Source organism: Periplaneta americana, chromosome 10 (genome assembly GCF_040183065.1).
Source record: "Periplaneta americana isolate PAMFEO1 chromosome 10, P.americana_PAMFEO1_priV1, whole genome shotgun sequence".
Classification (NCBI taxonomy): Eukaryota; Metazoa; Arthropoda; class Insecta; order Blattodea; family Blattidae; genus Periplaneta; species Periplaneta americana.
This window is the reverse complement of record NC_091126.1, coordinates 54,619,609-55,079,532: the sequence shown is the minus strand read 5'-3', so window position 1 is coordinate 55,079,532 and position 459,924 is coordinate 54,619,609. Positions and strand designations below refer to the sequence as shown.

The 459,924-nt window shown below is 35.2% G+C and overlaps 5 protein-coding genes, 3 long non-coding RNA genes and 1 other non-coding gene across 44 annotated transcripts; 5 read left to right on the top strand and 4 right to left on the bottom strand.

The window, feature by feature from the left end:
* The first annotated feature begins 33,488 nt into the window (after positions 1-33,488).
* LOC138707709 (uncharacterized) lies at positions 33,489-148,319 on the top strand. Its single transcript, XR_011334331.1, has 3 exons — positions 33,489-33,604; positions 36,722-36,798; positions 146,168-148,319. It is a non-coding gene; the product is annotated as an uncharacterized lncRNA (long non-coding RNA).
* LOC138707702 (uncharacterized) lies at positions 91,949-131,756 on the bottom strand. 6 transcript variants are annotated; one of them, XR_011334325.1, is made up of 4 exons: positions 131,355-131,756; positions 129,442-129,518; positions 110,056-110,112; positions 91,949-92,517 (listed from the first exon to the last, which is right to left on the bottom strand). XR_011334325.1 is itself a non-coding variant. In XM_069837525.1 (3 exons), the coding sequence occupies exons 1-3, from the start codon at positions 115,098-115,100 to the stop codon at positions 92,086-92,088; spliced, it is 1,074 nt and encodes a 357-aa protein (XP_069693626.1). In that variant the 5' UTR covers positions 115,101-115,115; the 3' UTR covers positions 91,949-92,085. The 6 variants fall into 6 exon arrangements, 2 of the variants coding, with proteins under 2 accessions (XP_069693626.1, XP_069693627.1); XR_011334324.1 differs by lacking the exon at positions 110,056-110,112 and having other exon boundaries at positions 131,355-131,751; XR_011334326.1 differs by lacking the exons at positions 110,056-110,112; positions 131,355-131,756 and adding an exon at positions 130,687-130,762.
* Positions 132,150-132,225, top strand: TRNAC-GCA (transfer RNA cysteine (anticodon GCA)). Its single transcript has one exon. It is a non-coding gene; the product is annotated as a tRNA-Cys (tRNA).
* On the bottom strand, positions 142,135-170,982 carry LOC138707706 (coiled-coil domain-containing protein 130 homolog). Of its 9 annotated transcripts, XR_011334328.1 has the most exons (7): positions 170,654-170,806; positions 157,815-158,040; positions 157,288-157,399; positions 154,972-155,232; positions 148,312-148,390; positions 142,595-143,403; positions 142,135-142,558 (listed from the first exon to the last, which is right to left on the bottom strand). XR_011334328.1 is itself a non-coding variant. In XM_069837550.1 (6 exons), the coding sequence occupies exons 2-6, from the start codon at positions 158,012-158,014 to the stop codon at positions 142,991-142,993; spliced, it is 1,065 nt and encodes a 354-aa protein (XP_069693651.1). In that variant the 5' UTR covers positions 158,015-158,040; positions 170,969-170,982; the 3' UTR covers positions 142,135-142,990. The 9 variants fall into 9 exon arrangements, 8 of the variants coding, with proteins under 8 accessions (XP_069693651.1, XP_069693645.1, XP_069693649.1 ...); XM_069837550.1 differs by lacking the exon at positions 170,654-170,806 and adding an exon at positions 170,969-170,982 and having other exon boundaries at positions 142,135-143,403; XM_069837544.1 differs by having other exon boundaries at positions 142,135-143,403.
* Positions 170,983-174,512: 3,530 nt separating this feature from the next.
* Positions 174,513-327,591, bottom strand: LOC138707703 (mucin-2-like). 15 transcript variants are annotated; one of them, XM_069837539.1, is made up of 28 exons: positions 327,457-327,591; positions 309,134-309,245; positions 292,705-292,858; positions 291,409-291,463; positions 290,786-290,860; positions 281,322-281,483; positions 280,976-281,074; positions 275,967-276,902; positions 271,991-272,365; positions 270,229-270,397; positions 256,239-256,412; positions 252,830-252,942; positions 252,080-252,322; positions 250,637-251,068; positions 248,020-248,272; positions 234,841-235,025; positions 232,804-232,875; positions 232,274-232,456; positions 227,532-229,724; positions 224,299-224,466; positions 221,633-221,743; positions 219,379-219,753; positions 217,469-217,648; positions 216,766-217,052; positions 214,110-214,353; positions 211,919-212,021; positions 179,897-180,028; positions 174,513-177,451 (listed from the first exon to the last, which is right to left on the bottom strand). In XM_069837539.1, the coding sequence occupies exons 3-27, from the start codon at positions 292,740-292,742 to the stop codon at positions 179,934-179,936; spliced, it is 7,320 nt and encodes a 2,439-aa protein (XP_069693640.1). In that variant the 5' UTR covers positions 292,743-292,858; positions 309,134-309,245; positions 327,457-327,591; the 3' UTR covers positions 174,513-177,451; positions 179,897-179,933. The 15 variants fall into 15 exon arrangements, with proteins under 15 accessions (XP_069693640.1, XP_069693641.1, XP_069693642.1 ...); XM_069837540.1 differs by having other exon boundaries at positions 174,513-175,395; XM_069837541.1 differs by having other exon boundaries at positions 174,513-175,391.
* On the top strand, positions 271,048-281,420 carry LOC138707708 (uncharacterized). Its single transcript, XR_011334330.1, has 3 exons — positions 271,048-271,351; positions 271,592-271,736; positions 281,296-281,420. It is a non-coding gene; the product is annotated as an uncharacterized lncRNA (long non-coding RNA).
* Positions 324,741-340,540, top strand: LOC138707707 (uncharacterized). Its single transcript, XR_011334329.1, has 2 exons — positions 324,741-325,721; positions 340,292-340,540. It is a non-coding gene; the product is annotated as an uncharacterized lncRNA (long non-coding RNA).
* Positions 340,541-358,492: 17,952 nt separating this feature from the next.
* Cdc50 (cell cycle control protein 50A) lies at positions 358,493-432,952 on the bottom strand. Of its 7 annotated transcripts, none has more exons than XR_011334323.1 (9): positions 432,792-432,950; positions 428,712-428,845; positions 425,809-425,940; positions 422,569-422,761; positions 419,532-419,660; positions 414,194-414,415; positions 412,255-412,420; positions 397,843-397,938; positions 360,065-360,084 (listed from the first exon to the last, which is right to left on the bottom strand). XR_011334323.1 is itself a non-coding variant. In XM_069837523.1 (8 exons), exons 1-8 carry the CDS (start codon positions 432,844-432,846, stop codon positions 360,018-360,020), a joined length of 1,098 nt encoding a protein of 365 aa, XP_069693624.1. In that variant the 5' UTR covers positions 432,847-432,952; the 3' UTR covers positions 358,493-360,017. The 7 variants fall into 7 exon arrangements, 2 of the variants coding, with proteins under 2 accessions (XP_069693624.1, XP_069693625.1); XR_011334319.1 differs by lacking the exon at positions 360,065-360,084 and adding an exon at positions 375,268-379,017; XR_011334321.1 differs by lacking the exon at positions 360,065-360,084 and adding an exon at positions 379,027-379,707.
* Positions 432,953-433,318: 366 nt separating this feature from the next.
* Positions 433,319-457,498, top strand: Rad23 (UV excision repair protein Rad23). Of its 3 annotated transcripts, none has more exons than XM_069837520.1 (8): positions 433,319-433,527; positions 433,710-433,788; positions 433,872-434,055; positions 438,278-438,434; positions 439,317-439,485; positions 445,703-445,885; positions 447,170-447,318; positions 450,833-457,498. In XM_069837520.1, the coding sequence occupies exons 1-8, from the start codon at positions 433,462-433,464 to the stop codon at positions 450,941-450,943; spliced, it is 1,098 nt and encodes a 365-aa protein (XP_069693621.1). In that variant the 5' UTR covers positions 433,319-433,461; the 3' UTR covers positions 450,944-457,498. The 3 variants fall into 3 exon arrangements, with proteins under 3 accessions (XP_069693621.1, XP_069693620.1, XP_069693622.1); XM_069837519.1 differs by having other exon boundaries at positions 445,700-445,885; XM_069837521.1 differs by lacking the exon at positions 445,703-445,885.
* Positions 457,499-459,924: the final 2,426 nt, after the last annotated feature.

The window sequence follows — 459,924 nt, the reverse complement described above, 5'->3', positions numbered from 1 at the left end:
TAAAGTAATGTAATAGAATAAGTTTAATATGATACATACAAAAATTCAAATTACTAACACTCACAATTATTAATTCAAGTATATCCAAATTCTACGCAGAAATCCACGTAAGTATTGATAATACTTTCGTTTGGTGATTTTCGGGCTTTCACAGCAACTAACTTTCATTTGACCTCAAAAAACTACATTGTAATACATTTCTAGCCTCCAACGGGGTATAACATATGCCTACACAACAAATGAGTGCATGCCTAGATTGCACGTGCGTCATGCTTGTAGTCATTTACAAGCTGTTGCAATAATTGACGCCTGTTATAGGGACCTAAAAATAAATGTCACATATAAGATAATCGAAGGAATCAAATGTGACTAAGAATTAACACCCAACCTGCGCTAGTCTCATGAAAAAATCTGTTCAACATCCACCTTCTCAACAATGCACTCCTAGGTAACCATTAATTGCCTTTGAAACCACTGAGTCTACTTTATTATTTCAAATAATAATTTGTCAGAATAATCCTAATTTAAAATTACTCTTACACTTACGTAGACAAGGACGAATCAAGAATAGTATGGACCCTCAGAAGAAGTCATAATTGGACCTCTTGAGGATTGAATAAAAATTAATAATGGTAGCAATAATACTATAATGGCAACAACAATAACAATAACAAGCGTAATAATATGAATATCAACTCATGTCTTTGATGTTGAATACAGGGACGAACTTCACTTATAGTCACATACATTCATTAATACTCTTCCCTTAAATAATAGTATTTAGAGAAGAACTTCTTGACAATTTGAGAAAGCAGAATAGTGAATTATGTCTTCAAAATCAATCTCTGCCAAATGACATAAAATACTGTATATATTATTTAAGCTTGCTTGTGCCATGCGATTTCTTAATTCATTTCTTATTCATTTTAGATTGGAAAATGAACGATGTCCAGATGCATTGGTCACAAACAAACGATCTCAGAAAATTCTCACAGCAATTTCCATAATGAGTAATGCTGGCAAAATATTCTCATTTTCATGTAGCCTGACTGTATAGGGTATTTATTATGAACATTGAGATCTGTATAATTGTCATTACCTTCAGCATATTTTTGCAAAGATTTCATATTCATTTTCGGAGATGTGGCAAAGTGGTAAAAATCGAATATCAGCTTTTCAGAAATACTATCTTTGTTACAAAATCGTGCATGGTTTTCATAATAGTTCGATATTCTGAACTGTCAACACATACAGACTTTCCAAAAAAACAAATCTCTGAAAATGTCTACATAGGCTTTATTACTTCGGAGTTTTTTAATATTCTTAATAGAGTCTTCTCTTTCTTTAGCTTTCTTTCGCTTTGCGCAACTGCTTTCAAATTGCCTCATTACTAATAATAAGTTACAAGGAAAGATTGTTAAAATAGAAAACAATAATTTAACAACTTAGTAGACTCACTGACACGATCACTTACGTTGGAAAGTCGAATGAATACTGTTTTGCAGTATAAACAGTTTGATAGTGAATTTCCAATGTAAACATTTAAAATAAAATGTTATTAAATACAATTAGCAATACTCCGATATGCATAATAAATTCATAAAGGAATCTGGCACCTTTAATACAATAACGTAAAAATTAGTATTGAAATATGAACATTATTTGAATGGCTTAATTTAAGTGGTTTTAAAATGAGATAGACTGATAGAGCATGCGACAGGAAAGGGTCTGTGACGAGGCGATAGTAGCGATCGTGGTGGTTAGCAACTATCTATGAATGCATATTTATTAAGTATTGAGCTTCGTGACTGTATATACTAGACTATGATGGTAGGTAAGATGAGAGAGAAAGAGCATGCGAGAAAACTGAGAGCTCGCATTCTTGCCAAACCTAGACTATCTGATTAGAGGCACTCTAACAGACGCAGTGATGCCAACCGTACCATAATTAAGGTACGCATACCATAATTCGCCGTTAACTGAAATACAGCTGATATCATTTCTTTAATATTCTTAGCTATGTGCTACAATAGTTCCACCTAGATAGAACACTTTCTTTATTAAACGATAAAATTATAGGAATCCGGATCAACTTTTATTATGCTGTACAGTCTTAGAAAACAGTTTTGTCAGAAAGAAAGGAGGCAGTGCGCATGGTCAGAGGACGATGCGACCTGGTTCACAAGAGAAGGACTAGTTGAGGTAATAAATTAGTTTTGTTTCGTTGTCTGCACTGCCTCCTTTTTGGATTTATGAAGTATCTGTGCGACAAAACTTTTTTCCTAAGACTGTACACTTTAGTGTGTCATCCAGTCTGCTCTCAAAAAACCTGCAAGTTGGAATTTATAAAACAGTTATATTACCGGTTGTTCTGTATAGTTATGAAATTTGGACTCTCACTTTGAGAGAGCAACAGAGGCTAAGGGTGTTCGAGAATAAGGTGCATAGGAAAATATTTGGGGCTAAGAGGGATGAAGTTACAGGAGAATAGAGAATGTAGAACTGCACGCATTGTATTCTTCAACTGACATAATTAGTAATTTAAATCCAGACGTTTGAGATTGGCAGGGCATGTAGCACGTATGGGCGAATCCAGAAATGCATATAGAGTGTTAGTTGGTAGGCCGGAGGGGAAAAGACTGAGGAGGCTGAGACATAGATGGGGAGATAATACACAAATAGATTTGAGGGAGATGGGATATGATGGTAGAAACTGGATTAATCTTGTTCAGGATAGGGACTGATGACGGGCTTATGTGAGAGCGGTAATGAACCTTCGGGTTCCTTAAAAGCCATTTGTAAGTAAGTAAATACATTTTAGTGAAAAAGCGTTCTGCTTGCGAAGTAAATTATGGCCACGTAAAACGTAATATATTTATAGATTTTCACTGCAGAACGAATGTACCTTTGGTCTTTAATTAATAACTTTTTGAAACTGCAGGATTTCTTGAGAATTACTGCAATTTTGCCGCTTATGGTATGATGACATCAGGATAATCAAGCAACAGTGGTTAGGAAATGGCGAGAGGCACCCAAGTACAGTAGTACATGGAGATCGAACAAATTGTCTTTTTTTGTGAGAAGTCATCAAATGCCTGACCTTACAAGCCAACGATAAAGTACAATCCTGCACGTGACTGAGGCATCATATCTGACCAGTTAGTTAAAGTTTCTTATAAATGGAAACATCCAACTGAAGACATTTAAGGCTGTTTTAATTAAATTCTTCTTCCTTCTTTCTTGCTCTTCTTATCCTAGCCTTTTATCCGACTAACACATAGAGTTGCCAGATTTTAAAAATATCAAGACTTTTACTGCAGTTGATATACAAGCGACTTAATAACAATGTGTTAATACAGTGAAGCCTATTTATGTACAGGATAATTAGATAATTACTTTTGCAACGTTTTAAAATGAATATTTATCATTACATTTGTTATAACTTATAATTTACAATATTGTGTCATTTAATGTGACGACTTAATAGGCCCTATAAAAACATACATTGTTGTTAAGGAACATTTAGATTAACCTAAAGGGTGTAGGGGGTATAAGTGCTATTATTTTCACAGTCGTCGGGGACGGTCTACAGGATCAAGAATAGTAATATACGTTACAAGAGCGGTATGTTGACGTTTTCATGGTCGAGGAAAAGATTGAAAAAGCGAAAAGTAGTTAAGCTTTTTTAATTTCCGAGAACATGAAAACAAACATACCGCTCGTGTATCGTACATTATTTTGTGCGAAGATCGTTTATTACATACCTGAAAGACGAATTTCTAATTAGTTGCAATGAAATCTCCATCTTGGTTTCTGTTTAATGACGGCAACTTCGGAAAACCAAAATATCTTTCTTCAACATTGTTGCTATAAAATGTTTTCTGTGTTTACTATACTCCAGCAAGCCGTGTTATACGTCTGTCTTTTTTTTTCCCCCAGTCTATAAATGCGAACTAAAACAAACGGTAAGGTTATGTAATGATTTATTTTTCATTTTAATATTTTAACAATATTATTTATATAACATATTGCAGTAATAACATCGGCATCTGGAATCTTCTTGATTTTTTCACGGCTTCCTTAATGTTACTTGTATCAGGAATGCAATAAGTTTCGTGGAGTAGTAGACTTTACTTAATTTTTGCAAATATTTAAAAACAATAATTAACATTGCAATTTAGGTGAAATTGCAGTGGTAAGTTTCCAATTTATAATTATTACTATGTTAAACGTCTCTAAAAATAATATGTTAAAAGCCTAAAGCAGTAAAATGAATGTCGCGCTTAAGTGGTAAGAAGAGGGAAATTGTTATGTGTGTTACGTTGGGAATACTGAATGTGGTATTTCACACTTACCGCGTATTGGTTCTGTGCGGAAAACAAGCAAATACGCACGATCTCGCACAAATATCCATAGAACATAGGGTCAAAACTTGATAGTTTTCCCAGAAAAACATATTTCTTCTCTTATTTTATTCGCGTTATACTGCTTATATCGTTAGTAAAATTACGAAAACAATTACATCGCAGGTATATCTAGCAAACAGTTAATATTAGTTTAAATAAATATTTGTGTGTTCTTTTATGTTTTCGTGAAATTAAATAAAATTGCATGCTTAAATTTTTTTAATATTCCGGCGTGAGAGACGTGGCAACGTGTTCAGCAGGCAGTAGGCCTACTCTGCACAGACGTACGTACATGTCAGCTGAGTTCAAGCGCCCTGTCCATAGGTCTACTGCCGACGGATGACAGTTCGGTACCAAGACCAGGTCATTCAAAGTTTAGGAATATCATATATTATTAATTTATGGAGAAAGTCGTCGTAATTCAATTGAGGCAAGAAGATGTACCGTCAATGTTTTCCGCAATGAAGGTTACCTAATCGGCGAACTTTTGTACTGGTTTCTCAAAGATTATTGTAAACTAGGAGTCTCTTACCTCCTTTCAAAAATCACACAAACAAAAATTTCTTTAAGAAATGATACTGCTTTATGAAAATGGGAGAAACTAAATTGTTGCTTTAAAAAAAAAGTTCGTGTGATTTTGTGCTGTAAACCATTAAGCTTATTGTTTATTTTTTGGACGTACAATAAAAAATGGACCAATATTACCAATATTGTTAAATAAAATGGAAATTTACCATAAAGTTCTATTAATGAGACTGAAAGTTTGTATTTGCTGTTCGTTTTATGTAAACAACGGTCCGCCCCTCCATTAGAACAAGCATCTGTTTTGTACCAGTATGTCTGTATCCGCTTGAGCTGTACTGTGTATTTGTAAACTCCCTCCTCCCCGTCCAGCAACGCTGTCAAACGCCTAATATTGTAAACTTTAATAATTAGTTAAATATTGTAATTAGAAAAAATACGTGAGGAATTTTTTTTTTTTTGCTTATGAAATGAGAAATCATCAGTTAAAATAATGACACTTATACCACTTATCAAAATACGAACTTAAAATGGTAGGAGAGTATTCTTTTAAATCTGCATATCACTCAAGTCTCAACACGATGCGTCGTTCGTGAACTTCAATTCCTTTTAGGGATGGGTAATCTCCTTAAAAGCGGGACATCCTCCGTCCCGTGACGGGTATGTGCGGGACAAGGGAAAATTTCCTGAAAACCGGGAATGTCCTGCCATATCGGGACATCTGGCAATCCTACTTACACACCAATGAGATGAGGAGGAATATTCATCTGATCGTACACTATGCATCTCATAAATGCGAGTCTCCCTGGTCCTGGGATCGATAAGGCGAAGGCCCACCGCTGAGACAACACAGTACAATCACAAGATAACGGACGGACTCCCAGTCCCGTGGACGGAAGATAAATGTCTTCCATTACCGACGCAGTGAAGGTTTTAATTAATGTAATTAAATGAACACTAGTATGTCTCCGTTTATCTATCAAGATGTGATCTATTTGGTTGTGTGTCAATCCATCTGGAGAAGTCCAAGTATATTTATGTATATCCTTATGGGGGAATGTTGTACCGTACTTTTGACAATTAAATTTTTCGATGTGGCAAAGTTGACTAATCTAACTCAATTGCCACTACTAATTGCGTGTAGGCTATCTTTTCCAATAGTTGGTCTAAAAATATCCTCCCGTCCTACTTTAGCGTTGAAATCCCCCAATAAAATTTTCATGTGATATATATATATATATATATATATATATATATATATATATATATATATATATGACACTCGGGAGGAAATTAAACGCAGAATAAATATGGGAAATGCGTGTTATTATTCGGTTGAGAAGCTCTTATCATCCAGTCTGCTGTCCAAAAATCTGAAAGTTAGAATTTATAAAACAGTTATATTACCGGTTGTTCTATATGGTTGTGAAACTTGGACTCTCACTCTGAGAGAGGAATGGGTTAAGGGTGTTTGAGAATAAGGTGCTTAGGAAAATATTTGGGGCTAAGCGGGATGAAGTTACAGGAGAATGGAGAAAGTTACACAACACAGAACTGCGCGCATTGTATTATTCACCTGACATAATTAGGAACATAAAATCCAGACGTTTGAGATGGGCAGGGCATGTAGCACGTATGGGCGAATCCAGAAATGCATATAGAGTGTTAGTTGGGAGACCGGAGGGAAAAAGACCTTTAGGGAGGCCGAGACGTAGATGGGAGGATAATATTAAAATGGATTTGAGGGAGGTGGGGTATGATGATAGAGACTGGATTAATCTTGCACAGGATAAGGACCGCTGGCATGCTTATGTGAGGGCGGCAATGAACCTTCGGGTTCCTTTGTAAGTAAGTAAGTAAGTAAATGAACACTAGCATCGCAAACTATTTGACCCGCGTATTCTTGAAATGTCAGCATATTTAAGACAGAGGCAACTAACTACAAGTTTAGGCGCGCCTTTAACGATCTGCTAAACCTGGGTTCGAATGCCGATTATGGACAAAGAATTTGTCGTAGTTTCTGCAGTTATTCTAGGTTTTCTTTCCAACATTACACTATTGTTTCATTATTCACGATCATCTCTAATATCCGCAGAAAATTTAACGGGACATAACAACATCGGATCATTTAAAACGAAACTGACTTCGTGAACTTACTCCGGCGAAACGTCCTGCAGAACAAGTATGCAAATGAGATTCCTAAAGCTGACAGTCACACCTGAATAATAAAGCTTGCCATTACTCAGAAAGGTCAAGGTACAAGCTGGTCGGAACAATCATTTCATTACATAATCTTGCTGTGTATTCTGAAATTTTAAATTAATATATATGACAAAATTAACAAATAGCAACAAACTTGAGATAGAGTGGAATTAAATATGTCCCTTGAACTTCGAGTTCAAAACTATTTGCTTAAGTAACTGGTATTTAATATAGGCCTAATTAACTACTTACAATTCGTATTTGACCTTACTTGTAAGAAACAGACTGTACATGTGGCGACTGTGCAAAATGGTGTGTTCTAAAGAAAATACTAGGGATAAGATTATTCAGCCAATCTTTCGAGTAACGGTTATCACGTCTGACCGTGAAACAAGCGAACCCGGTCAAAATCCTGATTGGAGGAAGTTACCTGGTTGAGATTTTTCCAAGGTTTTCCCTCATCCAATCGAAGCAGAATTGCTGGATAATTGAGGCGCTGACATGGGAAAGGTAGTAACTGCCAAAAACAAAATTTTTCAGGGGAAGCAAAAAACAAATTTATGAACACTTTCTCACTTACATTATTATAGAAACTGCTTTAAATGAAAGGCATACACTCATATTTGTGTTACATATGAAATTTGAAAAGTCTGGCACAGATTTATCTGTGAAATCCTATTTTATGAAAATACAACATTGAAATCACTCTTTGCCAAACTGAGAATTAACGTTATTTATACATTATGCACAAATTTTTCGGTAAAATGCATGACACTTTTCATCGAGGAAGTCTAACATAGATAACAAGTCCCTTTTTTTGGCATCAGAGACGATTGGTCTTCTTTCAAGGCGTTGCAAGTACTGCAAGTTAGTGATTGACGTTAATGACTGTCCTTTCTTAAAAATCCTGTGCTCTGTCCACATTTCAAGGTCATTAATTGACTGTCTTGTTTTTATTAGAGGAAAATCAGCTCTTGAGAGTCTAATCCAGTTGAGGGTGCTGATTGATAGGAGTTGTATTCAAAAACTTGTCACATTCTGCAGAAAAGTCGAAGAAATCCTCATCCTTCATCATTATTACATTATTAGGCCTTATCTCTTCTAGAACCATGGTCTTGCATCTTTTTTTTTTCTTTTCTCTATGATGCCAAATTCCCTATCACATGGCATGTAGGAATGTTCTGGAACCAGGAATTTCAAGTCCACTGAATCAAAATGTTTCTTGACAATAATGTAAATCAGTACCATTAGAATCATTCGATTCTTATTCTGCCCTGCACAGTTATCTGCCCATATTTGTCTAGACACACTTTGATGTTGTAAAAAGAGTTACTACCTTCTCCGCGCCAACAGCTGTGCACATACAACTTTCAACATCTAGTGACTACGTTTTCAACTTCGTTTCATTACATACGGACAAACTACCTTTTCTGTGCCATTGGCATGTCCATTTACTACCTTCTCAATGAAAAACCTAAAAATTCGAATTTTTGGCAGTTACGACCTTTCCCATGTCAATGCCTCAATTTTCGCTGTTGGATCTCGGGTTCATTTCGCCATCATAATTACACTTCCCCTTTTTCATCATAATCTACCTGTCTGTCCTAGGTTCCGATGTAGGGCCGCCGAACTTGGATATGTAATCATTCGTTGTTGGCGGTAGCGCTACGCAGCATGGGCTCGCAACTGGGCTCATGCATAAAGCATGGATGAATATATAATAGGATGCGAAACTGCGGTCAGCACCATCTGACGGAAGGGGATTCAAATAAGATGATCAGCGCCTGAAGTCGTGGGTGGTGAACATTAGAACTACTTGTTGGGTAGATTACCCAGAGTTCTCTATTTATCCGTTCGTTCGAGACGAACAGACGATGCTCGAGAAGACAAGATGGCAGCCAGGAACTTGCTAATGAGTGGACATGAAGTGATACTAAGTGTGTATATAAGCGGTGTATGTTAAACAGTGATGTTAATGGACGTTGTAAAAATAGTGTTGTTGAATGTATTGTAAAGTAATAGTAATATAATAAATTGAACTATCTAAGTAGTTTTTGCAGACTTTTTCATTGCGCTGTACACTAAATACCCAAAGAATACAATCCCAATTATCTAACCGTTTGCTTTATTTTCTGTCTCTGTTTGGCTATATTTTAATTGGGTAGTGTAACATAGATCGTCTCTTTTATCTTCCTGTTGGCTCCGGTAAGAATTTTCAGTGGACGACGGTGTGAGAAATAAAAGTGTAAATGTTTATTTTAAACTGGGTTAGTTGAGAATATCGATGAGTGTGGGAGAAAAGGAATATTTTCTGCATAGTTTAAAAATTTCGTCACCAGGTGTACTGCTAAATGCATAGAGTAATTAGTTTTTGTTTTCGCTACTTGGTGCGCTGCTAGATGTAATAAGTTCGCCACCGTCCAACAAAGGGCAGCAAGATCAGTTTCTACATTAGCGCCTCTAGCACATCTTCCGTTTTTTTCTGACAAAAACCTAGCAACCCTACACGAGTATGTAGTACAGACGTGAGCTTTGGGACACGGCCTAAGGACAGGTCATGGTGTTCCTATTCGAAGAATTCTGCCCTAAGATTTTATGCATCCTGAAACTTTGAAATGAGTGTAACTAAAACCTCATGAGACATGAGACTTTATCCCAGTGTGTTTGTTAGGTTATAATTGTTATAAAAGATAAATTGGCTTGTCACAAGTTAGGCATTTTTAATAACACGAAACATTCCACGATCGTAAACAATGCTAATTCGCTGACACTGATCACGTGATCAGCAATGATGACATAATATAGGCCTATGAAACATTCACCTTTAAAGCGAAAATTCTCAAAACCTAGACAGGAGAAGGTACGCCACTGTGCATACGAAAATTGAGATCGGTTTTGAATTATTATTCATGAATGATCTTAGGGAAGTCTTGAGAATAACTTATAAGCAAACATTTTGATGGGGGCAGATAAAAAAGTTATTTTTTTTCTTCCACCATGTTAATAATGTCAAAACAAATGCTTGTGCAAATTCTGGCCACTCGAATGCAGTTACGAGGGCAGTAAAAATAAATTTACCTGAAAGGAAGAAAACACAATTTCATTGAAAAAAATTATTGGAACAGATACTACTTTTGAGCTATTTTTCAACATATTTCTTGGAATTGAGACACATTTTGTCATACCGTGGGATCAACAGAGAGGTGCAGACGGCTATCACACACTGCTCCCGATCCCAGGCGGCAGACTTCTACGTCACAGGGCTACCATAGTCGATCCCACAGTAAGACAAATATCTCAATTCCGGTGGGTAATATGTTGAAAAATATCTCAACATTTACTGTATCTGTTCCAATAAATCTTTCCATGAAATTTTGTTTTTATTTCATGTAAACGGCCTTAGGGAAACTTATTTTTTACAGCCCTCATAATTGCATTCGAGTGGCCAAAATTTGTATAAGCACTTGTTTTCACATTGTTAACATAGTGGAAAAAAAATAACTTTTTTATCTGCCCCCAATAGAATGCTTGCTTGTTAGCAGTCCACCACTGTGAGGTAACGGTTAGCATGCGGGCTCCGGTTCAAATCCTGGGATAAGTTATCTTGTTGAAGTATTTTCGCTCTCGTCTGTTATTTATTTTAGCTCACGAAATGTTCTTACTGTAGTTTATTAGTCAATTAATTAACGACGTTTCATAACAGCTAAGTTATCTAGAGTCTGTGGAATTGGTGATCGTGAGATTGTATTTAGTAAGATGAGTCCGAGGAGTCGTTGTAGGATCATCTGACATTTGCCTTACAATGGGGAAACTTTCGATAAACTAACTAGGTAATCAATCCAAGTGGGGTTCCAATCCATGCCGGCCGCTTCCTCGAATCATCAGGCAGAGCTAGGTCGATGGCCCTCAGCTGTAGTTACTCGAAATCTGTTTACGTCTAAAATTAGCTGCTTTATTTATACAGTAGCTATTTGCTGTTCCTCCTTAATCTGTCCCCGCTCATATAGCGTGAGTTGTCGAGGAAACAGAACGTCGTTATTTATCATTTATATTCCACTTATCACAATTTTATTTTGAAAAAGACTCTAAAGAAACTATTCCACATTGAACAACATACTGTATTAACATACCCCCCCCCTCAAATCTACAACTTCCAATTTACATGACCCATCCTCTTGTTGAGATCTTCTCTAAAAATGAAACGAGTTGTGGGTTAGTAGGACCAGACCACGGAGCATAAGGAACCGGTTTGTGAATTAGCTTTGGAACACACATTACATAAGGAATTAAATATTTGATTAAGTCCAGGAACAGAAATACAAACTACTACAATATACAATATATAGAAAATTAGAAACGTGTTAATGTCTTCAATTTGATTAAATAAATTTATAGCCTATGTGTATGAATTAATAAGCCTATATTATATTTGTATTCTATAATTTTGGAATATATATTATAAATTGTCCTATTTTATTCACGTACGATATTATTCTTCTCTATGTTAATATTATACATTACATAAATTACATAAATTCATTGCCGCTGTTATTTTAATTTTTATTTCCTATTTTATTTTATTTCATTTTCTATATGCCTCTTATATTAATATAGGCCTATTATATTATATAATTTCACTGTAGCTGTAATTTTAATTTTAGTTCCTATTTTATTTTACTTTGTGTATTCTATTATAAGCCTATTAATAATATATCTGAACAGCGACCGAACACGAGCGCTGCTCATTCGGTCCTCAAATGTTAATATTACTGTATCGCCTTTTTTATATTGATTGTATTATTTTATTTCTTTTTCTATAGTTGTAATTATATTCTGTATTCTGTATAAATAAATAAATAAATAAATAAATAAATAAATAAATAAATAAATAAATAAATAAATAAATAAATAAATAAATAATTAAATTAATAAATAAATTAATTAATTAAAATGAAATAAAATAAAATAAAATAAAATAAAAATAAATAAATAAAGTAAATAAAATAAAATAAAATAAATAAATAAATAAATAAATAAATATTCCATTGTAAATCTTCATTTATATATTGACTTGAAGTAATACATCCTAAGTATTTGAATTTTGAGAACTGTTAAATCGTCTCATCATCTAGTAATTCATTAATAATTAACTTTTGCTCTAATTAAATTATATTCTAATACTGCCATTGATTTTGAATTTTACATGAAATTTTCATTTCACAGCCTTTTAAAATTTTGTTCAAATGAAGTGCATTCCTCTCTAAATTATATTCTGATTCTGCTAGTAACACTTGATGATCTGCAAATAATATTGTTTAAGTAATAAAATTCTGCTTACCTTTTTTTTTAATACCATAGTTCACACATCAATACACCTCTCACATTCTTCAGGTATAAATATGTCAACACTGGATTTGTTTCAGTAATAAACTCAGAAAGGGAAGTGAAAAACTTACTCAGTTTCAAGAAAAAGGTTGTCGAAGCATGTCAGCAATAGCGGCGTCAGAACTTTGAAATTGGGGAGGAGGGCGCTGGGATGGGCATACCGTAATTGAAAAAAAGCACATTACAGCTTATAAATAAATACTTATTCGCACGAAGACTGAACAGTTTCAATCATATTGTACTACTGTATTTGCATTGAAAGATTTTGAATTTTCTACCCCTCTACGCCTCTACGGCGACCGGTTAGCTCAGTTGGTAGAGCAGCTGGCTACGGACTGGAAGGTCCGGGGTTCGATCCCGGGTGGTGACGGGAGTTTCTCGTTGCTAAACTTCCATCACGGCCCCCAGGTTCACTCAGCCTCCTATAAAATTAAGTACTGTATCTTTCCCGGGGGTAAAAGGCGGTCAGAACGTGGTGCCGATCACACTACCTCATTCTAGTGCCGAGGTCAAGAAAGCATGGGACTCTACCTCCATGCCCCGCCTAGAGCCTTCATGGCGTGTAAAGGGGATACCTTTACCTGTTTTTACGCCTCTATGCCCGTTTAGGGTTTGAAATTAGGGTGAAAACAAACAACAGACAAATAAATCTCATAATTGCATTACACACCACAAAAAAAAATAAGGATATCAAATTGTACTTCGATTTGAGGACTTTGGATTTTCCTTCCACCCTAAGGCGCTCTTCATACAGAGAAGACGTAGACAGGATGTGGCTCAGACGTCGGGCGGGGATATTTTTCTTGGGAGACATGACGTGAACAAAGCACACTGAAGAGTCAAAAACCCTTGCGTCAATTCTGCGTCGCACAGCTTTCATAATCTCTTCAGACGATGAGGATGTCCTGGCTTTCGAACAACTCGCTAATGTTATTAAAAAACAGAGAAGACTTTGGGTGCACTCTTTGTAGTTGATATTTGACGAGATGAAAGAACTGAACATATATCCGGACCATTCCAGAATTTTTATAGAATTTCCCACCAATGTTTCTATATCATATTACAAAATCTCTTCACAAAATTGTATACTAAATTCAAAATCGTCACGTATTTTCTTTTACAGTCAGACGCCACATGGAGGGTCACTCGTGACTTGAAAGAGACGCAGCTCTGGCTTCGGAGAGGCGTGCCTAGGCTAGCCTGATTTGTTACGGTCCAACAGGGAACATTGGCAATTTCAAGAAAAACCACAAGCGCTTACCTAGCACTCTCCGTTGAAATACAATATTACAGAAAATACATGTAACAGTAGATATAATGATATAAATTTGCACACTAAATTTATAGAGTATCTTAACGTTTTGAATTAAATGCTTAAACACATGTAGATAGATAATTATAGCCACTAAGAATTCAATTTCAGTATTGACGCATGCATGGAAGTCTTTAACATAATAGGCCTATTGTACACACTGAACTCTAAAACACACATTTTACAAGTACTTGTCTGAAGAATGTATCTTCTTAAGGATCTGTTCATTCCTACACAGTTTCACACTACAGTAAGTTCTTCAAATGAGGAATGAAAGTTTTCCCACTTGTAGGCCTAACAAAGCTTTAACTGTTTGACCTTTCTTTTTAGATTTTTCATCAGTCCAGATTGAGTTCACTGTGGAGAAATGTCTTTCAACTGATGACTGAAAGACACATGATTAATGACATTATTTTGAGAAGATTTTCAAACGGAATGATTTTTTTTTGAAATGTTGAAAAAGTTCATACCACTTTCAATCTGCCGATTTGTCACAAAATTTCTCATTTTTTGAACTACTTACAAATGGACGCTGCGGAAGATCTAACGCTTCCGCGCAACGCGTATTCTAAGATGACCAAAGACAAAGATGCTATGGTCTTCTCAAAGAGTGCAGAATATCTCATACTGTGCTCGCTGGCTTTTCTGTCTGATACTGAGAAGCGTTGAAAAATGTGCATGAATCGCAACAGTTCCATCACGATCCTTAAATATTTATGTGTAAAATGTTATTGAAACAAAATCAAAGCTTCTGGGACAAAAACGGTGACATTTGCTCCTCGGGGACAACAACTGAAAACTGGGGACTGTTCCCGGAAATCGTGGACGTCTGGTCCAAGGTCCGTCGCTAAGTCAGGTCTTCGCACGCTGCCATATTTGCGCAAACTCTTAGGTTTGTTTACACTGCGCTATGGTTGGGTTGTGGAAGGAATTTGTGTTTAAATTTATATATTTCATAAAATAAGTTTCCAAAACAGATATTTCGATAACTTTCGGAGAACGTTATGCTTAACAGCAACCGATGACGCAAAGATGGCGGACATTAGTGGAATGGGATGAGAGGACCTGACTAAGGCCCGTAACACTCTTGAAGAGTTTTCGCTAGCGAGAAATGTGTTGCGAGAAAGAGGCGAAGAGCCTTCCTCCACACACTTGGCAAGTTCTCGCTATCACAGATCACACATCGCTATGATCATCTATGCACTGCCTTCATGCAGAAAGCATTTTTCTGATTACAGTAATGACTCGTTGGGGGAAATATTATAGGTTAGGCCTATGTATTTACGTATATTGTCGTACTTATGCATATAACCTGTAACGAGTTACATGAACATATTTTGTTCATGAATAGAAGAAGTAGGCCTAAAATTAAAGCCAGAAATATATGAAAACCACATTGTATCTTACGAAAATAAGGGCGAGTTTTGGACACTGGTTTCGATTTGAATGATGATAAGTTTGGGCATTATTTCAGATTCAATGGACCACAGTTTTTTTTTGCCATTCATGATATGATAGAGAATTCTTTACTATACTCTGATTAAAATTACGTAAACTGTTAAGACATATAGATACATTATTTCAAATGATTAATCAACACTATTAAATCTCATCAAATAAAACATAGCCCTAGTTATTTTCAGATAATCTGATATTTGTCTCCAGATTTCTTCTTTAAGTTTCGTGTCTTTATATTTTCATCTCGTGTATCATATATATAGGCCTACAGGCGACATCGCACAAGTTCGATAAATTTCTGACTGCAATTATCAGCCATCTTTCCTCATTTTCAAATAAAAACAATACAAGTCATCGCCACCTGTGATATCTTTTTCTACATTCAATCGTCATAAAGAGTCTAAATGTCAAACATCTTTGATAAATGTGTCAAGAAAATTCGCTGAGCTACTGATCCCAGCGAGAAACTCGCGCGAGGTTTTTGCCTCGAACGAGAATCTCTTCCAGTGTGTGGACGCCCATTTGAATCCATGTTATCAATTTTTTAATTTTCTAGCAACACATTTCTCGCTGTCGAAAACTATGCAAGTGTGTTAAGGGCCTAAGAGCTGTTCGACAGAGACATCTAGAGAGCTTGGTCTGGTCAGCCTAGGCGTGCCCCCACACTGTCATTTTTGTATGCATTAATACATTTATTTAGATGGGAGAGACTCAAAAAGCCATAATGCCTCAGCCTGATGTCCGAGCTACGTCGGTCGTATCCGAGAACCAAATATTAAGTATTGCTTTTTATAGTGACTGAGGGATGAAACCAACGGAGCGGTTGGTTTGTCCATATTTTTTATGTAGTTTGTGTTTTTTTCCCCGGCTGTGAAGGTTATAAGTGTGCAAAATTGGATAAACATTGGTCAAAGTGTGTAGGTTTGTATAGAGGAGACGCACGTGCGTACACTCACACACACACACACACACACACACACACACTCTCTCTCTCTCTCTCTCTCTCTCTCTCTCTCTCTCTCTTCAACTTTTATGTTTTAGAATTATATAGTATCATTAAATACAATTACAATTGCACTGCTGACACGCAATTCTAAGCTTGACAATAAGCTATAAAAATTTATGGCCGTCTCCGAAGTCCGGCTGCTCGGCTACTAAAAAACAAACAAAACTGATAACAAACTCGACTCACATGTAAGTCTTTATTTATACTGGCAGAGTTAAGGCCATAGGGCCTTCTCTTACACTCCACCAGGTCACAAAGTATACAAGCAGTTAACATTTAACCAATAGCTCAAGAACAGAATACTAACATATTACAAAAAATAAATAAATAATAATAGCATAATAAAATCGACACTAAACAACATGAAAATAATACCATAATAGAAAAAAAGAAAGTAAAATACATTGGAATATAGTGAAAGCAACTCATTTGATACAAATGGTTAATATGGAAAAACGTAAGGAAGAATATATCAAAATGGAATGTAATAAAATGATAATAAAAAAGAAAATAAATACGAAAATTAAATAAAATTCACCATAAAAAGGCTATGATAATAAATTCATCGGCTAATAAAGAGAATAGAAAGGGGAAATGAAGGAAAAAGAAATATATAGCCTATATTTTTACAAAACTATGGCAGAGGAAAGGGCTTGTAACTGAAAGGAATCTAATTCAAAAAGTGCAATTTTAATTTATTTTTGAAACTAGACAATGTCCGACAATCTCTGACATGTTGTGGTAGAGAGTTCCAGAGATGAGCTGCAGAGACGGTTGACTCATAGTTGACTGGTTTGGTGCAAAAACCTGATAAGTCCACTTATGGTCAAAAATGAGTTAATAATATGGCAGTGCGCATCTTTTGATAAAAGAACCAGAGTTGTGTGGACTTAGGCCTACGTGAATGGGATACGCTTAGTTTCCAACAGAGACCTGGGTTGTATTTGGAACAAGAATCAGACTAGTCCTGATCTTGCCTAATTATTGCACCAGTTTAAGGGCTTGGGGCAACATAGTGCTAAGTCACACTCAAATTTTACAGGAAAACTACTGTTAAATACTTAAGATGTAAGAGTTGTTATCCTGCAAAATTTGAGTGTGGCTTAGCACTATGTTGCCCCAAGCCCTTTGATGACAGACAGCACAAGTGTAGCAACTATTTTCTGTTAGTAAAATGGCTGCATAAATGAGCTACAGTGTTGTTTTGCCGGTTTATTGTGTGCTTCAGAGATGTGTGTTTCAAGCAGTAGTAGTAGTAGTAATGGTGAGCATTCAAGAAAAAGAAATAGAGACAAGCTGAAAAGGAGTGAATCATACAGTATGTCTCAATGCTGTTGAAAAGTTGCTCCAGCTAGTGAATCAGACCCTGAATATAGTGTAACTGTAAGGAAAAATGTGTCGATGTAACATATTAGACAGAAAAAAAGAGAGATAACGATATTCGACTCCCTTTCCACTATAAAAGGATGCGCAAGATGTCTTTTGTGTACATCCTTTACACCAAGAGCTATTCAACGACGGAGGCTTAGAAAAGGTCAATATTCAGGGATTCGTAGCTCAATATTGGTTCACCACCGGACAAGGGAAAATATAACAAGCCCAACAGGGTGACTACTAATGACACCCAAAATGTGATACATCACATACAACAATTTATTTCGCAAAAATCACACTACAGTCGGAAAGACAGCATCAAAAACGCTTTTCTATCACCTGAACTGGACGTAAAAAAATTACGAGTTAAACGTATACAGTAGAACTCCAATTATCCGGACTAATAGGGGGTAGTATGATCCGGATATGCAGGAATCCGGATAATTGGGTCGGAAATTAAATGAGTCTAGAAACAACAGTAGTAAGCTACAGCATGTATTAAAAGTGCAAAATGACTATAGGCCTACAGTTTATAATGAACAAAGTTACACATATTCAAACAAAATAGAATTTTAAATGGTTTAAAATTATAAGAACTCTTCATGTTCCATACAGAACAGAACTTTACTTATGTATGGTAGTACAGTACACGAAATAAAACAACCTAAACACATGCAACTTTCTTTAAATAAACAATTTCAAACTGTCTTGAAACGTGATACGGATAATTGGCGATCCGGATATTTGGAGTTCGGATAATTGGAATTCTACTGTACTTAGAATAACATGAACCTGGGATGTCTAAGAATTTTAAAGCAGGAAAAAGGTAAAAAAAAAAAACTGCAGGGTTACATATGACTAATTATTATTAGGGACGGAAGTTCAGACACAGAATCTACGGAGTTTACTGCGTCGCGTATTATACAGGGACATCATTTTATTTTTACTTCAATTTTTATTGTACCTGAGTTTTTGAATGTACTTCACTCCCACCCCTTCTACTAAAGAAGTTCAACCGTCCTCCACACAGATCCAAGACCGCATATACAGTCATAGTAGCCTTACGGTCATAGTAAACAGTACGTTCCAAAAATATGTTCGCGTTTTCCAGTGACGAAAGAGCTTTCAATATTCCATCATTTTCGCACAGGTACTGTTGTCCATTTGCCTACGTCGTATCCCGGTTTCTCCCACCAGCTTTTATTCGCCAGCTAGTGGCTGGGCTGTCTTAGCTCTTTTCTGAGAACATTAATTTCTGTTAGGAATTGAACGTCTATGTAATATTATACAACTATTTAAAATAAATAAAAGGGCCTCGTTAAGTAATTAACTGTCACGTCATTTCCTCCCTTTCTACGACCCTACGACATAACCACTTGGACGGACAGTAGATAGATAGTATGTCTGAGTAATTGAAGTGAAGATTGAATTTACAGTACGTAAGGTACTCTTTTAGAGAGTAGGTACAGAATTATTTCAACATGAGTTACTAGTACGAAGAACGAAACTGGTAATTGGGATTAGGTACAATAGTCTATAGTGGGATAATATGCACATTAGAACTGAAGCCTGTATCGAAATGAACGGCCACCATTTTCAAAAATGTGTTTAAATATCCATATTATGATTATTTTTAAATTTAACTTCATTCTGTATATTGTACGCTAATGTGCTGTAGACAGTATAATATAAACTGCATAATGAATACGTCCACATGGACAGCTCAGTTCGTGAGTAAAAACACTCATTGTTAATACTGTATTGTAATTTGATTAAACAAAAACCTAATGAAAATGATCAAACTCAAAAGCGCAATATTTCCTAATTTACGTAAATGGATGAACTACTTTTCTTCCCTCCTATACCGAATAAAGTGATTTGTTTGTATATTACGCCAGTATCATCGAACTCCAGTCTTGGAAGGGGGTAGCAAACGGCGTTGTTCCAGAGGTATAGGCAAGTTAATATTACAATTGTTGGTAAAAATAAAATGATGTCCCTGTACAAGTCGGGTTGTTTACATCAACTCAGGGTACTACAGAGACTTCTAAAGAGTACTGCTGTGCTTGAATCAAAACATTGCTCGGTATTATCAGGTGACTAAAACAAGTAGGGTATAACACACATTTACGAAAGCGACTTATTTCTAAATAAATGATGGTGTATTTTAAATGTCACTAATTTTGTTACAATAGCCAACTGTGTACATTCGTAAATTGTCAAGCTGTTTCGATTGTCACTCAAACAAGAAAATGTTCTTTGGACATCACACGATGTTATTGGTTCGAATTTGAATATATTTTTTATTTATTATAATTAGGCTTCGTATTCCAGCTACCTAAAGACTGAAGTTAAAGATACATTGGGTATATAGTACTCCGAACACAGATGATGCAACGGATAAGGATATAAACAAACACATCGTCGCTGCGTGTTTGTGGGGTACAGTCAACTCCCGATATTCTGAAGCTATACTACTAAACACATGCTTGAGCCGTGATGTTCATTTTCGTCGTGATCTTTGCTGTGAATAGGCCTAATAACGTGCATTCGTAAGTTACGGAACTTGAACATATTTATTATTATCATGTCCAAAATGCGTTACGAAACATCGTTCACGTACGTGTTTTTTTTTAAGAGTTTGGAATATAAAAAGATCTGTAGCATCTTACAGACCAGCGTTTCTCAAACTATGGTCCGCGGACCACCTGTGGTCCTCGAGGTCTGCCCTTGTGGTCCTTCAAAAAAGACAGAAGAAAAATAAAATTCGAACGAATTGCGTATCACAATATAGCAGAAAATCTCAGAGTTTGGAAATGACAATGACAATCTCCTTTCACTTTTTCTCCCAGTACTGACATTTTATTAAATTTATTACCCTACTCGTCTACCGAATTCCCACTCTACTCTCAGCAACAAAAGAGGGGTTTAAAGCACTATCAACGTGATGTTTCTCGCCATCTTTTCCCTGCACATCCCGCGCCTGTAACCCAGCCAGGGACCACCCGAATTCATAACAGAGGACCAAAGTACCGAATCTTTTCATGTTTTTATGACTTTCTTAATAGTTCTGCCGACACCCAGTCTGCACACTGGAATAGTCACGTACTGTACGTCGTACACCAATAATAGAACGTCCCAAATTGCATATTTACTTGTTGAAAATCAGGCATGTTTCTGCATTAATTCTTTTTATTTCTGTTTTTCCAGATAACAATATAAGAATTTTAGACTCCGCCTATTTTAAAATCCGGGCGAATCAGATCCATAAATTCAAATTACAATACTTTTCTAATTATATTTTTTGTAGCCAATCACAAGTAACTTAAAACAAATTCTGTACATTGTTGATTCGTCGCTTGCCTTTTAGTAGTTATTTGTTTGAAATTCTTCTTATGTGGTACACGCTAGTAGTTGTCTATGTCTCTGTTAAATAGTGCCCATTATATATAATGGAAAACTGGCTTCGATCCGGATCTTTGAAAGGAAAGGAACGTGATTATACGCTTCATTTAGGCAGTGCTAATAGTTCAGAAGGTATTAGTATCAGTCATTCTAGTGCCATTAAAGAAATATCTAGTCCTGTTCAAAGAAAAAAATATTTTCGTAAATATTACAAGAGTTATTTGGAACTTGGATTTACTTGGTGTGGCAAAGAGAGTGAACCAAAACCTCGGTGCGTTGTTTCTTACGAAGTGCTTTCAAACGAGTGTATGAAACCCGCGAAATTGAAACGGCACTTAGAGACGAAACACGAAGGGTAAAAAGTGAACCTGTAGAATTATTAATGTCAGTACCAACATTTATTTATTTTGTTAATTAATAAGTTAAAGATTATCCAAACTCTAACAGCCTTGAATTATTAAGAAAAACGAAAATAAATTTTCCTCTATTAACATTAACTTAATTAGTTATTACTAATATAAAATTAATTGTAATAAATTAATTTTAATTAGGCCTAATTAATTCAATTTTAAAATATAGGTATACTGGTATTAAAATATGCTACAAAAATGATAAATTTGCTTTCGAAGGGAAGAAGAGTAAGGTGGTCCGCGGAACTGTTCTGACTTAAAAAGGTGGTCCCCACTTCAGAAACGTTTGAGAAACGCTGTTGTAGACTAAAAGACAAAGAGTATTTGAAACATTATTTCAGGAATAAGTCAATTTAAACTGTAAAGAAACATATTCCTTCAACAAAATCTTTCCTAAAATTTCACCTCGGTATGCCATTTTCCTGGAATCGCTCTTTATTTTTGATGCTCTACTTATTTTCAAGTCGAAAAGTAAAACAAGTGAATTTCATAGTGACATTTGTGGAGGACAAGGTGGCAGTTGGGTTTTTTTGGGGGTTTCTTCCGTTTCCCTAAATTAGGCATCTACATCATTCCGTCAGCATTTCTCCAGTCCCTAATTATTCTATTGCATACTTCGAAAGACGGATGGCGACACACGGAGGGGGTTTGGCCTAGGGACTAGAGAGGTTGCCTGCTCGAAATCTGGGTAACCAAAGCCAGCCGGTGTGGGTATGGGAATGGGCCTAGCTTGAGGATTAGCGCAAAAACGAAACTGGAAACATGAGCTATAAATAGGCACTTAACTTTGCATGCAGATAAATTAAACTGAATTCATGAAATAACAGCAAACTAATTTAGATGATTAGTGGCCGGTTTTTCCAAGTATTGTTAGAAAATTTAACGACTGTTAAACTCTAAACAGTTTGTTAATTAATAAAATTGTATGTTTTCAACACCAGTTTGGTTTAACAGATTGTTAACAGTTTGTTAATTTTTCAATGTAGGATTTCGGGCAGTTAACTCGTTTAACAGTTAGTTAAATATGGCCGATGTCTCCACAGCTGTTCGAACAGAAGTTGTGAAATTAATATTTTGTGTCTCTCTGTAGGGAATTTTTAGCATATGACTGGTAATATAACATTTAAAAAATACTTTGGACTGTTTAAATACGTACATCAGTGCTATTTTATTTCTTTCGTATTTCATATCCATAATAGCAATGAGGAAATATAACCTTACTTTGTAATTATTATTCAGCACGTCACCTACAACTTTCATTTGTCAACTGTTTGTTTATGGAGCGTGGCCTACTATAACAGGTTGTCATTTTATGCAAGTTTCATGACTCACTCTATAATATAGAATTTAAAGATTAATTTTAGCCAATCAAAAATTGTCTTACATGTGTAGAATCGTTACCAACTGCTCTTGAGTAGTTAAAATAGTGCTAACAGACGTTATAGTCAAGTGTTGGTAATCTTAAACAAAATTATGTTGAACAAATGGAAAATACATTAACAAAACGTTAAAAATAAACAGACTGTTAATTTAACATTCGTTAAGCAAAATTAAACATTACTTGGACAAATTGGCCATAAGAGATTTCTACGTAGGCACCTAACACGGCGTTGAGCTAAATTTTCCTTGTATTCGTACAATCCCTTCCATTCCACCAGCAATTCTATCAGAATTGTAATACTTCCGTAAATTTCTGCAGCAGCCTATCTATAAGAATTTGCCTGCAGCGATTCAGATGAGTCAAATATGGAAATCAATAAAAATGAGTGACTTTTCACTCTGTTCTCGAACCAATTCAAACAACGTGGGTGAAATATGCGGCGCATCTGGAAAGATCCGTTTCCATTCTGCAAATCAGACGTCTGCTACAGTTATTCCTATAATTTCTATAAATAACACAAGCTCTACGTCGGTCCATATGGATCAGTGGAAGCAATTCCCTTTTCTTCACTGCAAGTTATGAATATAATTCGCTATGACTGGCAGACACCATGCAGATTATGTGCGTACTGTCAGTATGTATGCTATGTATCCTGTGGAATTGTGACTCATTTTCCAAGACGGACTTCCTTAGTTTCTCAGAATATTATGTGATACTTTCAAATACGCCACATCTACGAACTTCAGTAATACTGCACTGCAACGTTTCCGTCACGTATAATTTTTCACTAACGTAGAATGTATATTATTTTATTAAACATTTCAAATAATGTTCTTCGCAGTGGATCATGCGGTAACATATCCAAGTAGTACTTGGCAAGTACAAATCTATCGCTCGATTCTCGACAGAAATTGCCTCATCTTTGCTGTCGTTAGATCTGAATGTTTGCTTTTGTCGGGCGTTTTCCCAAAGTCGGTCTTGTAGCATTCATGCTGATGTGTGATGACTAGAGTCCTGCGTTTGATCACTTTGAGTACAAGTTAGATGCACATGGATCATACTAGCTTCGCTTGTAAAGGAGTGCTCTGGCTAGTCTCCGCGCTCCGTTTCCTATGTTCACATCTGCTTACAGATCTCGGATTATATCTCTGCCGGTCAGTGACCGTTAAATTTAAAATGGCTTATCTTACGACGTGGACGGCAGCGTATTGAAAAGCATTATAAATTTCCTCCCATCCCCTCACTTCCCCGCCGCAAATGTGACGTTGCACAGAGGCAGAGATAAAATCCAAGATCTGTATCCGTGTGTCTGCCTGCACAGGTAATGAACAATGAGAATACTACTCACGTACAAATTATACGGTCACTTGTATTTAATAACAAACAAAATATTTATTTAAAGCCGTCTTATGGTCAACAGAAGGTTACTCTGAATATAAGTAAAACGCATCTGGATTCTAGATAGCTCTATTTTCTCTTTCAGAAGAAGTTACATTTTTCATCCAAAAAGTAAAAATCAATGTTCATTATTTCCCTCCTATTTACAGAGTTTGAATATTTAAATTGAACATTTTAAAAATAAATAGATACATTTAACATAGTGAAGACAAGTTTAGAAGTAAGTAATATTATAATTTATTAAAAGGATTGAAATTTGAACATTCACAATATAAAATGAGTTAATACTGAAATATATAAAATATATTTTGGCCCTGATGTTTCAACTTTTGTTAATTTAGAATTGTTTGTAGGTTTTTTTTTTCTCCATGTATTACCGTTCCTAATGCCAGATTATAGAAATTAATTATGAATAGGCCTACTGGTTTACATGTGAACGCTTTAACTGAAAACAGCCTATGTATGTAAAGATCTATAAATAAATAAGTACATAAATAAATGGTGGAAATTACAATAATACAATAAATCACAGTAAAAACAAAATTATTTACACTGACAACTTGCTTTACGAATCTCTACACATTACAACGAGCGACTGTAAATATTTCAAGTGTTTCAAAACAAAAGTTTCTTCTCCTTTCTGATAAAATACGTTTTTTTCTCTTATAATGAAGTGCTCTCTACAAAATTCTTCTATTGGAGCACTCATTTTCATCCGCCTAACTTTGTCTTGTTTTTACATGTTCAATGAACAGCAGACATGAAGTGTGTACGTCACGCTATACTCCGTACACTACACTGTTGCGGGTACCTCGGAGGCTTTAAGTAATCAAACGCGAACTATAGTGATGACAGAATGGAATTACGCTATTTTAAGTGACTAACATTGGTGCAAGTACTTCGCAATATTATGGTCGGAATGGGTGGGTCCCACTTCCGTAAAAGAGAGAGAGACATAATTCTGATAAGTGAACTGATAACATACTAACAGATTAGAGTTGAACAACGATCGAGAAAGCAAGAATAACAGCGCCCGCAAAGCCGAAAACCCGCACGACAATATTGCCTACAGCCTTGAATCGTCACATTTGTTTATACCAGACTGAACTTTTATCTGCTTTGGCTACTGTTATATATGTATAAACAATCAGCCTATTTGAAACATCATCTCTACCTTTCAGTGTATAATAATCCGTTCCCCAATCTTTATTTAATTACTAGGCCCTTAATAAAAGGCTAGGATATTTTTTTTCGTACTTTTAAGATCAAGTGTACAATCTCAAGTTAAAAAAAATAATGCTTTATTTAACGTTCTATTTTATGTTTCTTAGAAATGAAAATTTATTTGAGAATTTTTTTTATTTATATAACCATAGGTAATATTTCATAAAAGTACCAGATACATTTTCATAACTGTGATACTGTTTTGATTTGTCTTTTGTATCAATTAAACATCTCTAATGTTATTTATTTCAATGATATATGTTATTCAAAGTTACGAAATCTTTTCACGCCGACCAAATGCTCTTTCGAGAATGAAGAGCAAGACTCGAATCGCACGAAAGTTACGAGACGATACTCGAAAGATAAGTGCAACGAACACAGCAGGCGAGAGTGGCAGTTAATTTTGCTCAAACCTGGGCCATAAGCTTGAAACGGTGGAACCAAAAAGGTGTTCTAGTATGACCGTAAAATTACCCAAAATTCATCTCTTTTTCCGGTGTGTTCATCAGCTGTTTTGTTCATATTATTACGATTACAAATTGTTTCGTGTTGCTCTGAATATTTCAAAAGTGTAGTCAAGTTCAGCAGGTGTTACTTTTTGTAAATAAACTAATATTCTGTTAGGATCAACTGTAGAATATATCCGTTGATATATCCCTCTATGCTTTAACATATGAAAGAGAGTCAACATCCTTCTTTTTTTTTTTTTTTTTTTAAATTTAAGAAAACTTTATTATACAATTATGTACAATACAATTGTGCTTAAAATTATAAATACCGTGCTATAAAAGCACACAAGAAACATGTATGGAGGTTGCAGTTCTATGACTGTCCTCTGGCAATATGAGAAATAAAACAAAAATGTTAATCTTCAAACAGATCTGAATGTCTTTTTCTTTACTTGATAAAAGAAAGAATGTAGAAATGAAGTATTCATTCCATGTCAACCATAACACTTTTAATAAATATACAGTGAAATGTACATTGATATAATAATCTGCTAATACTTCTGTTACCTCCACATCCATTCTAAACCGTTTACATATGACAGAAACCGACAGTAGCAATTGAATATTTGACGGTTGGCGGTATTTCGCGGAGGATCATGGGGCATAAAAGGTGTAGTTTGGCGTCATATCCGTCGCACCGATTTCAAGCATATTTGTTTGATTAGCTCCTTCCTCTCTTTTTATCCTCTCAGATTTTGTTCATCTCTATAACAGACAAGCCTTACAGTAAATTTAAAACATTCACTACCTTGTCTGCCTGAGAAAGAAAGAAGAATAAAAATTCTAACATAATGCTTCGAGTAAATAGAGATTTTTTTTCCATCGAGGGCAGGAATGGTTGGTTTGTCGTATTTAACAATGCACGACTAGTTTTGAAACCTTTTCGCTCCGTGTAGTCTAAATCTAGGGACGTTATCATTCAGAAAGTTGCAACGCTTTAATGAGAGCGATAACTTGTCAAAATGAAAGGAGCTCCCGTAAAGTAATAACAACTACTGTATATTCACGAATTTAATCAGCGGAAAGTGACTAAAAATGTTGTAGGTTCCACCATTGCAACCATGTACTTGATATTCAAAAGAGTGCATAAGCCGCTTGAAAACTACTAGAAATCTCATCCCTACTAAATCGCTAGGTCTATGTACTGTACATAGGGGAGTCTCCATATACCCAGGCAGAGGAATGATGTTTATTGATCGGCTGAAACAGCAGAGCGCTTTTCAAGCCGAGCCCTCTCTGCTGCAGTCAATCCGATATGGTGTCCGTCAGGGTTTCCATAATGTGCAGCCTCATTCACTCACAAGCTGTTAATCAGCGAACAAGACATTGGCATAGACTTTTCTTGTGATGTTCGTATTACAGAATTAAAAAAAAAAAGTTGTCATGGAAAACTATGTTTGTCAACTCCGTTTACAGAAACAAATGCATTAATTAATATAGCACCAAAAAAGACAAATAACAAACATGGATACACTATTTCAGAAGTATCGTGAAAGTATTGACAAGAAGAGTATTTCGATTTTGGTTTTCAGAAAATACACGCTTTCAGCATCTTTGCAGTTTGTGAACAGAATTTTCTCCTAAATTTTTAAAAGGAAGTTGTTCGTATTAAATACCGGCAACTAATAATCATTTCTTGTTTAAAATGCTAATAAAATAAAATTTTTTAAATTATGGTTTATTTGTTGACTTTCGCAACTGCAGAGGTTATATCAGCGTCGCCGGTGTACTGGAATTTTGTCCCGCAGGAGTTTTTTTACATGCCAGTAAATCTACTGAGATGAGGCTGTCGCATTTTAACACACTTGAATGCCACCGACCTGGGCAGGGATCGAACCCGCAACCTCGAGCACAGAAGGCTAGCGCTATACCGACTACGCTACCCAGACCGATAAAAATGCTAATAAGAAATATACGAATTTTTTATTACAAAATATAGATGTTGGTCTATATTTGAAGCAATTAGGAAATAAATACTGCTAGAGTTACCAGATTGTACGTCTTTTCCGTATTCTTTCATTTTTTAACCTTAAAATAAGTCTTCCATAATTTGAGGGTTACCTACGTTTTTTTCCCCTGCAATATAATTGTTTTCAACATAGTGCGTCTACAAGACCTACGTTTTTATAATGTTATGAATTTTAAGTGATCCGAGAACCAGGAATTTTAAATGCTAAACGTTAATATTGTTCCTCGCTACAGTTTATAAATATAGAAGCCATGCCTCCACTACTTTGTGATGCCATTCTTGTCATTCAGAATTTTCCTTTTGTTACCGTTAAAGTTTTTTAATCATCCTAACTACCACTTCAAATTAGTGCACTATTTACAAGATCCATTGCCATGCCCTCACTTCTTTGAGATGTCGTTCTTGTCATTCTGTATTTTCCCTTTGATACTGTTAAAAGTATTTAATCCTCTTAACCACCACTTAAATATTAGCAAAATCCATTGCCCAATTCTTGTGACTGTTGTCTATTATTACATATCAACTTTTGTGAACTAGGCTTTAAACCCTCCTCATGGACACTATATCTATTCATCTACACTAGTGTCATTCTTAACTTTTAGCACCTAAAATTCCGGGTTCGATCACTGATTAGATGATTAGAAATATATGTTCTGTTAACTTGATAAATGCTGAAATAAAACTTATTTTTCAAATTCAATCGGTCATGCAGGAACTTGTCTTGGAGAATGAAAATAATACAAAATTACTACATCCTGTCAAATCATCATTTAAATACGAATGATATCAGCAATGCTTTATGTTTCCTAGGTATGAATGGATTAATTGAAGGGTTAAAAGCCATAGTGGGCCAAGCGCCATTTATTAAAAACGGAGAAAGCAAGGGTTAAATTTAAGTGAATACTATATTTTAATGAAGATTGACATATCATTTAGTTTTAATGTGTATACGTTATATTACTTGCTATATGTTTCCATTGAATTATGGTAATAACTTCATTTTAACCCTTGTTTTCTACGGTTTTAGTAAATGGCGCTTGGCCCACTATGGTTCTTAACCCTTCAATTACACTTATACTGAAAGTATTATGTAGACTTAATATACAGGTTTGTACTGTAAATGTATTTGTGTTGAATGTCTAAAACATAGTTAAGAACGGTAATGACCTTACGCCTTAATTAATTAAATAATCAATTATAATTATGTTACTAAATTCCTGGGAAATATCTTATAGCTTCCTTGTTCTTTGTGAAAATCTTTCTTTCTTTTCTTAAAACAAATCTGGCAAGACAAATACTACAAAATGGTGATTTGTATAAAATGACATTTTTTATCCGTGGTAATTGAAAGTTCTCCAAGCCAATTTGGCAGTAACAAGTTTAAAACGATAGTCTGTACGTATTGAAAAATAAATTTTTATTATTTAATTTTTTTTTTTTTTTTTGCTATACAGAGTGAACCGTAAGCAATATAATTAATTTTAGGAAGTTATTCTTTGAAATATTTCAAACAAAACATGTTAATACAAATTTGGCTCGTCTTTGCTTCCTTTTCGAGATAAAAACTGTTTTATATTAAACATTTCATAGCGTGTTTTGGGAAAGACATTGATTTAATTCTCAATGTGCTAAGCCAATTTAAGAGACCAGTGTATTATGATAATAAATTACTGAAATAATTTTAGTTTTGTCGTTTAAATATGCAGAAATTTGATCCGAAAAGAAAATGTAACATTGTAAAATTCCTTTGCAGAACGTAAAGTTACATACTTTTGTTCGGATCAAATTTCTGCACATTTGAAGGACAAAACTGAAATTCTTGAAATCATTTATTATCATAAGACACTGCTCTCTTAAATTGACTGGGAATATTGGGAATTAATTCAATGGCTTTCCCAAAGGACGCTATGGAATATTTCATACAAAACAATTTTTATCTCGAAAAGGAAGCAAAAACGAGCAAAATTATATCAATATTTTTGTTTAAAATATCTCAAAGTATAACCCCCTGAAATTAATGACATTAGATACGGTTCACTTTGTGTAATGCGTGCTGGAATTTTGTCATTGAAAGCTTATTATTTATGGTATCCTGAAAAAAATGCATGTATAAAAATATCCATAAATACAGTAATTATGCAAGTTGGTGAAATATTAACTTCACATTCTAATCGTAATAAAAATTAACGACATTTTTATGTTACAATCGTAAGCTGAAATTTATGGATTAATTCTGATGTGATGAAGCAATCTCTATTTATAAATGGCAACAAAGTTTAATAGATGCTAGTAAAAGATTAAACGTTTCTTAAAATACGATAAAATGCAGACATGCCGAAAATAATGTTTCGTGAATATACTTTAAATTTAAACTGAACTGAACCTTACGCTATCCCTCACAACATTCTCAAAATGTTAGAGAACATGAATTCATATTCACCTATGCCTAACTAAATAAGTCGAAATTTGACTTCTGTCCACCTAGATTGGGAAAATTGCACACTGTTCGTTGGCTGGGCGACACGGACCTCACGAATGGCCTGCAAGAAGTCCTGATCTGACACCCTGTAACTTTTTTTACGGGACTGGGCAAAAGAAGAAGTGTACCGGAAGAAACCTAGCACACTAGAGGTATTGGAAGCACGGATTCCAACTTCTTCCAGAAGAATGTGGATTCCATTCCCGGGCGCTTGAGGAAATTCATCGACGCCACAGGTACCTATGTTGAATTCTGAGATAGTCCTATGCATCCGTATTCCCATTTAATAATGTACACAAAATTAATTTCAATAAAGTATCGTTGTCAATGTAGATTTTATACACCTGTTTTAAAACCTAGTTACTTCCCACCCACTCTGTAGTTACGAAAGTCATCCATCCACACTTGCGGATATACTGTGAATTATGCAAATCTAGCTTCCAGGTAAAGCTCCCTGTGAAGCAGACTTGAATAATTTCAAGGGAAAAATTGTTCCGTGGCCGTGTATCGATCCCAGGACCTCTGGCTGAACGAACCAGCTCTCTACCGACCGAGCTACCCAGGAACTCCACCCGACACCGTCTCAATTTTTCCTCACATATCCACACACTTCGAGTGGGCTGACGAGACGTCAGAAACCCACATCGAGTGCACACAAACTCTGTGTAACTTGAAATTGTGGTTTTCTGTTAACGTGCCTACAGTAACGTATATATTATGCAAATCTAGCTTTCAGGTAAAGCTCCCTGTGAAATTATTCATACTGTGAGATGTTTATGTGAACAGATTAAAGAAGACATTTAGTGCAATAAAGCCGACATGATCTATACGAATCGCTGCATTCAACCTGAAAACCTTGTTTTGGTACGAACTTCCTAAGATTAGTGATAACCAAGCTTCGGTCCTGGGCACAGAAACGCATGAAGTTCAGAACGCACGGTCATAGTGTTGTGTTGGTCGAGTGGAGTGGGCGATGGAGCGCGCCGTTACTTCGTGTCTCAACATGTAAACAGTCCGTCACAGTACGGCACAAAATATATTTTACCCTGTACAGATGCAGTATATACAGTACATTCCTAGTGTAGACAATAAATGTCTACCATTAAAGTATTAAAGTGAGTTGTAACCTTCAATCAGGTGTCCCTACGCCGAAGCCTGTTACACGTACCACAGCCAAGCAGCAATAGGCCTACACACAACGGTAATGCACATTACGGACCCACCTGTGCTGTTGCCGTCGGGTGACTGCACACGGGTCATGACGTCATTTATACTCCGTGTACTCTAAACCTCATACTGGTTACTCTGTGTCCCTAGGCCGAAGCCTGGTGATAACAGTGCTTAGGCCTATGGCGAAATTTTATCGCTTACTTAAGACACTTTATTAATTGCATGTTATCTATTGCCACTGGTAATAACGAGATGGTATTTATCGAATTTAATCCTGATTCATGATTAGATTATCTGATATTGTCCTTACAGTTGGAGAAAACCTCAGAAAGAAAACCCACCAAGGTAATCAGCCCAAACGGGATTCGAACGGACAACCCAGTGCTGCCGTGCCATAACTCACACGGTGCCAGTTATTAAAATGGCTAGCCATCTTGGCAGCAGCTGTATTCTCAACAGGCCAACAGCTAATGGATAAACAAATGGACTGACCATTGTGATCATCTGCCCGGCAAAAGGAGAACATGTCCTCTTTTTTCTTTCATTTTATCCCGATCGGCAGGTATTTTGAAATATCATAAAATTTCAGGCATTTTTTATTTATAAACGCCGCCTTAAAAATAAATGTATATTACTTGTATTATGGATTAAGGGGTTACGTACAGCTTACAGCAGTAAAATTTTGGAAATATTCAACATTTTTTTCCTCCATTAATGTATCTTATACAATAATGAAAGTTAGTATGTGTAAAACACTGTCCTGCTATATGAAAAAAAAATATGTTTTTTTTTCTTTTTTTCAAACTTCAGTTCACTGTGCAGTGATGAAGCGTTTCCCACATAACTCAAAAACTATCCAACATTCTGTGACGAAATTTGTTGTATGTATTTATGTACAGTATGTCATATCCACAATATGATGCAAGATCACTTCTTCACCTTTGTTAGATTGTCTGACAAAAAATAAATTCATTTAAAAAATGGTCAAATATCAGTATTTTCTTCTAACACAAAATAAAAATATATATTATTTATTAAGAAATGTATTTCAAAGAGCATGATATTGTAAACATGAGTTTCAGCAATAATATAAAAGAAAGATAACATGACAATTTTATGAAGTATGAGGGAAACGCTTCATCATTGCACAGTGAACTACCACCATTATGAATTTTGAAAAATAATATAAGTATTTTTTTAATCGTAAAAGTATTTTTTTTTCATATAGCTGAAGGACAGTGTTTTACACATACCAATTTTCTTTATTGTACAAGATACAGCAGTGGAGGAAAGAAATGTTGAATATTTCCAAAACTTTTACTGCTGTAAGCTGTACCTAACCCCTTAAAACAGTTGCATCTGTTGTATGCTTGTCGGTCATGGTGATTATAAATTTGTCAACACTGGCTTCTGCGTTTGAAACAACTATCACTAACTTTTAAAATAGCCTACGTATCATTGTTCTGAGAAGTCATATCTGAGACGTGCTCACACGCTGCCTTTATGGTCTTTGTAAGTGACTCAACATTGATTAAGCTTATCTCCTGCTTTGCAAAAGCTAATTAGAATATTCTCGGCTATGAAATCATATTTTCTGTCCCAGCCATCTAAAACTGTGCCAATGATGATAGGGTCTTTTAAATGAGTTCTCATAAATCTATCTTTGGTTTCTTTATTCAATAATGTACGTCTTTCACACTAAAATCTCGACTGTTGAATGGAAATATAATTCTATTGTGGAAGACTGCGACTTGCGCATGTCAATTCTTGTTTTTTTAATTGATTATTTTACGACGCTTTATCAACTACACTAAGGTTATCTAGCGTCTGAGTGAGATAACGGTAATAATGCCAGCGAAATGAGTTCAGGGTCCAGCGCGGAAAGTTACCCAGCATTTGTTCCTAATGGGTTGAGAGAAAACTCCGGAAAAACCTCAGCCACGTAACTTGTCTCAACTAGGATTTGAACCCAGGCCCACTCTTTTCACGGTCAGGTAGGCTAACATTTACTTCACAGCGGTGGATTCTCGTTTGTTTGCATGATAGGCTGAAATAGTACATTATGCAACGAGCCTATAACGATAGTAATTAATTAAGCGAGTATGGATGTTTATGAAACGCTGGTATTCATAGTCGACACTTTATATCACCACTTTGCAAAGTGATACTTTTGACGAAAGTGGCTCTTTCATATTAGTGGTATTCATAGACGATTGAAGAAGTGCACTTCACAAAGTGTCACTTTACGCCAGCAAAGTGTAGAGTTACAATTTGGTTGGTAATAGAAGTCCCACAATACCTTTCAAAACAAGTTAACAAACAATAACAAATTAATGACGTATAACCTACAAATTACAATGCTTGTGATTTGAATTGGGAGCCTAATTGATTGCGCGAGGAAGAAAATATATATTTAAAGTTATTTTATTTCAGTTTCTAGTTTTTGTTGCCGATAGTTTAGATTATTTCAGTCAGTTCAGATATATAACATTTTATTAAATAGTTAGTGATACTGCTGGTGAAATTAGGTTATGTTTTGTACAGTACATAACTGATCCATTAATTTATATAGTTAGATTAGGTTCTGTACATATCTTTTTCATTGATTTATGTCGCTAAGTTAGATTTTGTATGTACCCGTTCCACTGATTTATACAGTTCGGTTAGATTTTTGTAGCCTATATAGGCCTATCTTCTATTAGTTTATATAGTTAGGTTAAGTTGGACTGAGTAGGTTAAGTTTTGTGTATAATCATTAAATTTATATCGTTAGGTTAGGTTTTATACGTATCTGCTTCATTGATATATCGTGTTATTTCCGTTATTTTCATTTTTGTCTTTTTCGTGAATAGTAAATAGAAGTAAAAAAAGAATGAGATAAACACATTACTACTGCTATTATTATTATTATTATTATTATTATTATTATTATTATTATTACTACTACTACTACTACTACTACTACTACTATTTTCTCTCTCTCGTTTCCATTATTGCCTGCTCTTCAGGAATATTTTGAATGTCAAATGTTTCTACAATGCAAAACAAAATAGGCCTAATAGTTTGAGATCTCTTTTCATGGTGAGGTTATGACTGCACATGAACTAGAAACAGTAGATGTATTGCTTACCGGCGTGAAAATATATATTACCGGTATCAAAACAGTAATGATTATATCAACATCATGATAAATCTTATCTCAAAATACAGGTAGTCAACAAAAATCAAAATCATTTTAAACCCAATATAATTATGGAATCTGCTTAGAAGGCAGGCACGTGAGGTCTCTCAATACTAATTTAAGATAATTATGCCTTCATTAGATTGAAGTTAGTTTAATATTATTTAAGTTAAAAAATTCGTTTCAGTAATAAAAAATAGGTTATATAGGCATATCTACCTACATATCACTCCATCGAATTGAGGTTATAAATATACGAATGTTACTACAGAAATACCTGAACTTTAATATTGTATATATTAATGTATGGTATATATCTGTAGCATAGAATTTTAATGCAGGCAATAACTGTGTTATTGGAGGCACTGGCAAACGTCTATTATTCGTTTTTGTCAACCAGTCATTGAAAATATAAGCAATCTCAATAAGTTTCTTCATCAAATCGGAACCTTTTTTTTAATTCTATATCATTATAAAATTCCACGGGATTGTCTTTAGGCCTATCTCTAATTTGTACATTGTCCACTAATTGTGACATCTCTTCCACACGTTCTAATAATCGACAACTTCCAAGACGTCCGCCATTTTTATACAAAGTGCCACTTTCGGCTCAAAGTGTGGTCGGAACTACACTTTCATCCAAAATGTTCCTTTGCACCAAAGTGTCGACTGTGCAACGGAAAAGTGATACTTTGCGTCTTCCAAAGGACACTTTAATCGAAAGTGTCGACTATGAATACCAGCCTTAATTACCATTATAGGCGAGTTTCATACGACTTTTTATGCTCGACCATATTTCTAACTTGAAATTACGGTATTCAGATGTATACATTTTATTTGTATCTGACAAGATCGGAAGTGACCTTGTTCTAGGTCGTGAATTGTGAGATGTGCGCAGACGCGAAAGTATTGATTTTTTCCGAGGAACAATAATGTCATTGGCCTTGATGTATAATCCCGTTAAACTTGATAATATTATAATATTATAACCTTGATTATTGAATTCGACATTGAAAAACGAGATGACAAATTGAATTTATTTGAATATTATTTACAATTAACGCTAATTATTATAGTAACAGAACATAACCTTCTGCGACAGTATTGGATTTCAGCCTCCGTGACTTTTCGCTAATTCTCTTTCGATTGCATATCCGAGAATAATCGATACTTGCGGTTTTATAACGGTACAAAGCTGACTTCTCATTGGCTGAACACATGTAAGCTGAGTTATCATTGGCTGAAGACCTGTACTTTAATGAGTAGGTGTACTTTAATGACATGCATTAAAGGACTGCTACCAGGTGTATAATTAGTACATTTCGGCATGGTCGAGCATAAAATCAGTTATTACCACTAAAAGTAAGAGAGTCATTAAGTTAAATCTCTGAAAATGGATTCCACAGAGAATGTAACCTTTTTCATGAAAATTTAATTAATTTATATAAAATTTGCATTGAATATCTCAAGAAATCCGCAAAGCCTATGTCTGAATTCAGCTGCTTTCAATGGTTGAAGCTCAAGGACATAAAAAACAGAGTTTGATGAACTATTCACATGCATTAAGTTACCACATTCTAAAAATATTTCTATTGATGATTATAAGCTATTCAATAAATTCAATGTTGAATCAGAAATAGATTTAACTTTATATAAACAATGGTGCAAATTCTTCAATTCCAATAGTTCTACCAATAGTGAAACTTCTTCAGAAATCCTAAAAATATGTCAATTCTATTTCTCTATACCAAGTCACAATGGAAGTGTTGAGAGGATATTTTTCCTAACTTCTACCCAATGGACTAAAGAAAGAATTCTCAAGCTAGCAGAGACAGTCAGAGGTATCATCTTGGTCAAATATAATTTCAATGACAAATCTTGTGAACAGTTTCATACTTACTTGTTACAAAACAGAAATTAATCGTTTCAGACTCTTACACCTAGAGTGTGTTCCTGCGATAAGTAGAGGTATAATACTGATCCAGCAACTATGAAAAACTGGCTAAGGTAAGCCATTATTCTATCTCCCATTTCTTTGTAGGCCAGTTTCTAAAATGTTCTCTTTTTCAGCAATGTTCTATTTCAGATTCCATACCTAGCGTGATTTGCAGTCTGTTGATACGGAAATTAGTTTCAGTTATTATGAAGACAGGCATTGAATTCAATAATGAATTTTTGTAATACCTTGTTGGTGATTAGTCCAATTTTTTCCACACAAGAACGATGTGGAGGTAAATATGCATTTGATAAATTGTATGACAAATATATTATGCGGTCGTCTTAATGCTGTTGCCTATGCAGGGTCCACCATGCTACAGGACACACTCCGATCTCTCTAATACAGTAATAAGTGTTTCTTTCTGTTCAGTATAATATTAATAACGTTTACATGCACGTACAGGAGAGATAACTTTGTAGGGTTACGAAAGAGCGAGACAAGTCTCGGCATCACATGCGAAATGGTTTGGTTATGTTATGTTGTGACGCAGGTTCTAGTTGCATCAAATGCAACAGTACGGGCTAACGGGATCCTGCCTACTTTAAACAATGGATTTTGGTAACCCGTATGTGCATTCTAAACGCACCACGAATCTCGGTTCATGATTTTAACATACTCCACTTCTGTCTAGTCTAAATCATCAATCACGAATGAACATCTCATAAGAAACTGCGTCATCAGTCATCACTAGAGACGAGAATTCTATGCAAATGCATGTTTTATAGGAACATAGGACATAGCTCAAACTTAGTACATAAGAAAAACATACATATGCGGAAAAAAATATAATTTCCTCGTCGTCACCCTCTTCTGCGAAGTCTGGTTGTATTGTTGACGACTGTGATGTATTTAGTGATATTTATTATTTCAGGATAAGAGACAGGGTTTGGAATTGAACGGGTTACATCAGTTTCTTGTCTATGCGGATGACGTGAATATATTAGGAGAAAATCCACAAATTATTAGGGAAAACACGGAAATTTTACTTGAAGCAAGTAAAGCGATAGGTTTGGATTGGAAGTACATTTTTTATTGGGTTATTTTACGACGCTGTATCAACATCTAGGTTATTTAGCGTCTGAATGAAAGGTGATAATGCCGGTGAAATGAGTCCGGGGTCAGCACCGAAAGTTACCCAGCATTTGCTCGTATTGGATTGAGGGAAAACCCCGGAAAAAACCGCAACCAGGTAACTTGCCCCGACCGGGATTCGAACCCGGGCCACTTAGTTTCGTGGCCAGACGCGCTGACCGTTACTCCACAGGTGTGGACTTAGAAGTAAATCCCGAAAGACAAAGTATATATGATTATGTTTCGTGACCAGAATAATGTACGAAATGGAAACATAAAAATCGGAGATTTATCCTTCGAAGAGGTGGAAAAATTCAAATATCTTGGAGCAACAGTAACAAATATAAATGACACTCGGGAGGAAATTAAACGCAGAATAAATATAGGAAATGCCTGTTATTATTCGTTTGAGAAGCTTTTGTCATCTAGTCTGCTGTCAAAGAATCTGAAAGTTAGAATTTATAAAACAGTTATATTACCGGTTCTTCTGTATGGTTGTGAAACTTGGACTCTCACTTTGAGAGAGGAAGAGAGATTAAGGGTGTTAGAGAATAAGGTGCTTAGGAAAATATTTGGGGCTAAGAGAGATGAAGTTACAGGAGAATTGAGAAAGTTACACAACGCAGAACTGCACGTATTGTATTCTTCACCTGACATAAGTAGAAACATTAAATCCAGACGTTTGAGATGGGCAGGGCATGTATCACGTACGGGTGAATCCAGAAATGCATATAGAGTGTTAGTTGGGAGACCGGAGGGAAAAAGACCTTTGGGGAGGCCGAGACGTAGAAAAATAATATGGTTTATTTAACGATGCTCGCAACTGCAGAGGTTATATCAGCGTCGCCGGTGTACCGGAATTTTGTCCCGCAGGATTCATCACTATAGAATTTTGTTATTGTAGGTTTAATTTGTAATTTAGTAAATACAAAAATATTCTTTGTTCTTAACTTCTATGATAAAATGTCTAGCTTTCATTAATCAGGTATTCTTGTCGTACTTTAATTTTTATTGTAATTGTAATTGTAAATTTAATATTAATTGTAATCTTATTGTTCATGTTATAGTTGTAATCCCCTGGTAGAGGGGCAGAGAAGGCCTGACGGCCTTATCTCTACCAGGTTAAATAAATAAATCTAATCTAATCTAATCTACTTTTACATGCCACTAAATCAAGTGACATGAGCCTGTCGCATTTAAGCACACTTAAATTTAAATGTCATCGACCTGGGCCGGGATCGAACCCGCAACCTCGGGTAAAGAAAGCCAGAGTTATACCAACTCTGCCACCCAGGGCGACCCGAGACGTAGATGGGAGAATAATATTAAAATGGATTTGAGGGAGGTGGGATATGATGATAGAGAGTGGATTAATCTTGCACAGGATAGGGACCCATGGCGGGCTTGTGTGAGGGCGGCAGTGAACCTGCCATTTGTAAGTAAGTGAGTAAGTAAGTAAGATATTTATTATTAATTTTAGCGACATTTCTGGGGATTTTTTTAACAAACTTTGGAGAGATTTAGCTACTTTTTGTTGACAAGATGGTGAGATTGTAGGACTATATGTTGGCAACACTGGTGTCAGCTATTGGATAAAACACCAACGAGTTAGAAGTCTTGAACTGTTGTCCACTGTAGTTGCGGCAAAATATCTGACGAAAGGAGAGTTCTAATTCGTAAAGCAATACGATCATTTTCGTTTTTGTTGTGCTCGAGTCTACAAGGTGAAAAGTGTTATAAAGAGTTCGTAATGTTTCTTACTAATACAAGGTGGAATGTTTCGCAATAAGTTATCACGTTCCTTACAGCCGTTGGTCTTCGGTATATAAATTCGTTTTATGACCGATTGTTCAGTTTTACGACTGATTGTGCGCAGGCATACTTCAAGTCATTGTTTGTTTCATAGTCTTGGTATCTGCAAACAATTCTTTCAATTTACTGCCTATTTAGTAGGTATGTAACGTTTTTATAGGACGTCTGGCAGTGTCATGTCATTCCGCTAGTTACAGTCGCATACTAAATGGGGGGGGGGGTTCTGCTACTGACCCCGAAAGGATATTTTTAATAATATCTCTTTTATTACAGGGAAATTTGTTTTCTGCTTTTAAGACTTTTATTGTTGTTATATTATATACATCGTAACAAAAAATCAAGTTTCGGCAGCAGTTAATTGTCGGGTAAAATTAATTATTATCAGTACATGTGTACATTGAATTTCTTATTTTCAGATTTTTTTATATTAGACTCAGTAACAGTAATTCCAGTTAGAAGATTGTATTTCTTTTTTTTCACTGTAAATGTGTCTGAGAGGAAGTATTTGAAGGATACAGATATTGAATTGGGGTTTCTGAAACATAGTTTATTTGATAGTTGTAGCAGTTAAAATGAAGATGTTATTCAGCAGCCTACTGAGTAAGATGTAATAGAAAGAAAGTAGCGAGTCAGAAGAAGAACAAGGTAATTTCTACTTTACCCCTTTGAATAATTGCATCAATTTTTATTATTTTTATAAATTATACCATTTTGAGCTGTAACAGCGTATAAGAAAATAACAGGTTTCTGGTTACCTATTGCATATAAATACTTACTGTTTTGGAAGTTCAGCCCTTACGAAGACATCCAAGTCCAGAGGCAAAAATCGAATGATTGTTCTTGTTTACATGAGTATTTGTGTACTGTATGGTACATAACTATACATTACGATATCACATGAATGTAGTAAATAAAGTTGTATATTTTTTTAGAAGACATTTCTTTTGTATATTCTGTTGAAAAAAAAATGTTTTGTAAAGTTAAAATAAATGTAATGAAATTGATATAAAAGATCCTTGGGTAATAACGATTACAAAAATATATAATTTTCCCAGTTTTACTGCAGAAACAGTATAAACTCCGTGGTGTCAGTTAGTGACCCCCGCCATTGGTATTAGTTGGTGTAATAATGGCATTAGTATGCGATTGTTATTACTAAAATAGAATTATCCCTTTCTTCTTTCTGGATATGGTCTAAGAACTTCCATACAGATGCGTGCGTGATGTGTAACTATACCTGGTAAGGTTTATCTTGTCTCAGTAGCAATAAAACCAAGTCCCTTCAAATGAGGGTGGAGATTATAGGAGGGTTGTAAATTTTCAGGATTCCTTTCAAAATCTTGTTATTGTACAGGCTGCCGGAACTCAGTTTCTTGAAAGACAAGCTCAGTGACGGAACTACACAGTACGAAGAGAGATATTTTGTTATTTTATTTTGCGCTACAGAATGTATCAACTAGTCCTTTCCGCCACTGGATGGATGGACGGCATCGCTCCATTCCCCATCGCCATAACAACACAGACGAAGTAAGACATATCTCCTTTCTCTCTCTTTTCACAGTGAGACAAAATACATCACACAGTCTTTAACATTGTCTGAAAACGAGAATGTCAACTTCAGCATTTATTTGCGAGCGGCGTGCTGTTTATTACCAGAGCTTGTACATTCCAGATTTCAGGTCCCAAACGTGGTAAAAGAGCTCGTCTCCTACCTCTAGCTGGACGTTTTCTGACAAAAGTAGTTTCTATGTAAGTTGAACATCATTTACTTCCTGACGGATTGTGTCCAAGAGGCCATCGAATGTGTCTTCCAAATCGTCCAAAGGCACGAAGGGTAAAGCAACAAGTTTCTGGATGCCCCATCGAATTTCTTCATCATCGTTATATAGTTGCTTCAGGCCATGATTAAAACAACGTTTCGCCAAGTTGTTTGTGTAAAATGGGACGAACAGTCCTTTATCGAAGAGATCAGGAATAATAAACGGATTGCATTCATTGCACTGATCTCGAAATCCATAATGAAATACTGCGGGTTAAGTTCCAATTCAAACTGTTGTGCAGAATTCTTCAAAATCTGATTAATGGACGTATAGGTGGCTTGATCCTTCATTGCACAAAGACAGTAAACCAGTGTAAAAACATGATCATAAGTAATACCGTGGATGTTACAGAGTTGGTTGAACATGTGAGGACCTATTTTAAAAATTTCATCACAGTACAATATACTGTTCTCCAACCAGGAGATCAACCGTGAAAGGAATGTGCTTACTATTGCCTCATCTATTGGAACGAAGTAGATAAATAATATTACCGTTATAACGCCAGTTTAAAAACCATGCGCTCTCCTGCATATGTGTATTTCCTGTATGAAGACATTAAAAGACCAGGAGATTAACTGTGATCTAATTTTGTAACTAGGGTGGTATCAATATGTCTGTATCAATGTTATGGTTTGTGCTGTGAGAGCTAGCCAATAGAGATAAGAATACCCACGTGTGTGACCTTATGACATCTTATGACATCAACATTCATTCACAGCATTACCCTCCTTCGTCTCATCCGGGGGAGACTTTCTCGTGGTTGGAGCACAGTACGAGATCTGGCTAGTTGTTCCAATGCCTGACGTGTATAAAATGTTACATGGCGACTAGGATCATTCATTCCACTATTAAATTGCAAAGAGTGTACCCCAGTAAGTGTGTATTATATGGCGGTATTATTTCGCACTGCTGAATTGATGCAAGCAATGGAGGTCTGTTTGCATTTTGAGCCCGGTTAACAGATCGCAGAAGAGTATTTCTTTCTGATAAGTTGTAAGACATTGTTCCCTCATCTTAAACATTCCGAGTTCCCTGCCTAAGAATAGAGGACGGATGTTCTCTTGCTCTCTGTTTGATTCGATCGGTAACTGTCCTCACTCCAATCTCTGTCCTTGCAGCCTCAAGTGTATGACTTTCTTCTTTAATTATATTTACACCATTTTCAACATCAGCACTGACCTCGCATTGAAGATATCACTTTTCTCAACTCTCCAGTACTTCCTGTTACCAGTTTTGCTGTCAGTATGAAAGTCATACATAAGAACTGTGGATTATAAGATTACGATTTTTTGTACTCCATAATTTTGATAGGAAAGAGCATTTGAACAGTTAATTCCCCTAGTAATCTAAATAATTAAACAGTTCATTTTCACGATTGAAATTTTAATGCGCCGTCCACTTAAAACTTCCAGCAATACTTTACCTTGTAGCCTCGTGGGACAAAGTACGGTCCATAGTTATGTTATTTGCATGGTCAAAACAGTATAAATTGAAAATAGAGATAATAAGCAAAGAAATCAATATTATATATTGAGTCAAAAGAAGATGTCATGTATCTCTTTCTTTAAAAATAATATTTAATTGTAAACACGCCTAGTAGGCTATGTGTAAAAATACATTGTTAAAATAACTCAGTGGTTTGTGATTACTAGTGTAACATTCTCATGGAAATAAACAGTTTTATTCTTTCTACTGGAAACTCTCTTTTTTTTTACTTATTTGCTTTTTCCTTATCACCCTAGAATTTACTGTCTAAGAAAATAAAATATCGTGAATCCTTCAGATATATTATGTACACCTGTATGGAGTAGCGGTTAGCACGTCTGACCGTGAAACGAGCGGGACCGGGTTCAAATCCTGGTTGGGACAGGTTACCTGGCTCAGAGTTTTACCAGGTTTTCCCTCAACCAATTGAAGCAGAATTGCTGGGTAACTTTCAGCGTTGGACCTTGGACACATTTCGCCATCATAATTTAATTACACTTCCCCACTTTTATCATCATCCTAGATTTCGGGGTCACTCCGATGTAGAGTCGGCTGCGAGACGCCACCGAACTTGGATGCCGTGGATATATGGTCATTCGTTGCTGGTGGTAGTGCTATGAACCGTGGTCTTGTTGGTAGCTTGTGGGACCGGGGATGAGGGACTGCAGTGAGTCCTACACGGAAAGGCGAGTTCTGTGGCGCGAGGCGCCTTAGGACATGCACACAATTCCTTTTCGGGTAATGCAATGGGTCTACTGGAGCGGAATGGATGCGAGGACAATCCCAGTTCATATCCTACCCTGAAGAGGGACTACTGAAACATGATGCGCGGTGTCTTAATTTGTGAATATCAGTGTTTAGTTCAATAATTGAAGGAAAACGAATACTGCTTTCTTCGTGGTATGTTGTTGTTTAGTCAACTCTCTTTTTTTGTGGCAGGGGGTTTTCACAACTGTTCCTACAAGACTTCATCTGAGACGAATTGAAACGGTTAGCACGACTGACCGTGAAATGAGCGGCCCCGTGTTCAAATCCTGGTTGGGGAAAGTTACCTAGTAGGGGTTTTTCCTAGGTTTTCCCTCCACCAATTGAAGCAGAATTGCTGGGTAACTTGCGGCGTTGGATCTCGGATTCATTTCGTCATCATAATTACACTTCCTCCCTTTCATCATCATCATCATCATCATCTCCGTTTATTTCCTAGATTTCTGGCTTGTTCTGTTGTAGAGTTGCCTGCTGGCCGCCTCCGAAATTGGATCCCGTGGGTATGTGATCTATTGTTGGTGATAGCGCTATGCAACGTGTGATCTCCTCTGGGCTAATGGTAACTCGTGGGTTCGGAGTTGAGGGACCGCGGTGAGGACTACTTGGAAAGGTAAAGGAATCATGTAGGCCATAGATGGGCATAGTGCCTCACTTGAGAATTTGTGCCTCACTGACATTCACAGAGCTTATTGCTCTGAGTGACATCATCTTCACAGTCCCCGTTCCTCCCTCACGTAGCTCCTAGGCGTGGGCACGTTCTATATCAGTTTCATAAGCAATATCAATGGTGGCATAATGGCATTATCAAAGCAGTGTGTACGCGTTAGAAAACGATTATTTTATGAGAAATGGGAGGAAGAGTTTTTTTTTTGCTGTTTAGAAGGGGAGAACATACGATGTATGTTATGCTCGAAAATCCTATTAGGCATTAATAAATTTAATATACAACGACATTACTCCTTATGTCATAAAGAACATGCTGAATTAGAAGGTAAGACAAATTAAATGTTATTTTTCGTACTATTCCGAAGAAAATTTATTTATGATCTTAACATTTGCATAGTATACTAAATACGACATTATACCTTAAACACGCTGCATTAAAAGGTAGCCTACGAGGAATTAAATGTTGTTTGTACGTATTATTTCCAAAAGAAATTTATTTTAAAATATATCAAATGTGCGCAGAAAACGAAATATGATTTTCTGAAATTATTTTGGGTCAAGAACGTGCAAATCTATTAAGTAATCTTGAGAAACGCCAGAATATTCAAGAAAATAAACGTAGACAACGCGATGGAATATTATTGGCTAGTTACCCAATTTCTCGCCTGTGATTTAAATCAATTCAGTGATGGAGAAATAGTAAAGAGGTTTATGATTAAAGCTGCCGAATTAATTTGCCAAATTGAATAAAAGTTTTCTAGTCTCTCACGTTAACCAAGCGCTTTCCTAATAATTCGCCACTGACCGCCTTAGCGATTACGATAAGGTGACGCAGGTCACAGCAGTTTATATTTCCCATCCTACTCTGCAGTCTCCTCTCCTAGTAAACAAACTATTTCAAATCGAGTGCCTCGCGTAACCGAAAATTGTGCCCATGTATGATGTAGCCAGAAGGGGAGTTCGGTGGCGCGCGCAAGGGGATCTGTAGCGCGGGGGAACCGAGGTAATGCACATATTATATCACAGTCTACTATATACAGTCGCGAAGCTTGAGGTGATTTTTGCAAATCTCGTGATAAAGCGCTCCAAGCGGTTAGCAACTAGAAACAATAGACTGTCCACGGTCCACTTTGGACTGTGTCGTATTTCCATCGAGTGCTAGCTCGTTGCGTATTTCACATTGATGCTTGTGCAATGTTCGTTATTAGTTGTAATGAAAATGTTAATGGCTAAAATACAATAATTGGAATAATAATATTTTACTAGAGACGTAGAAAAATTAAGTTTGTTTTAATGAAATTTATTGATCACGTTTTATTTTCAATTCTGGTGGGATTATTATTGCTTAGGCCTACTTTTTTTTCAAAGGATATGTTTTTAATTATAGCTGTTAATTTTGTTGTTATTTTTATTTGTTACTTTACTAGAGACGTAGAAAAAGTCTGTTACAATAAAATTTATTGATCACGTTTTATTTCCAATTCTGGTGTGATTATTATTGCTTAACCTCATCCCACTTTGTTAACCACGTAAGCCTACACTACAAGTACCGGTACACGTAAGTTACTCCATTAATTCATATTTCCATTATTATTGTTGTAAAGGGAAATGAAAATTAATATTTATTGGTTTCATAGTTAATTATCGCTATAATCTTGAATGAGTGAAGAGATTATAGTAAATTTCAGTTCGTTTTGCACAAACAAAAATAATATTAACCTATTTCTTGCAGGTATCTTCGAGTTTATGGTGGAATTTAGTATACCTCATTAAAATAATAAATTAACTTTATGCATTTAATATTTCAATAATGGAAGGAAGGTGTTAATTTTTCGAAAAGAACACAACGAAAATGTAACATATTTTGTCGTCTACTAGGAGAGAGATCTGCGATGATGAGGCGATAGTAGCGATCGTAGTGGTGGGCAACTACCCATGTTTGCATTTGTACTACATATTGAGCTTCGCGACTGTATATAGTAGACTGTGATTATATCTAGGGTAATAGAATGGGCCCACCCAAGAGGTCTACGTGCGAGGACAGTTCCAGCCCGGGCTCTCAACTAAATATGGCATAATACACATGTACAGCTTGATTCAGGGATTTTTGTCCTTGCAAAAGTAAGTAGATATACTAAGCGCGAGTTACCCATCACTGTTGGCGCAGCACGGGCGGGCTGGGTCGCACAGGCCAGGGGCCCGTTTCACAATCCTTACAAATTACAAATTAACAATTTACAAATAACAAGTAAAAGATTACAAATGCTTGTAAATTGTGTTTCACAATGCTATTTTATTAGTTTGTAAAGTCTGACGAACTTTACAAAATCAGCTAAAGAAATTTACAAATACGCATTATTGGTTACACACGATCGCCAACGACAGTTTACAAAAATCGCTAAGGAGCAGAGATAAAGTCGCTGTATTTTTACTACTATCGATACATATGTTTATATTTTGTACTAAAATAGATTATTCTAAGCTTGCTGATGCATATTTCACTAATAGAAAATATAAAGTATTGTTAAAAAAAATTAAAAGTATTTAGATTTTTATATATTGGCGACAATGGAGTTTCATGTGATGTGATTGGTCGAGTATACCAATATGTACGTCTATTACTTGAATGACCAAAGTTAGCACAAAATGCAGTCAAATAAGTAAATAACAGATTTGGTCCACGTACAAATATGCAATTGATAAAATAATTACGATGTCTAAACACAAAATCAGGTTAATTTTTTGTGTTGATCCATCAGTATTTATTAATTTTGCATCCATAACCTCACAAACATTAGCGATCCCATCAGCAGCATAAAAATTCTGTGCTACAGTAAATAACATTTTGGTGATCAAAAACTGCCCCGAATTTAACTCTTTTAACAATATGAACTACCCTGTGGGCACATTTGCACACTGATATCTTAGAAATTCTGTGCTTATCTGCTAACCCACGAAACTGACAGCTAGTATGCATCCAATGCAAAACAATACATTTCTCGCTTTGAGGTTAGGGGCTAGGGCATCACTTTTCTCTTTTGGATGTTGGATATGATGTCCCATATCTTGTAGGAGAGATTCCAGCGAAACGAGACTCGAAACGACTTCAGAATACCGCGTAAGTAGTCTCGCTATTGAATTATTTATTTTTGGTGCAGGGAACTTCTTTATTAAGTGCGAGTATTTAGTAACTACAGTCTTCGTATATAAATACATACGCGGTATTCTTAAGTCGCGGGACTCATTCGAAACCTTTCATTAAATTTATACAATGATAAGAACGAATTAATTCTTGCCCGGAGAATTTTACTTATACGTCTTCGTTTGATTAGGCCTAAATTCAATATCTTCGTCTGAGTCATTAGTACTCCTTAATAACATCAAAACTGCTTTAGTTTAATTCTAAATATTATCCAGTTACTCAAAAATTAATTTAATAAGTATTTGTTTATTGTATTTATTCATAATTTGTTGCAATATCAAACTTTACACATCTCAGAGGTATTGTAGAAAATGTGCTAATTTTACAAGTAAAATTTACACGTTTGTAAAATTACTCTTCATTGTGAAACAGAATACTTGTAAAGTGAGCAAAATTTAATTTGTAAAGATTTGATTTCCTTTGTAAAGTTCAACATTACAAACAAAGATTGTGAAACAGAAATTTACAATTTACAAGCAAAGTTTACAATTTACAAAGATTGTAAACATTGCGAAACAGGCCCCAGATCGCACAGTCGTAACACCTAATATTTCCTTCTTATCATGTCGCGGTATATTCCGTCTTAAAAAATCACTACACAAAAGAAATGTTTTACTATTATGCAAATTATTTTACTTATAAGTACAACGGTGTCATTGTACTACAATAAATTATCTTCAAATTACCCACAATTATTCAAGTTGCTCAAAATAAGATATTGCCTCTTCCTCACTTAATTCTTCTGATCAGAGCTCTTCCTCAGTCGAACTGCCACTACTATCTGCTATACCTTCAATCAGGAACTATTCAATTGTTTCCCACTACAATGTTTTGTTGTTATTACAGTGTTGTTCCTCAATTTTGTCCATACGCCGGCATACATTCTGCCATTTTTTCACTCCTATTTCTTCGAACCATTTATAACAAAGCAGCATAGGCTTTGATACGGGAGAGGCATAGGCGGAGTTATGGGGGGGGGGGTATGGGGGGCACTGCCCCGCCAAACGTCACCGAACTCTTTTTTTCTTCTATTAACATTATAAAATATTGAATTCAAAAGATTTTTCTTGCTTTTGTTTGTGATTAAGTTTCTATGCTTGAATTGACAATTAATGTTTTCAGACCATGTGTGTGACTATAATATTTATTTTAAATTTCTGAATGTTTAAGAATTTCTATACCTCATTTAAGCAATGGAAGCACTGTAATGTTTCTTTTTGTAACAGCCTACACAACAATGCAGAAAAAAGAAAAGTAATCCCGGTATAATGTGTAAACTTAAATACGAGAGATTAAGTAAAATAATTAGAATTTACATTTGATATGACATCTTGCTTTTTTAAATAAACAGACAGAGTAAATGTAAAATTGGTCCACCGCTGTGGAATGGTGGTTAGTACGTCTGGCCATGAAATGAGCGGGCTCAGGTTCAAATCCTGGTTGGGGCAACTTACTTGGTTGGGGGTTCTCCGAGGTTTTTCCTCAACCAATTGAAGCAGAATTGCGATGGTAATTTTTCAATTTGAATCTCGGACTCATTTCGCCATCATTAATTCACATACTATAGTTCTGGTTAAGTTCACTGTGCGGCGTGCTGTACTTGTACAAGAGTGCGGCCGTTCAGCTACCCAATCATTCATAGAATAGGAGTGGTAAGCACAATAAGCCTCAGGCTGCAGTCCAAGCCTTCGGGTCCCTTCTCCGTAGAAGAGGGGAAAAAATTGTCCGTATATTTCGTTACAGCTTTACTTTTGTCTTACAATAACATTATTAAATGATCATATTCAGATATACTGTACAAAGGTCAAGCTATAACGGAGGAGGAGATAAATGATGTCCCCCATAATCTCGTCATATCGGGATTCTATGGTTTTGCTTTGCCCTTCCAAGGAAACGCTTCTCTCTCCGCCTATGGGGAGAGGGTAGAGGTCAATGGCCCCCAGATCGAAGTAGTACACGCTACTGTCTCTCTCTAGCATTAGACATGAAGAAAGCATTATTATTCTGAGGAGTTATAGGCTAATAGGTTTACTTGCAAATTAATATAGAAATCAACCACAGGCGTAGCTCAGTCGGCTGAGGCGCTTGCCTCCCGATCCAGAGTTGCGCTCCGGCGTGGGTTCGATTCTCACTTGAGATGATTACCTGAATGGGTTTTTCCGAGTTTTCCCCCAACTGTAAGGCAAATGTCATGTAATCTATGGCGAATCCTCTTCCTCATCTCGCCAAATACCATCGACGCTAAATAACCTAGTAGTTGATAAGCGTCGTTAAATAAAGAACTAATAAAATATATACAGAAACCTTCTTTTATATAGGTAAACCTTATGTTCCTAAATACAGCCATTCATTATGCTATTTATTTTTTTATAGTATGGATAAGTAAGAATTAAGACAAACCTGGAACATTTTCTAGAGAGTTTATTCAGTTCACGCCATGTGACAATGAGTTCGTGATATATCAGTCATATTTATATAGAAAAAAAAATGGAAGTAAATGTGTATTAGTAATAATGATAATAGTGTAGGTGTTGGTGGATCTGCTATTATTGCGGATGACGACATTCAACCTTCAACGGTGACTATGTAGTATTTCAGAGCATAATTTAGATTTCACCGGTGGCATGGCTAATTAACGCCTCACAAGTTAATTTTAGGTTCACATAAACATATAACACAATATTGTTCCACACGTCTCGTTATTAACCACTCACAACTGTTGGTTGGCTAAATAGTGTCATGATGTAAGAGGATAGAAAGACATATTTGCTTGACATGGAGTGTCCTTCAGCTGCGAGCATAGATATTGGTTTCATTCTTCCTCTTCCCTTCCAGTGTACCTGTGTGACATCTTTCTTATGACGCAATACATAGCTCGCGGACTAAACAAAGAAGCAAGGACAAGGGCCAAGACCGTTGAATCGAGCTATAGGTCTCGCAAGTACGGATTACCGACGGAAGGAATGCGAATCAAACACTGCGATAAGGAAGAGCAGGCGAGAGGAAAGGTCACGAGATAACTTGAATGATATTCAAGAGTACAGTCGGAAGAGAAATGACTTCGATAGAATCAGTCTTGCGTTGTGATAGTTACATTATGGCTTTCGTTTGTTCCATTGCATGTAAATGCGTGTCTTGTATCGCACGGTATTATTATTTCATTCGTAAACATATGCTGCGCGTTTAATTAGCTTCGAATTTTTCTCTTGCTACGTTCTTTATTTCCACAGCGATGTCCTCATTTGTTCATCTTCTTGGAAGAGACAATACTTCCATCGGCTCACATCTCTCCCCCCTCGGCGTGCCTACATACACACGTCAAAACAGACAGCAACGCCACCATTGCTTTTCGGTAATCGTTTCTTGCGCGAGCTGTAGATACGATACAAGATATCACATACTGTTCTCCAGCCAGGAGATAAACCATGAAAAGAATGTGCTTATTATTGCGTCATCTATTGGAGCGAAGTAGATAGATAATATTAGAGTTTAAAAATCATGCGCTCTCCTGGATATGTTATTTCCTTTATGGAGGGATTAAAAGACCAGGAAATTAACCGTGATCTAATTTTGTAACTAGGGTAGTATAAAAATGTGTATATCAGTGTTATCGTTTGTGCTTTGAGAGATAGCCAATAGAGATACGAGTACCCACGTGTGTGACCTTATGACATCTTATGACATCAACATTCATTCAAAACATCACCCCGCTGCGTCTCATTCCCTGGAGACTTTCTTGTGGTTGGAGTACAGTAAGATGCGAACAGACTTCAGTGTCCAAGACAGATTTCGAACCAACGTTTATGGATACTCCGCGTCGTGAAGACTGCTTCTCTTAAAAACTATTGTGACAATCATAATATTTTATGTAACAAATTCAGTTAATCATTTTCAGGGCGTGGATTTTGACGACATGTAATTTTTTTTATTTACATTTTTTTGCAACGAACATAAATATGTATATAAATCCTGTATACGAACTGCTGGTTACAGAAATGTAGAGTTTTTACATCATTTTTGGTCATTTTTCGCTGTTTTAATCTCATAAGTTATTTTTTTCATTTTGAGGGCATTTTTTGGTCATTTTCTTAATTTTAAAGTGATTTTTTTAGTAATTTAGGCTAGATACTTCAACTAAAATTTCCCAACATAGGAAAATTCACAACATTAGTACTGACACTATCCCAATCAAATGCGGAATCTGAAAGGATTTTCTCGATAGTAAGTGATGTCAAAAGGAAAAAGAGAAATATAATAGGAGATGAAGCTCTCGGCTGAGTTGTTGTACGCTCTACCTTCCAAATAAAGGGATTATTTTAGACAAAAGTCCAGGATGCAAACTTTGTGCACAATCGTTAAAGTCTTCCCAGAAGAAAGCTTTAAAACACCGCAGATACAAGAATAATTAACACCCAGTGGTCTGTCACTCTTCAAGTATGCTCCTGCTGTCTGCGCGGATGTGGAAAGAAGCTTCTCAATGTAGGCTGTAACAATGTCTTCGTCGACAACCGTCGGTTGTTCACATTTCGGCAGAATCTTCGGGTGTACACTGTCAAGAATTGCAATGGAGAGGAGAGAGAGCTTTTCATTTGAAGTAAGATATTTATTACTTAGGCCTATGTATAGGATTGCTTATTTTTAGGTAATTTTTTTCAGCATTTTAGGTAATTTTACAACATTTTTAGTCATTTTTATGGATTTTTTAGGTAATCAAAATCCGCGCCATGGTCATTATCATAAAAATATTTGTGTTCCAAATCGAAGTGCACCATGACTACCATCTACCTTCAAAAATTTGGCCTCAACCCTAGCTCGTTCTTAATTCGATGAGAATTATGTATAGTTCAGGAGGCGAGAACTGGGATGTGAGTTACGAGAGAAAGAAAAAGTTGGGCGATCAGGAAAAGAGTTTGGCATATGAGGGGTGACGGTCGTTGATATTACACGAATCTACAGACACGGAAGTTCAGCTCAGACTAGAACTTATCTTCCCCTCCATACTCACTGGTGATATAAGGTTTGTTTCCGCAGCAGTTTCCAACGTTTTCAACAGTCATGACCATGCACACATCGACTTTACTGTTCGTGCAACGTTGTATGTACGAGTACTTGTTGATCGAGGTCAGGCGTTCTTGTAGCAAATCAAACCGTCTCCAAACTATTACCACAGTCTAGTATATACAGTCACGAAGCTTGAGTTTGTGAGGGTACTAGGAACAATAGACTGTGCAGGTACTATTTCGCATTGTCTGTAATGAGGCGATAGTAGCGATCCTAGTGGTTAGCAACTATCTATGGATGCATATTTACTACGTATTGAGCTTCGTGACTGTATATACTAGACTGTGCTATTACCTGGCTGTCAAAAAAATTTGCGAATTAAGATCAAATCAATCTCAAACCAGAGTGACGCATGCGCATAAAAACTAGCTGTGCTTTACTTTTATTCACTGGACTGGCTGCAGTCGTACTTTTAGACTTTATATTCTATGTTTCCATGCTTATCTATATTGGTTATTAAAATATATTGTGAAATTGAACATCTTCAGTATATGAGATTAGTAAATTATTTTGCAGTTCGTGAACGTTCGTGCAGAGAAGTTTGAAATTAATTTCGAACCGATCATCACTGATCATGCGCAATAGGTGAGGTTCGAATAGTTATCAAACCATCACAAACTCTCTGTAGAAACAAACCTATAGACACTGTGCATGACAGAGTCACAGGACAGGTTTTGCCTCGTCTATACTATACCAATGCTATACATCAGTGGTATTCAATCTTTTTTGCTAGCGTACCCCCAAAATATATTTGTACCTCCAAACTGCATTGCAATTATGTAACAATTAACAAACGATTATTATTATTATTATCATTATTATTATTATTATTATTATTATTATTATTATTATTATTATTATTATTATTATTATTATTATTATTATCGTGGTCTAAGGCCTAGGACTCGCTTTACGGAATGCGCGCTGGTTCGATTCCTCGTGGGGGAAGAAATTTTCTCATGAAATTTCGGCCAGTGTATGGGACCGGTGCCACCCAGCATCGTGATCACTTGGGGAGCTACGATAGGTAGCGAAATCCGGTTGCGAATGCCAGCTATAACGGCTGGGGGGATCATCGTGCTAACCACACGATACCTCCATTCTGGTTAGATGAATTATTATTATTATTATTATTATTATTATTATTATTATTATTATTATTATTATTATTATTATTATAGAGTAGTTATTGATGCAAAAATAATAGTCATGATTGACGTAAAATGGTATTCAAGCAAGGAAAAACAAGAGTTGATATTGCAAAAGAAACTACTGCATAATATAATGCAATAATTATAAAAAATATAATAAATTAAATATGTCAGCATTTCTTCATACGTAATCAGTGGGATGCGTACCCCTTGAGACAAACCCGTGTACCCCTGGAGGTACGCGTACCACAGATTGGAAACTAATGCTATATTTTACAAACAGCAGGTTTACTGTCATGTAATAAACATGGCGCAAGGCCAATGCTTAATACCACACAAATACAAGATAAGAGGACAGCAGATAGGCTATCTAGTCAGAGAAAGATAAATATCCATTTACGTATGTGACTGGTGGGGATGGAACCCGATTCGCTGTTTGTAGCTGGAAACGTGCCGCTTCAAATATTTTAAAACGGGCAACTCTTACAAATATACTGTATGCATGAGGGTTTTCGGAAATTTTCCTTCATATTATTGTTCATAGGAACTCTAGTGCCGCCACCAGCATAGCTCAGGCGGTAGCGCGTTTGTCTGCTGATCCGGGACTGAGTTCGGGCGTGGAGTGATTGCCTGATTCGGAGAGTGGAATAATTCGCGGCCGCGAATTTAACGAAATTTGAATAAAATTATATATACGTATAAACCTGAAATCTGGGGACAACAAACAATATTTGACTTTGCCCAAATGTTTTTGAACTCGCGAGAAACCGTAAATTTGGGATTCATAGCATAAACTTCGCGATTTTAACAAAATTTATTAAAATCGTCTGCAAATGTATTTCGAAGTTCTACAGCGTGACGAGGACGTATTTATCGATACTAAATAATAATAATAATAATAATAATAATAATAATAATAATAATAATAATAATAATAATAATAATAATAATAATAATAATAATGCTTTACTTTACCCGGCAGAGTTAACGCTATAAAGCCTTCTCTTCCACTGAACCAGTATACAGAAAAATGTAATTACAAACTAAGTATACAAAATTAATTAGCAATGTTACAATTTATGGATTTATGACGTCAGAATATCAGCCTTGAATCCCAGATCACATAATTATGATCTAGGCTTGAATCTACCTCTGAGAGATGAAAAAATCGATTATCGAGAAACTTCCGAGAATTTGTTTTTTCGGGATTCTTTCTTTCTTGTAATTTATTTCGAAGTTTCTCAGCGTGAGGAGTATTTATCGATGTTCATTGACACTCTACCAACCACCGAATTAAAACAATCGAGTGAACTGTATTTTCTAATGGTAATTGTAAGTTGTGTTGATAACTTTTTCTGACATACAGTATGTATATCTAGGGTTGCTAGATTTAAAAAAAAAAAAATATATATATATATATATATATATATATATATATCAAAGCGGGACATTTTACTGGAGCTGATATATAAGCGACTTAATAATAATAATAATAATAATAATAATAATAATAATAATAATAATAATAATAATAATAATAATATAGTAATAAAGTGTAGTCTATATATGTATAGGATAATTAAATAATATTTTTTTCAAAATTTTAATGAATATTTATCATTACAATTGTTACAGTTACCATATTGTGTCATTAAATGTTACAATTTAATAGCCCCTATAAAAAATATATATTTTCTTTAAGTAACATTTAGATTAACATAGAAATATCAAAATAGAAACTTAAAATGGTGGGAGAGTGTTCTCTTAAATCTGCACACCCCTCAAGTCTGAACACGGTGCGTGGTACATTTTTTTCCGCGTCGTCTGCGAATTTCAGTACAGCTTAGGAATGGGTAATATCTTTAAATGCCGGACACGGGAAAATTTTATGAAAATAGGGAATGTCCCGCCATATCGGGACATCTGGCGACCCTACATATATCCCGTCTTAGAAGTTATCGAATTTTGCATTTGAAAATACCAATTTTCACATTTCCATGTACCGCTTTCCATACTTGAAACTTACCGAAATGTTCGTCACTACTGATTGGGTTTTTCCAAGGTTTTCCCAAACTTTAAGAAAATTTATGGTAAGCCCATGGCGAATTCTCTGCCAAAAGGAATTTCGCTATCATCGGCCCTAAATACAGTAACCTAGTAATTGATATAGCGTCGTTAAATAACGAACTGAAAGAGCTCTAGTCTCGATTCCCAAGGTTTGATAATGTGATAAATTTTATCTGTAGATGGAGTGATAACTAACACATACTGTAGTTTTCTAAATAACATTTAGGACAAAAAGTTTCGAAATGCTTACAGTTGTATTAGGGTCGTAACCACGAGTAAAATTTCAGGCATGGTTACCATAACCTGACTGAAGGAAACTGGGACAAACAACGAATCTGTGACGTATATTGGGAATGTATGATCGCGCCTAACAGTTTTATTCAAGCAAAAATAATAATTAAATTCAATAGGAAAGAAAATATTATTTTATATTTCTACAGAGTCCAGGTATTTGTGGTCCACACCTGTGGAGTAACGGTCAGCGCGTCTGGCTGTGAAACCAGGTGGCCCGGGTTCGAATCCCGGTCGGGGCAAGTTATCTGGTTGAGGTTTTTTCCGGGGTTTTCCCTCAATGCTGGATAACTTTCGGTGTTGGACCCCGGACTCATTTCACCGGAATTATCACCTTCATATCATTCAGACGCTAAATAACCTGAGATGTTGATACAGCGTCGTAAAAAAATAAAATAACCCAGGTATTTGTTCCCCATTTTCCGGGACACATCCGCTAACGTATATAACTCATGTTACACGGAAATGGTGTAATTGTTCTGGCAGAATGTGTTGATAGCGTATTAGTTTCCTTCTACTGAGTAGTCATAAACATGTTTGCTTTATTCCAATCTCAGACAAATAAAAAGGTTGTGCATAATCTTTATTTCTCCTGTATATACGTCGTAAAATTCTGATATTCTTTAGTGGAAACAGACGTAAATGCAATGCATGGTGTTTTTTAAACAACACTTCTGTACTAAATTTGACGTACTGTATTTATGATATTTGACATCATCCGGGATTTTCGAACCAGGACGACTTTTATGCACGTATTTAAAAACGGGACACTCCCGGTTTTCTGGGACGTACAGTAGTTAAAATATTTAATGCTTCATTATTTCATTCTTGTTGTACTAATAATGATTAGTAGATAAATATTAAATTAATAAGTTTATACCTGGTGTGTATTTAATTGTGTCAAATGTCAAAAAAAAAAAAAAAAAATCAACTCAAGACCCAGTTCAGTTGCAATCCCTAGGGAGATTACAGCAACGATTATTGCTGTCTACTGATTACGGCCCTGAGATGTATATACAGTATAATAACATAATGGAAGTGTATGTACACGTTTAAATATACAGACGCATCTAAAAAGAATTTAGTTGAATCGAACTAGCATGCAGTAGTACAGTAATATGTTTGATCTTATGCTATAATAGACATAGTAGTCGATTTTCGTAGCAACAAATGTACAGTACATAAATGATTTTGCAATGTCTTCTAATTTGCAGAAATCATATACTGTATGTACTCTTTCCATTACAATTTTCTTGCATCAGGTCAATTCTTTTTCAAATACAATATACTGCACAATACCAATTATTCTTACGAGAGAATGTTAAAAGTCGCTTTAATTGACTATATACAAAACATCTATTTATTAAACTTTTCTCTATAGATATAAGGAATTAAGTTGACATTCCTTTATCAACAGATTACTAATGTTGTTGGCTTTGCATGTGACGCCATGAATTTCCTGTGGTGTAGCTTCTAAATCCGGAGCGGTAGGAGCAAGAGTCACACAAGGACGCCAGAACCCCTGTTTGAGGCTAGTGCCGGTTCTGTAATCAATACAGCCACTGTCTCTCTCATCTGGGTCGTTATAGGATGCCCAAAAATAATATATACCACGTTCATTTGGAATATTTATTTTAAATGTTACTGCATTCCGGCATTTGAAAATCTAGTTCATCGTTCGTATTTAGTTTATAATTTAGTCATGATAATTAAAAAGGTTTTGCTCTCAGAATAATTTTAGTTTATATAAGCTACAGTATTAGTTCTTTATGTTAATGTATACCTTCGAAGGAATTATTCAGTAGGTGAACGTTTCTCTGATGTATATGGGGAACTGGAATTTTCCGTTATACCGGTAACTTTTAATGTTTCATATACTGTAATGTCAATGGATTTGTTATTCATACTGGAATAATATGAAAACAATGGTTACTTACTCTAAGTCCTATATCAAAATTTGATTATTAAGGTGTTAATTCGTAATAATACATATTTTACAACGTAAAGTAATCCACATATTTCTGATTTCTCACTAAAGGAATAATACTAGCAAAAGTGCTTTCGCTTTAATGTACTGTACGCATGTATTTCGTATTATAAAAGTTTATGATTCGATCACGGAGCATATTTATGCGAAATGCAACCTTTTATTTCCTCATTAAAAGAATGTTATTCAAATTCATAAAATCTACTAAGTTCAAATGTAAGGCTTCGGTGCTTGCCTACGGGGCCTCCTCCGAAAGAAAAAAAGTTCAACTGTAATAAAATATTAATGGGCTTCCATTTCAAGATTTAAACTAAATGGCGATTTACTTAAGATTGCCTCTAACGATTGTCTTTAGTTTCTCTAAAACAATATGAAATCACAGATGAAATAGTGTAATAAAATATGTTTCTAAAAATTATTGGTTCATAGAAATTAACAAATGCGTGCAGATTTAAGTTTTCAATTGAAAACTTCTTCTCAGAAAAATGTCAGGAACTCATTGGAGCTACACGAATTATTAAAAAAATTAACGCAGATCTAGCCGCTAAGGAAATGGAACAAAAACGTACAAATGTCACAGCAAAATATTTCAATTTGTATACACTGAAGACTGAGAAGTAGTGTATCGATGACGTTGAACAGCAATCTCGTATGTAAAAAATTAATAAAATGAGAATACACTTTATTTCTATCAAAGAAGTCTTCCCGAAACTTCTGCAAACACATATTGAGTCAAGGCATGGATATAAACTTCACAACTTTTTGCTCTCGTGTAAAGTTAAATTTTATGACTACGAGATTGTTATTCAACACCGTCGATATCATGGTCTCCCGTAATATTATTTATTTGACGCAGCTTAAAAAGCGTAAAATTTAAAATTAAATCAGATATAAAAGAAGAGTACCATAGTGTTGAATGCGGCAAGCAAAATTATATCTTATGTTAATACTCATTAATTTAATTAATTTACTCTATATATTTATTTGAAGGAGATGAAATAGAAACCTGTGATAATTCTTACACGATAAAGAACGAAGTTCTATAAAATGGAATATTAATTGTTACTAAATGCATAAGTATTATTTCGAATTATCCAAAAATGTATTACACAAAATAATATAATTATACGCTATAATTAGTATTGGCTTCAATGTCACTCATTTTTTCAATGATAATTCCACCCAGCACTAGAAAGACAGACTCCCGGGTTGTGGGTATAGCACGACATCCGATCCCAACTTCAAACAACAGAGGACATCAAATTGATAAACGACATATTCATGTTTTACATGGGGTTCGTACTGTCAATCGCAATATCAAAATCTCTGCCTTACGGAAAGGATGCCATGGATTCAAGAAACGATATCAAGAAAAAGAAAAGCAACTTCAAACGTCGCAAATAGCCACTTTCTCAGAATGAGCACTGAATGTCAATTTTAAGATTATATAATACGTACTTTCAAAGAACTCTGAGGAGTGTAGCACAGTATAGACTGTTACTGTAGCATAAATTGTGATTAATAGTTGACTAACGAAGTAGGTACTTTATGTTGACGCAGCATTAGAATTCGATCTCAAAAGCAAAGTTTCAATTTTGGGCTTAGAATGTTTCCTCTCTCATCCAAGACTGGTATTATTGCAGTTCCGACCTTGTGCCAGAAACCTACAGAGAGAGCGACAGAGACCAGGAAATAAATTCTTAATACCGTCCTTGAAGATTTCAGTCGCTACGCCTACGGATTACATTTAATATCAACTATGTCACAAAGTAGCAAAAAACAATATAAAAGTAACCTATGCATAGAAATAATTAGGTCATAACTGCAGTTAAGTGTAAAATCTGGACAGCAATGTTTGAGTAATAAAAGTATTATTAAATCTATTTTAAATCAGAAACAATTATTTGTAATTAGCGGCGGATTACGCATTATAAATCATTCATTAAGTTTGACACATGATTTGTGCGTTAATGAAATAGTACACAGGATAAAGGTACATTTATAGCAGTTATTTTTAGTTTCCTATTGCCATAGTACCTCTTGCATTTAGTAAGCATGTTACAGATAATATACTGCGAGTTCTCCTTAGCTGTCAAACAAAGCATTTGTGTCATAGTGAGTCATCTACTTACAGGACAGAGTACTGATTCTATGTTTGTTTAAAGATTATGTTGATACGGTAATATTTCAACGTCGTATTACTTGTTGCCACATACTGACAATATTTTGTAAGCTAACTCTTTAGTACAAAATTATTTGACATGTTCCTAATATAATATTATTACATTTATTACATATGTATGTACTGTGTACCATGATGCATATTGATATAGTCTTCGACAAGCAAGAAAATCTGGTATGGGTTACAATAAAAATTTAAAGTAATCCATACACCAAGTAAACGTTTAATTATGAAATATAATTGTAATGCATTGCAAATGTAATACAGTATACGTAATTAAATTCGAACGTTTGAATCTTTTAAGACGAATAGAGTAGCTTTAATAACATGGATAAAAATCGTGACTATATTTCTTCAATACATGTGTGCTTAACAATTATATAACCGTTGGGCTTTAGAATGGATATTGACGGTGTCGCTGTATTACTGTACTTAATGCGGACTACGTGGCGCCATTTTGTGTTGCCTGTGCGAGAGAGACAGTCGGTGTTCCAACCTAGCAACAAGGGAGGGAAGTAGAGGCGGAGACGGTTTTGCACGTTGGCGCAGGGTTATGTGCTGTTACTCGTGCAGAACCAAAATGATTTCTATTGACCTCCTGAAACATGTTATCGAAATTTAGATTGCAACGAATTAGTTTTGTGATCTGAGCCTACTCTCGGACTTGGGTTTCAGTCCATCTTGGGCTGATTACCTGGCTGAATTTTTCTGAAATGTTCCCATATTGCAATGTTAGTACAGTATTATCATGGCTACTCTTCCCGCTAAAATGCCATTTCGCCGCCATCACGATATTAGAAATTAAAGGAGAGTGAAAAGTGGGAAATAGTAATTTTCTGAGAGTCGCAATGCATGTCACAGTATTAAAGCTTAAGAAAATGTGCGGATTTTTAGTTATTAAATTATTTTCAGAAGCAGAAATTATAGCGGTACAAATCAATAATAAATACAATGTTGAAAAGTGGGATATAATAGCATGCTATAGGCCTCCGAACGAAACAAACGTATTTACTTTGAATAAACTGCAAGAAAAGGTGTCCTCAATATCGTTAGAAGGGAAAGTCGTGTTAACAGGGGATCTACGTATATCTGCCCACGATGACCTGGAATGGTCAGGTAGAGACAAACACCCTTTCACAAACCTTTGTTAATTACCTAGTATGGGAACAAGGATTTACACAAGTCAAAAATAAACCTACAAGGAACAATAACCTTTTAGATGTCTTCTTGATACGACCCTGAGATAGTTTTCACTCTTCACAAGTATTACCTGGAATCAGTGCCATAACAGTGTTCAACTCGAGCTAAACTGGCTTCAAACAAATGTCCTTACAGATATCACTCGAAAAATATGGCAGTATAACACAGCAGACATTAACAGTTTGGTCCCTATCCTGAGCAAGATTAATCCAGTCCCTATCATCATATCCCACCTCCCTCAAATCCATTTTAATATTATCCTCCAATCTACGTCTCGGCCTCCCCAAAGGTCTTATTCCCTCCGGCCTCCCAACTAACACACTATATGCATTTCTGGATTCGCCCAAACGTGCTACATGCCCTGTCCATCTCAAAAGTCTGGATTTAATGTTCTTAATTATGTCAGATGAAGAATAAAATGCATGCAGTTCTGCGTTATGAAACTTTCTCCATTCTCCTGTAACTTCATCCCTCCTAGCCCCAAATATTTTTCTAAACATCTTATTCTCAAACACCCTTAATATCTGGTCCTCTCTCAAAGTGAGAGTCCAAGTTTCAGAAGCATACAGAAGAACCGGTAATATAACTGTTTTATAAATTCTAACTTAATCATTTTTGAGAGCAGACTGGATGATAAAAGCTTCTCAACCGAATAACAACACTCATTTCCCATATTTATTCTGCGTTTAATTTCCTCCCTAATGTCATTTATATTTGTTACTGTTGCTCCAAGATATTTGAATTTTTCCCCCTCTTTAAAGGATAAATTTCCAATTTTTATATTTCCATTTCGTACAATATTCTGGTTACGAGACATAAACATGTCTTTTCGGAATTTACTTCCAAACCTATATGTACTGTATACTTGCTTCAAGTAAAATTCCTGTGTTTCCCTAATAGTTTGTGGATTTTCTTCTAACATTGTCGCGTGATCCGCATAAACCAGGAGCTGATGTAATCCGTTCAGTTCCAAACCTTCACTGTTATCCTGGACTTTAATAATAATAATAATAATAATAATAATAATAATAATAATAATAATAATAATAATAATAATATGTACAGACTGTCAGTGTTCATTAGTCCCACTTGACACGTCATATATAGGATGAATTCCTCTTCAAGAATATTAGGGTTTCAGTCCGCCTTGGGGATAAGGATGACCTGCTGTCGGAAATAATTTGTCCTGCAGCAGAAAATATTTAAATACAACAGTACTTACGTCGTTGTCTGTTAGAACTAAGTGAAACACGTGAACTCTGTTTGAATTGACCGGTAACGGCTACGGTTAACCGAGTAACTTCGGTGCTCCGCTGCAAGCACATTAAACCGCTAGAACCGAGTTACTCAACAGTTCTACTCGCTCCATCCCCAGCTCTAATCTAAACGTGCTGTCTTACTAATTTATTTTATTTTAAACTGTATGATATACTTTTTATGAAGAATAATATTATTTCTACATTTCCAAGCCATTTAAGTATTCATTAAATTTAAAACATAAATATTTATGTTTATTATTACTTAAAATCTGACTCACATTTCTATCAATGCATAATAAAATCCTTCAATATAATAACTTAAGGACGAATTTCCATTGCAAGGGTAATAATTTATTAGATGTTTCATGGAAGGGCAAACATTGTTGGTCGAGAAAGTGGAAAATAACAATTAGAACCTGTGCTCCTGTGCCAAACTTCTGAATTTAATAATTTTTGCTGCATTTAATAATTCGTCTGTACAGATTTAATTACGGACCATAATTCAGTCCACTTTTTATGTAACTCAAAGTGTTTTTTTTCTTCGTGTTCATTAGATACACATCCACACATACAAATAACCCAAATCGTCATAGCCATTAGTATTGAGCGACTTTTATTGCAGGAAAGTAACTTAAACTAGAAACAAAATACAGAATTTTTTCTTTTGATGATCTATTAATATGTTTTTCATTGCTTAGCTCCTTAGTGCAAAAATTTAAGGAAAATGTTCGGCCATTGCACGGAGACACAGAATCATTTGTTGATCTCTCTTGCGGGATTTTTTTCTTTTTACAATTTTCAGTCTTTCGGTCTCGCTTCGAGAAGAGTCATCTTGCCGTATCAGGTACCGCTCAAGTTCATCACTCAGGCTAAATCTGTGGAATTGGAAACACTCAAATCAATCTCATTTTCGACATTGTTAGTAATGTCTACGTCTATGTTACTGCGGTCTGAGATGGAAGTTGGCCTACATGCCGTGAGCTGAGAATCATTGTTTCGGCGATTTTTGCTAATTTTCACCTCTCCTACATCAGCTGTTTCAGTTTTATATATTAACGTAAAGCCCCGCTATATTTTTAATATCGCGTTCTTTTTCCAGTTTCCATTTACGATATTCTTCACCTGGCCTGACAGTTTTTTTTATACAAAACATTATATATCCTAATATATTTGAATTTTAAAACTGTTTTAAATAAACCCTACAATAAAATGTATTATTTAGTAATGAATGGAGATTGAAGCAATGTACAAATTTTCGTGAAACGTTTAAAAACTTAATCCCTGCAACACATAGCACACTAGCACTGAGCAAATCGACTTCTTTGAATACACATTCGAAAATAGAAAATGAAACATTTCTGCAGATAACAGGCATTGAGAGCCGTTACTGATAGAAAAGGATCGATATAATATTACCACAGTCTAGTATATACAGTCACGAAGCTCAATACGTAGTAAATATGCATCCGTATGTAGTTGCTAACTACTAGGATCGCTAATATCGCCTCATTACAGACAATGCGAAATAGTACCGGCACAGTCCAGTGTTCCTAGCACCCTCACAACTCAAGCTTCGTGACTGTATATACTAGACTGTGATATGACTGTTCATTGTTGCTCAAGAAATTTCAAACAAACTATGTAATCAAATGTAATTGTTTAGCTAGAAATGACCAGATCTGTCTAAGAAATTCAGTTCTTTGTGAACAAGATGGAAATGTATCATAATAATTATCATCAACTTTTAAATCCAGTTTTATTGCAGACTCCATTGTTGCGTATGGGAGAGAAACAGAGAAAGAAAGAACGACTCGCATAACTGCGTATTAGAGTTGTACTACTGCTGGGGGTGAAAAAAAAATGTAATATACGAAATGTGCATCATTGATCGAGGTATTGGCACGAATGTAAATGCCATCATGGACGTAATAAATAAGGTTATAAAATTGCGATCATAGCACTATAATAATAATAATAATAATAATAATAATAATAATAATAATAATAATAATAATAGCAATAATAATAATAATAATAATAATAATAATAATGTCTACTTCCGTTTATTCATTTTCTTCATTAAATTTACTTCTCTTTTTGCCGCTCTCCAAAGCTTGCTGCCCCGTGCAAATGCACGTGTTGCACCGTCGATAGAGCCGGCTCTGAAGGCATTATAAAGATGCATTACTTCGTAGAATTCAATGCCTCTCTTCATAGTATTCGTCCTGATCACATATATAACAGATTGACCGTTTCCATGTTAAAAACGGTAACATGTGGAAGAGAACAACTACCAGGATCGCCACCGTCGCCGCCGATTGGGAACGACCGCTACATGGAAGTACAGTTGCTCCATGCAATTCCAATGAGAGTTACAACGTGACTTCTTACGCAGTAGCTAGATGGCAGCATAGTGAAATCGATAAAAGTTGTTGCCGTCAAGTCTATAAGGCTGAGCAATCTGTTAGCCTATGTGTGGTCTGAGGCATCCGTTAACTGAAACTAATTGCTGTATTTTAACAGACTGCCAAACGCATGTGGAGAGTTCGCACGCTGCAATGAGATGACAGTTCATGTTACGTATCACGTCGCGGAATAGGCGTAATACATTTCACATCAAGTGTTTCCTTACCTTAGTATTTCTCTTATCTGGAATTCGGAGTATCATATGGATGGCTAAGAAGTGATACCTCGTATCTGTAGATTTGCAGGGGAGTGAAACAAAAGTTTTAAAAATTAATTTTTCTCATAATAGAGGAACTTTCTATAACGGGTCCGGCAGAAAGTACTGACACATTTTAAGTCTTAATAAATAATAATAAAAAAAAAATTAGCACATTACGCAAAGAAACATAAATGACCACAAAGTCTAGGCGAATTGTATAGAAACAGATTAACTTATTTTTTGAAAACATCCTTCAAATGACCTCTACTGCTTATACAAACTATGTAAGTATTTCTGTAGCGAAAGAGGAATGAAAAATACTAGAATAAGAGAAGATTTATATATGCTAGCTGCACATTGCAGATTGAAACGTGAAGTACAACTTAGGAAGGTGAACAAGTACTAATTGTAACAAAATACTAAAATGAGTTGAGTCTCGCACAAAACTAAACGCAAGTGCAAGATAAAACCAAAACTTTTATATTAATATTTAAATTGTAGAAATTGTATTTAAATAATAGTATATCTATGTGTAAAATTATAAAGTGTGTAATGTAAGGTTTTAAATGATTATATGTATATACATTTGTCTGTGAACTATAATATAATAAATATCATATCATATCATAAATGGCCTCTACTGCAATTGAAACATTCTCTTACCCTGGAAAGTACACAATTCATGAAATTCCACAGTTCTTCCTAGAACACAGTGGTGATCTCTTCTCAGATTCTTCTCTTTAGAATTTCTGTCGAATACACTCGGATCTTCAGAGTGCCCCATAGATAAAAATCAGGAACAGTATGATCAGGAGACTTTGGAGGCCATGATAATCTCCAAATCGAGAGATGATTCGTTCTGGAAACATGGCGTAGAGCATTCATGGAAATCCAGGAAGTATGAGACGTTGCTCCGTCTTGTTGAAACCACATATTCCGCATTCTCAAACGGCGCATTTCAGGAACGACAAAATTGGTGAGAATATCCCGATAACGTTCAGCGTTCACAGTTACTGCTTCGCCACGTTGATCCTCTAAAAAGAAAGATCCGATAATGCAGAAAGCTGTTAAACGTCACTTGGTGACCAACTGCAGTATGTTTTTTAAGTTGGTTATTTTACGACGCTTTATCAACATCTTAGGTTATTTAGCGCCTGAATGAGATGAAGGTGATAATGCCGGTGAAATGAATCCGGGGTCCAGCACCAATAGTGACCCAGCATTTGCTCATATTGGATTGAGGGAAAAACCTCGGAAAAATCTCAGCCAGGTAACTTCCCCCAACCGGGAATCGAACTCGAGCCACCTGGTTTCGCGGCCAGACGCGCTAGTCATTACTCCACAGGTGTGGGCTAATATGATATTACTAGAAGGAGCATTACGGCATTGGAATTGGTGATGAAATCTTCGTTGTGTTTCTGTAATGGAGTTATTTTGTAAAAACAGATCCATACAAACATCACACTTCTGAATCGCCCAACGTTCCATTGTTGACTGTGCAATTGACTCTGAACCAAACTTCCGATATTCTTTTCGAGCTTGAAGTCTGGCGGACGCAGCATAATTTAAAATCAATTACATTACTCCAATTTGAAATCTGTCAGTAGCCTACTTTCTGCCGGATCTTATACAGGGTGTTAAAAGTATCCAATATTTTAGGAGGTGATGGTATGCATCAAAACAAGAAAAAAAAAATGTCTAATAAACATGGGTCCTACAATACATACTTTCTGAGATCTGAACACTTCTTCATAGGAGGTGCTCAATGTGACGTCCATATATGGCAATGCATTTCTCTGCCCTACAATAAAGCAGGCTACCAGATAATCATACTGTAGTTGATACTCCTGGCATGGAATACTGATACGTCGCAAGGAATATTGAAAAGAAAAGTTTGGTTGCGGATATGAGCGGGATTCAGCAGAGATGGTGTTGTGAATTTTCGTAATCAGCATCTGTGGGCTGATGAAAATTCCCATGCACTTGAAGAAACAAGGCATCAGCACCGATTCTCAATCAACGTATGAACAGGCGTTCTTGGCGATAGATTAAGGGCCATATGTGCTACCAGAGATTAACTGGGGCTCGTTATCAGAAATTTCTTATTAACGTATTGCTTTCCTTGCTGGAGTAAGTGCCATATCAGCAAAGACTACAGATGTAGTTCATGCATGATGGCACACCAACACATTTTTTCCGCAATGAGTGTGAACACCTGACGCTGGATTGATTGGGGAAGCCCCACACTTTGGCCTGCTCGTTTCTCAAATCTAAATCCCCTAGATCAGTGGCCGTCAGAACTCGCTGAAATGTGCAACGGGTACGCGGTGCCGTCCCATGTACACCGTCGTGCAGCAGGGAGAGATAGAGAGCATACCCGCTAGCAGCTACGCAGTGCACTATGGTGCGCTGCGTTTTCAGTGGGTAAGGGATGCTAGCCCCAGCATGCTCTGTGCTGACGACCCCTGCCCTTGACTTTTGGTTATCAAGAACAACCAGATCAATTTCAAAGAGTGCATGATTCCTTACGGCGAAGGGCAGAGGAATGCGTTGCCATGAATGGACGTCACATTGAGCACCTCCTATGAACAAGTGTACAATCTCAGAAACTATGCGTTGTAGAACCCATGTTTATTAGACTGCTTTCTTGTTTTGATGTATACTAGCACCTCATAAAATATTGGATACTTTTTTAACACTCTGTATAACTATGATTCTGATATGCAAGATCTTCTACTCGAGGACAAAATATTAGTTGATAATTGTCCAATTTTGTGATCATCATCATCATAATGTAGTTAATCCAAATAATAGTGTAGATAAACTAAATTACCATTTTTATAGATATGAAGTAAGAGTTCTTAACCATCGATATCATATCCTCGCTGCCACCTGTCCAACGGAGTAGCGCACTCGGCACAGTTGTGCCCGATGAGTATACGAAGGTAGACCGCTGTAAGGTGGAAAAACGCTGGCAAAAGAAACCTTCTTAGTGTACGATATAATTAAGACTTATTGACTGGAAGAAAAGGTTTTCATGTGAATGGATGAGGGGGAAGGAGTAGAACTAAAGTGGATATTATAATTCACTGTAACAAAAATGTAGTTGTTAACTTGATAAAAAATATTGTAATGGAATCGGTGCTTGATTTTGTATGGCGTAAAATATTATCTACATAACGAAATCTAATGCCGGTTTGTTCTACACTCTGGTAATGTAGGAACGATGTGAATTTTGTATTTTAAAAAATATCACTAACTTCGTAATTTCAGTAACAAATACTAGTAAAAGTGCGCAGGATTATGACTGAGACGCACAGAAGGTAAGAAAGTAAAGCGCCCATGCTTTATTCATTTTTTCATTAAAAGGCGACGTTCGCAGCACCACGCTCCTTTCGCCTCCGGGGGAAACAGTTTATTAAATTTTGTAGGAGAGTGACTGAATGATTGAATTCATGAGAAGTTTATGGAAGTTCCAATGAGAAGAAAATTTCCACCTTAACCTGGGATTGAACCCGAGCTCTCCTAGTCCATTAGTCCTTCGTTCTAACGACAGAGAAAAACGCTGCTTTCAGTTGTGTACAGAGCGAACCGTAAGTAATGTCATTAATTCCAGGGGTTAATCTTTGAGATATTTCAATCAAAACAATTTAATACAATTTTGCTAGTTTTTGTTTCCTTTTCGAGATAAAAATTGTTTTATATGAAACTTTTCATAGCATGTTTATGGGAAAGCCACTGATTGAATTCCCAATACGCTCAGTCAATTTCAGAGAGCAGTGTATTATGATAATAAATGATTTAGGGAATTTTAGTTTTGTCCTTTAAATGTGCAGAAATTTGATAAAAAAAAATGTAACCTTGTAAAATTCCTTTGCAGACGAAAAGTTACATTTGTTCGGATCAAATTTCTGCACATTTAAAGGACAATACTAAAATTTAATCTATCATTCATTTTCATTGCCTATTGCACTGCTCTCTCAAATTGACTGAGCATATTGGGATTTTTTAGTAGGTTATTTTACGACGCTGTATCAATATCTCAGGTTATTTAGCGTCTGAATGAAATGAAGGTGATAATGCCGGTGAAATGAGTCCGGGGTCCAGCACCCATAGTTACCTAGCACTTGCTCATATTGGGTTGAGGGAAAACCGCGGAAAAAACTTCATCCAGGTAACTTGCCCCGACCAAAAAATCTAACCCGGGCCACCTGGTTTCGCGGCCAGACGCGCTAGCCGTTACTCCACGGATGTGGACATTGGAATTCAATCAATGATTTTTCCAAAACACGCTATGAAATATTTCATATAAAACAATTTTTATATCGAAAAGGAAACAAGAACGCGCAAAATTGTATTAAACTTTTTCGTTTGAAATATCTCAAAGAATAACCCCTTCAAATTAATGACATTACTTACGGCCGGTTCACTCTGTAGGGTAAAGTTACCTACTGCCGTGATACCCCTAATTCCGTGATATGTTTTTTAAACTGAATATCAGTCAAAGCTTTGCCGTTCGATCATAGCGCCAGGCATCTTTCTCGAAAGAGTGCACCTTTCAGCTACTTTTGAGATATCGGAGAACTTCCAAGCAAGATACCCAATCCCGTGATATTCAGTGAAAAAAGTATCATGGAATTAGGAGTATCACGACATTAGGCAACTTTACCCTATATTGCATTTATGTATGTATTTATACAAGGAATGCCATTATTAAAGTTGTTTATATTAGTAATGTTAGTGTTATATTCACTACAGATTTCTTATATCATCACAACTGTAAATGGCCGTTCAAAGTTGGAACATTTGAAAAGTTTCGTTAAATATGTTCGTCAGAAAGACTTTGTAAAATTGCAAACTGTTGTGGTATAATATAACAACAGGAATGAATTGCAATAAAATATGAGAAGAAATCGTCGTAGGTAGTCAGTCTTACGTCCCGACTTCGTGCAGAAAGGTGCCAAGGAAACGTAATCAATATTCCCTACAGCACAGCTGACAACGGTGCCGCTGTCGGGGCAAAGGAGGGGAGGACCCCACCTGAATGGCTATGCAGTATTCTTTCATCCTTTTTTTGCTACTGAGACACTGGATGTATTAAAATTAAATGCACGACACGAAGAAACTTTCTTTGAAAATAATTTTCGACGTGTATTATATGCATTTGGAGTGAGCAAACGTTTTTTTGCAGCGATAGACCACCACGATAACGTTTTCACCGTATTTAGAAAATTCGGAGTCGATGAAAGAGGCCACACAGAGTAAGGATTTTTGTACAATTGATTTTTGCACTCGAAGTTCCCGTCTCGCCTTGCAAACGCTGGAATAATGGCTTGAAACAGTCGCAATTTCAAAGTCTCTTATATCAGTCTCATCCAACCTCATTTCATGTCATGTCATCTCATATTATCTCATCCCAACTCCTCATGTCATCACACGTCACACCAATATCTCATCTCATCTCATCTCATCTCATCTCATCTCATCTCATCTCATCTCATCTCATCTCATCTCATCCAATCCCACCCCATTCCATCCCATCGCATACCAACTTACATTTCATCTCATTTCATTTCAGCACATCTCATATCTTCATATTTGATCTCTTTACATTTCATTCTTCTCATCTTCTCATCTCATCTGGTCCCATGTTATTTTATTTCATAGACTCTCAGATGATGTCATCTTTTATCATTACATCTTATGAAATTTCATCCGTTTTTCGTAATAGAAATAATAATAATAATAATAATAATAATGATAATAATAATAATGATAACAATAATATTAATAATAATAATAATAAAATAATAATAATAATAATTGCAAACGTCATTATCATCGCCATAATTACCACAATAGGAAAATGCTAAAATTCTCTCATCTAGTGAACCTTGAATAATACGCTGTTAATGACGCTGCTAAATATTAATGTAAATGTAATTTTAATTAGCAATGTAATTATGGATGTATTGCACTTGTTGGGCTAAAAATGTTACAGTTTTTCTATTTTCCACCCTCTATATTTTGCATAATAAATTACAGAAATTATAATTATTAAGAAAACCATCGAGAATATCACAAACATATATATTCACAATATAATGGTGTACAAGTGGCGATTTTAACGATAGATTTCCAGCCTTTCTTCAAACCCTAAGGAAATACTGTACACAAAACTTCTATTGCCCCATAATATTGATAAGGGTTATCTCATTTATGAGGGTATACTATTGCCGCAAATCTGTTATTATGATGGTATTACCTTCAGAATGGAAGGGCGTAATTACAGTATTTGAATCGGTTTTTTGAGAAACCGCTTGTGACGAAATACAGAGTTTTGAGAAAACACAAAAATGCATGAGTTAAAAATTGGAATATTTGATATGGGAAATGTTGGTAAAACTTAACGAATATTTCTGTATGCAAAAGAATATTTTTTTAAATTTTCATGTTTGAAAATGTTTGACTTACACTGTTTCACAAAATCTGGCAAAGATTTAACAAAATAATATTTTTATTTCATGAAATAATTGAAAATTTGGTTAAAAATAATACGAATTTGATTCTCAAAACCAATATTTAAAAGCTGACTTCATAATTTTTGCTTCATGTAAACAAATGTTACTCTAATCTGTATGAAATGTCACTAAGGACAAAGTTCTGAATTAAATAATCTAATACAATAGGACACACAAGGCAACATTATTCTAACAAATCTAAAATTCAGACACAAAATAATTAATTTACTAAACACAACAGCTTAGGCTATAGTTTTGTCCATTCTGTGTCAGCCTTGTCACTGACTTATGGTCCTTCTCCACGAAACCTAATTTTCAAGAGCACATGTCACAACAGAAATACCGTTTGACTTGTAGTACTTTTTCTACAAAATTGTAGCCTATATTCATGGGTGGGCAACTCGTGCTCTCAAAGTGTCAACACAAGCTCAGTGCAGGTAGAACGGACTCTGTACTAGCTGTAGTGCCTGTATGCAGTTCTTGCAACACTCAAGTTCGCTCGCGTTAGCAGTAAGTGGCAGCTCGTTTTAAGTAAAAAACAATATAATCCCCAGATCATTTCCCTTTAGTGATGAGTCGAAAGAGAAAGATTTGTTTTTTTATTAAGAAGGGAAGTAAAGCTTGTATTATGTTCTATTACATTTTCTTACGCATGACATTTTATGTTACAAATAAACACAGTGAAGATTTTAGTAAAGAAACACTATCTAGATCCACTTTAGAACAGCTAAAGGTAAAAATGGGATATCAATAAGGTGAGACAGATATCAAATATCGTTAGCACGTTGTGCGTGCGAGTTACAGAATTGCACAGCATATGATCGACTAGCTAAGAGCATTTATGCATACATTTGAATTGTGGCAGTATCATGTAGAACATAGGCAACTTCACTTTCTTTGACTATAAACTATCTTGAAGAGTGATATGAAAATATTATCAAATATAACACCCTACTTCAAGACCTACAGCAGAATTCACTGTTAAGTTTGGAGAAACAGTGACAATTGAGAAGGAATCGAGATTTTTTTCTGAAATCCTTTTAACTTACAGCCGGAAGAAGATCCTGGAAGTCTATAGCTTGAATTGATAAATCTACAGAACAACACGCCACTCAGATTCCAGCGAAATTAGGAATCGAACTGTTCGTAATGCTGCCTAAGTCAGAATTTCCAAATATACTCTTTGCGTCCACATTGTGTGCTTGAGGCAGAGTTTAATACAAGGAAGAATTGTAAAAGCTCTCAACGTACAGAAAGAGCTCAGAAGTAAGTTTATTTCATTTGCCGTAACATGTAAAAAATTACTTACTTGAATTTGTGGTTGTTTGCGAATACTGACTATTACCTTTCGGAGAACAGAGGAATACTCTTTAATGTATAAAGACATTAAATTCTCGCGTTCTATGTTTCAAATGAGACATATAATAAGAAATATTAACACATAATGTAATAATAAGTAAGTGTTGCAGCTATATTTGTTGTGTCTTGAAAAGGTTGTATTCAGTTTGTATTACCAGTACTAGACTAATTTACAAAGCTAGGAAATAATATAATTTTGTTATGTGTGTTTAGGTACAGTCTGTCTAAAATTACTATAATTGAAGCGTTGAGGTCAATAACCATTCAAGTCCATTTACACAAGTATGGAGCAAAAAAAAAAATTATTTCTTACCTAATTATTATTTTTTGCACGTAATATTTCTGGTTGTTTTAGAAATCAAGACAAAGTAGTATAGCAACTTTTAAAGTCGTAACACTCGTGAAAATATCCAAAATTGAATTTCAAATTTGCAAAAAATGAATGACCAGAATTGGGCTTGAATGGTTATTGATCTCACCGCTTCAATTATTGTACCATGCGTCTTTTTGAAATTCAAATCAAGGAGTAGATATCACGACCACCTGCATGAGCAGCCAGAGCGCACAGTAGCAGTGAACTGCTTTTGCAGCGAAACTACAAACAACTTTAAACTGCTGCGCATGGCTCCGTCTTTCTCTCTTTCTAGGTTTTTTTTAGCACTTTGTGAGCACGAGTTGCCCAATCATGCCCTACATATGCCCATAGAACAGGAATTAGCAATAAACTCAATTTTGTTAAAACCGATTCATTATATTATTTCACTCCGACGATGACAATTTTCGACATTTCAATTTTTTCTTAAGATTTCGTAGAAGTAGAAATTAAATGGGAGTTTCCTACGCTATGTGAAGCAAATAAGTGTCACAGGCAGTAAAATTACAAATTGTAGGAATGCAAAATTCGGGAATGGACCAAACATATATCTCTGAATTACTTAATGTGAGTAGACAATTTGTTCGATACAATTGAAACGCTCAAGGAAACAACAGAATATCAGAGACGTCGAAAAGTGTGTGCGCGTAAAACTTCGCAGGCGGATAAAGATATTGTGAAAGAACCGAAGACTAACTTGATCTAAACGTACAGACAGAACTGTGTCCATTGTCCATATACATGGATGGATTCGAACCAGCGCTCATTCCAACGCGAGTCCAAGCATGTCTTAGGCCACTACGGTACGGCTCGGGACTTAGAATACCATTATAAATATATACTGTAAATGTAAGCTTATTGGAATACGATTTTTTTTTACTAATGGTGGGCACTTCACTGTTCATTATTCAACCAAAGGAAAACGAAACGTTGACAGACCTAAAAACTCAACAGAGAAAAATTTTCTATCAAACAAAACTCTGTGAAACCGGAACAGGTCCGGAGGCCAAATCCGTGCAACTTATGATGACGATGATGCTGATTGTGATTACAGTAGAATTTTGTCCAGTCCTGGTTTAAAAAGAAATTCCAGACCCGAAAATACCGTGAAGCACATTGATGATTTAGATAAGTAGAAAAGACTGGAGAGTACAATAAAATTCAACGAGTTAGAAAGAGAAGACTATAGAGTGGCCATGTTGTCCTGTACAGCGCTCTTTGCGGTGCCACCGCAAAACACGGCAGATCTGAGCTAAGCGCCTACCTTTGTAAAAATTCGTCTGCTTACAATGTTGTATAACGGAGGTAAGAAGTACAAAAAAACGAAGAAAAAACATGCCTGTTGTGTGTGCTGCATATAACTGCAATGTCAAAAGGAAAAAGACAACTGATATATCATATTTCATGTAAATTTTATGAAGTTAAGTCCATAGTTTTGTTAATTAGCAGCATTTTTTTTTCATGCATAAATGTGTAACAACGCCCCGCATAAACAAAATAAATGGTTCACTGGTAATGTACTTAAACTAAATACGGATAAAACCAATACAATTCCGTTTCAGACCCAGTGAAAAACAAATAGCAATACAATATTAAAACTGTATTTCGACACCGGCACCCTTTATTTCTGCTTCTTCTGTCCTTACTGCTTATACAAGAAGACGATGAGCTGTAGCTTATAAGAAGTAGGCCTATTTCGAAGACAAACGATTAATCAAATAAATGGTTCACTAGTAATAAAGTTAAACTAAATACGGATAAAACCGCTACAATTCCGTTTCAAACCTAGTAATAGCAATCAAATATTAAAATTGTATTTCGACACTCGCATCCAAAATAACGCAAAACTCTGGGGTAGGTCGTATTGTTGTTAGTATTTTGACTGGAAGGACATGAAAGAACATAATTGAGCACCCACGTGCAATAATGGGGTAAGTATGAATATATTTCGTAACTACTTACCCCATTATTGTACGTGGGTGCTCAATTATACACTAATAATTATCTGTGGTGCCACAGCCCTTGAGAGGCTCAGACAGACCAGCCGGCTGTTGGCCTCACGTTCACATTTCGATAATAATTATACTTTACTGTAACAAAAAAAAACTGAAAGCGTGTTTTGTCATGTTTCACCCACGTTACAAGCTTGGAGGTAAAGGTTGTTTACTACAGATAGGGCCTACTTTCATTCTATATCTTATGGGATAGTAAATAGTTTTGCAACGTGTAGAGACTGGGAAAACAATTTAATAAAATCATCCGAATCATACTCGTTCATTTTATAGGCAATCTTGCAGGTCGCATTTAATAGAACCTAGGAATATTAACATTTTCTTCAGTATATTTGCTAGGACTTCTTGTCATACTACATGACAATTTTGCTTAGGTTATTCTTTTAAGCATTCCTACTAGGAATAGCTCAAGTGTTTTAAATTTAGCGTACATAAGTTTAGATTAAGTTCCTAGCACGTATTTGACGGAATACTAGGTTTTTCCACTTCAGTTTAACTGATTTATGCAAACGAAATTAAGACAGCTGACGATTCTAATGTCAGTTATCATCACGCCCACTTTGTTTTGGGCGCATAAGTTCATTACCGACTGTCGTTCAATTTTCTTCAAACATGGCGGCGCAATGACCACTCTATATCTTTCTCTTTCTAACTCGTTGATAAAATTATTAAAACGAACATTTTGTGAAAGCGGAATAGGCCAGGTCTAATCTATGGTAACGTAACTGAAGATTTATCCCTCAGAAATTACAACTAAGACTATCTCCTGGATTAACACATTAGTGCTCAGTGACAACTTCAATGGCAACGTTAGTTGCAGTTTGTTAAAAAAAAAAAAGCCGTAATAAACATAATATTAGGTTGACACTATTTTTTGTGGCGGAAGCTCTTCTAGACATATTTTCCCGTCATCTCAGACACAATTCTTATTTCAAAGTCAATTGTTTTGGAGTGCAGACGCGAAATTCTGTAGTGATTTTGAGTGAGTCAACATACATGAAACTAAAATGTAATTACTCTTAAATCTCACTTAATTACTTCAAATTTCACTAAAATACGTTTCAGAATGTTTACTTAATATTTTAAACTAGTTTATGGCAACGGTTTTATTGTGGGTATATCCTATAGTATTGTGAAATCATGTGGCAACTTTAGCTGCCAGTGAGCACTACACCATGCAAAAGTATGCCCATTCGTTCCATATGCCACATGATAACTTATTCACTGTGAGGCAGATTTTAAACGCCGTGTTTCCTTTCAAAAATGATCTCTTTAGTAGCACAGTCCAGTACATATAGTCACGAAGCTCAATACGTAGGGAATATGCATCCAATGACAGTCGAACTTTAGTTGCTAGCCATTAGGACCGCTACTATCGCCTCATGACAGACAATGCGAAATAGTACCGGCACAGTCTATTGTTCCTAGTACTCTCGGTTGCTAATCGCTTGGAGCATTGTATCGTGAGAAATGCAAAAAATCACCTCAAGCTTCGTGACTGTCATTATAAAAAATCTCGTAAATATTTCAGTAATTCATCGCAGTAATACGACAGCTCACTTGGCTGAATTAACACCAAAACATAAACATTATTGTATAAGCTTTGTGATAGAAACATTGGCCTGTGTTGCTCGAGGACAAATAAGACACTGTGCTTTGTGTTCATATCTTCCTGCTTTAAGCACGTATCTTTCTTCACTAAGGCATCAGTGATTTTACATTTTTTCGGCATCTAGGTGCACGTGCTACAATTAACTGAACCACTACTGCTATAAGAAGCATCCTGCTTCATCACTCTGCGATGGCCAAAAGCAATGAACCTGTGCGGTGTTTGTAGTGCTGTCCACTCCAGCAGACTAGGGAAGGTCATTGAACTGTTGCGACATCTTTTTTCCATTGCCATGATAACAAAAACTATTGAATGACTACTATCTTATGATATCCAGGTTTCTATGCTGAGTTGCGGTTAATTCCTTTCTTTTCCGAGTCACTAATCCATTTTAAAATGTAGAATGTTTGTTTCTCAAAACGTAGGATATTCAAGATATTTCAGAAATTCTCCCCGGACATCGGACAGAGCGTTAAAATTTAGGGCATATCCGAGATTTTCCGGATAACCCTACCTAAATATCTTCTATGGGTCTGGGCAAATGCAGTGGCTGTAAAACATTTCAAAGTTCCTGACAGACTTTTTTCACAATGTTGAAACTGTTGATGGTCCAACCCGATAAGAAAAAGTGATGGTTTGGTGATCCGCCTGTAGCCAAATCTCTGAAACAAGAATTGAAAATAATGTATACAATAATTTATATGAAACCCTAGCATACCGCTTGGTGAATTAGGGTTCTTTTCCACGGATATTTAATAATAATAATAATAATAATAATAATAATAATAATAATAATAATAATAATAATAATAATACTAATAATAATAATAATAATAATAATAATAATAATAATAATTTATATGGACAGTGTTAAATTGAAATTCTCTGGTCTGTGGTTGTGTAACTGTACCATGATTTTGTAATTTAAAACAATAAGAAACTATTTTCTTTTTCTGTTGTACTTTTTTTCTCACGTGAAACCATAAAACAAAAATAGAAGAATTTAAGAGATTTCGTACATCAAGTACAAGAGATTCGTCAAAGATATGGTGGGACAAGCCACTAAAAATACCAAAAATGGCCGTGGAGTAGTCATTTGGAATTTTTGGATTACACACTCAAGCCTCGGTCAACGACCTTCAATGTTTCAGATATTTAGACTTTACAGGAAGCAGGAACCCTACCATCGCGTCAAATTGCAGACAACAGCTGCCTATTAACAGTTATCAACTTGTAGTCTATTGCGATATTGAGTTTTAACGAAGTTCAGCTGGCTGTCTGATCGTTCAACCTCTTGAGTTGGATTAATTCCAATTCAGGTGCAAGAACTGATACTTTTTTAGAATTCTACATTTTCTGATAAACATTGTTGCAGTTGAATAACTAGGTTTAGTAGAAAATGATATAACAGTTTAAACTTTCAGGTTTCCCATATGAAACTACTACTAACACAATTTATCACTTAATTAACTCAGAAAATATCAGCACACTTTATATCACACTTATTGCAACCAGAATAACAGACACAGAGACTTTATTGCAAAAAAAAACTGACCAACGAAATTTTCCAGAATTATGGCTGACTGAGGGATGTTTTCAGAAAAAGGGTGTAGGAAAAGGTATTGTAACTGTATATCGGCTTAAGCGCGCAGGTAAAGTGCCGAATACGTTGGTGGATATGTATGTAGGCTTAACTGCGCAGGTAAATGTTGCATAATGTATTTATTATTATTATTATTATTATTATTATTATTATTATTATTATTATTATTATTATTATTATTATTATTATTGCTTTTTGGTGAAGCCGCTGTTCTATACATACTACTAATCCATACTTATGTTATAAATAGGGCTAGGATTTTGATGAAATTGCATCTTTTTTTCTAGTAAGCCAGAAACATAGCTGCTTTAGTATTTATAGGTTATGTGATAAACTGAATGTTTTAAGACATATTTGTTAGGACATTTTTTTGCATTTTTTGCCTGTTTTAACTCATAAGAGCATCTTTTGTTTCATTCGGTCATTTTTTAGGCATTTTCATTTAATTTTGGCCATAAATCCCCATTATTAATGTAAAATAATGTTTATATCCTTCGATATTTTCTCTACATATTTTGTCCATTAATACCCATTATTTTGTATAATATTTTAATCGTTTTTCTGCACAAATATTGCCATTTTAACGTAGTACACCCCATGTAATGGATCAGTCCAACACCCCTTCAATATAGACTCCTCTATACCTGCTAATTCCAGATAAGGGTGGCCTTGTGGTGGACTACATGGAACTACATCAGGTAAAATAATTAAAGTGTACTAGGCCTACTTAGAAAAAAATTATGTAAAATTAAATAAACGATTTTAATTTAATTACTAGTCTAAATATTAAGTACCAGTAGTATAAGGCCTCTTTTCCTACTAAGCTAATTACGTAAGATCAATTTTTAAGGGCATTTTTGGAAGATTTTTAGGTCATAAATGCATTGTTTTTAGGACATTTTTTCATGATTTATAGGTCATCAAAATCCTAGCCTTAGTTATAAAATACAAAGTTGAGCAAGGAGCATGTAAGAAAATTATTATTTAAAAAGTAAAAATAAAGAAGCAGGGCTCTCCCAGGTTGCGGCGCCGTGGCACGACAACACACCTGGTTGGAATTATTTTTTGATATATTGATAACTGTCCTCGGAAATTGTCAAAAAATCTGACAACATTTTCTTAGGCCCCGTTCCCAATCCCACGTACACATTATTTCCCTTAAATTTTACTGAATTAACGGAGTAATTAATATAATTATAAGGAACTACTGCGCGAAGAGTTTAGAATGATTTCAGAATAAATTCCTTTAGTTCTTAGTTAAAATATTTCTTTGGAAAAGGAATTCCATTTTGCTGTCTTGGGTGTTGTACTTAAACTTTCTAATGTTGTAAGGAATTTCACAAGAGGACAATGCTCCTCTAATGTGTAACGGGGAAACGGCAGATTACCGTGAAGAGATATCATTTCTACGTTCACACACCGCGTCCCGTGCCACGACAGGTCGCTGAACCCGAAACAGCTGAGTGCCGAGTGAATGCTGCGGCTTGAGATCAAGTGCGCAAAATGTTGAAGTAAATTTTATTTAAATTAAATCAAATTAAACATATATTAAATTCAATTAAAATAAATTAATATAACGTATCCAATTGATATTTAACAGAGGAACATAGAGGTCACACCATATGCTGAGATACGGTGGAGGTCAGAGGGGGCAGTTTATTTTTTTAGTATTTTTCGAAAGACACTGAAAAGAAAACGAAAATCATATGGATACTAAATCCATTTTTAGAAAGTTACATTCAACTGGTTGAAATAAAAAAATACGAAAATTTAATTTAAATATGAAGGGTTCAGAGCCATAGTGGACCAAGCGCCATTTATTAAAAACGCAGAAAGCAAGGCTTAAAGTTAAGTGTATACCGTAGTTTAATGAAGACTGACATATCATTTAGCTGAATGTGTATACTTTATATTAAGGTAGGTGTCCCTGATATGGCCATGCTAAGGTTTGAGGATTCTTCTAGCCGCCATTTTGAAAAAGAATGTAAACCACTTTTTTCTTACTCGTTCTCAGTCTAATCGACTTTCTTAAAACAATTTCCTTTCCCCATAAAAATAGCTTTAATTGTCCAAGAAGTCCCAAATTACAAATGACTACCTAGTGGCCATATCAGGAACATGTGCACGTGATATGGCCACCCTTGTTCCATGTTCTACAAATCGTGATTGTTTTCAGTTTGATAGCGCAGTTGTGCTAAAATTAAATAATTTTGGTGTAAAATGAATAAACATGACACTTAATAATCTTTTTTATAATTCAAAAGTGTAGTCAAAACAGGTTTTTCCATAAAAAAATTAAGTTGTTTTTCTTAAAATACAAGATTTTTGTGTAATCCCAGCTATAAGGCATGTAAATTTGTCAGGTGAAAAATAAAAGTGAAATGAACTTGATATGGCCATATCGTTTGATTATGAACAACTCGTAAAAGATACGCCATCAACGACAACACCCATCAACAGAACATTAAAAACTGAATGGAGTACTATGGTTTTCATGAAACAAGTCTTCGAAAAATATCCATAAAACAAAGGAGACTTACCAGAGAAAAATAGAAGAGGTCACATGAAAACCGCAAAACAGGCAACTGACGCCATATTGCTCAACCTGACAAAATGGAAAACGATCAAGTGACATACCAGGATGCCCTTTCACTGGATGCTGCTGCAATTTAGCGGATTTTTTGGTTAACTAACTCACAATAGGGGGTGGCCATAACAGGAGCACCCACCTTACTTGCTATATGCTTCCATTGAATTATGGCAATAACTTCATTTTAACCCTTGTTTTCTTCAGTTTTAGTAAATGGCGCTTGGCCCACTATGGCTCTGAACCCTTCATATATACGTACCTACCAATGGAATGATGAAACCAGTCTTTTACTTAGAGTGTAGACCAGTTGTGGATGAAATGAATGCATGAATATCTCGAGCTTGCGAAAGAAGCTCTTAAATTTTTTATAGCATTTACAAACTCGTATTTATGCAAAATACGTTTCTCGTTTATAATTGCCATTTAAATAAAGACGACAAATATCACTGAACTTGAAAGTGATATCACTATGTGTATATTGAATAGTGCACAGATGTGAGAGCTACTTTCTGAAAATAGCCACATTTATCACATTAATAAAATTACTTTTTACTTAAGCGTATAACCGTTGAAACTTTTATGTTAAATGTTGTTGATGTCGCGACCCCCAGTTTGGGAACCAATGATTTATAATATTGAGGAAATACATTTATGTGTAAATGCTTGTTTGATTGAAAAATAGGGTAGTTCACCAAAATATGCCACTGACTCACATATGCCGCTTTTATATTCTCATAGGGATAAAGTGAAAATGTGTTATTATTATTATTATTATTATTATTATTATTATCATTAATTATTGAGAAATTAATATTTCTTTTTGTATGCACATGGTATTAGCACAGTCTAGTATACACAGTCACGAATCTTGAGGTGATGAGAGAACTGGGAACAATAGACTGTGCCGGTACTATTTCGCATTATTTGTGATGAGGCGATAGTAGCGATCCTAGTGGTTAGCAACCACCTATGGATGCATATTCCCTACGTATTGAGCTTCGCGACTGTATATACTAGACTGTGGTATTAGTTTCACATGTGATATTTTTGAGCATTTAAACCAGTTAAATGTTACGTTGCAAGGCCGCCAGCAAAATATTGTCGAAATGTGTAGTACAATTCAGGCATTTGTAAACAAACTTATTCTCTTGAAGGAACATTTAAAATGCACAATTACACTATCTTCCATGCTTAAGTTCTCTTGCTAACATCCCCTCTAATAAACTGAATATTTGTGTTGATGTCCCTGTAATTATAAATTATAAATTTTGTGAGGACAGATTTCTTGACTTGAGACTTTTGGAGCACATTTGTTTGTGTGTTGATCAATTCTCGGTAGATGTAAAAAAAGAGGCTAAAACAGATCTTCAAACAGTAATTACTGATTTACAACATGAAAAAATATGGTTTATTTAACGACGCTAGCAACTGCAGAGATTATATCAGCGTCGCCGGTGCGCCGGAATTTTTGTCCCGCAAGAGTTCTTTTACATGCCAGTAAATCTACTGACATGAGCCTGTCGCCTTTAAACACACTTAAATGCCATCGACCTCGGCCGGGATCGAACCCGCAACCTCGAACATAGAAGGCCAGCGCTATACCAACTACGCTACCGAGGGCGACTTTACAACATGATGTTGTCACTAAAACTAGATGTAAGAAATTAACAGGTGCTCAAGTTTTCAATAATTTGTGTAAAACAAATATCAAAAGCTTCGTTCCTTTGTCTATTCCATTGGAGCTATGTAATGCTGTAGTTGGGCCGGTATTGGCCGGTACGCCGTGTACCGTCTAAAATAAAATGTCGCTCTTACCGTACCGGAAAAAATATAGACTCGAAACTATATTAATTATGTTTAAATAATTTTTAAATGGAGGAAGTAAGCTATTTGAAAAAGTTTCGATTTTGATATACGGCATAAAAGTAGCGGCTGGAATCTCATATCGTTTGCTTAAACGCTTGTCCATTCGTTGTTTTATCGAAAACCACGGGCTGTTAATTTTAAGCTTGCATATCGCCGTCTTATTTCTAGAAGTAATTAACACTAACTTCATGGCATGTCCTCTCAAGAAATCTGCTACTTTGATTGGCTAATTTCAAAATTTGTGTAAATGCGTTCGTATAACTTTAATTTTATGATGTGGCGCCTTAAGAATTCTGCTGCACTGATTCATTAATTTTCAACAACTTGCTCAAACGTAATGCTAGCAGTTTGTTAGAGGTGGGAAATATTGTTACTTTTCATGCGTTCATGAATCTTGAATCCAGTTACATATTATAGACTCTATTCCAATTTCAACTACGGAATGTGAATGAGCATTACTGTAATGAACGACATCCAGTGCTGTAGTTGGAAAAAAAATTGGGGAATACTGTTCAAATTTCCTTGATCAGACTAAACTCCATACCAGTGGTACTCAATAGAAATTACATGTAGTTACAAGAGAGCCGAATATAAGAAACAGTATCTGTCGGAGAGCCCCACCAAATTCCACAGTACTCAAACTTGGTAACATACAGCCTTATTACATTTATGGATAAACACATTCATTACTGATTACTGCCATTGATTTTTATATTAATAGTTAACTGTTTTATTATTATTATTATTATTATTATTATTATTACATAATTTTAAGATAACTTACAGTTATGTAGACTACTGCTGTGAAGTTGAAGGTCGAACTCTGCTAGTCTCCTGCACAATTTTGTCAATAAGAGCTGGTTGATTTGTTACATATCCTCAGCAGGTTTTCCAAGTTCGCATTGGTGAGACGAGATCTATGTTTACCCTGCATGAACTTTATCTTATTGAAAGTAATTTCATAAATATACGTTGATCCAAAAAGACACAAAATGTTATATGCACACAACACCAAGTATTCGAACTGGAACTGTATTCCAAAACTCTAAAACTAATTTGTTTTTAGTTTCTATTGAAAAATACCTTCTAGTTCTGAATCCTGCTGGAGACCAGCAAGTTGATTTTTGAAATTTCTAATCTCAGGGCCAAAAATTGACAGCCCAGTTACATCTGCTGTAATTTTTAAGGTTTTTGTTTTACTGCTCTCAATTTAGAATCTTTAGGATACTTTCTGTAAAAATTTGAACGTACCGTATTATAATGCCTATTAAGGCTGGTTCATAATAAACCGAAAACTAGAACCAGAACAAGAACGAAGAGGAAAAAATTGTTAAAATTTGTTATATTTAAATGCCCGCATTCACAATTAACGATAAAGTTGCAGAAGCCCAAGAACGGGAACGTGAGGTTGCCCAAGTTTCAACTTTGCTGTTCTCGTTTCCGATCACAGCCTACTAGATTCATTCTGTAGCCATCATAAAGCTGTTTGGTCATCGTATATTTCGTAGCAAAAAGGCCATCTCATAATGTCTTCTTCATGTATCATTTTAACTAACTCGTAAATTCAGTAGAATCCTGTTCAATATATGCTACGTGTATATGTGACCAAATTAACACCTGAATTGAATTCTTAAATATTCTGTGTCATAAATTAAGTTGGTTAACCCGTGTTTATGTTGGCTGGTTTGTTCTCGTGAGAGAACGTCATTGGTCAATTATACACATATAACATCAGAATGCGTAATATCGACTTTACATATCGTTATTGACATACATATCGATCTGCAAAGCTGTTTCCGTTCTCGGTTTATTGTGAATCAAAAGTCTTTACTTTTACGTCCTCAGTTTCCAATTCTCGTTCTGGTTCTCGTTCCCGATTTATTGTGAACCACCCTTTAAGGTTAAATCGTTTATAAACTTGAACTATGTCACGACATGATAAACACATGACACTGCCTTCCTTTTTAGCAGGTATGAAGAAATTATCATGCTCCCAACTATCTTGAAAAACTCTTCATTCCTCTTCCAGTTTTCCTTTTTCTTCCTTTCAAATAAACACTGCACTGCAATAAACTTACCACTATCGATTAACTATTCAACTGGATAGGAGTATAATAGTAACCGAGTATTCAGTCACTTGTTCATAGAAACTAAGAAAAATGTTCTAGTAGAGTCAGAAATTATCGGAACGCCACGCTCTATAGGCAACTTCTATGCCTTGTACATGTGACCTTCTCTCCAGGCGTATAGACTCAGTGAGAACATATATATAGTTACCTTTGTTGCAGATAACCATTTACACAACACCGCCTTCAAAGTACGCCCCCCGGGCAGTGACAATTCTACCAGCCCATCTTTAGTCACTTCCCGCAGAGCGCTTTTCGCATGAATTTTCACCTCTTCGGCTGACGCAAAACGCCGTCCTTTGAATAGGAATTTGACCTTTGGAAATAAGGAGAAATCTGCTGGAGCAAGATATTGAGAATATGGAAGCTGTGGAAGAACAGGTATTTTGTGTTGTGCGAGGAATTCGCTCACCAAGAGCGACCGATGTGCTGTGGCATTGTCATGATGGAGAACCAAATTCTTTCCTTGCCACAAGTTGGGTCTTCTTCGTCGAAATGCATCATGAAGACGCCGAAGAATTGCAACATACACCTCCTTACTGACAGTTCGACCCTCAGGAATAAACTCGAAATGTACGAGACCCTGGATATCGAAGAACACCTCAAGCATTATCTTTCCCTTTCGATCGGTCGGCACGGAATCTCTTTGCCGTAGTGAGGAGGGAGATTTCCACGTTGAAGACTGCCGCTTTGGCTGCAGGTCGTAAAGGAAACACCATGTCTCTTCACTCTGTGCAAGAGAGTTGGAGCCTGGTCCACCCTGTCAATCAGGTCTCCACTAATCATTTGCCGCTCTTTCCGCTGCTCACCTGTTAAGCTTCTTGGAACACCGTGCTCACACACACGTTGCGTTTTCAAATCATTGTGGAGAATGGACTGCACAGAACCATGCGAAATGCCTAACAAAGTAGCCACATCATCTATTGACTGTCTGTAGTCTCGTCTGATTTCTTGTGCAACTGGAGCTATCATTTCTTCCTTTCTTGCCGATCTGGGTCTTCCTGAAAGTGGATCATCATCCGTTGAAAGACGGCCACTTGTGAAGCGCTTGTGCCACTCATACACTCGGGTCAGAGACATTGCTTCTTCTCCATACGCTTGGCGCACGAGTGTCAGTCTCAGTAAATGTTTTACTGAATTTTACACAAAATATAATGTTATGTCTCTGCTCTTTCAAGCTCATTTTACCACATATACAGGGACATAATTTTATTTTTACTTAAATTTTTATTGTACCTGAGATTTTAATGTATTTCACTCCCACCCATTCTACTAATGAAGTTCCAACTGTCCTCCACACAGAACCAAGACCGCATATAGTAAACAGTACTGAGTGAGTATAGTACGTTCCAGAAATATGTTCGCATTTTTCAGTGACGAAAGAGCTTTCAATTCTGGATCATATTTTCGCACAGGTACTGCCATCCGTTTGCGTAAGTCGCATCCCGATTATTCCCACCTGCTTCTGGTCGCCTCTCTGTAAGGGCTAGTGGGTAGGCTGTCTTAGCTCTTTTCTGAAAACATTAATTTCTGTTAGGAATTGGACGTCTACGTATTAATATAAAACTGTTTGAAATAACTTAAATAAAAGGGCCCTGTTAAGTAATTAACTGTGACGTGATTTCCCCCCCCTTTGTACGATCCTGCAACATAACCACTTGGACGGACAGTAGATAGCATGTCTGAGTAATTTTACCTGTGCTGGTCGGGCAGAAGTGAAGATTGAATTTACAGTACGTAAGGTACTCTTTTATAGAGTACGTACAGAATTATTTCAACATGAGTTACTAGTACCAAGGACGAAACTTGTAATTGGAATTAGATGCAATAGTCTATAGCGCGATAATATGCACAGAACAACTGAAACCTGTATCGAAATGAACGGCCACTATTTTGAAAAATGTGTTTAAATATCTATATTATGATTATTTTTCAATTTAACTTCATTCTCTATATTGTACGCTAATGATCTGTAGACAGTATAATGTACACCGCATAATGAATACGTTCGCATGGATAACTCAGTTCGTGAGTAAAAACACTTATTGTTAATACTGTACTGTATTTTGATTAAACAAAAACGTAATGAAAATTATCAAACTGAAAATTGCGATATTTCCTAGTTTACGTAAAGGGATTAACTACTTTTCTTCCCTCCTATACCTAGTAAAGTGATTTGTTTGTATTTTACGCCAGTATCATCGAACTCCAGTCGTGGAAGGGGGTAGCAAACGGTGTTTCCGGTTCTCAACCGTTAATCCAAAGGTACAGCCAGGTTAATATTAAAAATTTAGTAAAAATAAAATGATGTCCCTGTACCTACACGTCTTCACTAAACGAAGCTGAGAGCTGCACTGTATTGCGATTTTCCCCCTTCTCATGCGCAGCAGCACCGACTATACGCCTGGAGATTAGGTCACATACCACACGGACAAGGCAGAGAAGTTGCCTATAGAGCACGGCGTTACCATCCGAAGTTCCGGTACTATCTGACTCTACTAGTGTGTTTGTATTTACAAGTCAAATCTTTCAACTATCTCTTTTTTTTTTACTTCTTTTCCAGTTTGTACGACTAATCTTAGATTGTCAATGTAAGTAGAATATTTGTGTGGGATTGATAGGCCTCTGCTTGAAGTTTTCTGCCAGGCTTCTGTAAAATTGACTAGGGTTTATTTCAACTACCTTTGTCCTGCTGTGTAGCTCACTATCTTTGAAAACCTCTTTTGATGCGGACAATGCCTCCTCAACATAAGATCCTGGCGAATGTACTATGGATTCGGAGACTTTAACAGTACAGTATGCTAAAATCTTATGGAATTGTTAGATCTCTCATACGAGTAATAAGGCCATCACAGACTACTGCCATATTTTAGCAAAATTAACAGACATCGTAATTTTAGCTAAACTTGCATATTTAGATATTCTTTATTTAAAGTCTCTCTACTCATTATTAGAGGCTTCAGTCTTAAGACACCGTGTCATCGGGTTAGTAGGTCTATTAATTAGAAATACCACGACGGTCTGCAAGCTTGAAATTAACAGATCACAACTATTCTCGAGGTGCCATACCGTGGTTTTCGACAAAACAACAAATTTACAAGCGTTTAAGCGAACTATATGAGATGCCAACCGTTACTTTTATGCCAGATATCAAAGTCAAATGATTTCAGGCATCTTACATCCTCCATTTCAAAGTCTATTAAAGACCAGTTGAACGTAACGAATGTTTTCGAGTTTATATTTTTTGCCAGTACGGTAACAGCGAGTTTTTATTTACGGCATACAGGCCCGTACCGGCCCAACTACAGCACTGACGATCTCTGCACTAAGAAAGGAATACTCTTCCAGTAAAAGAGTTCTGAGGTTTTTGTTCCTAAAAAGTGTTTGGCCACCAATGTCAGCGTTTAATTTCTTGGCTTATATGCAGTAAAATAGTGGCTGCGATCTGAAAAGAGATCTGCAGAGGAGACTGCATGACGAAGAAGTAACTTTGGAAAAGAAGTACAATACGAGTCCATACATAGTCTAGTCTGACCAAGGAGATTTCAAAGATACCCCCTAAATTTGTTTCCAAATACAGCACTGGAGCTACAACGTAATGCTTGTGAGCAACTAGGCCTATTTAGTATAATATAAACTTCAGATGTAGATCCTGACTGACAGACAATCTGATCAACTGCGGCTAGCAGTAACTGACATAACTTCCGATTATAGGTCCCTGATTCAGAGAGGCTAAAATATATTAAAACGCACATTAATGTTTTGTCGTGTTTGATGCACTGTATGTACGATGAAAGCATATTAATATTATCATAATCTGAGTGAGAACTACTAATAAAATATGTAAAACAATTTATTAATGTCATTAGTTGACAATAGTAGTGAACAGTTCAATGTACTGGATAATTTGTAACATACTGCATTATACATACAAGTTTATTATATTTACAGACATTTTTTAAATCCGTCATTGACAGAGAACTTTGCTACTAGTAGCTTTGTATCTTCCTTCCGCTTTGACAACACTACTCTACAGCTTCATGGGTTACGTTCGAGTGAATTGGAAATCTGTTTCATTTTAGTCACTGCTGATTTAAATAATCCTTGTAAATGCGATTCATGAACATTATTACACCAGGTGAACTATTTAGGGAATTTGGGAAAGACATAAGTTGTAAAACCGAATAAGTTTAAACTGCAGATTATGACAAAAGCATGTCGGAAAGTTCAGACAGTAAGGTGAGTGTAAAACCGACATATGATACTGCGTATTATGTTTTATTATCAAAAATAAATATTAATGCCTACCAACAAACTACAACGTTATGCTCTTCGTCAAAATGTTAAAAAGAAACTGAAAATTATTACATTGAACGCGAGTTATTTTCTGAAGTGACCTGGTTGGCAAGTTGGTATAGCGCTGGCCTTCTATGCCCAAGGTTGCGGGTTCGATCCCGGGCCAGGTCGATGGCATTGAAGTGTGCTTAAATGCGACAGGCTCATGTCAGTAGATTTACTGACATGTAAAAGAACTGCGGGACAAAATTCCGGCACATCCGGCGACGCTGATATAACCTCTGCAGTTGCGAGCGTCGTTAAATAAAACATAACATTTTTTTTCTGAAGTCATACACTCCATTATCATAAACCTCGATAATGGACGACGATGATGGTGATTCCAGTTATGGCAATGAAATGCACGGGACAGCAGAGCTTAAGGACTCCGAATAGCGGCCTATGGTTTTCAATTAGATGTTTAGCGCGAACTTTTTAACGTTTTCACTCAGTTCTCTCCCCCTTCCAAGTGACGTCAACCAGACTTTCATCTCTTCTGGGCGAGCTGTAGTTACTGATTTTATGAGCTGTAATATTAAAATGCGTGATCAGATAGAAAGGATAAACGGAATGTCCAGCTTCCACACTCATGAGATCTCACCACAGTCTAGTATATACAGTCGCGAAGCTCAATACGTAGTAAATATGCAAACATTAGACAGTTGCTCACCACTAGGATCGCTAATATCGCCTCATTACAGGCAATGCAAAATAGTACCGTCACAGTCTATTGTTTCTAGCACCCTCAAAACTCAAGCTTCGTGACTGTATATAGTAGACTGTGATCTCACCGTTTTCGCTAAAAGTTACTGAAAGAGGGTGAAGCTGTCCTAGGGATGAAACTGACGGTATTATTCTACGTATGATTTTTTGAAAAGCTTACAGTTTGTCTCACTTAAAATGCAGCACTAGAATTCTATTACCCGTATTTTGTAATATTCGCATACAAAATATTCTTATAAAACAATGCTTCAAAAAATTAGGAGGTTCTTACAATCGATGGGGTCTTATTTTCAAGTAAATACGGATATATTTTTGGCGTTCAAGAAAAATAAAAGATGCTGATGGACACGTACTGGTCTTAAATATGCCGAAAATATTGTAAAAGACATAAAAAATTATGGAGATTGGTTAAGAAATTTCGTCAGAATAGGCCAAGTGATTCTGAAATATTAATTCAAATGATACATCCTCATATCTGTAAAAAAAACACATTAGATATAGAATAACTATACTCGTAACACTTTAAAGTCGAGGTTAAGACGTAACGCTACAAAGCCGGAAGGTTGCGGGTTCGATTCCCGATGGGGTCATGGATTTTTCCATTAATCTAATCCTTCCAGCCGCACTATTGCCCTGGGATCTACTCAGCCTCTAACAGAAAGGCGTACCAGAGGCATTTCCTTTTCCTTGGGAGTAAAGGCGAAGGGTCCGTAGAATTAACACCCCTACTGCCATTAACTTGCCGACTGTCTGTAAAGATGGGAGTCTTAACTTCTCGCCCCACCCTCTGGGTCATCTTGGCTTTTCATGTGGTTGCCTTTATCTTTATACCCATAACACAACGATTAGCAGTAACTTTCAGATTTTAGCTATGTGTGGTTGTGATTGTTACACTAGTTTTATGTAATAATAATAATAATAATAATAATAATAATAATAATAATAATAATAATAATAATGTAAAGGTATCCCCGTTACACGCCATGAAGGCACTTGGGGGGGCATGGAGGTAGAGCCCCATGCTTTCCATGACCTCGCCACTAGAATGAGGTGGTGTGGTCGGCACCACGCTCTGACCGCCTTTTACCCCCCAGGAAAGACTTGGTACTCAATTTCATAGGAGGCTGAGTGAACCTCGGGGCCGTTCTGGAAGTTTGGCAACGAGAAAAATCAGTCACCACTTAGGATCGAACTCCGGACCGTCCAGTCAGTAGCCAGCTGCTCTACGAACTGAGCTACCCGGCCGTCAATAATAATAATAATAATAATAATAATAATAATAATAATAATAATAATAATAATAATGGTAATAAATAATACATATTCAATTGAATCATGGGCATAGAACAGAACTTCATTAACAGGTAAAAATTGTATTTATTTTGAAGTAAAACTTAGAATAACTATTCTGAATGCCAGAAACAAAATCAACTCAGAAAGAGAGCATACATTGTGTGACAGGACCAGGAGATGGTACTTAATGCACGTACATGTCTATAGTATATACTGGGGTGAAGGACTTGCAGACATTGTGAATTGTGTAGGAAGGGCTGGGGATGATGAAGATCTCACTGCCTCTGTGGAAAAACTTAAGGGATCCTGTTGGGCAAATGCACCCATTGTTAGTTTGAAACAAATGTTATCAATTTCATGTTGTGCAATAGCTATTTCGAATTTAGATCTACCACTGTTCCTAAGTCTGTTAGCTATGTGCTCTCCGTAAACAGAGTAGTCATCACGCTTAGAAAATTTCTCAGTCAATGTCTTCATATAATTGAATGCTTCCTTTCTGCAAGGCTCGTCTGCTAAATTCGTCTTCTTTCTGGGCGGTGAGCGAAGGATTTCTTCGTTTACTGTACTGGTGTCGTTGGAAATAGTTTCATCTTCAGTGTTTCCTCCCACGTGTTCCTCATTGGCTGCATTTTCCTACGAATAAGAAATAATATTCATTTTTGACACATTCTTTTAACACTTATAATCACTGAATAACTTTAAGATATATTTACTGTGTTAAACTTTTGCAATTTACCTGGCTGACTAGTTTCGAAGTGATATCCTTCATTGTTCGAAGCCTAATGAAGATCTCGCGCTGTCTTCTGGTTTCCTGTTATGGTGAGGTGTGTTCATGATTGTGTCGAAAAGGGTGTGTGTTTTGAAATTCAGTTGAGTGTTCAGGATATGATGTGGGTGTGTTCTGTATGTTTATACATTTCATATTGCTCTAGAGTGTAAATATGAAATTTATAAACATACAAAAAACACATCCACATTACATCCTCAACACTCAACTGAATTTCAAAACACACTCTTTTCGACACAATCATGAACACACCTCACCACAACAAGAAACCAGAAGACAGCGCGTGATCTTCACTAGGCTTCGAACAATGAAGGATACCACTTCGAAACTAGTCAGCCAGCTAAATTTCAAACGATAACATAGTAAAGATATTCAATAAGAAATAATTTTATTTGTTTCTTCAGTTATTTACAGTACAGTAGAACCCCTCTAGTCCGAGATTTCTGACAATCCACAAAAAGGAGAGAGAGAGAGAGAGAGAGAGAGAGAGAGAGAGAGGGGGGGGAAAGGAGTATTGGACTAAAACTCGATAAATTTAATCCAATAGTATTTAGAAACTCGAAATGTAAAGACACTAGTACGTCCAGTAATGGAATATGGTGCTGCATGCTGGGATCCATACAGATTAGAATATATTAAGACACTGGAAAAGATTAAAAAACGGGCTCTCAAGTGTTGTCGGAAAAATTCACCATTAAAATGGGACACACTCACGGACAGGAGAACGCGAATTCGATTATGCGCACTGTTCAAAACATACAGAGGTGAGCCTGCCTGGAGAGAAATAAAAAATAGGTTGCATCCGCCAAATTACTCTTCAAGGAACGACCACTTATATAAATTGAGGGAAAGTAGACAGAGGACGGACACTGGAAAGTTTTCTTTTCTCAATTGTACTATCAGGGACTGGAATGCTTTACCTGCAGACTTACTAAAGGCTTTACCAACAACCAAAAATGTGTTTAAAAATAGGCTTAAGGACTTTACTAATAGACGGTAATTATACACAATATTTAAAGGGTGTAAATGATATTTTGTTATTGAAGTGTTGTATCAGTGAAGAATTATGTTGTCAGTGAAGTGTGTTGTGTAAGTGAAACGTGTTCCTGTCAGTGAAGCTTTATAGTTTATAGTGGCAGTGCAAAGTACTTGAACAGTGAAATGTTTTTGAAATGTTAGTGAAATCAGGATAGAATCAGTGAAATGTGTCGTAGTTCCAGTGCAATGAGTGAGTTGACAGCGAAATGAGTGTAATGTTGAAAGGTACTTGTGCGGATATGAACATATCATACTCGTGGGTTTTAGTTCGAACTTTGGTTTAAGATACAAATTAGATTTATTTTAAATGTTATTTTAAGTGACCGTGCTTCATTTAATTTAGAATATTCCCTATTATTATTATTATTATTATTATTATTATTATTATTATTATTATTATTGTTAGTATTAATTATTAGTATTATTAATTGTAGTTTTAATTAAGTTTTATTATTGTCATTATTGAGTGTAATTAGTTACCACTGCCACCGGGTATATACCCATTATCTTCCCCTTCAATGTTGGTATACTAAAAGCCAGGTTATGAAGTAGTTCGTAGGGCGAGAGGAAAGTGCGGGTTAGAGGGGTAGCATGTGCAGAAACGAGTTAGAAAGAGAGAGATATTCTTCTCTTTCTAACTCGTTGCTGTGCAGCCGTGAGACATTGAGTGTGGGGGTTGGAGGGGGGAAGGAACCTCACGTGAAAATGTCGTCTGCTAACGAGAATCTGGCAACGGAATCACAGAGACAGTGTAGCCAAACTTCCCAGTTCATTTGCAATATAGAGAGTGTGAGTAGAGGGGAAAGGCATATCAACCAAACTGAAATAGGGTTTCTATAAAACCTTCGTAATATAAAAAGAAACTTTACACTCTTCCACAGTCATGTTCCATGAAAATGGATCTGGTAAAAAATTCATTTGAATAACTTCACAGCATCACCAACGGGGAACAGCGATATTAATATTGTTCCTACATACAACATAGGCCTACAATATAAAATTTACCACTTGTGAATGGAGTAGCACTTGTTTTCTATATTATTATGATAAGCTGTCAAATTCTTCTGATCTCGACAGTGAAAAAAACCGGGAGATATTGAACGGGGGAAAAGGGTAAGGGGCGCGGTTTCCCTACTTGCATTCCTGTTCTCCACTTAATTCGAAATTTCAATAATCCGAAGAGGCCCCGGTCCCAATTATGTCGGGCTAGCAGGGTAGTACTGTATTTATACCCATATATATATATACATATATATTTATTTATTTATTCATAAATGTACTTATTCATCTAGTTATTTATCTATATATTTACTTATTCATCTATTAATTAATTTATTTATTTAGATGCCTACAAATATTATTGAAAAATGAGCTCAACGAAAGATGGAATTTCCAGTATTGCATTGGGGTTTCTGACGGAAATCATGTCCAAATTACTTTCCCCGAACATCGGTGAGGCTTATAGGCTATTAAGCACACTGAACAAAAAAAAAAAAAAGACCTTGAAACATTTTTTGCACAACATATGTCATTTATGATGTACAGTATTTTGATGCGTTGAGTTCGAATATGCTATTCGTTTTTATGTAGCAACCTCAGTTCAGTAAATCACATTTTTTGTCTTTTTTGAGAGCAAGAAATGAAATTGAGTTAAATACCATTATAACATTCATCACAACAGTAACACAAGGAATCCTCCATTTTGAAGTATTTAACCAGCTGCTCCTCTCGTTTTCGAAATACAGATATGCTTGTATCTCTGTGTAAGAAATTCCATTCTTTTAGCCTAGAAACTAAAAGTTCTGCTTCTGCTTTTGAAAGGTTTAAATCTCGGACCAGATCATTTAACTCTCACTGAGTTAATATTAATTAATATTTAATATTTAAGGAAAAAAAAATCGCTTCGGCGCCGGGGATCGAACCCGGGTCCTTGGTTCTACGTACCAAGAGCTCTGACCACTGAGCTACGCTAAAATCTTTAATATTCTCACTGAGTTACCTGATAATGCACATTCGGATCTGTGCCTTCAAATTCTGAACCAGAGCTTGATGGAACTTGTTCTAGGTTATTACTTCTTTCAGTCTCGTCTTCTACTGTCCAAGAGTCAAGAGGAATAGGAATCGGTATTCATCACTGTGACTAACAGATCTAATGGCTGATGGAATATTTGGGTATTCAATTTCCTTTCTATCTTTTCCTTTAAAGCGCCCCATATTAGTCATACAAAAATAACTCATCAATATGGATGGTTGGTTGGTTGGTTCCCTCCATACAATCGGAATTCCGAAAGGCATAGAAACTTTTCGTTTGTTCTTTAACAACCTCCTTAGACGGCTAGCACAAATTACCACAACACACATGAGAAGCCCACCTTCTCTTTTTATTACCTAGTTTACAACCAAAATATAATTCGTAAGCCTTTTCTATTAGTGGTGTTATTCTCTGTCTATTAGATTTAACTCTGTATTCACCACACACAAAGCAGAAATAGTCAGATCACTAATACACTTGCGCGATATATTTAACTCTGCGTTCTAGTACTTTAATTTAATAGATCAATATAAACACAAACGTAATATATGCACGGTCCTCTGATTGAGGTTCTGGCTGATATGTATCTCTATTATCAGGCAGTACATCTCACTTGAGGATGTGTCAGAGGAAGAAAAATTGTTTTGTATGCATCTAAAGTCTGACTAGAGTATATTATGTAGCTAATCGGCGATGTATACAATGGAGGGGGAAAGAAACTGGCCACCCTATCCCATTATCTCCTGGTCTAGTTGCCTCAAAAGTGGTGACTTCTTGGTATCACTTGTAAGATTCAGACCTGTCTTCGGACAGTTGACTAAACAACAAAAACAATATATGCGCTACACCAGGGCCAGCAAGAATTATTCTCCGCTTTGGCAATACATAACTGGAGCGTACCCGTACGGGAACACAGCTGAGTAGCTGAAGTCTGGAGAACTGTGTGGTGACATGACTATAGTACCCTCAACAACTCGAGCTTCGTGACTATATACTAGACTGTGGTGAAAGCCTATTTACCGCTTTCATAATGCAAGACTTAATAAAGTCACCATTGAAAAAGGATGGCACGTGGTTGCAAATGTTGCAATATCATAAGACAGCTCGTAACTTGTGAATAAAGCAGAATCATGGGCAACAGGTGAAGAAGATTCCCACAGAACGAAACAAAATGGGTTCGTTTATAATTTATAAATATCAGAACGAAAATAATACTGAATTACTGACAAGTAGTGAGACAGCATTTTGATATTGACATAACAAAATATAAATTTCGATATTATGGTTCAGGATCAAACTTTAGATTTGTTAAACACATTAAACGTAAATTAAAATAATTCCACTTACCCTTACGTCCTCACTCAGTTCAGTAAATAAATTAATTCTTTCATCACCAACGATGCCTTCATATTTTTCGGCGTGGAACACATTATAATGCCGCTTTAGATTATATTTTCTGCACATGACATGTTTTTTACAGATAACACATTGTGCATCTCCCCATCTAGATTTTTTAAAAAAGAATAACAATTTCCAATCACTCTTAAATCCAGTTGCAAGTTTCCGCTTTGAGGGATCCATTGGAGACACGTATTTTACCCCTGAGCAGTACGAAACGAACTGTCTACTTTCCCCTCATTCGCTACCTTGCAGAGGGGTAGCAGTCCTGCCAACGAGGGAACAAACCCGTGCGGGTAAAACGCTCATACGGGAAGCCAACTGCCAGCCCTGTACTACACTATACACAAAGTTAAATGCTAACTGTATAACAACCACACACTCCTTTACAGCAGTAAAACTTATAAGTGACTGAGTCTGCTAGCAATGGGCTGAAGAAATTTCTCTGGGGTGGTCTTGGGCTTCAGACTGGTAAAATGAACAAGATAAGGAATGGAGATGCATGAAGTTAAAGGATACTTAAGAAGGAGTTTTGTATCACAAGAGAAATGTGAGGGGTTGGAAAAGGAAACAAACTAGACGCTTTGGAAGTACAGTAGAACTTGGTTATAACGACATCCAAGCAACTTTTAAAATTATGTTGTTATAAACGGGTGTCGTAGTAACCGAGATTCATATTATCAATCTAGTGAGGTGGAAAATGAAAAATTACAAATTTAAATAGGCTTATTTCAGATTTATGTATTCACTTTTAAGCATACAATGAACTAATTAAAATACACGTACAATTATAAATACAGTATTCTGTATTAAAATAGTTTGTTCAGTACTCACCAAACTTTTTTACTTAGGAGTGAAGTAATCAGTCATTTTATTCTGTTGTCTCATACTTGCCCAATACACACTTTCTAAATTACGTTCTATGAGTATGTTCATTATTTCAGTTACAATTTCACTGCTCCCTACCCTACCTTCGATCCATTCTGTTCAAATGCAACAACAATTTTATCCTTGCTCTTCCAAATAATTTGGGCTGTGGAATTAATTAGGCCAAACCCATGATAGACGTAAGCTTTTTTTATTTTCCGTTCTCAATTTGATGACTTACTTTAACTTTTTCTTCCATCGTTAAAACTTTTCTTTTAGTGCCATACTGCGTTAAAATGCGTCCATTTAGTGAAAACTTCCTGTCGAAACTAACTGCACAGAGGTACCGTTAATACCGCATGAATTTGGACAGGTTGCAATGGAATGGGGAACCTGCCTGTCTTCCAGAAATCTATGACAGAAGGAGAGAGTAAAGAATATGCCAGGTTACCAGATTTAAACAAAATATTTCTTAAAATACTTTGGTTCTTAGAAAATCGTATTCTAAACTGAAGTTGAAAATGATGTTATATGCGAGGTAGACGCATATACGTTTGTCATATTAAGCAAGGTAGAAAAGCATGTCTTATGGGGAATTAGTTGGGACCACAGAATATTTGACGTTATAGGCGAGGTGTCGCACAAAACGAGGTCGCTATAACCAAGTTCTACTGTATTTTAACTAAATTTTAAGAGGCTGTGAAAGGAAATAAAGTTATGCGAGGCAAAAAATATTATCGCATCAGGGTCCTTGTCCACTAAAGCAGTGAATTAATAAAATGCATTAATTAAATTACCACTATTAGCTTTTCATTATTGTATCATTTCGTACCAAAGAAACATTAGCATTTATAGCCCACCCCTCAAAAAACTGACTTAAAAAAATCTGAAGGTGCCAGAGAAAATGGATTGCAGCATTAAACTGAGCGCTAAAATCTGAATTGGAAGGACCTTGTTTCATGGGGGGGGGGAAATCACTGTTGTTCAGTGTTGTAATTACCTAAAAATTATAGAAAACAATTAGCATAGAAATGTTTGTTATTGTGGGTGCAAATTATGGTATGGTATTACAACAGTCTAGTACAGAGTGGCAAAAAAAAAAAAAAAAAAAACGAACCAACCCTTGTAGCTTGATTTTAGAGCCTTGTTCATTCCAGAGCACGATAGACTGGTAACTAAGACTTTCGTGGTTCGAATACTGATTGGGAAGGAAACTTTTTTTGTTTCTTATTCAAATTTATTCCCAATACTTTTCGATTGCAGCGATATTTTACTCCTTAATTAACTTATTATTCCCAGAACATGAATTTTACCAGCAATCGAAAAGTATTGGGAATAAATTTGAATAAGGAACAAAAAGAAGTTTCCTTCCCAGGCAGGATTCGAACCACTAAAATCTTAGGGCCGTATTCATAGACATTCTTAGCGCGGGCTTTCGCTGGATGATCAGCGAACTAACGTTCTTAGTATTCATAAACCAGTGTCAGCGATATGATATGAATCCTGTTTAGCACGCTCGTAGCCCGGGCTAGCGAAATGTTTATGAATAGCACCCTAAGTTACCAGTCTATCGTGCTCTGGAGTGAACAAGGCTCTGAAATCAGCTACAAGGGTCGGCCCGGTTTTTTTTGCCACTATTGTATACATACAGTCACGAAGCTTGAGGTGATTTTTTGCATTTCTCGCGATACAATGCTCCAAGTAGTTAGCAACTGAAAGTACTAGAAATAATAGACTGTGCTGATACTATTTCGCATTGTCTGTGATCCTAGTGGCTCGCAAATGAAGTTCAACTGTCAATGGATGCATATTCCCTACGTATTGAGTTCCGTGACTATATACTAGACTGTGGTACTACGTATGTAGTTATTGGATGCCAAAGACGAGTATGTTGTGATGGATGCTTTTGAACTACTTAAAAAACTAACAGAAGAAACATGGATTTGCTACCCATGTGAAATAGGTTTTATTTATTCATATTTCAAAATGTTTATTTTATTGGTAGGTGATTCTCAAGCGGCAATATGCTTTTCTTCTCCCACTAGCATCCACTGTCGCATGATTTGGCCTATCGCGGGATATCCATTTGCTCTATGTTAACTTCCTCAGCAATATGAACGTAAGCTAAAATACTATTACATATTCATTTTTTGCATCACATTTTTGACTAAATGTGTAGCACGATTCTCATTGGTCAGTTAGGTATCAATAAAGTTATTCATTGGCTGAGAGACGTTCGGGTGAAAGTGTAAGCTAAATTTAGAGTATCCATTAAACCTATGGCTCTGCAGCCGAAAATAAATATTTAAATATAGGCCTATATTTCTTTTATTTTTACTTACATGTTGCAGTTTTTCAATACAGATGTTTTGAAATCATGTCACTGTCAATTTTCAATCCATAATAATTAAGATTGTATTATTTTTGCCAGCAATTCAGACGCATTTTTTCTCTTGGGAAAAAAAAAAGATTTTTTTTCTTCTTGTAAGGGTATTTTTATTTCGTGGAATAAAGTTAATACCGGTAACGTACATTTAAAATTTTCTTCAAATTGAATTTCGTCTTCAACATCGCAATGACTTCACGTTCTCCCAACTGTACCAGCTTCAGTGCTAGTACGTAGGAAATCGCCAACCAGAACTAGACAAAGGATAGCTCCGATAGATGGGAAAAGTAAACAAGGAAGAATTGGCCCGGGGTCTCGTATAGTTCCTGAATAGCTCAGTACTAGAGCGTTGGTGCGCTTAGCCAAAGGACCCGATTTCTCTTTGAAATTATTTAAATCAGCTTTACAGGAAACTAAACCTGGAAGCCAGATTCGCAAACAAGGCCTAGCCTGTTCCCCCCACCTACGCCCAATACTCCACTATAAGTTAACCTGTATCTCTATGACTGAGTCCTCAACTTCGAAGTCTAGTTAGTTTTTTTCCTGGGTTATTTTACGACGCTGTATCAACATCTAGGTTATTTAGCGTCTGAATGATCTGAAGATGATAATGCCGGTGAAATGAGTCCGGGGTCCAGCACCGAAAGTTATCCAGCATTTGCTGCTCGTATTGGGTTGAGGGAAAACCCTGGAAAAAAACCTCAACCAGATAACTTGCCCCGACCGGGATTCGAACCCGGGCCAGACGCGCTGACCGTTACTCCACAGATGTGGACTCTAGTTAGTAGTTGCTGTAAAAGGTAAAGGTATCCCCGTAACATGCCATGAAGGCACTTGGGGGGGGGCATGGAGGGAGAGCCCCATGCTTTCCATGACCTCGGCACTAGAATGAGGTGGTGTGGTCGGCACCACGCTCTGACCGCCTTTTACCCCCGGGAAAGACCCGGTACTCAATTTTATAGGAGGCTGAGTGAACCTCGGGGCCGTTCAGAAAGTTTGGCAACCTGGGATTGAACCCCGGACCTTCCCGTCCGTAGCCAGCTGCTCTACCAACTGAGCTACCCGGCCGCCCCAAAGTAGTTACTGTAGTAAATATAAAACAACGTACACTTTTTGAACAATTAAAGTAGTTTTATTTACTAATAAACTGATTAACAAATATAAATGATACTCGGGAGGAAATTAAACACAGAATAAATATGGGAAGTGCCTGTTATTATTCTAATGAGGAACTTTTATCATCCAGTCTGCTGTCGAAAAATCTGAAAGTCAGAATTTATAAAACAGTTATATATACAGTTCTGTATGGTTGTGAAACTTGGACTCTCAATTTGAGAGAGGAACATAGGTTAAGGGTGTTTGAGAATAAGGTGCTTACGAAAATATTTGGGGCTAAGAGGGATGAAGTTACAGGAGAATGGAGAAAGTTATACAACACAGAACTGCACGCATTGTATTCTTCACTTGACATAATTAGGAACATTAAATCCAGACGTTTGAGATGGGCAGGGCATGTAGCACATATGGGCGAATCCAGAAATGCATATAGAGTGTTAGTTGGGAGGCCGGAGGGAAAAAGACCTTTAGGGAGGCCGAGACGTAGATGGGAAGATAATATTAAAATGGATTTAAGAGAGGTGGGATATGATGATAGAGAATGGATTAATTTTGCTCAGGATAGGGACCAATGGCGGGCTTATGTGAGGGCGGCAATGAACCTCCGGGTTCCTTAAAAGCCAGTAAGTAAGTAAGTAAGTAAGTAAGTAAGTAAGTAAGTAAGTAATTAATTAATAAACTGATTTATCTGGAGCATAAAACACAATATAAGCTATAACATTTCTACATTATAATTTTCTATTTTATCACATTTTTTTTTTAAATTTCCGTTGTTGGGTATCCGATATATTTAGAAGTCTATTGTATTCACTCGCATATTAGACTTCCCTTTTCCGCTTTTGTTAATGTAAAAAGGTATGGGTCTTGTAAGCGCATATGTAAAAAAAAAAAAACAGTAAGGAAATAAAGTTAGGTAACAATAGGCTTAAATGTAGAAATTAGTGTATAAATGAGAAAGACAGCTACATTATGTTTATTGGCAAATTACGGAATTTACCTGTCGTAAAACGAACCGATGGAAATTGATGACTTTGTCTGTGTAGTCTGCTGGAGGCCTTTTACGCAATGTCGCTCTCCTTAAACTCAGTCCATTCCTCCGCATGAAGCGCACAGCCCAACCTCTGCTTGCTTTAAATTCGCTCCTATCAATCCCCTTCTGTATTGAAATTTCACAGGCCTTCATTTGCAGCATGTCGTGAGTTACGGAGTTTCCATTGTTTCTAGTTTCCATCATCCACTCAAGCACTTCTCTTTCAACTTCCTTATACCTTCCCGATTTCGCACCACGAAAAGATTTCACATTCTTTTTTGAAGTTGTAGCGGCAAGTTTTTCTTTTTGATTTCTCCAGTACCGAATCATATTGGGTTGCACTAAAAACCCACGACCAGCAGCTTTCACTCCATTTTTCTCCGCGAAGTCAATCGCATTCAGTTTAAATGACACAGAATAGCTCGCTCGCTTGTTGCTCATTCTTATATTCACAACTGAGACTGATCTCCTTCCCTGAAAGACTGACTTCAAAGTACGATATGCGAAAAACCGATACTTTCAGTAGAAGAAGAAAAGGGAATTCGCCTCTCTGTGCTGTGACAATGGAAGAACTAACGGGGCAGAGTATGGTAGGTAGTTTGAGGATAAACAGACAAAGGAAGATGTTGTTCCTATTTGTCTGCGCGGAGACAAAAGTAACGGGACAATGAGACAGAAGATGGCTTCAGAAACTGTCTTACTTTGCAATCTTTCTTCAAGCATTTGCGATTGATAATGCACGCCTCTGTACAAAAGTCTTAGGCAGGAATTCAGAACATAGAGCCTTGTTTTGCACGTATGTCGGAGGGGTCTAATATGCAAATATGTATTTTTTTACATTTTGTTCTTAAATTACAGGGGGTCTAATAAGCGAATACGGTAATAAGAAGTCCTGCCAATAAGAAACGTAATTTTTTCTTTGGTATTTTTTATAGACAGCGCGCGCGGTTCTAAAATTACCAAGGTATTTAGTGCAAGGGAATAATGTTAGGCTACATAAAATCAACTTCAAGTAGACCCTACCAAACTCTGAAGCAAGGGTCAGATGAAAACAGACAGTAATACGGGCAACAAAAACCACATTCAAACGTGAGCATGAGGCTTTGTTTCTGACATACATACATACATACATACATACATACATACATACCACACCTGTGGAGTAACGGCCAGCACGTCTGGCCGCGAAACCAGGTGGCCCGGGTTCGAATCCCGGTCGGGGGAAGTTACATGGTTGAGGTTTTTCCGGGGTTTTCCCTCAACCCCATACGAGCAAATACTGGGTAACTTTCGGTGCTGGACCCCGGACTCATTTCACCGGCATTATCACCTTCATTTCATTCAGACGCTAAGTAACCTGAGATGTGGATACAGCGTCGTAAAATAACCCAATAAAAAATACATACATAGAGGGGCACAACAGGATGATTAAATAAGTTAATTCATAAATATGTATTCTTATCATGAGCAAATGAATGTGCCCACACCTTAAAATTATACATAAATTGACATACACAATGAAAAAACAAATATTCATTAAGCCCCCTAATATATATATATATATATATATATATATATATATATATATATATACATACATACATATATACATATCTTGCTTACTTAAGCACGGCAAAATGTCAATTATGTTGTTATGATCCCCATGCGAACTAGAGAGCTGTGCTATCACTGAATTTGTAGATGTATGATATTGTCCACTTAGTCATTTGTTATCACATATATAGTCACTAATTGTAATGGAATGGAATGAAATGAAATGAAATGCGCTAACCCTCAAGCTAGGTGCATTCCCAAATCCATACCGGCTGACTACACTAAAGGCTGGTTCACAATAAGCCGTGAACGGAAATAACGAGAACGAGAACGGAAATATTGTTAAAATAAATGTAGTTAAATGTGAGCATTCACAATTAACTATTGTGAATGCTCACATTTCAATACATTTATTTTAACATTATTTCCGTTCTCGTTCTCGTTTCCGTTCCCGGTTCATTGTGAACCAGCCTTAAGATTCGCTGCGTACCCATAGAGTAAGTATACCCATATTATAGAGAGCACGTATAGCTGCGCACAAGGCTGCTGAGGGGTATCAACATCGAAGCACGGACGAGTCACGTGACTGGGACGAACGCAGCCGATTTCTGTTAACTGACATAGGCACGTAAAGATTTTTCATAGGAAATACTGTGATTTTTTCGATCTAGCACAATCAGAAATATTATGTTGTTCCTAGGTATAATGAAGTTAACTGACTGCCTAAACTCCCGCTATTCGTCCTACATTATTATTAAAATAATAAATAAATAAATAAATAAATAATCCGTGGCGCTACAGCCCGTGCAGGGCCTGGACCGACCAGCCGGCTGCTGATATGTATCCTGTACAAGTAATCAGTCGATAGCCGGGGCTAGTTTAGCATGCTCGTAGCGCGGGCTAGAGAAATGTCTATGTATAGCACCCTTGGACTTTGTATTTAGAAACTAAATCTTCAATATGACATTTGCAAGTGAGGTTACGTGTGTGCGATACTTAAGAATGGAACGATACGTTTCCTCCTTTTCCTATTTTTCTTTGTATCCATAGCAACAGCAGTAGGCCTAGTTCGCCATCACCGTAGCTACAATCGGTACATAGTAACTTATTATCTTACTTTGAATACATTTCATTAATGAATCACAAGCAAGACTCCACGTATAAAAACACTACAGAATCGTCAGCAGCATACCAAAGTCACGTGACTCACGTTTTCAATATTGATATCCTGCGCAGTAGACCAGGCGCGCTCTATCTATACTCATGTGCGTACCCAGGTTTCGAGCAGGCAACCCCCCCTCGTCCCTAGGCCAGCCCCCTCCGTGCGTCGCCAGCCGGAAATCGGGGAATACTGTACTATGGAATGACGAAATGGAGAGAAATGTTGACGGAATGATGTAGATCCCTAATATGGGGGAAAACGGGAGAACCCCAAGAAAAACCCCAACTGTGACCTTGTCCGCCACAAGTATGGATTTTTCAATGAAAATCTCATACGTAACCGGGACTGGAACTCGGGCCATCTGCGTAACACGCTGGAGGTCTGACCACTGTCACCACAGGGGTGTCACTAATTGTAGGTTGAATGTGATCACTCGCAACTAGGGTTGTCAGACTTTTAAAATATCAAAAAGGTACATTTTACTTACAGTTGTTGTATAGGCGGCTTAATAATAGACTAATGTATTAATGGGAGAGGATGGTATTTTTTGGTGAAAAATGAGTAAATTAAAAAAAAAATATTTAAAATACTCTGTGATATGTGTGGAATGCATAGCATAACATTTTGTGGGTATTTGTGCCCTTATCGCATGTTGAGTCGCTATTTTTAAACTTCCTGCGTTATGGATTTTTAAATCACTCGCCAACTTTTATCGGTTTCCAGTAACATAATTTTTTTGCTACTTTGCCAGATAAAAATGTATATAATTTCTGAACTATTAAAGATACATGCATGAAATTTAGAACACACATTCTTTAGACTCTTGGGAAACTTTTCTCTGTAACAGAATTTTGTTAATTGATTTCATTTAAAAAATACGTCCGTTTGTTTGCAAGAAAGGAAATCAGAAAATTGTTATTAAATTTTAATTGTTTATTTTACAAACGTAGGGACTAATATCAAAATTCTGTTACAGGCAGTTTGTAGAACATGCTTTTGCAAATACATTGAAAAAAGCGTTTGAATCTATCTTTAAAAACGGTTTAGATATATCGGTTTTAGTACAATCCTGCCTTGGGTATATTATTTTCAAATTTGGGCCCCCAAATATATATATATATATATATTTTTTTTTTCAAAATATTTATATTTGGTTGAATTGCTACAGCTATGAGCTCTCTACATACAAAAAATTAAAATTTTACAACAAATAGGAAAAAAGTTAAAAAAAAATACCATCCTCGCCCCTTAATACAGTGAAGTCTACACAAAGTGTTAAAAAAAAAGTATCCAATATTTTAGGAGGTGCTAGTATGCAGCAAAATAAGAAAATAATATCTAATAAGCATGGGTCCTACAACATATACTTTCTAAGATCTGAACTCTTGTTCATAGGAGGTGCTCAATGTGACGTCCATTCATGGCAATGCATTCCTCTGCCCCTCGGCGTAAGGAATCACGCACTCTTTGAAATTTGTTTCAATACGTTAATAAGAAAGTCCTGATAACGATCCCCAGTTAATTTCTGTGGTAGCACGTATGGACCTATTAATCTATCATCAAGAACGTCTGTCCATAAGTTGATTGAGAATCGGTGCTGATGCCTTGTTTCTTCAACTGCATGGGGATTTTCATCAGCCCACACATGCTGATTATGAAAATTCACAACACCATCTCTGCTGAACCCCACTCATACCCGCAACCAGACTTCTGTTTTCAATATTCCTTGCGACGTATCGGTATTCCATGCCAGGGATATCAACTACGGTAAGATTATCTAGTAGTCTGCTGTATTGTAGGGCAGAGAAATGCATTGCCGTGAATGAACATCACATTGAGCACCTCCTATGAACAAGTGTTCAGACCTCAGAAAGTATGTGTCTTAGGGCACATATTTATTAGACATTTTCTTGTTTTGATGCATACCATCACCTCCTAAAATAATGGATACTTTTTAACACCCTGTGTATGTACAGGATAATTAAATAATTACCTTTTCAACATTTTAAGGAATATTTGAATGGATGGCTGGAAGAACGTGGTATGCCGCTTTTCGTAAATTTACAGGAGTGTTTGTTGTCGGTCATACGGTCACCAGCGGATCTTCACTAAATTGACTACATACCACGTTATTCCACTCAAGGCTATTATTATGTTCTTAAATATGTGAAGATGTATTAATTATCCAATTAATTCATTCAGTGTTCTTCCCAAGGGCAGTCTTTCACTGCAAACCCGGCTTTCTCCAATCTTTCCTATTTTCTGCCTTTCTCTGTCTCATATGATCCATATATCTTAATGTAGTCTATCATATGATATCTTTTTCTGCCCCGAATTCTTTTCCCGTTCACCATTCCTTCCAGTGCATCCTCTTCAGTAGGCAGTTTCATCTCAGCCAGTGATCCAACCAATTCCTGTTCCTCTTCCTGATCAGTTTTCGCATCATTCTTTCTTCACCCACTCTTTCCAACACAGCTTCATTTCTTATTCTGTCTGTCCACTTCACACATTTATTCTTCTCCATATCCACATCTCAAATGATGCTATTCGCTTCTCTTCACTTCGTTGTAATGTCCATATTTCTGCCCCATGCAATGCCACACTCCATGCAAAGCACTTCACTAGTCTCTTCCTCAGTTCTTTTTCCAGAGGTCCGCACAAGATGCTTTTTCTATTAAAAGCTTACTTGGTCATTGCTATTCTCCTTTCAACTTCCTGGCAATAGCTCATGTTACTGCTTATAGTACATCTCAAGTATTTGAAGCTGTCCACTTGCTCTACTGCCTCATTTAGAATTTGCAAGTTTACCTTCTTCATTTTTCTTCCTATGATCATGGTCATCTTATTTTAAATTTATCAGTAAGAATCAAATTATCACATAAAATGATTCACAACTCCTTTCCGTTTATTTAAACTCTCCTGGTCACTGGCAGCAACGTTCAAACGATTCACGCTGCACCACACAAAGTAAGTAATCGAATGCTGAACACTGGCTGATGTAATGACCAGAGCTCAACAACATACCACGTTCTTCCACTGTGTCAACGCCACAATTATATAGTATTGTCATCTACTGGTACCTGTTAGAAGTACCACGGAATGTCACGAAGTACCGGAAGCAACACACCTCCCTGTTTGTCGCAAAAATTCAGTTTTGAGAAAATGTAACATACCACATTCTTCCAGTCATCATTCATTTATCATTACATTTGTTATAATCCGTGGCGCTACAGCCCGTGAAGGGCCTAGAGTCTAGGCCCTAGACCGACCAGTCGGCTGATGGCATCACACCCACATGCCGAAGCAGAGGTGGACGATCATCCAACCAGAATGGAGGTATCGTGTGGTTAGCACGATGATCCTCCCAGCCGTTAGAGCTGGCTTTCGCAACCGGATTTCGCTAACTATCGTAGCTCCCAAAGTGCATCACGATGCTGGGTGGGCACCGGTCCCATACACTGGCCGAAATTTCATGAGAAATTTCTTCCCCTGTGAGGACTCGAACCAGCGTGCATTCCATAACGTGAGTCCTAGACAGGATGGCTTAGATCACGACACCACGGCGCGGGACATTACATTTGTTATAATGTACAATATTGTGTCATTTAATGTGACAATTTAATAGTTCCCATAAAGAAAAAACAAAAATACATTTTCATTAATTAACATTTAGATTAACACATAAAAATCAAAATACAAACTTAAAATGGTAGGATAATGTTCTCTTAAATTTGCATACCCCTCAAGTCTGAACACGGTGCGTGGTGCATTTGTTACACGTCGTCCGCGAATTTCAATTCCGCTTAAGAATGGGTAATATCTTAAAAAACGGGACATTCTGCGTCCTGCGACGGGAATGAGCGAGACACGGGAAAATTTCCTGAAAATATAGAGTGACCCGCCATACTGGGACATCTGGCAACCCTACCGGCAACAATAGCAAATGCACCAAAACTTGTACTACTATCCATAGCAGGTTCTTTATTATTATTATTATTATTATTATTATTATTATTATTATTATTATTAATATATTTACTTCCACTTTTAAAAAAGGAACAGATATCTCGCGAACGCATTGCCACATGAATTGACCTACAGTAAATGAAATAACTCTAGAAAATGTTCCAGGCTTGTCCCAATTTCTTCCTTACGCATAGGTACCATAGAAGAGTAAATCACGTAATGAATGCCTGTATTTAGAAACATAACATTTACATAAATCTTAATTTGTATATTAATTTACAGGTAAACCTTTTATAACTTCTCAGAATTATTCTTTCTAATGCTAGAGAGGGACAGTAGCCTATATAACTTTGACATAGAGGGCGTTGCCCCCCTGTCCCTCCATATCTCCCTTCGCCTATGCTGACATAGCAATGAAACAGGTGATTCAGTCAATATGAACCTAAAGAATCGTGAACTGGAATTCAATATTGTGTTCGCCAAGTTTTCTATTTAAAACCTCTTGAGCTGCCGATACCGTACCCATAAACTGAGGAGAATAAAATGATGAGAAAAGAAAGACAACACCAATTTGCTCTTTTCTTTCTTGTTCACTGAAAAGCGAGTCATGTATGCGTCCCAAGAAATATTTTCTAGATGCCGCCGGGACGCAGTTATCCATTGCAGTACGGTCCCGGAAAATCAGTTTGGAAATCCTACGTTTAATTCCACTCATAAGAAATCCTTGAGAAATAACTGTATTCTTCCTAAATTTTTCCATTTAAGCTACAGAATCATAAGGTATTACTAACAATGTATCACCTACATTGTTGAAAATTAAAACATAAATTCATACCTCAGCGTTTTCTTGATTATCTTCATCGGTAGACCTACTCCCTCTAGATTTACAGCCCTGGAATAAAAACAGTAAATTTTCGTAACTGAACCAATGGAGATCAGATTCGCTTTTTACAATGAATTTACAACTCTTAAATACCCATTCCCGTATGATCGATTTTTTTACAGTACTTCTTCACTTTCTTGTTCTATCTCAGTGGTATTCAATCCTTTTTGCTAGCGTACCCCCAAACTGCAATGCAATTATAGCCTATAAGAATTAACAAAAGACTATGACTGTTGTACTATAATACATTATTATTATTATTATTATTATTATTATTATTATTATTATTATTATTATTATTATTATACAATAGTTACTGATGCATTAATAATACTAATGCTTTACGTAAAATTTTATATTCAAGCAAGGAAATACAAGAGTTGATATTGCAAAAGGAACTATAATATAATTCAATAATTATCTACAAGTATAATAAAATTAATATGTCAGCATTTTAACATACGTTTTCAATGGGATACGTACCACTTGAGACAACCCCGCGTACCTCCGTGGTACGCGTACCATAAATTGAATACCACTGCAATACCAAAAGATGATGCTTGCCGATCGCAGGGGATTTGCTCCGAGTGTTAATCTAAGTAGGTGAATACTGATTGACTTTCTACTAAATCGACGGGGCAGTGTACAATATTTTGTAGAATATCATAGAACATTATGTTAAAGTAAAGTAGAATAAAATATATACTCTATTGCTCGCAAAATTTGTGTCTGATTCCTCCTCCTCCTCACGATTCTTCTTGAGGAAACTGTCAGCGTAATCGAACCAAATAAGTTTAGGTTTATAGACTTTTTCTCTTCCCTGGTCGGTCCCTTCAGATTTTTTTTTTACTTTGGAAACTTCTTGATTATACGCACACCTTATATTTCGTATCTTATCCTTCAGTTCCTTTTTAGGCATATCAAATGCCAAAAGCAGTGATTCTTCAGCAGCATCCCTCCTCTGTCTTATCTTGTAGTCCGGGTCTCTCTTATCCCACAAACACGAGTACTGGTGGTAGTATTCCAAAAATTTAAATGTATCAAATCGCGACATTGGTATAGGCATCCAACAAGGAAAACTCGGTGCGCAGAAACCAGTGGGCGTGACTGTCTCGCGCAGATGACGTATGCTACCGTTTCCAGCATGCTCTCAAGCCTACTGCAGGGGAGTAAGAGGGGTATAGCATGCGCGCCGCGAAGAGTCCGAGCTGAGTTTTGTTTGTAGGATACCTACAGCCACAACACGGCAAACAACTATCAGCTATCATGAAAGTGCCTGCGTGACTGTGTGGGGCGCGATAGTTCAAGAGTTCATGTAACTCTCACGATGGCACCCTCGCAATGTCAAAATCTGTAGATATAGTGAGAGTAGCAATCAAAACAATTTGCGGTTTACAAGACAGCAACTATCATGGTTTACTCTCGTCGTATAAACGGGGATTAAGCATATCCGTAACACGAACTGCAACTAACATCTACCCGCATACACGTCCATACCTGCGTGTCTGTGAGTGTAATTTGTAGGGCTGTGTGTTTTTCATCAGAGTTGAAATACCGGTATAGTAGAACACGGACATTTGTTTAAATTTGAAACATATGTTCACAAACAACTTTTAAACGGTTTTATACAATTGTGTATGTTTGCGGGCATTTGCATGTACAGCTTGATTAAGGGATTTTGGCCTCTGCAAAAAGTAGATAGACTAAGAGCGAGTTACTTATCACTACTGGCGGGCCGGGTCACATAGGTCAGGCCGCGCAGTCATAACACCTAACACTTCCTTCTTATCATGTCGCTGTACACTCCGCCTTAAAACACAATATTATTCCACACGTCCTGTTACTAACCATTACGTCTGTTGACTAAACAATTTCATAATGGCTTATATTTTCTTGACATGAGTGTCCCTCAACTTCGAGCACAGATATTATTTTCATACTTCCTCTTTCCTCTTCCCCTCCTATGCACATTTGTGATTAAATTTATTTCTTATGAAGCAACACACAGCTCGCTCCCTAGACAAACAACCAAGGACAGGGACCATTAACGCTGAATCGAGCTGTACTGTATATGTGGAGCACGCTGGTCTTCCATTCAAGAGTCCGACTTCGATCCCCGTCCAGATCGTTGTAGAATTTGTGGTGGGGAAAAGCAGACGTTGCAGATGGATTTTTTCTCGGAGTACTCCCGTTTCCCTCTATCATTTCACCAACACTCTCCACCTTCCTCTCATTTCATCTATCATCAGCAATAGTAAAATTAGGCTTGGGTAAAGACTTGGAGTAGTACGGGATTCCGATGTTGATATACGAAGTGCTTGGTCTTCTGCGGGCCCCTAAGGCATATCAGGCTATTCGTCTGCGGATGGGAGTGGTGGTGACGTCCATTACCGTGGTAAATATTCAGTAGCGCAACAGAAATTTCACGAAGTCCGCCATAGTATATTCCATGTCGCTTAACACACTTCAGCAGAAATCAATATGTTGCGCAATATATCGCCAGGTTGCGTATAGAATATTTTCTCCCGGGGGGGGAGACATTAACATTTTAATTATAGATAAATATACTGTTCATAATAATTAGTAATTTTGCCAACTCTTATTGATGTCATGCTCAACGTATATTAAAACAAGCCAGGAGAATCATAGTTATGTGTTGCATTAAAATACATATAACATACGGTAACTATACATTAGGCACCTGAAGGGAATAAATGTCCATGGTAGGGAAAAACTAATACCTTTTCAACAGAGAACACCAGATCCTCCAGAGTGGCCGATTCCTGGCATCCCTTCGTCAATTCTCACTCTGTATACCTCCGCACAAAGATTACTAAAATAAAATTCGTTAGACAATAGCAAACAAGAGAAAGGTCTTAAATTATTTCCACATGAGAGCGACACTCCACAACCCTCCAGCCCAGCTGCCACCAATACTGTTGTTTAGTAGTCAACTGTCCGAAGCCAAGTCTGAACCTCACAATTCATACAAACATGACATCACTTAAGAAGCAAATAGGCCAGGAGATAATGGTGTACGGTACTGTTAATACAGTTAAAAGAATGAATTTGTTTGCTGTAGCTCTCCCCAAAAAGTAATTCATCACTTTGTTCCAACGCTACGAACAACTGAATTCATATAGATGCTATAACTTCATTTGTCCTCTATAATTCATCAAATGCAAGAGCGTCAGTAAAATAATGTAAACATCTGTCTCACCATTACCCAAAACTGCCGTTCTGTTCCAACAGGTAATATCAAGCTCCGCAACAAAAAAGAAAACCAGTCAACCTTGCATCAAAGTGCGCAACTATCTCCCCTCATCAGTTGCCCCCACTCTTTCACATCGATACTAAGCAAATTCTCTTCACACTTCAGAGTAAACAAATTAGTAATGTCAACATTGTGTATTCTGTTCTGGATTTCTAGGCTTAGGCCTAGCAGCATATACCTTTATATCGATCAATGCTGGCGGTTTAAAAATTGTTTACTGCTGATGTTAAAAACAATCAGGACAAAATCCATCGCAGCTCAATGAAAATTTCCTTCCTTACTTTGAAGTATGCTGTAAGTATTGTAGCCTTGTTATGTGCTTGCTATAGCAGAGCTGTTGTAATTCTTGTAAATATTGTTTCTCTCTCCATATTTAAGGTTAAAATGTTGTTTGCACGTGTTTCATTTTAACACCAACATCTATCTGTACAGCTCGAAGAGCTTGAATAAAAGCACAATATATTCGGATGTGGACTAATATAATGCTTCTTAAAATGTGCATGGAAATATTCACAAGCATTTGTGGTGCTGTCTCTATCTAAAGATTGTGATGCCCACAATGAGAGAGGAAATCCTGACTTTGTGTCAGTGCAATTGTCAACTAAGTAATCTGAGAAAGATTCAGCTTCACGGGGTTGCACGGACATAAGATCATCAACAAATGCATCTTGCACTTCTGAAGAGTCTAATAATGCTAACACAAATAACCATGTCAATCATCTACCACTCAGAAGCCTTATTACTGTATTCACTTGATAAACCAATGTTTTGAATTGTCCCACACCACGCTTGCGTCAAATGAAAGCGGCAGCCCCTTATTGATGCTGCAAGCCAAACAGATGTAACTGCTTGATGTATGGATAATTCGAAGTCCATCACAATCGTACGAGGGAAGAAGTTAAGTCCAATGGCATTACATTTTTCAACAACAATCGTAAAATATTTGATGTACGTTTCTAATGTTTTATTGGGAAGTAGTCCAAAGACAAGTTGAACGTAGTTCCCATTTTCTACAGAATGAATGGTAAATAATTGCAGAAAAAGTTTTGCACTGTAATTAAATGTGCCGTCCACTAAAATTGTTGATTTTTGTACAAAATACCTAATATTAGTTATTGCCGAAAATATTGTTACTTACTGAATTGTTGGCCAATAGGAGGTCTTCGCCGTTACTGCTTTCTGTGTTGAATACTTGTAGAGCTTCATGAACCTCTTGCGTAGTTTTAGGTAGTCTTGGATGAAGTTTTCTTCTTTGCGTGTATAAGTTCCTTTTTGTTAGGTTTATATCCCTGGTCGTTATTTTCTCGCTTATTTCTTGTGGAGCTGAGCAGATTTCTCTCCTTATTAATTTTGAAGGTCTGTCGAACAAGTCTTCTTCACTGGCTTTGCGTTTCGCAGCATTTGTAATCATCTGACGGTGTACAGTTCCATCTTTTTCATGGTTGTGGTTTCCTTCTGTATTTAAAAGAATGTCACCTTCAACAGCTGTCACTATTTTGGCATTACACATTTTCACTATGCACCTCCATTTCTGTTCTTCTTTGTTCTTGTAATACTTCCTGTATTTATATCCATCAACTACAGTTAGTTCTTTCCCTCTTTGACTGTACATTTTAATCATGTTGCTTGTAGTCGCTGCAGGAGGGGGTACGAACAAAATGAAGAGTGGAGGAGTGAGAGTGCCGTAGCTTCGCGCGGGGTAATCAGTGCTGCGCGCGCACATGGAAAAGAGTACCCCGAGCTTTCACAGTAGGGGAGGGGAAAACGGTGGGGGGAGTTGTTGTATTGCGGAGTTTGAATATATATATATTTGCGGAGCTTGATAACACCGGTTCCAACACTCATGTGTAAATATAGCCCTGGACCCCTGCGGTGGCTGAGTTTCATTGAAAATCGCTAGTGACATTTGTGGCGGACAATGTTGCAGTTGCGATCTTTCTCGGGGTTCTCTCGTTTTGCCGTATTAGACATCTACATCATTCCGTCAATATTTCTCCATGTCGTCATTATTCCGTAGAGTGGCGGCTCCTGCATATTTCTTAAGAGGAGGAAAGAAATTAACAACACTAAATGACACCTTCTTGAATGAAACATGCTACAAATTAGCCTACATGCATACATGTAAGACCAGGTAGTGTTGGGGTTGGCCTTCCCTTCTGTATAGCAATAATCTGTTCTTGTAAACTGAGTTTCCTAAATTGTCCAAAATATATTATGATTTCACTTCCATTCGTTGTTGATTGTTGTAATTAACAATTACAAGGAAATTCACAACCTTGTAGCATTTTTCGAGCACACTACAGCATCACACGTGTTGGAAGAGACTAGTTTCTAACTCGTAACCGGAACCGTTTTACGGAAATGGAAATGGGAATGGGAAGTAATCTGAGGAAAGCGAGAAAACTGCACCCACCCACGTGGTCTGTGTTGCCACATGTACATTTTACAAGTTCAGTATCACATACTTTCGAAGAATGTCAGTTCTTGTAAAGTCACACTATCATTATTGTTCAAAGCTGCCGGTGGCCGATTAATTTTTTATGTTAAAATGATGTAGTTTGGAGTACCTACTTTCAGTTTCAAATATATTTGTACAAACTGACAACTTGGCTGTTGCCCTGTCTAGTAATCAATGAACAGAAGTGAATTTCAGGGGCCAACTATGTAAAACTACTTCCTCTTTGTTTTACATAAACCCGACTTTAACTTTCAAATATCCACGAAAGTTTCAAACCATGAATAGTAGCCTATATAAAATGCAATGAATAATATTTTTGATTTATAATTTTAAAAAAAGTTTACATGGTGTCTTTCATAGCGTTGCGTTAAAACTGTTTTTGTTGTGTCTCCTCCTAGATGTATTATAGTCCGGTTGAATGCAACATCGTTAGGTGGCAGCGGTAGCGAGCTTGCTGCACGACCAGTCGGTTTCTATTTCCCACCCATGACTGATTCAGAGGAGGATCTCCTCCCTCTCCGTTCATTTACTTGCTTTAAAACTCTGCTTCTTTCTCTGGCCGCTAGTGCGCTGTTGTCTATGTGTGTTAACTGCAGTAGAGGAGGAATGGAGTGCCTTTCCTCTACACAGACAATCTCGCATCTTTCTCACAGTTTTCTACAGCACATGAGCGCGCGTCGTTTAAAACTCGATCAACAAAATTTTTCTTATAGCTGTGAACTTAAAAATTATCGAATCTTCCTCGAATTTCAAGGCACATATTTTATTTGGTATTTACTTTCAAAAGAAGAAAATGTGAGGAGGACGTTCCTCCCTTCCCTTCCCCGAGGAACCGCCACTGATTCCATAACATTTCCCCAAACGTCGGCAGGCGACGCACGGAGGGGCTGGCCTAGAGTGAAGTTGCCTGCTCGAAACCTGGGTACGCAGCGAACTTTAGTGTAGTCAGCCGGTGTGGGTTTAGGTATGTGTCTGGCTTGAGGATTAGCGCCAGATGTTGAAAGGTTGCAGTTGTGGGTCGTAGTGCCCCCTCTAAAAATTCCATTCCAATTACAGCTCTGAATATTATGTATTTATTTTCACTAGAGAGACAAAGGAGGACACACATGCTTTATACGCCTTCACCCATCCGAATTTACGTGAAACTTCAATATCCTCCCGCACCACACATGGGAGAAAAAACGTACAGTACCGGTACCAAAGTAATTGAAAATAACCTCAAAATTGTATCACCCTCTATCCTCAGGCTGCAGTGTAAGCCTTCGGGTCCCTCCTCCGTACGAGAGAAAAAATACTCTAGAACAGCGGTTACCAACCAGGACTACGCCACTCAGAGGTACGCCAAAGATAATTGGTAATGGTGGACGTCACAGTTTGTTGCTTCGCGCCATATAATACCTGATGATACGAGTAAAGGTAAATCTGAAATTATTTTAACGTGTTTCGTAATTGTACTCTTTTTATTTTGTTACGTTTTTTTATAGTATAACATTACAAAACACATATTAATGAAATAATTATCAGAGTTATTAGTTTCCATTACGTTATTAGTTTCTGAAAATTTTAAAATAGCCCTAAAAATTGCTTTTTGCTAAGTTCATTGCCATTATTTTAAACTAAAAGCAACTGATCTAGATATACAAAATCGCTTTATTACTTCTTATGTAAGTGGTATAATAAAAATGGTGTGGAGGAGTTGGTGGTAGGTCTACAGTTTCAGTAAAAGCCTAGTTAAGGGACACAAAAGATTAAAAAAAAGATTGGGAATTGCTGCTCTAGAAGTCTACAGACTGCGAGAGTTATTAGCTCACACAGCACGCCCCAAATAATCTTCCTCTCTTATATAACCGACCGAAAATTTTCTACGAGTTTGTTAACCGACTATTTCCCAAGTTATTTGTGTATCCATTTAAGTGGTTAAATAAGTACACGTTTATCTCAATGTGAAATAAAAGTCCACAAGGGAAAAGCTTTTGGTTCTAAAACTACCGTTATTTCTTTTCTTAAAAGTAATTTTCATCCATACACCAGGTATAAATTCTTTACAATTTTGCAACAATTTGAAATATATATATATATATATATATATATATATATATATATATTTACTGTCACACTAGCACAGCGGTCGTCAGCGCAGAGCACCCTGGGGCTAGCATTTCTTACCCGCGGAAAACACAGTGCACCATGGTCCACTCGTAGCTGCTAGCGGGTATGCTCTCTATCTCTTCCTGCTGCACGACGGGGCACACGGGACGGCACAGCTTACCCTTTACACATTTCAGCGAGTGCTGATGACCAATGCGACTAGCATAAACTTTGTATTGATACCACGAAACATATGATTTCTATAGTTTTAAATAATAACCTACAAGTGAACCTCCTAATATTTTAGCCATCACTGCAACCAAACCGTTGATGATACGATTTAATATTACTGTACAGTGTTTCACTATTTATCATTATGGCACCCATATACTAAAAAATAAAATATATCTGGCACTTCACTTTTGAAAACTTGATATGTTACATGGAATCACTCCTGACCGTGGAACGAGCGAGACCCGAGTTCAAATCCTGATCGGTACAAGTTACCTGGTTGAAGTCTTTCCGAGGTTTTCGCTCAACCCATTAAAAGCAAATGTTGAGTAACTTTCGGCGCTGGACCCTGGGCTCATTTCGCTAGCATTATCACTTTAACTTTACTCAGACGCTAGATAAGCGTAACAGTTGATAAAGCGTCGTAAAATAAACCAATTATAAAAGAATTTCTGCTGTTTTGTCACACACTGAAATATTTATATTGACTGTATAAGCTGTAACTATTTTATGAAACAAAATTATTATATCTGTTAAACAAAACTAACACTGGAAACAACGCCAATAAAAACACAGCACACCCGGCTTCTTAACCGTAACAATCAATACTGAAAATTCAGACGGTTTAAATTTCAACCAATCAAAATTGGCAGGCAGACCATCAATCTTCAAGGAAACAACTATCTGAGAATCTACATAACTAAATTTATTTTAGTTACTGAGAAGATGAAATAGAAATATAATATTGTTTAAATTATATTTTTTAGTTTTAAAAAGTCTGAACTCTCCAGAAAATTCTCCCGGACTATTCCCTGAATTCATCACTAATGACAGATAGTCCCAATAATAATTTAAATTTGTCATATTGTCACTGCGACAAATATAGCCTAACAATTACTGTAGGCCTATAAGGAAACAGTAGGCCTATGCATTCAACAGTTTTCTGATCTTACGAGAACACTGTAACCGTTACTGTTCTCCAACCAGGAGATAAACCGTGAAAGGAATGTGCTTACTATTGCCTCATCTATTGGAGCGAAGTAGATAGATAATATTAGAGTTATAACATCAGTTTAAAAATCATGCGCTCTCCTGCATATGCTATTTCCTGTGTGGAGGGATTAAAAGACCAGGAGATTAACAGTGATCTAATTTTGTAACTACGGTAGTATAAAAATGTGTATATTAGTGTTATTGTTTGCGCTTTGAGAGATAGCCAATAGAGATACGAGTACCCACGTGTGTGACCTTATGACATCTTATGACAACATTCATTCACAGCACCACCCCGCTCCGTCTCATTCCCTGGAGACTTTCTCGTGATTGGAGTACAGTACGATTATAATAAATTTAATCATGTAATTATGCAACATTTACGCATTTACACGAAAATTAGGGTGCAATCAGTTATTAACGATATTCATATAGCATAAACATACCTTCTATAGTTACAACTTTTTTAAATAATGGCACATACTCGACTATTCCTCATTCACATAATATATGAATTAAATTATAACTTCCTACTAAAAATACAAAAGATAATACAATTAAGGCTAATCTAACTCCGTTATGTAGACCAATTATTTATCTACAGAGTCGTCGTGCAAGGTGTTCCACAAGAGACTGGTCTACGCTACACCAATGAGATGATGATGATGATGATGATGATGATGATGATGCCACAGCGGAATCGGAGATCCCGGAAAAAAATTCCTTTGTTACCTGGACCACGGGCTTGCCCAACACAAGTTATAAATCGGGGATCAAATCCGGACCCACGAGATTCTAAGTCCACAGCTCTAGCCACTAGATCACCGTGGCGGCATATGTTAAAAAGGAGTACTGAACTCAAAAACCACGTAGTAGGAAAATGCAATTCAGTAATTCTGTAAGTAATTAAAAATACAATGGTGAAAATCCGACATCAATAACACAAATAATTCTCGAGTTACGTACAGTACCTTTGAAGGTTGGGGGTCGTATGGCGATGACGTCACTGTGCGATGCCGTCAGCTGGAGCTCCAGTCCGAAAAGCAAGAAATATCTTTCTTCAGTTTCCTCTTTTAACTTGGATAGTGACCCAAGATTTTGTGGATGATCTTCTCAGCTACGATGTAGGTGGTGCATTTGTATTAGATATATTGTCGATTAATTATTTTACAAATTGTCGCCAGTCGATAGTCTTCTGTTTGTATTTTCTTTTACACGCTCACTCTGCCGATGCTTTTGAAAATTTCACTGTCCTTTACATGGACTTTTTTTAAAATTATGGTTTATTTATCGACGCTCGCAACTGCAGAGGTTATATCAGCGTCGCCGGTGTGCCGGAATTTTGTCCCGCAGGAGTTCTTTTAAATGCCAGTAAATCTACTGACATGAGCCTGTCGCATTTTAACACACTTAAATGCCATCGGCCTCAGCCGGGATCGAACCCGCAACCTCAAGCATAGAAAGCTAGCGCTATACCAACTACGCCAACTACACTACCGAGGGCGACTACACGGACATTGTGGTCAGGAGCTGTGATCTTACGTACATTCCCACAAAACTAAGGTGCACCCTTTTAGGAACGTACTTCAGTCTCTCATTATGAATACATTCCAGACTGCCAGAATGTAGAATAGTTATTTATGCAACAAGTGGATAATCATGATGATTTATGGCATGAGTGAATGCTTGTCGCACGAACGACAGTGAGTGCGACAATTTTCAAAAGTGTCATAATGATTATCCACGAGTTGGATACAACACTTTATGGCATATTACAATTATAAATTGTAGGAAATAAACTGTGAAAGAAATTCGGGCTCCATAGCTGAGAAGTTGTCGTCATATGTTCGTATTGATTAGTTGCGCCTGGCATTGGGTACAGGGAAATGGATGACCTTGCAGGTTATTTCTATTTTATTGGGTTATTTTACGACGCTATATCAACATCTAGGTTATTTAGCGTCTGAATGAAATAAAGGTGAAATGAGTCCGGGGTCCAGCACCGAAAGTTACTCAGCATTTGTTCGTATTGGGTTGAGGGAAAACCCCGGAAAAAACCTCAACCAGATAACTTGCCCCGACCGGGATTCGAAACCGGGCCACCTGATTTCGCGGCCAGACGCGCTGACCGTTACTCCACAGGTGTGGACTTGCAAGTTATGTTACAAATGTTCATTTATTTTGTTAATATAGCTTCTGTGAACCACAGAACTGTTTTATGTGATATTACAAACGTGATACAAATTGTTAAAGAATGGAAATAAATGATACGTTATCTTGTGTCCTGCATTTCATTTCTTGTTACACGACGCGTTGAAGAGTCAGACGAGTTGCATGCATCCCGACCAAGCGTTCCCGTATTACGTCTTTGCTACTATCGGCACGCGTGCCATAAGCCGATTACGGACGATATTCGATGTAGTAACAACCTGTTTATAATGCTAGGATGGCATAAAATTATTTATATTACTCAGATCTTTCAGAAATCTTTTATTACTAATTCTCTCTTATGGATGAGGATATTCTTTCGAATTTTTCTTAATCCATTTACGGTCTCCAATCTGGTTGTCATGAGCACAGGATGTGATTTCTTTCCATTTTCCCATGAATGAATATTCCATGCGTGGTTTAGAATTGAAGTAAGTTTTTCAATAAGCAGTTCAGGATCGTTTTTACATGTAGCTGAGGACCACCAGAGATGGTTGTAAATGAACTTTTCCATTCATGTATAATCGAATCTTTGCTATACCTGTTAAATGTTTTCATTAGCGATTTTCCGAGATGCCACAAGTAAAACTCGTGATGAATAGTTGGAAACGTCTTTTTCATCATAGCCCTTACTCCTGTGTGTCTCATCAGACAGAAAAAGTTTCACTGGTAGCGTTTGACATATTTTCTGAAGTAGTGTTTCACAAGCATGTTTTTCCATGTCTCCTTGCGTCATGCTCCTCTCAACGATAATGAAGTCCAATATTTTAGACGTACTCAGGTTTATGATGGTGTAAGTGATAAATTTTGCCGAAAACCCTGGGGAATCGTATTGCCCATCTCCTGCTAAACACAGATTTTGTTCTCCTACTGCAGCTGCAAAGTTAACATTCTTTTCCTCAAACTACGTGCGGTGAATGGTAGGAAACAAATGTCGTTTAACCAATTTATAAAAGTAAGCCTCGCTAAAAAAAAAAAAAACACATCTTGATTGTTTCTACAAATGTTCTGAAAGCACTGAAGGTAAGTCCACACAAATAAATCCCTGACGCAACATAAACGCCCTTTTTCGACTGAAGATTGCCAATGCCCGTTGGTGCAAACAGTTTTTACATGAAAACACGCACCTGATTGACCTTTATGAGTTTCGGTCACAGGCATTCCACACACGACATAATTTAAATAACGGCAACAATGCACTGGTAAACACTATAATTAACGAAGTTGACTGCTCTTTCGCATTTCATTGTCTTTTTTCACTCTTTCATTTTCAGAGTCTGTATAATCGGAAGGATTGTAATCTTCATCAGAATCGATGTCGGAGTAACCACTATTTTCTTCTGACTCACTTACAATACATCTGTACGTCTCAAGTCTCAGTTCACATTGATGCTCATTTCCACATCATCTATTTTATCAAATTCAGATGTCTCACATTCTGATGTGGTGCTAGTGCCAGGCTTATGGCTTTCGAATAGTTCTGGAACAGTTTTCTCTCTTATGAAAGAAGATTTTTTTTGGCGATTTTTGTTTTTTACTCAGGATCTAGAAACTTGAATAGAATAGCATCATCATTCACTCGCGGATGTTTCAATTTACAATCGGGCAGAAGCCTTTTTTCATAATATCTGACTGATTAAAATCTTCATTTCGGAAATGTATGCCACAGATTACCAAACGTGATGTGGGAATGAAATTTTTTCGCTTTGCACACAAAATCCATTTGTGCGAGATCGTGCGTATTTGCTTCGTTTCCGCACAAAACCAACCCGCGGTAAATCTAAAATTCCACATTCAGTATTCCCAACCGAACACACATAACAATTTCCCTCTTCTTACCGCTTAAGTGACATATTGATTTTACTGCTTTAGGCTTTTAACATATTATTTTTAGAGACGTTCAATATAGTAATAATTATAAATTGGAAACTTACCACTGCAATTTCACCTAAATTGCACTGTTAATTATTGTTTTTAAATATTTGCAAAAATTAAGTAAACTCTACAACTCCACTAAAGTTACTGAATTTCGTGATGCATGTAACATTAAGGAAGCCGTTTGTTTTAAGTTCGCATTTATAGACTGGGGGGAAAAAAAAGACAAACGTATAACACGGCCTGCTGGAGTATAGTAAACACAGAAAACATTTTAACATGTTGAAGACTGATATTTTTGTTTTCCAAAATTGCCGTCATTGAACAGAAACCAAGATGGAGATTTCATTGCAACTAATTAGAAATTCCTCTTTCAGGTATGTAATAAACGATCTTCGCACAAAATAATGTACGATACACGAGCGGTATGTTTTCTTTCAATTCTCGGAAATTAAAAAAGCTCAACTACGTTTCGCTTTTTCAAACTTTTCCTCGAACATGAAAACTTCAACATATCGCTCTTGTAACGCATATTACTATTCTTGTATACACTTGCGAATTTGTCCTTGTTCCGAAAAGAATTAGAACTAGAGACGAGAATTTCATGCACTATAAAATCCCAAAATATTATGCGTGCATTCATGCGCTATCAAACTATGAAACATGCACGATCAAGCGAAAAATACATTAAAATATGCATTTTCATTTTTGTTCCATATATCTCATTTCACTTCACTTTTTTTTTTTTTTAAGTTAACAACATTTCTAAATTTATTTCTGTGAAGTTCCTGTGCTTGTCAGTCAATATGTTTTTGTAGACAGAGTATGACCTCTGTACATCGCAAGAAGTTATGGGTGCAAACTTGAGCGAACACACTTGTGATAGTGACAGGTCAAATTCTTCTTTCAAGTTTTCGCCACAAATAACCTTCTTCACTGAAGAAAAGGATCCGAAGTCCGGGTTCGCATTTATGACCCTGTAAAGTTTGTTTTTCGCCACACCCACTTTCCCCCTGGCATAACTGAGGGATCTCTGAAATTCTTAGCAGATTCTTCCCTTTTCTGCATTCTTGCAATATGTGAAGCAGATGCGACATGCTAGTAGACTTGAAATTGTTTAGTACAGTATATTTTATTTGAAATTACAGTTACCTAGATGCGATTTAAAAACGGACATCGTGATTTAATTAATTATTCCAAAGAAGTTTTAAATTTTATTTTTACAAAGAACAACTGCCATAAAAATAACCGGAAACAGAATAGCAGTGCTTACCTATTTACTGCAACAACCGCAGAATACGACATTCCCATCTGATCTAATAAAATCCTTCCCTTTAATCCACTGTGCAAAAAGTACACTTTTGGAACCCTTAATTGGAAGCATATTAGAACCACATAAACACAGCAAACAGAATAAACAAACACATTAACCACTTATGAGGTCCATACACTGCAAAGACAATTATGGAATGATTCCGATTTTAGAAGAATCTAAGTTGCTACTAGTACTGGAAAAGGAAGAGAATTTACAACCTCCTGAAAGAGGGTGCGCTTTTGACCTAAATTATTTGTCGGCAGTTTCCTTGAACTTCTATATTTCCTCTTTACTATTCTCAATCACCTCGTTTTTCAGTATTTTATTGTTTGACTGCAAAGTTTTAATACTGTATTCTAAAATATTTACCTTTCTTTTCAGTAAATCAATTTGTTTTCCGCGTTCATCACACTTCAGACAATGTACTTCAGACGCTACAGACGTTTCTTCAAATCCCTGTGTAATATTTACATATTCAGAGCTGCCGGTAGTAGGTTCTAATCTTGGCTTCTTTGGACTCAATGTCTGAAGGTGATTAAGAGCAGCTTTCCGAATATTTCTCTTCTGATATCTATCGTCTCGGTTTGAGTCACTTGTAGCTTTGGAACTTGGAATATTTAGAGATGGGACCGCAGTTTTCTTCAATATTTTCCTTTCTTTTAACCCCAAAAGCCTGTTCTTCATATCATCTTCATAATCAGTCACACTTTCGAAATGATCACTACAGATACGTGCACACTTAATATTCACTTCGTCCTGCCTGTGACACTTGCTTTCCCACTCTTTAGCTAAAAGCACGTCTTTCGGAAAACAGTGATAAATTACTTCGTGAGTGTGACGAGAGTCATTCGAGCAGTTCGCTACAGCACAATTCACCATTTTTAAACTTAAAATACTATCATTAATAATGTAATGCTGTACTTTTATAATTAAGCACATAAAGAACTGTTATATACGCTCATTACACAACCAAGTAGGCCTACATTACGAAACGGTGCATGTAAACTTGAATTACATTTCTCAACACTCGTAACTGCAACACTCACCGAGACCAACTGTACCGCAGTGACGTCAGAAAGTGGTGGGGTGGCTAGAGGGGAGACTCAAGGCGGCAAGCTGAACAACAAAGCATTGAGCCAGCCCTTCCTTCTATAGCCCTGATTCTCAATACCCAACGAAATAAATCCATTTATGACACGCAGTCTATAGAGGGTCCTCGGTAAAGTGTTGTAAAAATGAACTTCGGTCAAGGGAAAGGCCTGTAACATTTTATTAGCCACCGGCGTGGCTCAGTCAGTTAAGGCGCTTGCCTGCCGGTCTGACGTTGCGCTCGGGCGTGGGTTCGATCCGCGCTTGGGCTGATTACCTGGTTGGGTTTTTCCGAGGTTTTCCCCAACCGTAAGGTGAATGCCAGGTAATCTATGGCGAATCCTCGGCCTCATCTCGCCAAATACCATCTCGCTATCACCAATCTCATCGACGCTAAATAACCTAGTAGTTGATACAGCGTCGTTAAATAAACAACTGAAAAAAAACATCTTATTGTGAAAATCTTAACATTTTATTTCATTTTTGTGTTTTTTTTTCCTTCTTCAATCCTGATTCCTGAAGCTAACATAAGGCACATAAAAATCGAGAAACTGAGGTGTCCACTCAAAACCATTAAACCATGCAAATATGCACGGAAAAAGTACACATATTTGGAACCGGAAAGTAATGAAATGGACAAGTACTAAGTTTGAGCTATGTCCTATGTTCCTATAAAAACATGCAATTGCATGGAATTCTTGTCTCTAATTACAACCAATATTTTTATTTTTCCCGGTAGTATTAGTACAGCCGTAAACACTGCAAGAAGGCATTGTTGCCGCAAATAAAAACCAGTCAGTGAGAAATAATTAGACACCAGAAAATGTTTTGTAGCCTATGAACACCACAGACTCACTCACAGCCAAAGCAATAAACAACACTGAACACTCCTGCATGCGTTTGTCATAGTCAAAACAAACAATAACACTGAAATGCTAGCTGCCGGCTGTCTTGCTGACGAGCCACGCCCATCGCACAGTGACGTCATCGCAGCGAACAACTGCTACTACTATAGTGTCTTGTAGATTGAGAACAGCATCTTATTTCGAGTTACGGTCTTCAATACTGCTATGAGCTACACATTCTCTACATTATATAAAAAAATATTTGTTTGGTTCAGTACAAACTCTCCGCAAGATTGCACTGCAATGTGCACTCTCCTAATAATATGAAATAGTAAAACACAGTAGGTCCCGCGCCGTGGCATCGTGGTCCAAGGCATCCTGCCTAGAACTCGCGTTATGGAATGCGTGCTGGTTCGAGTCCTAATGGGGGGAAGAAATTTTCTCATGAAATTTCGTCCAGTGTATGGGACCGGTGCCCACTCAGCATCGTGATGCGCTTGGGGAGCTACAATTGATATAGCGAAATCCGGTTACGCAAACCAGCTATAACGGCTGGGAGGCTCATCGTGCTAATCACATATACCTTCATTCTGATTGGTTGGTCGTCCACCTCTGCTTCGGCATGTGGCCGTGAGGCCAGCAGCCGGCTGGTAGGTCTTGGACCTTCATGGGTTGTAGCGCCACGGATTATTAAACCACAGAGGAGAAACTACATCTAAGATTAGATCAAATTACTTAGGATATCTTAGATTAAATTATAAGTTACGGAACATATTAAGTTACTGTTAGAGTTACTTCTTAATTGATCTTATGAAACTCCACTGAATGTTCAATTTCCGTCCTACGGTCAGGAAAATTGTGATCTGGCGGCATGCAGGCCTACTAAATTCTCTCGTTTGACTCCAATTTAGTAAAAGACATAAACGAGTTCTTTTGCGAAGTATTAGCTGGGAATACATGCTTGGTGCAAGAACTGATTTTTTTTCCTTGTATGGAGGAGAGACACGAAGGTTTACACTGCTGCCTGAAGATTATTGTGCTTACCACTACTATTCTCTGAATGATTGTGTAGCCGAACGTTCGTGCTCCTGTACAAGTATAGCACGCCGCACTGTTAACTGAACCCGGGCTATGGATGATGATGATGATGATGATGGTGGTGGTGGTGATGATGATGATAATGATGGTAGATGTGTCCGAGGTCCAACGCCGAAACTTACCCAGCAATTCTGATTCAATTGGTTGAGGGAAAAAACTCCAACCAGTTAACTTGGTCCAACCAGTATTTGAACACCGCCACGCTCGTTTCACGGCCAGACGTGCTAACCGGTATTCCATAGCGGTGGACGTGCAAGCACTGTACTTGTAAGGAAATTTCATCGACGTAATTGAAGGGTGCTCTGCAATAACAAGTTATGTGTAAGACAGGCCTGCACAAGGTTTGCGCTCTCCGAGCCGGCTCACACCTCATGCGCGGACAGCAGATATTAGCTGCGCACTGTATAAGGATGGACTGGAAGAAGGGGTGATCTCGTACAAAATGAACACAAAAGAAAGTACTATTACGAGTGTTCATGAAATGAATTCCCGTTCAGTCTTTGCAAAACTATCTTGGACTATTATTAATTAATAAAGAAATATTTGTTTTACAGAAATAATAGAAATTCCATAGCTACTTAAATGTACAATATCATTTTGTTATATTTTTATTTATCAGTACAGGAAAACGAGGTTTTATGCTGTTGGCAGCTGAGAGGAACAGTAGCCTACTGATCATAATGAAACATCTGTTACAAATGTTCGATGCCTGCCTGTATTAAAGTTGATTGTAAAAAAACAGTTGCTCACAAATATAAATGTTGAGCCAAACATAGCAATCATTTTCACAGCGAGCCTGTGTAGTCGTGGATATTATTGCTAATGTTTAGTCTTGTAAAACTCAACCAGGCTAGTAGTGTTATTCAAACGATCTTTAGCCCTTAGGTCACAATGAAGACCAATAAGTTCGAGCTGTAAATCGTTAAATGTTATGTTTTAGGCCTATTTAACGACGCTCGCAACTGCCGAGGTTATATCAGCGTCGCCCGTGCGCCGGAATTTTGTCCCGCAGGAGTTCTTTTACATGCCAGTAAATCTACTGACATGAGCCTGTCGCATTTAAGCACACTTAAATGCAATCGACCTGGCCCGGAATCGAACCCGCAACCTTGGGCATAGAAGTAATTAAGAAAGTACCTCTGATAAGACAATGTATTTCAAATTCATAAAAAATAAATACCGACTGTACCTACCTCGGGTAATAATGCAGCTTTCAAGTCCTGAACCTTTTCACTGCGATCTTCAGCAACAAAACAATCGTAAGTATCTTTATGTCTGGACTCGTAATGACGCATTATGTTATGTTTCTTTCTACCTTTCAAAATGTTGTGGCAGATAAGGCACTGAGTATTTACTCCAGCAGCTATGAAAAAATAAGCATTTTCCCATGCAACATTGAAAGAATTTGCCTGATGATCACTTTTCCGTTTTTTAGATTTCTCCATACTGTACTGTAGCAGTAGGTAAGCAACGTGAAACAGTTACTGAGAATACACACTGCACTCCACTAGATAGCTGAGTGGTCGTTTCCCTCTCCCCTACCTATAGCAAGTCTATGCCATTCTGACGTATCTTCCTCTCCGTCTCGACGAGCGGTAAATACAGCTCTCCCGCTCCGAAGGAGCGCACGCGCTCGTTGAGCGCTGTTTGTGCAGGTATGACGTAAGAAGTGGGGTTTGGCAGTAAGTAAAAGTAACATTGTTTTCATTAACAAAGAAAGACCTTCGCAAATCTGCGTTTTTTAATTAGTATTATTGATAGTTTATTTGTATAAGTTTCATGTATTATTCGTCAAAATCTCGTTATTGAATTTGTTATTTTTATACATTAATTGTGGCGACTATACCGAAGTATGTGTACATACCTTGTTATTGCAGGGCACCCAGCAATTATACTCAGGAGTGTATTTCAGACCTGGCGGCACCAAGGCAAATTTTGCATCTATAAAAAAAATCATATTTTGTACACATTTAAACAATTTCATATTGAGATCTTAATCGCAGACCTAATAATCTCTATATCCAGATTCGAATCCATGTATCATCTTCTGACATTCCATAAGTATTAAATTATGATGATGATGATGATGATGACGAAGACTACTACCGGAATCCCAGAGCCAGGGCACTTTTTTATTTAGAAATACACCACTGATTATACTGCATTAGAGAAATCGTCTTTGCATAGTCATTTATTTTATCACGCGGAGTTCATGGGAAGGCTGACTAACAAATGCGCAGTTTGTACAGTACGATTATTTAGTCCTGATAGTCGCCGGAGATGTGCGCCTGGGTTAGGCAAGTCCATTTAGTTACGCCAAGGGGTGTTTGGGTTAGTCACTCGCTTGCCTTCGGAGCGATCGGATGTCATGCGTGCGGTAGAGCGGTACGTTTCTAGTACAATTAAGTTGTACTGCATTCCTTTACCGACCGCTCGCCCTTATCTCTACTACGGAGCTATCCCCACTACTCCTATTACTTCCCCTCTTTCGCGTCGCTGAGCTGTCAGGACTAAATAATCGGTCTGTATTTGTCCAAAGAATTGGTAAATAATAACGAACTTAATAATCTCATTCAAAAGTTATTGGACCGACAAATAGTTCACAAAGAACTTGATCTGTTGATTTCTGTTCCTATTTCACAACCCAATTATCTTATCAGTTATCACCTTCCCAACTCCCGTGGCCTAATAAATAAGGCATCTCCTATACCGGAGATTGCGGATTCGAATTCCACTGGGGTTAGCTGTTAGTTTTACATGTTTCATTTTTGCTCCCTAGTTATTAACACGTATTGTCTACAAAACTACGAATACACGATTACTGTAAAGTTCATTAAATTAACGCTGAGGAAAGTGCTGATTTTGAAAGAAACTAAAGCAAAATCTATGGAGGACAAAACAGGTTTTATCGCATTTAATTGAATTAATAATTTAAATCATTACTTTGAACATGAAAATATTTCATTTGATAAACAAACATCATCATAAAATGTACTGTTACTATTTGGAATATAGAAATATTTAGGATGTATAATATAATATTTCCACTTCTTGGTAAATTTGACGACTTCATTGATCTAAGCCAGGACTGTACACGTTTTGTACTCACTGAGCAGACTCGCGATTCGCGAGCGTAACAGATTGCTGAGAACGCTTGGCCGCTGTACGGGAAAGGAGTGAGAGGGGATAAGAGGTAAAAGAGAGGTTGGGAGTTTACAGTTGACTGAAAATGTATACACATACACAGAAGAAAGAGCTTTATCATATGGAGTTATAATTAATTGATTTTCTTTGTATTTAACTTATTTTGATTGTTGAAAGAAATGAAAAGAAGTAAAGTTTTCTACCTATGCAATTTTGAATTTAAAATCATTAACTTTATTGTCATTCCAGATGAAAACATATTAATTTCAATGTATTTTACGTTTAATACTGCGACCCTGTTTCTTCTTCTTCATTATTATTATTATTATTATTATTATTATTAGTAGTAGTAGTAGTAGTAGTAGTAGTAGTAGTTGTAGTTTAATTACTATTAGTAGTATTGTTTAGTGTTCTAACTATTGCATTTCCGATTGAAATAATTTGTATGAACTGCAAAAACATATTGCACAGAAATTAATAAATATTACAATATTTTAAAATTGTAATATAGAATTAGTAAATGAAATGAATTATATGCTTTTAAGTTTGTAGCATTTTATAAATAAAACTGAAATATAGCCTTATTTTAAATGCTTAAAACCACAAACATGTGACGATACATTTATAACCTACCTCAAGGTATAGCGATAGTTTTAACTCGTCAACTTTTCTCTTGCGATCTTCGCCAACAAAATCATCATACACAGCTTTATGTATGGTGTCGTAATGGCGCATTATGTTATGTTTTCGTCTTCCTCTTATAATTTTCTGACATATAAGGCACTGAGAATGTTCTCCAGCTGCTACAAAAAAATAACAGCTTTCCCATAACATATGAAAAGAAGATGCTTGGTGATCACGTTTCTTTCGTTTCCCTACGTCCATTACGCACTACTGATAATCACGAGACAAGAGAATATTGAAGAATTCTGAAGATAACTAGAGCACCCCACTCTTTCTCCTCCACCGCAACGATACCACCCCTACACTGCGCTCGCGAGTTAGTTCTTCAACTCTCCTCCTTCAGCTGAGCGCTCGCCTTCAGTAAGCACCGTTTCAGCGTTGCCAACCTTAGAACTAACTTTCCAGCCACAACTGTATCAAAATCCAGCGCCTTTTCTCTAAAACAGCTACATATGAAATTTTATACTTAGGCCTACCGTGATTATTTATGTTATAATAATATGTATGTATTATTATTATTATTATTATTTTATAAGCACTTTTTATTTTAATGATCAAAACAACTGAAAACAAAAGTAAACAAACAATGAAAGTGAATTATCACCATTCATTCGAGAAAAATTCGTTCCGGCACCGGGAATCGAACCCGGGACCTCTCAGCTCTGCGCGCTCTTTCCAACTGAACTATGCCGGGACACGATCCACGGCGCCGATCGAACTCCTCTCATTGTAATGTGACACGATTTCGGCATAGCTCAGTTGGAAAGAGCGCTCAGCGCGCAGAGCTGAGAGGTCCCGGGTTCGATTCCCGGTGCCGGAACGAATTTTTCTCGAATTAATGGTGATAATACACATTGACTACTTCATAGTAGTCGTGATAATATTCAATGAGGGTGGCGAGACCTCATAAAATGAATATGTGATGTAATGAAAGTGAAGTTTAACGAGTATTTGAATTTTCTAAAGAACACGTCTCCCTTGGTTTACAGCGATCAAAGATTCAGAACTTAAAATAATACTGTTGAAGTCTGAATGACAGCTGTTACAGTACACGTAACCTACTATCACAGTATACTGTGATAAGAACTTCAAAGTTAGAAAATAGGTCTTTTGTCTGACACCTTCACTGGAGAGCTTATTCAAGGTTTCAGTCACAGTCTAGTATATACAGTCACGAAGCTTGAGTTGTGAGGGTGCTAGAAACAATAGACTGTGCCGGTACTATTTCGTAGTATGTCTGTAATGAGGCGATAGTAGCGATCCTAGTGGTTAGCAACTATCTGTGGATGCATATTTACTACGTATTGAACTTCGTAACTGTATATACTAGACTGTGATTTCAGTTTAGAAAGTACAGTACAACCTAACATTTTTTATCACAACAAAAAATGTACAAAAATAATTTTCGCATTTTTTCTCCTTCTTTATGACTTTATTCATACCTTCTTTATGACTTTATTCATACCTTCTCAGCGGATAGAAATAATGAGAAACTCCTTTGTCCTCTTTTATGACCAGGCTTCTCTAAACCTTAAAAAATATCGCAGTTCCTGCTAAATACAGTAGGCTATAACAAGACTTTCACTTCCTGACAGGGCAGTCCTTTCATGGTTTCGTTTCGAAGCTTGAGACCCTTCCCTTTTTATGACTTTCTTAAAAAATTCTTTTCCCTTCCTTCTCCCCTTTTTATGGTCTGCTTTGAACTTGCCTTCTTAAAAAATACCATCTGAGGCATACTTTAAAAATTGAACGATATTCTACTATGGTCAAGGAGTCGAGTCTCGAAACGGCTACAGTTTGTCATCAAGCTACAGTCGTCCAGCTACCAGCTGCGGGACCTTAACCCCTTCAGGCCTGATGTACATTATAGTGTACATTGTTTTTTTTTTCTTTTTTGGAATGTCTTCGATACTTTTAAATATTTTGAGAAATTCAACGTGACAGAAATGGAGAATATTATTTTTGAAACATTTCTATACCTGAATTAAAAATAAAATTTAAAATTTGGGGCCTTAGGGGTCAAAACTGTCCCCAAATTTTGATTTTCTGTGAAGACTTGAATTTGAGAATCCCCAGAATGATTATGTGACCAGTTTTTTTTCTTTCAATTTTGTTTAATATAAGTTCAGGTCTGAAGGGGTTAAATCCTCCGGTTTAGCCGGTTCTAGCTACGGTTGGCAACGCTGATTGTCGCTGACTGTCCGTTTGGACCAAGAGGGCTTGATATATTTGAAGGCCTCTTGGTTTGGACAGGGTTGATCTAAGCTTACGCTCTCCCTCTTTCTCACGCACGCGCGCGCGAACACATAAACACAATACCAATTGTCAGCAATGTCATTTTCAACATTTCAGCGAAATAGCCTGCAAGTTTTCAGCAGATTCCAACGACTATATACTGTATTAATACACCGTTAAGTCTACCGCTGCGTTTGAGAGTGAAACGAGCGGGCCCGGGTTCGAATCCTGGTTGGGTTTTACCGCGGTTTTAACTCAATTGAAGCAGAATTGCTGGGTAAATTTCGGCGTTGGACCTCGGTCTCATTTTGCCATAATTAATTCCCATATCATCATCCATACCATAGTCCGGGTTCAGTTCATGGTGCAGCATGCTGTACTTGTACAAGAGCACAGCCGTTCAGCTACCCAATCATTCACAGAATAGGAGTGGTAAGCACAATAAGCCTCAGGCTGCAGTGTAAGCCTTTCGGTCCCTCCTCTGTACAACAGGAAAAAAATTACACGGGTAATACTACAATAGGCCTACTACAATATTATGTTACCAATATAAAAAATGTTTTCACTGAAATACATGAAGGAAATATAGTTTCTTTAATTCAGATATCTGCAGTAGCGACGCCAGAACTTGCAAATTGGAGGGGGGATAATGCAAGTGAGAAAATGCACATTGCATATAAATACTTCAGACGAAGACAGCAGTTTCAATTATATTGCACTATTGTAGGCCTACTGCACGACCAAGCAACTAATAGCATCGTGTATATTAGTGTTTTCGCAGCATTGGTGGCTTTGGATCAGATCTACTGTATTTTATTTCATGGAGTACAGTTTCATAGAAAGGACTTTGCTGACAGACCTTCTACTGCCTCCTACTAGTTGGTTGTCATAAACAAATGTCTTCCTTACTGTGACGGAAATCTTGTCTTCTCCTGTCAGTAACCAATCACAACCCTCGTTCAGAAGAATTGACAGGCTCCCGTCAAATTCACGTGGAGGCAGAGTTGCAGCATCTTTTCCGAATTCCAAGAATCCCGTCAGTCTCACTGTCTCATTTGGAGGGTCACCGGGATTGTGGCAACTGTGCAATGTTGGGATGAGGGGACAGGATGGAATTGCCAGAGGAGTTTGTGTAGGAAGTCATAGATCTGTAACTGGGTATTCAAAGGAGCCACCGAACTGCACTTCTTGAAATAAAATGGAGTATAAATATATAGGCCTACTGGAACATGTATAATGTTTCTCTGTATATCGTAGTACAAATTTTAGAAATACTTCACTAATATTTGCGAGTCAAGTACTAGAATAGTATTGTCCGATCTGGCTGACCACCTGAAAGTGACTATGGTACAGTTAGCAATTATACTGAATATTTCATTTTGTATAGTGTTTTAAATATACTTGGCGTTTTAGTCTTCATATTCTAGTCTTGCTTTCAGTAGAGGACTCAAGTTTCCCACAAATTCCAAAAGTTTAATAAAACTTCCCTTAATACTGCTGCTTTTAGATCCATCCAGGCCAACTTGTAATGCTGTGTAACATAAAGCCTCAACTATCAGTGCCAAATATCGTCTGTTTTCTTTAACTTGAGTTGCGTGTCACAAATGATCATGCCTGGCCCAAGCAAACTTCTTAAACACTGAAACCTAAAAAATCCATTATAATAATTAGGCTTATGTTTAGTGACTTACTACACTTGAAGACTCCATACAATGACATCCCTGATGAAAGTTGATGTTAACGTGATTGTAGTTCATTCCATTACACTGTATCAAATGTTTTAATACACTTACATGGTGTTACATTCAAAACTTCATATTATCTTTTAATTCACACTAAAATGTCAAAGGTTTTAAGAACTTTTGCCACACTGCAAATTTTCCGCGAAATTACTAATAATTTATTTTGTTAAAGTTTTTGACAAATTCATTTTCAATAGAGATGCTAGCTAAAGCTGACAAATGGTCTTGGCACATTGTAGAGTGCAAATATGGTTTTATCAATTTTATCTTTTTGAAGCTATTCTCTCCACTTCCCATTGAGATAGGCATAGACAACAAAATCCTAAGACATGTCCAAATGTTGGGAAAACAGTCCACCTTGTTGTGTTTGAAAATGAAATTCAACTGGGTTTTCTATGTTGACATTATTTGCTACTCTCTGTAAATGTATTAGTTCACTGTAGAGCTCCTGGCCGTTAATATCACTTTCTCCGGAAGTTTGATCCAGAAGAATTTCTTGGATGTTAATGCATTTTGACAGTGAAGATGAGATGGCATCACCAATAACTAAATTAAGTGAATGGCGTTCAAGAATGCCCTGGGGGTACTTCTGTAAAATTCTATTTTGCATTCCTTTCTTGTTTCCAATCATGCTGGCACTATTATCATAATCTTGTCCTCTACAGTTGTTCATATTAAGTCCACAGTTACACAAAGAATTCTACTTATAGGCGACTGCTGTAAGGTTCATAAGTACCTGAAATATTTTTAAATTCGAACTAAGCAGCTACATAATTTGAAAGAGAATTTACCAAAAAAAAAAAGTTACAATGGGACAATAATTAATAAACCGTAGCAATAAAATTATGTTATAATACCTTTAAAGCGTTAATCTGTCAACATGAATATTTTTAAGAATAATGAAATTCGAATGTATTTTAACATTCTACGAGTAACAGTTTAAATAATGACGTAACACTTTGTAAGTCCCCAATATGATTTTACAGTTTTTATGAGACTGAAATTCAGTTTGCTATATTCAGTGTACTGATGTAGGTGCTTCGAATAATACTGAAGTAAACTGTGAACTGTGGTTTCTAGTTTTAATTTTGTTTCTTGCCGACTTATTTGCTTTTATTATATCATATTAATTTTGTTTTTGTGATCTTGCTGTTTTTTTGCCAGGCTTTCCTATCTTCTATATGGAAATGAAATGTAGTTGTTTTACCTAACTGAATGTGTGATAGGGAGCACTGTGGACCAGGGCACAGCTGAGTGGTAGATTTGATATTAACCTTGTTGTGAGCCTTTTACTTAATATAAATATATATACATGTAAAGTCGCTTCATCATAAAAAAAATCTCAATTTTCTTTCTTGATCTGTGGATAAACAGGTTGTTTGGGATGATACAAATTCTTTTTCCTGTATGAGATGGTCTGCAATCCTACTCAGTGGAGTATGGTTGCTATATGTCTCGTCCTTACATACAGTAGACTGTCGCTAATCCAGGTCTCCTTCTAGTATACTTTTTATCACTTCTACTGTAGCAGTCTTTTGGGAAATCTGCACTTGTATCATGTTTTATATTGTATTACTTATACACGTATACACTTATATACACATGCTAGCCATATTTGAAACATTCTAGTTTCGATTTAGAATTGCAAGTAGAGTGGTTGGCGCAGCTTAAAACATTAAATTTAATGACATTTTAAATAGTCTCATTAATTTGGCACTCTCGCTAATCTGGCACCCCTCTATGCAAGGAATGGCCGGATTAGCAAGATTCCATTGTATAATAAATTGATCATCCCTACGCTTTAAACTGTCGAAGATTGATGGATAGGTTTCATGTTTAGAACATGTATTACGTATTTCGATTACACCCCTCTATTAGGATCAGCTCTCACCCACTTGAAACCAATAACATTTAAAACTCTTCTGAGGCTACCGATGCCATCTTGAAACTCGTTCATCATTAGTAGCAGTCCTTCGATTGTGGGGATTATTGCCACAATCATGTAAGCTTTAAATATTACATCAAATAGCACAGTAATTAAATTAATTTATTTCCATTATTATTTCTGGAATATTACGTTTCTTGCACTTGTCTAATGTATCAAATGATGAAAGTTAATTACCATGTTCTTTCTGGTCATTTAACACTCTTTAAATAGAATGAAATATCTTCTTTCTGAAACTCGTTCTTGAACTTTCTGAACTTTTGCTATATACACACACAAAAATGACCAATCTTCTGTAGCATGAATTTGTCTATGTCCACCTTCAGGCAGCTCCTGGTTCACATGACTATGGAAAGGATTTTCATTTTGCATTACTCTTTTATCTGCCGCCATGAGAATGTTTGCTTGTGGGATTACAAGAAAAGAGGGTGTGAAAGCATATATGCCAAATTCAGCTGAGTCAACATTATGTCTGTAAGTTTTCAATTGTTATTGTTTTCATTATTTTTCGTAAAATTCCGATTCTTCACATTCATTTAAATAGGGAACTTATAACTTTATATATCTTCTTTCAGTTTTTAAATTTTTATGTAATAATTTTAGACATAAGTATTAAATAAATGAATAATTTAGTCATAGTATATTATTTTTTAATCACAAATATGTCTTGAATCAATGTACATGACTAAATTGTACTTTGGAATATCATTCTTTACAGATTTTAAAACATTTCAAGAGTACATGGCCAAATAAATATTGTTGGGCAAACAGTGTGACAATTTAATTACTGAAATTCTTTGTAGAAACAATATTTGCTTATCTGTGCATTAGTGGCTACTATTAACTTTGACGTACTTCTCTTCTGCAAATGTAAACTTAGTTACATGATGTTGCAATTTTTTAAACATTTAAGGAACTGGTACTTTGGAATACACTTAAATTCCTTGTTGCATGAAACAGGATACGAGAAATATTTGCAAACTTTATACTTTCAAGACAGATTTTACTTTAGGAAAGGGCCAAAAATCAGTGGATGAATGATCCACTTTGATTACCGATTCCTTTGACGCAAAAGTCACGAAGAGTGAACACATTTTGTGCTGAGATATTATCGTCACGGTGGATCCACTTGTCATGCCTCAATTTAGGTCTCTTTCTCCGCACAGAGTACTTTAGCCTTTTCAGCACACCTAAGTTGCAATCATGGTTGACTGTAATTGTCCCTATTCAATGAGCTCATGATGAACTATTCTCGTATGATCCAAGAAATAACCAAACATGATGTGAGTTGTGATATGCATGCTCTTATCAGCAGAGATGAATTCAGTATTTATAATGTATGCTTTGGCGTTTCCTTTCTGGTCATACTGGAAACACTATGTATAGACACTTCTTAAAACATCTGTTCATTTGTCAAAAGACGAGTCTTCAAGCTGCCACTGTTTCTGGTCCTCCGCTAAGTTTGGAAACACCACTTATGCAGAAATTTGTTGTTTCCAATTCCTCTGTTAAAATCTGTCTCACTGTGTAACTGTTCACATTTAACTTCTCAGCAATTTATTTTTCCAACACTAGAGCACAGATATATGTTCCTATACCTACCACAGAATAATGAACAGCTATACTACTCTGCAGAAACATATTAAAACATGTCTAGCTACATGCTTGTGCCCAAATTGCAATAAGTGCGAAAATATGCTGTTATTCCAAAATTAAATTGTCACACCCTGTACACGTCTGGTTCAATACAAATCGACTAATGCAAAATGCATTTTGATTCAACACATAAATATAAAAATCTCCTTATACCTTCTGTGCATCTGAGAGCTTGACTCAATATGAGGTGAAAATATTGTGACAGCGACGTGAGAATCGAACTCACGACCAGCGTCCCGCATGAAAGCAGATCGCACAGGCTCCACGGAACATTGAGTGACGTCGCGCGGTGGAGAGAAGAGAGAGGGTGTATTACGTAACGCGACGAGTTTGCGCGCGCATCTGGTGCTGGTAGAGAGGAGAGGGCCCTGGATTTCTCTGGAATGCCATCTCTAGAGACGGGTCGAACCTTCGATGCTACGTCGCTGTGGTTATAAATTACGGTCGCGAAGGAACGACGGCAGTTTCAGAGTTTTCAGTTATTCAGTCAGTGAGAAAGCCAGCGCAAGCAAGCCAGCCGGAGTTCGACTCGAGTGTGCGTCCGCATCTGCGTCAGCATCCGAAGGCCTGAGTTCGAGTGCAGTGGACCGCAGTTGGAGGGACCTGAGTTCGAGTGCAGTGGACCGCAGTTGGAGGGACCCGAGTTCGAGTACAGTGAACTGTCTCTGAAGGTCTGTGGTTCGAGATACTGTGAACTCGAGTGACTGAGATAGAAGAACTGTGAACTGAGAACTGGTAGTTCTGATTTGTAAATAGTGCTTTGTAAATATTAGTTAAGATTAACAGTTCATTGTTGTGCGTAATAGTCCAAGTAAATTGTCATTGTCGTCGGTGGAGTGCTATAACGAATACTGTGTTGAGTGAAGAACCAATTGTTGACAAGAGCGTTTAAGGTGAATTGTAGAAAGGAATTATTGTTGTGACGAATAAATTACATTGTTGTTACTAATAAAAATCACACTGGTGTCAGAAGTGGGATATTATCGACAATGGAGAACCTACAGCAGATCCTGCAAGCCATCACGGAAATGAAAGAAGAAATGTCATCTATTCCAGAAGGTCAACTACTTGGGACACGTAGTAGGGACCAACGGAGTGGCCACGGACCCGGAGAAGCTACAAGCCGTCAGAGGATGGCCGAGACCGAGGGACAAGCAGGAGCTGCGCCGCTTTTTCGGCCTCTGCACTTATTACAGAAGGTTCGTAGCTGGGTACGCCAACATCGCTAAGCCTCTAACCCAGCTGACCGAGGAGAAACGACAATTCCAGTGGACAGACGAGGCGGAGTCATCCTTCCAGTCGCTGAAAGAGGCGCTCTGCACTGCTCCTGTACTGGGATATCCCATCCCTGGAAGGAAGTTCACGCTCGACACGGACGCTAGCAACGTAGGCATCGGCGGAGTACTCTCTCAGGAACAGGACGGGCAAGAGAGGGTGATTGCCTACTTCAGCCGAACATTGTCCAAGGCTGAGAGAAACTACTGCGTGACCCGTAGAGAACTTCTTGCCATTGTCGAAGCCCTGAAGCATTTCCACAAATATTTGTATGGCCAGGAGTTCCATCTGAGGACAGACCATTCTGCACTCACCTGGCTATTGGGCTTCAAGAATCTGGAGGGGCAGACCGCCCGTTGGGTTCAACGACTGCAGGAGTACAACTTCACATCCGAACACCGCCAAGGGAAGAAACATTCCAACGCTGATGCCTTATCACGACGTCCGTGCCCGGATGGCTGCAAACACTGCCTGAAAGTAGAAGAGCGGGATGGCGCCCACGCAGTCAGAGCAATTGCCGCCCAGCCGAGCCCAGGATGGGATAACGCCGCCATAAGGAGGGAGCAGCTGGAGGACCCAAACATTGGACAGCTACTGCGTGATGTGGAGTCCGGCCAGAGACCAGTATGGGCCGATATCGCCAACCGTAGCACCACTTACAAGAGCTACTGGGCCCAGTGGGAATCCTTCACTGTCAAGGACGGTATCCTGAAGAGGATTTGGGAGTCGGCCGATGGAAGGACCCGCATAGAACAACTTGTCCTGCCCAGGAGCAAGTTGAAGGAAGTGCTGGAGGAGACTCATGCTGGAGTGACTGGAGGCCACCTGGGAGCCAACAGGACGCTGGACAAGTTAAGGCAGAGGTTCTATTGGTTGCATATGAGAACCGACACGGAACAATGGTGCCGAAGATGCGACACCTGTGCAGCCAGTCGCGGACCAAGGACCCGCAGCAGGGGAGCCATGCAGCAGTACAACGTGGGAGCTCCTTTTGAGAGGATCGCCATTGATGTTGCTGGACCGTTCCCGGTCACGGATCGCGGGAACCGCTACCTGCTAGTCGCCATGGATTACTTCACAAAATGGCCAGAGGTGTACGCGATTCCCAACCAAGAGGCTTCGATGGTGGCCGACGCGCTGCTTGACAACTTCATCTGCCGATTTGGGGTGCCCCGGGAATTGCATAGCGATCAGGGGCGCAACTTCGAATCCAACCTGATGGGAGAATTGTTCGAGCGTCTGGGGGTGCATAAAACCAGGACCACTCCCCTCCACCCACAGTCCGACGGCATGGTGGAACGATACATCAAAACCGTGGAGGAGCACCTGCGAAAGGTGGTGTCCAACCATCAGCGAGACTGGGATGCCAGAGTTCCACTGTTCCTCTTGGCCTACAGAGCTTTGGTCCACGATACAACAGGGATGACACCGGCAAACATGGTCTTCGGGAGAGAGCTGCGCCTGCCCTGTGATCTGCTGTTTGGCACGCCACCCAGCGCCGACCAGCCAGCGACTGACTATGTGGCAGAACTCACCGAGAAGTTGGAGTTCACCAACTGGCCAGAGAGCACCTCAAGATGGCCAGCGACAGGATGAAGGTGCGCTACGACAGATTAGCCAACTCTGCAGGATTCCAGGAGGGCGACCTGGTGTGGCTGTATCGACCTACCAGGACCAAAGGGAAATCACCAAAGCTGCAGCGTGCCTGGGATGGACCATACCGCGTGGTGACCCGGATCAACGACGTGGTGTACCGCATCCAGCGACAACCTCGAGGGAAGATGATGGTGGTGCATCTGGACCGATTAGCATCCTACCAAGGGACTGCCCGGGACGAGCAGCCCTAAGGAGGGGGCAATGTGACAGCGACGTGAGAATCGAACTCACGACCAGCGTCCTGCATGAAAGCAGATCGCACAGGCTCCACGGAACATTGAGTGACGTCGCGCGGTGGAGAGAAGAGAGAGGGTGTATTACGTAACGCGACGAGTTTGCGCGCGCATCTGGTGCTGGTAGAGAGGAGAGGGCCCTGGATTTCTCTGGAATGCCATCTCTAGAGACGGGTCGAACCTTCGATGTTACGTCGCTGTGGTTATAAATTACGGTCGCGAAGGAACGATGGCAGTTTCAGAGTTTTCAGTTATTCAGTCAGTGAGAAAGCCAGAGCAAGCAAGCCAGCCGGAGTTCGACTCGAGTGTGCGTCCGCATCTGCGTCAGCATCCGAAGGCCTGAGTTCGAGTGCAGTGGACCGCAGTTGGAGGGACCTGAGTTCGAGTGCAGTGGACCGCAGTTGGAGGGACCTGAGTTCGAGTGCAGTGGACCGCAGTTGGAGGGACCCGAGTTCGAGTACAGTGAACTGTCTCTGAAGGTCTGTGGTTCGAGATACTGTGAACTCGAGTGACTGAGATAGAAGAACTGTGAACTGAGAACTGGTAGTTCTGATTTGTAAATAGTGCTTTGTAAATATTAGTTAAGATTAACAGTTCATTGTTGTGCGTAATAGTCCAAGTAAATTGTCATTGTCGTCGGTGGAGTGCTATAACGAATACTGTGTTGAGTGAAGAACCAATTGTTGACAAGAGCGTTTAAGGTGAATTGTAGAAAGGAATTATTGTTGTGACGAATAAATTACATTGTTGTTACTAATAAAAATCACAATATATTACGACTAATATGGTTAGGTTCTTGAAAGGATGAATTGGTAAAAAGTTTTACATTATGCAAGCCCCCACCTAATTCTCATCTGAGCTAGGGGAATCATAATATGGTGAAACTAAAGAAATGGAAGTATCAGGACAATTTGCTGAGGGTGTAACAGAGGGAGAAGAGTCATTATCTGAAGCCAAATGAGCATTGTCATCATTGCTTGAACTTGCTTCATGAGAAAGATGTGTACTTTTGCTCTGGGTAAGTGTGTCAGTAGTAGCTTTCTGATTATTATTCTCAGATTCAGATACATCACTTTCATAACTAACAGCAGTTTCATTTTCATTTGTAGCACGAGCCTTCTTTCGAACTAAACCAGATAAGGAATATTTCGAAGGACCTTTCACATCATATGATGAACTTTTCTCATCAAAGCAACTCATTGACGACCACTCGGTTGTCTGTCGTTCCCTTTTGGCAGGCATTTTCTTTTGAACATCTGTAATAAAAAAAAAATAAAGTTTACAGAATTATCTGAAATTTATTTTCTGCTTTACATAAATTTATATAATCATGATTTTATCTTCCTTTTCCACCTTACACGCTCTCTGAGGCCAATGAAAGAGACGAGCCATACTATGCTGGTGTCACACGACTATGCTAGTCCTCACTATTTACAAAGCATGATAGAAATTTGTTCTGTGAAATGAAATTATTTGATCATGAACTGTAATAAATACTGGATTATCTCTCACCTGTAATTCATAGGTAAATGCGTTGTCAGAGTCTTTATAAAAACTAATATTTATATTAAAGCAACATATTCTTCATTGTGAGCATATCATTCGAGAACAAATGGCCTTGACTTGATTTGTTGCGAATATATACCGGGTGAACTGCTTAAAACTACCATAATGAATATTTCAAAGGGACTTAGTGTATGGCAGCCGGTCAGTTTTTTTTTTTTTTTTTGTCTAAGATGATAAATCTTGGAAACAGAATTACTCCATTTTTGGCTATTGTTTCATGAAATTATAAATATTAGCGACAATTTCTCTAATCAGACATGTGCAATATTTTTCTTTTTAATTGAAGAATTTGCCAGTAGAGCATACAGGTCTATGTTATCTCTCTCAGAACACTTTATATCGTATTGGAAGCTGTACTAATTATTGTATTAAATTTTCGCTTCCATTGCTTTACTCTAGATTGCATAGTACATGCTTCACTGAAACACCTGTAGTCGAACATTCCACTTTCTATTTGCAACAGAAGTTGAGAGGGATTTTGTGAGAGATGAATTAACAAATTTTCCAGAATCATACAGTGCCAACTGTATTCCCCGATACTATCTCATGCCATTCTATGGTAATACCAGTGGCGGATATTCAAGTGAAGTAGGTGAAGGCCTCCTTTACCCCTTTTTTTCGTGCTTCAATAAAATAATTATATTTTATCAATAAATTAAAGGAGATTTTCCCTTTCGCCTTCAGTAAACAAACCCGGTTGCCACAACAACAACTTGCTTACTGTGAATTGCCGACCCTTTCCGTGAGGTGTTATGAAGGTCTGGTGAAGAGCGATTCATTTGGTTTCTCTGTTCTCAGAAAACAGAATCGCTCTTTTGTACAAACATTGGAACAGGGTGGGGCAAACTGTAATATTTTGCAACTAAATAAGAAAACATAAAACATTGTGTAAAAAAAAATTAAATATTATTTAAATTTAAGATATAACATATATATATATATATGTCGGTATTTTTTTAATGTTGGCATGTCTTGAATATTATGTTTTGTGTAGATTTTGAAATATTCTGAATACTCTGTAATGAAGTTGGCACAAAATTTAGTCTATACGTATTCTTTGTCATGAAAAGTGCAGTGAAGGGTTATGGTGTTAGCAAGTGTAGCCTATTAGTATGATGTAAACATGAATAAATTAAATGATTTAGTGTGTAATCCTTTGGAGACACAGTTCTCTCATTGTTCTGCAGAAGATAAACATATTTTAAAATACAGCAAAACGACACTTCACATTAATGTAACTGTGGAGTGAAATGTAAGGTAAAAGATTTGAAAACGATCTGAGAAATACAATTTTATTCCTACGGATTTATTTGTGTTTGATTTTGGGGGGGGGGGGGTTCTATTCAACAGAATATTGCTTTGATTTATGTGTAACTGCATGATTTTACTATGTATTGGAAATCGCATGTTCTGAATTTGATTTAATACATCAATACAGTTTATGAACATGATTGTGATTTTGAATTTTGTTATGGGCAAGAAATATTTCTTCATTTCTTGTATACTCTTTTAATTTGATGTGTTGTATAAAATATTGTTTTAGATTTTTGTCTTTTTTATATCACGTGGACTTGTGGTATATGCTGTATGGAAGTTTTGTTGGGACAGTAAATTCTTCGGTGTTAAGGGGTGTAACCTCCAAAAATATTGCAAATTTGTATTTATATGCTGTGATTTCATGAAATTTAAGAAAACGGTGAATATATTACATTATATCCAATATGGCCACTGTATAGCAAGTATGTAGGCTTTGTAAATGTATTTTATAATGTTAAATATCTAAAATGAAGTTAAGAATGGTAATTACCTTACACCTTAAACAATAAATTATATGCTAACAAGTTCCTGGAAAGTTCGGATATACAGTGTGGAATGGAACCTATTACATTAATTCATAGAGGTAATAGATGAAGTCGATGTGAACAAGTTTTGTCAAATAAGTATTTTGATACGTCCAATAATTTTGAGAGTATGAAATGTAACTTGTTGCAATGCTGTAATGCTCCTCGAGACGTTTTTGCTTGCATTCTCCTCTTGCAAGTCTTGCGGAATGGATGATTACTCAGTCCCACTGCAGAGCAATGACCTTAAGGAGCATTACAGCATTGCAACGTGTTACATTTCGTACTCTCAAAACTATTGGAAGTATCAAAAAACTTATTTGATAAAACTTGTTCGCATTGACTTCATCTATAGGGTGCGGCAATGGGATATGATGCTTTTTATAGCCCAGTTGTGGGATACTCAGGACGAATTAAAAGAAAACACATATACTAGAAGTAATCTAGTGCAATGCAATTTATTAATGTCTGATTACTTTTTAAAAACTACATTTCGTAAGTAGCCTATACAGCAAGGAATACATTCCTGCAATCTGCTATGAAAGTTCTGCATAACTCGCCCCAACAAAACAGGTTCGATGGCACTAATTTCGTTCCTTATGTTTTGTTTCAGCTGGATGATGGTACAAAGTTTCGTCCAATTTTTCTAGTGTTGTGTAAACTGTACATAATAAAATTCACAATGTCTGGTATCATCAATGAAGTATGCAAATGAGTAAAGAAGAAAAATGCTACTGACAAACTTGAGAGCATCTTCTATAATGCATGATAAAGAAGAGTTAAAATAATTCAAAACTTAACATTTTGTCTTACTGGTATCAGTGTGGATAAATATAACTATCAGTACAGAATTTAATAACATTGGGATACTAGTATTAATTTGACACTAAAATTTATTATTTCTTACTATGATAAGATGCCATTTGTAAAATAAGTATTTGATTGCTTTAGAAGTAGCTACTCATAGAGGCACACAAAAAATAAATACCTAATGATCAGCCTACTTTATTTGATTTTAAATCTGATACAAGTCTTAACCATAATGTAGTGCAAAAAAATAAAACACAACAAAAAAAAATTGCACTGAAGACAGCCACATGGCCTCAGATTGTGAGTTGTAGATTATGAATTCATAACCCATCATTGATCTCGAGACTCTCATATTTCCATTTATTTATACATTACACACAAGAGCTTTAAGAATGGGAGGACCATAATAAAGAATCGCAGGTAACAGGTGAATAATGTAGAATTTTTTCTTATATTTTCTCGAAATTCCTAACTCTTTTTCTATGTTTTATCTTGTAACCATTTTAACAAATTTTAATTAATTTAACGATTTTTATTTTCATTTTTTTTAAGTCGACAGTTAAACCCCAAGCTAAATTTTATAGTGATTATATTTTCAAGAAATCCTACTAAATTCAGTTATTTTCTTTCACATTACTTACTGTTTAAAGCAGTAGTGACCAACTCGTGCTTTTGTGCAAGGGCTCTTTGCTGCACATGAACAGTATGTGAGAGCAGTGTCCAAATGTTTGCAATGCCACTGTTGCTCTTTTTTTGCTCGTGAGTGCCTGTCAGTGCACACAGTGCTTCATAAGAGCAGCTGAGTTGATCATCACTGGTTTAAAGCTTTGCATTGTCTCTAAATATAAATATATGGACTGCACTTCTTGTTTATTGAATAAATTACTAATACATAAGTATATTTGCAGGAATGAAATATATTATCACTTTAACATCATGCTATTTACCTAATAAGAAAGTTCAGATCACATGATTCCTTCTTGATTTATTACAAAAAATATATATATAATTATTATTACAGTAGAACCTCTATTATCCGTGGTAATGAAGGAACTGGACTGAATGGTTAATCGAAAAAAATCGGATAATCCGTACCACGAAAGATTTTGTAATTTCCTCCATAGTCTTGTATTTAACTCGCTATGTAGTGGATCAAAAGTTCACTAATTGAAATCTGGTTATAACCAACGGGTTTTTAAAGGACAAGGAAGCCCTTTGTAATGACTGTCTCAGGAAAGATATGAATAAAGGAGGTCTCATGTTGTAGATTTACATACTGTTTTACTCTTTATCCTTGTTTTTTTATTAAATCGCTTAGTTGTAACTCCAATCTCATATTCTGATGCGAGATGAGCCACAGTTTTTTTTTCTCAAACCATTCAATTATTTCCATTTTTTTTCGATACTTAGCACAACACGTTTTCTGTTAACACCTGTGGAAGACATTTTATATACAATTTATATTATAGAATGGCAATTCAAACAGTAAACAATGCTGTGTAACGATAAAGGTTTGTAATAACACTATAGCAGAAACATATGTCGAACCTACTAACGCAGTTTAGTATATACATTGACGAAGTTTGAGTTGTGAGGGTACTAGGAACAATAGACTGTGTCGGTACTATTTCGTATTGTCTGTAATGAGGCGATAGTAGCGATTTTAGTGGTTAGCAACTATCTATGGATGCATATTCTCTACGTATTGAGCTTCGTGACTGTATATAGTAGACTGTGCTACTAATATGATATACAAAACAGTACTTTATATAAGTTATTTATTTCTGAAGAGAAAAAAGAGCGAGAAATAGACAGTCGGATAATCAGCCAATCGGTTAATAGGGTGATGGATAATCGAGGTTCTACTGTACATGTAAAATCTACACGTCAAAATAAAAAATGTGACCTGGACAGTTATTGTGTATATTGTATCTTTAACACACTCACATTTCCTTTTCATGTCCTTCTTTTCTTCCTCTGATTCTGGTTCTTTTGCGTCCTTTTTCTGCAACTCCTTCCTTTCTTCCTAAAAGTATACATAATATTTATTATGTCTACACAAAAATTAATATGGAGAATGAAATATATGTGAATTGTAAATATTTCAAAATTGGGAACAATGTATCTAATAACCTACGATTATTTAATTGCTTTCCATGCTGGATAAATTTCTGAAATTAAATTACACTTCTTGAGTACACTGTGTTCTAACACACAGACTCATTAAGGACCTTGTAAAACAGTATGTTTATAACTGCTTTCTGAATTTGTTACACTGAATAATAAAGCTGTTGTTGTTTGTAATATTCTACTATTTTTTATGCACTGGTCTAGAAAATACTGGTATGTTGTTGTTGACTAATGCAGAGTTCTTTTTTTTTTTATTTTATTGGGTTATTTTACGACGCTGTATCAACATCTAGGTTATTTAGTGTCTGAATGATATGAAGGTGATGCCGGTGAAATGAGTCCGGGGTCCAGCACAGAAAGTTACCCAGCATTTTCTCGTATTGGGTTGAGGGAAAACCCCGGAAAAAACCTCAACCAGGTAACTTGCCCCGACCGGGATTCGAACCCGGGCCACCTGGTTTCGCGGCCAGACGCGCTGACCATTACTCCACAGGTGTGGACTGCAGAGTTCTTGGCAATAAAGCCATTAACTCTTTTGCTTTTTGATGTAGCAAAATGTATAACTGTTTTAATGTAGGTATCATATATTTATGTTCTCTTAGTTATATTATGTAACTCCCAAACTCTTTGGAGGGCCACACCTTCTGTTGGTTAGTAGGTCCATATGACCTAGCCAGGAGGATTGTCAGACAATTCCACTGACCACATCCCCTCTTCACCTTTTCATTCATTCATTCATTCATTCATTCATTCATTCATAGTGTTTTGCCCAAGGGCAGGTCTTTTATTGCAAATGCAGCATTCTCCAATAGTTCCTATTTTCTGCCTAAGAAAGAGATAATTATGCATCCCATGGCAGGTCAGCATACTGAAATGTCATTTCCTCCATTTTTGAGGGAACAGTTACATGCTGTGACTTGGTCCCCAGAGCCTCGTTTGTTAAAAACAGGTTGCACCACAGGAAGGTAAGGATGGGATTTGAGTAGGAGAGGTTAGGGAATGCACTTCACTACCCCTTGCAACCTGCAACATATACATCTTTGCAAATAATTAGGGTACTGCCTTTTTGCACTGAAAATAAAGCTGGGATTGTTTGAATTAAATATTCTCCTACTTTTTCTGCAGAGATCTATAACATGTTTATCTTTGAGAATAATTAGGGTACTGCCCTTGAGACATTGTACCGCATTTAAAGTATTGCACTACAAGCTGGAAGGTCAGAAGTTCGAACTCTATGAGGTCATGGACTTTTCTATTAATCTAATCCTTCCAGTCGAACTATGACCCTAGTGTTGACTCAACCTGTAACAGAAATAAGTATCGGATTGACATCCCTACTGCTACTCAGTTCTGACTGTGTCATAAGATGGGAGTATTAACAGCCCACAACCTAAGGGCCTTTTGGGACCTTCAAAGGAATAGCTTCGATATATTAAAATTTTAAAGTTGCACGCTTTTACCTATTTTACACAGATTACATTTTCTCCTGCCATTCTACTCTGAAGTAAATACTTTGACTTTTTGATTGTTATTGATTTTTAATGACTTTTATCCTAGTTACTTATACTTTCATTAACTAGGAAAGAATTGTCTGAAATATTGCAGACCAGCTGATCATCTATTTTCAATTAACAATGTGACTATTTAAGACAGCAAATAGAATTATAACTCTTTCTCCCATAAACATGCCTGAAGAACTGAAAAGTATTCTGTCTCACTTAATATCCAATTTTAAGACAAAATGGTCACAGACAAACGGAACTTTCAATTGATTTATAAAACAGAATCAACAATGTCTTCAGAAGACCATTAATAACAATAATCCAAGGCACAACAGCCCATGAAGGACTATGACCGACCAGCTGGCTGCTGGCCTCACGTCTGCTGAAGCAGAGGTGGACGATCATCCAACCAACTGGAGGTATCGTATGGTTAGCACGATGATTCCCCCAGCTGTTATAGCTGGCTTGGCTTTCGTAACCAGATTTTGCTTCCTATCGTATCCCAAAGGGCATCACGATGTTGGGTGGGCACTGGTCCCATACACTGGCCGAAATTTCATGAGAAAATTTCTTCCCCCATGAGGACTCGATAATGCAAGTCCTAGGCAGCATGCCTTAACCACAATGCCATAGTGTGGGACTCAGAAGACCATTAGCTTCCCCATATATGACACGAACTCAAGGGTGAATTTGATAAAATAGTCGATGGTATAAAAGACGAAAAACAGAGACACTATAAGTAACAATTACTCCCAACGAACTCGCTTATGTCACACAGATGAGCCTTCGTGAAGCAGGAGAAACTGATGCTGTTAATGAAGATAAAGAAATAATATTTTCCACATCTAAATACAGGGTGTTCTGAAAAACGGTTCCAATATTCAGAGAGGAGGTAGTATGCATCAAAACAAAAAATAAAAGTAAAGAATTTTTTAGTCCTACAGAATTATTTGTTATGGTTACAATTGATTATTAATGGAGAAAAATTCGCTCTGATGGCCTAGAGCTTACAGCAGAAGATATGCTGCTCTTACAGTGATGGTAAACATTTTGATAATTTCTCAGAAAATATTAATTTTAGGACCCTTGTTAGTGTTACAACAAAACATGGTCCGATTCAACAGATACGAAACCAACTTACCTGACTGGTACAGTAATAATTACTGCAGTGTAGAATCAGTTTATGTACAACAGTACAATTACGAACTATAACATACTGCCATCTGTTTAAGCATCCTCTTGATACAAACACAAACAAAGGTATGCTGTGTAATACAGTGACAAACGGCTACATTGTTTCCTCAATTGTTTCTTGTCACAGAGCTCACAGTATAGGAGATATGTGCTCTTACAGTAATGGTAAACATTTGCTCATTTCTCAGAAGATATTCATTAATTTAGGACCCATGTTTATAAGACTTTTATTTCTTGTTTTGATGCATACCACCTTGGAACCTTTTTTCAGAACACCTGTATAGAAAAGCTTAGAGATCCAGTTAAAACCCCGTTGTTTCAAAATAATTCAATAAAAAATTTCAATAAAATATTTAAATATAATAACCAAAATAAAATTGTAACAAACTTATCTGCTGACACAGCATTATCAGTCATTGTTGATGCTACAGTCACAAAATCCTAATAAAATGCAATAAAACAAGCTATAAACAAAGGCAACTGCCACATTTATCCAGAGTACAGGAAAGTTGCTGATGCTAAAGTAGATGCTCTTCCCACACCTATAAATATATATATATATATATATATATATATATATATATATATATATATATATATGGCTCAGTTGGTAGAGCAGCTGGCTATGGACTGGAAGGTTCGGAGTTCGATCCCAGGTGGTGACAGGATTTTTTCTCGTTGCCAAACTTTCAGAATGGCCCCGAGGTTCACTCAGCCTCCTATAAATTGAGCACCAGGTCTTTCCCGGGGGTAAAAGGCGGTCAGAGCGTGGTGCCGACCACACCACCTCATTCTAGTGCTGAGGTCATGGAAAGCATGGGGCTTTACCTCCATGCCCCCCCCAAGTGCCTTCATAGCATGTTACGGGGATACCTTTACCTTATATATATATATATAAACCATATTACCCAGCCATATAACCATAACCATATAAGAATAATGTAATTAATTTAACGGACATACATATTCAATTATTGTAAAAGAGCTTATCGCACCCACACATTATGTTCATCAAAGCATACAATCAAAGTAATGCAGTAAAAGGAAAATGTGGACAATCAGTGTTCTCAATGGAGAAAAAGAAATCTCTGGCCAATAGAATAGTCAGACTTTGTGAACTTGGATTCAGTATGATGAGAGATGACATGAAAGTCACTTCTGATTATGTAGAACAACATAATATAGCAAACAATTCCAGGGACAAAATGAGAGCAGAAGAGACAACCACTACAGACGCAACAAGAAAGGTATCAATGATAGGCCTATAAATAAAATGTAAATAATTTGATATTCAAAATTCAACAGGAAATATATGAAATATAACAGAATTAACAGTAAATACATAATTGGACTTCTTATATTTTTTGTTCTTTGCTGGTTCCATTGAAGTCTGATTCGCCCGCAATATACCGGGTGAAAAGGACTATGCAGTGTTTTACTTAGGCTATCTTAGTATTTCAGGTTAAAGTTCAATCAAGAGAAATAAAATATGAAATAAGTAGAAAGATCAGATTTTCATTGATATAATTAATTACCTTATTTGATATGACTTTGAAAGAGTTATCAACAGTTTCCTTTTCAGTAATTCAATTCACCCGAATTTACCCTACTGGGAAGAAGATATCTTTGCTATGTAAGAGTTGGAAGAGGTGCAGAATTGTGATGGCAAAATAACGTTAAAATAAATATAACAATATATTTAACAATTCAATTTTAGTTATGGTAAAAGAACAAGTAGTGCATTTATATCAGTGATTAAACATACACATAACGATTTGGACAAATTTATTCTCTTCTTGCAAATTCGATCCCTATACAAAGCCAGAATCATAACCTACACTTATTATATGTAAAATATTCAAACGGAGGAATGAAAGAGAGAATATTGTGCAGAAATGTCACCAAAATATTTTTCTCATAGATGAAAATAAGATGTTTTCAAGCCCTTCTAAAATGTGTACACAATTACTTACATTGAAGAATAGCTGTATTTGTTCCATCAAGGCATGTTCCATGTACAGCGGACAAGATCTGACAAGAACCCTGATATGAAAAATGAGAGCCGCTTACGGGAAGCAAAGGCACAGGGCCAGGCGGGAGTGTTTCTAATGCTACTATCCAGCATGAAAACATACACCAATCTGATTTTAAGATTGTTTCAAGACTTACCTATTATTTGAGTTATACTGGTTCGATGCCACTTAGCTCCCCCTCACTTGTCGTCCTCCTCCTCGATCTCTTCACTACTGCTGATGTCACTGCCGTGTATCTTCTGCCAGACTGTTGATAATTTGCTCTGATGTGTTTTCAGTGACAGGTTCCAGTGCACTGTACTTAGCTTCACACTGTCGAACGTGTTCGCACCTAGAAGCCAAGTCTTTCTCGTGACTCAATTCCACTTCTCTTCCACCAACTTCATGGCATCATCCAGTTTGAAAGTTACACATTTTTCTTCGCACAAATTCTTTTACACTCACTCGTATCAACTCTATCAGACATAAATCTAGGTGATATGGTGGCAACGAAAAACTGAATGATCATTTTCTGCTAAAATATTATCAAAATTAAAATTTTTTAATCATGGTTTTCTTAATTTTATTAGCAAATATACCTGCATTTTGTTCATGTTTTCTCGAAACAGAATACTATGATTTGTAAGTCTGTCAATCATATTTGCCTTTCTGGAAGAAGTTTTGGTTGGGTGAAGCAACACATTTAGTAGGTTGTGTTATCATTTACAATGCTGGATTTATGGAGAAAATTTGGGATTAGTTCCATTCTCACCCATTTGTCACAGTTAGTGTAATTCATATCATTATGATAATACCGATTTTGTGCCAGAATTGAACATCAATAAGGCATTTGGTATGAAATCATCCTCGCCTCTGGCATGCACAATTATTGCATGCTGGTCCTTTCATACAAGATCACAGAGACCTTTGTTATCAACATCACACCACACATGGAATTTCATACTCAAGAACTGAATACAACTCTCTTCCATTGTAACAACAGGGCGCCCTTGCTACCTGTAATTAGCATTACTTGAGAGAGTTCATTCTCTGAAAACATGTCACTATTTTCAATTAATATGTTTGTATTGTTCATAGATTTCTTCCATTTAAAGCCCAAGTCCTTTATAATAAGACCTAAGGCACACGAGATTCCTGTAAACTGTATTTCATCTTTTAACACTGATGACAAAGAATGCGGTGTTGGTCATTCTGAAATTGTTAAACAGAATTCGTTTACTTTTCTCCATATGACACACTTATCGAATTCGTCAATGTTCGTTTCTGTTTTCTTCTTTGGCCTACTTTTCCTGAGACATATTTTTTCCCTCTATCACTATTCACTTCAAACTTCTGCGCAACACTCATGTAGCTTGGCATACACGTGCTTGAATTTTATTTAAATTTATTAGTATACCACACTTGACTTCTTCCTTCATGAACTTGAAAATATTGTGAACAGTTTTTCTCGACTCTTACTATGTAAAATCTTTCTTCCTCCTATCTTGTTAATGTTCAGATTGCAAATGATATTTTTGGAACATACAAAAACTAGCAAAGTACACTCCACAGAAACTTTCATTCGACTGCCGGGAATGCTACATCCATTTAAATGCAGCTACAGTTTGTTACAGCACATCTGAAGGCCATGGTCCTTGTCATCTACTGTACCTGGTAGACAGTCACTATTTATATGGGTAACCTTCAGTTTAAGTACAAATTGGGATAGAAAATATCTTACATAGAATGTATATATCAAAGATACTTACTCTGAACTGTTGCCTAAGTGCACAATTAGCAGCATAATCATCATGCCAGAGTCTCTCACGTTTTCTTGTTAGCTTGGTAAGTCCAGATTGGAGACTATCCGCTTGTCTCTTATCTCCATATCCATGCTCTAGCTTAAACATCGCATCATCATATAATCTCTTTGATGTCTCTTTATCTTCAGGTGTGATCTGTTCATTCTCCTTAGGGTCCCAACGATTCTCTTGTCGTCGAGCACCAGATACAACAACATATTCATTTGCCTGCAAAAAAAACTCCGTAATTAAGATCGTGAAAAGTAATAAAACATTAACGTAATGATAGTTGTTGTGTTATTGTTATTACAGTATTATTACTGTTCTGGTGTATTTTGTTGCCAGTACTGGTAATGCTTGGCTTACAAGTTTCACAAGCTACTCTACACACTTGTAAGTTATAACCAGGGGCGTATTTTGCGGGCTACCGGTGGTAGCCCAAGGAAATTACAAAAGAAAAAGTTTATAATATAACATAATGTAATAATTTTGTATTATTAGTTTTACCATAGTAATTAAAATTAAAGTAATTGTTAGATATATTTTGTGTAATAATAGGGTCAGCGGTAGCCCAAACCCTTTAACCAGTATACGCCACTGGTTATAACTAATAATAATGCTATGTTAATTCTATAACTCAGGCATGCCCAGCCAGAGCAGATCTAGCCTTCAAACGAGGTGCAACAGTGACGTAGAATCTCAGAAAACCATGCAGGCACACACATTAAAGATATTCTATGTCACTGTCGGCCACTTAGTCACTCATAACGAGTGCACCTCTGCACATGTGCGGACATTGTGCCAACTGTCATACATCCAGGGGCGGCTTTCGAAGAGGGGCTGCGGAGCTGCAGCACCCCCAGACATTTGTGGCCCTTGTCTCGTTTTATGTTGTGAAAAACATTTATTATAGTCTCTATTTAGCGGCTCGAATTTTTTTTTAAATTTCACTCTCAATGACATGCACGCAATCGTTAGTGAAGTCACTTCCTCCCCTGGTGCTGCCAGAGCGAAACCAGAGACAAGGACTATAGGGTGAAGCCACTTCCTCCCCTGGAGCTGCCAGTCTCGTCTCTGATTCTTTGCACGTTAGTTTTACCCCTCCTCCCTGCTGCCCCTTGCCATGAATCCAGAGTTTCCAGGCGCTGCAAAATTTGCAGCAATTTGTCAGTAGCGCGCAGTTTTAAATACATTTTCTTTAATGTTGTGAGTATAACAAGTGCAACAATATTTAATTCTGTACAATATTTACAGTCTATTCAGTTCAGTACCTTAACAATTCAGGAGAAATGTGAAATTAAGTGCCCATCATTTGAATCTCATAATGGAAAGAGCCACTAAACAAAATACAAAGGCTCGCATATTTTTTTACAATAATTCCAGTATCCCTGCTTTCTTCTCTCGATCTCCACTCAGTCTGTATTAGATTAATGTGTTTCAAAGACAATTCCATCAGCTAGGGCAACAAGATGGATTTAAAATAAGAACAGTAAATGTTGTTCATGAGAAGAAGGAGCCATTGCTAGAATGTTTTCAAACCATAATGGAATCTAAAACATCTAACAACACAATAAATGAGACAAGCGCCCTGGTGCGTACTCTTGAATATCCTGAATTCAATTTCTGGCTCAGTTTTTTCATTTATTGATGTATCATGTAGATATATTATACAACTAACTACAACATCGCCAGTTAGATATTTCTAAGGTTCAAATCTGCATACAAAAAATTAAATTATGGTTTATTTAACGACACTCGCAACAGCAGGGGTTATATCAGCGTCGCCGGTGTGCCGGAATTTTGTTCGCAGGATTCTTTTAAATGCCATTTAAACACAACTTACAAGATGAGGCGCATGGAACTAATCTTTAAATAAAGTAAGTTGCTTGGTTTATTTTTGTATGCAGCCCCCCTTAATTCAATACCCACGAGCCACCACTGCATACATCTATGACGCAGTGCATGAGGGTAGGCCACTAGAGGGAACCCAAGGAGTGGAACTTAAACTGAGAGGATTCGATCCAACATTGGATTGGGAATCCGGTGTGGATAGAGTGTCAGCACGTAGAGCTGAAAACCTGGGTTCAAATCCCAGTGCCGGAGAGAATTTTTCTCTGTTCCACTCTTCCATCATCATACTTACCTAGGTTGGCAACTCTAAATTCAGTAAAATCAACTTTCAATCGTGGTGACCATTTGCTGTAACGACGAGAAAACACACTATCGTGCAAAAATAAATAATTAATTAAAAAACTAACAGGGTTAAAACATCTTCCAATTTACCTTCGGCTCAGTTCTTATTCCGATGTAGTTATCACAAAGATGACACTTCATTCTGAAGTTCCATATAGGTGTTGTGAGATAATCTCCAACCTTCTTTTTTTCAGCATTATACCTGGAATGATCACATTTGTTTTAAAATTTTACAATGACTGCATAACTTAATTTCATACACACATCAATTTAATGAAAGTAAGTAAAAATCCAAAATGTTTAATTTAATGTAGTAACACTGGTCAGGTGACAGTAAACTATATAACATTTAATTAACATTGTGTTAATAGTAATAATATGTATTCAAATTAAAGTAAGCAAACTTTTCAATGTTATGCGAAAGAAAATCCAATTTCAAAAATGGGTATCAGTCTGAATTACACATTATGCCACAAGATATGCTAAAAAGCACTAATTATTTATATGATAAAATAGGGAAGTAATAATGTTGGATTCAGAAAATTCAGTCTCTAATATCTTCAACACTTGCAACAAGTTGTAATCTTTTATTGAGATATTTCGAGTCTATAACTTACCGTACACCCATTCCTATGTGATTACCACATCCATTGCACCATATATTGAATGGCATTTCAAACCGGATGATAAGAATACCCATTCCGATTTTTTTTGCACGTTCTCTGAGAGGATGTGTTCCCAGAAACTTATTCAGACCTCCTTTGCTGGGGTCATAGTCAGGTGGGTAGTAGAGGTTAGTACCTTTTCGTTCTCCCATTTTGGATCACTTGTCACTTACAATACCTAAAAGCAAATAAATTTTCTTTAATTTTTTTTTAGTAGGTTATTTTACGACGCTTTATCAACATCTTAGGTTATTTAGCATCTGAATGAGATGAATGTGATAATGCCGGTGAAATGAGTCCGGGGTCCAACACCGAAAGTTACCCAGCATTTGCTCATATCGGGTTTAGGGAAAACCCCGGAAAAAAACCTCAACCAGGTAACTTGCCCCGACCGGGAATCGAACCCGGGCCACCTGGTTTCGCGGCTAGATGCGCTAACCGTTACTCCACAGGTGTGGACAAATTTTCTTTAAGCCGAAGAAATTTAAGGTATATGTCATAATAATTATCACGTATAAGTATAATTGGTGATAAAAATTCCAGACTAGGTCACCAGGCTACTACAAATTGTATTTATTGTCTGGGGACAGGCAACAGGCATGGCTAAAATCCAAAACTTCGGTGGGCATAATTCATCCCAGGTTTATCCCAAGGCCACGCATAGCACGGTGTTTGCTACATACATGATGTTCGCAAAATACATATAGCTCTCTTTATTTACAGTTGGACTGGCCACAGAGAGCTGCGTATGTGATGTTTGCTATGTTCACTATCTTAGCTGTGTCGCAGAAAGTATGATTCTCTGCTTTATATTCAAAATGTCGCTGTGTATGGGCATGCACAGTAGACCATTGGACAGGTTCCTTTCACACCATGTGCAGAACTCTCAGGTTGCAACAGTCACCTTCACAACTTATGTCTTCTGCATGTTTTCACTTGAATAAATGGATACGGGGTGTACATATTGTGAATATGAGCAGTTAATCGAAATTAGGAAGTATACATGCTTGTGAAACAAATCCCTAGATCATATTTCTATACTTTTATTGCATATAAATTCCAATAACAATACGTAAACATATTTTTACTTTTTATCTGGGCACAAGACTAAATAATATGAATGATTATAACTGCAGATGTTTTGATCGAAGAAAGTGGTGCACGCGACTTTTCGAAAAATTCGTAATTTAATATATGTGGAAATATTTATTTTTATAGAGAACAAATATAAATATACACAGGTCAAATTTATTTTAGTGTTAAACTTGTTCGGGGGGGGGGGGGGGGGAAAGGGAATTACCAATGTCAAATCTGTATCTTTTGGTGTGGAATGGCTCTTCTGCTAAAACAAGGAAATTAAACAAGACAGTTTTATTCCATATAATAATAATAATAATAATAATAATAATAATAATAGCAGTAATAATGAACTTAAACACCACTGTGATATTCTTTTCACTCTTCTGAATTTAAAAATCATAGTAGCGTTCAATCACTACTACGACTTTGAAATCAATCAGCATGGATGTTATTTATGCAATATAAATATTTTAATAAAATGTCTAAACTCATGATTAACTCAAGAAACTTAAGCGATGGAAATATTATTTAACACATTTGAAATTATATCTAAGATTTCACATGAAAATACGCAATTAACAGACGAAAGTTTGTCATTCTGCATGCAGAATATCGTCCTCCAAGCAAAAACACTCGTTTATCTAACTCACTGTAAATCGGAAACCGGTAAAGATTTTGAGTTGCGACAACTTTTAAAAGTAATTTCCAATTATTCTCAACATTGCCCTCACTTTGACCTCCCATCTAAAGTGAAAAATAAAAAGTTTGCTGCTGGCCAACTTTTGAATGTGTAAATGTCTATTTTGAACAGGTCACTTCGAAGTTAATATTTTTCTCCCCGACTTAAAAAAAAAAAAAAATTTTGAATTTTTGTATCTGTTTTCCTTAGACACTAACCTATCAATCAAAAAAATTACAGCGTGACTATCATAGGAGCTATGACATGAAATGTTTTAATGGAGTGGAAAATATTGTTTCTTGTCTCTTAATGCAACCGGTAGAGAGAAGAGTTTCTGCCTCAACCTTACGAAAATTCGCTTATCTGTTTTTAACGTATTTAACCCAGTATTTGTAAAGTTATACCACCTTTCAGTTTCATTTAATAATGAAATAACGCAACATAAATCAGACGTAAGCTCATGTGTGATGCGTAGCAAGATCGAAGATTGAATATTATAGTTCTTAATACACAATTTCATGAAATTAGCAGAATGTGCTTTTCTTTAAACAACACATATGTTATGTGCACTAATTTGTGTAATATTTAATGTATGCACATTCCTATAACAAATACAGTACCATACTATATGGTTACAATTTTGCACTAGTTGCATCCATCACACAATCTTTCTAATTTTGGTAATTCTACAGAACTAGACCAAAGGGAGCACTATTTTTTTTTAATAATTGAGTAGCCTACTACGAAGAGTATAGAGTACTAAGCACATGATTTTACTTTCTGGCACCCAATAGTTTCCACAAAATAACTTGAACTATTTATCTGTTAAACATAGTAATGAACATTAATGTATCGCCACTGTAAAGGCATGTGCTGATGAGACATGTGATGTAAGTAGGTACATACTTAAGTTTGTTCGAGACGTCCAGGTGCAAATTTCTGGATGGCGGGTGTTTGAGGGCCTGGACCGCATCAGCAGGAAAGCATTTTCAGTGCCAGTGGAGATAGAGACTATTGTCGACAGAGGTCGTATTTCGATATAATTAACTATCGTGTTTTACATTTAAATAACTGAATGAGGTAGAAACAAACAGTAAGAATAAAAACATTAGAGATTTATGTATAAGGGCAAAAAGGAATTTAAGAAAGGATATCAGGCAAGGAAAAACACGATCAAGGATGAGAATGGTGACTTGCTTGCCTGAACAGATGGAAAACTATTTTGGATAACACTAAATATACATAGGCCAAAGAGAAATGATTGGGACACTATTCAAATACGAACCCACACTTTCTAAAGTCGAAATTGCGATAGAAAATATGGAAAAGTACAAGTCTCCAAGTATTAACCAAATTCCAGCAGAATTAGTGAAAACGCATTATCTAGCAAAATTTATAGGCTTGTACTTGCTATTTGGGAAAAGGAAATTGTACCAGAACAATGGAAGGAGTTCGTAATTGTACCTATCTTTAAAGTAGGAAAAGAATAACTGTAGTAACTTTCGAGGAATAACACTGTTATTGATGTACAAAATTTGGTCAAATATTCTTTTGAGAAGATTAACTCTATATCTAGAAGAAATTTTTGGGTATCATCAATATGGTTTTAGGAGTAATAGATCGACTATTGATCAGATTTTTTATATTCAATAGATACTGGAGAAAAAATGGGAGGAAGCCATAAGAGCACAGTACATCAGTTATTCATAGACTTCAGTTCCGAAGATGACCGAAAATAGGTCGAAACATGTTAACAAGATACGTTAATATTTAACACAAGAAAGTTCATATCATACACATTCCGAAGTGATACAGTGTTAAAAGTTGTGTAATCAAGATGTATATTCAAAAAAGCATTTTACTCGGTTAAGAGAGAAGTTTTATAAAATATCCTTAGGGAATTTGGTATTCCCAAGGAACTAGTTCGATTAATTAAAATGTGTCTCAGTGAAACATACAGCAGAGTTCATATAAGCCAGTTTCTGTCTGATGCTTTCCCAATTCACTGCGAGCTAAAGCTTTAACTTTGCTCTAGAATATGTCATTAGGGAAGTCGAGGAAAACAGAGAAGGTTTGGAATTGAATGGCTATTTGTTTATGCAGATGACAAGAATATATTAGAAGAAAATCCACGAACTATTAGAGAAAACACGGAAATTTTACTCAAAATAAATAATGAAAGATAGGTATGGAAGCAAATCCCGAAAAAGAACAAAGTAGTCTATATGATTATGTCTTGTGACCAGAACATAGTATGAAATGGAAATATAAAAATTGGAAATTTATCCTTTAATAAGGCAGAAAAATTCAAATATCTTGTAGCAACAATAACAAATATAAATGAAACACAGAATAAATATGGGAAATGCCTGCTATTGTTCAGTTGAGAAGTTTTTGTCATCCAGTCTGCTTTAAAAAAACCTTAAAGTTACAATTTATAAAACAGTTATTATAACCGGTTGTTCTATATGATTGTGAGAGAGGAACAGAAATTAAGGGTGTTCGAGAATAAGGTGCTTAGGAAAATATTTGGGGTTAAGAGGGATGAAGTTACAGGAGAATGGAGAAAGTTACACAACACAGAACTCCACACATTGTGTTCTTCATCTAACATAATTAGGAACATTAAATCCAGACGTTTGAGATGGGCAAGACATGTAGCACATATTGGTGAATCTGTGTTCTACCATGTGGGAATCTGACAGGTTAAGTTAGCTTAGTTTAGGTTTTTAAAATTTTAGATAATGTTTTATTTAATGATGCTCGCAACTGCTGAGGTTGTATCAGCATCACCGGTGTGACGGAATTTTGTCCTGCAGGATTTCTTTTACATGCCAGTAAATCTACTGACTAGAGCCTGTCGCACTTAAGGACACTTAAATGCCATCGACCTAGGCCGGGATCGAACCTGCAACCGCACTACCCATGACAACAGTTTAAGCTTCTCATATGTCTTGCATACCGGTATCAGAGACCAGCAAAACCTCTTTCAAGCCTGCCCATAACTATTTAACTTCGTGAATGCACGGTATCGCTAGCCTGCCTTCAACCTTCCCTCACAAGCAGACAGGCAGTGTGGTTACACGTGATGTCAAACAGTCCTAATAGTGACCCGAAAGGACTGTTGAGTTTCGCCAACCTGCGCCAGACTGTGCTGCTTTCAGATGCATGATAAATATTAACCAAGTCATTCAAACCTGATAAGAAGCATACAGATAGAAACTACTGAAAACTTAATTTGTTGTCTTCTGAAAAGTACCATAAATAAATACAAAGAAAACTATTTCTCGTCAACATAATATCCATTAAATGCCAACTGTTATTATAAATTACTTGCACTTTCCTTTTCATCATATTAATATAAATTTAATGCAAACTCTTCAAACTTTCAGCTTCATAAATAAAAAGAAATCTGTCCCTCAGAAGTTAAATACTTACTTACTTATTGGCTTTTAAGGGACCCGGAGGTTCATTGCCGCCCTCACATAAGCCCGTCATTGATCCCTATCCTGAGCAAGATTAATCCAGTCTCTATCATCATATCCCACCTTCCTCAAATCCATTTTAATATTATCTTCCCATCTATGTCTCGGCCTCCCTAAAGGTCTTTTTCCCTCCGGCCTCCCAACTAACACTCTATATGCATTTCTGGATTCGCCCATATGTGCTACATGCCCTGCCCATCTCAAATGTCTGGATTTAATGTTCCTAATTATGTCAGGTGAAGAATACAATGCGTGCAGCTCTGCGTTGTGTAACTTTCTCCATTCTCCTGTAACTTCATCCCTCTTAGCCCCAAATATTTTCCTAAGAACCTTATTCTCAAACACCCTTAATCTCTGTTCCTCTCTCAAAGTGAGAGACCAAGTTTCACAACCATACAGAACAACCGGTAATAGGCCTATAGCTATTTTATAAATTCTAACTTTTAGATTTTTTGACAGAAGACTAGATGACAAAAGCTTCTCAACCGAATAATAACAGGCATTTCCCATATTTATTCTGCGTTTAATTTCCTCCTGAGTGTCATTTATATTTGTTACTGTTGCGCCAAGATATTTGAATTTTTCCACCTCTTCGAAGGATAAATCTCCAATTTTTATATTTCCATTTCGTACAACATTCTGGTCACGAGACATAATCATATACTTAGTCTTTTCGGGATTTACTTCCAACCCTATCGCTTTACTTGCTTCAAGTAGAATTTCCGTGTTTTCCCTAATCGTTTGTGGATTTTCTCCTAACATATTCACGTCATCTGCGTAGAGAAGAAGCTGATGTAACCCGTTCAATTCCAAGCCCTCTGTGTTATCCTGAACTTTCCTAATGGCATATTCTAGAGCGAAGTTAAAAAGTAGAGGTGACAATGCATCTCCCTGCGTTAGCCCGCAGTGAATTGGAAAAGCATCAGATAGAAACTGGCCTAAACGGACTCTGCTGTAAGTTTCACTAAGACACATTTTAATTAATCAAACTAGTTTCTTGGGAATACCAAATTCAATAAGAATATCATATAAAACTTCTCTCTTCTCAGAAGTTAAATAGCAAATCAATATTCTGAAGAACAAAAAACTTTTTTACATTTTACAGGTGTTCATGAAGCTTTTAATTGTTGATAAGGAGAAAGTTAAATGGAATATTTTCCTATAATAGTTACTGATATTCATAACAATTGTTTCCCTCTCCTCCCCTTCCTTCCTTTCTTAACTAGCCTCAAGTTACGAAATGTTACTATTTTGTAGAGTCAGGTACACTTTGCAGAAATATGAAATGTATAATATTGTCTTATTATTTTATGAAGTTCTATAGCGCAATCAATTGTAAAACTGTGTTTCTTTAATCAAGAATTATTTACCGTTATTTCTTGAGTCAGATACACTTTGCAGAAAAATGAAATGTATAATATTTATCTTAATATTTTATTAAATTCTGTAGCGCAATAAATTGTAAAACTGCTTCTTTAATCAAGAATTAGAACCTATCTGCCATTATTTGAGTCAGATATACTTTGCAAAAAAATGAAATGTATAATATTTATCTTATTATTTTATTAAATTCCGTAGTGCAATAAATTGTAAAACTATGTTTATTTAATCAAGAATTTTCTGCTGTGTTGGACCAGAGAATAAAGATTTTTTGAAATGACTAAATAGCCAACGAACTCAGATTTCAAACTAGGGCCTAGCACTGTTTCACCTTAACAGTGTAGACTGGCTTCCGTAAATGCAAGTCACTTTATAATAAGAGCACACAGGCAGCTTTCTCGGGTCCTGCCTGGACTGGGCTTATAAAACCCAGGCGGAATGGGCAGTCTTAACTTATTTTGTAGCTTCACCGGAACCCAAGCCTGACGGCAGGCAGTTACGGACGTGAGTCTTATCTGATTTGGCTGTGTCTAACCGGTATATACGAATATGCAACAGTTAGGTTAGATTAATTTAGACTTTTGATATGTCTGGCATGTATTAAACCAAGTGAAATGTGCATTTCGCATTCATTTTCAAGTGTTCTACCTCTTTATTCCAAGTGTTAAATAATCACTTTTAGGCAGTTATGTAGTTGGGCCGAAATGCAGTTCTAGTAAAAATAATATTAATTACGGTACTATAATTCCAGTATAAATAACACAGGAAACAACTGATGAAGTAATTATGGGCACTTGCCGAGTTCCAGCAAAAAATTTGTTTCAACTATAGCACTGCTTTTAGGTTATCTAAACCAATCAATTTTTTTCCAATTTTTAGATATTTTATTATGTGTTTTCAAGTCGATAAACGTCCTACAATATATGAAGAGCACAAGGACAAACGTGATAAGTAAAAAATTATCAATTTTAGATGTCATGTAATAGCTCAGTTTGTATAGACTTCTGTAGTTTAACTGTATAGAATAACAACCTCGTTAACCCAAAGAAATCTGAAGAATAACAACCCAAAGACAATAGAATATAATGGGTCTTGAAACTTTTGACTTGCTCTCTTTTAAAAACAGTAAAACGTGACTTATCAAGTTTTTCCCCCTGTACTCTTCATATGAATTCTTCACATTCCAAATTACCTTCACCCTAAAAATTAGACCATTTTCCCACTATTTTCGTCCAAAAACCTTCAGTGTCGCGTGCTATAGAAAACCGCGGGGTAAGTAGGAATCAAATTAATTTTACTTCATTTTACATTAAGTTCACTGCAATAAAATAGCAAAATTCACAAAAACAATTGTAGGCCTATAGTAATATGTCACCATTGGTTTTAAAACAGGCTCAGTAATTGTCGCATTCGTGTCACAGCTTCAATCTTATAAATAATTAAGTAAATTGAGACTTTTCGGCTAAACTAGCACTGAGGTAGTTCCCTTCGCACTCCTCTCATACATATACATCTTGCATATGCGAATTTGTGACAGGTCGCTTGGCTAGTTTGGGCTTTTGTTATGCCTTGCATTATACGATCAACTGTATCTCTACAAAAAGAAATGGTTGAACGAGGATTGAGCGTATTCTCTTCCTGCACTTCCAGCCATCTTACATGTCATACCAACATAACTTACGAGGCATTACGAACGTTCCGCGCTAGTTTGCAATATTGCAGCGGGATGGTTACGCGGGTATTTAAAATGTATAAATTCATAGCTATCGATATAACATAACGAATGTTTCGCGCTAGTTTCTAATGTTCGAGCGGGAATTCGTAGTTGTGGAAATGGCTGCAGTAGGTGATCGTATTAATATTAGAAAGCTGAGCATTATTAATAGTGAAAATGAAGCGCAACAGTGGTGCCGGGAGAAAGGTCTGCTTCCCGCAAATATGGAGTGTCCACTTTGTGGGGAGTTTTCGTACTCCCAAACAATAAGGGAGTGCGATGAGACGAATGTACCAGATGTAGCGGAGTCAACGATCACGGATTGGTTTTCATACTTGAGGGAAGTGTGTAGAGGTAAGAAAATGAACTATTATGGCAGATTGGGTTAATTTAGGATTTTACTGACAGGTTAGGTTAGTTTAGGATTTTACTGACAGGTTAGCTTAGGATAGATAACGATGAAAGAGTAATGGAACGTATCGTATGATGACGCAGAATATCTGCATGGAAATATCATATGTACTTCGGTACATTGAAATAATATTAGGATAGATAAGGTTAGTGTAGGATTTTATTGACAGGTTAGGTTAGCTTAGGTTTTTATGGTGCGTTACGTAATTATTTGTGACAGGTTAGGTTAGTTTAGGATTTTAGTGATAGGTTAGGTTAGTTTAGGATTTTAGTGACAGGTTAGGTTAGTTAAGGATTTTAGTGATAGGTTAGGTTAGTTTAGGATTTTAGTGACAGGTTAGGTTAGTTTAGGATTTAAGTGACATATTAGGTTAGTTTAGACTTTTATAATGCGTTGCATAATTATCTGTGACAGGTTAGGTTAGTTTAGGGTTTTGGTTAGGTTAGGTTAGGTTAGTTTAGGGTTTTGGTTAGGTTAGGTTAGGTTAGATAAGGTTAGTGTAGGATTTTAGTGACAGGTTACGTTATCTTAGGTTTTTATGATGCGTTACGTATTAGGTTAGTTTAGGATTTAGTGACAGGTAGGTTAGTTTAGGATTTTAGTGACAGGTTAGGTTAGTTTAGGATTTTAGTGACAGGTTAGGTTAGTTTAGACTTTTATGATACGAAGCATAATTATCTGTGACAGGTTAGGTTAGTTTAGGGTTTAGGTTAGGTTAGGTTAGGTTAGTTTTGGATTTTGGTTAGGTTAGGTTAGGTTGGGTTAGAATTTTGGTTAGGTTAGGTTAGTTTAGAGTTTTGGTTAGGTTAGGTTAGTTTAGGGTTTTAGGTTAGGTTAGGTTAGGATTTTGGTTAGGTTAGGTTAGTTTAGGGTTTTGATTAGGTTAGGTTAGGTTAGTTTAGGATTTTGGTTAGGTTAGGTTAGTTTAGGGTTTTGGTTAGGATAGGTTAGGTGAGGTTATGTTAGGGTTTTCTTTAGGTTAGGTTAATTTAGATTAGGTTAAGATTTTGGTTAGGTTAGGTTAGTTTAGGGTTTTGGTTAGGTTAGGTTAGTTTAGGATTTTGGTTAGGTTAGTTTAGGGTTTTAGTTAGGTTTGTTTATGTTAGGTTAGGTTAGAAATTTGGTTAGGTTAGGTTAGTTTAGGATTTTGGTTGGGTTAGGTTAGTTTAGGGTTTAGGATAGGTTAGGTGAGGTTAGGTTAGGGTTTTCTTTAGATTAGGTTAGGTTGCGATTTTGGTTAGGTTAGGTTAGTTTAGGGTTTTGGTTAGGTTAGGTTAGTTTAGGGTTTTGGTTAGGTTAGTTTAGGGTTTTAGTTAGGTTTATTTATGTTAGGTTAGAAATTTGGTTAGGTTAAGTTAGTTTAGGGTTTTGGTTAGGTTTGTTTAGGGTTTAGGTTAAGTTAGGTTATTTTAGGTTTTTGTTATGTGTTAGATAGTTTTAGCTTTTTTATGCTTTGTGTAGGCAAATCTGTGGCAGGTTAGGTTGGGTTAGTTTAGGATTTTGTTGAGAAGTTGGGTTAGGTTAGTTTAGGCTTTTTTATGCTTTGCATATACGAAACTGTGCAATGTTGGGTTAGGATAGTTTAGGTTTTATTGACAGGTTAGGTTAGTTTTGGAGTTTAGTGAAATAGGTTAGGTTAGTTTAGACTTTTATGATGCGTTAGGTTAGGTTAGTTTAGGTTTTTGTAGGCTTTTATTTGCTATAAGTGTTATTTTCTTTCAGACAATGTGGATCGCCGTTAGAAGAACGAACCTAGAATTGGAGGGCCGAATCATATAGTAGAAATTGATGAATGCAAGATTGGACGTAGGAAATTTTAGGCTGGTGGTCGTATTGTGGAGGGTTCTCAGGTTTTGGGCATGATAGATCGTGAGACGAAGGAAGTGCGATTGGAGATTTGTCCGAATAATAAGAGGGACAAAGATACTTTTCTTGGTGTTATTCGGAAACATGTCGCCGCTCAAACCACAATAATGACGGACTGCTGGAAGGGATATGAAGGCCTGGATGTTAACAATTTCCGTCATTTGACTGTGAATCAGAGCCTCAACTTTATTGATCCGGAAAGCGGTGCATGCACGAATTTGATCGAAAACGCAAGCGATTGAGTGTGGCTGTCGTGAAGTAGTGATTTTTTGTTTTTTACGTTGGCAGTTGAAGGACGTCATTGTGTATCATAATGGCGGGCTTCGAAAGAAAGTTCAGTTGTGAAATTTATGTGTTTATTGTAGTATTATATGCTCCTGCGGAGTGTTTTTCAGTGCGTATTGAATTAATAACAGTTCATCGTTCTTCACATTACATCGTATCGTGTGTTTCATGTGACTAAAATCGTTTCACTGATTAGAAAACAGAACGTTTGCACTCACATTACGTTGGACGTTTCATTTCACAGGTAATTTGCCACATATCTCTACAGTTATTTTACTTGTAACAATTACCAATAGAATGCTTAAGTTTTAAAATGCATCTCCACAAAAAATTCCATCAAATTCGCTTTATAATTCGAACATTTTGTATTGCAAAATCGTCGGAATCCGCTCAATCCTCGTTTCACCAAAGAAATAATAAGAAAGTCACTTATAAATTCAACGATTTTCAATTTCGAAATCACCGGAACTACTTCAGCGCTAGTTTCACCTATTTTCGGTAATTTCCTAGAAGACGGGCAAAATCCAACATGGCTGACGAAAACTGCCAAAACCGTTCTGCAAACTATGAAGTCCAAATGTCACCAAACATCGCAAAATCAAAGATGAAAAATCAAATATATATTCGTATTTTTAAAGAAGAACAAGCCCTCCAAAAAATGAAAATATATTTAATTTTTCGCCTTTGGTTTTTTTTGGCGTTTCGTGGCATTCGAACTTCATAGTTGGTAGTACTTTTCTGGTAGTTTTCGTCCGCACTTTATCCCCAAAAAACACAAAACAAAACATAATAATTTATCACCTTATCAAATAAAATTCAATTCTCATTGACGTCTTCATCGACAACCACTTCACTTCCAATATAAATGACACAGGCTTTAAGGTAATCTAAACTTAAACCATGCAAGCAACAAAGAACTAAACTAACACTTTGTCGTACAGTCAACTGTGCATAAATAAACCACGTCTTTACACTAAATGAAATTCTCTTCGAACACTTATTACACCATAACATCTACAGAATATTCAGTAAGTAATTTCTTTAAACCACAGAAAAAACAGTTTTATCCTCAACATTCAACACAATCCTTAATCACCAGCGAAAGAACTAAACCAAAATCGACACAAAATTTAATCAATAATTTCAGAACACGGATTCCTTCCTTTCCCTCTTACTTCAAAATTCCAACCTTGTGCACACAAAATAAATTATTGACACTGAAAAGTGCCTTTTCGTAAGCATGATGATGCTCATTCGACAAATGCAGACAAATCTACAATGTAACATCACTCACGTCAAACAACCAGGAACAACTGACGTCATTATCCATTCAAAATTAATGAAAATTCTAGAATAAATTACAACTATAACCAATCAAATCGAAAGAAAATCATAAAATGACAAACTTTCAATAGCTTTAGCCATCAGACACAACATAACACCACTCACGTCAAACAACCAAGAACAACTGATAACGTCATTATCCATTCAAAATTAACGAAAATTCTACAACAAATGACAACTATAACCAATCAAATTAAAAGAAAATCACGGCGACACCTAGTATAAAAAACCTAGTACTAACATGTAAAAGTCACTAAAAGATCACTAACATTTAACTCTGAAATAAAAAAGTTGGTAATACGTACTATATTCAACCAAGTGCCCGTCTTCTATGAAATTACCCTATTTTCTAAATATAGTTAGTGCTACAGTTACAATAGATCATAATTACTTCACTTCTGTGAAAAGTTCAAGCAACCAGTGTAATTTTAATTTTTATACACTCAGACGTCAAGTCGATCATTCATGGAATGCATGAATACATAACCTGTACAATATAAAACAATGACTAAGAAAGAAAAGCTTCTGGAAAGTATGATAACGTACTTCTACAGTTGTAACACGTTCACATACAAATGTTTTCCCTGTAAAAGTTTCATAAACCACAAATCACAATCGCACAAACATTATTATCCTTTCGAACAGACAGACTATACACAATTTGATACCACTACCAGTGTAGCCAATGGGATATTTTAAAATCCACTATAAAACAGTGCAGGCCACTAAATGTTTATATTATCAATGTGAAATGAGATTATGTTACTGCTGAGACTATTAAATAGTCCACTAAATCCCTAAATCAGCAATACACTTTTTTAAACTTTTACCAGCTAAACTGACACGGAAAAATGCCAATACCTAGTGGAGAAAACTGCTGTCTTGGTAACACTGACCACTGTCGGACAATTCTAATTTCCCAACGAATTTGATAAAATTGCCGTTTATGACTCAAAATTTCCCAATCTTCAATTGTATCTTTTATTTAACGATACTATATGAACTATAAAATATAGGGTTATTTAACGTCGATATCTAAATTACAGAGTATCCAGTCTTCAATCAATGATTTTGACGTCAATATCCTACTAATAAAAGAATGTCAGAAATTTCCATCCTCTACACAAGTTACCAGAACCAACACGCTTCCTAAGTCCCTCGCCGTGGCGTAGTGGTCTAAGGCATCGTTTCCCAACCTGTGGTTCGCGAGTGTATGGAACCAGTGCCCACCCAGAATCATGATGCGCTTGAACTACGCTATGTAGTGACATTCGGTTGCGAAAGCCAGCTACATCTGGGGGGATCGTGCTAACCACACGATACCTCCATTCTGGTTGGATGATCGTCCACCTCTGTTTCGGCATGTGGGCGAGGCCAGCAGCAGACTAGTCGGTCTAGGCCCTTCATGGGCTGTAACACCACGGATGATGATGATTATTATTATTATTATTATTATTAACACGCCTCCTAAACCACCATAGTGGAATGAGGCTTGCAATAGAGCAATTGTCAAATGACGACTTACCTACAAGAAATACAGGCTGCACCCCATTTTTTCCAACTACTTAGCAGCTAAGAATCAAGAAGCCCACACTAAGAAGGTTCTTTGTTATTTCAAATGCCTTTGCTGGAAAGATTACCGGTATATATCTATTACATCACAAACTCCAACTACGACCATATGGAAGAAATTGAACTGGTATAAGACAGGCAAGCAAACTAATTTCACTCCGATCTTAATGGATCAAGAATTACAAACCACATTCTTACAAGATCTTTCTCCAGATATGGTGGCATCTCCTTCTCCAATTTTCGAAATTTCTAGCATTACTGAAGATCATCAGCTTTTAAAACCTATTACTCTTCAAGACGTACCGGTATCTGAAGTCTTGGCCACTCGACAAAACTCTCCACCCGGTCCTGATTATATTCTGCATCTCTTACTCAAGAAGTTACCATCATTTTATCTATTGTTCTTGGTAGATAAATTCAATAAGGTACTCACAACCAGAGAAATTCCTGATAACTGGAAGCAGTTTTATATTCACCCTATAATTAAACTTCGCAAACTCTTTGAAAAAATCTTCACCGACAGAATTACTTTCCATTTGGAAAGATTTCACCTCTGGCCCAGCAACCAGTATGGCTTCTGTAAGGGATACGGCACTTCATATATTTACCTACTACTAGTCGATGCATATCTTGCACTATTATCTAACAAGGTTATGTTCACTTTATTCCTTGATATTACTAAGGTCTATGACTCCATTCAATTGGATACCCCTAAACCAATTACCTGCATATGACATTCCAGAATCACTTATTAAATGTATACCGGTATACAATCTGATGTGTAACAGACTGCTCTTCTTGGCACCCAAATATAATAACAACGATATTCTTCACTGGGCATTCCACAAGGGTCCTCAATCAGTCCCTATTATATACATTATATGTTGGAAATCTGAACCTTCCAAACAACACTCCATTAAGGATACTTCATGCACATGATATAGTACAGGTCATGCAATCATACCCACATATCAGATGGTATCCGCATATTTGAGGAACAATGCAATTGAATCATTAAACATCTACTTGTTAAAGACCTCAAGATTAATACTGCAAAATCGCAATTTATAATATTCAAGAAAGGTGTTACACATTATAAACGAGACATTCCCATAACTAATGATATTATCACATCTCAGAAGACAGCTATATTTTTAGGCATGATGGTAGACTACTGGCTCTTGGGAAAACAACATATGGAACACATTATTCAGAAAGTGAACAATATCAAGAAATTATATGTATTTCCAATAAATCGTGGGGAACAGAGCACAACGTCCTATTCAATTTCTTATACCCATTAATGCTAGCCAGATTGGAATATGGATCCCTACTAGAAAGTGACTCTTACACATATTCCAATACCTGGAAAAAACAACTATTCTACAATCTCCTTAAAAAAAATTTTCAGCATCAATGGCAACCCGGCACATATCAAGATGGGAAATACATTTCCCTTCTTTAGCAAAAGATATCGCGAATTTCGACTGGCAACCAAATTCATAACTAGACTTTTCTCACATACTTCTACCCCATTATTTCTTAAACTCAAACTTTTGTCAGAACTGCCACATTCACAACATGCGAACATTATCACTCAAAATATTCTTCTTTTAAACAATTTTTTTCTGCTTTCTTAACACATCCCAATCTCTACAAAACTCCCAACTTCCCTGCTACCTTATAGATTATCAAGAAATTGAAGAAGCAATAGTTGATACATCTTTTACCCCACAAGTGAAAAACTGCATCTCCCAAGAATGGGAGGAATATCTTCACACCTATTCTCAAGGTTCTGCGCCAAAGCATATTTATTTCATAGATGGTTGTAAGAAGCAAGATCTTGTTGGAGCAGCCTTCTATAATCAATTCGAGTAATAACTTCCTCAAGGGAATTCGACTTCAATATTCAATGCAGAGATTCTAGCCATATATAATGCTTTGAAGGACATTAAAAAATTTAAATATTCACATACGATCATATGCATGGACCGTAAAAGCACTCTACTTGCATTACAAAAATCATACTGTGATAGAGTAGACGCAAGAAGAGCTTGCCACGGAAAGCTGTGCAAACTTTCAGAAACGTTCGGGTACACTCGACCTTGCTTCGATTCGATTGGCCAACTGTCGACAGTTCTCAGTCGTCTGCTGGCTTGATGTTTTGAGTGAGATTTATCACAGCGCATGTAACGAAACCTAAACCTAGTTGCAGAATAACTAATAACATAACATTGTTGAAAATACAGAAGCACTTTTTTTTATATATAAAATCACTGAATGAAATGACAAAGATGTTATAGTATGTACTCCCTATGTTACAAGTGGAGCCTGTTTCGTTTTTCATAAATTTATAAACGTTATAAACAATTCCCTAGTTTGACTGTGTAACATTTTATTAGCACTTCCTAATTTAGAGCCAAACGGGAGCATTGTTAGGTACATAGAATGTTATACAGAACTCTGTTATTTAACAAATACACTTTGAACTACATAAAACTCCTGATATCAGGGATAAAATGCAGAGTATGTAACGCATAAGCTGGCTTCTACCTGGTCTGCACAATACACTCCACGATGCGAACAGCTCAAGACCGCGCTTTCGAATGTGCCCTGTAATCAGCATTAGGTGATTCATAGCATCCCTGTAACGAGCATGGCGGCACGAGGACCGAATATCGTTCTGTGCGCATCAGTCGAATGGGCAAGCTTTCTTTGCGCTTCCTCTACCACATAATATATATATATATATATATATATATCATCCTCTTAAAATATCTTATAAATATGGAGGGCGGGGCGGGGAGTAGGAATATAAATAAGGAACACTGTGTAATATTCTGAACATCATATATTATAAAATCATTTTCTCAATTCAATTAATTTACAGTGCTGCAAAATTGTTTTTTGAGAATGGTTTCCATTCATTTTATGTTATTTTGAAAAGCAGCAAGACAGACAGATAGACCCTGAGGAGAAATAATAAAACAACAATTATTACTAGACTTATGCACAAGTTACTCTATTGGTTCAATATTAATTTAACTTTTGACTGGTCCAATGTTTGGCATCAAACATTGCTTTGCCTTATAAGTAAAAACAAAATTAAATAAATAAAAATTCTGTATTATACTACACACGAAATGGAGTTAAGAAAAATGACACCATTCTTAATGTTTAATTTACAAACACATCAGAAAAAAATTTCCGTGTGCAGAAACGAAAGGATTTACATTCATGTTTTAAACTGGCTCTTGTGTTGTTACAGAAGCAATAACAATGCCCGTTGATGTAAAGAATCAAGCAACATCAATGTACATGAAATGTTTTGTCTTAATTAAAGTACCAGTGCACTGTCTCAATCATAGTGCTATGGAACAAAGAGTTTTTAGCGAGGCATATCTTGTTAACGAAATAAGGAATAAAAACTCTATTTTGCATTAAATATAGGAATTATTGAGGCCTCTGGCAACATCTGTCTTTTCAAACAATCATAATGAGTAGACATAGTAAGTCATTTAGCATAAATTTATTTTTCTTAAAACCATTAATAAAAAAATTAACCACACTACTTCAGTCTTATTTTTCCTCTCAGAACCAAAGTCATCTATAAATGTGGCAGAAGTAAAGATCCGCAGGCTGATCATTAGCTTCTTTCTTTGCAGATCCAAATACATTTCAACAGACTGGCAGAGTTGTCTTCCACTACTTCCTGCCTAACAATTATCACATTAATAAATATAAATCATAATTTTTTACAATCAAGTTTAGGAACAATATAAATGCCTCTTGCATATGGAAGTGTGCCAAGATACCAGACAGATCTGTTCATCTCTCGCTGTGAATTATGCATATATTGCAAATTCTCATAGTTTCAATATAGATAAATAAAACCGCTGCAATTTTTAATCAGCGTGCGTTGAAAATACAGAGACAATGATGAGAATGAAACTGCACCATATTACAAAATATAAGTGATACGTTAATGCAGCAACCTATTGCAACTTTATCACAAAACATATCTTTTACATTAAAAAAGATAATGTAATGTGAAATGTTAGAAATGGAAAACTGTAATTCATTACAGAATAAAATAGTGTACTAAGAAAGCAATCTTATGTGAAATTCCCTGAAACAAACGTTTAAAATCTATACATAAAAATGTATTTAGAAATATAAAATGCAATATACTATTGGTGAAACAAACTGATGAAAAATTCGCGATTATGATGATGGTGATAGTAATAATAATAATAATAATAATAATAATAATAATAATAATAATCATAAAAAGATAAATAATTTAATAGAGCACAAAATCACAAATAAACGCACATATAACGAAGTTTCTACACAGCCCAGATCACATATAGATTGCTCATTCCTATGTTAAAATCGGTTGCACTTTGAAGAGAACAACCACCAGGATCGCCACCTGTCCACCGTAAACGAACACGAGATGGCAGTACAGTCGGTAATGCAATTCAAATGGGAGTTATGACGTGACTTCTTATGTAACAACTAGATGGCAGCATAGTAAACCTGACAAAAGTTGTTACCGTCAAAGCCTATAACGCAGAGCAATCTGGGTATATATGATCTAGGTACACAGCTATTTCATGCACATATTGCTTTTATCCCACTATTACTGTATGACAGATACCCAAAACACAGGTAAATCGTAAGTAACCAATAACAACCCAAAAAGCTGTATTAAATTGTTGGGTAATTATGTAATTTCATCGCAACATGATCTTCACAATATATCTAATATGGGTTATGAAAATGAGCATTATAATGTAAAGTTGGCCTCCAATAATACATGCTTCATAAAATAAATCTATTCCAAATTTAAGCTAACAGTAAACTTTCACCTGCAGATTCCTTTTAATTTGGTATATGCATTTAGTAAATATTTCATTACGTTAATAATTAGAAATTAAATAATTGTCTTAAAGGCATTCTAGCATCTTGGTCATTCTACTGAAAAGTTTATTAGTTACAGAAATAATCTCTTTCCTAATATTCATGGTAGTTATAACTTGTCCCATTACTTGATTGTAACTTAAAACTTTTGTTCGATTCGGAAGGTCTTCTTTCAGAGTACTGGTACCATTGCAAAAAGGATTTGTAATCCAAATCTACTGCATGGTCAAGTTTACTGTGCTTAGCATTTAACAATATTTCATTGAGCAAGTCTTCTAAGCCATAGTTATTCTTCGTAAAAGAGATACACAGGGAATGAAGAGAACAGTGTTTTAATTAACAAGTGTTGTTTAATATTTTATTGGAAATAATCAAAAACATGTGTCAGTACCACTCAATAATTACGATGAGAAACTACAATTTTAGTCTATTCTTTGTATTTAATCATATGAACAGTTACTTCAGAGCATTACTATTTCTGATTGTAACACTCATTTACGTCACGTATTTAGTTGTTGCGCAATGGGTCGAAGTAAAGTGACATTTATTTTCTCAGGGACATAAAATAACAATTTAGTTGATAAGTAATCATGATATCATCATAATGATGTAAAAACATTTGTGCTGAATTATAAAGTAAAATTCAATCCCATGTTCCTTTAAAATATAGTATAAAATGTTTTAATTTTAGACAAAATTTCACGAAAATTCTTTCCTTGCTTGAAGTGCATGTGAAAAATATTAAATCTATGTACTTATAAACCATTATTTAAAACAGTGTTAAATAGTTCATTGTCTCCTTCCACCCCTTCCTTACTGTAGTCAATTCCATTTAGTAACTTATGTCTGAAATGCAATGGAAGAATTTAGTTTGTAAATAATAAAACCACAAAATAAATTGGCACAATTATATCAGTAGTATAAATTAAAATAGCTAATATTAACAGCTTATTCCTTGCTTTTTTTACGAAATAAATTTGAATTTATATTTGAAGTATAAAATACGTATTATACAGCATTAATATGAAAATCCGAAGAAAAAAAATTAAACATAACTTCCATGATGAATTCACCAACACCAACTTACTGGCCAGTCATACAATAGGGGCCATCCCAAATGATTTGACTGTTTTCGTTTCTCTTCATTTGAATTATAATTCAGTAGGGCTCAATCGCAAACTCATGGCACAAACCTGCACGAGCTTCTTTCTGAGGCTTCCACTGCGCAAAGTGGGATGTTCTATGTGTGCAGCTGTTTCCAAGGGACTGCTTACTCATCGAGAGTATTGTTCAAATACCTCTCCAGCAAGACTTTTGGGAGAGTCCATGTAAGTGGATGCCAATTCGTCTTTCACACAGGTGCCATGAGTTTACGATCGAGCTCTGCCTATTAAATAGCCTATTACTGCTTCCTTCTGCTGAGTTCCACTTAATTCATTGATTACAGATTTACAGACACACTTATGGTAACACATGTACACCAGTGGTGGTGGTGGTGGTGGTGGTGGTGATGGTGGTGGTGGTGATGGTGGTGGTGTTGTTGGTGGTGGTGGTCATGGTCGTGACAGTAGCAGTAGTAGTAGTAGTAGTAGTAAAAATAATAATGGTGTGATCTTTTGCATTTAAATTATTTACTTCAATGAGTGGGTTCTTTAATTATTATGAACTAGCTCTGGAAAAAAATGTCACAATGTAGAGTGACTGGGCTAAAGGTATACATAAATAACAGCATAAAATGCGGGAATTACACATTATAATTTTGTAATGTAAAGGCGCAATCGATAGAAAATTTCTCCGCGTTGTTCTGTCACATTTCCAAGGTCACTGTTGCGTTAACTGCCATGCAAGCACAGAAACAGAATGAGAAAAAGTTATGCATCAATAGTTTCCTTGTCAGTCAAAATGCGGACGTCACTCCATAAAGTGCAGTGCGTGCTCTGATTTGCAGAATTTACAATCAGTTACACAAGTTAAGCAGTGTGCATGAAGGGAATGGAATGTGGATCCTCCCACATGCAAGTCTATTTATGAGTGGGATAGAACTCTACGAGAAGCTGGAGGCTCGATATCAAAAACAGGGAACATCCTAAAATACACATGGCTGAAGAGACTGTGGATCAGGTGCGTCAGTCATTCACTAAAAGTCAATTTATATAGGTTAGTAGGGAATTTAAAGTTACTCATTCGACAATTCATTACATTCTTCACAAGCACCTCTTTCGCATGCTTACAAACTGCAACTCTCATTTTAAACCAGATTAAAATAATCCGTGGCGCTACAGCCCGTGAAGGGCCTAGACTGACCAGCCAGCTGCTGGCCTCATGCCCACATACCGAAGCAGAGATGGACGATCATCCAACCAGAATGGAGGTATCGTGTGGTTAGCACAATGATCCCCCCAGCCGTTATAGCTGGTATTCACAACCGGATTTCGCTCCCCAAGTGCATCACGATGCTGGGTGGGCACCAGTCCCATACACTGGCCGAAATTTCATGAGAAAATTTCTTTCCCCATGAGGAATCGAACCAGCGCGCATTCCGTAACGCGAGTCCTAGGCAGGATGCCTTATACCGCGACGCCACGGTGCGGGACTTTAAATCAGATTATTGACACAAAAAGAGTTCACTTGGGTGCTGAGAGGATTCATCATATCAATGTATTTTTTTTTTATTTTAGTAGGTTATTTTATGATGCTTTATCAACATCTTAGGTTATTTAGTGTCTGAATGAGATGAAGATGATAATGCTGGTGAAATGAGTCCGGGGTCGTCATCCTCCAAGATTTCAGTGATAGTGGCGTCTTTCAGTTCCTTGATAAAACTGAAAATAGTGTTTGATTTCAAAGCTTGATCAACCTGGGTTTGGAATTTCAAGGCACTTCACAAGATTGTTAGTCTTTGAACAGCGACCAATTTTCGTATCAAGGGGCATACAATTCTCGCATTTTACCCTGTTAGTTATGTATACCTTTAACCCAGTTAGCCTGTAGTGTTGGCTTGTATACAGTATGAACAACATTTTTTTTTTCTGATTTCCTGTTGAATCCCTCGATGTTTACTCCATAAGTGAGAGAAATATTTAAACTATTTGCAATAAATAGAGATTATTTTCTCCTGAATATTAACTATTAACAGAGATAAATTGTAGATTTAACAGAGTGATTTTACGCAGAGAGTGATGCAAACAATTCAATCCCGCAGTAATTTATGTTAAAGTCAATCCCAATAAACCTGAGCACATAAAAGGCAAGAAAAAAAAAACTGCTTTTAAAATATGTAAAATCTCATACCTTTATATTCCATAGGCTTTTTGCGCTGGGCATAAAATTATATCATCTTCAAGTTGAAGTACACAGTCACTGTGCAAGTAAGAGTATATTCTTCATTAACAGGGTCAATTTTGGTGTCATCCATTTGGAAGCCTGCATTTTGAAGAAAGAAGTGCATTTATGTTTTAATAGTTATCTAGTTCAGTACGTTACATGAATTAACATCAAAGTCGAATTTACATCTGTAATTTTATATAGTGATACATTTCTTACCAGATATCCCTCTTTCTTGGCAATACAACTGTTAAACTATCTTCACTTTTATACTGCAAAGTGTAAAGCATACAATATCATCACATGTGAAATAAACGATTTTTGTCCAGTTTTGTTCATGTGTATAAATTCTTCTCTGTCTTGGAGTCTTGTATAGGAATGAAACTTCTCTGTATAAAATATAAATGCTTAGCATACAGAATTAATTTCCATCCATTTCCAATTTGAAAGTAACTTTAGAAATATTTTCTGTGATCTCTGCCTTCATGGATCTTGAAAAGGAAATAATATATCCAGGCAGCAAATTTAACATTTTTAGTGTTTTTTCATGGTAGCAGCCTCGTAAATAATCTCTTTGATATGAAGATCTATCTGTATGCACACGGTCAGTGTTTAATAGACTGACATAAACAACCATGAGTGTTGGGCATCCATAAATAAAAACATGTGAGCGCACTTTACGATAGTGTAACATGGTTATAACAAAAGCTATTTTCTAAACTCCAAGGAAGACATGATATAAAAAAATGCAGTGTTATATACACAGTAATTCAAGAAGTATGATCTGCACTTCAGAAAGCAGTTCTATAGGTCTTTTGAGTAAAAAAATGTTATATGAACATGTGTCCAATTATCATTAGTTTCTCATTTGTAAAAATCCGTATGTCATACTGTAAACCAGGAATATAACTTTTTTGAGTGTTAATACAAACAATGGAGCCTGCACTAAAGGGAGTAGGGTTCCACTGTAACATGAAGTATAGGGAGAGGAGTAGGATAGATCAGGTCTGGCGACATCCGCTGTTGATGAGTAGGTATAATAACAGCATTTTGCAGTCTTACATTGGAAGATGTCCCTTTAGACCAGGTGACGTATGTAATATAAACATGATGATTCCATCACTCACTTTTCTCGTGCAATAGTAGTCACCTTGTGTACAAACTTAGGTACAAACAAGAGAACAATTACTTGCCCGTATTGTGAATGCTGCTGTGTTAATCAGCTATGACGAGCTATGAAAGGCTACATGTGCAATTCACATCTGTGCGGCCAAGTATGTTGAATTGGATAAAGTAATATTTGAAAATCTTTGAAACTGGGATATGCTTATTTTCCATTTAACACAGTATTATTTAATATCTTTCCGCGTATTTTTAATTATTTCCCTTTAATTCTGCTCACAATTACTACTGCTTTGTTAGAATTTGAACAGCTGTAGTTCCTTAAATATTGATCACTGGACCTATGTTCATATGACTATTTTGCTCAAAATTACATATAGAACTGATCCCTAAAGCTCACGTCATATCTCATGAATCACCCTGTATAAATCAATATCAAGTAGCTAGATTATCATTAATTGTTAAAGATAAATATACACATTTAATAAAGTCAAATAAGAAAGTAGGAGATTTTCTAGCTGTCTTAGAATATTCGAAGATCACTATGCTTTATAATGGAAGTTTTTGTAGTCTTAAAGACATGACTTCATTTTTGCAATTTGAACATTGTGGTTGGTTGTCACGGAATTATGAAAATCAATGATCTGAAAAAATAATTCTGAACCTCCAATATTTGAATAAATTATTATGTAAAACAAAATACAAATATGGATTACATTATCCGGAAAAAAGTATTCCTTTCAGTCTTGTGAAGAAGTGTAGGAAAGTTGAGAAATCATGTTTCACAAGTTTATATGTCACATATATAAATGCAGCCTCTCTTTACAGTAGATCTTTCAACATCTTTTCACTTCATATAGGTTGTCTGCAGAAATAAGTTTCTATTTTCTTCATGATATTTTGTTGTGAGTGGGAAATATCGGTTCAGCTTTTCAGCTTCTGTTTCTCGTCTGTAAATACTAGTTGGAAAGTGAAAATAACTAAAAAATATCATACACAATACAATTTTAAGTCATATACAAACTGGTCACATTACTTTGTCACCAATAATGCACACCCAAACTAGAAAATTTAAAAAATATCACACACTACCTTAGCTTGAGCAACTCTAGATTCAGTATTACATTCAATATTAACGTCCACATGGTATTGATGATTAAACATAAAAACTATTCACATTTTGAAAATGAGCTGAGAAAATAAATAAATTTCTCCAACAAAAATGGAGACTAATATTAGAAGTGTATAGCGTAACATACTCATTTATAATAGTGATCACAGAAAATCTCATGTATATGCATGTATCATCATAAAGCCACTTTTGGAATATCTAACGAAAAAATTCACTCTCTATCTGACTTGTCACCGAAAGCTGAAATCTTGCCATATATTTCTCTTGCTATATTTGTAAGCTTCCAGAGGCCTAAAGAGATTGATTGCAAAAGAGGCTTATCCGGTGCGATTCCATTATTGATTATATTTTCTTGAAAACATGTTGATTCCAATCTACTCATTCTTGCAACTCGTACTGGAAGATCTGTAAAGATATCTACTATGGAAGTGTAAATCCAATGAGAAGTGTGAGGTATGAAAGAGATATAATAAATTTATGAATTTCATTAGGTAACAATCATCGGTATGTTCACTGCAAGTGATGACTGAAAAGAAAATTACATGTATAAATAACTTCTGTAAAAAATGTTATACTGATTATAAATCATAGTTGCCTTTCCATATTGAAGAACATTAATTATTTCGAGAGTGAAGAAAATATAAGGCATAGATAATTGCTTCGAAAACCTTCTTCAAAGCAATATTAAATAAAAATACACATGGCAGTATCTTATATTTCACAACAACTCAAATTATAAAATTTAAGTGCATAGCAATTATTTGGATATTTCAATATCGTCATCACACGAAAAGAGTAAAACAAAATTTATTCTTAAGGTTCTTGATATCCTTTCACTCTCTTCCATAATTACAAAATATTTTTTTCTCTGCTCTACACTGCCTTCCTTGTGAATATTCTCATGTTGTCAAAGAGTTCATATGTATATTAGCCAAAATATAACGAAAATATAAAAGCACCCATAATAGTAGAAATATTTTGTCATCTTCTCCTTTTGAAATTGTAGCCTACGTCTTCATCCAGGCAGCAATTTTGTAACAACAGACAGGTATGATTAAACCAATCTAACACTGATCCACCAACCGCAACATATAATTTTTAGACCTTTATATACATACGACAAATACTTCGGAAGGATGATCATGTAATGAAATCAACTCTAATACTGATGTTATAGATAATACTCACTTTGTACTGAATATTATTTCTTTAACTTACGCAACATGGAATCAGATCCAAGCCACTGGATCTGCAGCTTCTCTGGATTATAAAATGTATTACGAGTGAAGAAGGTCTGTGTATAATCATAACTTAGTCTTTGTTATGAATGATATGCAGATTATGTATACAGTGAACTTTTAAACAGAATTATAAAATAAAGCTGGAGTAGAATTCTATAGCTCTGATCTTCTTTAGTTTACTACATCACTTCCCTTTACTCCGAGTGTTAGCTTATATTGCAATGCTCATTTTCGTGGCTGCTGTGTTGTGGGTATGGTGACATACACATTTTTCTTCCAATATTTATATTCAAGTGAAAAATCAGTTTTGTCGTGTTGACAAAAGGCAGAGTAAAGTAAGAAAATAATGGTTGAAGGATTCTTTAGATCAGACATATTCATAGTACAATATCATGAGGCTTTAAAGTGTGTTCTTTAAACCAAGATTTCCGATAGCATTAACACAAGCAGGACCAGTCTTGTTAGAAGTACATTTTGAGAGTGACCATGATGACATTCTCTCCAAAATTTCCAACATCTTCACAATAATGCGTCATTCCATCGACATTTCTTTTTACATCCTGGGCAAGATGAGTAAAATATTTAAGAACTGGCAAAAGAAAAAATTGCGAAAGTAAGTAAATTCCTTCACTTTTCCATTTCCTCTCAGCAATGTACACCCCATTTTCGAATTTTTTAATGTTACAGGAACAAACACAAAACACTGACAATTGCTGGCGAGTGGCACCATTCCAGACACACCAAGCTCGCCAAAGCCATGGCCACTCGATGCACAAATTTTGGATCCCATCTGCATGCCATAGAACTATGCAACTGATAGGTTACCTGTACTGGTTTACTTCTGGGATTCCTTTCAAAAAGACATCAAGCAATAAATACACTGCATAGAGATATCACAAGATTGATTGTTGGCGTTAGAGGTTAAGTTGATTTAGACTGGGAAAGGATCCAAAGAAATTGTGTATCTCAAGTGACCTTCACCTTGGTGCACCTTGAAACAGTTTATAACATACTTCTACAAATAAATTATTATTGTTTAATTAGCTTTCCTCTCTGGCATCCATTACATCACGACACATTTCATTTAAGTAATTCATAATTATAATTATTACTATATTATTTTCTTTGTACTTGTCGAAATACACTGTAATTCAAGATTGGAATCTAGTATGATTGACCGAGAATGCCACCCGGATTTGTATAGTAAATGCTTTCGAATCATCAAATTCAGTCAATAGTTTGAACTGCTTGCAGTGCCCTTGGCAAGTAAATTTCAAATAAATATCTCCAAAGAAGCAATTGCATTACCAACAGAAAGGTCTTTGCTCATTAATGCAGGCAGAACAAACTCTAAACGAAGAGATGATACGAATTACAGAATTCATGGTTGGGGTTGAAAAATATAAGTTTAACCAATTGATACAAAACCTTTAGGGCTGGACAAATGCACTGTTATTTCATGTAAGAACTGCAGAATAAAGAAATGTAATTTCTAATTTCACGTCCATAGCTGGGGTTTGACAGCTGATGCAATTGAATTTGTGATGTACATCAAGCTTTATCAGCTGTGTCTTCAGCAGTTATATTTCTGCTGCATGTAATGCCTCATTGTTATTACACCAAGTTCATTTTATAAAATTTCATTTCTTTTGCATTGTTTCTCAATAGATAAATTCCTCGTCCTTCTCCTGTATAAATGCAATTCATTTCATTTCCAAAAAGTTCTGGTATGAATTAAAATAATGCTTAAAACATAATACAAAATATTACTTCCCGTAGTTTATTATAGCGTGAAAAAATCTTAAACAAATATTGAACATTTTTCTTAATTCCTTAAAAAATTCATGCCATTAATTTACTGCTATTCTTTAATGAAACACAAAGTATTTACACTAACTACAGTAGTAATACCAGTAGAAGCATCCACTACAGCAGTAATTAATAAAACTTAATTGTTGGAAAACGTCTTCCGTAAGTTTGAACAAAAAATAATTTATTTCATTTATTCTGCTCAAATGTACCTAAAAGTATCATATAAAATATGATTCAGGCCTTAAAAAGTCAGTATTTGTTATGAAATTCGTTTCAGATATACAACAAATGTTACTACTTCTCGCACATGCACTTAAAAAATAATAAAAAAAAACTTACATAACAAAATAATAATAAAAAAACTTACATAACTTAAAAACTAAACAAAATAATTGTTCAGTAATCCCTAAATGGCCCCATCCAGAACAAGCAATTAAAAAAAAAAAAAACTTACTCCTCAAAAACAACATGTTACCGCACACTCTCCTACATACATTCTATATTTAGTAAATGAGACATAATTGGTAGATGCCACATATATTTTCTGGAATATTATATGACAGCACTACACAAGTTACCTTTAAAATGTATAAACATGTGTAATTTAATATCGTAATAATCATTAGAGATGTCATAATTGCTTTTGTCTTCACAGAAAATAGATATTCTTAGATTTCAATCTCAATATGAAATAAATTTAAGATATTTTTTTCGATTTCATAAGGCACCTTTCAGTACACAGATATCAATATTATATATGAATAAAATATATTTATGTTTCAAGTATCAGAGAAAAGAAGAAGCAAATAACATTCTGGTTATTACTTTTTGGAAGAAGGTAAGTTGTGCCCTTAGGGAAATTTGATTCATTATGACAGTTTAGTACTACATTAACCTTCTGCATACCAATCTCCAAAGAACACCTAGGATACCAAGCACGACACATGTGTACCACAGAAGAAATAATTAATACCATGTAAGTTTAATGTTAGGAAATAAGTGAATACATGTTTACAACTGTACATAATGAAAACTTAGGACTGTTTTTGTAATGAAGGTCATTTTAGTAGTATTAAGAGAGAGAAAAAAAAATTCATTTTATTTCTACCTGTAGATCATTCTTTTTTTTTTTTTTTACAAAACTGTGTCCACCTCTGTGGAGTACGGTAATGGTTAACATGCTTGACCATGAAACAAGCGGGCCTGGGTTCAAATTCTGGTTGGGACAGGTTACCTGGTTGAGGTTTTTCCGAGGTTTACTTTCAACCCATTAAGAGCAAATGCTAGGTAATTTTCGGCAGTGGATCCTGGACTCATATCACTGGCATTAACACCTTCATCTCATTAAAATGCTAGATAATCACAACAGTTGATAAAGTATCGTAAAATAGCCAATTAAAAAAACTGTGCAGACTTTTGCTGACTTACAAGGAAAACACCTGGGTTTGAACACGTAAAACCGTGCCAAGATTGTCACGGGTCCTTCATTTGTCTCTGGATCCTATGGTAACATTCATTCTTTTGTAAAATGCTGCAGTGGAGCAGAATACAACAGCCACTTCGAAGTTTAAAGAGACGTTCTGCACAAAGGAGTGCTGTTGTTGTTTATAACTGCATTACAAATAGTCAGGGCATGCATGTGTTAAAAATTAATGCATGTGAGAACATTCTATAAAATGATGACGGCAATAACCATTACCGCAAAATGCACAGGTGATAAATGCAACATCAGTACACTCATTGAATGCACACTCACGAAGAACATTAGTTTTGAAAGCTAGGTCGATGATACTTTTGAACATCTGCACATGGTTGTCACTATGGTATCCAGCTGACTGCCATGTGTAACACAGGATCAGTCTATAGATCTCTAGATACGACTGTATATTACCGAATGCATTTTGAGAATGAAGTCTGTCATGTAATTTGAGCTGTGGCATCTTGAAACATAGTTTTATGTAGTCCGTGATTCTTTTGGCATATATTTTATATTGTCTGAAAATATTCACATCTAGGGGTTGAATATATTTCGTAGTTTTCAGAGAGATGAGTTTTAAATGAACTTGTTTTCCCCTGGAGGCCTCTTGAAGTATGTGTTCATCCTTGTGTCCAGCTCAGAAATCACACAAGAGTGACTTGTCTTTATCAGACAGATGTCTATTGCAAACGGACGCAAAAATGTTCTGCAAGCGTTGTTTCGTCATCCTTCTGCTCACATTGGCGTCCACCACCATCATTAGTAGGACAATTTTTCATGCCACACAGGGTCCAAATTTTCTACATGTTGGATTATTTCTTCTTCGTTCTGATTTGCATTCTTTGTTTGGAGCATAGTTATATGGTGCAACATTATTCCAAAATCAGTTTTCAAATTATCAATGAAATATACTGAAGCTTTGAAGTCCAAAAGTCCGATATTTTTGGCTGCTTCATTTGCCCAATGCTGTAAGTTCCAATAATGTTCACTAGACCATTCTACTCTAGCCTCACCAAACTTAGCCATTGTTTGTTGTTTGATGACATTTACTTATTGTGTGCGGTTTTCCCTTGACCACACTTACACCTTTTCGTTTCTATGCTACATATTTCAACACCATTTTAATATTACTTTTCGTTTTCAGTTTGGGATCTTCTTCAGTATCTTCTCATATGTGTTGTATCCTGGGCTATGATAATCGTAAAAAATATTGCCTAATGTTTTCTCATCAAATATTGTGATGACAGAAGACATTTTGCTCTTTCCGGGAGGTGAAAGTTCATATTCACTCTGGCAGCTACTTTCTCTTGTTGAATTGGAACTATCCCCACTTCATTTAATGCACAGCTTATCACTATCATAACTGCAATCTAACATTACGATACTTTCACTTCATAAGAGGTTTTCATATTTGTTCATAATGAAGAATGCAAAAAGACATGCGAATGACTCATTCTCCACATCAACACCATTTTCATTGTGCACCTTACATCATATTTTCAGTTCAACCAATCACAAAACATTAACTGGATCGATTGTTACTCGTCAAACCATCGTGTTTCGTCTCACTACATACACTGACAACAAGATGTATGATAATACCACCAGCACAACCTCGACCAGTGCAACGAACTGCGTGCAAAGCATGATGCAATGGAGTCCTCTAGTGTGTAACTGCGGAGTTTACAAACGACTGTCACCACTGAAAGCAGGGGCACGTTATATGTCCCTTAATCAGTCATTGTGATGTCATAACAGCTGTCACTGTCTTCCGGAAACCAAATGCCACTTCTCTATGTTCATCCATTGGCCTGGATAATATAATAGTAAAAAGGTGTGCTCGAAAGAGCATAAGGGTTATCTGGGGATATTTTAGATTTTGCTCTACTTGTTGAATGATTTAGTAATGTTTTTGCACACTGTTATGGTAGCATTCGCTTTGCTGGTTGCACTGGTTGCAGATACAATCTTGGTTAGGCCGGTGGAGCTGGTTTATGGTGAAATCCATGAAAGGCAAATCGGTTGAGATGCGTTTGGTCCAATTTCAGATGATCATTGTACTGGTGCTGTAGAATTCGGGTTCAATTTTTTCTTGTTTCCTGCGACTTGTCCCCATTACTGTGTTGTAAGGTCTGGTAGATGGTAGCAGTAACTTCATTCTTATATCCTCAATTAAGAATGTTTCCTGGGCTAGCAGGTGGACCAGTCTAGATGGGACTGTTTTTCCTGTTTGTAGGGCTTTCTTTAGGAATCATGCTTTCAAATTATTTTATCTTTCTACGTAGCTGCTTGTGAGATTGGACCAGATAATTTCTATTCCGTATGTTGTTAATGGTGCTATGGCGGCTATGAAGAGTGTCACTGCTATATGTACTGTATGTTTTTTTATTCTTCATGGCTTTAATAACAGAGTTCGTCTTTCTTGAAAGTGGGATGTGTAAGATATTAAGGTTGGTTGCAATGTAACATCTAGATATTTGAATTTATTTACTATTTCCAAGGGTGCATCTTTTAACATTAGGGAATCGTTTGCAGATGTCTTGCCACCTTTCCTGAAATCAATTTGGACTGTTCTCCTCTGCCCACTTTCTAGGTCATTTAAAGTTCTCTGAAGCTCATCCCTATAACGTGATCCAAGGGCCATGTCATTGGCATACATTTTTAAACCGATCAATAGCTTAGTTTTCTATTGCACGAATATTCATTTACTATCTTGTCCATTATGTCAACAGAGTCTCTGGTCCTATTGTAATGGAACATTACATCTGGTTTGTAGTTTTCATTTTCAGTTCCACAGCAATCATGATGATGTTCAGAGTTTAAAAAAGCATTCCGACACTATTTTTTTTTGAACTTAAGATTCTAATGTGAGATTTACTTCGAAGGCAAACATACGAAAATTCCCTTTCGCATAACAAGGATTTCTTGCTTGTTTTTCCTAAGTGTTCCAGTCAAAATAAATCCATGATTCAAGAGTTTCTCTGCCAGTGGTATGATAGTAATTGTTAGTAGTGATACCATATCCTCTTTCTAATGAGATGAAATCCAATACAACTGTAGCGTCTTTATTTTTTCAGTATTTCTCCACCTTTTCCTGTGTACAACTGCAAATTCATGGCATATGAAGTTACAACATCACAGAGACCTAGACTTTCATACCATACTTAGTTGGTTTTGATTTCATATACATCCTAAAAGAGCAGTTTCTTTGGAACACTACCAGTTGCTCATCTGTCAAATGAGTACTTGGAAGGTAATGCTTTTGGCACTGTTGAACAAGAAATGAAAATATTTCTCTAAAGCATAAAACTTATCCATTTTCCTGTGTTCTTCTCAGGTGGTCATATAATCAAATCTGATGAAAGAAAGTAACTGAGAAAATCTTCTTCTGGAAAATGAGGCGGAATTTTTTTTTTTGGTACATAGTGTGTGTTGTCCATAATACAGGAACAGATTCTCGTTTTGCTTTCAATGCATCCATTGTTCTAAGAAGTCCTATGAAAGCATACATTTCTGTTACATTAGTTATCAATTATGTATATCAGAAGGATGAGCTAAATTATATTAATCACACATTTTCCTAGTCTTCTGATTTATACAGTCAACTTTTTTTTACAGTTTCAGAATCTACAAATAACAGAAAAGCCTCACTAAATAGAGTCACATTGTATGACAACTGGATATAAAAAAACAATCTTGCCTTTGATGTCGATCAGGTTTCTTGTACATTGCTTGCCATATTGCACCAATTTTTTGCTGTTGTAGACTGGCCTATTTACCATATCATCTTCGCAAAGTTTATCTACACTACTCCCTTCAGCAACATCAGGACTTCAGAAATTTATCCAAGATTATCTTTCAGTTCAGAAGCCTCTGCACCATGGCTGTTCTCTTGACTCCTTTCCTTATACAATGTTAAAAAACTTCTTGTGAGTCCCCTTCTCTTTCTAAATTGTAAATTCTGTACTCTTCATTCTTTTAGACTTAATTACTTGAAAATAAACTACACAACAGCACACAGGACTGATGCAATAATATTAAAATGTGCCACTAACAAGAAACAGTTACAATGATGCAGCATTATTGAAAATTTAGTGATATATTACAGTTATACCAACTCAAACGAATGTATAGGTGATTCATAATAATTAAAATTGATGACCTGGAGTAACAAGTGGTGTACAGCCGCACCTCATTATATTGTGCAGTCAGCCTACATAATTTAACTTAAAATTATTATATTTTCTTGCATGTTAGGATCAAATAGAGAATTTCAAACAATGTAAAAAAACTCTTAAACTTACACAATATAAAAAACACATTTCATATAAGAAATAGTGTGATTAGGGTACACACGTACACTGCCTGGTATGCAAAGGGTAAAATAAATAAAATATAATTTTACTAAATATCTTCATTCTCATCACCTCAAGCAGCGTATGAATAATTATAATATGGAAAATTGCTTTATTCAGAGATTATCAAACAATTCATTTGTCTCAATTTTTGTAATGAAATAGTAACAAATTATTGCCTTAATTAAAATAAAATTTGTGGATATTACACCATGTGTTGGACTTAGTTGTATCTCCCAATATTTCGAAATTATTTACAGGCTCCAACATCAGGGTAATATAGTACCACACATAACGGGTTGCTTACTGTTGGTTGGGTTTATTATGCCTGACTAATCCAAACAAATGGACATGACGACCCACAAACCACCTCTTTATACAGAGTGGAAGTGATATAACTGTGCAGATTGAAGGGGATAATAGAATACATTAAAATAAATAAAAAACCTATTAAGCGTTTTGTAAGTCTGCATACCTTGGCAATGACGCATCGCTGGCTCACCCACAAATACACGTGCACTCAGTCTGAGTAACTGTTCCGTCCCTTTCACTGTAATATAAATGCCAGACGACCTAGTAGCAGCTATATTAATCTTTTTATTTAATTTGCAAGAAAACTCTTCGCTTTATTTAAAAATTACGAAAGGATAAACCTTTTCCTATTAGTTTCTCTATTGATAAGAGTAAAAGTCAGAACTACATGGATAGTACGTTACGTATCAAGTACAACAGTGTTAAAATATAGGGGTAAAGTTTTTTTTCTGAGAAAAGTATTCATTTGGAAATAATATGGTGCCGGTGCTGGAAATTGTGTTGTACTCTATCCAAGGAATAAGCTGTAAAAATCTGCAGAGTTATATTAATTCCACTCTGTATGGTATGGACATCTTGGCTTCTTAGTACTATATGCTATATAAAGAACCATCACCAATTTATTTATTACTAGCCAGGCTTAATTAATCCAACAGATTAAGCAATCCATCAAATCAAGTACTGTATTATATTATTACCATGACGCTGGAATTGGTAACAAGACCTGAAATGTTGAAGATTTTAAGTCCAAATCCAACATGTTAAACCGAAAAAATTATCTTCTAAACAATAAACTGTAAAATCTTAAATCTCACATCACATATTCGCAAAAAAAAAAAAAATATATAAACAAACTAAGATTTCAGCTACTATCATGATACAAAATGCACAAAAAAAAATCTTTAAATTTTGAAAAGCAATGAAATCGAAAAGTGACATCTTCCAAGTCTTATGAAGCTAATTTTATTTTTACTTTGTATATCAAAGAAGATAAAGAAGAAAATCAGATATAAATAAGAATTTCCTGCAGTGCGTGTCATGTAGAGTAATATCACAACTGTCATTTTCTAATCACGAAACCAAAAGTACAAAATTTTTAGGTGTGGTCTTTACCAAAATATAAGCATCTCAATAGATACATGAAACTCTAGATCATATATGTAACAGATTGCTCATCTCTATGTTAAAATTGGTAGCACTTTGAAGAGAACAACTGCCAGGATCACCACCCATCTGCCATAAATGAACACGAGATGGCAGTACAGTTGCTAACGCAATTAAAATTGGGAGTTATGATGTGACTCCTTATGTAACAACTCAATGGCAGCATAGTAAACATGACAAAAGTTGTTACCATCAAAGCCTATAAGGCCGAGCAATCTGGATATATATGATCTAGGATGAAACATACAGATCCTGAATGCAGTATTTGAATTCTCTGAATGGACACTGAAAAACCACCAAAACACTCGTGTGTCCTGATATAGCATAAAGCTCTAATGCATGTTTTATATAACCACTGCTACTTCTATTGTTAAATTAATAGATCGATTGACTGACCAATGAATCAACTAACCAACCACCCAACCAACCAATCAATGATTACACTAAGTTTTCAGCTTGTTCAGGGCCTTTTATGTTTGAATTTAAAATTAAACTGAAATACAAGGTACATAAACGTAAATGAAACATAACAGATAAAAACTGTTTTATTATTATTCTTCAGCAATAAAGTAATAAAACGTAGACGATTTATATTTAATGACTATAACAGACTGGCAATACACAGTTAAAATTAGTAAGTAGTTCATTTTACCATGAATAATGCAATTTACATACGGTTTCATCTGCAGAGTAATGTACAGGGTCCAGCATGATGTATAATTATCTGCATAATGTTAAATCCTATTTATTGTTTCAGAAGTGTTTTTCATTTCATTGCTTGAGCATTTTTCCTCAGAAGTGTATCTCCTATTATTGATATTGGATCTAGGGAATTTGTCTTTTCAGATATCTCTGACTTCTATTTGTTTATTTATCTCTAATTTTGCATTATCTGAAATACATTCTTATGCATTGTTGTATTTATTATTTCCAGATTTCAAGGTTTATTTGTTTCTATAGCATAATTTTTTACTTTTTCAATTTCTTCTAATTATATCCGTGAAATTACAATCTGCAGTAATTAGTTTCCAACACCCTCCTTTTGTTTAGTGGTAACAGAGTGTATTTATTTATTTATTATCTATAATAAATTTAAGCTTCACAATTATTTCAATAAATATCTTTTTATATTTTTAAGGGTGGCGACAGCTGAAATTTTGGTAATTTTCAGTCAAAAATCGCACTTTCGTTTTCATGTAAAAATGAATCAGTAATCTCTTATTTATATGTTGAGCAAGATTCAATGCTCTGCTGTGCTCGAAAGCATAAAAAGTACACAATATATAAATGGCTGCACCCTTGAACTTCAATTTAATGCGAATTTTACAAGCTGTTTTCCGACACTTTTTTTTTAGCACATTTCGTCAGGTTCGAAGTGTAAAGGTTCTTACAATTTCGATGCTAGGAACATGAAATTTTTACTGCATGTTCTATACACTGTGGTTAATAAAATAACACATGGATTTTTATGATTAAATGAATACTTTTTGAAATAAAAACTGAAATATTTATAGTGGCAATGGAAAATTTCTATTTTTAGGTATGCAGTGGTCATAACCCTCCCCCCCTTTTGTAGTAAAGATATAGGAAAACTAATGCGTGATGTTTTTCTAAATATGCCACTGGTCTTGGGAGGGGGGGGAAGTCAAACATTTTATTCAAAAATTGAATGACACATTTCATTTCGAAATATGCAAATTTTTCAGAATATTTTTGTTAACAACTCAGAAACTAATTGACTCACAGAAATGAAAATTCACCATATCATTATTTATCACACCGTAATTACGTGTACAAGAAATCAAGGCCGTAGCTTAAAAAATGTAGAGAATAAAAATTTTACCAACACCCCCCTAACTATCTGCATGTATTCACTTCTTATTCTTATGTTCTTCTGTAACTAGTTACGCATGTTACCAAACAGACAATTGAATATCAAACAATGCATCGAAAACATCTCACCTAAACAACTTCACAAACACACAGATCATGAAGCGGATTCTTATAACTGTTCTGATTCTTATCAATATTGTGATGAAAGAGATGAAGAAATTTCTTCTGGCAGTGTCTCTCGCTCATCTCGGAATTATCAGAGAGAGACTAAACGAGATATGATAAGTTGAACTCACATCAATGTCACGAAAGCACAGATAGAGAAATGGATTCTAATGAAAATCCTGGTCCCTCCCATACTAGTGGCATAAAGACTAAAAGATTAACATGTTCGTGTAATGTATTGGATACATCCTTACGTCATAGCACATATTCTGGAATGTGTGAGGAATCCGATGCTACTCAACGATGTCATGAAGGCACTGGCAGAGAAAGAGACTTTGATGGGAGTCATCATTTAACTTCTAAAATTTGTAATAGGTTCCAAAATGGTCATGAAGGCACTGAAAGAACGAAGGAACAAAGGATTCTTTTACCTCTGATCTGAGTCAACAAAGATTCACTACATCAGATTCTGACAGTTGGTCTGACACACCTGTTGTACATAAATTGTTGAGATATCTACTAGACAGAAAAACAAGAAAACAGAAGAACGCAAAATCATCCACGTCTCAGACTTCCATTATTTCGCAATGTAAAAAAGTTACCGCATGAGATAAAGTATAAGATTCTAAAAACTTCTTTAGAAAAAGTAGAGGAAGAAAACAAACGTTCTTTACAAGAAGATGCTCAAAAAATGCGATTAGTAAACTGTCGAGGCTCTGGTACCTATGATGGATGTCAACAGATTCTTTTGCAATCCTATATATCTGAAAATGTTAGTCACTGGCAGCCTATGCTTCCTAAATCTCCTTTTGATCTAGTGAGGAGGAGGTGTCATCGTAAGAATTGTCGATGCCTCAGACACAGGTGCCAAATGAAGCATAAACCTCCTTGGAGATGTGCAAGAAACACTATGCACAGTAGGCGTCAGAATCATTCAAATTCTACCTTGGAGGATGAGTTTGCTTCTACAGTTGGACAATGGAATTAATTATTATACTATTTGAATAGGGAGAAATGTATGCACAACTAGAGCGAAATTTTAGACATCCTTCTTCCTAATTCCACTCTAATCTGAATCCAAACCACAAGACACATTCAAATGAATCTATTCTGCCTTCCCTAAATAACCTATAAAGCCTGCCAAAGAAAATTATATTAGCAATTAAGTTCGACAATTGGGGAAGAGACTGTTCATATTTCATAAGCCCATATTATTTTATTTTACATTCTATAATGACATTTTATAATAGAAATATATTATAATACATTACGTGCATTTTATGTTAATAGACAATCTTTATTGTAAACAAACATGACGCAGTTCTTTTGTTATTTTGTAGCCTAAGTTCATGAAAAAAAAATAGAAATCGTGAATATAATTGAGAATCTTTTGGACAATGTAGATGACATTACTAACCATCTAGGCTACTCATAACAGATGAGGAGAATTATCACCTTAGCAGTCATGTCAACAGTCAAAATTGTTACTGGGCAGCTGAAAACTCAAGACATCAAGAAACAACACACAGTGAAGAGGTTATGGTATGGTGTGATGTTGCATCTTTTGGGGTAATTGCTTCCTACTTCTTTAAAGATGAAAAAACAAAGCAGTAACAGTAACATCATTTCACTATACCGAGATGGTAGCAACTTTTTTGAACCAGTTGTGACAATGTGATTTTGAATTCGAGGCTGTGTGTTTTGAGTTCACACTGAGAGAAATTCCATAATGTCAAAACAAGATATTTCCAGCTCGAATAATGTCATGAAACAGAAACATGTAATGACATGCAAAATAGATCTCAATGCCTGAAACTACTTTCTTTGGGGATGCCTGAAGAGAAGGCTGTATGAGAACAGATAGATGAACACAGCTCAATTGAGTAGAACATCAGGAACAAAGTGGTAAGAATGTTGTAACAAATAATGAGGAGTTTCTGGTCTGACTGCAAGAATGTGATAAAAATGGATGCCATCGCACTGAAATAAGTAAAATGCTTTGAGACTCGTGACTTTTGGAAATGAAGTAAAATCTTAAATTCATTTAGATTGTATTCAATTTCAATTTCTAAAGTGTCTTCCGGCTGAACCCTGTACATGACATTGCACAGGAACATAAAACTGATTCAGCTTCATAATACATGAAGAAGTACATGTTATGCTCTATTCCGAGACGTACATATATCCAAATAGAACAATTACTGTCATGGATACACAACTTACTAATTTTACAAAAATGATTTAGCACCATTCCTACTGATACTGATAAGAGTAACACATATTTCCAACGAAAGCTAAACATTCGACTGAAAATTCAATCAGTGTTATCCATTTGCAAATAAATAACTTAAGAATAATCAAGAAAAAATACAAGCAAATATGAGTAAAATAGTGTTGTAAAAGGATTTCATTTTTAATTTTACGATTAAGTACCATTTGTCTTATTCATTCTTTTGTTGGTTTATATCAAGTTCTTAAATAAATAGTTCATTCTAATCATTAATAAATCAACAAGTAGGAAACAAGTTTAATACTAAAAATATAATACGCATAATTATATTATATTTAATTAAGTTTAAACAAAAATAGTAGTGACTACTGTACATTCTAGCCAAGAAAATATTACAAAAATATATTTAGTTGTTTGTTAACAAAATAAACGGTCTCTTTATATTATCTCAGAAAATAGTCGTTGTTAATGAATTACTTGTTAATGAAAGATTATAAATTGATCTCATTACCAGAAACTAAGCAAAACTAATTTGTCCTTGTCAAATAAGAATTAATAAATTTGGAAAAAATTCAAGCGTTTTTGCAAATACATGCTAAGAGATACATGAATTCAAGTTTACATCAACACATCAATATAACAACCAAGAATTATATACTAGCCATTTATAAAATGCAGTTATGTTAAAAATACAGATTACTTTCCCATGTAGTCACATACTATATGAGACATCTGTAAGATCATAGGCCAAAAATAGTTTACTGGTGTATAAATTAATGTATTTAGAGAAAAACTTACAAAAGAGTACTTTCATTTCTGAGAAGAGAGAAAGTATATATCTCCACTCTAAATGCATTTTCTCAACAATAGTCTTATGTGTTATGTGCAGAGAAAACATTAAATTCGCACAAGGGCAACAGTTTGCTCAAGGAAAAGAGCTAAGACAAAATGCTGACTAGAATTTATTAATTTTATTATTCACTGACTAATAAAAACAACTCCTGCTATGCATGGACCCATCATTCATGATTAACTTTAAATAACTTGGCGTAGCTCAGTTGTCAGGCATGTGAGGGTTTCCCCAAACATAGACATATGCCAGGTAATCTATGGTGAATTCTCGGCCTCATCTCGTCAAATACTATCTCGCTATCATCAATTACAGTACCGTTAAAAACCTTGCACTTGTAATTACGAGAACAGTACTAGTATAATGCAAAACATTAAAGACTAAGGGTCAGTTGTAAAAATGAGTAATCTAAATTCAGGTAATGAAATTAACCTTCATTTAAGTTGAACACAGACTTTTAGTTGTATAAACACTAATTCAAAATAATTTCGTCTTGATCTTAGATAAAATGTACCACTGGCGATTTTTCTTGGTTCAAAATTAGTAGACTTAGGTTAGCAAAAGCTAAATAATTCTTAATAAAAATAAAGAAGAATAAATATTGTTCCTGCAAGTAAAATTCTGAGTGAAGTTTATTTGAATTGTATGCAAAGAAAGGTCTCTATCAATATTTCATGTAAAATTATGCGCATATCATGATGCATTGTTGTGTATGTTGGGTTGTAGGTTATGTGAATTCTACAGCAGTTCATGTTTGTTTTTTCACAACACAACTTCAGATTTTTCGAACCTCTTTGATTTACATGTCGTGTGGAATTATAGTTTAGTTTCCAATGGCAGTATCTTGACTTAACATTATTTTCTGCCACACTTCCTAGTATTACATATATATATATATATATATATATATATATATATATATATATAGATATACTTTTTTAATCTCTTGATGATTCTGTTTATTCACGTGAAAGTTAATGAATGGTCTGTATTCATTGTGGAGGTGTGATGTAGACATATTACACAGTAGTTGAAATTTACTAATACACTGATGCGTTGTAGGTTTATGCCAATCATTTGCTGTATGTACCCTAAATTTTGCAGTAGTTTCTTCTTCTTTGGTAAAGATCAATAAGCCAGTCCATCTCCAAATTACTCCATTTTTAACGTGTTTTAATCTTATTTATGTAGTGTGCGAATTCCTTACTGTAAATACATGTGCCACTGTTCTCTTTAGGGCTGATTCTACATCCATCTGTGTATCACATTAGAAAAAAAAAATGACTGGCTGCCAAATGCTATCCCCTTTGGAGACTTTGGTTGATTTCGTGAGAGCTTAGGTTTACAAATGAACGAATTTCTTATGCAAGACTCCGTTCTGTTTTTCCTTTAATTTGTTTGTTGCTTTTTCTGTCTCTTTAAAGATTGTTATAAATAATCTATAACAAAGATGTAATAAAGCAATAAATTAGGCACAAAATAAACATCTATTTCCTAGCCGTGTGAATCAGGCGCTAACCAAAGTTGGACTTAGACAAACTCATGCTACAGGGGATCAGTCATTTCTTGTGTCTAAGACTACATTCTCCACCATTCTCATTCTGGATGCTCATTTGCGGAATTATAAGCTGTAGCAATTCTTTTTTTGTTGCGTGGTAGTAACGGAATCTATTTCTTTATTATTTATAACTGATTTATGATTGGAAACAATTTCATTAACGTCTTTCTCCAGTTTTAAAACAGACTGCATACATTCTCTTCTTCTTCTTCTTCTTCTTCTACAATAATTATTATATTTTGGTTACAAATTGTCATCAAGGAAAACTGAATATCAAACAATGTATTACAAACTACTCACTATGAACATGATTTTTCCTTATATTTCGTGCTACTATCCTCTGCATTTCCGTGATTTCAGATCAGCAACAAACCAAATTCACATAACCTTAAATCAATGCTATACAACAGAAATAGAAACAATCTCAGTTCAATTTCTCATCTTCAATGAAAAATGAACTACAACTAGTAAAGTTTATTCAAAAGAACCCAATTCGCAGTAGTGACCCAATATAGTGTACAAAAACATGGTTACAGTGAAGAATCTCTGAATGTGAATCTAACATTCAGAAGTTAACATCGAAGTTATTCTCATCATGCTTCTCAATATTTAGAAGTAATGTCCTCATGAAACTTCAGGGATTCACAGGATATTAAAAATGTTTCATATCCCTTTCTTCGTCTTCCGTACATAGTGGACAATTAGGAGAGGTTACCAGTCCAAGTCTATGAAGATGTTTATTCAAGGTGTGGCCAGAAACTAGTCCAAACATAGCCACAGCAGACTTCGGAGTAGATCTAGGATTAAGTTGCAACTGTTTGATAAGTGTTTCCATTTTGAATATTCATCTTCATTTGATAATTTGTGCTGATAGATGAAGTTGATTTTCCTTTCAATGATTCTTTTAATGGACTCGTAAGAAAAACTTTGTTTTATTTCAATTTTAACTTTAGATCTTTGTTAATAGGTCAAACATTCTCATTACAATATTCTCCACAGTGGAGTAGAATCAATTGGAGTAGTATATTTTTATCTAAATTGTGGATTTAAATAATTAATAATATTTTCTTTCATTTTCCCCATCCTAGAATGTGTAGTTTTAGACAACTGAAATGGCTAGGTCACGTCCGCAGAATGCCAGATACAAGAGTGCCGAAAAAAGTATAACAAGGAAAACCAAGAGGAAGAAGTAGAAGAAGGCCATGTGCAAGATGGATGGTTGGGGTTGAATGTGACTTCAGAGGCCTATTGCATAAAAGATGCTAGTGACAAGTGACAATTTACCAATATATAGATGACAAAAGGACAATTTGTGTTGTATAACACAATTTTACTAAGCTATCATAACTAGCATTTTTTACAAGTGAAAGACAGCCATATTGACAAATTCTGTTTTAAAATATTGCGAAAAATTAGCGTTATAATTCTAAAATCAGTTTTAAGTGTTATTTAATTTTGAATTTATTTAATCACGAAAGAAGAAAAGACAAAAATTGTAGCCTATGATGGACACAAAATATTCAGGATTTGCGTTTGACAATTGTAAAGAAAGCGATTCATTATTTAGACACTTTTCTTGCAATTTGATAAATGAAGTAAAATCATAATTAATGGAAACAGTACTATGCATATGCTCAGTCAATATTGGTCTGGTACTACTGGTACCAATTTGAAATATACACAAGCGACAATTTTGCCGAACTTTAGGAAGAGAGTTGTATGTATTTACATATTATTCTTCAAATGAATATTATTATACTGATTTTTAAATTATTTTTTAAAATTCAGTGTCTGATTACTATTAAAACAGCCTTATCTTGGTTGTAGCACAGTCTAGTATATACAGTCACGAAGATCAATACGTAGTAAATATGCATCCTTAGATAGTTGCTAACCACTAGGACTGCTGCTATCACCTCATCACAGGCAATGCGAAATAGTACCTGCACAGTCTATTGTTCCTAGTACCCTCATAAACTCAAGCTTCGTGACTGTATATACTAGACTATGGTTACAGGTAAAATCCTCTATGTTGCTGGACGTAAAATAAGACTGCAGTAGCAAGCAACATTTCAAATTTAATTCTTGACATGTGAGATCTTTCTTTAAACTGGAACTCTTGAAAATCAATATTCTTGGTCTAAATGTTTTACTGCAACTATGTATGAATTCTTCTTCATTTTCACTGCTTGAAGGTAAGTCATATTACATTAAAAATGTTATTTCTACACTTTTAAGAAAGTTTACCAAGAACAAAGAATTGGTAGAAAATGTGCTTTCAATTCTAATTCTTTCACAAATGACAAATGTTTATGCAACAATTCGTTGGTAAAAGAAATGAAATTGTTAGTAATTACTAGTGCTTGTCACTTGTGACAAAGTTACCAATACAGATTTATGCAATGAAAGTAACTGGTTTTTTACTTATTTACAAATTTGTTGCTAGTAAAATAGTAATTTTAGCTTTATGCAATAGGCCCCAGAAAGCTCAGAGTTAAGACAGAATCAGGATATTATTGAGTGGGTTATAAGGGTCTGACAGATTTTCTTTCTCATTCAGTACATCTAAATTGTGTTATAGTTTTACGATTTCTTGAAAAATAAATAAATATGCGAAAATGAAGAATAGCATGTGAATATGAACTGACATAGAACTCTTCACATACTGGTAACAAAGTTTCAATGTTAAATACTTAAATTTATATTTAAATGCTCTGAAGTAAAACCAATGCCTACATTAGTCGAATAAAAAATTAGTCCTAACATCTGAAAAATTATTTTAATTTTCACCATCCTATTTTTTGTAAGAAAAACGAACTTTCTTTTTGTGAGGTCAGAATAATTGTAACATTGGTTGATTTGTTTTTAATTAGAACCGAAATTTTGAACATGTTTCTTAGTTCTTATTTGTGAGAATGTACACAAATTTCAAAATTAAATTTGAACAAAAATTCTGAGTCCGATATCTCTTTCTGTCCATGCAGGTTGAAATAGTTCTTAAAAAAAGAAAAACGTTCACCAGGAAAATCATAATATTGTGCACAAGACTGTGATATTAAAATCAATAGTATAAATATTAAATAAAATATGACATTTTCTAAATAAAAATCTAGGACTCAGCCATGGGCACTGTGTCTCATCTGAGGATTGGTGCCTTAATGACTTTGGCAGTGATTATTGCGCTGTGTAACATAAGCGTCTTACTCCCCTTCCCTCCATAACCACAGCTCTATCTCTTAGGTGTGGGCAGATTATATGTTCAGTATCAGTGGTGGAATCATACCTTATCAAAATAGTGTGTACAAGCTGAAAACAACTCTCATGTGGAATTGGAGGAGAAGTTATTTTGTTGTTTAGAAGGGAAGAACATACATTGTATGTTATGCTCGAAAGTCCTAGTACCAGGTTTGGCTGCGTAAATTACATGATATACATTTTACGTATATTACACATAATTTGTGTTGTGTCAAAAACCGAATTTTTTGCATGATTTCATACACAGCATAATAAATTATTTCATGAAAATAAATTGATAAAATACCATCAAAATAAAATTCGCAAGTATTTATTTTTAAATAGTTTCATTTATAATCACAGAAAAAAAAATAATTTGAGTGTGAAATGTAGCATAGGTACATACATGGTGTTAAGAAAAAACGTGTAATATTTTGGGACATGGTAGTATTCATAAAAACAAAAATGTGTAATAAACATGGGTCCTAAAATTAATATTTTAAAGAAACAAGGACTGTGAAATTGGTATTGTAACGACATATGGCCATTGTTGTAGCTCAGTCGGCTGAGGTGCTTGCCTGCTATGGGTTCGATTCCCACTTGGGCTCTTTCCGAGGCTTTCCCTAACTATACGACAAATGTCAGGTAATCTATGGCGAATCCTCGACTTCATATCTCCAAATATAATTTTGCTATAACCAATTTCGACACTAAATAACCTAGTGGTTTGTACAGCATCATTAAATAACCGCTAAGGCAAATGTGACATATCCAAAGAGAAACGAGCAAAGAATTGATCTTAAAAAATATGCTGTTGTTGCAATAGGCCTACCTACCAATTTCACAGTCCTCGTTTCTTCAAAGATATTAATTTTAAGACACATATTTATTACATATTTTTTCTTGTTTGTATGAATACTACTTCCTCTCAAAAAATTAGATTATTTTTCCTTAACACGCCGCATATGTGATATGAACAATAAAACTAGACTATCGGATCAAAATATGATCACGAATAATCTAGAAGTGTGTAGTAAAAGTCAAAGGTATGGCCTCCAGGAAAGTATCCACAGAGAGTTCTCAAAAGGACAACAGATTTTGTTTTCTTTTTTAATACTGACCTCATATTCATAAACATGACTTCTTCTTTAAGTGGATAAAGGAAAATAAAGCAAGTCAGTAAGACACTATCCATTACAACAATGTTATAAGAAGTTCAGCAAAAAATAAAGACGAAAGTTGTGGGTGGTAACTGTGAAAACACAATGACAAAATGCATATGTTGAAAATCGTTGGCAGCTTTGATGACTAGTAAACTCTGGGATCTGTATCAGCGTGGTGAGTAGCTAAGCAACATGTGGAAACACTGTGTGGTGTCGGAGTATCGTTGAAGATATTATAACACTTAAAATGACAAACCTGTATGAATTACCGCTAGTAATGCACAATGGTAGCCTGGGAACTTGTACTAACAATTATTTAACACTGTGTTTATTTAATTATTACAGCTAGTTTTGAGTTTATTACTTTTTTACATTTATGACAAATTACGCATTATTATGCATAATGTAGAAATTAACTTTTTATGCACAACTTAAAAACTCTGGCTAATACGGACTAATAAATGTACTATACATTACTTCTTCTAGCATAAAAAAAACATCTGGATTAAAAGATACGAGAAATTAAATGTTGTGTATATGTACTACTTTACCAAACATAACATTTGTGTAGAATACTATATATGATTTTTTAAAATTATTTTTAGTAAATTTAAGAAACGCCAGAATATTTAAGAGATTAAATGTAGAAAACATGGTGCAATATTATTGGCTAGTTATGCAACTTCTTGAAAACTCGCCTGTGATTTAAAACAGTTCAGTGATGGAGAAAAAAATATAGAAATTTATGATTAAAAATGCTAGATCGATTTGTCAAATTAAATAAAAGTTTTCGAGAGTTCTACAATATCCAGGCACTTTCCTAACAATTCGCCACTGACTGCAGTGATGATGATAAAGTGACACAAGTCACAGTTTATATTTCCCATCCTACTCTGCCCTTTTAGTAAAAAAAAAAAAGGTAGTGCATATTCTGATGCCTCATGTAACAGAAAATTGTGCCCATGGCTGATCTATTCATTCCATGTGTACACAAACAAATCTGTGTCCATGACTTGCTGATTTTCTGTACTCAATTTTTATTTGAAGTTCCGACACTGTCTTTATTAAAAACGTAATAAAATTTCATTTAACTGGGAACAATGTGGTTGAAGTTAAGTTCATGGAATTACATAAAGTGAAACTAATGTTATGTAGTATTACACTAAAATGCAATTTTGTAGTACTCGGAAAGACGTAAGTAAAAGGCTTGCTTGTAAGTAAATGAAATAAATATATGTATAACCTTGAGCAAACTGCTAAATATGAACTTGTTTAGAATGTACGACAGTGAAAATTAATTTTCCTAATACACTAGTCAACAGCCATTTTGTAACCTGAACGAAAACATGTGATCTAACATGATTCTTATATGCTAAATTCGAATGTATCACCAAAAAGACTCTATCGGGCTCTCTTTTTGAGTTATGAGCTACATATAAACGGAAACAAACATAAAAATAAGACATTTTCGTGCACATTACTTAGTCTCAAAAACTGCCCCTGATCGCTGAAGAAGCAATTTTGTATTTAAGTAAGGACTTGCATATTGTTCTATGAATAAGCGTCAAAGTCAAACCCCCCCCCGATGAATATAAGCTAAGTTTACCAGGGAGAGAGAGTAATGGGACTGAGCAATCCTTCAACCTGTAGCTCAATATCCTATCTTTTCAATTAAGCAGTTGTAAAGAAAATATGATTGAGTAAACAAGTGCGAGTTTTGTCTATGAAAGTATTTTATTGTGGTGCTATGTCTTTGAATTAATTTTTAACAATTTTAAACAAACATAAAACAAATGATAGTGGCAGAGGTTCACAGTAAGTAAACACGCGACTTAATGTCAAGTTTTTGAACTTCACACGTATGCAAACTGTCCGAATAATTTTTATTGTATATTTTGTGGAAATTTCAGTCGGAAATCAAAAAAGAAAAACATTACACCCAATACTACAAAAGCTTACAAACTCTACTTTGACTGTCAGCTAGGTGATCAGGGAAGACTTTGGGCCCCTTATGTTGTTGTTCTTACTTTGTCATTTTATCCAAGTGACAGAAAGGAAAGAAGAGATGTATGCCTTTTGCAGTTATGATGATTTGACGAAAACCTAAAGATTATGTGAACGAACGCTATTTTTACTTTAGCCACCAGTTACCACAGTCCCCATCTGTGGATGAATGGCACCAACTCAAGTTCATGCTCGCATCGTAGTCGTATACCCAATAGAAAGAGGCCACATTCATTTCAATCCTGTTATTAGTCACAAAATGTTGGAATGGATCACCATGCAAATGCTACATCGCCTTTTCTGTCCTGGTACCTCATGTGTCAGTCTGATTTTAAAGACATATTAACATCAAAACACTACCAAGGATGTTGGGACCCAACTATGATGGAGCACCAGTGGAACCACTGCTGGTTTCTTTATCAGGGACACACCTGATTCGACCTACAAACGAAAGTCGACAAAAACATAGCCACTGACATAACTCAGGCAGTAGCACATTGCCTGCTGATCTGGAATTGCACTTGCGTGCGAGTTCAAATCGTGTTTGGGCTGATTACCTCATTGGGCTTTTCCGAGGTTTTCTCAATTGTAAGATGAATGTCAGGTAATCTATGGCGAATCCTCAGCCTCATCTCGCTATCACAAACTCCATCAATGCTAAATAATCCAGTATTGATATAGCATTGTTAAATAACCAAATTAAAAAAAAAAAAAAAGTAAAAAAAAAATAATACTTCTGATTCAAAGTATGAGATCTTATAGTTTATTTGAAAATCTTTACATGCCTTGTAAGTTAAAATAATATTTGTTTGTTGTTTTTTATTAATATGTGCGATAAGAGCCAATTTTTAGGGGTAATAAGTGCATATCAGCATGGTTGTTCTTAAATACCGGTAGACCATGCATATCAGAGGGACTTACCGATAACTCAGAAATGTGACCTGATAGAGCAATTTGGATGCTTTTTCCTAATTCAGGAACTCAAATTACTTCTTAATCAAGTATTTTGATTGAGCTTATTGAAAGAAAGTTAAAATTTGTTGACTAGTGTTATTTAAGGGTTTTGAATATTTGTCACATATAATAATAATAGTAGTAGTAGTAGTAGTAGTAGTAGTAATAATAATAATAATAATAATAATAATAATAATAACAACAATAATAATTTGTCATGTCAAAGGGTTAAAATTTGTGCTGCTTGTTCAACAGGCAACACAAAGCTAAATGTTTGAAGTAAAAGAGGGCCTGCCCCACAAAATTAGTATAAAATTGACAATACCTCACACGAGAAGACAGTAAAATTACAATTTTTCCAGTGCATTATTTTATCCATCCAGCCCTAAATATCCATATAAAGCATACTGGCATTTTTTTTAAAATCAAAGAATGCTATGTCCACTACCAAATGCAGAACAACACAATGCCAAATATATATATATATATTTTTTCAACCCCTAACATAATGTTGACCAATTGCTCAACACTCCGGGCGGAGCAAAGCTCGGTAGAGCTTGCTGCACATCCAGAGGTCAGGATGTTAGAATACTTCTCACGGCCTCATCTAAGGCTGAGTCAGTGTTGCCAACACCGCTGTCCTCATGGTGGTTCACAACCTGCTGATCCACTGTTTTACAAGACGCACTGTTACGTTTATGTCTTGTTCTTGCCACTTCGCTAGCACTGCACGGTTTAGAGGAATTGCCTGCAGATTCTGTTCGTTCTGTAGGTAAGTATTGCCTTGTATCCTCGCAGTCTAAAACTTCATCCACACTCATATCAGATGATGGTGTAGTAGCATTTGGACGAATATCAAAGCCGTCTTCTGACCGTTGGAGATTGAGAATGCTATTTATGGCACACTGTACCTGTGCATTTATATCATCATCCTCATCGTCCGCACATTCATTCCGCTGGGGTGAATAACCATGTTTGTGACGTTTCTTCCTGTGTCCAACAGACGTCATTCCATCTACATTTGTATCACAGAATTCCTTCCTCTTCTCGCCTACACCATCTTCAACACATGGAGTCCTGTTCACTTCATCATCCAGCCCTCCCCCCTCATCTCTGGGACCACAAGCCCCTGGCCTCGCCTTTATCCCTGGAGACCCTGACGGTGGAAGTTTCTGTATGTCATTAGCACTGTCACTTTGCAGATGTACCTTTTCTCCAGAATCTGAATCTTTCAAGTCTAAGACGACATTATCACTCTCAACTTTCACACCAACCGCAGCAGCAGAAAGTCGCAAATGATCGTCTGTTGGCTGAAGAGGTGTCTCCTCCTCTTCCACCTTTATTGAAGGCGTAAAAGTGGGGTTTCCAGTACTTCCAGCAGCAGGGATATTATTATTAGGACCACAGTACACTGCTAGTTCTTTTTGTATTTCCTCCCATTCATCATAAGCTTGATGAACATCTTTATTGGCTGGACTGTCTAGGCGTTCCCGCTTCACAACAGTAAACTTCCTGTCCTCCTCCAACTCACGCTTAATAGACTCATTCTTCATAACATCCCGCACCATCACACGCACTTCTCTCAGTCCATCACCAGGTGAGCTTCCAGTTGTTCCACCTGAAGTTGGCAGGCCTGGTTCTGTCTTGATGGTGGCCAGGACACCTGATGGAGGTGGAGATGATGGTTGCTGTTCGGCTGGCACCACTGGCTCCTCTGTGAAATCAAACACAGAATCCACAGGTAAAAACAACCGGACGGTTCAATTTAAGTCATTATTTTTTTTTCTGTTGCAGCAAAACTCAACTGTGCATTTTAGCTCCATCCTTTTTCTTCTTCTCCGAAACTGAGCCAGTCAATCTTTGCAGATGTCAGTACTTTTGAGGCTTACTTTCAAACTCCTAACTCTTTTAGCCTGTACATGATGGCAACCTAACACAGATTTTTCACTTCCAGAGAGAACAAAACACCCACGTCCACAGCATCGTACGTTCATTCTCTTGAAGAATTAGACCAAAGGCAGTGATGGCATACAACACAAACATATTTTTCCCAAATTACAATTTTTAAATTTTGAAATTTTACATTTACGTAGTCGAAGTTATTAATGTAGATTTAGTTGCATTATGTCTCGTCTTTTCGCATTGCATTTTTACTGTTAAAAAGGAAACATTCATAATATTTCATTCAACACTACTTTTCATCTATGACACTTTCCTTGCACAGTACGATATTGCAACTTCCAATCAATTTCATCCTTGTGTGAAATTCGTAATGCTGGGAGCGTCAATTAAAATCACTTTAAAATGAGTCCACTCAATAAAACTATCTATAAATCACAACATATTGAAACTTTGCCAAAAATATTAAAAGGATCACTCTTGATACTAACATACTTGCCACTGATTTTATTTTCCTCCAATAAGGGACACATCTAACGCAATGGGCAGTTGGTAAATATGCATAGGTTTCTTCTTCTGTAGTTTTATCTGCATTATTTGGATTAAAATAAATAAATAATTGACTAATAATTTTGTCTATTTTATTTTCAGATTACTATGTCTTCATTTCACCATTTTTTTTATTTGAAATGTTCTTAATAATCAAGGAACATATATTTCTTATATTTATATTTTATGGCTTTCATCCTGTGTCTTCTTTTTAACCATTTACACGTTCGTTTTCCAATATGCCATAGCCAGTTTATTTTTATATCCTATTTTGTGCTCTGCGTAACATCTGATCACAATTATTCATTCTGCTGAAATATAATTTATTTCTCCTTGTCTTATAGCAATGGCAATCATTAGAAATAATCCCATTTCACTGTTCCCTTTACAAATATTACTCTCGTTTTCCGATGTTTTGTGCTGTGTGTAACATTTGATCACAATCTGTTCACTCTGCTGAAATACAATTTATTTCTTCTTATCTTATAGCAACGACAATCATTAGAAATAATCTCAATTCACTGGTCCCTTTACAAATAATTGTCTTCTTCTATTCTTAGATCTTCAACAAAATATCCCTACTTCACAAAATCCACCAAGACAATTCTTAATCTTCTGAAATTACTTTACAATTGGGTTACTTACTAGTTCTAACAAATTCGTGATATTTTAATTTCTTTACAATGACATCCAAAGCTTCAGAGAAGGGAAGACCAAGAGTGTATTCCACATGGAGTTACTTAATTATTTCGTCATCAAGATGAAAGTTTATTATTAATTTATTATAGTAGAATCTTTTATATTCATATTGAAGTCTTCTTACATGTACAGCAAAAAATCAAATTATATCAAGTAAAAGCTGTTATAAAAATGTTACTCCTGTTTCATCCAGTTCCATTCAAGGCAGGTCTTTATGGAGTTCAATTTGAAACACTCATACACAATAACAATCTTCAACAAAATATTAACTCTGTAGAGTTCACTCTTCCATTGCATGATGATCTTCACATTTCATTTAATATTCTTCCTTGTTTAACCTAATGAGTATTGTAAATGTAGATCTTGAATCAAGATGTTTAAGTTTTCTTTTTGCATTCATATTATTGTATTATTTTCTATTCATTCGACATTCAAGTTGAAACAGTTTTCTATAGCAGTATCCGAGTTCTGTAGAAATGGAAGACTAGACAGTATAACAATAAATTATGCAGCCAAAACTTATAATTCTTTAAATAAATAATCACTAATTCAAATATCATAACACATTTTCAGAAATTATATTAATATATGAATGTGACAGAATCTCTTTTCTTCTGATGTTTTACAATATTTAATATGATGGTTTTGTAATTAGTAGAAATACTTTATTTCAGTGCCTTTTTTCCCCAATTTATTTCTATTCTTATATAAATAATTTTTCAACAAATTAATTTGTGGATCTTTACCAATAAATTAAACTTTGATTACCTATCAATTTAGCTTGTGACTGAGATGTATTACATTGTCAAGTAACATTTCACTAATTTTTTTCACAGTGCACAGGTTGTATACAACACTCTATGCAGTATATATATTCCATTTCTTCAAATTGATGCAGTATACATACCAAAGCTGTACAGTGTGCGTTTACAGTTCAATATGATTATTTCACTGTCGAAAAATGTGAACTTAATCTATTTTTAACTCGAGTTCAAACTGTCTTCATACCACTTCATTGGTCACATAAATCTTCAGGGTTAAATTTTAATGAAAATTCCATGATACTTTTTATTCCAATATCTTCCACTTGTAATATTTATGCATTTCTTTCATAACTTCCCAGTTTGTCTTCTACTGTTCACACTTCACGATTGTAGTTTAATGAGACAAACTCCTCTTGCAGTAAAGAATTTTGTCCTTCTCACTAATGCCAGTTCTTTATCGTAATATGCATATACCACAAAAGTAACTCACGCTATATTACCGAAAACGATGGCTGTGTACTTTCAATATATGCACAGAGATAAAACTGAGGAGGAGTATTTGATTGATGCAAAGTCAGTCATTTTGATGGAACAGAATCATGTTATTGTTGAGTTGCTACTGGTGATATAGTGTGTCCAAGTTCTTCATTTAAGCTGAACCTCATTTTCCACGAATGGTATATAAGTAAATAATAATCATGTTGAAGTATCAATGCCAATATCCAAAGAGGTCTACTTTTGCTTTCCCACTGAATTCCATTGGTTAATCTGTTTTGCTCCACTCTTCTCTAGTGCAGAATAGTGCAGCAGCTCACTTTATCCTGCAGTGGACCTGCTCCCTGTAACACTTCAACATGTATTATCTGTCACATTTGTACATCAGCACTGTTCCAGCATGACAGTGTCCGCTATAAAAGACTCCGACTTCTTGTGGCTTAACATTGCAACTCTGCCCTTTCGTTGGCAACTTCTGATAATTTCTTGCTTTTAATTCTTTCCTCCTGCTATAAATCAGCAAGGTACTCCTTTCTCAGTTGTGAAGAACTTGGAACGGAGCCACCATTTTTCACGCAATAAAAAAAATGGGGTTATCTTAATTTTGAAAGTGCCATAAATGGTAGTATTGGCAGCAACTCTGTCCACTTTGGCGAACGTGCTTGTAAGGGTTGTATACCACACCGTCTTCATCCAAATTTAGCTTTTATATTTACTGAGCAGTATAATGTTACTATGATATTACACATCTTGGGTCTGGCATAAAAAATTAAACACGGAGCGCTAATGTTGGTTCTGAATGACTGAGTCGGCATGTGTTTAGTCCTTTCAGAGAACCACCATCATGCTTCGACGAATGAATGCTTTTACTGAAACGTGGGTGTACATTCAAAATATAATTCATAACAATGCTCCCTTTCATAGTACAGCTATATATCTTCCTTTATTTTAAACAAAGGTAATATTTATGAACTCACCCTTTGCTCTTCGCTCCTCTTCTTTAAGGCGTTCAAGTAGGCATTGCTCCTCTGCCACAAACATGCGATCAATCATCATCAGCTCAGATGTATTCACCTCACGCTGTCACACAAAATTACAGTGTTACTGAAATATGGTATTTTATTTTATGAACATTGAAAAAAACAACTCATGAATATTTTTTATAATTTCTGACACACACACACACACACGCACACATGCACAAAAAGTAATGTAATCTGTTTAAAGCAAACATAATTAAACGTTCTAACATAAAAAAGAATTGTTCAAAGCAACGTTACATAAAGGAAATTTACTACATTCTGTAATCCTTTTATACTTCTATATTGATTGATTAAGAATGAACTAAAACAGATTGAAGATATGAGAGGTATTTTTATCACATACGTGTATTTCGAATGAGAGAGCAACTCAGAGGATTAACTGAATTTTGTCAGTAGAGTCAATAAGTTAGAATGATGCCTCCTACTATCATCAGAAGTTTTGCAGAGTACATGTGAAATTCTTAACTCTAAAGTACTCTCTTTCATAATGAATCATGGTTTCATTTAAATGTAAATATGAATTCACCATTTTATGGACCAACTTACAAACGAGATTCTTTGTAGAGTTCACCCCTAGTATCTGTAGCGCCTCATATAATCTACTGTACATGACAAAAAAACTGGGCACAAGCTGTCAAGATGTGCTGTGTGTTGTGCAAGAATTGTGGGTCGAATTATTTTTTGAGGACACCATTACTTCAAATAAGTAACTGTGAGTGGTATCTCGGTACGAATTTTTTTTTAAATTTCCAAAGAAGAGCTTGTGACTATTTTCAGGAAGACTGTTCAATTACTGACACTACGGGAAATTCTGTGCATGCTCTGCATGAAATATTTGAAGACAAAGTAACAAGTGACCACATTACTTACAAAACCCTCAAAATTCGCCCCTGGCTGAGAGCCACTGGTTTGGATTATGTGTGTGCCGAGGGATTTTAAATTACACCTTTAGTGTGCCATATGTTGAAAAAGGTTTAAAAAAAAAAAAAAAAAAACGCTGCTCTAGCACCTGCAAATTTATGGTCTTTCTCAACTTCTTCCAACCAACGTAGTGGGGATTGTCGAACTCTTTCAACAAGGTTTTAAAGATTTTAAAGTTACCGTTTGGTGTGGCTTCACAAGTTGTTTCATAGTCACATTTTTTAAAGAGGTTGAAGATGGATTGAATATATGACTATGTAATACCACCTCCACAAGATAAAATCACTGAAAATATATTCATACAGAATGGTGCGCCTCTCCATATCTTGAATAAAATATTTTTGGGTGACATGTTAAGGAACCAAGTATCAGTAGGATATTTTCCTTGAAGTTGTCCTGCAAAATCACCATATATTAACCCTGCAGATTTTCGATTGTGGAACTGTCTTAAGGAAAGAATGTTTCCGACCTGATCTATGAGAATTCATGAGTTAATATATTATGCAACAGACATTCCAGAACATGAGCTACAGCATTGAAGAGATGCTGCTACTTCTACAAGAAGAAGTTGGTGGACACATTCGATACTTACGTTTCAGATTTTAATTGGAAGACAATAAATAAATATATATGTGTGTATATTATGTGCACACGCCCGCATGCATGCACACAAATAGACACAATATTATAATGATATATTTTCTTCTTTAGCCCATTGCTTGTTTACTCAAATTGAAGTAAATGTTCCATTTTCACAGCCACACTATGCCATTATCTCCTGATTTAGTTGCCTCATATGTGATATTTTATTGATGTCACTTAAGAGGTTCCAACCTGTCTTCGGACAGTTGATTAAACAACAACAACAACAACACTTTTACACTGTAAAATAAATTTGTTTTACCGAGTTATATTCCTTAATAAGTAATTTATTTTCATAGTTACTTGAGAAAAATCGACAAAAATTTTGTAATTTTTTTTAAGTACATCAGGGTACTGAGCACCCATTTATAATATATATAGATGAAACTATGCCAACGCAATTTTCTAAGTGTAAGAAATATAAAGGTGCCTTGGTTTGTAGCTATTATTAGAAATTTTTCCTATATTTAATGAATCACTCTAATGTACATAATATTATGTTTATGTTGAACTGTCAATATATATAGCTTATCTTTGTAACAGTGACAAAAATGAATCTTACCATGCTTTCCATAAGTAGAAGGTACCGGTATTTGTTCATCATCTGTCGGAACTTGTCAAGCAAATGTTTAGCTGTTGCCTCAAAGAACTCATCTGCCTTCTCAAGATCTTGTTGCGAGAGGAGTTGTTCATTGAATACATGATAACGAATTAGGCGTTTGCAGGCATCACTGGTACTTTGAAATGGAGTGGATGTGTCTGGCATGCAAGCGCCACCCTGATCTGTCTTGAGCTGTTGTTCAATTCTGCAGTAAATCAAAAAAAATATTCACATATTTTAATATCACACATACATTGAAGTACAGAATGTCCACATGAAACCTCCCCGATTTAAAATTCTAATTTTAAGGACACTAATAGTCCTAGAGATGTGCGGTTTGCAGTGTCATGTAAAGCAACTCAAAAGTTTTGTAGTTTTTATTCTATTCTTTTGTTGCAGGTGTTGAATAATTAGCAAAGATGACAACAGCACAAGAGAGAGCTCAGTGCGTGATGTGATACTCTGAAACGAAGTAACTGATTATGGTACAAAGGAATTTCAAATGAACGTACCCTGAAGGGAGCCACCAGATATAAAGACAATTAAGAAGTTCGAACTGCATAGAAAAAAAAAAATGAAGAGTACTTTCATGATGAAAATACACACTACATCATGTTTCTAAAGGCATGTCTTCAAAAAATTACAGCAATTCGTTGCACAGAAATTGTAGATAACACTCTCATGTAAGGCACCATAATGTTTTAAAAATTAAAAAAATTGAAAATTTTGAAAAGAAATCAAATTTCACTCCCCCCCCCCCCCCATCTTTCAAGTTTGTTTTATATATCAAATTAAAGCTCTAAAATGAACCCTAGATGAGCTCTCTAGCATTAATAGTTTCATAAATACTGAACATTCTATAAACCTTGTTTACTGAAAAATTGACTTTCCTCCTTGAAAAAAAAAAAAAATCTGTTCTTTTAACCTCTTCCCTCACTATATATTTTACCAGTTTTGTGAAAAAAAGTGTCATATTTTTTATTTTCGTAAAGAGGTCATTTAATATTGCAGAATCACTTCTTACATACTTAAAAAATCACTATGAAATAGACAATGGGACTCAAACGAGTTAACTCAGGTTAATAAATTTTGACACATGTTAGCAACCTGAGTTAACTCGGGATAATAAGGGAAGTGGTTAATATGTCCCAAAGACACAACTCACATGTCAAATATCATAAAAATCTGAGACATGAAGTTTCGGTCATTTGCTTAATTTGACATGGAATGACTCCAAACAGGAAGTAACAATAAAACTGCTAATACCAGTTAGCTAATTACAAAATTACTTGTGTTGATCAGGATCTCCAGGTTCGAGATGCTGAACACGTCGCACATGGTATGGATACATTCATTATTTGTGTAATGTTCTCCACACTGGTAACTGAGATATGCTAAGATACCTACTGTCCATCAGAGTGATTATGTCGCATCCCAGTTTCCCCCACCCCTTTCTGCTGGCCCTTCTATAAAGGCTTGTGGCTGGTCAGTTTTAGCTATTTCCTGAAAATATTTGCTATTCGGAATTAGATGTCTACATAATATTATAGAACTGTTTAAATAATTTAAAGGAAGGGGCCCCATTAAGTAACCTGCACTTGATTTCCTCCATTTCGATGACCCTGCAACAACCACTTGGATGGACAGTAGACATCCTTCGCATACTGGTACAAGAACTATGTCGAACCATGAGAACAATGGTTTCTTTTTCATCCCCATTTTGTTTAACTCCACGTTCATTATGCTAATTAACACCCAGATATGAACCTGTATCACAGAAAATATGGAAAACTTGGATAAATTCTCTGCGACATGGAATTCTTATATTCAGTAAATGACGATTATTCAGTGAGAGCAATAAGAGAATTTCCACTGCAAAATCTATAAACAAATATTTTATCGGTATATTCATCATTACAGTATTTAAATGGAAACTTGAGAGCAGAACAGTCTATTACTCTTCATATTAGATAATGTTAATCAATTGATATGTTTTGCACATTGGTAATATCATCGAAATTGACATAAAATGTTTATAGGAGGTCATGATAGAAAATCATATGGTAGCACGAGGTTCGTAGTGATACCAAATAAATGGCTATATCTTCTCTTTGTTCAAAATTGAATCCATGATCATACGACATTTTTTACTCAAAACAATTTCAAGAACCATATCCTAAAATTATTATTTTTCTTCTTGAATCACCATGTGTTGCTATTGAAAAATAAAAGTTTAATTTAAGATACCTTTACAGAAAACAACGAACTATGTATTCTTTCACTAATTAAACAGTGGTATGACTTATGAGAAGGAAGTACAGCTTAGGATTCCATACTGCAGATTTACATAAAGTACAGGTATCTTCTCAATGAATGAAAGAACAGGAAGCAAAATTTATCGTCTATTTCCTGTCCATACTAAAATATTTTCTGTCGTAACTTTCACATTCACCATAATAATGTAGATGATAGATTCTATTTTACAGTTTTCCATATCACGAATCAACTTCATTTGTCAGGTTATCAATGTACAGGAAGTCATTAACAATAAATGGTATCTGTAGGTATAGACTGAATATTGGTTAAATAGAACAAAGTAAGAAAAAGTTACACTCACAAGTCACTTCTGCTGAAACTTGGCCTGATGGGGCTTGTGACTGTTGGCCTCTTCATTCCACCTACCACCAATGAGGCAGTCGAGGTGTTAGGAACAGCTGCCATTGCAGGGGATGATCTACTGGACCCACTACCAGATGGAGAAACAGGGGCGACTACAGCTTGTGGTTTACCACCACTAGTAAGCACCTTACAGCCCACAACAGTCTGTTTACTTGAGCCAGTTGGAGAAAACGATGACTGAACCTTTGTATTTGCTGTGGCAGCCACAAAAATTGGTTGCACCTGCTAACAGAATAAGAATTTTTTTATTTGGAACAGCTAATTTTACATATAAATATGATTATTGAATCAGAGTGCAGAAAGTGGCACAGAGACTCTCTTTCTGTAATAATTTTTCTCTCATCTTTTTACCTTGAAAATTAATTCAGGTGTTTTCTTCATCTGTACAAACTGTAAAGTAATGTCTACATAATATGAGTAGTAGTTTTATTTAACAACTCTCTTTACAGCTTCTGTGACTATAACTGCAAAAATGGTGAGTATTTAAATAAGAATGTCAATGGAAACTGAAGTATTAGATGCAAATCTGTCCTGGAGCCACTGGTTCATTCTGCGGCAAACCACAAGCTGACTTAAACGACATTAGACCATTTCAGTCATATGAATTAAGGCTTAGCACTTGATTGCCTTTACCAAATTACCTTTCCTGGAGAGAAGTGCTGCTGGCCTGATACTGGTGAAAGTTTGCTTGTACTAGACGTGCATGTGCCAGAAGAAAACCCCCCTGGAGAGAGTCTACCACTACAACCTGCAGTTGTTGAAAGGTGTGGAGAACTAGATGTTGGAGCTTCTACACAAGGTAAGACTGTTTGTGTTCCAACCTGGTAACAATTGCAAAAAGTGTTACATTTGGAAAAATCATAAGCCATGCATGCCTATGAATGTTATGTATCTTAAACTATATAAACATTTTATAAACTATATGGTTACCTGATGTCAATAGAATTGGTGATAGTGGAATAGAACTCCGATAAATGTCTGAGGACTGTACATGGAATTACGAAATACTTGCCTTACAGTTGGAGAAAACCTCGGGAAAAACACAACCAGACAAACATCCCAAGCCAGACTGCAACTCACGCTCAAGCACAGCTTTTAAGCACATGTCCCATTCGTTAATCCTAAACTGTAGCAATACCCTGCATGTTGTATTATGTAACCTAACAATTTTTCCCTAGTCTCTTGCGAATTGAAACTTCTGCATTAATGTCAGAAACAATAATAATAATAATAATAATAATAATAATAATAATATAGTATAATATAATTTTCTTCTGGTGTAACATAGCTACACATTCAATAAATACTTATGCATTACTGTTGAATTGGAAACAGAAATAAATAGAAACAAATTTGAAAGTTTACAACAACTTTGGAGAAAAGAGGATAGAAGAGGCCAAGGTACTTACGTGTCAGGCTGTGACATCGTATTGTGAAGATGGAAAAAGTACTTAAGGGAGAGGCAGACAAATACCACAATAATAGACGACTATTTAATAATCACACATGTCAACAGCCACGAAAACAGTAGTTTGGGAGTGGAACAACAAGGCAATGAATGCACTGTAGTTTCAAGAATAGCATAGGGAAATCAGGTGTTTATATTCTAGAGTATGGAGGGTATATCTATGAAGGTGAACTATGCTTGTTCATGAGTGAGAAGGCAGTACACTTGCTACTCACTACAGAACAAAACCACCTAGAGTTGAAGTCTGTGATTTATTTTTGGTAATTACAGTGTTTCTGATGTTAGAAAACAAGATATACACTGTCATTAAGAGGAGTTCAACCTTTCAGAAATAGACTTTCGGGCATTCCACCATGACCTCGAATGTAACATTTCCAATGTTTCGGAACTACATACAGGACTGACAGGTAGGTATGATCAGAGGTGTCACCTACTCTGCTGGGCTCATTATGTCTAGCTAACCCAGCCCAACAGAGTTGGCGACACCTCTGACCATACCTATGTGCCCTGATGATGGAACCTGTATGTAGATCCGAAATATTGGAAGTGTTAATTTCCAGGACATGGTGGAACACTCAAAAGTCAATTTCTGATCACATTCCCCATGGAAGTCTAAAAACGCATGTAAGTTCTACCTTTCTTACAATTTATTGAACATGCAAATCCCAACTCCACAAGCAGAATTGTGCATTCCTGATATACTGTAGTTAGTAGCAAACAATCACAAGTAGCACTTAACACTAAAAATACTGATGCATTTCATAGAAAATTTTTCGTGCTTCTTTGTAGAAAACCACATGTTTATGACATACTTCACTGCAATATTTATGCATAACTGAAAATAACTTTTAAATAAATAACAGAATGCACTATATCAAAAAAAGGCGTTCAATATCAAAACAGAAAAACTGAAACATACTGATGCTCTTTGGCTAAGACAGTCTTCTTCACTTCCCTTTCACAATGGTGCATCAATACCAGAGTGACACGTGTCTGCACAGATATATCTTCCAATTATTAAAAAACATTTAACATTAATCCTTTTTTCCTGTTTGGAAGTGATGAACATTCACAATCCCATACCTGAACTTGCAATGGAGAAGTTCCTTTTTCACAGCTACTGGGCAGTCCTGTGATCTTGCTTGTTTGTGAAGATGAAATAGAAGTCACTGGTGCACCAGAAGTTTGCAATATGGGTTGAACAACGGACAGTTTGGGTAGTGTTTGGGCCGTCAACCCAACAGGCTGCTGAACAATGCCATCTGGTGGGGAAAGATGGGTACCACACTGCACAGAAATGGATGCTCGTGTGGTCACGGTGCTTGCTGTTGTAGTAGTTGCAGCAACACTGCTAGATGGTGTAGGTTTCTGTTGCAAGTTTGCAGGAGTGAGAGGAATGATCTGATTGCCAACTTGATGTTGGTAGCGCACAGGCAGCTGAGTATTCTGATGAGGCACCTGTTTCATATTACAGGACTGAATTACTAATGATGAAATGTTTACATATTCAACACTAAATAATTCTACCTGTGTTAGAACCATAAATATTTACAAATATTTAAACTTTTAACTTGTTATTCTGCAAAGAACACGCAAATTATTCCCAATTTTCAATAAAAGATGAAATTCACACATGGAACAATACTTACGCCAAAAGATTCAACAAAATTAGTATTATGATATCTGGTGGCAGGGAATTTTATTAAGTATGTAAAATGAAAATTCAGAATATTCACTGAGACTCCTTTTAAGTGTTCTACGATAAAATCAGTGTCATTCTCTACAATGTACTTCAGAAGCACAATAATGAACGCCTTCATAAAAATATTATCACTGTACTAATGTTCTGAATGGCACACCAACACTAGTGTTATTATCTTCTAGTATTTTATTTGCATGCTGATTAAGACAGTACCAAGCATCTGCCTTTCATAAATAACATCACATAGCTTTGAGCTGTCTATTACTATGTCTATGAATATATGAGAAAAAATATTACCTTTAATATCATATACCCTGTCGAACATTCTTGTGATGTCTGTTTATGACAATTGTCAAGATGCATAGGGACACACATTCCTTCACAAAACTCGATACATAGTGGGTGAAGATAGTTGGGGAAGGGAACATGGGCAAAATATCACGATTTGATTGGTCTGAGAAGAAATGTTATGTTTTGCTCTACAGAAGGCACTGGACAGTATTGTGCTGCTCTGTTTGTCTGTGTATACAGTCACTAATATATTTGGAACTACTACAGTAGAACTCCATTTATACATTTTTATAGGGTCTGAAGCAAAAGCGCGTAAGTGAAAAACGGTAAATTGAAATTACATTTAATAACATCTGAAAATAAATAACATTTGAAGACTATACAGGAAGAATGAGTTAAGTCAATTTAGCAAATTTTTTACAAGATAAATTTAGGACTTCACAGTTAAGATATCTCTGAGTCTATAATAAGAACTGAAATTTATAACACTCAAATTTAGAAATTATTGAAGAATGCTAGATTTTTAGGAAATCTTAGCTGCTTAGAGCAAAAGCTGGCATATATATTACATTTCAAACTTCAATCTAGAACATTTTACGAAATTGAATTTCCTTGTTCTTCCAGTGGCCTTCATTTAATAACATGTGATTATTTTCAAAAAGTTACCTATTTTGGACTACTTGCTCCTAAGGAATAAACCGCGTCTACAAATTGTGATAACTGTTCTATAATTTACTCAGTTACATCATGATGTGTTACAAAAGTTTCACTGTTTCTAAAGCAGTAGCAGCACCATTAAAAGAAACAAGAATGTTGGAGGCAAGCACGAGCAGCTTCGAATTTCCACTTTTTTTTTTTTTCTCCGAAGTGGACTGCATCTTAACAATGAACACATAATGTGTTGATCTTGGGTGACCTCGGTCACGACATTTGTCAACAGTTCCATTATCCCAAAAGTGTGTCCAAAATCTACTGACAACACTTTGTGAGACTTCTAACCTATGCACTACTTCCTGCTGTGATTATTCTGCTTGCAACATGTTAATGCTTCTCGAAGCTGAATTTGGTTGCAAATAACGATGTTGATTCATGTTAAGTCTGTGATACTAACATTATTAGTAAAAACGTCAGAAGTGAGCCATATTTACGTGTGGTTGGACCACATTTTCTAGGACTCACTGTATAATATTTATGCTTAACAGATTTCTTGAGCAATTTCTTCATTAAACTGAGTTGTCCTGTGTCTATCATGTAGGAATGGAGTCCACATATGGAAAAAATATTATCAAGCACACATATGTACAATCTAGTACACAATTAATTTTTTTAATATCAGCAACTTACCACCAATTGTTGGCGAAGAAGATTTGCGAGGTGTGTGTTAGCAGTGCTCATTTCAACTTCTGCCTGAGACTTTTGCTTTCCATCAACAGTTGATGGAATGGCATCAGGATTCTAGACAAATCAATAAGACAAAAACAAAATAAAGTGCGAAAAATAAGAAAGTCAGAAGAAAAAAAAAATCCTTTCCCAATATGCTATAAAGCCATTGAATAAAAAATGATAATGTTAACACAATGATTAGAAATTGGGAATTATTAAAGAAAATTTAACAAAATAAAATTTCTACAAATTTACAAATTCTAAGCAATGAATACATCACTATTGTATCACTGTATAACCACAACAGAAGAAATGTACATAAATCAATATACTTTACTAGTGATAAAGAGTAATTCATATATATATATATATATATATATATATATATATATATATATGATGTTTCTTAAAAACAATAATACAAAAAAACGTGTCTAAGGTTATTCTGTTTGTAATAATCGTGTCCTAACCCAATTACTAACTCTATTCATAATTTACATAAATTCCAACACTGCATCATATCTGGATCATTCTCAAGGTTTTAATTTAGAATTTATATAGGCAAATGGCAAAGTTCAACAGAGTTACCATTAGCATCATATTCTGCAAAATCACAAAACTCTCAAAACAACATCATTTTTTTTTCTTATTATTGAGCCCACTCTTAAGGAAAAAAAAAAAAAAAAAAAATTCAAACAAAAGTACTGATTCATCATTCCAATTCTCTATATTCAAAAAACAAGTATGCAGGAATATTAAGGGCACACAGGAAAAAGTGACTGATTAATATTTTCTAAATTTTACAGGGCAGCTTTTAATCAGTGTAATGAGCCCATTCTTCGCCTGTACAGAAAGACTTCAAATGCATAATATGTCTTATAAGGAGCTCCTTTTCCTAGTTTGCCTTGATCAAATGAAAGTCTTCATAATAATGCCCAGATGGTGCCAGTATCACAATATCTGGGAAAAATGCTATGATCCCCTTTTTCGAGTGTGTCCTTCATATATATCTTACTTCACTTGATTTAATGATAGTGATCCAATCAGACTACATAAATAATGATTGAAACTAACACAGACTGCTAAATCATATAGTGCAGCGTTTCTCAAACTATGGTCCGCGGACCACCTATGGTCCTCGTGGTCTGCCCTTGTGGTCCTTCAAAAAAGACAGAAGAAAAAATAAAATTCAAACGAATTACGTATCACACTATAGCTTAAAATCTCAGAGTTTGGAAATGACATATGGCGATCGAATTTCACTTTTTCTCCCAGTACTGACATTTTATGACATTTATTACCCTACCCGTCTATCGACTTCCCACTCTACTCTCAGCAACAAAAGAGGGATTTAAAGCACTATACACGTGGTGTTTCTCGCCATCTTTTCCCTGCACATCTGGCGCCGCAACTGTAACCCATCCAGGGACCGTCCGAATTCATAACAGAGGAACAAAGTACCGAACCTTAATTCAGTTTTAAAAATATAAGTATACTGGTATCAAAATATGCTTTCGTAGGAAACAAGAGTAAGGTGGTCCGCGGAACGGTTGTGACTTTAAAAACTGGTCCCCACTTCAAAAAAGTTTGAGAAACTGTGATATAGTGTATTCCTGATATTCCCATTTTCTATTCTGCTTTAATATCAATAGCATTTCTCTTGTATTGTAGGTACAAAAAAAAAAAGTAATTTTTGATCTTTAGTTAAAATATAAGAAGAGGAAGACAATGGTCATAGGAAGAAAAATAAAGAAGTTAAACTTGAGAATTCTAAATGTGGCAGTATAGCAAGCAGACAGCTTCAAATACTTGGGGTGTACTATAAGCAGTAACATGAGCTGCTGCCAGGAAGTCAAAAGGAGGACAGCAATGGCCAAGGAAGCCTTTAATAGAAAAAGGAGCATCTTCTATGAACCTCTGGAAAATGATTAAGAAAGAAACCAGTGAAGTGCTTTGTGTGGAGTGTGGCATTGCATGGGCATAAACATGGATATTACGGCGAAGTGAAGTGAAGCGAATAGAAGCATTTGAAATGTGGATATGGTGAAGAATGGAATGTGTGAAGTGGAGACAGACAGAATAAGAAATGAAGCTGTGTTGGAAAGAGTGGGTGAAGAAAGAATGATGCTGAAACTGATCAGGAAGAGGAAAAGAAATTGGTTGGCTGAGAACAAGTTGCCTACTGAAGGATGCATTGGAAAGAATGGTGAACAGGAGAAGAGTTTGGGTCAAAAGAAGATATAATAGGTGACATTAAGATATATTGATCATATGAGGAGACAAAGAGGAAGGCAGAAAATAGAAAAAATTGGAGAAAACTGGATATGCAGTGAAACCTCTGCCTTTGGGCAGAACACTGAATGAATAAGTTAAAATATAATAGCAGAAATTCTTCTCAAGGAAAGCAAGTCTGAACTGAAATTTATTCAAAGGTATATTTAAAGTGAGAGAAAATTTTCAAATTTTAATTTTCCCCATAATTTGAGAATTAGTACGATTATTTTTAAAACGCTAATATTTGTAACTAATATTTATATGCTAAATTCAACATAGCTTCTTTTTCTCATATTATAGATAATTCTCTACTTATCAGTATTACTAAATTAAAAAATTGCAATTTTACTAACCAGAGGAAGCCCAACTGCATGCTGACCCGGGATAGTGGGTACCACTTTGCCAGTGAGCAAGATGCGTTGTTGCTCATCGTACAACCTATGCAGCGCTGCTTGATCTGCTGGAGTCAGAACTCTCTTGCCTGTCACAGACTGGATCTGCAGCTGCACTGCCTTCAAATGCTGTCAAAACAAAACTCTTCATAAGTCAAAATACCATCTCTTACCCAAATACAACACAAGATTAAATTTAACATCACTCCTCTCCTCTCTCAAATTCCAGTATAGTGAGAAAATTATATTTTTGAACACAATTTCAACTAGTTCCAAAATAATTTCTGAAGTATTATTATTATTATTGTTGAATTTTATCCTACAACTTATATGACGACAAATTTATGTCTTCTTTTAAAGAGAAAAATTTATTTTCTCCAAAGTCAGTTTGTGCGAATTTCACTGAGGATTTTCTTCTATCAAGGAACTCTCAATCTTACCATGTGTATAGTGCGGATCACCTTACTTAATACCTAATACCCTAAGGGTGAAACCTAACCATTTTTCCCCTATTACTACATACGCTAGTGGATTATAGTGATTTTCTAGCTTTCCAACTTCGTTTCCAATTTCGGGTACTGACAAATACTACACCTGGCAGTTATTTTCTAACTGTTATTTTGGCAGCAACAATTTCGGTTTGCAGTAAAGGAAGCTGATGAAAATGAAAACAAGTAAATATATTTTTAGGTTAGGTCTCATGAATCATAAACTGTTTAGTCAAAGCAATGAATTTCATATTGCCAGACGAAATAGATTTTAATATTAGATTATACTAATCATAATTACCAACATAATATGCAAGAAGTCCAGGAGAAAAATATACTGTATCATACTATATTGTACCATTTAGGAAACACCTCGCAACATAAAAATGAGATGTGGTAAATAAGCAAGACATTATTGTTAATCCTGTATTATTATTATTATTATTATTATTATTATTATTATTTCAGTACGTTGTGTTGTGTTTTACCCCTCTTTGGAGATATCTGGTATTAGTTGGCAACACTGAAGAGACAGCCAAATTAGATTTTAGGAACTACACTTACGTGATCCTCACTATACAGATAGTAAAGAAAATGATTCAGTATCCTTGAGGTCTAAAATATTTCAAGTTTATTCTGATGTGAGCTTGGTTTGCAAAAATATGAAATTAAGTCATTCTGCTGTGAAATGCCACTATTATAAACGTTGCAATTACGAATTTTTCAGATTAACGAAATAATTTTTTAGACCCAACTGTTTTACTATTAAGTTATATGTTAAAAATGTTCAATTTAAAGAACACATAAGTAACACACTATTCAATTTACATAATAATAATTCATCTCTCTACAAAAAAAAAAAAAAGTGGCTATTTTAACTAAATCAGGCCTAATAAGCAGTTGAAAATTACTTAAACTAAATTCGAAATAAAATAAAATAAACGAGTTATTACTAGGTACCGGTCACCCTTGGTTTAAGTGAGTTTTCTGAATGCACTTCTGTAGCAATGATTGCTGTGGTTTAAATTTATATTTAAACGAAATGGTTTAATAAAATCGAACTTTCGAAGGCAGTTTGTTCCTAAACGTTGTTGAGGGAAGAAGTAAAGAAGCAGGTATGGCAGAAAGAAAGACAAGAAGCAGTTTTTGGTAGACAAGAAGAGTAAAATCATTGAAGAAGTAGACAGAGGAGAGAAGAAAAGCGAAGTCGCAAGAAAATATGGCATAAGTGCATCGACACTTTCAACATTTCTCAAAGACAGAGTAAAAATTGAGAAAAGTATTAAATCTGACGCCATTGGACTTCAAAGAAAGAAGATATGAAGTGCTGCCAATGAAGAAGTGGACAGTGCTTTGTATGTGGTTTAACAATGCAAGATCCAAGAATGTACCAGTTAGTAGTCCTCTCTTATGCAAGAGAGCTTGATCATTTGCAAGCTCATTCGGATTAGAATTCAAAGGAAGCACTGGTTGGCGTCGAAGATTTCGTGAGAGATATGGTATTAGTTAAAAAACTATGTATTCGTGGTGAAGATCATGTTGCATCTTCGTGGAAAGAGGAGCAGTTGCAGAAGATAATTGAACATTATTCTCTTGATGACGTGTATAACACAGATGAGACTGCCTATTTTTTAAATTAAATGAAACATATAGAGATGAAGAAGTAGAAAACTTTGTGATGTATATACCCCTGTCATGCAGTAAAATTTGTTCCTGAGGCTGGAAATGTTCCGGTCGGTCTGGCTTTTGTATTTCGTATGTTTCCACAGGTTTTGAGGCTGCACTCAGATAGCCGAAACTGAGGCACATTTCTTGTGGCCTCGTGGCCTAGCAGGTATTCACCCACTCATCAACCTTTACTTCTTTACTTACCCGGTCTTTTGTCAATGCTGGTCTCAAAGGTGGGATGGGGTGAGAATAACAGTGGTGAATTATCATGTGGTCCAGTGTGGTTATGTATTTTGGGAATATATAAATCAAAAGAGATGCGAAAAATAATGATGATAATAATTGTAATAAATTCGTTGTTAGAGTATACTTTTCTAAGAGGAAATAATAATATTGAAAGAAGGGAAATTTTAAATTAAGACCTACACCATCAATGACAATTTTTCAAAAAGATAATCTTGAAACACGAGTTTTCAACATATCCTAGTGTGAGCAACATAAATGGATCTTTGGTAATGTGGTGCAAAATAAACCTGTTGGTCATGCTTGTTGCTGTGGGAGAAAAAAAGATATATATATATATATATATATATATATAGAGAGAGAGAGAGAGAGAGAGAGAGAGGGAACAGTGTGGCCTAGGCGGCTTCAGCGATCTGAAAAATATTTTCAGGGGAATTTCAACACATGCTTATTCAGCTGAGCATAATATGGATTGCTTTATAAAAATGAAATAGTTACTGAAACAAACTCACAGCATAGCAACTTATTTGGTGAGTGACATGTTATTTTTTTTATTAATGATGATGATGATGATGATAATAATAATAATAATGATGATGACAATCATAAGTAATATATCACTAATTAACATTTTGCACGGGAGATAGCCTACTTAAACTAGTTACACAAGGCCTCACTGAATATTTCGGTCACCGGCCACTACCGATGATTACAATTATTATTCAATCTGTACATCAAATAGAATAGACTGGATGCAACAGGATTAACAATTTAACAGTAAAATAGTAAGCTCACCTTTTGATTCTGTGGAGTAAGCTGAATAGTTTGCACCTTCTGAATAATACTCTGCATTCCAACTGTTGTTGCTTGAGCTGTTGCACTTGTCACAGTACTGCCACCAGGCGGTATAGGCACCAGATGTGGCACCATGCCACTTTGAGACTGCTGCATGGACATAGTCTGTGAAGCTACACAGTGATGTTGCATGCTGGGCTTGCTTGTGGATGGTGTGAGATGATGGTGTCCACTACTTGTTGCCACATCAGCTGTCATCTGCTGAACGCCAATATTTGCTGTTACTTTAGACACTACAGACTGCAATGTCGCCATGGTTGTTGCTGTTGATGTTGCTGTACTGCCGATCTGACACAAAATATTTGTTGGTGTGTTCTGCACAACAGAACATATGGAAGTCAGAGGTGGCACTGTGTTTGTAACAGCAGCATTACTGGTGTTACAGCTCACTGTAGACACTCGTGGGGATTGTTGTGTTAAAGTAAAAGGAGGTGCAGTGACATAGAACGAGGCATCATTTCCTGTAGTTCGTGCAACATGCTGTGTGCTCTGACAGACTGTATTGATCTTAGCAAAGTTCCTCTCTTGCAGTGGACTCTTCACCGGGTCTGTGACAGTACCAGTACTGTTGCACTGTCTATTTGAAATGCTAATGTTGGCGGATGACACAACTGGGAGAATCTTTGATGCACGTTGTTGTTTTGGTTTCTTTTTCTTTGGAGTCTGAACTGCTGCTGTATTAGGCTGAACAAGTTTCACGAGATTAGGATGTGAGTGTGCAATGCTGTCTAGGAATGTTGTCTGGAGACTGGTGGTGGTAGGAATACCGAGCGAGATGGTTTGAGTCTCTATGGACTGTTGATTCTTCCTCGTTGTAGTCACATTGGAGGAGGCTGGTGTACTCTGGCTTACAACTGGTTGGTTAATAAGACCTATCACTGCAGTTGTGCTACTGGCAGGTCCACTTCCGCCAGGTGGCGGAGAACCAATTGAAATGCTTGAATTGTTCGAGTCTGAACTACATCTTCGAAGAGTACTTGGAGTTCCTGTTCCTGCATTTAACTGTTGCAGAAGTACTGATGGCTGCTGAGGAAGCAATTTTGTTGTTGCATTATTAGCTGCAGCCACAATCGATGGCTTATTGCTTACTGTGGCACTGAAAGTCTCTGGGCTTCCACCAATCAAGATCGTTCCTGTTTGTGTGTTGAATGCTAGGCCCTGACCAATGGCTTTGCTAATAGCATTTTGGGTAAGATGCAGTTGAGGCATATTGATTATCCCAGGCGCTGCAGCATTTTGAGCTTGCTGAAGACATTGAATGAGTTGAGGAGCTGCCAAGACTGACATTCCACCAGGATGCGCAATTAGTAACTGTTCTCCACCAAAATTACCACCCCCTGAGGTCATGACAGGTGCTGTCACAAGGGGTATGCTTCCTCCCGTGGTGGACACCAATCCTTGGATGTTGGAGAATGGATGGAGTCCTAGGAACGTGGGAGCAGCATCTCCACTGGGCTTTGAGGCCGAGATGAATGGAACAGGATCATGTTGCTTAGGACCAAGATGAATGCTTGGATGAATAATTTCAGTCTGAGTTGTTGCAGAAGTCTGTTTCTGAATGGTGTCCTGAGGAGGTTTGAGCGTCACCTCTTGGTGACAAGTGTGTTGGTGAGGGGATTTTGCGAGGAGCATATTTGTAGCATTTTCATGAGATGCAAGAATCAGTCCTGGGGAAGGTGTAGGTGAGGTTTTGGGACATGTACTTGTGGATGAGTCCACTTTATTATTAGCTGGCTGTGCAAAGGCATCCCTGAAACTGGTACAGCCCATTGTACCTGCTGGAGACTTTGCTTGTATTCCAAATGTGGCAGAAGTAGAACTTGTCAAGTTGCCATCCAATTTACCAGCAATAGATGCATTAATCTGACCAATACCAGAATTTGACAGTTCAGCAGGACTAAATGTATCCTTCAGGAATCCTGGCTTGCCAGCTTGATGTGGTTGCTGCTGCTGCTGTTGTGGTGGTGGTGGTGGCTGTTGGATCATAGTAAACCTTTCTTGTGCTTGTGACTGAACTGTATTGGTTCCAGCATTGATCTGAGAATTTGGTGAAGCTGAGTTGGTTCCCCTAGTAGTTGAAGTGTTTGTGCTAGCAGATATTAAATGTGGTGGCAATCCTGATGGTGACGTCTGCTGGAAAGAAAAAAATTAGTTTATGTAAGAGTTAATACATATAAATGACTCACTATGGAATAAATAAAATTTGTCCTTCCAAGGACCTACCTAAGTTGTGCTATAAAATGAAGGAACATAATGAAGTCTATCAATCAATCTCTCAACTCCTACAAGATATTGCAGTAAAAGGGTTTCAAGATTTCACAAAAATTGTTTAACTTTGTTCCATTAATGTCATTAATGACCATAAGACATTTTACTGTTAAACTCTGAATATGAGACATGTGTAAATATTGGCGTGCATATGTAAAAATTTATACATCATAATCAATTGAAAGAAAATTGCATTCAATAATTGCAGTGTCTGCGTTTGTGTGCATGTGAGTGTGTAAATGTCCGGAAGATTAATTTTTTGATTTCCTTTCCTTTGTTTTTAAGTGAAATTCATTTTCAACTGCTGTATTTAAATTATGACATCCATTTCAACAATGAATCGATCATGATTTCACTTGCAAATCTGAGTCCTTTTCACAAAACTTAACTTCTACAAAATTTTGAATTTTGAGATATTGGTGTATTCTTATGTTTTAGCAGCTGCTGAATTCATTGGTGTGGCCGAAATTTAGCTGAACTTAATATCTACTGCCAACACAATATTAGATGTTTATTATTTAAGATTTATCACATACAGAGCCTTTAAAAACACGTTTATCCATGAGTGTGTGGCCACACATGGTGGCTGGAAGCATGCTGTTTGTCGACAAAGTCGGATATTCATAGCAAAATTGCTGCAATTTTCCTTCTTATATTTTCTTCCAGTTCTTCCAACATACGTGGGTTATTCTGATATTATTTATTCATTTTTTTTTTTAACTTCCCCATAAATGGAAATCACATATGGTATTTCAAGAATATTGATTCTAAGCTCTCGAAATTAACGTGTCTAATAGCAAAATAGTCATGTACCACTTTATTTGTTCATAAATTACAGTCACGTGATGTGAGTAGAGTAAATTTCTGCAATTGTGTGTTGCATAATGGTAATAATGGCTCTACTGCTTCACATTCAAGTTTTTTCACGAATGAAGCACGGTTTTATTTACATGGTCGTGTAGCAACACAACAGATACTTCAGTACAAAAAAATTGGTGTATGATGTGCAGTGAATGCTTATAGAATTATAGGGCCTATATTCTTTTTTAATACCGTGAATGTGCATAGGTTTAGGGATAACATCATGACACCATTTCTAAAAGAATTATCTGACATTGTATGTACACGCGATGCTGATATAACCTCTGCAGTTGCGAGAGTCGTTAAATAAACCATATTAAAAAAATATGTATGTACAAAGGCATTTTTTCAACAAGACACTCCTACAACACATACACCTGATATATCGTTAGTATTAATTAAGGAAATTTTTAACAAGACAGGGTCATCTCAGTACGAGAATATGTCCAGAGTGATTCCCAGATCTACCATATGCGATTTCTATTTATTGGGATCTTAAAAAAAAATAATAATAATAATAATAAAGTGTATTGGGATAACCCACATACATTGGAAGAACTGAAGACAATGTAAAAAGGGAAAATGCAGCAATTTCAGAAGAAAAATAATGTGTGTTAATGTAAATTTTCTTAAAGGGTGTGAGAGATGTGTGGCGCCACAGAACATCATATCCAACATCTTCATGACAAAGGTAGGTGGTTATTGTAATTGTAATTTGCATGAGCAATCTATAAGCTGCTTGACCCAAGGGTCTATGAATATCGAAATCTGCCAGCAAGCAGTATGCTCCCAGCTGTCATGCATGGCTGCACACTCATGAATTAATGTCTATTTGAAGGCTCTATATAAATAACAAAATTACAAAAACGGAACAAAATCAGATTACTCATAACAAGAAACAAAATATTACAGCCTGCTCATAACTCTCTTATTGAGTTTTTTTTTTCTGTTAATTAAATTTCCATAAGAAGTTTCTTATTCTCCTTTGAGAAATTAAAAAAAAAATTAAGAAAACTATATTTGAAATTAAATTGAAAATTAACAATAGCTTTAATATGTCAATTTTCAATTTATTGTGTTTTCTCCTAGATTCTGATTTCTTCATTTTGGCAAAAACTCTTTCTATAGTAGCATTTGTTCTAGGTAGGGATAAGCCAAATTCTATAATTTGAGGAATGTTTCTGAAATACAATTCATGAATGGAGAAATGCTGAAACATTTCCAATTTCATATAGAGTTCTTTCTCCTGTCTTCTTCCAATGAGTGGCTTTATCTGCACTATCAAATTGTTTCACATAAATCCATTGAACTTGGCTTTATCGTCAACGTTGGAATCACCAAAAATATTTTGTAACTATATCTACACATATTTTAACATCATTCAATTTTAGGACATTGTTCAACAAAATTTTTATGAATTTTCCAACAAAACAGGACTAAAATGCATCCCAAAAAGAACTGTTGGGACAAGGAGATGGACGGTATAAAATGGAACTCTCTCTTTCAAAGTGGAATGTCTGGTCATATTAATAATAAAAATAAAAATCATGTACCTGAAGAAGTTGGGAAAGAACCACATGGTTGTTCCCACCACTTGTTGCTGCGGCATTGCTGCCACAACTTCCACTTGCAAGTAATGCTGACAACTGGTTCTGAGCAGTTGCAACAGTGTGCTGCTGTTGCTGTTGTCCAACTGTTGAGGGCAGGTTCTGGAGAAGAATGTTAGCTGCAGACTGCTGCATGAAATTAAGTAATTCAATAATATTTTAACATTTTGAGACTCTAGTCTCATGCAACATTTACAAACAACAAAGCAAATTCAACCATGTCGTACTGTGTATCTCCAAACCACAGCCAATTGAATATTAATGCCATATTAGTGATTAGCGTTCAAAATTTAGTCACAATTGATTATTTACATGTTCGAAGCATTTTTTTATGTTGACAAGTATTACAGCAAACAACTCATGAACTTAAATGTAATGATCCAAATAAAAAAACATAATTTTCAGCTAATATTAATGATACCTTACACAATTTATAATTATAGACAAACACGTTCACAGTAAATACTGACTCGTACCTGAGTATCAGAATGCAAAACAACATGGCCATCTTCTACTGCAAGCCTTAGTGAAGTTCCACTAGATGCACTCTGAAAAAGTACAAACACTGTACCTACTATTGTTTACATGAAATATTATATTGGATAAAGACAATTTACAGGTTTTAAAAGACTTTTTGGAGTACTGTAGCACCAATATACCAGAGCTACAGTATTTGTTTCTAATATGTAGTTATTAGGTTAAAAACAAGAGAAATTACATTACACTCTGGACTAAATAAAACAAGTAAATGATAAGGAAAATGTTATGCTTTCTTTGCATAGTGCATATCAGAGATGATAAACTTAAAAACACTTATGAAAATTGAGTATCATGATGATGAGATACTATTTTTCATAATATACGTTTTATGCACTTCATAAATATGCACTTGATAACAGTTTGATTTCTTTGCCATGATGCATATTACATTACTTTTTAAAACTGATTGGCTTGGAATGATTTTTCTAAAGGCAATCATTAGAGATAAATTTTAGTTTTTTGGATTGTACACAAAAGATATTCTTTATAATCCCAAAGGTAGGATACTGTGTATGACTTGATTTTTAAATAATGCATGGTATAAGTACAGTAAAATCATTCGTATCTGGCACCCAAATAACCAGCAATACCAAAACAATGGTACTTTTCGCTAAGCCAAAAAAACAAAAAAGTCATTCATGCAAAAGAGAAAAGTCTGATGGAGATGTGATGGTTTTCGTAGATCGCACATGCCGCATATAGTGTTTACTCTTTACACTGTTCACACGTGAAAACATAGACAAAAAACCCGTTATGTCCCTGGAGTGGAGGGTAGCATCAGTACCTGTCACTTGGACCTTGCAAACAATGTGCAGAGACGATATCTTTCAATTTAACACTTGAACTCACCCGTTTTCGAAGGGGTGTTGGATCAGTATAAATACGAAAGTGTCAAATTCTCTGTTCCTACAGCACATAAAAATGTCATTTGAGTGATGGATAGTATCATGGCTATTACCACTAAGCACTGCTGTTGCACAATGGATTCCGCGAAATGTTCTTATCCTCAAATCATCGAGTGCTACTTCATAGTATAGTTGCGATGTTGGCTACACTGCTCTTCATGTTACATGACTGCCATTTAAAATTGTCATAAGGTTACGAAAACTTTTAGCATTTTTTACGCTATTATGTATTACTATACTACAATAATTATGAACTGATGAATGTACATTACCGTATTCAGTACTAAAAATGAACACTGTACATATTTCAAAACTTTATTTTTAATTATCTATATGAAAATTACTAAATTTCAACATGGAAAAAAATGTTTATGCAGTACAGTGTGTCTTTACATAACCTAAAATAAGGGTCTGAGAACATACTGCCAACCTCATTTCATTTCTTTCTTTTTTCTTATGCAAGTAACAAAATAAAAATTAAAAGTTGTTACGAGCCATTTTAACTGAATTGCAATTTTTTGTTTATTTCAAATATCTCACTAGAATAATATTTCACGTGCATTGTTTCCAGGAAAATTAAAAATTAAAAGTTGTTTGGAGCAGATTTTAATTAAATCGCAATTTTGTGTTAATTTCAAATATCTCACTAAAATTATATTAAATTTCATGTGCTTGTTTCCAGGTAAATTGACTTTTGAATATTGTAACAAAATGAGTCCAATAGTTAGGAGGAATTGTTGTACATTCACAGATGGACAGACAGATGGGACACTCACAACACTTTCGGTAACAGGGAAAATATTTCCATGATAATCTCAAAATCCATATTTTGCAGCACCACAATAACTTCTCTAACGAGCAAGTAATGAACCATATAGAAAAAAATAGACTGTGTTGCTATATTTGAAATTTAAAAATTCACGGAAATATTTTCACTGTTGAAATTATGTACAAGTTATTGTTCTTTGAACGTAATTCAAGGTTAAAAATTCTGAAATGAGTATTAAGTAGTGGTAAAACTTGTACTACAGTATAAAGTGAATTTTTATGTAATCTCAATTAACAGACCTGTACTGGAAGTTGTGGAGGTGACCGAAGTTGTGCAATGAGCTGTGACTGTTGCTGTGCAGATTGCTGCTGACTTGCTGGAGACTGCTGAGTGTTCATGTCAATTGGGGCAGGGCTCTGACTGGCTGGTGTTATCTGGGGCTCATCTGTTTCATACAGAGCGAGATCCTCATCATCTCCAATGCCTGTAAGCATGGTAAGTGAAGCAATAATATAGTTTAAAAAATTAAATAACTGAGTTCCAACCACTGGACGGACCAGGTGTATTATTTTCCGTTACATGAAATAAGCTGTTTGAAAATAACACGGTCAGTTTCTGACATCTTCAATGCATGGTGATTTCATAATTATCTAAGAGAACTTGTTTCCATTCATTTTCTACAAAATGATGAAGATATCAATTTCATGATCATAATGACTTCCTATATATCCTAATGTTTGTACTCGGCATCCGCAATAGTTTATACTGAACTTAAAGGACTTTTTTAAAATCAGTTATTTAATTACAATGTATCAACTGCATAGTTACCTAATGTCGATGAAATTTGTGATAACAACAAAGTATTTTGGTAAAATGTGTCCAAGCATTCGCAATGGGATTATCTGATATTTGTCTTATAGTAAAGGAACCCTAGAAAGAAACTCAACCATACAATCTAATGAAGCATTTGAACCCATATCCAAGTGTAACCTCAGACCACAAATTCCACTTGCTACCACAAGACTACACTGGTGATTTACAGAATATATTTAGAACACTAAGTGATAAAATGAGGATGGTCAAAAGACTTGTTTTATGGTTATTACAATTACATTCAGAAAGAAATTGAGTAAGGGAGAACAATGAAACCATGTTGATGAAATAAAAAAGAACATTAAATTCCAGTGCTAAAATGTGTATGCTACCAAAATGAAATTAAATGGAAATGTTACATATTGATTCTTTATGAATTAGTATGTTTTGAAATACTCCTATTTTAAATGTAAATTCACATTGTGATGTCATTATTTTTACAAAACTCCACTATGAATTGAATTGGTTTTTGTTAAAACTGAGTAAGTCATTTTTTTTAGCGATTTTCGTTTTTTTTTACCAATTCATGTATTTAAAGTCAAGGCCTATCGAATGGCATTAACACCGAAAATGTCACGGTATTCATTACGCTGTATCTGATCTCTTCTTATATCCTGATTTGTGTTAAAAGAAAATAAGTCATTCATTGACTTTTTCATTTTTAATACAAAAGGGCTGGATGAATGTGTTCACTGTAAACTTTTATTGTCATTCCACCAAGCGTAATTATTAATATTAGATTTCTCTTCATTGTTGAGGTGAAATTGGTTGTGCTTCCCTTCATTGGTTGTATTATAGAACATTCAATTCACCTGAGAAAAACATCAGGAAGGGATAACATAGATATATTTAGTACATTAGAACCAGCATAGCCAACATACAAAGTACCTATTACAAATAAAAAGATAGAAGATGTGAAAAAAGTAGTGAAATATGACGTGTCCTCAGAATCCAACGACTTCTATGATGAAATAATCTTATGGCCTATCACTGAAGAGAGAGAATAGTAAATTTTTGTTGTATGTGTTACACAGTTTTTTTTTGTGATTTCTACAATCTTGTCTATATTATTATTGTATGCAGTTCTTTTCAGAGAAGTGTGTTACTTTTAAGCTACTTCTTCATACATGAAATGTATAAAAGTAAAGGCAACCCCATGAGAGGCCGGGACAGCCCAGAGGATGGGATGAGAGGTTAAGGCTCCCACTGTATATTGAATTTAATAATATTACTATTCTGTTATTTTTAATCTAATATAAATTCATTTTCCCTTGTAAAAATTCAATATATTAGTTTTTTTATAAGTGACAATATAAATGTTCTAGTTCTGCAGATTACCAGAATGAGTATAATTTTGAAAGAAATGGTTAAAAACTTCAGTAAAATAAATACTTTAAACGAATGCATGTACTTTTCGGATTTTTTGTTGTTAAAACAGAATAAATCAATTTTCGAAAATACTTTTAAAATAAAAATCTAGAGTTAATAGCCAATTTATATGCAGTGGTAACTGAAGTAGGAAAGATTTAAAGTATGTGTAAGCATAATCATTTCCATGTGGTTACTATCAATTGAAATTAACAGTTTTTCTTTCTACTGCAAACTTTGAAATTTTGACTTATTTGGTTTTCACAAAAACCGGTTCAATTTTTTACATAATTAACTCATCAGCATGTTCTTCATGAATACTGTTGAGCATTAAAAAAAAACTGGTAAATTCAACTACTTTCCAAATTTAAAAAATAATGAATTTTAAGAAAAAAAAAATTCTAATATTAATCATTGAATTTTGATACACAAATCATTACACAAATTTATTACATATGACTTCAACTTTAATTTAGTAAGTGCACATTAACCCACGAAAATCACATTTTAATGGCATACACAAAGAGCATATATTAATTCATCATCATCCAAACAAGTTTAAGGCCCAAGTCCTGTTACGGTCTCAGTGAGTCATTCTCAGTCCACATTCTTTTTGGACAGGCTAAAGATGTCTTCCCTTGGGAATTGTATTGAAGCATGGCTTTTGGAAGTCTATTCTAATTCATTCGTTGGACATGGTTTTTCCACTGCAGCTGATACTTGTTTATAAACTGTAAGACTGGTTGTAATTGATAAATTAATATATTAATCAATTAATTTCGCGTTTCTCGTATTTGCGTATCACTGGATATTTAATGGCACTGCATAAAATCAAATGATGAAAGGAGCTGAAGGAAAGTCATAATGAATGTGTTTAGGTATACATTTTATCTTGCAATGCTCACATGTGGGCAGTTGCTCTGCGCAGTCACTTCCACTCTATTTTTGCCAGTGTGGAAGGATAAAATGTATGCACTCTATAAGACTAATTATCTTAAATGGGGAGGAAAAAAAATGAGAATGAAATATTTTATCGCAAGTAATCGAGAAACTTTCTATGACATATTATTCTGCTGTCTTTCATATCTCTCCTATAGGCCATATCATTATTTACAACTGTGTATCAATGTATGCTGATTAATGCGATAACTAACAAATTAAAGTGATAATTCCCACTTTGATTACGATAATAATCCCTATAGAACCAATAACATAACACAGAAAACAAATATTCTATGAATTGATGCAGCCTTAAGCCAGTATGGTAATAAATGAAATGTAAATTAAGTTTCTTTGTTTCAAGTAAATAAAATATGTTCGAACAGAGACATAAAAATAGCAGATCTTCTGTGTTGTCTCTAGTCATTTGCATTATCTACACACAAATGGTAAAGATTCAAATTCTGTATAGGATAACTGAAACAATCAAACATTTCTCCACCCATTACTTTATTTCTTCATCAACACATATCCACAACATCGCAACCCATCACATATATTAATAAAAGCAAATACCACAACCACAATCACTAAAAGCTTTCATGGTCTGCACATAGATTGTACAAACAGTTGATTCTCAGGAATTGTGAGCTCCCTGATCATCCTGCAGGCACAAGACCATCACTTGAGATAACACAACGCGCACGCACGCACGCACACACACACACACCCAAAAATCCAACCCATCTTAGTATGGAAAATAATGATCTTCCCTCACTAGAAACTAAAAAAACACCCAAACTTTTCATTTCCAGCCATATGTGCTACCCTGACACGCAACACTACTGTGCAAGATATTTCACTGTTTTAATTACGTACAATACTATTAATAGAAAAATGAAGACACAAGTACACTGATCAGCCATCACCAACAGGATTAATACTTATATAAATCTCTGTATCTATAGAGTTCAAATATTAGGAAGCCTTCAAATGAGAAAGAGAAGTGCTCCTATTACTTGAAGTTCCTAAATCAAATCTCCGCAAGGGCTATGTTATTTATTACGCCTACTTTTTTCAAAGTCTTCTTAGTATTTTTCGCATTACACGACAGTCATCTCAATTACTATGCCTTAATAAAAGAATGACATTTTATCACGTAACAAAACATTGAGTACATTTTGTAGTGTTTTCCTCTATAGCCTCATTAGACAATGACGTATCTTAAAGAGAATTGTACAAAATAAAACTCAGTAAAACACAAACAAATAGGAAGTAGAGTGCTATGTTTTTTTCATAATCAAAATTCAGAAGCTGTAGTGTCCATTTGAATAATAACTTAACACAGAGTGAAAGAGAAAATTATTAATGTAAATTTTAATGTAATTTACAAACATTTGTTACTAAATGAATGTCATACTGGAGTGGGGATATGAATGTGATTTATGTACCAGTATCAACATACTGTTATTCCAAGAAGAACTTATTTCAAAATGCAGTCACAAAGAATTTAATAAAATATTGACCTCAATATTTCTATATATTTACGTCGTAATCTTTAACAGATGAAGCACAATTCCATTTGAGAAATTTAACTAAGGCATTTAATTTGTCCAAGATTTTGAAACAGCTATGAAGTATTTCAAGTAAGTTTACTCTATATTATTCCTATTCATATGTACAAATACAACATACAGTTTAACTTTCATGTGGCATATAAATAAAAGAGTGTGTAATTACCAACTACTGACAATTATTGTTTTTTGTTCATACAATGACCTGTAAATGTTATGGCTTTCAGATGTACACTGGATCGCAAAACTTTTGTCGTATGAAATAATGTGAGATATTATGTTGGCAGTAAGTCTACATAACTCACTCCACATATCCTGGGGAGGGAGGGATTTGAACTCTTGAGTTGCAGGTACAGTTGTATATACCTAGCTAATCGAACCAGAAACAACCTTTTAGAGCAACCTATATGTAACCTACAGAAATAAAACATTGAGTCCATTTTGCACAGAAATATTTAAAACATATTGTTTATTTCTCTCGAGTATTATAGAACATTCCAGGAAAATTTTTCATCTTCCCTGCACGTATAAATACCATGTTAAATCATAAATATAGAATAGATCGCATCACGTTTTGACAAGAAGATTATGAATATCCATGGGAAAATGTGATATTTTCAGATTAAAAGATTTTCTCAAATACCAGTCATGGACCTATTCAAGTATTTCGTCCTATTGGGTCCACAAGGTTTCAGCCAGAATATGTAACATCAAGACAATGCAGTGGACATGTTTCTGTCGCTGTTTGGGGAGGGATTTCCAGGTTATGAGAAGGAACTCTGTGTAAAATTGAAGAGAATTCGACTTCTCAGCAATATATCCACATACAGGAAAATATAATGCTACCTAGCGTGCGCATGTTGCAACCTGATAGAATTATATTTTTTCAACAGGACAATTCTTCCATTCACATATTTTTGTTGTATCAGATATGATTTCAATATCTTGTTTGGTGTTGAAAGCACAGACATTTGCTATTTCTGTATGCTTTATTTTTTATACACATTTTCATTTCATTACTATTTCAGAGTAATATGCAAACCTTTCTTTATGTGTGCAAAATATAAATTGAACTGGTGTATCCTACAGGATACAATTGACAATCCAGTTTTAAATTATAGACACACCCATAAAAATTTGTCTTAATAAAATTATTTACCCCATTTTTTAGAATATTAATCTGTTGATTGTTAGTGCCACCTTTAATCAATGTAATTAACGTAGTGTTATTACTGTGACAACAGCCAAAGGAAAATAAACTATAGGCGCATCGTAACATAAAGAACCGTGGTGTGAGGAGCTACAAAATGCTGTGTTTATTAAATTTACATATATCACGAGACCACTAAGTAAACATAAAGGATTCTCTTTAAGTTTAGAATCAACTAGCTTAGTTCAACCTTTCTGTTGTGAGGAGGGGTAGTTTGTTACCTGCGGGGAGGCTATCTGCTGTCAATGCTACTGTTCTGTCCTGGGGTGAACGAGGAAAACTGTACAGTATATTGGACAAAAGTCTTGCGAGCCAGTGTACAATTACACAGGGGAGGAAACATTTCAGAAAATTTAAAAAAAAAAAAAAAAATTGCAAAAATTAGAATCTTGTAATTATCTGAAGAAATTATACATTCAGGTGTACCACCAGAAAGTATGCTATATTTACAACAATGTGAGAACATACATCACTTTCTCTCTTTACAATGGTCAAAACAAACATCAAATTCGAATATATTTTGATTCATTAATTCCCCTATTGTTGCATGTTATAAGAAACAAATTATATAGTACTAGCACATGTACGAATGGTAGTACTGGTATATGTATGAATGGAACACACTTATGTCTCAGTCTAACGCAAATAATTTTAAATACCGAGACAGAAAGCATAGTGGTAAATTGAGCGAGAAAGTGAAAATAACTTTCCATTTATCTTACAACTAGTCACCCAATATATGTTAATAACAAACCATAGAAAAGTGTTTACCTGTTTTCCCAAGAGAGATAGGCTTATTTGTTGATACTGTAAGTAAAGAATACAGCGCCGGTTACCAAAAATAAGTAAACTCTTGAAGTTTGAAATAAATAGTGGTAAAAAAATAGACAGTACTTATATCTTTATCGTAATTATTATTAACTATGGGAGTTTAGAAAAAAGGCAAACAATTATAATTTGTCTGATGTGACACTACTAGTATAATCATAAGTGAAAGAATTGCTGTACATTATTTATATGAAACTAGTATATTATATTATATATTCAGTTTGTCTTATGAAGTCGCAACTATAACATGAAACTTTTAACAAGCTGACAAAACAATTGGATGTACTCACATAATAATGTAATTCTGTAGGAAAGATACTTCCATTTATTACCTTAAAATTGCAGAGCTCGAACTTAAACTGAAAAAAAAAATCTCTTAAATACCTTCATTCGTCCATGCACGTTTATTTTATAGGTAGCACTGTAAATACACAATAATATGTAATTAAATTAAGTGGAATGTCGTATCGAATTTGAGTCTCTATCTCTTCTATAATATCGAATATATAAATTAGTTATATTAAGCATAGAACATCAAGATCTGCCATTCAAAATCGATTCTAAATTATATTATGATTGCTAGACTGACTGTAAATCGTAACATATTTGAAATTACAAATATTTCGCAAGTGCAGTTATGTAAGAAATTTCGAAAGGGATCTTACTATGAGACGCGTCCAGAAAGTGAGTTACCCTGAGGCCGTTTACAGAAAGAAAAACAATTATATGGAAAGATTTATTGTGACAGATAAAGCAACTGTTGAGCTATTTTTCAGCATATTCCCCACCGGCATTGGACATTTGTCATACTGTGGGATCAACAGAGAGGTGCAAACAGCTATCACACACTGATTCCAATCCCAGATGGCAGACTTCTACAACACAGGGATACAAAATTGATAGCATAGTATGTCAAATGTCTCAATTCCGATGGGGAATATGTTGACAAATAGACTGCTGTATCTTTCCATGAAATCGTGTTTTCTTTCTGTAAATGGCTCCAGGGAAACTTACTTTCTGGATGGCCCTAGTATGTTCTCCTACTAAATGTGATATAGCTAAATTCACGACACAGGAATACAAATGTTGATTGCACAGTATGACAAATGTCTCAATTCCAGTGGGGAATATGTTAACAAATATCTCAACAATTGAATACCCCCTGGAATAAAAGTATATGGTGCATGGTTTCCCTATGTACTTATACCCTTATTCCAGGGGGTATTCAATTGCTGTATCTGTTCCAATAAAACTTTCCATGAAATTGTGTTTTCTTTTTGTAAATGACACCAGGGAAACTTACTTTCTGAATGGTCCTCGTATGTTCTCCTATTAAATGTAACATAAATTCACGAGTTTCGCTAAGTTCTGTTATGATTATGAATCGTGAATGAATATTTGCTTGTACTCAGTAAGAATGTTCATGCTTTCTTTCCCTGAGGGCACAAACAATCACGCAATCTATGACAGTAACCATTCTTGAGTATGTCAAATTTTATAACATGAAAATATACGGTTCATAGTGTTATAGTAAGTCAATTTTTACAAATAAAATAGCCCATTCATAACTTAATTACATTACTCAGAAGTAGGAAACTATATTTATTACAGATGTAAATTCTGGTCGTGAAAGTAGTACAAGTGCCATTGTGTGCAATGTTCCTGCTTTCATATATGAAGTAGTGAAATTTAATGCCACATAAAATATAAATTTAATCAGACAATACTGATTTCATTTAAATTTGAAATATGTGTTTTTTCATTTGCTGATTAACACAATTATACCAATCAATAACCAATACATTTCTGAATATTTAATTGTATGAAATTAAAAAAAAAATACATAGCTAATTATGAACTTTTATTTCTGGATAATTATCACATAAGTTAATTTATTTTACAAAAGTTTAATTTTGAATTTTCCTTAAATAATCACTAATCAACAAATGACACTAATAATAAGAGTGAAATTAAATACATATTTCTGAGCCATTAAACTATAATATAATAATCCAAGGCACGACAACCCATGAGGACCATGACCGACCAGCTGGCTGCTGGCCTCATGTCCACATACTGAAACAGAGATGGACGATCAACCAGAATGGAGGTATCATTTGGTTAGAACGATGATCCCCCAGCTGTTATAGCTGGCTTCCGTAACTGGATTTCACTACCTATCATAGCTCGGCAAGTGCATCACAATGCTGGGTGGGCACTGGTTCCATACGCTGGCCGAAATTTCATGAGAAAATTTTTCTCCATGAGGACTTGAACCAGTGTGCATTCCGTAACGTGAGTCCTAGGCAAGATGCTTTAGACCATGACACCATGGCACGTGACTTAAATTATAATATACACATGTTGAAATCAATTTGGCACTGTCATTCCAGTCTGACTGATTCTTCAATAATATGTTTTTTATATGTATTATATTTTATTGTATGCACCTCTTTGTCCCTTCTACAACCAATTTTTGTGTAATACAAGATTACAGTAATTACTGACTAGAATGTTCCGAAATAAACTCAATGAAGTGCATAGAATGTTTCTTTTAAATTAATCATCACATGGCACTGAAGTAAGTAAACACAAATCATAACACCAACAGGAACTTAGAAATTATATTACTAATTGGTGACATAGCACTCTAAACACAATTTACAATATAAACAAACTTAGAAGTTGTAATACTAAATAGTGATATATACTGTAGTTACAAATCATAAGGATATAACACAATACGATGAATAACACTGAAATCAATATGCAAAAATATCATAGCCATTACCTTTCATACACCATCCAATAAACCATGATTATTTGAGAAACAATCCTCACAGGAAAAACAGTTTGTTTCCTGCAGATGAAGCGAAGCATTTTGCTTATGGGCTATTCCATATGAAATCGACCAGTAAAAAACCTCGCATTTTTTTATACTCTAATTTTTTCCCTACTTATACAATGTACTGAGGGGAGTGCATTTTCAAAAATATACTATCGAAAGTCAAACGGTTTTCATATTATTGAGTGACAAATTTAGAGTATTTTATAAAAACAAGCCTCTTCCAGAGCTCAGAAATCTGGAACCATTTACTGCAGAACATTGAATGAGAGCTTATTTTGAAGCTGACATTTGGTAGGTTATGTTAAGAAGTAATCCTAACTTTTTATTGTACACAGGGAGACAGATAATCTGATTTTACTTGCTTTTAGGCTTTTTGGCCATTTGTAAAAATGTAAAAAAATATTGAGAAAAAACTTTGCATTATTAAGAGGGATTCGGCATTGTTTGCTTAGTGGCTCGGCAATAAGTTTAGAGGGTAATAAATAAATTATTTTCACACGCCTAGACTTGAACGGCACAGTACCGCACCAAGACTGCACGCACTGGCTGAGAGCTGAAGATAAGTGAGCATTGGGAATCATTTTACTCCTGTGTTTATGAAAACTTGTGATAAAGCTAGCCCAGCCATGACTGCTAGACGACACATTACGTGTTTGTCTCCTGGCCTTGCTTGTCTCGACTACCTCTCGTCTCACAGTCAGCTGGTTAGTTCACGCGCGTACTATTTATTTTCTTTATTTGATATTTTCAATACTTTCTTATCAACGTACCACCAGTAAAAAATATGAGTTTATTTGTATTTTCAATGTGGAATCTAGCCATATATTTTAAAAATATTTTTTCGTGGGCAATGAAGAAAAATCTAAATTTCTCCATTTCCATAAACAGTAAGAAAAACTGTTTACATGTCAATATAAACGTTAACTTCCCAGCATCAAAATAAACCATGATTTTGATCATTGGGTGAAAGGGTTTCGGAGCCACAACAGTTTAAAGTTGCTAATTTTATGAAAATACGATAAATTTAAATATTATTAATTTAAACACTATTAAGTTCTGATGCCTCAAACTTTGCACAAAGCTTTATATCACAGTTATCTACGGACAGAAAAAGTTTCATTGTATTTAAAAATTGCAAGGTCAATTTTCTCTATATTTCGGTCGATTTGAGATGGAATAGCCCTTATGCAGTTTTCGTTATTGTTTCATGTTCTGTTGCAAAACGTCCACCATCCTGAAAAATCATTTTGTCCTGGTTGTTGTCTTGCATCTGGTTTGATTCCAAGAAATATTTCCAGACTTGGCTTCAAGTTTCAAGGAATGCATGAAATTATCACGTTTCAAGTAATGCATGAAATTATCATGTTTTAAGGAACGCATGGAATTATCACACAATACTGCATGTATTTCAGGTGTAATTCTCTGCTCGAAATTTTTATAAAACGTATTTTGAATACAGCTGAACATGTTTTCCTACAAAGAATGATGTAACTGTGAACCCAGCAATATTGAAAAGTGTATAAATATAGTGAGTAACCATCCGTTGCTAATCCTTGTAATAGAGTATAAAATTTTCATTTCGCGAACTATATCCACACCACCTTTGAGAAGAAGATTGCAGAATGTCAATAACTCTTGTTTCATTTATTTGTCACCATTGTGTAGCACTAAAACAGTTGTATTACCTTGTTCTAATTTGGGGCAAATGACTACAATGTAACATCTTTCACCAATCCAAATGATCTCCTTATCACAGGTCTTCCTTTTGTATCAACGAGGACAGGTGAAATTTCACTTTTTTCGGTACTGACTGGTATATACTGGATGGTGCACGAAGAAGTAGCCCGCCTCTCATTTGAATGAATTTAATATCTAACTGCTGGAAATGCCAATATTGTAACGCCTTCTTTCTTCTGTACATTATAGGCCTACATATTAACTACAACCTCTTGAAGTGTAAGTACTTTGAATGGCAAGCACTTTCCTTCTTGGAGAAGTCGCTACCATGCTATTTCCTTTCTTGGACATTTTAATAAATATCTAAACACAAAAGAAATTCATTAAAACGTGAAATATATTTCTGTCCATTAGCCACGAGCATGTTTCATACCAAGTATGTCTATAAGCTACATCTTATTTAATTAAACTTACCTGAATATAGAGTTGAATTGGAATCACAATGCATCAGAACTGAATTGAGTATTGATATTAATATTAATACCAGTATTGTTAATTAATTATTAATTCGCAAGCTTTGTTACTTCCATTTTCGTCAGTTTCTTTCTACTGCAAACCGAAATTATTGCTACCAACATAATAGTTAGAAAATAATTGCCAGTTGTAGTATTTGTCAGTATCCGAAATTCGAAACGAAGTTTGTGAAAGAAAATTCAACCTGACAACTAGAATATCACTAATCCACTAGCATATATAGTAATAGCAGAAAAATGATTAGGTGTCACCCTTGGGGTATTAAGTAAGCTGATCTGGACTATAAGTACTGTAAATGCTGGGCAACTATCGGTGTTGGACCCCTGACTCATTTCACCGGCATTATCACCTTCATCTCATTCAGACGCTAAATAACCTAGATGTTAATAAAGCGTCGTAAAATAACCTACTAAAAAAAAAGTACTGTAAATAGGTATTTAGGATTTCAAATCCAATTAAACTTGTGACTTAAGTAAATTACAGCTAATACATTTTAAAATTGATTCATGTATGGTTTTAGTAATTAACTAGAACATAGTAAAACAGTCATGTATAATGCAAGGTAATGTTCAGTCAGAGCGAATAAAATTCCAAACTGATCACCAAAAGAACAAGATATTCAGCAACATCACTGAATTGAACAGTGAAGATCACGAAAATTGTAATGGTGAAAGGAGAAATCTAAACATTCCATTGGAATAAAAACATGCAGGATGTTTAAAGTTTCTGAAAAACTATTACTATCATTGCTGCTGTTACTACTACTGCTTCTACTATTATTATTATTATTATTATTATTATTATTATTATTATTTACTATTAATTATATTCACTGCCCTTGTACACAGAACTTTAATGATAAGTAATTGGATTTGACACAAGATATTCTCTTGCATTGGTGTAGTTGTGAGTTGGCAAGGTTTTGTTGCTTCCACATTCGTTGAGACTCAAAATGCTTTAGATATGACAAGCTGTATAAATAACTGGAATTTATATTTTAGAGTTTGTGTAATGCATTTAAGATGGGGATCTTTTGAATTGACATAATGGAAACAATCCACATTTCAAAACAATATTCAATTTATACTTCATTTCAATTAAAACATGGAGATGAACATCGTTAAAAGAGTGTTATCAGATATTTCTTTTCCTTCTAACGAAATAACATCACATCTTCATTAATATGATATTCTCAAGTGTGAAGGAACTTCAAGATAATATTGTAAACTGACATCTTTTCAAATAAAATTTCCATTAAAATTTCCTACAATATTTTCCTTTCACAGTCACATTAAAATTAGAGGAAAAGGAACAAAATTAGACGTAACATCTGTTAAAAATTACTGGTATACTGTTTTTCTATTTGTAGTGTATATTACCAACAATCCAAAAATGTATGCTGTGATTTTGTGATTCCCAGGATTTCATTGAAGTAGTTGCCTCAAATAATCAGTCAATCCTGGCGCAACATATTTTCATAATATGATTATGTAAAAAATAAGAATTCATATAATCTGCAATAGCTATAATTCTGTAGGAGGACCAATTGCATGCATTATGGTACAAAATGTGTTATGCCAGATAGTAACAGAGAAGAGCTCAATATAATACAAATATTTTCACCCACCAGACAGTTTCATGATGTTGGCAAGATCCAGTTTTGGTTCTTCATCTTTCTTTTTCTTCTTGGCTTTCTTCTTCTTCTTCTTTTGGGCAGTTAAAATGGATGCCTGTTCAGTAATGGTACCAGTACACTGATGCTGCTGTGCTTGCAACACTGGAGGATTCTGGCGCATGATGGGGAAGCTAGTATTTTGCTGTGGAGGTGCCACATCCGGTTGCGGTTGTGGTACAACCCCACTCACTGGAGGTGGCTGAACCTATTGCATATAACCAGCAATACATAAACAAACCAAGATAGTAAAAATTGGTTACACAGCACACTAAGTAACATTTACAACTAAAAAAAAAACATAAACCATTTAATACTGTCATTCATAATATCTACATTAATGCAAGCATCAATTAATTCCTGAGCATGTAATTCTTCACGTAATTAAACAAAACGATAAACCAAAAATATGATGCTATTTTCTTTCAAACATAAAAATGATTAACCTTTTACAATGTGACGGAAAATTTATCAAAATCTTGCCTTCAAAAACGAAAAATACTGTACTCGGGTAGTAAATATGATCTACAAGAAACATTTGTATGATAATAGGTATACCAAAACTTGTTGAAATAAGTCATACAGTGCTTTCAATTGCTGCTATTTGCTAAAACAAATCACAGACCTGTATAATGGGATGGAGTAAAAAAATGAAATTCTGATATGTAATACCTGCCAAATGTTGTGACATACAATGTATTATTATTCTATAGAATTACAGCCATTTTCAATCCCTTTTATTAAACTGTCTTGGATGTAGAAGAACCAATGGAGAATGATTCACACTTATTATATTCAAAATGTCAAATGTGGGTGCCCAATCTATCGTGGTACAAATCTGTGACCGATTCAGTGTCTCTGATCATTTACCTGCAGCCACTGAATTAACTGTTTGAAGGATGTAGTGATCATCACAAGAACAAAAAAATTGTTACTGAGCCAGTGGCGAAGCTCTTAGAGGCATTTGAGACTAAGTCTACCTAAAAAAAATTGAGTTATTATACCTAGTAACATTAGGTCTATAAGTTCGTAATAATGATATATCGTAACACTTGGTTTGACTCCAATCCTTCCACATATTTAGTTCATTGTTGACAGTCATTTCAGGATCCGAGAGTTCAGTGCGAGGCAAGGCTTGTAATCACAAGCTTCTAAAGGCAAGGCTACGACTTTGACTCGTAAGCTTGAGGGGAGATCAGGGAGGGGGTATCGATTCGCTACATCTCCGTGCTAAATGAGGCTAGCCTTGTAGCCTACTGTCACAATAATACGTCGCAATGTATTGGTGTTCTATGAATGGGCTGTGTTGTTGAGCATTAGTTTAATCAAAAGTGCATGCATGTATGTGTTACATATTAATTAATTTTATGTAAATGGCTCATACTGAGAGAACATAGAAGTCATTATTTATTTGTAGAATTGAAAGAGAAACCGTTTTAGTTAGACTATGAAAAAAAAAATGTACTTACAAAGATAGGAGATTGACACTACATTTACTTATTAAAATAGCAGATGTAGGAAGACAAAATAGAAATTTTCAAAATTCAATTCTTGTGGAGTCTATGTCACAAAAAATATTTTGATAGAAAAGCCGAGAAACATCTGCTGTATAAAAAGATACAAGGTAAGCATATTTTTTCAGTCTACCCAACATTTACACCTTAGCTTCGTCATCGTTATTGACAGGAATGAAGTCCAGAAACTGCATGAAAATAAACATTCCAATTTAGAAAATAATTTTATAGTTACTATTTTAGATGCGAAAAGATTATATTTTGATGGTAGAAAAGAAGAAACCTTGAAAAAATTGAAATTGTGTCTCATTGAATAGTAGTAAAAGAGGAGCTCTTATCACTCTTTATTGCTATCCAAATATTAGGGACATAACTACATCTGCATTGCAAATTTATAATTTCGTTTCTGAATGAGTCAAGTATCAATTTAGATAGTCTCTTTGCAATTGTCATAAATATTGAAACATTCTTTAAAACCATTTTTAAAACTTAAATTAGTTATTGTTTTCACACATTCAGTTGTATGTACTCAGCTTTAATGGTAAAATAATGTGTGATCGAATTCACCCCCCTTTTGAGGTGATACCCATCAACAAAAAAATGAAAAAAAAAATAAATAAATAAAATAAATAAATAAAAAAAATAAAATAAATAAAAACATAAAAAATTAAATAAAAAATGAAGTTTAATGAAAAAATACAGGATATTTATATTAGGTAGATAGGATTCTAAAAAAAAAAACAGAAGATTATAAAATTAAATCGCCACTTCGCTAGGATGTAAACTCAAATGGTTAACACTTAAAAAACTGAAGATTTTAATTGGATTCACCCTGTGTTATGCTACTTGATCAGAAAATCAAAGCTATTATATTGAATGTCTCTGTAAGACAAAACTATTTCGCATTACTACAGTTTTCGAATCCAATAAAAGTTAAATTATATATGTTTTCACTCCACTCTACTGTATAAGTTTGTTGTTTATTATCTACACGGTCCATATGGAGTAAATATTGCACAATTTTTCATACACTCGGCATAGCAATACTGTGTTTTTACCTGGTGGTGGTTTTGATGAATAATGGAGGGAGTATTACTATTGGTAGCATTCAGTGATATAGCATGTCCACCAATAACAGCAGATACACTTTGCTGAGGGGTGCAGGCTGCTCCAGTTGTAGGAATACCTATGTTGACTGATGACCGCATATTACTCTGGTGAAGTTGAACAGCTGGTAATATGGAGGTGGTAGGCTGCTGAGGAGCTGAAGTAGGTTGCTGTTGTGGCGTTGAAGGTCGAGGACCCTGAGGGGGCTGTGGTGGAAGCTGTGGTTGTTGAGGTGGAACTGCTGCAGGAGGTGGAGGAGCTTGGGGGCCAAGCTGCTGGAAGCTTAGTGTTTGACCAGATGGGACAGCTATGAATGTTGGACCTGAAGGAGTTTGTATTTGCTGTAACTGCATAGGTCCCTGTGAAGTGAACAGACGTAGTACCTGCAAGTAGATCGGAAGGTAATATAATTATACTTTATGTCTGTAAGATGGATTGAGTTTTGTTCACTTAATTAGAATTACATTTTTAAATCCTAATGCTGTACTTTTAAATTTTTCTTTATGTTCCTAAAGATGTCAGGTATTTCGGAATTTAATAATACAGGGAATCCCAGTCAGGTATCAGCTGGGCCCATACAAGCAAGCGGCAACAGCTGCCGATCTATGAAATACTGGCATTCTCAGTCCATTACCTCTCCACGCAAGGCCATAGTATGACTTTTTTATCAGTCGTAATGAGTATTAATGAGGCAAGAGATGAGCTGGTGACGAATAAAATAAATAAACATGAAAAATATATCTAAAACTGACAACTGTGTACATTTAAATTAGAAAAAAGCTTAAATAAAGTTTCATTTCGGAGATTTGCACATACACAAAAAATTGAAGAAATATTATGTTGCACACGCACATGCACAGACACGCACAAAAAAACTATATTCTCAATGTATTACAAGATGCACACAAATTTATTTGGAAGCTCAGGCATTCAAAAGAATTCCTATTTCACTACTTGATGTTGAGAATTAAATTTACAGATCAATTCATTTCAGTCCATCTTCACATACTGTGATCTGTTCCAAATGATCATTTCCAATATATAGAGTGAACCATAAGTAATGTCACTAATTTCAGGGGGTTATTCCTTGAGATATTAAAAAAAAAGTTTAATACAATTTCACTTGTTTTTGATTCCATTTCGAGATAAAAACTGTTTTATATCAAAGTTTCATAGCGTGTTTTGGAAGGGCCATTAATTGAATTCCCAATAAGCTCAGTCAATTTAAGAGAGCAGTGTATTATGATAATAAATTATTCAAAGAATTTTAGTTTTGTCCTTTAAATGTCCAGAAATTTGGTCTGAACAAATGTAACATTGAAACATTCCTTTGTAGAACAAAAAATTACATTTGTTCAGATCAAATACACTGAAGCACTGAACAATCAAGTTACCTGTTGCATTTGCTGTCGGCCAGCGCTCTGTACAAGCTGTGCAGTTGCAGCACCAGAGATGAACATCGGGTGTTGGTGAGGAGTAGGACTCTTGCCTTGTTGCTGCTGCTGGTTCTGTTGGCTACCCTGAGCAGTGGCAGTGGCCTGAGTGCCTGGTGTTGGGGATCGCAGGATTAACTGCACACCTCCGCTGGGGTTAGGCTGTACTAACACAGGGCCACCTGTTCCTAGCCCAGGTATAACCTGTACCACAAGTATTTCCTACATATAAAAACAGTAATTTCTCCAATACTGAATTTTTCAAGTAATGTATAAGAGATACTGATTATTATGCACTTCTACTGGCATTCATACTAAGAATTTTGTAACACTCTCATTAAAGTACAATTATGCACACTGTTTAAATGTAACTCTATTTAATAAATGTAATACTTTTAACTATACTACAACAGTCATGTGAATTCTGACATGCGTCATTGTCTAAAGAAGTCAGACGTTCACCGAAAAGTTTACAGATAAGGCTTCCAGAACACAAGTGGTTAAAGATAAAGTTGAGAATAAAGGAAAATCTTTACAAATTATTGTGCAGAATTGTATAATTTGCTAACAAATACATAACTATATTATTATTATTATTATTTTCAAGACACAATTACACCACACTATTCAAATTCAGGCTTAGGTAACACAAGAAACATGAAAATATTTGAAGTAATAATAAATAAATTATAATATATTATTTAAAATTACCGGGTTAAGTAGTAGTGTGCCTGCTTGTGCAGCTGGTATAACAGCAGAAGGATTCGCCTGACCAATCACAACCTGTGCAGCAGATGCAGTATTGTGGTGCTGCGTATGGAGACCTGTTCCAATAAACAATCATGTCTCACGTAATGAATATGTCAGAGAAAGCAAAAGTAGTCAATTTTCTTGACCACAAAAATATATTTACAGAAGGGATCATAGCAAAATGTGGATAACTTAGCCATTTATACAAACTTGCAAGAAATAATTTATATTTTTCCGTTGTGCACTTCTGAATGTCCTTACTTCTTATAACTTTATATTCTGAGTCTTGCAAAATGACATATTGCCAAAACTTTTAAATAAATTTCCTCCGTAAATTTGATCTAGTCTATGAAATTCAATGAACTACGACACCATCAAATAATTTTGTGGCAAGATATATAAGTGCACACAATTCACTCTTAAGCTACTGCTTGAGTAATTACCACTTTCCTGTTATATGATGAGTTATTATGGAATCCTCAGAAAAACAGCTTTTGTGATAATTTCCTGAAATAGAAATGCATTGTTCACCTTTATCTGCAATTTCAAATGGAATGGTATTTAGCATGAAACATGGTGTACAGTAATTCTCCCCATATCCACAGGGGATGTTCTGAAACCTACCATGGATAATAGCGAACCCTACAAATATTTTTTCGTTTACATGCCTATAATGAAAATTAATTGACAAATTATAAACAATAAGACATTAGAAGAAAATAATAATAGGCTATTAAAATACAGCCTATGATTTTGTTTCTCGTTTCATTAGGTCCATAATTCACAATTTTTCACTGATAGAAAGCACTTCACGTTGTCTCTTAGTATTTAAATTGCCAGAATCACTACTTTTACATTTCGATGCTATTATTAAAATCGTGATAACACTGTGGATACGCGGAAAAAGAGTAGGCCTACTGTGTATGTGTACAGCAAGAGACAGTAACTCTATGTCAGCTAACAAGAGAACATTCTCACTTCGGGGTCGGAGTTGCAAGAAGCCAATGATACCAGCGCTTTGATGCCTACCTAGGTGATTTGAGGAATATGAGCTGCTAATGGAGCATACAGCTTGAGAAATAAACACATACAGTCACATCTCAGAATTGCTATCTTTGCTGTATTCGGCAATACAATCGGTTTTATGGAATGCAATTCTTATATTTAGTGAAAATGACCATCCGGAGAATGTATAAAATTAAAAGAAAAAATACTTTGACACAATGAGCATCGAATGAAAAATGATTGTTCACAGATATCACACATGTTGATTTCACAGATATCAAAAGCAAAATGCTTAGAGGTTTCAAACCTATCTGGAGGATTTGTAGAAGGAATATTCAATCAAGCTCTTGTGCCTTGGTGACTTGAACTGATCGAAAGTGATAAATATTATTGAATATGAAGAAGGCAATCAGACAATTTTCCTTTAAAGCGGCGGTCTGTAATGGCAAAACAACAAATAAAGCGAAAATATGCCTCATACTGTCGAAAAAATTACATATCTACTGGCTGAAGTCTAGAGTTATTCCAAGAGGGCTGAATATCAGAGTAAGAGTTTTTCCAGCAAGAATAGTTTGTTATAAAACAGTCGAATTATTTAATGCTGAACATGAATTTATCAAAAGTAAGTTATTTTCACAACTGATGGGCCAAAAACAATGTTTATACCACACAGTTAATTCACGTCAATCCATTTTGCAAATCTTTGTTGAAATTACTTACACATTTCCTAGCCTTGCAACTACTTCATTGATACGTGCACAGCTGTTGGAGGAATTGCACTAGATGTTTCTCTCAAAACAAACAATTTTCTTTTTACTGATCTATCGCAGCTAATTTGTGGCATAATGCTATATGAATGGGTAAGGGTATGAATACTACTTGCTTGTGCCTTGACAGATTTTACACCCACATTTTCTAAAGTTAACCGACAGGGCATTTCATACTGAATTCCAGAATGGTCTGCATTCATTATAAATTGCTTTTCATATGACGGAATAACTTTTTTTACTCTGCAATGAATTCCTCTAATTTTGAAGCAATCTGCGATTCATTTTCGATTTGCAGTCGTATTGTAAATTTGGTATTCTTATGGCCTCTAATACAATACTTTCTTTTGAAGTTCAAAAGCCAGCTCAATCCCTATATAAGCAATAGAGAATTTAAAAGAAACTGTCACCTAAAAACGGTAAAGGTCGCCAGATTTAGTGACACTCCCTAATAGATAACATGATGCACGCACAACACATAGTTTGCACAATATAACGAGGTGATATCTTCGTTCTGTGAGAACTCAACTTCTACTAAGAATAGTGTTGGTGACATATTACCACAGTCTATGAATATAGGTTGCAACTAAATTCTAAATTTTCTACAAGATTCTTCATATTAAGATGCTAGGCGCTAAAATAAAGTTGCAGAGGTTAATAGTGGATACGGATTCTGTGGAAAAGGGGGATTACTGTACAAAGTAATGTAGATGCTGATGCTTATGCTGGTTGATGTTCACTCCACTTTATACATTTCGTTTTCCATTAAAAATGTGTTAAGTAAACGTTAGTTACTATCATTTTAAATGGTTATTAACAAAAGATTTTACAAATGAACTGCAGAAGACAAAAACTACAATTCTATAGAGCAACAGAAGTGCACGTATTACACATAGCAGAGTTGGTAGTTCAGAATGAAAATATTAGTCTTATGAAGCCAGAATCCCAAGCAGAAGCTACCCAAATCAAATTGTAGAACATATAAACCAAAGCTTTCCATTCCTTTTCTATATATCCTTTTGGATATAGAAACATTTGAAAAGACACAACTTCATTAAGAAACAACTTTTATCAGAAGGCAGTTCTATCAATTGTGTTAAAAATCCCAAATTGTAGCATAAATTAAGAAATGTAGTATTAACCAAAAATACAGAATCTGGCTAAATAATAAAGAAAGCTTTCCTATCAACTTCATGACGTCCAATTGTTTGAACACCAATACTGATTGACGGTGTCACTTTAAGTAAATGTCACATTTCAACATGAAGTTGTGAGTTAGGAAAAGGAAAAGGAAAAGGAGGAAAGGGAGGAATGAAAGCAGGAAAATAAAAAAAGCTAAGTTGTTCAAATCAAAACATCTTATTAATTTGTAGCTGAAATGCTTTAAATGGAACAGACTGTCATTCAATCTGTTCACTTCAGAACTGTAAATAATAAATAATAAGAGTTAATTCCCCCACCATCTCTTTAACTTCACCAAGCTTTGCTGCAAAGGAAATTCTAGCATTTTAATTTGGCTCCAAGGAGAGCAACCAAATTTTACACTGAAGAAGCATCATTCTTCTTGTACCTGAAATTTCCTACAGAATTTAATGTACCTTGATGTTGAGTGCTAGCAGTTGCTCGAGCATTTGCTGCTATTTTGGTGTGAGAACCACTGGATGGCTGGCCCGATGGTGGCTTCGGTAAGATCTGAGGTGGCTGCTTTGGTTTAGGAGGACCCCCCACAGTTGTGCCAGTTTGCTGAAGGGGCACAGTACCTCCTGGACCTGCTGCACAAATAGCAAGCAGCTCAAGAATATGTGCACAATGTGGTCTTGAAGAAATGATTCTGCCTTTGGTAATTTTCATAATGGTGACTGATTTTCAACTTGAAAAGTCATCTAGGCTGTAGCATCTTACTGAACGCTCAGTGGAGAAAATCTTCTTCTTCCTCTTGTCTTTAGACCACAAACAATTATCTGTTCTAGAAGTATTTACTTCTTTGTTCATCAATAAATAAAGATATAATATGAAATTTCCTTAGACACAATGGACTTCTGTTGAGATAAATGGCAAAAGAATCCATCAGAATGGTGTGTTTACTGGCCAGCATATCAATAAAGTCAGCAACTAAATTTTTGGTACAGGTAAGGAGTTGTCAGATGAAATATATGGATAAATTTTCTCTTAAACAAGAAAAAATTGTTTTACATTTTCACAGCACTTGATATTCAAAGAAAAACAACTGATGATTAACTGTGTGTCTTGGTATGTGGTGCTTGGAGTATTTCTCTCTCGAAAACACCAGAGGCCAACTGACACAAATGAAAACAATTAAGAGCTGTGCTGAAAGAAAGACTTTTCTTTAAATTGTGGTATCATAAACTTCTGGACTGAGATGATTCTGAAAAGATTTTATAGCAGGGATTGAAGTAAATATATTGTAGCTTTGTGTGTTAGTTACTTGACAATGGTGTAGAACACTCACGTAGCTGAATGTAAATAAGAAACAAATCATTTCAAACTTATCTCCGTAATTCACTGTCCCAATCCCAATAGTAACAGTAAAATAGCACGCAAACAAATCTACGGTCACATGTCACTACTTTTGCTGTGCAGTTTTTCTAATGTAAGTGTAAAGTTTCGTGCTATGTTCGCACATAACCAAAAGAAGCAAGCAGCATGCTACTTTTCACGCTGTGCAATCTAAGAACTGCAAAAGCTGCAACAAAATGTTACGAGATTTTACACACACAAGACATCACTTTTACAGATCTGTACAGATTCAACTCATTTTGTGGTTGGATTCCTGATATGTATTTAAAAAATTCTCCTTCATGAATTATGGTAAACTGGGAATATAATTTTATAATATTTTGCAAGTGTCAGCAATTACAACAGACAGTTTCATTTATTTTCTTTACTACTCTTTATTGTATTAAGCCCAAGGAGAAAGGAATTTTTTTTCTAACATTTTCTAATAATTGCACTGTACCACACATAGTTCTGCGTGATAATTAGCACCTTGTAAATTCTGCAAGTATTCTCTTCGTTCAGTTGTTTTCTCCCTCAATAATATACAATTTGGAAACGTCCACATATTATTTATTTTCATCAAAGCAAAATACTAAAGTAAACAGAAAAAATATAAAGGATTAAGGTCGCATTTCGTGGCAACACTACTTGCAACAGCTGATGAAGTTTCAATAAAACTAATATAAAAATGCTGCAACTGCAACAATGGGAATTCTGTTCACATGCACTCCTTTAAAGCTGTATATGCAGCAGGCATAAGTCGGAACAGCTGGTTTGGTAGCCATTACTTTCTGAGTAGCAGTCATTCACACATCCCAGTGTATGAATTGCATAGTATTTTGTACTGCATTGCTGCAAAAGTAGAGATGTGACCACAGTTTAAGGAAAAACTGCAGTAACAGAATGCATAATAAAGGCTGTAGTTACATGCAAGTTATGTTTCCGCATCACTGATTACAATAATATCACGTTATCAGAGTTTAGAGAAAACTCGGAAGTAAGGGGATTGTCAATTAGAATATTAGAACATTAGCACTTTGTGTCTTTCAGTTTGGTTCAGAGTGAAGTAAGAAGAAGTTTCATTAAAATGAACATTATACTACATGTTTCAGAAATTCATTATGCTGTGAAACTTGGTTTGTAAATTTTATTAAAATTTACAGCATTACAAACGCAAATACAACAAATTATTGATTAAAACACAGCCCAAAGCATGCTTTATTACATAATAGTAAGTATTTCAATTCTGAATCGGTATTTGCGTGAACGTTTGTTTAAATGTATGCACACATGCAAAAACATATACATGCTAGAGTAATAAATCTGAGAAAAACACTGTTAGAACTAAGCCACCATGCTGTGCTCTCCCATTCAATAAAAAATTCACTTCTTCTAACAAAAAACAATCGTGCTGCAATAGTAACATGATACTGATTCTGCATGCTAATATTAATCTGCTCAAATGAGTAACGTAGGAGAAAATAGATAGCCATGATATATTATTACTTCTGTAATTTATCACAAAATACAAGTAAATTCTTTGTATATTATCAGCATAAAAAGTTATAAAATAACAAAAAAATTTGTTTGCAGTCAAGAATATTTTGAAGAGTTCATGCATGATGTAAGACAGTTTGTATGCATCATCTCAAAAACTAGGGCAATTGTAAAGGAAACAACATTATTAATTATGTTGCTAGAATGACTTGAATGCATTACTTCTAATTACAAAAATGAAAAGACAATACAAATTATCTATGTATTCACGTGATAATTTAAGTACTGTACATTTCTTTTTAAACATTATGTGAATATATTCTCAAAACTACTTCCTGGAAATGAACTATTTCAAGTTTTGTAAGAATAAAAAATATTTTAAAGAAGTTCAGATTTTGGGAATATTTTCTACAAAGTATTCAATCTGAAATAGTGATAACAGCAATTAGCTTCTCTTTTAGAGCATCAATTTGTATGACCAATTTGCATTATTAAAAAAAATGATATATGGTTAAAAAAATCATTGGCATCACTTCCAAGATATAGAAAATATGGAAAAACTCATGCTAAGCAGTCACTTAATTTACTACGTAACACATATGGTAAATCACACAGAACCCTGACGTGATACAAATTTCGTGTCTCAAATAGAAGACTAGACCATGCATATTACTAAGTCTCATGCAATAATTGGAGTTAAACCCAGCTATAATATGTCCTTTATATATGAAAACAGAATGAAACCATGAACTTTTACCTTACATGTATATTAAAAAACATAAAATAGTTTTAATATAAAATAGAGACATTTCAATGAGTAGTAGTAGTAGTAGTAGTGGTAGTAGCACAGTCTACTATATACAGTCGCGAAGCTCAATATGTAGTAAAAATGCAAACATGGGTAGTTGCCCACCACTAGGATCACTACTATCGCCTCATCATCGCAGATCTCTCTCCTAGCAGACGTCAAAATATGTTACACTTTCGTTGTCGTGTTCTTTTGGAAAAATGAACACCTTCCTTCCATTATTGAAATATTAAATGCATAAAGTTATTTTATTATTTTAATGAAGTATATTAAATTCCACCATAAACTCGAAGATACCTGCAAGAAATAAGTAATATAATTTTTGTTTGTGCAAAACGAACTGAAATTTACTATAATAGCTTCACTCATTCAAGTTTATAGCGATAATTAACTATGAAACCAATAAATATTAATTTGCATTTCCCTTTACAACAATAATAATGGAAATATGAATTAATGGAGTAACTTACGTGTACCGGTACTTGTAGTGTAGGCTTACGTAGTTAACAAAGTGGGATGATGTTAAGCAATAATAATCACACCAGAATTGGAAATAAAACGTGATCAATAAATATTATTGTAACAGACTTTTTCTACGTCTCTAGTAAAGCAACAAATAAAAATAACAACAAAATTAACAGCTATAATTAAAAACACATCCTCTGAAAAAAATAGGCCTAAGCAATAATAATCCCACCAGAATTGAAAATAAAACGTGATCAATAAATTTTATTAAAACAAACTTAATTTTTCTACGTCTTTAGTAACATAACACATAAAAATAATAACAAAATTAATAGCTACAATTAAAAATATATCCTCTGAAAAAAAAAAAAAAAAGTAGACCTAACCTTTATTTCTCTGGAAATTTAGCACCCTAAGTGACAGAACTTTAACCGGTATCTAATGTCCTTTCGGTTAGACTGAAACATTTCATTGTGAAATTTAAGGATATAATGTATTCTAACAGTCACAAAGAACTTCAAAATTAAGAGTTTTGTTTCTGCACAGCATTCTTGTGGAAACCCAGGAACCTTTCTGAATCTTTCGGAAATCGGACAAAGGATAACTCTGGCCTCTTTCTCTTACTGTTGCTACAATTTATAGCACTATAAACGTCTCCTCCTTGTCCCATATTATTATTCCAAATATTATATTTTAGCCATTAACATTTTCATTACAACCAATAACGAACATTTCACAAGCATCAATGTGAAATACGCAACGAGCTAGCACTCGATAGAAATACGACACAGTCCAAAGTCGACCATGGACTAGATTGTTCATGGTCTAGTTTCTAGTTGCTAACCGCTTGGAGCGCTTTAACACGAGATTTGCAAAAAAAAAAAAACATCTCAAGCTTCGCGACTGTATATAGTAGACTGTGGTAGTAGTAATCATCGTCATCATGGTAGAAGTAGCAGTGGTAGTAATAATAGTAGTAGTAGCAGCAGAAGTGGTGGTGGTAGTAGTAGTAGTAGTAGTAGTAGTAGTAGTAGCAGCAGTAGCAGCAGCAGAAGTGGTGGCAGTAGTAGTAGTAGTAGTAGTAGTAGTAGTAGTAGTAATGGTAGAAGTAGCAGTGGTAGTAATAATAGTAGTAGTAGCAGCAGCAGAAGTGGTGGTGGTGGTGGTGGTGGCAGCAGAAGCAGTAGTAGTAGTAGTAGTAGTAGTAGTAGTAGTAGTAGTAGTAGTAATGGTAGAAGTAGCAGTGGTAGTAATAATAGTAGTAGCAGCAGCAGAAGTGGTGGTGGTGGCAGTAGCAGTAGTAGTAGTAGTAGTAGTAGTAGTAGTAGTAGTCATGGTAGAAGAAGCAGTGGTAGTAATAGTAGTAGTAGCAGCAGCAGAAGTGGTGATGGCGGCAGTAGTAGTAGTAGTAGTAGTAGTAGTAGTAGTAGTAGTAGTAGTAGTAGTAGTAGTAGTAGTAGTAGTAGTAGTAATGCCTCTTCAATTGCAGAGGTTATTTAGTGTTGAAATTAAACACAGTTGACAAATGCCTGGCAGATTTTGCCTTGAGCCTTTTCAGGGACAGTATTCCTTTATCTGCAATATATCTGTTTATCTGTGACATGGAACCATCAGCTATATTTCCCTCTTGTAGGAAACCATGCTAGGAATTTTATTGACCTTCAAAATCCATTACCTTCAGTGGGTTTGAACCTGTGAGCATTGGATATAACAGCCAGCATGGCATCTACGATACCACTGAGGAGGATCTTTAACCCTTTCCAGCCCAATGATTCCATATGGCATCATACACTTTATCTGCTCTGAGAATGCATGTAAAATGCCAAATGACTCCATATGTTATCATAGCCATATTCTTAGTTATTTTTGAAGATAGCTGGCACCCCTGAAATCCCGAAACAAAACACTATCGGGCAGCGTTTCTCCTTTGTTATTGTGATGTTGTTGACAAATGAATACAGCCATTGAGTGTTATTTTAGAAATTTGTGTGGAGGTAAGTTCTTTATGCATATTACGCAATCTGTACATAATTTGAAGTGTAAAGGCCCTCTTTTGACGCCTGTAACAATAGAAACGATTTATAATAATAATATGTTGTGCCCCAAGGCGTAGAATATTGTGATTCCAAATGGAATCATTGGTCATTGTCGTTTGAATAATGAATAGACGGAGTCCACCTAACCTCAGAACTGTGTTTATATGTTGTTATACTGCATGCATTTGTATTATATGTTTGCAAATGAGTATTGAATGACTCCGCCATAAGTGAATTGCTATAAATTATACGTAGTTGATTCAATAATTTATAACTATACTGTCTTTTTTTTTCTAAGATGTCGTGTAATAAGAAGGAATTGACATCTACTGAAGTGCTGCCTCGCAAGCCGAAAACATTAACAAATGCTCAAGTGGTAGTTCTCTTAGGCTGGTATTCATAGTCGACACTTTATATCACCACTTTGCAAAGTGACACTTTTGACGAAAGTGGCTCTTTCATATTAGTGATATTCATAGACGATTGAAGTAGTGCACTTCACAAAGTGTCACTTTACGCCAGCAAAGTGTAGACTTACAATTTGGTTGGTAACAGAAGTCCCACAATGCTTTTCAAAACAAGTGAACAAACAATAACAAATTAATGACGTATAACCTACAAATTACAATGCTTGTGATTTCAATTGGGAGCCTAATTGATCGCGCGAGAAAGAAAATATATATTTAAAGTTGTTTTATTTCAGTTTCTAGTTTTTGTTGCCGATAGTTTAGATTATTTCAGTCAGTCAGATATATAACATTTTATTAAAGAGTTAGTGATACTGCTAGTGAAATTAGGTTAGGTTTTGTACAGTACGTAGCTGATCCATTAATTTATATAGTTAGATTAGGTTTTGTACATATCTTTTTCATTGATTTATGTCGCTAAGTTAGATTTTGTATGTATCTGTTCCACTGATTTATATAGTTCGGTTAGATTTTGTACATATCTTCTATTAGTTTATATAGTTAGGTTAAGTTGGACTGAGTAGGTTAAGTTGTGTGTGTGTGTGTGTGTGTGTGTGTGTGTGTATATATATATATATATATAGAGCATTAAATTTATATCGTTAGGTTAGGTTTTATACGTATCTGCTTAATTGATATATCGTGTTATTTCTTTTATTTTCATTTTTGTCTTTTTCGTGAATAGTGAATAAAAGTAAAAAAAGAATGAAATAAACACATTACTACTGCTATTATTATTATTATTATTACTATTTTCTCTCTCTTGTTTCCATTATTGCCTGCTCTTCAGGAATATTGTGAACACCAAATGTTTCTACAATGCAAAACAAAATAGGCCTAATAATATGAGCTTTTCATGGTGAGGTTATGGAGCTTATGACTGCACATGAACTAGAGGCAGTAGATGTATTGCTTACCGGCGTGAAAATATATATTACCGGTATGAAAACAGTAATGATTATATCAACATCAAGATAAATCTTATCTCAAAATACAGGTAGTCAACAAAAATCAAAATCATTTTAAACCCAATATAATTATGGAATCTGCTTAGGCATGTGAGGTGCCTAAGTAGTAGTAGTAGTAGTAGTAGTAGTGATAATGCTAATTTAAGATAGTTATGCCTACATTAGATTGAAGTTAGTTTAATATTATTTAAGTTAAAAAATTCGTTTCAATAATACAAAATAGGTTATAGAGGCATATCTACCTACATACCACTTCATCGAATTGAGGTTATAAATATACGAATGTTACTACAGAAATACCTGAACTAAAATATTATATATATTATTAATGTATGATACATATCTGTAGCATAGAATCTTAATGCAGTCAATAACTGTATTATTGGAGGCACTGGCAAACCTCTATTATTCGTTTTTGTCAACCATTCATCGAAAATATAAGCAATCTCAATAAGTTTCTTTATCAAATCAAAACAGTTTTTTAAAATTCTATATCATTATAAAATTCCACGGAATTATCTTTAGACCTATCCCTAATGTAGCGCTTTCGTACATTGTCCACTAATTGTGCTACCTCTTCCGCACGTTCTAATAAATAATTCGACAACTTCCAAGATGTCCGCCATTTTTCTACAAAGTGTCACTTTCGGCTCAAAGTGTGGTCAGAAATACACTTTCATCCAAAGTGTCGACTGTGCAACGGAACAGTGATACTTTGCGTCTTCCAAAGGACCTTTAATCGAAAGTGTCGACTATGAATACCAGCCTTAGAAGATGTGTCTGAAGCTGAGGTAGAAAAATCAGATGAGGAACCAGACATACCTGATGTTTCAGAAACACTTATGTCACCAGCATCTCCAGTAATTACAATCATCCCTGGATTAGACACTGACATGTTTGAAGTTGAAGAAGAGGAAGTGGAAGATGATGTTCCTTTGGCCCAGCTGGTGCAAAGCAATGTAAGTGAAAATGCAGCAATGCAGGATGTACCAAGAGAACCCACAAGTCATCTTCGTTGGCGAATGAAAGACATCGAAGAAGTGGACACATCTTGTAATGTTGTTAGTTTCTCTGATCCTCCCGAGGATGAAATGACAGCATATCAATATTTTAAAACGATGTGTAAGGATGATGTAATTATGAACTATGTTGAACAATCAAATTTATACTGTGTACAAAAAACTGGCAGTTCTTTGAATACAAATATTAATGAGATGGAACAATTTCTTGGTATTCACCTCATGGCTGGGATTGTAAAAATGCCTAGTTACAGGATGTATTGGGCTGATGCAACCAGATTTTCTCCTATTGCTGATGTCATGGCCAGAAATAGATTTGATAAGTTGAGAACGTACTTCCATGTCAATGACAACAGCAACATGAAGGCCAGAGATGACCCAAATTATGACAAACTCTTCAAAGTCAGGCCATTTATAGACAGTGTAAAAGCCAGTATCCTAGAAACAGAGCCTGAAGAATACAATTCAATGGATGAATTGATTATTCCATTCAAAGGAAGAAGCTCCCTCAAGCAGTATGTGAAAAACAAGCCACACAAGTGGGGAATCAAAGTGTTTGCTCGTGCAGGTACCAGTGGCATTGTGTATGATTTTGAAATCTACAAGGTGAAAGGAACGGTAAAAAATAATTCTGCTCTTGGTATAAGTGGTGACATAGTTGTAAGGCTTTCTGAGGGACTCCCAAAAGGACAAAATTACAAAGTATTTATGGACAATTGGTTCACTTCCTATAACCTCATATGTGCTCTGAAGGAGGTTGGAATTTTATCTGTAGGGACTGTAAGGATAGCAAGACTATCAGGTTGCACTCTCAAAACAGACAATGAGTTGAAGAAGCCCGGACGAGGATCATTCGACTTCAGAACTGAGGCAGAGAAGAACGTCATAGCCCTCAAATGGTATGATAACAAAGCTGTTCATCTTGTTTCCTCATATAAAGGAAGGAATCCAGTAGAAAATGTGAAGCGGTGGTCAGTTGCTGAAGGAAAGCACATAGACGTTCCCAGACCAGAAATTGTCAAAGAGTACAATTGTTTCATGGGTGGGGTCGACTTGCACGACATGCTGGTTGCTCTATACAGATGGGTGGGGTCGACTTGCACGACATGCTGGTTGCTCTATACAGAAGTAATATTGGTGTGAAACGATTCTACTTACGAATCATCTTCCATCTGCTGGACATGTGTGTTGTAAATGCATGGCTTCTGTACCATCGTCATTGCTGTCAAAGAAGAATTACCAAACACAAGCCACTTCTTGCTTTTCGCTCAGAAATTGCTCATGGTCTACTCAAGGCAGGGAAGACAACAACAAGAAAGAGAGGTCGCCCTTCCGATGACAGCGTATCAACATCGAAAGAAGCTACGCCAAAGAGGACCCCATTAGTTCCTAGACCAGTGGACGATGTAAGATATGACACTATTGGTCACTGGCCAGTTCACATAGAGAACAAACAAAGATGCAAACTTTGCATCAAAGCTTATTCAAGACTCAAATGCATCAAGTGTGACAAATCTCTTTGTCTGACCAAAGATAAGAACTGCTTCTTGAAATATCATATGAAATGAGAAGACTTGCCAAATTGTTGGTACCGTACAATAAGTGTGTAGATGTGTTGTCATCATTCAGAATAATTACTTTACCTTCTTTACTGAGAACTGAAATTCAATTAAGTTAGAATTAAAAAAAATGTGGTTTATATTTCTGCATTATTCTATTACTATAATAATATTATGAGTTATGTTCCAATTATTGATATAAGGAAATTGTTGTTGCCTAGTAACATAGGTTACTATCATTGTGTATCATTTTTGCTGTATTTTGTACACTTTCGTATTGTTTATTTCTGAGAATAATGTTACTAATGATGCCATATGGAGTCATCCTAAATTTTGTACAAATAATTCACTAAAAAGCAAAACAACTGTGAATTCATGTATAGGGAACTCTTTTGAAATTAAATTCATGTCAAAATATATATTTTTTTAATTTTCAATTTAATTTGGGCTGGAAAGGGTTAAATGAGGTTTCTAGTAACATGAAATAATATACTCTTGTTTTAAATTGAAATGCCCTCAAGACATTAATTTCCAACAAAAACATCAAAATTTGCTAATAAAAGAATACATAATCACCCACATACCTCTTCAACCTGGCTTAAAGCCCATTGCCTAGCATGATTTCACTGAAATAGTTTTATTCTTACTTACTAAATCAACAATGATCTTAGAAGGATGAAAGCCTAGCGGGCATTTCATACCCATAACAGTACTAACTGCTGTTGCCTTGGCTTGGATTTTGAAGGCCCGGACCCAGGTCTGATCCCTGCATTTAGGCTTGCTTTGGCCAATTGTGCGCCCTATATATGTGAAGACTGTCCAAGTCGAACATGTGGCATTAGTGAATCTGATGCTGAAAGGTGGGTCATCCTACCTCAGCACTGGCAGAGCCAGGTCCCATCCAGAGAAGAGTACCTGAGAAGCCCCAGTGCTCAGAGCACCAAGTTCTTCCTATACTAGCATTGGAAACACATACAACCCATAAGACATTCATACCTACCTATTTTAACTATGCAGATGATAGCCGAAATAAGAGGTAGTAGGTGGACTGTGTTACTTGAATGAAAGTGGGAAATGGAAGTACCCCAAGAAAAACCCTCTGCAACGTTTTCCTCCACTACAAATTTCAACACAAACTGGCCAGAGCTTGTTCATATGGATGTCCAGTGTACCAACACTTGAGCCACAGACATGGTCACAAACTGTTACTACTTTCAGTTCTATGAACACCAGATTACAAAATATTATTTTATCAAGCAAGGGCGAAAATATTTTGTTATAACAAAAACTGAAGAAGGGACAGCAGCAATCGCAAAAATGTAAAAATTTCCATAAGATGTTCGAATTTTTCAAAACATGACAGGAAAGAAGAGTTCGAACCTCGATAATATTAAAAGAATATCATAAAATTTTCAATATTTCCACAAACGGGATCTATTCTCAAGTAACAAATATTCCAAAATAAGTTGGATGAGTCTTCTTGGAGAACCTCCGTGTGCCCAGCCATCATTTCACGAATTCTTCATTTCTTATTCCTTTAGGAGTAGAATAGGAAATATAGAACTACACTGCCATCAAAGCCCATGAATGTCATTCTAATAATCATCATAAACAATATTTCATCAATGAAGTAAGGAAAAGAGATTTTCATATAAAAGAAATAATAAAAATCGAACAAAATGTTGTGATATGCGAATCAAGCTATCTTTATTTAACATCTATTCTTTTATGAATTCGACTATTCTCCTATAATTGGTATAGAAGTTGATACCATATTTCTATGTTAACACAAAACAAAGAGAAAGAAAATAACTAGTTCATTCATTACCTCACTCATGCAGAGTAATGCAAAAACAAAGTTTTATGATATGTCAACTTCGCAAAAGCCTTCCAAATGTATGCTACTAATACATAAAAGAATGTGTAAGTGAAATGGATGCATAAACAGTGTGCATGCATTTGAAACGGGACCACTTGGCAGCTTCTAGTTTCCAATATAATCTTAAAAAATTAAGAGGATTCGAACTGGTGAATTTTTATTTTTTATGTCTTCGGTATGATCACATTCTAAACAATGAACTGTATAAATGTTAGTCCTGCGTCATCTGGATCACTCTCAAATCACTGTTTATACAGAGGCAGAAAAGAGACCACTTGGCAGGGAGTAATGATCCACGTGTCTTATCTCTTTCTCACTGAGTAATGTATGGGTCTGCTACCTGGTAGTGTTTAAGGATGTAAACAACATAAACACAAGATATTATTATGAGGTTGTCTTCTATATTCGTAATTCTATGCTTGCCTGGGAATCTAAGTCAGTTTTTGTTGTATCCATTAGTCTGTGCAGTAGAGTTCGGAAGTTTAAGTAGAAGTAGGAGCCTATATTATTGTGTTATAATTATTGTGGTTTATTTATACGACACACACGGTCATTTTCCATCATGACAGACAACAGGGCCACATCTGAATTTATTTTGAAATCACTAAAACAATATTCACATTCAGATTTACCATCTGAAATAGCCGATGTATTAATATTTCAGTGCTTCTTTGCTTGGTGAGTGTTTTTCATGTGTAGCACAACAGATACATCTACCATATGATTCCCAGCACGTAGGTCCAATCTCCTGTCTTACAGAGTACAAAATGAGTCTGTTCGGTGTTGCCTGTGAGCCATTAAACTATTATATGTGATATCCAAAAAGGTGTAAATACAGTTGTAGCAATGTTACATCACTTAGGCCTACTTGAACATTTTCACTGGGTGACGAAAATGTTGATTTCCATGCAGACAACTGTGTGGGTCAAAATAAAACAGCACTTTAATGAGAAACCTCACGTGCCGAATGATGACAAACAAGAATAAAAGCTGCACAATTTCCTCAGTTCCTGTAAGACAGGCAAAGTTCCAGCCTGATCTTTATTTTGGATGCTGTAAAAGAAAATTTAGCAAGAATGTATGTTGACTCATTGACTATGTTATGAATGTGACAAGAAAAAGCTGTTCATCTATCAATTCTATTGTGCTATAGCAGTTAGAACAAAAACAGTTGTTGTACCAACTTACAACTGGTAGAATGAACTACAGGCAGGAGTGTGAAATATGTCTAATTTGACAAAAATGCTACATTTATTCAGAAAGGATTATCCTGATATGGTATAGCCCTATGTTAAAAAAAATCCATTAATTCAGAAGAAGTAATATACATTACAGCATTATTAATGATGATGTGCCCTCAGACTTCATAGATCCTCCTGAAATTATTAAGTCTATAGGACTTAGCTTAGACCGAAAAATATATTTCTTAAAAAAAAAAAAAAAATAGACCAACCACATCAGGTGTGAAAACGACTCCCACAAAGACAACAAATGGGAAGAAATGAAAACCACCAACACTAAGAAATTCTTTTCCACCTGTGGCTACTGTAAGGAGTTGGAACATCGAGCTCAGATATAATGTGTGCCCAAAATGCAGAGTTGAACAGATACAGCATGAGTTATATAGTTAGTGCAATATACCAGTACTTGGGAAAAATTGAAAAATTTAAACTGTGCATTTATTATTTCAAATATTCACTATATATTTACTTATTTGTGAAGAAAAAAATATTGCGACCAGCGTAACTTTCCAGTAGAACAGTAGATATTTGCGTTCAAACATAACAGATGTTTTAAGGGCTGTACTGTAAAATTGACTTTTCTACATAATGAAAGTTCTCTTTGCTTTTAGACCCTTAAATGCTTTGGAACCAGATTATTCCATTCTTACTACTTCAAATACATATCAAGAAATACTAAAACACAATTAACTCAAAACCTGCCAAGTGGTCTCTTTTCATGTGCACATACACAATTTTTGACAATATTTAGTCAGCAACGGTGGCATGTCTTAAATCCAAAGCAAGCACATTACTAATCTGGCTAATCCTCTTCTGTTCCCTGTCACAGGGCAATTCATGTCTATTAACCTTTTAAAATAATTTATTTTTGGTTTAATAGCCCCTATATGCCACTGTCAACAAATGCAACCACTTTATTTGTTTGAAAAGATAGTATAAGCAATAATCAAATTAAAATAAGGTCTTCCTTATTTACATATAAAATAAATGTAAATTATAAAGCAATCTACTGTCAGCAAATGCAACTACAGTATTTCTGTTTGAAGAGATAGTGTAAGCATAATGAAGTTAAAAAAAGGGTCTTCCTTATTTACATATAAAATAAATGTAAATTATAAAGTACTCTACTTACCTGTTGTAATGATTTGTGTGTGTGCAGGGAAAGTGGTGGTTTGTGGTGCAGCTGTTTGATGATGAATTATCTGAACTAGCTGATGATTTCCCTGTAACATGGTTGTTGAGCCTGGTGGCATCACTGGAAATTGGCCCGTACTAGATAGTGCAAGGCCAGTTGGTAAAGTCTGTTGAAGCATTCAAAATTATAAATCATAAATGAGGCATTCCAAATTCTTTTCTCTTACTAAAAGAAAGAGAAAGAAAAAAAAACACTGTTTGAAATAAGGTTACAGTACTTCATTAGCAAGAATATGGCTACATGAGTTTTTAAAATGAGAAAGTAAGAATATACACAAGTGTCTATGAAAGAGGCAATCCTAGATAGAGTATTCTTATTGCCATCATTTAACTAAACAATATTATACAAAAGTGTCTATGAAAGAGGCAATCCTAGATGAGTATTGTTTCCTTATTGCCATCATCTAACTAGAGAATGTTCCTACTGTAAGGTGGCCATACATCCCACTTTAGGTGGGACAGTCCTGCATTTCAGAGTAGTGTCTCGCTGTCAAATAAATGATGGAAGGGACTCACGAATGTCCTGCTTTGAGCTTGTGGACCCTTAAAGCACCCGAAAATCACTGCACGTTTATTCTGATTTCAAACCGATATGACTATCATCTTGCGTCACCTACTTTGAGTGATTTCTAGTTGGTAGCCCTGGCTTTAGTTTCAACAATGTATGTAACACAGCTTTCACCGTCGCAAATTTCGTAATGATTTAATGTACAACCAAGAAGCAAGTGATGTTCTGTAACATTATCCAAGGCTTGTAGCTATGTTTTTGGTTTGAATCTCACACAGGTGGAAAAATAATGCCAGATACTACTAACAGCTAAGATTTAACACATTTTAATGTGCCGAAAGTCCTGAGGCTTTCATCCTATGCAATATCTAATTGTGATAATTGTGCTGATTTTCAGACTGGATCAACAGATATTACAACCAATACGTGCTAGTCATAATTCTGATTCCTGTTTGTTTCACTGACAATGTCTAAACGAGCGTGCAAGTTAAACAAACAACTAGAGAATGAATTCCATTTTATTAAGAAGGCAAAACCAGACAAGGACTCCCAGGTACGGTGTTACACATGCAGATCTGAATTTTCTATTTCTCATGGTGGTAGATCAGATATTACAAAGCAACTGAAATTGGTTCAGCATAAGATAGCATAAGAGAAGGATACAAAACTTCAAGTACAAAAATGATTAGTTTTGGATAACATAGAGATTTATGAACTTTTCAAAAGTGAATATTTGACATATGTAAATTTTTCCAAATTTTGTGAACTAAGGCATAAAACTGTGTTTTAACAGGAGAAAGGGGCACACACATCGTCTGAAGTTAATGAAGAACAGTGCTAGCATGTAGAATTTTGTCCTGAATGATGGTGAACCAGTCAAAGATTACAAAACATGTGTATACCAGTGAAAGACGATACTTTTAACATCTTCTGTTAAGGTAGGTTTCATAATACATTTGTGCTTCCGTCAGTGTAAGTAGCATTTTACCAGCTGATTGTAGACTTCGGGATCCTGTGCTACAGGACTCTGTACATTATTTCGTAATTTATTACAATTTGCTGAAATTTGAGAGAGGCATTTTACAATAAAATACAGTATGCGGCTTCACTGTAAATTTCACGCACATCTCTAGACAGAACAGAGGCAAGTCAGATGGGCCAGTGAAAGTAATACAATTCTCATACTGCTCACCTGATGTATAACAGTTGGCTGAGGAGTGGTTGACCGTATAACTGGACTGGCAGCAGTTCTAGTTTGGGGTGAAGGTGAAGGTGCAGGTGTGAGGGCTCCACCAGGAGTTATTGCACCAGCTGGTTGTGCTCCTCCAGGGGCTGGTGATCTCGTTGGTGCACCACTATTGCTACCAAGATGTTGGACAAGATGTTGGTTCAACATGGTGGTGCTTTGTTGTGCTACAGGAGATTGGAGATTTGAATATGGAGACTGTGCTGGTGAAGGTGAAGTGTTGGTAGCACTGCCTGACATGCCAGACCGCTGTTGTGGCAGCACAACCACTGATGGCTGTGGAGGTGGCTGTGATGATGGCTGCTGCATACTGTACACATCCTGAAAACAACCCAATTAACAGTGCCTAAAAAATTATTCGCATGACAATGGCCCATTCATATCACGATATTAAATTATTTATTTCACACTACAAATATAGGCACAAACTTGAAGAAACTATAATACTGAGCATATAATTTTAACAATTCAGAATGTGAAACAAGAGGAGGAAACTAACATAACAAGAAATTAAATTTATGGTTTATCATCCCAACAATAAAATTAATCTGACATTTTCTTAACTCAACTCATATAAACTAAAATCGCCTCATTTGAACATGGGCAATTCTAAAAATAAACGAGTATTGAGAATAACAGATTGATTTAAATGTTTCTGTGTTTAGTACCAACCATTTTCAGTGGTCAACTCTCTAGTGTTCACGGACATGAATACACACTTATACACAATGATTTTTAGTTTGTGGGTCACCAATAACAAACTCTGCCCAGCTGCCAATGATGTATCATTGCTTGACAGACAGTTGAATGAACTCTCTATAAGTTTAATTAATTTTTCAGTATGACTTCAATGCCTGTCACAGTAAAGCTATATTCACGATTAGAATTTAAACATGAATATAACAATCTGACTTAAACACAAATACAGTGGAACATCTATGCATCATTCCAGTTATCGTTTTGCCGTTTTCTTTGGTCCCAGAGAACGCAATTTTTTCCCCGTTTCATCGTACCTTGAACTGTCGTTTTATCGCATCAATCATTGAGGAATAACGGTCTCGACATAATATTTTCCCACATGGATAATTTTCTTTTACTCTGAAAGAGTGAACTTTTTACTCTCCATTATTATTTTTGAAGCAAGAAAATGCAGAAGATTACTATTCTGGGACTGTGTGAAACTTCGTGGAGAAACGCAAAATGTATTACGCAGCCATGATACATATCGTGATCTTAGTGCAGTGTGAACTCTTCACGTGCATTTGGTACAGTGTGTTAATACAGAAATTAGCTATTACGTGTGTGATCTGTGATTTAAAGAAGGGCATTAGATTCTGGAAAAAAATGCAATTTTATGGATAGTTATTGATTAGTCTGATTTTTCCACACAAGAACGATGTGGAGGTATATAAACTCTTCATATTATTATGAACTGTATTATGCAGTCGTCTTATCTAACGAGATTTGTCATGTTAATGTTGCCACTTGTTTAGAGTCCGCTGTGCTACAACACAGATGCCGATCTCCTCAGTGACAATTGTTTCTGTTCATTGTTTATGTCAGTACATGTTTATATGCTTAGACACATACAGGAGAATTATCTTTGTAGGGTTACTAAGAGCTAGACAAGTCTCGGCATTATTTTCATGCGATATGTTATAGGCCTAATTTGTGATGCAGGTTCTAGTTGCATGGGACGCAACAGTATGGGCTAACAGAAGCCTGCCTACTTTAAACAGTAGTATTAATTTTATGAGAATGAATTTATGGTAACACAGCATTCTTAATATATCACGAATCTAGGTTCATGATTTTAACATAATTTCTGTCTAAATTTTCAGTAACGATCAACATCTCATAAGGAACTGCGACCTAATTTCTAGTGCATACGTCATCCTCATCACATGCATGACTTGGTACGATGGTATGGGAGGTGGTAAAACTCCATTTTTCTGTTTACCTCAGTATCATTTTTACCTGAAATTCACTTTAGAATTCAGGTGTAAATTGTGTACAAAACGAAAGCTTAAATCACATTCACAAACTTTGCTACAAGAAATAGTGTTCTAATAAAAGTACATTCAGTGTAATCAATATCATTCAGCTGTTCTATTTATACCCTATTTAAGCAAACAATAGATCTTTTATCGCAAGTTTACAAATAACAATAGAATATTACGAGACATGTTCATTGTGATTTTACAATATTTCAGAGAACTGTTAAAAATTAAATGCATCAATTATGTGGTTATTTCTCCCTTAAATTGTCTAGGGAACAGTGGGATGCATCTATAACTCTCGTGTCTATTATACACCTAAATACGGTAATTTTGATGGTTTCCTAGTATTACAGTTTTCCCGTATTTATCGTTTTTGTCCCCTGTTCCCCAAAAAACTATGGATCGAGGTTCCAGTGTATAAGAAGAAAAAACATTACCCAAAGCATTCAGGATAAGTAATGTATACATAAGAAATAAATTCTATCCGTTTTTCACTGGTACTGTCGATTGACGGATTCCATTTTGTCATTGCCGAGACAAATGTTGTTTACATTTTGTGTCACGTTGTTTGGGCTCAAATTCTAATAGTCAATCAGGTTTTGCAGTGCTGTTTGGTTCCTTGTACTTATTAGGACGAGAAAATGTCGAAAAGTATGATAAATTTTTCCATGTTAGGTTCTCTCTATTACCAGCTTCACATCAATAGAGCTACTGTAGCTAAATAAGAGACTGACAACTGCACCTGTTAAGTTTAGTCAATGAATATACATCATGGATTTCACCTAACAGTAGTCACCTTTATGAGCATGTCAGTCAAAAGCAAGTAGTATAGCAAAGCTTTGTTCATCCAGTAGTTCCTGTGATTGAGCTGAAGAAACCTAATCCTTGAACATGCAAAGTTACAAGAGACTCATGCTGTGAATGACCTTCCAACAAGCTTCGGCCTTTTTTTAAATTATAATGCATCCTGCACAAAATACGCCATGAAATGTTTCACATAATGTTAATTCTTCAGAAAGGGGTTCCAGAATATCTCATTTGTGTGTCACACAGTTGATTATTTTTTCATGAAAGAACGGTATACTGATGACACTACTATTTTTGCATAGTAGAGCAGAATCTTATTCACAATTGTTGGCTTCTATGCTGAACAATATCTATTATTATATAATGTTACATTGCCATTCGGCTGAAATCAAGCTTCACTGAAAACAAATCTCTATGGCACCAATTTCTTTGTTATTTACTTTTTCTAACATCCAATTACAAAAATTATGTCGATTGCAATTTTGGGGCTGTAATTCAACTTTTGGAATTCCTTAGGACTTCAACTACAATATTTATCCCCAATCTTGCACATGCTTAAGATATTCCTATCTTCTGTGTTACATGTTTCACAGAGTTCTGAGGATTACATTCCAAGACAGATGCTATTTCGTCAAGTTTTTAGTCAAGAAAAAATACATAATGATTTTTTGGTTATTCAAAGAACATCTTTTGTTAAATTTATGAAGAGTCAAGTATTTCTACAAAGAATCTGCCTGTGTGGAAATTTACGCTTCAATACAAACCAATTCTTGCCTAGTTTAGTCACACGACTTACTTTTTGTACATAAACTGTACATGTATATACATTCCCTCAATAAATATTTGTTTACATTGCCACACAACAAGTGAGAAAACCTCACTCAAATGCAGTTTTACTAGAAATGAGGTATGTATTCCTGTTGGGTTTTATAAAAATATAGCTCAACAGGTGTCTCCACCCATAAAGAAACTGTGGCAGTGCACAGCTAGAGTGACCAAGATAACAACTGGGCAAGTGACCGATATGATGTCCATCACAGACTGGCGAAATATACGGTATAATCCCTTACACTACACTTTATACAGTACTGTATAGCATAATAGTAGACACATACCTTATTGAAAGTATTGCTGCCTGTGGACAGTACAAAACTGGTGGGGGTTTGAGAAGTAGAAATTCCATGTGACTGCAAGCTACCATAATGTTCCTTGAGTAGGTTGGTAGGTGTTGTCTGGCTGGCACTAGCTGATAAGATGTAGGGTGGGTTGGCACCACTCCCTTGTTGCTGTTGTTGCTGCTGTTGCTGTGGAGACTGCAACTGTGTGTGGTAAGGGCTTGGAGCAGGTGATGGAGGATGGTGAGATGGAACTGATGCTGGTGACCTCAGTGGTAATGGACTTGGTGAAGGTGTAGGCGGGGCATGTGGGGCTGGAGATCGTGTAGGAACAGAAAAGGGAGAGCCAGGACTGGAGACAGCATTCGTGGTTAGAGCAGGCGTAAAAACAGTTGTACCTGATGGCCCTACCAACACCCCACCTCCAGTGGAAGAATTACCAGCTGGTATAATAGATGCTCCAAATATGCTGCTGCCAGTTGTCGAATTTGAAGCAAGTCCTTGCATTGAGGGATTTCCAGTTGTTGAACCAATCACCGGCATCCCTGTTGAGGGCACAGTTCCTCCTACATGGAGACCTGCAGTTGACGTTGCAAGTATTGCCCCTCCATGCCCGATTGCAATATTTGGATTTCCAAGCTGAAGGCCTGTGGTGGAAATACCACCAGAGGTGGAGAGAGATGGTGAAGCAGTGGACGATGGGGTATATATGAAACTGGTAGAGGGTTGGGACACCGAAGTGCTGACTAGTGTGTTACCCCCCTGTTGACCAGGGGGATTTATCAAGGTAATAGGATGTGAAGGAGGATGAGGCTGACTTGTGCCGCCCCCGCCGGTGTGGTGAAATGGAGTCAAGACAAAATGATGTGTTGATACAGGTATGCATGATGATGATGTGACCACAGTTGCTGCAGCTGATGATGATGTTGACACAACCTGAAATAAATATTAACACCATGTCACTCTAAGTACATATTTAGTAATAAATTCAAAACTGTTAAAAAAAAAAAAACAAATTATTACTGAACATGAATTTATCAGGAGATTAAGCTATATTGCATTTTGACTAAATTTTATGGTATGAAACTTCCTAACTCAAGAGTGTTCTAAAAATTTATATAACAAACACGAATACTGAGCAAAAAATTCTACTTACATTCAACTCAGATAAAAAGATATTTAGTCTGTGTTATATTTGGATTATGGTATCATCATCATCATCGGGATTTAGGTCAATAGGCCTGTTCCAGTCTAAAAACAGGTCGAACTGATCTTTCCATCTCTTAGGCGGTCATCCCTGTGTTCTGTAGCATGTAGGTTTTTTTGTATTCTTTTAGGGATTTGGCGACCTTCCATTATTTGTACATGTTCAAAGTATGATTGTTGGTATTCTCAAATTTCTTCATTTAAATTGTGGATATTTAGTTTTTTCTCTCTTCATTTTTTTTTTTTGTCTATTCTTTGGTATCCTGCCACCACCCATAACAGTTTCAATTCTGCTTATTCTATCTATTTTTTTTTTTGTTAGCATCCAGAATTCATAGCTGTAAAGCAGAGATGGAATTGCCAATACTATATAAAATTTAAGGATTATGTAATTTCGAGCTTTATTTAGTACAGTGCGTTTAACTGTTCCACATATGTAATTAGAGAATTGTATTTTTATTTGTGTATATAATTTTCTAGTGTTGTCTATTTCACATCCTAAATAAGTAAAATCTCGTACCTGGTCTAAGATGGTACTATTAATTACTATCTTTGTTTTCAATGTATGCTTTCCTTTGAAAGCTAAAATTTTTGTAAGATCATGTTTTAAAGAGGTATCATACAGAGAATAAAGAAATTGATGTAGAGAATTTTCTAATGCTGCCATAATCACTTGATGGTCTATTTACAGTCTTGAATACTTTTGTGTAATCTAGAAATGCTATATACAGAGTGATTCAAGAGGATTTACCATCGCTTACGGGACTTATTTCCGAAGACATTCTGAGCAAAAAATGTCATATAAACATTTGTCCTAATCGCAATATTTTCAAAGTTACATTAATTTGAAGTTGTTAGTTATGGTAAAAAAATATTACAAATAGAGAATGAACAATCTAGAAACGAATTTGTTTGGCATGAAAAGACAGTAAAATTTCATTTATACGTTTTTATGAGGGTGTTGTTTAGTCAACTGGACCTCGTGACACCATTAAGGCATCACTCCTGAGGCATTAGTTGCCAGGGGAATGGTGTAGGGTGGCCAAATTCTTTCCCCCTCCATTGTATATATCACTGAATAGTGACACATTACACTAATCAGACTTCAGATGTATACAAACAATTGTTATTCCTCTGATACATATCTTCAAGTGAGATGTACTGCCCTGATAATAGATGCATGTATTAGGCAGAACCTCGATCAGAGGTGTTTATAAGTGTTTGTTGTTGTTTAGTCAACTCTCCAAAGACAGATCTGAATCTCGTGACACCAATAAGGCATCATCACTCATGAGACAACTAAGCCAGGAGATGAGTAGGTTGGCCAGTTCCTTTCCCCCTCCATTGCATACATCGCTGATAGTTACATAGGAAAAAACGCATAATTCAGAAAAATGTGTAACAGAAATTACATTATTTTAATAACATCCTGAAATAACATTTGAAGACTATAATGGGGAGAAACGATCTAACTCAATTTAGTAGAATTTTCACAAGAGAAATTTATAACTTAACAGTTAAAGGCATCTTTGTCTGTAATACATTACCGTACTCAAATTTATGCCACATATTTTTGAAGAATGTAAATATTATTTATAGAATATCTTGGCTGCTTAGAGTTAAATGGCTGCTAAATCACATTTCAAAAAAAACTTACACTGATTTACCTTGTTCTTCGCATGCGATTATTTTACAAAAGAAAAGTCAGTTATTTTGGACTGCCTATTTCAAAGGAATATAAACCATGCTCTAAAATTGCGATCACTTTCATGACTTGTTCAGGTACATCGTGGTGTGTTACAAAATATTTCACTGTTTCTAAAGCAGTAACAGCATCATTAAAGAACACAAGATTGTTGGAGGCAAGCATGGGTGGGTAGCTTCGAATTTCCATGAATTTCAAAGTGGGCAGCATCTTAACAATGAATACATGTTATATTTTCGCATTCTTACATTTGCACGACAAACCTAATTTCAAGAAAAACAAGATTGATTTAGACTGCATAAATGACATTTCGTATGCCATGTGGTTTAAAATACGATCATGTAGGTGTAAAAAAATAAACGAAAAACTATAACTGAACTAAAGTAACATGAAAAGTGTAGCAATTTTTGCCAGAACTTCAAGAAAAAAAAAAAAAAGAGAAGCAAGTGTGAAAAATGCACAAGTGCAAAACATGTAAGTTTCACTGTATCTGCCTAATTCATATATTTATATGCACAAAATTACACTTTACTACGTCATACTACTTTTGACCAAAGGTATGAAAGGACGTGTTTCAACCAATAATGGCTGCTTATAGCTACATTTTTATCACTGGGAGCAACAGTAACAAATATAAATGATACTCAGGAGGAAATTAAACACAGAATAAATATGGGAAGTGCCTGTTATTATTCGGTTGAGAAGCTTTTATCATCCAGTCTGCTGTCAAAAAATCTGAAAGTTAGAATTTATAAAACAGTTATATTACCGGGTGTTCTTTATGGTTGTGAAACTTGGACTCTCACTTTGAGAGAGGAACATAGGTTAAGGGTGTTTGAGAATAAGGTGCTTAGGAAAATATTTGGGGCTAAGAGGGATGAAGTTACAGGAGAATGGAGAAAGTTACACAACACAGAACTGCATGCATTGTATTCTTCACCTTACATAATTAGGAACATTAAATCCAGACGTTTGAGATGGGCAGAGCATGTAGCACATACGGGCGAATCCAGAAATGCATATAGTGTTAGTTGGGAGGCCGGAGGGAAAAAGACCTTTGGGGAGGCCGAGACGTAGATGGGAAGATAATATTAAAATGGATTTGAGGGATGTGGGACATGATGGTAGAGACTGGATTAATTTTGCTCAGGATAGGGACCAATGGCAAGTTTATGTGAGGGCGGCAATGAACCTCCAGGTTCCTTAAAAGCCAGCAAGTAAGTTTGCCAACATTTAAAACTGCAAATTCTTTATGGTACTATAAAACATACTTTGCGATCGTCATTTGTTTCCCACATAGATAGTCGAATGAAAATGGCGGCTCTGTTCAAACATTTTGATAAAGCTAACATTAGTGAAATAGAATTTAGTAAGTCATTTAATATCTATTTTATTGTATTAGAATTCTTTATTTCTTCTAATCTTTATATACTTTCTTCTGTTTTATCACCTCCCTACCATTTGTTTCTTTGTTTGCCAACATTTCAAACTGCAAATTCTTTATGGTACTATAAAACATGCTTTGCAATCGTCATTTGTTTACCGTATAGACAGTCAACTGAAAATGGCGCCTCTGTTCAAACGTTTTTGTGAAGTTAACATTAGTGAAATAGAATTTAATACGTCAATATTTTATTGTATTAGAGCAGTCTACTTTATTTCTTCTAATCTTTATATACTTTCTTCTAATCGTGTAATAGTCAACTAAATCCCACTCGAGTTTTGATTTTCTCTAGATAAATCAGTGTTAACATTGAATGAAAGCCGCAATCATGATTCTGAATCCCACTGACTGCAACATGTTTGTCCTTTTGTCAATTGGAAATGCTATGTTGTCTTCGTTGGGCACCATGATCATGCTCATCCCCACCATCATTATGTCCCACCACATATATGCAGTATGTCGAAAAGCGCCCGAAAATGTGTCTAGAATAAACTCCACTGACACTGTAAAACTGTTCGCGGAGGAGATATCACTGATACAAGATTTTTCTGAAATGTGTCAATTTTAATCTTTGGAAATGTTGTGTGTGTCAGCTTTGTGCAAAATTTTACATAACATTAATTGTGGTGTCTATTACAAAACAAGAATACTTACAGGGGCAGCATTACTATGCGGTGGCAAAGTAAATGCAACAGCCTGGCCTTGTGGACGTCCACTGGCATTTCCTGCCTGAAACTGCTGTAACTGCTGAAGCTGAAATATGTGCATACACATACATAAACAGGATATGTCCTTGAAATACACTGATACTATATTGAACATTCCTCATCATTACACTGCGCCCACCAAGACTTTAAGTATCCTCCTCATCTCAAAATATTTTTGGAAAATCTCACAAATAACAACTGATCCAGCTATATTGTATCTAAAACACCAACAAATTCTCCAAGCAATGAAGTATTTCTTTTGTGCAGGAAAAGCAAGTACATGTAATATCTACCTGGTGTTGCGTAAGGACGAGAGAACCTGCAGGAGCGACCTGAGATGCACCAGTAGCTGCATGTCGTGCAGAAGTGCCCCCTCCACCTGCAGTAGTGCTGGGGTCCAATAGCCCCTGCTGCAGTGAATCCACTAGGCTCTCCAGTGTGGTCCGTGATGAACTCTGTATCATGAAAAGTGTTATATCGTAGTACTGTTAAAAATGTAGCATATTATTAAAGTCACGTTCCACAGAAAAGAAGAATAATTTTTAAATTCTATGTCTGCAGAGAAGTCCTAACCAAACCAAAGCAGGACAAAGTTCCCTCCAACAATTTATACACTATGAATAATAGAAATACCTCTGAAAAAATTATGGTAGAAATGTAAAACTGTAACCATACTCAATACTTGGAGGTAAATATGAATAAGAGAACACCATTAATTTCGACTTTAACCACAATGAACATCGTGGGTTGCAAGGAGTAGTGAAATGCATTCCATAACCTCTTTTACTCAAAACCCATCCTCACTTTCCAGTGCTGCAAACTATTTTTAACAAACAAGACCTTGGGGATCGAGTCACAGCAGTATAACTGTTCTATCAAAAATGGAGGAAATGCAATTTCAGCATGCTGATCTGCCATGGCATGCATAAGCATCCCCTAAGTGGTGGAGAGAGGATAGGGTTGGTGAAGTTATCCGACAATCCCCCTGGCCAGGTCATATGGATTCACTAACCAATGGAAGTGTGGTACTGAAAACAGTTTGGGAGTTACATGTAGGTGTTATAACCCCCATAAAATAAAAGTATGGTGCCCACATTAAAATGGTTATACATTTTGCTTCATCATTCTTCTATATTGGAGAACAAGAAAGTTAATGGCTTTATTGCTAAGAACTCAGCATTAGTTAACGACACAATGAACATCGTTCTAGTCTTAAACCTTACTCGAGATACAGCTATATTCGTGAAATATATAAATTACACCCTTAAAAATTCGTTATAGTAACAGTATAATGTGAACATTTTCATAACATAAGATTTAGTTTGCTTCCTTTATTTTATTCTACTGAAACATAATATGCAAAGAATTTCTGTGAAATACAAGTTTCAAAATTAACATTCTGTTTCAGTCAAGCATAGTTTCTTCACAAGATCTCTTCTTGTGATAAACAAGTTTTTTTGAACCTTGAAGGCAATAGAGTGCTGGCAGAAGTACAGTGTTGAAATGCGTCAATTTTACAAAATAAATTACTGGTATGTACAGCCTTAGACACAAAAAAATGACCAATCTCCTGTAGCATGAATTTGTCTAAGTCCACTTCGGACAGCACTGGTTCACATAACTATGGAAAGATGTTTATTTTGCACCTAATTTACACCTTGAATATATCTCTGTTATAGATTAGTTATTAACACTTGTGGCCTCACGTGCATCAAAGTCAGTTATTGTAGCCACCAGTTAAAATTGCACCTAACCCCTGGTTAAGCATTTTTATGGTGCATCAACCTCAGTTAGGACTTAAACAGGAGATTAACCATGGTAATCTCTAACTGGCCATATTTGAGCAGTTATTTTTTTTTATTTTAGTAGGTTATTTTACAATGCTTTCTCAACATCTTTGGTTATTTAGCGTCTGAATGAGAGGAAGGTGATAATGCCGGTCAAATGAGTCCGGGGTCCAGCACCGATAGTTACCCAGCATTTGCTCATATTGGGTTTAGGGAAAACCCCAGAAAAAACCTCAACTAGGTAACTTGCCCAAACCGGGAATCGAACCCAGGCCACCTGGTTTCGCAGGCAGATGCACTAACCATTGCTCCAAAGGTGTGGACTTGAGCAGTTAAAGGAGCTAACCTAAGAGTATAGGCTTAGTAAAACAAAATGGTGGCAAGATCCATAGCTGATTATTTGGAAGACTATTATTATTGTGCTTGGATTAATTAGATAGGAATGATGGTAAGCATGATGTTTCATTAGTGGAAAGAGAGAATTCTTACGAGGAATTAGGTGACAGAAAATTTCAGGAGGGATAGTGCCAGTGCCTCACTTCCTGAGTTGTTTCTTTGGGGGGCAAGACACAGAGGGGGAGAGTGGGAGGTCCTGGCTACCGCATGTGCCTACTACCCTGCGTTCAACACATCGGCCTTTTCAGGATTTCTTTTGTCAGCTATGGAGCAAGATCAGCCATGGACAAGCGAATGTATAGGCTGTCCCCTCACAAAACAAATTATGTCCTCCTCATCATTTCCTGTAACTAAACACTAATACCAGTGGTAGACTACAGTCTCTACTTGAGATTATCGACCTAATCGCGATTATGGTTATCATGTGTACACATCCGTAAACTCTTTCCTCTATGGCAGTGTTTCTCAAACTTTTTCCACCGCAAAACCCCTTTTAATCTAAAGTGTAACTGCGGAATCCTTGTAATATTTTATTTAATAATTAACAGACAAGTGAAAGCTAATATCTCAATAATTGTTCAGTGGGATGAATGTATTTGTGTTTTTAAGCCTGCAATCTGGTTTTATGGCGGAAAGTTGTAGTCTCATTTCAACTGTACTTCTGCATTTTGTCTTTTCGGTATTTTGTTTTAGTGAACACATACGCAGAGAATCCAGTGATGAAAGTGATAAGTATTATGCGTATTTTCCGTTTTAGATATTCATCAAACATATTGTTATTACGCATATTATTGGAATATTATTATTATTATTATTATTATTAATATTATTATTATCATGATCGGTGGTTTCATAATATTATTGATTCATATTGTCGTAATATTTATATAAAAGTATAAAATAGCCACCGGAGCAGCCAGTTGGCTAAGGCGCTTGCCTATCGATCCAGTGTTGCGCTCGGGCACGGGTTCGGTTTCTGCTTGGGCTGATTACCTAGTTGGATTTCTTCCCGAAGTTTTCCCCAACCGTAAGGCGAATGTCATGTAATGTTTAGCGAATCCCTAACCTCATCTCGCCAAATACCATTTCGCTATCAATAATCCCATCGATGCAAAATAACGTAGTAGTTGATACAATGTTGTTAAATAACCAAGTAAAAACACGTATGGAATAAAATTTAAAATCATATAGGGATCATGGAACCCCAGAACATACTTTGAGAAATGCTGCTCTATGGCAATTCAGCAATTGTACAGACTGAACAAAGAGTGGCTTAGTGTGTACATAAATTTTAGGAAATCACCACCAGAGATAATAGCGATAGTGGTAACCACAATTAGAGTATTTAGTATTATAAAGAGTAAAAACCCCTGCACTGGCATAGGGTAATGTTTTCAGAACATGTAATATGCTGCCATGCAGCACGCTGCAGCTGCCTTGCTGGTCCGAGCAGACCTAAGAGGCGTGGTTATAAGCACTAGGAAACTCTCGGTTCAGGACGTGAGCCACAGGCAGTACCTATCATTTATCAAAATCTATTGTCATTTCTGCTCCAACAAATGGATCACTTGGAATAACCCAGAAACAGTCCTAGTTCTCCTATGAATCGGCTGCTTATATTATGATTCTATACAACTGATATTTTCAGTATTTTAAGATGGAATACTCGAGTATCTCTTTTCCTACAGCTCATGCATTATGTCCAGACACTCCCCCACTCTTCCTACAGAGCTGCGCAAGAGATCGGACGAGTCTACTTACGAATTATAGGGGAATAGGTTAGTCTTTGTCTTGAACTCAGTAGACACACGCCTGACCTTCCCTTCTACTCCTACCCCCTTTACAGAAACGTTGTTCCCATACTGCACATCGTGAGTGTCTTGACAAAATGCATGAGCTGTACAATGCTGTTGAAAGGAGAGAGGTTACAGATGGATTTTGGGATATGGTACAGTTCCCTGGATTGTACACACATTCCTACTAATCTTCATCCTTTTCCTTTATGTATATTACTTTCTTTTTCTTTGACATAATACATTTAAATGTAGTAATTAATTCTAACAATATTTCAAACACATTGGGATATAATCATTTCTGCATTCTATTTTTCATTTCTTAAGATTTTAACCTACTAAAAAACAAAGAAATGCAACCTGCAAACATAACAGCACTGAAAGGCAAATAAATGTAATGCAAAAATATAGGATATGTTCATTTCACTGTACAACACAGTAAGCAGTCGTTTTTAGATGTTGACTGCTATCTTTGTAGAGGTATGGATGCTCTCCGTTAGTCATTTTGTAGAAACATTGTACCATTACAGACTTTACCATGGTTAAATAAGGTGTCAGCTGACCATGTTTAAGTAACCAGTGATTATGAATCATGCACAGAAATTACATTTTAATCACAGTTAAACAGTAAGCTCTGTTACTATGTTTTTAACTGAGGTTGATGCACTTTGCGATTGATCTATAAACAGATAGAAAATGCAACAAACAAACAAAACAAAGGAAGCAAAGAGCTGAGTCTTGCATAAGAAGTTCATTCACGTATAAACTTAAGCTCTCACAGAATCAATTGGAAGTCTTCTGAACGAGACTTGGCATATGGCAGCTAGTCATTCTTTTTATCTAAGCCTGCACAGTAGATACTTCAATCCTAAAATTCCTGTCTGAAAAATGTTTCGATTGGAGGTATAAATTAATAAATAATTTTTCTGAAACAATAATAAAAAAGAAGTCTTTATATTGTTCCTGACTGATGAAACAAAGAAGAATTAAATTATTAAATGATTAAGAATGTAATTTAATTTTTATCTATTTTTTTTAGTAGGTTATTTTACGACGCTTTATCAACATCTTCGGTTATTTAGCATCTGAATGAGATGAAGGTGATAATGCTGGTGAAATGAGTCCGGGGTCCAGCACTGAAAGTTACCCAGCATTTGCTCATATTGGGTTGAGGGAAAATCCCGGAAAAAACGTCAACCAGGTAACTTGCCCCGACTAGGAATCGAACCCGGGCCACCTGGTTTCGCGGCAAGACGCGCTGACTGTTACTCCACAGGTGTGGACTAATTTTTATCTATAAAAATGTTAAATATTATGTGAATCATTTCTGAATGAATTCACAATGATATTGATTATGGACAAAATCTATCCACTAGTTTAAGACATATTGCTACACAAAGACTGAGAGTCAGCATGCCAAACTACTTTTCCGTTATCAGTACTGAAAACAAGTCATTTCCCCAACTTTTTTTTTTCTTCAAGATTTAGGAGTGAAAATTCGAGGGGGGGGGGGGGAATTATGCGATGACTATAAAAATATCAGAGGTAAACTGGTCATAAATAACATCAAACAAATAGTGTACTGTTGAAAATATAATGTAATAAGGTTAAATAATTTTAGTACTAAATAACTATAATCACTGACAATTTTGGTAATTAATTAAGCAAATTATTAAAGTTTTGCGAATTTTTTTCGTCCTGTATGCTGTATCTTGATTACATTGCCGGGATCTTGTGACCGACTTCGGATTCATCCTTGCCAACTTTGTCCCCATAGTTGAGTTTAACGACCTGATGCTGTTACAGAATAACACTGTAGCCTATACACAATGATACCTAAACGTATTCTGATTGACTGACCAAAAATCAACAGATGAACATGCGATGGAGTGTAGAGGTACCATTAGGTCTTTGTAGAAGAGAATGGTTTCGACCTTGGGGTTTCCACAAATTTCGTTGTGCTGTACTTGAAATCTTCATAAAGATGTCCAAAGTTGTAACAGAAAAATTGTAGGCCTAGGTAATCCACATTGTATCAGAGGGGGAAATTGCACGAGAAAAATACTATTTTTTTTTTAAGTTATACATGAAAAATCTAGGGGGGGGGGGGGTATTTTTGTGAAAATTTCGCAAGTCTTTTAAGCAGGATCACAGTACTTTCTCTTTATACTTCGTACTATGAGAAAGTATAAAAAAAAGTAGCTCGAACATAAAACTATACAATACAACTAATATGATATTGTGACTGAAGAATACACAAGGTAACACTGAAAACAATGAGACAAAGCTCAATGCCCATTTAAATATACAAAATTCAATATCTAAAGACTGTGAGAAAACAAAGAAATTCTGTGAAAATAAAAGTTCAATGCATGAGATATTGGCAACATCTAATTTGTATTATATTCACCTAGGAAATATAGGCAACGTGAAAAACAAACTGATGGAAAGATGCTCGTAGTTTGGTTTAAGGATTATAATGAGTGGAAGATGCACTAAACTCTGTAGAAATGCTTAACTAAAAGCAATTTCATATAATATCCCCATATCACTGGATAGCAAAGGAACTGAGACCTGTAACTAATCATGTCACTGTTACTGCACACAACTTTACAATTAAACATAATTTGTACAAGCAAACTGTATATTCTTTCTCATATACAGTGACACTGTTTTGTTTAGCCATGTGGTTTTCATTTTCCTGTCGCTCGCCACTAGGAGCTTATTTGCGGCCAAGTGACCACCTGGTCTACAGGCGCTGAAACATTTAGTATAGGAATTTGTACTTACGCAGCTCAAAGTAGGTCTTGAAAATGTCCCCCACAAACTGCTACACGCTGCTGATACCTTCTTATGAAATTGTTAATTACTTTAAGAATTTCTGCTTCACTGATTGACTCGATTTCAGCTCTTATAGTCTTTAAGCTCATTTATTGCATGCAGGTTTTTCGCATAAACCTTATTTTTAAGTGACCCCCCCCCCCTCCCCATAGATAGAAATCGAATGGTGTTAAATCTGGACTTCGTGGAGCCCACAAATTTTTACTGATAATTCTCCTTCCGAAAATTCGACGCATTCCTCTCATGGATTCTTCAGCAGTATGAGCAGTGGCGAAGTCTTGTTGAAAATATATTGAGGAACATTCTCCATAAGTCAATTCATCTAAAAATGAGTCAAAGATCTCAGTCACATAACGCTCACTGGTAATTGTGTCCTAAGTGAAAATAAAATAGGCACAATAATTCTGTGTCCATTCATTGCATACCAGACGCCTATTTTTACACCATACAAAAGTGTTTCGAGTACAAGATTGGGTTTATCCTGACTGTAATACCGATGATTTTGAGAGGAAACGTGTCCATTTAAATGAAAGTAGGTCTCATCAGAAAAATAAATTAATGTCGGATCAATTTTCTCAGAATTTACTTTCTCTAAAATACAATTACAAAAATGCAACCTCTTATTGGGATTTTGTTCATTTAACTTTTGATATACAAAATACTTCTGAAATACCGGAATTCTGTATGGCTTTAATTTAAGTAATTTTGTTGCTTGAAGAGTGGACTAGTAACTTACTTCTGCTTTCTGCGCCAAACGCTTAAAGAGATTTTTGCGGAGTGTGCTCTAGTCTCTGTCCAATCTCGTCTAATTTTTCTTCTGTAAGAACATGTTTCCTCCTTTGTATTTTACGATCATTTACTGAACCCCTCTGTTTGAATTTTTTGGCTATCCTTCTTATTGTAGTGGCATTAGGCACAAGTCTATTTGGAAATGTGTTATGGAAGTTCTGTCATGTTCTCGCACAAGATTTTCTGTATTTTATGTACGTAGTAAGCATATACACATGTTCACATAATGAAAATCACATTGCAACAACGCCGAAAAACGCACGCAAGCACACTCCCTGCGTGCGCGTGCAACACAATGCGACTAATTCAACCTTCATGCACGAGTGCAAATAATAAACTAACTCGCAACTGTCACTGTATGGCACAACATTTGTTAGTGGAAACAGGCGAGAAACACACTAGCTGAGCAGGCAACATGGCAAATGAAAACCCCGCGGCATAACAGAACAGTGTCACTGTACAATACAGCAGGAATGTTAGGCCTTACATCAATCAAAGACATGCCTTCAAAAATTCTGTGTGCTTTAGAATGAAAATTAAATGAAAACCGAGCATTTTATAATGATTTCTTTTTATTGTGTCATATGGACAAATATACATTTCTAAAACTGCTACTCACGTAAACATAACTGTTTCTTATAAAATGCAGAACTTAATTTCTTTCAATTGGTTTAAGATAATTTTCAAATGTATGCATACTTATGGCAATACCAATCCAACATTGCAAATGATAAATAGAAGACACTTAATACTGAAATGTATAAAACAAAATAATTACTGAATGCAAATGCTGTGAAGAAAATTCTTTGTGATACTTTCAAGCAAATTGCCATTTTGTTCTTGCAGGACGCCTACTTCCTGAGCTAAAACAGATACAGTAAAACCCCGATAAGACGCTGTTCAAGGGACCGCGTGTAAACCGCGTATTAGGCGGGTATACTAATTTTGACTTATATACAGTATCTATTAGCATTTTTCTTTATTGAAATACAAGATTCATGAAAGGTAATACAGTATTACTCCATTATGTAATTACTGTACTGTACGTCAAAGATATTTACAATATGTACTGTACTGGTACTAAATTCTTTTGGAAAAAAGTCATTTATAGTTGTTTGCCGTGTGCGTGTTCTCCAAGCCCTCATGTTTACCACACTTCAATTTCTGCAATTATATCCTCCCGACGACGTCGCAACTGTAGTGATTGAGTCGCGATTTTTTATTATTGTTCTTAATATCGATGATGGGATTCATAATGAGTCAGAGAGTTGTTTCTGAGTAAGAGTACTGTTCTCATCGTACTTTCGTAAGATTTCCAATTTTTCCGACACAGAAAGCGCTTTTTGTTTAACACTCATTATCACTGTAATCACATTCACAGACACTTCAATACACTAAAGGACAACAAACTGCCCAGCAAAAATTTCCAGAATTTTATTACGGCCGAGTGAGGAATGCTGTTTGAGAGAGAGGGTTAGCAAGAGGGTGAGGTATTGTAACTGTATGTAGGCTTTAAGCGCGCAGGTAAAGAGTCGAATAAGAGGGCGTAACAAGAGGGTGGGGTATACGAAGGTATGAAGTATGAAGGTTTAAATGTGCAGGTAAAGGTCGAATATCAATACTTTTCAGGTTAATGGCACCAGTGAGTTCAGTCACCAAGATGTTTCAGTGCTGCTACAGTACATTGCTGAAAATTACATCGAAAATATTCCACAAAAACAGCGTATTATGTGGGACTCGAGCGCAACAAACAGGGTATTTTATAAAGGCGTTATATATGAAATGTGCAGGGACCGCACAAAAAAAGTGTATTACACGGGATAGCGTAATAAGCGGGTGCGTCTTATCGAGGTTTTACTGTATAACCAGAACAATAGTTTGTATTATTGAAGTTGTTGCCAACATCAGATATGAATGATGGTGGGCATGGTGTAGATTTCAAACTTCATCAGTGAAGAGTATCTCAAAATATTTTTGCTGATCTATGATGCCAATAACATGGTTCACAATACCTTCTCTATACTGTCGTATATGAGAAAGTTGAATAAAATGACACATGCTAATTTCTATGCCCCTCATTAATCTAGTTCGGTATAAAAGAGGACATTTCACAACTGCTTCTATGTGTATGTGTGTGTGTTTAATCCCTACCTTTAATGATTCCAACATGGCAGCCATACAAACTTCTGAGGTGGGTCCAACACTAGCGCCACTCAATGAAGGATCCTGAAATTTTGTATGACCATGTGTCTTTGAATATGTAATGCTTGCCAAGTGCATTTTTTTTAACTATAAAACAAAATGACATTTGCACACAACAGTTATGATTTTGTGTCAATTTATTAAGTACTGTAGTCAAGCACATGGAATTTGAAACTATTTAAAGACTTACGTATGTATTCAAAGTTACAAGCGCTGCAATGAATTGAACTTTCGCAGCTTATTATTACTCAAAATCCCTAATAAGTCAGGCCACAGAGAATTAAATACTTTCATTTGATTTTTCAAGAGAGTTTGGTACATATATGCATGCACAATAGGTGATGGAGAGAGAAAAGGATGAAAATGGGGAGTTCTAAAGAGATAAAGAATCAACCCATACCTAGAAGAACACATCTCATTCAAGAAATAAAACAACCATTTATACACCAGGTTGAAACATCAGTGTTACTAATTAAAATATAGGCAAAATCATTCTCCCCCAAAGCATAATTATTAGTCAAAATGTATTACTTGTTTTATATATATATAATTCATTAATACAATTTACTTACTTCACCTGCAGCAGCTGCACTTAATCCAAGGAATGATTCTAGGGCTGACGGGTCACTGTAATTAAAAAAATATCATATTTACATGTAGTATTTATTTAATAACTTTTGTTCACTAGGAGAGATACAATTCACCATTAATGATTCCAGGTTATTTTTTAAAAAGCTCCTGAAAGTTGTCAAATTTGAATTACTTTTGTTCTTTCAGTAGTGTGCACATAGATATACCGTACAATACATGAAATACTATCAAGTACTAATATCAACTCTGAAAACATATATGAAACGTAAAGAAAGTCCCTATTTTTATAACTTTTATATTGAATGTTTTACAAAACAAAGATCTGAGATATTACTCTACAATAAAATAATGGAATTAGAAGTACATGGAAATCTTTACAGAGGAAAGTGATGGAAAGGTATGAATACTTGAATTTAACCAAATTTATACAATCCATATTAAGTTTTCATCAACTGCAGTTGATGTCATATCGAAGCAATTTTGTGTTATTTATGAGAAGATAATTGTATTATTCTATACAATTGCAGCCAGCATCTATTTATAATGATTTACTATTTACTATTCTGTATCCAGAAATATTTATGCCACGAGATCTCACATTATGAGGAAACAAAATAAGTATTTACTTAAACATATATGAATTGTATGAATACGACCATTCCCATCAATTCTTAGTGAGTTTGTGCATTTTCTTCCTGTAACTCTTCAACTAAGAAAATTAAACCCTACAGCATTTGTTAAAATCACAGAATAATGTAACTGAAATACTATCAATAGAGTATGTAACCATGCAAATATTAACTTCCTCCAGAAGAAATAAGGACTTCGCTTCCTTTCTTTCAAACAAAAGATTAACTTCTTCCTAATGATTATGACAAGGACTGACAAAACTGCAAAAAAAAGTTGTAGCAATTCTTGATCAAAACGACATAACCTTCAAAATTCTATTTTACTACCATTACCTACTTTGCTAAATAGTGAATTAATGGAAGCAATAACCTATAGCTACTGATGAATTTCAAAGGGAAGTCTATAGTAGTAGTAGTAGCAGCAGCAGCAGGAGTAGATGTCTCAAAGAAACTGAAGCACTAGTATCTACCATTTACTGGCATATACAAAGAATTCTTTGAAACCTGAAGCATCATGCATTTCGCATGCACACACTTCTGTGAATTTTGTTTGCCCAATTATTCAAAGAAGTTTCCTAGCATTTGACTTCTTATATATAAAACTCCAAATATTGCGCAACAATGAGGACCGAGTTAGAAGTGACTTACTCAATCACATCCAGTAGTTTTTGAGAGCCATCATCCATCTCCAGACTCACAGTCAGCTTTGATTTTCCTGTTGAGTGAGCTACAATTACTGTGACCGCCGGGGGCGTTGAGTTTCCATTGCACAACAACCAAACCAAACCGCTGAGGCTTCTGTCTGTACATATAAGAACCTCAACTTAGAAACTAATAACATATTAATTAAAGGAAGATCTCCAGAAATATTTGGAAGTTTATATATAATTCTTTCCCTTTATAGTGCGACCACATTTATAAGGCTTTGAAAGTAAAAGCCACATAACAAAAAAGTTATAATATACTGATATGAGCTAATATGGAACTGGTTCACTCTCCAACACGAAATTTTAGTCTTTAACAAAATTAATGTTATTATCAAACCAACACACATGCTAAGAAATGAACAACCAAGTCCGCAACTGGTCATAAACATCAAGTCAGTAAAATTGTTCAATGGCTCCAATTATGATGTTAAGCACTTTGATCCTTTCATACCCAAAAGGTTTTGTTGATAGAAAAAAATCATTTTTCTATATTTGTGCTTTGAATGAATGTTTTTAAAAATTGGCAGGAACATATACCAGAGACCCGTAGCTTAGAAGCTACATTGCGTCTGATTCAAATTTGTACGATTTCATAAGAGCTTCTGGTTTTCAAAGAACATGTAGTTTACAGGATACGCTGGGAGCGAAAGGGCTAAGAATTAAATAGAAAATGCATTTCATATGCAGGAATTACAAAAAAGCAATAAATATCGATTCTTTAACTGTTAGGTTGTTGTTAATTGATTGCTGTAAATCGTAATTCTGATTCATGCAACAGACAGTTTCTTTATATTACCCACTACAAAAAAAAAATCTGCCATTCTTGGAGAAGCTGCAGTGGCTTTACAGTCATATTTGTTAAACACAAAACTATTTCATTTTTGGGTCATTCTACGTAATTTTTTTAGCCGGTTATTTTAAGACGCTTTATCAACATCTTTGGTTATTTAGCGCCTGAATGAGATGAAGGTGACAATGCAGGTGAAATGAGTCCGGGGTCCAACACCGAAAGTTACCCAGCATTTGCTCATATTGGGTTGATGGAAAACCCCGGAAAAACCTCAACCAGGTAACTTGCCCCGACCGAGAATCGAACCCGGGCCACCTGGTTTCACGGCCAGACGTGCTGACCATCTACAAAATTAAGGAGAAAAGCACTGAATCATAAAATTATAATTTTGTCTGAAATTTCCATATTTCCTCGAAGTACAGACCCAGAAACAAAATTTGGGCCACCCGCATTTTCCAAGTTTCAGTTATAACATACTCTGCATGCTCAATAAGCACCTGTTTACAAGCAACTCTTTCAGTATGCAAAATTGTCTGCTTCAGGGATTTATATTATATACATAATATTATTATAAACAGACATAGTGGCTTAAGGTAAGTTGTGATATATTTAGAATTGAATATTATGTGCCCATATTGCTTAATCATCTGCCATTATGTGGCATAACCACCTGCCATTATATGGCTTAGGCCTAACAAGAGTTACGAAAACAACCTATTTTTTCATTCTTTCCCGTGGTCCTTAGACCAAGGCCATAAGGTTGTGTTGACGCAGCTGGTGTATACTTTTTTTTGGTTCTGAGTATATATGGTCTGGAGTGAGGCCTGTATCTCTTTTTTCATAGATGTGTTATTATATGTACCAGTAAATATTTTTAGGTATATATCAAATCCAGTAAGTGAAAATGAACATTAGTATAATAACAACGTAAATATTGACAAAACAAAAAACTAACTAAAAACTAGAAGAAAGATGTAGAAGTAAGGAGACTGGAACTTCGAATTTCGTGCACACTACTCTGTGAAGTTAGTCACTTGGCTAGGACCACTGACGGAATACATGAAGCAAAGCATAGAAAACCTACCTGTAGCATTTATTTTATATATATGGCTGTCAATAAACTAGAATATACAAGAATCTATTCGACTATAAAGTTGCTAATGATTTCATTAAAATATCATGTTTCATGTCATGATCTGCCCTTGGTAAAAAATTCATCTTACTTCTCAATTAAGTGGGGAAATATGCGTAACTTCTTGTAATGTATGCAGATTTTGAAAGAGTGTGAAAGGAAAAAATTACATTCCACTGGATCGAAATGTATTTCTTCTGATCTCAATATCTGGAGTCATCACAGAAGTTATATATATGGAAGAACATTTCATAATTATTTTCACTATATTTAAATTTAAATCATAATCCGCAATTTCTCTTATGAAAAGGTTTTTTAATATAGTTTGCTGTCATGGTTTCTGCCAGTGTAAAGATTTCATAACAATGAATGAAGCGTTATAATCATACTTATTTTCTTTTTGCAATGCTGTTTTTAGTGTAATATAAGAATAAAATTGCAGAAAATGAAGTTACATTAGTAATAAATAAAATATTCTCTACAAACAGCTAAGTTCACCAACCACGATCAAGCATATGAAAGTAAAATCTTTAATCAATCACTGTCAAATAATTTATTTTAATATTTACTTTCATAATATCTATCAATCGTTAAATCGCTGAAGGAGTACTATGCATTACTGCCTCCATCACATTGAATAAACTGAATAAAGATGAACAGTATAGCATTACAAGTTCTATAAAAAATTCTTGGTAATATTCTACTCAACTATTACATCCTAACAGCACTAATTTTAAGCAAAAGATTCACTTCACTTTAAAACAGGGGCGGTAAACTCGTATTGTAAATAGAGCAATCTGCATAAGGTAATGGGAGAGATTGAGTGCTCTGAGAGAGGCTGTTTCCCGGCCCTGCTTTAACATTTTCTGGAAATACATCTTGCCATGCAAGCTTTTTGTATTACAGTTTCTTTTCCCCCCAATATTTTATACTTTTAAAATAAACATAAATGCCTTCTTATTAAGCTTGAAATTATATCAGTTTTCCTTCTTATATATTCTCTTTCCGTAATATCTACATGTCCATTTTCAGTTACGAAAACTGTTATTTCCAAGAAATATTTATGTTACATGAGGGACCCTCATTATAACTGGCCAACAAGGAGACTTTTGTACCAAAACCTTTATTTCTAAGAAAGGTGTATGGTCCTCATACAAATAATTTAAACATGAACTAAGGATATATATTATTTAATGTACTGAAGTACATATGATATTTCCATGCAGATATTCTGCGTCATCATACGATGAAAGAGTAATGGAACGGAGAAAAATTCTCTCCGGCGCCAGGATTTGAACCCGGGTTTTCAGCTCTACGTACTAATGCTTTATCTACTAAGCCACACTGGATACCACCCCGACGTCGGACAGAATCGTCTCAGTTTTAAGTTCCAACTCTTGGGTTCCCTCTAGTGGCCGCCCTCTGCACTATGTCATAGATGTCTATGAACGAAGGACTGAAGTCCACACATGTGCTGAGATGCACTCGTTATGAGTGACTAGTTGGCCGGGATCCGACGGAATAAGTGCCGTCTTAAATCACAAGTGATTTAAGCATATCATATATATTATTTAATGTACTGAAGCACATATGATATTTCCCATGCAGGTATTCTGCGTCATCATACGATGAAAGAGTGCACCTCAGCACATGTGTGGACTTCAGTCCTTCGTTCATAGACATCTATGACGTAGTGCAGAGGGCGGCCACTAGAGGGAACCCAAGAGTTGGAATTTAAAACTGAGACGATTCTGTCCGACGCCGGGGTGGTATCCGGTGTGGCTTAGTAGATAAAGCATCAGCACATAGAGCTGAAAACCCGGGTTCAAATCCCGGTGCCGGAGAGAATTTTTCTCCGTTCCATTACTCTTTCATCGTATGATGACGTAGAATATCTGCATGGAAATATCATATGTACTTCAGTACATTAAATAATATATATGATATGTTTAAATCACTTGTGATTTAAGACGGCGCTTATTGCGTCGGATCCCGGCCAACTAGTCACTCATAACGAGTGCACCTCAGCACATGTGTGTACTTCAGTCCTTCGTTCATAGACATCCATGACGTAGTGCAGAGGGCGGCCACTAGAGGGAACCCAAGAGTTGGAACTTAAAACTGAGACGATTCTGTCTGACGCCGGGGTGGTATCCGGTGTGGCTTAGTAGATAAAGCATCAGCACGTAGAGCTGAAAACCCGGGTTCAAATCCCGGTGCCAGAGAGAATTTTTCTCCGTTCCATTACTCTTTCATCGTATGAACTAAGGAATCATCGCATCATAAGATCGATTTGATATTGATGAAATGCATCTTATTTCAATGATATATTGGAAAATTGATGCCTGTTAAGTTGTCATTCATCAAGCAAAATCTGATAAATGCTGAATGTGAAATTGGAATGGCTAAAAATACAAATACAAATTTTTACAGGTGTGCTATTAGATCATATTGTTGATTGGACAATTTTTCAAAAGTATACTAAAACCTAGGTCACGCTTGGTGAGTTTATAGCAACGGGAACTCACTGTTAAAATCACTCAGTGTGATAAAAAAATTGTTACTCGCCATATGCCTAGTGAGAAAAAAAAATCGCACCGACCAGATTTGGACATGTTTCAATTCTGCTCTCTGATATCTAGTCACATGACATACACACGCGCAGCAACTATTTGTCTTGTGTGACTGTTCAACCACTGGAAGAGAAGTGAATAGTAGCAAATCATTTATGTGCTCTGCTTTTCCATCTCTTCACAAACAATCTTTTAAAGTGGTGTTCACTGACAACATTTCTGTAATTTATTGAAGAAAAATAAATACAGGACTTTTCAGGTGTCCTTACGAAATCAAAAAAGAATGCAAGACAAAATCATTAAAGAAAGAATATGTCCTATACAGTATAAACAGCACGTCTCAACAATCCAAACATCCGATAATCCGAATACACTACGAAATGTTAGTTGAGTCTACAATACCAGAAAGCATACAAAACAAGAGAATAATGGAAAACAAGATCCAATGAAGCTCCCTCATCTAACGCAGTGGTTTGTAGATCAAATAATGGGGATTTTAAACAGAATAAGAAGGAATGACAATGATTTCTACCAACTTTTAAATATTTATAGTAGTGTATGATTTTTTTAAGCTCAAATATATTAATTCCATATATTCGATAATCTGAACGACCCCCAGTCCCAATTAGGTAGGATTATCGAAGTTCTACTGTATTTTATATATATTTGCAGTATAAATATAATAAAACCATTCCTACTTAGGAAAACATGCTGACATCACTCATATTTAACAGATGATTTGGCAGCCTGAAGTAATTATTTATCATTTTATTATTAAAGATAAATTCTTTGCATGACTAATAAGTTGAGAAATACTTGTATTTCAACCTTTAACAAGTCCACAGAACATTTTTTAACAACTTCTTTAAGTAGTGCAAACACACAAAGCATTATAAAAAGAAATCTCTGCATAGACCCTGTAGGAATAATACACTCCTTGTTGCAGAGAAAAAATATAAATAACCATCAAATTATGGAAGATTATTTTAAGGTAAAAAAGTAAGAATACGGGAAAAACTTATAATCTGGCAACCCTATCTATTATCACACCATGTACATTGTTCAAATTGTGTTTCAACGTTCAAAATGAATAAGTGGTCAGGTGATCAGATATTTAATAATAATTAGGCTCTGTATTCCAGCTGCCTAAAGGCTGAAGTTAAAGACACATTGGGTATATAGTACACCGAACACAGGTAATATAACGGATAAGGATATAAACAAACAGGTCAACTCCCATTCTGAAGCTATACCAGTAAACATATGCTTGAGCCATGATGTTCATTTTCGCCATGATCTTTGCAGTGAATAATAACAGAACTTGAACATATGCAGATGTCACTTGACATGATTTTATATTGCAATAAATTCTTTCAATGGCACAAGATGTTATTGGTGCATGATGTAGTACAAGATATTCTTATTATCTGATATTTTTTCGTGTTTAACTAGGATAGTGCATGTCGCTCATCACTGAAAAGCCACTAATTTTCTATGTACTTTTGTAGGAATTCTATAAAATGTAGATTATTAAATTTATTAATTAGGATGTTGGCACTGAACATCACAGTAAGCTACACAAATCCATGCTGAACATCGAGTTAATATCTTCATAATTTTCAGATTTTTATGGTACTGGTTCTTTTTGATTACGTTCAACAAACTTTCTGTGCTTTTTGGTACTGCAGTGTCTTTCAGTGCACTGTTTTTGTCACTTTTACGTTTATTTTACACAATTTAAATGTAATATTATCTACATTGACAGTAAAAATATTAGTTCAAATTATGCTCATTTCGGGTATCTATTCATATGTATTCAATTCAAATGTAAATTGTAAATAAATTTGAAAATTTGAATTTAAAAAAAAAAATTTGAAATTTGAAATATCTTCAACTATGCCCTACAATATTACACGTTTGAGCATCTTCCCTAAGGCATTTTACCTCTGCAATGATCCTTCAATCAGCAACAAAGATGTAATTATTTAAATAATACGATTAGTAAGAGCAGTGATCGATAAGACTACTCACTATGACTGCGTCCTGGTTTCTAGAGGAAGAGGGCAGAGGATGCGTAACTATTTTGTATATGAACGTACCTGTACCTGCGCTGTGACGTCACATATACTTCGAATCAGGCAACTTCATTCCAGTTTATAGGTAGCTGGAATACAGAGCCTAATAATAATACTTCTCGAGATTTTGTGGAAGTGCCTGGCAAGGCCAAGTGGGATGCTTATTACCACTTATTACATGAAACTAGATCATAGAGACAGTGCATACTATGAAATGATTAGTGAATTACGTAAGTTAGGATTTAAATTTCAGTAGATGAGGTCAAGAAAAAGAAAGGAAAAAAAACATAAAAGACGCGAAAATCCTATGAAACACAGCAGATGGAACGAGTTCTATTACAAGGATTATCTTAACAATCTTACTATCCATGGAAACTTGCAATGTAACCTGACTTAATAGGGATTTTAAGTAAGAATAAGTAGCGAAAGTTTCACTGCAGTGCTTGTACCTTTGGATGCATAAAGGTGTAAAGGTCGACCCAGGACAAGCTGGAAAGACCAGTGTTGTATTTCTGGAGACGGAACAGGCTGGATGGCCTAAACTATATAGCATGTATGATATTTTCAGTGAATGAATATTAAAATAAGGATGAAAAGGAATGTATTAAATTCCTTCTCAGATATGGTTTCTGGAAGTATGACGACTGAAATAGTGTGTGTATGTCTACCCACTTCACTTTGCGTGATTCGGGTTCCACATACTGCGGATAGATGGCAGGACTGTGACCCATTTTCAAATTGCACACCACTTCGGCACTTATGCATGATGTGTATCTTGAAGAGTTAAGTCGTGTACTAGGGTGAATGTATGTTAAGTGTAAGTGTAGTGTAGGGAATGGGTGAGGATGATGATGAAGGTGAGGCAGGGAGAAGGGGAAACCCAGTGCTGGCAGTAGCCTACTCCTGTCGAATAGCACCAAGGGGGCCGCCAGGCTTAACGTCACATCCGACAGACGAATCAGTATCAACAGTGACATATGCCTTCCCTTCATATAACATTGTTATAGTGTTCTTTTCTTGAGAATGATTTGGGCAGAGGAAGGACTTTTATGATAAAATTTGATTGTGGACTCCATGAAAGTGTTTAAAAAAATAAGCTTGTGGTGTAAAATAAGCTATTTATGGCCATGTTTTAGTAGTAATTTAGTTATAAAATGTGTATGTTTTTATTAATCACCTGAAAAAAAATTTCAGTCATCTGTTGTAATGTGGCTGTGAAAATTCGGCAATGCTGAAGCCAGAATACTTCTTGTTAGCTTGTTTACAACAAAACTGACTACTGACCTAGCTTGACTGAAACTGCAAGGTACATACGGTACCTAATGTTACTGAATTCTAAAACAACTTAGTGCCACACTGCATGCGAAGGTCATATGAATACGAGCTGTCACAAATGTATGGTTATCAGATTCAATGTGTACTATAACAATCTGTGCTTCAAATATCTTCAGTCAGTCTATTCTCAAGCACCAATACATAATGAAGGACAAATTTTTTTGTCACTGGAACATTACATGGACTACCAAGCAAAAGTCTCCATTATTTACAGGGAGCTTCCAGTCTGCTGGAGACTTACCACAATCAAAACAGTTTCCAATTAAACTACACTTTCTCCTACTGCTATGTCATGCATATCTAAATTACTTAAATGCCATACATTATTAATTATTACTACAGGGCGAATGTTTGCACACTAGTGTACAGTAATTTGTTCCCTGAGAAGGTATAATTTGTCAGCACAAAACAAACATGCTCAGAATTAAATGAAACAGATGTGACAGTTTATATGAACTCTTATTTTGGTAACAAGTATATAATTTTTATATATGTGCAAATAAGGGGATATTTTGCTATTTCACCGATTTAAAATCTTGATAAAAAGGAATCAAGCATTAAATTTTCAAACGACATGACAACAAAAAAGACAAACATACCTGTACCACATTGCAAAAACTAAACCAATAAGTATGCAAATAACAGTTTCCACTGTCATCAACAAAGAGAGAGTACAAGAAAAAATTTCTTTTACCATGGATCCATATTGAATGTAAGTATGATTCAAAGACTCTGATAACAATGAAAACAGGTAGTGAATTTTTTATATAACACCGAAGTCACACAGTGCTGATAGAATTTCTACTTGTAATAACATGAGAATGTATGTTACTTGCACATATTTTGTGCTGTTAAGTGCATGTTTCACTTATCTGAATAGATAAATGCATGTACACATTGCTGATTTTAGGTTACATGAATCCACCCTCTAACCATTACAAACTAATTTCTACTGTACTCTTATTGGTAAGGCAATACCTGATCATTTCACTACAGTTAATATCACTATCCATTATAATACAAGTAAGGTATAAAGTACTAACTGGATGGCAAGAAGAATTAAGAATTTACGAAAGTGAATTTTATGCACATGTAGACGTGGATAAATTATTATTAGCAAAGTTGACGATTTTTATGGTACAATTTTACAAATTTGACTTTTCAATTTAGACTACAGTTGACATTTTCACACATTTCTGAGTACTATAATCATAAAAATGTCAACAGTAGTCTAAATTGAAGAGTCAGATTTTGTGGAAATGTCACAAAAATCGTAAATTTTGCCAATAATTTGTCCACGTCTGTATAAAGCTCAGATACCAATATTTTACTTTCACACATACATTAATTTACTTTATTTTGATATGTATATGAGTTTATTATTCATATATATTTCCAGGTAAATGTTTCAGATAAATTTCCTTAATACCTTGAAACGTGCAAAGATAAACACCTAAAGTTTAAAGGCATGAACATTTCCTTTTGTTAGAAGAAGTTAAGAGTAATTAATTTTTGATTATATACATTGAACAGCAAAAGAACCACAACATTAAAATTTTTATAGCTTTATAATTTAATAACTTAATATAAATAATTGATTAAATGGCGATCTTACTCGTGTTAATTGTGTAAGCATGTGCGGCTTACAGGTGTTTCTGTGCTTCTTCACACCATCCTCAGAGCCTACTAGATCTCGGCGTCATCTCGAACTTCGCTGCCTGTTGTGTGGGTGCGTTCGATTGTTGAAAAGTGTTGAAATGTGGTGTCAAATAGTGTGTGAGTTCTGAAATTGATCTGTGTGTTGAGAATTCGATCAGGGTGTGTTTTAGTGTGTCTGTATATTTAATATTGTTCTAGAGTGTTGAGTTTTTGGTTTTTGGGTTGTATGTGTAGGATTTCCATGTCTGTATTTATGTTATTGTATGTGTGGTTAGTATTGGTTATGTGTTCAGCATATGTAGATGTATTGTGTCCTCTGGTTATTGCTTTAATGTGTTCTTTGTATCGAGTTTGGAATGCTCTGCCTGTCTGTCCAATGTTACTAACCACACATACAATAACATAAATACAGACATGGAAATCCTACACATACAACCCAAAAACCAAAAACTCAATACACTAGAACAATATGAAATATACAGACACAATAAAACACACCCTGATCAAATTCTCAACACACAGATCAATTTCAGAACACACACACTATTTGACACCACATTTCACCAATTTTCAACAATCGAACGCACCCACACAACAGGCAGCGAAGTTCGAGATGACGCCGAGATCTAGTAGGCTCTGAGGATGGTGTGAAGAAGCACCGAAACAGCTGTAAGCCGCACATGCTAACACAATTAACACGAGTAAGATCGCCATTTAATCAATTACTTATATTCAAGTGTTAAAAGTAGTGTACGAAAGATTCAACATGAACTTAATATACTTCAATTATTGTTATTGTCATTTCACTAACTTTTGAAGCAATTATTCAATTTGCAACATTATCATTTTTAACAATTTAGTTAAGAAATCATTGAAGGTCTCAATATGCAAATTTTACACTTTACATTAATTTAAATCTGATTTGAGATTTTTACGTTGACTATTACACTCTTACTACGTCATACTACTTTTGACCAATAAAACGGTACGAAAGGACGTATTTCAACCAATCATGGCTGCTTATTGCACAATTTTATCGCGTCCATAGCATTTGTTTAATTTTATCGCGTCCCTAGCATTTGTTTCTTTGTTTGCCAACATTTGAAACTGCGCTGGTCTGGACGTCAAAAATATATATAAAATTACAAACCACTCCAGTCGATGCACAGCAGTTTCAAATATGACTCGCATTGGCATTCAAGAACAAGAATTAATAAAAATCACTGATCATACCTATGCATCTTCTGAAATCCGATTTACAAATAAACGAAGAGCACCATTCGGAAATCCTGAATAAGTTGAATACACCATGTAGGCCTAAATCAACGAGTTCCACTTCTATTATGCACACGTCCAATATAACATCAATTGAACCACCAACCACATTCAAATTTGAAAATTGTACATTCAATAATTATTCCTTTTAAAATTATTCATTCGGAAATTCTGAATAAGTTAAATACACCATGTAGGCCTAAATCAACGAGTTCCATTTCTATTACGCACACGTCCAATATAACATCAATTGAACCACCAACCACATTCAAATTTGAAAATTGTACATTCAATAATTATTCCTTTTAAAATTATTCATGTTTATTTTTTATGTCATCGTCGTTAATTAAAACTTTTCTAATACTTGTGTATATTAGTTAGGTTATGTTATAGCTTCTGCTCTGAGAGGATAAAAAGAACTTCTGCTATATGATATTATGGATAGTCACGTATCAGAGATTGTTTAATATTAAAATTTATTGAATAGTAATCATTACAGTGTCTGTATAAAGACACTACTGCCATCTAGCATGCATCTAGCATAATATTTGTAATGTTGAGATGGTACAATAATACATTTGAAGACAGTTGTATTTTCGTAAGTCAATATTTTATTGTATTGGAGTACTTCGTTACTTCTAATCTTTATATACTTTCTTCTAATCGTGTAATAGTCAATTAAATCCCACTCGAGTTTTGATTTTCTCTAGATAAATCAAAACGTCTAGTGAGATTACTATTGATAAACCGATCAACACGATGTGATGTTCTTGAATATTCATATGTAGACATTAAACATTTCGAAGCTAAATACTGATACAAAATCAGGGAAGGTAGGAAAATCAGGAACATAAATGTTGGATCTATTACCAAGAACTAAAGACGTCAGCCAACATTATTCTTCCCAAAATATCCCAAGCATGTTACATAGCATTGAGGTCAGGGCTGTGTGGTAGCCTGTTTAGTATATACATCCCTAACTGACATAAGTACTGACCGACTACATGTGAGTGTATACTATCATGTATAAGACAAAAACTGCCCCAATAAAAGAAGCATATTATGCAACGAGGTTCTAGAGAACTTCTTCAGTATACCTGCAGGCTGTAAGAGTTCCATTCATTATGAAGACCAGTTCTGTCCTGCCTTTCAGATTTAATCCAGTCCATGCCATGACTGAACCTCCATGGAATGCCACTCTTAAAGTTACTCTTCTCCTATTACAGCATGCTCCCACGCCAAATCAGGACAAGCAAAACACAGGCACACCATCCAATCTCGAGGGGTCAGTAAAGAACCTGTGGCTGGTCCTTAGACATAAAGGGCCGTATTCATAGACATTTTTAGCACGGGCTTTCGGTGGATTATCAGCGTTTTTCGTATTCATAAACCAGTGTTAGCGATAGGATATATGAATTCTGTACTAGTAACCAGTGGATAGCCGGGGCTAGCTTAGTACGCTCGTAGCACGTGCTGCAAAATGTTTATGAATACGGCCCGAAGTGTTTCCTCGAGTCTTCTGTTTTTTTTACTTACTACACAGAGAGAGTATCCATAGTGGAAGTAGATCTTCTGTGGCCTTATCCATACCACTTAAAATAGGTGCCATGTTTTCTGTAACTTTCACCACGTTCTCTGGATGATTGAGACACTGACAACTAACACACCAGCAACTTAATCTTCCACCAAAGCAATACCGGTAATTGTTATTGTAGCTTTCTCTCGAATGGAAGGCATTTTTGCACACTGAACTCTAACAATAGCATGCATTTCGGTCAGTGTTAAAATATGAAACGATTAACAAGCCACACCAATTATTGAACAGAATATCTGGAATGTGTATAAAGAAACAATTTTTATCATAAACCGTTCTCTGACATTGCTTTCATCAGAAAAGCTTCTGGGAATGGAGGGGCATTAATTAAGTGAATTTCTACATTGCTTACATTCAAACTTTATATAGTGGTCCGTCTTTTGCTGTTCAGTGTATTACAGAAACAAACAACAAAAACATTTTCAATATTATTATAAAAGAAAGGAATTTCAAAATTACAGATATTTCAGATAATTACAATGCACTATCTACAACTTTGTGGTTTCGTTAATACACCTCAATCATGAGAAATCCTGACAGAGTTGTCCGATATAGCAAGTGTTTGTTACAAATTCATTATCATCAAAAGTTTCGGTGCACAAATGAGTAACTTTTGAAACATCCCAATGCCATCAATTTTTATAAAAAGCATCACCAGTCAAATATTTAAGGCTATGGATCTATGAAATTTCTAACTTCTACATTTTTATACCAATTAGTCTGAAACTTTTACCACATATTTCTTACAATGTGAACATGCAACACACAAATTTTCACTTTGATATTCCAATTAGTTTACTTATAATTATTATTTACTTTTAGTATTGAATTATAATTGAATAGCCGCCCACAGCAAAGTTGTAACCCTCATTTCTCATGAGCTGACTTTCTCGTGAATAATGGTTGTTAATGATGGGCTATGTGTCATGCTTGTACTCATATTAAAATCTGCACACGTCTCACTGTCAACTTTGCTCTAAATATGTTTTTCTCCATTTTGTAAGAATTTCGTATTTGCTGGTTATAACCTTGTTCTGGGTGGCTATTCAATTGTCCCAATTTTCAAAATTTACATATATTATATATGTAAAATATGACACATACTTTTCATATTTTTCCAATTACTTTTTGAGAAAAAAAAATATTTACCATTTTAATTGTTAATTTTTTAATTTTTTTAAACTTATCACATCCTCAACACATGGTGATTTGAATACTTTCAATAGAAGAAGAAAACACATGTGTCAATATACTTCACATGTTTTGTGGACTTCTGTGCAAAATTCACGGAGATTGGAGAAAAACTGCTGTGCAAAATTTCATTGAGATTGGAAAAAAAACTGCATTCATTAGAGCATTTTGAATGTTACAAAATGTTGAAAATTGGAAAATTGAGAAAACGAGTATCAAAGTACAGCATGAATATACATTCTATCGATAACCTTCCTTCTTATATGGGTCTAATACATACATTTTTCTACTACATAACAGCACGAAATATGAACTGAATGACAAGTAAAATTAGTTAGAATGAAGAACAAAGTCTACCAGAATGACAGCTGAGTATCAGTTTAAAGGGCTGCAACTCCACGCACGTGCTGGTCATTTTCAATTTGTCCTGAGATGCTTTAAATTGTCATAGGGTCAAAATAAGCACAGATTTAGAAAACTGAAACATTTTATTTATTTTTTTTTTAGAGTTGAAAACAAAATTTCCATTTTTAATGGTTTCTTCGTTATTTTCATCGATCCATAGCCTAATTCCAAGTAGATGGTAGATGTTTATGAACATTACATAGTTCTTTCTTTAGATTATTTTATTACTCTGAAAAAACCCTATAAACATTATAACTTTTGCGAATAAATTTATTTCTGATGCAATGACACTACACTGCTGTACCACAGCCAATCTAATCGGTCAGTCAATCTTGAAAATTACACTATTATTACGAACTCATGATTTAGCCTATCAAAAGAGTTGCCATCTCAGAGTAACACTATTGGGGTTATAAAAATGTAATATGTTTTTTAATTAACCACATTAAAAAATAAATCAATAATTTAATTTAAAGTGATACATTCCTTACAATTATATATTTAATGCAGCAAGATCCACTGTTTATGTGAATTAACAACTAATCACGATTGTGTTCTTTCATACTCCCTATTACTTAGAGCCACTATGACATACTGAATCCCATAACCATTCACACAATTCGAAACAGAAACAAATTACCCTTCATTTGTTGCTCTGGATTACCAGATCCAAACCTATGCTATAAAGAGAAGAACTATGGTAGTTCTTTAGCCAAATGGTGTTGCTATGTTGTAGGAAGAGGACATCATCATCACTGTTGTTTTAAGACAATTTTCTGTTTTAGAAAGTATAACCCATAGTATTTATGCCACTGTCTGTTCCCTCTCTTAAATTACGAACTTCAAACTTAATCCATCTCTTGCTTTAAGCTCGAAAATAAAAAGGATTGCATTAATTTTTCGAATTTGTAGAGCAAATCCCACATTTTTTGTTTATATGTATTTCGACTGGAAGTATAATTCTATAAAAAATTAATTTCTCCGAAACAAAATATTCCACACATAACAAAAAAAAAAAAAATACTACAGCTGATCTTTTTCTCTCTGGACTTCCTGCAGGTTCGGTGCACAATGGCCTTTTATAGTCAAAATGTTTTCAAAACATTTACAGGCCATAATATTAAACAAAAAATGCGAAGAAAGTATAGCTGTTCTTCAATAAATAGCAGTTTTTGTATTGTTGTGCTCACTACTTTCAGTAAAATTGGATTTTATATGCATTATTTCCGAAACTCAGCTGTAAAAATCGAATGTGAAGAAAAATGGTTCCAATGGCTTACAAGAAAGGGAGAGACAAATGGAAAGATGGTATGCCAAAAATATATATATATTTTTTTTAATTTGAAGAAATCTCATCAAGTCTTCGAAGTTTCATATAATATACAGGGTGGAAGTGAAATAGCCTTGCAGATTGAAAGGGATGATAGGGTACAGGTAAATGAATAGAAGACCTATATTATGTTTTGTGATTAAATGCATGATTAATTAGAAAATTAAGTTTGACGTTTCAGCAGTCCGGCAACATCGTTGCTAATATGCTCTACTTGTGATACAGATAAGAGGTCAACGAACTCGGCGAGTCTCTGTAAGTAAGCTGCTCTCTCAGCCAAGACATTGCCAGTCGCAAGCTTTGTGCAATGGCTTGAATTTAGGGGTTTTCCAAGTTAAATTTACAAGAAAACTGTACATGCTATTGAAGTATGCCAGAGGGATAAATTATTCTTTATTAGATTTCCTATCAATATGGACAAAAATCACGATCCTACTCGCAATAGTTAACGAATAAGGGATTGTTAAACATTTGGGGAAAAAAAAAAATTCCTGAAAAAAAAAAAAACTATGAACTTTAATTTTTTTGTTACAACATGAGCTATTCGCACTGGAAATCTGCAAGGTTATTTCACTCTATATATATATATATATATATATATATATATATATATATATATATATATATAAATGGTGGAAGTGAAATATATAATTAATGAAAGAATTTTAAAATAGAAAAATGAAGTACTTTATGTACTGCAACAGAATTTCAATTCAAAATATTTTACTTTCTGAAAATCATATGTCTATCTAAATGCTCCTGCAAAATGTACAACATATTAAACTCTGTCTTCTGGCACTATCAGCTGTCACTGATAGTGAATATTTCAATGAGTAAGAACATTTATGATTGACAAAATTCTACAGAAAATTAAAAATCAACAGCTTCCTTAAAACAATGTACTCTATATCTAAGTACTTGTATTAGTTTTAAATTTATAACATAAAATAGACATTTCCAATGTTTCTACAGTTTCAAATTAAAAGTCTATGTTGAAACATTTCATCATACCTGTTAGTTTTGTCGGTGTGGTTGCGATATCTATATGGTTAGCCTAACCCATCATTATTGGCTGTGTGGCTGGCTGCACAAGGCTTAACTTTCTCATAAATATGGTTCATTCCTGAAACACAAGCATAAGGCATCAAAAATTGCATTATAAGTATACAAATGTTGAACTATTTTAATGTGTGATATTTAAAAGTCTTTTCTCAACATCGCTAAAAACAGGGGCATGTACATTACTTACCACATCTTTGCTAGCGAGTGTGTACTTTTATACCACTTATTCCTTACCACATGCTTATTTTGTATTGCTTTACAAAGATAGGAATATATTTATATATTTCTTAGAATTTAGTTTTAAAGGAAATAGTACACGGAATTCCACTTCATATTTGCATGGTAATTAGTTTCAAGTATTCAAGATACTGTAATAAATGTGTACAAAACAAAAGGAATAATTTCTGTGTAGAAAAAGAAATTGATCTGTGCTGACAGATTAAATCTGCAGTAGATATACTTGAAACCAGAAGGTAATAATTCACCTATCAAACTAACTGTTTCTACTGATTAAAAATAACTTCTTTACTGTGTTAATATTTAAAAAATACCTGGCTGACTAGTTTGGAGGTGGTGTCCCTCACTGTCCAGCGCTGGACCTCACTAGGCTTCGGACAATGAGGAAACACCACCTCGAAATAGTGATTATACAATGTTAAAAAAAAAAAAAAAAAAAAAAAAAACCTTAACTGTTTCTAGTTCAGTGTAATTATCTCACTCGCACGCGCGCACAGTATCTCGTTTATTCTTAAGAAACAACATATGTGACATATATAATTCTCCCTACTAAGACAAGTTGATGAAATAAACTATTTCAAATACTATATGGCTTGTGAAGTTAAACCATTTCCCAGCAACTATTAATGAAGTTCTTGGTAAAATACAATTAGATTACATTAAATACATATTAAACATTAAATAAAGCCTAAACAGAAATCTTCAAGATAGCAAAAACATTAATGTACTGTACTGGATAGCCAGGAAGTGAACTGACTGAAACTTCCAAACCTTCCATTAGAAGAAGAAGGGGGGAAAAAAGACATCAATTATTTCCGATTATTTTAAAGTGTTCACATAATATATTAATAAATAAGCAATGTGAAAAATGACACAATTACAAAGCAGATGAAGAGTACCTAAGCCATTATATACATAGGCGTATTTTTATTCAGAGTACAGTGTGTAACATGGCTGCATATTTCTGGGTAGGAACAAACCTATACGACTGAAATAGATTTTATCTTTACCTATTACACGACTGTATTTTTCGTCTTCAAGCTTTTCTTATCTTGCTTGGAACCATAATTACCTACTCAATTTTTTGCCACATACAACTTACTCAGAAAATTCATGATTTTCAGATTCAGTGTACGGAAATCCATGGTTCAAATAATATCTGCACACAGTACCAGAAGATGATTTTATTTTGGAAGGTATTTTGGCATTGATATTTTTTTCGGATGAATCACTTTAATGTTTCCACAATGATGTTCTTCACTTTGTCTGCTTAATATCTGGTGATTAACTAAAAACTTATCCATATTAAGAAAAAGTATTGCGACTTATGCAGCAAACTTCAAGTTACAGTCAACTTGCCATTCACTGCTTCCAGTATAGAGTAAATTAAATTTGAGACTAGTGTTGATTGATTTTTATATGCTTCGCAAGAGTTTGAAAGTGATCGAGATCCTTCTCTAAAGTTCCAGTGGTTTATTGTATACCCTTCACTAGGGTTCATGATATATATGGAGAATGCTCAGCTCAGTAAACGAGTCCTATGCCTATGGATGTCCTGCAATGTTCCACGTGGCAAAAAAAAAATGTGCTGTGGTCCAAAAAGATTCGAGATCCACTCACTTCGATATTTCATTTCCATGTTCCCATTGATCAACTGCAACTCATGATAAATTATGGCTCCATCATAACTAAGTGTAAAACTTCATGCAGTTCCACATTTTTAATGATTTGGCATACTGAGAAAGTAAAAATGAACCTTATCTGAGCATGGTCTTTGCATTTGAATGAAGCCTGCTTTATTTTGCGTAAGTACATATTTCGAGGGTTTTCCCCTTTAAATGCATATATCGACATCTTTCCTTGTTTTGCCCGATTTATTATCTATTTTCACAATTTCCCTCTGTTGATTATAAGAATAATTTCCAAGAAGAATAAAAATTCTATGAGAAATACACATACATACATAGAGTTCCTATACAGACTGGGCTCACTCCAACATCTACCTAACTATATTTGTGGGTGGGTGGAGAGTGGTCATATGCCAGTGTACAGACAAGTCATCACACACTTCCCTATGCAGACCGGTCCCACTCCACCCTTTACCGCTTAACTTCCTCGGGACGGGTGCTCTGACTGCCATCATTAAGCCAACAGAATATTACTATCTGAGACCAGTATAGGAACTCTTTGTACATACATACAGGTGTATGATGATTAGTACATCTTCCCATACCCATTATTAGTAATTTTTTTCTCCTTTCGTTTCTTTCCTCCCAATCTCCCTCTTGCAGACCTCTTACTATCATGCTTTTCACAATCCCTTCCGTCCATGTCTTCAATGGACTCTCACTTCCTCCTTTCTTTCCTTTTGGTATCAATTTTGGAAGCCTATCTCCAGTCATTCTTCTCACATGTCCATGAGAAATATAAAATCAATTACTATTGAGGTCATGAAATTGTTGTGACATCAATGGGTGCTCTGATTTCGTAGAATCAAAACGATGTAGCCTATTTAAACATCTGCCACAATGAAGGCACGTGCAGTATACATTTTAATTGCAACAAAAAGCAATTTCTAGCTGCCAACAAGTTTTATTCACTACAAAGTGAAGAATTAGTGCATAATCAATCTGATAACCACTGACATGTCGAAAGAGGAAATTAGCAAAACTGCTGCTTTTCAATTCAAGTGCACAAAGTCGTCCTATCCTTACTGTGTTTTGTAAAAATTTGTCCACTCTTTTCAAAGTAGTAAAGCACCATTCTGCTTGTCCAGTGTTCGATCAGAATGACCACTATGATCAGCAAGAGTGTGCCATGGCGTAATTCCTGACAGCTCAGTTTAAACATCTCATGAGTGTTCTGAATTTACATTCAGGAAATCAATGACAGCACAACACTGCAATGAAACCTAAATAAGAGAGAAAATGCCAAGGTTAGAGCTGGGAGGGGGTACTCGAATGCAACAGTCAGAATCTTAATTCCACTTACATTACAGTGGCTTCTTCCAAATCCCTCAACAAGACACTCTCTCCTAACAGGTCAAACTCAATACATATCCTAAAAGGTTCGCCTATGCTACCGACACATCTCAAAAATAGCTTCACATTCTGTATTTTGTCAACAATTTCAAACATATTTAGCACAAATATTGACTCCACAGACCAAGAATTCATTAAATATAAGCAAGTATGGATGTTTATGAAATGAGCGCAAGTTTCATACGACTTTTTATGCTCGACCATATTTCTAACTTGAAATTATTCAGATGTATATATTTTATTTGTATCTGACAAGATCGGAAGTGACCTTGTTCTAGGTCGTGAATTGTGAGATGTGCGCAGACGCGAAAGTATTTATTTTTTCCGAGGAACAATAACGTCATTGACCTTGATGTAATCCTGTTAAACTTGATATAACCTTGAGTATTGAATTCGACATTGAAAAACGAGATGACAAATTGAATTTATTTGAATATTATTTACAATTAACGCTAATTATTATAGTAACAGAACATAACCTTCTGCGACAGTATTGGATTTCAGCCTCCGTGACTTTTCGCTAATTCTCTTTCGATTGCATGTCCGAGAATAATCGATACTTGCGGTTTTATAACAGTACAAAGCTGACTTGTCATTGGCTGAACACCTGTAAGCTGAGTTGTCATTGGCTGAAGACCTGTACTTTAATGACATGCATTAAAGGACTGCTATCAGGTGTATAATTACTACATTTCAGCATGGTCGAGCATAAAAATATTTTCCAAACATTTACAAGGCTGCTTCTACTTCAATTATGAGCCACGGTTATCATAGGTTGAAAACATGTGCAAAGTACTTGTGCATGCAAAAAGAATGACAATTTCAATTCTGAAAGAAGCAGAATTTTCTTTCATTTTCGTGCGCAATATTGTTTTTAAGTATGTAAAAGCAAAGTACAAGAATTCTTAATATAAATGTAAATATTAAAAAATTAGATGTTTATGTTTTGTACAACAGTATAAGCTCAACTTAGTCACAGCTGTTTCTAAGGTACCTTAATCACTCTCCATGAAAAGTGATTACAAAGAATGGAGATGGAATTAATTTTGGTAATGTTACAAAATAAAGTAACAATGAGATTCCTCAAATATGTTGCGTTAATTACAATCCTACAACAGAAAAGCTCCCAATGATTTGAAAAAGTCTTAATTATATGAAATAGAAAACAAGAGATCAACAAATAAAATTGTCAAACCTCATGTAGAAACATAAACTTAACAAAATATATTTAAAAATTGGTCTTGAAAATGAAGTGCCTGAAATAAAACAAGCATAAGAACAGCTTTCCAGAAAAGGCTTCGAGACGAATATTTGAAATTCTAAGCATCAATAAATGTAATTTAAAGAAAGAAAAGGAAAAAAGAAGCATGGTAGCTTGAAACACGGAAAATATTTCAAATAGATATGTGAAGTGAAAAGAAATTGTGGATGTCAAGAGTCAGTAAAAATTTAATATCCAAATTTTCTACTACTCGAGTCACTACCTAACTCAAATGAAGGGTCCATGGAGAGAATATGCTAAGTAGTTTTAGTTAAATTTTTCAGGGGAGCACTTCTTAACTTTAACAAACCCATAAGACATTATGAATTAACATCTCATTTAGTTTAATTTACAATGTTACACTGCAGGCTTTCTGCTATTCTCATTTACTAGAAAAGTTAGTCCACTTTATGAGCTAGCAGATGGAACCAGAAAACAAAACTAACAAAACGTGACTTAACATGCACTTTCCATGGATCCTTCAAATGTGAGATTCAGTAATATGCTGAGTCAATGATTGGGGAATAATGGTTTGTGAGTTTGTTATAAGCCATAACCATTTGACATATTACAGAATGGGGTTAATGTCTAAAATGAAGCCCAGTAATGCAGTCATCGTAAGGAAATACAGTGTTCCTATGCAGAATGGTCCTATTCCAACCTCATCATCATCATCATGTTAATTAGCAATCCTAAAAAGACTGTTAGATTCTTTTTCATGCCATCTTTTCGTGGGGTGTCCTAGAGAGCATTTTCCATTTGGACATTATTTTATTATTGCCTTAGGGAACCTAGACGATTCCCTTCTCATGACATTCTCCTTCTAGTTCTGCTGATATCTGTAGATGTAATCTAGAACTGGTGATATATTAAGTTCTTGTAGTACATCTTCATTTACTTTCTGGTTCCATTTGGTGTAGCCAGCTGGTCAGCCTACGAATCTCATCTTACATGCTGTTAAGTCTGCTTTTGTTCCTTTTCCTGAGAGTCCATGTTTCACTCCCATAACAGAGGACAGGTCTAGCCATTATTTTATATAAACAAATATAAGTAGATTTTCGAACTGAAGGTTTCACCCATGGACTTATTAAATTTCAAAATTTTCTCTGTTATACCTATACTTTCAAGAAAAGATCATTTATAAGCTAAACAAGTAATGAAGAAAAGATAGTTTATAACCGAAATAAACAATCAAGCCGTTCAGGGAGTTCATCATTTAGATAGATTGTGCTTGGTTTCAGATACCAGTAATTTACTCAACTAATTTGTGGCCATTTATACAAAAACTCGTGTGTGACATTTTAGAAAATATATTTCAACATGCCCCATTACATTAGTTGTAATATTACATGTGCGTGTTTGTTGTGTGTGTGTGTGTGTGCACGTGCGGCTTTTTTTTTAGTGTAGACACGTCATTATTTCACTAACACTGTACAGTCAGTCTTGCAGAGAAGTAATCATTAAGGAGTTACAGTACAAACTCTGTTATCCGTGGTAATGAAGGGGATGGGCTAAACAATTAATAGAAAAAAATTTGGATAATCTGTACCATAAACATTTTTCGTAAATTTTGTGAATAATACACTTTGGTAATTTCCTCTATGGCCTTTTATTTAACTTTTTTTTTTTTTTTAAGTGATCACAAGTTCACTAATTTAAGTCTCATTAACAACAATGGGTTTTAAGGGGCAAGAAAATTTCTTGTAATGGTTGCCTGTGGAAAAATATGAATAGTGAAGGTCTCGTGTTGTACATTTACATACTTTATATACTCCAAACTCGTATTCTGTTGCGAGATGAGCCACATTTTCTCTTTCCACAAACCACTCAATTATTTACAATTCTTTTTCCAGATACTTGACACAACATGATTTCTTTTGATACACGTAGAAGACTTTTATACAGAAGTTATACAGTACGACAATTCTATTTCCTCATACTGCAAGGTTGCAGACAATACAACATATTCTTCATTATTATTATTATTATTATTATTATTATTATTACTACTATTACAGTATTAATATTTGGTTCTTCTAATGTCCTATTAGTTTACGATGTGTCAGAGAAAGAACAATTGTTTGTATACATCTGAAGTCCGACTAGTGTAATACCGTATGTTACTAGTCAGTAGAAGTGGATAAGAAATAACACAACAGTTATTTTGGAACATGCAATATGTTACTGGCCAGTAGAGGTGGGTAAAAAATAACACGAACAGTTATTTTGGAACAGTTTCAGTCTCGGAACTGTTCCAAAAATGAATAGTTGATCCAAACCTAGTGTTCCAAAATAGCTCTACACTGCTCAATTGTCCAGTAGTTGTGTGCCTGAAGTACTGCGTTGCACAAGTCAAGGCATTCTCTAAGACAACAATTGAACCAATTGTCCAGCATGTTACTTTTTTATAGTTGTGTTAGTACAAGCCTTTTCTCTTATACTGTATAATCTACTGTTAGAATTGTCGTACTGTATAACTTCTGTACAAAAGACTTCTACGTGTATCAAAAGAAATCTTGTTGTGTCAAGTATCTGGGGGGGGGGGGGGAATGTAAATAATTGAGAGGTTAGTGAAAAGAGAAAATGTGGCTCATCTCGCAACAGAATAAGAGTTTGGAGTATATAAAGTATGTAAATCTACAACACAAGACCTCCACTATTCATATCTTTCCACAGACAACCATTACAAGAAGTTTTCTTGCCACTTAATACCAATCATTGATAATGAGACAAATTAGTGAACTTGTGATCCACTACCTAAATAAATGTTAAATAAAAGGCCATAGAGGAAATTACCAAAGTGTATTTTTCACAAAATTCACGAAAGATATTTATGGTATGGATTATCCGAATTTTTTCGATTAACCATTCAGGCCACCCCCTTCATTACCACGGATAATAGAGGTTGTACTGTAACTCCTTAATGATTATTTCTCTGCAAGGCTGACTGTACAGTGTTAGTGAAATAATGACGTGACTATACTTAAAAAAAAAAAAAAAAAGAAACACAACACACACGCGCACAGTATAAATGACCACTAATCCATTTAATATGTGTTCCTGCATAAAGCAACTACGCACCCCCTCTCGCTAATTAGGGAGGTATGCTTACTCTGTACTCGGCCTTGGAATTTCCCAGGTTTCACTATTAGAAAGATGCAGAAGGGAGAGTTGATAACTATAATCCTTCTTGTACTTACCCCTTGGTCATCAATCTACTCCCTTTTACAAAAAAAAAAAAAAAGCGCTTTATCTTCCTATTCTTCTAATAATCTCTTTTAAAGGAGTAAGAATTGATCCTTCCTTTATACACTATTCTCTTTTACATGTTTCAAGCTGTCCAGGAAGCTGAACAAATCCTTTCTTTGTCTTTCAATGCACTTAAAGGGTAGTAGGTTTCAAATGTTGTTCTAAACATATTCTTGGAAGTTTATATAGAAAGGATCTTCACAAATTACCATTCTGGTCATTTTGGTCTTAGAAGTTACAGGTCTTAGGTTCACTATAACCGAAGTGAGGGTTCACTACAAACGGAAATATTAATATATTGTTTAATGTATGCGGGTCAGGACCAACGATTTAGAGCAGGTTCATTATAGCTGAATGTTCACTACAACTGTTTTCACTACATCCAGGTTTTACTGCATTAGCTTGCAGTGTTATTGGTTTTAATTTAACCCTGCAATGCTCCCTGGGGTGACTCATCATTCCAAATTACCCCATTTTCTTCTGTAGTTTAGTCTAATAATCTAATAATAGCTTGGGCTATTCAACGACAAAAGTTTAAATTACCTGGAGTGGAGGAAGGAGAGAAAAGTCATGTGGTGACAACATACTCCAGGTGAACAGTAATGAGTCCAAAAAAGGGTGAGCAGTCCAGGGTTAAATTTCCAACTCTGTACTTATATTATATACAATAGTAATATATAAACATTAGGTCTATATTAATTTTATAGAAACGTCCATATTTCAAAATATCATCAGATGAATGCAAGTAAAAACAGAAAAAATATATAAGAATTTCTTTACATTATTCGAGACTTGAATTCATGGCGGCAACACAATTAGTCATGCAATTTACTACTTAAACACAAATGATGGCTAATCTCATAGAATAACAAAACAATGATTAGGCCAACATCGAATGTCTAAGGAAGGAAATAGTTCAGAACAGCTTCCCATGTTTTAGGTTTACATGTTATTTATTGTACACATTTCACCGAAATGAATTTATTTCTAGGATAAATTAACTTAGGCTACTAAATAGTATTCATTTTGTATTATTGTGCGCGCACATACTGATTTAATGGTAAGATCTGGATACAACCAGCCATGTTAACTATTCGATTATGAACTAAAAATCATTGAAATAATATGGCTACAAAAAATAAACAAATTTCTTTCAAGTAACTGGGATTCGAACTCCAGCACTATGACCTAAGGGACATGTGTTTTACCACTCATACACAGTAGATCTATTGCCTACCATGTATGAATGGAATGCATGCTTTTCCATCGACCATGACTGTATGCCCTATAGTTGCAGTGGAAGGTTTAAGGAACCACTATTAATAATTTATTAATTTTTTGGAAAAAAGCTCTTTATTTCATATTAAATGTTTATTTTTATCTCGACTCATTATATGATGGTGAAGATTATCTTTTCTTTTCTTTTTTTTTTCTTTCTTTTTTTTTTTAGAACACTGCAGTTTCAGTTCTGTAACTAGAGTTCTTGGTGTAAAATTATCCTGTTTACCTATTGTAATTTCCCAATTATGAAATCATAATTCATTAATATCATTAATAAGTGTTTAGAAAATGTATGTTTCCAAATAAAGTTGATGTTATGATTATAAACCATGTGTTTTAACCATCCGTACACAATTAAGTTATAGAATATCGGTATCATTCTTGAATGAAATACACGTTTTACATTGGCCATATTGAGGGTAAAATGACACTGAAATTAAAGAAACGCACGCAAGTGAACACAGCATACACGATGATTCCCAAGTTATTCCAAGGTGAGACTTGTCTCTGAACAGCGACCAATTTCAGTGTGAAAGAGTGTACAGACTCAGACACAAAATGCTTACTAAGCATGCGCAGTATCTTGTAACTGGAACTTGAAAATTCAGGTGGCCCAAATTTTGTTTCTGGGTCTGTAAAACCAATGGGAAGAAACTTTACTTTAAAAAAGCATGCTAAGGATCCTACATATTTAATGTCACAGTCAATACTTTGTTGCACAAACTTTGACTTTATACACTCCCTTACTCTGTCCAGCACTGACTGAACACATGTTCAGAAACAATTTCCTTTGTCCAGCTCTCTCAATGCAGCATCCAGTTCCAGCTTTAACTTTCCTAATATTTAAATATTTTCTTGTTCTATAGCATTCTCACCACTTGATTCCACGCATTTTCGATATTTAGGTCCGGAAACCTAGCAGGCCAGGGCAGCAATGGAACATTATGCTCAAAAAACCATGAGAGGCTTTACTTAGATTTCTTTCATGGTGCATTATCTTGCTGATAAAGCCAGATTTTGCATCAGCCAGAAAGCTTTTTTCTTTTCATTATCTCCAAATATTTAGTGTTCACAGTACCATCCACAAGCCACAGTTTTTCTGTTCCTTTCTCATTCAAGTACCCCCACACCAAACGAGAGCCACCTTCACTCATACAGGACATGCCGGAAGTTGCCTTTCATGACTCTGCAAATGAACTCCGTGAGTGGTTTGAATACACCTGATATGATTTATCTGAAAAAAAAAAAAGTACTGCCCCCCCTTCCCATTCCTCTGCCATCCACTGCAACCTCTCTCTACACCACTTAGTGTGCCCAATGATTTGTAGCACTCAGCAATGCTAGCTAACTGCAACAGCAATCCATCACTGTGGAATAATCCTGGTTGGGATAAGTTATCTGGCTGAGGTTTTCTCCGAAATTTTTCCTCAACACATTAAGAGCAAAAGCTGGGTAACTTTCGGTGTTGGACCCCGGACTCATCTCGCTAGCAGTATCATCTTCATCTCACTCAGACGATAGATAACCATAGCAGTTGATAAAGCGCTGTAAAGTAATCAAATAAAAATATAAAAAACTGTAACAGCAGATTTCACCACTTGTCTCGAAGATGGCGATCTACAGTATACTGCAAGTTCTATACTGAGCAGCTGACCCCAATAGCTTGTATATTGTCCTTAACTGTGGCACTGCACATCGATCCTGTATTTATCTTCCACAGTATTATTGCTTTTATAATTTGATAGTCTTTAGCATACAATGTCTGCTCACTCCAAGTTGTTTCGCAATTTCAACTTGACTCTGTGCTTCCTTTGATAAGCTTACAGTATTTTACTTAATTGTAAAAGACAAATGTTTATTATCATTACTGTGGCAAGCAATACGCAAACACCCTCACCATTCAATGCTTTATACCATACCTACTGGTGGCTGTAGCATGCCTCATGTCACCGTAGCTTGCTACTATACCATCAGTGCAACTCTAGGTCTGAAACTGAACTAACTAGCCTACTCTGCGTTTAGTATTTGCATTCATATAGCAATGACATGTGCATCAGGTGATTTGAAATATTTTGATTGTAACCGAGAAAATGTATTCCTTTATCAGAATTTTGGCACATACATACAGTCTTTAGATTTATTACACCATATTTTCTTAATGATTTAACAACTAAGCCAGCAATGAATACAATCACATTTTCACAATATTGTTCATTGAGAGTGATGAAAGTATGAGGGAATTGGAATCAATGTCTGCAGTTGAAAGTTCTGAAGAGTCATATCGCCTCTGATTCTGAAAACACTGAGGATTATTATTACAAAATGCGTTAGGTGTTTGTAAAATACCACTCAGTATATAGGCATTTTTTAGAGAACATCCCTTTCTTTGTAATATAATTTAAATAAATTATTTACGTCTTTTCTAACGTATACAAAATAACATAAGTAAAAATATTCCATGTATTCGGTCATAGGAAATGGAAATAAACTAATACATCTATTTATGAGCAATGCATTTATATAAACCAATGCTTAGTTACAGTATTTAGATTCACTTATTATACGTTAGAAAATACGTAAATAAGTTTAGTTACATTACAGTGAATGGGGATGTCCGGTAAGAAAACGCCTATATACCCAATGGTATTTTATAAATTCCGAATGCTTTATAGAAACAATCATTCGTACTCCCCAAACATGGCGTCGCGCGAATCTGCGCTAGAGGTTTCAAAATTGTACACGACACCAGCGCCAAATGTGTGTCTAGATATATAACTAGAATGTCTTTGTTTTGTGGTTATTGATGCTGCTCATATGATGGTTGGAGTAACAAAGGGCCTCACAGTACAGCAAAAATCATAAATTAATTCGGCAAATATAAACCATTCCAGTCCAGTTGCATGTCTTATTCATAAGGAAGCATTATGTGCTATAAGTTGGCCACTGAAAGATGTAATTGATATGGTTATAAAAAATTACAAATTCTATATGGTCAAATACCCTCAACAAACAACAGTTCAAAGAATATTTAATTTCTTTTGATGCAGATTATACTGACATATCTTACTATTTTGAAGTTCGGTGGTTAAGTCATGGTGAAATACAGTGAAGATTTTTTGAATTAAGACACAGTATTGTAGAATTTCTATGGGGAAAAAATAAATCCACCAAAGAAATTGAAAACCCAAAATGAATTGCTAGTCTTTCCATCCTTACAGATCTAATGGGTCATTTAAACAATCTAAATATTCGACTTCAGGGGAAGAACATGCTTATATCAGATATGTGGGATCTATTGGGGGCATTCAAACTGAAATCGTCTTTGTGAATAGAAAATTTAAATTGTGGTAACCTGTTACATTTATCCAAACTGAGATCACTAAATAATAATTAAAATGCCTCCTTTGAGGAGTACACTAACGTACTAAAACATTTACAGAACAAATTTGAAATTCGTTATAAATGTATGGGCAAACTTGAAAATGCTTCTTTTTATAAACCCCAAACAGCTATTTTTTTTAATACAGGACGCAGCATTGCAAATGGAGGTACTTGAAATGAGTTGTGATCGAAGACTTCGTAAGAAGTTCGACAATACCTCTAGACACAGTATTACAGAATTTTACAAAATGCTTGAGGAGTCGAAATTCCCCAAACTAAAACAAAATTCTGCAAGAATAATTGCAATGTTTGACAGTACCTATGTGTGTGAACAGGCATTTTGTTATGAAAATCTTAAAAAAAACCAACATAGGGCAAAGATAAGTGACACCAATTTGAAAAATAGTCTACACAGTTACATATCTGAAAACTGAAGTCCTGATTTCAACAATTTAGTTATATCAAAAGTAAAGAATAAAATGAGAACATAAAAAGAGGAACTGATAACAGCTGTGCCTCCACACAACACAGAGTGTAACTAGCTCCTCTATTGCAATGCTACCAGTGTCACCCATTGCACAGTACCTCACTGGTGGCAGAAAACTTGATATGCCTGCTTTACACCTTCAGACTGAAATACAAAGCCGTCGCCTGGGAGGGGTAGTCAGGGTGAATGGACCAACTGTGTCCCTCTTTCTTTGTGCTCAGCCACTAAGTAGGAAACCACACAATTGGTGTTCAACATTAGAAGACGTAAACAGGCCTATATTACTTTCTTTCGACAGAAAGAAAAGTAAAATAATAAGTTACTTAATGGGGTTTAAAAAGGGTGCGTCAGCTACTATGGCTATTTGCGTCCTTCGTAAAATAATAAGAAAAGCAAATAACTTATATTTTCGAAATTAAAATACGCCAAGATTATGAGTGTGGTTTGTAAATCTTGTTCAAGATGATCATTGTAAATGTGTTTTTTTTTTTTACATAAACTGATTACACATGTATTTTTTAATTGGTTTATTTTATGATTGCTTTATCAACTGCAATGGTTATCTAGCGTCTGAGTGATATGGTGAATGTCAGCAAAATGAGTACAGGGCCCAGCAACGGAAGTTACACAGCATTTGCTCTTAATACATTGAGGGAAAACCCCGGAAAAAAAAAGCTCAACCAGGTTACTTGCCCCAACCAGGATTTTGAACTGGGACCATTTGCTTCATGGTCATACATGATAACCATTACTCCACAGTGGTGGACTATGACACATGTTAAAATCATGTTTGGCACAAGAAAAATATCTGTAGGCTAGCTTTATAATAAGTAAAATTAAATTTAAAATTTCGGATTTCGAGAAACGTAAATAGTGGCATAACCCCTAAACAAAAACTGACAATAGAAGTCTCAAAATGTTTACCTTTAGGTTGTCACTACAGGCAATTAGCATACGAATACCCTAGCAGTTGTACCAAAAATGATTCTACAAGAGGGTGATTTAAAGTTTTGCCCGGTACTATATCTTTTTTTACAATTCTAAGTACTGAAGGCCTTTGAAATCAATTAATAGGATGCAGTAAAGGTGAATATGGACTTGCTAACTCATTGTCCTATTCAGTCCACACTTTTTATCCTTTAGACATCACACATTCTGAAAGCATATTAAAGGTGAATTTCTTTATTGTAAACAACCAGCACTCCATGCAGAGGCATGGAGATAAGTCCTTCCATGTTCACACCATCTTTCAGTCTGTAATCAATCACTGTTCACACCATCTTCCAGTCTTTAAACAATCAACTTTACTAGCCGAGTCGACCAGTTTTACGCCCTCCATCATAAAAATAATTGCACGTGTTTTACAGTATCTAAGAACATATTTTGTGAATATCCTAAGGAGTCTGTACACATAATAAATAAGTTAAACGAAAACTAATTTTCATTTACATTATTGAATTAGTCGGGCATATAAAGATAAATATGACAGTTCACCTGTCGAAACAGTCCTAAATGTCAAACTTACCATATTTCCAATCTAGTGTCCACAATAATATTCGATAAAGTAAATCCATCCTGTTGCTACCAAGAACTACTTTCTTCACCATAACCTCAGTGTGAGAATTCTGATTAAAAGATGTACTTAACCTCCCCCTGGATTCCAAAAGCTGAGTAACCTAAACTTTGAAAGATGTCACTGCATTATTTATAATCTCATCAAGGAATCGTGGGCCGTATTCGTTTATAAAACACCAAAATTATATACTGTGCATTTCATAAGCATTTAATAAGTAAAAATAAATTATGTGTAATGAACACTGACAATACTGCAATATTTGTTTCAGAACAAAGCTCTATTTAGATCCTGATACTTCACAGGACTAAAATTCCAGTATATCCATGTTTTTCACAAAAGTGCTAGGATACTAAATTCCTTCGAACTAATATAATTAATTTTGCCAATAAAATAATGAAAACAACATTTCATTACTGTCATGCCCAGCAGATAATGCTGTCAATGACAATTTCAAGTTCGTAATTGTTTAAGCTTCTACTATTGTGACCGTATAGTAATGCATCACATTCTATTAGTTGGTATTTACACAAATACGCCACTGCCCACACTACACTGCTCAGTATATTTATCTCCGCGTTGTTTCGTAAAGAAAATTACCCTTGTTATAACCACACAGAACACAACACAGAGCTTAGAAATATCTCACTACTTTTACTCACCAAAAAGTAGGAGGAAATTTATGGTATGTTTATTAATTATATTTCGTGTTTTCAAAAAATCTATCTTCATTTAATTCAGTAATTGTATGAATCACACAAAACATTGGTTACATTTACAAACACCACGGTGACCATTTTTAATACAGTAAACAAAATTGCCAACTTAACATCACCTCATGGATTATAATATCAATAACTCTTGTCGTTACAAGATATGCACAATTACATAGGTTGTACAGCAATTAACATTTCTTCTTCCATACTGCACATTCCCAAAAATATATAATGAACTGAAGAAAATGATAAGGGACATCCTCACTTCATGTTGGTCATACTGATAGCTATAACAGATCGATATTAACAGTTTCGTTCCGTATCGTCTTAAAATTCATATCCCAATATTGTATTAAATGTATACTTCAAATAAATTGAATAGTGAGTGCAGTTAAATATAAAATGTTATTTTACTAGAGTAACTCAATAATTATGGTCGCTGAAAATCACGTTCATTTAGACTCATAGGAAGGACATTTGGAACAAAGGAATACCATTTTGTCACAGAGATAGGAATAATGGAATTACAATGAGATTATCGCTCTAATGGCCTTATGGGTAATATCGAAATATATTTACGAAATCAAATATTTGCATACATAGTAAATGAAGATTATATATTTATAACGTAATGCATGGCAGGCAGTGCTATTATGAAACCAGTTGAAGAAAAAGGTAAAAAGAAAGAAAGATAGAGCAATAGTTAACGAGACTGCTTGTGTGACGTAAGGCGAGAAACGTCCCCCACCCAAAGTAACCACGAAAGCAATTCCGGAAACACCCGAAGTTCAGTTTTCTCCGAGTTCGGGCAACTTTGCTCCTCTTCACAACAAAACCAGATCCCTTTCCACCGATTGGTTGACCCATGGCGCAACTGAGCTGTGATTGGTCGGTCCATGGGCTCTAAAGTTTCCTATTGGTACTATCAGTACCCCCTCTTACACTTTCAATGCATACTACTGGTTGGCTAGCCTAATGTGACAGTCTGGCGCAAATACATTTCATATGAATTACAAGTAACACGAGAGAAAGAGAAAGAGCAGGAGAGAGAGAGAGAGGAGAGAGAGTGCGAGAAGCACGATGCGGGTGGGGGAGAAAATTACCAATGTCATTTATAGATAAATTGGGCGTTTACATCGGCTCTCCCTCCCACAGACAATGATATGACACATCCGCTAGAAGAGAAGGAAAGACTTACAATTTCTAAGCATTATTTCGTTCGTTCAGTTGGAGTTCTAGTCGACAGTACCTTCTGGATATGACGAGGCTACCGTGTGTGCAATTCTAATCGAATCGTCAAGAGTTCGAAAAGTAAGCAAAAGGTTCCGCGTTTCGCAACACCCTGTGTTTAGTTTGTGCTAGTTTTAAGGAAAAACACCTCAAGTTCAAAGTAACATGCAACTTTTTTTTTTTTTCGATTCGGTTATCTTTTCAAGTTTTACTCTTATTGTGACCGCTAAAATATTTTAATAGATAATCTGGGAAAAGGTCTTCGGAATCCTTCTCCATGGGACTCATTACCTCGGGACTTATCAACTCAAGTGTTTGAAGTTAAGGAAATGTGTAATATTCTTAAGCATATGCATATCTTTCTCTCAGTACTTAAAGAACTGAGTAGTCAGGTAACAAATTATATATAACAAGTACCATCATATAATGTGACTTCATAATATGTCAACGGGAAAACTGCTTTGCATTATTTTTCACATGTTTACGGGATGTACACAGCGACCAGAATGTGTGTTACATTTGCTGGAGGAGATATGGGCTTTGTAAGTAATAAAAATAATTACGTTAAGCAACGGACCTCCTGTTGATTCTATGCCGCCCCTCCTATGACCTGAATACATGCTCTTCAACTTTTGGTTAGTGGAGATAGCCATCAAGCGGATTCACTGATAAATCAAGAAATATATAGGCGACAGGTGTACCGCTTGCCATTCACCTCATCAAACTCAATACTAGATATCTACAAAATCTTCACATGTACATAATTTCTCAGACGTATTAAATAAGGTTTCTACTTCGCACTGCAGCCTAGATGCTTATCGTGCTTTGTGAAGTGATTTCAACTGCTTATTTTCTCCACCAATTTTGTGTTGAACACCTGAAACTTGTTTTCGTTCCGCGGTATTCCTCTGCAGGTCTTCGAAATGACACCTTTCACATGGATGAGACATTGAACTCCGATTAAAATTCTAGTCTCTTTTCTGGCAGATTCCTACTTCGGAAACAGACTGTCCGCCATCTTGATTCTCGGACTATTTTTAATTACTTACGACAAAACTCTTACACCCCACATTAAATTATTTGCACTTTGCACTCTTCACCTACATACAAAATTATTTTCAACGTATTACATGCCAGCGTATTTAATTTTTTTTAGCGGACACGCATATAGTATCCTAATATACGTGAAAATTTTCCAACATACGGTATAAGGAATAGGTTAATATTTCTTACATCAATTTTCGGTCTTCAAGTTGTTCATGTGGACGAACAAGTCGAGCTTTCCAGCCCTTATGGGTTTGCTTTATTAGAAAACTTAGTGGTACGACAGAGGGAGGGGGACACAGGGGGATTTGGAATGCGTTCGTGGGAGAGGGAATACGGGGGAGGGGTTAGGAAGGGGGGTAGAGAACCAACCAAGACATAATAAAAACCACACAGAAATCTCGTCTACGAGTTGGAAGGCACACAACGAATTGTAATCGCCGAACAGTTTTACGTTTTTGACACCAGCAAACGATCGCTTCACAGTTTACGGCTAGTGCAAGAGAGTGCGGTGCGTCGCAGCGAGCCTTGGGTTTGGCCATCTAGCGTTCGCCGTGAGCGGAGCAGGAGTGTATAGGGAAGTGACCAAGGGAATCACACACACACTTTGGTCGAATAGAGAAATCCTAGGCCACCAAAACACCACTGAAACCCTTCACAAAGTCCATCGAAATTACACACAGACTTTCAGTCCACTCCTGAACCCCATGCAAGCAGTTTTCCCAGTGAAAATTTGATCAGCAAAATAATGTTCTGAAAACAGACCACTCACCCGTCATGTAGCGTGCCTATCTCCTACGGGGTTTACACGTTTCATTCCAAGGATTCCGTGGCCCCGATTGGGTGGATGACGTCATCGCCGTGAGAAGTTCCATTCTCTGGCCGGGTTTTGGTTGTGGCGTTGGTGGTGCTTGGATCGAAACACAACTGGAATGGTCAAGCGGTGAGGGGAAAGGGGACTGGTTTAGGAAGTTAGGGGGAAAGGAAAGAAATGGAGTTGAATTTATTTTTAACCTTCAGCTGAAAAGAGATTTCTGAGTGAGGAAAAAATTCTAATCATAGTTAACGAATGCCATACTTTCATGACTTGTTTGTAGTTCACCCCCCCTCCGCCATTTCCGGTGTTGAAACGTACTTCGTGATGTCACATAAGTAGGCCTATACGTCATTCTAAAGTACTTTTTATGTAATATAAAAAAGATTGTATAATTATCCGTTATTAATTTACGGAAGCTATATTAATATTTGTAATGTGATAAATGTATTTATTAATTATTGGATACGTATGGTGTCAAGTTACAGTATTTTGGCGTCTAGGTTAAGGAATGTAACCAATATATGGGAAAATGAGCATTAGTGTGTCATAATGTTTAAGTGAAAGGTTTTATGCACGGGATTATTTTTCACTCACTTATTTGAATTTAGAAATTTCACATTTCTTGTAGAAAAAGAAGATTCGATGAAAGAACAAACAAGGAGGGATGTCTACATTTAAGCGACAGGGTAAATACTCAGCCAATGGGAAGCGAGAATGAAGTTCGAGGAGGGAGTGGCTTAGAATTACATTGAATTAACCATCCACCCCTGCACTATAATCGGACCACTATTTACTCCTTCAATTCATGCGAATGTGTGAGCCATTTTATATAAAAACTACATGTAGAAAATTATTAGTTTCTACTGTAAATTAAACTACATTCATATTTTGATCGCCATTTTGGATTAATTCCGTATCTACTCTACATTTTTAAGGAATTTCGCGTATTCCACACAGAGATTTTGAATGTAATTATTTTCACGTGAAAGTATAAATTGTGACTTTAACTGTTACGAGTACCTGTATATACTGTATATATTCATAAAAATGTAAATGTGTTCCATTTCCCTTCAATATATAGCCTATTTTACAAAATGCCTGAGGCACGCAGTAGGCCTAAACTGGTTAACTTCCAGATCTGCATTCCTCGTCTGTTTACGGGTTTCGTGTAATACTTTATAATAATGAATCTACAATGTTCACTGATTAATTTGATTATTATATTATCAATTTCTATCCAATATTTTTACAGTAAGTCAATTAAATTACCTACTGAATCAATTTTATTGAATTAATATAATAACCTTCGGATTGCGCTTCTAAGATAGAATACAGATACATTCAACCATTTTTAAATGCATTAAATCAAAGTGGTCTGATTAAGAAGTTGGGAATGTGTTTAGCTCATATTGTTTAATTCAGAAAACCTTTAAATACATTATTACGATATTTATTATGGATATGTCTCTCTGTAGTAAATGTTTCTCCACTTTCGACCATTTAGGCCTACATTTTATAACTCAACATGTACTGTAGCAAGTAGTAGTTCTGGAGGTTCAAAACTTATGGGTACAATATTTACAGCTGTATTAAGCGGTGCTCTTCAGTGTACTTAAATTACTGTCATCACTGATGATGACACCAGTTGCCTCAAGTTCGATGTACAGTATACAGAAAACTGGAACCGTATGGACAGGGTGTGTTTCTGTGTGCGTCTCTCTTGTCTAGTGTTTTAACATCTAGGCCTAATACAGTAACTTTAGAAATAGGCCTGGCCCCACATTATAATGGAATGGCCATAAGACCACAAAATTCTGTTACCAAATAGTGCATGCGTAATGGATAAACATAGGTCATGGTCCTCAAAGAAGTGAGCACGGACAAATAAAAAGTTCCCAAACCTCGATAATGAACACAAGAAATCAGTAGGCCTGCCTAGTAAGAATTCTGAGTTCCGTAATTGTGTTCAGTTCTGCTTATTTTTTTTTTCTTTCCTTGGTTCAGACTTCTTTTTTAACATGATTGTATTTCTATACAAGAAAAATACTTACAGATAGAATTCAGTAAGCAATTTTAATATTTCTCAAGATTAGAGCAAAAAGCGAAAATTATTTTTAAATTAATAAAAGCAAGTTTTTTAATCGAACATTTATTTCGTTAGTTTTATTTCTTATCTCTTTTCTTTATAGCCCATAGACTCTAACATACAGGCCAATCGCTTCAAATTCCCAAATTTTCTGTCTCGAATGTGATGAAAGTTGAACACATCTATGGAGTTAGTTTTCGATTTTCTTACTTAGTACTTTAAAGTAATATTACTGTATTTAATGTAGTGAGATCGTTCCTACTTAAAACATAGTACTTCATTAACACATAACATATTGCATTAATATTTACAATTTAAATATTGGTCCACTATACTTGAGTTTTATCCTGTGAAGTGCTTAGTGAGCCTATAACCTATTGTCTACCCTAAAATTAAAAAAAATAAATAAATACAGTATCTAAGTGTGTTAAAGTGTGAGTCACTTTCGATATAGTGTATAATTAAGCAGTTAATAAAGAATTCAAACTGATTTTGAAGTTTTCTATATTGGATAAATAGGCCTACGTGAATGGGATGTGAAAAAATGCTAATATTGGAGCCTCCAGTAATTTAAATACACAAAATATCGGATTTGTTAGTCAGTTGTGAAAAACATGCAAGATCATACACATGAACATTGTGCATTTTATGAACCTAAAACCGCCGGTTTAAATGCACAATAGGCCTACTAGAGCAGGCGTGAGGCAATTCTCTATAAGCAGCCTGCTTTTCACATAACCTATGTCTTTTTGGACTAATCTTACATATTGTAGGCATTACTATAAACACTGATATTCTGTCTATGTTTGTTATAGATTGTCTTTTTTGACGGTTTAGTATAATACAGGGACATCATTTTATTTTCAATAATATTTTTAATATATTAACCTGGCTATATCTTTGGATTAACGGTTGAGAACCGGAAACACCGTTTGCTAACACCTTCCACGACTGGAGTTCGATGATACTGGCGTAAAATACAAACGAATCACTTTACTAGATATAGGAAGGAAGAAAAGTAGTTCATCCATTTACGTAAACTAGGAAATATCGCGATTTTGAGTTTGATAATTTTCATTAGGTTTTTGTTTAATCAAAATACAGTACAGTATTAACAATAAGTGTTTTTACTCACGAACTGAGGTATCCTTTCGGACGTATTCATTATGCAGTGCATATTATACTGTCTACAGCACATTAGCGTACAATATAGAGAATGAAGTTAAATTGAAAAATAATCATAATATGGATATTTAAATACATTTTTGAAAATGTTAGCCGTTCATTTTGATACAGGTTTATGTTCTTTTGTGCATATTATCGCACTATAGACTATTGTACCTAATTCCAATTACCAGTTTCGTCCTCACGTTGAAATAATTCTGTACCTACTCTATAAAAGAGTACCTTAGGTACTGTAAATTCAATCTTCACTTTTGCCTGACCCGCACAGATAAAATTACTCAGACATGCTATCTACTGTCCGTCCAAATGGTTTTGTCGCAAGATCGTAGTAAGGAGGAAATGACGTGACAGTTAATTACTTAACGAGGCCCTTTTATTTAAGTTATTTTAAACAGTTGTATAATATTACGTAAACGTCCAATTCCTAACAGAAATTAATGTTTTCAGAAAATAGCTAAGACATCCCAGCCACTAGCCTTTACAGGGGGCGAGCAGAAGCGGGTGGGGGAAACCGGGATACGATGTAGACAAACGGACGACAGTATCTGCGCGAAAATATGATTCAATATTGAAAGCTCTTTCGTCACTGGAAAACGCAGACGTATTTCTGGAACGTATTATACTAACTCAGTACTGTTTACTTTGACTGCATACGCGGCCTTGGTTCTGTATGGAGTACGGTTGGAAGTTTACTAGTAGAGGGGGTGGGAGTGAAGTACATTCAAAGACTCTGGTACAATAAAAATTAAAGTAAAAATAAAATGATGTCCCTGTATAAGTTTATGACGAAAGTGCAATGGGGACTATGAGAGTTTGCCCCAATAGTATCGTATATGAAAATGGATATCATTTTGCAGGTGGAGCAATTATTAATTAATACATAAAATATAAATGGAGGTTATTGGATGCTTAAGCCCCCCATATTATGGTAGGCTATATGAAATTGATATAGCCTTTGCAGGTAGAGCAAGTATAAATATAGAAATAATAGTCTACCTATGTCGTTTTAGTACTCACCTTACAGTATCTTATTCGCTGTCTTCACTCGTGATGTTGAAATGTCTATGTAAAGTTAGAAGTAACAACACTATTTAATCAGGGATGTATTTCAGACTTGGCGGGCCCTCACGACGCCAACGTATCATTTTTCGAGGCGGGCGGCACCAGGGCACTTATGATTTTCATATTATCGTTAAATTTGCATTTACAAGAAGTCACATTTTATTCATATTTAAACAATTTCATTGTGAGGTCTAATCCACAGTCTTAACAATCTCTATAAACTTAGTCTGTCTAGTCATGTATTTTCATCTGACATTCCATAAAATATTCCTGTAGAAACTATGACGAAGACAACACTGTTAGTACTACCGAAATTCCAGAGCCAGGGTACCTTCTTGCTTAGAAATAGGCCTACGCCATTGATACTAATAACTCACGATATACGAATATCATTCGTAAAATTTAAATTGAAATCGTTATCGTATTACATGAAATGATTAATTTGTCTCGATAGTTGAAATACGTTAGGCTATCGAAGTTATAGGCCTACTCGTATTTTCAACGATGATGTTCTGGTCTAGTAGTTAAGATGAGAGACTGTTAAGGCCGGCAGCATACTGCATCGGACATTCTCTCCAGAGATGAGGTGTGACAGCGTTTTTCCGTCACAGCTCTGAACTGTGACAGCTCCGGAAAAATCGCTATGTAGATAATAGTGATTTTGTCATAGTGTGATTTTTGTGTTCGGATGGTTCTTGGCGATTGCCAATGTTGCCTGGCATTCACAGAGTCAGTCATTAAAGATGATGGCAGACAATACATTCCGCATTCGAAAGGCAATGTCATCATCAGTCGTAATGTAGAAGTTTCTTGTTGGTGCAAGTCCCAGCTTGTCTGTGTTCTTCAAGTCTTCAATTCGTGGTTATTTTACAAAATTAAGGAATATTACTGTTCTTTACAAGGGGAATGTATATCAGAACAAAACCGAAATAAATCCGAACATTACAATCAAAAGGCATAGTACAGTCCGTAATGTAGGCCTACCGAACACATATCTTCGTTTTGAAACCCAAACTAGTACTTTTAACTAGTGACTAGTGATGTGTTCGGTCTTTTCTTTCACATAACCTATTCCATAACATTATTTTATTTGAGGTTTTATAGAAATCAGTAATGAGTGTTAAATTGTTAAATTCTTCAAAATTAATATCTTTAGCGATATGGACTATATAAAGTAGCAATATATTTAATCTAAACATTTCAATGTGTCCCATCTCGAGCCGACAGTTTATGTTCAACTCTCTTCTGCGAATTGAATAAAATCGATACAATGCTATAATGTCTTGTATAAACAATAGTGATTAGTGCGGCGAGTATATTAAAAACAAACCACACTCTTGCCTGTGTTATCTGCGATGTGTCCCAAGAATGTTTACGATGGTGAGTCATTCGTGGAAGGATATAGCCGATAGCCAGTGTTTCAGTATCAAAGAGGTGCCCTCGTTAACCTCTAGAGCAGTCATGTCAATTGATGCGCATAGGGGCAAGTGCGCGCTTTAGAGCTCAGGAGAGCCTGAGCGCTTTGCAGCGGAAAGGAAAGAGACAGACGAAAGAGGTAGTATATACCGCTTGGTCGAGCTATATACAGGGATGGTCAGCACTGAATCAATAGATAAAGGCAAGAGAACTTATTAAAACTGTACCCATGGTAATTTTTTAGATTTGTCTGAGAAGTATAAGTCCAAATATATATATATATATATATATATATATATATATATATATAAGTATAAATGTAAGTTTTAATTTTAATGCTCATTTTTCACAAGTTTGTTTTTTATTCAAAAGGAATATCTCCTCAACTTATTTTATAGAAAAGTGAAATTTTCAGATATGTTTATTTAGTAGCCTTTCAGGTACTGAAGTGATGTTTTCGTAAACCTAATATAAGTATCGTAAATACGTATTACCGAAGATAGTGCATTGAAAAATTTTGAAAATATTTGCATGGAAAATGTTTGTAAGGAAATGAATAAAACAAAGCAACTACTGTTTCATCATAAACAAAAGATATGTGCCCATGTGTTGTAAAAACGTCAGCTCTATAGCTTCAGAAGATTTCGAGAAAATAATTTAATATTCTGATGTTAGGAAGTTGCGCACCAATATCACCTAGGAAGCGTACTGCGATAAGAATTTTGTTATGTAATATTAGTTACGGTTAAACATATACCTAGGTAACTTTGCTTTGTACTATAGCATTGTTTTGATTAGTTTATTGATTACTTTTATAAGGCTAAAGATATCATCAATATCGGATTATTATCAAGGTTTAATTTTTTTTTTTTTCATTCTCCTGTAAAATTTATATTTTGACATACGAGATTGCTGTTCAACACCATCGATATTGTATTTCCTATTTTTGTTTTCTGTGGAGTTTCAAATATTTTAAAATTTTGCTTTTATAAGGTGAAATAAGCATCGTTATTATTTACGTTCTCTAGATGTCCAGAACATTCAATTGAAATGGAAGTGTGGAAATATTTCCTAATCTTGTAAATTTAGTTTGAAATAAGACTGTCTTATTATCTGTGTTCTCTGAACATTGAACTAATGTTAAGTTGTGGACTTTTTTTAAATCTTCCAAGTTATTTTGTTTAACGTGAAATTAGCATTGTTTATTCTCTAACAATAATAACAATCCGTGGCACTACAGCCCGTGAAGGGCCTAGAGCGACAGCCGGCTGCTGGCCTCACGTCCACATGCCGAAGCAGAGGTGGACGATCATCCAACCAGAATAGAGGTATCGTGTGGTTAGCACGATGATCCTCCCAGCCGTTATAGCTGACATTCGCAACCGGATTTCGCTACCTACCATAGCTCCCCAAGTGCATCACGATGCTGGGTGGGCACCGGTCCCATATACTGGCCGGAATTTCATGAGAAAATTTCTTCTCCCATGAGGATTCGAACCAGCGCGCATTCTGTAACGCGAGTCCTAGGCAGGATGCCTTAGACCACGACGCCACGGCGCGGGACTATTTTCTAACACAGTTTAAAAACAAATATTAAAGTGTATATCATCTCTATTCTTTCTTACAATTTTAAAAATAATATACATGGCAATGACCTCTCACTCCCATATTCAGAACAAGGGAGGTGAAGGAGTTGTTCAGAGCAACACAACCGATGTGCATTCCCTACTGATTACAGCGTTGTACGTTGGCACAATTAATGGCTTTTAAAATGCACGGTTTTCTGGAAAAGTATTAAGAACACAGCAAAATGGTATTTGACATTTTTGTTGCTCTTCACTAAAGGAATCATCCACCAGAATAAATGACATTATGTAGGTCACTCTGTATAGTGTAAGACAGAGGTCGGCAAAGATTACGTCACATAAAATACAGCCCGCAATACACAGAAAAGGAGAATTTAGGAAGGGGAGCGTACCTAAACTGCTTAACTTTGAATTAACAAGTGATGGCTAAGAGGAGGGAGATCATGGCTTACCCCTTCATCCTGCTCATGTTTTAAGGGGTTGACTGACGAGTCAAGAAATTCCGACCATTGGTAAACGACTTCGAAAATGGAACCTAATACGATGTCTACCAGATTTTACTAAAATCTCCAGATGGTAAGAATGGTCTGAAGGAGAAATGAATAGCTACTAGTCCACTCCTGGAAGGTAGCTTAAAGTAATAGATACCGGTACAAGAGATCGGTTTTCTTTCATTTGTCTACTCTGATGATGGAGTCATTACATAGGTCCGAAACGATTGAAGTTTCTGTATTTTTTTTTTTGACAAGGTACAAGCCCACAAACTCCCAAATATCCCACATCATCTGCTTTATGCAGTTCTGTGATATAATTAATATGAAACACAAATTCTCCTTACCTTTTTTTTTCACTTAGCGGTATGAGAACGTCATCAACGTCCTATAGCCTACATCAATGGTTAATAAGTAATAGGCCTACCTCGTATATCTGTGTATATGCAGGTGAATCAGAAAACTGTTTTAAATTTAATTTCTCTCATAATAAACAAACGTTTTGTAGTCCTATGAGTTTCTGTTTTGCAAAATATTCCACTCGAGGACAAAATATTAGTTAACTCTCCAAGTTTGTGAACATAATAATAACGTACTTATTCTAAATAAAAATGTAGTTAATATAATTATAGCCTAGTATTGCAAAATTCACATATAATATTGCGTAAACAAACAGGAATCTGTCTTTCACTTGATCATATGGCACAAAACTGTTGCGTTATAAGAAGATTCAAGCTATGTGCTGTTTATCAAATTGAGGTTGCATGTATTTACGTACTACAAAGTATCTTGTAAGCCCTAATATAAACAAGCTGCACTCAACAATGCTATTTCCCATGTGTGTAATTAAATATATTAAAGATAAAAATTAGCAAGGCATGGCAAGTCAGGCTTGCAAGATACATAAAATGGATGTACAATAACTAAAATTGGATCAATAAGCTGGCAAGACCTGCACGTCGCTTACGCGTACATACGTACAGACAAGCAGTAGCGTCTCTGATCGAGCGCTAACGCGTTGGTCTTCCATCCAGGCACCTCGTGTTCGATTTCCAGCGATTTCGTGATGGATAAAGCAGACGTTGCAAAGGATATTTTCTAAGTAGGCCTATCCCCGTTTCCCACTATCATTCCACCTTCCCCCCATTTCATCTCTCATTTGCAGTCGTTCATAATAGCCTAGATTGAGGGGCCTACAGGTTTGCGTTTATGATATAGGAAAGGATTTTGGGCTCTGGGCCCATCAGGCTACCCGTCTGAGAATGGCACCTGGCTCTGTCTGAGCCGAGGCAGAGTGCCCACCTGTTAGCATCGAATTCACGAATGCTGCCCAGATTTTGACAATCGTAATGATGACTTGAATCCAATATCCTTATGGTCGCAAACGTAGGGACTTAATTTAAATGCAAGTAAGTCGCAAGCTATCTTAATAGAACATCAAAAGATCGAAGTGTGACAAACAAAATTTGCCACCGATAATTGTAAATAATATTACTATTTCATACAGCTCGACCGTGAAGAACCTTGGCATTTATATGGATTGTCACCTGGAATGGAATGAAGAAGTGAATCACACCTCTAAAAAAATATTTTCGATTATTCACTCATTAAAGCGACTGAAGCACTTTCTTCCTGATAAACTAAAATTAATCCTTGTACTGTACAAACACTCGTGATGGCACACTTCGACTACTGCGATGATATATTAACCCAAATGCAAATTTGAGCAGCAAGCTACAACGTGTGCATAATGCGTGCGTCCGTTACATTTGCAGTATTCGTTAGTATGATCATATTTCCCCGGATTTCCAAACTCTGTCTCGGTTAAGGCTAAGGGATCGACGAGCCCTGCATTCTCTTATACTCTTATTTCAAATTCTGTGCACCACTACTCCTATCTACTTGGCTTCTCGTTTTCAAAATTTATCCGCATATCATCAGCTAAGTATACCAGTTCTCATCATAACAATTTACTCATTATACTTTACCATAAGACATCTTTATATTCTTCATCCTATACAGTTTCAGTTGCTAGAAATTGGAACTCGCTTTCGAGTGATGTAAGGGGTTGTTGGACAGTAACTTAATTTAGGTCAAAATTACATAAATTCTTTCTTAACAAATTAATTACTGATTAATATTAGTTACTTATAATGAAACTAACATCTGTTCATTCTTATTATTACCATTAATTTCTCTAAATAGAATACAAAACCTCTAACGGCAAAATCTCATTACATTAATATTATTCTCATTATATAGGCCTAAATATATTTTAGAATTATAGTTTGCTCCCTATAATATAGTTCTAGTAAACTTTTATTAAATTAATTCTCAACATTTAACCAACTAGCTATCTCAACTTAATTATAATTCTTTACATATTGCATAGGCCTATAGACTGAATTGAATTACATCAGATCATAAATTGTTATTACTTTTTCGTATAGGTTACATCTCAAATTAAATAAACATATACTAGTCGTTAAAATTAACTGAAGAATACTGCTGGAGAATCTTTAGTGTATTGTAAATATTCGCTAATGTATTGATTAGGGCTGGTTGAGTGGAAGAGACGCCCTCTGCCAGCGAAAATAAAACATTCTAAATGTTACATTCTGTGTTAGGTCCGCAATGGCCTAGCGCAAGCTTACGTCCAAGGACACCCTCTGCGGTGGCTGAGTGGTCAGACCTTCAGCAGGCGCCCCGGGTTCGAGTCCCGGTCAGGTCTGGGATTTTTCATTTGATCACAGTTGGTGTTTTTCTCGGAGTTCTCTCGTTTTTCCCCAAATTAGGCATTTACATCATTCCGTCACCATTTCTGAATTCCGTTATCATTCAATAGCATTCCCCTAACGCCGGCTGGCGAAGCACGGAGGATGCTGACCTAGGGACGAGTGGGGTTGCCTGCTCGAAACCTGGGTACACAGAGAACCTTAGTGTGGTCAGTCGGTATGGGTTTGGGAATGCGCCACTGGAGGATTAGCGCAATAGATCTCAACAGATCGCAGTGATGGGCCATAGTGCCCCCCTCCGTAAATTCCATTCCAAGGCCAAGGACTCGTCCCGTATCCGTTCTTCAAAAAGTCAAGCCAAGTTTAATACAGTTTACACAGTCCTTCACAAGTGCCAATGAAAATCGTTAAAATGTGATAATGAAGCAGAGTCAGACATGGTTTAGCTTGGCATACTATGGCCTATTGTGCGCCCTATAGCTACAGTATATGCGACGAATGTCCGAGTCACACAGGTGACTTGGGTTGCATTTGTGAATTTGATGCTGATAGGTGCGCCATCCTGCCTCAGCTCCTGACAGAGCCATGTCGCATCCGCAGACGAGTAGCCTGATAAGTAGGGACCGGAAGTTTAGGAAAATGCCTATTTTGTTTGAATGTACGTACTTTAGGCTGTTAATTTATGTATACGAATCACGAAAAATCAAATGTTATGGTGAAGTTTTATATTGCCTATATTTGCCTTTTTTACAATTTGTGCCTTTTTTGTTTTTATTTGTTCTTTTTTCTCTTTTCTGTATAGGCATATATAGTTAACAGCACTCATTATTATTATTTTTTTTTGCTTGAAACTGAAAAAAAAAACTTATAGTTCTTATAGTATACAAAGATTTTGGACACTATTGTGGTGGAATTCTTAAGGCATTCTACCTAACTAGTCCCATCATTCATACCGCTCAGTCACCGTCTTGAGTTCAGATAACGGTTTACTTTATTATCTACCCTTCTGCATAATATAGACGACGTATCTGCTTGAAGCACACAGTCTAGGATTGGCTTTGAATTTAGAGAGAAGTTACCTGGCACTCCCCTACCCCCTGAGCCTATTGTTACGAGGTGGGGGACATGGTTGAGAGCAGTAAAATATTATGCGAATAACTTTGAACAAATAGTTGGCCTACTAATTGTTAAGGAATTTTCAGAGAATGATTCTCTGTCAATCAAAGAAGCTCAGTATGTGTTTCAAGAAAAAGGACTTAAAGAAGACTTAGCATATATCGATGCGCATTTCACTTTTGTAGCAGAAAACAATTCAACAACTGGAATCCAGCAGTCTGTCATTTTGTGAATCCATGTCCCTGTTTTTGAATGCAAAGAACAGATTATGTGTAGCTCCTGGCAAGTATGCTGCTCAAATATATGAGAAGCTAAAAAGTGTTATTTCAAGAATTCCTGGATATGAAATCATTAATTCTGTGTATAAAATTCTAAGTGGGACCGGTGGTGATCTTCCTAAAGGGTTTAATGTAGCCAGGATGGTACTGTATAAGCACGTTCCAGTCACTTCAGTGCATGTTGAGAGATCCTTTTCGACATATAAAACAGATTTTGTTCAATAGACGTCACAAGAGCGAGTGTTTTAATCTTGAAAATTTGCTTGTTGTGTACTATCATTCAAATTATGAAAATGGAGACGAAAAAGTGCACACAAAATTAAGCATTCTGTAGGACAAATACCAATTATCTAATTTTTTTAAGTGGTCATGCAGTGTTATGTTAATTTGCTGTGTATACATAACGGACAAAAAAGCGAATACTGGCATTTAATTAAAACATCGTGTAAGGAAATAGCCCAAATTAATTATTGTGTGTGGAATAAATTTTCAGTGGTTAATTTTCCCTAAATTTTTATTTTTAGTGCCTTTTAGGTGCCTGGAATACAATTTTTAGTGCCTTTTTAGGAGCCTAAAACACAATTTTTAGTGCCTTAACTTCCGATCCCTACTGATAAGCCTCACGGGCACGGATCTCCAAGCTGTTCCTAAAGCAGAATCGTAAAACCGTCTCTGACAGTTGGGACATCTTACCCCAGTCCCTGATAAAGCCCTGTCCCATCCGCAGACGAGCAACCTGATACCCAGGGGACCGAAGCCCCAAGGGATTCCTGTATCAGAATCGGAAACCCGTACTACTCTGAAGACTTCTTCCCTCCCATTTTTATTATTGCAGATAATAGGTGAAATGAGGGGAGATGATTGTTGGTGGAATGATGGAGGGAAACTGGAATACACGAGAAAAACTCTCTGCAACGTCTGCTTTGCCCACTACAAATTCCACCACGACCAGACCGGCGGCGATCCTGTGGAAGACCAGCGCCAAGCGCACTAGCACTTGAGCCAGAGACATTCTGCACCTGCGCATTGTTGAACCCTGTAGTCCGTGTGATGTATCTTGCCTCACTGTGAAAAGAGAGAGAAAGTAGATATGTCTTACTTCGTCTGTGTTGTTATGGTGATGGGGGGGGTGGAGCGATGCCGTCCATCCATCCAGTGTCGGAAGGGACTAGTTGCTACATTCTGTAGCGCAAAATAAAATTACAAAATATCTCTCTTCGTACTGTGTAGTTCCGTCACTGAGCTTGTCTTTCAAGAAAATGAGTTCCGGTAGCCTGTACAATAACAAGGTTTTGAAAGAAATACTGAAAATTTACAACCCTCCTATAATCTCCACCCTCATTTGAAGAGACTTGGTTTTATTGCTACTGAGACAAGATAAACCTTACCAGGTATAACTGTTCCGACAAATTAAAATACATCGCCTGCGTTAGACAGTGGTTTACAAGTGGTATTACCACAGTCTAGTATATACAGTCACGAAGGTCAATACGTACTAAATATGCATCCATAGATAGTTGCTAACCACTAGAATCGCTAATATCGCCTCATTACAGACAATACGAAATAGTACCGGCACAGTCTATTGTTCCTAGCACCCTCACAACTCAAGCTTCGTGACTGTATATACTACTGGATGTTCATTTCAAAGTGTGTCATGACGTCACTGTTGTTGGGTCACCGATTTGAAGCGAGTTTCAGCTTATATGTTAGAGAAGTTGTCTATTATTTAAGGCGTTCTTCAATCTGAACTTGAGAACGTGTACGGTATAACTTGAACGTCGTAGCAACAGATGGCGGTCTGTACGGTCTGTGTGCTACCATAACCTCTTTCGAACTGTGTTTTGCGCCGGCAAGTCGTACGCAGGGTATTTGTTATCATCGGTTGCGTACGGTAACATTCCACAACACAAATCAAATGCTCCGTGTCCACGTTGACCGTCGAAGTTAATGTCAACAAATACGTAAGTAATAGTCTTAACCCTCTCCCCATATCCCGACAGTACGTATTTCCAAACAGTTCGCATTCCTGCCACTACCGGCGTTACCGTACGTATCGGTACGTACTCTTCAGAATGAACGCCGTACTTGCTAGGCAACTTCTCTGCCTCATAGGTTATACACCTCTGCGGAAGTGTAGGAAGATTGAATTCTCTAGGCTCATCGGCTAGCCACATGACGGCATACAGCGAGCCATGACACACTTTGAACTGAACACCCAGTAGACTGTGGTATTACTATATATAGAAAGATTCAAGTGAACGACATTATTTATCTGTAATAGAAGAGCAGTGGTTCCTTCACTGCGTACCTACTCAAGGAGTGATGTAGCTCGCTCTGACAGTAAAGTGTGGCATACGCACGACACAGAGGAGTCCTGACGATTGATTCCAACCAGAGCCAACAACAGCTACAAGCTGAGCGGAGGCCAAGCGGAGTCGAGACAAAGCACGATGTTTGAAAGCGGTATTGATAGTCTGGCAAAATAATGCTTTGGTTTTGTTGTTACGTGCACATTTCCGATATTAATTTATACAAAGGTAAGTGGATATGATATATATTCAGAGTATTAGGGGTCTAATACAGGGTTATTCAAAAAGAAAGAGCAGATTTCAAATATTTATTTTAAACGAAGTATAAACACTACAAGCATTTACCGCACACCAATGGATAGAAGAAGGTTCAATTTTTTTTATAAACGTTTGGTTACATGCGATGCCCGATCCGGGGCCATAAGCAAAGCGGAAACAGCAACGGCCTGTCCGCCGCAGTTACTCGTCAGTCCGAATTTGAGGGACTGAAAATCCTTGCGTAGTCGTCGAACATGCAAGAACTCACCGAAGGTGAATGTTTTTTGCGCCGTTTCTGCAAAGAAAGTGTATGAACTTTTTTTTTAGTGGAGCATTATCCAAACGACACCATTCCGGGGCGTTGGATTGGAAGAGGTGGAGAAGATCGTGTTCATCGTGTGTGGCCCCCCAGGTCCCCACCTTACCCCCTGTGATTTTTATCTGTGGGGTACATAAAAGACAGGGTGTTTGTACCACACCTTCCTGCTACTCTTCAAGATCTGCGACATCGAATTGTTGAAGCCATGAATTCTATAACTAGGGACCAGTTGATTCTTGTGTGGCAAGAAATGAACCGCCGTTTTGATGTTTGTCGCGCAACACATGATACGCATGTTGAGTGCTTGCAACCTCATGGACCATAAAACTTTAAACCTTCCTCTATCCAATGGTGTGCAGCAAGTGTTTCTACTGTTTATAGTTTGTTTAAAATAAATATTTGAAATCTGCTCTTTCTTTTTGAATAGCCCTGTATATGTAATTTATTACGGAATCCGAAATGGTGTTTTATTTGAGTTTCAGAATATCACGTAGGCTAAGTACTTTTATACAAGGACTGTGTCACTTAAAATAATTAAAAACATAGGCCTCTACATTTTTTATTGACCGTACAAGCATAGATAAATAAATAAACAAATAAACGAGTGAGTGATCACTCACTCACTCGTGAATGAGTGAGTGAGTGTATGAGTGAGTGAGTAACGCAATAATGACGTAGTCTCGCCATATTCTTAAGTCGTTCTAATCAATTGACTAATTTGTAGCTAGCAAATTCGCAATATTTTGCGGCTTTATGGTATTTCACCTGTAGGCCTAACGTGAAAGGCGCTTTTATATAAATATTTGAGATGCCTAGGAAACCACTTTTTGTTTGAGCCCGGCCAGTCACCACAATAATAGTAGTCTCCTGAATTATTTGTTGTTAACTTTTTTAAATAGGCCTATAATTTTAAACAAATATAACTACAGAAAGCAAGTTAAGATTGTAAACTATGTAAAAAATAAAGTATAAACAAAAGAATCTATCGACATATGAGGCGTTCAGAGCTAAAGTGGATTAAGTCACAAATTTTCATAGATTGAGTTTAATTCATTTTCTGATTGAAGTTGGATCTTTTCCGAGCAGTAATAGATCAAGTCTTAATTTCAAAGCATTGGCCGGTAAGTGACACCAGTCACTTTTGGCTCAGATTATTTGTTCACGATGTTCTGAGCCATAGTGGATCAAGTCACCAAAGCGTTGCATCAATTAACATCACAATTGTTTATATTTTATAAATTCATAACTTGAGAATGGAGCAATAAAATTATTGCTAGTGAAATTAGATAATCCACTAGAGCAGGTTAACTTTAAGTCCTATTATCTCAAAACTACGGCTCATGGACTTGATCCACTTTAGCTCTGAACGCCAATCTGTAAATACAGTTATGTCAAGTATAAAAGTATATGAAAAAGTGCAGAAACATACTTTTAACATAACACATTACAAAACACATCCTTATCTATTAAGTCTGTGTCAATTAGCCTTAACTCAGCGGGCTTTAAATCTTGTAAATACAAAGTGAAAATAAACATTTTTAAAACTAATTACAAAAAAAACAAAAACAAAAACAAAGCTTGAAAATCAGCAGAGTGAGTGTATACATCTACAAACAATAGATGGTCCTGACATAGCCTATATCAGGCATTCTGAGTCTTCAACAGAACTGCAACACTTCTGGCGGGATCATAAAATAGGTGTTTACAAAAGAACATCAACTTGGATATCAACTGAGTAACTTTATTTATACATAGGCCTAAGGCAGACGAGATCCCACAATTTGGCTGGAAAAACATTTCTGCCAAAGGCTACAGGCATTTTATTTTCATTTATTGTCTCGCTTTATCGCCAGTACGCATGTTGTTAATAATAATGAATAAACAATGAATATTTGATACGACCTCGAACATAATTTCATCGACACGGACTTATGACATAAAACTCATTCACATTGAAAATAAATATTAACACAAACAAATGCTTTTGTATCGTAGACATCCATTTGACAGTCCTTAATGTGTAGCCGACTCAAGACTCCGGCTTTCTATGCAGGTGGCTCTGATTCCAACGTATAAGTTACGAGCAAGGATATTACTTAGCCTATATGAAAATTCATATTTTTTTGTTAGGCTTGATATAACTTTTATATTTTTAATCATAGCCTAGTCTTACTGTTTGTGGCCAAAGTCTGGGTTTTCATTCAATGGGGACTAGAACTGGTATCTATAGCCTACACACTTTGAAAATAAATGGGCCTAATATGTATGTTTAATACTTTAATACCTTATTTCCCGCACAGTGACATACGTACATGTATAGTATGTGATTTTCCCAGATGAAATGGTTTACAGACAGGTCTAAAAATACGTTCAAACACAGTGCAAATATTATCCTTGGAACTTATCATTTTCATCCTTTTGATCAGTGTAAGGAGGAAGCAATTTGATTTATTCTGAGATACTTATAGAGTATGTATTAATTCTATCAGATACCAAAAAAGTTCTACATCAGCGATCATCAGCACACTGCACCCTCGGGCTAGTGTCTCTTACCTGCGGATAAGAGCTGCACTGGCGTGCATCCGTGGCTGCTGATGGGTATGATTTCTGCCTCTTCGTTCTGCCCCACAGAACATATTACGATACACTGCTTACCCGGTACTCATTTCAGCAAGTGCTGACGACCACTGCTCTACATTCTCTCGGAGGGAAAACCTATTCATTTTTCAGTTGAAGGCAGAGGCGGCTCCTTGTGTTTGTAGCAAGACTGCTATAACTAGTGATGTCGGTAAGTTTTAAATAGGATCGGTTTTATTGGTTTTAAACCAGAATGCTGTTTAAAATGTTTTATCACGTTTTATTGATTAATTGGTTTTATGAAATTAAAAAGATTCTTGACACAAATATTAATAATAAAATGAGAATTGAAGCAGATAATAATAATAATAATAATAATAATAATAATAATAATAATAATAATAATAATAATAATAATAACAACAACAACGTAACTCATAGTTTTCGTCTTTTCAGAATTAAATACTTTTGAGCTAGAAAACTAAAAGTAAATTTTCTTCACAATACCTGCTACAAATATAATATAGCTACACTAATAATAAGAGAAATAAAACTTAAAAATAATAAACACCTTTTCTCTTGTCATTTTGAAAACTACCATAGTTAGTTAAACTAGAATATAAATATGGCATCTTCCTCATTTTTGTTGCTATACTAATCTTTCTCAGTAGTTGCTTCATAAGATATTGTAGGCTCTGGATTCACTGGTTCAGAACTAGTGAACTTCAGATTCCATCTTACCATTACAACCTTTCAGGACACAGAATATTTCTGAGTTTTGTATGAATGTTGTCATGAGCGGTCCAGTTTCTTTCACATGTAACCGAAGAAGATGGCACCATGTAATAGTCGCGAAGCAATTGAATATAAAGCCTGTCTAGAACATAAACCTTTCCACCACAGACTGCTGTTTCAAAATGATTCCAAATGCTTGAACAAGGTCTCATTGTACTCACGAGCTTACACAGTACAGTATCACGGCACGGACTACAAGCCAAGAGGACAGTCCTCTTGCTACAAGCGCCGCACTGAACTGATCCATCAGCTGTAGTATGTATTTGTGTACAAACAAGACATCCAACGTCCAGCAGCATACGCCAACAACCCTAGCGCCTAGCACACAGAAGTAAAACGCCCGGATGTGTATGCAAAACGAATGGCATATGCGATGTTTGGGTTACATTCAATAAATCCAATTAATCCTAGTAAACAGGGTTTTAAACCCAAAAACCGATGTATATGGATTTAAATGGATTAAAACATTTTTTACATCACTATTTAAAAGTCAATTAAGGAAAACCGATGACACAGAAAAAAATATATTTTTTTATTTTATTGGGTTGTTTTACGACGCTGTATCAACATCTAGGTTATTTAGCGTCTGAATGATATGAAGGTGACAATGCCGGTGAAATGAGTCCGGGGTCCAGCACCGAAAGCCACCCAGCATTTGCTCGCATTGGGTTGAGGGAAAACCCCGGAAAAAACCTCAACCAGGTAAATTGCCCCGACCGGGATTCGAACCCGAGCCACCTGGTTTCGCAGCCAGACGCGCTGACCGTTACTCCACAGGTGTGGACCAGGAAAATTTTCCAATGGTTAATGCCAGATAAGAACAAAAGAGGAAGACTAAGGTGTCGACGGGATTGGTAACAGCGAGATAAGTCCGATAATTCGCCACATCATTACCTGGCATTCGCCTTACACTTGGGGAATTTTTCGAGAAAGTCCAATTTTCTCATTTTGTACGATTTTCAGCTGCGAAAGTCGTTTTGTACTGCAAAGTTCACCAATAATTTCAAGAAACGAGGACATCATACCAGGAAATGTACTTTTTACATGTATGTATTTCTTGCTTTCTTGGACGGCGTCAGGAAAATAAGTAAGTTTCGTTATGCGACAATCCATGTAGGGCCAAGGCCTACCAGCCAAGTCAAGTCCACGTGCCTCAGCAGAGGTGAGCCAACATCCAACCAGTACGAGGGTAACGTGTGGTTAGCAAATTGATCCCCAGCCGTTATAGCTGGTTCTCGAAACCGATTTTGCTACTCACTGCAGTTCCTCAAATCCATCACGATGCTGGTTGAGCACCGTTCCCATACACTGGTCAACATCCCATAAGAAAAGTTCTCTCATGGGGATTCGACCCAGCGCTCATTCCGTATTGCTAACTCAAGGCATAACATTTTAGATCCAGCGGTGTAGCTCAGTCGGCAGACCCACTTGGCTGCTGCTCCAGGACTGCGCTCGAGCGAGGGTGGGTTCGATTCTCGCTTGGGCTGATTACCTAGTAGTTTTTATTTCCAAGGTTTTCTCCAACCATAAGAAGAATGTCAGGTAATCTATGGAAAATCCTCAGCCTAATCTCGCCAAATACCATCTTGATTAATAACATAAAATTTCTTGGTATATGGCTAGATGAACATTTAAAATGGACTGTACACATTCTTTGCTTTGCGACTACTAAAATGGGCATCACCTGTTGAATCTGTTCACACATTATAGTAGTACTTTGCATACTTTCACTCTGTCCTAACATACGGTATAATTTTTTGGGATAATTTATCTAATGTAATCCAAATATTTAAACTACAAAAAAAGAGCGTCATACTTAAAGTGTCTGAAAATACTAGCTGCAAGTCATTTTCTAAAAATTACATATCCTACTTTTACCTTGTACCAGTATACAGGGTGATTCAAGAGGAAAGGTAAAAAATTTAGTATACGATATCTTAGGCCATTTTGAGTGAAAAAGTTCATATGAACATAGGTCCGTTTTCGAACGATGGCGGAGCTAGATGCATTTTTTTTTGGTAAAATGTCTCGCCCCAATGCGAATCAGATGTTACCATATGCTGCTGACGTGAGATGTGAGACAAGGTCACGGATCGCAATGAATGACGTAACATTGGAATCTGCATTGTGAACGACGTGGATAAGTTCATTCACTTCACAAACCGGATGATGGGGCATTACAAATGTCCAATTGCCTGCTCTTATCTAATGTAATGACACAGATCCCGCGCATAACACAAATACACTATCGCTTATCACCTCACAGCAGTTCAGTCAGCTAATTACAGTAGTTATACAGGTACAGTTATCGGAAGTGTTAAGTTGTGTTTTCAAGATGCCTTATAAATTTTCGACTGAAGAATATGCCGATATCGTGTATGTTTATGGTTTGTGCGATGGAAGTTCCTTGCGTGCCATCGCTGGATATGAATGAAGCTTTCTGAACACAAGAGTACCATATCGAAGAATATTTACTGTCTACGGGGTTGGATGAAAGGCTTAGTACACCAAAGGAAGGTGAAAACGAGAGAGGTGCTAATCGACCGTATTTTTGATGCTGTATGCTGCTTAAAGAACAGCCACGTGCAACTCTTCCACGCTATGAGCGCGATTCATGCCCGAGTGCAACAGTGCATTGAAGCAGAAGGAGGTAACTTTGAAAATGTGCGAAAACCCCGACATCTAGAATATTAGGTATGTATGTAAATGTGAATATAAACTTTAAATTTGTCCTTTATCTGTCTCTAAATGCGAGTTAGTACAATGGAATCCCAGAAGTTTTTGTGAAATCAAAGAGCCATATCTCCGTAACCGCTCGAAAACGGACCTATATTCATATGAACTTTTTGACTCAGAATTACTTTAGAATTCACATCCCAAATTTTTTACCTTTCCTCGTGAATCACCTTCAATTTTACCAAATATAATTTGGATAGCTTTCCTACTAATTCAGAAAACCTCCAGTACCTACAATACAAAAAAATTAAGATAATTTTGTTGAACCTTTCAATACAACTTTTTATAAAAATAGTTCCATTCATGCTAGTCTTCTTGTGTACAATAGCCTACCAAATTATTTCAAAGAAATATCTATATTTAAAAAATTTAAGAAAGTGCTTTACAAATTTTTAGTTAAAAACTGCTTTTACAGTGTGAAAGATTTTATTGAAAATTGTTATGTGTGACTAGAAAAAGAGCAGCTTTCTTAAAGTATCTACCCTGTCTTCACCATGGAAAGTTTTCTCACCTTAAAAATGTGAATTGTTTCCAGACAGGCTTTACAGCAGAAGTTGGGTCCAGCCTGTATTTACAAAATGATTAGTAAAATCTGGTGTCACAAGAAGTTATCATTAAAGTGAATTGTTATTTTGAAATTATTTGTAACTTATGTTGCAAAGTTAGTAATAAATTTTGTAATTATGTTGTAAATTTGGCATGTCCCATATCATGTATATAATCAGTTGGAAGCAATAAATGTATGTGAATATGAATATCTCATTCTAATTCCAATACCACAAAGAAATAAAACTTTTCAGGAGAAAGAAAATAATGTTTATTTGGTTTTCTAATATTAACTATTGCAATTTGAGTTTTACAAAAAATTAACAATTTATTCATATCCTCGCTAATTATTGTAATTGAAGTCTATCACATAATACTCAACCACAAGATCATTCATATTATCTTGTAGAGTAAATATTATAATGATTTAATCTATTTTTTTAACAGTGGTTCTTACAAGTACCATCAGATAACAAAGGGATGAAATGAGTAAAATATCTCATTCCTGTAACAATGAATATTAATTGCTAACAATATAAGACAAATATTATAATTATAAAGGAAACCTGCTACATGGTGAAAATAATAATTGATTGACTTTATAACTCTTTACCGTGTTAACATGAGGAAATTACCTGACTGACTAGAGGCATTGAACAATGAAGAACATCACTTCGAAACTAGTCAGCCAGATAATATTAACACAGTAAAGAGTTATAAAGTCAATCAGTGATTATATAAGTGTTAAAAGTGTATATAGAACAATGAATAATATTAATTGTAGTATACAAATCGTTCAGTTACATGGTATACCTGTATATTATATGACATCATCAAAGAGATGGTGCAGTGGAGATTAAAGCGAATTACGATATTTTAAACTAATTGGATGGCAATCCGTTTCAAATGCAGAAAGAAGAGGTAGTCAAATTCTTTCGTAGATCCCTTGAACATATCAAGAATATCAGTAACAGATATTATAGAAAAGTGCAGTAAGAACCATAATATAGTAATTGAACTTGAGAAAGTATGTAAGAATATTGAGAAATTCCAAACAGTCACTTGGAGACAGAAGGCTAATGATTCAGATTTTGTAGCTCTTTCCGAGAAGTCTCTGCCAATAAATACATTGAAGAAAACAATGCAAACAGGTACCATATTCTCAGCTCGCAATGGAGAAGGTAAATTGTGAGGTCTTGTGCCAGTAAATTTTTCCTTGTGAAAATAGACTTCATCTACGAATTTAAGACCATTTTTGTCAGAGAAGTTGGAGGTATTGTTTACTCCCTACTTTATAAACGAGAATACTAAGCAAAATGGAGTGTACAGTACCGGTACCCAATAAATGGAGAGTTATCAAACTTAACCTTTGTGATATAGTATGCAAATTATAAAAACTTCAGGTTCGAAACTAGTCAGACAAGTAAATTGCAAAAGTTAACACAGTGAAGATATGATAAAGTTATTCAGTGATTATAAGTGTTAAAAGAATGTATCGAACAATGTATATAAAACTTAAACATCTTAGGCGAGGACGTCATTTATTTGATGTCTTTATCTTCATCTCTTAAATGACCAGTTCTGCTTACTTTGTCCAGTGATTATATTATGTCTATGTCTAAATTGTCTTCATTACTGCTATGGCATATCTGGCTGGGTATGGTAATTATCTGCCATAAAACTAAAATATTTTCAGAGTGATTTCATTTTCAAGTAATTTCTTTATTCTTTTAATTAGAGGATTTTAATTTAGTAACATTATGCCTCTTAATATTTTTATTCTATTTTCATGGATTTATCTTTTTAATATTCTGTCAACATGTCATAGTTACACTGTATAATTAAAAATATTTTTGAATACACTATTTCTGTCTCATTAAGCCCCAGTAACAGAACGAATTGGAATATATTCTCATTTACTTGTGTAATATCGGGTAATATAAGACAACATATTTCTCTTTAAAAGTCAGTATCATCGAAACTTTGAATGTGGTTCATTGCTAAACAACAGAATAAGATATTGATAATGTCATCTGATTATACATCTAACTAAAAAGCAACTACACAAATTTATGCGGAATAGTATCCAAAATGTGCCCCAAGTCATTCAGTTTCATGGTACATTAAACCATTACAAGTATGTCCTTATATGTACTAAGGATTTTTCAATTAACGGGTTTTCTCTGAGGAAATAAAGTGTTTGATAATATGGACAGTTATTATTTATGGTATAACTACTTTATGTTTGTAAATGTTTCTGTCAATATATAACTCATTACCACTAAATGTATATTACCATCCTACATACATACACGTGCACACAAACACACAGTATCATAATGCACATTGTAATCTAATATATTTCTTTCAGAATTACTAATTTATTAATTTCCTGCTGACAAGGGAATCTTTCTGACTGGATCAGACTGACTGCAACGAAACTTCTTATTACGAACAATAAAAAAATACGGAATTTAATCGTGATGATGATTTTGTTATTAAATCGACAGTAACATTACAATCATTACATGCTGAAAAATAGCACTTTTGTAATCTTCATCTTACGATGTTGGATGACGTATATACGTCCGTTGATGTGACATATTAATGAATTTAAACACTATTATAGTAACAATCATGCCATGGTATGAAAGAAAAATTTCACAACCTCGAGCGGGATTCGAACCTGCGACTTCCTGTATTCCGGTCAGGCGCTCTACCACTGAGCTATCAAGTTCGTCTCACGCCAAAGGCTTGGAATCATTCTTTCATACTTGTTGCAGGTTCGAATCCCACTCGAGGTTGTGAAATTTTTCTTTCATACCATGGCATGATTGTGACTATAATAGTGTTTAAATTCAGAACTTTTGGTGTTGTTCAGCACGACATGGTCAGCTTAGTATCACCAACTTCTGTGATGTACTCTGTATTTTCTTGCTCTTGCAACCCAGTTAGTGCGTGAGCAAGTCTACTCATAACAAATCTCTCAATGCTGATAAATCAAAATAAATACGACTTGCCCTTAAAATGCTGATATGCTTAAAAATATGGTTGACATACATTTTTCCTGTAATCTATATTTTCTTTTACCTTAAAATACGTCTTCCGTAATTTGAAGATTTTTTTTTTCCGTGATATAATTTATTTTCAATATGGAGTCTATTAGGCCTATACGCAGAGATTTATTTTTATAATGCTATGTGTTTGCACTTTAAAAAAAATAGTCCTAGTGGCTTGTTAAGAATGGTAGTGAACTGACACCTTAAACAATATACAATCAAGTTTATTATACTGTATGCTACTAAATCCCTGTGAAGTTCGCATACATTTTACTCTTTTTTTTTTTTTTGGCGAAAATCTTCCCCCTTTTCCTAAACAAAGCTGATAACTCTAGTCTCAAATTGATCGTAATTTTAAAATCTTGTGTTCTGCATATAGAAATCGACACACACACACACACACACACACACACACACACACACACACACACACACACACACACACACACACACACACACACACACACACACACACACACACACACACACACACACACACACACACACACACACACACACACACACACACACACACACACACACACACACACACACACACACACACACACACACACACACACACACACACACACACACACACACACACACACACACACACACACACACACACACACACACACACACACACACACACACACACACACACACACACACACACACACACACACACACACACACACACACACACACACACACACACACACACACACACACACACACACACACACACACACACACACACACACACACACACACACACACACACACACACACACACACACACACACACACACACACACACACACACACACACACACACACACACACACACACACACACACACACACACACACACACACACACACACACACACACACACACACACACACACACACACACACACACACACACACACACACACACACACACACACACACACACACACACACACACACACACACACACACACACACACACACACACACACACACACACACACACACACACACACACACACACACACACACACACACACACACACACACACACACACACACACACACACACACACACACACACACACACACACACACACACACACACACACACACACACACACACACACACACACACACACACACACACACACACACACACACACACACACACACACACACACACACACACACACACACACACACACACACACACACACACACACACACACACACACACACACACACACACACACACACACACACACACACACACACACACACACACACACACACACACACACACACACACACACACACACACACACACACACACACACACACACACACACACACACACACACACACACACACACACACACACACACACACACACACACACACACACACACACACACACACACACACACACACACACACACACACACACACACACACACACACACACACACACACACACACACACACACACACACACACACACACACACACACACACACACACACACACACACACACACACACACACACACACACACACACACACACACACACACACACACACACACACACACACACACACACACACACACACACACACACACACACACACACACACACACACACACACACACACACACACACACACACACACACACACACACACACACACACACACACACACACACACACACACACACACACACACACACACACACACACACACACACACACACACACACACACACACACACACACACACACACACACACACACACACACACACACACACACACACACACACACACACACACACACACACACACACACACACACACACACACACACACACACACACACACACACACACACACACACACACACACACACACACACACACACACACACACACACACACACACACACACACACACACACACACACACACACACACACACACACACACACACACACACACACACACACACACACACACACACACACACACACACACACACACACACACACACACACACACACACACACACACACACACACACACACACACACACACACACACACACACACACACACACACACACACACACACACACACACACACACACACACACACACACACACACACACACACACACACACACACACACACACACACACACACACACACACACACACACACACACACACACACACACACACACACACACACACACACACACACACACACACACACACACACACACACACACACACACACACACACACACACACACACACACACACACACACACACACACACACACACACACACACACACACACACACACACACACACACACACACACACACACACACACACACACACACACACACACACACACACACACACACACACACACACACACACACACACACACACACACACACACACACACACACACACACACACACACACACACACACACACACACACACACACACACACACACACACACACACACACACACACACACACACACACACACACACACACACACACACACACACACACACACACACACACACACACACACACACACACACACACACACACACACACACACACACACACACACACACACACACACACACACACACACACACACACACACACACACACACACACACACACACACACACACACACACACACACACACACACACACACACACACACACACACACACACACACACACACACACACACACACACACACACACACACACACACACACACACACACACACACACACACACACACACACACACACACACACACACACACACACACACACACACACACACACACACACACACACACACACACACACACACACACACACACACACACACACACACACACAACTGACAAACTTCGAGGAATGATAGATCACACAGAGAGGATCAATTTTTGTTAAGGAACAATGCTCGATGACACATCCTTAAGGAGCTATGCATCTGAAAGTCAACTCCTGTTTTTTTCTTTTCACAGAAATGAAATTTAATTTCCAATACATGTTCTGACAATTCACAACAGCTGTTAAAATTACATGTCCCATACAGTATTTCATTATATTTTTTACACTTTCACAGCGTTCATCATCCAACTCTGTCAAGGATGGCAGGATTCTGTTGAATTTGTTGGATGGTAAGACAGACCAAAGATGCACCACACAGACCAATAACAAACTACAGTGGTGTAACAGAGATGATAAGGACCAGTGACGTCGCCAGGATCAGAGCATGGGGGGTGCGGATGGGGTGCGAGATTTAAAAATGGGTTGCGAGCTGTAAAAATGTGGTACATAAAAAATCCAAAATGTTCTTTCATGCACTTGCGCGCATACTATACATCTGTTTATTAATAATAATAATAATAATAATAATAATAATAATAATATTATTATTATTATTATTATTATTATTATTATTATTGCGCATCACATCCATTACGATACACTATGGGACGTAGTTGTTTTTTCACATCCAAGAAATTGTTTGTTTGTTTTTGTTCTTCAAAATAATTTATGTCTAGTATTTTGTTAATAAATTGCCCTTTGGGGTGCGGAAAGGGGTGCTCCGATTTTTTATGGGATGCTTGCGCACGCTTTCGCACCCCCCTAGCGACGTCCCTGATAAGGACTTAAGGAGCACACTTATGTACATACGCGATGTGTAATGCACTTCTAAAAAGGACGCATCATAACTCATGAAGGACGTGTCATCGAACATTTGTTCCTTAACAAAAAAATGATCATCTCTGTATGACCTATTATTCCTCAAAGTTTGTCGTGACTTCCTGTTACTTCTTATCAATGAACAACAAAATGAAATAAGTAATAAACACTAACAAGAAACCGTCAGATTCTACTATCAATTTTTACTTCTTTTTTGACATTTCTTGTCACATATTTCACATTTACATCCTCATAGCCAGTGGACTGCTCATTCAAATGCAGCATGGTGCCAAGCAATGCTGACTGTGCCATACTGACTGCACCAACCCAACTCACTTTGACACTCAAAAATTTAGGTTTTACTACACAATGTTTATCACCACTGGATTCAGAGAGATCTATATAACTAACAGACCGAGTTCTGTTTAAATCAGCCTGGGCCAACATTAGATGTGCACATAGCAAATATCTGTAAGTATCGTAATAAACATAGCAAAGGCTATACATTTTGCATGGCAATAGATCAGTCAGCCTCAACTCAATACCCAATGACATTATACTCAGCACTGTAGCCTGTGTGCCTGGAAGTGGACAGCTAGCTAGGCATGTCAACATAGACGGAAAGGAAGACAGTGGCAACACAGTTGTACAGTTTCAGTATTAGAAGTTTTTTACTTTTATTAACAGTTATATCAAAGTAACGGTAAATATAGAAACCATGTCCTGTATTACATGCAACTTTATTGAATACCGGTACAAGAAGCTAACATTATTTTTCTTACTTCTCCTGCTACTCTACTGCTACTTATATTATATTTAACATTTACAATTCATTGTGTATGCAGCCATCGAGATTTTTGTATCTTTTTTTTTTTTTTCTAATTACCTTTTCAATATTAGGAATAATTGTCTTTGTCCTATACAGCAAAGAATACATTTCAAATTGTTTTCAAATAATTGGCTTCTGTGACCAGGTTTACAAATTTTCATTAAAAATAAATGACTAACACATGTAAGTAGATCCTAATAAGCTTAATATATAAGTATTTTATCTGTGTAGTCATGCGACCATATTGCAAATATTACATTTAACACTGTTTGAAGTGTAACTCTGAGGGAGCACTCTCTATGTCCACAATGTAATGGAAAATAATTGAAAGGTAGGAGCACTTTCAATGTCCATAAAGTAGTGGAAAATAATTGAAAGGTAAGAGCACTCTCAATGTCCACAAAGTAGTGGAAAATACCACAAACTAAACATTTAGCTGCATCATCTATGTCTACAAATAGAAACAGTTCTTTCCATGTGTCCACCTCTGTGGATTAACAGTTAGCGTGTCTGACCCTGAAACAAATGGTCTGGGTTCAAATCCTGCTTGGGACAAGTTAACTGGTTGAGTTTTTTCTCCGGGATTTTCCTTGAACCCACTAACAGGAAATGCTGGGTAAATTTCGACACTGGACACTGCATTCATTTTGCTGGAATCATCACCTTCATTTCACTCAGATGCTAGATAATCGTCACAGTGACAATGCATCATACAATAAACCAATTAAGAAAAATTCTTCTCAGAGAGAAAAGTACACTGTGTTCGTTTAATCCCTCCACACTAAAGCAGGTAGTATGAGGTCAGTATATCTGCAAAGAAGTTGGTAGCTTTCTTTCGACTCTATCAAGGACAAGAAACTTTACCCTCCCCCATTGTAATAAGAGTTGGAGATAATCAGTGCTGGACTAACTGTTCCAGAATGAAGTGTGTTGTCACAGGGTTGAAAATGTTTATGGCAGAACAACCTATTTTTCGATCATGAGAAGCATATTCATTACTGTGAATAGTTGCAGTTTCGGCAACATAGTGTTGAAATTTTGGTTGGAACATTTTTAAGTGTTTACAGATGAAGCCTGGTTTCACCTGTCGTGATACATTAGTTATCAAAATAACAGAATTTGGTCATCTCAAAATCCGTATACAGTGAAAGAAACAAAATTGGATCCAGAGAAAATAGGAGTGTGGTGTGAACCCTGAATTCATTCATTCGTAGTGTTCTGTTCAAGGGCAGGTTTTTCACTGCAAGTCCAGCATTCTCCAATCTTTCCTATTTTCCGCCTTCGTCTTATTATTGGTCCTATTTTTTTTAAAAGAACAATTGTTCTGAAGTTTACTGTTCCAATATTCTGTTTCCATTTATTGGACAGTTAAATTTAATCAAGAACAGCTGCTAAATGGTATTATTTAACAGGATAATGCTATGGCTCACATATGCCATGTGTCAATGAATTTGTTAGGAGACATTTTCGGAGAGAGAATAATTTCGTGAGGACTATGACCTCTGAGATCCCCTAATTTTACTCCACCCGATTATTTCTTTTGGGATGCTGCTAAGTCGGTAGTAGGCCTATATCAAGACTACCCTAAAGAATTGATCATCTAAAATTGGCAATAAGAAATTAAACAAATTCAGTGACAAAATAAACTTCAATTGAAGTGTTCCATAATAAAAGAAAACGTGTGGATCTACACTTTCGACAGAAATTTTCATCATCTTATTTGAAAAGGGAAGTTCACATTATTATTATTATTATTATTATTATTATTATTATTATTATTATTGTTATTATTATTATTATTATTATTATTATTATTATTATTATTATTATTATTATTATTATTATTATTATTATTATTATTTTACATTCTCTCTTTTACTGATTTTTTTTAAATTCACTTCAACCAGTCCATCACTGTCCCAACACCAAAAAGGATTTTTGTAATCATTCGTGAATGGTTGTTTATGCTAATGCTAACACAGAGCCAGGCTTACCATCACACTCCTCGTATCTAGTGGCTTCTTGTTTATTCCACTACTGTAGAGCGACTGTACATGGGGATAATGAGCGAGCCTTAGATGATGTAGCCACAACTTGGGAAGTTGATATTTTATAACCTCTGATGCTACAAGACAAGTCGACACTGCAATCTAGTTACATGTGATCACTCCTACAATACACTAGTAAACTACTGTCTTGCAACACCTGCTAGCAAGCATGGTCGTGCTGAGCTCGCCCTTTGCTCGTTTTTCATGAGTTGAGACTGCCTGATGTAGATCATTATGAAGCAGTAATAGGTAAAATATGAGTTGCTCTTCAAGTTCATCGCTGCACCTAAATATAACAGGATATCAATATAAGGAAATTGCAATGACTTGAGTGTTGCCGAAAAGATTTACATGTTTCTTGGCCAAATTAAACTGTAATATTGTAGGATATATCGACCTCACCAATGGTCCAATTACGCTATGTATTAAAACTAATATCTCTTAACTTGAATCTAAAAGATTCTGTAATAAAAGCACTAAATCCGAAACTATGACAGCACAGTGTATTATCACAATGGCGTAAAGCTATATTTACTAATAAAATAATAAAATTAATAGACTTTGTTAAATTAAAAATTACATGAAGGTTTAGCAGGAATACTCACAATAAAAAAAATAAAATAGGAAACATTATGATTACACTAATTCTATCACACGTGACTTTTAAAAATATATTACTAGAAAGAAAATGTACTAACTTCAGAAGTCAGAAGTGTCTTCCCTAACCCTGTCTCTCATTGATTACAAGTACAACTATTATAACTACATGATATGTTGCAGCAGGAACAGTTACACTTCAGTGTTAGATTCAAGAACAGCAACACCAAGAAGAAATGGCGAAAGAGATCCATCTTATTAAATATGTTATTATAAAAATATTAAAGGGGGTTGTGAGGAAAGACACTGTGTGCTCAGTAACAAGGAAAAAATGGAAGCCCCTCAAAAGACAACTTCGCAAATAAAATTACCAATTCCGAGACAATTTCTACAGTACCACCCATTGCATTACATCCTATGTAAATCTGGCACATAGGTACCTAAGTTACAGATGCAATATTAAATTTACTTATCTTTCACTAAAGTACAGTATTATAGTCATAAGTAGAGTACTTAAGTTGCAATAATCTTAGAGATACAGAAAATTTGAAGTGTTCTGGAGATGGAGAAGAGGCAAAAAAAAAAAAAAGCCTCCTTCTTCAATTATTCTTGCATGGTACTCCTAAAAGAAACAATCTTAATTTGTCTGTTTCTTGAATTATAATGAAGAAAGTTATAATAAGATGTTAGTCTCTAGGAATAGGTGTTGAGACTACTGGCAGTATTCCGAATAGTTCCCAACATCATCATCTGCAATTACTCTCTGAACTGTGGCCATACTGTAAGCAGAAGAAAAACAAGTTGATGAAAAACTCAACAATATTATTTTATAGTCATAACTAGAGCCCGGATGTTTGGCAAAATGCTTTTTATTACTTGGTTGGTATATGTGAGGGTTATACAGATTTAAATGCGCTTTCACATATTTAGGAGCGATAGGGGCACTTTTTATTTTGTTTTTCTTTTTTCTTATTTAAGCTCTTGCTGCTTATTTCAAAAAAAGGAGTGCTTATTTTCACCTTTCAAAATAAATTGAAAGTTTATTTATTAATTTGATATTTTTGCTGTTGTGTACTGCACCAACAATTTTTGACAAGTTATGTCATGTGTTTCCTGTACTTTTTGAAGATGATGCTACTTCAATTTGTGACATGAAAATATTTCTCAGTAGCTTGAGTGTCTGTAATAGCGCATCTTTCATAGCAGTCCAATATGCTAAGTTGTTCGAAATTATCACAATTTATTGAAAAAAAAAAAAAAGGAAGGAAATAATAGTGATATCTATGAAACTGTCTGTTGAAAAAACTGTGTCCCAAAATGGAGCTGTTTCTTGTGAAATGGGGAGTGTAATAGTGAAAAGTGCGAAGGTGTAATGTATAAAACTGCCTTAAAGGAAATAAACAAATCTGCCAAATAGGTAATGGAAGGTACGTTTGACAAGTTATGTCATGTGTTTCCTGTACTTTTTGAAGATGATGCTACTTCAATTTGTGACATGAAAATATTTCTCAGTAGCTTGAGTGTCTGTAATAGCGCATCTTTCATAGCAGTCCAATATGCTAAGTTGTTCGAAATTATCACAATTTATTGAAAAAAAAAAAAGGAAGGAAATAATAGTGATATCTATGAAACTGTCTGTTGAAAAAACTGTGTCCCAAAATGGAGCTGTTTCTTGTGCAATGGGGAGTGTAATAGTGAAAAGTGCGAAGGTGTAATGTATAAAACTGCCTTAAAGGAAATAAACAAATCTGCCAAATAGGTAATGGAAGGTACGTACCTAATAAGACAGTTGTGGTACGCAAGTCCGTCTACACGAGCTTGCTTCAAACACACTCCAGTTATGTCATATGTGGTAAAACGATTTCTTTTTCTGTGGTAAAACTGTTCTATCCAATGAGTTTAACATTCGAAACTCTAAAAATTTATTTTTAGTAATGTGCAACCAAAAACAAGGTGTGTAGCATGAATATCATAATTAGCTGATAAAATATATTATTCTTTTTCTTTTTTTTTTTTTAACTTACAGTGCCGTTTCATGTTTTTATTGCCTTTTTTGCCTAGCTAATATGCCCTTTTTTAATGTAGCGTCTTTTCATGTTTTAATTGCCTTTTATGCATACATATTTTAAGTAAGTTTATTATAAATGCCTAAATATCCGGTCTCTAGTCATTAACTTCTCGAGTATCACTGTAGCTTGTATGCAAAACTATGCTGTAATTTCTGACAAGATAAAAAATGAAGACAAATGGAGAATGTTGATGGATTAGAAGTCTGGTATAGTTGAGGGAGATAGGAGTACTACAGGAAAAAAATTTCATGAGCGAATCTTGTCCACTACAAAAATTCTAGCCAATGTTGTTGATGAAAATCAGGGTCCAGGAAAGATAAAATCTTATTCTGGTATTGAGCTACTAACGTACCACTAAGCTAAGAGTATCAAACCCAATAAAAATTTCACTGATTGTATTATAATACTGTATTCATCTATTCCAAACAATTTCAGATCATTTGTTAAGTAGGGTATTAACTTACTAGGAGCAGAATTCTAAATTATACAATGAAGTCAAAATCTGCAAAAATATCACATGTTTAATGATGAATGAAGGCAAACAAAATAATAAATAATGGAATGATTTCAAACTTTTCGGTCTTTCATTCTCTTTTCCTTTGTCCGTTCTCGAAATTCATACGTCTTCATATCAGTATATCAATAGGAAAATAAAAAATAAACCTTTTCACAAAGGCTTCAGTTTTTGTTATGCAGAAATTTTCTATGACTAAATATTTCTACCTTCTAGAAGCCCTTTTCTTTGTTTCTTTCAAATATGTGCATTTATGGTAATATCTGTCAATTGGAACAGCACTTACTGCATTAGATAAAAGAATGAGAATTTCATTATTGTTACGGTACTCATTAACAATAAAACTGTCATCAGCATTGAGTTTTCAAATTACTAAATTAAAATTGTATGTGTTTGAATAATTAGTACAGCTCTTTACTAAAATCTAAATTAAGCATACAAAAAATAATTCAAGAAACCTAGGAGTTTGAGGCAAAATGTTGCATTTAACCTGTCTTAAATTAATATTAATGTAATACTCCAGTCGCCCTGGACAAGCTCTGCCTGTTTCCACCCGATGTGCCTTCTAAAAGCATATGAACTATAGTTATTGTAGACAATGTTTCCAGGATCGCAATCTTCATGTCCAGATCTGCGTGGATCTCAAACAGCAGCTAGAGGAAGACGGTTTGCTGAGAATTTATTTTTCAGTGACGAGATGATGTTTCATCTGTGTGGTGAAGTGAACCATCACAATGTACACATTTGGAGAAAATAAAATTAAATCATGTAGTGATGGAACATGTCCGTGATTCACCTAAAGTGAAAGTCTTGATTTTCTTTACGAAGTCAACTGCCGTTGATATCAAATTACCTTGACATTCTCCAACTGTGGTTAATGTCACAATTATAGGAAAATAGCAAGGACTTCATTTTCCAACCAGATGAGGTTCTGTCACACTTCCATGAAAATGTTCGTAATCATATGGATGCTAATCTTACCAGTTGTTGGATTTATTTATTTTAGTAGGTTATTTTACGATGCTTTATCAACGTCTTAGGTCATTTAGCATTTGAATGAGATGAAGGTGATAATGCCAGTGAAATGAGTCCGGGGTCCAGCACCGAAAGTTACCCAGCATTTGCTCATATTGGGTTGAGGGAAAAGCCCGGAAAAAACCTCAACCAGGTAACTTGCCCCAACTGGGAATCGAACCCGGGCCACTTAGTTTCGCAGCCAGATGCGCTAACCGTTACTCCACAAGTGTGGACCAGTTGTTGGATTGGGCATACTTCTGACGATGACTCTCCTCTACTTTCCCGGCCTCCACGGTCACCTGACCTAATCCCTTGGAAGTTTTTCTTATGGAGTTGCATCAAGGATTGTTAGTATGTGTTCTCTATTTCAGGAAATTTATCAGAGCTGTGACAAACGATCATGCAAAGGGTCAGGTGCTATTGACTGTGAGATTTTGGAATATGTGTGACAGGAACTTGATTACAGGATTGACGTCTCTTGTGTCAGCAGGGGTGAGGACCTCTAAGGTTACACAAACTTGGAGAGTTTCTATGTCTGTTGACATGCTTCAACAAATGTGATCATTCCAGCTTCTGTACTACAAAGTGTGGATATCCCGAAGAGACTTATGAATTGCCCCATATATATCACCATTTTTTACTGCTAAAGTGAACACTCTAATTTAAGTGTGTGGTGCATTTTGACGATATCTGTAATAGTAAAGAATATATATCTCTGTGCACAAAATGAAACATATGTTACTCCCAAATATATAATGATCACATCCCTATATTCCATCAAATTTATATTCAAGATTATACACAAAAAGAAAAGAAGGGAGTGGATTATTAGACAAGTGACTTTACATTTCTGCAAATTAATAATTGCTTTCAAAAGGTTCATAGTTCTAAACTAAACCCAGACACTTATATACCAATTTATAATTCACATAATAATAATAATAATAATAATAATAATAATAATAATAATAATAATAATAATAATAATAATAATAATAAATAATAATCGTCATCATCATTACTACAGCCCTGTATGAGCCTCAGCTTCCTTCAAGATCTTCTTCCAAGACTCTCTATCACTGAAATCATCTACCATTTTTAAACTGCGATCATATTCATATCTTCCACCATTCCACCCAACCATCTCAACCTTTGTCGTCCTACACTTCTTCTTCCCTCTGGTTTGCATTACAATATCCTTCTGGGTAGTTCTGTTTCTCCCATTCTTTTCACATTCACATGTCAAATCCAACTCAATCTTGACACTTTAATAACAATTCAAACAATAATAATAATAATAATAATAATAATAATAATAATAATAATAATGGGAATATAATATTGCAATTTTATGCAGTTTTAGATGTACAGATTCCCCAAAATTATTAATACATACATAAATTTGAAAGTTTAATTGAATTTATTCAAAAATATTTTTTGTATGAATACATGCTCAAGTCAAAATTCAACAAAATAATAAGGTGACGAGTATCCTACTAAGAAGAGTTGTGACATGATCCTGTGACACACAAATCACATGCATTAATCCCAATGGACAATTTATTATAAATTGTTGAGTGCACACTGCTCACTTTCTTCATGCTACATGTTTCAATTTTCGATTATGGAAATGGCTACGCAATGCCTATTTTTGCTGTTAATTACTTTCAGATTGGTTCAGCCTGTTTCTTATTGAAGTTGATCCATTTCTTCAGTCTCTTTCTGAAATTTCGTACTGCGGATTCTAATAATATAGTTTAGGAAGTTTCAGTTTAAGTTCAACATATTTTGAAGAGTAGACTGTGTGTTATGTCAAAATGAAATTATATTATTGTTTGTTCCAATTGTGTTTTTGCTCCAAATATTTTCATTCTGCTTTCTTGATATTCAAATACTCTTTCAAGTTTAAGTTTCTTGAATATTATAGTCTTCTTCCATAAGGCAAATTTTACTAGGAATGCAACCGCATCTAGAGGAATTTATTATTTATTTTATGCTAGTAAAATGCATATTGTATAATGTTAATTTAGTTTCATACCTGTTCTCAATTTTAATTGCTGTGATTTACTGATGCGAGTATTGAATATAAGCAAACTCTGACATGGCTCATATTCATTCATAGTTTTAACAGGCTAACATGATTGCATACGGGATATGATGTAATTGTGGTGTCGCAGTTAGTATCTTAATAAATTACATGATTAGAAATCACGTAAACTTACGATCTAACAGCTACAATCTCATTTCATCCTATCATATAGTTCCTTTCCAAATGAATCATATCACTCATGTCATTGTCATTGTATAAACATCGATCAATTTTCTTAATGGGTCCAGTATAAAGTGACCAGATGTCCTACTTTTGGTCGGAGAGTCCCTTTTCAGTCATATTTGTCCCACAAAGTCTCTTGAAGCAGTTTAATCCTCCTGTTTTCACAAAATTGGATGTTCCATTTTACGAAAAGTAATGCTCGGTAACATTCGAAAAAGCGTCCATCTCCCTCTCCTCTCTCTGACTCTGAGTATGGCTGGTCGAAGCTTGATGACTTTAGATGGCACTTTTGAAACATGTCACTGATCCTAAGAATACAATGTGAGGCATCAAACCATGCTGAATATTGTGCAGTATAATCTCTCATTCTCTCTCTCTCTCTGAGACTAGTGGTCCTGTAGAAAATGTGCTTTAGCTAAACATGGTATGGACCTTAAAAAGTGTAATATCTTTGGATGCTTTGAAATATATATTGTTGACCAATAGACATTTCACCAAGACCTGGCTACAATTTCATAATTTTCTGAAATCAAATTCCAGCTTACTTCATAATACAATACATGAACTGGCTATACTGGTTAATATGAATATTTTGTGTGGACTGGTATTTTTTGTGTAGTATTTCGATACAAAAATTATAATTAATAATACATTTACCATTGTAAAAATCATTTATAGAACAATTTTGCTACTTTAATGTTGTGATGAAACCAATTATTTATATCGATGCTAGTCGCATGCACTGTTGTCCTGCTTTGACTTGAAAAGAATCTGGTCACTTTAGTCACGCAGGATGCTGATAAATAGGGTTCACTCTAGTACACCGTACCCTTCAGTTGGAGTTTTTTTTCCAACAAATGAGGAATAATTTGATCAATGTTAATTATAGACACCTACTGCCAGTAGCCAGAGTTGGTGTGGGGTCAATATGTTTTGCAGAGCTGAGTCTTGTGCAACTGGTATTGATGACTAGTTCATTTCTTTCAGTTTTATGGATTTATGGCTATGCAGTTTAAAAGAATGTTATTATTATTACATCATACACAAATAGAAGTACAGTGTAAATCTAACCACGTGATAATGAGACCATTTCTGGCTCTTGTTAAAAATGTTGTATCTTGGCAAGATTAAACATATCTTACTGAACGTATCTTAAGACATAATGCCGAAAGTAAAAATCTGTCTGTTGTGAAATTTAAGAACACACTTACTATGTATTTTGTCAGCAATGAAAATCTATAAGAGATCAGCACCCATCTGGCAATAGGTATATGCCAGAGATGGGCATCGTGCCTCACTTGAGAATTTGTGCCTCACTGACCTTCACAGAGCTTATCGCTCAGAGTGACATCATCTTCACAGTCCCCGTTCCTCTCTCACGTAGCTCCTAGGTGTGGGCACGTTCTATATCAGTTTCATAAGCAATATCAGTGGTGGCATAATGGCATTATCAAAGCAGTGTGTACGCGTTAGAAAACGATTATTTCATGAGAAATGGGAGGAAGAGGTTTTTTGCTGTTTAGAAGGGGAGGACATACGATGTATGTTATGCTCGAAAATCCTATTAGGCATTAATAAATTTAATATACAACGACGTTACTCCTTATGTCATAAAGAACATGCTGAATTAGATGGTAAGACAAATTAAATGTTATTTTTCGTACTATTCCGAAGAAAATTTATGATCTTAACATTTGCATAGTATACTAAATACGACATTATACCTTAAACACACTGCATTAAAAGGTAGCCTACGAGGAATTAAATGTTGTTTGTACGTATTATTTCCAAAAGAAATTTATAAAAAAAAAATATCAAATGTGCGTAGAAAACTAAATATGATTTTCTGAAATTATTTTAGGTCGAGAACGTGCAAATCTATTAAGTAATCTTGAGAAACACCAGAATATTCAAGAAAATAAACATAGACAACGTGATGGAATATTATTGGCTAGTTACGCAATTTCTCGCCTGTGATTTAAATCAATTCAGTGACGGAGAAACAGTAAAGAGGTTTATGATTAAAGCTGCTGAATTAATTTGCCAAATTGAACAAAAGTTTTCGAGTCTCTCACGTTAACCAAGCGCTTTCCTAATAATTCGCCACTGACTGCCTTAGCGATTACAATAAGGTGACGCAGGTCACAGCAGTTTATATTTCCCATCCTACTCTGCAGTCTCCTCTCCTAGTAAACAAACTATTTCAAATCGAGTGCCTCACGTAACCGAAAATTGTGCCCATGTATGGTATATGCCATTGCTGTAAGTCTTTAACCTAGACACGTCCTACAAAAAGAATCAATCCAGACCTCACAGTATGGCCCTCCTAAGTGTACCATACATTATTCAGATTCGTGTAAAGCACTGGAGACCAAGACTGAAATGTGGGATGTATATTGAGAAGGTGGCCACCTTCTGGAATTGAAACACCTCGACCAGGATAGAAATGAATTTTATAAAGTGGCTAGAAGGACCCTGATGCTTGATGGCAAAGGGGATGACAAAGAGAAAGAAGAAGAAGAAGTAAAATATTCATTTCAACAGACAGTGCTCTAAAAAGGGCAAACATTCTAGAAATACAAAACTTTCTTACTAAATACAGTATGTAATGGATTAATTATATGGTCAAACCACTTCTTAAGTGCTAGCAAGAAATAAAATGTCATATTAGGTCCATAAATGAGAATTTAGAAAATATATCAGCATTAACATAACTACCAATCAGAGTGGTAGAAAAATTGGAAATTTTTTTAGTCCAAAGATTTCATATATTGAAGAATGACAAAATAATTTCCAAACTTATTTTCTTAGCATGCAACAAATCACATTACTGGTGCTAGATTATTCACTGAATATATCCTGTTGTGCCGAATGTCATAGAGCAGTAGTCCCCAACCTTTAGAATGTCACAGACTCTTTGAAGCTCATATTACATTTTGCCGGACCCCCATAATGTTTTGTGTAATTCAGGCTGGTAATCATATTCTACTCATTAAATATTTGCATAATGTAGTGAATTAAACGTCCTTTATAAATTGACAGCGATATTGAATTTCAGTTTTAGCTTTTGAATATAATCTGAAAATATATAAATACAAAGCTATTTTACGTTATATCATGTTTTTGCTGTGAAAAATAAAACAAGTTTTTTTAGGCTTAACGTAAGGTTATAAATGGGATGATTTATGAAGTTAAACCAGTTTTTAAGACTTACCATAAGGTTATCAGTGGAATAGTTTATGTTGTTTGCGAAGTCTAGCTCATTTATATTGGAGTGTAGGCTTTCACGGCCAGCGTCAATAGTAGAAAAGTTTTCCGGGCTATGAGGCCGTGGTCTGTTGGTTGTGAGACCAAACGTTTCGTTCACTGCTGCGGTGAACATCTTCAGTGGTGTCTATTGCTGGTGCGGCTGGTTCTACTGCGTGTGCCGATTACAGTCTGCGCTGGCTGCATCGTTGTATATATAGTGCGGGAGGGGGGGGGGGGGCTTGCTGTTGTCGCCTCGGTCCGCGCTCGAATGTGCTTCGCGGGCGGGTTTGCTGTTTTCCACGCGCTCCGCGTCCGAGGTTGTGTTGTTTAATTGTGCTACGCGGGCGGGTTTGATGTTGGTTTTCCTTAATGCCGGATACCAGGCCTTGTTAACCTTGAGGCCTTCTTCTTTTCGATTGAAATTGTTGTTATGTTTATATATTTCAATTGCCTCTCGGTGTAGCCTCGCGTAGAAATGTGGTGTGTCGCTACACCGAGAGGCGATTGAAATATATAAACATAACAACAATTTCAATCGAAAAGAAGAAGGCCTCAAGGTTAACAAGGCCTGGTATCCGACATTAAGGAAAACCAACATCAAACCCGCCCGCGTAGCACAATTAAACAACACAACCTCGGACGCGGAGCGCGTGGAAAACAGCAAACCCGCCCGCGAAGCACATTCGAGCGCGGACCGAGGCGAAAACAGCAAGCCCCCCCCCTCCCGCACTATATATACAACGATGCAGCCAGCGCAGACTGTAATCGGCACACGCAGTAGAACCAGCCGCACCAGCAATAGACACCACTGAAGATGTTCACCGCAGCAGTGAACGAAACGTTTGGTCTCACAACCAACAGATCACGGCCTAGCCCGGAAAACTTTTCTACTATTTCTAGCTCATTTGTAGATAGTCTTAAGTCGCAAGTCGCCTCAACCTTAAATTTAGTTACTTATATATTTCTTCTTCAAGAAGACAAGAGTAGAAAATGTACACTCACACAAGTATGTCGATACAAATAGCATAACATCCCATAATATGTTGTTGTTTAGTCAACTATCCAAAGACAGGTCTGGACCCCACAAGTGACACCAATAAGGTAGGGTGGCCAGTTCCTGTCCCTCTGGCATAGTAAGTGTTGCATTTAAATTCAGGAAACATCAGGATACATGGGTGGTACATGCAACAGAGACATTGTAGGAAACCAAATTTTCAAGCTCGCACCAGGAGATAATTCTATTAATTCTAACAGCCCCTCTACTTTTTTGATAGTCAAACTATTGTTTGTCATAAAGAAGAGATTTTTTTATACAATTATTTTTTCCACTGAAGAAAAGAAAATACTCCCTTACTTTTAATGTCAATCAATGAAAATGTTGTTCATACTTTCAATGATACTGAACGAGGATTCATCATCATGTGTTGCTAGAAACTCACTGAGAATGAGAAATGAATCGCATTCTCGATTGATAACTCAGCAAGACCACAAGTTTAATTTCTTCATCATTGCTTAGTCTTATTCTGAGCTGTGAAAGTTAAAAGTTGGACCCTGAAGATTAGAATAAAAAAAAATAATAAAAATATCGGACAGTACACATGACTTGCAAGCCAAGAGAAGTCCCTCAGCCAAAATCATTCCTGTTAAATTCTGTGCCTCAAAATTCAGAGATAAATAAGAAATATTCAAGCAGTCGATAAAAATCAAAGAACTCGAAGTTAGATAAAATACCATTTGGAAACACACCTTGGTTGCAAGGTCCCCTTTCAAATCACCTGCTGACCACAGGTTGGGAATGTTTGTGTAGAATATAATTCAGCTTTGCTTCCTGACGTTGAAGCACAATTATATGAAAGAAGTTCAAGGAAAGGCATTCATGCGCCATCGAGAAATGATACATTTAACATGTGTGTTGGCTGTGTGAAAATATCTGAATTCTTTCTCCTGACATGAAGTTAGTACCAAGTGAGAAAGAAACATTCATGATGTCACCAGAAGTATTAATATTTTCAAAATGGAAAGTCCTAATCTCCTATTGCCATTTAAATTCAGTTACGCAGGTAATTTTCAAGACTTAAAATAAAGTGTACTGGCAAATGAATTGAATGAAACTGTTTCTATGTAATAAAATTGTAAGTGTCAAATAGTATTCAACAAATAATATTAGTATAAAAACATACATATTTGGTAATTTTTATCTCTCAATAAATATACTAAAATGACAACAAATCTTTCGCATAGGAAAGTAAAAGAAGTGTTGAATGTTAAAAAGAAAAATTAACTATCTTTTGATTTGTAAAAAGAAATCAAATATATGCAGGTCATTTCATTTCAAATCGGACAAAAATACTTAACCCAGGAGTAGAATTAGTACGTCTGGCATTTAAATTGCCAGGAACTAGGGGGTAATACTGGTATGCCTGCGTCTGGCATGCATTTTCAAATTTATGATTTTTTATCGAGAAAACAAACTGTAATATTGATGTATATTCTTAACTATTCGACACTCGTCTAATATTCATGGTAAAAATAGATGTCAATATCCTCACAAATATTTTTCCTAGTGGTGATATTTAAAAGTGGCAGCAGAGGGGAATGCTGGGTATTTAAGTACAGTACCACAGGATTTAAAATGTTATGGCTAAAAATTGGTGCTTGGGGATAAATATTATATTAAAAAAATCCGTATTTGCCAAGTATAAATAGAATTTGTAATAAAATTATGCGTGGAGGGGAAAAGATAGCTTGAAACATTTGCAATTTTTATAAATACTTTCGCCCCATATGACACAGCGAGAGAAGTGAACTTGCAACAGAAAGAATCTTACTGTCCTCTAAAGCCTATTGATACTGTATCATAACAGCTACAGTAGCCAAAGCAGTGACTCATGTCCTCACTAGGTTGCTTATACTTATGTACCACATACAAAATAAGAGGACTGCTGTTCTGAAAATTCCGATCAAAGCATCATTTGGGATAGCATAGAACAATTGTATAATATTGAAAAAAAAAAGTGATGAAAAGCAACGAAAACTAGTAGCCTACAGTAACTCTGCCTCAGCCTGCACAGAAGAGGGGGATGGTACACATGACTACATGCAATTTTTCTCATTAAAAATTCATTAAATCTACTGCAAAAACATGCTCTTCTCTCTAAACAGAAGTGTCATGAGAAAGAACTCCAATTTCATAGCTGCAGTAGAAAGCCTGCCTGTACAAGATCTAGTGATCTCTGAAAAGACTGGGGTTTCCTGGAGAAAGGTCATTCAAGCATGCTATTCCCTTATGTTGATGAGTACATGCTATAGTGAATATTTTGAAGTAAAGAATTAGGGGATGAATTATTTTAGAAGACTTGTGACTACAGTCAATTTATGCAATTTGTGAGATGGTCCTCACCTATCACAAACTTTTTGGAAAAGCTCTAAAAGCATTCACCTACTTGTTTCATGCTATGTAAAGGGTAATAGTAGGGAAATAAACATCGTGCTAAGGCCATTAAATTGTGAATGTAAAGAATCTAGAAGATTTTTTTGACATAATTTTACTTAAAATAATGATTATTTTAGATAATATATAAAACAATGTAAAGAAATTATTACACTCCATTTGCATTACACCATTCACTGATAATTATTTTAGTGCCATTAAATATGTGAAAGTGAACTATAAAAAAAAATCACGTTGTAATTAAACTTTCCTTTTTATCTACATTAATTTTAATAGAAGTTTATACAATAAGGGTGCTATTCATAGACATTTCGCAGCACGCGCTATGAGCGTGCTAAACTAGCCCCGGCTATCCACTGGTTACTTGTACAGAATTCAAATCATATCCTATCGCTAACACTGGTTTATGAATACGAAAAACGCTGATCATCCACCGGAAGTCCACGCTAAGAATGTCTATGAATACGGCCCTACATGTCTTGTGCCGTAGCGTCATGGTCTAAGCCCTAACCCATCATGCCTAGGACTCATGTTATGAAATGCGTGCTGGTTCGAGTTCTCACAGGGGAAGGAATTTTCTCATGAAATTTCGGCCAGTGTATTGGACCGGTGCCCACCAAATAATGTGACGAATTTGGACAGCTACAATAGGTAGCAAAATCTGGTTACAAAAATCAGTTACAATGGCTGGGGGGATCATAGTGGTAACCACGTGATACCTCAATTTTGGTTGGATGATCGTTCACCTCTGCTAGGCATGTGGACGTGAGACCAGCAGGTGGCTGGTCGGTCTTGGCCCTTTATTGGCTGTCACGCTATGGATTTTTTTTTTCTATACAGTAAACAATTTGAATTGCAACTTCATTTTCTATCAAAGTCAATAAATTTATTTTGGACTCTCATATCAATTCAAGCAACAAAGCATTCTTAACTGATGAGTATGGCATATGAGCATAATCACTTCATAAAAGTCAGATTCATTCTTAGTGTATGAAATGTGATCCTGCCATAAGTGATTAAATATATAAAGTTATTCAAAAGTTCCCATTTTGAAACAGCTGTATCTTCTGTACATATCAGCAATTTGGTTTCATATAGGTACCATTACTGTTTGGAAGGTTTGTGGTTTTTATCAATGAGTGTTTTGTTGCTATGGTAACTGTGTCATGCTTGTATTAAACAATAATTGTTGTTCAGAATACAGACGGCAGTAGGAAAGTAATTTGAATAATTTTTAAAATAGTTTTACCTTTACATGATATCAAGGTTACTGTCTGGTGTGGCTTTACGTCACATTTCATAATGGGACTGTATTTCTATGAAGAAATTGAAAATGGACAAACAAAAACAGTGCTGGTAACCAGGAGTGATATTTTCAAATGTTGCAAGACTTTGCAATACCAGCATTACAGAATCATGAATTCGAAAACATTGTTTTCATGCAAGACGGTGCTCCACCTCACACACACAATAATGTAAAAACACTATTGCGCAACACATTTGGTGATCGTCTAATTTGTAGGCATTTTCCAAACAGTTGGCTTTCTAGGTCACCAGACATAAATCCAGCTGACTATTGGTTATGGGTAAGGTGACCAGACATCCTCTTTTATCCGGACATGTCCTCCTTTGTCCAGGATCCAGGCGGATTTTTAAAAGAACAAGAAATGTCCTCCTTTTCGTAACTTGTGTGTCTGATATTTTTAAACTATCTGATTTGACGCTTTTTTCAAGCAATTTGCCTGTAGGTGGCAGCAGCAGCGATGAAATATATTCTTTTCCAACGATCATAAATCTCTTTGCTTACAAAATAATATTAAATTCACACTTTGTGCGGCCTTTTTATGTATTTTGATAACAATTATAGTTCCCTTGGCTTTAATATGTAGTTAATTGTAAAACCATTTTATATTATTAACTTTTATCATATGTAATGCTGTATTCAATAGATATTGACATAATTTTAAGTATAATATAAACCTAAGCCTAAATCTAAATCTAAATATATATTTTCTGTCTCTTTAATAATTATAGTTCCCTTGATTTTCACATGTACCTACCTGTAAAATCATTATTATTAAGTTTTATCATAATTATTTTGTAACATTAACATACTTTAAAGTATGATATAAGCCTAAATCTGTACTGTAAATATTGTGCAATAAAATAAATATTGATGTAATTTATGGTATAATATACGCCTAAGTCTAAATCTAAGGACATATTTTCTGTCCTCTTTTTTTGAACAATGTCCTCCTTTATGAAGCTTTGTGTCCTCTTTTTTATCGATGTGAATCTGGTCATCCTAGTTATGGGGTTATCTAAAATAAAAGGTATTTCTTAGTAGACCTACTACACGCGAGGAACTGAAACAGTCAACATCGGATGTCATTGAAAAGATCCCTAGGAATGTGCTTACTAATGCCATTTATAGCACAGAAGGAAGACTATCTCTTATTGAACGACACGGTGGTGGTCATGTTTATTTAATTTTTTCGTGTTTTAATAAAATCCCATTTCTTTACAAAGAAATTGGTGTTTTTATTTTTGTGGAATCTAAAAATTTGATAAAACTTATTACTATTTCAAAATAGGAATTTACTTTTGAATAACCTTATATATGTAAGTACTATCTGTAGAATTTATATTATTCATATGGAGAAAACATTAATAGCATTGCAGTGGTAACAGTGGTGATGTAAAGATTACAGATATTTAAATCCAGAACACCAGAGAATTCTGTGAGTGTATGCAGGTTTTGTAATCAGAAAACCTATATATCAATCACCCAACACCCTCTATAGTAAGGAATTTGTTGCTTTCTTCACTTATACCAGTTCCATGAAGGGGAAATATCTTGATGTGGAACTGCATTCAATATACTGTATTACAGTCAACTAGACATATATCAATGTTAAATCAAATATCTTCAACTTCTCCTGAAAACCTCACAAATATATGTGATCTACTTATGCCAACATTAAATTAATATTGTACTGGCTAAATTGTTTTCAAATATTATATAGAATGTTCTACTTCAGGAGAGTATGACTACCCAAAAGCTTTAAATCAAGCTGACAACTGTGAAAATATAAATTCCCGAAACTCTAGAAAAACTCACAAAGTCAAGATAAATTCGCTTGAAAACATCATAATCAAATAAAAATAATCTTTCGTTCGTTCACTTAGAGAAATTTAATATTTCTTTAAAATTCTTCTACATTTGCTTCTGTTAGCATGAAATTTACAGAAATTACATGAATATATTTTATAATGCAACTAAATGAACACAGCATGTAATACTGACATGAACAGCATGTGTCCACAGATACTCACTTTTCAGATAATTGGTGAACATATGCTCACAAATTACAGAATAAAAAACACTAGTTTACTTGTTTCTCTATTGAGCCTTTATTGAAAGGAAAACCATTTATTTAAATAAATTTAAAATTACAAATAAGACTATGGTACCAAAATAATATGAATGAAGTGAACAGTTATATAATCAATATTTTAAAATCTGTAAACACCTATAACAAGAATTGACAAATCAGTCTGTAAGTGATGAATGCGACTAATATATTAATATAAAATCGAATTTGTGCAAAACAGCATTCAATTCCATGAAACTTATAAACATGCACACTGAGTCTTGGAGCAAACCATTTAGACCTACTTATGATATAAAGGCAATCATTCCCGTTGAACTGGGAGTTACTACTCACAATGCAGAGCAACATTACAATCTTGCAATTATTAAATTGCAACATAATTTACTAGAATGTGTCACTGCAATGTGTAAGTGATGACAAACTAATATTTCATTACTAATGCAACTAGTAATACTGTTCACATGCCATAATACATTAACAAAATACGCATTATAACATACATGAAAAATATAAAGCTAGCAAGAATAAAATTACATTATACTACTTAAGTAATTTAAGCACATTATATACTCCAACAACAGCTGTTTCGAAACTATGACTTTTGCATATCACAATTCCCTTTAGATATTCATAATTGGCACTGTAGCTGTCAGTAATAATGTATGTTGAAAGAAATTATTAACATTTAATATACAGAAGTATTCATGTATAAGATTGAAAATACACATGTTCCGAATTTTTTGCCTACGAATCTTCCATTAGTCTCCTAACTATTCTCAATTTCTCTAAATAATCTAGCAACGAAAATTTTTCCTTTTAGAAACTGTATATTGGCCTAATCTTTATATCATAAGATATCATTTATAAAAACATTTCTTTCTGAAATTCCTGATACTACTGGAGACATTAAATAAAACAATTACAAAAATCTGTAACACCAGATACATATTTTGTGAAGACAACGGAGATTCAAGATTTGTAAGTTGCTTCTCACAACTAGGTTCTTAACACCTACTCCTTATAAATGATAATTATCTTACAACGAAAACATTTTCAGTAACTCAAAACTAGGTCTAAGCCTACATAAAAACTGTACACAAAAATATTCTATAGAAGTCTTCTGCTTATAAAAGACAGTAAATTCTTTTGTTACTTACAAATGTAATCAGAATGAGAGAGAAGAAATCAAAGACTTATAGAAAGAGGTTACTAAAGTTTAATATATTCATGAAAATAATTCTGTAACGAAACCAATGTATTAAATAACATGTGCACTACTGTAAATTACATAAAAATAGGCATATACATACATATATATATATATAATTATAGTGTGCGTGTGTGTGTGTGTGTGTGTGTGTGTATATACAAAAAAAAAGTTATGGCCTATACAGTATTACCTAGGCTGGTGTTCTGTCCAAAATTGAAACCATTCTGCGCATGTTTTCGCCATCATGTTATTAGAAACAGTAGCAGTAAACATGATAGTGTCATGCTTGCAATTTTGTTTCATCTCAGATGTTTTTTATGAATACCATGAAAGCAATGTAAATTGATGTGTTAATAATATGAATTTGCATGTTTTGTAAATACTGTATTATTATATACCCATTAATTTGAGAAAAATTCGTTCTGGCACTGGGAATCGAACCCAGGACCTCTCAGCTCTGCATGTTGAGTGCCCTTTCCAACTGAGCCATGCCGGGACATGATCCACGTGCTAGCCGAACTCTCCTCATTATATCGTCAATGACCTACTACCTGTATTTTAGACATATGTCATATATGCAGGAGCGCATATTTAAATGACTTTATGGCCATATTCAACAACGAATTTTTCTCAAATTAATAGGTACATACATGTTGACTACTAAATAGTAGTCTTGATTATTCAATCGTGAATATAAGTATATATCAATGTTAACAGCATTCAGAAACTGTTGACTATGGCTATAAACTCATTTAAATATGCGCTCCTGCATATATGACTTATATGTCTGAAATGCAGGTAGTAGGCCATTGACATACAATGAGGTGAGTTCGGCCAGCACGTGCATCGTGTCCCGGCATGGCTCAGTTGGAAAAAGCGCTCAGCGTGCAGAGCTGAGAGGTCCTGGGTTCGATTCCCAGTGCCAGAACGAATTTTTCTCAAATTAATAGGTAAATACATGTTGACTATTAAATAGTAGTCTTGATTATTCAATCATGAATATAAGTATATACTGTATTATTATAGTTCATATCAAGTGATGTGCTTTGTAAATAGTGTAAAATGGTGCTTTCCTATGCACAACAACACGTGGCTTAAAGGATCAGGAATTTCTTTTCAGAAGTAAGTACACACACTTTAAAATAATAAAATTAAATTCTGAGGCTACACAGAAATTGTAACATACGTATATAGAACTTAGGTAGTTGTAAAAGTTTATAATTAGGCATCAATCCGTCTTTACAGGTTCAGGGTTATAGTGTTTATTTAATTTTTTTTGGAGGGGGGGAGGTGTTTATCTTGTCATTTGCACATCAATTTGTTTTGCAAGCGTTCGCAATATTATCTTTCATTTTTTCGATTCTCTAAAACTTAACAACAGGCCTATACTGATTATCAAATATTTATTTCACTTAAGAATTTGATTATAAGAGGAACTTGTGTGATCAAGGTGTATATATTTATGTCTTGTGATCTAAAAGTAATGTACTAATGTTATGTCTGCTTTCTATTAATATGACGGCGAGTGCAGCATTCAATTTGTCTCGATTTTCTCGTTCTGCGCAGCTGAGACTGTAAGGGCTTGTGTATGCATGTGTGCGCGCACGCGTGTGTGTGTGTGTCGTCAACTTACTTTTAAAACTCCATAAGTCCAATTTTTTCCGGAATGTCGAATCATGTGTATATTTTAAAATGCGCTGACTGATAACACCTTGTAAATATGTTGATGGTTTTATATTTTATGTATAACAAATGCATAACAGTTGTCAGCTGGTGTATAAAACGAATAAGAAGTTATTTTATTCTTTTATGCAATTTCCTCAAATGCAGGTACAAGGTTTTAAAAGTAAGCCAACAGTGTGAATATATATATTTGTGTGTGTGTGTGTGTATGTAAAATCTTCACAGCTCCTTTATCACATCCCATTTCAGATTATATGCATCAACTGTGTTGGAGATCATTCTGCAACTTAGGGGTAATGATAGCACAAAAAAAGACTACAACCAAATATCACTAATGTTTCAACTACTGGTATGTGCAGAGTGGTGTTTGGATTATGCAAGGCTTTGATTAAATATTCATTACCTCTGAGTTACATAATAGCAACTTCTTTTCTACAATAATTGCACTAACTAAATAGCAAAATAATTCATCAGTTTAACATTTCAGAAAAGAACTGATTTTTTTTAACAAAGGCGTAAGTTTCTGGTGTCTCAACAATTTACCTTAAACATCAAGTTTCTTAATTACAAAAATATCTGTAATTGTGGAAAAAAATCATTATCACTTAATACTAAAATATTGCATTTCTAATTATTTTTAAGGAATTATGTAAGATATAATACATATATTGAAATAATTAACTAATATTCCACTCACAGTGAATATTTCTTTCTTTTATACAAAAATAACAATATGCACATATGAACACAACTTTTAATAGCAGTCCAGAGACTGTCTTCCTGTCAACAGACTATTGCATACATTGTTCTGGTGGCCTCAGCGGAGTCAGTTCCAATAAGAGCCCAGTATACCTGAATAAAAACAACAGTTACAATTGCAGGGTAACAATCATATTAAAATACAACATCTCATTTTTCTTACATGAACTGATATTACATGTAGAGTAATCCTATAATATTTGTAATGACTGAAGTGCTGTAAGCAGGATTATCTCGTGTAATTTATATGTAACAAATTTTGAGTAACTTTTTCAAAGTTCAACTTGTTCCGACCAGGTATCCTTAACAACTCTTAATAAGAAACTGGAAATAACATCGTTTCTGGCTGTGGTGTGTTCTGAACATAAAATGTGGCATATTTTATAAAGATATTGCACAGAATGGAAAGAAGCAGAATATTTTCCATCTCTTTTAACACATATATAAAAACAATGACTAGTTCCTTTCCAATACTCTTTGTACAAGGAAATTACGGACTTCCTATCCTCCACTTCTGAAGAAGTCCGTTTGTGAGGCAGGGACACCTGTAAAGTGGAATTCATTACTGATAAGCAAGATGTATCTATAAAAGTTGCATTTTGACAAGTGTGAGATGTGGTTGATAATCTTCTTTGCAGATCTTTTATTCAGGGATGAGGTACTCGCCACACATTTATAACAAGTGTCCTCTGCCTCATTTTCCATTCGATTTAAACCAGTCTAAGTTAAGATAAGAATTTTAATACTCTTACTACGATTCACTGTCCTCCTCCAAGTTTAAACCTGTGAACATTCAAACTGATGACAATATCAGAAAATCTAAAACACAGCGAGCAATGTGATTACTCGAAATTCAACATTTCTGTACAACTAATTGCAACACACAGGAATGGAACTGCCAACTTCATCCTCCCAAAGTCTTCCTCTGGGCGTGCTGCAATTCATGCTTATAGAATGACATTTTTTCTCATCGAAAAAGAATTTGGTTAAGTGAAGTAACTGAAAAGAAATAAAAATAGCAAAATCTATAAAATTGAATGATATACAATAAAATAAGGAAGTCTTTTAATGATAGTTTATTTAGAGGATTTTGCATACTATGTCTACTTATTTTATCAATGTGTAATCCTGAAATAATGGTGCATCATAATTGTGTATACACTTCCTTGGATGTAGAAGAATCACCATTATCAATAAACGAATTATATGACAAAATTTGTAATTTTACAAGCACTATTTAAGTTACGTGTTGAGAATCTACAAAAGAAATGTTTCTGCAAAAAAAAAAAAAAGTGTGTGGAGAAAGATTAATATCGGTAGGTAAGTCACAAGAATGTTGGACGAAATTTCATCTGGAATGTGTCATAGAATTTTCAAATGTTTATAACAATGTATATTCTGATTCAATTAAAGAACGTCAGGGTTAAAATTTAAATTAGGTAAAAGAGAATTTATACTTAATGATTTTTAAAGAATATAGAATTCAATTTTACGATGTATTTTTTTATCTATTATTGCAATTTAGAAGGAACAAAATGATCAGTTTTGATGACCAACCAATGGAAGCAATATAATATTATATTTTATATTTTGCCGATATACAATTTCAGAATATTTCACAGACTTTTACAACACCAGCAACTACATTGGCCAGCAAACTGTGGATTACTTGACTAAAATTATTATATCATGACTAAACTAAACTCTAATGTAGCCCTTAATGTGTTCAGTGGTGTATATGAAGTGATTATGCAGCTATGAACACTTACTACCCTTACTGGCATAAAATGTACCATGAACCATTATCCCTTGTATGATTTATTTTTTCATCGGAAATTCGGACTTGATTTATTAGTTTTATGGAGCAACCTCCCATTTAAATATTTTAAGTTTTGTGATAGGATATTAGTTAGTCTGTGTGGTTTAAAAAGGGCGCATCAGCGGCTATGGTTATTTGCATCTTTATCTAAAAGTCTTTCAAAAACAAAAACATAAACAATAGCATAACCTGAAAACGAACACGAACTAAACACTTCACATTAAAAGAGGTATGCAAATGCATTACGAACAAGGTGATTAGTAAAATATCATAAAAATAACCAATTCTTAAAGCACACACAGGTAACTGGTAGTGAACTGTTGCCAAACTACGTAGACTTTGAATCTAATTTTCTAATTAACCATGTACTTAATTACAAAATGTATAATAGATATTTTTTTTTATTTATTTTAACGTATTCCATTATCCCCCTTCAATCTTCACAATTATATCACTTCCATCCTGTACATACATTCAAATAATCTGTGTATATTCTGCAAAAATAATATTAGGATGGGGTTGTATGAACAAATTAAGGCCTTATTCTTTGTTCCTTTGTTAACTATGTGATTTGGTGAAAACCATAAAATCACGTAAATATGCAAAGACAAAATTATTAATGTAAACTGGACCTAGAAAATCGATGTAAAAATATCCTTAGGTATCACCAACTAACAGGCAAGCCCTAACAGTAAAGATTTTCCAATATCAGTAATTCAATTTAAAAAGAAATGCAAGTGAGAAGTCAGGTTTTCGAATTTTGTGAAAAATCATTACTTCAATTTTAGTGGAGTATTATCGTTCTTTTTAAAGACAGATGACAAATTTGAATTACAAGAGAAAGGTACTTGTAAAGAATTTAAGGACTCTTTCATTCATGACAATCATTCTGCATGTCATTTGTATCCATGATCTTATCCAAGTACCATATCTAATTCTGGATGCTATCATTTTCAGACAATTTAGGTTATTTTACGATGCTGTATCAACATCTAAGGTTAATTAACATCTGAATGAAATAAAGGTGATAATGCTGGTGAAATGAGTCCAGGGTCCAGCACCGATAGTTACCTAGCATTTGCTCATATTGGGTTGAGGGAAAACCCTGGAAAAAACCTCAACCAGGTAACTTGCTCTGACCGGGATTTGAACCTGGGCCACTTGGTTTTGCGGTCAGATGCGCTGTTACTCCACAGATGTGGACTTCAGATAATTTATCATCAGAGTAACAGATATGAGGAAATTAGCAAATTCTTAAGTAGTTTCCCACTGCTTTACTAGATGATATACTAGTAGGGGAAATGGGAGTACCGAGAAAATATAATCCAGCTCTGAAGTGGTGGAAGTCGTGGCATCCACTCAGAAACCTATTTTCGTCTTCCTTAAAAATCCTACTTTTTTGTGGTAGAATGGAGGTGTGTGGTTTAATATGAAGTTGGTTTTCGTGCTGTGAGGTTGCTCTCGAGCTGTATTACTACAGGACCACAAAATATCAATTATTTCGCTTTTTAGTATTGTATCGACGGTGTTTAGGTAAAAGGGCTTAACCCCCATTTTTTAAATGTGCCTTTTTTTGGTGTAATTAGTGTAATTATTTAAAATTTAATTACAAAATGTGAAGATATGTTTTTTGACAATTATGTTTACATTCCTTCACATAAAGTAACTAATAATAATAATAATAATAATAATAATAATAATAATAATAAAAATAATAATAATAATAGTAATAATAATAATAGCAGTAGTAGTAGTAATAATAATAATAATAATAATAATAATAATAATAATAATAATAATAATAGTGTTAAAATTTAATTATAGCTGTTTCTGAAACATTTTTTTTTTTGTGGGATAAGCCCATTTACCTGAATACCGTCATATTATACTAATATGATTTTATAATTCTCAATTATTGCTCGTTTATTATTTATTTCATTTCATTAACACTACAAGCGTGAAACAAAATACATCTTACAATTTGAAATTATACGTCACATTTAGGGAAGTATATTTTCATATTTTCCGTCATAACTTTACAACACTCTCATCCCACCCCACTTTCTCCTGACTATCTCCTGCTAGGAAAAAAACGACTACCCCATCCCTAACCTCCCTTCCTGATGGTTTACTTGTCTTGCTCAAGCGAGAGCCAACAGTTTGGAGCTGTTCTATTACCTACCACCCAACACCATCACTGTCCACCAAAAATTCTAATTGAGATTCAAACCTGGATCTTTTATGTAATGCTCTAATGGTTATAACATTTTTCTTACAGTACCAAATTTTTATGTACACTGAAAAATTTATCCATTTTAGAGTCAATAAATTGATCCCAACAGAATTAACTAATTTCCTCAGGAAGTAAAATGGAAGAATTTCTTTAGTGGTGTTATTATTTGCTTTGTGCAAGTACTGTTCATCAAAAATAAAAAATATGACCACTGAATTTTTTTTTTCACGATTTCTATTAATACAATCCATTAAATATGTAAAATATGGTTTTCATAGAACATTTAAAATAAACAGGATTCATTATTGCTCTTTCTTTGATTTGTTTTCAAAGTTATACTTCAGATTGTTTGAAGTGAAGAGATTTTTATAAATTTTAATATCTGTTAAAGAAATAGGTATATAATTATTGTTAGAGTTAGAAGATAATCAGAGATACCAAAATTTCGAAGTGTTAATATTTACTCTTCCCTGCCCTAGGAACAAAGTTCATAACATTTCCTAGTGTGTATATTTTATCCACATTTCAAGTACACAAATCCAAATAAATGGGTTATTGAGCTATACTTTCAATATAGCACTTGTATTTAAATATAGTGTGTTCAGATTATCTTTCAGCCAGTAGAATGTGGGAGCTGATGCAGAGCAACTTGAAGGTCACATTACTGGACACACATGATGCTTTGTGTGATCAGTTGAATCCAAGTGCTGTTATCACGTGGTTTGTATCACAATGAGTAGACATTACTGTCAGTGTTCTTCATTTCTGCGTGTTTCATCGGTGCAATTTCACTGTGTAGACATTACTGTCAGTGTTATTTCTTTATAATTCCATATGGGTCTTTCTGTGTAATTCAGCGTGTGTGTGTGTGTGTGTGTGTGTGTGTGAGAGAGAGAGAGAGAGAGAGTGTGTGTGTGTGTGTTTGTTATTATTCTTTTGAAATGGCAGTCGAAGAGGTCACATTAGAACAAAGAACTTTCATGTATGAAATATGTGAAAACCGAATCATGTCGAGAGGTCTGTAGGCAATTTACACAGAAATTCCAAACAGAGATACAGTTAGACAACTACTTCTTAGATTAAGAGAGAATTCATTGGCGAAAAAGAACGATTTTGATGGAACAAAACTGGATGAAATTGGGGCATCTTTAGAATGCTCTCCAATGAAATCCCTACATTGTCTGTCTCAAGAAGTAGGTTCAGCCCACGTGACAACTGAACTATTAAAACTGAAACTGTACAGGGAGAATGTAGTACAGCCACGTGACAATGCAAATCGAGTAAATTTCTGTAACTGAGCTTTAAAGAATATTGGTGACTTTATGGTTGATCCAGAGTTAATTACTTTCTCTGACAAGGCATGGTTTTATTTACATGGTTATGTCTGCACACAAAACAACAGATACTGGAACATAGAAAATCCCCTCAGAATTCACGAAATTCCCTTACATGTTGCAAAAATTGGTGTATGGTGTGTTATCACTGCCAGAAGAATAACAGAGCCCATATATTTTTAGACGACAATAAATGTAGAGAGGTACAGTAAAGGAGGTAAGACCTGTCCTTTGTCCTTAACATGTGCCATGAATGTATCACCAATAGATACGGAGGGGGAAGATATGATTTAGTCCGAAATGAACTTCCATGCCAATACATTCATATAATATTAACCATCATGAAACAAACTCTCTTTCTGATGGCTTATTCTTTTCCCTCTCGCACAGCTTACATACCAGGTCTCGCCTCTTCATCTATACAGCACACAAATATTCTCAAATTTTTTTCTTGTTGTTGTCATATAATATGAGAGAATACGGGTATTTTCAACAAGATTCCACAACAAACCACACTGCTGACTCTTTGAATGATATAAGAGAGGTTTTTAATAATAGAATTATTTCCAAAGGTTTATGGCCTGCAAGTTCGCCAGACCTTATCGTGTGCAACTATAATTTGTGGGTTCCCTGAGAAACAGAGTCTATAGAAGTAGCCCACACACCAGCACTGAGATAAAAGACAATATAAAACAGAAATTACCAGAATTACTGAACAAGAACTTTTGCATGTTTATGCAAATGTCATCACAAGACGTCAGGCATGTGAGAATTAAGATGGCTACCGCTTTGAGTAACTCTTATAAACAGATTAGTTAAACAGATAACTTATAATTTTTTCCATGTTTTACATAATATAAGTAAAAACGAGCAGAACATCATAGAGCAAAAATCTCAAGAGCCAGGTGCAACCATGCTGTGTCAGTTCCTGCACTCCACCAGCCAAGAGATAATCTGAATGCTCAGTAGAACAAACTGTGCACATTTCATGCTTCCAAATATCTGACTGATTTCACAGAATTATACATTCAGTCTTAATCGACAGTGTACAGTATTGCATGGCAGTGCTTGTTAATCTCTTTGGTATATGTATCTCCCATTAAACACAACTAGTTGTATGAAATCTGAACCACAAATCATCTAAATAAACTATAGATAAACGAAGTTGTGATTATTTTATTAAAGATAATTACATCACGTAGACAATAGGACTCTTAATCACAATTAAACAACCTTTTGTTTTCAGGAATACTATACGAGTATTAAAAAATGTCACTATTAATGTATTCCACACATTTTTGTAAAGGGCATCTAAATTATAAAAAGCAAAACATTAGAACAAATGAGTCCAGATTTCATGTTGTTTGATGTTGTAGTCTTCCTGACATAAGCATTCACGTGTGATGATATTCTTCACATTAGATCAGATGCACTTTGTGGTTTCGAGGACTTCGAGCATAGGCCATTAGTCCTACAGGCAAACAGCTGTCATACAAAAAGATGTACAGTCAAGAATTGCTTCCATATGAACCAACATAAAACAACAACGTGATCTAAAAATTAAATTGCATTCGTGTTCTTCAGAGTTTTCTCCCTGCATAAATGTGTATTTTAAATTAATGAAAACACTCTCTTAATAGTTTACATCTATTTATATATAATGAATATTCACTTCTTCTCTATACGTTCTTTAATTACATACTGCTTTAGCACTGATATTCTAGAAGTACAAATACTATACTATACTACACTATATTATACTAAAGGAACAAAGCAAACGTTTTATTACGAAAGAAAATTCTGCTCTGTCAATACCAAAATACTTTCTTACAACAGACTGAGGGAATCTTACATAATTTTAGAGAATATTACTTCTTCCTGGTACTACTGTTACAGAAGGATCAGAAATGAGCTACACACATCACTAGAGCCCGGAAGTTAGGCAAAATGCTTTTTTTTTAATTATCTAAGTGGATATATGAAAGACTTAAAAAGAGATGAATATCTTTATACATAATTTGGGGTGATAGAGCCAGTTTTTATTCTGCCTCTTTGTTTGCCTATTTTAAGGTTTAATGCCTTATTTTATCTATTTTCCCTTTTCATGAATATTTTTTTGTTAAATATAGTCCGCGTAAGTACAATTAATTTATTTATGTTGGCATGTCACCTGACCAGTTGGCCAAGAGTGTGTTATTATAAGAAGACGAGGTGAAAAAACTCCTATTCTAGCAAGAAATCATCAGTGACCTCGCATTCATAGCAGCACATTATAGTGTTTTATTGTTAGAAAAAAGAGGTGACACACTGCTGTCATCATGGCGAAGATACTGTAAGCAAGTTGCTGGAAGCACCGAGAGCCAAAATGTTGATTATTATTGAAAGTGTAAACATGTGATTGATGAGTGCTAATGGGACCTAGAAAAACTTAAATACATTCCTGATGATCTGTAAGATGGAAGTTGTCTTGCTACTGATATCAGTCCATCTATCATGGCATATTTTCAGTGGAAGTAGAACCATCTTTTTCCATGATGAAAAACATCCTGTCTGACAAACGTCTATGATAGTTGAAAAAAAAAAATCTTGTTATGGCTTGTAACCAAGAAAAGTAAGAGTAAGTATTAAAATGTGATACAGAGGCCTATTAAATAGCCTATGTTAAATTACTACTTTGACGATTCTACTGTGCACTTTCGTAATTTTTAAACGCTTATTTTGATTTTACTGCATATTTCCTGAAATTTAAAGTGCCTATTTGCCTGCCTATTTTAACCAAAATAAATGCCCTAACTTCTAGGCTCTACACATCACTATCAACATATCAGGTAAAATTTGAGAACCTGAATCTGAAGTCTACTGTGTTCTGTTGACCAAAGATCTGGGTTAAAATCAAGACAGTCTAATAATCATATGCTGCGATGACGACGAAAATCAAGAAATTACGAACTATGTGAATTAAAATTGTCTCCTTTGAATCATGCTTCATTTATTTTTTCTTCTTTAGTGGACTATGATGATTCTTCCATTTATAAAATACGTCATTTTATAAGATATTCACAAAAATGGAATAAGTTTGATGATTTCAACATGATCTCTATTGTTAAATATTTTTACAAACAAAGATTATTATCAAAACTACGAAGTCTGACAATTCAAATGTAATCAAATAAGTTACATGGAATTTTAAAAGTGTGACTCAATTGTTTTTTCCTGCACATATCTTATGTCCTTATGACAATATTGCTAATAGCTGCAAGCTACAGTTGAAGACTATAAAAACGTAAGTAAATAAATAACACCCATTATGGAATGTCTTTATTGCATCAAAAATTAAGAAGTCATTGTATATCCAGAAAACTTTCGAGGATATAGTTCTGTCCTTTATTTATATTGGCTACTATGATGTTTAAGTAACATGTAATTCATAATTTAAGATGTTAACCATAAATATATTGAATTTGAAAACAATATATACAAAGTGGAAGTGAAATAATCCTGCAGATTCAAAGGGGCATTAGGATACACTTAAATGAAGAGAAAACCTATATTATTTTTGTGATGAAATGCACAGTTAATTATAAAATTAAGTCGAAAGTTTCAGCAGTCTGGCAACATCACCGCTAACACAGTCCTCTTCCTTCTTATAATGAAGATGTACGAGGTCAACGAACTCAGGTCTGTATGCATATGTAAAATACCTCGCACCTCCATATCTGGCTACAATGTTACAATCTGGTTGCATCATTCACTAGCTTGAAATGAGTGATTTTTTAATTATATTAACACGAAAATCATCCACGCTATTCAAATAGGACAGAGAGATAAATGATTCTTTATTAGAGTTTCTATCGATATGGACAAAATTCACGAGCTTACTCAGAATAGTTATTGAATGAGAGGATGTTTAACATTTGGAAAAAACATTTTTTCTGAAAAAACTTTGAACTTTCCACCAATTTGGTATTACACTTTTTTTGTTTGTTACATACAAGATGAGCTATTCACTCTGAAAATCTGCAGGGTTATTTCACTTACACCCTGTATATTAATTTTCACGTTTTTCTGACGGAATACTGTATAATTATGCAGATTTAAGATAGTGGCAAAATTAACCACATAAAAATTTAAAGAAATACATCTGAGGAAATACTGAACATGAATATTCAGAATATCTTATTGTTTTTGTTATTTTTTATTTTATTTATTTTTCCTGGCAGTGTTAAGCCCATAGGGCCTTCTCTTACACTCCATCAGGTCGCAAAATTTAATGCATAATGTAAGATATTCAGGCAGTGAAATTAAACGAAAAGTGAAAAGAATAATTGCAGTACATCAGTGTTCAATTAATTCTTAATACGATGAACAAGAAAAACAGAAATATCCACTGTGATTTCTAATGCATATTTAAAGGTGATCAATTCTCAGTTTTTATAGTATATCACAAACACATTTTTACGAATACTGTTCTTACAAAATCCCTCTGGGATTCTTAATTATTGTTCCTCTAGTAAAAAAAAATATATATAACAGACCTATACACTTGATCTTTGTCATGGTTTCTTGGCAATTTTTATACGTAATCTTAAAGAAATGACTACTATCTGGGAGGAGAGAGGACTTCTCTGATGAGGCTAGAATCCCTGGCATATTGCTTGCACCTGATCCACGGAAAATCCATACTATATCAACAACCAGAAACATGACTAACAATCAACATGTGGTACAGTGTACCACATTACAATGATATCAACACTAACAATTACTTGCATTTGCGAAAGCTATATGCATTACTACAAGTTCAGCATTTACATCATAATATTTTGCAAAATGAAAGCTTCTTCATCACAAGAATCTAACAGAATACGTGTATCTCAGAGAAAAATATTCCAGGAATGGCACAGATTGGCCTAATTGTTTCATCTTCACCTTCTTCACTGTACATAATACCAGTGGGCTGCTTGCGACAGAAGAGTACATTAAAGCACTTATCATTCATCAATACTAGAATTAGTAAAATGAACCAATGATGCAAATGCAACAATTCATGCTGACACAAAATCTTGACGCACTACATGCTACCAAGAATGTCTACTGAACTATACCACAGTCTACTATATACAGTCACGAATCTTGAGTTTTGAGGGTGCTAGAAACAATAGACTGTGACGGTACTATTTTGCATTGCCTGTAATGAGGCGATATTAGCGATCCTAGTGGTGAGCAACTATCTAATGTTTGCATATTTACTACGTATTGAGCTTCGCGACTGTATATACTAGACTGTGACTATACTGTCAACTTTCAGAGTTCCTCTACAAACCACAGTGAGATTAATAAGTCTAAGTAAATTTGCACAAAAAGTACAAAATTTATAACCCGGTCAACTTTGTGTACATCATATTCTAATATATTTGGTCTCTATATAGGAACTAGGGAGTAAAATATCATTCAGTATTAGCAACTGACTAAATTTATATGCTGCAAGGCAACGGAATATTACATTACTGATTGTGAGTGAACTCTGAAGGTCACCATATGAAATTGGACTTCCTAGAAAAGCAGTAACATGCAGTATTAATAGGAGAGCCAAACCAAAAGCAAGTAATAATATTTTCTATCACAATTTTATCATGTGCAGTTCGGAAAGTAAAGAATAAGTAAATATTACATTATGTCTGCTGTAATGAAATAAGGAAAAAGAGAACAGGAAAGTAGAGTACAGCAAAACTGAAGAGAGGAGAGGGTGAGAAGAGGAAGAAAGGGAAGAGAAATGAAATCAAATGAGATAAAGTGAAATGTGGCGATATGAGGACAGGAGAAAAGAAATTAAGAGGGAATTAGAGAGGTATTAGTAACATGATAATGCAATGATGGAGGAATGGTAAAATAAGGACGACACTGTAAACATACATATACACACACAGAAAAATTGTGCATCACAGTGCTTTGTACAGACCCAGAAACAAAATTTGGGCTACCTGAATTTTCCAAGTTCCAGTTATAACCAGACATCGGATTCTAGGGCAAATGCCTATTTTGTTTCTTTAAGAGAAAAGTAAAAATAATTATTAATATTTGTGTTTCATGGAAATTGAAAGGTATTCAAAGAGTTTTATAGTGCCCTAAAATGCCCTAAAACGGTTATTAGAGCCTAATTTGTTAATATTCGCCTAAAAATGCCTAACTCACTGTAAAGTTTCGCATTTTACTCTTACGTTTTATAATTTATACATGTATTCACTGCGAAATTTAAGGCATTTAAAAAGTGGAAAGATTGCTTCACACCGGCCATGAAACCAGTGATAAAGGAAACAAAATGTTTTGAATCTCACGACACTCCCAATAGATTTCACCGAATTTAACATGTTTGGAGGCATAAATGCCGACAAAGAACCAACCTTAGTTTTGAAGCAGGCAACAATCACAACATGTGCTGCTACCGATTCAGAGATATGCTATACTATAAAAATGACTGTTTTCGGTCTGAAACCGATTAGCTGTACTGCCCTTCAGAGTGTCATAAAATCACAATTTTTGGAGAAGGAGTGTTTTTGAAATATTTATGAAAAGTCGTAAAACTGCGAATTAGTAGGGTAAACCGATACAAAATATTTAAAAGAATGGCCCTCCTAGTGTTAACACTACCAGGAAATGCAACAATAAGTGGAACTTTGTATTTTTGTCCAATTGAATCTCAATAACAACGGTTCATTTGAATGCTCGTTAACAGTTGCTCTTTCCCTCACCTTATTTGTGTTGAGAAGTTTTGAGCGGTAGGACGTTTTCCTGTGAAGTTTAACGCGATAATGCCGAAAAATATAAGTGCAAAATCTACATTGATCCGGCAATGGCTAACAGAATATTCAGAATTCACTTATGATGGAAAAATAATATTCTGCAAGATTTGTAGCAAACAGGTATGTAACAATAGTTGAAATATATAAATTCTATTAATTTTAATGAGTAGGCCTATAATATTTATACATTGACTGAGCTATCCTGAGGTATAATTCTTTTTAAGACCACTACACTTTAACCTTTTAAATTCCGATAGTTAAAGTATTTGCAGGTCATTAAAATTTTGATTGTTCGAACCCACTAACTTTGTGATAGAAATACGGCAATGCAACAATTAGGATTTTATTTTAATTCAGTTTAATTTACATTTTTAGATTTCGCAAGAAAAGAAGTGCCACCTAAAGCAGCATGTGCAAGGAGCGGCTCATAAGGCTAAAGCTCAGCAGAAAAATCAACTGCAACAAACTTTACTAACACAGCCTACTTCATCCAATCTCAGCAGCAATTTCTATGCTGATTTAACCAGAGCGTTTGTTGCTGCTAACATTCCCTGGAATGCAATTGAAAATCCGGTTTTAAGACAGTTTTTCCAAAAATACTGCAAACAAAATATCCCATCTGAGTCGACCCTAAGAAAAAATTACTTAGACAGAATATACAATGAAACTTTAGCTTCCATTCGGGAGGATATAGGTGATTCTTACATATGGGTCTCTGTGGATGAAATCTCAGATCCTATGAATAGGTATATAGCAAATATGGTAGTAGAAAAACTTAGTCCTGATGGACCTTCGATTCCACACCTCGTATGTGTTAAGGAACTTTCGAAAGTGAATAGCCAAGCCATTGCTTATTTTGTAAATAAAGGCCTACAGTCTTTATACTCAGGTAATATAGACGATTCTAAAGTTCTGTTGTTTTGTACTGATGCTGCCTCATACATGGTTGCTGCAGCTCCACTTCTTAAAACATTTTATCCTAACCTCACGCATGTAACCTGTCTAGCACATGGCCTTCACAGGGTTTCTGAAACAATCCGGAATGAATTTCCTCTTGTCAATTCGTTTATTTCTAACACAAAAAAATGTTTTTGTAAAGCCCCATCCAGGATTTCAATATTCTGAGAGAACTTTCCAGATATCCCACTCCCACCTCAGCCGGTTGTTACACGATGGGGAACCTGGATTCAGTCAGTGGTGTATTATTCTAAGTATTTTAAAGAAGTGGTCACAGTTATTGATAAATTACCTGAAACTGATAGTGCTTTGTGTGTGAAAGCAGTGAAAGATTGTCTGAATGACTCACGAGTGAAAAACGATATTGCCTACATAACATCAAACTTTTCTTTCATACCTGCAAGCACTGAACAATTAGAACGTGAAAAACAATCTCTTTGTAGCCAAATAGCAATAGTAAAGGAAGCTCAAGTGAACATACATTCTGCTTTGGGCGAAACTGGGAAAAAAGTTAAAAATAAGTGGGACAACGTATTAAATAAGAATGTAGGATTTTCATTGTTGGAAAAAGTATCAAGAGTGATATCGGGGGAAAGTGTAAATGTTCCAGTAAGTATTGATGTTTCTATTGTACCTAATTTAAAATTTGCGCCTCTCACATCAGTTTCGGTTGAAAGAAGTTTTTCTGCTTTCAAAATGATTCTCAGTGACAAAAGGCAAAGGTTAACTGTGGAGAATTTAGAAAAAATTCTGGTGGTGTACTGTGCAGATAATTATAATAAAGTCTGAGCATGGAACTGAATTTCAATTAACTTAAAATGAGTAATCTTGATATCAATAATCATTATTTCATTAGTTTCAATATATTAAATTTGTGCAGCTCTGTTTATAAATATAATATAGTATTCTTTTTTAATGTTTAAACATACTTTTTTATGCGTATTTTAGTGTATAACTAAAAATTTCAGTGAAAGAAATAAGTATGATACCTTGATGTGCCTAAAATGCCTATTTTCATTAAAATAGAGCCTAATTTTACAAATTTTGAGCTTATTTTAGGCGCCTAAAACTGCAATTTTTAGTGCCTAAAAATCCGATGTCTAGTTATAACATACTGCGCATGCTCAGTATTTACAGTGTACATATTTTTCACAGAGCCTGAACTCAAGATGCTATTACCTTTATTTAGGAGCAGTTTATATTATTATTATTATTATTATTATTATTATTATTATTATTACTACTGTTGTTGTTTATATATAGATCACCATACAGAAGTATATTAGCGCTCAGTGCAATGAATTGTGAAGAGAGAAGAGGAGGACAGTATGAACTGCTATATTGTAACTCACGAAGATGTGAGAGAATACCGTAAGGATACTAAATTATGGATTATGGTAGAAAGCATCTGAATCAAAAACTAATTAAGAACACGAATGTAGAATTTTGTGCATTATTCCATTAACATATATGCGGACATTAAAACTCACGTTTATACTGAGTAATAATTTAATATAAGTAAAAATCAAAGTTAAAATAATTTATTTTTAACAAGGAGAACTAATTGTGGATAGCCTGTGGAAAATGATTATGTGCCAAAGTAGATAATCCAGGCACAACAAGTAACACATATAAAACAAATTTTGACTTCTATTGACAATGATTACGCCACATTTTCTTAACTTACATGCTTCAGTAAAACATATTTTATCTGGAGAGAAATTCAAAACACTGTATTGAAAAATATTTCGACAATATAACTGAAAAACGCAACCATACCAATGTGAGATTTCTGTCTTTTCAGTAAGCACAAGCCGATCTCTAAACGAGGGTGTAGAGTGTGAATATGCAGCTTGACTAGGACGTGATGAGGCCTGAGGCATCACATAATGATTTGAAAGATATAAGTCTTTAAGAAGGCATGCATACAGTATACTTCACAAGGACTGCATTTGAATGGCACAGACAATTGTTCTTATTGCTGATACAAGTGCTGATTGCTGATACTATGTGAAAAAACAGAGTTGTAATATTTCGTGTTACTTAATGTTCGGGATACTGCTTTTCAGGTTAAATCTTTCACAAGTAAGATATTTAAAACAAATTAAATTAAATGATGAATATTATGAAGTTTCAAATAATGAATATTCTAAACACACTAATTCAATTACTGTCATCAAAATATTAGGGGATTAAAAACTAAAATAGTTATTAATTGATCACTGTTTTAGCATCTCAAAATTACAAACCTCATGTATAATGTGTACAACTGAACACCAAATGAAATAACAGGGAATATTAAATCTGCCACTACATGGATACCAGTACGTATTAGACATGTCTTCCAAAAGTGGCATTCAAATTTTATTATCATGTGTGTATGTAGGAGTCGGTAGGAGATTTATGATCTCTGGTGATATAAACATAGATTATCTGTAAGAAAGTTTCCATAAAAGTAAATTAAACTCAAGTCTTGAAGCTTACAAACATGGTCATAAAGTAAGTTTCTCAACTAGAATACAAGCTGGAAGTAGTACAGCCACTCATCATATAATTAAAGATAAAAGCCAATTGAATTCATATTCGATAGAACCCAGTGCTTTTTTTCTGGAAGAAAAGGTGGTGGAACTCTGTGTAGAATACATTATAGCAGACGGAGAGATGATGCATGGGAATTTTGTCGTTTTTAACCTCCTTTTCGTCAAACTTCAAGACTTTCAAGGCCTAAGCGAGTTCAAAGAAAAATTGTGTTAAAACATGATTATTTTAATATTTTAACACATTTCTCGAGTCCATGATGAAAAATACAACAAAAAGATGCCGAAACACCATTCTGGCGAGTTCTGCCAGAAAAAAAAACTGACAGAACCTTCAATCTATGACCTCTTGATAATGACACACTAATCCTAAGTGTCTACAGTGCCACTGAAAAATTCCAAGCCATCTATTTGATAACTAACAAAAGGATCATAAATGCTGAATATATCAACCACTTCAATTCATGTCAACAAATTTAATCTTGGGAAGATGTATGTAGTACCACTAATGTTAATAGTAAATTAAAAATACCTGTAACTATCACTGCGTAGACTTTTAACTATGCTTATGAATTTTTTCAATGACTGTTTTCCAGTCAAGGTTTTGAAAAAATCCATAAGCAAAAGATGTAAATGGTGACCAGATGTTCTCTTTTTTCCGGACATGCCATCATTTTTATGCCTCAGTCCTCAGTTTAGGAACAAATTTTTAATTTTGCAAAAAAACCTCATTTTTGTTCCCTGAACATAGCACTGTTAATCATCAGAATTACCATGTATTCTGTATTGACGCTTTCACAGTTTGTAATGGCGCCATAAAAATAGTCGTATTTATTTTCAATGTACAGCACTACTATTATGGTTCGTCATGTAAGTCGAAAAATATCAACCTTTACATTACCATGGGCTGATTGTTTCCAGACCAAAGGAGATTTGTTTGCATTAGGTAACTCTAAAACTATGCACTTTTGCTTGCAGATGGCAATTCTTTTTTGGTCCCTTCTCAACGCGACTTTCATTTATTTCCGTTCTGGTTGATTCTTGTTTTGCAAACACGTGCCTACATTCCAATTTGTATTAATATTGTTTAGTATTTATAAACGTAAAATAATAGGTTCTGAAGAACAAATATCCTGATTTTAAACCTGAACGCAATGTTTGAGGCAGAATGCAAAATTTGCACAGCAGGAACTTTTGTATTCAAACTAAATCATGGTAAAAACCGTAAACAATTACATAGTTATTGTAAATGGTTAAACTTTTTAAAAATAATCTCGAATTTTATTATCCAGAGACATTATTATAATGTGAGGTGAGAAGACGGTAGGTTACTGGCAGCCCGCTCCCTGTGCGGTCTGCGATGCATGGGCTGTTGGAGGTGCGGCATAGTAGATTCTCAGTTGCCATATGGCATTCACTATAGTCACAAGTTGTGTTACAAACGTTTTGATTCTTCAAGTGTATAAAGTTTAGTGATTATTATGTATTTAGGTAATGCCCACCAACAAATTCTCATCGCGTGAATGTGTGTGTAAAATAAATTAAGGTTTATTTAATGATGCTCGCAACTGTAGAGGTTATATCAGCGTCGCTGGTGTGCCGAAATTTTCTCCAGCAGGAGTTCTTTTACATGCCAGTAAATCTACTGATATGAGCCCGTCGCATTTAAACACACTTAAAAGCCATCGACCTGGGCCGGGATCGAACCCGCAACACTTGTACTATTTTTTCCATGAAAGTATAGAAATAAAATTGTTGGTACATAAATAATTTTCCAAAAATGTATTCATTTCCTGTGTCCCTGATAAGGTAACCAACAAATACAGTGCGGACAGTTTAACCCACATGTCAGACAAGAGTGAGGTCTTCACTGTGTCATCATATATTCATCTTGAACACATACATAAAATGCAGAAAGTTGTGTGACAGAAAAAGACGAGCAATATGACGTAAATTTCCTGGCAGCCCAGTTCTAACATGGAAAGCTATATTAAACTTAACGAGTAAATTTAACAAAACAGATTCTATGACAAAGAAAAGAAAAAGACATCATGTGCTTACAGAAGAAAAATTTGATGAAATAGTAGCTGCCTTGGAATGTAGTCCTACAAAATCTATTTTCTTCACTTGATGTATGTCTTTAAGATGAATATATGACGACACAGTGAATATCTCACCATTGCACAACACTACCTCAAATGGTCATAAAAATTTCACTCATGACTGCACAACACAACTGTCCTATTCTCACAAAATCTCACTCACGACTACTGACTGAACGTGGAAAGTGCATTATGCTTTCATGGAGGAGAAAGACAGCAATTGCATGAGGCTTGGTCTGCCAACTGGCCGAGCAATGCTTCGGGAATTTTAAACTGCCTGCTCTGAAACATATGGCTATTAAGGTGATGCATTATACTCCGTTCTCCACATTTAAAAATTGCTAATAATTAAAATATATGTTATAAGGGAACTATAAAATCCTTATTTCTTATTTTTTTTTTTGTTGGTTATTTCAATTACCATCTTTTTGGAACAAGTGTCTAATCTATGGTACTGTTTCCCTATTGAGTTAGACCCTTATTCTTGGGAGTATTCATTTAATGATGATGTATCAAATAGTAGGTCATTTAGCGTCAATGGACTTGGTGATGGAGAATTGTTGAAGCCAAGGATTCGCCATGTGATTACCTAACATTTGCCTTTCAGCTGGGGAAAATTTTGAAAAAACTCAAACATGTAATGAGCCAAAAAGAGTACTTAACTCATACCTGAGCACAGCTCCCAACCAGCAGGCAAGCGTGTCTACAGCCCCAGCTATGTTGGTGACTACACATCCTTCTTAAAAAACAAAAGCGCTGTTTTGACTGACAAATTATGTTCTGTGGTTATATGAGTTACGTGCAAACTATAAGCAGTACATCAGAGACCATGTAATTTCATGCTGCAAAACTCAATCAGCAATTGCAACAATAAAATCACTTCACTTACTAGTTTAAATATCATGCATTGTAACATGTACACTAGACTTATTCATCTATTCTGTATTACAATCTAGTGACACATGCAATGGGAGTATGAGACACTGATGAAAACACAGAAATCTGTATTGCCAATGATGTTAATACAATATACGGTAGACATTTAACACTGCAACACCATCTAATCTTTCCTAATGGCCAACATGTCAATCTGTTAAACACCAACACCACCCACAGCCATCAACATATCTACTTACAATTAACATTGAAAACATAATCGTTGATCATCCTGGTGTCTGTCGACAAACTACTGGTAGGGGGTGCGAGGATTCACGTTGATCATCTCTGTGGTGCTGCCAACACAATCACCAACATTTGGCTTAACACCCTGGTGCATAACTTTTTTTATCCTATATATACTTTCTTTTCCTAAATTAATGATCATTTGATGTGAACGATTGATTCACTCCCACTGAATAATTAATAAATATGATGAAAATATAACCATGAAATGAAGAGAGGAAAAAAACTGTGACTGAAGAAGAATTAAGAATGAATGACAACTTATGACGAAACCAAATGAATCTATTTATCTTAGTTCAATTCTTTTTAACTCCATACTGGTTCCATCATGGGTTGAAGATGACAGAAAAACAGTGATTAAGTGACAAACGTGAAAGTGACGATGAGAAGCAGAGAGATAGAAGAAATAATTATTCCAAAAAAAAAAAAAAAAGAAATACTGTGTCCATTATGTAAAAATGGCATTTTTTTGGTTGCCAAGTGACTACCATTCGTGCAATGCAATTAATTCTTCTATCTCGTCTGAAGATGAAATGTTGCACGTAATTACTATCAAGTCTGTAAATTCTACTCTCATGGTTACGCGAAATATATGTATCACTGCTTTCGTAATATATACAAGCTTGCATATATGCAGAGCACAACTGGATTGCAGAATGTCATTACAATTTCTGTTGCTATGTTCACCTGACATACCATAAAATTAAGACTAGTTCTATTATCAAGCATTGTGTATTGCGAATTTTTCTTTATTATTAATTGTGCATTATGGGTTTTATATATATATATATATATATATATATATATACACCAAACTATTACAGAGTTATTTGAGATTTTTTGATATGTTAAATAAGAGTATGCAGATTTTCAGTGAGTTTTAATGGAAATTACATCTTCGTTTCCCGAAAGCCTGGATTTCTTTAATTAAAAAGCTTGCTTTTAATCTACCTTCTTGAACTGCTTCTTTTACTTTGGAAAAGTTGGTAGATTTTCAGTTCCGTATATTTCCTTAAGTTTTTTCCCCTCCTAAAAATTGCATACCTTACTTTTTAAATTATAGATTGTCCGTCTTATCTTTCAGATAAGCTGATTTTGTTTCCTGATTATCCTAGTCATTTTTTATTATGTAATTTAATGGTTTCGGGAATTATACTATTTTAAATTGAGCACTGTGTTGCTGTAATTTTTTATGTACTTCACAGACTTCTGCAATTGAAACATTTACATCACTGAATCAACAGGTTTATTTCCTTTGCAGTGTCAATGTCATTTCACACTTCTGTTATTCTTTTATGTAAACCCTTACTTATGTTTGAAGAAATTTGGGAAATTCTCACAGATGATGCGAAATTAGAAATCATTCATTTTCTTGTAGTGCTCATGCTAAAATCAGCTTCTTTGAAATGTTTCTTGTAGACATATGATACTATGCTTGGCTTTCAAAGAGTCCCTGACGTCCTCTTGGTGAGAAATGGCAAAACAACACTTCTTCCTTGGTTCATCATCTTGTGAAAAATGATGAAATGACAAGTCATATTGTTCACTGTGCTTCGATTTGCAAAATGGCACACAGCAATAAAGCATTTCTAATCACACAAAATTAGCAGGCTAAATTCGCAATTTAATTCTACTATCTAATTTGAAATATACTTACACATACTAAAATACTACAGCATTTACTTTTATTATACCGTACACAACAGAGTAATCGGTAATGGATTTTTTTTTTTCACCACTGCAAGAAGAAATAGCGCAATTGTACTTCTCATGCATTGCAACTGCAGTTTCCTGTCAGTAAAAATTATAACTTTCCAACGTGCATATCAAATTTGATGGGAAATTTAGGCCAGCTTGAAAATGCTTCATTATACATTCAGAGAAATGCAACATAATGTTTTAATCTATTGCAATATCTCATTATAATAATAAGTGAAAAGGACACAGTTGTTTAATCACTGTTCGAAAACTGGTCTGACCCTCAGAAGTGATACCAATAAGGAATCCTTCACGAGGAAACTAGGCCAGGAGGTAATGCAGTAAGGTGACCAGTTCTTTTCCCCTTCCATTGCATACATCACTGATTAGCTACATATTACACTAATCAGACTTCAGATGTATACTAACAGTTGTTCTTCCTCTGATACATATCGTCAAGTGAGATGTACTGTTTGATAATAGATGTACATTTCAGCGAGAACCTCAATCAGAGGAAAGGGGTACAGTGAGACATAAAATGTAGTTTTTTTTATTTATATTCGAAAATATTTGCTGTATGAATCCAAATACAGAGAAGACAGTGGCTTGGTTTATATGTAATATCTTTTAAAAAATACTAAGAATCACATTTACTTTAATATATTTGAGACAGAGACGGTAGGAAATGGCATCCATTACCAATAACTACTTTACGGAGGATTTAATAAGCAACAGTAAGGTCTTTTTTACTCAAATGTCAATGTCATTCAAGTGTCCTGCTGCAATTATGTGGTACGAAACACAGCTCCTAGCAGCAGAACTGACATTACATGGGAACTCGTTGAGAGCTGTATTTTGTGTGCTATATGCCAGCTTGTATACAGTATATTACATAAGCAGTGGTATGTATACAAGCATATGGTTACCAAGGTGAAGCAATGTATTATTGAATTATTTATCACATCACAGTATGCAGAATAGTTGTTTCATAATTAATTACTAGAAACAAATTTGTAATACTTTAAACTAACAAGATTTTATGACGCTGTTTTAATATTACAATTTTTCATATTAAGTGATCAAACAAGGAATCATCTATGATTGGTCCATTGTATTTGAGGTTTAACTGCAGATTCCTTCAATTGCCATACTTTTAATATCACAAATATGAGAAGCAAAACCTTATTTCAACACTAAACACACAAAAGATTCTGTACTAAGTCAGACTCCAATTCTAGATCACTTGATTTCTCCAACATAACTGATGAACATAATGTTTCACATGCTCCTGATGCAACACTTCAAAATAATGAAACCTGCTATGATGTAACACAGCTAAAAAAAAATCCAGTGAAACAGTGACACCAGCCAGCATTGCTAGCAAGGTGAAGAGTAGTGCACGCAATATAGTCGTAAATACAAGAAAATAGTACATTATGCAACGAGCCTATAATGGTAGTAATTAAGACGCGAGTATGTTTATGAAATGAGCGCAAGCGAGTTTCATAATTTTCATACGAGCGTCTTAATTATCATTATAGGCAAGTTTCATACGACTTTTTATGCTCGACCATATTTCTAACTTGAAATTATTCATAAGTATTCATGTTATTCTTATCTGACTGGGGAGCGGAACTGACCTTGTTCAATATCTCGTAAACTGTGAGATGTGCGCAGACGCGAAAGTATTGATTTTTTCCGAGAAACAAATGTCATTGACCTTGATATAATCTAGAGAGTAAAATAAACATTAATCTTGATATAACCTTGAAATTGATTTAGACATTGAAAAACGACATGACAAATTGAATTTATTTGAATATTATTTGAATCGTTTGTTTCAGAAACAACACTTCTCCACTGTTTGACGGTATATGAGTTGTTAGCACAATCACAATTACTGACTGAAATGCTACAGTTTTGTGCAGAAACAACACTTTCATCACATAACTGCTGCTTGCAAACTTAGTCGAAAGTTTCCGTTTTGTGCAGTAACAACACTTATCCTGGAGAGGTGCTGTTTCTGTTCTCCACAAGGAGCGCTGCTAGTTACCTCCAATAGTACTATTCCAACATGGCGTCTAGTAGTGATGAGGGAGCTGTTTTCTCCGTGGTGAAAAAACGAAAGAGAGGATTTAAAAGTGTTGAATACAAACGAGAACATGTGAAAAGAGGAAGAGTAAAGGGGTTAGAACATATCAACTATGCTTCTAAGGTGGTCGCAAAGAAGAAAATTGGAAATGATTGCAAGTGAGTATGCCACAGTATTAATGTTTACCTGTTCAATAGCGTTGCTGTTATGAAAATCATACTTTGCAATGTAACATGTTTCATAATATGTTAAATCCATATTTACTCCTTTTATACTTTTCGTCACATAACATAATCTCTCTTTCCTTCAGGTGTAAATTGAAGTGCTTTGGAAGATTATTGGAGGGGGATTGAGAAGAAATATTTACAAACTTTTATGCCAAAGAAACTAAAGACGAACAGGATTCGTATTTACAAGCATTAGTGGAAGTAGTGCAAGTTAAAAGGAGACGTCCGCAGGGAGATGAACCAAAGAAGCCACGTTCGCGTAATTTCAAGTATTATGTGACATGTAGTTCTGGACGACAACAAGTGTGTGCCAAAGCATTTCTAAACTTGCATGGTGTGACAAAGGGTCGCATTCGTCGTCTAACATCTTTGTTACTGCTTGGAAGATCTCCAAAGGATTTGAGGGGTAAAAACACTTCTGGAAATGCAACTTCTGGGGAAGTGTGTATATTAGTGGAAGATCACATACGCTCATATCCAACCAAAAAATCTCACTACTCATCAAGAGAAATAGAATATTTGAGCGAGAGGTTAAATATCACATTAATGCATGCCTCCTTTATGGAGAAGTATCCTGACCAACAGGTATCCTACTGGTTATACCGCAAAATTTTTAAGGAGCGATTCAGTCTATCATTTGGGAGGCCACAAATTGATACCTGCTGTACATGCGAACAACTATCGGTAAGGATGAAAAGTCCATCGCTGAATGATAACGCCAAACGTGTAGCAGGAGCAGAGTTTATTGTCCATAAAAGAAGAGCCAAAAAGTTCACAAAAAAAAAAAATGGAATATTGTTCTAATCTCTGCAAAGAAGGCAATGAAACTGCTTCAATATGTATAGATTATATGCAGAATTTGCATCTGCCAGAGATACCTGTGCAGGAAGCATTCTATCTCAGGCAACTTAATGTTAATGTATTTAATATATATAACTTGAGGGATAACACAGCAAAATTGTACATATATCACGAGGGACTGGCTAAAAAAGGTCCAGATGAAGTCTGTTCATTTATCTTAAATTACATAAGCAACGAGTTACCAAACACAACAAAGTACCTACACATCTTCTCTGATAGCTGCCCAGGTCAGAATAGGAATAACACAGTTGTTCGATTTCTCCAAACTCTTGTTACTACTGGCAGATTAAAAAAAATATACCATTATTTTCCGATTCGCGGGCATTCCTTCATGCCCTGTGATCGAGATTTTGGTGTTATAAAGAGGAAGATTCGCACATCAGACAGAATCTATTCAATAAAAGAATACATAGAGTTAATAGTTGCATCAAATAAGAACAACAGATTCTCTGTTCAAATGGTACAAACTGCAGACATTTTGGACTTTAACCATTGGTGGAAGATCTATTTCAAGAAATCTGTTCTGTCCATTGAGTCCATGGGAAGAGGAGTGAAAAGAGATCAGAAAGTAACGTTTCATGTGAATGACTTTATGGAGTTCCAATATGAAGTGGATCATATCTCAGGAAGGAACTTTATTGATGGCCTGACTGTTCATACTTTCAAGTTGTTCCTTTCTAGAAGTGTGCTTCCTATGCTGCCCAGTGTTCCTGCTTATCCACATGGCTATGTGGCTTTAAATGAAAAGAAATTATCAGACATTAAGAAATTGGAACCAACAGAATATCATGATTTTTATAATGAACTATATACTTGGCCAACGACATCAACTGATGACTAATCATGGTGATGCAAGAAAACATACTAAGGAAGAGTAATGTTGTGTGTATGCTTTGATGCCATCATGAATTTATTATTGACATAATTAAAAATGTCCTGTTTGACAGAAACTTAGTGAACTTCTTTTTCTTTGCAAGTAATATTTTCTGCATTTTAAGTTGTGATTATTAGGCAGGTTATGCTGTGAAGTTTGAATGAATGGATTTAAAACATGTTCTCTAACTTATATTAGCATTTCTATATTAATTTAAGATTATTAACATTGAGAATCTACTTGTTATTCCTACTGTTTGTTTCAGAAACAGCACATCTCCTCCAAATTAAACAAATTCTGTAAATGTGGGTATTGAACTCATTCAAATAAGCAAGATGTCAGGATGTTTGTATTTAGTAAATGATGAAATGAAAAAAATACCACAAGTGTGAACAATAAAATATGCCTTACAGAACGTTTTTTCAATTTCCTGAAAAATGTTACTGGAGGGAGAAGTGCTGTTTCTGAAACAAATGATTCATTTACAATTAACGCTAATTATTATAGTAACAGAACATAACCTTCTGCGACAGTATTGGATTTCCAGCCTCTGTGATGTTTCGCTAGTTGTCTTTCGATTGCATATCCGAGAATAATCGATACTTGCGCTTTCATATTGCTACAATGGTGTTTTCTGATTGGTGGAACACCTGAACTTTAATAAATAGGTGTACTTTAATGAGGTCCATTAAAGGTCTGCTACCATGTGTATAATTACAACATTTCGGCATGGTCGAGCATAAAATATTATATGGCTGTATTTAATCTTTTATGGGCACACTATAGCATACAGGGGAGAAAACCAGGACATGTACCCTCTTACTTTCAACGTAATTGCACGCATACATGCACGTGAAAAAACAAACACAAAATCTGCGACATTCATGTGGCAACTCCTCTGTATGAATGTTGTCTATACTGCACTGTCACCTCCAGTTACAAAATGGGGAGAGGTTAAAATAAATGAGAAAAATAAAACTACTTTTTACATTGTGTCTGAGTAATTGTGACATTTGCATAATCGTTAAAATTTATTGTAAGTAACAAGTATGACAAATTAACATAATTCAGGATCATAAATTTAAATAAGATGCTAATTGAATCTTTTTAGTTCTTCATAAACTCTGTCAATGAATTTATAGATGTGTGTGCTCACATAGTATATAAAAATATAGGTCTCTGGAAACACAATTTAAAATTTCCTACTCATAACAAATTAAAAGACAGCCTTATTCATTTAGGATTTATAATTACTTATACGACGTAATTATTTTAAAATTATATCTAGTAAGTTTCAACATGATTTATAAATTTATTTGAATGCATGAGTATTGTGTGTGTTATAAACATTAGTGTAACATAATAAATATACATACGTTTATAAATAGAGTTATTTCGGTGGTGACGTCAAGGTCATTTCAGGTTATATATATATATATATATATATATATATATATATATATAAACACGTACACACGAATATAATTTCATAAAGTAAACATTAATGGAATTAGTAAGAAACATTTAAATTTTAAGTTTTATTTACAATGTGTAACATATTTGTGTCACTGTTATCCCTGTAATATACACGCAGTGGCAGTTTGTAGTATAATTTATAGATAGTTGAAGTTATAGTTATGAATTTCACAGTTTGAAAATGACCTTCAAACCCTGCAATATAGATTTAAGTCCAAAAGAAATAAGTAACAATGTAAGGGAACGAAATTACGAATGAAAGATAACTATGTAAAGTTCATTTCATATCATGGAGTGCAGTTTCACAGAAAGGACTTTGCCAACAGACCTTCTACTATCCCCTACTAATTGGTTGTCATAAATAAATGTCTTCCTTACTGTGATGGAAATCTTGTCTTCACCTATTAGTAACCAATCAGAACCCTAGTTTAGAAAAACTGACAGGCTCCCTTCATATCCACGTGGAAGGAGTGTTGCCACATCTTTTCCGAATTCCAAGAATTCCGTCAGCATGAGAATATGATTGAATATGGCAATTGTGAGCATGCGGATGGGGGACAGGGTGGGATGGTCAGAGGTGTTTGTGTAGGAAGTAGTAAATTTGTTAAGTGAGTGTTCAAAGGAGCCATCGAACTGCACACTGTGACAGTAAATAAAGTATACAGAACCAGCTGTTATTAGGTTGCACACTGACTGCCACCACCATTCGAAATACACAGATTATTGGCTCCGTTTGTGAAAATGCTGCATTAGATGAGTGCGCAAAAGAAGTGAATGAGAATTTTGATCGTCAGCTAGGTGGCAGAGTGCAAATGCCACACCTCAATGGACCGAATGAAAACGAATGTTCTGTCCCCGTTAAATGAACAGCGGCTCAGAAAGAATCAATTGAAATGCTATTGCAAAAAGTAACAATTTTATTCAAACACGATTCTGGTAAAACAATATAAATACACAGATGGTTACGCAAACCTGCAACCAGGCCAGAAACCACTAATTGTTATCAGGAGCTTTTTTAGATTGAAATATTGAGTGAGTGTCAAATCTGGAAGAGCAAATGCATTGCAGTATGTTGATTAAGATCACTCTCTTGTGTAACACGCAAAAACAGAGAGATAAAATGTTTAATAATGTTAGTGAATACTAATGCACAATGAAAGAGTTGAGCTGTACTCAGTGCCAAATCTAAGAAGAAAAAAATAATTACTTGCTCAATGATGTTATAATATGGGAATATAGTCTTTATCAGGTAAATGTAGTTATAGTTGTTGAATCGCATTCAGAGTTCAATAACATTACATTAACCGTACGATGACGTTACATTTCGTGATCCTTCTAGACATTATATGTAATGTGTACCTTCAGATTTGCTGGCTGTTATCCCTAAAGATTCCCTGCTTTATTAGCAAAGTAGAGTAGAAAAGTGACAGAAATCTAAATACATTCCACACAAATAGATTTAAAAAAATACTACTTGAAAACTTACGAAGATTATAGGAGCTCAAATGTGTTAAAGAACCAGTAGGAGCAGACTATACAAATTGTCCAAACTACATAGTAATCACTTAAGATCGGTTGTTGGCACACTAGTGGGACACTGTAGGGTTAAAGATCACCTATAGAAAACAGAGAAAAAGGAACTGGCACATCCATCTTATTACAGATGATTAAAGACAGAGGAAACTGATAAAATAATTATAAGAAAATGCAAAGCCTTATCTTACACTTACTGGAGATACATGGACTTAAACGACTTCTTCCAAGTCCTAACTGACAGTACAGTAATCTTTGCTAAAGATGCGAGACTTTGGGGAATAAGTAATACACTAGAATTTGGATTTTGCAGTGTAAAATACTGACTTATCCTGCTTTTCATTTAAGAAATCTTACAGATTCGGTTATATTATAATATCTATTAATATCATCACCAATTATCCAACACAAATACAACCTACGCCTTAATACAGTCAAAAGTAAAATTACCATGTAGACTTTTGAAATTATGTACATATAATTTACAAAGAAAAAATTAAGTTTGGAAGTGTGTCAAAAATGAAGTTTTTGAAAGTCGTTTCTTGAGTCACAAGGGAGTATTTAACAACATAAATCAAATGTATCACATCTAACATTTATAACATTCCACTAAAAGAAATTACCCATTCCTAAGTTTATCATCTCAATTTACCATACATAAATGTAATGGAAAATATAGTTTCAACTAGACAGGTTTACAATGCAATGTAGACGAAGAGGCAGCCATGGAACTCCATGTTAAAAATAATTATTCATTTATTATTCAATTTAAAATCCTGCAGTTACAATTAAGAAGCTGATAAAAAGTAAAACTGATCAAAATTTGAGAATATAATGAACGTTCAGTATACTTCCATATGGAAAAAGTCTAATGTCCCAACTTTCACTTTCTAATAGAAAGTAACAAACTATAAATATATACCTCAATGGAGATATCTTAATTCCTTGTTATACTCTATTTGGTGCTACAATGCTGCAATAATTCGTCATATTTCGAAAGCAGTACAAGATTTTAGTATCCTACAGTTCTGACATGCTATCTACCTGTTTACTGTAGAAAAAGTTTCCTTTTCACACCAGTATTAATGATTTTACAAGTTCATGTAGTCCTGCAGAGCTCATGTGAATAAGGACAACTTACAGAAAAAATACAATAACAATTTTTTAAAACAATAACTGTTCAATTCTTTACTTATGTAGCCACAAATAATAACAAAATATTATATAGAGAGAATAATGGTCTCAACAGTACAAACATGAATATATAGTAGACAAGCGAGAAGAATGCATAATACATAAAGTGAACAGAAATCAATGGTGAAATGCAAAACACATTGAGTCAATTAGTTACATTTTGAGTTTTTATAATAGGTTTCGAACAATTCTCTGGTCAGTTCTTCTGGTGTCATAACCTTAAGCCAAGACTTCTGTTACACATGATTCTTCTCTGTACACAATATAATTATGTATCTCTGTGTGCGCATTTGAGAACTTATAATCCCGAATGTAATAAATACATACTGTAAGATATAGTATTTGTTCTAATGCTAATGATTGATATGTACCATTATTGTAAACTGTGTGACAATAAAGTAAGTTCTGGCTATTGTACATTATGTTGGAATACATTTTACGTAATATGGTGTTCATATGACACATTTCTACAAGAAGGCATGCACTGTCTTGTACAAAATGTTTGTAATGCAAGAGATAACTAGATTTGTTTATTTTAAAAACAAGTAATTTAACTGTCCAATTTAATGAAATAACAATAATAATAATAATAATAATAATAATAATAATAATAATAATAATAATAATAATAATAACGATGATTATAATGATGATGATTATAATGATGATGAATATGATGATAATAATAATAATAATAATAATAATAATAATAATAATAATAATAATAATAATACTAATAATAATAATACAGAGGTGTTAAAGCAAAGCTGCACCAAAAAGTGTGGGCATCTGGCAGTCCACTGCTAGCGTCGTGACAGCTGAGTTCGCATCTGTGTCTCCAATACTTGTGCATACGAAGCAGTCTGGCGTGTGCGCACTGTCCGCTGCGCCGCTCACGTTATCTATGCAGTTGTTTGTTAGTTTCAGTTGGAGAATATCGTTTGTGCCATATACACGTATACATCGTCATTCTTAAAGGTGTGTAAATGTTAATGTATACAGTTGACTAATTATTGTGTGTTGAGGTATAATGCCAAACAACAAATATTCATTACGTGAGCGTGTGTTTATGTACAATGGGTATATAAGATGCAAAAAATCCTGTGCGAAGACACGACGCAAATTTCGAAGAAATTTCCAAACAGACCAGTGCCTACTGTGAATATTCTTCGAAACCTCTCTCAATGTTTTGTTCTTACAGAGGAAAAGTTAGATGAAATTGGTGAAAGGTTAGAACATACCCTGCAGAAATCCCTAAAACGTTTAGCACAGGAAACTGGAGTATCTGTGTCTTCTGCCAGAAATGCAACAAAGTTATTGAAACTGAAGCACTATAAAGTAGGGTATATAGGAGAAATCCCCATTCTCTAGATGAACTAAAGGACTATATACGTGAAGAAATCGAGGCTATCAGTGCTGTGGAATTTCAAAACGTTACTCATTCCTTCATCAGACGATGCCAGTTGTGTGTGACGAAGAATGGGGACATTTCCAGCATTGACTCTGAGAATGGTAAGTTCAAATTATCGCACATTTATTGTTATACTATTGACTCTGTGGCCAGGAGAAAGATTGAAATTGGTGTCAATTATAGAGTTTTTTTAATTAAGAGGTTTTTCCTGGATATTATTTGTTTATATTTCTTCTAAAATTGGTAATGTTGCTCATTTAACAATTTTCTTGATTATTTCCAAAATAGCCGCACTTAAGCCCTTTAAAGACTAGGACCCAAATTGAGTAGAAGGGACTATTTAAACATAAGACCTTTTTCATGTCAAAATAAATGAGAAATGTAAATTATTAGGAATGCAAAATGGGTCTTAAACAATTATAGGACTGTTTACCCTGGTGCTTAAAGTTTTAAAAGGAAAGGGTATCAGTATGTGATAAAATGGCTAAATTACAAGTTAGAGCTTTTTAATAGGGAAGCATGAAAAGTAAACATGTGATGGTTTGTAAGGAATAAAGTATGAAATATTCTTAAGTCCTTTATTCTCTGTGTGCTCGATTCAAAAAGTACTTAGGACATTTGGTAACACTCTATAAATCCAGTCAGGAGTCTTATTTGACTTTAACCATTTTACCAGATTGCAGAGGATTGTTTCCGCTTTCAGAATATATAAAAATCTCATTTTCACAAAAAACCGACTTAAGACCTTTCTCCTCCCAGCCACAGTGTTACACTGCTGCGTATGCACAAGTGCCGGAGACATGGATGCCAACTCGCCTGTCACCACGCTAGCAGTGGACCGCCAGACGCCTGCACTTTTTCTGTGCAGCTTCGCTTTAACAGCTCTGTAAAAATAATAATAATAATAATAATAATAATAATAAATGCATTATGTATGTCATGGCTTCAAATAACTCGTTTAGTGTGACAAGGAACATATGTAACAATCACTAAATTAAATGAAATATCTGTAGTTGATGAATAAATATTGAAATACAAAGATAACATTCGTTTAAGGAGAAGCAAAAAAAGTTCTTAATTAAAGTAAAAATTAACGTGTTTCATACAGAGCAAGCATATCAGGCCATTAGTTAATTTATATACTTTTATATGCAAGGCACACTACTGTATGTAGAAAATTGTAGACAACTCTGGTTCAGCATCAGACTATGGTGGATTCACAAGCAAATGCAGTAAGAGCTACTGCAGTATTCATGCAGCAATTGGTTCCATTTAAATTTATCAACGAAATACATAAATTATGCCTACCTGAAAACATATCACAGCATAAATATTGATTTATGTTGTTTCCTCTTCCGAATTCTTCTTGCTACTTGCACTTTAAATTATCTATACATGACCCTATTTGATTAACTGACATTAAATCTAAAATTCTATCATGAGCAGTTTAACGCAGATCCAGATTTAGTTTGCAGTTCCCGTTTGTATAAACAAAATAGAGTTATGATTTGAAGTGTCTTGATACTCCCAAACTTGTGTATCAATATGCGCACCAATTTATGAACTGCATACTGAAAACATAACCAGGTACTTAGCCCAAGCGAGAATCGAATCCACACCTGAACTTAACTCAGTTGAATGTGTGCTTTTAGTGACTCAGGAATACAAATAAGCACTGAAATATTTACAGATTCAAAACATAGTTTGTTGAAGTTCTTCCTTTTATATCTACAATTTAATTTCAATTCTATTCATGCAAGGACATATATTTATGTCAGTTTGAAAGGTGCAACATTTTTCAACATGGTTATTAAGCAAATATTTGTAAAAGGAGGAATGTGCTAATCCCTAAGTGAACAAATATTAAGTCAACCAGAAATGTTAATTTTTTTAAATATCTCCACATTAAATTCCATACAAATTAGATAAATTAGAGTGAGGACTCAAAAATGGAGAAGTGGTAAAGAAACTGAAGCCTTTGCCTTGAAAATATAATTTAAATTTTAAATTGCATGTATTTATATGTATTCAATAAACAGCCTACACAATACTTAGACCACAATTCGATATGTCTGAGAAGAAAATTTATTTTCTAAGTCTTTACAAAAGGAAGTCAAACCTTAAGAATTACGCGATTTATTCAATTTTTCTTTATTGTAAAACATATTAAACAAGTAACAATGTCCTAAGAATGATCAATTATGTAAGGAAAGGTAAAGTCTGAATAACTATATTTTTTCTAACAGTCTACATATTGCCATATATGCCATTTGCGCCTCTGCCTACTTTACTGGCGATTATGATGATGATTGAGGCATCCATTAGGTCGGATTCTGTTTGCTCCATATGACAAGACATGAGTATGGAGGCAGACAGGAAGGATAAAAGATGAAGGTAACAGCAAAATGAGCTCAGGGTCTGGCACCGAAACTTACCCAGCATTTGCTCTTAAACCTCAGACAGGCAACTTGTCTGAACCAGGACTCGATCCTGGACCTGCTAGTTTCGCAGTCAGATAAGCTGACCACTACTCCAAAGTGCAGACAGATAATGATATTAATATACAGAGATTTAGGAAAGAATTCATAAAGCAATTGATGTACGGTATTCAAAAGACAATTGTTTTCCAACTTATTCTATTGTAGGTAAAGGTGTAGGTAGTGTGATTTTTGAATGACTTAAAACAGCATTTAAATCTGTCTCCTAGATATGAAATCTTTGTTCAGATTCTATTTCATAGACTCTGTTATAGAATAATGAACCTGAAAATTAATCTGATACGCTACAGTAAAATTAACATATTTAACACGAGTAAGTCCACTAGTTCATCAATTAAGTAAAATTATAATCGTAAGCAGTTAAAATGTAATAGAATATATTTTAGAGATGGGAAAACAACTCTCGGTATAGATTTTAGAGTAAAAAAAGAAATTCTGGGAGGAAATATTCCAATAATGTTTATAAAAATATCTGTAATTAAGCAATTGAATATTTACTTACCTCTTACCGCATTTGACGTGTATAAATAGGAAAACTATACCAAGTAGAAGGCACACACAACCTACTACGATATAAGCAATTCCTAGGAATGGGTTCTTGCCACCAAGTAAGGAAGTTGTTGACAGGATCATTCTCTTCGTACCTTCAAACTTGGTTACCTTGTAAGCTGTTAAAGAAAATGAAACTAATGAATACAGCATACATATGACATTAATAAGTATGATATTAGACTTTCATGGTAACCGAAGTGCTGCGAGATTTGGGTATTTGCACTGTGTCCTAAATGTAGAGAAATAGAAACATCTATTTTGGAGCTACATGTCGGCTTCGTCATCAGGGAGAGGAGAATGGGGAAACCTATCTGTTCGATATATTACAAAAAACTATTCTTCAGAACTGTTCAAGACGGATGTGTCTACATTCTAGAATGCAGTGCAAAGGCCCCAATCCATGCATGATGTCATTAATAAACATAAAATTTCAATTTTTGAACAAGTGAAATACATAATACAATAAATATTTATTTTACAATTTTGTGTCTAGGAATGTCACAGTACTACAACATAAACTGGAAATCATTTCAGTTATTTGTTGAAATTTAAATATTGGAATACAATCTATAACATCTATAACAAGAAAAAGAAAGAACCATATATACACATACACATACACATACACTACAATTGTTTCACTATTTATTTATATATTTCTTAATTACTTTCGTTCACATCTATTTCCTTTATTCTATCCAATCTAATTTTTTTAACCAAAAAAAGATATAAACCTAATTGCTTTTGCAATTTTATGTTATTAATGTTCATGAGCTTTTTTATAGCTATTTCTTTATTTATTTGAAGGAATTTTTCTTTTATAAATTTCTTACGTATATCTTCAGTATTTTGACACTCAAGAACAATGTGAATGTCATCTTCTCTCCTTCCACACAATGGGCATGTGCCTTGAGGTAGAATACAATCTATACAACCATGAATACCTTCAAAAGCTCTGTTTATAATGAAATAAAAATTATAAAAATCTATACAAACTTCTAAAAATAAAAAAATAAAAATGTAAATTCAATAAAACAAAATTTATTTCTTTGTTGAAATTTAAATATTCGAACACCGCCTATACTACAATGGTCATCTCGAAAGAAAGGTCCACTAATAATTATTTCTAACAAAATCGCTGTTAGAATAACTGTAACACACAGGAATAAAAAAAATTTGGAAACCAAAGGTCATGATAATATAAATAATATGAATAATGACATAAATAACACGAAAGAAAAAAATTTGGAACCAGACACAGTCGTAAATGAAGAAAATTAAGCTACAGATCGAATTTAATATCCTGAAATTTTTATGACACAGACTACCAAGGAGGGGTAGCAAGATCACCCCACATGAAGAAAGCGAATTACTTCTTACAGTAGATGAATTACTTATGTTATTCTTATTTCAAAATGTTAGTGAACATATAACAGACAAATAGAAGGAATTTAAAAAATAAATATAGACAAAAATGAAAACAATACTAAAAAATCATTAGTGGGGATAATTCTAGTACTCTCCTTGGTAGCAGGAGGGTTAAAACTAAACATTGCAGTGGATGTATGCAAAATTTGAATTTACCTCTAGACCTGAAAATGAACTCTACTTACTTCCTGAATATGTTGCATTATTATTTATTATTATAATCCCTTTATTTTAAACTGACACATTCTTAAAATTGTACTTAAATTTGTGAACTAAGTTACTAGTACTGAGGGATGTTTACTGTTCTGTTTGCAATTTTTTAGTGAATGAAATTTAAACAATTAACCTATGAGCTAACTGAAACAGGGAACTAATATAAACAGATCTGAAAGTGAATATATTAAAATGTTATTAATTCTACAGTGTGTATAATCATGTAAACTAGTATTTACTTTACTTACAGTACTCGACAGACAGTGAGTAGTTTCCTTTTGGCAGGCCATCTGTGAAGCCTACTTTACTGTGATCAACACGACGGTACAGTTTACGAAAAGTTGGAAGAGCAGCAGTTCTCATCCAAACAATTAAATCTTCATTCTGAAAGCCATTGTTATCTGGAATTTCCGTATCTAGTTCCCAAACATTCTTCTTCCAAGACAGTGGCTTTGCAAATCCACTGAATTCTGAAATCAGAAGCAAAAATTTCAAAATTAAAAAAAAAAAAAAAAAAAAAAAAAAAAAATGACATCCAGGACTTCAATTATGTAAATTTATTATTAAAGATAGAGATCTGCAAATAGCGTAGACACGAAATATTGTTAAGGTCACAGAAAGAAATAATATTTTATGTTTCAAACTTTTCAGGTCTAAATATCGTAAGTTTAAAGTTCTGAAACAATGCGAAATTTTTTTTGCACGATTTATTCCGAAATTGGTGCTTTCCATGAGAAATTTTGATTTTTTTTTCCACAAATTTTTAATTTGGCGTGCACAAATATTGCTATTTATGTAAAAAAAATATATTGAATTTAATATTAATATCCTACTTTTAAAGAACCCATAAGTCTTTGTTGCTCTCACATAAGCCCACCATCGGTTCCTATCCTGAGCAAACCGTCCCTATCACCATATCCCACTTCCCTGAAATCCATTTTTATATTATCCTACTATCTATTTCTCAACCTCCCCAAAGATATTTTTCTCTCAGGTCTTCCAACTACAACACTATATGCATTTCTGGATTTACCCATATGTGCTACACGTCCTGCCCATCTCAAAACGTCTGGATTTAATGTTCCTAATTATGTTAGGTGGAGAATAAAATGCGTGCAGTTCTGGGTCGTGTAGCTTTCTCCATTCTCCTGTAACTTCATCCCTCCTAGCCTCAAATATTTTCCTAAGCACCTTATTCTCGAACACCTTTAACCTCTGTTTCTCTCTCAGAGTGAGTCCAAGTTTCATAACCATACAGAATAACTGGTAATATAACTTCGTATTTCAATACAGAATTTTGAACATAATATTCAAATCTGATTTCGGGTGACTTTATTTTTAAATATGAAGTAGAAATAGTCTGTAAGTTTTGTGGTGCCTATTAATATATTCACACACAGATTGGGAGACTGTTACAAACATTTTTCAACACAACATGTAAGTGCCAATAGAAAACTATAAGTACTGTTAAAATATACAAAATACCTTAAGATTCTCGTGATGATACAGAGTTCTAATCTTTGTAGGAATATAGAGCAATGTATTTTGCACGAGAGTAAAAAAAAAAATACAATTTTTAAATGTGAAATAGCACCGAATTCATGTTCATTGCCTGCGAAATAACATCGAAATTAGGCACATTTTTATAACAAAATTTAAGATTTTATTCAGCATAAAACAGGAAACTATATATTATATATATTATTTGCTGTACTGTACTGTACATAAATAATTATTAGAATACTTATAATGTTATATAACATATATATTACTTATTAGTCTACTGGTTTATCATGTAACATTTGTCTGTTTCAATTATCCCAAAACTGAAAATACCGTACAGTTGTACACTAAATAAAAAGACAGCCATAACGAGAGTAACGAAATCTGACAGCAGCTAAAAGAGTACTTGCGTACACGAAAGGAAAAAAACAACCACCCACCGTCCATCACTCAGTTGCATTGTTCATTGTGAGCTGAGGAAGCTTAGTCTTCTGTTATACTTTGTGAGAGTATTGTGTTAGTAATTACAGTTTTTAATAATTTTGTGAAATCTAGCAAGATGACTACTGGAGCAGAAAGAAGCAAAATCAAGGAAGAAAACTGGATCGTTCAAACATGTCGGAAAAATTAATATTTATTTTTACAAACAATGATGGAAAAAATACAATGCCTAGTGTGTTTGTGAATATTTCTGGTGCCAAAGAAATACATTCTGGAGCAGCATACCTGGGCACTACAGAAATACAAATAGAACACATCAACTGAAGAAGTACAGCACATTATAAGTATATACTATTATGTAATAAGACATATTTAATACAGAAGAAGATTTATTGTAATGACTTAGTATCTATTATGAAAAGTAGTAGTAATAGTAGTAGTAGTAGTAGTAGTAGTAGTAGTAGTAGTAGTAGTAGTAGTAGTAGTAGTAGTAAGGAAAGTAAGTGTCTTGTGTTCAGTTTCAGCACGGAAAATAATATGTAACATAAGTGAAATTGTATTAGTGCCCTAGGATAGCAAGAATAATGTAATGCCATACTTGATCGTCCCATGTAATATTATTCTCATTTCTTGTAAGAACTAGAAATGATACAAACAGCGAGATCTACACATTCAACAGTGCTTCTTAGTGACTGATCATTTGTATAAATGTCTTACTTTATCTGCGCAAGTGAACTATGTCACTGCTTGAGCTATTAGTGGTGGATGACAGCTGTGGTATCCTCTATCGCCACCAAATTAAAGTCCCCTTCAAACACTTATATTACTTGTATACCATTGGCTAAGAAGGCAATACTGGGTGTTTAAATAAAAGCGTGGCATATTTTCACAGCAGGTATAGTCTGGGTCAGCTTATTTCATACCCTAAGGGTGAAATCTGACCACTTTTCCCCCATTACTACATATGCTAGTGGATTTTGGTGATTTTAAAGTTTGCAGGTTGAATTTTCTTTTGCCAACTTTGTTTTGAATTTCGATACTGACAAGTACTACAAATGGTAGTGATTTTGTAACTGTTAATGTTGGCAGCTGAGACAGACGTTGTCGGTACTGGAGTTCCTTGAAATTAAAATTGTACTAGATTTCTGAGCCGGTTAATGGAAGCTAGTGAAATCTGAACGTACTAACAATAATTAATTAATATCAGTATTAATATTAATACATACCAGTAATAGTTATTTTGTGTGTTGCTTTGTGGTTATAATTCAAGACTATAGTCAGGTAAGTGTAAATAAATATAACATACTTGGGTGTAATAATGCAAGTGGGTAATCGATAGAAATACCATTTCACATTTTAATATAGTACATTATGCAACGAGCCTATAATGGTAGTAATTAAGACGCGAGTATGTTTGTTTATGAAACAAGCGCGAATTTCGTAATTTTCATTCGAGCGTCTTAATTACCATTATAGGCAAGTTTCATACGACTTTTTATGCTTGACCATATTTCTAACTTGAAATTATTCATAAGTATTCATGTTATGGTTATGTAAGTGAGGAGCGGAACTGACCTGAATTGTGAGATGTGCACAGACGCGAAAGTATTGATTTTTCCGAAACACGAATGTCATTGACCTTGATATAATCTAGAGAATAACATGAACATTAGGCTTAATATAACCTGCAAATTGATTTAGAATTGAAAAACGAGATGACAAATTGAATTTATTTGAATATTATTTACAATTAACGCTAATTATTATAGTAACAGAACATAACCTTCTGCGACAGTATTGGATTTCCAGCCTCCGTGACTTTTCGCTAATTGTCTTTCGATTGCATATCCGAGAATAATCGATACTTGTGGTTTTATAATGGTACAATCAGTAAAATGGTGATTTCTCATTGGCTGAACAACTGAATTATAATGAATAGGTGTACTTTAATGAGGTGCATTAAAGGGCTACTACTAGGTGTATAATTACTACATTTCGGCATGGTCGAGCATAAAATTTCTTTCGTGTTTAGATTTTTATTACAATAACGTCAAAGAGAGGAAAAAGCATGGCAGCAACTCCACCAAGAAAGCATAAAGCATGCTGTGAGAGTGGGGATAACTTCCCCTACTGACATTCTGTTCTTTCAGATTTAACCGAAAGAAGATTATGAAGAAGGAATTATGTTTACGGAGACAGCAATTATAACTAGAATAGCACAATTATTAGGAGTAAGTATTCTTAAGCATACATTTCATGGTGATATTCAGTTTTCGCAGTTAGTACTAATAATTTCATGTGGTCAAACAAAATGCATTCTTAGGTTAGGTCTCGTGAATCAATTGTTTAGTCAAACCAATGAATTTCATATTGCCAGACAAAATGCCTAACATGTTGATCCCTTACTTGTACAGTTTGCCTACGAAAATATGTTACAAATTATTGAATTATTTAGAATAACCTTCAAACATAAAGGTAAAGTACGGTAAGTAAATAAGTCATTCAGTATGTAGGATCGTGTGATATTTGGTAACAGTTGACAACACTGACAAGACGACAATACTTGCTGTTTAGGAACTGTTCTCACGTGACCCTCACTATAGTATTTGCCAAAACAAGACAAAAAATTTCCATGAATATATATCCGGGAAAAAATATCTGTTGAGATATGGGTCATTATTCTTTACTGTGATCTATCATCGTCAATCATTTAAAAATACAAAACATAAGTTCATATGTTCTGAGAATGGACAGCATTTATTAACATAAGTGAACAGTCTAGTAAATACGGATCCTAAATTTAATAGGTACAATATCTTCCAAGATATCTCCTTAGTTAGATATAGTATTCAGTGATATAGGCTGTTTTCTGTTTGGGGTCACTGATCTTTTCTTATTGGATGTGATTACATCTGCAGTGCACTAATGGGTGTGGTTCATGCACGATGGGGCACCAGCCCATTTTCTAAATAATCTGTGACAATACCTAAACCAGACATTTTAATGACTGATAGATTGCTACAGGAGATTTTTAATCTTTTGCATTTTTGACTATGGGGACATATAAAGACCTTGGTGTTTGCCACACCCATCGACAACATACAAACATTGCAGGAAAATATATACAATGCATGTAACGAAATCTGAGAGCAGCCAGATGTGTTTGCATGAGTACATAATTCTCTAAGACATAGGGCTGAAGGATGCGTGATAACTAGTAACCATATAGAGAATGTCCTATAGTGATTGCTCAACAGACAGATGAGTATAACAGGCGACAATACAACATGGCCCAAACTTCAACATGTATTTTTTTTTTTCTGGACATATGTTCATGGGAACTTCTTTCCTGGTTTTGACCAATACTACCTGATGTGCAAATATGTCAAAATTTTATTTAACAGCCCGTATATTTACGACATCTAAACAGTTAAATTTCAGTAATGCACAGCTACAGAATATGTTTGTCCCTTTAATTTATTTTATATATCTTTCCCATTCTATTCTTTATTGACGGAGTTTTAGTATGTGGAGTTTACTAGCAAAGTGATCAGATATTCCACTTGTACTAGCTATAACTGACACTTACATGTGATTATAGTCAAAGAAGAATATTACAAAACAAAATCAGATCAAACTTACCTTTGGTTAGGTTTCCTGGAGGATTTCTAAACTTTATTTGTTTGTCAGAAGGCCACGCAATATCCGTTCTCAGCAATGGCACCTTCTTACTTACATTTGCACTATCTATAGATTCAATAACCAATTTATCTGAAAGTGAAACACATCCCCCCTTCATCAACATTAGAGAATAGTGTTGGGAAACTTACTAATTAAAGATATGTGCAGGTCAATAATAATAATAATAATAATAATAATAATAATAATAATAATAATAATAATAATAATAATACCAGCTCATTGAAATGTAATCAAGAAAGAAGTTGAAAAATGAGTCTATTAAATGCAAAACTTGCCTTATCCAAAAATTAAGAGATACAAGTCGATTTCGGTTAATTTTATAGTTGTCTATTATTTAATTGCTAAAAACACAACAAAACTCGCCTTATTGCCGTGCTATAAATGAAAAACTTGCTTCATCCAACGTTAAAATTGGAGAAAAAATCCATCTTATCCATCACATGAAATGTTTTTAATGGAGAAGTGAAATGCAAAACTCGCATTATCCATTAGCATAAGATATTTTATTATGTTTGTAATACTGCAGGTTTCTTAGCTTGAAATTAAGCTATACATTTGGTAAACTGTGCAGGTGTTCATGACAGATGTTTAAAAGTCATTTCATTGTGAGTTTGAAGTCGATTGTTGTTGTGATGGAGTCAAGAGATATTCCTACATTAGTTGAGAGCACAGAGGCAGAAAAAATCAACAAAAACAAGTAAACGTGAGAGAGAAAAGAGGAGAAGGTATGAAATAATAATCAATAATAGTTATCATCATCATAACCATTTCACGTATTAGACCTAGGGGTCTATTACAGTCTTTATCCAGCACTTTTTTGGTCTTCCCAAGTTTCTTCGGCCTCTTGGAATATAGCATAAGATCAATTTTGGCAAGCAGTTGGAGGGCATTCTGGCAACATGTTCTTTCCAGTTCAATCTGTATTGTTCTATGTACTGGGTAATTGAATATACTTTTAATACTTTAAGAATGTCCTCATTTCTTTTATGGTCAAGGAGGGAGTAACCAGTAGTTCTTCTCATAAATCACATTTCGACTGTTGTGAGTCTCCTTTCGTCAGACTATTTGATGGTTCAGGCTTCACTTCCATATGTGAGAACTGGTCGAGCAAGAGTTTTATATATCCTGAATCTAGTGTGTCGCTGGACTTGAGAAGGCTTAAAAACCTGATTGATTACACCTAGGATCTTGATGAATTTGTAAATTTTAATTTTCATATTTTCTTCATCAGCAAATGAGAGAATGTACCAAGGTAACTGAATGAATTAACACAAATTTTACTCTGAATTGTTTCTGTGTCTAAAAATGCCATTACTTTCGTTTTCTGTGTTGAGATTGTCGTATCAAATTTGGAAGCAGTATTTTCTAAGTTATATATGGCACAGAGTTTGGATTCTGTTCTAGCCATAATAATCTGGTTTGCAAATAATAATGTCTCGAGATGGGAATTTAGGCATAGTAGGATTCCAGCATGAAAGATTTGTCTCCATAAGTGAATAATATGGTTCATGTATATAATAAACAGGAGTGGAGAAAGGCCGCAGCCCTGTTGGACACCTTGATTTATGGGAGCCCAGGTGAAGAATCAATAATACTAATGGAAATTAATAATAATAACAGAAATAACAAACAATAGTAGCACATGATGTAGTAGGATAATTCCAGCCTATATCATTGGAAGCATTAGAAAAAGTGTTTGATAATCACATAATTATTCGCGAATGTTGGCCAGCTCATTCCCCAGATTTATATGTCTGTAATTTTTATCTGCGGGGGAATTTAAAATAGTGAGATTACAAATACAGATTACAGAAAGTATTTTTCTAAAAGAATCTTCTACACCAATGTGATTATTGCATTCTTAAAGATGGACATCATTTTCAACATAAACTTTGATGAAAAGTAACATCAACATAACATTTTGTTATTACCCCATACCAGTGCATTATTTGTACAGGAATATAGGCTTAAATCACCACTGATTTGCTTTCCTCCCATGCAAGAGAGTGGTCGGAACTCCCTGCTAAACACAAGTGGTTATAATGGCAGTAAATTGTATATGCTGTGCACTGTATAATATTAAAAAAAATTTTCTGGATAAAGTTTCAGTATCTCATGAATAATTACAAATTTTCCATGAGCTGATCTTTCACTAATGATAGGACGAATCCACCACTGTCCTTGCCTATGTGGAACTAGCAACAAACAGGCGACTTTGGCTTGATAATTCATACGATCCATCATGGAAGGAAATCACGAAAGAACTAGATTACAACTGTTGCTAGTGTGAATGTCTTGTGGCCACACATAGCTACTTTGCACAAATTGAGAGGTATTTGTAGCCTAGTCTGGCCACACATTATGCGACAGTTACAGGAACTTCATTTGTCGCTGAAAATCAGCTAAAATTATCACTCGTCTGGACATAGCCTACTCTTATTTGTCTAGCTTACAGTTGTATGAAAATTATTAATGATGATGATACTAGTAATAATAATGTCTCAACAATACCACGTCTGTGGCCGAGCACTAATGCAGTGGTCTTCCATCCAGGCAGCCAGATCTGGTTGTGATGGGATTTGTTACGGATAAAACGATATTTTAGCAGATTTTTCTCAAGGTATTCTGGTTTTTCTCTACAATTATATCAACAGTTTCCATCTCGCCCTCATTTCATCTATCATCTTCGATAGGTAGGGGCGAAGTCTTGGGGGTAACATGAGTTTCCAACATTGATATGTTCTAATGGCTTGGAACTCTGAGCCCTCAGGTTTCTCAGTTCTTGTTTGGGAAAGGAACCTGACCCTGTTACGGATGAGGCAGGATGCCCCATCTGTTAGCGTTAGATTCACGAATATCACCCAGGCTACCTATTGGACTTAAAAAAATCATGGCAGTAAGCCAAAATACATGGCCCACGAGAGCCAAGCCAAGAATTGACAATAAAAATAATCTATAGAAATCAAGAGTTACATACCACTGAATAAGGAGTTGGCAATAGCTCCACAAGGTGCAACAGGTTTTTTGTCATCATTTACATCAAATGGGGCACAGTCAGATGAAGGTTCTTGACTAAGACGACCAAGCAACTGATTATCATCACGTGATTTCACATACCGTCGATGGTTCTGGTAAAAATTTGTCAGTCCATAATACATATACACTTTCCCCTGAAACACACAAACAGAATACATTACATGACGAATATTAATTTATGAGAACATTCATACACCATATCTAAAAAATTCGGAAGACATATCTGAAAAGAGTTCTTAATAAATTGTAGATATACTGAGAGATGGTCTTTGATTTATGGTATTTGCCATTTTCGTTAATGTAATCAAGATTCGTGGGTTGAAGTAAGTGGAGGGAGGTACGTGTTACAGTAAGAAGAGCTACTGCAACACGTACCTCCCTCCACTTACATCATGATGTGGTTCTTTCATATGTCAATGCATCAGTCAACACCATGCAACTGGCCATGAAACATCGGTTCTTCCTACAGGTTCAAATTTTGTAAGTTATTCTATTTATTAGATAACTTTCCTTTTGCTCCGTATATTTTTCACTTTCTTACTTATACGTTTTCATTGATTCTTACAGATTCCTAACATGCTACCCATTTTTGCGTCGTGATGACTGCTGCAATATTTTTACCCATTTTAACTATATTATCTTCATACTTCTACGCTGCACACATGTTCTTTTAGCTTTCTATTAAATGCATGGATTCTTTATTTTAACATTTAGACTCTATATGAAGTTTAATCACTACAATCACTATGTCCTTACGTGATTACTATCACATTATGCTGTGTTTGTACAGTTACCAGTATTTATGTAATACTGTTTTTAATTAATCTCCTACAATTTCACATCATGCAATTCATCATATTTTATTATCTTGCCATTTATCTATGTCTTTATGCTCAAAGCATTATTATATGCTAATAGACCTGAAGATGCCATTAATTGGCGAAAGCGCTAGTCATTTTTAATTGTGTAATATCCTAATGTAATTCTTGTATTATTTCTTATGCTCATTTTTCTTGTTTCAAAGATCAGTATTCGAATCACTTTATGTATGTTTAAAATTTTAAGCTATTTTTAATATCTTAGTATGCAGCATTATTGGTTTTAATTTAAATTTAAATTTTCAATTTTGTTTATATACAACAGTAATATTTAAACATTATATTACGATGTATGCAATGGAGGATTTTCTGTTGCTCTCATTTGTCAAACTGTAAATTTAACTCAATTGGTATAGGGAATCACAATTTTCCACAAGGAAATTTAAAGTTTCACAAATATATTTAATGTTTAGTACTGCATTCTGAAAGCAGGATTAAAATGGGGGAAGGGAATCATTTTTTATTCAGGCTTACCTTATATTCAGACAAATATGGCATACCAAATCATGCATATCATTACATCTAAATAGAAAACAATGCATAGTAAGACCGTGAATTGTAATTAAAAATGTATTCCTAGAGCATATCCATCAAAATTACTCCTAAAAGACACATACACCTTATCCAGTTGTACATTTTCCCGAAGTTCTCAACAATGTAAGTGTAATAAACGTAATTTTTAAAACAACTGTTTTATTCATTTTTTTATTTCTATTGAAATTATATTAAATAAAAGAGAAATTAATGCAATGTTACAAGAATCAACACCAGCAATTTCATGAAAATATACATACTCATAGCTGATAACTGAGAAAATGATGTTGAGCACGATTTTTGTGATTATTACTTCTCAATTATAGGACAATTTTTTAAAATATTAAATATCTGTGAGTCAAATCATCCAAGAATGGTGAACATGAATTGTTATTCTACCCACGTCCAGTCTTTAGCAAAAACTCCAAAATGTTAGTGTTTAAAATTATCTATAAGAATTACTCTTTAAAATTAATCTACCTTCGCAAGTACTAAAAGAGAAATATAAAAGATTATTTTTCTGTACTGCATAAATTGCAAGTATATTATTTTCTGTATTAGCCACAAATGTATTCTTATCTTTAGAAGTTACAAAAACTAGTTTCTTGCCACAAATAGTTTAAAACAGAAATCTGAGTATCCAGTATAGCTATTTTCTAAAAGGACACCCACTCTAGAGATCTGGATCCTGAAAATATAATGTAAGAGCAGATGTAGGAGAGAAGACAGTAGAGGAGGCCCATTGTCCAAGCTTTTACAACCCGTTGTTAACACGTCACACGAGCATAAACCACTGAAGCAACATTTTAAATATAGAGAATTGAAACAAAATACAAAGTGTAATTGAAAAGTTCACAGAATGCAGCTGTCACTGTTTACTGGTTAGGAGTTGCAGGGAGTGTGGTTGAAGAACAGCAAGATTGTTTCGTTCCTGAATGATCCTGAAAACTTCACCAGTTCATCTTTGTTCAGTGCGGGGTTGCAGTCTGTTGAGTGAGGATGTGTTAAGAGTTGCAGGAAGATTAATGTCTCCATAAAAATAGACAAAAATTAACACATTTGTGTAAAATTTTGCATTAAAACCAGAAAATCAGCTTCAGAGACTTATAAAACTAAAAAAAAAACAGCTTCTGGGAAAAAGTGCGTTTGCAGGACAAGTGTTTTCAACTGGTAGAATAGAATTAAAGATAGCTGAGAATCAATAAAAGCTGACCATGGTCCGGTCAGTCTTCACTTCAAAAACTGATCATAACATTACTAAAGTTCGTTACTTAAAGCATTTTGATCATCGACTTATGATCAGAAAGATCGTCGGTGAACTGAATTTGAGTTTCTATATGGTTCAGTCAATTTTAACTAAGACATGCATTGTGTGTCTTCAACATTCATCCCGAAATTCTTGGTCGATGAGCAGAAGCAACATCGCCTTGAAGTTTGCCAAGAATTAGGCTAATTATTACTCAGGCCGAAAATGATTCAAATTTGTTAAATAGGTAATCATTTTATAAAAATTTTTTCAATATTAATTACATCTTAAATCATGAATTTCTTCGATCTGGAATCATGGAGAATTTATATTTTGTGCAATCCAGAAAAGGATTAACTCTTTATTTGTGTGCATATTAAATATTACATATAGCTATGTCTCCTGAATACTAGCTCAACCAAATAAAAAATAATGATAATAATTAGATGAGAGAAAGTATCTGTCATCATGAAGTTAATGTTTAATGCATGTTTTATAATTTCATTAAGTAACACAAACTTACCTTGAAGTCTTGTTTGAGTTCAAAAGGAATTTTACAGTTGCATTGAACATCAGGGTATTCTTGAATTACTTCACTACATCGATCACCAGCACTATTTTTACAATCTGTGTAGTCTATTGTAACTTCTTTCACCTATGAAAACAAATTAAACATTATACTTGAGTTTTACAATATGTCCACAGTCATCACTGTTATGAAAATTTCATCATACTTACAGTAGAACCCAGATCATCTGTCACCCTATTAACCGATTGGCTGATTACCCAACTGGCTTTCTCTCGCTCTTTTTTTTCATTTTGCTGCAGAAAAAATATCTAGTACTGTACCTCATATCAGTACATATTTTTTCTAGAGAAAGTTATTACAAGCCTTAACCCTTACATAGCACTGCTCTACCACTGCCAGAAAGTTACTTGTGGGTGTTTTTCCGAACTTGTAAAATAGTCATTACCTGTTTTTACAATTCGGAGACAGGCGATGTTGCATGTTGTTGGACCATGTTGCCTGATATCTACAGTTATAATTAAAGTATAGTGTGTGTTATTTATAGTGTAATAGTAGTATTCTGGTCTGGTATTCGTGAGGTCCTGCGTTTGAACACATCCTAGTGCTTTTCATGTTCTTTTTTGTTTTGTTTTTAAGAGAGAGAGAGAAACTATACATAATTGCTCCTGTCTCTTTTATGATTATTTTAGTAATTAACCTCAGGTTATGAATGTATTTTGCCATGACTTTATCATTATTTATTATGACATTATGGCTGCAAATGAAAAGAAAAAAAGATTTTATTTTGAACAAAAATATTTTTCGTGGCATAAACAAAAGAAACTTACTGGCGTCTGCCTTAGAACATTCAAACAATTAAGAGTTCAAAAAACAAAACAGAAAGCCACAATTCAATATTTAGTCTATCTTCCCCACATCTTGATCACATCTTGCAGTGGAGTGGGCATGGAATTGACTAGTCTTTTTCAAATAGTGACTGTTCTCAGCCACGATATTTCAGGCATCCTGGACATACATACGTAAGTGTACTGACCATGGGAAGGTCTTTCACTGCAAACCCAGAATTCTCCAATCTTTCCTATTTTCTGCCTTCCTCTTAGTCTCCGCACATGATCCATATATCTTAATGTCGTCTATTATTTGATATCTTCTTCTGCCCCTAACACTTCTCCCGTTCATCATGCCTTCCAGTGCATCCTTCAGTAGGCAGTTTCTTCTCAACCAGTGACCCAACCAATTCCTTTTTCCCTTTCTAATCAGTTTCAGCATCATTCTTTCTTCACCCACTTTTTCCAACATAACTTCATTTCTCATTCTGTATGTTCACTTCACATCCTCCATTCTTCTCCACATCCACATTTCAAATGCTCCTATTCATTTCTCTTCATTTCGTCGTAATGTCCATGTTTCTTCACCATACAATGCCACACTCCACACACAGCACTTCACTAGTCTGTTCCTTAGTTCTTTTTCCAGAGGTCCGCAGGTGATGTTCCTTTTTCTATTAAAAGCATCCTTTGCTTATGTTTGCAGTTTTTCTTGAGAAGGATAAATGCGGTAACTTCCCATTGCTTTCCACACACCACTGTCTCTCTTGCATCTTAATAGATCCCAGGGGGCCTAAGCGTGGAGTTGAAGACAGTGGATTTGACTAATTGGGCCCTCTGAACTTCACCGAAATTCACCAGAAGAGTAAAATATTAGTTCTATCAGGATTTTTGACCCGATCAGAGACCGGAAAATCCCAATTAGCTTTGGCCCCCCCCCTCATCCTGGATGAGCTTCTACAAATCATCAGAAAATCTTGGAGGGGGATTGGACCAATTTTTCCGCAAATGTTTCTATACTTATGCCCTCGTAGCTCAGTCAGAAGAACGTCCGAATTTATATGTCAACATCTCAGGTTCAATTCCTCGTCACTTTTTCATTTTATTGTATTTCAAGATAGTATAATGTAATAATATAAAAATAAATAACTAACACCAGTATTATGCAACTGTATTGTTCCAAACCTAATATTAAATTTATGTCATTTATATCGCTAAAAAACGATAACAGAATATAAATGATAAATACTGGTTTGTTTAATTAATATAAGATATTATATTATATATAATTAATTATTTAAATAAAATAACCTATTTTACAAAGAAAAATGGTTATTTATATTATAATAATTACTTATATAAAATACAGAGCATTTGCATCATGAAAGAACAATAACAGAATATAAATAACTAGAATATTATTTATAATGCTAAAGAACAAAAACAGAATATAAATGATAACTTGAATATTATTTATATCGCTAAAGAACGATAACAGAATATACATAGTAACTTGAATATTATTTATATCGCTAAAGAATGATAACAGAATATAAATGATAACTTGAATATCATTTATATCGCTAAAGAATGATAACAGAAAATAAAAAATTATAACTTGAATATTATTTATATCGTTAAAAGAACGTTAACACAACATAAATAACTTGAATATTATTTATGTAGATGAGGAACGATATGAGAATATAAATGATAACTTGAATATTATTTATAATGCTAAAGAACGATAACAAAATATAAATTATAATCTGAATATTATTTATATCATTAAAGAAGGATTAAAAAATAAAATGGAAACTTGAACAAGGCCTGAACTCACAACTTTCGAATCATTAATTGAGCACTCTACTGCTGGTCTATGAAACACAGATATGGAGTAATTCCATAGTTCTGAAACTGCTCCTACAAGCACATGCATCATGTAACATCGCCATGACCCAAAGTGGACTTAGAAAATATTCGCTGTTCACGAGTGCAGCCAGTTTTTTTTTTTTTGACAGCTGTACATGCTCACCATTTTCAACAATGTAGACAACATTTATTACCTACCTCATCTGAGAAGTAGAGTAAGCCTATTCCAACTGGGATGAAGGCAATACCAATCACAAAGAATGTTGGTAAAACAGTGCCAGCTGTCAAGATGGGTTGCCAAGCAGGCAGACGCTGCTGCTTGAAAGCACTGTCTGGAGAGACAATACAAATTTAATTCACATTTCTACATAAATCTTTAACGAAATGACACTGCATTTGGTAATAAAAATAAACAAATTCTAATGTAAAGATGTAGGCTATGTGAAATGTTAGTTGCATCATTCTATTATAAACAATATTACATATTGTATAGCGTCCACACTTGTGGAGTAACGGCTAGCGTGTCTGGCCGTGAAACTAGGTGGCCCGAGTTCAATTCCTAGTCAGGACAAGTTACCTGGTTGAGTTTTTTTTTTTGGGGCTTTCCCTCAACCCAATATGAGCAAATGCTGGGTAAACATCGGTGCTGGATCCTGGACTCATTTCACCAGCATTATCACCTTCATCTCATTCAGATACTAAATAACTTAAGATGTTAATAAAGTGTCGTAAAATAACCTACTAAAATAAAATAAATATTGTATAGGTTCTCTAATCTTATTCCTTTTTGACGTAATGGAACAATATAGTGGTTATATACTACAGTAACAACTACGAAATTTTTCAATTTTGCACCACTTGGCTTGACCTTCTGAGGGCTGGACCAGGGGCAGAGTGAGACATACATTGGCCCATTGTGTGTCCTGTGTAATGTATGTGATGAATGGTCATGTCCCAGAACCTTAGTTTCTTCCTATATTAGCATTGGAAACATGTACTACCCTCAAGACTTCACACCAGTCTATTTTTAACTATTGCAGATACTAGATGAAATGAGTGGAAGGAGGAGTGTTTTAATGCAATGATAAAGGGAAATGTGAGTACTAAGAAAAATCTTCTGCAAAGTCTGCTTTGCCCAACACAAATTCCAACACAACCTGGATGGGAACTGAACCTGAACTGCCTGGATGGAAGATCAGCATGCAAGTGCTTAAACTAAAGATACAGCAATTTTGTACCACTCTCTTCAAACCAACAGAATCACCATTAGAACTGACATATTATAAACTTCACACATACTGCAAATTGTATGCGAACTGCTGTCAAGGTTTCTCACCAAGCTGTAAGTGATATTAATTTTGGGCTTAGTAGAAGAAACCATAAGATTTTTATACAATATTTATAAAAAAACATGTGTCCAAATTTCTTATACAGAACACCTAGTTTCTGCTGCATTCGCAAGTTGAATCAAATGACTAGCAGCAGGGAACTGCTACATCAACCACTGCCAGCATATACACAGTGTCTCATATTAATGTATAGACTCTTTGACAACAATATAGGCCTATTATCATTAATTAAAACAGATATACAAATTTCGTGATAAATATTTCAGATTACAGTGAAAAACATAGCAACACTTTCGTTTGTTGCAGGCATTATAAACAAAATGTGGCACATGCTCATGACAGTTGGAAACTGCTGCAGAAACAAACCTATTAATTTGAGACACTTGGTATATCTGGTACAGTGCTCATTTAATACAATTTTGCATCATATAATTAAAAACCTCCATTCACTGTATAGAGGTCTAATGTCAGTGACGAAATTTATCTACAAAGCAAGAGACTAAATCTGTGACATCACCTTCAGCATAAAGTGAAATTTCTGACAAGATACAAGCAACTCTGAAAATTGTCAGTGACGTGTCAATAATGTACACCGTTATTTTCAACTTTTCATTCTATATGTAGTAAATAAGAATCTAATACTAAATTGATCGTTTATGTTTGAATGTGGTTATACTTTTAAATGTATGGTAAAAATGTGTAAAATGCTGATTTCTAAAGTTACTAACAATACAGTATAAAGTTAAGTATTCAAAAACCTCACAACTAAATAAGAGTCATATGTAGTTCGCCTCAGAAGGCAATGTCAACAGTGGAAAAAAAGGTCTACTGCTTTGCCATGGATGGGTGCACTTGGCTGAATGACGCAAAGTCAAGTACAAGCTTCTATACAAAAGAAAAAATTGGAGTTTTGCTAGAGCACGACTCTCCTTTCCACAGTTTTTACTCATCGGCATTTAGTTTGTGTTTGTTGATTTGTTGTTGGTTACCCTGGCAACCAATTTAAACCATGTCTATGTGATTTCCTTATTTAAATTTTTGAGTGAAGGTTCAATATGTATGCGCCACTAGAAAATATTCCTAAAACACCTTGAAAATGGCAAGGATTTATAGTGTGCAGTAATGGGGGGGGGGAAATACGGTTTATTTAACGACGCTCGCAACTGCCGAGGTTATATCAGTGTCGCCGGTGTGTCGAAATTTTGTCCTGCAGGAGTTTTTTTTTTTTTTTAGTAGGTTATTTTACGACGCTTTATTGACATCTTAGGTTATTTACTGTCTGAATGAGATGAAGGTGATAATGGCGGTGAAATGAATCCGGGGTCCAACACCGAAAGTTACCCAGCATTTGCTCATATTGGGTTGAGGGAAAACCCCGGAAAAAACCTCAACCAGGTAACTTGCCCCAACCGGGAATCGAACCCGGGCCACCTGGTTTTGCGGCTAGACGCGCTAACCGTTACTCCACAGGTGTTCTTTTGCATGCCATCTACCTGGGCCAGGATCGAACCTGCAACCTAGAGCACAGAAGGCCAGAGCTATACCAACTGCGCTACCCAGGCCGACTCCAATAATGGAAATTGGGTGTGATTACTTGGAGAGCTGTATGCGCACCTAGCCCCCTCCATATACATACCTTACTGATATAACAAATTCATCGTTCGTGAATGAAGAAGACAGCAATATTTCCTTCATGTGATGTAATATGAGGAAGGGAATGATGGAATGTTGGGATTTTCAATGTCACCAACAGTGGAGAATGGCATTCACGGAATGTGATATGAACCTAACCTCTCACATAATTCTAGACACCTAATCTAACATAATACTACATATCTAAACTACTTTGTTTGCTATGTTACCGTCCATACTACGCTGAGTCGGGAGCCACCTAGTGAATTATGCAACAAGCATGCCAAGAATGGTGACTCATTCGAACCACTAAACACTAAATATTTTTTCATTTTGCTCATGAAGTGCGTTTTGTGCAATAATCAGTACCTTAATAAAATGACCATCCCATTGATAGCGCAATAAAAAGTTAATGTGTAGTGGCAGTGAAAAAATTGTGAAAAATCCGTTCATAGGATGAAACTAGCACTTAGGTATGTCCGGTGATTACAGAAGTGAGAATTGTTGAATTTATAAAGGATTTTTTTTGTGAAGATGCAGTTGATCGTATATGAAAAGCAAAATAAAAGCCTAAACTAACCAAACCTAACCTGTTACAGATTCGTATATGCAAGGTGTATGGTGTGTAAGTGGAATACGAAGGGAACTACCTCCGCGCCAGTTTGGCCAAATAAAGTAGTCTGCTTTAATAGAGTGACACCAGTACGATGGAAGTGGAAGTAGAAAACAGATCTCGCTTCGCTAAACTAGCGCTGAGGTAGTTTCCTTCGTATTTCGCTTATACACCATAAACCTTACATATATGAATCTGTGACAGGTTAGATTTGGTTACTTTAGGCTATCATTTTGACTTGCATATAAGATCAACTGCATCTCCACAAAAAAAAAAAAAAAAAAAAAAAAAAAAAACCCTTATAAATGCAACATTTTCGCTTCCGAAATCACCGGAACTACCTCAGGGCTAGTTTCACCAAGCACTTTTCATATCTGTGAACAAAAGGTATAACATGAGAAATTTATAGGCCAACTAATGAAATCCTGAGCACTGATACTGACAGTTTTTTTAAGAAAATGCGTTAAGAAATAAGACAGGTCTGTCATGACTGTTGCTTTGATAATGGAATATATTCAAAGTACACGACTTTCGTGTAAATAAAAAATCTAGTCATAAATAAAACTGGTTCAAAATTCCCAACATTACTCATGTAACTTGTTACCTACAATAATTAACCTCAATGACACAAGGCCAAAGATGTAATATTCCAAATATATCAGAAAAATGAGTAATATTACTTACCAGATGGTCTCTTTGATTTTATTGCGTTTTCCAATACTTCGCTACTTGATGCCATCCTATCAAATAAAAGAAAAAGTTTATCAATATAGGCCTAATTAAATCTAGCACTATCTATACAAGATTCTTCATTAGCCATTGATTGGAACAACGTCCACGTTACAGAACAGAAATTTGACCGAAATATTTTCACCACAGTATACATAAATATGTATATAAAACTGTCACAATTTCAAATGGTTTATACTATTGCGAACAGATGTCAGGAATTAATCATTACAAATATACACAAAATATTTAATAGATCTAAATTATATTAACGTGATGGCAAAAGAAATGAAGTCAAACAAATAATATTAATGTAATATCCTACTTAAATGAAAAAATATAGGTATATTTTTCAACAATCATAAAAGTGCCATCTATCAGTAGTAAAGGAAACTATTTGTAGAATCGTTTTGGCCAAATGATGCGGTAACAGTAAACAATCCAATCAATGCTGCGGATGTACGTTTATAGCGGAACGGAAATATCTAGGTCACGTGACGTATGATGTCAGAATACATGGCGACTGGATGAGCAGTGCAAAATCATCTGTGTAGTGAAAATTGTTTCAACGAGGACCTTTAGTTTTTGTATAAACTGACAGGAAAAGGACTTTTAAGAGAGAACAATGATTATTACATTGAAAAATTTGCAACAGCAAACGTTTCAAGTTGAAATAGATGCCACTGAAACGGTAAGTTAAACTACTAGAGAAGTTGTCTTAATCATTCCCTGCAACAACAAACGGATATTCACGTGTGTGATTCAAGTTGGCTATTTGTTACAAGAAAATATAATACACATCCATATATATACATGTTTATATGCGGTTATAAGTTACTGTTAATAATTGTGTTGATTTATCTTTCATGCTAGGTGAAACATCTAAAAGAGAAAATAGAGGCTGAAAAAGGAAAGGAATATCCAGCCGAAAACCAAAGGCTTATATATGCAGGTAAACGGTTTATAAAAACGTAGGATTGATATATATTCCTCACTGTATTGGTTGTGTAACCTGTCATTATGCTTGGTTTGCAGGTAAAATTCTTACTGATGAAAGTGTTCTTAGCGAATACAATATTGATGAGAAAAAATTTATTGTTGTAATGGTTACAAAACCTAAAAGTGCACCGGCGCCTTACGCAGGTCCTAGTGACCCAACTGCTGCAACCGACCAAGTTGAAGAAAAGAAGCAGGAAGAAAGTACAGCTGCTACGGAGAGGTTAGTTTAGGTTATGTTTTGTAATTTATATTTAGTTCAGTTTTTGTGGACAAATACGAACAATTTGGTTAGGCGACTTATCACGTCGTTTAGATAAGACTAGTTGGCTTTCTTCATACCTATATCGTCTTGAAAGAGGCACTGCTGTATTCGACAGGAACATAGCATCAATTGAGTATTTTTTGGATTCACTGCAAAAAGTGTTAAAGACTGTCACAAAGTAGTAAACTGTGGGTCATAGGTTTTTTTGGTAAAATAATAGAAATTACTGTTTACATTGGTATGATATTGGCTACAAGCAGTTTTCTTGCGATTATTGATTTAAATTATTTTACTGTAAGTACACTTCTCAAGTGTTTCCATACGTTTATTAAACATTATGTATAGCCTATATATTAAAAATTTCATGTTAACATTACACAATTTCACTACAACATTGCAAGAAAATAAAGTAGGTCTACCCTGTAGAAAAACATAACCTCTACAAATTTTGAAATAATGTCAATATAAAATACAATATGCTACGGCTGATCAATGTTCAGTTGTAACGTGTTCTTGTATTTAGTAATGTTTGTCCCATATTAATCGTTTATACCAGCGAAATTAATTTAAGTCCCTGTTGGCTTTTATGACGTGCATTGTAGAAATATAAATTTTTCTTCTGAACCAGAATTTTTAATTCACGAAAACTCAATAGGCGGGCACAAGATGATTTAAAATAATTGTAGAAGAACAGTCATAAATAATTTTACTTCAAGTTTTGAAATTATAATTCTCCCTATCTTTATTTTGATTGGGCTGAAGAGAGTTTGCACTACTTCCGATGTGAATAGACGTACTTAACATTGTTCATACATTGACACAAAAATAGTGGATACAACTTCATTAAGCCACGGTAATGTGTAGGTTGCCTAAACCGTTTTAGCAAAAATATCAAGGGAAAAATACTTCAGTTTTATCATCTTGGTCCACAATCAAATACTAATTTTGACTATTTTTGTTGTGTTTTTGGGTCCAAGGAAAATACTCGTCTTTACAAAAATACTACCGTGGCTCTCTGAAGGATAGCGAATGTTCAGAGTTATTAATGCAGTCAGGTATGTGAAGTGATTTTATTAAACTTAGTGTACACGCAGAATTAAAGGAAACTGAAAACTCCGTCTTCACAATGTACTGTTTTGTGCACTAAAGGAGAACTGCATTCAAATTTAGTTTGCTTTTGCTGTTCGCGTCAAGAACACAAGGCAATATAATAGTAATGCGAGAAGTCTCATTTCTTTCTCTAGATACAATGGGCAGTTACTGAGTTTACAGTGATTTAAAATTGACAGTTTTATCAGTCATTAAATAGTTTTATCTCAAGTATACATAACTTTCACCTAAATTACTTAATGCACATTTTTATAATTTTCATCATTGAGCTATTTCATTGACACATGCAGTTTTAAGTCATTGCAATTCTCAGTGAGGTTCTGTCACATTGTCATTATGAGACTTCAAAGACGACCTGTTATTCTGCCAGTCAGGTGTGCGTATCCATCAGGAAATGTTTCCATAATAGTTTCTAAAACTTATACCGTGTATACCAGTGATTACAAAGAAATTTACGGAAAGATGTCATAATGGACAATAATATTATACCAGTACAAGATCATTGAAAAGTTTCTACAGGCACTTAATTTTTTGCTCTTTGATGTTACGCAATAAATGTTAATTATCATTATTGCAAACATAGTGTGCTAATTAATATTATTCTTGTACACTGATGGAATAAAATCATTTAACCTTATAGAAAACTGAATTTTTTAAACTAAGAAATGTATTTAGTTAAAAGATATGTAGGTATTAGATTTAAAAGTGGCATGGGCTTTAAACAATCAGAATAATTGTATAATTTCTAGTCAGAAAAACCAAATTGAAGTTTCATGCTATCAAATTGTATAGAGTGAGTTGGAATTTTTGAATTGTAGGTTGCTTCCAAAAATACTTCTCCCCTCCCCCCCCACCCCGTTTTGCTCTCTCAGCCAAATGTAATTTTTTTTTTTTCTTTCCTTAAAAGCACTGACTGTGACTAAGACAGATCCGAGATCCATCCATGCTTTCTATGCAAATCAGTCCCACTCCACCTTCTACCACGTAGTTTCCTTGGGACGAGTGCTCCACACTAACATCATATAAGCCAACAGAACTTGACTACCTGGCACTGGTCATAGACACATACACACATATATATATCACTTTATGTTTAGTTTCATTTTTAGATAGTTCCGATATATAGCCTACACTCGTGTCATACATTTTGCTTTTTACAGGTCTGTTTTCGTATTTTGTAGTTAGTAAGAAAAAGTCTTCAAGACAGCAGCTTTTTTTTTATTAAGGTTTTCAACATTGATTTAATATATAGTTTATAATTATGTATGCCTATGTGTTGTATGAATACAGAAACAGACATTTTTATACTTATTTCGTGATATTAGTATTTTTATTATTACTTATTGGAAATGACTATATAGATATAGGAGTATTTATTGTTTATTGTGACAGGTGGTGCCAGTCCCTGCTGAGCAATGGCTTGGTTACCATGAGACACGCGCCCATATTCCTGGCACTGATACAATACTTAAAATAAGAGTTGTAGAATTTGTAATTACTTAACTCAAATTCGTTGTTCAAAATGTCCCCCACTCACTGCCATACATTTTACATATATTTTTATGAAATTGTTATTCAATATCAAACAATTCACCTTTTCATCCAAGACTAAACTCAGATGCCACAGCACTGAAAACCGTGCATTTTTCTTCATCACAATAACCTACTACAAGTCGTGTAATAAACATAACTGACAGTACTGGTATGTAACAAGTTGAGAACTTGTGAAACAGCTGTTTATAATTGAAAATGTTGATTGCTGGTAACAAGAGATGCGTAGATAGCAAAACTATTGTGTAATGTCCCTGTGTGTGGATGCCCAGGCCTCACACTAGTACCTAGACCAGGGCTGGGCAACCAAGAGCGGTTTCTACTCTCTCACAGGGAGCAGATTATTAAGCATCCCCATTTAGAGTTTGGAATCGCTCCTGGTGCCCAGCACTGACCTAGACGCTCCTCAGCCGGACAACAAGTTGTTACCTCAGATCTCAATCCATATTCCTCTCTGTATATGTACATAATAATGAACTTTGTATATTGCTATATATCACTTTCATATACAGGAATTTATGGTAATCACTCGTGAATGTACAGGCTTCATTACAAGAAAAATATCACATTGTTAAATAATTGGAAGAATTTATCTCAACAAGAAGTTCTTATTTTAGTTAATTTATTATCTTATAATTATGTGTAAATTGAAATATTTGGCTTCTTGGATTGCTCAGAGGACATGTGATATTTTTTTTTCAATTTGTATTACACATTGAAACATTTTTGTGGGCAGTGTACATACTTTATCAAAAAAATATTAGAAGTTAGGAATTACAAATAAGGAATTGTCATAGATGTAATAATATATCGTATAATATAAGCACACAACTGTGCTACTATTTAATAAATTTTATACAGTAAGGTGTAATTTGTGAATTGTAGGTTGTCTGTTTTAAGTGTCTAATTTGGAATTTGCTATATAAAATGTACAAATTAACACAGATTTCTTTCCAAAAAGCATATAGAATATGTTACATTGAATTTTAGAAGAGTTACTGTTTATTCTGTCAAGTATTTAATTGTTCATTTAAATTCTAAATAATATCGAATTAATTTTTCAAAGAGTATGGATTTCTAATATTTGTGGTGCTGCTGATGTTATTTATACTATAATTCATTTCCCTCAATTCGTTGCTTAAAGTTTAAACATATATAGTTTGTGGCCTTTGTTTAATTTGGCCCCTTGTTGACTTCTGGAATCCATTGGACAGTTGAATCTTTTGTACAGCAATGTCTTTCTTGCTAAAATATAAAATTTAATTATTTTTAATACAGCTTGATAGTCTACTAAAGTAGACTAATTCAAGGACGAATTGGAATAACTTTCTTTGAGATAAATTTAATGTAAATTTGATATTTTTTCAACAACTTTTTACCGTCTTGTACTTTTTAAGACAGTAGATAATGTAATAAAAATACTTATAAACTTCAGTCTCTTTGGATAGTTTAAGTTTTCGTTCATTGTATCAAACTGAAAACATACCATACTTCCTGAAAAATGGACCTTCCTTTACAGCTCTGAGCCTACAGTGCCAACTGCCACAAATCCTCCTACAGCAACAGCGCAGCCTGCTTCAGCAAATATTGTGGAAGCGGAATCAGCTATTCTAATGGGAGAAGACTATAATCAGATGGTGCAGAATATCATGGACATGGGCTATGACAGGGAACAGGTAAAACAAATCTGCATTGTATCAGCAATACACCGGCACACAAAATATTTCACTCAGTTTTGGGAGTGTGTCTACAATTGTGTTGGTTTGAATGTTTTATTTTGGTTTACAAATGTGAAGTATGGGCCTATGAAAAGAGAAGTAATTAATGAAGGGCATACAGTATATTTTCTCTTCATATGGAGCTACATTCTGAAATTAGTCCCAGCTAACAACTCATTTTTCAGTATGGTTCACTCAAGTTGTAATGTACATGTCTGTTATCACTTTAATATTGCATAATCACAAATCAAATGAGTGGTAGCCAAGGTCTGTAGCTGCTCTCTATGGTGAGATATTACTGAGAGAGTCTGCGTGGCAAGGCTAATTTTATATGCAAATTCGTTGTCCTTTTGTCAGTAGTGAAGGGAGGTGGTGTCATTGGGCATTGTCACACATTGGTTCATGGCCTAACTACTATTAATAGTAACATTAGCATTCGTCTATGGCATGTAGTCTTGTCCAAGTAAGCATTTGACATTGTCATTTTTGTTTCACCACTGATTCTGGAAAGGGTACCAGTACTCGGTATATGTAAAAAAAAAAATTATGCTTTAAATTCTTGGAGTATAGGTTACTGAACAAACGTTAATAATAAAACTACTTTTAGCCACATCATGTTGAGTCGTTCATTCAATCTTTATGAAGAAACTATAAAAGTAGTTTTTCTTACACTCAACTTCCATATAAGATGGTGCTCATAAAATTATGTAGTGAAGTAACTAAAGTGATGTAAAAATTTTGTAAAATTTACAAAAATAATGTAACTATTTTTTAATTTTGTAGATTTTATCTGTAACTTATTATTTAAAATGTATCATTAACTATTTATGATGGTCTTAGGTGGAGCAAGCACTACGTGCAAGTTTCCGTAATCCTGACCGAGCTGTTGAATACCTTCTCACGGGAATTCCAGCACAGTTGTTTGATGACCCTCCGAGCACTGGAGCAGAAGGTGATGCCACAGTTCAAGGAGGCCCTACACTTCCAGTGTCTGGCGGAGGTTCAGAAGGTAAGAATTCAGGAGTTTGACTATACTCCTTATTAAAATATTTGTTGTATTATACCGTATTTTCTCAAGTAATTCATGCCACCGTGTGTTTTATGCACCCTATATTTAATGTTCACTAGATTTTCATTATCTTAATCTTTTGTGCACTTCGTTAATTCTTTTAATGCTGAAATTAAGCACTACTAATTATTTAGTTCTTCATAACATTTGAACAGGCATATCTACATTTATAAATATTGACTTTTACCATATGAAATGTTAAATTTTACTATAATTACCTGCGTAATTTTTCTCATTTTGTATCCTGTATAAGTATACACATCACTTTTTTCCACATTTCCTATTCGTTTTTCTTTTTCTTGTTTTTGCGAAAGGGGAAATTTAATTGAATAACATGTCACTTTCCAAATTATGAATTTATTTTGAGGTAACACATCTGTGAAATTTGAAAAATTTATCATTTTGTTCAACCCTTTTGAACTTTTGAGGGTATGCTCATCTAATGACGATATAGCAGTATCTTAAGTTTTAACTTTCTGCTAGAGTTGGATTGATACTAGATTTTCTCGAAACTTGATATGGATACATGTATGTATAGTAAAATTTCATTTATATGTTTTTCACACATACGGTTTTTCTACAGTCCCGGCAAAATTCCTGTACTTTCCATGTTAATTTATTTCATATATACATTTTTCACACTTATATGATCATATTTTAAAACCAGAGAGATACAGAACTTCATTTATATACGTTCTAATTACATTTTGCTCGAAATTAGGTTTGCCCTGAAATAGTAAGAACGCAAATATAATACACACCTGTGCTAAAAACCACTAAAGATTAAAATTATATTATCAAGACAGGTTATAAATGCACTCCCTTACCTCTAGCTATACATCACATTCATCCTCATTTGTAGTATCAGAAGTGAAACTTCCGGTCAACAGGTCTCAGTTGGTGTTAGAACATTGATTGACAATGACTAACATCATGCTACTCTTTCGTCAGTAATAATTATTGACAAACTCTTTTGGTTTAATTAAAGATGTACAGTTGTTTAGAGTTGCATTCATCAGATCTCATAATAAAAGAAAAAAATGTTATTAAGTCATTCTAGTAGTTAAAAATATTATTCTTATGAGAAGGATGCACTGGAAGGAATGGTAAACAGAGAAGATTTTGGGGTAGAAGAAGATATCAGATGATAGACCAACATTAAGATATGTTGATCATATGCAGAGACTAAGAGGAAGGCAGAAAATAGGAAAGATTGGAGAATGCTGGGCTTGCAGTGAAAGACCTGCCATTTTTCAGAACATTGTGTATGTATTAGTGATTGTCAAAAATGGACAAGAAATAACGACTGAAAAGTGTGCAAAAGACAAGGAAACACGAACTCATAGTGGGTGTTTCTATCAGTTTTCCACCATATCTCGTAACATAAATAGAGCGTTAATTTTAATTTGTTCGAGTCTGAATGAGTGTGAATATAATACACACCCCAGTTTTCAAGACGACATTGTGTCGGAAAAAAAAAGGTGCTTATTGTAATCACTTAAATACAGTACGATGTGTGTTCATTGTTAAGATGTGGACGACTTTGAAATCCCTGGTAATACAAAGCTGCCCTTTCTTGTCTCTGCACATGCTAGCTGCAGTAAATTGGTTATGTGCCAGTGGGAGAATCAATTCAGAGAAGGGAGAGAAGTATGTGCAGAGGGAGGAAATGGAACATTTGAAACCATGAGAATCCAGATTCAAAGCTGTGACCACACTGAATATAACTATCCTAACATCCCTCCACACTGAAAATATTTTCACAGACTCAACCTGATATGATGAGAAGTTTTCTGATTGATTTTGAATTCCAAGTAGTGAAAGAAAGAGGAATTGTGTTTGTAGCTGATTTTTTTTTTTTTAATAATCACATGTTATTAATCTTTAATCCTATTTCAGATATAATTAAATGCTATTTCAGTTATACATTTTTCTCACGCACATTTTTTTTTCTTCAGATCCCCCATAAAAACGTATAATTGAAGTTTTTCTGTGCTTAATCTCAATGCTGGATACTTCGAAAATCGATACCTTCATATTTTTTGTAAAGTAAAATATAAATAATTAATTTTGTTATTTTAAGAGTGTTAATATATCAGACAATAGAGCTCTATTTTCTTACTCAAGGAGTGTGGATTTTATTAAGATATATTTTTAATATTATATTGATGAGACCCTAAAGCAGCCCTGGACATAAAGGGGAAGGAAAAAGGAAAGAAGATACCCCGCCCATGTCCTTTCTGCTTCACTGCTTTAGAAACGAACACATAGTAAAGCACTGTGCATCACTGTTGTATTTTAGGCAACCAGCGAGAGCCAAAAGCTATGATGCATACCTTATACAATCTGTCACCTAGCAATGCTTGCCTTCAGGTCTACTCATATCAGTTTGATACATAACTGTCTCTGCCAGGGAATGTTAAGTGGAGAGTTAAGCTGTAGTACCTCAATTGAGATAATGCCCAGGCATGTCCTAGAGTAACTATAATACAATTTTAATTTTAATGAATAAAATTTCAGTACCTGTACGGGTTAAATTAAAATATATCATGCTATATAGTTACCATTATCTTTCCACAAGACACAATAAAATTATTTGACATAATTAAAGATCCTATATCTCACTTTTATAAGTTTTTGTTCAAAATACAAGCATTCTCACTCTTCAGGGGTCAAGTCTACTTCCTTTTCTGTCACATGTGAGTTTTGTTGTGCTAAACAATCTCCCAGAAAAAACTGTTGCTGGTAGTGTACATAAATATTTTACAGCTAATTCTCTCGGCTTTGGAAACTTAGTATTTGTTTTTGTAGGAATCAAAAACACTTGAAAGAGGAAGTGGCAAATTGTCTTTGAAGTATGTATTGATTTTTTGTGGAATGTGTTAACTGACAACTAATTTGATAAGTCATCATCTTCTTGCAAAATTTTGCAATACAAGTGCAAGACGATTTTTCTGTAGAATGGGACATCTAAGTAAAATAACATTTTTTTTATTAAAAATTGTTGGTGAATATTTCAGTGTAACCTATTTTTCCCCCCACATATCTAAAAATCTGAATACACAGCAAATAAAAATTACAAATCTTGCCTCTTCATTTTATAGATGCAAGACCGTCCTGTTGGTTAGCAGGTTCCAGCAATCTGTCTTTTAACAGCATTGAGAGTACACAGACTGTGAAAAAGTCGTTTTAAGTGGGGATGTGAGAGTATTGCAGTGAAATATATTTCGTTCTCTTCAATGTCTTTGTACCACATATCAGTTGCATCCAGCAATGATTGTCTTCCTCTCGCAATTCCTGATCCATATTGTGGTGGCTTTTGAAGTTCAGAAATGACACTGTTCACTATGGGGATTATCTTGGACACTGTCGCTGTAGATGAACATGCAGCGAGTTTGCTAAATCGAAAATATTTAATGTGTCAATCAATAAAACAGTATGCTGTCATTGTGATACTGTAAGATTTACTGCTAAGGTGATGTCAGAGGATGCGGATACAATGGCCTACTTTCGTTCTTTAACTCTTTTTGGCATATGAAGAGTTGATTACATCATGTAGAGAAGTCCTTGTTTCAAAACAAGATGGAGTGTGTGAGGTGCAAGTGGGGAAATATTTCTAAGGTTATAGCATTTACTACATTACGACCTTTGTCATGAATCACAGGCACTAATTTATGTATTAATCCCCAAGTTTCTGAGGGTTCTTCAAGAACTTTGCAATATTTTGACCTGTGTGACTCACATCAAATGGTATTACTTCAATGTATATATGCTTTAGTTTATAGTTCTGTTCTACAAAGTGAACAGTGATACTTCGATAATCGTCAGTGGCTGTTGATGTCCACAAATCCACCATAACTATGCTATCCACGTTTCAGAGCTCATCTTTTATCTCTACTCCTTCATACAGTTCTGGAATATGTGCTTATGAGTAGGTGTGTACATGTAGATTCAGAGTACCAAGTCAACACAAATCCATCATCTAAAACAACGCTAAATGGCTGGTTTTCTTTGCATATTATGTATGCTATTTTCATGGTAATTAGCTTTGATTATCTCCTGATTGAAGTATGGATTTACAATAGTGTTCAGTAAAATGTAAGTGTAGATTGAGTTGTATTAACAGTTTAGAATAATACAGTCACAGCTACCACTTTTGGCAAAAATGAAGTTACAATGTCGTTCTATTGTCCAACATGTTATGTCAGTGGAATAAAACCGTATGTGCTCCTGTTGCTGATTTAGCATGCAAATGTGGATGACCATGTTGTAACATTAATATCACGAAAGTAATAGAACGCTGGACTTTTAATTTGTCATACTGAATAATTTTTAAAATGCTAGTTACAATAGTATTTCTCTGAACTGTAGGTATGATGATGATGATGATAATGAGGACAATGCCTGAAAGAACAGGCATAGGCTCATCCACTGCCACTTCTTTACTTGTTAAACTTTCACTGTCGCGAATTTTTTTGTAGGGATATTCAGTAAAGACAATTTTATGGGCTGAGGTGACATGTTTCTTTAAATTGCTGGTGTAGTGAGATTTTCCACCATGCAAAAAACTTTTTACAAATGAGGCAGATGACGTAGTTATCACTCAGAGACCCAATTGAAAATAATTCCAAAGTTGATGCTATTATCTGAAAAAGATAGATCAGGAAACAGTCTTGTGTCACTTATAGTAACAACTGACTGGTGACCATTAAAACTTAAAAAGACTGACTAATAATGTTGTTGCTGGCATTGCTCATGGAACTTGGATTCCTCCATTCTCCTGTGGGCGACCCAGTAATGATTTGTAAGCTGAGATGTATGTCAGCATCAATCTTCTTAATCGGTGAACATTTCAGCAGATGTTCTTTATTCATGGTGGAATTCACATCCTTACAGAGTACAACTTACTAATAATGTAAAATCAGCCTACATGCTAAAGTACGACACTGTTTCATTAAGTTACATGTAATTGGATAGTTTAACAGATCATATGATATTTTTACGAAAAGTCTCAGAATATTTACATTTTGTAGGTGGAGCTTGGTTTTTCCATATCGGTGAAAACTGAAACTCTTACGCTAGAAATTAATGTAATAGCACATTTGGGAATGTCTGCTTCAAACTGCATTTCAGCAGGTTTTATTGTATTTGAACTTGATTTTGAAGAAATTTGAAGCTCAGACATAGTGTTGCCAAACCATCTGCAAATAAGAAGAATAGGCCATAGGTTTTCCTTTGTGATATGAAGCAAAAAATGCTGATCTTGGGTGAATTCCGGACATGCACAATGATGGCATGAGGGTTCTTTGTGCCCCATAGTCGCATATTGTGAAGATTGACCTTACTGTTAACATGGAATGTTGCTTCATCAGAAAAAACTAAGTGGCCTACAGAATCTTTATTCTCCATGCAGAATTGGCGACGCACGATCTTGTGCTAAGTATGAATAAAACTTTGAGAGTTGTGCTGTTTATTGATATATTGTACGTACTCATAGTAAATACATAAAGTTGTTTCGTTCATTTACTTGAAAATAAATACTTATGCCTTGGAAATGTATTGAATTCCTATAGTAAAACTTATAGAATAACAAATTACTCAAACATGGTAAATATAATTATCCTTTGAGTACTAAAAAACACAATAGATAGTAGACTTAACAAACGTGTTGATTTATCTTCGTCACATGTTGGCCTCTGTAATCGACTAAATGCCAACATGTAACACCAAACATTGCTTCTTCACTGAAAGCTGCAAATTTTGATTATAAATAAATGATATCTATTGTAATAGTACCGATAATAGTGCTGGGAGGTATTTAGACAGGCATGCCCACCTCCACACTGCCATTTAAATCGCCATGTAAGACCCATGAAATTGTGTGGAGGCATAAATGGAAAGGTAGAATATCTGTAGATAATTATAACATAAAAACCAAATTTTAAAATTTGAGTCTTTTTAATTTTCACAGATGTATTATCTCAATGTTACATATTAGTAGTAATAAGTTTTTAATTTGAAACAAATTTCATAGTTTCTTCTTAACATTTATTTAAGTATTTTATTTAATTTTGTGAAAGATTAAAGGAAGACAGTCTGAAAGATTGGCCGTCATTGAAAATGTTGCTGGAACCTTGAGGTAACATTGTTTCAGAAGACCCGTTGGCGTTCCTGCGTTCGCAGCCACAGTTCCAGCAAATGAGACAAGTCATTCAACAAAATCCACAGCTACTGAATGCCGTTCTTCAGCAGATTGGGCAAACCAACCCTGCCCTCCTACAACTGATATCTCAGAATCAGGAGGCATTCGTACGCATGCTGAATGAACCTGCTGCTCCAGGTAGATGAACATGCCCGATATATAAATTTGAGTGAGCTCTGTAAGACTTGGGCAGCTATTGAGACGTGTTTCTGTGTTTTCAATGTTTTTTCAGGGAAGTCAGACATAAAAGTCTCGTCATAAAATTTAAATGTGGTAAAACTTCTATTGAAGAACAGTATAAAAATAATTGTATTAGCAGTTGGTCTGTTATCAATCAAACTATGTGCCTTTCCTCTGTCATTAGGTGCTAAATTTGAGAAATATAAATGTTTAGGTATGGCATGTTTCCATATATATATATTTCAAGTGAATTCCTTTCCAGATATTCTTAGTTCTAGTTGTGACACACTTCTTTTGCATCTCTCACTTGAAAATAGACTCTAAGGATTAAATTAATTTGTTGCCTTGTAAACAATAAAACATTATTTTGTGGTAGAGTTCATTATATTTTATCATTATCTTTTTCAATCCATGCATGAGCTTGGAAAAAATGCTAATTGCGGACTCCATTATAATGCTTCTCGAGCTCTTAACTTACTGTCCACATCCCAGCCCTGAAAAAATGGCAGGACTATGGGTCACATGGTTAGTAAGTAGCAATAAGGAAACTGGGAGAAAGTGATCATTAATCTATTAAAAAATATATACTGACCTACCTTGCAATACACAGTGCAATGAGTGTAAGTTTTTAATTAATACATTATGCATATTATTGATAAGTCTGCTAAGTAATTAGTTTCCACCCCACCCCCTTCCTCTGCATCTCATCATGCTGACATGTAGCTGGGATGAAGACAGTATGCTTATATGTGATATTATGTGTCATAAAATAGTTAAGTTATAAATGACATGCAATCTCCATCTGCTATGTGCAAGGGAGAGGAGCAGTTTATAACAAATTGTTGACACCCATGCCAGAAGATTCTTCTTATTGGAAACATTGATCCTTTTACAAGGAAATCTATACAGTTATATATATATAATCCTAAGTTCCATAGCTAATCATTATTCATACAAAATATTTGTAAATTTATGTTGAGAAGTGCCTTGATGTACAATGTCGTGTTGTGTGGGTAGTGTCCCCACCCCAATTATTATTTATTCCAAAACATATCCTGTAGATATGAGTCTTGTTTGGTGGCCAAGATTATGTGAGTGAATACGGTATAAATGAATGGATCCACAGTAAAATTATGTAGCTCTAATGTAATGACTGGTTCCATTCTCCACAACTTCAAACTTTCAAAGTCCAACATTTCATTGTAGATGCTTTTAACAAGTGAGTCATGCATTATGATTCAGGTGGTGGAACCCCTTCAGCTGGTGGCACTCCTGCTAGTCCTGCTGCTGGACAAGCAGCTGGTGACGCAGGATCAGGTGCTGGAGCAGGTAGCATGTTTGCTCCAGGAGTGATACAGGTTACTCCGCAGGATAAGGAGGCTATTGAGAGGGTGAGTAATGTTGTGAGATGCATTTTTTGTTCCACTGCAAAATCACATCACTGAGGCTCTACGTATCATGCTCCAAACTCTTGATTACAACATTTTGATAAATTATTTATTTCTCCATTTACTTCTATGATTACTTTCTTTTTCATTTGAGATACTCCATTAATGCTGGTAATTTTTCCCCACCAAAATGTTATGAAAAGTTATAAAAGGGAGAAAATAATATATCTTAGTATAAAAATATAAAATTTAGATAATAAAATTAAAACTATTTGTGATATTGTTAAAAATGAAAGTGGTCTATATGCAAAGAACGAAGATATTTCTCTTATTAAAATCAATGATCATAATATAGACTATCCAGATTCTTTAGCACATTTAATGACTTCTCTGTAATTATCATTTACAAACAAACATTCAAGATTGTGCAGAAGATGGTATGGTTAAATGTATTTGTAATGTAACTATAACATTTTTTGCACAATCTTGAATGTTTGTGATTTAGCTAAACCATTTGACTGCATACATTAGAATATATTGATGAAGAAATTTAAGTTTTATGGCATTACAGATGATATCTTAGGTTGGTTTAATTCTTGTCAAATAGAAAACAAAAGGTGGAAATAAAAATGTTATGTTTTATTTAACGACGCTCGCAACTGCAGAGGTTATATCAGCGTCGCCGGATGTGCCGGAATTTTGTCCCACAGGATTCTTTTACATGCCAGTAAATCTACTGACATGAGCCTGTCGCATTTAAGCACACTTAAATGCCATCGGCCTGGCCCGGGATCGAACCCGCAACCTTGAGCATAGAAGGCCAGCGCTATACCAACTTGCCAACCAGGTCGACGGAAATATATATATATATAGGCTATATAGCAAATAGGTGGAACATGCTGTTGAAGGACAAAGTTATCATTCCTGACTTACCTAGGAGGAAATCAGTGGCGCTTATCTGATCACGACTGTTTGGCTTCACATCTAAGTAAAATAAATAAAATATATATATATATATATATATATATATATATATACACACACCTCACCACATTGTACTGTCTGTAAGGATGCGAATTCCACTATGAATAAATAATATCTTCTGAAATGTCTGGTGAGTAAGGAGATTGTTGCTGACATATCATCTCAGATTACAAGTTATTACTGGAATGTCCATAGGAGAATTGAGGAAATCCAAGTTGCATGAGCATTGGCAACAACAACAACATAGTCACAAAGTTTCTTAGAAATTAGGAATACTAAACATGGAGTTCCCCCAGGATCAGTGTTAGTTCAATTATTGTCTCCAGTTTATATTAATAATTTAACTTCATAAATAAGTAATTTCTTTTGGAGATAATGCATGTGTGATTATCTCAAGTATACAATATGATCACTAGAAAACAATTCTAAAACAGTGTTAAATCTAATGAATGAATGGTTTAATGTAAATAAACTAGCACTTAATGCAGATAAAACCAGTGCAGTCAAATTTATTACTTGTACACAAAATAGTGCTCAGTTTTCCTGCAATTATTAGATTAAATGGGATTGATCTCAAACGATCTATAAGCACAATCACTTGAACTGGAAACCGCACAGTATATATTATTTCAAAATTGAGTTCTGTCTTATGTGTTAAGATCCTTATCTTCTATTGACGATATAAACACTCTTAAAATGGAATGCTTTGTATACTTTCATTCTGTAATAAAATACGGATTAATATTCAGGGGCAACTCATCTGAAGGTAAACATATATTGTTTTATAAAAGAAAGCTATAAAGATGACTGGTGTGCATAAAAGGACATACTGCAATGTAAAAAGATTTATAAATATTGACTTTGCCTAGTTGAGTACATTCTTTCGCTCATGTTTTTGTGTTAAAACCAACATTTAGTACTTATCAAAATGTTCGTAATTTTAATACGAAGCAAAAATCAAATCTCAACACTGTTAGTTGCAGCAGTTACAAAAATGAAGTTCACTATTAATTTGTTATGATCTTCAATGCACTGCCTAATTGTCTTAAAGGTTTGACGTTTGAAAGGTCCAAGAGAAAAGGTTCAGAACAGAATTAACTAAATTTCTCCATATTCATACCTTCTACTCAATTCATGACTTGTTTATGCTTGTAAATTGAATTAGTCTGCTTATTTGTATTATATATTTTTGTATAACTTTTGACTTGTTCCACATCTCAAAGCAACAATGCTGATGTAAGGTCTATGGAATACAATAAATGAAATGAAAAGTGAAAATGCAATAAGGTAAGACTGAGTGAACTCTGTATTCTTAGTGTGTAAAAAATAATAAGGTGACAGTTTGACATAAACTCTGATGCATATATAATTTTTTTAATAAATGTTTTCGCTGTAAGTAAAGTTGTATTTAAGGGACATATTCTGTTTCGGAGATTTTGTGGAATGTCAAGGTGAAACGGGTATTATTTAAGGAGGAGGTATAACATTGGCCTGCAAAAATTTAGTGAAATTCATTTTTTTTTTTATCTCGGCTACTATAAAAGCTAAATGAACAAAACTTTTCATGTTTAATATACATACATTACACTTTATAAAGCACTATTCAGAATATTAAAATAGCTAATAATTACCTGTAAAAATAATATCAAATTTGCATGTATCTTTTTACAACCTTACAGTTGTTTACATAATATTATTTACGTAATAAAATGTACAATTAAATATCGACATTATTCTTTTACTGGAATGTTTTAAAGACCTACATCAACAATGTAGTCAAGAACCTTTTACCTATTCCTCCAAAAAAATTTTTTTTTCCCTTAATCATTACCTTCAATATTAAATTTTCTAAAAAATTTTATTAAGAAAAAATATTTCCTGAAGGAACAGGTAAAAGATTTTAGGTCAATTTAGTGAAATTTATTTTTTTTTATATCTCCGCTACTATAAAAGCTAAATGAACAAAACTTTTCATGCTTAATATACATACATTACACTTTTTAAAACACTATGTTGTATTTTCCCCCTTAAGCCTCATATTGGATGTTCAATGAGAGATGACAGAAATGTATCATCGAAAATGCTGAAGAGCCTCTCTCTCACTCATCTAATTCTTATTCTATTATTACTCCTTTATACCATACCTACACTAAGTAACCACTGAATAGGTTCATTCGCTTTTCCGAATATTTTTCATCTGCTCAAGAGTAACTTAAAAACTGCTAGTGTGATTTCAACAAGTTTTAAGTTTGACCACTACGGTTTCCCACACATATTGAAGTTTTCCATTATTCCCTCAGTCTCTCAAGGAAAAATGCAGTTTGTTTCTAGCCACAGCAACATAACACAAAATTTCTTAAGATATAGCAACATATTATAGGAAGGTGAAGGCAGAAGAAAGGAAGTTGCTGAAAACTAATTGAATGCTACATTTGAAATAGTCTGATTTTTGTCAAGTTGTGCATAATCTAAAATGAATAATCAAAGACAAATAACTTTCATTGAAATCGGTTATTTTATTTTCTTGTTTCAGCTGAAAGCACTGGGATTTCCCGAACATCTTGTTATTCAAGCATATTTTGCCTGTGAGAAGAATGAGAATATGGCAGCCAACTTTCTACTATCTCAAAATCTCGATGACTGAGGAACTTTGTTTTTGTTAAATAATTCATTCGTAAAGAACAAAGTGGAAATGAAACTCTCAAAGAGACCCATAATGTTTCCTCCCCATTCACTGTGATTGGAAATAAAATTTAAAAATTGTTCTGATTACCGTACTAAGGACGATGTTCAGTGAATTTGCATGAAGACTGCATTGAAAGAAGCCCAAATATTCTGTGGTTAATAACGAGGCAAAAAGAGCATAATTAACTAATGTTATTTATAATTTTCAATCTTCTTTGTGTTGCGACATTATGAAATATACATTCTTTATTCTGTTACATAATAACGTGCAAATGCAGAACATGGATGGATTGTTCTGCTGTGTGGTATTTACTGTAGGAAAGTAAATAATGGAAGGGGGATATTTATTACATACTAATATAGTGACATGGACACAGGGTTCACTTTTTTAAATTAGGAGTTTGTTTATAAAAGATGAAATTAATGTTTCATACAAATTTGGTTGATTACGATTTCCATGTATATAGCTCAGATTCTTTTCAGCCAACAGTCAAAATGTTTTATTACATCAGGGCAGGGGGGGGGGGGAAATTGAATATATCTTAAACAATTGCAGCTTGTTATAACTTTTTTTTTAATCTAAAGATGAACACAAAAATAAAGGAATTTCAGAGTTTAATGATTTCGTGCATATAAACTTAATACTTTCTTGGAACTGAGTAATGGATCTCAGTTCCGAATAACTATTCCATAATTTGTCCACTATCCTCATCCTTCAATTTTAGATGGAGGGACTCCTTACATTCTTTTAAGTTCGTTTCTCAGATTGTGATTGTGAACATATGCATAACTCTATGATCTTCAGAATTACCGGTAATATCATTTATGTTAAAATTTTGTGATTTGATCAATTTTATGGCGCTAAAATTACACAATCACATGATTACATGTTTCAACTAGTGAAGGGTCATTTGCATTTTTTTCGGAAATTCCTGTAAATATTTTTGGTTATCACTTATGACCCAGCAACTTAATTATCCTGGTTAAGTATTTAGACATTTACCCTCTTCTTGTATGTATATGTACATATGTTTTTTCTCGCTACTTCATTGTTCCCATCAAACATTCAAGGCCAAATCTTCCTTTTCATTTCTCAGTATTGAAAAGTGCCTATCGAAGAAGCAGACAAATCCTAAGTTTGAATTCCAACATGACTCATTCTTTAATGATATGTATGACATTGTAGTGGAAATTCCATTGTTCATTAGTGTTTTAAACAAAAGTTTTGATCTTTGGGTGTATATTAGATAACTTCTTTATTTTTGTCTTCCGATGTTTTATTTTTCATTGTACTTTCATACTGAATACAGTGAAGTCCATCTTCATTCACTTCGAGATTCGTCTGAATATGGGTTTCAAACTTAATGCAGTTACAGAATTGCATTCTATTATCATATAATATGAATACAAGGCCTAGTAGAAGAGAAAATTTCTCCTTACAAAAATTTGTTGTTCAGTTATAAAAAGAAAATTTTAGAAGTACGCAAATTATGAATAAATCTTCATAAAAATTATGTAAATTTGCTCTGTATTTTACTCATTCGCAAGAAATGTTTAAATATGTTACGAAAAATATAGAAGAGCATACTGGCAACAAAACATGTTCTTGAGAAAATGTTTCATTGGAATTGAGAGCGAAATCTTCTAATACTGGATTTCACTGTATTTGAAGTTCGTGAAACATTACTTCTAAAAGCAATGTTCATATCTTTAAAACTTCTCGAGACAAGCAGTGCTTCTTTTTCTTTACTATTTATCTTTTTAATAAGGTTACCAGAGTGTTAAGATCAACCTTTAATATCTTATTTATATATCAGGGATTGATATAAAATACTGACTTTCCATTGAAATGTTGATGTAACTAGAATGCTTTGCAGTATGCCATCATGTCGTGAATTTGAATAGTTTCCGGCATTATGCATACACTTCAAGTATTTAATTCATAAGACATATGGTCAAGAAATTAAATTATTACCATTACTTATTATTTAGTGCTTTGTCTCTAACAGAGAAATAAAATGTAACCAGCAATGTGGTACTGAACAGGGCTAATCTGTATTTGCAGAAGCAATAGAGGTTGAATTGTAGACCATTTCTCAGAGCCAAAACATAAATTATGAATTGTGATAAGATCGTAATGAAGTTCTGAAGAGAAGTAGAATTGATACATGTCAAGGTCATATTAGAAGGTTGACATGAAGAGAATGAGAAAATTTCGTTATTGAATTTACAGAGAAGTTACACTCATTTTGATGGTTTCCTATCCATTCTGATGTTAGGTCAGCATGTTTGGAGTATAGTTGTATACACATTATGTTTGAATGTCATGTTATGAATTAAATATTTTATTATAAGTTTGAAGACAACCTAAGAGTATGTTAAGTGTTTCACACTACAAAAAAAGAAATTATCTCCAATTTTTCATAGTCATTTAATTTTGGATTAGGTTAGACAAGAAATAAACATGCGTAACTCTATGATGACTGTCCAAAGATGGAACTGAGGATTGGAGAAGAGACGTGACTCATAATGCTGATTGTGGAAGGGACTTTAACTGTCTCTAACTGTAGGTTGAGGAATAACAATTATCTATTAATATAAGGTTGGTAACTCAATGAGATGACTAAATGGTAAAACACTGGACATGCATATAGGAGGTTTCAAGCCCAAATCCTGAGGTCTGTCAATTTGATTGAAGCAACAATTAAAAACCCCTATCATAAAATAATATAAATCTAGTTATTTAAATGCCATTTTCATTATAAAATATACAAATAACGTTTTTCAAGATTTCAATCCCCACTAATTGTATATGGTAGACATGGGTGCTGGTAGTTTATACAGATTGACTGATAGATGGCAGCTTGAATTTTTTAAGACCAGACCCACTTATTACATTGGCCCAATGTGCGCCATATATATATATATATATATATATATATATATATATATGGTCCAAGTCCAACAGGTGGCCTGAGTGGCTTTCGTGAATCCGATTCTGGCAGGTGGGCCATTCTGCATCAGCCCTGACAGACTCAGATGAGTACCTGATAAGCTACCTGGGGCACAAGCACTTCCTATATCAGCATTGTAAATCTGTACTGTCTCCAAGACCTCAAACCTGTCTAATTGTAGCTATTGCACATGGCAAATGAAATGAGGAGGTAGTGTAGAGTGGTGATCAAATGAAAGTGGGAAATGGGAGCACCTCAAAAAAAGAAAGAAAAAAAACCTGCTACATCTGCTTTGTCTACCATAAATTTCATCATGACCTGGCCGGCGATTGAACTTGGGCCACCTGGGTGGAAGACCAGTGCTTTAGTGCCTAAGTACAGATGTGGCTGATTGATGGCAGCAATACAATCTTGAAATGACTTTGAAATTAAAGTAACAATAAATAAAAAGGATTAAAGAAAATGGCAACTTCTTTTCAAAGTAGACATAGCAGGTGGTCCAGTTAAACTATTTTTGCAATGAACAGACCTTTGAAATAGGAAGCTTGGAATCCGACAGCATGCTGTGGCCAGTCAATTAGTATATGCCAAACTCCAGAATATTCTTTCTGCCGGCAGATATTAATACATTCTAATATGATGGTAAATTTCAATATTGATACCTAAATTAGACTACTTGATTTGCTACATACTATTTTCAGCCTTCCCAAACTGACATGAAAATATCTATGGTGGGCTTCCTTGGTAGGGCCACCAGTATACTGACTAAGAGTTGAATTTATTTTGTTCATTAAATTCCAGGTAGTGCCAAGTATCTGATCATTCATTATGAGCAAGTTAAAAAATAAATGTCAAGTTTGGTATTACTTTAATACAGTAAAAATGCCATCTTAACTAAGTGAGATGAACTTTATAGGATTTATCACTAAGCACAACATTTCGTCATATTCAAAATAATCCCAGGATCTTAAAAATATGTTAACATTGATGTCGTAAATACACTGACTGCAAAAAAAAGCGATACACTCAAATATTTTGGTAAAATAGAAAATAATGGCATTTAAAATTATCCTAATAACAGTTATTGTATTACAGACGAGAAATAGGGTATGTAGATGACCATTATGTTTCAGTTGCGTTATTGATAAATGTGATTACAAAGATTATCAAAGACAAGACCTTGAACACTAGGAATCTGAAATCAAAATTACCAATGTTTTGGTATACGGTATCTTAGGTCATTGCTGAAAATACTGATTGCTGCTGTTGAAATTAACACTTAATTTAATGTAAGTGATTTTTCCAGTTTTTCTGATTATTCATGATGACAATGAGTGCTTCAGAGGCTGTAAAGTCTGTTGCCTTAGTGGAGACCTTCTTACCGTTATGTCGCAGCAGTGTTGGGAACATCTCATTCAAGTGTACAAAGGGCAATAAGAAGGTTCAGGGAACTCAATATCTATGACAGAAAGCCAAGTTCAGGCCGTAAAAGAAAAACCTCATTGAATGACGATTGTTTCATAATCGTGCAGATACTGCACAATAGGCACACATCGGCTGCAGAGATCCAAAATTGCCTGGAAATGTAAGAAACATCAGAGTAAGCGAAAGGACAGACAAAGGTTGGCAGAAGCTAATTTGCGGGCAAGGAGGCCGGCAACTGGACCTGAGCTCTTCAGAGAACATCTTTATTTTTTAGTTGGTTATTTAAAGATGCTGTATCAACTACTAGGTTATTTAGTGTCAATGAGATTGGTGATAGCGAGATGAGGCCGAGGATTCGCCATAGATTACTTGGCATTCACCTTACGGTTGAGGAAAACCTCGGAAAAAACCCCAAGCGCAACTTCAGACCGGTAGGCAAGTGCCTTAACCGACTGAGCCATGCTGGTGGCTAACATAGTTTTGCTAGACTGCAATTTGCCAATGAACATCTCAATTTGACTGCTGAGCAGTGGGGGAAAGTACTCTTCACTGATGAGTCCTGTTTCTGTGTGAAGTTATCACATGGAAGAGAAAGACTGTGGAGAAGGTGAGCATTTTGCACCATGTACATTTTCGTCCAGAACTCCATTTAGTGGAGGCTCCATTATGGTTTGAGCACGAATTTTTACAGAAGCCAAAACTGCTCTAGTTATAGGTGAAAATGTGTCTCTGAATGGTGCACGATACATTGAAGAGATACTGACAGATCATGTGGTTCCCTTTGGTGCATTTATCAGTGAGTGCTTCCTTTTGATGCATGATAATGCCCATATGGCTCATGCAGTTTCAGAATATCTGGATGATATTGGTATTCAGCGCATTAGGCGGCCTGCACGAAATGCATATCTGAACCCGACAGAACATGTCTGGGACATGCTTGAAAGGCAAGCATAGAGATGTGTACCTGAAAACTTTGCTGATCTTCGTACAAAACTACTGGAAGAGTGGAGAGGCATCACTCAGGAGGAAATAACTGCTGTTATTCAGTCATTACCAAGGAAAATGAGAGCCATAGTTGACACCAGAGGGAATACTCGTTACTAAGCTGCAGGACTGTTATCCTTTTTTTTTTACGGCTCGCCAATTAATGACTTGATAGGATTGACAGTGATTGTTTCCATTCACCATGCAACAACATTTTAAAAGTTACCATTTACTCTGTTGTCATTGTTACAGAATTCATACCAAACTCAGTATTGGTATTGCCTATTATTGTTATTTAAGTGTACTGTTGTAATGTTACTATGGAATCAATTTTCAAAATAAATTAACGTTGTTTAAAAATATTTGAGTATCGCTTTTTTGCTGGTCAGTGTATTTATGATATTCATTTGTATCTGTTCTTATAAAAATCTGAATTCCTTAAAAATGATTATAGATTGAGGTTCGAGATCTAACAAAATATATGTGGTTAGTTGAATACAGTGATGCTTGTATAGTATCTTGAATGTTCACATTTAAATTACAGGCTGCTGGCATGCATTATTAAACACAAATGTTACTTTACTTTCATATTGACATTAAATGCTCCAAGCATGCTTCTTCATTAAGGCAAGTTAATGAGACTTTCAAATACAGAATTAATGAAAATACACCAAGGTATTTTGCTACAATTTTTTTTGCCCCCTATTTGTATGGAAAATTGATTTGAAGTTTACATGTTCCTCTTCAAGCATGGCAAGAAGCATTCACTATTCAATCTTATGGTTATTAGACTTGCTTTCAAAGAACATTAATACTATGCAACAATTATATCTGTTATAGAAAAGATGCTTTGATAAAATCAGTTTTAAAGCAAAGTATTTTCACTAATTTCTCAATACAAAGTGCGTGGCTATGTGTGAATATGTTCCTTGCAACTTAAATTTGCATTAAAAATACAAAGTTGACTTATTAAAGTGAATAATGTTCTATAAATATATACAATTTTATACGTAGATTTTACCTGTAATTACAGGTTAATAAAGATCTAGTCTTTTAAAGGTTGAACCTTATGCATTCATTCAGTACTCTAAGATGCCATATTTTGTATTCACAGTGAACCTGTAAAGGAAAATAAAGTGATTCAAGGTCTACATTTTATTTTCAATATTACTGTCCTCAATATCAGCACTATTTGCACAACAATGACTAAGTTGTTTAAAGGAGCAAATTTTACTGTAAAACTGGAATTCGTTCCCTACCAAATTCTGTAGTTCTTCTTTTCAATCTCATTTTACCATTGATTTATCACAACACACTATGTCCTTCTTAGAGCACCAGATTTGTTAAAACAACAATATGTACCAAAATATCTTGCAGATATAGGATGCTATATTCAAAGTAAAGTGTATGTGATAAATTCAACTTAGAGAAATTCTGAACATTATATTAAATACATTTTTCAAGAAAATGGATGTCCTCATCTGCATTTGAGTGCTAACATTCATAATATCCTGTCAACCTAGTACCATATCAAGGAATTGCATCCTTTGGTACAGAATGCTCCCATCCAAACGTGAATACTATTACTATTCAGTTGCAAGTAGTATGCTACTTAGTATTGTAATCTGCATTTCATTATAGAGCAATATGGAAATATATAGGAGAAACAGAAAAAAAAAAAATTTTCTATCAGTGGGAATCAAACCTAGTAACTAAGTATTATTAATACCTGGTAAGTTACAGCAATGGATTATGCCGATGAATACTGTTTCCATTTGAACAGCAGTTTGTTTGAATATTGGTTATATGAGAAATCTTATATTAATATACAGTAAAATACTAGTATAACGAAATCCTGGAGACCTCTGAAATTATTTTATGCTCAAATACGTTATTTTCTAAAGAAAAAGAGCACGCTTGTTTGTTTACCTCTATGTATGCTGTAAATTCTGCATAATATGTCCCTACTTGCTATCAAGCTCTATCCGATATTTAAAATATTTTTCATTGAAAAGGGAATGAAATTTTTATTTCGTTATACTGATTTATTCGTTAAATTAAAATAATTAAATCATCTGGGCAAAAAGGCAGAAAGATACTGGTGTTCTATATAACAATATTTAACTGTAGAAAAGATATTTATAACACAATCATGAATATAATTTGGACAACAATTTATTTCAACAGTGGTTAGATGGCAGTTATTAAATTTATATAGAATAAATATTTTTAAAATTACCATTGAAAAAATATATTTCTTAGTTTCAAAATACCCAGTGATATAAAGGAAATTTTATTTTAAATGCATCCTTTTCTAACATCATTTACAAGTTGTGATAATTAATTTTCTCTAACACACAAAGATATAAATGATGGAGAAAAAAAATATGTTGCAGAACTGATGCTGTTCAGTGGAGATATAAAAACTAGGGGTGGATGTTGATCTAAAAAATAGCTGAAAAAGATTCAATAAAATGCCCTTACATTTACATAAGAATACCCTAAAAGTTAATAAATCAAAGGCAGGGGAATGTATATGGACAGATAATGAACAAATGATCGGATAGTTTTTAGAAGAAATCGAAATTACTCTCTTCTTTCTGTTTTTCTTCTATTAAAACTATGAGAGGCAGTCAAATGAAAATGGGTCAGAAGTAAAAAAGTATAACAGAACATTTATTACGTCAAAAGTAATCACCAAAACTGTTTATATATTTATCCCACTGCGAGACAAGACGATCAATCCCATTCTTGAAAAAGCTTGTGGGCTGTCTACTGAACCAGTTCTTTATCTAGTCTCACACATCTTCATCCGATGCAAAACGAAGTCCAGGAATGTCTTTCTTCAACTCTCCAAAAATATGAAAATCGCATGGGGAGAGATCTGGGCTGTGGGGGGGGGGGGGGCGTTGAAGCATTTCCCAGGAAAATCTCTGAATCGTATTTCTCAAGGAGTTGGCAGTACGGGGCAAGCATTATCATGAAGAAGGGTAACACCGTTCGATAGCATTCCAGGGCGTTTTGACTTAATGGCGTGTCTCTGTTTCAGTAAAGTTTCTTCATAACGCTGTGTATTGATTGAGGCCCCATGCTTGAGAAATTCAACAAGCAGAGGGATGCTAGAATCGTAGAAGAATGTCAACATGGAACTTGTGTTATTGTTTTGGACTTGTTTGGTGGGGGAGAATCCATGTGTTTCCATTGTTGGCTCTGTCGTTTGCTCTCTGGTTCAAAATGGTGACACCACGATACATCCCCAGTGACAATATGGGACAGAAATGCATACTCTTCCTTGTGTCATTGCAAGTGACCCAGTGAAGCAGCCATTCTGTATGTTTTTTTTTTCCTCTGTCAACTGATGTGGACCCCATTGCATGCAGAATTTTCAGTAATGCTGGTGCTTCGTCGCAATGATGTGTACGGATCCGTGACTTATTCCCACTAAACGACTAAGTCCTTTCACAGTGATCTGTCGATTTCCCCCATGTGAGACCATCAACCTCAACAATAACAGCAGGAGTGATGGCAAGATAACCCTGTCCTGGACGAGCATTGTCTTGCAGTGACACGCGTCCCT

Excerpts from the sequence above, each read along its gene's own strand:
- LOC138707702 (XM_069837525.1), bottom strand. The coding sequence starts at position 115,100 with ATGTGCGCGCGCAGCACTGATTACCCCGCGCGAAGCTACGGCACTCTC. Across the intron at positions 110,113-114,515 it reads TCCTATTGGCCAACAATTCA|GGCTGTAAATCTAGAGGGAG; the intron begins GTAAGTAACAAT and ends TTTTTATTCCAG. Across the intron at positions 92,518-110,055 it reads ATAATCAAGAAAACGCTGAG|GAAAATGCAGCCAATGAGGA; the intron begins GTATGAATTTAT and ends TCTTATTCGTAG.
- LOC138707706 (XM_069837550.1), bottom strand. The coding sequence starts at position 158,014 with ATGGGAGAACGAAAAGGTACTAACCTCTACTACCCACCTGACTATGAC. Across the intron at positions 155,233-157,287 it reads GAATAAGAACTGAGCCGAAG|GCAAATGAATATGTTGTTGT; the intron begins GTAAATTGGAAG and ends TTTTTTTTGCAG. Across the intron at positions 148,391-154,971 it reads CACTTAGGCAACAGTTCAGA|GAAGAAAGGAAGGAGTTGCA; the intron begins GTAAGTATCTTT and ends GTATACTTTTAG.
- LOC138707703 (XM_069837527.1), bottom strand. The coding sequence starts at position 292,742 with ATGGATGATGGCTCTCAAAAACTACTGGATGTGATTGA. Across the intron at positions 291,464-292,704 it reads AAACTACTGGATGTGATTGA|TGACCCGTCAGCCCTAGAAT; the intron begins GTAAGTCACTTC and ends TTTTAATTACAG. Across the intron at positions 281,484-290,785 it reads CCATGTTGGAATCATTAAAG|AGTTCATCACGGACCACACT; the intron begins GTAGGGATTAAA and ends TTCATGATACAG.
- Cdc50 (XM_069837523.1), bottom strand. The coding sequence starts at position 432,846 with ATGGCATCAAGTAGCGAAGTATTGGAAAACGCAATAAAATCAAAGAGA. Across the intron at positions 412,421-414,193 it reads CTCACTGTCTGTCGAGTACT|CTTACAAGGTAACCAAGTTT; the intron begins GTAAGTAAAGTA and ends TTTCTTTAACAG. Across the intron at positions 360,085-412,254 it reads CACGTCAAATGCGGTAAGAG|TATGGCCACAGTTCAGAGAG; the intron begins GTAAGTAAATAT and ends TTCTGCTTACAG.
- Rad23 (XM_069837519.1), top strand. The coding sequence starts at position 433,462 with ATGATTATTACATTGAAAAATTTGCAACAGCAAACGTTTCAAGTTGAA. Across the intron at positions 438,435-439,316 it reads TGGGCTATGACAGGGAACAG|GTGGAGCAAGCACTACGTGC; the intron begins GTAAAACAAATC and ends TGATGGTCTTAG. Across the intron at positions 445,886-447,169 it reads GAATGAACCTGCTGCTCCAG|GTGGTGGAACCCCTTCAGCT; the intron begins GTAGATGAACAT and ends ATTATGATTCAG.